This window comes from Anabrus simplex, chromosome 1 (assembly GCF_040414725.1).
Source record: "Anabrus simplex isolate iqAnaSimp1 chromosome 1, ASM4041472v1, whole genome shotgun sequence".
In the NCBI taxonomy this organism is placed as follows: domain Eukaryota; kingdom Metazoa; phylum Arthropoda; class Insecta; order Orthoptera; family Tettigoniidae; genus Anabrus; species Anabrus simplex.
This window is the reverse complement of record NC_090265.1, coordinates 738176068-738752783: the sequence shown is the minus strand read 5'-3', so window position 1 is coordinate 738752783 and position 576716 is coordinate 738176068. Positions and strand designations below refer to the sequence as shown.

Sequence of the window (576716 nt, the reverse complement as noted above, 5' to 3'; positions counted from 1 at the left end):
ACGAGGGCTGGAACGGGGTCCACTCAGCCTCGGGAGGTCAACTGAGTAGAGGCGGGTTCGATTCCCACCTCAGCCATCCTCGAAGTGGTTTTCCATGGTTTCCCACTTCACCTCCAGGCAAATGCCGGGATGGTACCTATCTTAAGGCCACGGCCGCTTCCTTCCCTCATCCTTGCCTATCCCTTCCAATCTTCCCATCCCCCTACTAGGCCCCTGTTCACTATAGCAGGTGAGGCCGCCTGGGCGAGGTACTGGTCATACTCCCCAGTTGTATCCCCCGACCAAGAGTCTGAAGCTCCAGGACACTGCCCTTGAGGCGGTAGAGGTGGGATCCCTCGCTCAGTCCGAGGGAAAAGCCGAATCTGGAGGGTAAACAGATGATGATGATGATGATGAACTAACTTTCGAAGTAGTGTATGCCACGTGCCCCGTTAATGGTAAGAAGTTAAATGAACACTGTAAAGTAGTCAACATTTCGAACACTTGTTACTCTGAATACGCAGGGTACCCTACTTTCTACCTACAGACCATCACATCGTAGTCCAACCTAGTTACGTAACATCGGATTAAAACGGTCCTTTTCAGGACCAAATAAAAATCACTATTTGAAGCAGGATGATTTGCGGCCATATTACAGTCACTGCAAAGGGCGTTAATTAAAAAGAGGGAAAGTGTACCAGCCTGTAAATCGAACCTACTACCAAACAGCTTGGCTGATGCACGAGCAGTGATGCGTGGCTTAGAGCCGTTTTCCCCAAATGAGTTTAAACTAGTTTTATTTTAATCTGGTTAAAATCTTTAGTTTAAACTAACATTCATTTTCCCCATATTGTTTAAACTTTGTTTCAAGTTTAAACTTGGTTCAAAGTTAAACCTTCTATATCGTAGGTTTAAACTGATGTTTATATTCAACCTTCTTGACATTTTATTAACGTATCTGTGATTTTCCTACTAGAAGGGTTAGTTTTGACTACCAGTACTGCAGCACTTTAACAGAAAACGTACTAAAATTAGAACGTAGTATTAGCATTAGAAAAAAGGAAGAATTTATTGAAATCTTTGGTTAAATAGGTAATAATTTTGATATTCAAGTGAGGTTAAGAAGCCGCATTCCAACAAAAGTCTACAATCTTGGAAAATCGGATGTAACGGAATATTTTTATGGATTTATAATTCATAAGCGAACAGCAAGGATTGTCTAGTATCAAAGGATTCATTTAAAATGTCAACTGCACGAAATAATGCTATTCCGCTAGAAGCAATGATTCTTGTTGCTTTAAGATATTATGCAGCAGACAATTTTCTCATTAACAACGGCGACCACAGACCTTAAATTGCAGTCTTTTTATAATATTATATAAAATACTGTTGGTGGTATAAATACTGTAATGTGAAGCATAAAAATATTCGTACATAACAGCTGTAATACGTCCGTTCCCCGTGCGGTGCCTGGTGGCTGTGGTCGGTAAAGCGTTAGATCAGCATCGTCCGAAGCTGTGATTAGACGGTTCGGATCCAGTTCGTCAAAAGAAATTTTTACCATCAGAATGTTGGCCGGCACGGTAGGAGAGGTGGTGGTATACAATCTCTAATCACTAGGTCATATATTTATAGGATCAGAAAAGTAATAAAATGTTTCATCGTAACTATTGCCAGGAAACCAGCAATAGAAATATTATTGCTATAGGGAGAAGAGTATTATGCAAACAGTACGACATACCGCGAACTTGCTAATGTTATAAACGAATATAGAATCAAGTAATACATCTCTAAATAATACATCCTCAGTGGTCTGTCTGCTGAATCCGAGGTTTGTGAGACTGATCCCGGCCGAGGGCGATGGATTTTAATAGGAGATAGATCCCGAGCATGCTTGGAATTTGTTTACTTGAAATTCACATAAATGTTGATTTTCTGAGGAAAGGAATACCGTATTGCAGAAAGACTAGGATTTTAATATCTCAACGTTCCCGTGTGTTCCGTAAGACAATACAGACATCAAAAGACACATAGGCCCACGGTAGGCCTAAGGCATGACAGAGAAAACTAAGAAATAAAAGTCCGTCCCAAAAAAATGTAGACAGCAATGGCTAAAATTATACGACACAACACTTCGCATAAATGTAAACAATTTATTTATCAGTAAAGCTAATATCCCGCCGAATTTCTTCTTTATTCACTACGTACGACAGCATTAATCTCCACAAACAGCATATATTAATACAAAAATGTCGGTCATTGAATTACTTCGCTCTGATTGGCCAATTCCAATCGACCATGCCTTCGACTATTCCTTCAGTGCAGCCAACACTAGCGCACACTTGACATCATTAATTTAAATGGGCGAGCTGTCGTTTAAACTAAACGAGTGTCAGAAATTGGTGGAGAAAATGGACTCAAGTTTACACAAGGTTCTGAAGTTAAACGGGTTTAATTTATCCCAGGTTTAACTCGATTTGGAGAAAATGGCCCTTAACCACCTTACCTACCGCGAGCCTCGGTGCACTGCTAGCACGTTGTAGTCCTTATAGATACTTCTTGTCCAAACGTAAGATAGTGTTATTCGCAGCTGTTGTCGTTTTCCACATTCATTATAGTTTAAGTAATAGAAATAACACTGCCGTTAATGATTTCTACCGTATGTGCGAGCATGATATCAATGGTATCGCTGTACTAAAGCCATACAAAAAGCAGGTACTAATGTTTTCCGGATGACTATAATATACGCGTTAGTGACGCCTTTTCCCTCGGACTCAGCGAGGGATTCTACCTCTGCCGCCGCAAGGGTAGTGTCCTGGAGCGTGAGACATTGGGTCGGGAGATACAACTGGGGAGGATGACCAGTACCTCGCCCAAGCGGCCTCACCCGCTGTGCTAAACAGGGGCCTTGGTGGGGGATGAAGAGATTGGAAGGGATAGACAAGGAAGAGGGAAGGAAGTGGCCGTGGCCTCAAGTTAGGTACCATCCCGACATTTGCCTGGAGGAGAAGTGGGAAACCACGGAAAAACCAATTCCAGGATGGCTGAGGTGGGAATCGAACCCACCTCTACCCAGTTGACCTCCCGAGGCTGAGTGGACACCGTTCCAGCCCTCGTACCACTTTTCAAATTTCGTGGCGGAGCCGGGAATCGAACCCGGGCCTCGTGGGGTGGCGGCTAATCACGCTAACCACTACACCACAGAGGCGGACACATGGATTACCTACCTCCGAAAAAATAAGAGGCTGGTGAACCACCCGGTATATATGTTGTACAGTATATCGATTCCCGGCTCTCGTACAAAATTTGAAAAGTGGTGCGAGGGCTGGAACGGGATCCATTCAGCCCCGGGAGGTAAACTGAGTAGAGGGGTGTACCCAACTTAAAGCCACTTCTCTCCCTCTTCCTATTCTATCCCTTCCGATCGTACCATCCCCCCACAAGGTCCCTGTTCAGCATACCAGGTGAGACTGCCTGGTGAGGTACTGGTCCTCCTCCACAGTTGTATCCCCGACCCAATGTCTCACGCTACTTTCCTTGAAGCGGTAGAGGTGGGATCCCTCTCTGAGTCCGAGGGAAAAGCCAACCCTGGAGACTAAACGGATTAAGAAAGTAAGAAAGAAGAAGTCTGCCTGTGTGGTGTAGTGGTTAGTGTGATTAGCTGTCACCCCCGGAGGCCCGGGTTCCATTCCAGGCTGTGCCACGAAATTTGAAAAGTGGTACGAGGGCTGGAACGGGGTCCACTCAGCCTCGGGAGGTCAACTAAGAAGAGGTGGGTTTGATTCCCACCTCAGCCATCCTGGAAGTGGATTTCTGTGGTTTCCCACTTCTCCTCCAGGCAAATGCCGGGATGGTACCGAACTTAAGGCCACGGTTGCTTCCTTCCCTCTTCCTTGTCTATACGTTCCAATCTTCCCATCCTCCCGCAAGGCCCCTGTTCAGCAAAGCAGGTGAGGCTGCCTTGGCGAGGTACTGGTCATCCTCCGCAGTTGTATCCTCCGACCCAGAGTCTGAAGCTCCAGGACACTGACCTTGAGGCGGTAGAGGTGGGATCCCTCGCTGAGTCCGAGGGAAAAACCGACCCAGGAAGGTAAACAGATCAAGAAGAAGAAGAAGAAGAAGAAGAAGAAGAAGAAGATGTTGTTGTGTCTTAGTTTTGCGTTCCAGGAGAATGATTTTAGTTATATTTGGTCCAGGTGATTCCATGGCGTTTTTTGTACACAGTAATTTGGCCATTCTCACTTCGTTGGGCCGGGCTGAAGGCGCTGGTCTTTTTTTTAAAATACTTATTTATTGGCACAGGCCAGAGTAAAGTGTAGCTTCCACCGAAGTCCCAGTCAACATCCATGGCTGTGACAATATGGAAGTTGCTGGGGTATGGGTAGTGCTGAGTAATGACATTCGGAGCATGACTAGTGCATCTCCACTGTCGACAGCCCTGACGATGGTTTTCCGTGGTTTCCCATTTTCACACCAGGCTAATGCTGGGACTGTACCTTAATTAAGGCCACGGCCGCTTCCTTCCCACTCCTAGCCCTTCCCTGTCCCATCGTCGCCATAAGACCTGTCTGTGTCGGTGCGACGTAAAGCAACTAGCAAGTCACTAGTGCATGTGAGTGTTATGAAAGGTGCTGCTCATAGGGTCGGTCGTGCTGCAATAGTACTTTCTGACCCAGTGAGGAAAGCAATGGCAAACTACCTCACTCCTTATCTTGCCTAGTACGCCTCATTTTGGTGCTGCCATTGGTTTTTGGGGTTTCCTCATAACCGCATAACTTTTGGTGGTGCTATTTGAGGATCCAACCAGCCTCTGGGCTGATGACCTAACAGACACAGACAGACTTATTTATTGTCGCTTTAACTTAGAAAGTCATATCGCAACATTCATAATTATACTTAAAAGATAATTACATTGATTACATAGAGTTACAATAGCAAAAAATAACAGTACATATTGATCAGATAGTGATTACATGTCATTAAATAGATTTGTTTCTCTAAAAAAATGATGTTTTTACACTGAGTATCCTTGTTCAAGATGTCACATACACTATTATTCTGGTTTAAATTATACAATTGTCTTTGTTGGTCGTATAGATGACATTATAGTAAAATGTGGTCAACAGTTGTTCTTTTTTGACAGGTGTCACATATTGGTGGAGGTTTCTTAGAGAAGATGTGTGGATGAGTCAGTTTGCTATGGCTTATACATATTCTAGTAATGAGCACTTGTTCTCGGCGCTGAAGGAATGAAACATCAAATTTATCTGTAGATCCACGCCTGATATCATGGAGTCTTGTGGGTTGTTCCCGTGTCCACTCAGTTAACCATTGTTTTCGGATCTCTGTAGTAAGAGAAGGAGCAACATCGGTGTGAGGAATTGGAAAGTTTGGATCATATACAGGAAGACGAGTTGCTTCTTTAGCTAATATGTCAGCTTGTTCATTGCCTTTTATTCCTTTATGTGAGGGAATCCACATTATGGTAACTTGCTGTCCTTTATTTTTCACAGTATTGTAAGTCTGCAGTATGTCTTGGGCTAATGTATTTGAGGATGATGCATTTTGAATGAATTTTACTGTTGATAAAGAATCACTAAGGATTAAAAAAGTCCTTTTTGGGGGGAACTCTTTAAGGATTCCATAGCTTTTAGGATAGCATACAGTTCACATGTGAATATGGAGCATGTAGCTGGTAGTGCATACTTCACTGTGTGATCAGGGTGGACAACAGCACAGCCGCTGCCATATTCGGTTTTTGAGCAATCAATGTATATAGGAGTGTGTCTGGACAGACTTTTACATTTTTCAGATAGCATTTGTTTAAATACGGTACTGTCTGTTGTTTCTTTATTGAATTCACTTAAATCTAATATTATTGGTGGTGGTTCAGCTTTCCATGGAGGGAATGTGATGTCTTTTTTAGTTCTTGAAGCAATCGGGAGAACTGAAAAATTAATTTCCTGTAAGTATTGCGTAAACCTAATGTGGAAGGGTATATGTCTCTTTTGTTGCGAGGAATAGCGTTGAGGCTGATAGCGCGGGAAAACATACTCGTGTGCTCCGGAGTGAGGAGAGGCCGCTATCTTCAGTGCGTAGTTGATAGTCAGTTGTTTTCTGCGAGACCGAAGCGGGGGTCCATCAGCTTCTATTAATAAATTTGAGATCGGGCTAGTTTTGAATGCTCCCAGGGCAATCTGAGAGACGTGTTTTGAATCGGGTCAAGAATTTTCAATGAGGATGCTGTAGCTGAATTATATATAATAGAACTATAATCCAGTTTGGTGCGAATTATAGATTTATAAGTGCACATTAATACATGAAGATCTGCTCCCCAGTTGTTAGCTGTCAATGATTTGAGTACATTAATTCGATGTAGGCAATCTTTTTTTTACAGTTTTTAGATGAGAGTTCCATGTTAATTTTCTGTCAAAGGTCATTCCTAGTATTTTTATTTCATTTACTATCTCAATTTTATTTCCCCTGAGGTACAATTCTGGGCAGTTACTATCACTCTTTTGTTTGGAAAATAAGATGCATTTGGTTTTGGCTGAAGAAAAGGTAAAGCCTGTATGTTTTCCCCATTTGGCAATGTCTTCAAGAGAATTTTGTATAATTGTTTGGGTGGTTGACAGGTTGCGACCTCTGCAAAAAATAGTCATGTCATCAGCAAAGAGGCAAGTTTTTACAGGAGGGTTAACGCATGACGTGATGCCATTTATAGCTACTAAGAATAGTGTTACACTCAGAACTGAGCCTTGTGGGACACCATTTTCTAAACTAACTTCTTGGGATAGGACACCATTAGCTCGAACTTGAATGCGTCGGTCTTGCAGGAAGTTATACATAAAACTGATCATATTTACCTCAATATTATGTTGCAGTAGAGTTTTAATAACGTGAGTTTTCCATACCATATCATACGCTTTATGAATATCTATGCAGACTGCAAGGAGATGTTGACCATAATGAAAGGCATCCAGGATTTCTGACTCTAATATTACTAAGGTGTCAGCTGTTGAGTGAAACTATCGGAAGCCGCACTGTTCTGCAGTGAAGAAATGCTGTTGTTCTAGAACCCATTTTAGTCTTTTATTTATTATGTTTTCCATTAGTTTGCACATAGTGCAGGTTAGAGCTATTGGTCGATAGTTATCTGGTAACATGTGGTCGCAGCCAGGCTTAGGTATTGGAATTACTATAGCTTTCCTCCAAGCTACAGGACCTGGGCTTGTACTTCGACAGCTACTGAGTTCAAGTAGTACTTCAGTAATACTGATGTTATCGTTGTAGCATTGGTCAGCACTTAGATGGATGTGTGACTGTAAATCAGGACAAACTTCACAAGAGTATAAAAATTCTTGTTCATAGTTGGAATCACTTGAAATTTTTTCAAAGTTCTCTGCTAATGCATTTGCCATATCGTGATGTGTAGTTGTAACTGATCCAGTCGTTTTATTGTGGGCTATGATACGTGAGGGTTTTTTAAGCCCTCTTATTTTTCGTAGGTATTCCCAAATTGTGTTTTGTGGGGTCTGATGAGACACAGATGACACATACTTCAGCCAAGATACTCGTTTACTCTCTTTTATGACTTTTCGGGCTGCAGCACGACTTTCTTGGAACAGTAATTTGTTTTGCAAAGTGGGATGGCGTTTATATTTGTAGATTGTTTGGTTTTTCTTTTTAATTGCATCTTTACAGGAATCATTCCACCAAGGAACTGATTTTCTGTAAGTTGTATTGTTGGTTCTTGGAACAGAATTTTCTGCGGCTTGCAGTATAATATTGGTGAATTCTCTTACAATATAGTCAATGTTGTAATTTTTGAAATGAGTAGGTGGTGGTAATCTGTATAACTCTACCTTAATATTTTCTTTATATTCTTGCCAATTGGCATGTTTAGTATTCCATTTATTTGGGCGTACACTTGGGTGGGACTTGTTGTTTCAATTTATTATGATAGGAAAATCATCACTTCTGAAAAGGGTTTTGCTAGCTGATGATGTATATATCGTTGCTGCATCTGGAGTGCTCAGACACAGATCTATAGTACTAAACGTTCCGTGCTGGATATCATAATGAGTAGGACCACTCGAGTCTATTAGGATCAAATTTTCAGAATCTAGCAACGATTCAATTATCCTTCTTGTGTTAGTGTAGAGACAGTTCCGTAGGATGTTATGGGAGTTGAAATCTCCTAAGAGGAGGAATGGTTTAGGAAGTTGATTAATCAGATCTACTAATTCATTTAAATCCATGTTCTGGCTGCTGGGCAAATAAATATTACAGATGCACAGGGAAAATGTTAGAAAGACGGTAACTGCTACTGCTTCCAAATTGGTTTTCAGTGGTATTTCTTTTCGAGGAACATTGTCACGAATGTCAGTAGCAACCCCTCCACTTGCATGAATGGGATTGTTGCGGTTTTTGTGATATGCTGTGAAATGTCTCATATTAGCTACGTAGTTCTCTCGAAAATTAGTTTCTTGTAAGCAAATTATTTCGGGTTGGTGTTCATTAATAAGTTGTTGTAGATATTCGTATTGAGGGCAATATCCGTTCATATTCCATTGCAGTATCCAAGAATTCATGATGGCTTTTAAGAGATGTATTTACTAGATTTGATCCTTATCAGTTATTGGCCTATTGCTTTCTCCGTTTATGGCAGTAAGTAGTTTCTTTACAAGTCTGGTACTCTGGTTTTTAATATTTTGTCCTGATAGTAGGGGTATAGTTTATGCAGGGTCTCGATGAGACCTTCAACATGGGAAGTATAAGATAATGCAAGATATTTGTTGCTGATGTTCCTTTAGTACTTTCAAATAAACTTTTGAGTTGTATGAAATTAAGAATAAAATTTGAAGGATTAGCTTCTATTACTTCCTTAACAGGAAGTAGTTGTTCTTCAAGACTGAGGGGATTTAATACCATTAGTTTCTTCTTAGGCTGTTTAAAGTCTTGGGTTTTATGTGATCCTAGAACAGGAAATTCATCATCTGTTTTATCATCTCCCGAGATAGAAAAATTATCTAAGAAGGAATTATTATCAGCCTTGGAAGTGTTATTTGACGAGTCACTTGAAATCAGGAGTCGTTTTATTCCTTGAGGTTTAGTTATGAGTGATTCTTTATTTGCTTCATATATTGGGACTGAAGTGTTCAAGTTCAAGGAGATGTCCTGTTCAGGCAGGTTTCTAGAGGAAGATGATGTGTCATTAGAATATTCAATAATTTGCTGAGGGTCAGTAGTTGGCTGAGGATTCATAGTTGCATTTGCTGGGTTGGAAGTGTCCTCCTTGGAGGAAACTGAATGTTGATTAGGTGGCTGGTTGTTTACTTCTAGAGTCTCAGGTAGTGAGGGACATACTCGGGCCAGGTGACCTTCTTCTTTGCAAATAAAACAGGTGGGAACGTCTGACGAAGTGCAGATCCAATAATTGGTTCCTTCAAAACATATTTGTAGTGCATTCGGTAGTTTATTGAAATCGTCAGGTTTAACATATAGTTGTCGGCGGAAGCTAAGAATGTGTGTGAATCCCGGAATATTAATTCCAGCCTTTAGGCTGGATATAGATGACATTGGTTTGATACCCAGTTGTTGTAAGTGTTCTTCAATGACTGTGTTGGGTAAAATAGGGCATACATTGGATAATATCACTCTCTTGTTTACGACAATTAACGGTCTGAGAGTGAGATCAATATTATTGATTCTAATTATAGGGTGACTGAGTGATAATTCCTGAACAATTTTTGTGTTCGATAGGAATATGCAAATTCTTGAGTTTGAAATACGAGATATATAACGTATGTTAGCTGGATCTGTTAATTTTCCTACAGCAAGGACGTAGTCTCTTATTGGGATTCCGTCGTGAGCATCAATAATAATAGCCTGTTCTTTTTTTGTGGGGGGGGGGGGGTGTTAACTGCATTACAAGCATAACATCTGAGACTGCTTAGGTACATTATGGGTAGAACTGTCGGTAAGGTTATGTACGGACTGATTTCCTTGGTAAGAAGCGATTTCTTTGAGGGTGGAAAGCTTTGAATCCTGCCTGAATTACGATGTTCAACTGTTGATTAACGGTTTTCTACACGTAGAACAGAAAATAATCAATTTCACTCTAATTAAATAAAATTATGTCGAGTCCAGTCCTCGCAAGTTTACACTGAGTAGTAATACTCACATTTAGTCCAGTATTTGTATTGAGAAAGGACTTGAAGTATGTTTATTTAGATTAAAACTGGCACACATCAATAACACGTTTGTACTCATTCACTGCCAACTCGATCCCCCCGCTGGTCTTCTGACCCCAACTTACCATGGTCGATCCTGGCTTAGTCCGCTGGGATTTGAAGGTGTTCAAATACGTCGGCCTCGTGTCGGTAGATTTACCGGCGCGTAAAAGAACTCATGCGGGTTCCGGGACCTCGGCATCTCCGAAAATCGTAATATCATTTAGTGGAACGTAAAACAAATATCATCACCTGTTTGTTTACTTCACGATTTAATTCTGAGAGTACTTATACTTAGTCACTAGAGAAAACTGACGAATTGAGTTATCATAGGTATCGAGAGGGTCCTTCCCCGTGCTAGACCTTTCCATATGATGCTTGAGGTCATAACATAGTAGTAGTGGTGGTGGTAGTAGTAGTAGTAGTAGTAGTAGTAGTAGTAATACGACTCGTAAGTGTAGTGACGTATAAGACAAACCTACTGAGATATTTCCCTAATAATGAACATTGTTGATTTTGTCCGACTCGTTGGCTGAATGGTCAGCGTACTGGCCTTCGGTTCAGAGGGTCCCGGGTTCGATTCCCGGCCGGGTCGGGGATTTTAATCGCTTCTGATTAATTCTTCTGTCTCGGGGACTGGGTGTTTGTGTCCGTCCCAACACTCTCCTCTTCAAATTCAGACAACATACCACACTACAAACCACCACAGAAACACGCAATAGTGATTACATCCCTCCATATAGGGTTGGCGTCAGGAAGGGCATCCGGCCGTAAAACAGGGCCAAATCCACATGTGCTACCCAGTTCGCACCCGCGACCCCACAGGTGTGGGAAAAAGCGGTAGGAAAAGAAGAAAGAAGAAGAATGAACATTGTTGATTTTGAGGAACCTAACAGCTAGGTTATCAGCCTGTAATGAATACTTTCCCTGTCATGTCCAGAATAGTACAGCCAAGGTTACAAGTAATTTCACACGATGATGTGAGCATACTTAATATTTTTAAGAGTGTTAAGTAGACTACGCCAACTGTTCCACACGGCTCACGTCTGTTCATATATAATCCAGCTCAAGGCTGTCAAGTGATGTACAGTGGATCTCCCATGAGATGGCTGACAAGATTTCAGTGGCAGTGGAGGTGGTGATCATTGTGTTAAGAGGAAGTACAAGTGACCAACTATCGTCTATTAACACTAATGGACCGGGCGAGTTGGCCGTGCGCGTAGAGGCGCTCGGCTGTGAGCTTGCATCCGGGAGATAGTAGGTTCGAATCCCACTATCGGCAGCCCTGAAAATGGTTTTCCGTGGTTTCCCATTGTCACACCAGGCAAATGCTGGGGCTGTACCTTAATTAAGGCCACGGCCGCTTCCTTCCAACTCCCAGGGCTTTCCCATCCCATCGTCGCCATAAGACCTATCTGTGTCGGTGCGACGTAAAGCCCGTAGCAAAAAAAAGAAAAAAACACTAATGGAGGTGGTGATTATTGTTTTTAGAGGAAGTACAAGTGACCAACTATCCTCTATTAACACTAATGGAGGTGGTGATTATTGTTTTTAGAGGAAGTACAAGTGACCAACTATCATCTATTAACACTAACGGTGGTGGTGATTATTGTTTTAAGAGGTAGTAGAACTGACCAGCCGTCCCCCTATTTACACTAATGGTGGTGGTGATTATTGTTTTAAAAGAAAGTGGAACTGACCAGCCATCCTCTAAAACACTAATGGTGGTGGTGATTATTGTTTTAAGAGGAAGTAGAACTGGACAACCATCATCTATTAACACTAATGGTGGTGATTGCTGTTTTGAGAGGAAGTACAATTGGACAGCCATCCTCTATTAACATTAATCAGAGGAAAAATAGGTCTGACCCTTCGAAAAATTGAGGTATCGACGAAAGAAACAAAAGTGCCGCAGAGGAAGTGAAAGGAAAGACTCCCTACACGTCGCAAACCAAATTTGGTCGAGGTCAGACGAGAACAAGAGGTAACCAACTATGGTCAACTAGGAATGCTACGCTCAGTCAGGCAGCCGTGGTCGCCAGACCATTCTCTGAAGTTGAGAGAGCCTCTTACGTCAAGAACGGGATATCGTGGCCATCCACAGGGATAAATGGGACAAAGTGAAGCAACGTGAGTAACCGCGCTCGACTTATCCCTGCTGTTATGTGGCATAAAGACAACCTCGAGCTCGGCAAAGAATGAGATCAATGCGTGTTTGCGCAACAGGTGTATTGCTGTATTGATTGCCTCCATGTGACTAGGGTAGAATACAAAAGAGCGTACGACGATCTCCCTCTTCCGTCTCGTCGTTATTTTCACAGACACACTTGAAAAGGGCTCAAACTAAATTCCATTTGAGTTTTCTCAACGTCAGTTTAGAACTGCAGTTGTATATTTCACTGCAGCTTATTACCATTCTCGAGATACGAGGGTCGAGTCATAAGTCATGGCAACTATTTTCTTCCTCGCGAACAGGAGACAACACGGAAAATATAAGATATGCATTTGGAAATATAGGGCATATACTTATGGATAGTGCCTGAAAACAAATTCTGACTTCAGGAGATTCTCGTAGGAAAGTGACAGAACACAGGCCATTGGTAAACATTGTTTTATTATGGTACAGACAGAAAATGCACAAGACTACGTACAAAGGACAGGTTTCCACTGGTTACAGACCTTTGAAATAATCACCTAAGGTTTCCACTGTGCGTTGCCAGCGGTGAGGCAGGCGCTGAATACCATTCGCTGCATGTGTATCGCTAACGTGTGACACCTCTCTCCGAAATGCTGTTAAGATGTCCTCTTTGTTAGCAAACCGTTGTCCACGTAATAGCTTCTTGACTTTCTGGATTAGATCATAGTCACATGGGCTCAGATCAGGCGAATAAGCTGGGGTGTGGAAGAACCTCCCATCCCCACCGTTGTAAGCGACGCTGAACGATGGCTGCTGTATGAGCTGTCGCGTTATCGTGTAGGATTATGGCGTTATCCAAAAGATTTGAACGTTTGGTTCGCACTGCACGGCGCAATCGGTACAACAAAAAGGAATTTTAATACACTGAATTTACAGTGTGCTCCTCACGCACTGGATGACTGCTTGTTGACTTCCATTTTGTGACGCTCTCACTCACACACTGAACTTGGGGTCATGCTTAGACCCACGCTGTTGTTTACATACACCATCTAGTGGCATCATACGCAAGTACATACCGTACGTTTCCAAATGCATATCTTAGATTTTCCGTGTTGTCACCTCTTCTCGAGAAAAAAATAGTTGCCTTGACTTATGACTAGACCTACGTATCAACCCACTCCCAATCCCCTTCCTGGTCGACTTACAACCCTAACGATATTAGGTTTATAAGGTCTAGATATTTCTTGTATTTGCAGCCCTTTCATGGCTCCTTCCTGTATTCTTTACGAAGAATGAAGCCCACTACCTACTTTAACATGTGAACTAGAGGACACGTGCTGCTCCGCAGCAGTCGTTATAAATGGGTCAGATGACACGTCTTGATATGCTTGTCGTAGTCATATTGTTTTGCCTGAAATTTTCGATGGCTTTATGAATATTTAATAAGAAGCGCGTTATGGTATGCCGCAGTTCGTAGGCAGAATTCATCCATTGTGACGTCATCATGCTGCCGCTTTAGTATCCTGCAATTCCTGATGTAAAGACTGGTTCTGTGTCGTAGAAGGGAATGGTATTTTTTAATCTCAGTTCTATATAGAACGGTTGTCTTGTGAGCGCATAAGTTAGTCTCGAAGGAGAGTCTGCCAAGTAGAGAACTTTTGTTAAATATACATGGCCTTCACTCTTTCTAGTGTAGCTAGGTTATCCTTTGATAAGTGTTCGCAGATGTCATGAAGGAGTCTGTTCGTTCGTAGACTCTTTTCTCTTAGCAGCATGTACGTTGAGTTGGCTGGGAAATGGGTGGCGTGCCAGATGCGAACGTGCCGCATGCGACCCGTGCCACTAGCGACCGCATAATCTGTAACCGTGCCGGATGCGACCGGCGTTGACAAACAAATTGTCATATGATAAGTTGTGTCATCACCCAAGATAAGGTAAGCTAAACGAAGTGCAATGCCATTTCAATAAGTCATATAAGCAGCTACTGCCCCTACTTTACATAACACTTCTGGAAGAAAACCGTTTTACAACACGAAACATGGTGATGCGTTTACGTTTTTATCGGGCGAGTTGGCCATGCGGTTAGAGGCGCGCGGCCCGGAGCTTGATCCGGGAGATAGTGGGTTCGAATCCCACTGTCGGCAGCCCTGAAGATGGTTTTCCGTGGTTTTCCATTTTCACACCAGGCTGTACTTTAATTAAGACCAGGGCCACTTTCTTCCCATTCCTATCCCATCGTCGCCTTAAGACCTGTCTGTGTCGATGTGATGTAATGCCACTAGCAATAAGAAAGATCCTAATTCTCTGAAATTATTTACGACTTAGGCCTACTTATTTATCGTGTCCTATTAATACCAGGAGTGTCAGAGGACGTGTTCGGCTTGCCTGGTGCAGGTCTTTCTACCTGACGTCCTTGGGCGGCCTGCTCGTCTGGATGTAGGATTATGATAATGAAGTAGGGAGAGATGAAACCAGGTTTCGGCACGAGCCTACTCCTCTCGAATAATACCAAGGGGTCTGCTCAATGCTTTACGTCGCCATCCGACGGCCGAATCATCATCAACAGCATCATATCCCCTCACTCCATTTGAACACTGCGAAAAGGTTTGGATTTGAATCCCGGCTTTTGGCATGCAATCTAGTGATTAGAAACTGTCTACCACCAACTTTCCTACCCTGCCGGCCAACATTCTGATGGTGAATTTTTTTCATCCAGGCTAAGTGGCTCAGACGGCTCAGACGGTTGAGATGCTGGTCTTCCGACTCCAACTTGGCAGGTTCGATCCTGGCTCAGTCCGGTGGTATTTGAACGTGCTCAAATACGTCAGCTTTGTGTCGGTGGATTTACTGGCACGTAAAACAAGTCCTGCGGGACTAAATTCCAGCACCTCGGCATCTCAAACCATAAAAGTAGTTACTGGGACGTAAAGCCAGCAACATTATTATATTTTTCTTTCGACCAATGGCACTCGAACCTGCTAACAACGGTGTCAGACCTTTATTTTAGAGAAGACCAAGTTAGCTACTAATAAGCAATCTGCCACTTGGTGACAGCCCTTGATGCAGATCAATTGTAAGTGATGATGGGTCTCATGCGGCATGGTGCTTATCCGCTCGGTCGCTATTGGCACGATAATGGCCGGGTCGCATCCGGCACGTAACCGGGAAAGGTTAGAAAATCAAAGAGTATGTAGCAGGGATTAGAACAGAGGAAGGGCATCCTCTCTGGTTTGACAGATCTTGATCAAACATGGCTGCATGCAATGACATCACTAAAGTATTCTCATCCTCGGAGATATGAATTGTCACCAAACAGTGTGGGGTAGTGACTCTGACTCGTCAAAAGGTACCCATCTATTAGATGCGTCATATCAACATAATCTCATAATACTCAACGATGGCTGTCCTACAAGACTGACTCCCCCAGGCTCCCCACCCAGCGCGGTAGATCTTATTCTATGTCGTAGTTCTATGGCACCTCTCATAACCTGGCCTACTTTGGCGGATACCTTTACAAGCGATCACTTTCCCATCATTATTACGTACGGCCTCAGTAGACCGAACCCGTCTCTGTTTGACAGCAGACATATTCCTACTGTACGATCGCTTAAGAACTTTAACGCGAACACCTTCTGCCACTTTATCGCGACTCATTTTTCTCTTATGCCTTCTCTTATGCTAACATATGACTCACTTCTGCAGATCGTCTTTCGCTACATCAATATCTATCACCCTTTTGAAGTCGTTCAAACTCCTCAATCACGGCAACCTTGTCGTCTGCGTTGGTGGGATGATGAGTGCCACAACATTATACAAAAACGTAAAAGATTATTTCGCCTTTATCGAAAAGACTTATCGCCTCACAACTATTTTGCTTTAAAACATCATATTGCTTATTACCGCTGAGTTTTTAATGCCAAGTGCCGGGAAACGTGGAGGAACTTTATTTCATCACTGACAACATCCACACCAGTTACGCAACTCTGGAATGCTGTTCGAACACTGACTCGTGTTTCTCAACATGCCACAAGTGCGATAATCCCGACTGATGTGCTTGAGCAATTTCTTCATTCTCTCACTCCGGACTATGTCGTCCCTGCCAGTACCTTTTCACAGGCCGATTCCAGTCGTTATTCTTCCGTTTTATTACAACCTATTACACTACATGAATTCGAAGCAGTTATCCCTACGTCCTCTCAGTCAGCACCTGGCCCTGATTATATTAGCTACAGTATGCTGCACCTGTTGCCACCTCACCTACAGCTAAGCAAGTCATTCTTAAATACTATAATACCATATTATCTACACTTAAAAGTGCCCTGTCAATGGAATGACTTCTGTCTTGTGCCAATCCTTAAACCGAATAAGATAGCCTCCGATTTTCACAGTTACCGTGGGATTGTTCTCAGTTCGTGTATGAGGAAAACATTTCTTAAAATACTACTCCAGAGATTTCTTTGGGTACTCGAATATTATAACCCGGTCCCAAAAAATCAATATGCGTTTCATAAGGGTCGTAGCCGTCACGATGCTATAAACACCTTTGTAATGACCAATGCACGTCGCCACAGTACCATAGCTACGTTTCTTGATATTCTTGATGTTCCGTTACACATGCTATGGGATTGTCTTTCTGCTAAGAACTTCCCACCTGGTTTTATTTCCCTTTTACAGCAATTATTTACATACCGTAATCTTATAATCAAATCGTCTCAACATACTATTTCTACTCGGCAGATGTTAAATTCCTTACCCCAAGGGGACATTTTCAGCGGGATACTTTTTGCTCTTTACCTGTCTCACATCAACATAGATACATGCCGCAAGCGAATGTCGCAACTTATGAGTGAGGCTACCTCGTGGTTGGATTCCCATGGCCTTCAGCTTGCAATATCCAAATGCTCAACGATGATCTTAACCCATCGCCGTAAATATGACCGGAACCCTCTTCTATTTGATACATATTCTATCCCTATCTGTAACCATTATAAATACCTTGGGCTACATTTAGACCATAAACTAACCTGGACTCACCATATTAAACATTTACGTAACAAAGCTACCTCTTATATAAATGTCCTCCGAACTGTTACACGCAGAAATTAGGGAGCGGACTCGGCCACCGCTCTTTCTTTATATAAGGCCACTCTCCGTTCTTGTATGGACCATGGTGCCCATGTCCTAGATATGGCTTCTAATACTACTTTAGCATATCTAAATACGCTACAATTCAGTGCTCTCCGCATTTGTCTCGGTGCTCTTCACACAACGCCTACTAACGCATTACTTGTAGAAGCTGGCGATCTCCCTCTAAAAATACGACGACTTATTTTACAGCAAAATACCTCTTCAAGAAATTTGCCATCATCGCTACTTCCCTCATACCAAAATTACAACTATTGTTCGAACTATACGCTCTTCCCTGTCACCGTCTTAAAAAAATGCCGGCACTATATCATGCATATAGTTATTTACATGGATATCGAGATGCTCTTTTGCGTATGCCCACACTGCCGTATTACTCTTTTTCTTATGAATGTCCTTACATTATTCTCCCTACTGCTTCTAACTATTGCCGCGATGCAAATCAGAACTGCACACAGGCACAGCTTCACAAAAAATTACGTGTCTCCCCCTTTACAAGTACTGTCGATATATACACAGATGGCTCTAAGTCAGTGCCTGGCGTTGGAGCGGCCTTTTTTGCTGTTCAACCTCAGTTAGCCCAACAATTTACATTACCTAATCACTTCTCCATTTATTCTGCTGAACTTGTTGCCGTACGCCAAGCTCTCCTTTGTGTTACACAACATAATTACGCAAAAGCAACCATTTACACTGATTCTATGAGCGTATTACAATCACTTTCCTCCACCTCCTTCTCATACAATTGGTACCTATATAACGTAAAACATCTTATTTATACACTCGATCACTCAAATGTCTACCTCACTTTCGTCTGGGTGTCAGCGCATATTGGAATTTTTGGAAATGAAAGAGCCGATACTTATGCAAAGCAAGCAGCACGTCTTCCGCTTCCCGCCTCTACTATAGCCAATCCCCCCACTGATTATTTTATATATGTCAAAAACAAGGCTCACTCTGAATGGCAATCAGAATGGCATGATACTGTCAAGTACAAAGGTAGATCGTACTATCAACTGCAAGCTTTTATTCCCCTACAACTGCGGTTCATAACAGGCCAGTACTCTAGACGACATATAACTACTACCATCCGTTTAAGGTTTAATCATGTCCTTACTCCGCTATAAATATCATTTTCATCTAACAACTCACCCCTTTTGTGAATGTGGTTATCCCGACGGAGATGGTAATCATATCTTTTTCCAATGTTTTTTATATCGTTCAGCTCGCCGACTTTTTATACATCACCTTATCCAGCACAAATGTTCATTGCCTACCAGTATTTCTTGTTTACTCTCTAATCTGACACCCACTGCAATTTCAATAATTACTACTTTTCTTGATGACTCCAACCTCAGTTTATAACTTGTATCATATTACTCTTTCATTTCTTTTTGTCGGTATGCTCCTGGCTTCCTTTGTGTATATAACCTGATCGTTTGTTTTTTGTGGTGACTCTTTCTTCATTCTCAGTTTTTCTTCTATTTTGTTACTGGAGCTGCTTACTACCTTCTCTATGAAGCTTATCCCTTGCATACTATACCGTTACCGCTCTATGAGTTAATCACGTCTATCACGCGCACCGCTTTTTCCAACCCCCCTGTGTTTTCTGTCGTGTGTATAATGCAGTGCTCCCATTTGTTTATTTATTTATATTTATATAGATATCTATATGGTGTTTTATAACTCTCATAAGAATATTGACTTGGCGAAAATCACAAGGAGCCCAATACAACATTTCATGAAGAAGAATAATAAGAAGAAGAATTACTAAGGATGGAAAACACATACATCAGAATATTAATGAAAATGTTAGTCGCTTAGCAATCCGCTAAGTACAGAATACATTGCGGGTTAGGTAGGCCTTCGCCTGCAATTATTGGAGTGATAATTTAATTATTTAATTTTAAGATAACTCAAAGTTCGCTGAACTTAGAGACCTGTCAATGTCTCATGGTTCTCCGGCAGATAATTCCGGAGAGAATAAAACAAAATGAAGCAAATCGGTCAAGTAAACTCTTTTAATATATAGATTTTGAACTACTGAGCATACATAACCGAGACTATCTTTATGCATATAAAATCCCTATTCCGTCTGTCATTGACAGCGATTATGAAAAAACGATATTGTTTCAACAGCTGAAATTCGCACCAGATATTTGTTGTTGCCTCTCCTTTACGAGAAAAATACAACTAAACTCTCACAACCAGGAATTTAGTACTTTTTAAAGAAAATCACGTGTCTGAAGCTTCGCTGCAGATGATGCCAACGAGCATGGAATAAGATACGGTAGAGCACCTCACCAATGTGCACCCAGAATTGAAGCCAACGGACATGCGTGACCGCCATATTGTTTGGGCTACAATACAGACCAGTTGAGAATGAAAATCTACAGCCTGTTTCCAGTCATTCGACCGGGTCAGGAATGGAATGGATGAAGCCCCCATCTAGCTGCGAGGATAGGAATTGTGCCGGCTGCCGAAGCCTGTCGAACTCCTCTGGGGCAATGATTAATGACTGACAGATGAAATTATATTGAAGAGTGTTGCTGGAATGAAAGATGACAGGGAAACCGGAGTACCGGAGAAAAACCTGTCCCGCCTCCACTTTGTCCAGCACAAATCTCACATGGAGTGACTGGGATTTGAACCACGGAACCCAGCGGTGAGAGGCCGGCGCGCTGCCACCCGAGCTACGGAGGCTTTACAGACCGGTTCCTGTCTGTTATTGAACAAGTTACTATACTTAAATTAAATACTAGGATTCAGTATTATTAGCTGAGTTTATTGAAATGTTGAAAGGAGGTGCAACAAAAATGAAGGTATGGACTTAGGGAAGAAATCAGAAATCTACGCATACATGGCGAGATGAGTTTGACTGTGGTCAAGTTAGACAAAAATATTGTTCATTCAGAAATTATGATGGACTCGGCTTCAGGAGGAACGTGTTTTATGCCAAGAATAGATTTGGAAATTTTGACAGACCATTGATTCTTAAGCGGAGGCAAATTAGCCTTCTCTGTCATAGGCAACAAAGTGCAGAGACAAACTTTTTCTACAACTGCACTCAATATTGGTCAGGATGAAATTCCATAATTCCCTGTTACGATTCTGTACAACTGACATGTACGTAACATGGGAAGTGTAACGACTGCTCTTTTCAAATTTCCAATTACATTTTAACTGCTAATTGTTACTGTCCAAGAAAGGCTTACATACTACTAATTTATAGATGTCTATAATAATAAACATCACTATAAGAGGGTAAAATCAAGCGAGAGGAGAAATTTATATACATCGGCGACTGGACTGAACAGAACCTGTGAAAGAGAGCAGCTCTATTCGCGAGAGTTACGAAGCTGGAAGTGGCCTATTGACAGACTCCAAACACAGCAGCCATCCATCCGTAAGCCCTGTATTCACGAAGCGTATTTATTATTTAACAGAAAAGTCAGAGAGAGAAATATTCTCAGAAAGATCCTATGCCCGATACTGGAAGATGGCGATTGTGAATTATTCAGAACTCCACTCCCACGAAGGCTTTCTGACTGTGCCAACGGGCTGACCAACCACATGTTAACCTTCTGGGGGAACAAGAAAATCCCTACCAGCTGACTGTAGAGATGGGCGAAGTGAGCTGCTGACTTTTTCGAAACATTCCATACGGCACAGCGAATGGCTTCGAAGCAGTGCAAATCCCGTGGCTATGATCACGATATCACATCAGCAGAACTTGAGCAGTATGACAGCCATAGTGTAACTACGTGTTCAGAGCGATACGAGAGGTACCATACCACACGACGTTAAATGAAACTAAACTCAGATAGATCAAAAACATATCCATGTTAACAGACCAGGAAAGACACTGCACCTATATCACTATCAGACCCTATGCAGCAGTGCATGTTATTCACCCTACGGAACGAGACCCGCATCTACAACACCTGTTGCAGTCCACAGTCTAACACGTGTTGTACTGACGATCGTGAAGGGTGGGAAGTCAACACATGAACTGCTAGGTAAGGAAATAATAATAATAATAATAATAATAATAATAATAATAATAATAATAATAATAATAATAATAATAATAATAAAATTCAAAACCTAAAACCATGATGTCTTGGTTTAGAAATACCAAAGAAGACCTTCAAATGGTACAGATCAAACCGGAAGACGCCTGACAGAGATCTTTTCCGAAAAAAGATAGTGAGGAACGGGCTAAATCGAGAACAACCGGAAAGAAGACACGGTGTCGCTTGGACAAAGGAACGCAAGCAGGCCCACTCAGAAAGAATGAGGGAATCCTGGGCTCAAAAGAAAGCGACGTGCCAAATGTAACAAGACTTAACGTGGTCCTCGATGGCCCCAGCATAATAATAATAATAATAATAATAATAATAATAATAATAATAATAATAATAATAATAATAATAATAATAATAATAATAATGTAATAGTTTAACGCCAGAACTATGAATGAGGAAGACGAAGAATATAAGTAGATTGCCAAGGAATGGATGCTTATGAGGAGAGAAATCAGGATGAAGATCGGAGGGGGGGGGGAAGATTGTGGTTTCCGGGAAGAGATCACTGAGGAATTCCCAGAAGTTGAAACAGGAAATGACGATAAAACAACTCGGAAGATGAAGAACGATGGCTGTCTCCTGAAAATCAACTACGTTGAACGATTTAAGCTTCCGGTAGACATCGTTTTGAATGGTTTTACGTCCCACTAACTAATTAACACTAAATACCTAACGCCGAGGTGCCGGAAATTTTGCTCCGGACGAGTTGTTTTACGTGGCAAAAAATCTGCCGACACAAGGCCGGCGTACTTCAGCACCTTCAAATACCAACGGGCAGTAGTAGTAGTAGTAGTATTCTCACTCCTGGTAGGGTCGCAGGGGAGATCTGAGCCATACTTGTGGACGAGGCCGAGTTTTACGGCTGGATGCCCTTGCTGACGCCATCCCTATGTGGAGGGTATGTTCACTAGGCCTACGGCACGTTCCTGTGGTAGTTGGAAGGTGTATTGTTGCGTGTAGATGAAGAGGTCATATTAAGGCGAATACAAACACCCAGTCCCCGAAATAAAGGAATTAAATACGCGGCAAAATATACCCGGCCCAGCCGAGAATCGGACCCAGGACTCTGTAAACCCAAGACCTCAATCTTGACCATTCAGCCAAGAAACCGGACGAATATGATACATATTATCACCAGAGAAAGCTCATCAGCAAGATAAGGTTTGTCGGTCACAATGTATGGCGTAGTGACTTCCTTGAAGGAAGGAAGGAAGGAAGGAAGGAAGGAAGGAAGGAAGACAGGAAGACAGACTTATTTTAACAACTTACGATAAAAAAGAATCTCAAAAGTGATGTTCACGACTCATTATACTCTAAATTCAAGTCACATCATTGCTCATTTAAAAATATTTAAATATCCGTCCTTAGATTCTAAAGAACTACCATTCAATATATCTGCGGACGCAGGGCAAAAACGCTTCGTCGGTGGATGCAGAGTGGGTCTCGGCCCTCAGGTGGTCACGGATGGTCCGTGGTCCAACAGCCCTGCACTGTGACCGGCCAACCGAGCAGAGGAGGGGTGGCCACGGCTCTACGTCTCTGCATTCGGGAGACGGAGAGAGGCTAGTTCCCACCGCCGGCTGTCCTGAGAATGGTTTTCCGTGGTTTTCAATTCTCCTGCACTAAGGCGAATGCCGCGACAGTTCCTAGTGTAGGCCACGGCCACCACCCCCCTCACCTTCCCCGACCATCTTCACCGCAACAAATCTCGCGGCCTGAGAGACGGCGTCATCCTCTAAGAGGCCCGCCTCCCCCTTTCGGGGGAGGAATGAAAACATTTTAGTAGTAGTAGTAAAAACGTTTAGGTCACAAAGCAGGAGAAAGTATTAAGCATTCAGTTACTAACGATGAATTAGGGATTGCAGTATAAAGACATTTGAAGCAAGCATGTGAACACAAAGAGATATACGATGGCTTATGACATTTTTATTATCATCTGCGAGACAAAAGACGTCTATATATTTTATCAAGGAGGTAAATTAAGTTCACGTACTACATGAAGTCGTGTGGATGCGGGGCAAGACTGCTGCGTATGCGCCTATCTCAAGGCCTGACAATAAACATCATCGTGAAGTTACAAAGTGGTAGTGAGGTTACACATTTACTGTACGTACTGCATACTGAATGTTCACTGATTCAGAGAGCTCGCGTTGTCTGTTACGACTGATGTTTGTAGCTAAGAGTGTGCCGTACCTACAAGCTGCCGCAGTTAGTAATAAGTAAGTACTCTACTTTTACCTTAATTACACTGACATACGAGGGGTAGATATCCGACATGATTCTCACTGTTTCTAGTGCAGTCTTTTATGTTAATTCTAATCTGTAAACCGTTTAGCTCTATCAGGTCAGGTTTTGAAGATGACGACAAAGTGGTTTTTTTTTTTTTTTTTTTTTAATGGAGCAGCGTTTGTCGAAAATTGTTTCCATTGTTTTTCCTACAAAGTAGAAAATGTTCATCAGTCTACCTTAAGCAAGCAACGGGAACGGTCGTGCCGTGTTGAGTGTGCCGGTTGAGTAGAGCAGTGGCGGCTCGTGAAAAAATCGTCCTACGTGCTACAAAAAACAAGCTAAATACGCTGTTTTAAATCTGCATATTGCCATGATGAACAACGCATACTTCAAACTTGGTAATAATAATAATAATAATAATAATAATAATAATAATAATAATAATAATAATAACAATACAACTTTTCTCACAATTTATAACTCAGAACAAACAAAAACAACATTAATTTGGAAGCAGATGAATTCTTCGACAACTGTCTACGAGATAAATAATTAATTCGAGAAATATTGTTTTTACTAACCTAATGGCGCAACTTACATCAGTGCAAATAGAATCGTGGGAATATAGATCCCCACTAAGAACACTAATTTAATTTCACTTTATATACACTGCAGTGGATAAATAATTTGATAAATCTCCGTATAAACTTGAGCACTAACACAATGACAGAAAAAACACGCACCAGTAATATAACCGCGAGATTAAAAACTGCACAAAGCAACTGAAAGAGCTGCCAACTGATTCATTGAGACCTCCCCTATTACCAGAGTAAATGTCCGGCTCCATGGCTAAATGGTTAGCGCGCTGGCCTTTGGTCACAGGGATCCCGGGTTCAATTCCCAGCTGGATCTGGAATTTTAACCATCATTGGATGTATGTGTTGTCTTCATCATCATTTCATCCTCATCACGACTCGCAGGTCGCCTACGGGAGTCAAATCAAAAGACCTGCATCTGGCGAGTCGAACATGTCCTCGGATACTTCCGGCACTAAAAGCCATACGCTATTTCATTTCACCAGAGTAAATTACATTGTAATGCGGGATCACATTTAGGGTCACTCAAAGATTCTTTGACTCACCTACGAATTCCTTATTTTTGACACAAAAGGAAGATGGATATTTTAATAAGCATGTGTGAGATAGATTGCCTCCGCTTACGCTTTACTTTCGAGCCCAGACGATGCTACTCTCTAGTGGCAGACTCGCTTACCACGTTCAACATCACACGGCCGACTTGATGCGTCGCTCTAGCTAGCTAAGGAGCGCAGCGAGGGATCCAGTCGGCCGTGAACATCAAGGTAGCAGGAGACATCGAGTACTTCTACCCCCTTGCGGGAGAGGAAGTAACTATAGACGGGATCAGTGAAAGTTGATCCCGGTTTATGGTATACTCCGCCGGCTAGGGGGAGTGTTGCAAGCTTGGCTGCGCCTGCGTATTGCTTCGTCCAGGCTACAGGCAAGGGCTCACTTCACATGAGCACGAGCCTTGTTCCCCGAGAGAACGGCGCTAGGTGTTCGACAGATCTCGTCCTGATTTTCACAAAACACAAATTCATATCGTACTCAAAACGAAAAGGCACCAGGATAATTTTACTGTACATAAATAATATTCCTTACAGTTTCAAGCTACGTGCTGGAGCCCGGTAGCACGTACTGACCGGCCGCCACTGGAGTAGAGAGGAGTAAGTGCAGGGAGTTGGCGGGGCAAGTGGAGTGTGACGAGGAAGATGATCGGTGTAGAGTAAGCGATTCCAACTGAGGTGCTCCCACGGCCCCGGCGGCCCCGGCAGCAGCCCCGGTGCTGTGCTATAGCACCGTTGAAGTGGTGGGGGAAGGAGGGGAAGTGGCAGAGGCAGAACCACAGGTCGTCAAGTCAGCGCGCAGCTTATGAAAACAATAGTATTTACGACAGTTCTGTGAACACATAAACACACAATTTATTCTGTACATACTTTGCGTTTGCCTTAATTTACATTTAGCGTTTAAGTCGATTGCCGACATCGTTTTGCGGCAACTAATTTACCAATAATGGGTACAATCGATTTGGCAGTAGAAACTTTAAGTACAGCCTCTAAGTCAGCATCAGACAGAGAAGTCCTAGTTCTCCATTGATTTAAATTCAGAATAGAAAACATCTGGTTTTTTTTGTTTTTTGTTTTTTTTTGCAAGTTTCAGAGCAACAATAGCCCATAACGTGCTTGAACTGAGCCTTCTAAAATGTTGGGTTCAAATATCTGTGGGACAGGGAGATAAAATATTTAAAATAATTACCATTGTGAGTTCTTTTTTGCAATAGGTCTTATGGCGATGATGGGATAGGAAAAGGGTAGGAATGGGAAGAAAACGGCCGTGGCCTTAATTAAGAAACAGCCCCAGCATTTTCTTGGTTTGAAAATGGGAAACCACGGAAAACCATCTTCAGCGCTGCCGACAATGGGATTCGACCCACTATCTTCCGGATGCAAGATCACAGCTGAGCGCCCCTAACCGCGCCGCCAACTCGCCCGATGTTTTTTTCTTAGCAGCACATCTAAGTCTAATTATAAACTGTTCTTAATAATACAAAACCAAAAACGAAAACAAATCTCCTAAATTGCAAGTAAAACAATTCCTAATGAGTAAGTTATTACGTATCTCTGAACAACCTAGCAATTCCGATTTTAACTTACCAATTTGTTCGGTTCTTGCTACGCCAACAATGTCATCACAGGTGGAAACATGTTTATTGTTGTAGTGTCGTCGCACGGTTGAAGACTTTACGCTTAAAATGGCATGACAAATGAAACACTGAGCTTTCCCTTCGGTAGTGAGAACAAAATATGAATCCATCCATAAAAGATTAAACGACATTTTTAACGAAGGAGAAACCAACTGCTCCACTGTCTGTTCTATCGAATAGATTCTACTGAGAATGACACGCACAGATAGAGAATGAGAATGAATGTACTGTCTCTTACGCACACATGCACCACCACTGCTTGGGGAAGGAGGGGAACGGCTGCTGAGTGCAGCGCTGGTGCGCCCCAGCGCTAAGTGCTCCAGTTGGAAAGGCCTGGTGTAGAGCAATATCGGGTCGAGGAAGATGGCAGGGAAGAAGAAAGAAAGGAGCAACCAGAAGAAAGGGAGGTAAAGTGGAGATAGGATTGAGGGGTGAGATGTTGTTGGTGGCAGCGATGGCCACTGTGCTGCTGGTTATTGGGGGCGTGGAAATAAATCCAGGTCCTCAGTGCAGTGAAAACATGAGCTGGGAGGACATAGAATAAGGAAGGTGGTAAAGGAGGTAGTGGAGGAGCTCTGCCCGTTTTTTTTGCTACTTGATTTACGTCGCACCAACACAGATAGGTCTTATGGCGACGATGAGAGAGGAAAGGCCTAGGAATGGGAAGTAAGCGGCCCTGGCCTTAATTAAGGTACAGCCCCAGCATTTGCCTGGTGTGAAAATGGGAAACCACGGAAAACCATCTTCAGAGCTGCCGACAGTGGGGTTCGAACCCACCATCTCCCGGATGCGAGCTCACAGCTGTGCGCTCCTAACCATACGGCCAACTCGCCCGATGCTCTGCCCGTTTGATCAGTTAAAATAGATGATACAGCAGCAAGTGAAGGAGCACGAAAAGACGAGGCAATTGATTCAGGAAAACACAAAAGAGGCTAAAGCAAAAATGGAAAACACTGAGAGAGAAATTGTGTCACTAAAGGAGAAAACACAAAATATGGAAGAAGAGGTGTTAAATCTGAAGAGAGAATTAGCAGCCAACAGTCAAGTACGAAGGAAGAAATCCATATTTATTTACGGCGTGAAGGAAGATAAGGCTGAAGCCAAAGTGGATATTATTTATAAAGTAGTAGGTGTCATTCGAAATAAAATGAAAGTTAACTTTAGTGAAGTCCATATAGATGATAGCGAGAGAGTAGGTACGGTGAGAGGGCGTAGACCTATACAAATGACGCTGCTATCCACACTGATGAGACATAGTTTTAAGAAACGCCGGTAATCTGCAGAGTGAAAAAATATGGATTAAGAGGGACATGTGAAGAGAGGAGAATAAGAAATACAAAATTTTAAAGAACATACCAGATGTATCCGACTCAACCAACCTGATACACAGAAGGTGAAGACAATCTTGGTCACTTTCCGGATCACTTTAATCGCCAGCACCCTTCCATTTGTTTCACCTTGGAAATGGAATCTGACGGCAAGATACCACTTTTAGATGTTCTCGTCACCAAGAAAGAGGATGGATCTTTATAACATAGCGTGTATTGTAAGCCTACACACACCAATAGATATCTCCACGCTGATTCTCACCATCACCCTGCCCAGAAACATGGTATCCTTACAACTCTGACTACCAGGGCCAGGAAGATTTGTGAAGCGTCAGCTCTACAAGAGGAAATTAACACCTTGAGAACCACCTTTGAGAGCAACGGTTACAGCAGAGCTTTGATCTCAAGGGTTCTGAAATCGACACATAATCGGACGTCTGTTAAGGAAAAAAGGTGTAAAAGGAACTGCTTACCTACCTTACATACATAACACGACGGTTCGTATTGATAAAATCTTACGTAGGTACCATGTACGAACGATTTTTGGAACATCAATTAAGATTAGGCAACTCCTGCGACCAACTAAGGATAGTTTCCCTAAATTGCAAGAACCTGGTATCTACAGAGTTCCCTGTACTTGTGGCAAGGTTCATATTGGGCAGACTTCGAGAACGGTGTGTACTCGCATCAAAGAACATACCAGATGTATCAGACTCAACCAACCTGATAAATCAGCTGTTGCTGATCATGCCTTAACACCTGGTCATGTCTTGTTGCAAGAAGTGGATGTTCTTGCTCGTATAAAGCAATATCGCCCAAGAATTATCAGGGAGGCGGTTGAAATACGTAAACACCCAGATAATTTCAACCGCGATACAGGTTACAACCTCAGTGAATCATGGCTACCTATTATCAGAACCATTGTCCGGCTCCATGGCCAAATGGTCACAGGGGTACCGGGTTCGGTTTCCGGTAGGGTCGGGAATTTTAACCACCATTTGTTAATTTCGCTGGCACAGGGGCTGGGTGTGTGTGTGTTATCCTCATCATCATTTCATCCTCATCACGACGCGCAGGTCGCCTGCGGGAGTCAAATCGAAAGACCTGCACCTGGCGAGCCGAACACGCCTTCGGACACTCCCGGCACTAAAAGCCATACGCCATTTCATTTCATCAGAACCATTAGAGAGTAATGCTTTGCTGTTGCCATTCATTGTCTCTAGCATGGGGCTAAAATGGCGTCCCTTTTACATCTTTGGGTACCATTTAAAGCTTCCTTGTTGCTTTCTCCTAGCAACCATTATTATGTCGTTTCTCTCTCTCTCTCTCTCTCTCTCTCTCTCTGCTAGTTGCTTTACGTCGCACCGACACAGATATGTCTTATGGTGACGATGGGACAGTAAACGGCTAGGAATGGGAAGGAAGCGGCCGTGGCCTTAATTAAGGTACAGCTCCAGCATTTGCCTGGTGTGAAAATGGGAAACCACGGAAAACCATCTTCAGGGCTGCCGACAGTGGGGCTCGAACCCACTATCTACCGAATACTGGATACTGGCCGCACTTAAGCGACTGCAGCTATCGAGCTCGGTATATGTCGTTTCTTTTCTCTGTTGTCTCCTGATGAAGAAAGGCAAGGTTCCTTTCGAAACTTTGAGGGTGTTTACAATTATTTACACGGCATACGCCCGAAATATAACTCATGAATAGTGACACGGGCCGTGAAAGTCTAAATGATAATATTAGTGTATTTCTTACCTTTACCGTATCCTTACAGTTACCTATTCAATGTAGATAATTGCCTGCAGTCCCGCATAATACACAATGATTTATCTCTACCCTTTCACCATCCCTTATTCTTGTATAGTCCCATCAACCATCATAGTAACCCTGCTCTGTTTAACCTACGTTCCTAATATATAGCTCTGTCACTTCCATTACTTTATTGAAAACACTAAGGGATCCTCTTTACCTACACTCTTCTATCAATTTCTGCCTTTGTATATCTCTAATCCTCCTCGAAAGCACCCCCCGTCCTCTAGTTTCTTTCTTTTTCCAAACCTCTTCCCACATGTACCCCAATCCCACCCCCTCCAGGTATCTTTTATTTTTTCCTAACCAGCATCCCTTATACATGCTCTTATTTTGTTGTTTGTATGCGGCCTGTAGCACCCTCCCCCTTCCTCTTTTTTTCAAATTCATCCAATATTTAACTACTCTTATCACACAATCCACCTCTATATCTTCCCCACACATTAATTCCACCCCCGCATTCGCTGTGCACTGAGGGAGCCCATCACAGCCTTGCCAAATTTACGAATAATTCGTCTTAAGTATGCTCTCTTTCCTTCCATCCCCCATACTTCCGCCCCATACATTATCCTACTAAATACAACCGATCTTTGTAGCTAATTCGCGGAAATTTGGACACTAAATTTTTAACTGAGGCTAAGGCTGCAATCCCCTTACTCCTCGCTCTTTGATTTGATCCTCCCGTGTTCTGTTAAAAATCACTCCTAGATATACCACCGTGTTTACTTGTTCCAACCTCTCTCCCTGCACCAACCAAGTCATTTCTTTTCTTTCTACCTTTATGTTTCTGCATTACTAACACTTTACATTTGTTCCCGTTAATTTTCAAGTCCCATTTCTTTGCATATTCCGAGACTGTATTTAAGCTTCTCTGCATCCCACCTGCGGTTAATGTCAGCAAAATCATATCGTCTGCAAAAATCAATCCCGGTATCTCCAACCAATTAATCACAGGTACTGCCCTGTTGTTCCCGCCATGTCCATCCAAAATATAATTGATAAATAAACAATAATGGGGATAATTTGCATCCTTGTTTTAAACCCACCATAGACTCTATGGGCCTATTCAACCTTTTTTCCTCCAAGTTTACACAGCACTTGACCACTTTATACACTGACTTAGCAAATGTCATGGGATAGTCACCTAATAGCGCGTGGGGCCGCCTCTGGCCCTGCGAACTGCAGTGAGACGCCGTGGAAGTGAGTCGAAAAGTGCCTGGTAGTCCTCTGGACGCAGCTGACGCCAAATCGTTTGCAGAGCGGCCGCCAATGCTGGTCTGTTCGTGGGTGCAGGATCCATGGCACGGAGCCTGCGTTCCAGGACATTCCAGATATGCTCGATAGGGTTCATATCGGGGCTCCTGGGTGGCCATGGCAGTCGCTGGACCTCCGCTGCATGTTCCTGGAACCGTTCCCGGGTGACGTGGGAGCGATGTGGCGGCGCGTTATCATCTTGAAACACCGCAGAACCGTCTGGGCGCTGGAAGGCCAAAAATGGGTGGAGATGGTCTCCGAGCAGCTCAACATACCGCGTACCAATCAAAGTCTCTTCCAGAACAACTAGCGGGCCCATTCCATACCAGGAAAATGCACCCCAGACCATTACAGAGACACCAGCGCCCTGGACCACACCTTCGAGGCAGGCGGGTTCCATCGCTTCATGTGGTCTGCGCCATACATGGTGCCTCCTATGGCATGGTGCAGTTGAAATCGTGATTCGTACGACCATATCACGTTACGCCATTGTTCCAGTGTCAATCCCTGGTGACTGGTGACAAATGTGCGTCGTTGTGCCCAATGACGTTGGGTTAACAGTGGCACCCGTGTGCGGCGCCGGCTCCCATACCCCATAGAACCCATGTTCCTATGGATTGTCCACTGGGAGACGTGTCTAGCACGGCCTGTGTTGAATTGAGCCGTGATTTGTTGCACGGTTGCCCGTCTATCACTATTGACAATCCGTCTCAGACGTCGCCGGTCACGGTCATCGATGGTGGCTGGACGGCCGGTCGTTCGTCTGTTGTGGACGGTGACACCTGCATTCAGCCATTCACGATACACCCTGGACACGGTTGGTCGTGTGAAGCCGAATTCCCACACCACTTCCGAAATCGCACTTCCCATCCGTCGGGCACCGACCACCATACCCCGTTCGAACGGTGTCAGCTCACGACGACGTTCCATGTTACACCTGTCACATGCACAGCCACTGCTCACTGCGCATCAGTGCTCCGCTATCTCATGACATTTGCTCAGTCAGTGTGTATCGCCTCAACTGCACGTATCATCTTCTCCAAAACCACAACCTACCCACTTTTTCTATTAAAGCACCTCTATTTACCTTATCGAACGCATTTTTCAAAGTCAATTGCCGCTACATATACATTGCCTCTTATACTCAAGTATTTCTCTAAAATCGTCTTCACTATCATTATATTGTCTACCGTTCTTTTTCTTTTTCTAAATCTCCCTTAGTAATCTGACAAAACTGCGTTCCTTTCCGCCCATTCACTTAATCTATTAGCTAAAACCCCTGTATAAATTTTACTTCGGGAATCTGACAGAGATATACCCCTATAATTGTTCATACTGTTTTTGCTTCTTCTTGTATATTGGACATAATTCATGTTTCCCTCTCTTTAGGGTACTTCCCCTCATCAAAAATCTTATTAAATACTTTCATTATGTCCTCTATCACTGGCTCATTTTTGCTTATTTCTTTCCAAAACTTATTATTGATACCATTGCATCCTCTTGCAGACCTACCCCTGATGTTTCCTATTATTCCCAAGGTTTCTTCTTCTGTAATTTCTTTGTCCAAATCGTATAATGAAACTCCCCTATCTCTCCAGATCAATTCTTCCCCCTTCTCTCTCAACCCTTCCTCCCCCTTCCTCCAAGTAGTTCACTAAAATAGTTCACCCAGTGCTCATCCTCAATACTTGTTTTCTCAAGTCTCCTTCCACCTTTAACTATTCTGTTTATTCTTTCCCAAACATTTTCCGTTGTATTCATCCTACACTCTTTATTCATCGCTTCCGTTTGTTCTTTAATCTAAAACTGTTTATCTCAAGGATTTTCCTTTTGTATTCTTTCCTTCAGTTACAGAAAACTTCTCTTTCTGAGCTCCCGCCTTTTTTCCTATACTCTCCTAATGCGCCTAAAACCCTCTTTCGCATTACCTCACACTCTTTAATAAACCATTCTTCCCCCTCTCTCTTTTCCTCCTCCTACCTTTATCAATCTGGGCTATCTTGATTGGATGCAGAAGTAATTCCAAAGCTATATATATATGTCATTTTCCTCCAACGCGACCTCCCATCCACACCTTAGTAATTGTAGCTCTTCCTTTACTATCTTATCCCATTCCCGTTCCGCTTTCTCTGTCCATTTATATTTAATATACCCTCTCCCTAGTTCATCATTCTTCTTAACCTCTTTATTTTTGTGCCTCCCTTCCCTCTTTTTTAACAATACCCACGCTGGAAAGTGCTATGATTCAATACAATCTTTTACTTCCATCCTTACAATTTCCTCTAGTAAATCTTCCGGGCTTAATACTATGTCAGTAACGCTTCCTCCCTGCTCTGAAACATATGTCATTTTCCCAGTACTATCACCCTCTTCCCATCCATTTAAAATATATAAATTCTCCGCTGCACACATTTCTAGAAGTTCTCACCATAACTGTTTGTGCCTTTATCTTCACTTCTTTTACATTTCGTCATTAACCTTTCTTCTTCTTCACTATAAACTGGGCTCTGTTCCCCTATTCTCGCATTCCAGTCTCCAAATAACAACATATCATCTTCTGCAAACTTCTCTCTTATCACGCTAATATCCACCAATAACTCTTCAAAAAAATACTTATTTGTGTATAAAGGACTCCTAGGGTGGCAATATGCGAATTCTAAACTTGTCTTCTTAACCCTTCCCTCATCTCACCCCATATTAAATGTAATCCAGATAACCTCTTGCATCTCTGTCTCAATATCCTCTACAAGTCCACTAATTCCTTCCTTTGTTAGAATAACTATTCCCCCTGGGGAGCGTCCCTTATTCCTCTTCTTTCTTTTGTATTTAACCACAAACCCTTCCCATGTTATCTCTTCCCCTATTTCAAGCCAAGTCTCCAAGAGTGCCGTAATATCGTAACTTTCCACTACTTCTTTAACCTTTTTATGGCCTAATTTGCCTAATAGCTCTTCAATATTCACAAATCCTATTTTCCAATTTAGTTATGGTTTACCCTCCCCCCCCCCCCTCTTCCAAATTAACTCCCCTATTTTTACTTCTTGTTACTATAGCCCTCTCACTTTCTGTTTCCAACTCCCCTTTTTTTACACTTTTTGGTCGTTCTCTTCCCTCAGTATCCTCCATACCTTTATACATTTTACCCCACAAGTCTTTTAGACTCTTGCTTCTTCCTTTGTTCATAACTGCTTTACCTTTCTGTTCGTCACACCTCTCAACTCCTTTATGGTTCTCTTGACACTACTAGCTTCTGCCCCCTGATGTGCGCTTTTAGCCCTTGTTGTCTCGCTCTCCAAAGATTTCTATTCAGAGTTTTCATATTTTCACTTCCTTCCTTACCAATGTCCCTCTTAACCCATACTTTCTGTCCTTGTAAGTTATTGGCGTTTCTTAACACTATTTCTGCCATTAGAGTAGGCAATAACTTTACTCTAATTGGTCTGCGACTCTCTTCTTCTGGATCCGCATTGCGCTGCCCGCTTCCTCCTGGGTTGTTCTCCTCACTTCCCTCCACTCTATCCCCACTCTTTCCACATCGTCTATATCTACTTCACTAAAATTTATCTTCATCTTATTCTGTATGATCTCTACCACCTTACAAACAATGTCCACCTTGCCTTCCTTCTCATCTTCTTGCACACCATATACAAATATCGATTCCTTCATCCTCTCCTGGCTGCACACTTCTGCTTGCTTCTTCATCTTCAACACCTCCTCTTCTAGATATTTTACTTTCCCTCTTAACAGCTCTATTTCTTTCCTATTACTACACGTTCTGTTCATCGATTCTTCTGTCTTAGCTTTCATCCATTTCTTCATATTCCCTATCTCCTTTGTCTGCTCTTTCATCAATTCCTTTATTTTTTTCACCTGGTCCCAAGGGCAGGTTTCCTGTATGACTTCCCTCACTAGCATCACCTTCAGTGCTGCCAAATCTTCCAAGCTGAAGTTGCCACTGGTATTCGGGCCGGAGTTTAATTCCACCCTCCCCCCCCCCCAATAACCGGAGGCACAGCTAGCACTGCTGCTACCAGAACCGCCTCACCCATCTTTGCCATCTCTTCTTCTTTCACCAAACCATTCTTGGACTCCTTCTTCTGCTTCCACTGCCACCTCCCAATCGCGGTCTGGTACTCTTCCACTCCCACCATATTTCTCGGCACTCACTACACCGATTGCTCAAGCTAGACCGATGGACTATTTAGCTCAATGCTCCTGTGATCAATCCGGTATAAGAATACGAGAACTCTAACCGATCAACATCAACTGCCTATCACCACCATTTGGTCGTTTATGTATTATCATTTTCCTTTTACCGCACCTTCATGCAATCGTTCTGATACAAATTCATCACAATACAGGAATACATTTGACTACAAACGGCACAATCAGCAGTCGACAGCTGGCATATTGGGAGACTGAAGTATATTTCCGTGCAGAAAGTATTGTTCTCTGCGCAGGTTACGTACCTATGTACACTGACTGACAGAGCAAATGCAACACCAAGAAGGAGTGGTTCGAAAGGGATGAAAGTTGGGGATAAAACAGAGACGGCACGGACGAATAATTGATGTTTATTTCAAACCGATATGCAGGTTATACAATGCGCACGGCATCGACTCAGTAGGATGTAGGACCACCGCGAGCGGCGATGCACGCAGAAACACGTCGAGGTACAGAGTCAATAAGAGTGCGGATGGTGTCCTGAGGGATGGTTCTCCATTCTCTGTCAACCATTTGCCACAGTTGGTCGTCCGTACGAGGCTGGGGCAGAGTTTGCAAACGGCGTCCAATGAGATCCCACACGTGTTCGAGTGGTGAGAGATCCGGAGAGTACGCTGGCCACGGAAGCATCTGTACACCTCGTAGAGCCTGTTGGGAGATGCGAGCAGTGTGTGAGCGGGCATTATCCTGCTGAAACAGAGCATTGGGCAGCCCCTGAAGGTACGGGAGTGCCACCGGCCGCAGCACATGCTGCACGTAGCGGTGGGCATTTAACGTGCCTTGAATACGCACTAGAGGTGACGTGGAATCATACGCAATAGCGCCCCAAACCATGATGCCGCGTTGTCTAGCGGTAGGGCGCTCCACAGTTACTGCCGGATTTGACCTTTCTCCACGCCGACGCCACACTCGTCTGCGGTGACTATCACTGACAGAACAGAAGCGTGACTCATCGGAGAACACGACGTTCCGCCATTCCCTCATCCAAGTCGCTCTAGCCCGGCACCATGCCAGGCGTGCACGTCTATGTTGTGGAGTCAATGGTAGTCTTCTGAGCGGACGCCGGGAGTGCAGGCCTCCTTCAACCAATCGACGGGAAATTGTTCTGGTCGATATTGGAACAGCCAGGGTGTCTTGCACATGCTAAAGAATGGCGGTTGACGTGGCGTGCGGGGCTGCCACCGCTTGGCGGCGGATGCGCCGATCCTCGCGTGCTGACGTCACTCGGGCTGCGCCTGGACCCCTCGCACGTGCCACATGTCCCTGCGCCAACCATCTTCGCCACAGGCGCTGCACCGTGGACACATCCCTATGGGTATCGGCTGCGATTTGACGAAGCGACCAACCTGCCCTTCTCAGCCCGATCACCATACCCCTCGTAAAGTCGTCTGTCTGCTGGAAATGCCTCCGTTGACGGCGGCCTGGGATTCTTAGCTATACACGTGTCCTGTGGCACACGACAACACGTTCTACAATGACTGTCGGCTGAGAAATCACGGTACGAAGTGGGCCATTCGCCAACGCCGTGTCCCATTTATCGTTCGCTACGTGCGCAGCACAGCGGCGCATTTCACATCATGAGCATACCTCAGTGACGTCAGTCTACCCTGCAATTGGCATAAAGTTCTGACCACTCCTTCTTGGTGTTGCATTTGCTCTGTCAGTCAGTGTATTTGGTACATTCTTCACTTAAATGTGTAGTTATTCGCTAAATAAATACAAGTCGAGCTCCAGATTATGTTAGATCACTATAGACAATAAGTTCTAGGTACTCAGTTAAAATATGTAGAGCCGGGCAGGGTGGCTCAGACGGTTGAGGTGCTGACCTTCTGATTCCAAGTTAGTACGTTCAATCCTGGCTTAGTCCGGTTGTATTTGAAGGTGCTCAAATACGCCAGCCCCGTATCGGTAGATTTACTGGCACGCAAAAGAACTCCTGCAGGACAAAATTGCGGCACCTTTGGCGTCTCCGAAAACCTTCACAAGTAGTTAGTGAGACGGAAAACAATAACATTATTATTAAAATATGTAGAGCTATTCGCTAATACGCAAACAAATTCATGTCAGTGCTGCCCGTGGCAAGTAACAAAAACGGACAAGTTACATTTGCAGTCCTTACGCACTTTTGACCTGGTTATCTTCTAAAAGAATTGTGCTAGGGGTTACGAAATCTCCGTCAGTGGGAGTGCAAGAGAAGTATGACTTGCCATATTAAACTTCAAGTAAGTAAAACTAGGCATACGATATAGATATAAGCTTTGTACTCGGTGCAAAAATATTTTGAAATAAATGAGTGTGTTCTTCGAAATATTGGAATTATTCCGAGTATGGTCTGTACAGTCGCTGAAGAAAGAGTGAAGGACTGGTATAAGCTACTTACAGGCACACGTTTTGCTGAACCTACATACATGATGTGCACAGGGTTTGTATCTACTTGTGAGGTGAATTATATTATGATAATATTAAAACCAAGTTTGATAAAATATTTAATGCGAGGACCATACAATATCATGTGCCCATTTTCTCTTGAACGAATATACATTATTTTCTTTGACAATGTCTATTGCATGTAACATACTTTGCAATTTGCTTTACGTCGCACCGACACAGGTAGGTCTTACGGCGACGATGGGATACGAAAGGGCTAGGAGTGAGAATGAAGCGGCCGTGGCCTTAGTTAAGGCACAGCCCAGCATTTGCCTGGTGTAATATACTTAATGACTGAATATTATATCATACGGAAAAGGATGAATGGTATGTCTTACACTGAGCTGCACTGATAAAGCAAACGTGTAATTTCAGTTCAAAAAAAATAGAGGAACATGGTTTTGAACGTATGCCATGCTTCACAAAACAATACCTCACACCCAGGTATATTACCAACTAAATATCTATTCTTTCCCGTTAAAGTATACAAAAGAACATCGATAGTTTCGCGTTCATTTTCAGAACACAAACGGAAATGTCCAAACAGGGGCGAAAACAAAGTGATAACAGTCCTCCAGGGTGGATTTTTATCACAGCTGGAGAGCTTCAGTATGGTGTATGTCCTCCACGAGCATTCTTTAATGAGAGCCTGTTCGAGGTCTTGGAGTGCCTGTGATGGAACAGGAAGCCCACGAACACTTCTATCAAGCCTATCCCACACATGCTCGATTTCCTATTATGCTCATTTCAGATGCGCAAATAAATGCATAAATAAAGAAAAGAAGCTGATAAAAATATTGACTGAGAAGAAAGACGCTTTCTTCTCATCTTCAAAAACATTCCGATTGAGCGTAATATTTACATGTTATTGACAAGAAACAACTAATTACTCTGTTACCCTGTACGATGGCGATCTAGTGTTAAACGTGCAGCAAACTCTGCCCATTCTGACACTGCACTCCGTATGGCCGGAATTAATGTTCCACGATAAACACCAAGAACCACAACAGAAATCAGCATAACCTTGAATGTGAAACTATTAAATACTTCGTTGCTAGAGACACGTGGTCAGCAGACGAGCAATAATTTAGTTTATTTTGCCACATGCACAATTCTTAACTTTCCTGACCTGTATCCACTATCTGTACTAGCGTAGATTAAGCCCAGTTTTATGGCCGGATGCCCTTCCTTACGCCAACTCTATGTTGAGAAATATGTTTTATGAGCGCCGACACAAATAATGGTATAGGAAAGGGCTAGGACTGGGAATGTGGCCTTAATGATATTTGATAGTAAACTTCAGTTCAATATACACATAAATAACGCCGTAAATAAGGCCTATAGGAACCTAGGATTTCTAATGAGAAACACAAACAAATTCAAAAATATCAAAGCGATAATACAGGTATACAATTCACTAGTTAGAACAGTAATAGAATATGCCTCTATAGTCTGGAATCCATCATGTATCAAACGTATAAAAGAAATAGAAAATGTTCAAGCTAAATTTCTAAGATATCTGTATTTCTGTATCTCTAAACTAGTGCAAAATATGTGGCATATAGTGACTTAATAACAAATTTTGGAATAGATAGGTTGCATACGAGGAGAACATTAACCTGTGTAAAATACCTACATAGAATTCACAAAGTTAAAGCAGATAACCGAGAGTTACTCCACCAAATAAATTTATATGCACCGTTTCGAAGCAATAGAAATAATTTAACTTCCTTTGTTAAAAAGTCAAACACAAATCACCATATGAATTCACCATTAAACAGAATATGTCAGTTAATTAATAAAATGCCAAACGTGGACATATTTCACGACGAGAGTATCTTGTTTTTTTTTTTTTTGCTAGTTGCTTTACGTCGCGCCGACACAGATAGGTCTTATGGCGACGATGGGACAGGGAAGGGCTGGGAGTTGGAAGGAAGCGGCCGTGGCCTTAATTAAGTTACAGCCCCAGCATTTGCCTGGTGTGAAAATGGGAAACCACGGAAAACCATTTTCAGGGCTGCCGACAGTGGGGTTCGAACCTACTATCTCCCGAATACTGGATACTGGCCGCACTTAAGCGACTGCAGCTATCGAGCTCGGTAGAGTATCTTGTTAAGGTCAGTCAGAAGGGAACTCGCACAGAGAGAAGACATAAAGTAAATATAGTAGCATTATTGTGTACCATGAATAATTTAGTCCTTAGATTAATTTAGATTAATAATGTATATTTTAGGAGGAATTAAAATAAGTTGAAACGCACACTTACCACTGTCCATAGTTCATAAGTATAATATTAGGTTTATATTTTAATTTTTATTGTAAATTATTTATAAAATAAGAAATAGGAAATGGGAATGTTCTGTAAGTGGGCAGAAATGCCTGTTGAACAATAAATCAAATAAATAAATAAATAAATAAATAAATGAAGGTGCAATCCCACAAGTTGTCTGGTGAGAAAGTGGGAAACTACGGAAAACCATCTTCAGGGCTGCTGAACAGAATGCAACCTGAGAGCTACGTAACAATCATTCGGTTGAGGGATGCATTACGTGTTTCTGATGTGTTGATCACAAACACACAGGCCCCGAGCTACGGGAATAACCAAACGCGGAAAAAATCCCCGGTTCGGCTGGGAATCGAACCTCGGGCCTCATGAAATAGAGCGTTGACCCAGGGGGTGCCAGAATCGCTTTCCCGCGCTAACTGCTCTCGTAGCTTGTGACGTCACTGTGAGGACACTTCTACAGCGTGTTCCAAGCGGTAAAATTAGCAAGCGGTGTCCGGTCAGCTGTTTAATTGCGTATTGCGTATTTATTGCGTGAATTAGTACAATGTGCGACTGAAGTTTAGAATACATGCTGTTATTTAGTGCAAGGAGGTAGTCAAATGAGTAAAAGCAGAAATAACTGCGCTGTTGCAGAATGTAAAAGTATGGCGTATAAAACCGAGAATTTAATTTTGTCGCGGCTTTCCAAAAAATAATTATTTATTGGTTAAATGGATGTTATGGTGCCAAAGAGCTGATAAAATCAACCCTAACGCTGCTAGTATTTGTTCCGCACATTTCTTTCCTCATAACTATCAACGGGAGTTAAAAAAATGATCAGCTGACAATATTTGCGCCATTAGGGGCATTAAAATAATTACTAGGCTAATATTCTAAATGGAAAAAAACTGAAATTGTTGTGAATAAGTTATTCTTGTTACTATATTTCCTTCTCTCTATGATTTTCTACTTGTACACAGAAATTATTACATTAGGTTCTACAGAACTTGGCCAATCAACGAGTACTGACACGATTCTCCAGGTAGCTGACAATACCAAAGAAGAAATCAATCGGCTGAAAACAGAAATACAGGGGCTGAAGATGGAAAATTTGTCATCAAGGAAATAATGTATGGCCCTGAACAAGTCCCAAGTTACAAAATATGCTGTACCTTTTACGAAACGATCTCCGCACAATTCAAAACAAGAAGCACGTAGTGAACTGAAGCGTGTCTGGTCTTAATGTTTCTCTCTGGGCCAAATTCGATCCCTTCTGAGCAAAAACAAGAGAGTGAAGTGGAACCTCCAAGACAATGTCCTTACCTTAAGAGCTACTTCTCCTTTTTTTTTTTTCACAATTTGCTTTACGCCACACCGACACAGATAGGTCTTACAGCGACGATTGAATAGGAAAGACCTAGGAATGGGAATGAAGCGGCCGTGGCCTTAATGAAGGTACAGCCCCAGTATTTGCCTGGTGTCAAAATAGAAAGCCACTGAAAACCATCTTCAGGGCTGCCGACAGTGCGGTTCGATCCCCCGAATGCAAGCTCACTGCTTTCGGCAAAAACAGGGCCAAATCCACGTATGTGTGACGCAGTTCACACCCGTGACCCCACAGGTGTGGGAGAAAGCGGTAGCAAAAGAAGAAGAAGAAATTCTCGATCTCATTATGGCTAAAGGCAGAAAGATTTAAGCCGTTACCAACTTCGACGAAACGAAATGAATATACATGGTCGTGTGTTATGACTTATGATTCATCTGATGACGTGATTTTACGTCCACGTAATTCCCTGAAATTCACAACAAAATAATATCGTTGCATGTGAGAACAAAAACATTCACTAGGATTAGACGAACCAGAAAAGATATATGGACATTTTACGAAAGAATGCTGTGAAGAAAAAACTTCTCTGGGTAGCATTATCATCCCTTAAGACGCGTTAATATGTAAACTCCAACAACACATAAGTCTAAACGTATAGTAAAATATTCCTGTGACATACATGTCATATAACCCGTATTTTTCTATCCTTTGAAGCTGCGAAAATTAACTATAATGAGTTGGATACTAATTGTCCTTTGTGTTAAGTTGAAAAGTGTTGAATTCAGTGTTTACCCCATTTATATGCTTAGCACTTCGAATACTTCGTTCATAAAATGTTATTTTTTCAATTTCGCAATCGCCGCTGTATGTGTGTATCATTACAGCTACAGATTTGAGGCGCTATGTTTTCGTATTAGTTTTAAATGACAAATGTTGTATCCTCTAACGATACATGACTAAGTAGAGTGTAATTAAAATATCTAACAAGATTAACCCAAAAAACATTCAGCTAACTGTACATAATGCATTGAATCTGGCGGTAGCATTATCCTCACGGTGACGGTGCCAATGGCAGCGCAGCTCCTCGGAACGCCCTACCTGTTAGTATTCTAGTTACATTGGCGTTGACCATTCAGGAATGCCCGAACATCAGTATATTATTATATAAGAATCGTGGCATTTTTAACAATACAATGTATATGTTTTTGATACAGGAGTTATAAAAACGTCTGTGCATCATATCCTCCCTGGAGTCTTTTTTTACCCGGAAGTTCCTTGTTTCCAATCCGATGATGACACCAGGTTTAGATGTCGTCACAGCGACCCGAGAGAGACGTGTGGGATGACGTCATGTGCTCCTATACAGACTAGAAAAGCTCTCATAGACACGATTCCGCACTGCAGGGGCGTTGAATATGTTACAGAATAGATAGCTGATTGGCGGTGCTTGTTATTGTTTTAAGGAAAAATACAACTGGTCAACCAACCTTTATTAACACTAAGAACCGAACGAGTTGGCCGTGCGATTAGGGGCGTGCAGCTGTGAGCTTGCATTCGAGAGATAGTGGGTTCGAACCTCACTGTCGGCAGCTCTGAAAATCGTTTTCCGTGGTTTCGCATTTTCACACCAACCAAATGCTGGGGCTGTATCTTAATTAATGCCACGCATGCTTCTTTTTCACTCCTAGGCTTTTCCTATCCCATCGTCGCGATAAGACCTCTCTGTGTCGGTGCGAGGTAAAGCAGCTTGTAAAAAAAAACACTAGAAATGAAAAGGAAAGAAGCTCTTTTCTTGAAGGCATCGGCAAAAGAAAGCGAAGTAGTATGAAGGGCACAAAAATGAAAGCGACCGAGTGGAACTTGATAGGGCTTAACAGCTATGCTTTCGGGAGATGAGACGGTCAAACCCCAGGGTATGGAACGAAAGCAGAAAATTCAGATTCTTTGAAGATGAGGAGCACTGTGAACACCTCAGTATAGTGTTTTCCTGTGGCTTTCCGCTTTAACACAGGCGAAGGCGACTGTGGGGACGAGACATTTCTTTTCTCCTCAACCGAATTCAATGCTGGAGAGTTCTCTCGCTCACCTCCGAGAGGATGACGAGTGATTAGGGAACGACACCGACAGGTAAGAAAGGAGATTCTGTCAGCTTTGCACAGCACAAAGATTAACCGACTTGAAAATGAGATAAAGTTTTAAAAACATCGACGTCTAATCGTGTAACTCTCCTCAAAGATCAGTATTGCGGATCTCCTTCGTCTTCGTTTCCCCTTCTATTGTTTACACTTCCATTCTACAAAATAATTAACAATGTCCATATAAAATTAATGTATCTATTATTAAGAAACTTAACCTAAAACATGATCTTTAAAGATTACGAACTTAGAATTCAATATTTTCTCATTTTTTCAAATGCTTTTATTGAAACCTCTGCATTTTTTTTTTTTTTGCTTTACGTCGCAGCGACACAGATATGTCTTACGGCGACGATGGGACAAGAAAGGCCTAGGAACGGGAAGGAAGCGGCCGTGGCCTTAATTAAGGTACAGCCCCAGCATTTTCCTGGTGTGAAAATGGGAAACCACCTTCAGGGATGCCGACAGTGGGATTCGAACCCACTATCTCCCGGATGTGATCTCACCGCACGGCCAACTCGCCCGGCCCGTTATGTATTGGATTTGTTTTAAATGTATGTACTTTACTGTAGTTATTCGCTAAACAAATACAACTCGAGCTGCGTTACTCACGATACAATCTGGAGTTCTCGAAAGCGAATCAATAAACCACTGCTCTGTGCCGACATCGGGTTTCATCTTCTCCCTACCTCATTAGCTCATCACCATCATCTCACACCCAGTCGTGCAGGTTGCTCATGGATGTCAATAGACAGACCTATACCAATGTGCTATTCCGCTCCCCTCCCTCGCATATCTACTAACCAAAACGTAACAAAGATAAAATACACTTCCCTGTACCATGGTGCAGTACAGCCCTTTTCAGGTACATCTTGCCCCTTAAAAACTCGCACCAGCCCTCTGTCACTACGAAAGAGACGAAAATCGAACCCAAACCAACAAGGCCGACAGCCCACAGCGATAACTTTCTTGTTATCTAAATGGAAAGTGATTAGAATTGCACATTTCATACTGAGGGTACCGAGCGTTAAACACTGCGCGGGAATATTTAGACTAATTCGAAAATCAGCATGACATGACCAATGTATCCATTACTTTTTTTTTTACAGTTGGCTTTGGGCTGCAGTGAGAATTGATGGTAGAATGAGTTCTTGGTTCAGGGTACTTACAGGGGTTAGACAAGGCTGTAATCTTTCACCTTTGTTGTTCGTAGTATACTTGGATCATCAGCTGAAAGGTATAAAGTGGCAGGGAGAGATTCAGTCGGGTGGAAATGTAATAAGCAGTCTGGCCTATGCTGACGACTTGGTCTTAATGACAGATTGTGCCGAAAGCCTGCAGTCTAATATATTGGAAACTGAAAATACGTGCAATGAGTATGGTATGAAAATTAGCCCCTCGAAGACTAAATTGATGTCAGTAGGTAAGAAATCCAAGAGAACTGAATGACAGATTGGTGATACAAAGCTGGAACAGTTAGATAATTTCAAGTATTTAGGATGTGTATTCCCCCAGGATGGTAATATAGTAAGTAAGATTGAATCAAGGTGCAGTAAAGTGAGCTCGCAGTTGCGATCAACAGTATTCAGTACGAAGGAAGTCAGCTCCCGGACGAAACTATCTTTACATCGGTCTGTTTTCAGACCAACTTTGCTTTACGGAAACGAAAGCTGGGTGGACTCAGGACATCTTATTCATAAGTTAGAATTAACAGACATGAAAGTAGCGAGAATGATTGCTGGTACACACAAGCGGGGACAATGGCAGGAGGGTACTCGGAATGAGGAGATAAAGGCTAATTTAGGAATGAACTCGATGGATGGAGATGTACGCATAAATCGGTTTCGGTGGTGGGGTCATGTGAAACGAATGGAGGAGGATAGGTTACCTAGGAGAATAATGGACTATCTTATGGAAGGTAAGAGAAGTAGAGGGAGACCAAGACGACGATGATTAGACTCAGTTTCTAACGATTCGAAGATAAGAGGTAAAGAATTAAATTAGGCCGCAGCACTAGTTGCAAATAGAGGATTGTGACGTTTAGTAAATTCACAGAGGCTTGCAGACAACGGTGGAAGTCATAACGGTCTGTAATGATGTATATACATGTATGTATGTATGTATGTATGTATGTATGTATGTATGTATGTATGTATGTATGTATGTATGTATGTATGTATGTATGTATGTATGTATTGTTGTACGTCGCACCGACACAGATAGGTCTTATGGCGATGATGGGATAGGAAAGGGCTAAGAGTAGGAAAGATGCGGTCGTGGCCTTAATTAAGGTACAGGTGGGGACATCTGCCAGGTGTAAAAAATAGGAAATGGCGGAAAACCAACTTCAGGGCTGCCGACAGTCGGGTTCGAACCCACTGTCTCCCAAATGCAAGCTCTTAGCTGTACGCCCCTAACCGCGCGGCCAAATACGAGTTTCGCTGTCACGTACGAAATGCATGCCGCACAATATATATTTTAACAGATATTAATTGGCTTTAAATGATTTATTTTGCGGACGATTGCGATGGGGACAGCGGAGTTACTTTTAATAAAGAGTTCAAGTTTTAATCAGGTTCACAAGTGTGAAGCGCGGAGAGACTGAATATTGTGTAATTGGTAGAGCTTACTGCGAAATTAAAGGATATTTCAATTAAAAACGTGTTCCATTTTAATGTCTGTTGTGCAAATGGTTCTCCGAGCTTTCCATTCCAAACACACTTCAATTACCTCCTGCCACTGCTCTCCCCACAGGATGGTTAGGTCTGTGTAGCACATGTCTAGTGACCAAGGCTCGAATTTTTATAACGTGTCATCGTTTATGTGGTGCATCATGCACATGGCTAAATTATATACAAATTCTGTTCATGGCAAATACACATTTATTAAGTCAATGTTTCGTAAATTTTTCGCTTTATGCATCATGTTTAATTGTTTGCTGTTCATTATTGGTGATTTTTAAGCATTTGCCCATCTTTTACGCCATCGTACAGCCAGTTTCTCTATCTACGTACTCGAAAGTTACGTGAAAGTGTTCATCTTCGGAAGTTTCGAGTACTATTATCTTTACAGGAAAGTTGTTCCCCTTTTCAGATCATTTCACTTTACGGACGACATGGTGTCAATAGAATTACGACCTACAGATCTTCGCGTGTGTTGTTTCTAAGAAAAAGGGAGATTCCACAACAAAGAACTGAAATATTGTTATGTAAAATTTACAAAATGTAAGTGTGAATATCATGCATTCCTAGAAATGTATATAATTTCGTTTTTAACACTAAACAGTTGGTGCTTTTCTGGTCACTTTTTGTTAGTTTTTAGGATATTTGAGAATTTTGAGTTAATTTTATAGGCACATTTTTAGCATTTTATGTGAACAAACCTGGGGCGTGCTGATGACCAACCCTCTATGAGGGAAGTACGCACCAGCGTTGCCAACCGTACGGTCTAAACCGTATATATACTCTGTATGTACGGTTCGAATCTCAAACTGTACGCGTTACATACGGTTCTGCGATTTTTTTTTTTTGCTAGTTGTTTTACGTCGCACCGACACAGATAGGTTTTACGGCGACGATGGGACAGGAAAGGGCTAGGAGTGGGAAGGAAGCGGCCGTGGCCTTAATTAAGTACAGCCCCAGCATTTGCCTGGTGTGAAAATAGGAAACCACGGAAAACCATTTTCAGGGCTGCCGACAGTGGGGTTCGAACCTACTATCTCCCGAATACTGGATACTGGCCGAACTTAAGCGACTGCAGCTATCGAGTTCGATGCGAATTTTTTTTTACTGAACATTTCTTTATTGTTGGAAATGTTCAAATTTTATATGCAAAATTATTTTTTCTCCTGTTTGAACATACTTCATTTCCTGGACATGTATGACGTGGCCTCCATTTCTCCAGGAAACTCTCAAGGTTTGAATGTTGTGGTTCACCTTTGAGATCGTTTCAGATCAACCAATGAAGCACCTCAATAATCTGACACGTGGGATTTTTCTGTCTCACTCTGCGGCCGGGATTACCCTACTTCAAACTCAACAACTATTGAGGATCTCATAGTCCTATATTTGTTCACAGTCACACTCTTAAATCATCCCATACCAAACTCCATCAATCGTTTCTTAATCAGTGACCTCTGTGGGTGGAGGCAGTAGAATAACACCCACGGTATTCCCTGCCTGTCGTAAGAGGCGACTAAAAGGGACCCTAGGGGCTCTCAACTAGGGAGCGTGGGATGGCATCCACGGAACCCTTAGCTGAGTCCTGGCATTGCTTCCACGTACTTGTGCCAGACTCCTCGCTTTCATCTATCCTATCGGACCTCACTTGGTCAACTCTTGTTCTTTTCAACCCCGGCAGTATTAGTTATCGAGGCCTAGGAAGTGTTTCATTTTCACCACCTGCGTGGTCCTTGTCTTTCTTTGGCCGATATCTTCATTTTTCGAAGTGTCGGATCCCTTCCATTTTTTCTCTGATTAGTGTTAATAAAGGGATGGTTGCCCTGTTGTACTTCCTCTTAAAACAATAATCACCACCACCACCACCACCAGTGTGAAGTGAGGTGTAACATCAAAGATGCAACAGTGGATAAGGTGATTTCGTCACACTTATTAATAATATTGTGATGTACGTAAAAATTGTTTTGCGTGACAGTGCAGTGCTTACTGTGTATTATTTCAGTACACAGTATTTTCTTTGGCGTTTATTTTGAATGTTAAATAAGTAAAGATGCGGTTAACTTCTGATTCCAAAAATAAAGCCGGTCCTTCGACACCCAAAAAAATAAAACTTTCTATTAAAACAACCAGAAGAAAACAAAAGTACAGGCAGTCGTGGGAGAGTATAGGAAGTATAGGAAGTGGATGCGTCCTGATCCAACATATTAAGGAGGGCAAAGTATGTGTTGCATTTTCTTACTTCTAGTAATACGTTTCAGTAAAGTATTCCCTATTTAATGGTATTGCTACTTGCGATTACTGAACGCATTCTATTGAATTTCAGTGTATTTAGGTGAATATTAGTACTGTACCGTTTTACGGTAAAGAATTCAGTTTATTTTGAATTTCTGTACGTTTTTTTCAATTTTTGGAGGTTGGCAACGCTGGTAGTCTACTCGCTATTGCAGATTTGTGCGATGCACTGAGATCAGTCCTTGAGCAAAGCGGAGCTAATGTCTCGCGACACAAGGAGCCGAATTGTTCTGAAATCTGCTGGATGAGCTGCTTTGGACAGTTCTGTCTGTATATTATAGGTTTAAGAAAATATCTTTATTTGTCCTCTCTAGTGACTTCGATCTAGCGATCATCAGTTTCTTCCGCTTATAACTGGTTCAATTTGGATTGCGTTGAAATCGTATAATGATTTTCCGTTTAAGGAAATCTACAGGGACCGAAACAAGTGGAATTCAGACAGCTCAGAGTTCAGGTGGACCTCATCATAAGTTATTTGTGAATGCTGTTATTTTAAGGGATAAAATATTGTGATTATCAGCCATTTTTGCTGCTGTTCCCAGCAGAGGAAGTACATTTGGGCAACCATCCCCTGTTAACACTAATCAGAGAGATAAATGGAAGGGAGAAATAAAATATCGGCCAAAGAAAGACAAGGGCCACGAATGATCTAATAGCGTCGGGGTCGGAAAGGAACAAGAGTTGACCAAGGGAGGTCGGACAGGATAGATGAAAGAAAGTGAGCAGCCTGGCACCCTGGCCCTGTTATGACAGGCAGGGGATACCACGGGTGTTAATCTAGTGCCCCCACCCACAGGGGTCAGAAGGGAACTGGGCCAAGACCTCACGAGAAACACAGATCGCAACTGAGACCCCACCAGAGTGGGGAAAAGAGACAGAGGATGCATTGAAACTTTGTATTTGAAAATACAGACAAAAACCCTTCTTTTAACACATTTGGTGTTTACTCCATGTTACACGGAAATAACTTCTAAACGATTAAAGTTTTCATATTCGTAAATGGTACCCAGGGTCTTGTTTTGTAAAATAAAGTGCTACTTAGTCTCATGGGATGATTAATAACCAAAATATTGATATTAACTCCATATTTTTAAATGGAACGGCACAAATTAATATAGCTGGCCTAAAAGTTCAACTACGTACAAGTTCAAATATGCAAGTACTTTCAAAATCGGATAATTACTTTTTGAGATATAAATAAGAACAGCATGCGCGGTTTTTCATTGCCGAATCTGACGGCGTGAAGTCGGGCAAGGACAAACTGACGCACAAGTAGTTTCCCGGCACCGAGCTCGATAGCTGCAGTCGCTTAAGTGCGGCCAGTATCCAGTAATCGGGAGATCGTGGGTTCGAGCCCCACTGTCGGCAGCCCTGAAGATGGTTTTCCGTGGTTTCCCATTTTCACACCAGGCAAATGCTGGGGCTGTACCTTAATTAAGGCCACGGCCGCTTCCTTCCACTTCCTAGGCCTTTCCCATCCCATCGTCGCCATAAGACTTATCTGTGTCGGTGCGACGTAAAGCAAATAGCAAAAAAAGTTTCCCGGCAGTGAGTTCAGCCTCAGAATGGATACCAGGCATGTAAGCACCTCGTACACATGTGATGGGTTTGCAAAGTGTGTATGACAGGCGAACTCTTGACAGGACAGGTAAGGTTGATGTGTTTAAAAGGAATAAAGTAAGTACTTTGCCTTGAAAGGAACATAACGAACGCTATCCGACTGTCGGCAGCCCTGAAGATGGTTTTCCGTGGTTTCACATTTTTACTCCAGGCAAATGCTGGGGCTGTACCTTAATTAAGGCCACGGCCGCTTCCTTCCACTTCCTAGGCCTTTCCCATCCCATCGTCGCCATAAGACCTATCTGTGTCGGCGCGACGTAAAGCAACTAGCAAACAAAAATATATATATATATATATAGTAGTGATTGGATGACAACATCCACATTTTCAAACACTAAGTTTACTCCAGAATAGTAATGCTTGTACGGTCGCACTCCCAGTAATGCATTTTATTATTCGGGTTCCTCTCCAGACGTACGTAATTAAAACACTCGAAGTGGTACAGAGAATATTTGTTGTTATTTCATTTCCGGGCCTTGGGCATCGTGGTCGTGTAGCCCCATGTGTGTGTGTGTGTGTGTGTGTGTGTGTGTGTGTGTGTGTGTGTGTGTGTGTGTGTGTGTGTGTTCTGCATGTCTATTAGAATGTGTCTGATAACCTGTGTTATTGTGGTGTCTGTAGTACTGTACTGTATTTGTAATTCCGGTGAGGAATTGGGACGGAGGCGGCCGTTGTCGTAAGTAAGCAACCATCCCGACATTTGCCTGGAGTAGCGATGGGAAACCAAGGAAACACTTCCAGGATAGCTCAGATGGGTACCGAACCGATTTAAATTGCTTATCAGAGCCGGGAATTGAACCCGGACCACCGCGGCGACAGCTGCGAATGCTAGCCGCTACACGTGATTAAGAAACTCGACAGGCTGCGGAGAAGAGTGGCTGTTTGTTATTTCATTTCCGGGGATTTGACAGCGTGGTTATGTAGCCCCGTTTGCTTGTGTGTGTGTGTGTGTGTGTGTGTGTGTGTGTGTGTGTGTGTGTGTGTGTGTGTGTGTGTGTGTGTGTGTGTGTGTGTAGTACAAAGCGCACCTCGTTTTGTGCTGGGTTATTTCAGGCGAAGGAGCAGTGTTACCAATGCTGGATTATTTGGGTTGCTATAGGTTAGACATGAGGAGACAAACAGCTCGACTTATTATGTGGGATGTTCCGAGCTGATCGTGGTGAGTTGACGGCAACACTGTTATTTATTTATTCCATACAAATTAATCTCCGCGGAGTTCAAGTGCGACTGTGGTAACGAGCATTCTGGAGAGCGCAGGTTCGAGTCCTGCCTCGCCCAACCTGAAAGTGATTTTCATTGTGTCCCATGTTCAACACCAGGTAAATGCCGGATAGGTACCTTTGGGATAGGCCACAGCCGACGTCCTTTCCAAATCCTGCCCATTCCCATCCGTGAGAAAAGACGCTAAACTGAGCGCAACCTATTACACATGGAAGTCAAAACAAAACAAAGTAGAACAACTTTAATTTCCCTTCCCCATTGTGGGTTTTTCAGTCATACGATAACGTTGCACACCCAGGGTATGTTACGGTACATAACATTATGTTTACAGTACATGCCTGCTATCCGTTCTGTGGCTGAACTCACTCCCAAGAAACTACTTGCGCGACAATTTGTCCTTGCCCGACTTCACGCCGTCAGATTCGGCAATGAAAAACCGCGCATGCTGTTCTTATTTATATCTCAAAAAGTAATTGTCCGATTTTGAAAATACATATTTGAACTTGTACGCAGTTGAACTTTTAGGCCAGGTGTATGAATTTGTACCATTCCATTAAAAAATATGGAGTTAGTATCAATATCAAGACTAAGAAGCACGCTATTTTACGAGATCCTAGATACCATTTAAGAATATGAAAACAGAATGCCGATATCTTTAATGGTTTAGAAGTTATTTCCGTGTAACATGTTAGGTGAATAACCCTTTATTAGGTCACCCAACACAACTGCGGTCTGCTAAAAGTAAATAAGAACGACGAAAGTGACAAGCAGGCAGCCTAAATGGCGTCTGTAACACGGTGGTACAATTATTATTTAATGTATGATGTCCTCTAGATTGAATTAAACATTTCATTTTATGTTAGCAGATCGTATTAAAGCTTTCGCGTCTTAACATTTTGTCCATCTACACGCGTTATCGAGTCTCCGCTAGATTTATGCGAGCTAACCTCATGTTCCAGTGAGGTTTTCGACGTTGTATACAGCAATTTTGAAGGTAATGCATGACCAGAGCGGTGGCGATTTTAGTGAAAGAAGTCAAAGAAACGGCTAACCGGGTGCTTTCTTGGATTATGTAGCCTGTCCTCAAGTACGTGTGGAGTAAGAGTTTTATTTTATTTTTTACGTCGTACCGTCTTATGATGACGATGGAATAGCAAAGGGCTAGGAGTGGCAGCGAAGCGGCCGTGCCCTGAATTAAGGTACAGCCCCAGCATTTTCCTGGTATGAAAATGGGAAACCACGGAAAACCATCTCCAGGGATGCCGACAATGAGGTTCGAACTTACTATCTTCCGAATATCGGATACTAGCCGTACTTAAGCGACTGCAGCTATCGAACTCGGTGACGACAAAATGTATTCGAGTTTGTAGGATATAGCGGGTGGGTGGAGGGGTAAGGTAAGGTAAGGGTTATTCTGCCCGAAGGCAGGTCCGAACCTCCGCAGAGGTATTCCTGAGCCGGAGTTTACGTGCGGTAGGGTGGCCAGTTCCTTTCCGCTCCTCCATTCCCTTACCCCCCACCAACAGCGCGTGGCAACCCATCCAACTCCTGACCACGCTCAATGTTGCTTAACTTCGGAGATCTCACGGGATCCGGTGTTTCAACACGGCTATGGCCGTTGGCGGTAGAGGGGAGGTGGGTATATACATCAAAAGTGAAAAAAAGGTAAAAAAAATGGTACGCTTTTTGATGCACTCTGAGCGGATTTCGAGAGACAGGTAAATTTAGACGGTTTACCAACTTAAGTGAGGTATTAATAGCTTTTGAGATTTTTATTCAATACTATTCAATAAAACTTCCACTAAAGGAATATTACACCTGTATTACAATTAAATAAAAGTACGGTGTGATTTATACAATTAAAATAATTTAGTATTTGACTACACACTAAGAAACTAACAGACATTAAAAGTGACTGCCGGCTGTGAGCTTGCATCCGGGAGATCGTGGGTTCGAGCCCCACTGTCGGCAGCCCTGAATATGGTTTTCCGTGGTTTCCCATTTTCACACCAGGCAAATGCTGGGGCTGTACCTTAATTAAGGCCACGGCCGCTTCCTTCCAACTCCTAGGCCTTTCCTATCCCATCGTCGCCATAAGACCTATCTGTGTCGGTGCGACGTAAAGCAACTAGCAAAAAAAAAAAAGTGACTGCCAGAGTGACGAATGCGCCGGCAAGCGGGTGAATCATACCACAATGTCCATGAGCTTGGCAGCAATATACCCCTTCCTCAGAGCACATGCAAAGTCTCCACTACTTGCTGTGGTGCTATAGGCCTACCAATCAGTCAGCCACGACGAACGAAATTTAAATTTAAATTTTTAAAAAAATTAAACTTTTAAAAATGAAACATTTTAATTTTTTAAAATTATTCCTAGTTTCAGCTGGCTAAAATGGAATAAAAATGTAATGTTTTCTGCTTATAAGACTGGCAGCTTAAATTAAAAATTGCCCCCGTGTGAAACCGGGCCGGTAGTATTATAATATGGGTTCGACCGCTAGGAGTTTTCACTTCTCATTCAATGTATGAATAAGGTCTTGATTGCTCTGAACGGGACATAAACCTACGACATTGAATTTTACAGTGTATCAATTCATTTAATTCCAAACTTTCCCGCTTTTCGGCTAAACTTTATGTTGACACATCCAGTACACTGTTCTCTTAATAAAATGTCCACGTTCATTCTGTTGCTGCAGTTGGTTAATTTGAACGCCGTAAGAATTTATAGTGAATATATACAGTATATATGTATGTCACCACCATTATAAATCTCTCTGCATTTCGGAGCCAAATTACAGTACGGTACATACTAGCTCGTGATGATGTTCGTACAGACTCGCACAGCTATCGAAGGACAGGATTCTATAAGATAAGCTTGTTTTTCAACTCACAAACCATGCATACAACTTCCTGACCTGATAATCATGGCCTACATATTCTATTATGATACACTGACAGGATACTAGTCAAGGTTATAATACAACACGAGAAGTAATTCCCAGTACAAATGATCCACAGGTACGTGTGTACTAACAGAAGACGGGTGTTGTCAGATTGAGGAAAATGTTCCATGGATGAGGGGAAAATAGACATGGTAGTCGGATCGTAGAATAAAGGGAAGATGTTTTAGAATGAAAAAGATGGGAAGTTCGCCGCTGCCTACTTACATAAAATATTATACGGTTTCTTTATGTACAGACAAACGATCTGCCTTCGTAATACGAGGTGGTATATGTTGATGCGCTCTGTTTTTGTTCAAATCCTGAAACTATTTATTCACACCAGATACTGATCAGCTTATTATGTTAACACTGATGCTTTCAGGGCACGTACTTGTTCTCTGCGAAACGTAAAGAGTTTCGCCTTGCTTTCTTGACACGGCATGAACCCAACAGCCCATATCATGTTTATTATCATGCTTACAGTATTATGTTCTTTGTTAGAATAATATTTAAGGGGAACCGGATCCGCCTATCTTAGTAATGTTAAATTTAAGAACTTTGATGCACCTTTCCTAGGAATCTAATAAATCTAGAATCTACATCCTAAACTTGGTAGGCCTATCATACACACTTTAACACAGTGGTTTTTGAATTTCTTTATTATTTACTGAACTTTTTGAAAAGTGTCAATTTTTAAATAATAATGTGCACTTTTTAAGGTGTAATTTCTTTGTAAACCAAGATTGAAAAAACCGTGTCAAAGCGTGCATAGTCATGTTGTATATGAGTAATGAAACTTTCGTGTTCCTACCTTCAGTAGTTTCAGAGAAAAAGTGCAGTAACCTATAACACAGTTTGCACACAACATTGTGTTCCAACACATCTGATAAGAGTTTTATACTAATAACTCCATTCAAATTTTTGTTACATTATTGTAATTAAGTTTGGTATGGCTTATCACTTCTTTTGCCAAAGAAGATACTGTTGTCCTGTTTATCTTCACCAATTGTCATACTCATGTTTTCGCATGAAAGAATGGGACTTTCAGCATTAGGAATTAATTTAGGCTTAGTTCCCATATTGATGTATTATTATTTATCGTATGGCATATATATACAGAAACAAGAAAGCAAGTACATTATATTTTAATGTCCGAAGATGTTATCCATTCTAGAGCCCCTGTATTGGCCTCTAGAAAATCAAACCAATCTCCAGGGTAGGCTCTTCTGCTACAGTCCTTTACAATGTGTTCGATGGTTTGAAAAGGAGCACCACAGTCACACTCGGGGGATTGTATCTTTCCCCATTTATACAGGGACACAGCACAGACACCATGACCACATCGAATCCTATTAAGGATGGTCCAAGTTTTTCTTAGGAGATTGATGTGATATCTCGGAACACATTACCAAGTAAAGTGTGTAAACAAACAAATACAGGTTAGTCACTACACTCTACACATATATAACAGGCTGGCAAAGTCATAAAACTTCCGCATGTACACTTTGATTCTTACACGGGCGACAAATTCAAAATTAGAACTACATTCCTTATATCCGTCATACGTAAGCTTCGCCACGTAGACTCACCAGTTGCAACGCTCATTTCAAAAATTATATTACTACACTTCCCAAACAGATAGTTTAGTGATTTATAACTCGAATTAAACTAAACGGTATTTTTTTCATATTTTCCGGGTCAGGGTCTCCTTAAGGAAAATGTCTTATAGAATTATACCAACTACTGTTTCTGTTTAGTTTGCATTGGTTAGGATTCCAGATGTCAAGGACGGGGGGAAAATCAGCTAGGTGGTGAGGGAAATTTCACCACTGTGATTCGAATTTCATCTCTAAATATGTGATAACACTGCGAGGTTAACTGCTTTACCCGCTCTTTTCGATCAATTCGTGTAGTAATGACGGGACATTTCCTGTTCATAGACCACATCGCCATCATTCGCGTCATCTTCAGTAGCTCCTCGGGTGAGGTTAGCGTCAGAAAGTGCATCCCGCAGAAGAAACAGTGCAGAGAGTGGCGGCTTGCATATCCCAAAACCGACAGTCTTTTATTCGCAGTTATAATCAGTCTATCAAAAAATGTGTCATGACATATAGTATTTCAAATTAGATTTAAAGTAAATTTTGTCTTAAATATTAGGCCTACAGATGACTGTTTTCAAACTATTACCAAGAAACAATTCCAATCCCCTTTCTCTTTTGAATACGAAAATGCTAATTAACTCAGCGTCTGCGTTGGTACAATAATTGTAAAAATAATATACTGGAATGAACAGAGACGTACTGGTGGTCTCAAGTCTTATGTGACGTGGAAAAACAATAAGTCAAACAAACTGATCATTTTCAAGCAAAACATATTTCTATAGAAATGATCCTAAGTCCGCTGGAAATGCGATGCTCGTGGGGAAAGGTACATGTATTGTCTAGGTCCATTGAAGATTATATAGTTTTTATCATTTTATCGAATAATAATGGCGTGTGGCCTCCGGAGAGGCCTGGTCCAGATCTTTCACTGAATTAACCTATTAAGGTTAAAATCCCCGATCAGGCCGGGAATCGAACCGGGGACCCTTGGACCAAAGGTTAGCACACCATGGAGCCAGACTTATATCAGATGATCAAGTTCTAACAATAAATTGAAATTCCCAAGTGAAGAAAATAATAACAAATGTAGGTTCCAGCGGACAAAAGCTAATTGAACTCGTGAATAAGTCGTATTTAGGTCGTACCGAGTCCCGAATGCGTCGCTGAGGAACATTTATAACATACCCGTCGTTTGCACACCTGTGCATTTCTTTTCCTTCTTAGTCCGTTTACCGTCCAGAGTTGGTTCCGACTTAGCGAGAGATCCCACCTCTATCGCCTCAAGGGCAGTGTCCTGGAGCGTGAGACATTGGGTCGGGGATACAACTGAGAATGGGGACCAGTACCTCACCCGGGCGGCCTCACCTGCTATGCTGAACAGGGGCCTTGTGGAAGATGGGGAGATTGGAAGAGATAGACAAGGAAGAGGGAAGGAAGCGGCAGTGGCCTTAAGTTAGGTACCACCCCGGCATTTGCCTGGAGAAGTGGGAAACCACGAAAACCACTTCGAGGATGGCTGAGGCGGCAATCGAACCCCTCTACCTCAGTTCACCTTCCGAGGCTGAGTAGATTCCATTCCAGTAATCGTAACACTTTTCAAATTTCATGGCAGAGCCGAGAATGGAACCTGGGTCTCCGGGGATGGCAGCTAATCACGCCACAGAGGCGGACACATCTATATATGAATAAAAGGATAATTTTCTCTCTCCCTCTGCCTCATATTTTCACATGTGGCTGTAAAACTATGTTATATTACATTACTTTCGCTCGTTGACTGTGGACGAAAATTGTGTGTAACAGAGTTGATTTTTCATTGGACAGCGGTTTGTATACTGTATATACAGGATGAAAAAAAAATCCGCACTTGGAGCTCGGCATGCGATTTCTCATCCCACTGCAAGACAAAACTTTCTATAGCCAAATCGTATTTCGTGCTGTTGGAAAACAAGTCGAAAACGAGAAGCTGGCAACACTGTCACATCCTGCAGCGCATCGGAATGTAATAGAGAAACGTGCATCATTCCGCTCTACCGTACCCGCCGTCGCAGCTCACTGAGTAGACGGCTTTGTTATCAAACCCACATGCACCATGGAGCTACGGCTCGAATCTATGTCAGGTTGTTTTTTTCTTTTTTGTGTGTGACGTCAGGTCTCTAGTTCCCGTCGTGTAACTGCGTTTGTAAGCATGGCATCCTGTTGTCACATGCCAATAGTCGAACACATGATAGTGTGATCCATTCAACAGAATGCACGAGTCGACTAACCACGCAGTGCACAACCATAACTGGTCCTGTCAAGTGCATGTAGGGCGGCTTCCTGATGGAGTACACAAACGGCGAATTTGTCGATATGCTTTTAGTGTTGGGTGCAGCCGATAACCAAGCTTCTGCTGCTGCTCGTGAGTATGCAGCACGGTACCCTCAAAAGCGCCATCCCGATAAGAATGTTTTTCGTCGCCTTGAACAACGCCTGCGGGAAATGAGTAATCTTCGTCCACAAGTAGTGGGCAGAGGTCGTCCAAGGACTAGACTACTCCACAAACAGAGGACGACATTCTTGAAGCCGTTCACCAATCACCTCGGTGAAGTGCCCGTGATATTGCAAAGCAGTTCCAGGTATCTCAAACACTGGTTTATGACGTGTTGCTCGACGAAAAACTGCATCCATATCATTACACGTTAACTCAACACCAGCGGCCAGAAGACCGTATTCAACGAGTACCGTTGTGACTTTTGCAACAAGTTGAAGATAACGAACATTTTATAAAGAATGTTATATGGAGTGAGGAATGTAGCTTTGCTCGGGAAGGTATTTTCAGCCATCACAACAGCTATTATTGGTCTGATCACAACCCACATGTCACCCGTGAACGTGGCTTTCAGGCACGCTTTGGCATAAACCTGTGGGCTGGAATCGTGGAAGGAGTGCTTTTAGGCCCTTACCTATTGCCGGACAAGTTGAATTCGCCCCGCTATCGCACGTTTCTGGGCAATACTTTGCTTGACGCTTTAGAAAACGTTCCACTTGGTGTTCGGCGACAGCTATGGTTTCAGCATGATGGTGCACCGCCACACTTTGGAATGACTGTGCGTAACTGGTTAAATGAGGCGTTTCCAGGGAAATGGATTGGTCGTGGAGGTCCAATGTTCTGGCCCCCACGTTCCCTGAACCTTAATCCACTGGATTCTTATTTGTGGGTATACTTAAAGGAACATGTGTATAGTACTCCACCCATGAATGTACAAGACCTAATAGCTCGCGTGCATGCTGCATCGGCAATGGTGGATGCAGGTGTACTGCGTAGGGTCCGGCAAACTATGCTGCAGAGAGTGGCGAAGTGTTTGCAAATGTAAGGTGGTCGCTTTGAACATCTGCTGTGAAGTGAACGTTGCTCGTAAGTGTACGTACCGGCTCTGTGAAGATAAGATTGGACGTCACACGTACACTATGGAATTATTGTGCGTAGCATAATGGGCAATCCAGTGTAGCCTACCTACTGTACTGTATTGTGTTTCCTTGTACCGCATTGGATAGAGACGATGTTACTGTATCCACTATTATGTTCTACGTATTGGCTTTATTTGCGCCATGGACGAAACAAAGTGGCCGTTTATGTCTGTAAGAAGTTCATGTCATGTTTGAATGTTTAAATAAAGGTAACTGTAACAGCAAGACAGAACATAGTGTATTGCATAGTGGAGGTGTACAGTGGATATAATTTGACACATTAAATGAAAAAAATTGGCGCGAACATCGGTGCGTCCGCACAACCGGCATTTATGGCATTACCTCGGCTCACTGAGCTAATGAGACAGCTTCGGCAGAGCGCCGAGTTCATGCGACCTGTACTTGGCCACGCTGCATGCCGTTACAGCATTGCCAGAGCCTCGTTTCTTAACTCGCATTTCTATTAAACCTATTGGTGGGACTAGGTTTTGCAAGATCAACTTTTGTTATGAATTTCGACAAGGAACCGCATGCCGACCTCCACGTGTCATTTTTTGTTCACCCTGTATTATACAAAGGGACTCAAAATATGAATTGTGAAGTATCTCCGTTAGTACCTTGCCAATGTGTTCCCACGGACTTGATCCGTTTTCAATATGTGTGCGACGACTTTCATGGATTCAAATTGCAAGTCCCAACTCTCACCAAATTCCGAGAAAACAGAATTTGACTACTTTGAGAGTGTTTTCCAAGACCAGGACGAGATATATTACCACAACGACAGCGCATAAGTCCGTAATCCACGGATCGAATCTCTCCCCCCTAGTGTTTGTCTTTGTTGCTATTTTTCATAGGACAGAGCCACTCCCCACTCCTCTTGTCTACCACGTCCCACCTCTTGCACAGTTTTCCAGCTTCGCTTGCTTTCATGATTAGTGCCACCCTTGTTCACGAGCTATCCGCAGTCCCATCCAAATTCTTATAACGAAGTGTAAGTGACAGACAACAAATATGTCGACAAGAAAGGAGATTGTTTTGAATGATTTAGTTACAATCTCTTATCCAAGCAATAAAAAGGAGACGGGTCAAATGCTGCGTATTCCATCACGATACCAAACGCCTAATCACCAGCTATGAAATGAACTGGCGTAAGCCATTTAGTGCCAGGAGTGTCCGAGGACATGTTCGGCTCGCCAGGTGCAGGTCTTCTGATTTGACTCCCGTAGGCGACCTACGCGTCGTGATGAGGATGAAAATGATCATGAAGACGACATATGCACCCAACCCCCGTACCAGCGGAATTAACCAATGCTGGTTAAAATTCCCGACCCTACCGGGAATCGAACCCTGGACCCCTGTATCCAAAGGCCCGGAAGCCGGACATCATCACCTATGAATGAATAGAATACTTTTCTCTACCAGTCACGGACGACCATCCCAGGAAGAAAGTAAAAAGAAGGCTTATCAGAAATGGCTCCAAACAAGGGCCGAGGCAGATAGGGATTGGTACGTAGATGAAAGAAACAGAGCGAAACAAATAGTTGTTGAATCCAAAAAGAAGTCAAGGGAAGATTTTGGTAATAACCTGGAAAGGCTAGGTCAAGCAGCAGGAAAACCTTTCTGGACAGTAATAAAGAATCTTAGGAAGGGAGGGAAAAAGGAAATGAACAGTGTTTTGAGTAATTCAGGTGAACTCATAATAGATCCCAGGGAATCACTGGAGAGGTGGAGGGAATATATCGAACATCTTCTCAATGTAAAAGGAAATCATCATGGAGGTGTTGCAAACAGCCAAGCTCATGGGGAGGAGGAAAATGATGTTGGTAAAATTATGCTTGAGGAAGTGGAAAGGATAGTAAATAAACTCCATTGTCATAAGGCAGCAGGAATAGATGAAATTAGAGCTGAAATGGTGAAGTATAGTGGGAAGGCAGGGATGAAATGGCTTCATAGAGTAGTAAAATTAGCGTGGAGTGTTGGTAAGGTACCTTCAGATTGGACAAAAGCAGTAATTGCACCTATCTATAAGCAAGGGAACAGGAAGGATTGCAACAACTATCGAGGTATCTCATTGATTAGTATACCAGGCAAAGTATTCACTGGCATCTTGGAAGGCAGGGTGCGATTAGTCGTTTAGAGGAAGTTGGATGAAAACCTGTGTGGTTTCAGACCAGAGAGATGCTGTCAATATCAGATTTTCAGTATGCGCCAGGTAACTGAAAAATGCTACGAGAGGAATAGGCAGTTGTGTTTATGTTTCGTAGATCTAGAGAAAGCATATGACAGGGTACCGAGGGAAAAGATGTTCGCCATACTGGGGGACTATGGAATTAAAGGTAGATTATTAAAATCAATCAAAGGCATTTATGTTGACAATTGGGCTTCAGTAAGAATTGATGGTAGAATGAGTTCTTGGTTCAGGGTACTTACAGGAGTTAGACAAGGCTGTAATCTTTCACCTTTGCTGTTCGTAGTTTACATGGATCATCTGCTGAAAGGTATTAAATGTCAAGGAGGGATTCAGTTAGGTGGAAATGTAGTAAGCAGTTTGGCCTATGCTGACGACTTGGTCTTAATGGCAGATTGTGCAGAAAGCCTGCAGTCTAATATCTTGGAACTTGAAAATAGGTGCAATGAGTATGGTATGAAAATTAGCCTCTCGAAGACTAAATTGATGTCAGTAGGTGAGAAATTCAACAGAATTGAATGTCAGATTGGTGATACAAAGCTAGAACAGGTCGATAATTTCAAGTATTTAGGTTGTGTGTTCTCCCAGTATGGTAATATAGTAAGTGAGATTGAATCAAGGTGTAGTAAAGCTAATGCAGTGAGCTCGCAGTTGCGATTAGCAGTATTCTGTAAGAAGGAAGTCAGCTCCCAGACGAAACTATCTTTACATCGGTCTGTTTTCAGACCAACTTTGCTTTACGGGAGCGAAAGCTGGGTGGACTCAGGATATCTTATTCATAAGTTAGAAGTAACAGATATGAAAGTAGCAAGAATGATTGTTGGTACAAACAGGTGGGAACAATGGCAGGAGGGTACTCGGAATGAGGAGATAAAGGCTAATTTAGGAATGAACTCGATGGATGAAGCTGTACGCATAAACCGGCTTTGGTGTTGGGGTCATGTGAGGCGAATGGAGGAGGATAGGTTACCTAGGAGAATAATGGACTCTGTTATGGAGGGTAAGAGAAGTAGAGGGAGACCAAGACGACGATGGTTAGAGTCGGTTTATAACGATTTAAAGATAAGAGGTATAGAACTAAATGAGGCCACAACACTAGTTGCAAATCGAGGATTGTGGCGACGTTTAGTAAATTCTCAGAGGCTTGCAGACTGAACGCTGAAAGGCATAACAGTCTATAATGATAATGTATGTATGTATGTATGTATAATTAATGCAACCGCCTCAGTGGTATAATGGTTACTGTGATTAGCTGCCATTCCCCGGAGGGCCGGGTTCGATTGTCGGCTCTGCCACAAAATTTGAAAAGTGGTACGAGGACTTGAACAGGGTCCACTCATCCTCCAGAGGTCAACTGAGTAGTAGGGGGGGGGGTGTTCCATTCCTTCCTCAGTCATCCTCAACGTGGTTTTCTATGGTTGTTTTCCCACTTCTTCTGCGGGCAAATAACGGGATGGTACTTACATTAAGGCCACGGCCGCATCCTTCCCTCTTCCTTGTCTATCCCTTCCGATCTTCCCACCCCCTCACAATGCCCCTGTTCAGCATAGGAGGTGAGGCCATCTGGGAAAGGTACTGGTCCTCCTCAGTTGTAGCCCTGACCCAAAGTCTCACGCTCCAGGACACTGCTCTTGAGGCAGTAGAGGTGGGATTCCTCACTGAGCCTGAGGGAAAACCAACCCTGGAAGGTATAGGGATTAAGAAAGAAAGAAAGAAAGAAAGAATAATTAGCACATGCGGTTAGTTTTTATAATGGACAATATTAAAGATAATCCAACTAAGAAAGGTGTTACAGAATTATTTGAGTGTACGTACTAATGCACAGTATTTCCCATAAGTAGTACTTGTACGTATCTTGAATTATAGATTGTATAAACTTAACATTGGAGATATCTCCTCGACTTTAACTACGACATAGAGTCTAGGGTATCTCCACATACATATTCGTTCTACTATCATCTCGGTTTTCATCTTCTGTATATTTCGTTTCCCACATTCCTCTTCTTATATAGTTTTTCTGTTCTTCGTGGTATCTTCCATTCTCTGTTTAATAACTTAAAAAGAGTTCAGGTTCACTTTCAATTTAACCGACACCGTTCCCATATACTTTTTTCTCTCCGACATTTCTTGTTTCCTTACAGTCTTTTAGCAGGTGTATCATTTACATACCTTTCATTAAGATAAAATGCAACGATTTTCCTAAATTTTTGTCTTATAGATTTACAGTCTTACTAATAAAAAAATCCTTATACAGTTGTTTAACACTTGCATAGTTATACATTGGATAAAACTCGTATAAGGGTTGTATATTTTTTTACTAATAAACGTGGTATACGCATTGTATTACTATATTGCACGTATACGCTCGTTCCAAGCCGTAGGAATCTCTTCCTCAAGTTCACTGACGTACTTCTGCACGCTCACCGCCTTAATGATCGCTTTTGCTGGTTATCTACCAGCAAAACCTTTCAAGAAGCCACGTGGTAGCACGAATAGAACAGAATGCTCGAATAAACAAGAACAGAACAGTAATACACATATTTCAGCGGTATTCTATTCTCGATAGTAATAATTACTAACCTCATTCCGCGCTCTCATGTCCGTAATGCTGTGAGAACGTGAAGTCCGCTCAATATAGAGCCACCTCTTCGATCTTTCATTAAGTTATTTCTGTCTGTAGTAATGACAATTCGAACATACTCTTTCATAAATACACATTTAATTTTAAAACTATCGTCATCTAGGAGAAATGGGACACTCCGTCTTTTAAGTGTTTTATGAACATGACCAGCCTCCATAACCTCTAAATGCTCTATGCCTTCTGTGTTACAAATATCGTGGAGATCATCAACGTTATTTCCCATTGTTTCAACGTGTATGGATAAAACGAATATTTCACCACGATTATATTACCGCAGACAGTAAATAACACGAAAATGAACTACTCACTCGTTTCTTTTTCGTCACTCGCTGCTATACAACGCTTATAAAAGGGTCCTGGTCTGTTGAAGTAATGGAGTGAATAACTAAACAGATGTACATGCAGGAGGCTTATACGCGGTTTATTAGTAACAAATTGTACATAAACGGTGTATAAACCTTGTATAAAAGGTTTATACAAGTAGGTTATTAGTAAGACTGTTATTCTTATATACTCCTATCAGCCACCAAATTATCCCTCACATTTTTTTTTTTTTGTTAACATTTCAGTCCTTATTTTACAAAATTCAACAAGTTTTCTCTTGCTATTACACTCTGTTTATCACCTGCCCTGTAGGCCCTTCATACATATATTTAGCAATGGTAGCCTATTCCTATGCCATTCTGTAGTTTCTTCACCCCACTCACGCAGAGAGCCTCATTGTAATCATTTACAACTGTGCCAATAGATATCAAAAAAATAAGGTACCGGTACTGATATTTTCAATACGTAACAACCGATTTCCCACAGAGAAGCAGCTCAATCAGCCAATATATGCGTATATTTCTAGTGTTCTTGTAATGCAAATAACCCCTAAAAAGACAACAGAGGTGAGATTCCATCCAGGGATCACGAGCTTTCTCACTGCGCTGTGTATGTCACGTGCTGGTCTCCAAATCTGCATTTCTCGGAATTGAGTGAGAGTTGCGCCTTAGTTTCAAATGGCCTGCACGTGCAACATTTTACAGTACATGACCGAAGTCGAGTAAAATAGAAGGTTCAATCTTTTGTTTTTTAATGCGAATAATAACGGAAATATCGGGGATTATTTCATTTCTCACCAACTTCCAATTATCTCCACAAATATTAATTCTATCTGAAACTTTTAAATAACCGAAGGTGTAAAGAAACTCCAATTTTTAACTATTGCGTAAGTTTACCGTACGAGTTACAATAACGGGGATATTCACGAATTTAGATTGTTATGTGAGTTTTTACAACCCATCTAATGTGTAATTTATTTATTTTCTGAGTTATTCCACCACCGGAAAAATACCATTTGGTCATATGATAGGGCTTTGAACACTGGGGGCCGATTGCAGAAACGGTGTTTAGACAATGTCTACGGTTAAACAATGCCAAAGTATGGCTGCCGCATTGCAGAGACATTATTATTTATCACTTCAACTCTGTCTAAAACCCATGTTCAACCGCCCATGTTTAAACACTGCAGAGAACACTGTTTAACATCAAATGAGAGAAGTGAATCACAATCAGAGGTTATGTACCATGAAACATGTAATTTGTACTATCATGTTGAGACGATTCGGGAAGAAATCTTAGTCCGGCGGCCTTTTTGTAGGTCGTCCGCTGCGAAATCGCAGCAATTCATTTGACATATACGGGGAGGTAGAGCTTAAAATAAGATTTCGCTTTTCAAGGCGAGACTTGTTTCTACAGACTGACACTTGAGACTTGAGACAGTCCGGTAAACGTCAACTTGACTATAATTCTTGGCAACCGATATATTTTATTATACATGGAGTAATTTCCATGGAATTATAGGTCACTTCGACTACATACATGTTAGAATTACTTGTCCCAGTCGTCAGAGGGCTACCACATACATCAACCGGGAGGGATTCGCTTATATTTACTGTCAAGTAACACACATAATAATGAAAACTAAAAAGTAGGTTGTATATGGTTTATATATATACAATCGTCGCGCTAATTCAGTTTTCAGTTTTCGGCAACTGTGAGATAGGAAAAGGCAAGTGGTGGTGATTATTGTTTACAGGGGAGGGGGAAGAAGAGCAGTAGCCATAATAACAACCCTAGTATTTTCCTGGTGTAAAAATAGGGAAACTACGGAAAACAATCTTCAGGGCTGCCGATGACGCGTTTCGAACCTACAACCTCCACAATGCAAGCTACATCTAACTTATATGACCCATACTACACATTCGGTTACACATTACTATTGTTTCATCTTCCCTTCGTCGAAGCTATTTACGAGTAGATTACACTCGCAAACGGCCGTAGCCGCGTGGAAACACCGGATCCCGTGAGATCTCCGAAGTTAAGCAACATTGGGCGTGGACAAGATTTGGATGGGTTGCCACGCGCTGATGGTGGCGGGGTAAGGGAATGGAGGAGCGGAAAGGAACTGGCCACTCTACCGTACGTAAACTCCGGCTCAGTCACGCCTCTGCGGAGGTTTGGACCTGCCTTCGGGTAGAATACACCCTTACCTTATAAAAATGTCCGCCTCTGTGGTGTAGTGATTAGTGTGATTATCTGCCACCCCCGGAGGTACGAGGGCTGGAATTGGGTCAACTCAGCCTCGGGAGGTCAATTGAGTACAGGTGGGTTCGATTCCCACCTCAGCCATCCTGAAAGTGGTTTTCCGTGGTTTCCCACTTCTCCTCTTTCAATCTTCCCATCCCCCCGCAAGGCCCCTGTTCAGCATAGCAGGTGAGGCCGCCTGAGCGAGGTACTGGTCATCCTCCCCAGTTGTATCCCTGACTCAGAGTCTGAAGCTCCAGGACACTGCCCTTGAGGTGGTAGAGGTGGGATCCCTCGCCGAGTCCGAGGGAAAAACCGACCCTGGAGGGTAAACAGAAGAAGAAGAAGAAGATTACACTCACCGTAACAACGCTATAATCAAAGCTACACTTCCCCGTATGGTGGCGTTTCTCTTTAGTGTCGATGATATTATGAGATTTAATTTCCACCGAAATGCTAAGCCATATTTGAGTAATGTGTAGGAAGACAAACAGCTGACTGGCGTTCGGCACGCGCACCGACGAATTTCATTGGTTGCGACAAGCAAATTGCATGAAAGATACTTCTATCTCCATTTTCAAACCAATTTAGAAACTTTAAACGATGTATAGTTAAACACCAGCTGAATATTCTTTATGCAATGGAAGATCGTGTTCGATTTAGACATTGTTTAGGTAGACGTGTCTAAGGCTTAAAACTAGTCGTCGTTTCTGCAATCGGCCCTGGAATTTTATGTTATTCAATAACTCATCAGCGCCGGGTAATACAGCTAATATTTAAGTAAACTACGAGTTTATTCTGATGTGTAAAATTATGCGGAAGATACAATCGTTGCCCCTATTTTATCTCTCTATACTACTATTTTTACAATCTACTGCATTTACTAGGATTTCTCTGGAAATGTGTTTGTTACAAAACAGTTTTAATGTCATTTCTCCTTAATGTGTCGTGCTTATTTATAATTTATGGGACTGACTGTTATTCCTTTTGTGACAAACGAAAGGCAAAGGATGGCTAATGAATCTCTTTATCTTCATGGTGTAACTTGAGATTCTATGTGTTTGTGTATATCTATTCGATTACTCGTTCAGTGTTAGCCTCCGGAGTTCTAACCCAGAAGAGATAGCAGGATTTTTCGAGGGTGGAAAAAAAATCGACACTGCGATATCCGCATGTAAACAATTTCTGGTGATTATTTGGTGTTTAACCGATAAACCTAATACAAAACTGGTCATAGAGAGCTCCGGTTTACTCGGCCAACGTCAAAACCGACGCGCAAGCAGCCTAGATAGCGTCAGCACACGGTAGCTGAGGCCATATTATTTTTATTATAATTTAGCGGAATGTAGGAATGACGGATCGCACTTCAGTGGTCAATCCATTAGTTTTAACATTTTTCTCCCTAAACTGAAATTAAGTAATTGAAATATCAACGGGATACTCCAAAATTCAATAAATATTTCTTCGGTTACTCATGCCTGATACAGTATCTATACAGTGTGATTCAGCAGCCCCTTCCAATATCGTTTGCTGCAGCCCAACTAACGTTCACATGGTTATAGGGGTGCTATGGACCTTATTTCTTTGAGGGCTATTGGACGGGCCCAAGCTACCTGCACTTTCTGTGTCAGGAACTCCCAGTGCTGCTGGAGGATGTCCCCTTACACGATCGTTTGACGATGGGGTTGAAACAGGATGGAACTCCACCACATTCGACTTTGCCCATTCGTAACCATCTGAACGAGGAACTGCAAGGGAAATTGATAGGACGAGGCGGTCCTGTTTCTTGGCCCACCAGATCACCGGATTTAACGCCGTTAGATTTCTTCTTCTGGGGACATTTGAAGAACGTCGTATACACTCAAGCGCCAGAAAACCCCGACCTGCTCCGGCAACTCATCACGGACGTCTGCCGAGCAATTAAACCTGGAATGTTTCAGCGCGCAAGACGATCTATTGCACACCGAGCCCGAATGTGCATAACCCAAAACGGTCATCACATCAAGCATTTGCTACGATAAAACATTGGTAGGGCAGTTGTGTTCCTATTATTTCCGGTCTGTATGTGTCCGGCCTCCTAACTAATCGGCCCTTCTTAGAGCGACAAACACATTTATTCACACACAGTTTGCATGAAAACGGGTAATGAACTTACAATGCGTGCGGTACGTATTAAACAAATATTTCAAAAGTTTGTAATCTTTGCCCACCTGACATGCAAGCCCGCTCCGCCACGCCTTTATCAACTACACTACGGTTCCGTACGGCACACTGGGCAGCTTATAGCAAGTTTACTGCGGTCATACTATCAATTTAGTGTTTCGCCGGCGTGTCAGGTTCATATGATCTAGAAGGCAAACGCATGTCTTCCATTGTTTAATACGAGTATAACATTACGGCGTCCTATCATGATGAGGCGGTAAATGCCAAGATATCCGGTTGTGTTGTCTGAGCATACCTGCAGGGCAGATATGGGACCCTCACCAGGATTACCTGATTCAAGAACTGGAAAAAATCCAAAGAAAAGCAGCTCGATTTGTTCTGGGCGATTTCCGACAAAATAGTAGCGTTACAAAAATGTTGCAATGTTTGGGTTGGGAAGAATTGAGAGAAAGAAGAAGAGCTGCTCGACTAAGTGGTATGTTCCGGGCTGTCAGCGGAGAGATGGCGTGGAATGACATTAGTAGACGAATAAGTTTGAATGGCGTTTATAAAAGTAGGAAAGATCACAATATGAAGATAAAGTTGGAATTCAAGAGGACAAACTGGGGCAAATATTCATTTATAGGAAGGGGAGTTAGGGATTGGAATAACTTACCAAGAGAGATGTTCAATAAATTTCCAATTTCTTTGAAATCATTTAGGAAAAGGCTAGGAAAACAACAAATAGGGAATCTGCCACCTGGGCAACTGCCCTAAATGCAGATCAGTATTGATTGATTGATGTTTTCAGGACGGAACGAATATTGTAATAATAATAATAATAATAATAATAATAATAATAATAATAATAATAATAATAATGCTATTTGCTTTACGTACCACCAACTACTTTTAAGGTTTTCGGAGACGCCGAGGTGCCGTAATTTTGTCCCGCAGGAGTTCTTTTACGTGCCAGCAAATCTACCGACACAAGGCTGACGTATTTGAGCACCTTCAAATACCACCGGACTGAGCCAGGATTGAACCTGCCAAGTTGGGGACAGAAGGCCAGCGCCTCAACCGTCTGAGCCACTCAGCCCGGCGAATGAATATTGTGGGTTGCATAAAACTACATTGGAAGGGCGGTTGAATCGTGTTGTATATATAAAATAGCATGTCATTACTGACTGACTGATTCATCATCGCCGAGCCAAAACTATTGGACATAACGTAATGAAACTTTGAGGATGCATATTTATATTACAGTGTAAGTGCTCATTAAGGGAGGATTTTTGTGTATTCTGTCGCTAAAAGGGTGAAAAGAGGGGTTAATTTATAAAATGAGTGTATCTGAATCTAAAAAACTTAACAGTTTACAGACGTGAACATTGATATGTCCACCTCTGCGGTGTAGTGGTTAGCGTGATTAGTTGCCATCCCCAGAGGTCCGGGTTCGATTCCCGGCTCTGCCATAAAATTTGAAAAGTGGTACGAAAGTTGGAACGGGGTCCACTCAGCCTCGGTAGGTCAACTTAGTAGAGGTGGGTTCGATTCCCACCTCGGCCATCCTGGAAATGGTTTTCCGTGGTTTCCCACTTCTCCTCCAGGCAAATGCCGGGATGGTACCTAACTTAAGGCCACGGCCGCTTCCTTCCCTCTTCCTTGCCTGTCCCTTCCAATCTTCCCATCCCTCCACAAGGCTCCTGTTCAGCATAGCAGGTGAGGCCGCCTGGGCGAGGTACTGGTCATTCTCCCCAGTTGTACCCCCGACCCAGAGTCTGAAGCTCCAGGACACTGCCCTTGAGGCGGTCGATGTGGGATCCCTCGCTGAGTCCGAGAGAAAAACCAACCCTGGAAGGTAAACAGATGAAGGAGAAGAAGTAGAAGAAGAAGAAGAAGAAGAAGAAAATTTATATTTGGAATCTCCTTTAAAAATAATGAAACACGTATTTTTCGGTTTTCGGAAAATCCTCTTAAGGGGGATGAAAAAAGGTGAAAAAGGCGTTGAATACCTTTTATGATTATATCTCAAAAACTGAAGACGTTACAGTCATGAAAACTTGTATTTGGAATCTCTTTTAAAAATAAAGAAACGAGATTTTTGTTTTCGGAAAATCCATTTAACGGGGTGAAAAGAATTGAAAAAGCGAGTGAATTTTTTAAAATGTGTACCGGTGTATCTACATTATATGTCAAAAACTTAACATGTTATAACGTGAATATTGGTACTTGGAAAGTCCTTTAAAAGTACAGGAACATGTATGCTTTTGTTTTCAGAAAAGGCACTTAACGGGGGTGAAAAGAAGTGAAAAAATTGAGTAGAATCATTTTTATGGAGATACTTATATCTCAAAAACTGAAGATGTTACATAATTGAAAATTGGTATTTGGAATCTCCTCTAAAAATAAAGAAATGTGTATTTTTTGTTTTCAAAAATTCCAGTTAGGTGGTGTAAGCTCTGATAAAGGGTTAGAATTATTTTTATGGGATTACTTATATCTCAAAATCTGAAGATGTTACAGACGTGGAAATAGTTATTTAGAATCTCCTTCAAAAATAAAGAAAAATGTTTTATTTTTCTCGGCTTGAGAGAAGACTGTTTCTCACATGCACAGTTCTATGTCGCATGGTCATCTTAGCCCTAAAACGTAATACCACAAACATGGTTTACAAAGAATTTCTGGGGTAAATGAAAATTTCTCGGCGGGTTTTTGTACTTGAGAGATTTACAGATAATGTCTTAGTATAGTACTGAGGAACGATTACTTCGATCAAATAACGAAATCCACGCGAGCGAAGCCGCGGGTAACTGCTAATCAACAACATGGATATAAATCAATTTCACTTCAGTTCTAAGAGGATAAATCAGAGGGAAAATCTGTGGAAGCAATGTCATTCAAGCAAGTTTCTTAATTTCCTGCACCAGGGGGACCGCTGTTGTGTTTAGTCTAAATGACACTATAAATACAAAAAATAGAGATGATGATGATGATGATGATGATGATGATTGTTGTTTAAAGGGGTCTAACATCGAAGGTCATCGCCCCCAAAAAGAGATAATAATATACAAAGAAATGTATGAGCATATAAGCTAAAATTATTAGGCTAATACCCAACAGGGTTGCTGAGTGCTCTGCACTTGAGAGACAGCTGGGTTCGAATACCTCGTAGGCCATCCTCGAAGTGGTTTTCCGTGGCTTCCCATTTCAACTACATGCAAATGCCGGGATGGCACTTTATCAACGCCACGGCCGCTTGCACCCCCTACGATTCCACAACACACTCGGAAAAGCAGCTACAGAACTAGGGAGCCTCGGACACTCCCGGTACTAAAAGCCACATGAAAAAAAAATCCGGAAGTATATATCCACGTAACAAGTCCGGATCCTTGGATAAATGGTCAGTGTAGTGGCCTTCGGATCAGACGGTCCCTGGATTCGATTCCCGACCAGGCGCGGGTTTTAGCATTCAGCCGGGCTGCATCCTTTTATACTAAATGGGAAATATAAATGGTGTCTGCAAAAGCATGATTATTGGAATGTCTTCATATTAGTGACATCATTACAAATGAAGAGTTCTTTTGAAAATGACATACACTATTATCAAACCTACAGTAAAGAGGCTTACAGGTGTCTCACTAAGAATATTTCATTACGAAAAGCTTCCTTTGAAGCGAGTTACCAAACGCTCCAACCAACTCCACGAATATTTTCATAATAAAATTATTATGCAATAGAACAGAACGTACACTTGACGAAAATAAGATGATAATTAAAACAGAAGTCTAATATGGTAGCCTATACCATGAAGTGTTTGGACATTATACGAAAAGCAATTTTGTCTGACTTGTCCACATTGCACACACCTGAACTCTAGGTCATTCGGTCATACATGCGCTACTTCTGACATTGCTGTAATGTAGTTTACTCGAAGAGAACACAATACTTATACAAATAATTACGATGTTCACTCCTGCTCGAAGAGATTAATAGAGAATTTACGTTGTTAACCGACGAATATTATATTACAGGAAATCTGTACAGTTTTAATGAAACCTTAATTGGTCTGTAGAGGTATTTTAAACTCATTTTTACGAGAAATAATTATTAAACTATACAAATAACATGTGAATGATGTCGTCAGCTTATATTCCACCCGCGCGGTTCTTTTCTTCAATTGAAACATAAGTCTTGTACCGCCTCGACAACCAACACAACTAATGCATAAATCAGAAAGTTAACCAGGAAGTGAAAGTTGCGTCATTATATGCCTCATAATTATATTCTCAGCAGTTAAAAACGATAACAGCTTTTAGAACTACATCAAAGATAACTTTACGCACGATACAAAAACACAACAGGGTGCGACTGCTTTCATACTCATCGCCCCATAGATATAAATGGACGATTTCATTTGTTTTGAAAATGACACAAATCATGGAACTGGCATTGTATTGTGTGTATTACTTGCGTGGAACACATATTATGCCTGAGTAATCTAATTTGACAGCTGACAATGAGTTACACATACTTTTACTTATGTTCCTTACCTGGAAAATATTCACGTCGCGCCTCGATCCCCCAACACACCGCAAAACTGAGCGATAGGCACAACAACAACGGCTTCATGTTGATAATTAGAGGAGCAGATTGTTGGAGATATATCCCATATGTTGTCAAGCTTCAGCCATTTTGTAAAATCGATACACTTCCCAGCATTCCAAGGTGCATTAACAGCAGAGCGGAACTGCGCTGTCTCACTCGCGAATGTCCTCTGTTGGTGTGGGAAACACAAGTTTTTATCAGAGGAACAGGTGGCGCATGCGCACAACACACTCGCTGATAAAGGAGCGTTCGCGTGGACGGAAAATGTGAAGCTCGAAACTCGCTGGGTAAAAATAAAAATACAATGTTATTTTAAGAAGGAACATATATTAAAGAAGGTACATAACGATTTGAATTATTTGAAGTGGCAACGTGGGCAACTAGAATTTCGAAAGAAACACTCGAAGTCTCCTTCAAATCGAAATAGTAAGACAGATAAAAAGGCGCACTCAGAAATCAATATTTATCTTTAGAGTTGCACAAGATGACGCGGGTATGCCCTGTATAAAGATATTAGTGGTAAAACGGAATGATTTTAAAATGATTTAAGATTGGTAGTTAAAGGTCTATAGCCCACCATTCATTAATTCAAATACTGATCTATCAGTCTCTTATCGTGTTATTATTCTTTCTTTTTTCACAACTTCTGTGCCCAACTAAGGAGCGCGATTACACTAATTTATCAGATGAATTTGCTTTTTTCCTCTTTCCAAAATCTCTTCATCCTCTCACTATGATTTTTCTTCCGTTCTTATATTATTATTATTATTATTATTATTATTATTATTATTATTATTATTATTATTATTATTATTATTATTATTATTATTATTATTGCCTAAGGACTGCGACAATGCTCTTCGAATTTTTTAAACATTAAAAAAAATTGGAGGGTGTTTTTTCAAGGTGAAGGATTTATTTCAAATTGTGTTAGTTATTCCTATAGAGCAAGGTTTCTCAACAACGACTATTGCCAGAAATGCCTTAGTAACTAACTGTGAATTCAAATGAGAAAGTGGTTTCTACATCCGACTCGATTCTCCTCGGATCATCACTCTTCCTTGATGGTATAGATTTTTTTTTTTTTTTTTTTTACTATCAGTTTACCGTCCAGGTTTGGTTCTCCCCCGGACTCAGTGAGGGACCCTACTTCTACCGCCTCAAGGGCAGTGTCCTGGATGATGAGACATTTGGTAGGGGATAAAACTGGGGTGAAGGTCCAGTACCTCTCACAGGCGGCCTCAGCTACCATGCTAAACAGAGGGTTTATGGGGGATGGGATGATTGGAAGGGTTAGGCAAGGAAGAGGAAACCGGCGAGTTGGCCGTGTGGTTAGAACTGCGCAGCTGAGAGCTTGCATCCGGGAGATAGCGGATTCGAACTCCACTGTCGGCAGCCCTGAAGATGATTTTCCGTGGTATCCTATTTTCACACCAGGCCACGGCCGCTTCCTTCCCACTCCTAATCCTTTCCTATTCCATCGTCGTCAAAAGACCTATCTGTGTTGGCGCGACGTAAAGCAAATTGTACAAAAGGAGAGAAGAGGAAGGCTATGGCCTTAACATAGGTACCATCCCGGCATTTGCCTGGAGAAGAAGTGTGAAACCACGGAAACCACTTCCAGGATGGTAAGGTGGAAATTAGACCCTCTCTACTCAGTTGACCTCCCGAGGCTGAGTGGACCCCGTACCAGTCCTCGTACCACTTTTCAAATTTTGTGGGAGAGCCGGGAATCGAACACGAGCCTCCGGGGATGGCAGCTAATCGTACTAACCAATGCACCACAGAGGACGGCATAGAAATTTATGCCCATGAAAAACTCCTTGTTCTAAAGATACTTTTTTAAGAATGTACTTGCACCGAATTCCCATACTGCACATTTTCTGCTAAGAATTGTTTCGCAATTCCGAATTTTTCTTTTTTCACACGAACTACTCCTGTGTGGTTATTTCCTCCACTTCTGATAGAAGCTGATTGTCCGCTGGAATCTGTTTTAAATTGTCGGGGTGGGTAGCTCAGGCGGTACAGCCCAAGTTGACAGGTTTGGTCCTGGCTCAGTCCAGCTGCTCAAATACGTCAGCACCGAGCTCGATAGCTGCAGTCGCTTAAGTGCGGCCAGTGTCCAGTATTCGGGAGATAGTAGGTTCGAACCCCACTGTCGGCAGCTCTGAAAATAGTTTTCCGTGGTTTCCCATTTTCACACCAGGCAAATGCTGGGGCTGTACCTTAATTAAGGCCATGGCCGCTTCCTTTCCACTCCTAGCCCTTCCCTGTCCCATCGTCGCCATAAGACCTATCTGTGTCGGTGCGACGTAAAGCCACTAGCAAAAAAAAAAAAAAGAGTCAGTCCCGCGACAGGAGATTTACAGCCACCTTAAAGAACTCCAGTGGAACAACATTCCGGCACCTCGCAAAGACCGTAAAAGTAGTTAAAGGGATTTAAAACGAATAATAATAATAATAATAATAATAATAATAATAATAATAATAATAATAATAATAATAATAATACGGAGATTCTGAGGTGCAAGAATTCAGTCCCGCAGGAGTTATTTTACGTGCCAGTGAATCTACCGACATGAGACTGATGTTTTTGAGCACCTTCAAATACCACCGGACTGAGACATGATCGAACCTACCTAGTTAGGGTCAAAAGACTAGCACCTCCGATCCACTCAGCCCAGCAACATTATTATTATTATTATTATTGTTATTATTATTATTATTATTACTATTATTATTATTATTATTATTATCACTGCGGGGTTACCCGTGGAGCAGAAAGAGGTTAAAGAAGGTGCGGGGTTGAATGGGTCTAACTACAATATCAAACTTAATTTATAATTTGAACTGAAGGTTATATTTCTTCCAGAAACAACAAGTCAACAAATAACAGAATATCAGGTACAAAAGTAATTTTGAAACAAGACTAGCAAAATCCAAGATTCAGAACTTTAACAATTTTGGGCTTCAAGCCCCTGTTTTACAATGTCAGATATACCGGATCCAGTTTACACCATTTAAGTTAAAAATTAGGAACCATTAAGTCAGGGGCAGAAATCCCCTAAATCAAGAGCAATTGCTTCCCAAATGCATACCTGGCCTTTCAGGGGCCCTCTTTACAATAATCAAAATTTGGAAAAAGAGCTAACAGGCTCTCCAACGTTCATCCAATATTAACCGCCCGCTTAACGCAACATTGCACACAATTCTAACACACTCTGGCCTTCCATGACCCAACTTACAATTTGAAACAGGGGTATCTAGTACCCAACCTATAGGGCTTTTGTGAAATAAGAATAACAGGTTAAGTAAACGGCCCGAAACACGAACTGAAAGGAGGCGAACACTGCGCTCCAGATAATAAGGTATTAAAACCTATAGGGTTTTCGGCCGATGAAGCAGGGGCTATTCCCAAACTACTGAGGTGGCTCGCATGGAAATCACTTTAACACATTGCAGGAAGAGAACAGTTACGAAAACGAAGTCACCTCAAACCAAGATGAAGGAGAGCTCAAGGGGGTAGCTCACTCTCTATCCCCGATTTACAGTTAAAGCTTTATGAAGTTTTACATTAGCCAGAAGAAAATTTACATTTTAGGAAAGTCGGTTACATCGTTAAAGATTCGGACCTTTCCCCTCGGGTTAAGCAGCGTAGGTAGCTACAACAAGAAAGATGTAATTTATGTGGCCATTAACTTATAGATGTTCTGCTGCCGACGAAAGAGGCCGCCCGCCTCCTGCTTAACACACATACTCAGACAACGATCAATTGGCCAAGACAGGTGAAAAGCCGCAGTTTATAACCCCTCAGGGAAGATTCGAGATCATTCAAGACTAAACCAGCCACACCCTCTCAATTTAATTGGTTAATCTCAAAGTTACACTCAGAATCGAACAAGAAGCCTATGATAGGTTGAAAATTAATTACGAAATTTTTGATTGGCCAGATTCAAAACTGGCGGAAAGAAAAAAGGAGGGTTGCCAACCCAAAAATAAATGAACATAGATTAGTTATGGAAAACCTAGGAATACAAGACTTCTTTAAGTTATAAGTTCTAACACCCTGCACCAGGGTGCATGATCATAGTTTTTTGATAGTGTCATCTGTGGAAAAATGTTCAAACTTCTTAATGTATATCAAAACAAAACAAGGAGAAATTCAGTCAGTTTAGGAAATTTCACAACAAAACAATTACTTAATTTTTCAGTGGTGACACCTTATGATTAAAGTTCCAACTTGTTGTGTTATCAGTTTCACTGTCTGACCAATAGAGGAGTTTATTTAGGCGCAAATTTTGAATGCGCGGCGTTGAGGTGTACCTCCCGGTACAATTATTATTATTATTATTATTATTATTATTATTATTATTATTATTATTATTATTATTATTATTATTATTACGGTAGACATACAGTTGGACCTTGGCAAGTTTGCCCATAAGATTTGATAGGTTTGGTATTAGTAGCACAACTGACATCTGTTTATCTGCTTTAATTGCTCCGGCTTAAGGAATTGTCGACTTTGTCAAGTCACAAGTTTATTTTCACTGTGATGAAGTTGAATTGTACCATTTCCCAGAAGCTCTCCAGGAATGGTCAACTCTGATCAAATCTCAATTTCTTTCACTGCGACTTGGTGTCCAGAATAACTGGGTTATGATAAATGCTGCAAGGATCTATAAAACACCTGTGGCGTCCCAAGATACAATTGTTCTCAAGCTAGGTTCCGCACAATCCAAGAGAAGGCTACAGTCATTCCTTCGAACAATATAGAAACTTCTATGGATAATAATTCATCTTTCCAGATTGTTGTAGCCTTACGTTTGGGTGTGCCGGGCTGAGTGTCTCAGAACGGTTGAGGCGCTGGCCTTTTGACCCTAACTTGGCAGGTTCGATCCTGGCTCAGTCCAGTAGTATTTGAAGGTGCTCAAATACGTCAGCCTCGTGTCGGTAGATTTATTGATACGTAAAATAACTCCTGAGGGACTAAATTTTGGCACCTCGGCGTCTCCAAAAACCGTAATATGTACTAGTTAGTGGCACGTAAAGAAAATAACATTCTTCTTCTTCTTCAAGTGCCATATCTGGTTGCCCAGACGTCGGCGATTACTCTGGAGAAAGTTTTTCTGTCTTCTGCCAGTCGGAAGAGTCTCTCAGTTGTCTCAATACCGGTCCACTGCTTGATGTTGTGTAACCATGTTATCACTGGTCTGCCAACTCGCCGTTTGCCCTCTATTTTACCCTGGAGAATGAGTTTTATGATGCCATATTTGTTTCCTCTTAATATGTGGCCTAGATGAGCTATTTTGCGAACTTTTATACTTGTTATTAGTTCTTGCTTCGTCCTAGCTCTCCTTAGGTCTTCGTCGTTTGTTATCATATCTGTCCAGGGTATTCTAAGCATTCTTCTGTGCAACCACATTTTAAAGGTGGCAAGTCGTTTGATACTTGTGGCTTTTAAGGTCCATGTTTCTGCTCCATATAACAGTACTAACCAGATGTAGCACTTCATTAATCTCTGTCTGAGCTTCAGATTCAGATGATTATTACAGAACAAAGAGCTCATCCTGCGAAATGCAGCTCTAGCGTTCTCAATTCTGCATCTGATTTCCTTATCTGGATCCATACTGTCTGTTATTATACTGCCGAGGTACTTGAACTGGTGGACTTGTTCAGTTTTACGGTTGTTTAATGACAAGGTGACATTTTCATTACTAGGCCTATTTCTGCTAAATACCATTAACTTAGTTTTTGCTACATTTATATTGAGACCATACTGTAAACCTTTGACGTGGATTCTGTTCAGGAGTTCTTGAAGGCCTTCTATAGTGTTGCACAGAATCAGAGTGTCATATGCATTTCTAATATTATTGATCAAAACACCATTTACTTTCACACTCAGTTCAACATCACGCAAAACTTCTTTTAAAATGATGTCAGAATATATATTAAAAAGGAGCGGCGAGAGTATACAACCTAGGCGTACCCCCTTCCGATTTTCACATCTGATGTTTTGGTTTGGTTGATTTTGACTGTTGCTTGTTGGCTCCAGTAGAGATTCTGTATGATGCGTATGCCTTTTCCATCGAGATGGTTTCGTTGGAGAATCTCTATCATTTTTCATGTCTCACTCTATCAAAAGCTTGCTCATAGTCAACGAAACATGCAAATACATCTTTGTGTAGTTGGCGGCATTTTTGAAGCAGGACATTGACGCTGAATAAGGCTTCTGGTGTGCCAAAGGCATTTCTGAAACCCATTTGGTTGTCATCCAAGTCTATCTCGCACTTCATTCTAATGCGTGCGTGTATTATACGTAAGAATGCTTTAGGCATATGACTCATCAAACTTATGAGACGGTAGTCACTGCATTTCTTTGGATGAGACTTTTTACTGTAGGTATTGCGATGAATGTCGATTGCAACCAGTTCTCTGGGATTATTCCAGTATCATAAATTGTACTGAAAAGTTTAGCAATTTGGTCAACTTTCTCTTCAGTTATTAGTTTTAGAACCTCAGCTGGTATCTAGTCTAGACCTACCGCTTTTACCATTAGGTGATATTGTGAGGGAATGTAATACTTTTGTTATTTTTGGACCTTTTGCATTGTGTAAGTACACAATTTCACCTCTGTCATCACTGAACAATTCGTTTATGTATTCTGTCCAGGTCTGTATGATTTTTTGTTCATCTAGGATGGGTTTGCTGGTGTCATCAAAGAGAGTCATTGTCGTCTGTTTTCTGTACAGCCCAGCTATCTCTTTTACTTTCTTGTATAACTTGAAACTATCATGGTCTTTATTTAGTTCTTCTATTTCTTCACAGTTCATTGTCATCCATCTTTCCTTGGATAATCTGATTTTCTTCTTAATCTCCCTTTGTGTCTGTCGGTAGCTGTCTTCTCTGCCCTTTTCTTGTCTTCTCCGTTCCATTAGATTAAGTATTTCGTCAGTCATCCATCTCTGCTTCTTTTGCCTTGTTGATGTAAGATGATCCTGACAGACTTTTAACAGTGTATCATGTAATATTTTCCATTGATATTCTGTACTGTTATTATTATTATTATTATTATTATTATTATTATTATTATTATTATTATTATTATTATTATTATTACGTTTGGGTTGTGAAATATGTCAGCAGCACACCCGCATCTGCGGTGCCAATCTGGATCAACTAAGACACCATGGTTTACTCAGGGAGGTTTTCCAGACATTTCTCCTCAATGAATATCATGAAAAGAGCTTTGACCAGGAGTGTTCAGCGCTTGTGCATGCCTGCAGGTGCGTAAACAACAGTACAGTAGGCTGTCAGGCTCGGCCTTACCAGGGCAGGCTGCAGCCAACTTGGCTCGCTTGCTTGCTTTCTTTCTTCTTCCTACTGTGGTTCAAAACGCAGCACTAATGTCGGTTGTTCTTCACCTTTCAGCAAATTAAGGCTTCCTCTAATGGATTAAAAAACGCTATAAGCTGGCCAGTAATGTCCTGACCATAACCTAGTGTTTTATCAGAGTGGCTTCATTCTCTGAAACAGTTTTCACACCATCCAATAGGGAACCGACTGCAGCACTTCAAAACAACTGATTCACCTAGTGGTAACATACTGTTTTAAATATGTTTGTAATCTCGCCAACAAGCCTCTTCTCTTAAAGTGTACAACCAGAGATTTTACTGAATGTATAACAGCTAATACATCAGGAATGTTTTCTTTCTAAAAGAACATGCTTCAAGACCGTATGGATGGAAGACTTTTGTGGGCCTTAACAATATCGCTTTCTTGATGTGTTACAAATAAGCTCATGTAAAAGACATAGACCAGGGCCATCCAAACAGCGCTCCCCGAGCGCTAGCGCTCTGGCCGCGCTCCAAGCCAGTGCTCCGAGCGCTTTGGGGGAAGGTAGTTTCGGTAGTGGTGGGAGGAGCTTGGCTAGCTGAACGAGCGGTCTCCCCACCGGGCCGAAGAGAGCAGCCGATTTTTTAGTGTGCCACTGAGATTTTATGTGTTAAAAAACACAATTTGTAACGGCATTACAGTGCCAACCACAGGGATGTTTACGGTGATTTGACAGACGCCAGTCGCCAATCGAAGTTGGAAGAACTGAAAGAAAATTTCAAGCAGCACTGTTCTGTAAGTATTATTGTTTTAATTTTTAAATACTTGTTTACAAACGGGAATGAATAAATGATTGAATTATCTGAAGAACACTAAAGTTGTGACTTGCCGTACTTTTGTCTGACAGGAGATTGTGGAGAGTGAGGTTGGTGGACCCACTTTACGAACAAGCTACAAATGTTCGTCGCAAATTGACAAAGCTGGGAAACCCTTCGCGGAAGGAAATGTAATCAAGGAGTACCTAATGGACGCGGCGGCATGTATTTGTCCTATGAAGCTAGTTGAGGAATTTCACAAAATCTTTCTTTCTCCTCACACTGTGGCTCGCAGAATAGACAATATGGCGGTTGATATGGAACAGCAATTAATGGAGAATGCAGCAAATTTTGTATCCTTTTCCATCGCCCTCGATGAATCAACCGACATTGCGGACACAGCTCAGCTCGTTATTTTCATTCGAGGGGTAGATGACGATATTCGGGTCACCGAGGATTTCCTAGATTTGGTAGCTCTCAAAGATACCACTACCGGTTTCGATATTTTCAAAGCAGTGGGGGGCGTTTTGAGTCAATGGGATTAAAATGGGAGCGGTTGACGAGTGTAACGACGGATGGAGCTCCTGCATTACGTAGTCTACCTACGGGGTCCCTCAGCTATGTAAAATTAAAAATGACTGAGAGCGGTACTACCCTAATGGCGGCGATCCAGTGCTTGATACACCAGGAGGGAATCTGTACAAAAGTCGCCAAACTTAAAGACGTAATCGGAACAGTTGTGCGAGTGGTAAATTTTCTTCGATCCCATGGACTCACGCACCGTCACTTCAAAGAGCACCGGGAGAGTTGGCCGTTCAGTTAGGGGCGCGCAGCTGTGAGCTCGCAATCGGGAGAACCCCACTGTTGGCAGCCCTAAAGATGGTTTTCCGTGGTTTCCCATTTTCACACCAGGCAAATGCTGGGGCTGTACCTTAAGAAGTACCTTAATTAAGGTCCCGGCCGCTTCTTTCCCATTCCTGGGCCTTTCTTGTCCCATCGAGGCCATAAGACCTACCTGTGTCGGTGCGATGTAAAGCAAAAAAAAGAAATTCAAAGAGTTCTTGGATGACATCGAAGTGGAGTATCCGGATATCCCGTACCGTGCAGAAGTAAGATGGCTGAGCAAGGCGAAGGTGCTTCATCGAGTTTTTTGCAGAATGCAAGAGATACCTTTTATGACATGAAAGGGCGGCCCGAAATTATTTTGCGTGATCCTAAGTGGATGGCGGACTTGGCCTTTTTAAGTGACTTTACTGCCCGTCTGAATATTTGAACACTTCGCTTACCGAGCTCGATAGCTGCAGTCGCTTAAGTGCGGCCAGTATCCAGTATTCGGGAGATAGTAGATTCGAACCCCTCTGTCGGCAGCCCTGAAGATGGTTTTCCGTGGTTTCCCATTTTCACACCAGGCAAATGCTGGGGTTGTACCTTAATTAAGGCCACTGCCGCTTCCTTCCCAGTCTTATCCCTTTCCTGCCTCATCGTCGCCATAAGACATATCTGCGTCGGTGCGACGTAGAGCCAATACAAAAAAAACTTCGCTTCAGGGCGGAAAGCACAATATCTGCGATTTGGTGGAAGAAATTCAAGCGTTCAAAAGAAAATTGATTTTGTGGGAAAACCAGTTGCGTGCAAGGAACACAGGACATTTTCCATTGCTTGAAACAGTGAAATAAGGTGTCGACCTTGATGAGTACTTGTAGGTAATTCGCCAATTACAAGAAGAGTTTGAAAAGAGATTTTTCGGAATTATCAGAACTCCAAGCGGTGTTAGATGTATTTGTTCGAACATTTTCACTTAGTGCAGACAGTGCTCCACAGCTATTTACGTTAGAGTTGCTTGAACTGCAGTGCAATGTTCGTCTTAAATACCGCTTTCTAATGTCACGAAATTTGGAAGAATTTTACAGCGGTTTTCCGCAAGAAGATTGTATGTATGTTGGGTATTCAGCCCGAAGGCTGGTTTGATCCTCTGCAGCTCCGCCAACAGCTGTCATAAATAGCCTAGGCGTCACTGAAGAGGCGTACTAGGGAAATGAGGAGTGAGGTAGATTCCCGTTGCTTTCCTCACTGAGTCAGCCGTTGCTATTACATATCAGTCTGTCAAGCCCACTGAAATGCATGCAACAACCAACCATATGAGCGATATTTTCACACCATTCATAACAGGGACTGGCTGCATAAGGAATGGTATTACTAGCATCACTCATACCTCAGTCACTTTCACATTGTCAAAGCCAAGGATGAGACTGAGACAGGTCAATGAAAGTAACAAATTTGATATAGCCCATACCAGAAGACATAGTGCACTATAAACACTACATCTCGCCAGCAAAGGCATGCAAGAAGATTACCCCCTTTTATATAAACATGCATGTAAAGTTCTATCAATATTCGGCTCAACGTACATTTGTGAGCGTTTCTTTTCGGTCCTTAAGCTTACCAAAAGTAAACATGTGCAACGATGAGCTAGAAACTCGTGTAATTGTTTAAGAATATTGGTAAAATTTTGTTTTAATTTTCCTCTCAGATATGTTCATAATTTCAGTTTTGAATAAATCGCATTACTGTATTCTTTACTTAACACTTGATTTCGTTTCCTGCATATTCCATACATCGGAGTACCTTTCGATTTGTATATGCGGTATATGGCAAAACAGCCCTATCAATATAATGTCAACAAACCCACAAAAGCCGTCGGACGCAAGACTGTACGTACGTATCTATTCAGCGCGGTCCGAACATCGTCCGTCTCAAGTCTCCTCGCTGCCACACTGTAGTGGTGGTAGGGGAAGGAGCGCTCGTCTGACTGCCCAGTGCTCCCCGAGCGCGGGCGCGCTCTCGGAGCGCAATAGCTGGATGGCCCTGACATAGATACCTTTCAAACGATCTTACAAATAACTGTGAATATTTTCACCATTTTTCGGCAGTTATGGAACTCCAGACACATGAATACAGTATATTTATTAAATTACTGCTCTGTATTTATATAGTACATTTCCTTGAAATTGTTTGACCACAGATGAATGGTTCTTTCACAGGTGAATGGCATGCACTACTGTATACTGTAAAGCATTTTCTGCGCACTTTGTCTCCAAATGTTTGTACTTTCCTGCCTACCGTGACTCAACACAGTAGACAATTTTTAATATCCGCTCAATAACGTGTTTGCCAATTCCAATGAATATTTGCCCTAAATGTAAAAACAACGTTGTTCACCCTCAGTAGTAGTATATGGTCCCAATTCGTTGGTGTACATTTTCACGCACTTGCTAGCCATCGAGATTTTGCTCCCTTTTAAAATATGCGTAGGTTGTAATAAGGTTTGGTCAAATTTGCGAAGATACAGTATCTTAATACACTTGACGTTCCTGAATGAGTGCTGAGTAGCTTTGCATGCGAGACACCTACTGGCTCATTTGCTGCCTGCTCATAAAAACATGAACATTTTTCTTACGTATATTATTCTTAACAAATACATCGCAATTGGGAAATAAAGTAACTTACAGTTAAAATATAATTACCCAATAACTACTACTACTACTACTACTACTACTACTACTACTACTACTACTGATACTACTACTACTACTCCTACAAGAGTACAACAATCAATTCAATAGAAAGACAATATTACAAGAAATACTACTAATTTGAGATTCTACATCCAGCATCATCATATACAATTTCACACACAACTTAAGGCCGCAATTACATCTACCGAGTACTGGGCCGAGTCACTCGCTTTGTTAGTCGGCCGAGTCACTGGCGTAGCCAAGGGGGGGGGGGCCACTGGGGCCGCCCCCCCCCCCCCAAATGTTTCCTGAAACTAGAGCGACGATCAGCCGTTGTTTTACGTACGATACGAACAACTTAAAACTTACGCCGAAATGACGAATTAACGTAGCGACAAGAATCTACTAGCAGGGCTCAATACGACCATTCATAATTCTTCATATTTGTACTGCTTGAATGAAAGGAAGTCACTTAGGATTGTGATGGGCGGGGATATTTCACTGTAGAGGCCTCAGTATTGGGAATGTGTTGACAAATGCCAAAAGATGAGGAAAGGGGCAATTAGCCAGGGATTACTCAGTAGGGGATCGGACCGTGACCACCGAGATAACGGGGTCCACAGCCAGAAACAGCTGAACAACATCGTGTCAGCTTTTGCAGATCAGTTCCAGGAAACTGGGGTTGTACCGTGGTTGAAAGATGTGCTGTGTTTAAGTTGCAGCGGTCGGAAGACTGTGACAGGATTTTGATCTGCACGTTAGTTTCTCATTTTGTGCCATATTGCACCCTTGCAGAGCTCCTTCGGTGTAGATTAGATGTCAATGTTGCCTCGGCTGCCCTAAAAAAAAAATATATATATACTTACCGAAGGTGGTGAGGTCCTCTTCTCAGGCGCGATCAGTCCCTGTCGTCGAATCAGGATGCATAGGGATAGTGCATTCGGTAAACTATTGACTACAATAATTTATGACTCAGACTGATTTGAGTTTAAATATGTGTATAAAATTTTATTGATAAATCAAAAGAGAAAAGTAAATAAATTTTATAAAATGTAAAATAAGATTGGTTAATGTTACATTATTACCTTATGAGACTGTACAACTAGAATTCTCAATAATGACACACATGACTACCTCATTAATCCCTAAAGAATAATATTTATAATTTTCCATAAAATTATGTTTTAAATGATGTTTCCCATATTAATTCATCCAATTATATAATGTCTGTGTAACTGTACACATTTACTAGGATAATGTTGTTTATAGACCAAGTGGATCAATTGAATAACAATATACTCATGAGAACATTTAGTGATGATAATGATAATAATAATAATAATATTGATGTGAATAAATTTTTATACAGCCAATTCAAGTTATTCATCAAAATACTGCTTGCCATCAGTCAAAATAATTATAATAGATAAAATTGTTTTTTTAGATATTAAAAAAATATCGATATTAATTAATTAATAAAATTATTTTGATATCACTGAATTACATTGTAAACTAATTAAAAGAATACAGGAAAGTCTCCACAGTGTATCCCAAATGCATACCTGTAGTTTGGAAAACCAACCTAAATATGTAATACAATAGTAATAATAATAATAATAATAATAATAATAATAATAATAACAATAATAATAATAATAATAATAATAATAATAATTGAAACGATAATAGTAATATCACTTAATGAATGTTATTTCTATGTTAGATATCATTAAAAAAAATCCTAAAGAATTTATAATCGCCTACCAGAATCCAATACTGTTGTCAACCAAATCGTAGATAAATTGAATAAAAAAATATAAAATGTAAATTATTTAATTAATTAATAAATCCACAATTGATTGACACAAGTAATTAATATGGTATTCATCAAGATTCCCTAAATGCTTGTGAATTTCATTGGTAAAATGTTAAATAATAATATTCAATAATAATAATAATAAGAATAATAATAATAATAATAATAATAATAATAATAATAATAATAATAAATAATAATATCTTAACATGACCTGTAATTACGGTACTCTTGATCCACCATCCTGATAAATTATAGTATGTTTATGTCAGTTATCTTAGAACATTCATTTGCCATGAGTAACACCATTTGAATAGAATCTTTCTTAACAGTGCATATTGGGTTTTCTTTATCTATAAAACCATATTTGCCATAATTTAATGAAATACCTAATCCACTGTGTAAAGGCATAACCATGAAATTCTCATAATAGAGTTCACCAATATTAATAATAATAATAATATTTCTCTTATCAAAACCGTTACTGAGTTCCCATAATTTCAATATCTTCCTTCTAGGTGCAATAAACAATACTTGCTTTAACCTGAGAATTCAGTAACTTTAACTCATATAATGGACCTTGGTTGTTGTTGCACACAAATCTAAAGCTTTACTTCCGATATATGCGAGTGACCCTTACTTAGATATCGTAAAATTAATCTGGAAAAGACAAACTCTCCTACTTTAAATAAAACATACACTAACTTATGCTAATACGTACACCAAGCGAGGTAACGCAGCCAGAAATCCTAACCTAATACCACATTTCCACTAATATATACATATATGAACCTTGTCATCAGCACATACCACACTTTTGGCCTATTTCAGCGTCTCAACATATTATAATTCGCTGAAATATAGCCATGACCCATTGCAAATGTTACTGTGGTTTCTTCAGAATAAAATGCATAGACAATGCACAGACAATAAAAGAATGTACCTAAATGATGGCTAATACGAGGCAAATAAAGTAATAAATATATTTAATATTAATAATAATAATAATAATCATCTGTTAAAACCAATAAAATAGTTCCTACTGGCAAGCATCCACACCAGCCCAGTTGCGTGATCCATGTTACCAACCTAACTTTAAAATATCATTAAATGCGTACTATAACTTTCTCTGAATACAACGATATTGTGTCACGGCTAAACCATTTACATGTATCATCTGGTCCTTCTAACTCGTATACCTTCTTTAACTGGCTTATTTATTTCCTCACATTTATTCATTTACGACGTCATCATCATTTCTTATTCTGCACGAATTCTATTACCTCTCAGCTATCACGCTGATACTTATATTTCCATTTTTATTAAGAATATGTTCACCATACTCTTTGTTCTCCATAATTATCTTCAGGTAAATAACCTCATGTGTTACCATATACTCTCAACTACGGACCTTCAAACATCTCAAATAAATTACCGTTGCTCAATATCGTTCTTATCATTTGACAACACCTTGTTTACCTGAGCCAAAATAAATCCTTTTATTTAACATTGTTCACTCAACTGTCAAACCGCGTTACTTGCCATAGCAACCAATATGTGGATGTATCAGTGTTACTGTCGTCCCAACAGAACTCTCGACAGTAACTATTGAACATATATATATCTCTATGTATGTTTTATTATCATTAATTGACTTCATCAATCCTCCACCACGGTAACTGTGCTTGCGTGAAACAAACAAATTCCGCCTAAATGCAATACTGACAATGCTACTGATAATAATAATAATGCAGGTATATGCGAAACACCCATTATAATTGCCTCAAAAATATAACTTGTTCGATACTAACAGATCAAATTTAGTACATACACGATTAATAATAATAATAATAAATATAAATATTTACACTACTGATAAACGGAATTATCCTAATTTTCTGGCTGTGTACTCGGGTTTATAGTTACCTCATCGTCACTCGCATACCTATTTAAATAAAGATACCATTATCAAAGGAAAGCTTTAGATTTTAAATCAAACATGAGATTGTGTACTCACATTGAGGGCACTTCGGGATCGCCAGGACTAAAGGCAGCCATGTTGTCTTACAGATTCATGACCAACATGTTAATATCATTGACCATTCTTGCTGTATCCGGCATTGGCTTATATTACTACTTTCCACTCTTGTTTGACACTGTGCACACGTTTATTTCCTACCCATAATATTAAACACGACAACTTGTCTTAAAACTAGACATTACACTGTAATACATATATACACACATACGCAGTACTCAGATATTTTGGAACTTAGGCCGGATTTTACGTACTCTGCTTTAACACACTGCTGCTTCTCACGAAGCGAAGTCTTGCATGGGCTCAACGGTTTCCTTTGTAAAGCCCCAGCTGTTGGGGAAAGTGACTACCCCCACTTGAGCTAAATATCTCGTAGAAAGTAAAAGTATTTTCTTCGCTCCACGTTTCAAACACCACTAACAAATCAGCTGTAGCAGGCAATGTTTCCACACTTACGGGCTACCAATGCCTATTGAACTGTCTGCTTTGCTCTGCGGGCTACATATTGAAAATACGTCACATAAGATGCAACTCTGCATAATTCACAGTTTCATTTCTTTACCCTGCATAGATTTAGACACTTGTATAATTTGTTAATCTGTTCCTCCACTCACTTGTGGGGTTTCGAAAACTTTACCACCTACACTTCTGTTTATAACATTCATTTCCTCCTCCACAGTACTAATAAATATATATAATTTACCACAATCGTACTTAAGTGCGGAGCAAATTTAAGACACGTCTGACCGCCACTAGACTCTTACTGCTGACTGACTCGTGACAAGCCACCGCTCGGGGATGTTGGCGCACTAATCGGCGTAGGAACACTAATTCTTGCCACTAAAAATCCCAACCAAAGGAATGCTGGGTAGCTCCAAAGCAAAGTTACCAAAAACATGAAATGCTTTGTACACACAAATTGCATCAATTCTTGTTACTGCCATGATGCATCGTGACTCTAAAATTGTTCGTAATTTCTTTTACAATACAGTAGGCGTTAGTTGGACTATATCTTCTGCCGCGCTGATAAACCACTCTCCACGCTGGCAAGGGGTTCCCACTGCCGGTGATAACAAACATCTGGATACACAATATTCCAATCCATTTGCCACAAACCAATAAGTAAGTTCATAATTACTATAATAATTACTGACATCTCCTCTTAATATAATCTTCCTTAAATACTGACAGGGATTAATTACAAGCCACATGTCATTTGGTCGCGCTAATTTTGAAATTATTTAAATGCAGCAATCTGATTGGAGCACATACTCCGCTGTTCATCTATATGGACGAGTTCATTCCAAAATAAGGGGATTCGGGTATTTAGAACCATGATTCTCCATCTCAGTCACTCCTGCCAGTACTTTTCCATTCCTATTACGCAGTTCCCAAAAGATGATGTAATAACAGGTGTCCCAATAATTTATTTTTAGCAGAGAAAGAAGCGTGGGTTCCTATCAAGGCTTCATTCTCACGAGCTAGCTACCAGAAATTTCCAATGCTGTCCCTTTGTTTAAGAACGCTGGCTATTACTATTTATCAACAAATACAATTATTAAAATGTTGCCAATCAGACTCATCCGATGGGTGCAATATAATAACTTTATTTGTCACAAAGGGCAAAATAATGTGCATCCTCGGTAAGTTATGATTTTTTTTAAATTCTAATAGCAAGACAGATCGCAGATGCGTACCTTAGTTCTATAGGTAGGTCCATATATTTTGTCAAATGCCCGGGGACTGATTGGAACTTCAAATGGCACCATCAAAAGTGCATGTAACTATCTTGTAATTAGCGGACGTGATAACTCAGTTCCAATGGTTCTATCTTCTCTTCAAGACGGCCGAGGCTTGAGTCGCAGTCGATGCATGAAACATTTTTAAAATGGGAAGTCACGTTCTATTGATACAGATTCTGCTTAAAACACTAGGTCGCGTGCCTAACCTTTCTTTAGTACTTTTGAGTAATAACCGCATCATTTATGATGGTGTATTTTGAGTATCAACCATTCTTCGGGCTTTCCTTGTACCTTAAATGGTGAGTGGATGCACTGGCGTACCCACGAAATAATATCAGTGGCCAAGTCTAGGCCAGTAACGTGGATACAACTTTTCCATGGAAGGGGTTGTGAAAAGATGTTTTATTTTGTATTTAGAATTTGCTTTACGTCGCACCGTAGGTCTTATGGCAACGATGGGAAAGTAAAGGGTTAGGAGTGGGAAGGAAGCGGCCGTAGCCTTAATTGTATGTTCAGTCTTCAGCCCTAAGGCTGGTTGGATCCTCAACAGCTCCGCCATCAGCTGTCATTAAGGTGTGAAAATGGGAAACCACCGAAAACCATCTTTAGGGCTGCCGACAGTGGGGTTCGAAGCGGATGCAAGCACACAGCTGTGCGCCCTTAACCGCACGGCCAACTCGCCCGGTGGATATGAAAAAAAAGCCGGTCCTACCGAGTGCGGTGACGGATTTTCTGTAGATATTGATGGTTTTGATTGTTACCATGTAATTATATCCAACAATCGAAATCATAGCTTCTGTACTCTAAACCGGCTGCATTATTGAAACTGTTCGTAAAATTGATAACATCGTTCTTCGTTTGTGAGGAAGTAGAATCTTCATTTAATTTTTTTTCTAAAAAAAAAAAAGAACCACTTTGGTACTACGCCCCGTGAAGGTGACTACCTGCCAGGTCGTAGATATTTCGATCACGGGAGACTCATGGCCAACTCTATTGCACCCACAAACAAGGCTGTATCTTCCCGATCCCATGCCTTTCTTAACTCTGTCAGTGGCGGGCATCGAATGCAGGATGCCTTAAGTCTAATTCTAAAATAAGTTGACCTAAAAGTAAGAAGCCGACCCCGCGGTGTAGGGGTAGTTTGCCTGCCTCTTACCGGAGGCCCCGGGTTCGATTCCCGGCCAGGTCAGAGTTTTTACCTGGATCTGAGGACTGGTTCGAGGTACACTCAGCCCACGAGCTTATAATTGAGGAGCTATCTGACGGTGAGATAACGGCCCCGGTCTAGAAAGCCTAGAATAACGGCGGAGAGGATTCGTCGTGCTGACCACAGGACACCTCGTAATTTGCAGGACTTCGGGCTGAACAGCGGTCACTTGGTAGGCGATGGCCCTTCGGGGCTGTTTCGCCATGGAGTTTGGTTTGGAAAAGTGTACAGAGAAGGAAGCGACACCCCTGCAAGGCTCTTTAGCTTCCAGCTAGTTCTTCCGTCCGGTCTCGTGCATTTAGGACAGTTGGAAAACGTACGCCTTAATAAATGCTCTTCATAAAACCTGTGTAAACATACTAACTGAATCTATTTATAACAATAATCACAAACGCCTCCTTTTCATGTGGTTCAGTTGGTTGAGTCGCTGTCCTTCTGAGTCCGAGTTCGCAGGTTCAAATTCCGACTTTGGTCGGTGGCCCTCAAAACGGTGTTGAAATGGCAACAGCTCCATGTCGTTGGTTTCTGGCACGTTAATAAAAATTATACATACGAATATTAGCGTCATAAAACTGTAACTTAATGCTACTATATTCTGCACCCCAGGCTTGCGAGGGAAACGAATTAACAATTTGCTTTACGTCGCAACGACACTGATAGGCCTTACGGTGACGGTGGGATAGGAAAGGCGTAGGAGTGGGAATGAAGCGGTCGTGGCCTTAATTAACGTACAGCCCCAGCATTTGCCTGGTGTGAAAATGGGAAACCACGGGAAACCATTTTCAGGGCTGCCGACAGAAGGGTTCGAATCCACTGAGTCCCGGATGCAAGCTCACAACTGCGCTGCCCTAACCGCTAGGGAAACTAATAGGACAAGGTAAACACTCCCTAGCATATATTGTGACATATATTTTTCTTTACCAACTAACAAAATATCTATACACATACCCCTTAAATTCTATATTTATTTATTTATTAGTGCCTTTTTTACAGTGGCGAAGTTAGGGCTCGAGGCCCTCTCGTATACTTAACCACATACTAATCAAAATCTTAAATAAAATACTGAGATACGTAAAACAGTTAAACCTACATGAATTATAGTTTTAAAAATAAATTTAAATACACTACTAACTAAATTAATATTAAAACGAATTAAGTGCGGCTGCATGGCTAAATGGTTAGCGAGTTAGCCTTTGGTCACAGGGGTCCTGGATTCGATTCCCAGCAGGGTCGAGAATTTTAACCATCATTGGTTAATTTCGCTAGCACGGGGGCGGGGTGTATGTGTCGTCTTCATCATCATTACATTCTCATCCCGACGCGCAGGTCGCCTACAGGTGTCAAATAAAAATACCTGCACCTGGCGAACCTAACATGTCCTCGGACACTCCTGGCACTAAAAGCCATACGCCATTTCATTTCAATATTAAAAACTCTTAAAAATGACATCCTCAGGCACGCACACATTCACATGTCAACCATTCAGTCAGCTGTCCTCAGCAGGTAGTCTCGGCAGGTTTAATTTAATTTCGTGTGGCTATTTCTAGCCGAGTGCAGCCCTTGTAAGGCAGACCCTCCGATGAGGGTGGGCGGCATCTGCCATGTGTAGGTAACTGCGTGTTATTGTGGTGGAGGATAGTGTTATGTGGTGTGTGTGAGTTGCAGGGATGTTGGGGACAGCACAAATACCCAGCCCCCGGGCCACTGGAATTAACCAATGAAGGTTAAAATCCCCGACCCGGCCGGGAATCGAACCCGGGACCTTATGAACCGAAGGCCAGTACGCTGACCATTCAGCCAACGAGTCGGACGTCTCGGCAGGTGACCTTAAATCTTAATAAAGAGCTAGTTTCTCTGACCTGAGCTGACAGGGAATTCCATAATGTGACGCCGATCACCACAAATAATCTATTAATTGTATTTGTGCGGTGCAGTGGAATAGAATGATAGGATCTAGACTGTGTATTTAAGTTGTGAAATGATGATAAAAAGGTGAATTTAGAAGAAATATACAGTGGCTGACTTTCAGCTAACACTCCTAAACACCATCGTTAAAGTGTGTAGCTGCCGACGTTTATCAGGCTTCAGCCATGAGACAGCCTGATAGTTTGGGGTGGTATGAACATCGTACCCGATGTTGTAAATAAATCTCAGGCAGGAATTCAGTGCTCGTTGAAGTTTAAGTGTTTCTTCTCTCGTCATATCAACTAATACAACGTAACAGTAATCAAGAATAGGGAGAATGAGTGTCTTTATTAGTTTTGCCTTTAGCTCAAATGGAAATATATCCCTCTGCCGTTTAAGAGGGTGAAGCACTCCAAAAGTCTTTTTTACGTATTTCTTTCGTGTGACCAGAACAATCAAGTGTTTCATTAATAATTAAGCCAAGATTTTTAACCGGTTTACTGTGGGGAATAATGTTCCCATTCAGGATAGGCGGGATTGCGACATTGTTTGAGCAGCTCAGTAATTTTCGTGGTCCAATTATGATTGCCTGAGATTTTGTGGAGTTTAGTATAAGAGAATTTCGTTGTGCATATATACTGAGTCATCAGAGGTCATTGTTAATATCTTGTCTTGCAGTGTCGATATGTTATTACCTGTCACGGATGGTATGTCATTGATATAAATACAGAAAAGTAAGGGCCCTGGAATACTGCCCTGCGGGGCACCACTAAGTTTCATTTTCCATTTAGAGGCCTTCTCGTTTACTGTTACACGCTGATGATGGTTACTCAAATAATAACTAAGAAACTTAAGCGCAGCCAGGTCGAAATTTAGCAGTTCCATTTACTTTATCTTAGTCGGAATTTCTATAGTGTCAAAGGTGCTACTGAAGTCAAGAATGATAAGTTTACTGAGCAGTCGTTTGTCTATAGCGTTTCTTCTTACCTTCAAAAGTGCTGTCGCGGTACTGTGACCCTTCTTAAATCCAGATTGCAAAGGGTTCAAAGGAGCATTTTTATTTAGGTATTCCAGAACTTGCTCATATACTAAACGTTCAAAGGCTTTAGAAAGCGCAGGGAGTATGAACACAGGACGAATGTCAGAGAGAGATTGTGGGTCTAAACTCTTAGGTACCAGTATAATATTCAATATTGTCTGTTTTCCAGACAGTAGGGAAAATTCCGTTTAGTAAACAGTAGTTCAGTATGTGCGTCAGTATAGGCAGGACAGCACCAATAATTTTATGTATAAAAGTAATAGGATTATCATCTACACGCGTGGCCTTTGATTTAATCAAGTACAAAGCCTTTTTAACCTGATTTTCTGTGACACTGTGAAATGTGAATGGTGGATTGGCTGGAGGGGAGGGCGGTGATTTGGTGCAGTTAATTGGGGTAGGTTGAATATTTATTCTACTACAGTAATCGTTCAGTTCGTCAAGTAGAATGTCAGGAGTTGTCTGGCTCTGTTGATCTTTTCCTATTCCCAGAGCCCTAAATTGGTCCCATGCGCGACTGGAATTAAAGTTGTTAGCTAAATTCCGGAAATATGCACATATTTTATTTCTGATTAACTGCTTTGTGCGATTTCTTAAGATGCGGTAAGATTCGAAGTCTGTGTCATCTAAGGTTTGTTTATAATGTCGAAATAACGAGTCACGGTGGGCCATCATTCTCTTGGTTTCAACATCTAGCCATGGAGAAGGGCGAGAAACCTTTATTCGACGTGTATGTGTGTGTTTCTTTGCCGCATTAATCGTATAAAATGTCACTTCTTTATAGCTTATCACATGACCATTATTATAATAAAATTACCGTATTTATATTCTGGCTTGGGGACTTGGTGTTTGTCCCAACATTTTCCTCTTCATATTCAGACAACATACTACACTACCAAGCACCAAAGAAACACACAACAGTGATTACATCGCTCCATATAGGGTTTGCGTCGGGAAGAGCATCCGGCCGTAAAACAGGGGCAAATTCACATGTGCGACACAGTTCGCACCCGTGACCCCACAGATGTAGGAAAAACGGAAGAAGAAGAAGAAGAAGAAGGAAAAAAGATGATGATGATGATGATGATGATGATGATGATGATGATGATGATGATGATGATGATTACTATTAGCTTCCGGAATCCGCACGAATCCATCATTCTTACTTGGATCCAAGGACACTCATTTCCTTTTTAGGTATTCTATACCACCTAAACTCTGGAAGTTTGGTCACCTATCAAAATAAATGCCCCCCCCCCCCACACTGAAATCCTGGCTACGCTACTGGGCCGAGTAACTTATTGAGGAGTAGATGTGATTACACGAGGAAGAGACAATGGACGAGTCAGTGCATTGTAACGTTTCAAGGGTGCGGGAATATGGTTATGTGAAGTAGGAAAATGAAGACCAACATACAGTATCTGTCTCTGTTATTCGTACAGGCTTCAATTTCTTATCAAGTCGCGTACATTCACATTAACGATTGAAAAAGTGACATAAAACGTACATTACGGGTAAAAATATGGTTTGTCAATGACAATTCGTTAGTGAAAACCATACTTATTTACATACAGGCAAGAAGATTTGATATTAATGTGCCGGCATCGACAAACGGGTGTATCATTTGTATTCGTACACATGGACAGGATGATGCCCACCGTTTGGTTGCGATGCACGGAAAAGTCTCAGTGACGGCATTCGACTGGTCAAATGCGATAGTCTCCTTCCTAGCGTATCTGTGGTGGACATCGGTAGGAGTGCAGATTTAAGTACGGAGGTCAAGAACACTATAGTTAAACTGGCACTTAAAGGACTTTCATTACAAAAGATTGAACAGCTGGTCAATAGAACACATTCTACTGTGGAATATGTGGTTGATACATTTAAATACAAAGCCACTATTAAGAGCACGCGAAGGAAACCCAAGAGAAAGTGTTTGACTGAAAGGAAAAAACGGCTTGTTGTTCGGCTTATAAAGTCAGATTAAAAATTAAGTGCACCAGTATTGAGACAACTCACGGAGGAACGAACTGGAAAGAAGATCAGCAACTCCACCATCCGTCGGATCCTGTATCGGTATGGTACTACGGAAGAATCCCTCGGAAAAGGCCATACGTAAGTATAAAAACAGACGGCTTATACTGACATTCGCTAAAGAACAAAGGAGAAAGAATTCTGGAAAGATGTTATCTGGTCTGATGAGACAAAAAACCTTTCTTGGGTCAGATAGCATCCACAGAATATGGGGAAAAATTGGTACGGACAATGATGGGGCGAATACACTCCCAACGGTAAAATACGGTGGTGGGTCTGTAATGCTTTGGGGCAGTATGTCAGCCAGAGATGTTCGTAACATACATTTCATCGACGGAATAATGAACAAGGAGGGCTATAATGCAATCCCGTGGGCAAACCTGAAGCAGAGTGCCGAAAATATGGGGATGCCACCTGTTTATATATTCCAGCATAATAATGACCCAAAACACACTTCTGATACAAAAAAGATATGGTTGATCTGGAACATTCCTAACCAGCTTAGAACACCTTCCCAGTCTCCGGATTAAAATCCCATCGAACGTCTTTGGGCTACGTTGAAGAGGAATCTCCGTAGGCAACGTATGCTTACGGAGGAGGAACTTAAAAGTGTGATTCTTCAGGAATGGCAGAATATCAGCCCCGAGATGTGCAAGAAATTAGTGTATTCTATGCGGCGACGATGTCAAGCAATTAAAAAGTCTTGGGGACATTCCACTAGATACTAACATGTTCCAGGAACCCTTTATTTGTTTGTTTGTTTGTTTATTTCAAGTGTTCAGCTTGCTTGTACGAATAGGAATGATACAAGATTATGGGCGCGCTTTACTTTATTAGAAGCTGTATGTTTGGTTAACATGACTGCAGACAGATACAGTAGATATATGTTGTCTGAACGCATTGTTGAATGTATGTTGAGTGAATAAAATCCTTCTCAGTTTATTATTTTCTGGCAGTGCGTTGAAGTACTAAAGCAAACAGCCCATACGAATAGAATAGGTACATACTGTATACAAATTCACACGTACCTTAAATAATTCAGATGCCTTAATACTACAATTTACAGTGCATTAACATATGACACCATACATAGAAATTTACGCATAATTTACAGAATGTTGGAGTCTAATCTTGAAGCATCTTAAATTACTAAGAAAAGGCTCTAAGAGAGCCGCAGGTAATGCATTCCAGTTATCAGTTCCCCGATTTACAAACGAATATTTACGATAGTTGGTTTTCTGCGATCTACCCTTTACTTTATGCGGATGATCTGCTTTTTCAGTCGACTGATCCACTCTACCCAAGTTGGCTTATTCGCGTAAGCATTATACATGGCACATAACCGTGTTCGTTTCCTTCTAGTCCCCAGTGTTTCCCACCCGAGTTTTTCTATCATACTTGTCACACTACTTCTAGGAGTGAAATCATTAAGCACGAATCTCGTACCCTTTCGCTGTACCATTTGAAGTCCCTTAATGAGTTCTATTTGCTATGAATCCCATACGGCTGCCCATATTCCAGTACTAACCTAATGAGTGATATATAGCCCTGCGCCTTCGCCTGGGAACTGCTGCCCTTTAGCACCCTCATCACGAAGTGTAAGGACTTGTACTTGGTTCTACGTGAGTGTCCCATTTTAAATCTCTCTTTGCGTGGATTCCTAGGTACTTGCACGAGTCACTCTCAATCAGAGCGTTCGATCCAATACGATATTGAAAGTTCCCTTGCCTGTGTTTCCCATTCTTATGAGACTGCATTTTTCAGAAATTATTTTAATTTTGTTATCTGGTGCCCACTTATATCGGCTTGTAATAAACTTTTTTTTTCCTATTTGTTTTACGTCGCACCGACGCAGATATGTCTTATGGCGACGATGAAATAGGAAAGGCCTAGGAATGGGAAGGAAGCGGCCGTGGCCTTAATTAAGGTGCAGCCCCAGCATTTGCCTGGTGTGAAAATGGGAAACCACGGAAAACCATATTCAGGGCTGCCGGCAGTGGGATTCGAACCCACTATCTCCTGGATGCGAGCTCACAGCTGCGCCCTCCTAACCGCACGGCCAACTCACCCGGTTTGTAATAAACTATTATCGCTAGCATTCTGTATTTTTCAGTATGTTATGCAGTCGTCCGCAAACAATCTACATTCACTTCGAACTTCGTTCGGCAGATCGTTAAGAAATGCCGTAAATAGGAGTGGCCCTATACAGCTACCTTGTACTACTCCCGACGTTACGGAAACTTCGTCGGAGTATTTTCTTCCCACCTTTACCCTCTGCGTGCGGTCTGTCAAAAATTCCCGGATCCACAGAACCGCCCTTTTATCAATGTTTGTTTCCACCAATTTTCGCACCAGAATGCCATGTGGTATTACAGTACACCAAATGCTTTAGCAAAATCAATTACAATAACATCAACGTTCATACCTTTGTCTAATGACTCACTAATATCTTGAAAGAGCGACAGCATTTGGCTTTCGCAGGAGACACCTTTTCTAAAACCGTGCTGATGGCCTTTAATCCATGAACTTTTCTCCCATTATCTCTTAGATATTCTGAAATCAGGTGTTCCATTTGTTTGCATACAATGGACGTAAGGTTAATGGTTCTATAGTTGTCCATTAGCAGTTTGCTACCCCCTTTAAAAATCAGGACTACAGTTGCTTTTTTCCAGTCATCTGGACTTTGGGTATTGTTGAGCGACACACTAAATAGTATTTCCAAATAGAGTAGAATAGCTCTACTTCCCAGTTTCAGAACCTCCCCAGCAAAATTATCAGACACTGTCCACTTATTTCCCAAAGTTCTTAATTCTTTCCTGAATTTTTCTGTGGCTAATTTGGAAGAGAGAACAATCAGTGTTATTGATAACGTCTATCGCCAGGCAATTCTGCCCATTAAATACGTTCCCATATCAATGATTTAATTCATGAGGTATTAGTAGATCGTCAGTAATTACCTCACCTTCTCTGGACTTCATCATTGACACATCATGGTTGGCTCCTCTCCTTTCCGTAACATACTTATAGAGATGTTTCCACCCATTTTCCCTGGAAGAAAGTATACCTTTCATATATTTGTCTTGAGCAGTTTCCTTTTCAGAAGCGAGTTCTTTGGACAGCTTGCGAAACCTATTCCTATGCTCCGAACTAAATTGCCTTTTGTTGTACGCTTTCCTTACTTTCATTTGAAGGCTCCTAATTTTACAATTGTAGTACTGTATTCGGGATCTGGGTTCCATTTTAGTAATTTAAGGGGCACAAACTGCTCAATAACTGTGTTAATAATATCAACGGAATTATCCCAAATTACGTTTATGTGTCTGCCTTGTGGTGCCCAGCTGGGAAATATTTGCCACAGAATTTAAAGAGGTCAGCTTTACTATCCTGGTATACTTTTACTTTCTCCTCATTATCTAGTTTAGTGCTTAAGGGATATCAAATATTTAATTCTGCAGCAGAGTGGTCGCTGATTCCTGGTACTGACATAATTACAACCAAAGTGTTATTTCGTCGGTGTCCTGTCAATCCCCTCCAGTGTCAGTCGCTCCCAGTGCGGTCCAGCTGTTCACTTTGGACATCGCCCCCAGAAGGGGCCGTTCTTTACTATTTAAATCCAGCCGTGTTCTGCAGGCCAGCTACGGTGGTGGTGGTGATGGTGATTACTTTTTCAAGAGGAAGTACAACTAGGCACTAATCAGAGAAAAAAGAAAGACAAGGGCCAGGTAGGGCGTGAAAATGAAAGACTCCGTAGCCCTCGGAACCTAATAGCTTCCGGGTCAGAAAATAACAAGAGTTGACCAAGGGAGGTTGGATAGGATAAATGAAAGTGAGGAGCCTGGCACAAGTAAATGGAAGCAATGCCAGGACTCAGTTGAGGGCCCCGTGGTCGCCAACCCACGCTCCCAAGTTCAGACCCCCTGGGGCCTCCTTTAGTCACCTCTTACGACAGGCAGTGGATAACGTGGGTGTTATTGCACCGCCCCCCAACCACAGGGAGAGGCCAGCTACGTACGGGCAAAGTGTTACACTGGCTGTGTGTGACCATCAGTTGTGTTTAGCACGACTAACTGACTCTCATCACACTCTATCCAGGCTTTGGACTGGCTACACTCAATATCTTTTGTATATAGGCGTGTTTAAAATCAGCTATTGGCTTCGTCAGTAACTTTTTACTAAAATTAAGCTCCGTCAGTTTTAAGCATGGACATTAACTGTATTTACATTTATCCCTGATTCTATTTACACTATTTACATATTTACTCTCTCCAATGAACAATGAACTTTCTGGATTTCATAGCAACTATTCAAAGTTTTTGGAGATGGAAAATTGTCTTCAAACAAGCGACAATATCACCACTTTCTTCATATTTTTTAACTGTTATTTCCAGTCTGTCATCTAGAGCGATGTAAGCGGTCATTCTTCGTTTACCTTCCATATTGAGCTGGGCACTTATCAGCGCACATTCAGAGCTCTCTGCTACTTTCTTTAAACATTTCTTGAGGTCTTTGATTCGAGGTTTTGGTCAATCAATCAATCAATCAATCAATCAATCAATACTGATCTGCATTTAGGGCAGTCACCCAGGTGGCAGATTCCCTATCTGTTGCTTTTCTAGCCTTTTCCGAAATGATTTCAAAGAAATTGGAAATTTATTGAACATCTCCCTTGGTAAGTTATTCCAATCCCTAACTCCCCTTCCTATAAATGAATATTTGCCCCAGTTTGTCCTCTTGAATTCCAACTTTATCTTCATATTTTGATCTTTCCTACTTTTATAGACGCCATTCAAACCTATTCGTCTACTAATGTCATTCCACGCCACCTCTCCGCTGACAGCTCGGAACATACCACTTAGTCGAGCAGCTCTTCTTCTTTCTCTCAATTCTTCCCAACCCAAACATTGCAACATTTTTGTAACGCTACTATTTTGTCGGAAATCACCCAGAACAAATCGAGCTGCTTTTCTTTGGATTTTGCCAGTTCTTGAATCAGGTAATCCTGGTGAGGGTCCCATACACTGGAACCATACTCTAGTTGGGGTCTTACCAGAGACTTATATGCACTCTCCTTTACATCCTTACTACAACCCCTAAACACCCTCATAACCATGTGCAGAGATCGGTACCCTTTATTTACAATCCCATTTATGTGATTACCCCAGTGAAGATCTTTCCTTATATTAACACCTAGATACTTACAATGATCCCCAAAAGGAACTTTCACCCCATCAACGCAGTAATTAAAACTGAGAGGACTTTTCCTATTTGTGAAACTCACAACCTGACTTTTAGCCCCGTTTATCAACATACCATTGCCTGCTGTCCATCTCACAGTATTTTCGAGGTCACGTTGCAGTTGCTCACAATCTTGTAACTTATTTATCACTCTATAGAGAATAACATCATCCGCAAAAAGCCTTACCTCCGATTCCACTCCTTTACTCATATCATTTATATATATAAGAAAACATAAAGGTCCGATAACACTACCCTGAGGAACTCCCCTCTCAACTATTACAGGGTCAGACAAAGTTTCACCTACTCTAACTCTCTGAGATCTATTTTCTAGAAATATAGCAAACCATTCAGTCACTCTTTTGTCTAGTCCAATTGCACTCATTTTTGCCAGTAGTCTCCCATGATCCACCCTATCAAATGCTTTAGACATGTCAATCGCGATACAGTCCATTTAACCTCCAGAATCCAAGATATCTGCTATATCTTGCTGGAATCCTACAAGTTGAGTTTCAGTGGAATAACCTTTCCTAAAACCGAATTGCCTTCTATCGAACCAGTTATTAGTTTCACAAACATGTCTAATATAATCAGAAAGAATGCCTTCCCAAAGCTTACATACAATGCATGTCAAACTTACTGGCCTGTAATTTTCAGCTTTATGTCTATCACCCTTTCCTTTATACACAGGGGCTATTATAGCAACTCTCCATTCATCTGGTATAGCTCCTTCGGCCAAACAATAATCAAATAAGTACTTCAGATATGGTACTATATCCCAACCCATTGTCTTTAGTATATCCCCAGAAATCTGATCAATTCCAGCCGCTTTTCTAGTTTTCAACTTTTGTATCTTATTGTAAATGTCATTGTTATCATATGTAAATTTTATTACTTCTTTGGCCTTAGTCTCTTCCTCTATCTCGACATTATCCTTGTAACCAACAATCTTTACATACTGCTGACTGAATACTTCTGCCTTTTGAAGATCCTCACATACACACTCCCCTTGTTCATTAATTATTCCTGGAATGTCCTTCTTGGAACCTGTTTCTGCCTTAAAATACCTATACATACCCTTCCATTTTTCACTAAAATTTGTATGACTGCCAATTATGCTTGCCATCATGTTATCCTTAGCTACCTTCTTTGCTAGATTCAATTTTCTAGTAAGTTCCTTCAATTTCTCCTTACTTCCACATCCATTTCTAACTCTACTTCTTTCCAGTCTGCACCTCCTTCTTAGTCTCTTTATTTCTCTATTATAATAAGGTGGGTCTTTACCATTCCTTACCACCCTTAAAGGTACAAACCTGTTTTCGCATTCCTCAACAATTTCTTTAAACCCATCCCAGAGTCTGTTTACATTTGTATTTACCGTTTTCCACCGATCATAGTTACTTTTTAGAAACTGCCTCATACCTGCTTTATCAGCCATATGGTACTGCCTAACAGTCCTACTTTTAAGACCTTCCTTTCTATCACATTTATTTTTAACTACCACAAAAACAGCTTCATGATCACTAATACCATCTATTACTTCGGTTTCCCTATAGAGCTCATCTGGTTTTATCAGCACCACATCCAAAATATTTTTCCCTCTGGTTGGTTCCATCACTTTCTGAATCAGCTGTCCTTCCCATATTAACTTATTTGCCATTTGTTGGTCATGCTTCCTGTCGTTCGCATTTCCTTCCCAATTGACATCTGGCAAATTCGGATCTCCCGCTACAATCACATTTCTTTCCATGTCGTTTCCCACATAGCCGACTATCCTATCAAATAATTCCGAATCCGCATCAGTGCTACCCTTTCCCGATCTGTACACTCCAAATATATCAAGTTGCCTATTATCTTTAGAAATGAGCCTTACACCTAGAATTTCATGTGTCTCATCTTTAACTTTTTCGTAGCTTACAAATTCTTCTTTCACCAGAATGAAAACTCCCCCTCCCACCTTTCCTATCCTATCTCTACGATACACACTCCAGTGCCGTGAGAAAATTTCTGCATCCATTATATCATTTCTCAGCCATGATTCAACTCCTATTACAATATCTGGTAAATATATATCTATTAAATTACTTAATTCTATTCCTTTCTTTACAATACTTCTACAGTTCAACACTAACAATTTTATGTCATCCCTACTTGATTTCCAGTTCCCTGTTCCCTTATCACCGCTCCCTAGGCCATCCCGTTTCCCTGAATGTACCTCCCTATTACCCTTCCAAACAAATTTCCTAACTTATACGTACCACTGCGGTTTAAATGAAGGCCAAGTCTTCCAAGTTCGGCGTTAATTTTGTTGTGCCATCCCTCGACGGATTATTATTTATAAGTTTCATATTCCGTATTGATTGGATTGAATGTAATAGACAAGAAAAATGTTCCACCGATCAATACATTTATTGTGAATTAATTATTGCACTAGTACCGGTTTCGACCTATCTTGGCCATCATCAGCTAGCACACAAATTTACAGTCATAGGACAAAATTACAAAAATGTTACGTAAGAGCATCCGGATGTCTAATGAAAAATGGAAGTAAAATATATTGCAGTATGTTGCGTTAAAATAACTCTGATTAAAAGTGCTGATGGTTAGAATAAACTAAAACCTATTGATTGGGCATGGACATGAGTACATAAACACATTAAAATATATATGCCACATCATAAGACACTAAAAATATAGCACATTAAACACATTAAAACATGGTATATTTTAAAAACGTCTATTAAAATTTGAGTTCATGTTGCGTTGCATTCATTCTTCAATCTTCTTGTAGTTCTTGTGTTGATTAAGTTGTATAGGTGAATATCGAGAATGTTCTATGGCTGATATACTTTGTATTGGTATATTATAAGAACTCTTGTCATTAAAATTTGAAAATTGAGTACTGTGCAATTCAACTGTTGATGTAGCCAGGTACGATTTATATATACAGAGAGATAGGGTTTAATTTTAGAGCAGTTGGTGGTGACACTTATCTCGTCTATGCACGTTATATGGTTGTTATCTGTAAAGAAAAGCTAATATGAGTATGGCGTATGTATGAAGGAATGCCTGGATGTATGTGTGAAATGAAAAAAAGTACTTACTGTTGTTGCTGTGAAGGTTGTGTACCGATATGTTTGGAGATTTGTTGTGTTCTGCTACGAGTACGTCTGGGGCTGATATGAGCTGTGTGGAGGGATGTTGGTGGAGGGGATGGAGGAGTGGCTATTGTGAAGGTAGGGGCGGGGTTAGGTTTGTGATTCGTCGGTTTGTTATGACGTGTGTTTACTAATTTGAGATAGTCATTTTTTATTGCAGGAATGACTTTGTCGAAGATGATACTGGTTTTCTCTGTAATGTCGTTAATGTTATGATTGGGGTTAGCGTATTGATCCAAAGAAATATAGAAATCTTCGGTTATGTTGAGCAGGGGGCCCTTAGAGTTTATGTTTAATATCATGTCATTATTGATGTCTGTGAAGTTGTGCTTAGATTCTTCTACATTTTGGCCTATTGATGAGAAATGGTTGTGCTTTACTGCATTTATATGTTCATTATAACGGACGGTGAAGTTTCTACCTGTACGTCCAATGTAGCTTGTGACACAGTTGTTACATTTGATGCGGTAGACACCTGATTGGTTGTATTTATTATTATTATTTACTGTTTTGGTGTTGTGTATAGTGTTGGTGCTGTTGTGTGTGGTTTTGAATGCTATTTTCAGGTTGTGCTTCTTGAATATATTAGTTATAGCATATATATTGGTGTTGTTGAAGGTAAATAGGACATAATCTTTTTTCGGTTTGGCTGTTTCGATTAATTTAGTTTTAGGTTGGGATTTTATTTTGTGGATGATTTTGTTGACCATTTCTTTGCTGTATCCATTGTATTTGGTTATGTCGTGGATTAATTTTAATTCATGATTTCGATCTTCTATTGTCATTGGCATATTAAAAGCTTTATGTATCATACTATAATAGGCTGCTCATTTATGTGTGTTAGGATGAACGGAGTCATTTTTATGGTATTTAAAGTGTGTGTGGGTTTCCTATAGATCTTGTAAGATAAGTGAGTGTCATGCCTGGTTATTGTTATGTCCAAGTAATTTAAGGTACGGTTATTTTCTGTTTCTTTAGTGAATTTAATTTGGGGGTCTATATTGTTAAGTTTGTCTAGTATAGTATCTGCATCAGTGAATCTATTATCTATAATTACGAAGATATCGTCGACAAATCTACACCAAAAATATATATTATCTATTTTATTAATTGACGTGTGTTCTAGGTGGTCGATATATATTTCTGTTAAAATTCCGGAAGCAGGAGATCCCATAGGTAATCCTTGTTGCTGATATATGGTATCATGAAATTTGAAGTAGTTATTGTTTAAGGTGAATTTAAGTAGAATCACGAATTCTTTTATTTCTAAGCTGCTCAAGTTACTATGGTTTTTTAGGTTAGATTCAATTATTTTGACTGTTTGTTTAATAGGACTGTTAGGGTACATGTTTGTTATATCAAATGGAGTAAGGGTATGATGTTTTTCGATCTTTAGTTCTTTGGTTCTGTTGCAAAAATCTATTGAGTTTTGTATTGTTTTCTTTGCTAAAAATGAATAATGCTTTTTTCAAAAATTTTTGAATGAATTGTGATAACTTATAGGTTGGACTGGCTTTATAGTTTATAATCGGTCTCATGGGTATATTTTCTTTGTGTATTTTAGGCTAGGCCCTTGCGGATGGTAATTGGGGGTTCATAGTTATAAGTTTAGCAGATTCTGTTTCGGTGAGAATAAAGTGTGTGTTCTTGAGTAGATTTTTTAAATTTCTTTGTATATTACTGGTTGGATCTCGGCGTTTAATTGAAAAAGTGTTGTCCTGGAAACATTATTTAGTCTTTGTTATGTATTCATTCTTATCCATAATGACCGTAGTGTTGCCTTTGTCGGCTTTTGTTATTAGTAGATTGTTCTGTTTTATTTTGTTTTTGAGTTTGTTTAGGTTCGATTTATTGGTGGTATTCATGTTTAGGTTATTATTGTGAACATTATTGACATATTGCGGGATCTTTCTACTGATTTCGTGTCTAACTTCGTCTCGTATATCGTACGGAATTTTCTGTAAAGCGAGTTCTGTTTCGGTAACGGCAGTTATAATATTCTGATAGGATGATGCATTACCCCAGTTACGTTTGGGTCCCCTGCTCAACATAGCCGTCTCTACATCGTCAAATACGGTTAGTGTGAGATTTTTTACGGGTGGGTGGAATTTATGTTGGGAAGGATCTTTATTTTCAGTTATGGTTAGTGGTTTCGGTTTGCTTTGTTGTTTCAGTGTTTCCAGTTTTTTGTTTAATGTGTTTTGTTTCTTTATGGCTAAATCTTCTATTTTATTTCTAGAAATTTGTTGAAAGTAATTCCAATAGCTATGTGGGAGTTCATGGGATACTTTGAGATGTGTTGACTAAAGTTCATTATTGACATGTTGTTTCTTACGATATAGGAATTTTATTTCTTCTTTTAACCAAATTTCATTAGTCTTGTTTAGTGTTTTGCGTGTCTGAGCAGTTCGTCTATGTTTGTTATTGTATTTCTGGAGAAATTTCGGTGTTAAGTTGTTTGAAAGGCATTCCTTCAAGAAGGCAATGCTTTTGGTTGCGTTCATTAGCATGATTTTTAGGTTTTGGTATTTGTATGCATTACGTTTTGCCTGGTTGGCTTCCGTATTATTATTTATAAGTTTCATATTCCGTATTGATTGGATTCAATGTAATAGACAAGAAAAATGTTCCACCGATCAATACATTTATTGTGAATTAATTATTGCACTAGTACCGGTTTCGACCTATCTTGGCCATCATCAGCTAGCACACAAATTTACAGTCATAGGACAAAATTACAAAAATGTTACGTAAGAGCATCCGGATGTCTAATGAAAAATGGAAGTAAAATATATTGCAGTATGTTGCGTTAAAATATCTCTGATTAAAAGTGGTGACGACTGCTCTAAAATTAAACCCTATCTCTCTGTATATATAAATGTTACCTGACTACATCAACAGTTGCATTGCACAGTACTCAATTTTCAAATTTTAATGACAAGAGTTCTTATAATATACCAATACAAAGTATATCAGCCATAGAACATTCTCGATATTCACCTATACAACTTAATCAACACAAGAACTACAACAAGAGGATTGAAGAATGAATGCAACGCAACATGAACTCGAATTTTAATAGACGTTTTTAAAATATACCATGTTTTAATGTGTTTAATGTGCTATATTTTTAGTGTCTTATGATGTGGCATATATATTTTAATGTGTTTATGTACTCATGTCCATGCTCAATCAATAGGTTTTAGTTTATTCTAACCATCACCACTTTTAATCAGAGATATTTTAACGCAACATACTGCAATATATTTTACTTCAATTTTTCATTAGACATCCGGATGCTCTTACGTAACATTTTTGTAATTTTGTCCTATGACTGTAAATTTGTGTGCTAGCTGATGATGGCCAAGATAGGTCGAAACCGGTACTAGTGCAATAATTCATTCACAATAAATGTATTGATCGCTGGAACATTTTTCTTGTCTATTACATCCCTCGACGGAGTTGGTAGTTCGATGACGCCTGCCGTAACAGTTCCAAATCTCGACTGGAACTTCATCATTTTCCATCCACCTTTCTACGAAATAGTCCAAAAATGCAGAACGTTTTTCATTGTCAGATATTCTAGAATGTATTTCCAACCAGACATCGGAAACATCCTCAGGTCGAAGAAACGCTAAAGAAGCACATATGCGGATGATCATTCTCACTTCTTCGTTCTTCATATACTGGCAAGCAAGTTCCAAATCTTGAACTTTTCTGCAGATGCACTTTTTCATGTGGAAGTAGCATCCTTTTACCTCTACTGCTGGAAATACAACTTTAATGGCCGAAATTGCTGCCGATTAAAAATCGACCGTCACTCTCGCATGATTCGACTCAGCTATGGTATAAGAAGGCGAAAAAGCCGAATATATGTTTCTTTTCTTTTGTTTGACAAGAGAGCAAATACAAGTGGATATATAATTGTTTCGTTTCTTGACCTTCCAATGTCTACATGAATGGCATAAATTTGCGAAAATTGGTTACTACAACTCTTAAAAGTTCCATCAATAAAAAAATCTTGCTTACTTATCAGAGCTTCGTTTCCTAAAGTTCCACTAAAATTAATAAGTCGCTCGCCAGTGTTGTCGTCTTTCAAAAGAAAACTACTCCCATCTGTCATGGTAACTTCTTCAGACGTGTCACGTACTCTCACTACTACATCGTGGGATTTGTGACTCTACTTTTCTTCGCCTACCTTACTTGTCTCCTCATCCAGAGCTGCTGCATTCTACGACCCGCCTGCTGCTATGTGTCGCTCCTTATCAGCTGTGCGTCTGCTCGCCCGGCTGGCTCTTCGTTTACTGGGCATGGTTTTGCACCCCTCCTCCCTCCGCTCACGTCACGTATTACGTCTGCCTTCTCGCATGTTCGGTGATCGCTACTATCTGCCTATATAAGCTCACCTTGATCTTCTTTGTGACGAGTTGGGATATGAGGTGATTCTAGTGTGGAGGGCTTCATTTGTCATTGTACAGCTGGTCTGTACTTCTGCTGTTCTACGAACTGGCTTCATACGAGGAGGTGGCTGAGCAAAGGACATGCATACAAACTTTTAAATATTTCAGCTATTGGTCTTACCCTTCTGGCTTGACATAACAAACTCCATTTTCAGTCTATCTCTTTCAAACATGGACTTACTACTTTCGATTTATTTTAAGTCCTGAAAGTTTTATAATATTTTCAAAGTGTTGCGGAAGTATCTTCAGCTATGGATACATAATTTTGAATTTAATGGGTGTCTCGTAGATCGTTGGAATCTTGTGTCTATTTTCTGGGAACTGTCTAGGACTTTGAGTGCGCGGACTTTATTATCCTTTCTCTTTCCCCTTCAATTCTTTTTCCCCCTTTTGATACTTAAAGAAAGAAGTGAAGGACCAAAAGTTAAAAATTGGTAATGACTGTTACTGATCTGTCATTAATTAGTCATGCCCCTTTTAACACCGATTTTTTAACGATTGAGTATATTCTAATTTTGTATTATGGGATTCATAAAAAAATTGTGGCTCACAAATCCCCAACTTCTTTTAACTTTTGTCGTTTATCATTTTTGTCAAAAATGGTGCTGATCTAGTCGTTGTTTCAAAAACATATTGAACCCTTTGGTCCATATTGAGGGATACCTACCTTTCCTACCTTTCAGCAAAGTTCATGAGATCTGTCTCTTGGGTCGTATCGGGTTCTTCGTCACTTGCTGAGGTAAAGTAATTCTAATCTATCTACTGGAATAAAAGGTCTGTTTAAAAGATTTCCATTTATTCAGGAAAATTTGAAGCATTCTGATATGTCAACGGCATCATTGAAGTCAATTGTGTCCACTGGACACAACAATCATTTTTCATAAAGGGTCAGAACACTGGTGTGAGCCTTTGACGTTACTGCCTGATGGGCGTTCTTACTAGAAACCATTGTCTCAATTATTAATTATTTAAGAAAGGAAAGTCTGGAAATCCTTAAATTCGGCTTCCATGTGAGACCACATGTACCATCATAGTGATTCGTTATGGTCCAGCCCTCGTAACACGAACTTTGGACTCTGGGTATAATTACGGCCGTCCAATCGGTGTGTGCCACACAGTGGTTCTACGGCATGGACCCTTAATTGAATCGATGGGACCTGCGTCTATGTCATGGACCGACATCTAAACTTCTAAGTTACTTTAAAGTCATTGTGGATGATGACCGCAAGGAAAATGATGCTACAGTGGCATATGGCCCTAATCTGAGTCACTGAGGTTGATGACCCCCTGACCCTCCAAGTTTCTAGGCTGAAGGCTAAACACAATTAAGTTACAACAACAATAACAATGCCCACAAACTTTGTGGCAGTAAAATCCATTTCCTTCGGATACGTACCCTTAATTGTTACCTTACCATTTAAATATTCCCCAGAAAACAAACTAAGATTTCCAGAATGCATCTCCAAGTTATTCGCTTGATTAAAGTTATTTTCAAAATGCGGTTTCACTGAATTTAATAATTAAATAAATTTAAATGATTTAACGAAATGTAAAAAGCAACAATTTCTATCTCCGCGGACTCTGGTTTCTTCACAAATTCCTCCGCAGCTGTGATGTAAATTCAATCATGTGATGTTTATCTGGCTGGAAAAGAACTGTTACATAATTCATGTCCAGTTATATATCTTGTCTCATGATCTCACACTTTAAATCTAATCTAATCCTAGCCATTATTAACACTTGGGTATCCTAATAATCTACGTACAAACCAAAGCAACTCGCCATATAATTACGATGTCATATCTCGTCATACCATTTATAAATTTTGCGCACCCCTCACAGACAAACCAATCATCACTACCATCGCTCTATATTTTGGACAACCCTGAATGTGGTTACTCTTGTTCCTTATACTCGAAGTTCGTGGTTTCAAATGTTCATTACGTCCCCAATTAAACAAATTTTACAGTGTTCCACAATACTCAGGTTATTACCGGCTATGAATTTCAACTAAATTCAACTTTTAAAGTTCTCCCCGGCCGAGAATACAATCTCAATTCCACGTGTGTCCCGTTATCTTACGGTGAAACCCTCTCAGCTGAGGCCTCTCGTCCTCAAGTTCGCTTGGCAGTAACATGAAACACCTGGTTTGTTCTACTTGACTGGCTTCTCAAAATGCTCCCCTTTAAACTCTGCCGACATAATTAAACAAATACGATATTCTAACCAACAAAATGCACAGATTATGCTTCAAGATGCCCACACTAATTATACGCGTCGCAAATTAATACCGCTATGGATTTCTATATATTTCTTTCCATTCCCAACATTATAAAATATTCCTCGGGCTTCCATGCCCCGGCTTCAATGACAGGCTCTAACCTGATTCGCACATCTCACCTCATCTCATACGACAAAACTAACCTCTGTTTCCCAAAGGAACTGGAATAAAATCCTTACTAGAATCCACAACGTCCAATACGCACGGTGCTTTAATAATGAATAACTTCGCATAAAATGATATCGTATTTAATAACTGGATTTTCACGAAAAATGACTGAAAATTTATACTAGATCTGTTATTGTCAGTCAGACACAGTTTAAAATGGGCCTAGAAAAACGTTTCACTCCGTGACCAAATTCATCACACTAGACTCTCACCCGACAGCGCGCTTCCACTCGATTGAAAATGAGTAACCATGGATTTCTATATTTTCTATGTCAAAATTACAGACAGAAAAATTTTACGTCGAATAAACATCTTAATTTGACATCACAAAATATATTCAATAAGCACAAACACGGGAATGGCGATCTACATTGGACGTGATATCACTTCGAAACCCTATTCAATAACTTTTTACAACATTATACGGCACTCGCAAGACTTCAAAATTTTATCCAAGTGAAAAATAAAAAAATAGTCGTATTCTCACATTTACAAAACTTAATAGGGGTAACCACTGCGTCGTATTTCCCCATTCAAAATACACCTTTAGAGATCATGAAACAATATATAATAGGTAGTAAGATGGAAAGTCACATTACCTTATGTAGTCTCACCAGTGTTCGTTATAGGGCTCACCTGCGACCCTGGCATTTTATTTAGCCATTTTTACATTCATGGCTTTACAGATCATTATTATATTTCTTCAGGTTTCCTGGAATAAAGCATAAAAAAAAAGAAATGCCCTTCACCTTTTTGTTGAGCACACACGATGGACTGTAATTTCTTTCCGCACACGAATTACTTTCTTTACAAATTTATTCGGTACCTTAACCGTCCTATCTGTTACAATTATTTCACTCAAGAAAACTATCTCCTCATGGAGTCAAGACCCCATCCACAATGGCTAAAATCTGCAGTTGAACTCAGTCTACTTTTGTTGTTTGATTTCACAGAGCAGCTCAACACTTCATCGTCCGCTTCGTACATAAAATGCAGGAGAAGGAGGGAGGCTTCGTCATGGCGTCCCTTCATATTTATACCAGTTACCCCCTCTATTCGGGTATCTTCCTTTGCCGCCAAGAAAATTTCTATAAATTTTCTGACTTAACTAAACTGTAATTACAAGAGTTTTGAAAGTGACTACATACTTGCTACATTTCTGGCGGCAGTGTTCATGGACATTTAAAATTTATACGGGTTGGATTTGTGGGATAAATGACCTCCTTTGATAGGCACTATATTTTTTTGACTTGGCTTGGGTCACGCCATGTACACGCGCTTCTAAATGATTTGTCAATTTATGCGTAATGTTCTTAGGGCACAAAAGTCATGGGTTCAATATATATATATATTTTGTGTGCCAATGTTTATTTTGCTTCGGTCCCTTCTTTTAATTGGCCGATGTGTACTATTACTCTACTTCTTTGAATTGTGAGGAGCCATATTGTCGTTCCTCGACAACCCTTGTACTATTTTGAGATTTCACTCTGTACGTGTACTCCAGGTATTATTACCAGTGTTCGTCCCTTCAAATTATGTACCTTCCTTTCAGATTTTGACCCTTTTGTGCATTTCTCTAGTGTGACGCAAGCATGTTATTTCTTATCGTAACAAGAAAAGATAATAATAGAAATAATAATAATAATGAAAAGGCTTGTAGAAACTCTAGTCAGGATCACTATTGTACTTAGACATTAGTTGGAATTCCCATTGAATGGGTTTGTTGGTCTTGTATCTTGTATAAAGTTTCTGCTTTTTTAAAAGTATCACCAAAAGAAAAAATTGTAACATTTTTACCTTTATCTTGTTGTCAGTTTTGCAAATACATAGCTTCACACCCTTTGGTTGTTTCCAAAAGAAAAGGGGTTATTTTATTTTCCCTGTTCTTTCCATGTCCATGTACCTACCACGACTTTGCCTTTTGGGTTTGCCCCACAGCACGGCCCGCTGCGCGTGATTAACTCTGCTGACCTGCTGTATAGTGGAGGGTTGGGCACCTTATTCCGAAAGTAACTGGCATATTAACCACTATCATCGCTTGCTAACAAATCACGTGACAGACGATTCCGGTTCTCGTTGATACCTTGCGATTTGGCTCTGTGACGATATAATCTCTCTTCGTAACTTCTTGTGGTGGTATTTCGGTTACTAAATCATTGCCCTTGTTGTAGAGATTACCCATTTGTTCACAGTATATTTTAGAAACTGGCGTGTCCTCCTCGCATGCTCTCTTCTTCGCCTGATTGAGGCCTTTTAATACTTCTAAGCGAGCTTAATCAGGAGGTCCACATTGATGCTCATTTGAACACAACACTTCACCACGTTGGCTCTTGATTGATCCTCGGCAACGTGCCGATCTCTTCTTGTACAGCACCAAATTAAAATGTCATCTTCTTATGTCTTTTTAACATTGTACGAGCAACCTTGGTAGTGAGCGCAAGGCTTCCCGTAACCGTTGAAACTTCCGCATCAAGCACAACTAGAATGCACTAAATAAATATGACCAGAACACTATGACACTCGAGCGAAAATGAGGGGAAGTAAGGCTAGCAGGCAAGTGCAATTTTTAGAGTGAAAGGGCTAGTCCTGTAGAATTTCCCGGGAGAGAGCCGGGCAGTGAGTGAGTCAAGCTCAGTTGCAAACAGCTAATGGACTGGGGGCGATTATCACACATTTTTTAAGCTGGGAGCGATTGTCACTGGGGGGCGAATGACATATATTCGTTTTGTCTAGTAGAAAAGTCTACTACTTGGGTAAACCCACCATTCCTAATTAGCTTGTTTTACCGCGACTTGACTGTAGCCCCTTTCCGTAGCCTCACCGGACCAGTTTATATCTGGAAGATTTAGGTCACCTGCAATTATAAAACTTCTCTTCATATTGTTGCCTGTACACGTATGTATCCCTTAAGGCGACCACATACGCTACGTTTTGCTTGACGATTTGCATGCGCAAGCCAAAGTCGCAGTGTAAAACTGAACGTGCGTGTTAATAAGTCGTACGATTTAGTAGGCTTGCGCAGTCTTGGGCATGGCATGATGGAAGTCGGGAGTTGCTTGAAATATTCCCGCGTGTACAAGCAAGACGCCGTGCAAGTTGTAGCGTGTGTGGGGATCGATTGCGTTCAGTTCCAACTTGAGTTAAAACTGCGTATGGAAATGTGTGGTTTACGTGTGTTACCGCGTACATTCTTATCAGAGTTCATTGGTATCTACAGATAAAATACTTGTCTGTGGAAAATTAAATCAAAGGAATATTCAGATCGGAATAAGAAAATGTTGCTTACGATTTGTTGATAGAAAATCTCAAAGAGGTTGATCCCGAAGCAAACAACGATAGAGTTATTAAAAAATTAACTGGCTTCGAACCTGCGTCCGGAAGGAACTAAAGAAACTGAGAGACTCAAAGAGATCGGGAATTGGCACTGATGCAGTTTATCATCCTACGCTATGGTATTTTGATGAACTGTTTGTTATTTTTGGCAGATCAAGAAACGCCAAGATCAAGTGTCTGTACAATGCAAGAATCAAAGCAAAAGGGTGACATAATAAATCAGGTAAGGTAAAAAATTTATTTAGAGATATTATTGTGATATAATTATTATCTATTTAGTACAAAACATGTGGAAGCCTTTCTTTTACATGCAAGTTAAATTATTGTTTCCAGAACGATGGCGACAATATTGATAAGGTTGAAATGTCACCGTCAGCTCCATCCTCTGCGTCCTCTACATCAAGGCGTCCAAAGAGGAGTAAAAACCCCGACCCAGCTGATGAGGTACTGCAGATTGTAGCAAAAGAAACCTCAAGACACAGGAGGAGAGAAAATATGTGACATTTAGCAGGCACATTGCAGAAGAATTGGCTGCACTTGATGACGACATGACAACATTCTGCAAGAAGGTCATCAATGATGCAATTTCTGAGGCTCAGGTGGGGACACTTAACCGAACATCAACTGTAGTGACGCGGGAAGTGCCATCTCACCCACAGTCAGTTATGTACATCCGGACGGAGGACGATATGCACTACGGAAACTCACAGACTTCCTCAAGCAGTGTCACTGGAGAATACCTGTCAAATTTTCAAGTAAGTAATAGCATAACGTTATGTAAGCCTACATTGAAAATCACTGTTACCCTTAATCGATCATTCGGTCCTGCCATTCTACCCTGTCTCCATTATTAAAGAATTGCGTGAACATTTCTCTTACTTCCTACGCCTCTTGACCATAATTCCTATTGAATCCTCTTTGTAGAGGAATGAGCACATTATCGGCTAGCTCTGTATTCACCGCGTTTATTTCTTCATGACTGAAAGGTTGTGGAGACCAGTACGACGTAGATCGACGACATAAATAGTTATGCAAACAGCAACAAGCCAAACCAACATTTTCTATACGATCTAATCTTAAACTGATTTGTGTGCGAAAAATTCTAAGTCGGTAGGCCATTATTCCGAAAACATTTTCCACTATCCTTCTTGCTCGTGAAAGCCGGTTGTTAAACACTTTTCGTTCTGGAGTGAGATCCTTTTTCCCGAAGGGCTTTAAAATGTCTCTGCGCAAGGCGTATTGATCTCCCACGAACATAAACGGAAGTTCGATTGTTCTATTTTGTGGACGTCTTGGTTTCAGGAACTGGAGATGACCAGCCGCTAATTTTTGGTAGAACCTTGTGTTTTCTTAAATTCCCCCATCTGAAATTCGGCCATTAGTTCCAATGTCACAGTAAATATATTCATAATTTGCATTCACAATAGCCATTAACACTAAACTGTTTGGTCCCTTGTAATTCCAAAAGAACGATCCACTTTTTCCAGGAGGGATTATTTTTATGTTTCCCGTCAACAGCTCCCAAGCAATGTGGGAATTGCCATCTGTCTTCAAATTCTGCTGCAATTTGTAATCACTCTTTCTCGCTCGGCGGGAACTGAAAAATAACAGAAATACAAATACTAGAACTTTTCCCCTTTCTTTTCAGGTAGCAGAAAGTGATCTATGAAGAGCTGTGCACATGCACATGCACATGCACGAGTTGCAAATGACGACGAAATTTATTTCCTACCGATGCTTATTTTTTATAATTATTAGTTCCATTTCCTCATACGGGGTAGGGGATAAATTGATGTGAAATTATGTGGTATGTTTTCACGGTCTGATGAGAAATTACATGCACAATCGCAGTTGTCTCGAAGACACCAGACTATAGTTTAGGAAAAATGTCTGAAGTAATGTACATGCCTGGAGAAGTGATCGGCATTCTCCCAGTCTGTTGACATGTCTCGATACCACACGTCAACGGAATGTTTTTTGCGGTATCTAAGCTCTCTCTGTATTTCAGCGGTACAGTGTTAACCTCCGGAGTTCAAACCCGGAAGAGGCAGTAGGAATTTTCGAGGGTGAAAAAAGACTATTCACTCCATTTCGTGCGCTATCAGCATGTAAAAGATTTATGGTGATTATTTGGTGCTTACCCCACAAAAGTAATTAAAAACCGGCCATAGAGAGGTCCAGTTTACTCTGCCAACCTCAAAACCGACGCGCAAGCACACTAGATAACGTCAAACAAAATTCCTGCACACCGTAGTTGAGGCTATTATTATTACTATTATTATTATTATTATTATTATTATTATTATTATTATTATTATTATTATTATTATTATTATTATTATCGTACCGGGCGGTACATCTCCGCGACGCGAGTTCAAATCTTGCGCCAATTGAAACTCCTCTACAGGAGAAACTCTGAACTTGAAAATCTGTATTAACTCAACGGTTATTCAGAAGATGTCACTACTGTAAATTTTGTAATTTTGAAGTGTTCTGAACTGTGTCTATTTCGATTTGCGTTTGTTTGCTCCGTATCAAGAAGTTTGGACATTCTCTAGCAGATGTCTCTACCAAAAACTAGGATAACGCACTCTGGTGCAATGGAATGAACTACCTTGCAGAAATTTTGTATGCTTAAGTTTTGTCTCTAATAAATTTTGTTCTGTGGTTTGTGGGTTGGCAATATTAATCCTTTCTTTCCGCCAGTTTTGAACTCAGCCAATCCCGAATTTCTGTAATTAATTTTCCACCAATCATAGCTTTCTTCTTCAAATTTCCATGTGTAATGCTTAGTCTACCAATAAAGTCGGGTGGGTGTGTCTACTCATTCTCGAAAGGTCTCGAATTTTCCAAGAGGGTATAAAACTGCTGATTCTCTAGTCTCGGGGCCACTATTATAACATCTACTCTGTGTGTGTGAATATGTATCAGGGGGCGGGAAGCGCCTCGTTCTTCGGGCAGCGACTCTTCTTCAAGGTAATGGCCTTTTAACTTCTTTCTTTTTTTCGCTAGCTCAGCAGTTTAACTCTCGGAGAAGGTTCGAAACCTTTAATACGTAATCCATCTCCTTAAAATGTAAATCCCTTTTTCTGTCTATGTAAAAACTAGTATTTCTTGAACTGTAATTCGGGGATAGAGAGTGCTTCACCCTCTCGAACTCCCCTTCATTTTGAAATTGAGGTGACTACGCTTTTCTAACCGTTTCTACTCTTCCTTAAAGTGTTTAAATCTTTCAGACGAGTCACTTTCTTAGCTTGGGACTAGCCCCTGTATATCGGCCTAGAGCCACCTAGGTTTTGATATGTAGAGTTAGGAGTGCAAATTTACGCCTCCATCCCCTTTGCTTTGGGCCAGTAACTTAACTTGATGTTTTGTTTTCTTCATGCGAAGGCCCCGTAGGTTGGGTATTAATTACCCCTGTTTCCTTGTGTGCTTTAAGGGCAGATAGAAGTGAAGTTTGTTGTAGCCTTTGATAGGCTTGTAAAATTGAGAGCGGGTCTGCTCTTTTCCTTAACATTGTATTTAGAAGCAAGTGCTCCTTGGCATGATGGGGTTTTCTGCCCCTTTGTTCATTTTTGTACCTTGGTAAAGTTGTGCTAATAGCTCAAGGATTGTGATTGTGGGGCTCGAAGCCCAAAACCTGGTAAAAAAAAAAAACCCTGAACGGGAAAAATTATTTTGTACCTGCCTTTCGTTGTTATTTCACCTAGTGGAAATTGTTGAATGTTGTTATCTGTTATTTGTTGATTTTGAAAAGAAAATATAACCTTTGTTAATTTTTAAATTAACTTTAATTCTATAGTTGAGACCTATTCCAGCCCGCACCTTCTTTCACCTCTGCTGTTCCACAGAGACCTCGGAACAATTATTATTATTATTATTATTATTATTATTATTATTATTCGGCGGTATCTAGGAATAACGGTTTGTACTTCAGTTGTCTATCCACTCATTTTAACATTTAAGAATAATAATTATTATTCCCTAAACTGAAATTAGGGGCTGCCTGGCAAAGACGGTAAAGGCGTGCTCGGTTCGCCCGGAAGGACGTGGGTCCGAATCCCTGTCAGGAAGTCGTAAAATTTAAGAAACGAGATTTCCACTTCCGGAGGAGCATATGGCACTGAGGTCCACTCAGCCTACACCAAAAATGTGTACCAGGTTAATTCCGGGGGGCAAAGGCGGCCGGACGTAGAGCTAACCACTCTACCCCATCACGTGCCGAGGTCAACAATGGTAGAAGCCTTTACCTTCCACTCCTCCAAGGGCCTTCATGGCCTGTACGGAGGTGACTTTGCTTTTCTTTGCTAAACTGAAATTAAATAATTGGAATAACAACTGGATTCTCCAAAATTCGTAAATATTTCTTCGATCACTCACACATTATGTGAACAATATTAACATGAATCTTTTTCACTTCAGTTGTGAGGATGAAACCAAGGAAAAATCTGTGCTATCAATCATTCAATCAGTCACCACTGATCTGCATTTAGGGTAGTCGCCCACGTAGCAGATTCCCTATCTGTTTTTTTACTTACAAGGGAAGGTTGCATACCGGGGAATCGCCGATCTTACGTAAATTTTGCACACACGTTAAGTGCGCCAAGAATAACACTTCTTTCGGAAATTAATTCGTGCGACCTACAGAAAGCGTTAAATTCGTATGTTTGAATTGGTGCGCTCGACTACGCAGGCCGCAACTCGCACTGTCGAACAGCTGATTTGACGCCACGCTAACATAGTTAGTTAGTAATGTTTTATTTTACCTAGCAAGATTAAGGCCTTCAGGCCTTCTCTTCCATCTAACCAGGCACTGAAATATACATATATTACATTGTATCACTTTACAATAAGAGATTTAATACTAATTAAATTAATATAATAATAATGTTATTTGTTTTACGTCCCACTAACTACTTTTTAAGGTCTTCGGAGACGCCGAGGTGCCGGAATTTAGTCCCGCAGGAGTTCTTTAACGTGCCAGTAAATCTACCGACACGGGCCTGTCGTATTTGAGCACCTTCAAATACGACCGGACTGAGCCAGGATCGAACCTGCCAAGTTGGGGTTAGAAGGCCAGCGCCTTAACCGTCTGAGCCACTCAGCCCGGCAATTAAATTAATAGTAATAAGACAATGATGAGAGATAAGGTTAAATGAAGATGAAATAAATTAGGTATAACAAAAGGATAAATTCTTAAAACTAATATCCTACATGTAAAAAGAGGTAGTACATAAAATTTAGTAACATTTGAAAAACAGATCGGGTAAGAATTTTAGACTAATCTTCTACCAGAACATCCATGACAACAGAATGATTGTAAGTAGCAGCATCAAGTTTACTGTTGAATCTTACTGATGCAAAAAATGTCTCCACAGAGCTTCCTTGAAAGTGCGAATAGTGCTTAACCCTCTGATACTTTCGGGAAGGAGGTTCCACTCCCGGCAGGCAATTACCGTGAATGATTTATCGTAGATGGCAGATCTATGGGTAGGTAAAGCAAGGGTGGAATTATTAGTAGATCTAGTGTTAAGGCTGTGATAAAAAGATAGGTATTTGAAATATGAAGTAAGGTAAAATGGCTGTGAAGAATGAACGATTTTATGGAGGTGACATAGGGTATGAACAGTGCGACGGATTTCTAGTCGGGGCCAAGATAGGCGGTTATATAAAGGAATTACATGGTCATAGTACCGTAGGTTACAGACGTATCTGACACATGCATTTTGACCACGTTCTAATCTGCTCAATAACTTGCACCCAGCGTCTCTATAAATTACGTCACAATAGTCGAAATGAGGGAAAACCAGAGCTTCTACCAACATTTTTTTTTTTTTTTGAGGAAATAAATATTTATACCCGCGCAGCATGTGGAATGCAGAGAATGTTTTCTGAGTTATGTTTGTAATACGCGTTATTGTAACTATTTTATTTTTCCATCTATCTGGGACGGGTGCGTGGCGTCATGGCTAACTCCATAGCTGCCAAACTTCATTCGTGAATAACTTCGAAGCTCCTACTTTTCAATGGGATGTTAATATGTGGTAAAAGCATATCCGACTACAGTTACAAGCCAGAGTCATGTAAGTTTGGCAACGTCCAGTGGAGGCCAGGGTGAAAGCGCGGGATCTATCCGTGCATGTTGATGTCTAGTGAAATTCGTCTCGTGTTTCGTTTAATTTTTCACGGATAAGTTCGAGTATATATAACAAGATAAGTGATAGAATAAGCATACGAAGAGCCTATTATCGAAATAATGTGAAGGCTAAGCAGGGCTGAGTAGCGTGGACTGTAGAGCTGGCTTTCTAAGCCTAGTTCATTCCGGTGGTATTTGAAGATGCTCAAATACGTCAGCCTCGTGTCAGTAGATTTACTGGCACTTTAAAGAACTCCTCCGGGACACAATTCCGGCATCTCGGCATCTCCAAAAACCGTAAAAGTAGTTAGTGGGTCGTTAAATCAATTACGTTATTATTTGTGAAGATGCGGACTGGATTTGGCTTATTAATAAAATATTTCGTATATTTGCAGATGCCCAGAAAATGTTGTGTTCCCATGTATCGAAACAACTACAGCATTAAAAAAAAGGTTTTGTTACCTGATTTAGTTTTCCTTCAGACGAGGAATAAAAATAAAAATGATTTGTCATTTTAAACGCAATAATTGGGAACCTGGGAAGGATTCAGTCATATGCATAAAACGTGTCACACACGAAAGTTTTTCAAACAGGCGATAAAATTTGTGATAGTAAAGTCAATGTAGTCCGCCTCTGTGGTGTAGTGGTTAGCGTGAATAGCTGCCACCCACGGAGGTCCGGGTTCGATTCCCGGCTCTGCCACGAAATTTGAAAAGTGGTACGAGGGCTGGAACGGGGTCCACTCAGCCTCGGGAGGTCAACTGAGTAGAGGTGGGTTCGATTCCCACCTCAGCCATCCTGGAAGTGGTTTTCCGTGGTTTCCCACTTCTCCTCCAGGCGAATGCCGGGATGCTACCTAACTTAAGGCCACGGCCGCTTCCTTCCCTCTTCCTTGCCTATCCCTTCCAATCTTCCCATCCCCCCACAAGGCCCCTGTTCAGCATAGCAGGTGAGGCCGCCTGGGCGAGGTACTGGTCATACTCTCCAGTTGTATCCCCCGACCTAGTCTGAAGCTCCAGGACACTGCCCTTGAGGCGGTAGAGGTGGGATCCCTCGCCAAGTCCGAGGGAAAAACCGAACCTGGAGGGCAAACAGATGATGATGATAAAAGTCAACGTAACTATACTACCACCTAAACGTAATGAGCTTCTCCTTGATGCATGTCCAATTTTTCCAAATTTGCCAAAATAGTTGTCGTCGAAAAGTGTTAAAAGAAAAGATCCTGAAGGAAGGAGCCTGGAAATGTAGAGTAGGGTAAACAAGAAGATGGATGATATGCCAAATGTAACCCATTTACTCAAAATTCACCAAGATATGAATGTCGCTGTATATGTTAAGTTATCAGGTGTTGGTAAAAGAAATGACATGTTTAGCAGATAGTAAAATATCAAAGAGGTCCCAACTAAATGCATATTTATTCAATTACATAGGAACCACTTCATGCAGTGTTAGTATATAGTATTAAATGTGTACAAATAAGTCTATTAAAATGCTTCACAATCTCAGAGTATCATGGGGTAAGTAGTGAAAGCACACTCTGTCTTGCCTCATATTTTTAAGGGAACAATTCGAACTTTAAACTAAAAGGGCCGGGCTGAGTGGCTCAGACGGTTGAGGCGCTGGCCTTCTGACCCCAACTTGGCAGGTTCGATCCTGGCTCAGTCCGTTAGTATTTGAAAGTGCTCAAATACGTCAGCCTCGTGTTGGCAGATTTACTGGCACGTAAAAGAACGCCTGAGGGACTAAATTCAGGCACCTCGGCGTCTCCAAAAACCGTAACAGTAGTTAGTGAGACGTAAAGCAATTATTATTATTATTATTATTATTATTATTATTATTATTATTATTATTATTATTATTAATATTATTATTATTATTATTGCACTAGAAGGAAGAAGATTTAGGCCCTATTCAAAAAGTTTCGTTTGGAACTGCGAAAGCAAATAATTTACTGTCAAGAAAGTTTCAAAGTTATAACTTAGAAAGAAGCACTTATCGCTTATTGATTGTAACTACAATGTTACTGCACTTCAAGTCCTAGAAAGTGAGGTGAAAATTAGGATTAAGGGTGTTCTAGGGTTGCGGTGGTGGTGTTGATGGTATGGAAAAGTGAGGTTTGGCTGTATCCAATTAGAAACGTCTGATTCCATCAGGACAGATGTTATTGGGCTCAATATGGAAGTAATAAACAAGTTAGACTCACTTTTATCATGTGAAATTTTTGGTGGGCATTTTGAGATGTAAGGGGTAATATGCTGAACATTTCTCGGTAAACACTAAAATGTCCAGAAGGATAAGCTGTGACACAGGTCTTCTGCAGAGTAATGAAACAGGTTATCCCTATTTGGAAGAAGTTCAGAGAGGTGGGTTAGTGGTGCCATCACATTGTGTTCTGTGTGTCTGCAGAACAGTGGTATACGAAGACTACCTGGATTGTGAAAATTATTTTTAAAAATCCTGAGCTGCTTTAGGAAGAGATATCAATCAACAGTTCTGGTTTGAACGCCGTCATTGTGGGTGTGACAATAATGGTGCTATAGATTGTTTATTGTCTACATTTTCCAATGTCGTGTAAAATAAGTGCTGAAAGCAGATGAAGAACACGAGTTATGTCAGCAGTGAGGACAAAAACACTAAGGCCCGGTTTCTTCAACGAATGTTAAGAGGCGGCCGTAGTCAGGTCAAGATCCACCTTTTATTTCAAAATATCGCCATTAGTCTCGTTGCTGTCGACAACTAACTCCACTGATAGTTACATCGCGGGTGCATAGATGTCAGTGAGAAAGACCAAAGCCGAGCGAGCGATTTCCCTCTCACCCTTCAGCGCTTCGATCATATATCCAATAGATGGCTGATGACGTCACATTCTTGAAGCAAAGATCTCAATCAGCTGACTGGTGGGTAGTGCGAGAGTTTTGAACATTGTGTTATAGGCGAGAATAGTGATCAGCGTACTTAAAAGTGACTTTTAGCTACTGTTAATGAAGCGATGGTGCACTATTGCGTAGCGTATGGATGCAAGGAGACCTTCAAAAAAGGATCTGGCATTTCCTTTCACGGGTAAGTAAATATTTACGTAAATATGATGATGATGTAAGGGGTTTCATACAGTTGTTGTCAGGTGTCTGTAGAATACGTACGTTTATTGTATTGGTTACAGTTCCAGTTTCCCGGTTACAGCAATTTTGAATACTGTGCTTTTATTGATTTCAGTTTTCCTGCTGATGAGACAAGGAAAAAGCAATGGGTAGTTGCATTAAGAAGAGAGAATTTCATACCTGGAAAGCATTCAAGATTATGCTCTAAGCATTTTTCACCGGAATGTTTTGATAATGAAGCATTTGGTGTGGGAGTTAAACTGAAGCCAAATGCAGTACCAACAATTTTTAATTTTCCACCCCACCTTTTACCAGCTGAGAAGAGGAGAAAACCTCCTGTGAAGAGGAAACTTCAAGTGGATCCTGTTGCATCAACAAGTTGTGTGTGAGCAGATTTTTTTAAATTTATTATTTTCCATAGATTTATGCAGGAATGTGGCCTGTCATCCTTATGTGAAATATTTGTGTTTAAGATATTTAACATACTGTTCAACTGCAACATCTATTGCAGCATATTAGGTTACTATATTACACATAGGTAATACATTTTTGTTGTTGACCCTTATAATTTTCATATTTTTTCAGTGTTCCTCAGGAAGAGGAGAATGAGTCTCTTCCTAAAACAAAGGTGTTCAGAAAATCTTATGTTGGTGATTACACTGAGGAAATGGTAAAGTCACCAAGGAAAGCCCAGACCTTCATGCAGGTTGCCAGGGAAGTTATTCATAAATCCCATAAGAAGCTGAAATTGGAAAGGCAGAAGTATCGGCGAGCTATTAATCAGTTGCAGAATGGGAAAGCCTTAGTAAACCATCTGAAGGAGAAAATGATGATAACTGAAGATGCTGCTTGCACGCTTGAGGTAAGAAAACAACAGCTTAAATATTTTTTCGGTTTCCCTATATCCGCTAGCCTTTGGTGGTGCTATTTGAGGATCCAAACAGTCTCTGGGTTGATGACCTAACAGACAGACATACATACATAAAATTTGGAGCCTTTAGAAGTCTGTAATTTGTTTTTATTGTATCACAATCTCTGTTAAACAAATATTTCAAAAATAATGTAATACCATAAATTAACTTGTGAAAAAGCATAATGCACCTTTTAACTTCCATTGTTCCAGAAATGTCTTTCTCCTGCTGCTGCCCAACTTCTGATGCGAACAAAGGATGGTGATACAAGAGCAGAGTATCCTCCTGAACTACGCTGCTTTGCACTTACATTGAATTTCTATTCAAGTCGTGCATACAGCTACTTGAGGGATGTATTTCCTCATGGTTTGCCCCATCCAAGTACACTGCGGAAGTGGTATCAGTCGGTGGATGATAAGCCAGGATTCAGTTCAGAGGCTGCAACTGCTCTCATTTCAAAAGGGAAGGAGATGGCTATCAGTGGAAATCCCCTAGTGTGTGCACTGATGATGGATGAAATGTGCATCCGGAAGCACATTGAATTTGATGGAAAACAATTTCTTGGTTATGTGAATTGTGGTACTGAAATCGAGGATCAGGATTTACCAGAAGCCAAGGAGGCTTTAGTGTTTATTGTGGTCTCACTAAATGGACACTGGAAAATTCCAGTGGGTTATTTTTTGATTAACGGTTTAAGTGGCTCGGAGAGAGCAAATCTAGTGATTGAGTGCCTTAAATTTTTAAATGCCCTAAATGTAATTGTAGTGTCACTTACTTTTGATGGTGCTGCTTCTAATTTATCCATGGCCCGTTGTTTGGGAGCTTCTTTTGATGAAAATAATATGGTGAACTGGTTTGAAAATCCCTCAAATGATTCTAAAGTGTTTATTCTTCTAGATGCTTGCCATGCTATAAAATTAGTGAGGAATACTTTAGGAGCTAAGAGAACTTTTGCCAGGGGTGATAATGTCATAGATTGGAGGTACTTAGAAGAGTTAGAGAAACTTCAGAGTATCGAGGGCCTTCATCTAGGAACAAAACTTTCCAAAAGGCACATTCACTGGGAGAAGGAACCCATGAAAGTAAAGCTCGCCACACAAACATTCAGTGAAAGTGTTGCAAGTGCAATGACATATTGTGACAGAGACTTAAATCTTCCTCAGTTTCAAGGGTGTGAGGAGACTGTAAAATTTGTTAGGCTCATGAACAATATATTTGATATCTTGAACAGCCGTAATCTTTGTTCAAAGGGATGGCAGAAACCATTGAAAGCAGAGAATATCCACAGTACGAGGGCCTACATTCAGGAGGCTATTGAATATATACAATCACTGCAAGAGATGGATGGTGGTGTTTGTCTAGTGAAGTGCTCTAGGAAAACTGGTTTCATAGGTTTGATTGTGTGTCTAAAGTCTGTCTTAGGAGTGTATGACTCAATTTTGAACATGCCACAGCTGAAGATGCATTTTCTGCTCACCTACAAACTTAGTCAGGATCATCTGGAAGTATTTTTCAGTGCCATTAGGAGTCATGGTGGTCATAACAACAACCCCACAGCTAGGCAGTTTGAAGCAGCATATAAAAGACTTTTGCTCCATATACAGATAGGTACTACAACCAGTGCCAATTGCTCTGCAGTTGACCCTACTGTTATTATGAATTGTAGAGACAGCAGTCAAATAACTGGTGATCCTATTCATCTGCCTGCCAACAGTACTGATGTACTTTTTGTTAGTCATGATCATGACTACATTCCACACCCAGCCAACCTGACACTGTATGTTGAGGATGTAGTGGAATATATAGCAGGTTTTGTTGTGAAAAGATTACAGAAAGCAGTTAAATGTGATGTTTGTAAGGCGGTTCTCCAAACAGCAGTTTCACATTCAGCACTCCTGCAGAGGAAAAACAGAGGTGGCCTTTCAATCCCATCATTAGATGTGATATACCTCTGCAGGGAAGGTGAAAAGATGATGCGACAATTCCAGCACAAAATGACAAGGATGAAGGACCCTTTAAATGTACTTGTAATGGCAGTACTGAACCATGCTAAGAGAGAAGTGTTTGATGAAGTTCAGGAGCATACATTTGCTTCTCCGCCCCTTGACAACCACATTCATCAGCTGAAGCGAGCAGTTTTGATGGAATACTTTAAAGTGAGGTTACACCATAAAGCACGGCTTGAAACAGAAAAACTTCACAGTGTGAGGGTACGAAGCTTTCACACAAAGACTGTTCTATTCAGGAACCAGTAATATAAGTTAGGCTGCTTTATAATATAATTATTGCATTTGTTATATAAACGTGTTAGAGTGTGTAGGCCTATATGAGGATTTCTATGCTTCCTATGACTGGAATATTTATATAGACTCAAGTTGCTAATGTAAGAGGATGCTGGTGTGGTATGCTAGTTTCACTGATTTGTATTAGTGTTCTACTTTTAGGCATATTCCCTCTAATCATTCTGTCTATGAGTCAGGTTGATTTTTATAGAAATTCATTCTTAAATTACTTTTATATTGGCATGTCTTGTTTCTGTATTTTTGGAACAACATTACTGAATGCTGCAGGATGTTTTCTTTTCTTCAGATGTGACCTCCTATTTATAGGCCTACTTCAAATGTGGCATGTGCATTAGTTTATGTTGGGCTTTAAACTAAGCTTAATTTAGTAGGTGGCAGTGGAGTGAAATTTTACCTGTGTAGCATTTTATGTATCCCTTTATTATTATTATTATTTATTATTATTATTATGATGATGATGATGATGATTATTATTATTATTATTATTATTATTATTATGTTGTTGTTGTTGAAGCAGCATATTACAACAGATCCCTGCTTCATAGGCATAAATAGGTACTACAACCAGTGCCAATTGATATGCAGTTGACCCTACTGTATTGTGAATTTTTATAACTTATGATAAGTGAATATTTCTTGTTATGGTACCTGTTTATCGTTTACCCTGGAGAGTTCATTTTTGTTGCCATCTGTTGGTGGTGTATGGTTCACTTAAGTGTGATACTTGTGTTATTTTCTTTCCATAATGGTCCTGTAGGCTATGTGTCACTCTTTGCATCTTGTGTTGTTGGGCATTGGTTTGAAGTAGGCCTATTTCAGTCAAAAGTATACCGAGCACGGTAAATACAGTATTTTAAAGTTGTTTTTGGAAGTGATGAAGTGTTTATTGTAGATGTCAGTCGCATTAATATTTCAAATTAGGCTACACTTCCTTACGGACAACTTTCAGAGGTTAGCTTTCAGCTATTAATCCCAATATGATGCGATAATTGGAAAAAATTACTTGTCTCTTACATTATAATAAATAATTAACATTAAACAATTAGTGTTACTCACGGGGATGTAATACTTGCAAAAAAAAAAAACGATCATAATGAGGGTGTATCCTATCGTAGCTCTCTTTTGGTTTTAAACATTTTCGTCGTAATTATGCATTTATGTCCACGGTTTTTATTGTAATTAACGCTTAACCACAATAGCTAAGCAGGGTACATATCATATTCCGATTTCGTCGCCTTTTCGAATGTCACTGTCCGACAATTTCCTTATATCCTCTCGGACTCTGCTTCGAACTACCCCCCAGTCAGCTGATCGAGATGTTGGCTTCAAGCCGCAACATGGACGAGGTGGCGCTAAGCGCACTCTATAGTATTAATGCTCTAAGCTTCAGCGTCATCCGTCGTGTCACCAGGAAGTTGTGATACAGTACTTGCACGGAGCTGATGGTGTTGACATTTGTACGGAATGCGAAATAGAGGTGTGACGGTCCAAAAATAATGTGTCACTGCATACACATACGTACATAATAATATTATTTGTTTTACGTCCCAATAACTACATTTACTGTTTTCGGATACGCGGAGTTGCCGGAATTTTGTTCTGCATGAGTTCTTTAACTTGTCAGTAAATCTACTAATAATAATCGTATTCGCTTTACGTCCCACTAACTACTATTACGGTTTTCGGAGACGCCGAGGTGCCGGAATTTAGTCACGCAGGAGTTCATTTACATGCCTATAAATCTACCGACACGAGGCTGTCGAATTTGAGCACCTTCAAATACCACTGGACTGAGCCAGGATTGAATCTGCCAAGCTGGGGCTAGAAAGCCAGCGCTTTCACCGTCTGATAATAAATAGTGACCGGGCGAGTTGGCCATGAGGTTAGGGGCGCGCAGCTGTGAGCTTGCATCCGGGAGATAGTGGGTTCGAACCCCATCGCCCTTGAGGTGGTTTCCCACTTTCCACACCAAGCAAATGCTGGGGCTGTACGTTAATTAAAGCCACGGCCGCTTCCTTCCCACTCCTAGTCCTTTCCTATCCCATCGTCGCCGTAAGACCTATCTGTGTCGGTGCAACGTAAAGCAAATTGTAAAAAAGAAAGTGAAAATAGATTGTTTACATGGCACTTGTTTGAACCATCACCTAATCGGTAGGATACGTAAGGTCATGGCGTCAATTCCGTATCGTTGTAAAAAATATTTCAAACATGCTTTCAATTATTTCTGGCTGCATATCGTTCTAATTCGTCTCTACACTGCATTGCTTTTTTCTGTGTTATTATTTATGAATTGAGAGGACAGATATAGTACTCTGAGATAATGAAATTACACAGTAAGCACAAGATAAGTTCATCCTCTCATTTCCTTGAATTGGAATACAGGGAGGGAAGGAGAAAGTTACAGTAACAGGGAAAACCCACCCTTTCAAGCTGTTTCTCTAGACCCATTGCCCATTGTATATTGAGTTTCTGGCGACATAAGTATTTACTGCATGTATACGCACGCACATTAATGGTGTCCCGACATAAACAATCAACACTGCCCCACTCCAGTACTGAAAAGGAGGGGAGAGAGTAAAGGGATAGTGTTGAAGGCCACTCCAGTACTCGAAAGGAGGGGAAGGGAGTGAACAGGTAGTGCTGAATACACAGTATGTGTATTCCGGCGTTATACTGTAACATTGTAATAAGATGGCTCCTATCCTATCACAGGTGAATCGAGGACGTATTATTGGCATGTGGGAGGCTCAGATGGTCCCCCAAGCAATAGCACAAGCAATACCATGCAGTCTTAAGACAGTTTCGAGATGGATAGAAATATGGCAAGAACGAGGTGAAGAAGGATTGGTAGACCCGATATAACGCAGTTACAAAATATTCCTAACTAGTATAAAAATACTTTTCGGTTACAAACCTCCTTTACCTCTTAATACTGTAATTATCAGAGTAGGTTGCTTGTTAATTTTTTATGTTAAAATGCTATTTGTTCGGGGCGTCGACCTATAGAGTTTTTGCCCCTACTTGCACAATATATGAACCTGCATGTAATTGGAATTGCGGAAGTGCTGAGTGTTGAATGTGAGAAACGTTAAGGACGATACAAATACGCAGTCCCCAGGCCAGGGATATAATCATTTACAATTAAAAACCCCTGACCCGGCCGGGAATCGAACCCGGGCGGCCGGACGCGTTGCCCCGTACACCGCGGGGCCGGACGAGTAGGTAACCTAATGCTGTACTTCAATACATCCGCCATTGTGCCCATTTCCATCACAACGGTCTTGTAGCGGGCTGTCTGCAAGCAGTCCATGCAGCAATGTGTTAAGCGAGAAGGTGAGTCATTGTGCCTTCGACACTACCCCTTCACTCCCTTCCCCCATGTTTTGTACTGGATTAGCCTTCAACACTACCCCTTCACTCTCTCCCCTTCTTTTCAGTACTGGAGTGGGGCAGTGTTGATCGTTTATGTCGGGACACCATTAATGTGCACGTCTGTACGTCTGCATAAATGGTAACATTATTCGCAAAAGTTCATCGCCGCTGACACTGTAGCAAGCAATAACGAGCCAATTAAGTATTTTTACCAAGTTATTTAGCCATCAGCTACAGTGAGAAAGGTAAGAGCTACACTGGTCATGAGTCTCAAGCCACTCATTCAGTGTCCGAGTGTCGTTTGAATAGTGTCTGTTGCTCTTGTCAGTGATAAAAGAATTTCACGATGTCGCTTTCAAAACCACCTCGTGCAAAGAAAAGTGTAGTGTGGGGTGTGGGAACATTTTCAGCAAGTGGATTCCTCATTTTTCCATATTTGTAAAAATACTGTTAGTTATAAAACTTCGACAACGAACTTGAGAAAACATATACTCAGAAATCACCCGAGAGTGAAAATTATTGAAAATACATCGCAGCTCACAACAAATAGAACAGAAACCTTTAACGTAGGCTCAGAGAGTGATATGAATGCCGTTTCCATCCAGTCCACATCATCCGCCACCAATGAAATTACAATAGTATCAAGTACAAAACCATCCACATCCACCGCAAATGTATCATGCACCATTCCTAGATTTCTAATTTCATTCCTAAAAAACTTGCAGGAAGGTATAAGAAATACATTGACGAAAAACTCCTTCAGATGTTCATAGGGGATTACCTAACTTTTACTCTGGTAGAAGATGAAGGGTTCAGACAATTTATTGTCGTTGAACTCGATCAATCAATCAATCAATCAATCAATCAATCAATCAATCAATCAATCAATCAATCAATCAAGGAATCAATCAACACTCATCTGCATTTAGTGCAGTCGCCCAGGTGGCAGATTCCCTATCCATTTTTTTACCTAGTCTTTTCTTAAATAATTGCAAAGAATTTGGAAATTTATTGAACATCTCCCTTGGTAAATCATTCCAATTTCTAACTCCTCTTCCTATAAACGAATATTTGCCCCAATTTGTCCTCTTGAATTCCAACTTTATCTTCATATTGTGATTTTTCATACTTTTAAAAACACTACTCAAACTTATTCGCACGTAGATTTACGTGCCAGTAAATCTACCGACATGAGGCTGACGTATTTCAGGACCTTCAAATACCACAGGACTGAGCCAGAATTGAATCTGCCAAGCTGGGACAGAAGGCCAGCGCTGTACCGACTAAGCTACTCCGCCCGGCCCAATTTTATTTCAAGAAGTAAATCACAAGTAAGAATTACTTTTTTTTGTAACACGTAACCATTACAAATAAACTGTGCTATGAATGCAATCGTTACAAGTAATCCGATTACTTTAAACCAATTACTTCCCAGTTCGGAAAATTAAAGCAGTCTGTGTGCATTTCTTACTTAATATTCTCTCCGGATCTGTGGCTAAATGGTCAGCGTGTTGGCCTTTGGTCACAGGGGTCCCGGGTTCGATTCCCGGCAGGGTCGGGATATAAACTTTAATTGGTTAATTTCGCTGGCACGGGGCTGGGTGTATGTTTCGTCTTCATAATTTCATCCTCATCACGACATGCAGGTTGCCTACGGTAGTCAAATCGAAAGACCTGCATCTCGCGAGCCGAACCTGTCCTCGGACACTCCCGGCACCAAAACCCATACGCTATTTCATTTATTACCTAAGATTCTGACATGCGAATGACTATAATATTGTTTAGAGATCGCCGATAATCATTTTGAAATATCTGACGTTTTAAAACGTATTCAATGTTGTGAATTTAAAATGTTCATTGATCATATTCGCCACATTAATGTTTAGTTATAGTATCAAAAACGACGTTTGACTATATTTTAACTATGTTAAGAAAAACAACCATTGATAATAATCACAAGAAAATAATTAGTTATTATTATTATTATTATTATTATTATTATTATTATTGTTATTTGATTTTACAAAATCTTTCTCCGACACTGCTGATGTTCTTATCAACTCTTTCTTCTCCGAAGAAGATGACGACACAGAAACGCACTCTCTAGAATTTAGTCATATATGTTGAGTCCCAATATGAACCACCAAGATCCGTTTTACATCGATCGGGACACCACGGTATTCGGAACCGCAACCTTCATTCTCGTACTGCCGTTAATTTTATGGGGACACCATGTCCTCCCAAGACACATCTCAAATCCCATGGCACATCGCGGCTAGGCAAATACATCCAATGCCTGCGATTGCTAAATTATTCCTTTTTTTTCATTTGAAGTCCATTTATTCCACTGGAACTCTTCAAACATTTAATATACTAATTAATCCTCGGTGCGTGGATTCTGCCACTCATAACACTGGAATCGAGGCATCTATTTATCTATTTCTATTTCATCATCAAAAACAGTACGGCTCAATTCTCACCTCATGCTTGATTTTCGTCCCGCACGGCTTCCAATCTCAAAAATGGGCTCAAACCACTCTGGGCTTTCAACATAACGTGACCATCCTATACACGTGCCTCTATAATTTCTAAACGAATGTTTATGGTTATTATAGAGTCCAAAAAACGTGAAAACAATAATTTACGTAAAAATCAAATTTTCTGCCCGAATTAAAGTCTTTTACGCCATATGTCATCTCTACATTGATTATTACCACCAGCGAACTCTCACAGCATTATTATTATTATTATTATTATTATTATTATTATTATTATTATTATTATTATTATTATTATTATTATTATTATTATATTTTAACTTGCGAACTTATAAGCATTATTATTATTTCCTTTAATTTGCTCACTCACCAAACATTATTATTATTTCACATGACCTTCCGTACGCAAACACATAATGACACACTCTGGCACTTTCATATATCAGGATGTCTGGTAACAAATATGCCTAACTAAGGTACGAATAATCACTGTAGTGATTGAAAAATCAAAATAAACTGGGTTAGCATAAAAGAAAAATCTAACACTTGAAATGAACTTAAATCAAAACATTCACATACCGCATGCATTAATTGAAAGAAATGTCCCATATTTACATTATATACAACAAACAAATATTCAATTAATTAGTCTAACCCATAATTACGTTAATGTAAATTAGTTCGTCCGTCTATCTTAAATAAATCATGGATTTGGGAAGCGATCCATGTGTTACGATAAGTAACCTTGATTAATTTACCCTGAGTCCCGTTTTGTCGCGATAACATCCCAAAATATATCAAATTTGTGTACTCATTCCTGTGTAGAATTCCATTGTCCCGTGGCGAAGGAGAAGCCTCATGGTCCCATATTGGTTTACTCCTGCATCATGTCGCACTTTATAATATTAACAAAACAAAACACTTCTGGGCGATTGCCCATTATTAACACCTTACTAAAGAATTTACAATGATTTATACAAAAAACACTTATAGGCGCCTAAAGACCCATTACACTTTCACCATCATAATCTTCACTTGAGCCCGAACCACAAGTCGTGACACTTACGACGATGTGTCGTTTTATTCGACCCGCCGCGTATCGCGGTAGTCAACCGGCACTTACTGATGTATTTCTAGGCCGTCTAGTGAGCGCTTCGCTCCTACAGGTCCCTGCTCGAATAACTGTATCACCGTATATCTTGATATTTACTTCAGGCTCCGCACACTGCCTTCCAAAAGTACTATCGGCGTTCCGTTGATCATTAAATTTCAATCACATGAAATTTTATAAGTGTATTAATTCCACCATACAGTTATACTGATTATTTACACTCAGTACTATGAATAATCTCACTGTTCGTCTTCATTCTCATAACAACTCACTACTCTCAGCTCTAACTGACTTCGAATGCGTCCCAAGGTACTGACTTACAGAGTCAACGTGTCAGAGTATCAAACTATTTCGTACCACTCGTGATGTGAGGTCCAACTCCTGGTTATTTATGGACGATATGGTTTCCCTTCGGGGTCATCCGCGGTCATACCAGAGGGAGGGGTGTTGGTTATCCTAAATCGGCACTTGCTGGTGGATTTGTATCTCTGAATTTGTCCCACTAAATAAACTAGCGATACACATTCACGTGTCGTATTCTGATCTCATATCGTTCGACGATCATAGAAATATTACTTGATTTCTGTCCTCCACTTTTCGCGCGCTTTGTCGGCGTCTATGCTGATGCGATATCGCTAACCAATAGGAATACAGCATGGGTGTTTTCCTATAACTCTATATTTTAATTCGTCAAATTTACAATTAATCAACATGGGGATGACATTTAAAAAACCCATCTGTTCAATTCAGTGGTTGGAATATTTTTATTATTATTACAATTGGAGATAACTGGAGTTCATATTGACTTCTGTCATGTTGGCGCATCTGCGAGTCATTTACAAATTTTGTCATTGGCTAACACTGCAGCGGTTCGTTTAAATATCTCCCTCTGACAACTTAACAACAATATGCCTGGAGGCGTGGAAACTCTAATGCGACGACATATTCTCCGTATTGGTGACGTACGGACTTCGCTTATGTTCAAGAATAAATGCCCCCTCACTTCCTTGTTGCCATTAGGACTGTTGTTCTTAGTTCTAGATTTAATCCTTTTAGCTTTTGACAAGGAAATTTACCACCCATTATGACAGGCTTAACTCTTGGCGACAGATTGTCGTGAGCACGTCTGACAATGATGAAATCTCTTAGTCTACACCAGCATGACAATGTGTATATTTCAACACTCTCGTACGCCTACATTTATTTTATAATATCAAATCATGATAACTATGGGCCATCTCATCCGGGTATGTTTTATTGTTGCTCAGTAAAAAAATCTTGTGATAATGATGAGATTTCTTTGCTATATCCGCATCATACTTTCTTCATGATGTGATTACGACTTCCATTCCTTTCCGACGGTGACTGATCTCGTCCCGCAGATTCTGGTTATTGAGTCTCAATTCTTCATTCTCTCGTTGAATCAGGTGGATCATGTTAACAAATTCTTGGACATCGATGTCAGGCTCTCCACATTTCGGGCATGGTTTTGCTTCTATCTGCCTTTGGAACAATTGGACTTCTTCTCTTCGGTCTTCTTCTTCATCATCCTCTCCTTCGTCCTCATCTTCTTCTTAGTCGTCCTGAGCCTCGTTTCTTGCATCCTCAGCCCCACTCTGATCTGCCGGTGTATGGTACAGCTTCAAATTGGCGACATTATACACGTCTTCTGTGCTACGATCCACGCTTTGGACTTTATATGAATTATTCTCATAAGTATGCACGCTCTTGTAAGGCCCTACAAATAACTGGCAAAACTTGTGATATACCTTGCGTTTCGGATTAGAAACGGCAGGTTTCTTAACTAGAACCAGCACGCCAACTCTCAATGGTCGGTGGAATCGCTTATTCCTGAGTCTCCCTAATCTGCGCTCGGCTTGTGCTTCCAGGTGTTCTCGCGTCTTCCTGACACAGATTTCGTTTGAATCCTGGGGGTCTGTAGGACATGCAACCGCGTCATGCCATGGCCTGGTCGGATATCTATTGAAATGTACCACTTCAGGAATCTGACCCGTCGCCTCGTGGATCGTGGTGTTAATGCACTCAGCTATGATAGGCACCACGTCAATCCATCGCCAGTGTGCTTCTGAGCAATATATTTGGCAGAACTTAGCCATCTCTCTCATAATCCTTCCTGACGGGTTTGATACGGGATGGCGAATCGAACTTAGCACATGTTTAATGTCTAGCTGTTGCAACTAATTTGCAAACGCGGCAGATGTGAACTGACTGCCATGATCAGTGAGGATAAATTTGGGCTTCCCCATTCGCGGAATTATGTGTGACGTTATTCCTCTCAAAACGGTCTTGGGATTAGCTTTCTGCAATGGATACAACGCTACAAATTTTGAAAATACGTCTGAACTGACGAGAATGAACTGGTTTCCTCTGCGGGCTTTCAGTAAAGGCCCATATAGGTCCATTGCGAAGGTTTCCCGTGGCTCTATGGGTAGCAAAGGGCGTGGAGATTGCTTGAGTAGATACGGATTCGGTTTTATTCTTTGACAGATATCAGTCAGTCAGATATGTGTCAGCTGTATGTTACCTGTATTCATATTTTGTAAATTAGCGATTTACCGAGCGAGTTGGCTACGCGGTATATGTAATATGTGTTTCCGTAGTTTTCTGATTTTCACACCTTCAAATCCTTAGAAGTAACATTTACCCTGCTCCCCTAGGGCTGAATTGTCCCCTACAAGAGTTGGCCAAGAAGGTTAGATTCACAACAGCTTAGTGCACATGTCCAGACTCAGGTATAGACCCCGTGATTTCGCCAATGCAGACACAACAACAGCACAGGTTTCTCGGTTCCTACCTGGAGGAGCTTTACTCTGCTCGACCCCAACCACCCCGGAATAAAGTGTACTACAAGAGTTGGCCAAGGGAGGTTCCATAGACAACAAAATTAGCATACATCTTATCTAGACTCAGGTAAACAACCCTAGTTCGCTAACCCATGCTCTCTCAAGTCAGGGACCCCTTTTAATAGCCTCTTTCGACAGTATTCAATAAAATAACAACATCCTATTGTCTGAAGGTTTCCGAGGACGTAGCGCGTAGCTAGAGGTGGATTGCGTGTGGCGGCCATCTTGCTCACTTGGCCCTGCGCTTGCTTGTCGCGTTGATCGTAATAGACTGACGTCGGGAAGTGCAACCTGCTGAGGAGGAGAAGGTCCGAGAACTGTCACAAAACAAGTACACATATCACAATTCCTTAGTACATCTCGAACAGTCTGGTTCATCTTGGCCCACACGAAAGTCTCCTGAAGGGTAGGCAAGACCTTCCCTATACCGCCATGTCCAATGACACAATGTACATGGTTTACTAACGGCACTTGCATCTCTGACGGTACTACGATCCGAAGTTTCGTGTGATCATTATCCACAAACGTGTGTAGGATTCCGTTTAGGTAGTGGTAATTAGCTGACAACTTGTTCGCCCTCGCGAACTCTTGCCTGTCTGGTGGTAATTTCTTGGTGAAGAAATCGATCATCATGTTGTCGAACCCATCTCTCTTTTGCATTTACCCTATTTCTCTGAGATTTCTTAAGACTTCCTGGCCTTCTTCTAACAACTCGATCCGGTGGATCAGGATCTCCTCCGAGTTCGGATTTCGGCTCAAAGTGTCTGCCAAAATATTGAGCTTCCCGGGGCAGTGTTCTGCTGTTAAGTCGAACTGTTGAACGAATAAAGCCCAACGGCTGACCTTTTTTGCTACGGGCTTTACGTCGCACCGACACAGATAGGTCTTATGGCGACGATGGGATAGGAAAGGCCTAGGAGTTGGAAGGAAGCGGCCGTGGCCTTAATTAAGGTACAGCCCTAGCATTTGCCTGGTGTGAAAATGGGAAACCACGGAAAACCATCTTCAGGGCTGCCGATAGTGGGATTCGAACCTACTATCTCCCGGATGCAAGCTCACAGCCGCGCGCCTCTACACGCACGGCCAACTCGCCCGGTAGACGGCTGACCCTTAAGCTTGCCATGTTAGTTTTCATTATAAATGTCAGTGCTTTGTGATCGGTGCGGATTATAATCTGAAAACCGAACACAATCTTCTTCCAATATTGCAAAGCGCTGACGATAGACAACATCTCTAATTCAGTGATGGTATACTTCACTTCATGTTTCTGCAATTTCCGGCTCATGAACACGATATACGTTTTCGTACTCCAGTAATTAGGATCTTCCTGGAGTAGCTCGGCTCCGATGCCTATGGTGGAGGCGTCCGTTTGAATAATGAACTTGATGTTGAAATCGGGATATCCTAGTTTTATATTTTGTAATAATCGCTGTTTTGTTTTCGCAAAGGCTTCTTCACATGACTCGTTCCACTTCCAGCGATTATTCCTTCTAAGGAGATCTTGTAACGGTGCGACGACTGTAGTATAATCCGGACAATGGTCGGCAAAGAACTGACACATGCCGAGAAATTGCCGAACATATTTGATCTTCGTAGGCTTTGGAAACATCCTAATTGCCTCAATTTTCAACGGGTTTGGCCGCACATCATCTCCATCTATGAGGTGACCCAAAAACAAGACCTCTTTCTGACAGAAATGCGATTTCGGTAAGTTGACCTTAAAGTTATGCTTCCCTAAATCCGTCACAACTTCAATGAAATTTTCCAAGTGTCCTGAAAGCGTCTCCGCGGCTACCAAGATGTCGTCCACAAATCTTATAGTTGCTTCTTATATTTTTCGCACTAAGATTCTTGTCGAGAGGTCGGATATGTACTGATCCTGCCTTTTTAATCCCGAACGGGAGCCGTTTAAAAACGTACGTTTGCTGGTCAAATAAGAACCCTGTCAATAATTTGGACTTTTCCTCCAGCAATATATGGTGAAAGGATGCTGTCAGATCGAAAGTTGAAAAATATTGCATCCTTTTGAATTTCTTCAAGATTTCTTTCATTGCCGGAGCTTGTTCATACTCCGGAACCAATCTGTCATTGATGAACCGCGCATCTAAACAAATGCGCATGGAACCGTCAGGTTTCTTTACCACTACCAATGGGTTTAAAAATGGCGTCTGTGATTTTGAAATTAACCCACTCTCTTCCATATCTCTAACGGCTTCTCTAACTTGCGGATAAAATTTCTCAACAATTGGATAAACTTTTTTCTTGTATGGAGACTAGTCATTTACATTTAATTCATAGGTAAAATTTTGAATTTTTCCCGGTTTTGTGCCGAACGTATCCCGATGTTTCTCTAAGATCTCACTTAAGATTTTCTTCTCATTTGGATCAATAATTGCGTCGTTAACCTTAGCTGCGATGGCCCTTTCACAACTTCCATCTTGTTCTTGCAAACCTGCGGCAAATAATTCCTGATCATCAGGCATCAGCTCAACTTCCATTTCCCTTATGGGGCTCAAGGGTTTCCCTACCGGATTTTCTTTAATGACTTCGGTGTTCCAAACTTCTTCACCTTCATGCCTTTCTATCTCTGGATTCATAATAGTTTCCTCAACACCTTACTCGTGCCTAAATCTAACGGAGTTATCTCCCATGTCGATTACAGCGTGGTATTCAGTCATGAAGTCAGTCCCTATGATCAGGTTATAATTTATTTTATTCATGATAATGAAGGAATGTGCGAAAGGAGATTGACCGATTTCTATATCCAACAAGGCCTGATTTTTGCACACCACGGATTTATCCGGGATAATCCCACGAATGTTGAGGTTAGACCGGAATGATAGGAATATTTACATTTGATTGTAATTCGTTTATCAGGATTTGCGTAACTACTGATACACTCGCTCCAGTGTCAATGAGTGAGCGTACTCTTAAGTGGCTAATCCTAGTGTAAATCACCGGTAAGCGCTTCACTTCTGTACAACTCCGGTGTTCAGGGTCATTGATCAATTCATCGGAAGTCACAATCCATGTATCGACTTCCGCGATGGTCCAATGATCGGTTAATAATTGACGGGTTTTTTCGCCCCAAGCACTCGTTCTGAATTGAACGTAGGTGCATTCGGGTTCAAACTCCCACCATCATTCCTTGCCTGTTGCAGTGGCAAGCTTTCTGCGCCGGCGACTTCCTCTTCACGGCTTCGAATCTGGATGGCATCCTTCCATCTTATCTTGTTTAATTCAGCTAGGTACTGCTGGGTTTCTTGGTGCCGATCCTCTATATCTCTACGGAATTCCTCCCTGTAAGGTCTTCGGTTATTCTGATTTCTTCCGTGTTATGGCTGAGTTTCGCTCCTTCCTCTTCGATATCCACGGTACCCCTTTCGCCTCGGAATTTATCATGGTTCGTTTGCCGGTTGCCTTCCGCAAATCCTCCTCAGCTATTCCATCGTCGAGGTCTCCATCCTTGGTCATACAACCTCTTGGGCTCTGGATCGGTACTCGTTCCCTGACTTCTGGTAGTTATGGTCCTGGTTTCCGTCTCCCTTTCGACGTTATTGATCTGTTGCTCTCTGTGCCTGCGTTGCCTTTGGTTAGAGTGATATGTGGTCTGATCTAACTGACGCAACAGAGCTTCCGCTTGTACGGCCGTCCGAATATTTGACACAATCATCATCCGCTGGACCTCAAATGACAGTTGCTTCCCAAGTGCGCTAATGAGTTCTGTCTCACTGACCGGATTGTCTAGTTCGCGCATCTTGTGAAATTATGCCACAAAATATTCTGAATATTTAGTTGGGGACGATGTTAATAACGTCTGGAGTACAACTCCAACCTTAGATCTTGCTGTTGCTCGACGCTCCAAAATTTCTGCAAAAACGCCTGTCGGAATCCCATGAAATCCTCGAATGTGTATAAGAAGGCCCTGAACCATATTGCAGGTGCTCCCTCCAAAAACGTCTCGACAGTTCGTAATTGCCGCTCCGCCGGAATCTTATTCTCACTAATATAGTTAGTGATCTCGCGGAATAAGCCTTTCGGGATTATGTGTCCTCGGGCGTCGAACCTAGGTGGTTTGTCGCCTGACATTTTAATAACGTGGACCAGAGACGACGGAAGGGCATTTGATAAGGATGACGATCCGTCTCCTACTTCAAACTTAAGTCCGTTCGTATCAGCTTGAGACATGCCTTCCTTTTTGTGAATTCTCTGATTGTCTAGGGTATCGAACTTTCAGTATTGGAGATGGAAGTCCTGAACTGACCCTGGCTGCTCTAACCTGGCCTTGACCTGTTTCAGATCTTTTCTAGTTTCCTCCAGCTTCTCGGTGTTACTGTCTGACATCGGCTTGGACAATGAATTCTGCCCCGTATGAGCCTTAAATTGTTCCACTATATTGACTTCTGTATCAGCGAGCACCTGGCTTTGTTCTGTCAACCCTTCAGTTTTCCTGAACAATGCTATGTTTGCCTCCTCACACTGTGTGATTCTCCGGCTACGGTCTTCCGAATTCGTCTTTATATCCTCAATTTCCTTCCTTAGACCGGCTACCAGTACTAGGGCACGCACAGTTTCACCCCGTAACTCGCCAATTCCCTTCTCGTGCCTATCCAGGGTACTTGCAGTCTGTGCGCCTTTGCTTTCCATGTGGCTTCGGACGATGTCGTTTTCCTTTCGACATTCGTCCCTCACCTCTTCGATGTGTGCCTTCAAGTCCTCGCGATCAACCAACCTCTGAATTGCAAGCTCCTGTATACTGGACGTTAGTTTCTCCTTAATTTCGTTACGTTCCATCAACGCCTCATCCCTGAACCGATCAACCTTTTCATTGACACTAATGATACATGAGTCGATATGCCCTTTCAATTCGTCCTTAGCGAAATGACACGCCACCTGGACTTGGGTCATTTGGTCCGTAATTCCTGTCCCAGTGAAATACTGGCGGCATGAACCTCGGCTATTTGTTCCGTGAGTTTTATCTTATTAATTTCACACGCGGCCTGTACCATATCGAATTTATTCTCCTACGAAACACTAGCGGCCTGTGTTTGTTCCAGAAGTTCATGTTTATTAAGAACCAAAACTCGCATTAAGTCTTCCAAAGTGAGAGCTTTTACCTCTCCCTGTCCTTCTAACTGTTCCTCTTGGGGACGCTCCCCACCTTCGTCTGACATTATATCAAATGAGAAAAGAGGGCCGATCAGCCTCTCATCCTATCGCACACGATTACGACAATTGTGGGTCTAGGCCCTATCATACGGTTATATCCTCGTTAATATTTTCTAAAATTTTAAATTTCCAAATTCAAAACCAAAACACGATTTTCGCTTTCACATAGCGAGTTACTTAGATAAAGTATTTCAAATTTGCATATTAATTGAACCACATGCTTATTATGCCTGAAATTCATATCATCAGTCACTCCAGACTATGACAACAACAGCAACAATCGATAATACAATGTTCATTGATCATATTCGCCACATTAAATGTTTAGTTATAGTATCAAAAATGACGTTTGACTATATTTTAACTATGTTAAGAAAAACAACCATTAACAATAATCAAAATAAAATAACTTATTATTATTATTGTACCGGGCGGTACACCTCTACGCCACAATTTTAAATCTTCCGCCAATAAAGTACTTCTCTACCGGAGAAAATCTGAACTTTAACAACTGAATTAATTCAACAGCTCCTCAGAAGATGCCACAGTGTGTATTTCGATTTGTTTTTGTTCTTTTGGTGGATCAAGAAGTGTGAACATTCTCTCATAGATGTCACTGCTTAAAAAACTAGGATCATGCACCCTGGTGCGAAGGAATGAACTTTCTCCAAGAAATTTTGTATTCAAAAGTTTTTGTCTTTACTAAATTTTCTTTCATTTGTGGGTTGCAATATTAAGCTTTCTTTCCGCCAGTTTTGAATTTAGCCAATCAGTAATTTCTGTAATTAATTTTCCTTCAATCATAGCTTTCTTCTTCGAATTTCCATGTGTAATACTTAGCTACCCAGTAAAGTTGAGTGGGTGTGCCTTTATTATTCATGAAAGGTCTCGAATCTTCCACGAGGGTTTAAAACTGCTGATTTTCTCGGCTCTTCGCCACTCGAACAACATCTAGCTCTGTGTGTGAATATGTAGCAGGGGGCGGGAAGCGCCCTTTCTTCTGGCAGCAGCTCTTCAACAAGGTAATGGCCGTTTAACATCTTTATTTCTTGCCAGCTCAGCAGTTTATCTCTCGGGGCAGGTCCGAAAACTTTAATATGTAAACTATCCTTTGAAACATGTAAATCTTTCCGGTCTTTTCATATACCCTTAACTGTAAATAGGGGATACAGAGTGCCTTACCCTCTCGAGTTCCCCTTCATCTTGAATTTGAGGTGTCTACGTTTTTGTAACCGTTCTTCTATTCCTTCTTAATGTGTTAAATTTATTCTGTATTTGTGTCACCTCCATAGTATGGGAATAGCCCCTGCTTATCGGCCTAGCCCCACTTAGGTTTTAACAAGCTTCATGTAGGAGTGCAAGTTTACGCCTCCACTCATCTTGGTATTGTGGGGGCATTTAATTAATCTGTTCTTTTCCACGAAGGCCCAGTAGATTGGGTACGAGATACCCCTGTTTATATTTGTAAGTTGTGCCTTGATGGCAGTGAATTCTGAAGTCTATGTAACGCCTTTAATAGGCTTGAAAAATTGAGAGCGGGTTAGCTCTATTCACTTGTGGTAAACGTGCCTCAGAGAGGCTTGAGATTTAAAGGTGGGAGCAAACGCTCCATTGTATTGAGGGAATTTCTGCCCTTTGGCAAGATGTCGATTGTGAGCTGAGTGCTCAGGAATTGTAAAAATTAGGGCTTGTGGCCCAGATTGTCAAAGTCTATCTAAATCTTGGCTTTCTTGATCTTGTACCTGATTTAACTTGTTGTTATTTGTTGTTTGTTCAAAGTCTATATCAATCTGTTAAGTTTGGCTGTTCTGAAAATAGAATCTTTATTTAAATTTTAATTCATCTTTCGAACTTGTAGTTAGACCCATTCCAGCCCGCACCTTATTTTCACCTCTGCTGATCCACCAAAACCTGGGAACAATTATTATTATTATTATTATTATTATTATTATTATTATTATTATTATTATTATTATTATTATTATTATTATATGACTTTACGAAATCTTTCTCCGACACTGCTGGTGTTCTCATCAACTCTTTTTTCTCCGAAGAAGATGACGACACAGAAACGCAAAAAGCCATTAGATTATTTTGCACTCTCCCTCCTAATACTGCAGATGATGTGCTTTTCGTCCGCCAAGAAGTTGAACGAATAATGCTCTCAAAAAATGACAAGAAAGCACCAGGTTGGGATGGACTATCAGCAAACATTATCAAAAATACCCACATGTGTTTTCCTTCCCTGTTTGTCAACCTTTTTAATAAGTGCTTGGTGTTCAGCCTCGTTCCTACATCTTGGAAAATTGCAATTGTTAAAATAATCCCTAAACGCATTTATTTCAAGAATGTTTACTGCCTAATCTTTTAGGCCTATTTGCCTTCTTCCATTTCTGGAGAAGATTTTTGATAAGTTAAAAATCGATCGGGTCTTGTACCACTTATATAGCAACAATCATTTAAGTCAATGCCAGTACGGATTTACTCCAGAAAAATAGACAGAAGATGCTGTTCTTAGTGTAGTAGAATGGGCTGAGACTGTTTTCTCCGTGCATGAAGTAGCTATCATAATATCACTGGATATCTCCAGTGTATTTGATAGTGCCTGGTGGCTAAAAGTTCTGACTCAGTTGAAAAAGAAGCTCTGTCCCAAAAATTTATATGACTTAATACAATCTAATTTCCAAAATTGGAAAGTTAAACTTCAAGTCGGATCAGCAGTCTCTTCAAAGATCCTGAATAGGGGTTGCCCACAAGGATATAGTTGTAGTCCTGGTTTCTGGAACAATTTATACGATGACCTAACTTCATGTCTTCCTGTTGGTTGTGAAGTTGTGGCCTAAGCTGATGACGCCCTTCTTTTAATTAAAGCAGGTAATGTGCGGGATCTGAGAGTAAGAGCAAATTCGTCTCTTGACATTTTATATACTTGGGGTTGTGATAATAAATTACAATTTAATCCCCAGAAAACGAAGGCCATGATTGTTACAAGGAGAAGGAAACTGGGAAAGCCTAAAATTAAAATAAATGGACAAAATATCACTATGGAAAATCATATTCTTTATCTGGGAGATGTGCTTGACAAGAAATTAACATTCAGGGCCCATTTCAACAAACTACAACAGAAAGGCAGTAAGTTTATACAAATATATTATGTACCATTAAGAGGCGAAACATTCCAGGAAATTATTGAGCATGGGTTAGTTCTGAGCAAAACAGTTTTATAAAACGGTTGCAAAATAATGCACTGTTTCCGATGTTGAAACGAAGTAATGCATCAACCCCGTCCCCGCCTCACGTCTTTCCCTGTACCGGCCAGTCAGTGATACTGCACCCCAGACTAGCCTTAATCTCAGGGGTGATCAGTTCGTAAATGATGTTAAATTTTTTAAATCAATAACAATAAATATATATAGGCGCACCAAATGAACACAGGGATGAACGGGGCATGCAAATTAAGGTAAAGGGGGACGGGATACTAATTATAGACTCCACAATAGGACTGGGAAGTGACAACTTAAATTCCATGGGCATACTGGACTAACTACAATAAAAAGATATGAAAACTGTTTCCTATTGAAATTGCAATAAGGAGCAATTTATTTGCTTAAATCGCACACAGCAAGTGATGACAATTATTACAATTAGAAAATTCCATCCTGAAAGAGAATACGTACATTTGAATTCATCTCACTACTCTGGTAGTGTGAACTATTTGGTGAATTCGCCCCATGTATTACTGGGGATCGAATCCACATCCGTATGAGTGGACATTTCACCTCTGTAGATCTTCTTTCGGAGACGAGGGCATGAAATTAAGTATTTACTGTCATCTCCACGTTCCGTTGGACATGAGACACTACCGGTATGTACGTTGTAGTAGGCCGGATACCCACCGTAGAAATGTTATCGTATCTAAAACGGGAATTTATTGTACGGACAAATTCTAGCCTGTATTTTCAGATTCACAAACATGCCAGATTTAGCTCGTTAACTCAAAGCTTATCTCAATATTTACATTTGTCAATATGACAAGACGTACGGAAAGGTTCATTACTATGCTCGCACAATGAAGACATGTGCCGTCCGTGGGTTATTCCGCACATACCGCCAACAATCTCCCACGTGAAAAACCGACATCTGGCTCCGACCAATTCGACACATGATGACTGTCCCTATCATATCTTCCCATGATTATTAAATAATTATAATCATCATTCTTTATCTGATCATTATAATATTCCGTGATTACCATCAATTATTTTATTATTATCATTAATTTCAATTATCATCCTATATTTGATTATTATCATTTATCATCCGGGATGATTTTATGCTATCCTTTGCCGACGTTTCAAACGAAGGGTCGTTTTCCTCGTAATTAATTCGCACAAATTAATCATCAGTTTCATAATAAATTATTATTATTATTATTATTATTATTATTATTATTATTATTATTATTATTATTATTATTATTATTATTATTATATTCGTAACACTGAATCATCGTCCATTAAATATCTCAATTTCCTTTCATCATTATTATTATTCTCAAAATACTATTGCAAGTTTTCCTTCTTCTTCTTCATGAACTTATTATTATTATTATTATTATTATTATTATTCCGAGGTTTCCGTGGAAGGCAGAGGTGAAAGAAGGTGCGGGCTGGAATAGGTCTCAACTACATAATTAAAGTTAATTTAAAAATTTAACAAAGGTTATATTTTCTTTTCAAAATCAACAAAGAACAGATAACAACATTCAACAATTTCCACTAGGTGAAATAACAACGAAAGGCAGGTACAAAATAATTTTTACCGTTCAGGGGTTTTTTACCAGATTTTGAGCCCCACAATCACAATCCTTGAGCGATTAGCCCAACTTTACCAAGGTACCAAATGAACAAAGGGGCAGAAAACCCCATCATGCCAAGGACAATTGCTCCTAATTACAATGTTAAGGAAAAGAGCAGACCCGCTCTCACTCTTACAAGCCTATCAAAGGCTACAAAAAACTTCACTTCTATCTGCTTTTAAGGTACACAAGGAAACAGGGGTAATTAATACTCAATCTACGGGGCCTTCGCACGAAGAAAACAAAACATCAAGTTAAGTTACTGGCCCAAAGCAAAGGGGATGGAGGCGTAAATTTGCACTCCTAACTCTACATATTAAAACCTAGGTGGCTCAAGGCCGATATACAGGGGCTAGTCCCAAGCTAAGGAGGTGACTCGTCTGAAAGATTTAAACACTTTAAGGAAGAGTAGAAACGGTTAGAAAAGCGTAGTCACCTCAATTTCAAAATGAAGGGGAGTTCGAGAGGGTGAAACACTCTCTATCCCCGAATTACAGTTCAAGAAATACTAGTTTTTACATAGACAGAAAAAGGGATTTACGTTTTAAGGAGATGGATTACGTATTAAAGGTTTCGAACCTTCTCCGAGAGATAAACTGCTGAGCTAGCGAAAAAAAGAAAGAAGTTAAAAAGCCATTACCTTGAAGAAGAGTCGCTGCCCGAAGAACGAGGCGCTTCCCGCCCCCTGCTACATATTCACACACACAGAGTAGATGTTATACTAGTGGCCCCGAGACAAGAGAATCAGCAGTTTTTATACCCTCTTGGAAAATTCGAGACATTTCGAGAATGAGTAGACACACCCATCCGACTTTATTGGTAGACTAAGCATTACACATGGAAATTTGAAGAAGAAAGCTATGATTGGTGGAAAATAAATTACAGAAATTCGGGATTGGCTGAGTTCAAAACAGGCGGAAAGAAAGGATTAATATTGCCAACCCACAAACCACAGAACAAAATTTAGTAGAGGCAAAACTTAAGCATACAAATTTTCTGCAAGGGAGTTCATTCCATTGCACCAGAGTGCGTTACCATAGTTTTTGGTAGAGACATCTGTTAGAGAATGTCCAAACTTCTTGATACGGAGCAAACAAACACAAATCGAAATAGACACAGTTCATAAAACTTCAAAATTACAAAATTTACAGTAGTGACATCTTCTGAATAACCGTTGAGTTAATACAGATTTTCAAGTTCAGAGTTTCTCCTGTAGAGGAGTTTCAATTGGCGCAAGATTTGAACTCGCGTCGGGGAGGTGTACCGCCCGGTACAGACCTCCCCCCCCCCCCAAACGTCCTTCCAAGGGGTGACACCAAAAAAAAATTTCTCCAAAACAAAGTCGTTTTTGCAGACTGGTTGAAGAAGAATTTAGCAGAGAAAATACAATTTTTCAGTAGACGGAGGTCTCTTAATTTAAATCCGGTTTTTAGAATTCCTCTGTTGTTGTAGAATTGCGAAACTAAACCTTAATTCATGGAAGTAAAATTTTTCTAAGTCCACCAAGGTTGATTGAAGCAGAAAATTATTAATAGTGGACATAGAGTGTCCATGTAGCTTAAGTAGTACATAAGCTGTCGATTAATGTTGACTGTGAGAACTGTCGCCGCTGCTTGTATCCAGTGGAGGCCGCTCGGACCCCTCAAGTACCCTGAGATACACTTCTCCCGCTACTATGAGAGGGGTAGTCATGGGTTAAGCACGCCGCAGACGCGACGATTGTTTCCAGTCCTCGAGCAGTTTGCAGGTGGTGCGCCGCACATCAGCCTTGGCCGGAAGGAGGACTCCGGCTCGCCGTACACTGGTTGACCTCACTGGAGTGGAGTGGGCCCGTACCCCACCTCAGTGGCGGTACGGCGCCGCACGGCTGCGGGAGCACTGAAACATTAAGATCTCGGCGGCAGAATTTTGTTGGAATATAAGTTTTTAGGGTACTGTCTTGGAGTTGAAGCTGAGGGGCCAGCGGCGGTGGAAGGTTTATATTATTTTGCCACAGGTGTGTTTTAGCAGGAGACGGGAGCGTGGTAATGGCCATATTGACGGGACAGCAGAGTAACTCTGGAGAGGGTTTTACAAAATAGTACAAGGTAGACGGACAAACATAGTGCAGAAGGCCATAAAATTAAAACCCAAAAATATAACCTTTGGGGTTCATACTAGATGTTAAAGATCCAATGAGCAATTAATTTACACCGGTTTCACCTGAGACAGGTGAACCCTAAATATTCTCTCGGTGGCTGGGTTGCTCACTAACAATGTCACCGGCGTTAAAAAATCCAAGACGGTACACGGCCCATGAAATCTGGGGGCAAGCTTGCCCGCGGGAACCAAATTCTTAACCATAACTTGGTCTCCTACCTTTAAGTTGGTGGGCCTCCGTCCACGATCATATCTTTCCCTAACCTTTTCATGAGAAATTTTAAGATTGGCCTTGGCCTTCTTCCAAAGATCTCAAGTATTATCTGGATCTATTGCCTCTGGTAGAATATCACTAAGAGACCAAAGGTTAGCAAGCGGTGTGTTGGGTACGAACTTGAACATCAAGGAAGCTGGAGTAAACTTATGAGATTCATGAACCGCCGAATTCAAAGCAAAAGCTAACCAATGCAGGGACGTGTCCCACCTAGAATGATCTTCATGATGATAGGCAATAAGAACCGACCTCAGATTACGATTGACCCGTTCAGCTAGAGATGGTTGAGGATAGTAAGCCGAAGTAGTCACATGAGAGATGGACTGATCAAAACAGAATTTACGAAAGAGATTGGATGTGAACGCTTTAGCATTATCTGAAACAATATATTGACACAGACCAAAAGAAGCGAAGATGGAATTTAAACAAGAAATGGTGGACTGAGCGGTAGCCAGCTTAGTCGGAAATAACCAAGAAAATCTAGTGAAGCCATCAACACACACCAGGATGAACTTGTTGGCATTCTCCTTTGACTGGGGGAAGGGTCCCACGTAGTCGATGTAAAGACGTTCCATGGGGCGCGACGCTTGATGAGAAGACAAGAGCCCTTGCTTAGTGGACATGGTGGGTTTACTAAGCCAACAAGATTTACAAGCCTTTACCAATTCACGGATTTCTCCGTCCATACCCTTCCAAATGAATATTTCTCGAATCTTTTCTCTAGTTTTGAAGATACCTAAATGCCCCCCAATGGGGTCTCATGATAGTACTTGAAGATCATGGGCACGAGAACAGCTGAAACCACAACTTTCATCATCTTATCATGCCTCGACGGGCAACATAAAACACCATTCCTCAATACATAAGGGACGACGTGTTCCCCAGAAGAAAGGGTCTCAATTATCGGAGCCACCGTCGGATCATCACGTTGATATTTTTCAATATCCCTAAAGAGCATGGCAGTATCTGTTAGAATGGCATTAACCTCAGGTAGTATGGACTCGGGAGGTGAAGAGCTATCAACCTGTTCAGGGGTCTCTACCTTATTAGAAAACATACGGCTTAGTCCGTCTGCCACAACATTTTCAGTACCTCTTATATGCCTAACATCAAATTGGAAGGCAGAAATTCGGATGGCCCACCGGGCTATACGACCAGTACGACGCGGCCTACCTAAGACCCAACTTGGTAAGGCTCGGTTGTCTGTCTCCAAGTCGAACTTGACATGTTCCAGATAGAGGCGGAACTTTTCTAGAGCAAACAAAACTGCTAAACCTTCAAGTTCGTAGATGGAATACTTGGATTCTTGGGCCGATAGAGTCCTAGATGCATAGGCGATGGGTCGCCTCCCTAGTTCAGTCTCTTGAAGAAGGACTGCAGCTACCGCCGACGACGACGCGTCGGTTTTGACGATGAATTTCTTAGAGAAATCGGGCATAGCGGGGACAGGGGCATTACAAAGGGCTAATTTGAGGTCTTCGAAAGCGGCTTGTTGAGAAGGCCCCCTCTCGAATTTGGAGCCTTTCCTGCGGAGTAAGTTCAAGGGCGCCGCTCTATTAGCAAAGTTGCGAACGGATTTCCTGAAGTTCACCATGCCTATGAACCTGGCAATCCCTTTGATGTCCTTGGGAGGTTTGAAATCACGGATGGCCTGTGTTCTAGAATGATCGACTGCGACACCATCGGGCGACACAATGTGCCCTAGAAATGACATAGAGGGCTTAGCGAATGCAACCTTGGACAACTTCACCGTTAACCCTGCCCTACGAAGGCGACTTACGACCTCTTTCAGATGATCAAGATGTTCTTCAAAGGTCTCAGAAAACACGACATCATCAAGATAATGATACAAGTATTCAAATTTGATGTCCGAGAAGACCCTATCTAACAGTCTCGTAAGCACAGCTGCTCCCGTGGGGAACACGAAAGGCACGCGGTTGTATTCATACAAGTTTCAATCCGTGGCAAACGCTGTCAGGTGTTTAGATTCCTCTGCAAGCGGTATATGATTATACGCCTGATTAAGATCTAAGATGGTGAAGAACTTAGCTTTACGAAACCATGAAAAACAAGAGTGAAGGTCTGGAAGGGGCACCGATTGTAACACCACCTTCCGATTGAGAGCTCTATAGTCAATCACAGGCCTGAAACCCCCTGTGGTTTCGGGACTAGAAAAATAGGCGATGAATACGCCGACTTAGAGGGGCGAATAATACAATCTTTCAACATCTGATCTATGATTTTTTTCAGCGCCTGCATTTTAGGTGGAGATAGCCTATAAGGTGGAAACCGAACGGGAATCGAATCCGTAACCTCAATCTTATATTCGATAAGGTCAGTAACACCTTGAGTATCCGAGAAAACCTCTGGAAATGACTGACACAACTTACGAATACTCTCTGCCTGCTCCTCAGGTAGATGTCTAAGGTCTAACAACATCTCATCCTGGGTAGGCGAAATAGATGAACATGACACAGAACTACATTTTAACAAAGGGATTTTGGAATTACTATCAAATTTGAAAGTACACGACTTGCTCTGAAGGTCGAGCACTAGACCGGTGTGAGACATGAAATCAGCTCCCAATATAATGGGGCAAGACAAGTGCTTGGCCACAAACAGTTTAAATTTCCAAGTAAATTTAGATATACGAATTTTGGCATACAGAAAACCTAAAATTTATAATGGAGAGGAATTTGCCGAAACATATATTGAACCGAAGTCGAACGAAAATCAGAAAGTTTACACACAGCTTTTAATTTGGAATACCACTAAACCGAAATAATGGAACAAACACTGCCTGAGTCTAAAAGAGCAGTTACAGGCTCATTATTCAATTCAATTTTGAGAAATGGGACAGGTGCGGGAGTATCCGCCGCAATCCTAAGACATTCTTTGGGACATTCAAATAGTAATGTCGAATAGTTCTGACTTTTTCCTGAATTGTCGTCAGGTTTAACCGGGGCTGAGCCTTGTGAAGAGGAATTCACGGACTCAGCCGATGCCACTAGTCACTTTTTATTATTGGCGTTGGTGGAAGTTGCACCAGAAGTTGAGCAGGAGGGGGTGCTATTTGAGTTCGGGCAATTCTTGGCAATATGAGAAAATGCGCCGCATTTAAAGCAGCCTTGAGATGGACCTGCTCCATTATTTGTCCTACTAGATTTAATTAATGGGCACTTGTTCCGGAGATGGTCAGGAGAGCCGCAAGCTTAACATTTACGGGGTGTGACGGATCGGCGAGGTGGAGGCCGAAAATTACTAGAGGATGGAGGAGGTTCTTTCGCGACACGCAAGGTATCGGCGTATCTAACCCCTTCCGCTGAGACAGCCATAGCCTCTAACTCGGCAAATGTTTGCGGACGCGACGCAAAACACAAGTAGGACCTGTACGACGGTGAAATTCCTTCTACAATGGCTTGTACAATCTGATCTTCAAGGAAGTGAAGAGCAAACACCCTGGTATAGAATTTAATATCTTGGATGAAGTCTGCCAAGTTTTCATCCAACCGTTGTACTCGGTAGTAGTACTTTTGAATGAGCGATGACCTAGCTCGAGCGGGGATAAAATTTGCTAATAGATGGGCGTGAAACTCTTCTATAGATGATTGATCAGTAATAGCGCTTACAATTTTGTCAGATAGAACACCGATTGAATAGGGATAAATAATCTGCAGAATTTGACATGGAGAAAGAGAAAATACAAGAACATGATCCTGAAACTCAACGAAAAATCTTAGAAAGGCAATAACATCACTGGTGGAATTAACATAAAACTTAGAAATACCCTTGAGCAACATTGCTAACGGATGAGGCAAACTACTGAACGCGGGTGACATAGTAGGTAAGGTTCTAAGGGGCGAAGAAGCTGTTTCAGAGGGTGCATTATTCAAAACAAAAGGTGGAATGGATGTGCGACGAGCGGACTCAGTTTCTAATGGAACAGAAGTTTGTCGGACTTCTACAGTCTTCCTACTTTCTTCCCCCGCGGGAGAATGCTCCTCGCTGACAACGTTTACCAGAGTGGGTTGGTCGGTTTTGGGGGGCACTGCCCCAGTTAACAACAGGCTAACCTTACTGGACATATCAGAAAGGTTTTCAAGAACGACACTAGCTTCCTTCCTTTGAATATCATTAAATTTAAGGGACAATAGATCAGTGACCCTATTGTAAAAATGAAACAATCTAGCTTGCACACGTTTAAGTTGATTTGGAGAGGGATCGTTTTCTTCAAAAAAACTAACGACATATGCTAGCTCAGTAGTATTATCAGTGATCGTGGATAGAGCGTCGTCAATCTCTTTTTCTCCCAAGGTTGGGATAGTAATAGGCAAATCAAGGGAATCTTTAAGCTTATTGGTGTCTATCGCAACCGTGCCTCCAGATTGAACATTCCTAATCGTTAATTCATAGATCAATTCCTCCTTGCGCAAATAGCCGGGATGGAGGACGTCGCGAGGGCCGGACATGATGACAAATTTTTTTTAGAAAAAATAAAAAAATTCCAGCAACTGAGAAAATTGTTAGAGTTCGAATCGAAAACAATGTTTAGCCATAAAAAGGGGCTAAATTGTGACCCATTCAACCACGCTCTGCTACCACTTGTTCCGAGGTCCCTTTGGAACAGCAGAAGTGAAAGAAGGTGCGGGCTGGAATAGGTCTCAACTACATAATTAAAGTTAATTTAAAAATTTAACAAAGGTTATATTTTCTTTTCAAAATCAACAAATAACAGACAACAACATTCAACAATTTCCACTAGGTGAAATAACAACGAAAGGCAGGTACAAAATAATTTTTCCCGTTCAGGGTTTTTTTAACCAGGTTTTGGGCTTCGAGCCCCACAATCACAATCCTTGAGCGATTAGCCCAACTTTACCAACGTACAAAATGAACAAAGGGGCAGAAAACCCCATCATGCCAAGGAGCACTTGCTCCTAATTACAATGTTAAGGAAAAGAGCACACCCGCTCTCACTTTTACAAGCATATCAAAGGCTACAACAAACTTCACTTCTATCTGCCCTTAACGTACACAAGGAAACAGGGGTAATTAATAGCCAACCTACGGGGCCTTCGCACGAAGAAAACAAAACATCAAGTTAAGTTACTGGCCCAAAGCAAAGGGGATGGAGGCGTAAATTTGCACTCCTAACTCTACATATTAAAAAACCTAGGTGGCTCAAGGCCGATATACAGGGGCTAGTCCCAAGCTAAGGAGGTGACTCGTCTGAAAGATTTAAACACTTTAAGGAAGAGTAGAAACGGTTATAAAAGCGTAGTCACCTCAATTTCAAAATGAAGGGGAGTTCGAGAGGGTGAAGCACCCTCTGTCCCCGAATTACAGTTCAAGAAGTAGTAGTTTTTACACAGACAGAAAAAGGGATTTACGTTTTAAGGAGATGGATTACGTATTAAAGGTTTCGAACCTTCTCCGAGAGATAAACTGCTGAGCTAGCGAAAAAAAGAAAGAAGTTAAAAAGCCATTACCTTGAAGAAGAGTCGCTGCCCGAAGAACGAGGCGCTTCCCACCCCCTGCTACATATTCACACACACAGAGTAGATGTTATACTAGTGGCCCCGAGACAAGAGAATCAGCAGTTTTTATACCCTCGTGGAAAATTCGAGACCTTTCAAGAATGATTAGACACACCCACCCGACTTTATTGGTAGACTAAGCATTACACATGGAAATTTGAAGAAGAAAGCTATGATTGGTGGAAAATTAATTACAGAAATTCGGGATTGGCTGAGTTCAAAACTGGAGGAAAGAAAGGATTAATATTGCCAACCCACAAACCTCAGAACAAAATTTAGTAGAGGCAGAACTTAAGCATACAAAATTTCTGCAAGGGAGTTCATTCCATTGCACCAGAGTGCGTTACCATAGTTTTTGGTAGAGACATCTGTTAGAGAATGTCCAAAACTCTTGATACTGAGCAAACAAACACAAATCGAAATAGACACAGTTCATAACACTTCAAAATTACAAAATTTACAGTAGTTACATCTTCTGAATAACCGTTGAGTTAATACAGATTTTCAAGTTCAGAGTTTCTCCTGTAGAGGAGTTTCAATTGGCGCAAGATTTGAACTCGCGTCACGGAGGTGTACCGCCCGGTACAATTATTATTGTTATTATTATTATTATTATTATTATTATTATTATTATTATTATTATTTTCATCAGTGGAGATGATCATTATCGTATCACTTATTCATCATGATCTCACCATAATTGTTCTCAAATTAATCTAATAAATTCTTCCTATTATTCCTCTTCGAATTATTATTATTATTATTATTATTATTATGATAACTCTATTTCACGTGTTACACTACCGTTAGCGATATTTATGGTTAATGCATAAGCTTTTATAATTTCGGTGTACTTTGGCACTAAGCAATTGATTTAAGACAAGATTCTCTGGGATTATTATTATTATTATTATTATTATTATTATTATTATTATTATTAAAATGGAAAGTTTTATATTTTTATTTCCACTCTCTAGAATTTAGTCATATATGTTGAGTCCCAATATAAACCACCAAGATCCGATTTACATCGATCGTGACACCACGGTATTCGGAACCGCAACCTTCATTCTAGTACTGCCGTTAATTTTATGTGGACACCATGTCCTCCCAAGACACATCTCAAATCCCATGGCACATCGCGGCTGGGCAAATACATCCAATGCCTGCGTTTGCTAAATTATTCCTTTTTTCATATGATGTCCATTTATTCCACTGGAACTCTTCAAACATTTAATATACTAATTAATCCTCGGTGCGTGGATTCTGCCACTCATAACACTGGAATCGAGGCATCTATTTATCTATTTCATCATCAAAAACAGTACGGCTCATTTCTCACCTCTTGCCGGATTTTCGTCCCGCACGGCTTCCAATCTCAAAAATGGGCTCAAACCACTCTGGGCTTTCAACATAACGTGACCATTCTATACACGTGCCTCTATAATTTCTAAACGAATTTTTATGGTTATTATAGAGTCCAAAAAACGTGAAATCAATAATTTACGTAAAAATCAAATTTTCTACTGAATTAAAGTATTTTACGCCATATGTTATCTCTACATTGATTATTACCACCAGCGAACTCTCACATTATTATTATTATTATTATTATTATTATTATTATTATTATTATTATTATTATTATTATTATTATTATTATTATTATTATTATTATTATTATTGTTACCGAGTTTTGGTGGTAGGTAGAGGTGTAAGAAGGTGCGGGCGTGAATGGGTCTCAAACTACGGAATCAAAGTTAATGTAAAAGTTAACAAGGTTATATTTCCTTTTCAATATTAAGTAATAACAAAGAACAGGTACTTAGTAGCCGAAACACAATTTGAAATGTACAATTACAGGGATTACAGAGTTTGGGCTTCGAGCCCTGAGTTCACAATTTTTGAGCAACTAGCCCAACTTTCCGATATACAAATTTTAACAAAGGGGCAGAAGACCCCAATCAAACCCTGGAGCACTTGCTCCAAATTACACAGTAAAGCCTCCTCGAGGCATACAACACTCCGTTTCCAAAAGAGCCACACACTCTTTAATTTAAGCCTCTCCTAGGCCACACCAACCTCCACCTTCAAGTTGTCCTCAACGGACATAAACACAGGGGTAAAATACCCAATCTACTGAGGTCTATTAAATGAAAAGCAGGTTAATTGAATGACCTCTAAAACAATTTGAGAGGAGGCGAACTTGCACTCCTAATACACTTTGATTTTAAAACCTACTTTGGCACTAGGCCGTTATTACAAGGGCTAATCCCATACTACAGAGGTGACTTAATAGCAATTTACATTACATTACGGAAGAATTGGTTGAGAGAATAAGTTCACCTCAAGACGATGTGAGTGGGAGCTCGAGAGGGTTAAGCACTCTCTATCCCGATATGTCGTTTTTTAAAATAGAATAGATACCAGTAGTTTTTACATTTTAGGAAAAGGTTACATGGTTGAACGCTTAGAACCCGCCCCGAAAGTTAAACTGCTGAGCAAGAAAAGAAAAAATTTATTAATCGGCCATTACCTTATTGTTGACCGCCGCCGAGGAAAGAGGCGCTTCCCGCCTCCTGCTATGTACTTAATACACTGAAAGATGGAACAGAAGTGGCTCGGAGACCCTAAAATCAGCAGTTTATATACTCTCGCGGAAGTTTCTAGGCGTTAGGGGAATGAAAACACCCGCCCACAATGTTTTTATTGGATAGGACCCCGCAACAGATACAAGTTGGGGGAAGATACACCAGATTGGTCAGAAATTACTAAAAGAAATTCGGGATTGGATAAATCTAAAACAAGGGGAAAAAGAGGGGTATACAGCCAACTTAAACAATAACAGAAAGAAATTTAACAAGAAACAAACTTTTGAAATAAAATTTTCTCCAACAAAATAGTTCTTTGACTCCGCACTAGGGTGCTCTATTGTTGATCTTCAGTAGTGTCCTCTAGAAGAGAAAGTTCACACTTCTTACTTCAAGCGAAACAAAAACACATCAAAAGTGACACAGGTCAAAAACTCAAAATTTTCCACGTGGTGACATCTTCTGAGAAAGTAGAGAATTAATAGAGTAGATAAAGTTCAACCTTCCTCCAGAAGAGGAGTTTCAACTGGCGCAACTTTTAAATAAACGGTGTAGAGGTGTACCGCCCGGTACAGACCTCCCCCCCCAAAAGTTCCTCCAGGGGTGACACATGAAATCAGTTTGAAACAAAGTCCAAGTAATGATGTTGATACGAAGATAGATAGTAGAAGCATTTACAAGATTTCTTAATTCAGTTTCAAAATGTTGTTGTTGCAGGTGAATGAAAGTCTTTAAGTTGTAGAATTTGAATTTCTGAAGATAAACTTTTAATACTTAGAAGTGAAGAAAAATTTTTTGCACGGTCCACCAAATATTGCTGTTGAATTCCCAAATGTAGTTATCTCTTATAGTAACTGTCCATGTAGTTGATGTTGATGAAGTTGGATGGCCGGACCGGCCGTTGCAGCTTGCGTCCAAAAGGAGGCCGCTCGGACCCCTCAAGTACCCTGAGATACCGCTCGCCCGCACTATGAGGGGAGCAGAGGTGTTGAAGCACGCCGCGCCCGCGGTGAACATATACAGGCTGCGGGCCAGTAGCAGGTCGTGCGCCGCACATCAGCCTTGGCCGGGAGGAGAGTTCCGGCTCGCCGTGCACATGTCGTCCTCGCTGGAGAGGAGGGGGCCCATCGCCCTCCCCAGTCGCTGCACGGCGCTGCGCGGCTGCGGGGGCGCTGAAACATTAAAGCTAGGCGGCAGAATTGTGTTGGACTATCATCTTCTTTGAGGGTACAGGCTTGTGGAGAGGTTGAGGGGCCAGCGGCGTGTAGATATCCATGGCATTTACTATTATGAAGCCACAGTGTAAGGTGGAGCAGGAGACGGGAGCGTGGTAATGGCCGTGGCAAGAACAGGATGGCAGTTTAACGGGTCGGGGCAGATTTTACACAAGGCTTACATCTAAAACCAAAATATTACAGAAGGGGCAGAATGCCTTAAAAGTGAAACTCAAAAAAAAAAATATAACCTTCACATCCTTTCAAAATGATGTGAAGCAAGTTAACACAGAAATTACACCGGTTTCACCTGGGACAGGTGAACTCTAAATATCCTCTCGGTGGCTGGATTACTTAGCAATAAGGTAACCGGCGTAAGAAAATCGAGAATGATACAAGGCCCATGAAATCTGGGGGCAAGCTTGCCCGCGGGAACAAAATTTTTGACCATAACCTGGTCACCTACCTTCAAAGGGGTTGGTCTCCGTCCACGATCATACCTTTCCCTAACCTTTTCATGAGACACTTTAAGATTGGCTTTAGCCTTCTTCCAAAGATCTTTAATGTTGTCCGGATCTATTATCTCGGGTAGAATGTCATTCAGAGACCAGAGGTTAGAGAGCGGCGAGTTGGGAACAAACTTGAACATTAAAGAAGCTGGAGTGAACTTGTGAGATTCATGAACCGCCGAATTCAAAGCAAAAGCTATCCAATGCAGGGACGTGTCCCACCTGGAAGGATCTTCATGATGATAGGCAATGAGTGCGGACCTGAGATTACGGTTAACCCGTTCAGCCAGAGATGGTTGAGGGTAATAAGCAGAAGTGGTTACATGAGAGATGGACAAGTCAAAACAGAATTTACGAAAAAGATTTGATGTGAACGCCTTAGCATTATCAGATACAATATATTGGCACGGACCAAAAGAAGCAAAAATAGAATTTAGACAGGTAATGGTGGACTGAGCGGTAGCCAGCTTAGTCGGAAATAACCAAGAAAATCTGGTAAAACCATCTACACATACAAAGATGAATTTGTTGGCATTTCCCTTCGACTGGGGGAAGGGTCCTACATAATCAATATACAGGCGTTCGATGGGGCGCGACGCTTGATGAGAAGACAAAAGGCCTACTTTAGTGGACATGGTGGGTTTACTGATCAAACAAGATTTACAAGCTTTTACAAGTTCCCGAATTTCACCGTCCATACCTTTCCATATGAACATTTCACGAATCTTTTCACGAGTCTTAAAGATTCCAAGATGCCCCCCCAATGGGGTCTCATGATAGTATTTGAAGATCATAGGTACAAGAACCGCTGGAACAACAACTTTCATCAACTTATCATGCCTCGAAGGGCAACATAGAACACCATTCCTCAGAACATAAGGGACAGCATGTTCCCCAGAAGAAAGGGTTTCCATTATCGGAGCCAGCGTCGGATCTTCACGTTGGTATTTCTCAATATCCCTAAAAAGCATGGGAGCATCTGTTAAGATGGCATTAACACCAGATAGTATGGACTCGGAAGGTGATGAACTGTCGACCGGTTCGTGGGTCTCTACGTCGTTATGAAACATACGGCTGAGTCCATCAGCAACAACATTTTCGGTACCTCTGATATGTCTAACATCAAACTGGAAGGCGGAAATACGAATAGCCCAGCGGGCTATACGACCAGTACGACGCGGCCTACCTAAGACCCAGCTTAAGGCTTGATTATCTGTCTCCAGGTCGAATTTAACGTGTTCCAGATAGAGACGGAACTTTTCTAAGGCAAATAAGACTGCCAAACCTTCGAGCTCATAGATGGAATACTTGGCTTCTTGAGCCGACAATGTCCTAGACGCATAGGCGATGGGTCGCCTCCCTAGTTCAGTCTCTTGAAGAAGGACTGCAGCTACTGCTGACGACGACGCGTCGGTTTGGACGATGAATTTCTTCGAGAAATCAGGCATAGCAAGTACAGGGGCATTACAAAGAGCTAATTTAAGGTCTTCAAAAGCGGCTTGTTGAGAAGGTCCCCACTCGAATTTGATGCCTTTCCTACGAAGAAGGTTTAAGGGCGCCGCTCTATTAGCAAAGTTAGGAATGAACTTTCTGAAGAAATTCACCATACCAATGAACCTGGCGATACCTTTAATGTCCTTGGGAGGTTTAAAATCACGGATGGCCTGTGTTCTAGAATGATCGACTGCTATACCATCGGGTGACACAATATGCCCTAGGAATGACATAGAGGGCTTAGCAAAGGCAACCTTGGACAACTTAACAGTTAACCCAGCCTTACGAAGGCGATCGAGAACTTCTCGCAGATGATCTAGATGTTCTTCAAAAGTCTCTGAAAATACTACGACATCATCTAAGTAGTGATATAAGTACTCGAATTTGATGTCGGAGAAGACCCTATCTAGTAGCCTAGTGAGCACAGCTGCCCCCGTGGGGAGCACGAAAGGCACGCGGTTGTATTCGTATAAATTCCAGTCCGTGGCAAACGCTGTAAGGTGTTTAGACTCTTCGGCAAGGGGAATTTGATTATAGGCCTGATTTAAGTCCAAGATGGTGAAGAACTTGGCCTTACGAAACCATGAAAAACAAGAATGAAGGTCGGGAAGGGGCACAGATTGCAACACCACCTTCCGATTGAGAGCCCTGTAATCAATGACAGGCCTGAAACCTCCTTGAGGTTTCGGTACTAGAAAAATAGGCGAAGAATACGCTGACATAGAGGGCCTAATAATACCGTCCTTCAACATCTGATCGATGATTTCCTTCAGAGCCTTCATTTTAGGTGGAGATAGCCTATACGGTGGAAAACGGACAGGAATCGAATCCGTAACCTCAATTTTGTATTCAATCAGGTCAGTAACGCCAAGAGTATCAGAGAATACCTCGGGAAACGACTGACACAGTTTGCGAATACTATCAGCTTGCTCCTCAGGTAGATGTCTAAGGTCTAACAACATCTCATCCTGGGTAGGCGAAATAGAAGAACATGACACAGAATTACACTTTAATAGTGGAATTTTACAACTAGAAGCAAATTTGAATGTGCACGACCTAGACTGCAGATCGAGCACAAGACCAGTGTGAGAAATAAAGTCAGCTCCCAATATAATGGGGCAAGACAATTGCTTGGCCACAAACAATTTAACTTTCCATGTAAACTTAAAAACACGAATTTTGACCAGTAAGGAACCTAGAATTTCTAATGGAGATGAATTAGCCGAAACGTATTGAACAGGAGAAGAGACATAGTCAGGAAGTTTACAAACCGTTTTCAATTTAGAATACCATTCAGCCGCAATAATCGAACAAACACTACCTGAATCTAAGAGAGCTGTTATAGGCTCGTTATTTACCTCAATCTTAAGAAAAGGAACAGGTGCGGGGGTATCCGCCGCAATCCTAAGACATTCTTTAGGGCATTCAAAAGATGAACTTGAAGGTTGATCGTTCTCTGCATTTACAATCTGTTTACTAGGGGCTGAGTCTCGGGAAGATTGATTAGTCGACTCAGCCGAAGCCACTAGTCACTTTTTATTATTGGCATAGGTGGAATTTGCACCAGAAGTTGAGCAGGAGGGGGTGCTATTTGAGTTTGGGCAATTCTTGGCGATATGTGAGAAGGCCCCACATTTAAAACAGCCTTGTGCTGAACCAGCTCCATTATTTGCCCTACTACTTTTGACTAGTGGACATTTATTGCGAAGATGGTCAGGCGACCCGCAAGCATAACATTTATGGGGCGTGACTGGTCGGCGAGGTGGAGGCCGAGTGTTACTAAAGGAAGGCGGGGGTTCTTTCGCTACACGCAAAGAATCGGCGTATCTAACTCCTTCCGCTGAGACGGCCAACGCTTCAAGTTCAGAGAAAGTTTGCGGGCACGCCGCAAAACACAAGTATGACCTATAAGATGGTGAAATGCCTTCCACAATAGCTTGTACAATTTGATCCTCAGGGAAGTGAAGAGCAAACACCCTGGTATAAAACTTAATGTCTTGTATGAAATCAGCCAAGTTTTCATCCAACCTCTGTACTCGATAATAGTACTTTTGAATCAGAGATGACCTCGCGCGGGCGGGAATAAAGTTTGCAAGCAAGTGTGCATGAAAATCTTCAATAGATGACTGTTCAGCTATGGCTCTTACTATTTTGTCGGAGAGAATACCAATAGCATACGGATAGATAATTTGCAAGATTTGACATGGAGACAGAGAAAAAACCAGGGCATGATCCTGAAATTCCACTAGAAATCTTAAAAATGAAATTACGTCACTGGTGGTATTAACAGAAAACTTGGATATACCTCTGAGCAACATTGCCAATGGATGAGGCAGGCTACTAAATCCGGGTGACATAGTAGGTAAAGGTTTCAATGGCAAGGAAGTCAATTCAGAACGGATGTTACTCAATGATGCACGACGTTCAGATTCGTTGTCCAATGGGGCAGGGATAGTTTGAGCAGCAACGGTTATCCTATTAACTTCTCCCTTGGGAGGCGCTTCCTCACTACCTGGATTCACTATAGTGGGTTGATCAGATTTGGGAGGAACTTCCCCAGTTAACAATTGAGTGACCTTACTAGATAACTCGGAAATATTTTCCAGGAGCGTACTAGCTTCCTTCCTCTGAACGTCATTCAGTTTTAGAGACAACAGATCGTTAACCCTATTCGAAAAATGATATAGCCTGCCTTGCACACGCTTAATTTGATTTGGAGACGGATCATTTTCATCAAAAAAACTAACTACAGAAGCTAGCCCAGTAATATTCTCCGTGATCGTGGAAAGAGAGTCGTCAATTTCTTTCTCTCCCAAATTGGGGATGGAAATGGGCAAATCAAGGGACTCTCTAAGCTTGCTAGTGTCTACTGCAACCGTGCCTCCAGATTGTACATTTCTAATAGTCAATTCATAGATCAACTCCTCCTTGCGCAAATAGTTAAGAAGGAGAACATCGCGAGGGCCGGGCATGATGACAGAACAACTTGAAAAAAAATCAAAAAAATTCCAGCAACAGAGAAAATGTTTAGAGTTCGGAACAAACAATGTTTAGCCGTCAAAAGGGGCTAAATTGAGACCCATTCAACCACGCTCTGCTACCACTTGTTACCGAGTTTTGGTGGTAGGTAGAGGTGTAAGAAGGTGCGGGCGTGAATGGGTCTCAAACTACGGAATCAAAGTTAATGTAAAAGTTAACAAGGTTATATTTCCTTTTCAATATTAAGTAATAACAAAGAACAGGTACTTAGTAGCCGAAACACAATTTGAAATGTACAATTACAGGGATTACAGAGTTTGGGCTTCGAGCCCTGAGTTCACAATTTTTGAGCAACTAGCCCAACTTTCCGATATACAAATTTTAACAAAGGGGCAGAAGACCCCAATCAAACCCTGGAGCACTTGCTCCAAATTACACAGTAAAGCCTCCTCGAGGCATACAACACTCCGTTTCCAAAAGAGCCACACACTCTTTAATTTAAGCCTCTCCTAGGCCACACCAACCTCCACCTTCAAGTTGTCCTCAACGGACATAAACACAGGGGTAAAATACCCAATCTACTGAGGTCTATTAAATGAAAAGCAGGTTAATTGAATGACCTCTAAAACAATTTGAGAGGAGGCGAACTTGCACTCCTAATACACTTTGATTTTAAAACCTACTTTGGCACTAGGCCGTTATTACAAGGGCTAATCCCATACTACAGAGGTGACTTAATAGCAATTTACATTACATTACGGAAGAATTGGTTGAGAGAATAAGTTCACCTCAAGACGATGTGAGTGGGAGCTCGAGAGGGTTAAGCACTCTCTATCCCGATATGTCGTTTTTTAAAATAGAATAGATACCAGTAGTTTTTACATTTTAGGAAAAGGTTACATGGTTGAACGCTTAGAACCCGCCCCGAAAGTTAAACTGCTGAGCAAGAAAAGAAAAAAATTATTAATCGGCCATTACCTTATTGTTGACCGCCGCCGAGGAAAGAGGCGCTTCCCGCCTCCTGCTATGTACTTAATACACTGAAAGATGGAACAGAAGTGGCTCGGAGACCCTAAAATCAGCAGTTTATATACTCTCGCGGAAGTTTCTAGGCGTTAGGAGAATGAAAACACCCGCCCACAATGTTTTTATTGGATAGGACCCCGCAACAGATACAAGTTGGGGGAAGATACGCCAGATTGGTCAGAAATTACTAAAAGAAATTCGGGATTGGATAAATCTAAAACAAGGGGAAAAAGAGGGGTATACAGCCAACTTAAACAATAACAGAAAGAAATTTAACAAGAAACAAACTTTTGAAATAAAATTTTCTCCAACAAAATAGTTCTTTGACTCCGCACTAGGGTGCTCTATTGTTGATCTTCAGTAGTGTCCTCTAGAAGAGAAAGTTCACACTTCTTACTTCAAGCGAAACAAAAACACATCAAAAGTGACACAGGTCAAAAACTCAAAATTTTCCACGTGGTGACATCTTCTGAGAAAGTAGAGAATTAATAGAGTAGATAAAGTTCAACCTTCCTCCAGAAGAGGAGTTTCAACTGGCGCAACTTTTAAATAAACGGTGTAGAGGTGTACCGCCCGGTACAATTATTATTATTATTATTATAATATTTTAACTTGCGAACTTATAAGTATTATTATTTCCTTTAATTTGCTCACTCACCAAGCATTATTATTATTTCACATGACCTTCCGTACGCAAACACATAATGACACACACTGGCACTTTCATGTATCAGGATGTCTGGTAACAAATATGCCTAACTAAGATACGAATAATCACCGTAGTGATTGAAAATTCAAAATAAACTGGGTTAGCATAAAAGAAAAATCTAACACTTGAAATGTACTGTAACCGTACAACAGGGTTACAGATTCCATTCAGTATTTATTATTATTATTATTATTATTATTATTATTATTATTATTATTATTATTATTATTATTATTATTATTATTATTATTATTATTAACCCGATTCATTAGATTTTATATATTCTGTTTCTCATCATTTAGACTGTAATAATTAGGTATCACGTATATTATTGTATTTAATCATAGGTTAAGTGAAATTTATTTGTAATTATTCTGTATTGTAGTAAGTGAGATTTGTTGGTTTCATATTGTCATGCTGTGGCTTGTAACTCTGGCTGGATGAGCTGGCATAGTATTTTGCAATCGAGGCTATGTTTAACTGTGCAAGTAGATTTTCCGGTGACGCATTCAGCTTAGTCATTCTCAAGCCGCTTGGGTACGCTTAGACAACACTTGACTGATGACATCAGTGCGTGGGCACGTGATTGCGACCAAGTGTCAGTATTCGCCAGCTACTGTATGTTGAAGTGGAAGGGATGGACAGTGAGTAGGGAGAGGAGTCGTCATCGCGAGGTTATATAAGTCAAGGCGACGGTGGGGAGAGGTATTCTGTTCTTATTCAGTTCATAGTACTCAGTTCATATCTACTCAGTTCATAGTATTCAGATCATATTGTGCAGATCATATGAAACAGTCAGATGTATCAAATGGAAGAAGTGGTCTTCGAGTGATGGTCAGAGCTAAGAGTTGTGTTTGAAGAAGTAATAATCGAGGAAGTCTACAAGTGGTGGTTGTATCCGAGCACAGAGGGGTACTATGCTGATAAAGAAACATCATCTTCTTGTGAGGATGGACTTCACAAGATGTTTCAATAATATTTTCCAATTACTTATAATATATTGAGTGGACGTAATTACATTGGAGCTCCCTACACGCGTACATGGTATGTAGGCCAACTCCTTGTTATATAAGAAGATAACAGCAGACGGCTCCCGACTTCAGCTCAGAGGTTTTCCCAAGAATTTCAAGTTCAACAGCGGTGTATGCCGACATCAGGTATTTAAAGCATCAGACATGTTATGCATTCATAACATGAAGAAGAATGTAATCAGCGGCGATATCACATCTCACTTCAAGTTCATGCCAATAGCTTTTTTTGTTTAGATTAAATTTTCCTTTTATTAGTACCGCAAATCTCACGATATATTTTTTTGTTAAATTAAAAGACGTCAATGATTGTTCATTGTGACGTAAATTATAGTCATAAACTCAGTTTTATTTTAATTATAATAAGTGATTCCAGTTCCATGTACAATCCTCAATTGTGGAAATGCAACAGTAATTTAATATTTTCCTGATCCATATCCCGGTATATTGCCAGATATGTGAGTTTATCATCTCACGCCTTGAGATAATTGATATAAGAGGTATGCTCTACCGAATTTTGTTGTTTTTCTTAAAAAAGCAACTGGTGCTCAAACAAATGTTATTTATATTGTGTGGAAGATATGAAGGTATAAGAGTAGTGGTTGGAGTAGCCACAAAGTGTCGCCAGCAACGTGGGACTCGAAAGGTTCAGAAAAAGTGTTTCTGAATGGCAATATACATGGATCAGTTCTTTTAATGAGTACGCACATGTTAAATTCACCGAGTAATGTTAGGAAGGTCATTTTGTTGAAGTTTGTATTTAAGGGGTAATGTCAAAGGAAGTGCAAGGGGAAATAGCTTTGAGATCGCGAAAAATTAGTAGGAAACCGAAGATGGACAAGGATAGCAATATGCAGTCAGGTGATGAGGCTGAGGTTATTGTGTCCAAGGAAATCCAAGGTGGTAACATAAATAGGAAGTTGGTGACTAAGGTGGGACCTACTGAAAGTCAGAAAATAGTAGAAACTGAGGAAAACGCTGTCACGCAAGATCAAAGTAAAGGGGTGATTGACCTGGGTTTATTTAATTTGCTGATGTTCAAAATGACTGAGCAGAATAATATCATTAGTGAGAAAATTGAATCTCAGAATATTATTATGAGTGAGAAAATTGAAACGGTTATTAGTGAAAAAATTGAATCTCAGAATAATATTATGAGTGAGAAAATTGAAGCGGTCATTAGTGAAAAAATTGAAGCTCAGAGTAATGCCATAAATAGTATGAATAAGAAGATTGATGATGTTAGTAATAAGATAGATCATAAAGTGTTAGAAATAAGTAAGCAAATTAATAATTTAGAAAGTAAGGTAAATAGGGAGTGTAGTGACATCAGAGCTGAGATGGAATTGGGTCGGAGCAATCTCCATACGGAAATAGAGCAAATTAGTGAGACATGCATCAAACAGATTGATGAATTAGGCGCCAAGATCGAGTCTAATAAAGGAGAAATCCATGAGTTAGTAGAAGAAAGGTTTGAAAAGATAACCAATACAGTGGGGCAAGAAACTAGGAAATGTATTAGTAGGGTAGAACATGTGGAAAGAAAACTTGGAGAAGTAGGTGATCTAGAGAGTGAACAAAAATAATTATCACAGAAGGTGAGAGAATCGGAAGAAAATTACAGGAGGAATTAAGAAAAATTCAAGAAAAAGCTGAGGAAACAGTGGAAGAAAAATTTCTGAGTTGCCAGAGAGTACTCCAGCAAGAAGTGCGTGATAGTAAGAATGTACGTGAGATAATTGTAAATAATGGTTTAATCACCAGAGATCATGATATACCTAAGTTTTCTGGGAAAGAATTTAACCCGATGGAATTTATGAGAGTAGTAGAGAAGAAATTTGCTGTTCAATTAAGAGACAATATTATTAGCTGGGAAACTGTATTGGAGATCTTATCTAATGCTTTCGTAGGAGAGACTAAGTCTTGGTTTCAAGTATATAAAAGCTCGATGTCTAGTCTAACTGAATTTAAGGAGAAATTCATGGCTAAATTTTGGAGTGAAGGTGTTCAGAGTAGAGAGAGAGAGAGAGTAATGTTTGGCAGGTATAATTCTAACGAGGGTGTTAGAATGACTGAATACTTTTTGGCTCATGTTTTGGTGTGGAGAAATTTAGAATGTATTGGACCTGAGGCTGATATAGTTAGACTTATGGCTAAGCACTATCCCGATAGAATAAGAGAAGCTGTTTGTATGCAAAGAGTGGAGACTATTAAGGAAATGGAGATTTTGTTGGAAAGTTTTGATGCTTTAGGTAGTAGCTTGAATAATAGTAGGACACTAAATAGGAATGTAGAAGGAAGGGGTAACCAATCTAATAATCAGGACAGGCCTATGAATAATCGTAACTACCGAAGAGAATATCAGGAGAGACCTAATAATAATTTCCACAGGGAGAGGAATTATCAAAATAGTTCGGAAAATTTCAGGACTGGGAGGTGTGATTATGGTAGTCAGCCAGAAGCTGCGAGGCGGGAGAATACAGGCCATAATAATAATAATAATAATAATAATAATAATAATAATAATAATAATAATAATAATGACGCTAGAGGAAATAGGCAACAGGGGAGGCCGACTGAGGTGTGTAACCAACAAGTCGTAACCGAACCAAGTACTTTAAACGCGCAACGGACTGTATAAACAGGTCACTGAGGCAGTCCGTAAATGGTGAGTTCACGTATAAGGTAGATAAGTATGTCAATGTCAACCAGCCTATAGTTGTAAGTGAACATGATTGTGACCTAAGTAGCAATAATTCAAATGTTTTAAGTGACGACTTAATCGTAGACAATAAATTTTATAAGTGTAATTTAAATTTAGATATAAGGCAAGATTTGTTAAGTGATATTATGTAATGAGGATAATTTAAGTAGTGTTACTGTTACACCGACGATTGAACTGCTGATATGGGGCAGAAAAGTTAAGATTTTGTTGGACTCTGGTAGTGAGAAGTCATGTGTAAATTCCAAGCTGTATGAGGAAGTTTTGAGAGAGAAGTATGAGGTAGCGGAAATTCCAGTGAGGAATACGTTCATCGTAACAGCTGTTGGAAACAAGTCTCAAAGGGTGAATAAACAGATAGCTCTCCCCATTAACATAAGTGGAGAATGTATTTTCCAACCATGCTTAGTTGTGCCTAATTTAGTTTATGCCGTTATTTTAGGTACTGACTGGTTAACGTGTCACAAGGCTAAATTAAATTTTGATCTGTGTAATGTCAATCTTATTTGGGGAAAGAGTAGCAGGGAAGTCAGTTTACCATATGATGTTTTGTCAGAAATTAATGCGAATAAAGTGTGTTCTAGTATAGAAGGGCCTTGTGAAATTCCTAATATTAGGAAGAATATTGATGTCTGCCATGTGTCTATACAGAGAGATTCTAGAGATGAATTGTATGAGACAGCGGAGAAATGTAATTTAGCGGAAAGTCAGAAGGACGATTTGTGTGAAGTATTGATATCACATAGTGATGTTTTTAGCGATCGGCCTGGTAGAACACATCTTTACGAACACAAATTTAATGTTCTTGATAACTCAACTTTTGTAGGACCGAAATATCCCATTCCGTTAAAATACGCTAGCGCTGTTGAAGAGCAGATTGACATTATGCTAGATTATAATATAATTGAACCATCATGTAGTCCTAATTTAAATCCACTTGTTATTATACCTAAGAAGGATAACACGGTAAGATTGTGCATTGATGGCAGATTAATGAATATGAGAATTGAAGCCGATCAGCAAAGGGCGGAGACGGTAGAGGAACTTATTCAACGTTTTGAAGGTAGAAAATGGTTTTCTACTTTTGATTTGTCGTCATCTTTCTGGCAGATTCCACTTAGAGAAAGCGACCGTCCACTTACGGCGTTTGCATACAAGAATTGCTTGTATCAGTTCGCCAGGGTGCTTTTCGGGACCCGTACTTCATCTGCAGCATTAATTAGGGCCATGAATAAAGTATTAGGGAGAGATACGGATAGTTTTGTGACCATGTACATAGACGACATTGTTATAGCATCCCACACGTTTGAGGAGCACATGAAACACTTACAGATTGTTCTACATAAAATCAGGGAAGGGGGATTTACATTAAAACTGAGTAAATCGACATTGTGTTCACAACAGATCACATTTTTGGGACACACTGTATCTGAACAGGGGGTAAAACTGGAACAGACGAGATTAGACAAGATAAACAACACTCCTACTCCACGTAATGTTAAACAATTGAAATCTTTTCTGGGAATGTGTAATTACTTTCGACGTTTTGTGGGTAAATATTCTGCGCTGTTAGAGCCGTTTCGTGAGCTATTGAAAGGAGGTGCGAAGTGGAAGTGGAGGAAAGAACATGATGAGGCTTTCCAGAAGTTGAAGGATGGATTTAATGAAGCAGTTATGTTGAGATATCCTATGTCAGATCGTGAATTTATTCTCATGACTGATGGTTCAGAGAAGGGAGTTGCTGGATGTTTGTGTCAGAGAGATGATAACGGCAATTTAGGCATAGTTTCCTTGGCAAGTCGTGGGCTCAGTATGGCAGAAAAGAGATATACGATCACTGAGATTGAATTTCTTGCAATCATGTATTCATTAAGTAAGTGTAGAATGTATGTTTTAGGTAATAAATTCGAGATATGGACTGACCATCAGGCCTTGGCATTCTTAAATACTTATAAACTAACTAGTAATCGTATGACTCGTTGGATTTTAGCCATAAGTGAATATTATTTTAAGATACGTCATATTAAAGGGAAAGATAATGTTATGGCTGACTTTCTCAGCAGGTATCTCCCTAAGGAGGAAAATACTGTCTCTTTATAGGTGAAAGAAGGTATTTTGATTTGTGTTGGCTCGATGACTGATAATACTGCAGAAAGAGATAGACTTCGTTATCTGTTGTCCGAGCAGGAAAGAGAAGAAGAGTTGGCGGGACTGTTGACCTCGCTTAGAGATAAAGAACCAGGTACTGTTCTTGTGAACGGTAAACTTACGTATAAGTTATGTAATGGTTTTCTCACTCGGAAATGTTATTCTGGGAAGTTCAATGTATGTGTACCTAAAGCCCTGCAAGAGGATATGATTTGGTTTTATCATAAGGAGCTGGGTCATTTTGGAGCAAATAAGGTCTTATATGCTATTCAGGGTAACTTTGTGTGGAGGAATATGGGAAGGCACGTGAGGAAAATACTCGCTACGTGTGATCTCTGCCAACGCTCTAAGCACCCGACTAGACTTCTAGAGGGGCCCAGGCAGGCTGTTATTGTTGACAGACCCGGGAAGCTTATTAGTGTTGATCTGTTTGGACCGTTAGTTAAATCCAGATATGGTTACCAATTTGTTTTTGTCTTGATTGATGCCTTCAGCAAATATGTCAAGATGTACCCATTGAGGAAAGCTACAGGGCGGGGTTGTCTCAAACAGGTCGTGGACAGATATATTCCTGAGTTCGGATGTCCCCTCAGAATATTATCTGATCATGGCAGCCAGTTTATTTCGAAGATCTGGAATACCAAACTAAATGAACTGGGGATCAAAACTATATTTTCATCGGTACGTTGCCCGCAAAGCAATATGGTTGAAAGAACGATGCGTGAAATAGGACGTATATTTAGGGCATATGTGCATGACAAACACAACTCGTGGTTTTCACAGTTGAGTAATGACGAACGTTGGTGTAACATCACGTTGCACGAGTCCACTGGATTTACGCCCTATGAAATTCATCACGGCAGGAAGCCTACTGATGAAATTGCGAGTATGTTAGGCTTGGACTTGGGAGAGGAGAAAACTAAGGATTTTTATATCCAGCTGGCTAGGGAGAATTTAAAGAAAGCAGGAGATAAACGTATTCGCCAGCAGAAAAAGACTATATTGGATGAATTTGAGCTTGGTGACAAGGTTTTACTCAGAGTGCCAATCCCGTCATCAGCAGAAGCTGGTCAATTTTCTAAGTTTTTCTTGTTATATCAGGGATACTTCACCGTAGTGAAACGGATTGGGAAATGTGCTTATTCACTAGAAGGCAAGGAAGGAAATATCGTAGGCACATATAATATAAGAAATCTTAAGAAATATATCATGTGAGTTTGTTGATTAATTTTCATTATTATGTTAATTCACCATATTTTATGAAGCTGGCATTGCGAACAGGACTTCAGTGAAATTAGCGTGTGTTGTGATAATAAGTGAAGCACGGCAGTGCAATAAACTCCAGTGCTTGGAGACAGTGTATATAATGAAATGTCTTCGAGAATTACTTTTGAACACTAAATGAACGTTTGAAACGACAGAAGTGAGAAAGAAATGTAATCTCTGTATGTAAATAATACTGTATAATCAAAGTGAAAATGATAATTGATCAATGTTTTATATGTGTAACAACGAACATCCAGATGGATGATACTATGTACTGTACCAGGAAGGCCTAGGTCCTGGTCCATATTAATTGAAAGAAATGTTATTTCCAGCATTAAAGATCCGACCGACGTACGAACATCCATGTAAAGAATGTTCCAGTATGTGCCAGACCCTACGAGTACGCTAGGCGGAGTCAAGTGACGTCACCTGTCGCTCGAAGCTCACCTCCCCTAGAGATATTTCTCGAAAGAATTTTTCTTTTAACAGCTTTTTAACACCTTAACCAATTTCAACGGGACAAACGCTGAATTATAGCAAACATCATAAAAGTTAATCCCTGTAAATTTCAAATTAATTCATCAAACGGTTGTTGAGTTATAACAATTTAAAGTCTCAACGAAATTACGTAATTACGGTCACATGGCCGAGAGAGAGCTGCCACCCCTCCCTGCGCTGGTATCTATATATGTCAAGGCCAGATAGCCCGCAAACCAGTGCAGTACAGTACAGTACCGTACAAGGACAAGCAGACAACTGTGTGAGTGAGATAGTGAAGAGACCGGCCCGCGTACAGTATGTTCGCGCAGTCACGGTAGAAGTACTTTCGTCGTATCTCCAGAACGCGAAATTCTATCGCCGATAAAGGACGTCGCACTGCAGTTAGTATGTCGCGTCGCGATTACAATATAATCCTAAAAAGACATTTAAGACTGTAACACGAGTGAACTTATTGGAGTACAAATATTAACTATTTCATTACGTGTGGACTTAGGCAACGTCAAGTAACATTAAACTTCTACAGAGCCTAATACTTAAGAATCACCAGAACTTATTTTTTTTCTCGAGTATTGCATTATATTTCTTTATTCACGTCACATCAATATTTTGAATGAAAAAGTAAGAACTTTTCTGAGTTAATATAACAGGATTAGCAGAAAATCTAACTTAATGACTGTGTTCACAGACTGTGCTTATCGACTTGCTTTCTTCTTTTTTTTTCTTCAAGTGTGAACTGTGTGATTAAGAACGTTTCAATAACGACTGTAAATAGTATTTAGTACAGAAAGGACTGTGATTCTTCATACGCCATAAATAGTGTTCAACAGTGTAAGTGATAACCAGTCGCACTAAATGAATTTTCGTGTGCGAAACTCAACAGTTCCAGCTGTCATCACCTCATCGGGAACGTCAACATCGCCGATCCTGATTCTACATGGAACATTCCAGATGTCCATCTTTCGACATTTGGTAACAACAGTTCTTGTCATAAGTGAGTAACAAACTGACTAAACTTTTCATTTATTTTGAACAGTGAAACTTCAGTGTCGCGTGTGAACAATTTCATAATTTCTCAAAAGTGATAAATTTAATTTCAATTTCATTTCTCGTAGAAAGACTGTAGGATTTCAAGTGTGTTGTATAACGAGATTGACGAACTGAGAACTGAAAACTTTTAATAATTTCTCATATCCATTTACCATTATAAAAGTGTGCTTAAGTTTAAAAAGACTTTAGGTGGAAATTCACACATATGAAAGACTTTGAAACCAATGATATTTATGCCATTTTTTTTTTCAAGAAGATTATTTTCAACATTTAATTTCAATATAAATTTTGAGTCAACAATCATACCGCAGGGTGAGAAATTAATAAATTGTTTTGAAAAAAAAAATTATTTACCATCTATTATTCGCTCTGCGAGACTATCCTTCTCTGTATCGGCTCCAAAACCCAGTTCCACTCCCTGAGGTCCTACTCATGCCCTTTGCCCACAACTTTTCCTGGTACAGTACCCAATTTGTAAAGGGCATTTTTATACATGTATATATTGGTGTACTCGATTTCATGTGATTATGTATATATTTCATGAATCAATCGATTCAATTAATCGATTATTTCATGAGGGAGGTGTTCTGTAACCGTACAACAGGGTTACAGATTCCATTCAGTATTTATTATTATTATTATTATTATTATTATTATTATTATTAACCCGATTCATTAGATTTTATATATTCTGTTTCTCATCATTTAGACTGTAATAATTAGGTATCACGTATATTATTGTATTTAATCATAGGTTAAGTGAAATTTATTTGTAATTATTCTGTATTGTAGTAAGTGAGATTTGTTGGTTTCATATTGTCATGCTGTGGCTTGTAACTCTGGCTGGATGAGCTGGCATAGTATTTTGCAATCGAGGCTATGTTTAACTGTGCAAGTAGATTTTCCGGTGACGCATTCAGCTTAGTCATTCTCAAGCCGCTTGGGTACGCTTAGACAACACTTGACTGATGACATCAGTGCGTGGGCACGTGATTGCGACCAAGTGTCAGTATTCGCCAGCTACTGTATGTTGAAGTGGAAGGGATGGACAGTGAGTAGGGAGAGGAGTCGTCATCGCGAGGTTATATAAGTCAAGGCGACGGTGGGGAGAGGTATTCTGTTCTTATTCAGTTCATAGTACTCAGTTCATATCTACTCAGTTCATAGTATTCAGATCATATTGTGCAGATCATATGAAACAGTCAGATGTATCAAATGGAAGAAGTGGTCTTCGAGTGATGGTCAGAGCTAAGAGTTGTGTTTGAAGAAGTAATAATCGAGGAAGTCTACAAGTGGTGGTTGTATCCGAGCACAGAGGGGTACTATGCTGATAAAGAAACATCATCTTCTTGTGAGGATGGACTTCACAAGATGTTTCAATAATATTTTCCAATTACTTATAATATATTGAGTGGACGTAATTACATTGGAGCTCCCTACACGCGTACATGGTATGTAGGCCAACTCCTTGTTATATAAGAAGATAACAGCAGACGGCTCCCGACTTCAGCTCAGAGGTTTTCCCAAGAATTTCAAGTTCAACAGCGGTGTATGCCGACATCAGGTATTTAAAGCATCAGACATGTTATGCATTCATAACATGAAGAAGAATGTAATCAGCGGCGATATCACATCTCACTTCAAGTTCATGCCAATAGCTTTTTTTGTTTAGATTAAATTTTCCTTTTATTAGTACCGCAAATCTCACGATATATTTTATTGTTAAATTAAAAGACGTCAATGATTGTTCATTGTGACGTAAATTATAGTCATAAACTCAGTTTTATTTTAATTATAATAAGTGATTCCAGTTCCATGTACAATCCTCAATTGTGGAAATGCAACAGTAATTTAATATTTTCCTGATCCATATCCCGGTATATTGCCAGATATGTGAGTTTATCATCTCACGCCTTGAGATAATTGATATAAGAGGTATGCTCTACCGAATTTTGTTGTTTTTCTTAAAAAAGCAACTGGTGCTCAAACAAATGTTATTTATATTGTGTGGAAGATATGAAGGTATAAGAGTAGTGGTTGGAGTACCCACAGTACTTAAATCAAAACATTCACATACCGCATGCATTAATTGAAAGAAATATCCCATATTTACATTATATACAACAAACAAATATTTAATTAATTAGTCTAACCCATAATTATGTTAATGTAAATTAGTTCGTCCGTCTATCTTAAATCATGGATTCGGGAAGCGATCCATGTGTTACGGTAAGTAACGTTAAGTATTTATTGATTTTTTCAGTATATACAGAATATTTACAATTTACAATGTTAAACTTTGGTTTTTACGTCTTTCATTCTTCTTGCTGCGTTGTTGTTGATTTGAGAATTGGTGTGATTTGCTTACAATATAAGGTTTTTACAGTTTTGTTTTTGGAAATATATATCTCTTGCCCCCGGTTTTTTTAGAGTTTATTGGGGGCTATTAGGATATTTACAGTGATTGTTTACTTATTTTACAATATTTACAACATTTTGCCGTATTTGGATAGGTGTTATTTACATAGGTATTTACAGTGAGTGTTTACAAGTTTTTACCATATTTACAGCTTTTCACAGTGTTTAGAGTATTTGCCATATTTACATTATAAGGTTTTCGGTTGCTCTGCTGTACTATTTACAATGTGTTAGGTTACAGTATTTATATGAGGCTGATGTTTTACAAATAGTCCATTCTTGCCTTGTTTGTTGAAGATATACTGCTTCTGAAACATATGAGACCTATATTATTATCATATATATTTTGTTTACATCTGTTGTTTGGTGGAGAGGAGGAGTTTCGACGAGGGCTCGTTGGGAATTGTTGGAGGGTTGGGGATTGGGGATTTCTATGGGGTTATGGTGGTTCGGGTGGCGGGTTGTGTGTCACAGCTTATTTTTCTTACGTGTTACCGCCATCGGGTAGGGGCCGGGAAATACTAGGGGGGGGGTTGGAGGGGGATTCCAGCCTAGGAGTTGATCTAAGGTATAGTGGGAAGATCGTTAATGTTGATCTAGGTCGTAGGGGTTAAGGCGCGGGGTGGGGCCTGGGTTCACCAGGATTGGTTGTGGGCTCTGCTTATACTAATGTTTCAAGACGGGTGAAGTGGAAGTGGGTGTTCAATCCGGAGTGGGCGGTTTGGAAGTGGGCGTTTAAGGTTTGGTTGGCTGCTGCCTGGAGTTGGGCTAGGACCAGCGGTCGGTGGTATGGGTGGATGTTCATGAGGGAAATGGTTACGAATCGGATTATGTCCTCAAGGGATGGGGGAGGGAAAGGGGATTGTCTTAGTTGGGTGGGGGAGTCTATGGTTAGGAAGGGGGCTACTAATTCAGGACGGTTTTCAGATGGTTGTGGACGGGCTTTACATTTGAGGGAGTATGTGGGGTGGGGTTCGCCGCAGGTGTTACATTTTGGTGGGAGCTGGGTATTGGGGCATCGGGAGGTGGAGTGCTGTTGTGAGCAGTGGCTGCACACTGGTTTTATGGAGGTGCAGTGTGCTGTGTCGTGGTTATTATACGATAGGCACCGCTCACATCTGATGGGTTGGGGGGCTGGTGCTCGTGAGGGTTCCACCCGATGGTGGTGTCTGAAAATAGATACCCCATGGGCTAGTACTCGGTCTACGTCTTGGGAGGTAGGGAGCAGAATTCTTACCCTGAAGGTGGGCCCCAAGTTATTCTTTATTCGAATGCCTTCTGCACAGGGATGCCTTCCTCGTTGAGCTCCTGAACTATAACCTCGTCAGGAATGTCGGGGTCCACCCCACGGACTACACAACTAAATAAGCTGTGACGGGTTGGTGGGGGTGGGTTTTTGATTGCGGGTGGGGAAAGGGGTTTCAGGGGTTCGGATGAGCCGAAATGGGCTGATCCCACTGAGCCCACGAGCCGTCGTGCGGTGTCCTCCCCAATGAGCTTCAAAATGAACCCATTGTTCGTGGGGCGTATATCAGCAATTTCTTCGCTTTGGAAATTGAACTGAAGTAGCGTTAGGAAATTTTTGAGGGTTTTTGTATTCAGGGGCTGGTTCCTTGATCAGAAAGGCGTGGGTTCCAGAGGGTTTTTTGGAGGGACCGGGGGTTGGAAATAGGTCGTCGGGCACCGGAGAGGGATGGGGAGGGAATCTAGGTTAGACGAGGTATTAGGCGGGGGAGGAGGGGGTGTTGTTCCGATGATGCTGATGATGATGCTTGTTGTTTAGACGGGCCTAACATCGAGGTCATCGGTCCCTAATGGTACGAAATGAAATAACAAAAAGTTCAAATTCATCCACTGACCAAAATAAAATAAAATATGTCATGAAGAATGAATGGATGGACATGAACTCAACAAAAAACAAACAAACAAAAACCAGTGGATCAGACTCAAAAAAGGATCGTAAATAATACTATTACTGACCAAGGGACCACTTATAAAGCACAATGATGCTTGATGTCTAAAGGGGTGCAAAATTCACGTCGAAGGCCCCATAGAATGGTACATGTCGCGAGTATAGTAGAACCACGGCATTTGTCATGTTGGGGTACTAATCAAAAGTAGCGAAGACTCACGGTGATCCACAGAAGATGGTACTACTCACAAGGAGTGCACTAAGTACAGGGAACGAAGACCTATGGTGTTTCTCACACAATTGCGCCACTCAGAGCCAACGCAAACCGATAAGTTTCCCCACCTAGGTGTACTAGTCACGGGAGCCGATATTCCCGTGGTGTTCCTCGCATAGTGGGTACTAATCACAGGCAACGCAGACCCACGTTGCCGCTCATATAGCGGTATAACTCACAGGCTACGCCCAGACCCGCGGTGTTGCTCACATGGGTACGACGCACGGGTACTGGAAACACCCAGGCCAGCCTCTTTACTGCTACTAATCACAAACCTATTTCGTACCAATTTAGTGGTACTACTCGCAAGTACAGGCAACCCATGGTGTTCCCCGCATGATGGTACGAATCAAGAGTAGTTTCATGGTTCTAATTCAATCATCCCTTGGACGCCTCTTACGACAGGCAGGGGATACTGCGGGTGTATTCTACATGTGCGTCCCCCACCCGCAGGGGGTAGTGTGTTTGGTCCGCGAGAGGTATTTTATTTCCCTCAAGTCCACCGGCAAGCCGGTTAGGACCCTCCTATCCGCCACCTGGGACGCGCCACGTGGGAGTATTACCTCTCCCCCTGCTACGCCAGCGTAGTAGGTTCATGGGGGTGTTGTTCCTGTTGATTTCCTGCTCCGTCGCTGGTATTTTACACTGACTGACAGTGACAATGCACCATGCAACGGCACGGACGAATAACTGATGTTTATTTCAAACCGATATGCAGGTTACACAATGCGCACGGCATCGACTCAGTAGGATGTAGGACCACCGCGAGCGGCGATGCACGCAGAAACACGTCGAGGTACAGAGTCAATAAGAGTGCGGATGGTGTCCTGAGGGATGGTTCTCCATTCTCTGTCAACCATTTGCCACAGTTGGTCGTCCGTACGAGGCTGGGGCAGAGTTTGCAAACGGCGTCCAATGAGATCCCACACGTGTTCGATTGGTGAGAGATCCGGAGAGTACGCTGGCCACGGAAGCATCTGTACACCTCGTAGAGCCTGTTGGGAGATGCGAGCAGTGTGTGGGCGGGCATTATCCTGCTGAAACAGAGCATTGGGCAGCCCCTGAAGGTACGGGAGTGCCACCGGCCGCAGCACATGCTGCACGTAGCGGTGGGCATTTAACGTGCCTTGAATAAGCACTAGAGGTGACGTGGAATCATACGCAATAGCGCCCCAAACCATGATGCCGCGTTGTCTAGCGGTAGGGCGCTCCACAGTTACTGCCGGATTTGACCTTTCTCCACGCCGACGCCACACTCGTCTGCGGTGACTATCACTGACAGAACAGAAGCGTGACTCATCGGAGAACACGACGTTCCGTCATTCCCTCATCCAAGTCGCTCTAGCCCGGCACCATGTCAGGCGTGCACGTCTATGCTGTGGAGTCAATGGTAGTCTTCTGAGCGGACGCCGGGAGTGCAGGCCTCCTTCAACCAATCGACGGGAAATTGTTCTGGTCGATATTGGAACAGCCAGGGTGTCTTGCACATGCTGAAGAATGGCGGTTGACGTGGCGTGCGGGGCTGCCACCGCTTGGCGGCGGATGCGCCGATCCTCGCGTGCTGACGTCACTCGGGCTGCGCCTGGACCCCTCGCACGTGCCACATGTCCCTGCGCCAACCATCTTCGCCACAGGCGCTGCACCGTGGACACATCCCTATGGGTATCGGCTGCGATTTGAAGAAGCGACCAACCTGCCCTTCTCAGCCCGATCACCATACCCCTCGCAAAGTCGTCTGTCTGCTGGAAATGCCTCCGTTGACGGCGGCCTGGCATTCTTAGCTATACACGTGTCCTGTGGCACACGACAACACGTTCTACAATGACTGTCGGTTGAGAAATCACGGTACGAGGTGGGCCATTCGCCAACGCCGTGTCCCATTTATCGTTCGCTACGTGCGCAGCACAGCGGCGCATTTCACATCATGAGCATACCTCAGTGACGTCAGTCTACCCTGCAATTGGCATAAAGTTCTGACCACTCCTTCTTGGTGTTGCATTTGCTCTGTCAGTCAGTGTATTTCTGGGTTCCTGGTCACTGTTGTCTGAGGGGCTGGTAAGGTGTCGCTTGGAGACTGGGTGAGAAGACTCACGGATAGGGGCTGGGATTATTGGTAGTTGGTGGTATCTGGAGGTTGAGTCGGTTGGGCACATCACGGAGCTGTGATACTGGCTATAAAGAAGCTGGTCCATACCGGCCTGGGAGATGGTGGTGCTGGTGACTGCAGTAGTTGTAGCTAGTGATGGGCGAATGATACGGAAGTTCGAGCAGGCTCGAGTCGGCCCGATACGCTACGTAGGCCCGATGCCGTATCGAACCTGTTCGAACTGTCAGGCGACACCACACGTCGATTAAGCGGAGCGCGGACGGACCATTCGTCATAATAGACTACTACTAGGTACACTCAGTATATTTATGTGTGTGGGGTAGTGAACACAACGTTCTCTGTGAATGGAAAGAGCATTATTTTAAGTCTTTCTGGCAGTACGAACAACAGATTGGTAAAAGCAATTTTATGGGAAGCTATTTATTTCGTTAATATGAACCTTTGCATTTTACATTTTGTCCGCTCTTCAGAAATGCGTTTCTGTATAACTTTGCCGTGTTTTGCAGGCTTAATGTTGTTAATCATTACTTTCAAGTACCGATAGTTAACATGTTTTTCGTATGCTATGAGTCATTACTCATTAATAATATTACATTATTATAATAGACGAATTTGTTATTACTTCAGACAGAGCAGACAATAACCGATAGAAAAAGGTCATGGACTTGGGACTATTTTGAAGAGCTTCCAGACAAACGAGTAAAATGCACACGATGTAATAAAATATTTAAAAAGCGATAGTAAAAATACATCGACGATGATAAGACACTTAAACATTCATCATCTACGTACTTCGTCGAATGATACCATTCCAAATGAGGGGGAGACACCTCCACATAAAACGACGTCGACATATGCAGGTAAAATATTCTTAACAGGCTCCGTTTTGTTTTTCATGAATAGCACAGTGGACGGCCGCTCGCATCAGACTGGCGAAAGGCTCAGAATGTTCGCCTGGACAGGATCTACAAAGTTACTCTGCTGCTGAGGTATACAGTTTATACCGATTTTACGTGCGTAAGCATTACGTTATGAAACCATCAATTTATTCATTGATTGGCAATTAGTCCGCCTCTGTGGTGAAGTGGTTAGTGTGATTAGCTGCCACCCGCGGAGGCCCGGGTTCGATTCCCGGCTCTGCCACGAAATTTGAAAAGTGGTACGAGGGCTGGAACGGGGTCCACTCTGCCTCGGGAGGTCAACTGAGTAGAGGTGGGTTCGATTCGCACCTCAGTCATCCTCGAAATGATTTTCCATGGTTTCGCACTTCTCCTCCAGGCTATTGCCGGGATGGTACCTAACTTACGAGCACGGCCGCTTCCTTCCCTCTTCCTTGTCTATCCCTTCCAATCTTCCCATCCTCTCGCAGAGCTTCTGTTCACCATAGCAGGAGGGGCCGCCTGGGCAAGGTACTGGTCATTCTCCCCAGTTGTATCCCCGACCCAGAGTCTGAAGCTCAAGCACACTGCCCTTGAGGCGGTGGAGGTGCGATCCCTCGGCGAGTCCGAGGTAAGAAACCGACCCTGGAGGGTAAACAGATTAAGACGAAGGAGAAGAAGAAGGAAAAGAAGATGGGCAATTAAAGAAAACGATGCCGAAAACCTAAAAAAAGTAGTTAGTAGGTCGCGAAGCCATTAACGAACAATAGAGTTCTTTACTTCTATGGTCATGGCCCCAAACAGGAAATAAACACCCCTTACATCCTCGCTTTAAAGCGCTGCGGATATCGGGCTGGAAAAACACTACGCCCAAGAAAGAATAATAATTTTATTAGCTTTACGTCCCACTAACAACTTTTACGGTTTTCGGAGACGCCACGGTGCCGGAATTTATCCCCGCAGGAGTTCTTTTGCGTGCCATTAAATCTACCGACACGAGGCTGACGTATTTGAGCTAGTGATGGGCAACGATACCCGTGTTCAAGCGGGATCGAGCCGACCCGATACGCGCCGAGGTTCGAGCCTGTTCGAAGCAAGCTCGAGCAGTCACGTGATCGAAGGCGGAATCTGACTCGGGCTACAGCTAGTGATGAGTAAACGATCCCCGTGTTCGAGCGGGATCGAGCCGACCCGATACGCGCCGAGGTTCGAGCCTGTTCGAAGTAACCTCTAGCAGACGCGTGACCGAAGGCGGAGTCTGACTCGGGTTCAGCAAGTGATGGACAAACCATCCCCGTGTTCAAGCGGGATCGAGCCGACCCGATACGCACCGAGGTTCGAGCCTGTTCGAAGAAAGCTCGAGCAGTTACGTGACCGAAGGCGGAGTCTGACTCGGGCTACAGCTAGTGATGGGCAAACGATCCCCGTGTTCGAGCGCGATCGTTCCGACCCGATACGCGCCGAGGTTCGAGCCTGTTCGAAGCAAGCTCGAGCTGTTACGTGACCGAAGGCGGAGTCTGAATCGGGCTCAGCTAGTGATGGGCAAACGATCCCCGTGTTCAAGAGGGATAGAGTCGACCCGATACGCGCCGAGGTTCGAGCCTGTTCGAAGCAAGCTCGAGCAGTCACGGGTCGGCTCTATCCCTCTTGAACACGGGGATCGTTTGCCCATCACTAGCTGAGCCCGAGTCAGACTCCACCTTCGGTCACGGAACTGCTCGAGCTTACTTCGAACAGGCTCGAACCTCGGCGCGTATCGGGTCGGCTCGATCCCGCTCGAACACGGGGATCGTTTGCCCATCACTAGCTGTAGCCCGAATCAGACTCCGCCTTCGGTCACGTGACTGCTCGAACTTACTTCGAACAGGCTCGAACCTCGGCGCGTATCGGGTCGGCTCGATCCTGCTCGAACACGGGTATCGTTTGCCCATCACTAGCTGAGCCCGAGTCAGACTCCGCCTTCGGTCACGGAACTGCTCGAGCTTACTTCGAACAGGCTCGAACTTCGGCGCGTATCGGGTCGGCTCGATCCCGCTCGAACACGGGGATCGTTTGCCCATCACTAGCTGTAGCCCGAATCAGACTCCGCCTTCGGTCACGTGACTGCTCGAACTTACTTCGAACAGGCTCGAACCTCGGCGCGTATCGGGTCGGCTCGATCCTGCTCGAACACGGGTATCGTTTGCCCATCACTACTGATAACGAAGGTGCGTGCTTTCACGTATTACTACATTCAGTCATTGACGTATATCTTATGGGGAATAAAGATTGCCCTACCGAGCTCGATAGCTGCAGTCGCTTAAATGCGGCCAGTATCCAGTAATCGGGAGATAGTGGGTTCGAGCCCCACTGTCGGCAGCCCTGAAGGTGGTTTTACGTGGTTTCCTATTTTCACACCAGGCAAATGCCGGGGCTGTACCTTAATTAAGGCCACGGCCGCTTGTCAATTAGAAGGATTAGATTAGATTATGATAATATGCAATGAAAAGGACAAACATGTATCCGTAATATTCCCCGCGTATTAACAGATGTATTTCCTCCCAAGGCAGTACTTGTGTGCCTTATAACAACTGTACGTTTGACGCACTATTTCTTTCTTTTTTCTTAATCTGCCTACCCTCCAGGGTTGGCTTTTCCCTCGGACTCAGCGAAGGATCCCACCTCTACCCCCTCAAGGGCAGTGTCCTGGAGCTTCAGACTCTGGGTCGGGGGATACAACTGGGGAGAATGACCAGTACCTTGCCCAGGCGGCCTCACCTGTTATGCTGAACAGGGGCCTTGCGGGGAGATTGGAAGGAATAGACAAGGAAGAAGGAAGGAAGCGGCCGCGGCCTTAAGTTAGGTACCATCCCGGCATTTGCCTGGAGGAGAAGTGGGAAGCCACCGAAAACCACTTCCAGGATGGCTGAGGTGGGAATCGAACCCACCTCTACTCAGTTGACCTCCCAAGGCTGAGTGGACCCCGTTCCAGCCCTCGTACCACATTTCAAATTTCGTGGCAGAGCTGGAAATCGAACCCGGACCTCCGGGGGTGGCAGCTAATCACACTAACCACTACACCACAGAGGCGGACTGACGCGATATTGCGAATTTAAAAAAACCAAACCCCATGGCGCAACAGCCCCGAAAGGCCATGGACTACCAAGCGACCGCTGCTCTGCCCGAAGGTCTGCAGATTACGAGGTGTCGTGTGATTAGCAGGACAGATCCTCTCGTCTTTTATTCTTGGCTTTCTAGGCCGTGCAAAGTTATGAATATTATTCTTACAGTGTCATGCTTTGGGCGGCTAAGATAGCTGTGCAGTGCGGCAGGCGAGGTTCTCCTTCTGTCCTCAATGTTCATTACGTGCCTGATAAAATGTTGTGGCCTGTATCTCAAGTAGTCACTATTGTAAGCTTTCACTACCCAGGTCTCTATGCAATACTTCCTCAACGAGTCCGGTAGATATTTATTGATTACAACTCTGAGCATTCCTAACAAAGTAGTGTCAGAATTGTGCACCAAATAAGAATGCTTCAGAACTTTATTCTGACTCTCAACACCGTTATTCGTGTTGACAATAACGAGAAAGTCCTCTTTACTGAAACAAGACACCCAGCGACGTGCTTCACTTAACCACTGTGTCCGAAAATAGTGTAGAGCCCGATGATTGTCATCACATCACCATAGATAATTCCATTTGTCGCACAAGATTATCATAGTCTTCCTCAGTTGTAGAACTGGCAATTGTGCGCCACACCTGGAGAACCATGTCAGCAGTTCCTTCCCGCACATTTCCTCCTTTACGAAGCCAACGTTGCCAAGCCTGCTCCCTGTGGAATGCGTCAAGGTACACCACACTTTCAGGAAAAAATGGTTTCAATTGCATTAATTTCCATTTCGGAATAGTCGGTCATCCAATAAATTGGACTCCAGTTTGGGGACCACTGTTTGAAAATAGATAGAGCTTCTGAAATAAGACCCGTGCTTTCAGCTTGAACAACGAATATTCCTGCCACTGAATACCCTACGTTCGTTTTAACACAAAGAAAAAACAAAGGCAGAGAATATTTTGTCGTGCGATAGGTAGCATACAGTAGTCTAAGCATAATTTGCCGTAACGTTGCAACAAATGTTGTTGCCATGATGTCTGGTAACAGAAAAGTAGGGTGTCCACCGTTCCATCTTCATTTGACAGGAATGGTCTGAAGTAAATTTTATTATCTGGTGCTTCTTCTTTCCATTTCTTCATTTCTTCCTCTATGGCTTCCTGGTCTATCAGATTTTGTTTCGATGAATATATGGCGCTGTAAACATGTGCATATATTACTGCGTCTGATGGATAGAAGGCTGTATTAAGACGACTTGGTTTATGGCTTTCTGGAAATAATTGTTCAACATCTCGTTCCAACATTATTTGAATATCCCGAACAGATGTAATTCCTGTAGCCACAGTACGTTTTATTTCCACCTTTAATCCTGCGCGAATCTGCTCGTTTATTTCTGTCGATATTTTACTGTGGTTGTGAGTTTGTCCGGAACTTGCTTTGACGTAGAATCGCAATGTGCTGGTAACCGGCTTAGCTTTCAGCGCTTCTTTCAACTCCTGGGAAACCTATAAAATAAAGAGATCACCAGATTAGAAAATTGTGTCAACATGAACTAGTACGTCACTTTAACGTAAAATAATGTTTTGAATGTACCTTTTTCTTCATCCTCCAATTATCCTTTTCAACTCTGAAATCACTAAAAATTCGTACACACTTCACAGTCATCCATGCTGCACAACCCAGTTTCTTTGTGTCGAGAACACGTATTCTGCTTTTCTTCACATCGGGATGATCAGACTAATGAATATAAAAATAAAAAGCAATATAGATCAAACAGCTCCTTAAGGATTCAGGAGAAACATATTATATTCAGATTTGTAACATTTAAACACAATCTGGAAGTTATCCCTAACTGAGTACTTTAATATACCAAATCACCCAGGCGAAACGCCTATATGGTTCCCTGTTATAAGAGGATAAAGAAAACACCAACACAAGAATGGGAATGAAGTGAACTCTTAAAGTGCTCTACTGAAAATTTTACAAAATCTGACTAGATATATTTTTCCAGGATCATATTTTATACTGTGAATATCTTATACATACCACACTGTTCTGTTCACGCTTCTTGCCCCTGAGAACACTCAAAATATGTAGTTTTCTCTAAAGAAAAAGGATGACCTGAGAAATCAATAACTGGTACGTAACGGTTGCTCTTTGGCTTCCATGAAAACCATATATTTTCACCTGTAAGAGAACATTTTAATTTACAGTCTAAAATGTAACAACTTCTTATTAATATGTCTACACAAACTACTAACAATGTTGAGTTACCTTCTTTGTGGATTTTACTTCTCCCCGTAGAGAAAGAATAACTAAAGCCTGGTTTCATCAACGTGGGTTAAATATTCTCTAACCCTGGGTTTGTTAACTTAGGGTTAATATTTTAACTCATTCTTACAAGTCACGCGTTTCACCAAGCTATTTCGGCAGAGGGTTAACTAACACCGCGTTAACCCTCGCAGGAAACAGCTGTCCTAATAATCAAGGAGGCAGTGACTAAAAATCAGAGATCATGAACACACTTCTTGCGTGGTTCTTTTGTTTATTTCTTGCGCTGTATTTCGTTTTCTTCCTCAGGTCCATGGTAGATATTATTCTTTCGTGATCTTGAACGAAAAATGGAAGAAGTGCAGAAGAAAAATAGTGGCACGAATTTTTCTGCTTTAGAAAAATCATTACTTATTGAATTAGCCACCGAGTACCGAAGTATTATAGAATGCAAGAAGATTGACGGTATACAATTAAAAGAAAAGGAGGATACATGGAAAAGAATAACAGAGGAATGTAATAATATTGCCCACGTTACAGTGCGATCTACGAAACAACTAAAACAGTTCTATAAAATTTTAGCTTCTCTGTGCCAAGAGTTGTTTTGAAAGTTGGCACACCTTCACAGCAATATTACACACGGAAGTAAATATACAGTTTAATTTCAAAGTGCATTTCTGTATAACCACTACGTAATACACAGTATAATGTTCATAAGTGTTGTAGGTACTATTGAAGTGGTGGTGTGCAGTTGCATTCCTATATGCCACTGCCGTGCTGTCGTTATCAATGTGAAGAATGATGTCATTCTCAATTCCAACATTCCTGTTCCTTCTCCTTCATGTGAGATACTGACGCAGAGTCAAGTCTTGTGGGGGAAGTTAATCTCGGGTCTCCACAGCAATATTGTGTAATACCGCTGTTGCTACTATTACGGTCAATGTAGTTTCTTTTAGTTCGCAAGCCCAAGTTTGTTTCGATCAGCTGTGTATTCTAACCTCTCGCGAACTTCATCGACGAATTTTCTGACGACGGTTTTTGAAGTCTATCTCTTCAGAAATTATTCCTCAGATAGATTTTCAAAGTCTTTCCTTCTTATTATAGGCCTATTTATGTTAGGAACACCGTTTAACAAATCTAAATAAAGCAACTTTGCATCAAATGCATGATTTACTGTGGCCATATTGCTTTTAACCTCGAATAAACAGTTTAACCCAGGTGAAAGGCGGGGTTAACTTAACTCCGGTCTTGACCTAGAGTTAAAAATAACCCTCCTTGATGAAACGGAATGAACAGTCAAACTCAGAGTTAAAACTGTGTAACTCGGGGTTACGGTTTAACCCACGTTGATGAAACCGGCCCTAAGTGAACTTAAATTATTCAGAAACACATTGTAGTCATTAGCAGTTTCAATGTATCCACTTATTACATCGCTGTCGATTTTGTATTCAGAAAGGTTTTCTTTTAAATACCGCTCAAATACACTTTCTCCATCCATGACTGTCTCAAATACTTTACTGACTGTCTCTTTCTTTTTGACCCGCCACGACTACGGAAGCAGTTGCGGACAGAATATATTCGGCTTCTATCGGGAGACCTCGGCTGAGTATAGGTGCTGGATGGCGGGGGGGAAGGGGGAAAAGCAAATACAGTAGAGACAATACGCGACACTGAGCGAGATATCGAGGGACAGCTATTGGAGCTCTCTCTAGCGAGTAGACCTGAAAACTACTGATTCTGTCATAAGAGCACGTGTATTTTTGTGTGAAGTTTTTGGTGTTATTTTTTCGTTTTCAGTGAGTTGACATAATTAAATAGTAGCGTGTGTCATTCCTTGATATCTCCTCTCAACATGAGGGGAAATGTATGTGCTGTGTTTGGCTGCAGTAACTATGGAGTAGAGAAGAATGCGCGGTCGTTCTTCAGGTTCCCTCGTGACAAGAAAATGTAAGTAATATTGTGTTTGCATATATATTCTTCCAGTGACAGAGATCTTTATAGTACTTCATAATCTTCTGACCTGCTCGACCCATATTTTAACTGGCTTAAAATGTAATACGCATATTTTATTGTATAGTGCAGCAGTTAACCTTCAATACCGATGTGTTGTAGGTGTGATCTGTGGGTTTTGAAATGTCACAGAAGTGATTTGAATAAGGTGTACGAGAAAGAAGGGACGTTACGCTTATATAAGAATTATAAGAGCTATTCAGATCATTTCCAGGCCAGCGACTTTTTAAACCCTCAACTATACAGCCAAGGGTATGTTACATTTTTACTCTAATTGTACGTAAATATTCCTCAAAGCATCACTATCGACAACATTTTCATACATTTCTTTCTTTTATCCCTCTTCTCCGATTAAAGCCGGGATTTTATAGATTTTCTTTCTGTTAGAAGGCTTCATGTTAAGAGGAAAATTGTCCAGCTATTCATTGCATCATATGTGTAAGGAATGTGTCGATATTTTTATTGACAAGTGTCTTAATGTAATGATACAATGTTTTTAAATGAGAAAAAAGACAAATCCAACCGTAAGATTTCAGGCAGGAATGCTAAAGCTAAAAAAGTAATGCATAAATGAAAGATCAAGCCATTTCACAGCAGTCCATTTCACATCTTGTTTATATGTTTAATTTCAGTCTTTGAATAATAACCTTTTAAATAATTCTTCATTCATTTATCCAGAACTGCTTTAGCAACTTCGAAGTTAATATCTCAATAACACTTATTTTCTAGACGTAATTTATTTTTCCATTTCCGTATATACATTTCCATTGATATTTGAATTTAGCGCGATTTTTTCAGCTCAAGTCACTACGAGCGCCACCGTCGAATTGTCTCCCATTTTAGCAAGGCTAAATCCGTAAGTGTCGCGTATTGTCTCTACTGTATTTGGGAAAAGTCAAGAGCGTAGTCGGCTACCTTCGGCTTTGCATGACGTCACCCGTGGTGCTATATGGCGGTGAATCTTAGGTCTCCGTTACCAGTCCTGGGGCCTATTCCACGAAAGTATGGTCTTGTACATTACAAGTTACTAGTGTGGGTTCTTGTAATGTATGGAGTTGTACACTTCTGTTCCACAAAAGATTGATAGTCTCTTGTATATTACTAGTGAATTGTTACAAGTTTTACAAGTGACAACATACTTCGTCATAGCATGAATCAGCTCTTTATCTTCATATTCCATTCGTTGAATTAGGTTATGCTTGCCTCATTTATCTTAATATCGTATTTTAAGTTATGTAGCAAAGATTCAAAGAACTCTAATATTTCTGTGAAGTTCTCAATGCTACAATGTTATTTTTCAGTTTATTTCTTTGATGATAGGAAATTACTCCGTCATTATCACTCATTCTGTTCTTCCACGATTCTCGCAATGTTCCACGATAGTCTGACATACCCACCTTGGTCTGTCATTTGGAATCAGATGCCGCTAATAACGACATTCGGCCGCCAAACTTAATTGTTACAAAATTGCACACTCTGCATGAATTGTTAAAATGGTGTCAAGGAAAGGAAGTTATTCATTTTGAAGGAAATAGAAAGAAGGAAAGATATTCATTTCGGTGCATTCAGCGAGAGTCTGAAAAAGCAAGGCAAAATAAAGGGTTGGATGGAAATATTTGATTTGGAAAAGCTCATGGAGCTTTTGAGGGGAAAAGTTGGATTAATGATTGGAATTACTTGGAATTAATGATTCCAGGAATGTCCTTCTTGGAACACGTTTGTTCAGTATTTTCAGGTCAACGAACAATTTGAGGAAATTTCATATAATTTATTTCAGCTACCACAGAATGTATTGACCTACAGACCGAAGATTTTGCCATACCATGCATATGTACAATACCATGGTACTGACCACCATTTCCTAGTCAAAGGAGTGTTGTTAGTAGGTCTAACTGTTGCTTAGCAGAGAGAGATTTATTTCTGTTATTAGGATGTTTCAACCTATGCCCAATATCCATCAATAGTTCTTCCACTTGTATTGTATTCAACGCTCATTGTATTCAAATAGTGTTAAACTGGAAATTTATTGTTTCCCTATACAAACGATAGTTTTCATTTTCATTACCATCACACTCACTACTGCTAGACCACATATTTATCAAAATGTATCCGAAATAAGTATATTTAAAAGCACTAGTACATGTATATATTATTGTCCTTTCACTGGTAGAGAATACTTCCCAATTCACTAGTAAGTTACAAGTACTGGTACTTTTGTGGAACATACCTATAAAAATTCACTGATAATTTGTAAGTATGGAGTAGTAAAGTACAACTGTAGAAAATTCTTTTGTGGAACAGAAACTCTGGTATTTGTAATAGTTACTAGAGAACTTACTTGTAATGTACAAGACCATACTTTTGTGGAATAGGCCTCTGTAGTGGCGAGGCGTAGTGGTACCTGTGGTCCCGCTAGGTCGCACTGACTGTAGATTGTCGCTGGCTGGCGATTGTCCCCTAGTTCGCTAGGAGGCGCTGGCTGGCGAGGAGATGCCAGACATATAGAGGTGAGGAAGTATATACGATGAGTAACGCATGGTTGACAGTACCCAAGGACGAGCTGACAGTCGTAGTGAAAGGACGTGCGTGCCTCTCGCTGCGCTCTCTCTCTCTCCTTGCCAGGCGCTTTCGCAGTACTAGCCAGGCAGCTGTACTTGTTAAACATTTCCGAAAGAGCATTGTCTATTGTCTGTACTTTTAAGCACGCAGTACGAGCATTGTCAGGAAGCACTTTTTAGTGCTATTCTCTTTCAGATTTTTATTTCAGGAAGCGACAGGTACGATGGAACTTCGAGACGACCTACCAGAGAACTTCAAGGATGCAGTAGGGGAGATTGTTCTCTGGGTCGACCACAGGACCGTCCCACTGAACCACTCCGCCCCTGCGCTGCTGGTGCAGTACCGACCTGGGGAGGACACCTACAGGGAGGCCTACCTCATCATCGAGCTCCTCATGAGGCTCGAGGGGGCCGCAGGGAAGGAGCTCTCCCCCGACGCCGTCGAGAACATCGAGAACTGGGCGATAATTATACGCCCCACGGACCCAGACCAGATCAGCCGCTACGAGAGGAGCTTCTCTGCTTACTTTCAGGTCACCCGAATACCAGGCAAGAGGAACTACACTACCGGCACCGGCAGCCAGGAGACAGGCACACAGACGGAGCCGAGGAACGAGGTCGACGGCGGCGCTCCCGAGCGCCGCGACCCTAGTTGGAAAGCTGTACTACACGAAGTATACGCAGACCAACAAGGCCGCCAACCAGGATCGTCGACCCCCAACCAAGATGAAGTGGACGCAGACGCAGGCCTACCAGGAAGGGCCTGTTACCCGGGCGCAAACCAGGAAAGCGCTCGTGATGGTGGAAAGCAGCACAGCAGTGGAGAAGGACGCCCCTTGGTGTTCTGATGCTGCTGCCCAGGCACAGCCTACCTGCATGTCTGTCGAGCTGCAGACCTCGATGTGCGCCCCACAGGACAGGGAGCGCAGTCGAGTGCTAGCACCGACCGACGCCGCCACCAGCCAGGAGAAGGAAGAAGACGGCGATGCAGCGGAGCCACCAGCCACCCCGGGGTTACCAGGCCGGGAGGAGAGCCACCAGGACGAGGCCTCTTCCCCTGCCGAGAAGAAACCCCCGGGAAGAAGAAGAAGACGACGCCGGACCAGGAAGCAGAAGGCGACGCCGGCCCATCAGGAGAGGACTGCCCAGCTGCAACAGCTCTTGCAGTGTTTCCGCTATTTGAGGTGGGGCCACCGACAGGTCAGCTGTGGGCTCCAAGTAAGGTGCAACCGTTGTGGTGGTGATCACCATTACACGGCCTGCGCTACTCTTAGGGAGGCGCCGGCGTGCGCCAACTGCGCGGGGGGCCACCCGGCCTCCCATCGCAGTTGCCCTGTATACCGGGCCATGGCGCGGGTAGAGAGGAAGGAGGCCCGGCGCCATGTCCCACAACCATCCAGCAGGTCCCCGCCTCGGTGGGCTTGGCCTCATTCTCCGGGATTGGAGACTGGGTACGAGGGACCTCAAGGGAGTCGGGCGGTGCGGCAGGCACTAGTGGCTATTGCCGCATGGCTCGGCAACCGGCACGACCCGCGATAGTCACAGCAGTGCCCAGAAGGACTGATCCCCTGAATAACTGGAATGGCGAGGAATAGGCTTATGAATGTGCATGATACCTATTCCCAACTAACACAATTACCTGGACCTCTCCAGAACCACATCCTTGCATGTGCTATCTACAAAATGTCAGGTTTTACATGTAGGCACCTTTCTATTTCTGCCTATGTGGTTTTGTCCTGACCCTTACTACCTGAATACACCACTATTGATACCCACCACCACATCTGTCCTGGTAGCATGTTGAGCATGGGGACAGGCAGATACTCCTGTAGTATCACACATCCTCCTCCCTGCTATCTTTTTCTTCTTAGAACTAATAGCATGTTGGAGGCCATGTAGATAGAGTCGATGGTCACGCGGGGGGAGCGGGCTTCGGGGGCCCCCAGAAAAAAAATTGGTTGTCAGTTAGCAGTGGCGATCTGGCGGAACGAAGCCTAGCACAGCTATCTGTCATCATCCCTCTTCAAGGACAAGACTTTGCGACGCTGCGGCATCTGACGGAAACTGGCTGAACTACCAGCACTAGAGTTCGGCCGACACTCGTAAGTCAATAAGCAGAGCTTTATTAAAATCACGATTAAATATACAAATAATCCGTAATTTCAAAGTATGTTAAAATAGCCGATTAGAGAAAAATATAAACTTTCCTACGGTATAGTTTGCATCTAATTTGAACACCATCTTGACTTAAAACAAGTTTAGGAAAACCGCAGTTCAGAGCTCAATTTTATATGGAGATTTGTTATTTTAACTACCATTTTATAACTATTTCTACATTTCAATAAAGTGAAAAAACCGAAATAAACGTAGAAACAGTGCTTATCCTGAGACCGGGTTTTCCCACGAGGGGACGGAAGGAGGAACACGTCCGCTCACTAAGATGGCCAGATGATCAAAGACACAGATCCTACCTCGCTCCCACAGAAGGAGCGGCGCAAGATCGCGAAACAGGAAATGGTGCAACCACCAAAGAGAATAAACCAGAATACGTAATTCACCTTCAACTTTCACATTCATCAACTGCATTAACTCTTATTTTCTCCAATCAAATGTCGCTTCGTTCTTGCTGACACAGTGATAATAAATGTTCCAGAAAAGACTTCATTTACGCAACAGGAAACGCGCTTCCAGAACTGCGCGTTTCACAAACTTTGACCACAAAAAAACGAAAATATTAAAATTCGAAAATAAATGATAATTTAGATACACCCTATAAATAATAGTTTTTAAAACAGAATTATTCCAAGTTCAGAGGTCCAAACAAAATAAAATCTTATACAACAAAAAAAATTAAAACAATAAATTAAGAAATTTCAGTCAATTTCCACTGCCAGAGGTACCATGCATGTGATGTTCTGTTTTTATATATATTCCTTGGATTTTGTTATCCTTTGTGTTTTTGTAATGTTGTGATTGTTTCGAATTTGTGTTGTGGCAGTACCAGTAATTTAGTGATCTCTCTCTCTCTCTCTCTCTCTGCCTGTGGAAATGCCTCAATTTAGAGGTAAAGTTTTAAAAAAGACGTGTGAAATGGCAGAAGATGAGAAAGGAAATCAATTTTCAAGGCAGTAACAACATACAACCAAGAAAATATTACCTAGTGTCAGATTCTAGGGTTGCATGCTGGTTCTCAGACAGTTGATGCTATGCTGGCTTCAGATAATCTCAAACAAATGCAGTAGAGACAATACGCGACACTGAGCGAGATATCGAGGGACAGCTATTGGAGCTCTCTCTAGCGAGTAGACCTGAAAACTACTGATTCTGTCATAAGAGCACGTGTATTTGTGTGTGAAGTTTTTGATGATATTTATACGTTTTCAGTGAGTTGACATAATTAAATAGTAGCGTGTGTCGTTCCTTGATATCTCCTCTCAACATGAGGGGAAAGGTATCTGCTGTGTTTGGCTGCAGTAACTATGGAGTAGAGAAGAATGCGCTTTCTTTCTTTTGCTACCCTCGTGACAAGAAAATGTAAGTAATATTGTGTTTGCATAATTCTTCCAGTGACAAAGAGATTTTTATAGTACTTCATAATCTTCTGACCTGCTCGACCCATATTTTAACTGACTTAAAATATAATACGCATATTTTATTGTATAGTGCAGCAGTTAACCTTCAATACCGATGTGTTGTTGTAGGTGTTATCTGTGGGTTTTGAAATGTCACAGAAGTGATTTGGATAAGGTGTACGAGAAAGAAGGGACGTTACACTTATATAAGAATTATAAGACCTGTTCAGATCATTTCCAGGCCAGCGACTTTTTAAATCCTCAACTATACAGCCAAGGGTATGTTACATTTTTACTCTAATTGTACGTAAATATTCCTCAAAGCATCACTATCGACAACATTTTCATACATTTCTTTCTTTTATCCCTCTTCTCCGATTAAAGCCGGGATTTTATAGATTTTCTTTCTGTTAGTAGGCTTCATGTTAAGAGGAAAATTGTCCAGCTTTTAAATGTTAATTCATTGCATCATGTGTGTAAGGAATGTGCCAATATTTTTATTGACAAGTGTCTTCATGTGATGATACAATGTTTTTAAATGAGAAAAAACCGTAAAAGTTCAGGCAGGAATCATAAAGCAAAAAAAGTAATGCATAAATGAAAGATCAAGCCATTTCACATCTTGTTTATATGTCTAATTTCAGTCTTTAAATAACCTTTTATATAATTCTTCATTCATTTATCCAGAATTGCTTTAGCAACTTCGAAGTTAATATCTCAATAATGCTTTCTTTCTAGACTTAATTTATTTATCCATTTTCGTATATGCATTTCCACTGATATTTGAATTTAGCGCGACTTTTCAGGTCAAGTCACTACGAGCGCCACCGTCGAATTGTTTCCCATTTTATCAAGGATAAATCCGTAAGTGTCGCGTATTGCCTCTACTGTATTTGGCTCAAACCAGAAATGCAGACAGTGCAATCAACATTTTATCCAGATAATCAAGACAAGTTAGAAGAAGTGCCAAGAAAACCTGCTGGATGCTTCTGGAAATTACGAAGGAAGTGGAGAATATGTATCAGGGATGTTTTAACTTTGAGCTCAGTTTTCCGTAAATTTAGTATGTTGATATTCAAGGAACCTTTTCTCACATTCTACTGACTCTATTCTTCTGAAATTTTCAGAACATGTTCACTAGAGTATTCTAGACGTACTGAAACAGTTTCATTTCAAAGTCCACCATAATGAGAGGAGGGAAAATGTTCAAAAAAGTGTTGAAAAAATTATACCCAAAAAATGATTAATATATCTCACTCAGGAATAGCACTCTTAAAAAAGCTATTGTTTCTGTACAGACAAGATATATATTTGCATGCAATGTCAAAAATTTATATTAGTAGCTACAGTGGTTTATGAGAAAATATACCCTTTATTAGTCATAATTTCTTTTAATATGCCGTAATTTAAAACTGAGAAGATTGGCGATTCCATTTCCGCTTAAAAAGGAAGGCAGTTCAATATTGGAGAAGTGGTAAGCGGTACTCGCTTTCGTTTTCGTCGGTGAAACAAAAGTTCTATCTTGTCGAAAGCAAAAAAGGATTCATATTTTTGGGAAAAGCATGAGAATACTGAGATCCGCCGCGACAAATTGATGGCAATAGCTCTACTGTCAAAAAAATATTGATTTTTCCCATCAAAATAATAAAATAATTCACTATGTGACCATCCACAGCGGACTATGCAAGCTGCTCTTGCGCGGGATTTAAAACATGCCACACGTGGGTACGTAACTTTAAGAAGCGAAACGGTATTGTGCCGCGGAAAATAACATTTAACGACGAAAAAGAAGACCAATAAAGAAGTAGAAACCACGGCAGCAGCAAAAATATTCATAGAAGAAGTTAAATTTGTTATGGAGTCCTATGGTCCCGAAAACGTGTGTACGTGACCAGAGTGGCTTCAGCCTGAGGATGTGTACGGTAAAGACATTTGACTTTAAAGGGGGAAAATCAGTTACCGCCGCAGTGCAATCTGTGATGTCCACCAAACACAGTTACACCATAATGCCGAAAGTTACCGCATGTGCCGAACTTAGGGGGTCCTTTTAAGATATTCAAAAGGTGCGTTTGGGTAAACGGCGAAAAAGATTAGGTGGAGGCAGATGTTGAGGAAAATAGAAGAGGAGGAGGGGAAGGAGAAGGTGGTAGTGTTTCACGTTGGTACCAACAACGTAAGGCAAGCTGGTATAAGTACCAACATAGCTGGGGATGTGCGGGATCTGGCAAATGCAGCACGGGTAAAATTTAAGGAAGCGGAGATTATCAGTGTGGAATACTGTGTAGGAGGGATACTGACTGGAGAGTGATTAGGGATTTAAATGAGATTATGGAGTGGGTATGTGGGAAACTGGGAGTGAGATTCCTAGATCCTAATGGGTGGGTAGGAGATGGGGATCTGTGCTCAGGTGGCCTTCACTTAAACCACAGTTTAGGAAGTGTGTTTGGAAGGATAATAGAGAGGTACATTCAGAGAAACGGGGTGGTCTAGGGAGCGGTGATAAGGTTACAGGGATCTGGAAGTCAAGTAGGCATGACATAAAAATGTTAGTGTTGAACTGTAGAAGTAGTGTAAAGAAAGGAATAGAATTAAGTAATTTAATAGATATATACTTACCAGATATTGTAATAGGAGTTTAATCATGGCTGAGAAATGATAGAATGGATGCAGAAATTTTCTCACGGAACTGGAGAGAATAATGGTTTGTAACTGGAGTGTGTATCGTACAGATAGGGTAGGAATGGTGGGAGAGGGAGTATTCACTCTGGTGAAAGAAGAATTTGTAAGCTACAAAAAAGTTAAAGATGACAAACATGAAATTTTAGGTGTAAGGCTCATTTCTAAAGATTTTTATAATTTTGGCAATTCCGCAAAAATTCCATCTTCAGATATCTCATTGTTAACGAGTCTCTTGATTTATTTGATGATTCAGTCATCTAATGGTAAAGAAATGACGTTTGTTTCTTTGGGCCCTTGTGGTGAGCATCTTCATGTTGGTTCTGAGCAATTGTGTTTTTATGTAATATTCAGGAAATTCTCTAGATTTTTCTTGATTTTAATGTTTTTCCATTTTCCTTTTGTGAAGCAAATACTCTGCAGCTGACATTTTTGTAGAAACGTTGCAGGTTGAGACATCTTTCTTGATTTCAAGCAGTTAATCTTTATCATATTTCCTTTTTGTCTGCCTAATTAATTTTGCTGTCTTTGCTGACTGCAAAGCATATTTTGTAGTTACTTTGTTCTTGCTGTTTTAATTGATGTATTGTATGCTTGGTATTGTGATTTGATTGCTTGTTTGCATTCCTTGTTCAACCAATGGTGTTTTCTGAAGAGGAATTAACCTTTGTCCTATCAAATGATTATTTTTCCATTTTTACTTTGGTTCGTTTTGGCCTACAAGGGACCACAGGGCTAATCCTAAATCTTACCTATGCTTTTCTGTTTTTTCTTGGCCCAGTACGCTTTCATTTCCTGGCTGTGTGCTTGCTTCCTTCCATCCATCCACTTAGGTCTGGTGGTCCTTGTACACTTCTTTGCTTATGAGGGACAGTGGGAAGACTCCCTTTAGGATAGCCTGTCAGTACTGAGATAGATTCTCTGTGGTCTCTAATGGGATCTGCAGTTCCTCTAGATCTGATTTTACTGAGGTGATCCACTTGGTCTTGGAAGCCATTCCCCTACTTGTCACTCTGAGGATTCTATTGGCGAGCCTGCTGGGTTTCAGGCGGCTCATATGCCCGTAGAAAGTCAGTCGCCTTTTCCTCACACATGCGACTATCCTGATGTTTGTGGAGCTCGTTGTTGTGCCTAATCCTGTAGGTGCCATCCCCCTTTCTTATGGGTCCTAGTACCCTCCTCAAGATCTTCCTCTCTTTAAGTTCTAGTTTCCTGAGTTGGCCCTACCAATTCATCAAAAGGCACTCATTACAGAGGGTCTCACTACTGAGTTGTAGTACTTCAGCTTTAGGTTCTTGGAGAGGTACTTCGTAGTGTAGATGCTTTTACAGGAATGGTGGGCCCTCTCTAATTTGGCACACCTCGTGTCTATGGCCAAAGTTCCGCTCTCGCTTCCTGACATCTATTCTCCTAAGTACTCGACTGTAGGAACTTAAGGTATTGTTTCCTAGTGGGATTGTAGATGGAGCTTGTTTAATATTAGTGATACTCCATCTTCTGTAGGTTGACCCTGAAGCAAGTTTCCGCTGCAATACTGTAGAAACTCTGTAGTTGGCAAGTAACCTCCTCTATGCTGATGGCCAGTAGGGTAAGATCGTCAACAAAGGCTAGAAAGAGTACACTTGAGGCCCTGCTTCTGATGAGAATGTGGCAATCCATTCCATGATGATCTTCTCTAGTACACAGAAATGAGTATTATTATTATTATTATTATTATTATTATTATTATTATTATTATTATTTTGCAACTCATTAAGCTGCCACTTCTTTCTAATGCTTTCTCTTCAATTCCCTTGCAGAAAAAAGAAGACATGATTATAGAAGGCATAAATGAAAATATGACTGCATGAAAATCAAAACCAAAGAAATTCTTTCTTATTTTTATTACAAAACATAACTTATGGACAGTCACAATCATCACAATTCCTGCATTTTCTCACAGATCACAAAATGAACTGTACAGGAAACAATTACCTGAGCAGAAGGCCAAGATGAACCTCATAAATATAAATAAAAAATTGCACAACATAGTTGTCACAATTCTCAGTAATGGACCCATCAAAATTTTCACAAAACAATGATATTACTTTAAATGTAACTTTAAGGCTTTTGAGTGTGTCAAACACACCAGTTCAATGTATTACATAACATAACATAACATAACATAGCAGTAAAAAATACACCTATCAAACAAAGAATGACATGTTTTGTTCTACAAGAACATCCTCAGACTATCAAATCACTTTAAATAATGCAGTATATGTAGAATATTGTTTACATTGCATAAACTTGTCTATGATTCATAGTTGGTGATGTTATGAACAAGTATTAATCCTAGAACTGGCAACTGTCGAGTGTTCAACACTTAGTCCCTGCTGTAGTGGTACTTTCGAATATTCAACATGTTCGCATTTCTTCTCGTAATTTCCTCATTTATTCAACAGATGTAATGACAGTTTACTTTTTGTTGTTCTTGATGTCCACAGCACCCGCTACTTCAGTTTCATTCATATTAACAATCTCTTTGGGCGCAATTTCACAGAAATAAATGAGTGCAGTTTTCTGACCATCTGTTTGAGCGGCATTTTTGTAGTGTTTATAAACCAACATTCGTGGGCTCTGCTTTGCTATTGTTATTTATTATTTACATATTTTATGCCCACGTTGAAGCACTTAAATCAATACATTTGAGTTAATTTCTTCTTTTTCTTCTCCCAGAACTTTCTCAACCTCTCTGACCTGGAAGCCATTTGTGTGTCCGATATAGTATATTGTTTTCGTTCAACTGTTTTTAGTTTGAGACTTATGCTTTTGTTCTTCAAAATCTTCTTCTCTTTTCTGTCTTTGATTTGTTGCCGAGTTATACCCAATTCTTCCAAATCATCCTGAGCTTCTTTGAACCAATTATTATTGATTTTATTTTTCAAAAAGTAATCAAATAGTTGTTTCAATATCCTGGTGTCTGGTAATCTTGATATGTGACAGAAGAAGGAAATTCTTCTTTTACGCATTTTAGATATTATTAATTCACATTCACGATAGACAATGTTGTTAGGCAACAATCTCCACTGTCCATCAACTTAGTGTGTTTTATTAATATTTGTTCTAAGAATTCTTCTATCAGTTTTCTGTAATTTGTCTGTTGTAGATTTTACACTTAATTTTAATAAAGTTTCACTAGCATACGTTACCTCTGGTTCATTTTATTTCGTAGTTTTCTGTTCGGTGCGAGTTATTTACTTCTGTATATATTGTTTTTTGCATGATTATATACATTTTTAGTACTTCACTTCATTATGGAAAATTAGTGATGAAGTATGACAAAATTTGTTGGAAGATGAAAGTAATGGATCTGACTTTGAGGTTATTACAAACGAACTGATGGATTCAGATTTGGAATATTTATCAGCAATTTCTTCGCATCAATATCGGAAAGGGAAAGTGATGACCAAACTCCTATAAAGCAGCCTATCATAACAACATGGTCTAAGGCCACGCCTCCAAATGATTGCAGGCCAATATATTTTCCCTAATATTTTCAAGAATATACCTCTGAGAATGAATGTTTGCTAGTGCATTACAGATACATTATTGACAACCTGTATATCTCAGTGTGTTTGTGACATGTTCGAGTTTTCTGTACATATGATTGAAAATTTTATTATTATTATTATTATTATTATTATTATTATTATTGTTGTTGTTTTGAATCTAAGAATTACACTTTTTGAACAGACTGTACATTTTTCTAGTCAAAACATTTGTGTAATTTCGTCAGTGTATTAGCTTTCTCTAGGTATATAAAACTTTGCAGGTTTATTTCATATCTTGTGGATATTTTTTATTTTATTTAGACAAGTAAACACTGCCAAATATGGCTGCCACCACAGGATTTAACACTGCCAGTTCTAGGGTTAAAAAATAATGATTGTATTAGTATTCAACAGTCACCGTTGACGTGTCATTTTTTTCTTTAGTAGAGTGTACAGGTATGTTATATTGAACTTGTATGTTTGACAGACTCAAAAGCCTTAAAGTTACATTTAAGTCAACGCTGGAAAGTATGGCTTCCTTCTTAACAAAGACATTACCGCTACTCTTTAAACACCCTTCAAGAAGATAAAGACAAACAGAAAATGTTGACTTGTCTCATACACACATACAAATATAAACAAACACTGACTAAAATTTTCAGTACAGTTACCATCAGTGGGGGAGAGAATAAGAAAGATGTTCAGGCCGAGAACTTCAGAATCCGTCAGATCAACGAGAGGAGAGGTTAGAGACTGACAGCAAGAAAGTAATCAAAAGCATTGGACGTCCCTTTCACCACTGCTGCTATAAGAGGTATGAGTTTCCCCAGGCCTTCTGGTGATCACCGGAGAAAGAGCGGTCCCTTCAGAATGCCGAACACAGTCATTGGTGAAATGTTGAGAGACCACATTACTTTTCGATCACGGCCTACAAGCCCAGAAAACTCGTACGCAGAGCTGGACACTGATCGTAAAAGCCTAAGCAGTGAAAATACGGCATAACAAGTACCTCGACTTATGCCAAACTCTCTTTCCATAGACAAGAAAATGTACACCTCACATTGTGTCATCTGAGCACTGAGTGTACCCAGCTTTGGAATGCTTTTCTTTTATGGATTTTAAGTGGGAAATTTTAATAAATGACAGCACGAAACATACACAGTATACAAAATGTACTGTGCCTTCTGGCATGTCTCAGTCTCATCCTTTGGCTCCGGCAATATGAAAGTGACTGAGGTATGAACACCGTTCCCTGTGACGAATACTGTGAATATGTTGCTCATAAGGTCGGTTGGTGTGTACATTTCAGTGGGCTTGGTAGCAGTGGCATGCGGTAAACACATTCATTACCCCAGCTGCAAAAATGTTTTTTAAAATATAAGCAATTGTAGCCCCACTACACTCTCTAAAGTCAACATTACCATTTTATACGGCTGAATTTTTCATGGAAAGGTCTGAGAAACATCTTTCAAGAATATTTTCAACCACACACCTGCACATACTTCCAAACTGATATTTACGGCAGTGACGATACTATCATAACTCAATCTACAGCAGATTTTAAACAATGTACATACAGTTTCATCCGGTGATGCTTCGTGATAGTACAGTCATGGTTTTCACAAAAATACACTGGGACTATTTGTTTTTAACTTAAAAAGCCTAATCTAAACTGAATAAGCATAATTTGACTGGTATTTTACCGTCACCGAAGTTTTATAGTTTCACTCGCATACTGAGTGTACGTGCATCAACGACAAATGAGGGGAAAATATTAATCATGACGTATAACACACATTATATTCATGAAGAATGCCACAGAACTCGCAAAATCTTCACCTATAATCCAAGAGCAGCACTACAAAAATTCACTATGTACCACCACAAAAAATCAAATACAGAATTATTTTACTTTGTGCTTAACTCTGTGTTCATGCTCTGCAACCTAAATATTTTTCTGCAGCTATCAGAATACATACTCTACACGTGCCATCAATGAATTGCTCGAAAAAACTGCATACATGCCGAAACCCAAGAATAAAATATATTCTTCTATATTACAATTTATTTCATAAAATGGCTCAATTTTTATTAACAAGACGATGTGCAAGTGGCTATGCTGTTAACATGTTGATATTTTTCTTGTAGTCTCTAGTCTGTGGAGTTGAACACTTTGAGTGTCAAGTATTAAAACTAACATACCTTATCCAAGCTTGCTGGCCTGTTGCTGTAAACTGCTGTCGGGGGGAGGTCCCTCAGTCCTGGTCCGCTCTCAGGACAAGGAAGCTTCAAGTGCATGTGTCAACCTAGTGACTTAAATTTCTCTGGGGTACTCTCTTTTGCGTCGGCAAGGAAACCCAGCTCGCTGGAAAAGCTGAACTGCGGTAGTGCGAGCGGGTTGTCGAGACAGCTGTACCGGTACTTGGCCTGGCTTAGAAGTTTGCATTTGTTAAACGTTATAAAAAGTGTTCTAAGGAATAATATGAAAATGTTACTACAAAGTTAGCAGTGCTGGGGTAGATGGGGTTCAGTGCACGCCACTGCTTGGTAGACTGATATGTAACAACATATTCTGGCTTGGTGAAGAAAACAATGATGAAACTACCTCAATCTGCATTTCCTTAGTATACCCCCTCAGTGACACATAGGCTATCTGCAAAGAATTATAGTGGAACTACAGACGATCCACACCATTATACTTCCTAGAAAAATCAATATTTTTGCTGTCAATCCTAAGATATTTAGCTTAAATTTCTCAAGGGCCCTTATTCACATCAAGATTCTAAAAAGTGAACAATATCAAAGTTCATTCACATACTTCTGCTAAATTCATGTTAACGTGAACCATCATAGCGAAAGTTTTATATTCATAACCTACGGACTTTCCTGGATAAGCTTCCGTAATTACTTGAGGTGGGTGCATTCTAAAGTCTCTTCATGTTCAATGACCACTAGGGGTATACTAATGTCATGGTACAAGTGTGCTTGGTTCATCTAGAAGGATGGGAGTTTCATTCTACAGGAAGGCAAAAAATTTAAGAAATGAGATTTCCACTTTCGGAGGTGCATATGGCACCAAAAATGAGTACCAGGCTAATTCCTGGGGACAAGCCGAGGTTACCTCCCGCTCCTCCATGGCTATACTTTACTTATTTTAAGCTCAATTTGTAGAAAACCAAGGTTAACACTTAGTGGTATACAGACACAAAATATATTATTTTGTCTTTAAGAGGAAATCCACAGAAATTTAACACCACTTGCATGAAGAGAGAATTTATCACAACTGTCAAAAATCACTAACCCACGATCCCATCTCGTCTCTCCAGTCCTCAAGTGCTCAGTTCTAGTCAAGTACCCAGACTGAACATTCCGTGTTCTCCTGCCAGGCACACTACTTCTCCTCTCCTCCACTGACTAACGAATGATATCCTGATTTTTAAGATCAGGTCATTTTTCTCCATTTGTTTTCTTAACTTGCATAAACTTAAGAATCTAAGCCTTACAGCTAACAGGAATGACAGAATATTAGTACTGGTTATAGCCCCAACACAAATACAAACGCTCTCATTCATGTCTGCAAGTAAATGACTTCAATGCTGATTAGTTCTAAGAGGTTGTAAATACTGTTACCAACATACAAAAAAAATATATATATATATTAATTATAATTTACATGACAGCACAGAGAGACAATATTAAGACTAGAATGACCAAACTTGGCTCTCTGATAGTTCAATTCTTTTCACACTGCCACAAAGTGTCTGTCATCTCCATCTAAATAAAATCTTACAACTTTTATAGTGATGTTAGTTAACAATACGCATGGCATTTAAACAACGGAAAGGGACTAAAAGTGCAAATCAAGTCATATATAGAAAGACAAGAACATTAAGAGGATAAACACAATAATGAAGAGGGAGTAAAAGAGACGAGGACAATCTCCACATCTCTCCTCAACACTCCCATCTCATGTAAGCTTCAACATTCTTGACAGATCTTCCTTCAATCTTGATGTGGGAAGTGTAGGATACGAGCCATATCAAGCATGAAGACCTGTCAACATGGGTGTTGATGCTAGCTAGGAAAGAGAAATGAGCTCGCCAGAGACAAAGAAGAAAATGACGTACAAGAACTGCAATTAATGAAGAGGGAGCCCATCTGTGTGAAGGTTGGTCTTGTACTTTTGTGTTGTGTGTGTGTGTTCCTTTTGAGGTTCCTGCCTTTCAAAAAACAGTACGATATTTAAACACTTTACAAAGAATTCATTTGTAACATTATGTTCAATTCTAGAATAAAAGGCACAGATACTGAAGGCTAGTTCATCACAAGCAAATGCAACAAATAATGACCTACAACATTGAATGCAAAGGAACCTTTTAGTCATGCTGTGCGTAACAAAACTGCAGTTCCAGTATCACAGGTGATATCCCATTAAGTTGAGTGAATGAAAGGAAATATGGATTACATTATTTTGTTAAATAAAATTAAAATTAAATTAAATTAAATAAAATAATGGAATATTCAAAGATATTTACAATGGTCAGTCCACAGGAATGAATTCTGAGAAGATAGAGATGATAAGTATTTATGAACTATCCAAATTCTCTTTGTATCCACCCTATAAATCTTAATTATTGTGCATTATTGCTCTGAAATTTACAAAATCACTGATTAACTCATTGGGCCCGAGCCAAGGAACTGTTCCGTTGTCTCACTTCACTACATAATTCAACTTTTCCTCAAGAGATGGCAGAGTGAGTTGCATTTGTGACTTGTGTAGGAACTCTTTCTCTCCAATGTTATATGGTCTTTGTAAATATATATAGATAGTGTGCTTGGTCATATTAGTTTGAAGTTGGCTATCTCTGGACTTTGAGATATTCTTGTAAACAAGATGGCTGCCAGTAAACGACTGAAAGTTGCCGATACATAACCCCTTTTAGAAAGTAACGATTATTAAGAATATAATTTTTTAGTATTAGTAGTAGCAGTAACAGTAGTAGTAATAGTAACAGAGTGAGATGTGGAAATCAAAGAGGAAGTGCAAGGATATGACCATGGTACAGCTCAGCAGGCATATTTCCTTCAAAATAATCCCAGCCCCAATGCAGTTTCAATCCAACAAATATGCAGGGCTCAATGGGTTAATTATTACTTGCGAGTTGAAAGATAGTAATGTACTGAACACTTAGGTTCCATATCCATCAACAGTGTAGATGACTGACTGATATGGTCTTGTAATAATACTTAACATGGCTTAGCTGTGTTGATACTGCTACACGGCTGAAAGCAACGGGAAACTACAGCTGTAACTAACTTCCGAGGACATGCAGCTCTCTCTGTATGAATGATGTACTGATGATGGCTTCCTCCCGGGTAAAACATTCCGGAGGTAAAATAGTCCTTCATTCGGATCTCCGCGTGGGGACTACATGAGAGGCGGCAGTCAACAGGAAGATGGATACTGACATTCTGCGAGTCGGAGCGTGGAATGTTAGAAGTTTGAATTGCTGTGGTAGGTTAGATAGTCTGAAAAGGGAGATGGATAGACTGAAGTTAGATGTAGTTGGTATAAGCGAAGTACGCTGGCAGGAGGTGCAGGATTTCTGGTCAGGCGACTACAGAATTATCAACACAAAATCAAATAGGGGAAATGCAGGAGTAGGTTTAATAACGAATAAGAAAATAGGGCAGCGGGGAAGCTACTATGGATTATTGTGGTCAAGACAGACACGAAGCCAATGCCCACCACAATAGTGCAGGTCTATATGCCTACTAGTTCAGTGGATGATGAAGATATTGAAAGAATATATGAAGAGATAGAAGATTTAATACAGTATGTAAAAGGTGATGAGAATCTAATTGTGATGGGAGACTGGAATGCAGTGATAGGCCAAGGAAGAGAAGGAAGCCAGCAAATTTAATTCTGCACCGATAATAATTTAGTCCTGCCTAACACTTGATTCAAACACCACAAATGACGGCTGTATACATGGACGAGACCTGGAGACACTGGAAGGTATCAAATAGACTTCATTATGATTAGGCAGAGATTTAGAAACCAGGTGTTGGATTGAAAGACTTTCCCAGCAGCAGACGTGGACTCTGACCACAACCTGTTGGTCATGAAATGCCACCTGAAGTAGAAAGAAAATAGTGTGAGGGACTGTTTCAAGGAACACAGGGACTAAATGAAAAGGATGAAAGAAATACAGTAGAGGAAGAATGGACAATCATGAAGAATGAGATCAGTAAGGCTGCTGAAGAAAAGTTAGGAAAAAAGGAAAGATACCTAAGAAATAATAATAATGTTATTTGTTTTACGTCCCACTAACTACTTTTTTTTACCGGGCGAGTTGGTCGTGCGCGTAGAGGCGCGCGGCTGTGAGCTTGCATCCGGGAGATAGAAGGTTCGAATCCCACTATCGGCAGCCCTGAAAATGGTTTCCCATTTTCACACCAGGCAAATGCTGGGGCTGTACCTTAATTAAGGCCACGGCCGCTTCCTTCCAACTCCTAGGCCTTTCCTATCCCATCGTCGCCGTAAGACCTATCTGTGTCGGTGCGACGTAAAACCCCTAGCAAAAAAAAACCTACTTTTTAAGGTCTTCGGAGACGCCGAGGTGCTGGAATTTAGTCCCGAAGGAGTTCTTTAACGTGCCAGTACATCTACCGACACGGGGCTGTCGTATTTGAGCACCTTCAAATACCACCGGACTAAGCCAGGATCGAACCTGCCAAGTTGGGGTTAGAAGGCCAGCACCTTAACCGTCTGAGCCACTCAGCCCGGCGATACCTAAGAAACAATGGATAACTCAAGAGATACTAGACCTGATTGACGAACAACGAAAGTACAAGAATGCAAAAAATGAGGAGGGCAGAAAAGAATACAGGCGAATAAAGAAGATTAAATGTACAGGACAGGTAAGGAAGAATGGCTGAAAGAGAAGTGAAAGGATGCTGAAGGTTGTATGGCCCTAGGAAAGATACATGCTGCATACAGGAAAATCAAGGAAACCTTTGGAGAAAGGAAAAGTAGGAGTATGAATATTAAAAGCTCAGATGGAAAACCACTTCTAGAGAAAGAAGACAAGTCAGAAAGATGGCAGGAACATATCCAACTGTTGTATCTTTCCTTTATTTTTTTTTTTTTTGCTTTACGTCACACTGACACACTTATGGCAATGACGGGATAGGAAAGGCCTAGGAGTGCGAAGGAGGTGGCCGTGGTCTTAATTGGTACAGCCCCAGCATATGCCTGGTATGAAAATGAGAAACCATGGAAAACCATCTTCAGGGCTGCCGACAGTGGAGTTTGAACCCACAATCTCCCGGATGCAAGCTCACAGCTGCGCGACCCTAACCGCACGGCCAACTCACCCGGTAACAGTTGAATAAAGGTAAAGAAGTAGATGATAGTGTTCTGGAACAAGAAGAGGCTGCTGATGCTGATGACATGGGAGACCCGATTTTGAGATCAGAATTCGACAGAGCTTTGAGAGACCTAAGTAAGAACAAGGCACCAGGAATTGATGACATACCTTCAGAATTACTGACTGCCTTAGGAGAAACCAGCATGGACAGACTGTTCTGTTTAGTGTGTAAGATGTATGATACAGGAGAAGTGCCATCTGATTTTCGGCAGAATGTTGTTGTACCTATTCCCAAGAAAGCCAGTGCTGACAAGTGTGAAAACTACTGCACCATTACATTAGTATCTCACACCAGCAAAATTTTAACACGTATTATTTACAGAAGAATGGAAAGACAAGTTAAGACTGAGTTGGGAGAAGATCAATTTGGCTTCAGAAATAAATGTGGGAATACATGAAGCAATCCTGACTTTACGTCTGATCTTAGAGGACTGAATTAATAAATACAAGCCCACGTACATGGCATTCGTAGATCTAGAACAGGCATTCGATAATGCTGACTGGACCACGCTGTATGAGATTCTGAAGGTGATTGGGATCAGATACCAAGAAAGGAGAATTATCTACAATCTATACAAAAATTAGTCTGCAGTGATAAAATCAAGGGCTTTGAAAAATAGGCAGCAATCTAAAAAGGAGTGAGGTAAGGCTGGAGTTTGTCCCCTCTCCTTTTCAACGTTTACATAGAACAGGCAGTAAAGGAAATCAAAACCCTGAGATTTGCTGATGATATTGTTATTTTATCTGGGTCTGCAAAAGATCTGGAGAAACTGCCGAATGGTATGGACAGAGTCTTGGGGAAGGAATATAAGATGAAAATAAATAAGTCCAAAACAGAAGATTTTTGGCCATGAAATGCTTTGCGAGATTTTTTGGTCGCTTGAAACGCACTTCTCTGTTACCACGATAGTACATGTTGCATTCGGACACTAAATACTTGCGGCCCACTACCCTATTCCCGTATGGTTCGGTGTAACTGATCACCACAGGTTTATATGAGGTAGTATTACTCGAACACTTGCTCATTGTGGACTAACAAACAACTTTGAGGTCACAGAGAACGCACGTCCCGTACCCGAAACTCTTGTAAAATTTTATGTACCAGACTGGAATGAGTGTCACTACAGTAGTGCACTGGTATTTCCTACCAACTGATAACAGCACATTGCCCAGTATTTGGAATGCCCGGTTTTGCAATAGGAAGGCTGCTACTTGAGCAGTTGACATCTTTATTGCGTGATGGATGTTCGAAGAACATTTGTTTATGTCCACTTTAGACTCAAATGCGAAATTATTCAAGGGAGTTACTTATGCGAGAAAATACAGTATGTTTTATTGCAAATAACCTATCAACTATTCTTTCATTTGGCATTTATTGCTGAAAGGTGAAAATAAAATGTGCAAAATCTGTGAGGAAATAAAATAAAAATAGCTAAAAAATATACCAAGAGAACTTTTTGAAACAACAAAATTAGGCTAAACTTTCCACCAGAAACAGGTACGATGGCAATGTACAAAGGTGTGGAGATTATGGTTGTCCTTTTATGTCCTTGTTTTTCCTTTCTGATGTTCTGTCTTCTTACACTGATCTGTCATTGTGTTCATCCTACTGTGTGTTCGTGTCTTTTTAAGGCTGATTAAATTATCTCAGTTACAGGAGAGCTTGATATGTTGTGATAATATTCATTATTTAATTTTTCTTGTAAATATCTTCCAAAATGTCAAGATCATCTGATGTGCAAGACCATATTATATTCGGGCCAATATGGTATTTTCAAACTAGCTGCAACCCAAAGCCAGCTGAAGTACTTGCACCGAGTTCCGGGGAGAACACCCGTTTACTTAAATTACAGGCGGGAGAGGATTATGGCGAAACATTGACCGGCTCTTGTTTAGGCCACAGATAAGCGGACATGCTGAATCAGAGGACCACCCTACTGTGTCAAATACTGTTTGTACTTCTCGGGTAGAATCAGTAAATTTGGCAGCACTGCATTCGAAAGCAAAAACTGAAACAGACAGAAGAACCATTCCATCTGTTGAAGGAGGTACACTATGTGTTCTCCTCCCTGTTCATATATATATTTAAAAAATAAAAATAAAACACCACACACACACACACACACACACGCGCGCGCACACACTCTCTCTCTCTTTACTGCTACTCTTTCATCTCAAACTAAATAATATTTCATTTTCTTTACAAAACGTAAACAAAGCTTACCACTGAATAATGTCCCAAAAACCGGAGAAAACGTCTCATTTCAATGACTTTGTTCTTACAGAAAAGAAACTTTGGGACGAAATGCAGACTGAATTAATATTGGAGGCACATAAAATAGCAGAACGAAATTAAACCCCTGTAGTTTTAACAAAATAATTTAAACTACTGTACATGAGCAGCCTCTTCAAGATTCAGCCAACAAATAAATTAACCTTTCCAGAGTCAACTATTTTTAGCATCATCATAGACGCATCACACAAGTTAAGAGAAAAATACGAATATTTTTCAGATCTGATAACTTACGAGAGTTGATCTGGATGTTATGTTCCTTGCTATTTGTGGAAACCGGTTCAAGTTCCCTCAGCAAGAGAAATACGTGTACACTCGAGAACTGAACGGTGCTGCGATGCACTGTTTGCAAGGAGAATACACGATTGTATTCACCACTATGCCGTTCAGAGCACAGAGGTGTTCAGAAAACACGATCCTGATAACCGCTATCCATGGAGGAGGACGGTCTAGCTGCAGCGGCTGCTGTAGCGGTTCCGCCCTGGTGGTGGTGGTGCGGTCGCATGTGTCCGGGGCGACGAGGAGGGGCCAGGTACTCGAACATGCTCTGGGTGTGCTGAGCCAACATCTTGGATAAATCGCAGGGCATTGGATCCGTCCAGAAAAAGTCGTGATTGAGTGCGGAATCGGCGTCGTACCGCTTGGCCGGATTCAAGACCAGTAGTTTGTCTAGAAGGTCGCATGCATATGGATCCTTCACATACGGCTTGAGACGCTCTTTTACCTGGAAAGTGGACAAGAGTACAAATGAACAACAGTCTTCAGGCAGAACATGACCATGTTAACGGTTCAGTGACATTCAATACAAAACATAATTCAATACGATAACCTTTTGGGATTTTACCGTGTCAAAGAAACTCAGATGGGCTTCTCTTCATAAGACACAGACAAGTCCCCACGAAATGTGCTTCTTTAGAAGATCTACTTTTTTCACATGGCAAAACTGCAAAGGACTGTGATGTTTATTACAGGTCTGTACAGTAAAATACCAGCATAACAAAATGTTGGGGATCTCAGAAATTAATTTGTTACAGTGGAATTTTGTTATACTGAAATAAGTCAATTCTTAAGAATTTGCCCATTGCTAAACCTGTTGAAGAATTTATGTTATTTAAACACGAATTTACACATTTAAAAACCTTAATACTGTATGTATTAAATGAGAGGAAAATTAGGATAGATATATATATATGACGTAATTATATAAAGTACAGGTACTTGTAAGAAGTTTTCAGCATCTCAAATTTTACACTGTACCAGTACATGAAAGCCGCTGCTGCAGATGCTCGATCGTCATTTGTTTCACAAGTGTTGCTGGCATGCTGGATGCGCGAATAGCTGATCTTGCGGGATATTATTGTACTTTGCGAGAGTCGAGATTGTTGGTTACGGAAGTCTACCTCACTCACATTCGAGTTCCGTATCTGTCCTGTGAAAGGGCTGTCTCGATAGTAAGCGATGGATTCAAAACGGCATCTGCGGTCATTTACTGTGCGCAAGAAACTTAAAAGTTGTAAACGAAGCTGAAATATAAGGAAATCGTGCTGCTGGCAGAAAGTACGATATTGATGAATTATGTATTCGTGATTGGCAGAAGAAGAAGAAGAGAAAACTTCTTAAAAGTAACGGCAATCCCAGAGCGTTCCCCAGGCGGAGTGCAGTGTTTCCAGAAATTGAAGAACGACTCCACAAATGTGTGATAGAAAAACGTGAATTAGGATATGGTGTTTCTAGTGAAACGTGTAAATTGAAAGCACTAGAGATCTCAAAAGAACTCAAAACACAGGGTTTTACTGCAAGCCACGGATGGATCCAAAACTTTTATCGGAGAAACTGATTGTGCATTTGGAGATGTACGTCTACTTCACAATGTCTCCCTGGGGCGTATGAAGAAAAATTAACGGCCATTCAGTGTCACATTATTCATTTGAGGAAACAAAATTCTTAAATTGGGATGCTGACCAGACACCTGTCTATTTTGAAATACCGTTGGAAAATACAGTGGATATGAAAGATTCTAAAAGTGTAACCATCAGAACGGGTGGTAACGAAAAGCAATGATGCACGGTAATGTTGTGCATATTAGCCGACAGAACCAAACTCCCTCCATATGTGGTTCTGAAATGGAAAACACTTCCAAAAGGAACTTTGCCATCTGGTGTTACTGTTAGAACACATGAGTCCGGCTGGATTGACAGTGTGTTAGTTGAGGACTGGGTGAAGTGCGTTTGGCAACATCGCCGGGAGCTTTGTTACAAAAACGAAACATGCTTGTGTTGGACAGTTACCGAGGACATACAATTGATGCCGTAAAAGATAGGATGATTCAGTGGACGGTAGTGAGGACGACTATTTGTGGTAAGATTCCAGCGACGGAAGTTCCTATGGTGAAACTTCAGATGACGACGGTGAATTGTGAATGATCTGAGTATTGGACCGATTTTATTTATGATTTTTGTGATGATTTTATCAATTGTAAGTTGTTTGAATTTATATTTGTGGTATATTTGAAGAAAATTAAATAAATATGTAAGTTATTTATTTATTTTTTTCATATTTTGCCGTCTCAAATTTAGGGTGAGGGTCTTGTTCGGTGGCGGGTGGTATTCGGGATTATGCGGTATATATTTATAAAATACATCATCATACCTGCCAACTTTTAGAAACCAAAAATAGGAAGATATTTTAATTCTTGGATTTCATCACATATATTTCACCACGGTCTACGTGAAAAAAGGTCAGGATAAACGGGCATACTTATCTACAGTTACAATGCAAATTGACCATTAAATTTAAAATATTTAACTAAGAAAACATAAAAATAGTTACAAGAAAATGTACCTAATCACTCTCATTTATGACATTTACTTACGAATAATATTTGTCACACCGACTCACGCAACAAAATGCATAATACTGTATTTTCTCGCGTAATTAACGCACTTTTTTGACGAAAAATACAGGCGAAAACTTCGGATGCGATTCAAGGAATTCGGATGTTTACAAATTATTTACAATTAATTTACAAGAAACATCAAATATAATCCAAACACAATTGGTTCAGCCCATTTGCAGTTATCGTCATTTGGCGTAAAATTCCGGCGTGAGATTTTTTCTGAAAAGTCAAATAGGGTACATTAGATAAGTTAGACACGTGGGTTTGAAGTACGGTACCGACACTGGAAAATATTCTTCTCATTACGAGCTGACAATACGACCTGAATGACATACCGGAAAAAAACCTGTCCAACACGAGAAGGGCCGGGCATCGAAGGAGGGACCCTGCTACATTACTCCAAACCGTTCGTATCCAATCTTGTACGAGTGACGTGTCCATCCACCCTTTTTCTTGAATACGAACGTGGATCACTCGCGGAAATTTTGCTTTAGGCATTGTTTTTCATTTTAGAACAAAGTAAGGTGCATGCTTTCTGCCATCAGCTATTACAGCAAGCATTGCAGTACATCGTCGGTTTTTTTTGTTTTTTTTTGTTTTTTTTGCTTCCGGTAGCGCGTGCGATAACACTGTATGTTCCTTTCTTATCGACTGTTCGACTTTATGGTATATGGAAACTGATTGGCGTCTGACCTGCGATTCCTACAAGGGAGATAAAATATTCCTTCTCTTTACGCTTTTCAATCTTCATAAAATTAATTCAGCCTCGGCTAACCTTTAAATACGAGACAATGATTCCACGTGTCGCGGCTATTTCTCATTCTTTAAAATGCAGCATTTTGTGAGAAACGGCTTATCCAACATTGCGTAAAAAATCATATAGTTAAGCAGATAATCCTCTACTTGCGGAAACATGCCGCTTTTTGGTCCGCGAAATGCTTTGTGAGACTTGTTGGCCACTTGAAGTGCACTTCTGTTACCGCGGTAGCGCATGTTTCATTTGGACACTGAAAACTTGCTGCCCGCTGCTCTATTCCGTTATGTTTCGGCGTAACTGATCACCGCAAGTTCGTATGATGCAGTACTGTACCAGTTTCTTAGAGTACTGTGGACTGACAAACAATTTTGAGATCACAGAATGTCCCGTACGCGAAACACTCGTAAAACTAGTGCAGTGGGATATCCTGCCGGCTAATACAGCACGTTGCCCTGTATTTGGAATGCCCGCTTTCGCAATAGGAAGCCTGCTACCTGAGTAGTTGGCGGCATCTTTATTTCGAAACGCATCCGGAGCTGAGTGATGGATCTTCGAAGTTGTGGGTGCGTCAAATTCCACTTTGGACCCAAAAATATTGGAATGTGTAAATTATGCAAGGGCGTCGATTACGGTACGCGAGAAAATACGGTAGTTTCCTTTAATAGCCGGTAAAATGTACAGAAATTTATAGGCATCTCTTAACACTTGGAGATAACGTTTGTCATATTTTTTGGCCATAACGAGAAAAGAAAATACCAGAAACTGTCATAGAAATGCAAGGAAAAACACGTGGCCTACAACTCCGACGAAACTACGCACAGAAACGATGTTAACAGCGCGCGAACAACACAATAACAAACTCATTGTTTTGTCCCGATTAACTGAGTCGTTAGCGCGCGCTAGCCTCTTGCTTGCAGGACGATTGCCGCCCCGAATCCCCAGCTTAAAGCTCACACGCTGCTGTGATGAGCGGGAAACACGATACACGAAGGTGAAATAAAGCATCAAATACGCTTGAAAATTAGGTTTCGTAAATTACACAAGCACATAAGAATAAATCCTTTTTTTCTAGGGGAAGAGTATTGGCTGTACTAGAGGTTATATTAGTCAAAAATCGGAAGAAGTAAAAATAAATCGGAAAATCGGAAGACGAGTTAAAAACCGGAAAGTTTCCGGGTAAATCGGAAGGGTTGGCAGGTATGCATCATGCTTCCTGTCCAGCCATCACAGAATTTTTAAAGATTTCCCAAGGTAGCAAGTTGTTGCTGCAGACTATATGAGTTGCACGCAAGCAAGTCAACAGCAAGTTTAATAGACAGCCGTAGTCGTTACGGCAACATCGTTTGATGCTACCACGCAGTTATTTATGGGTTCGAGTCCCCATAGTCCAACATTTTTTTACCTTCTAAATGTTAGTCAGTAGGGTACTAGAGGTGATAGTACACATTGCCTAATCATTAGAGTGTTTGTCAAAAGCTTGGGTTCTATTCCAAATCTATTCGTGACGCACATATGGAGTAAAGGCATACGACGTTGTTCATGGTGATTCGTCCATCAAATGAGAATGTTAAGGTTCTTTGGCTTCATAACAACTTACTAATAAGTATTTACACTAAAGTGAGACAAATGCTTGCCAGTTACTATTCTAACATTGTCTTGGAAAAAAGAAACTAACTACTTACTAAATTAGCAACAATAAGTTGAATCAATAATAAAATGAATTATCCTATGCCGCTTACAGTGGCATTAATTAGGAATAGATACTTTACTTTTGCCGCAATGCACATCCTCATAAATAGTTGTCTTTTTTTGCTAGTTGTTTTACGTCGCACTGACACAGATAGGTCTTACGGCGACGATGGGACAGGAAAGGGCTAGGGGTGGGAAGGAAGCGGCCGTGGCCTTAATTAAGGTACAGCCCCATTTGCCTGGTGTGAAAATGGGAAAGCACGGAAAACCATCTTCAGGGCTGCTGACAGTGGGGTTCAAACCTACTATCTTCCGAATACTGGATACTGATTCACAATTAAGTATTTATTTTCCACCTAGTCGATACAATGATTGCTTAAGGCAATTTTTAATGGTCAAAAGTGGTACATGTTTCGTATATTATCAACATCTTCAGCCACATAACACTGTTTAGATGAAAAATGTATAAAATTGACAAAGTAATGCTTTAGAGGAAGTGTCCTTTCTTATGTTAATTTTAAGGACACTTCCTCTAAAGCATTACTTTGTCAATTTTATACATTTTTCATCTAAACAGTGTTATGTGGCTGAAGATGTTGATAATATACGAAACATGTACCACTTTTGACCATTAAAAATTGCCTTAAGCAATCATTGTATCGACTAGGTGGAAAATAAATACTTAATTGTGAATCTATTGAAGTGCGATACGGACCATGAAGCTGATTTTATGTAATACTGGATACTGACCGCACTTAAGCGACTGCAGCTATCGAGCTCGGTATATAAATAGTATTAGACAAAGAATAACATTATACCATGTGGTATGAATATTTTTATAAGATACATAACCTGGATCTTAACGTTGGCGTCCAAGTTACATTTTCAGTCTTTTTATTTTCTACAACAATTTCCGAGTTTTGTTACATAGTTAATTTTAACATTTCTTTATATGTGTAGATTTCAGTCCTAATTCTGTTTTTGACCTGAAGTTCCACATTATAGCTTAATAAGAGTGTGATATTTGACTCTAGTAATACAATTTCAAAAGGAATAGCACTAAACATTGCTCAACGTCCATAGGTTTAACCTTACAGTACCCTACACGTGTCCTCTGGGTGGTGCTAATAGAGCAATAACAACAATAAGATGCCGCCGTACTGCCCTGCAGAGCCTCATGGTTATAAAATCGAGAAATCTACTTAAATAATAATAAAAACAGACCTTCTGAGGACTCACATTTCCAGACAAGAACCTTCGGCTGTCAGTTAATCTGTCAACTTAATACGAAAGAATCAGTAAGGCAAAAAGTGAATATTTATCCAAAATCCTTCTGGATCACTCCATGGATGTAGTTGTGCTTCAGAAAACTCATACAGATGATGACCTTCAACCGAACTGTACAGGTAAAATTCCTGGATACCAATTAGAAACAGCAGTAAATCATCCTAAATATGGCATTGCTACAGATATAGTGAACTATGATGTACTTAAAAATGCTGTGAATCAAACTTTCTTCTCCTCATCTATACAAGTGCAGAATGTTGTAATAATCAATGTATATAAGCCACCTACAGACAACTGGCCAGATCCCATCATGCTGGTACCTACAGAAAACAACATAATCATTGGAGACTTCAACAGCCACCACAGTTTATGGGGATATGATGAGCATGATAAGAATGGTGACAGACTGCTTGAATGGATGGGCAAGAGAGACCTTAAGCTAGTCTACGATGCTAAGGACAAAGAGAAATAAGGAAATAATAGGAAACCAATACGACATGAGCCTAACATTTACCTGATTTGGAAATAAGGAACTAATGGGAAACAAATCACGAGTAAGTGAATGATGAGATTCAAACCTATAACGCAAATATGAACTTACAGCCGTATGTCTCACTCGGTGTATTATTATTATTATTATTATTATTATTATTGTACCGGGCGGTACACCTCCACGCCGCTAATTTAAAATGTGCGCCAGTTGAAACTCCTCTGCTGGAGGAAGTCTGAACTTTATTGACGGTATTAATTTTCTACTTTCACAGAAGATGTCACTACCTGTAAATTTCGGAGTTTTAGAACTGTGTCATTTTTTATGTGTTTTTTTTTTTGCTTGAAGTAAGAAGTGTGAACTTTCTCTTCTAGAGGACACTACTGAAGAACTACAATAGTGCACCCTAATGCGAAGAAAAATAACTGTTCTTTGGAGAAAATTTTATTTCAAAAGTTTGTTCTTTGTTAAATTTCTTTCTGTTATTGTTTAAGTTGGCTGTATACCCCTCTCTTTCCCCTTGTTTTGCATTTAACCAATCCCGAATTTCCGTTATTAATTTCTGACCAATCATAGGTATCTTCCCCCAACTTGAATATGTTGCTGTATCCTACCCAATAAAAAGTTTGTGGGAGGGTGTTTTCATTCCCCTAACACCTAGAACCTTCCGCGAGAGTATATAAACTGCTGATTTTAGGGTCTCTGCGCCACTTCTGTTCCATCTTTCTGTGTGTAAAGTACATAGCAGGGGGCGGGAAGCGCCTCTTTCTTCGGCAGCGGTCAACAACAAGGTAATGGCCAATTAATAACTTCTTTCTTTGCTAGCTCAGCAGTTTAACTCTCGGGGCGGGTCCGAAGTTTTCCATTATGTAACCTTCCGTAAAATGTAAAGAAATTGGTATCTATCCTATCTTGTAAACTGCATATCGGGATATCTCGAGCTCCCAATCATATTGTTTTGAGGTGAACTTATTTTCTCAACCTATTCTTCGTTAACGTAAAACAAATTGTTCTTTTCTAAAGTCACCTCTGTAGTATGGGATTAGCCCTTGCATTAGTGGCCTAGAGCCGGATTAGGTTTTAAAAACAAGTGTATTAGGAGTGCAGATCGCCTCCTCTCAAATTGTTATTTTAGAGGTCATGTAATTACCCCTTTTCATTTAATAGACCTCAGTAGGTTGGGTATTTTACCCCTGTGTCTATGTCCAGTGAGGACAACTTGAAGGTGGAGTTCGGTGTGGCCTTTGAGAGGCTTAAAGTTGAGAGCGAGTGGCTCTTTTTGTAAATTGAGTGTTGTATGCCTCGTGGAGGCTTTTCAGTGTAATTTGGAGCCAGGGCTCCTAGGCATGAATGGGGTTTTCTGCCCCTCTGTTGAAACTTGTGTTTGGGGTAAAACTGAGCTGATTGCCCAAGCATTGTGTTTTCAGGGCTCGAAGCCCAAATCCTGTAAATATTGTAACTACCCTTTGACTTGCTACTTTGTACCTGCCATGCTTGTTATTTCTTTGTTTTTGAAAAGAAAATATAACCTTGTTAAATTTTAAATTAATTTTACTTTCGTAGTTTGAGACCCGTTCACACCCGCACCTTCTTTCACGCATAACTACCACAAAAACACGGTAACAAGTGGTAGCAGAGCGTGGTTGAATGGGTCTCAATTTAGCCCCTTTTGACGGTTAAACATTGTTTTGTTCCGAACTCTAACAATTTTCTCAGTTGCTGGAATTTTTTTTGAGTTTTTCAAAATTGTTCTGTCATCATGCCCGGACCTCGCGATGTTCTCCATCTTAACTATTTGCGCAAGGAGGAGTTGATCTATGAGTTAACTATCAGAAATGTACAATCTGGAGGCACGGTTGCAGTAGACACAAACAAGCTTAGAGAGTCCCTAGATTTGCCCATTTCCATCCCCAATTTGGGAGAGAAAGAAATTGACGACTCTCTTTCCACGATCACGGAGAATATTACTGGGCTAGCTTCTGTAGTTAGTTTTTTTGATGAAAATGATCCTTCTCCCAATCAAATTAAGCGTGTGCAAGCTAGGCTGTTCCATTTTTCAAATAGAGTTAACGATCTGTTGTCTCTAAAGTTGAATGACGTTCAGAAGAAGGAAGCTAGTACGCTGCTTGAAAATATGTCTGAATTATCTAGCAAGGTCACTCAATTGTTAACTGGGGAAGTTCCTCCCAAAAGCGACCTACCCACCACAGTGAATGCAGGTAGTGAGGAAGCGCCTCCCAAGGGAGAAGTCAATAGGATAACCGTTGCTGCTCAAACTATCCCTGCCCCATTGGACAACGAATCTGAACGCCGTGCATCGTTGAGTAACATCCGTTCGGAATTAACTTCCTTGCCATTGAAACCTTTGCCTACTATGTCACCCGGGTTCAGTAGCTTGCCTCATCCATTGGCAATGTTGCTCAGAGGTGTCTCTAAATTTTCCGTTAACACCACCAGTGACGTAATTTCATTTTTAAGATTTCTAGTTGAATTTCAGGATCATGCCCTTGTGTTTTCTCTTTCTCCATGTCAAATTTTGCAAATTATCTATCCTTATGCAATTGGTATTCTCTCTGACAAAATAGTAAGAGCCATAGCCGAACAGTCATCTATTGAAGATTTTCATGCACATCTGCTTGCAAATTTTATTCCCGCCCGCGCGAGGTCATCTCTGATTCAGAAGTACTATTATCGTGTACAGCGTTTGGATGAAAACCTGGCTGACTTCATCCAAGATATTAAATTCTATACTAGGGTGTTTGCTCTTCACTTTCCAGAGGATCAGATTGTACAGGCTATTGTAGAGGGAATTTCACCTCCCTATAGGTCATATTTGTGTTTCGCGGCGTGCCCGCAAACTTTCTCTGAACTTGAAGCATTGGCCGTCTCAGCAGAAGGAGTTAGATACGCCGATTCTTTGCGTGTAGCGAAAGAACCCCCGCCTTCCTTTAGTAATACTCGGCCTCCACCTCGCCGATCAGTCACCCCTCGTAAATGTTATGCTTGTGGGTCGCCTGACCACCTGCGCAATAAGTGTCCACTGATCAAGTCGAGTGGGACAAGGAATGGGGCTGGTTCATCACAAGGCTGTTTTAAATGTGGGGCTTCCTCACATATCGCCAAGAATTGCCCAAACTCAAATAGCACCCCCTCCTGCTCAACTTCTGGTGCAAATTCCACCTATGCCAATAATAAAAAGTGACTAGTGGCTTCGGCTGAGTCGACTAATCCATCTTCCCGGGACTCAGCCCCTGGTAAACAGGTTGTAAATTCAGGGAACGAGCAGTCTTCAAATTCATCTTTTGAATGCCCTAAAGAATGTCTTAGGATTGCGGCGGATACCCCCGCACCTATTCCTTTTCTTAAGGTTGAGTTAAATAACGAGCCTATAACCGCTCTATTAGATTCAGGTAGTGTTTGTTCAATTATTTCGGACCTATGGTATTCAAAATTTAAGTCTGTTTGTAAACTACCTGACTATGTCTCCTCTCCTGTTCAATATGTTTCGGCTAATTCATCCCCATTAGAAATTCTAGGTTCCTTACTGGTCAAAATTCGTATTTTTAAATTTACATGGAAAACCAGACTGTTTGTGGCTAAGCACTTATCTTGCCCCATCATACTGGGAGCGGACTTCATTTCTCACACTGGTCTTGTGCTCGATCTTCAGAGTAAGTCGTGCACATTCAAATTTGTGTCCAAATGTAAAATTCCCTTGTTAAAGTGTAATTCTGTGTCATGTTCATCTATTTCGCCTACCCAGGATGAGATGTTGTTAGACCTTAGACATCTACCTGAGGAGCAGGCTGATAGTATTCGTAAATTATGTCAGTCATTTCCAGAGGTGTTTTCTGATACTCTTGGTGTTACTGACCTTATTGAATACAAAATTGAGGTCACGGATTCGATTCCTGTCCGTTTTCCACCATATAGGCTATCTCCACCTAAAATGAAGGCATTGAAAGAAATCATTGATCAAATGTTGAAGGATGGTATTATTAGGCCCTCTAAGTCGGCGTATTCTTCGCCTATTTTTCTAGTCCCGAAACCCCAAGGAGGCTTCAGGCCTGTCATTGATTATAGGGCTCTCAATCGGAAGGTGGTGTTGCAATCTGTGCCCGTTCCTGACCTTCATTCTTGCTTTTCATGGTTTCGTAAGGCCAAGTTCTTTACTATCTTGGACTTGAATCAGGCCTATAATCAAATTCCCCTTGCCGAAGAGTCTAAACATCTTACAGCGTTTGCCACGGACTGGAACTTATACGAATACAACCGCGTGCCTTTCGGGCTCCCCACGGGAGCAGCTGTACTCACTAGGCTACTAGATAGGGTCTTCTCCGACATCAAATTTGAGTACTTATATCACTACTTGGATGATGTCGTCGTATTTTCAGAGACTTTTGAAGAACATCTAGATCATCTGCGAGAAGTTCTCAATCGCCTTCGTAAGGCTGGGTTAACCGTTAAGTTGTCCAAGGTTGCCTTTGCTAAGCCCTCTATGTCATTCCTAGGGCATATTGTGTCACCTGATGGCGTAGCAGTCGATCATTCTAGAACACAGGCCATCCGTGATTTTAAACCTCCCAAGGACATTAAAGGTATCGCCAGGTTCATTGGTATGGTGAATTTCTTCAGGAAGTTTATTCCTAACTTCGCTAATAGAGCGGCGCCCTTAAACCTTCTTCGTAGGAAAGGCATCAAATTCGAGTGGGGACCTTCTCAACAAGCCGCTTTTGAAGATCTTAAATTAGCTCTCTGTAATGCCCCTGTACTTGCTATGCCTGATTTCTCGAAGAAATTCATCGTCCAAACCGACGCGTCGTCGTCAGCTGTTGCGGCAGTCCTTCTTCAAGAGACTGAACTAGGGAGGCGACCCATCGCCTATGCATCTAGGACTCTATCGGCTCAAGAAGCCAAGTATTCCATCTATGAGCTCGAAGGTTTGGCAGTCTTATTCGCCTTAGAAAAGTTCCGTCTCTATCTGGAACACGTCAAATTCGACCTGGAGACAGATAATCAAGCTTTAAGCTGGGTCTTAGGTAGGCCGCGTCGTACTGGTCGTATAGCCCGTTGGGCCATCCGTATTTCTGCCTTCCAATTCGATGTCAGGCATATCAGAGGTACCGAAAATGTTGTTGCTGATGGACTCAGCCGTATGTTTTCTAACGACGTCGAGACCCAGGAACCGGTCGACAGTTCATCACCTCCCGAGCCCATACTATCTGGTGTTAATGCCATCTTAACAGATGCTCCCATGCTTTTTAGGGGTATTGAGAAATACCAACGTGAAGATCCGACGCTGGCTCCGATAATGGAAACCCTTTCTTCTGGGGAACATGTCGTCCCTTATGTTCTGAGAAATGGTGTTTTATGTTGCCCTTCGAGGCATGACAAGATGATGAAGGTTGTCGTTCCAGCTGTTCTTGTGCCTATGATCTTCAAATACTATCATGAGATCCCATTGGGGGGGCATCTGGGAATATTTAAAACTCGTGAAAAGATTCGTGAAATGTTCATCTGGAAGGGTATGGACGGTGAAATCCGTGAACTTGTAAAAGCGTGTAAATCTTGTTTGCTTAGTAAACCCACCATGTCCACCAAGGTAGGCCTTCTGTCTTCGCATCAAGCGTCGCGCCCCATGGAACGCCTGTATATCGATTATGTAGGACCCTTCCCCCAGTCGAAGGGAAATGCCAACAAATTCATCTTTGTATGTGTAGATGGTTTTACAAGATTTTCCTGGTTATTTCCGACTAAGCTGGCTACCGCTCAGTCCACCATTACTTGCCTAAATTCTATTTTTGCTTCTTTTGGTCCGTGCCAATATGTTGTGTCTGATAATGCTAAGGCGTTCACATCAAACCTTTTTCGTAAATTCTGTTTTGACTTGTCTATTTCTCATGTAACTACTTCTGCTTATTACCCTCAACCATCGCTGGCTGAACGGGTTAACCGTAATCTCAGGTCCGCGCTTATTGCCTATCATCATGAAGATCATTCCAGGTGGGACACGTCCCTGCATTGGTTAGCTTTTGCTTTGAATTCGGCGGTTCATGAATCACATAAATTTACTCCAGCCTCGTTGATGTTCAAGTTTGTTCCCAACACGCCGCTCTCTAACCTCTGGTCTCTGAGTGACATTCTACCCGAGACAATAGATCCGGACAACATTAAAGATCTTTGGAAGAAGGCTAAAGCCAATCTTAAAGTGTCTCATGAAAAGGTTAGGGAAAGGTATGATCGTGGACGGAGACCCACCCCTTTGAAGGTAGGTGACCAAGTTATGGTCAAGAACTTTGTTCCCGCGGGCAAGCTTGCCCCCAGATTTCATGGGCCTTGTATCATTCTCGATTTTCTTACGCCGGTTACATTGTTAGTAAGCAATCCAGCCACCGAGAGGATATTTAGGGTTCACCTGTCCCAGGTGAAACCGGTGTAATTTCTGTGTTAACTTGCTTCATATAATTTGAAAGGAATATGAAGGTTATATTTTTTTTGAGTTTCACTTCTAAGGCATTCTGCTCCTCCTATTATATTTTGTTTTATATGTAAACTTTTGTAAGACCTTCCCCGATCCGTTAAACTGCCCTTCTGTCCTTACCACGGCCATTACCACGCTCCCGTCTCCTGCTATACACACTGTGGCTTGCGTATATTAAATGCCATGGATATCTGCACGCCGCTGGCCCCTCAACTTATCCACCAAGCCTGTGCCCTCAAAAAAAATGATGATGGTCCAACAATTCTGCCGCCTAGTTTTAAGGTTTCAGTGCCCCCGCAGCCGCGTGGCGCCGTGCCGCGCCTGGGCTCGAGGAAGGGCCCCCTCGACCCCAGCGAGGACGACTTGTGCACGGCGAGCCGGAGCTCTCCTCCCGGCCAAGGCTGATGTGCGGCGCACGACCTGCTACTTGCCCGCAGCCTGTATACGTTCACCGCGGGCGCGGCGTGTTTCAACACCACTGCTCCCCTCATAGTGCGGGCGAGCGGTATCTCAGGGTACTTGAGGGGTCCGGGCGGCCTCCTCTGGACGCAAGCTGCAATGGCCGGTCTGGCCATCTAACTTAATCAACATCAACTATATGGACATTCCAGATCAACTTTACTACCCTTTCTTGGGTATTCTACGGCAATTTTTGGTGGACTTAGAAAATTTTCCACAACTTTAAAAACTAAAGTTTTCCTTCTGAATTCAACTTCTACAAACATAAAAACTGTACTTCTCCAGTTACAACAAAAATTTTGAAACTGAATCAAACCTCATTACGAAAATCTTATAAATTCTTCAGCAATTAATCTTCATATCCACATCATAACTTGGACCTTGTCTCAAACAGATTTCATGTGTAACCCCTGGAGGAACTTTTGGGGGGGGGAGGTCTGTACCGGGCGGTACACCTCCACGCCGCTAATTTAAAATGTGCGCCAGTTGAAACTCCTCTGCTGGAGGAAGTCTGAACTTTATTGACGGTATTAATTTTCTACTTTCACAGAAGATGTCACTACCTGTAAATTTCGGAGTTTTAGAACTGTGTCATTTTTTATGTGTTTTTTTTTGCTTGAAGTAAGAAGTGTGAACTTTCTCTTCTAGAGGACACTACTGAAGAACTACAATAGTGCACCCTAGTGCGAAGAAAAATAACTGTTCTTTGGAGAAAATTTTATTTCAAAAGTTTGTTCTTTGTTAAATTTCTTTCTGTTATTGTTTAAGTTGGCTGTATACCCCTCTCTTTCCCCTTGTTTTGCATTTAACCAATCCCGAATTTCCGTTATTAATTTCTGACCAATCATAGGTATCTTCCCCCAACTTGAATATGTTGCTGTATCCTACCCAATAAAAAGTTTGTGGGAGGGTGTTTTCATTCCCCTAACACCTAGAACCTTCCGCGAGAGTATATAAACTGCTGATTTTAGGGTCTCTGCGCCACTTCTGTTCCATCTTTCTGTGTGTAAAGTACATAGCAGGGGGCGGGAAGCGCCTCTTTCTTCGGCAGCGGTCAACAACAAGGTAATGGCCAATTAATAACTTCTTTCTTTGCTAGCTCAGCAGTTTAACTCTCGGGGCGGGTCCGAAGTTTTCCATTATGTAACCTTCCGTAAAATGTAAAGAAATTGGTATCTATCCTATCTTGTAAACTGCATATCGGGATAGAGAGTGCTTAACCCTCTCGAGCTCCCAATCATATTGTTTTGAGGTGAACTTATTTTCTCAACCTATTCTTCGTTAACGTAAAACAAATTGTTCTTTTCTAAAGTCACCTCTGTAGTATGGGATTAGCCCTTGCATTAGTGGCCTAGAGCCGGATTAGGTTTTAAAAACAAGTGTATTAGGAGTGCAGATCGCCTCCTCTCAAATTGTTATTTTAGAGGTCATGTAATTACCCCTTTTCATTTAATAGACCTCAGTAGGTTGGGTATTTTACCCCTGTGTCTATGTCCAGTGAGGACAACTTGAAGGTGGAGTTCAGTGTGGCCTTTGAGAGGCTTAAAGTTGAGAGCGAGTGGCTCTTTTTGTAAATTGAGTGTTGTATGCCTCGTGGAGGCTTTTCAGTGTAATTTGGAGCTAGGGCTCCTAGGCATGAATGGGGTTTTCTGCCCCTCTGTTGAAACTTGTGTTTGGGGTAAAACCGAGCTGATTGCCCAAGCATTGTGTTTTCAGGGCTCGAAGCCCAAATCCTGTAAATATTGTAACTACCCTTTGACTTGCTACTTTGTACCTGCCATGCTTGTTATTTCTTTGTTTTTGAAAAGAAAATATAACCTTGTTAAATTTTAAATTAATTTTACTTTCGTAGTTTGAGACCCGTTCACACCCGCACCTTCTTTCACGCATAACTACCACAAAAACACGGTAACAATTATTATTATTATTATTTTATTATTATTATTATTATTCATTCTGAGGATCAGTGGTAAAGTGTTCACATTCAGGTACCAAGATCGTAGGTTCAAATCCAGCAGTTGCAATCGGATCTTGAGGGGCGGGATAATGTTCATTCGGCATTCCATGTCGTACGATATTACTACACGAAAGATCTCTGGTGATATATTTCGCTTTCATTTATGCACAGGATCACTAATACCTTCTTCCTCACTAACACTGCTGAAATCAGAGCCTAAAACATCAAATATGCTTTGAATTTCGCTATTACTGAGCATTTCGCGCGAGCAAGCAACTTCCTTCTCAGCCATCTTGTCAACAACAGAATACAGATTTCCCGATCAATATTTTAATCAATTCTCTTTGCCAAAGAAGCATACCAGAGCACTCTGGTGACACCTTGAGACACCAAGAACAGATTTCAATTAGAAATGTTTCCGGAAAAAGCCAACAGATTTCACAAATATCTCCAATATGCGACCTTGCATCCCGGCATACCAGTCCGCTTGTGGAGTCCTGGCCCAGCCGCTCGAGCGTGTACCAGTCCGCTTACGGGTGCATTGGGGTTAAGGAAAAGAAAACAAGACACGCAGCCAAATGACCAGTAGCTGTGAGCTTGCATCCGGGAGATAGTGGGTTTGAATCCCACTGTTGGCAGCTCTGAAGATGGTTTTCCTTGCATACCTGCCAACTTTTGAAAAGGGCTAACAGAAAAACTCACACGCGACAAAAAATCTAACGATTTTCGACATACCCCGGCATAGTACAATTTACGAACTTCATCGTGTAGATCCGTATTGATACAGTTATTGTGTAAAGCCTTTTTCAATTATAGCATATGTGCTTAATTTATCAAGGACAATGTGCATTGGTTGGGTGGACCAAAACCTAACACTGTTTCTTAGTACCCCAGCTTGACAAAAGTAATAATACTACTGGGCTACAAAATACAAGAATTCATGCTTTAAACAGGATATTTCAAAGAAATCATATCTACTTACATCATAGGCCAATGATTTGTAGATGAATATAACAATCAAGAAGAAATTCATGTTAAACAGCAGCAGGCGTGGTGAATATTAGTCTGGAGCATACATAACAGGACTTCTTTGAGAAATTAAGGACATATGCTATAATTGAAAAAGGCATTACACAATAAAACTAGTTTAAACCTAACACAGGCAAGAAATAATATAATACACACTGCACATCAAATGCCTTTTCATTCTACATTGCTATGGGATATGGTGAAAATAAACAGCATTACTCTAGAAATGTACTTATACTTAAGAAGTCCATCGGCTCCAAGAATTCTTGATATTTGTGCCCAACTGGAATCGCTTGCAGCATCGTGATTTGCAAACAAAGTGTCATCAACCTGAACTCATTCACCACCTCATCTGTAGTTTCATTCTCTTCCTTGTATAACATGATAGGAAACATTTCCAAGAATAAAATGAATGAAAGAAAACTGTGCATCTTAAATTTTGTCTAACCTAGCAATTTGAACATGCTTTAACACATCAACCTTGAGTGAAAACTTGTTGATGTAGTACAGGCAGCACAAAAGTAGTTTCTCACTGATGAAAAGAAGAGGGATTTATCTGTATCCTGGAGATCATTCGCTATGCTGGAAGACCGAATGCCAATAACTAACTCACCATCACTTAAATCCTTGTGTCCACCATGTGTAATATCATAATATCACACCCACATCTAAGGATGATACTTTAACCTTAGAATTTCCTTAAACCATGTCCATCTTAACATGTTAGTGGAGCTATACAGATCTTTCTCTGTGTAGTTCTGTGTTATGCTGTACACCTGATTTGTGTAGCTCCTTCTATTCTTAAAGGAATGTTTAAGACTAGGTCTGGTACCCAAGTTTTTAAAATCAACCCAAAGGAAAAACATTCCAAAACACAAATCTAAAGACATCCAAAACAAAATCAACACCATCTGGCTCAAAAATGTAATAAAACTAATGTATAGAAAAAAATCCCCATTAAACCTGCAACTTTACTGGGAACATTTGACCACTGCTCAATCATTATCACCTCTTGAATGGAATTCATACCAAAGACATATCACGCACAAATTACAGAACATGCTGGACAAAAAGCAAAATACCTTAAACCACAAGTTAGCATGTCTAATGGAAGAGAAAGCTAAATGCTTAAACCAAATCAGAAACAGAGAAACTCCCACCTCCTCATGGAACAACACTCCAACCACGATCAACTTGTCCAACACCACATTTCCGGACTATGAAATACATTTGTTTGACCAAGGCCTAAAATACAATTGGTCTAGTCCACACAAAGCTGAGGACATAATTACCACAATAGTGGAAGCTGAATCAAACATTAACAAACAAATTCTCTTTGACAGACAGAATGTGAGATAAGAGATAAAAAATAAATTACCCATTCTTGTAAAAGAAGTTTCTAACATCAATAATTTCACCTCACTAAAGCAAACCCATGAAAAAGGTGGACAGCAATAATGTTATAGTAACAAAAGCCGACAAAGGCAATACCATAGTCCTACTGAATAAACATGACTACATCCAAAAAACGGAGGATTTTTTTTCTGACAATTCTCACTCCATAATCTCTAAAGCTCCTACCTTAAAAACTCAACGTAGTCTAAAAACACTCCAAAAACACTCACCCTTCTTATTTAATGAACACGAATACCAAAAACTCATCAACATGAATCCCAAATTACCCACCGTCAGATCATTGCCAAAAATACATAAAAAAGACGTTCCCATTCGACCCATCATAAATAGCCTAAATAGTCCGACGTACAAAACTTCACAATTCCTCCAAAAATTTCTCAAGAAACATTTTACATTCCACAGCAAACACCCTACAAAAAACTCAATAGAACTATGTGAAACCTTAAATAAATTTAATTTACAACCTAACCACATAATGTGTTCCTTCGACATTACCAACATGTATGGAAATTCTAATTCCCTCCATGGGAACTTAGAATTTTCATTCGGAATTGCTAGGCGGGCAATAATTCCATTGTGGAGTTTTATCTCCCGTATGCAGTTATCAGATCCTGCCTCTTATAATGGGCTTCTGATAAGTTCACCTGCATACACCCCAGCGTCAGTGGGTAGGGTCTGACTCATCCCACTCTGATGAGTATAGTGTCAGACCTAAGACGAAATGCTGATTAATAGAGCAAACGCCTGAAAAGCCCTACATCTGATTACCAACATGTACTTGAACATTCCCGCTAAGGAAACTATAGAAATCATACAAAATAATCTTTCCAAACACAGCACCTTAAGTCTATCAGAAATAGAAGAATGCCTAAAACTGCTAAATTTCGTTCTTCATAACAATTATTTCACTTTTAACAACAAGATATACAAACAAGAAGGTCTAGCCATGGGAGATCCCATCTCGGGAATACTCGCTGAAATTTACATGGATAATCTCGAAAATAACAAAATAACAAATAGCATTAATGGATTGTGTCTTTGGCTACACTATGTCGATGACACACTAGCAATAATAGATAAAAGTTGCAACAATAGTGAAGACATATTAACCTACTTAAATAGCCTAGACAACTGCATCAAGTTCACCAAAGAGGATGAGGACAATAATTTAATCAATTTTCTCGACATTACAATTACTAGGACATTAAACAATTTTGATTTCCAAATTTACAGAATACCTTCGTTCACTCCCACAACCATCAAACAAAATCTCTTTACCCACAGTCACACAAACAAGCCTCATTTTACAGTTTAGTGTACAGAGCACTAAAAATTCCCACGTCAACCGCCAACTTGAAAAAAGAAATTAATACCATAAAAAAAAATAGCTAGTTTAAATGGATACAATCCCTCAGTCATACATAAAATAATCAATAAAGTGAAATTGAAATTAACCACGAACCTCTCCCCAATGGAAATAAACAAATCACAGTATGCAACTTTTACCTAAACGAATCCCATCATACATCAAACATTATGGAAACATGATATTAAGATAGCCTTTAAGACCCAAAATTCAAATCAAAAGTTATTCTTCAACCACAACATGATAAACTCGGACAACAATAAATTTTCGGGTTCCAGCATTTACATTCTGAAATGCGCCGAGTGCAATAGTTCGTACATCAGCAAACCGGAAGAAGCTTCACAATTAGATATGCAGAACATTGTAATGCCCAGAAACACAACAAACACTCAGCAATGAGCATCCATATGAAGGACACAGGACACAGTTTCACCACAATCGAACAAGGTCTCCAAATTTTAAAAAGACTGGATAAAGGCAGACTCATGACCGAGTTCGAAAATTTGTACATTTTCTTGGACCAAAAATACAACAGTATTAAAAACTTACATGATCCAATAGACAATCGAAGCCCTCTTTATGAATAATTAATAATTTTGTTCAATAAGTTAAATCTGTAGGACAAAAGACTTGTTGACATCCTCAAAACAACCTCTTCAAGCACCCCCACTAAGCCATTTAATTTATCACGCTCCTGTTCTCCCTTCAATACACACAACTCCTTCCGGCGCACCAATCACATGCCCACAGCCCCGCCGTCACAGGTCCACACCCCTCCACCAAAATGTCACACATACAACACGAAGAGCAAGACGTTAGAGACAGCCAGTGCTTCACAAACCTCTTAGCAATAAGGTAGCAGCCCAATAATACTTAAGGTAAGTTTTAACTTCGCAGTCTCATTTCTTTAATGCATTCATTCTTTCTCTTTTCCCATCACTTCACTCAACTAATTAAGGACTTACCTTCCTTTCAGATTTTCATATACATATGACAGCTCAATATTAATTACATCGCACAAATTTTGACTTTCGCCCATTCAACCAATAAACTGACATCTCATAATTCAACAACAGAAATACACGGAAAAGCTAAAAAATACTGGTCAACTGGGAAGATTTAACAACATTTCAACCACCCTCATTCAAGCCATTATTTCAACTTTTTTTTTTAACACAGGTTCATTTTGAATCAAATATCAACTGTTGTTTACATGCACTAGGCACTCCGTCTTCATAGAGAGTGTCCAACAGAGGTGCCCATGGATACTTCGGTGAACTATTTTGTTTGAGCCTAAAATACAATTAATCTACATAGACATAAAAGTTGAATTATGACGTAATGCAACATTTTTCACATGAGCTGGTCATAAATCACATACAAAATTTCATATCTTGAAGCTACTTCTGATTAAACTACATCAGGAACGTAATATTGAGGTCAAATAAAAAAAACTTTTATGGAAATTAATACAAATTTGGAATGCTTTTCCACATCATTTTACAATGTGAAATACGTGTACAGTAACTGTAAATTATATTGTTTTCTGCATTCATTCCCAGTTTTTGTATATAAATTTTAAACAGTCTTTGAATTTAGCATCAAACAAGATTTTAAACTACCGTTATTGTCAATACTGTATATATGACGGCCTTGTTTTATGTGAAAATTCACCAACGTGTTCACTAGTGTAACATTTTTTAATCAACTTGATACTTTGTTAATGATAAGATCTTGTAAACGTTTTTTAATGTATTCACTCATGCAACATATTTCCAACTAGATGTCTGGTAGAATTTTGAGGTATTGATATGACTGATGATGCCCCATAGAAGGGGCGAAACATGTCTCAACTATTTTAACGATGTTTAACTAATACATTAACATCTTGTACTGTATTGAATAGGTTGATGTTAAAATAAATATCATATATTATTACTAGATTTTTTCAATACGAAATAAATGATTTTCATTACTTGTAAGAATTAACTTTGCCGCTTTGTTCACCTGAATTTAGCAAGCCCTCAACAGAGGACAGATTAGGACAGTGCTTCTTTGCAGCAGCACTGTCTACTTGACAGAGACGAAAACAACCTGCTACTTGCTGCCGCCACCCTTGAGACAGAGAGTCTGTAACACGGAGCGGTGACAGACAGTCGTGTGACGAAAGACAGACATTGCACAAATGGATAGGTTCCCAAACACGAGGGGATGAACACTTCTACAACTTGCTTTATGTGAAAATCCATCAAATACCTTCTGCTGTAGTAACGCATCAGATGTCAAAGTTCATCAAACTTAATTCTGGTAAGTTTCTATAATTATTTAATTTTTTAGTTCTGTTACAACGATCCAACTTCCAAAACATTGTATTTCTATCCTACATTAGATGGTGTCAGAAGCTGTAAAATTAAAAACACATGTATTTAAATATTACAGGAACATGGAACAATATCGAGGATCCAGTGACGGATATGCCTCGTAGAACAAATAATGAGAATTATGAAGTTGACAACAAACTTTTTACCTGTAATCAGAGATGACTTGGATAAGGATCCGTATGCTGGCCATGCGTCAGACATTCACGGAAATGAATCTCCAACCATAATGTCCTCACTAGTCAGTCCTATGCCGGTTTTTATTGTAGGAGAGTAGACATATCTTTTCTCTTAATGAAATAAATGGGTGACCTTCCTGTTTTAAGAAACTATTTTATAAATTGTGTTTTTCCTCTTTTAACACCCAAAATTCACAATTTTATTTATGCTTTATTAATATGCATGTATATAAAATAGTAAAGCCAATTTCTAGCCACTTGAGCCACTCTAGAGAAAATTACTGTTACAGGCAAAACCAAATTCAACTGACTTTTGCTTTGGTTTTTGTGTGTCTTAGTGTTATATTTTCTATTTTTGGGTGATAACAAAGAACCTGTCGGTACTGAAAATATTTTTATTGCTCAAAGTCATGGGATTTCACCTCATTCAGTACCCACCCAGAGAAACAATGAATGTGGAGAGGAGACAAATCCTACCACTGGCACAGCTCTACCCAGAGAAAGTTCTCAACAGTCACCACCCAAGAAATGTAAGACATCCGGTCCAGCCGAGTGGAAGAGAAATATTCAAAAGAAAAGTCATCTCAAGCGAGAAAGTTATGAAACCCTGAGAGGAAAACAAGTAGCGCCAAGACCTACCAAAATTCTGAGGTGTATACACAAAGGTAACCATACATGTTTGAGTAAATTTTCAGAAGAAGAAAGATAAAAAATCTACAAACATTTCCGGAACCTGCCAACACTTTTTGAACAATGGCAATTTATCATTCGTCATGTCATTGAACAGTCAAAAAAAGGAAAACAACTAATGGATTTTCAAGATGTCATTTTTCCAAAACTTACACTCTCACCAAGGAAGGAGCGAAAGTTACTGCGTGGCAGGAGTTTTAAACATCTCTGAAGGTTTAGTCTGGGGAGCACTATGTAAAGTCAATAAACAAGGAATTTTACTTCTTGAGATGCGAGGGAAACACGAACCCAAGAACAAACTTAAGATGGAAGATGAATCATTCACCAGGGAACACATACTGTCTTTCCCGAGTGTAGAATCACACTACTATTGGAAGAAAAGTGAGTATAGATTTCTAGAACCTAACCTGAACATTACAAAAATGTATAACCTATACAAAGAGAGATGCACTGAATCAGAAAGAAGATGTGCGAAATTTGAAAAGTACAGAAGAATTTTCCGTGAATACAAAATTGCCTTCCATGTTCTTAAGGATCATTGCAAAACTTGTTCAAAATATGAAGGAAAAAAGAAAACAGCTGAATTAATTGAAGATGAGAAAGAATCATACAAGGAACATGTGGAGAGGAAAGAAGCTGCCCGAAATTTGTAATATATTATAAAGAGAAAGCAAAGAGTGACAAGACAATGTTGGCATTTCAATCTGATTTGCAAGCTGTGTTGAGCAAAGACATTAATATTACTTATCTAGACTCACAGAGCACACTGGTGCTATGCGGAAAATTGAATAGCTTCGCGCATCGCCATGTTGCGGGCACTTCAGTTTTGAACCCACGTGGTGATGTTTACAGTTTTTTGTATGTTTTTCATGGTTATTGCTATCGATTAGCAGATCTGTGGTTGTGTTATGTGATAAAGTGATAATTTGTAGTACTGGCAACTATTTTTAGTGATAAGTGCGAGCTTACATTGATTGGCGATATTAAAGGAGAGTAGGCCTAAGTGAAGCCGTAGGTGTGGAGTGGAGAAATATCACAAGTGAGTAGAAATTGAAATGTTACAAAATTACCATAATCGAAAATGGGCTACAGAGTAGTGGATTCAGGGATGTATGGATGTGGCATTCTCAATGTTTAGGCTTCTTCTTCTTCTTGGCGTTTTTCATTTCATTAGGGACAGTTCTTAAGAACTAAACAGCTATTCTGAAAAAGCGCACATTTTGTTCTTACAGACTGTGTGTCCGTATTAAAATTTCGATAAACACGGGCCTAGAATCCGAAAAATATGATTGATAAAGCTTCATAGTCCCATCTATTTTTAGGTCAAATTATGCTTCAGATTATTAACAATTATCAGAAAAAATGATTTATTGATATCATTATCCATGTTTTCACATCTTTATAATAAAAGAATTGTTAATTATGCTGTTCCAGAGAAGTTTGACTAGGCTGACTCTTACTTTGCACTAGAAAACACTAATCAAACTACCTATTTAACCGTTATATATGCTTAATATTCAAGCTCCTTTGTCTTCTTCCTTATGTGAATCATAATGTTCCTGTAATAGAAGAGTTAGAACATATTTTCAATTTTAATTTGTGCTCAGAAAATCTCCTTTCAGTTCGAGTTTATAAAATCAGCAGGGCTAACATTGGTATTTAAGGTGAGAATAGTATGAGAAGGAATTTTGCAACCTAAATGATATATTTTTCCTCTCTTAAATTTAACCAACTGGTAAAAATATATTTAATTCAGAGAAACTTAAACTAAGCTAGGTATTCTTTTAATTGTTAGATACATTTAGAATTATGAGGTAGAGTAGTAGTGTAATGAGTTTCTTCAAGAAGAATATTTTCAAAATGTAAAATAATGTAGTGAAATGTGAATGATTGCTGGCTCCATCACTCTGTTCTGAAATATATCACATGAGGTTCTATTTATGAAGCAGAAGAATATGTAATAAATCACTGGGAGAATGTTCTGTCATTGTACCAGGAATGGTTGAGAAAAAAAGGAGAAGACAGAAATATATACATTTCTTTGATTTCAAATATATGGCTAATATTTATAGACATATTGCTTAGAGATTTCCACTGAATAAGCCTGAACTTCTGTCGATGTGGCTTGTTGCTATTACATGAGACAAGTTTGTTCCAACTTATTCGCATAGACTATGTTCAATTCACTTCACAGATGCAAGTTTTTGGCAATCTGAAGGGAACAAAATTCTGAAAGATGTTGCAGTGCCAACACTGTTTGACTTTCCAGATCATCTACAAAAGGCACTTGAAGTTCAAGTAATTTGGATTAGATACTGTCATTACTTCATTTGAGACAGTATTAAGTAGTTTGAGACTCCCCTCCATAACCTTTTCGAACTGGCATGTGTGTTGCCATTTGGAAATTCTATGTCAATCGGCTTTCGCCAATATCCCCTTTGTTATGGTATGCCGCGCGCTGCTGAACGGAGTATTGGTCTGCGCCTACTGCGCGTGCGCGAGTGGTGTGACGCGAGCCTACTGCTGACTCCTAGCAACTACTTCCGAGGGAGTCGGCATGCTGTAGCCGCCATGGATGGACGTGAATGTGTGTGTTCCGCTATGCGGCGGGTGGTTGTGTTAAAACCCCCGTGAAATAATACTTAAGAGGGATTATCCCTTATTCCATTAGTTGCTGGCCTCCTACTGTTTCACTGGATTATGTTTTTGCTACGATAATTCTCCAGGATCCTTGGTGAACAACTTTAGTTCACGGCCTCGTGGTTGCCGGTCTTCAATAACAATGGCCAGGTTTGAACTTCTCAATTTTTCTGGACTCAAAGGTATGTAACTGATTTGGATTAAAGTAATTCTGGGGAAGCAAGAAGATTTATGTGTTTCGGTGTACTTCAAGATAACTGTAATAATAATAATAATATTAATAATAATAATAATAATATTTGGATTAAGACTTCCTCTTCGAAATTTGTGCTGGATATCGTGTGCGTCTGTGAACCATAGGAAACGGTTTCGGCAATTAGTCATTTTAGAATGCAGTTCGCACGGAGAAAGAAATGAGTATGTTTATCTTAAAATTTAAGTAAAGGTTTTTTTTGCACTTTATTGTACCATAAGGTGTGAACCAAGGTGCTGTTTCCAAGGTAGCGGGGTTAGCTTTCCTTCGGGTTCCTTGCCTTCCGGGATTTATTTCTCCTTACTTTGATCTTTTTTGCATTGTTTCTGGGATCTCCGTTTAATTTTAATTTATACCGTTGGTTTTACTTCTCATTTGTAGACGGTGCTTTGCTTGTCCGTTACGTGTTTGGGTAATTGTTGTGGGCTTTGTTTTTAACGGGGATTGTTGTTGGTTCGTGTGTGCTTCTTGGATGGAAATATTTTTGTTGCCTGGTATCGTTGGCATTTCTTTCATATAAAGTGATTTATTTCGGCCAACCTCTTTGTCGTTTCGTCTCGTTCCTTGTCTGGGCGAAATGTGTAACTTCTACCTTTATTTTCGTGTGCCCTTGGAAATTGACCTTGGTAAAAATTGGAACGAATTGTGGTAAAGTTAAAAGGCAACCGGCCTAAAGGTCATGGAACTACGGATTGTTTACTAAGCATGGTATTTGTTTTTCTCTTAAACGCGTGATCGATCACATTTAAATCAATATTTTAATTATCTTGTTTGAGGTATGGAGGTCACTGTTGTTTTTTCCTTGTTGATATTTACGGATTAGTTCCTTTATTATTTGTTAAATGAAGTCTACATTTTCTTATTTAAAGTTGCCTTGTTGGCTATTTATTTACTAATCATATTAATTTCTTGCAAGTTAATCCAATTACTGTTAATCGAGTATTTACTTTCTTTTAAACAACCTGGTTCAAGTCATTATCTGACTTTAATCTCCTTTTAATGATGAACCTAGGTCCGCTCTAGATATTATCTTTTTGAATTGTTACCTCTAATTTAAATGTCTATTAAAGTTTTCTTTCATATCACTTAAAAGTTGGTTTTCATTTACCACATTTGGTGCAGCGCTGCAACTATTTCTTTGTTTGGGTGTCCACGGGCCTTAAGCCGCTTTTCCTCCACGTTTTGGGTAAGTGTCTCTATTTTCTTCCTTTTGGGTAGTTTTAGTATCATGTTGTTTGCTGGTGTTGTTTTTATCCTTGAATTTTTTTGATGTACTGTGACTTCTTGTTTCACATTGTTGTGAGATGCCATACGAGTAACACGCGTGAGTTTAAGCTCGTGGAATTTAAGTGTTTTGGCAGGTGTAAACAATTGCGACAGTGCTGTAATTTGCCACAGTGCATCTATTTGTATCGTGGAATCAAGTACTATCAACAATTAGTTCGTTCTTTGTTCGAGTGCTGTGCAATTAGTGTAATAGTGAAATGGCGCCAGGAACGAAGAAGAATCAACAGCAGGCCGAGTGCAGGAGTGCCAACCCAACAGAAGACACCGTGAGGAAAATAATAGAAGAGACACTTCAGTCTAAGGTATTCGTGGAATTAATTGTGAGTACCATAGTGGACAAAATTACGGAGTGTGTGTTAAAGAGACTAGAGGAATCTGTTCAGTTCAATATAAATGCATGTGAGGACCTAAAGAATCAGATTGCCAAGAGAGACAAGGAACTCGCAGAACTTAAAGCGGAAGTGAAGTCAAATTATGATAATTTGGAACAATATCAGCGTAGAAATAACCTCCGCATATTTGGCATTCCGGAAGAGTCGAATGAGGACACGGACAATTTAGTATTAAATGTTGCACGTGACATTGGTGCCGACATAAAATTGACTGATATCGACAGGAGCCACAGATTGAAATAATAACATTAAGTTATTTATTAGACCACCTAATCAATACAAAATCGTCTTGGATGATTTACATAAATTTGTTAGAAATAATAACATTAAGTTATTTATTAGACCACCTAATTGATTAGGTGGTCTAATAAATAACTTAATGTTATTATTTCAATCAAATATCATCAATACGGACCAAAATGATATTTATTACATGTAAGGAGCCACAGAGTCGGGCTTAAAATCGGTAATAAACCCCGGCCTATTATCGTGAAGATGACAAGTTATCGCAGCAGGAAGGAGATATTCGCAAAGAAAAGGCATTTAAAAGGATCTCGTGTCACGATCCGGGAGGACCTTACGTCTGCCAGACTGACGGTTCTGAAGGCGGCTATCTCCAAGTTCGGCGTCAGAAATGTCTGGACCAGTGATGGAGTTATCCTGTTTAAGACCGCTGATGGCAGCATGCACCGCGCTACGCAGATGAGTGACATTCCATGAGCTTACTCATATCTAACCTGTGTTTAGTTTACTAACTCATAAGTTGGTAACCCTTTGTATTAAGTTTTGTTTCCTCTTCTAGGACACATACATATCTCTCTCTCTCTCTCTCTCTCTCCCCCCCCTTCACTGCTCTTGCATTCCACTCTGCTTGGCTGAACGGCTATAGTCTACCTGCTTGACCTTCACTAGCTCGTTAATTACGGTTCTCCACTGGACACTGACCTTGTCCCAACCCTCTGTACAAACTCCGTACTTACAGTAACTTCCTTCTTAGTAATAACTAACAGCTGACTTTAACCTTTTCCTGTGAATAGTCAGAATAGATCTAGAAGATGATTATGTAACATACCAACCTCTTTCAGAGACGAGAAGGGGCATCAAAGATTGCACGAGTAGATTGCAGAAGCATGCGGAAGGGAAAAGTACATTACAAATTTTTCATACTAATATTAGAAGCATAAGGAAAAATAAGAACAGTTTAGACGTTGTTTTGAAAGCATATGATCATAGGTTTGATGTCGTAATTTTAACAGAAAGTTGGTCACTGAGTAATGTAAATATAAGCAACCATGCCTTGTATAAATCTTATTACAATGAGGGTTCAGTTAACAAATGTGGTGGTGTTGTATTAATGGTAAAAAATGGTTTGGAGCACGAAATGGAAATTATTGAGTACGATGACTTTAAATTTCTCAGAGTAGTAATTAACTATGACAACAAGAAAGTAGCTATTACAGGAGTATATCGGTCACATGAATATCACAAACAGCGGTTTCTCAGTGCGTTAGATCATTATATCCAAGATAGATGCCATGTTGAAACCGAACTGATAATAGGGGACACAAATATAGACCTTTTAAATGAACACGACTGTGACGAATATCTCAACATGGTACAAGAAAGAAATTTTCAGTCCTTAATAAACAATCCTACTAGAGTATCTGGTACAAGTAAATCCTGTATTGATCATGCTTTGATTAAAAGTAGGTTGAGAAATGACGACATTCTGTCTATCATCTCTCAAAGTAAAATTTCAGATCATTATCCTATAATAGTAAGTCTCAACATTCAAAATGCCTCGGTCCCTAGTAATATACCAAATTTTCGACGTAACTGTTTTAAAATAGATCATTTTGAGCTTAAAAATCATTTAAGTAAAATAAATTGGGGAGACATCTTAAACAGCAGTGATTTAGATATCAAACTTGATAAATTCGTGAATACAATTAAAAGCTGCATGAGCCTGTCCACTGTTAAATTGAAATCAAAGGAAGTCAAAAGAACAGAATGGATTTCTTACGGTTTGGTAAAATCTATTCACACAAGAGACCGACTTTATCAACAATATTTAAAAAATAAGGATAACTTGGAAATTAAAGAACAGTACAGGAAATATAGGAACAAACTAAATGATCTAATTATGAAAACGAAAACTGAGTACTATAGGAATCTGATCAATCGCAATTCAAATAACCGGGGTAAGGTCTGGGGCATAGTCAATGAAATAACACAAAGGTCAGTTAGAAAAGAAGAGATCAAGGAAATCAGATATAAAGGTGAATCTGGAAAGATGACATAAATATTTCTAATAAATTTAACAATTATTTCATTAACGAAACCACTGAGAAAGCAAAGCATCACAGACAGATTTCCGACTCCACATTAAATATCGCTCGCAACCCTCATACTTGCTTCCTTGCACCGGTAACAGAATACGATCTGAAGAGATGTTTGAGTGAAGTACATGAAAACAAAGCTGTAGGAATAGACAATATTTCGGCTCGAATTATTAAAGAAAATATAGAGTCATTAAAGGAACCGTTGCTGAATATTATCAATGATTCCTTCACCTTAGGTTACTTTCCAAAACAGCTTAAAACAACAATAGTAAAACCTCTTCACAAGTCTGGAAATATTTGTGACATTATAAATTACAGACCCATTTCGATAACTACAACAATATCAAAAATATTCGAGAAATGCTTAAAGAACAATATTTACCAATTTTTAGAAAAACACCAAATACTTTCGCCCAGACAGTTTGGATTCATTAAAAATCTCGGAACGACTGATGCTATATCCGCCTTAACAAAGAGAATATACGAAAATCTTAATTCTTCTCTGCTCTCCACAGGGATATTTCTCGACCTTGAAAAGGCATTCGATAGTGTGTCACACCGCTTGCTCCTCTAGAAATTGGAAAAATACGGCTTTAGGGGTAATGTGCTGGATTTGCTTGAGAGTTACTTGACAGATCGAGTACAGTATGTCAAAATTAATCAACATCTAAGCACACCGATGAGGATAATAAAGGGTGTCCCACAAGGCACAGTATTAGGTCCTTTATTGTTTATTATATTTATTAATGATCTAGAGAAAACAATAGCAAATGCCGAACATACGCACGTCGTAACATATGCAGATGATACAGTCATTTATGTTGAGGGTGATAGCTGGAATCTCGTCAGACAGAGAGCAACTCGAGCACTGCTTAAAGTTCAAGCATGGTTAGATAATAATGAATTATTTCTAAACATTAAAAAGACAAAATTTATGAATTTTTCTGTAACAGATACACGAAACGATTTTAATGAATTAATTGTACACAACATCAACTGTAAATTTAATTGTAACTGCTACAAAATTTATAAAGTAAATAATGTTAAGTATTTGGGATTATTAATTGATTCGAACATGAAATGGAAAAGTCACATTACCGATTTAAGAAAGAAAATCAGAAGAACTGTTTATATATTTCATAACTTAAAATACATATCCAGTATAAAATTGTTAAGAGAGGTTTATTACGCTTTAGTTCAGTCTATTCTTAGCTACGGAATTTTGGCATGGGGAGGAGCCTACAAAAATGTAATCAATAAAATACAGGTTGTTCAAAACCTTATATTACGAATAATGTACCAGAAAGGAAGATTATACCCAAGTAGTCAATTATATGCTGAAGCAAATATATTTAATGTAAAACAGCTCTATGCCCTTGAAATATACAAATATATTAACAAAAACAAAAATATAATTGAGAACATTAAACATGAATATTCAACACGCAGTAAGATGAACCACCGTTGTATGTTATACAAACCCAAACTTAGCACAACAAAGCGCAATTTCTTGTACTTCATTCCAAAATTCTTTAATGTCCTTCCCGGTTCTTTACAAACTACTTTATTAGGTCAGAAAATGAGTCTGAAGTGTCTTAAATCCTTTGTCAGGGATAATAAAACTGTTATGGAAGAAATAACTAAATGAGAATATCACGTCACCATATCCAATTTCTATTCAGTGCTCCACCATGTGCTGTTGATCATATCCGTCATTCACTCATACCCATACTCGTATTTCAGGCATCATTTAAAATATATTTCTCACTATGTAATTAATATTCTAAATTACCACACACAAGGTTTCACCTTACGTGGTATTTTACTGATATCTACTCGACTCTGTTGAGGTTGGTGTGATTTTGTATAATAATAATAATAATAATAATAATAATAATAATAATAATAATAATAATAATAATAATAATAATAATAATAATATATTTAATGTGTGCAAGAGATAGTTAGAAGTTCAATTTATTTTAAGTATTAATATGTTGATAATAATAATACTACTACTTCTGTAATATATGTGGTTTAGTTATAAGATTAATATTTCTCAAGTAATAATGTTATTAGAAGAGTTATGTATATATAAAACAGAGTCCTGTAAATATGTAAACGACATGATGAATGAATAAATACTACTACTACTACTACTACTTTCCCCCTTGTTCTCTCTTGTGTTCGCTTAATCTACCCATTTGGGGCGGACACAATAGCAACCTTCACACCAGTCCCTCTCTCTCTCTCTTTCTCTCTCTCTCTCCTTCTCTCTCTTCCTTTTTTCCTCAGCTGGTGGGTAAGGTTATTAACCTCATCACCGCTAGGATTTTACCGGGGTCCTAGAGGGTGGTGCCGGTTAGAGTGGTAGCAGAGCGTGGTTGTTGTTGTTGTTGCTCTGCTGCCTTATCTTAGTTGTTTCTGCCTTGTGCAGCCTAATTTTCCTCCCCTTCCACCCTTGCTTGGTGCAGTGCTGTAGTGAATGTTGGTGAATGGAAATCAAAGACTAAGAAACTAAAAGTGTTATTGTCAATAACTATTGTGAAAGGGAGTGCAAGGATCTTGTGTAATTTTTAAAATTATTTTGTTCCATGTTTGCTACCATGGCGCGTGCCGTTACGAACCCCTCCTTCCTGCGTCGTGCCGAATTGGAGTACGAGTTATCCATTCGTGGCCTTGAACCTGCCCGTACTGTTGCTGAATGTGCTGCCTTGCTATCAGCCAACTCCCAGGTTCCCATTAACTTACTTATCATTGATAGGAGTCGAGTGGGTGAGTATCTTAATTTAATCTGTGAGAATCTTAACGAAATTAACATTATTCGTGAAGAATTTATCGAATTGCCTCCGTCCAAAGCCCAAGTAAACCGGCTGAGGGCCAGAGCTAACCACTACTCGGGCCGAATTCAGGACATATTATCCATTAAGCCTGATTCTGTTTTTGTGTCAGAATGTGCTAGATTGTTAACGGTGGTTTCTGGGATCACCTCTGATTTAGATTTGCTGTTAATTAACAGAGATATGGAGAATTGTTCTATTTCTACTAGTCTTAACCCTACTGTACCTACTCTGAGTGTCCCTTCCCACCAAATTGTGTCCTCGTCCCATGCCCAAGGTCTGTGTTGTGTGACAGCTCCTTTACTGGAAAGCTTAGTCTCTAAGCTAAATTCGGCGTCATCGCCTAACTGTTTAAAGGAATTTTTTCGCGGAGTGAAGTGCTTTTCTGTAAATTCTATCGACGAGTGTATTCGATTCCTACGGTTTCTGGTGGAGTTGACTGAGACTGGTAATGTGTACTCAGTCGATGATTTGGGGATTTTCCGCGCCCTCTTCCCTCATTGTGAAGGGATCCTAAAGAGGGAAATTTCTGAAGCTATCTCTAAAAATTTATCAATTAGCACCTTTCATGAACTAGTCCTTTCCAAATTTATTCCCTCTCTTGCTCTCCAAAGTCTTGTGCCCCAACACTGCTTCCGCACCCAGTTCCTGCATGAGAACCTACTAACTTATGTGCTAGATCTGCGATTCTTTTGCAAGGTTTTTAGAATTTCCGTCCCAGAAAGTGAAATGGTCTCTAGAATTTTAAAAGGAATATCTCCTGCGTATCGGTCCTATCTTTCCTTAACCCGTTGCCCTACTACCTTTCAAGAATTGGAAGAGGCCTGTTCCTTTGCTGAAGATGTCAAACATGGGGATGCCTCTAGACCTGTGAATTTTCCGCCCCCTTCTACTCCCAATTATCCCGTCCTTCCGTCAACACCTAAAGAAGGAAATGCCCGTAAATGTTACAACTGTGGGTCCCGAAATCATCTAGGAAATTCCTGTCCTGACGTTAGACGTGGTCCTAGCGCTTGCTGTTCCTGTGGCTCTAGACAGCATGTTAAAAAAAATTGCCCCTTGGTAGGCAGAAATGGTACTCAATGACTAGAAAGGAAAAGGGCAAGGTCTGCTCATACTAAAATTGTAAATCCTGAATCTCGTTAAAAACCTGTGTGTCCTCCTATGTGCAATAGTATTTCTGCTCATGCCCCCTCCTCTGGTACGTGCACGTTTGTCGAGGTCAATAATGAACCCGTAGATGCCCTTCTCGATACTGGAAGCGTAGTATGTTTGATGAATTATGCCTGGTATTGTCAAAAGAAATCCTCATGTAAACTTCCGGAAATAAAACCCACTAATCTAAGATGCGTTTCGGCTAATTGTCAGTTTTTAAATATTTTGGGTACTGTGAAGGTCAAGTTGAGGATTGGGAATTTCACTTGGAAGATCAAGTGCTTGGTGACATCTAATTTATCATGTAATATTATCCTGGGTACCAATTTTCTATCTTGGGCCGGTGTTGTTTTGGATCCTCAGTGTCGAAATTTCTTTTTTAAATTTTCCCCTGACTTGAAATTTGTATTGATTAACGTTCTCTTGAAAATGCCTAAAGTATTGTGTGTGGGTTACCCTGGGTCAGACGAATCTAGTGACATCGATCGGCTTGACCTGAATCATTTAGGAGATGGCGAAGCACGGCAAGTTCGTGATCTTTGCAAGGAATTTCCCGACGTGTTCACTAGCAAGTTAGGCTTGACCAACGTACTCGAGTATGATATTGAGTTGTCTGACCTGCAGCCTGTTCGATCCCCTCCTTACCGCCTTTCCCCACCCCGTATGTTGGAACTAAAGAAAATTGTTGAGCAACTGGAGAGAGACGGAGTGATCAGACCTTCCACTTCTCCATACGCGTCCCGTGTTCTTGGTACCCAAACCTTCCGGTGGTTATCGAGCTGTGATTGACTATAGGGCCCTAAATAGTAAGATTGTACTCCAATCTATTCCTCTACCCGACCTTCATACTTGTTTTGGATGGTTCTCGGGAGCGAAATTTTTCACTGTCCTGGATTTGAACCAGGCATATTACCAAGTGCCTTTATCGAAGAGATCCATTCCCCTCACTGCCTTCATCACCGACTGGAACTTGTACGAGTTCCTCAGGCTTCCGTTCGGGCTCAGTTGTGGAGCAGCCGTGTTGTCGAGGTTGCTAAATTCCATTCTCTCTGACATTAAGTTCAACTATGTCTTTAATTACCTGGACGATTTGGTAATTTATTCGAATACCTTCGAGGAACATATGGTGCACGTCAGGGAAGTATTACAACGGTTAAGGAAAGCCGGCCTTACAGTGAAGTTATCAAAGGTAGCTTTCGCCAGACCTAGCATGAATTTCTTGGGACATGTAGTTTCTTCTGAAGGCGTTTCCATTGATCATTCCAGAACTCAAGCCATTAGAGATTTTCCACCTCCCAAAGATGTCAAGGGCGTTGCTCGATTCGTTGGTATGGTCAATTTTTTTAGAAAATTCATCCCTAACTTTGCTGAGGTGGCTGCCCCGTTGAACGACCTTAGGAGAAAGAATGTAAAATTTACTTGGGGTAAAGCCCAGGAGGAAGCTTTCAATTCATTGAAGGTCGCATTGACTAATGCACCTTTGTTAGCTATTCCTAATTTTGAGAAGCATTTCATTGTCCAAAATGATGCCTCCGGGCGTGCTATTGCTGGCGTTCTGTTACAAGAACATGAAGACGGGCGTAGGCCGGTGGCTTACGTATCCAGGGTCCTCAATGATCTGGAATCCAAGTACTCCATTTATGAACTAGTGTCTAGCTGTGCTGTTTGCACTGAAAAAATTTCGATCATTCATTGAACATGTCAACTTTGATCTAGAGACCGATAATCAGGCTCTTTCTTGGGTGTTGAACTGACCAAAAAGGACCGGTAGGATAACTAGATGGGCATTACGGATCTCATCCTTTAATTTCAATGTTCGCCACATTCGTGGGTCAGAGAACGTCATTGCCGATGGCTCGAGCAGGATGTTTGAAGGTAATCCTTGTGCGGAAGCCAACCCGTGTGTCGATGAGCTTGCTGTCAATACCGTTGGAGTTAGTGCCATCCTCACCGATTCCCCGTTGCTGTACCAAGAAATTGGAGATCATCAAAAAACTGATCCGGATCTAAAAAGGATCATTGACACAATCAGTAGTGGGATCGAAGTAAAACCTTACTCCTTATCTAAGGGTGTTCTCTGTTGTAAGGGTCGGAAGGACCATAATTCCAAAATTGTCGTTCCAAAAGTTCTGGTATCTGTCATTTTCAAATATTACCACTGTTCTCCCCTTGGCGGTCATCTAGGAAATTTTAAAACTCGTCTGAAAATCAGGCAATTCTTTGTTTGGAAGAAAATGGATAGTGATATCAGGAACATGGTCACATGTTGTAAATCTTGCGCCGTCAGCAAACCTAATTTGAATAATCGGGTGGGATTATTGTCTTCATCACAAGCTTCACGCCCCACGGAGCGACTGTTCATCGATTTCGTAGGTCCCCTCCCCCGATCTTCCTTGGGAAACACCCACATTTTTGTCTGTATAGATGCCTTCTCCCGGTTCTGTTGGATCTTTCCCACCAGGTCCACTAATTCACGTACCTCTATCTCCTGTCTAAATTCCATCTTTGCATCGTTTGGCCCACCTAAGTTCTTAGTATCTGACAACGCGAGTTCTTTCACCAGTAACTCTTTCAAAAGGTATCTGTTTGAGTTGGGCATCTCCCATGTCACCACTACCCCATACTACCCAAATCCTTCTTATGCAGAGAGGTTGAATCGGAACTTAAAGTCTGCGTTGATAGCGTATCATCATGACAACCAGTCCAAATGGGACTCCTGTCTGCATTGGTTGGCCCATGCTTTTAATTCCGCTACTCATGAGTCTCATGGTAAGACGCCTATGTCTTTAATGTTTGGCTATACCCCGTACTCCCCTATGTCTAACCTTCTATGTATTGAAGATCTTCTCCCAGACCTATCTAGGCCTAATGATGTTCAAAAGATCTGGAACGAAGCGAAAAGGAATCTAGTTGTGTCATACGAAAAGGTCAAAAGGCAGTACGATAAAGGTAGGAAACCGTCAAAATTCAATATCGGTGATCTGGTGTATGTTAAGGGACACTGGGACTGAAATTTTGGCGAAATATATGTAAAATATTGATTTTCGGCTTTATCCATATTAATACACCCCTAACCCCCGCGGATCTGATAGCAGTGTTTTCATCCAAATTCCTCCATTTTTAAAGCTCTAGCGTAGCTTTTAAATGCCTGGCGTGCAGTCCTTTAAACACCCACTTTCGTTCGACTCACGATCAGCACACATTAGTGGTGTATTCAAGCAGATTTCACGATTTCATTTCATAAGAATAATTCAAAAAGGCCTCCTACATCTGTCGGTCTGCATTTTGCTGCTTTCTAGTGGAGGAAGTAGGCACTTATACTACGTAAACTATATAAGAACTACAAAAGATTGAAAAATCTGAATGAAAATTACAGGTGGTGGTGTGGCCTTGCATAATATATTGAGTAAATTTTTATGCCTATTTTCAAGGACAGTGATTACTTATTAAAGAAATATTTATTAGTTTCAACATTATTTATGACTTTCCGTACATACCGTGTGCAAATCCTGTTTGTTTACAAACAAGTTGTTTTCCAGTTTGATTGTGTTGAGGTATGCGAGTATTTTCTACTATTGTTTGGTGTTGTTCTGTGGTGAAATGCATACAATAAGTTCTCGATGGCGTAAGCCAAAATCCAAAAGTAGGAGAAAACAAGAAATTTCTTTGAGATTCTCAGCTGGCAATACAGGTTATGAGCATTGTCCATTATTTTAAAAAATTGTTTTTTTCTCTGTTTCACTTTTTCAGGCATTCAAAATGTTACACGCATCATAAATCTTATGATATTGCTTTCAAAATTTGCATGTATTATCTTCATTGCATTGACTATAAACCTGCGGATTGATTTTTGGATTGCACTTTTGGTCTGGCTGCAAAAAAATTTCAAACTTAAAAAATTGAAGATTTTTTGTAGATTAAAAACTTGGATATAAAAAAAATTATTTCTTCATACTCATTAACGCAATTCAAAAAAGAATCTGTAGGTTTCTTCCAATTGTATTAATGCAATAGAATATTACCTAAAAGTTACACTATCTTGATTGGTTTAATGCGGCAGACCTTTATAAATATTGAAGAATTTGCACATGAAAATGTATAAAATAATTAATATCTCAAGAACTAATCAACTTGCAATGCTCAAATTTACCACAGTGGTTTATGTTATGACTATTCATAAGCATACAAAATTTCAAAGCTGTACCTCAGTTTATATAGAATTTGGAAATTTCAGTCCCAGTGTCCCTTAAGTGCTACCCAATAAGTAAGGCCGTGAATAAGTTTTCGGCAAAACTTGTCCCTAGGTACCAAGGCCCGTGCACTGTGTTGGAGTTTTTGTCTCCGGTTTCTATTTTGGTAAGTGACCCTGTAGCAAAACGAATTAGGCGCGTTCATGTTTCTCAAATTAAACCCGGTTGATCTGGCAAGTTGTACCGCGTCTTCCGCTGGATGGATGCACCTTTGGTAACTGACCTGTATCGTTAGTGAACTTAGCACACATACTGTGGGATGGCGAGCGAGTCAATCTGGTCCTTTCTGTGCCTTGTGTTGGTGATTCTAATTTAGTACTCCTGGTATATTACTGTTTCTCGGTGTGGATCCTTGTAGTTAGAAATTGATTTTCCTTAATTGTCTTGTGATGGTGGTATAAATTCCTTAGGATAGATATCCAAGTTATCAAACCTTATGCTTATGTGGTGCGCTACCGAAGTTCCATTGGGGAAATCTAATGACATCTAACTTAAATTGTGCTTTGTTTCACCCTCTGTTTCTCTAGGTGTTTAGTATGCAATTTCAAAGACTTATTTCTTCAGTGGCTCCGCATCGGATTCCTTCCGCTGAACCCTTCGATCATCTTGTGACTTAATCATTGCTGAGCTATGGTGTGCTTGGGATGGAATGTAAGGGAGTGTGTCTGATGCCTGAGTGTTTACCATTTTGTCATCCTTTCATTGTGTACGTGTCTGAAGATGTGTGGTGCTTAGTCATGATTGGGTTGCTATTTGTGCCATTTTAGTATTGTACGATTTCTGATTGTGGTGTGTTACGATCTATTGGTGTCGGAAAAGTTCCCTACTTGCCTTCTGCATGGACTGCGTGTCTTAAAGGTGTTTCTTTTCCGGGTACTGATGTTTGTTTTCATCCATGATTGAGTGATCTGACACTTCTCCTTTGGGTACTCTTCGCGGCTGTTTTAAAGTGGTATTCTATGCGTGAACCCTCGATTTTATTTTACCTGTAACGGGTTTTTGGGCTGAATTTATCTTCCTAACCTTTTGATTTTGGGGGTCGTTTTGGGGTTATGCAGAAAATCTGGTTCCGATTTTTCTGTGGGCGTTCGGTTTGTGCACTCCTGCCAGCATTGTGGTTGTATCTCCTGTGTTGTAACTTGGTAATGTTGTTGTGAGTTGTTAGGATCTTTTTGAAAAGTGGACCGTTAGTAACGTAGGGTAATTTTCCTTATCTACCGGTTGGCGTATGGAGTTTTCGGTGGTACTGTCGGACTTCCTTCCTGAGGGTATTTCTCCTTTGTGCTTCTGTGGGATGGACCTAGTCCTTAATCTGTACCGGGTTTGCTGTTGTAATTTCTGCCTAGTATTGTGCTGATTTTGTTTAGTGGTCAGTGAGCACGCGTTGAGGATAGCTATCCTTTATCTCTCTATGAGTGACCCGTGTTGCTAGCTTGTCATTATTTATGTAATCGTGTTTGGGATTACGTTGGTTGGCTGTCAAGACACCTTGGTTGGGATGTGATTTGTCCTTTAATTTACCTCTGTGTCACGGTAGGTTTGGCTATTGGTTTTGAATCCACTACTCCGAGGAAGTACACCTTCGGGTGGGCAATACTTAGTTTTCTGTTGGCTCTGGGATTTTCGACTTGTTCTTCCTCACGCAGAATTAGGTTTGTGGTTACCTTTCTGTACCGCGTTGCCCCGTGCATTTATTTCTTGTAGTTGTACCTTGATGTAGCCGTTATGGATGACTGACTGATCGCGATTTTTCCATCTGGTAACCTATAGGAGTCTCCTGATTGCCCATCGATTCTACTGTTGCCTGTCTTACCTCTCTGTAACTCGAGTGGTTTCTGCGTCCCTTCTCTCTGATGGTTTTCCGTTGGTCTGTTCAAAATATTAGTTTTCTATGCTTGAGTCCTTCCCTGTGTTTTGTTGGTGAACAAGGATAAATTGCCGATCCCAGTGTGGTTTGTATTTTGCTCAACCCCTCGTTCTTGACCTTTGGACCGATTGACGAGTTCGCCACTCCGTGGTTGTGTGCGTGTCACTCCAGTATCTATAAGTGTAATTTGATAGGTCATTCATGTGCCCTCTTAGTTTAACTCCTGCTATTCTAAACCATATGTTCCAAGGACGTCTATTCTTTGGAGTGGTCCTGTACCTTTATTTATATAATTTTCATGGGATGTTTTGTGCTTGAGTAAAATTACTGCTTTCCCTTCCGTTATTTTCATGATCTATTCGGGATATCTGTTTTGTCCTGGTTGGTATTAAGTGTTGGTTTGTACCCTATGTTTCTATGTGCTCTTGTTAATTGATTCTCTACGTGCCCTTGCTAAGTATCCTTCGTGGTAGAGTAACATTGTATATTTTATGTAGTTTCCCGTTGATTTCTTAACTGTGGTTGAATGGACCCTTCTTTTCCTTCGGTGCTAAATTGGACCAAGTGGAAAGCTCTGGGCCTCAGCTAGTTGGTTGGTAACCAGCATAATGTAAAGTTAATTGGCAGATCTATCGATCCTGTAACTGAATACTCACCTGCTTTTAATTTCCTGGTTCGCCTTTTTTTCCCCTCTTCTTGCGGTTTTGCCCCCATCCGGGTCTTCCGGTGCGTTTCATTCCCCCGTTGTCACCTTTTTGCAACACGAGATCATGCATTTCCTTAATACCAAAGAAGATTTGTAAAGGTATTCGTGCATTAATTTACCACCGTGCTTTAGGAAATAACCTGGATGCGTGGACTAATAACCATGTGGTTGTCGTTTGATTTTGGTCAGTATATCTGTGATTAGTGTAAGAATTGCCAAACCTCAAAGGTGAACTGGTTCATGGGTCAAAAACTATATCATCGTGTGATGCCTTAAACCAAAGTATATCAGGTGCACCTGAAGATTTCGTGAACTCTGATCATTGAACTCTCTATCTAGTGAAAAACATTACTCTGGTGATTTCCTGAGTGCGCGATTAACGTTTCTGAACACTGATGTTAATCGCACCCCCCCAATTAACTTGAAAAGCAACGTAATATGGAACTGTGTCTTAAACTGTTAACCTGGTCATGTGGACTCCTAATTCAAAATAGTTTATCCTGGTGGTCGTTTTCTGTTGGACTACTTCACCCAAATTTAGGTTATGTATGACCACCACATCATCATCGAATTATGCTTGAGATTTGTCGTCTTTCGGGGCGGGAGGACTGAGACAGTATTAAGTAGTTTGAGACTCCCCTCCATAACCTTTTCGAACTGGCATGTGTGTTGCCATTTGGAAATTCTATGTCAATCGGCTTTCGCCAATATCCCCTTTGTTATGGTATGCCGCGCGCTGCTGAACGAGTATTGGTCTGCGCCTACTGCGCGTGCGCGAGTGGTGTGACGCGAGCCTACTGCTGACTCCTAGCAACTACTTCCGAGGGAGTCGGCATGCTGTAGCCGCCATGGATGGACGTGAATGTGTGTGTTCCGCTATGCGGCGGGTGGTTGTGTTAAAACCCCCGTGAAATAATTCTTAAGAGGGATTATCCCTTATTCCATTAGTTGCTGGCCTCCTACTGTTTCACTGGATTATGTTTTTGCTACGATAATTCTCCAGGATCCTTGGTGAACAACTTTAGTTCACGGCCTCGTGGTTGCCGGTCTTCAATAACAATGGCCAGGTTTGAACTTCTCAATTTTTCTGGACTCAAAGGTATGTAACTGATTTGGATTAAAGTAATTCTGGGGAAGCAAGAAGATTTATGTGTTTCGGCGTACTTCAAGATAACTGTAATAATAATAATAATATTAATAATAATAATAATAATAATAATATTTGGATTAAGACTTCCTCTTCGAAATTTGTGCTGGATATCGTGTGCGTCTGTGAACCATAGGAAACGGTTTCGGCAATTAGTCATTTTAGAATGCAGTTCGCACGGAGAAAGAAATGAGTATGTTTATCTTAAAATTTAAGTAAAGGTTTTTTTTGCACTTTATTGTACCATAAGGTGTGAACCAAGGTGCTGTTTCCAAGGTAGCGGGGTTAGCTTTCCTTCGGGTTCCTTGCCTTCCGGGATTTATTTCTCCTTACTTTGATCTTTTTTGCATTGTTTCTGGGATCTCCGTTTAATTTTAATTTATACCGTTGGTTTTACTTCTCATTTGTAGACGGTGCTTTGCTTGTCCGTTACGTGTTTGGGTAATTGTTGTGGGCTTTGTTTTTAACGGGGATTGTTGTTGGTTCGTGTGTGCTTCTTGGATGGAAATATTTTTGTTGCCTGGTATCGTTGGCATTTCTTTCATATAAAGTGATTTATTTCGGCCAACCTCTTTGTCGTTTCGTCTCGTTCCTTGTCTGGGCGAAATGTGTAACTTCTACCTTTATTTTCGTGTGCCCTTGGAAATTGCCCTTGGTAAAAATTGGAACGAATTGTGGTAAAGTTAAAAGGCAACCGGCCTAAAGGTCATGGAACTACGGATTGTTTACTAAGCATGGTATTTGTTTTTCTCTTAAACGCGTGATCGATCACATTTAAATCAATATTTTAATTATCTTGTTTGAGGTATGGAGGTCACGGTTGTTTTTTTCCTTGTTGATATTTACGGATTAGTTCCTTTATTATTTGTTAAATGAAGTCTACATTTTCTTATTTAAAGTTGCCTTGTTGGCTATTTATCTACTAATCATATTAATTTCTTGCAAGTTAATCCAATTACTGTTAATCAAGTATTTACTTTCTTTTAAACAACCTGGTTCAAGTCATTATCTGACTTTAATCTCCTTTTAATGATGAACCTAGGTCCGCTCTAGATATTATCTTTTTGAATTGTTACCTCTAATTTAAATGTCTATTAAAGTTTTCTTTCATATCACTTAAAAGTTGGTTTTCATTTACCACATTTGGTGCAGCGCTGCAACTATTTCTTTGTTTGGGTGTCCACGGGCCTTAAGCTGCTTTTCCTCCACGTTTTGGGTAAGTGTCTCTATTTTCTTCCTTTTGGGTAATTTTAGTATCATGTTGTTTGCTGGTGTTGTTTTTATCCTTGAATTTTTTTGATGTACTGTGACTTGTTGTTTCACTTTCCCCCTTGTTCTCTCTTGTGTTCGCTTAATCTACCCATTTGGGGCGGACACAATAGCAACCTTCACACCAGTCCCTCTCTCTCTCTATTTCTCTCTCTCTCTCTCTCTCTCTCTCTCTCTCTCTCTTTCTCTCTCTTCCTTTTTTGCTCAGCTGGTGGGTAAGGTTATTAACCTCATCACCGCTAGGATGTTACCGGGGTCCTAGAGGGTGGTGCCGGTTAGACATTTAAAAAAAAAAAAAAATTTTACATCAATGATAAGGTTTTTCTTATGGTAGACCCAATAGGCCTATATGTTTTTATTTATTTTTTTCAGACTGAAACGGCTCCCTGTAGGATTTTAAAAAGGAAGTTAGATTTTGGAGAGACAAATCAAGAGAATAACACCATAGATCCCAGTCCACGTAGCAGTTCAGTCAGTGCTGTTATACAGTGCATTTCATCTGAACACAATTATTTTAGTGCAGAAAGCCCCACAAAACATAAAAATCTCAGTATATCTCAGTAGATTTTAGATAGATATTTTCCAAACCATACAGAAATCATAATTGAAGGTATACTCATCCTGATATACTATTTCACATCATGGAAATAATGAAAATGAAAAATGTCATTCAAATGGAAATTAGTAAAGTAAGTAAAGTTACTTGTGATGAACACTGGGCATAGCTTTATTTTTTACAGATTTCTTCAGTCATGTACTTTTTCAACAATCTGTTCATAGCACTGAATAATATCTGCTGTGATTACTCATCAGAAAGAAAAGCATTCTATTTCACAGGTTTTCTTTTTGCCAATATTACAGATTCTTGCTTTTGATACAACTGTTTGTAAAAACTGTAAATACTGAAAGAATTGATGGATTACTGATGTTCTCCAGTCTCCTAAGTCACAGGTAAAAGATTGTTTTTCTCCTCATGATCTGGAAATCATACTAAAGTTGTAAACTGCTGTGATTTGAAAATGCCTTGGTATTTTCATGAAAGCTGAAGTACTGAGTGTAGGATTTAATTGCATGTGTTTATTCCGAATATGCAAACAAATCAGTTACAGACATGATCATTATAGTAGGCCTAATGTGAGCTATATATTCTTTCTTGAAGATTATTAATTTAATGTACTGGTATACAATGTTTTCTGTTTTTGGAGAGTGTTCTCTAAATTTAAGACGTGTTTATCTACGTAGGTATATATTTACTATCATTAGTAGTGTATTTTGAAGTCATCCAGTTTTCTAAATGTTGTTTTATTACATCTGTTACTTATAGGCTAGCTATCCAAATGATTTGTGGAGATTTGTTCAATAACAATGCAAATGTGTTCAGTTTGTATGCATAAGTATCATTTCCGTGTTATTACCGTCTTGGTATATTTATTGCGTGTATTCACGTTAGTCGGTGTAGGCTATGCCATTTATTATTAATGTATAAGGACCTGGGAATAGCTAAGTTTCCCTGATGCTTAGAATGAAACATTTCCGTGCGGATCTTCTGCTTCTGCTTTCTAAAGCAGCACCTTTTAAACATTTTATTTTTGATGTATCTAATGAACATCTTTTCTTACCACGTTATCCTGTATCGCAGGAATAAAAATAACCTGTCGACAGGTGTTTTCATTTGTGCGTAATTGAAGTTAATGCATGAATTCCACAATACGGTCTCCTCGGCGAGCTGTGGAGTGCCCGCAACATGGCGATACGCGCATGGACAGCTCTTCCCCAGTCACACGCTACTGCACAGCCAACGGTGTAGGGCCTTGGTGTTCAGTACCACCAAAGGAGCTCAAGGCCCTTTTTCAATGTACGGAAGCTGGCTGTTTATAATTTAACAGTTTACAATTTAGGTGACGCCTCAGTGGAATGTTTTATTTGGGACAAGACTGAAGGAAAGAGAGGAAGCGTGGAAATTTCAAGTAGCATTTACGCTTACCTCATGAAATATCCTAATGCGAAGACAGTAATTATGATGTCAGACAGCTGTGGAGGACAGCAAAAGAACACTGATTTCGTGTGTATGTATATAGAAGCAGTACAAAATCACCCAAAACTTCAGCAGATTGATCATATTTATTTTGAATCGGGGTATAATTTGATGGAATGTGACTCCATCCACCAAAAAATATTCATGTCTGCAAAAAAACTTCCAGTATACACTCCAGAAGGGTGGGTTCAACAGACAAGAAATGTACGCAAAAATCCAGCACCCTACAATGTTTCTGCATTTGTGCACGACGACTTCATTGATTTCAACCCAAAGAAAGCTAATTTTACAGCTGAGGAATATAATACTTCTTTGCCTTTCCAACAAACGGTGTGGTTACAAGTGATTATTTTCATTTTGACCATATTGAAATTCAATTATTAAATGTTAAACAATCAATTTATTGAAACCACCTATTCAATACTAGTTAAGTCTTTAGGACTATAACACTGTCATTATATTAAGTTTTAGTATGGTACATGTTTCGCCTGTCATTGCAGGCATCATCAGCCATGAAATCTATCTCCAAGTCAGAGCTCAGAGTGGATGCTATACTAGGATTATTCATAAATCAATATTTTTTAGATAACAATTTGCACTGAAGTACAAGACATTAGGTCATATTGGAGTGAACAAGCCATTCATGTCTAAGTTCTAATGTGACGTCCAACTCATGTTCACACCTAAGGGAAATAATATTAACTGTCAACTCTCAAAATGCCAGTAATGAGAACGGCATGATACAAGTGGGTTTAAAACATCTGTACATTCTTACAATCTATTAGGAGATTAACTTGTACTAGAACTATTCTTCAAGACTATTTTTTACACAATTTTCACTAATATGTATAACATATGGAACAATTTGGGAATGAACTGGTCGATCTTGTCTTAAAGTTCCAATGGGACGTCCTACTCATGTCCACGTCGAATGGAGATAATGCCGATACTGAGATGGCAATTGTAATCCATTGGAATCATAACATTTAAACATTTCTTTTTACATTTGTAGGAGAACAACGATAAGACATATCTTTAAATTTGTAGGAGATCAAACACGTTCAGCTTATATGGTTTTTGGAATGGTCTAAATATTCTATAGATCAACATCACTTCCTTGAAGAATGAGGATCAATATTAAAGTTAGGTGGTAAGAATGCAGGTAGAGAGCTAGATCGAGTTTCATTAAATAATGGATTATTACGTCTCCATATAAACATTCTGTATGTTGTTTATGTTGTGAAGCTTTTGAAGTTATTCCGTGTAAGCCTGAAGAGTAGTTCAACTGGATTCTGGATGTAAGTGTGCAGCTAGTGGGTGTGTTGAAATCTGTAGAATAAAACAAAAAAGTGTGGGAGTGCTATATTAGGATGGTTTATTAGTGGATTTGATATTCTTGACACTTACACTTTAGACGTTACGAGGAAGTCCGGTTGTGTTGCTTGTGTGAGGTGGTCTGAACAGTCGCTTTATCTCTGCTTCTCGTATTGTACGTATGTGTCATTGTTGGCCGGGAGTGAGTTGGGTGGAGCAAGCTGGGTGGGTTGGTACGAGTGGGAGAAGGGGTGTGGCTGGGCGAGGGAGCAATGGCTGCTGTTGATAAATGGGCATTATTGTTGGATTTATAGTTGAAGATTAAAAAAAAAAAAAGATTACTGTTTATGTTAAGAGATGACAGGTAAGTTAGGAATTTGTTCCGTGACTGGGCTCCTTGTTTCTATGGTGTCATTTAGATTTAGATTTTTATTGAAGTGTTGGTCTATAAAGATGCAGGTATTTTCAAATTCAGTCATTAGACTACCTTTATCATACCTGCCAACTTTACAAAACCAAAAATCAGGAGATTTTGGTATGAAAATCAGGAAAAACCAGGAGAAATCAGGAGATACAAGTGATCAAAACTGCTTATTCTACATGTCTTGCACAATACAGTACTACAATATATTTATAATACTTATTGTCTCAAAGCCCGATTTGCACTATAGGCTACAAGGCTAAAAATTACACATCTTTATTCCCTCACAGAAAGTATGTGAGTGAGATGATTGGTCCCTGATAAGCCTGCTGAAAATAGTATGAATGCATGTGTGAATCAGTCGTGCACTTAGATGCCATTAGGCTACTTAGCAAATGCATAGATTAATATATCGCACCAAGTGCACGTGCGATTATGCAAAGCGCAAGGCTATTTGGATCAAATAACTAGCTGATGAACCCGTGCTTCGCTACGGAATTCTCAGAAAGACTGTCCTTATAGTTTTCCCAACTAAAGTCAACATAGGTCATTGCAATGACGCCAGTATGAATGTTGCGATAAAAAGCAATGTTGTCATATGAAATATTTGATAAAATGAAAACAGCACATTTTCTCACTTTTAGCGAAATGTACTACGGTGTCGTTCTGAACAGTTCAAAAGTTTCAGAGCTAGAATGACCAGGCTGCAGACAGCCGCGAATACTCCTGTGTAATCATTCCGTTTAAGTGTGCACACTGCTCATTCCAATCACTGCCTCAGAGTAGTGATTGAATAGCTGGAATACTATGCTAATCCAGTGTGTTACGTACCAGTAGTATCAGAAAATTTGTGAACAAGAGGAATGGCATGCTAAAGAAGAGAGAGATCTAACTCCTTACTCCCCAGCTACTTCCCGCCAATATTCAGGCTGGCTGTTATACTCAATACGCAGCAGTAATCCTATCTATCGGAGATAAATAGCAGCAGAATACACAAAGCATATCACAACAAACAATGGTCAATGTAATGTTATTGCTGATCAATTTTATGAGCTTTCTATATTGGAGGCCATCACACTTAGTTTTCTTCCAAATCTGTGATTTAGAGCATCTAATGTCAGGTGAGTCCTCCTTTCTTTCATGACAACCTCTTGTGTTATTTAAGCAATTGTTCCTTCATGACTTTTTTCTCATTCTTATTCTTCACAATTTAATCACCATCACCACCAATATTATTGTAGTCGGTACGGTAAAACTTAATAACACAAATAATCGGAAATTGTATTCTCTGTAACTTTTGTTATGTAGTACTTTTCAATATGACCAGTAAGATAGGTAATTAAAAATTAAATTTTTGGCACCTTCCCCTAAACTACCATTTTGAACAGAGTGAATAAAATTCTGTTCACCCATTTTCACGTATCCCTGCGCTGACATGGACTTAGCAAAAAAATCCGAATCCATGAATATCTCTATCATCATAGCCGGTACGGTAAAAATGTTCAAGACGTAAATGATAGGAAATTTTATAATATATAACTTTAGTTATGTAGTATTTATCGATAGGGCTAATAATAACATAAATATTTGAGAATTAAATTTTCGGCCTTCCCCAACTACCATTTCACTCAGCGTGAATAAAATTATTTATGGCCTAGATTGTAGCGACTTATTCCCCGACGTTATATACCGATTTTCATTAAATTCTCTTTAGCCGTTTTCTCGTGATGAGCGTGCATACACACGTACGTACAGACAGACAGAAATTACGGAAAATTAAAACGTGCATATCCCCTTGTTACTATGGATGGTCGCGACCGGTACGCAAATATCATTCTTTTTAAATTCTGAGTAATGTACGGACAAAACTCTTGTTTTATTTATATTGAGATAAATAAAAATTAGTCTGAATTGTCTCTAAATGGCTCGTAAAATCTCTAGAAAAGTCACTAATCTGTCACTAAATTACTAAGAAACACTCAATATCTAGCGACGAGTCTCTAGAATCGACCAGACTGATGTGAACGAACACCAACATAGAACGCGAGAACGAGAGATTGACAATCGATACACGCGTCGCGATATAAAGGTTTCAATAAACATCGTACATTCGCGAACATTTCTCGCATTCATAAACGTCGATGTTTCGTTTGAAAGCGGCCAATGAGTGAAGGACTTCCGGCCACTGGCGTAAAAAAGCTGAAACGGCGGGATTTGAAAATAAATGTTTGAAGTTCACCAAAAAATAAGCTAAAATCGGGAGAAATAATAGAATAATCGGGAGGCGGGAAAAACTGTCGAAAATCGGGAGTCTCCCGCCTAAATCGGGAAAGTTGGTAGGTATGCTTTATTAATGATCTTGAAGATTTGAAGGTCCTGGTCTATGGTGGTGAAGTTATGCCCCGTTTCTTTCATACGAATACTCATAGTGGAGTGTTTGTTGTGCTTAGATGCGTTGTAATGCTCTAAATATCTTGTATGAAAGCTGCGTCCAGTTTGCCCAACATAAGAAAATTCACACTGGGCGCATTTGAGTCTATAAATTCCTGAATTAAATAGACTGGAAACATGTGTTTTTAGTAGAACAATAATTGTCAAATATTTAATTAATTATTTTGTTACTACTTGAAGGTGCCTTCAATTCCTAATGTACAAATGTTCTAATAAAAATATTAGTCACACATCTTATTTTCTTCAAATTTGTCTTATTATTAAGTACAATTGCATCTACATAATAGATCATTATTAGTAAAACAGGAACAGTTTTAGTGCAGAATGAATGTCTTACCACACTGATTACATCAACGAGAAGTTTAATAAACTCACTCAGGCAAAGTAACGAAACTGCTTTTTCTGGTCTAAAAGCTAACAGAAGAACAAAATACAAAACTATCCTTAAACATGAGTAAAACAAGAACAAATGTAGTGGAGAATCCGCACCTTACTACACTCATCATCAGCAGGAAGTTTAATAAACTCACTCAGGCAAAGTAACGAAACTGCTTTTTCCCCCCTAAAAATTAAGAAAAGCACAAAATGCAAAACTACCCTTAAGCATGATGGTAATTAAATTTTTTTCACAAATAAACAAAATTGTAAATACAAAAATAGATTTTACGTAAGCAAGTCAAACTTTCTTTTAGCTCTCCTGGAAAATGAACAATTTGCACATTTGCTCGTCTGCCATAGTGGGAACGATATGAATTATTATATATGAGGTCATTTGCTTTTGATTTCTGCACCCTGGTAACTTAAAATTCCCTGTTCTTGTGTTAACACTGTACTAAGATTTTGGTTTTGTTTTTTTCCATTTATCCTTGTCAATTAATTGTTAAACTACCAGTTCCTTCTTCTTCCTTGGGCTATTATTTCTAAATCAACCAATTATTTACTGATTTATTTATCGATTCCTGTGAGGGCTTGGGTAATACTCATACTCATATTTAAGTCTACTATTTCCAAAAACTAGGTCTTTTCCTTTCATGATAACAGTTTTGAACTAATCTCTATTTTTTTTTTTTTTTTTTTTTTAAAGAAGTGGTCATGATTGCAATGATCCACTATAAGCCACTCTCCACATATTTTCCGCTTTTAGGTAAGTTGCTTTGCTTCTTACTTATACTAATTTATTTCTGTTCCTTTTAGTTTACTGCTTCGAGTGTAGCGACTGTGTTGCAATTTATTGTTTGTTTTTTCTGGGTGTCAGTGTATTTGCACAGTGTGTGTTATTTTTTATCTTGCCTGATCTCTGTGTACTGTGATCCTTACTGTTATTGTGTTATTTATTTTCTGTCACCCGGTACGTTACTGTGTATTTTACTAAACTACCACTGTGCCATTTATATTTAATTTGGCCTGTCACAGTGTTAATTTGATCCCACTATTTGTGTCGTACATTACACACATACTGTGCAAAAGGCAAATTTTTCTCCCTTTCTTCATTTTAGTATACACGTAAAATCAACAGAATATGATTCTTTAAATGTCTGGAAGTACTGTTTCTTGCTGGATTTATTCATGATAATCGGAATAAAACGTATGAAAATGTCCAAGAACAAACTGAAACATCAAAAGGAACCTGGACCACTGAACGTCACGTAAAATTATAACAAACACTCAAGGCAGTAAAACACTTCATTAAAACATGTCAAAGCACACCAAGTCTTAAACAATTAAATAAACACGAGGCCAACCCCGTGAACAAGGAATATGCACATGGTAAAAAAACGTACACACACAGACACATGTGGAACGAATGTAATTCATCTTCTTCTTTATGACTTAATGGTCTTTGCTAACAGCAGTATACCCAGTCACTGGAACGAATGTAATTAGTCCAACGAATTTAGGAAACTGTGAAGCACGAAGTTATAACACAAAAACTCAAACACTTCAAAACAAATATCATAACTTTAACAGGCCAAAACATTCTTGATTTTAGTGCACGGAAATCAACAGAATATGATTCTTTAAATGTCTGGAAGTACTGTTCGTAAACAAAGAACAACACTTGTGTGGTCAAAGAATATAGATTAAATCACAATAAGCGAACGGAGCGGAGAGAATTTGCGGAGCAGAGCCTGTCAACACCTAAGATTCACATGGAAGAACTGTTATCCCAGCTTTAAATTCAATTCCAACAACGACACAAACATCACACGGTTAAAAATACCAATCATATCGAAGAATGAGTTATCGACTATCGTGGACTTGCCTTCGACCAAGATCAAGCGTACTTCGACCCACGCAAACAACTGATTGTATGGAAGTGGAGCGATTATCGAGTGTTGTCTCAAATTTTTGTCCGCGAAGTCGTAAAATGACACCGTCCATCCGTAAAACCATAAAATGCAACTTCTGTAAATTGGCAGGTATGTCCTTGGTGTCCCATTTTCACACCAGGCAAATGTCTGGGGCTGTACCTTAATTAAGGCCATGGCCTCTTCATTCCAACTCCTAGGCCTTTCCTATCCCATCCTTGCCATCAGACCTATCTGTGTCGGTGCTGTGACGTAAAGCCACTAGCAAAAAAAAAAAAAAAAAGACCAGTGTACAAGTCCATTTTCTCCAGAAGAGGTACAAAAAGGTTTGGACACACCCAGAAATGGTAAAGCTGCAGGACTTGATGGGATATACCCTGAACTTATAAAGAACTGTGGTCCAGCAACCAAACATTGGCTTGCTTCTTTCTTCAGTGATGTTCTGCCTCCTCTATTCAAAACAGCTAAAATTGTTATCCTGAAGCCACGCAAGGATCCCAAATCATCTCAAAGCTATAGACCTATATCTCTACTAAGTGTTACATATAAGCTTCTAGAAAGACTAATCCTCAATAGAATATCTCCTGCAATTGAACACCTTATTCCACTTGAGCAAGCTGGTTTTTGACATGGTCGAGACTGTAGTGATCAAGTTCTCGCTTTGACTTCCTTCCTTGAAGCAGGATTTGAGGGGAAAATGAAAAATCTGTGTTCCTTGATCTCACGGCTGCTTATGACACCATCAGGGCTATACCATGCCTTAAAATTTTCACCCTGATAAAAAATATGCTCAGTAACAGATTTTTTCAAATTCATACAGAAATGTCCATAGCAGATTCCAAAAACTTAATAATGGCTTGCACTGGGATATCTTGTCTCCCATTCTCTTCAACTTAAAACAGCCATGATCTCCCAGAAACCATATCTCGCAGTTCACCTATGCAGATGATATCAACCTCACCATACAAACAGACTTCAATGAGGCAGAAGACATTCTATCCCAAGACCTTGACAAGATGGGTGATTATTTCAAAAAATGGCACCTGAAACCTAGTCCACTAAAGACAGAGCTACACCTAAATAACAGGCTGAAAAACTATCAACCTACGATCAGGTTCAGAAACACCACACTGCAGTGTAATACCAACCCAAAATATCTTGGTGTAACTTTAGATAGATCCTTAACCTATCAACGCCATCTTGAGAAACTGGCTGCTAAGCTTAAAAGCCGTAACAGCTTGCTGAGTATACTAGCTGGTACTTCATGGGGCGCTGATGCATGCACACTACGAACAACTGCTCTAGCAATAGTATATTCACCAGCTGAATATTGCTCCTCTGTACGGCTCAATAGCTCCCACGCTAGTCTGGTTGATGTCCAACTGTTACCATTACTGAGCAACATTCAGCCTCCTCACATCAGGCGGCAAAGTGCCCTTGTTAGACTGTGGACCAGGATAGCAAAGAACAGTTACCTCCCAATACATCAGGATACAGATGCTGCAATGAGACTCAAGTCACGGAATCCTGCCTGGAAGACGGTAAAGGAATTACTGTAGTTAATACACATTTCAAGCTTGATGAAATATGGAAATCAAGGGTCTCAATCACACCCTCATGGCATTGTCAACATCAGGGATCCATCTACAGAGTTGCCTGGGTTCAAGCTTTCTCACTCCACCTGGACCACACTCAACAGAATACGCTGTGGAGTCGGAAGAAGTGCTTCTGCTCTGCATGAGTGGGGCTGGAAAGACTTTCCAGCTTGCGATTGTGGTGCCAAAGTGCAAACCATCCTGCAAATTCTGAAGGATTGCCTTCTGCGAGCTTTTGATGGTTCCATCGAGGACATTCACCGAGTGACCCCTGAGGCACTCTCTTGGCTGGAAGAGCTGTACATTCGTCTATAAGAGACTGAGAGACCCCCACATCCTTTTTAATGTGGAGTTTGTATATATATAATTTCTTTTTTTTTTTTTTTTCTGTGCCTGTTAAGAACTTGTACATAGTTGATTGTCAACTGTAGCATCATATGATAAATAAATAAATAAATAAATAAATAAATAAATAAATAAATAAATAAATAAATAAATAAATAAATAAATAAATAAATAAATAAATAAATAAAGCGCTAAACAAACAAAAACACGAGAGAACACATATACCACCGAGCTAAATTTCACTATATTTTCAGTAACCTTGTTACCCTTGTTACCAACGCAATAAAACTGTTACTACATCTTCTGCATAACAATACCATCATTAAAATCCATTGGTAGTATGAAAGAAACCATTTAACTTCTAGTTTGCAAAACTGCAGCCTATGTATCTGGCTGTTTATCTGACAGTCGTAGTACAGGGCCTTAGACCTAAAAAAGGCATAGAATAGGACGCATTGAGCTCAATAGCTGCAGTCCCATCCACTATTCGGGAGATAGCGGGTTTGAAGATGGTTTTCCGTGGTTTCCCATTTTCACACCAGGCAAATGCTGGAGCTGTACCTTAATTATAGCCACAGCCGCTTCCTTTACAGTCCTAGCCCTTTCCTGTCCCATCATTGCCACAAAACCTATCTGTGTCGGTGCGACATAAAGCGAATAGCAAAAAAAAGGATGCCTAGACCAGTGATATGGAAGTCCCTCCATGAATATCTCCAGATGCTGTACCACTACTGTAGCAGCTGAGTGTATGTTGGGGATGGCCATTCAGAATTGTTTAATACCAAACAGGGTGTCCAACAAGGGAGTGCACTCACACCATTGCTATTCATTACTGTCATGGACAGTATTCTTAAAATACTGAAAAGGGAACAAGATGGAGATCTACACACATTGATGTAGCCATCTGGGGAGAAACAGAGGCTGGATGAATGGATAGCAAAGTTCAAACAGTATCAGATGAAAGTTAGCACAACAAAAACTGTTGCTCTGAAAATGAGTAGGAAAGATATTGGCTGCCACATAAAGCTTAAAGGTGAAAATATTCAATGTGTACAGGTATTCAAATACCTCGGGAATATGATTTCCAGCAGGGGTACTGCAGATAAAGAAATAGTAAACAGAGTGTCTAGCAGTTCCAACTTCTACATTCTCGTAAGACATCTACTTTGTGATAAAGTGGCTACGTGATCCAAGAAGACTCTCTATAAGTCATACTTTGTGCCCATTCTCACATACAGTCTAGAAAGATGTACAATGAGAGAGAGAGAAGTTAGTAAAGTGTATGCATGTGAAATGACGTTCCTACGAACTAGCCTCCAAAAAACATGCAAGGACCCTGTTAGGAATAATGACATCAGAATGAAAGTAGACTTGATAGAGGAAAAGCTAAGAACTTCGAGACTAACATGGTACGGACATGGCACAAGAACACCACATATGCCTAGAAAGAATAGCTGAAGGAAGAAGGCCAGTGGGAAGACATAGGAAGAGACGGACACACCAGCTGAGAGAAGAGGAGGGAATTGGGAATCAGTGGTGTGGACAGACAACGATGGCGAAGGCTCGTCCAACACCACGCTGGGAGGGGTTACATGATGATGAATCTGCCGACGTAATGTCATGCTGTCCTAGTTTCAGCTTGACGTAACTGTTTATTACATAAAAACATACCTTCCGCTTCTGTCCACGAGGGAGATCCATCTTGCTGTAGAGTTCCAATGACTCGACTCCGGGCCAGACGTCGGGAGTGATAGAACCACACAGCTGGGAAATGAAGGTCAGTTGTTGCTGCTCCGTGTTCCCTTGCATGATAGGGCTCCTCGTCCACATCTCCGCCATGATACAGCCAGCACCCCACAAGTCAACTGGAGGACCATAGTTACGGTCGCCTAACAACAGCTCGGGCGGCCGATACCAGAGAGTTACAACACGGTTTGTGTACCTGTGAACAATATTATTTTATTATTATTATTTAGTCACATTTTATTATTTTCTGGTGTTTCCTGGTAGATCTCATTGAGATGAATCAAATTACAGCTCACTTGTCTCTACACACCAAGTTACTCAGCACAGTAACAGACAATCCATTGCTATTAACCATTTCGGTCATAATTTTTCATTTTTTAAGCAAAAATTTGAAACTTTGAAAATGAGTTACACTTATGTTTATTAACATTTGTACCAAAAACAATTACATGCAATAACTATAATACTAGATCTAGAGCATTCTATATACAGGACACTGTGACTATCATCATCACCAGGAGGACGAGGACGAGGAGGAGGAGGAGGCGGCCTACTACCTGATGTATGGAGAATGTTGCAGATGAAGCAGAGGAAGACAGTGAAGTGATGCCTCCAGTGTTGATGCAAGTGCAGCAGTGGATGTTTTACGCAGGTATCTTTCATCTGTAGAGGGGGTGAAAATAGTTTTCATAACCTTTATGAGCTTGAAAAACAAATAGAGGTCATAAGAAATAAGAAGTGTAAACAGAGATCTATTCTGGACTATTTTGGCAGGAAGCAGTAATTGTGTAGTTTTCCACCTGGAATAAATTTGTGTTAATGTTGTAAATACAGGTACAATAGCAGCAATTAAAATGTTTCATTCAGACAAAATATTGCATATTAGATAAGTCTATAGCCATTCTAAGAAAGTAACTACTGAATATTAAAAGAATATATTTCACAAATTTTTAACCACCTACCGGTAACCTTCTCCTGGGCAAAGGATGAGCAGAATTACAAAGACAGTGTAGTCAACCGTTAATAGTAATTAACTTACATGGACAGTAAATCGATTGAGACTGAAATACTCTATAAATTAATAATATGCATTTGTGTAACATTTACCTCCTTTTCCAGAACATTTTTATATACCGGTACTGTATGCCTGTACAGATTGTTTCCCACAATTTACACTTTCCCCCCTTTTAATAAAACATTTATTGCAGCAAAATAGCCCTACATTAGTGAAAGGTGTTATAACAATTTAACACTTGCACGATTGGTCGCATAGTCTCTGATTGATCTAGTCCTCTTGTTGCAGAATTCTAAGTGATATCGTTCACATAACTGTCCACATAATGTACACTTGCATGAGTTTGACGGTTCGTGGTATGTTGTGTTTTCGCAAATGACATGGTGGAATCCATGTACTGCAAGTCTTGTAAACACGTGCCTCGTCTCAAAATTTGCTGCTGTCCATGAACGATTGATCATGGCCCCAGTTCCATAGAATTCCGTGGGTACTTCTTCTCTTTTCCTTATTAGTGTTCTTAGTAGGTTCTCCAATGCTGTTGTGTTAGGTAGGGGGTACATTGTCCTTAAATCCTCTATGAGGAAAGTTTCCCGCGCGAGAAGGTAGACTAATCTGGATCTTGTTGTTTTTGCCACTCCCATTGCTCTTTTGATGTATGTTGCTTTAACTCTTTCCAGTGTTGCTAAGTTCTTTTCATTCAGGTGTGTCCATATAATTTCAATCCCATACGTAAGTATTGGAACGATTATCGATTTGAAGAGCGCCATTGCTGTGTCAAGATTTAGTGTTCTGATGAAGCTTATTTCGTTTATCGCTTTAATTGCTTGTGTCACTTTCTCTGTTGTGTGTGTAGTGAAGCATTTTGCAGACGGCTGGAGTGTTATCCCTAGATATTTGTATTCTTTGGTGATAGATATTATTTTCCCTTCTAAGGTGATTCTTGTCTATTTTGATATTTGCCCTCCTGATCTGAACACCATCATTTCCGTCTTCTCAGTGTTAATTACAAACTTGTGTTCAATGCACAATTTTCCCACTTTGTCTATAGTGTTCTGCAGTTTCTTTAAGCTTTTTGAGCCAATCATGATATCATCCGCATAGGCGTATGCTGCTACATCTTCATTTTGTGCAATTTCCATAATGTCCTTCGCTGCCAGGATGAACAGCAGAGGGCTTAGCGGGTCCCCTTGGAGTACACCATTTGTTTGAATTATTGGTTCTGAAAGGTCTAGGCTGTCCGAGATTCTTATCTTGTTCCATTCATTTATGGAGTTTATGATTCTTGTCCAGACGCTGTCTCTTCCCAGAGTTTCCTTGAGCTTCCTTTGTACTAATGCTCGGTCCAGGAGATCAAAGGCTTTTGTGAAGTCTATAAAGATTGTATAGTATTTTTCCTTCTTTTCGATGGCTTCCCATGTTATTTAGCAGTAGTTCCACCGCTGCGAGAGTGGATCTTCCTCTCCTAAACCCGAATGGAGGTTCTGGGAGGTGCTCTTCCACTGTGTCCCTTATTCTTTCTGTGATTAGTTTTGTGAATACCTTAAAAGGATTGTTTTCCAGGGCTATTCCTCTGTATTTGTGTTCTTCGGGTCTCCTTTCCCTTTGAAAATTACCTTTACTATTGATTGTCTCCACTGTTCTGGGACTTTGGCTGTTTCTATGCATTTATTGTAAAGTTTCATCCAAATTGGAGCTAGTAGATGAACCGTGTATTTCAGGTATTCATTGTATATCATATCTGGTCATGCAGCTTTTTTCTTTTTTGTGGATTCAATAATGTTTTGAACCTCAGATGTAGTAAGTGGAGACCATGCTGCCGTCCCATGCGTTGTATGCACTTGGTTGGTTTCCGGTGTTCTTTCTCTTCCTTTGCTGAGGGTGTCTTTGAAATGTCTTGTTCATTCCTCCATGCTGATATAGTGGGTCTTTGCCTGCTTTTGAGGGCGGATTGCTATAAATGGGTCTCTCCTGGCTTCCTCAACTATTCTTTTTCCTTCTTCTTCCTTGTATGTCGTTTTCTTCTCCCGTGTTAGTGTTTTGTAGTATCTTCTTTTCTCGGTGTATGTCCAATTTTAGTCGGTGTAGAGCTTGAAGCACCTCTTTCCTTAATAGGAAGCACTTTTGATTGAACCATGCTTTTGCTGTTCGCACTTTCCTGGGGCTGGTTGCTTGTGTTAAAAGAGTTTCTCCAGTTCATGCACTGCTTCCTCTGCATTTGAGTTGTCGATTAGTGTTTTGATTTGTTCCATCTGTTCTTGGCATTCTTCTACTTTTCTAACATCTAATCTCCTTGAGAGTGGTCTCGTTTCTTGTTTTTTCTTTGCCTTCCATTCACTTTGTATGTCGATACTCACTGGAATGTGTTTTCTTATTGGTGTGTGGTACGCGCACCAAAGTGGATTGATATCCTCTTTTATTTCTCCTCTTATGAGGGCGATGTCTATAGTGCTTTTGCCGTTGCAGCAAATATATGTAGGGACATTGGTGTCGTTTAGCAGGTTGAAACCTTCTTCTTGCAGTGAATTTATTACTAATTTTGTTTTGTGATTTGGTATGTCCAACCGACAATTTAAATCCCCTGCAATAACTAGAGGGATGTCTTTCTTGCTCTGTGTTATTTGTTGGCCCAATTCGTCTATTATATCTATAGCCGTTCCATTTGGCTGAAAGTAGGTTGCTAATATTGTGATGTATTTTGTCTCTATTAGAATGGAGAGGTTCTGCTCTGATGTAGATACAATTGGTGTTATTCACGGTTTAAGAAGGACTGTTATTCCTCCTTAGGGTCTTCCTCTTTCTCCTTCTTTCGCTAGCAGGTGTATGCTATAGTATTCCGGGTGCTGCCAATGGTCTGTGAGAAAGGTTTCTGTGAATATAGCTGCATCATATCCTTCAAGAAAGTCTGGTGGAGCTATGCATGCTGCGCTCTTTAATCCTTTTACGTTCCATAACATTATTTTCATGCTTCTTCTCCCATCGATTTCTCCAAGTCTGGTAATTTCCGAGAGCTTCTGAGTTGTTTTATTCAAGTGATGTACCTGTTTCTCTTCGAAAAGACCGAATAAAACAGTAGCGTCTAACTGTTACTCCTGTTGGTCAGAATTCCCTCTTGTTTGCACTTTCAAGGAAGTTGAAAGGTATTCCTACCTTGAAAGCTTTGGTGCTGTATCTTGTTTCTGTAATGTGAAAATGGGAACTAATATTTACTGGACATAACTGAATTATTACATCAAAGCATCTAAGTGTACTTATTTATTCATCTGTCATGTCGACTTGTGTATCCAGCCGTTATCTGTATTATCGGTCATTGTTGGAACTGTTTCCTAACTGTGGAAGTTACCAGACCAATTTAATTCAAGTTATCTATCCATTATTGTCAGGCATTTGACTGAACTCTGTAGTGCGCCGAATTATCATTTGTAACTTCTGTGCATTTTCGCGGTGCACGCATTGAATTATGGGACTGCCTCTCGGCTAGCTCGGTGTGAGCTCAGTAGTCGGCAGTAGTCAGCTTGCCGTTACTCTCCAAGATGGCTGTGTTGTATGGAGCTCCCAAGCAGACGGTTTGGCGAGAAGGGAAAGCTATTATAATGGAGCTTGACTCCGGCGGTTAAACATAATGTGAGGGCTAGGCCCTATTATTCCTTCAATGTTATCCAGTGTGCTCCAACCTTTTTTTGTTCTTAATGTAACATGTAAACTTGGTGCAGTGAGTAACCGTTATCGGCATGAAATGTTTTAAGTGTCTTGTAAGTTTGGATACCTTAACTCAAGTAAGTACTGAAAATTATAATTTATTGAAGGGATCCCAGTCGTTCAGGCACTAGTGTGAGTAATTTCATCTTGGACATGAGCAACATTATAAACGACTATTTTGGTATTGGTTAACCTTGTAAGCAAAATCTGATATATATTTGAAGTGAATGCATTTGAAAAAGAAAATTTAATGTAATGTAGGGAGCTCGAGGATCGCTAGTTATGCATCTATGAGGTGATATTTTGTGTAAGTGATTTTATCTTACGTTTTTGTCGGGGTGCATTTTTGCCAACTGTGTTTCTTGATATTCATTATGATGGCGATTATTATTATTATTATTATTATTATTATTATTACTTTTATTTTTTTGGTAATTCATTTCGGTGCGTGTTTTCTCCCTTAGTGTTGTCCTGTTTGGTTGATATTGCTGTCTAATTTTGTCCTATTGCCTTCGTGGCTGGTTATCTGTACGTAATGATTATCGCATTGTTACGGGCCTCAATTAATGACACCTCATATTCGCATCGTAGCGCATTCCACGGCCCCCTCTGTTCTAAAGTATGTAAATCGCTGGTGATTTAATTAAGTAAGGCTAATGTAAACTGGCACTATCACCTCTTGGATAAATGATAATTATTATTATTATTATTTTAATAACTTAAAATCTTAAAATTGAAATTTGCTGGTCGAAATTAAGTTTAATAATGGGACTTTTCTTTCGTTGTCTTATTATCTTTTCTCCCATTGTTTGGGTTCCTTGCTTTTGTCTTTATTACGTCATGTCACCCCTTCTTATCTTATCTGATGATACGTTAATATTTTGGGTGGCTTTGATGATTATTATGGGATCTTGGCTTCGCGTCGGTAACGGGTAGCTTCTGTTTGGTTTTCGGTGTCCTTTATTATTTTTATGAGTGCACCGTTAATTGTAAATTTCCTTGAATATACTTCATTTCGTTGGGGTTGCTGTGCACTATTATTTTATTGTGTTTTCATCTAGCTCGTTTCTTTAGTGTAATGTTTATTCGCGGTTGGAGCCACTAAATTTTCTTCTTTTTCGTGTGTCCTTGTGTGCGTCTTGTAACTTAGAATTTTGTAGTGTAGCAAATTTCAGTTTTAAAGTGTTTTTATATCGCGGGCCCGCATATCGGTTGCAACCAATTTTAATGTTTCTATATGTAAGGTAATGAGTTATTAATGAATTTTCAAACCTTAATTTCGGCGGAAGCCTATGTTTATGTGAGCTTCATTTTTCCTTAATTTCTACTTTATTTTAAAATACTGTTTTCCTCGTCTAGCTTGATTGCATTTTTAAATTTCAGAAAAAGAATTATATATTTTTTTATTGTTCTTATTTTATACCATTTTCAAATTACATTTGCTTAGTAAATTTTCTTCATTTCAAATTTATCTGGTGTGTCATTTAGTAGCTAGCAGTATTTACCTGGCAACCTGTCAAAGTTATGTAAGATCCTGGCTTTTTTAATTCTCGCTTTGCCTTCCACGCTTCATATTTTATGCTACTGCCTTTCGGTAAGTATTGTGCTTGTTTTCTTCTTGATGTTTGTGCTTTTCTTTTGAATGTTTGGTTTACTAATTGGTAAGGTTGCAGTAGTGAGTGGTAGCAATTCGCTGTGGTTTCTGTTATTGTTATTCTAACACCTTGATAAGTTGCCCAGGCCAACATTGCTAGTTGCTCAAAATAAAATAACTGGTATTTAAACTTGTATTTGTAAGACCAAGTGTAAAGTCTAATCTAACTGTTGTCTGTTTCATGTCAATCATGGAGTCTCGCCCCTTGCCAGTTCCTAGAATGTTGCGGAAGCTGGAGTTAAGCTATGAGGTGCAGATTCGTGGTAGGAAGCCATCCGGTACTATCCAGGGTGACGTAGAATTGCTTTCAGAAATTGCTGATCTCCCCATTGTTGTACCTGACATGTCAGAAGCAGAGATTGGTGAGTCTGTTTTGTTCATTACTGATGCCTTAGATGAAATAAGTGAATTAACTGAAGCCTTTAAAACATCTCAACCTTCAGAGTACCAGGTACAGAGACAAATAGCTCGTGTAACGCATTACACGAGTCGCCTCCAGGATCTGTTTACCTTAAAAATGGATCGGTCCACTCTGAACCAATGTACTGTGTTGCTAACTAGGGCTGTTAACATATCTGCTGATTTGAACGTCATCATGCAAACTCTTAAATTGGGAAGTATTAATATTAATGCTGGTTCTCAAGATAATGACCCCAATATTTCTGCTGCTCATGATTTTAACCAACCCATTTCTAGCTCTGTTTTGGGTAATCACTCATTAGCTGCTTTTCATGGCCAACCTGTATTATTGGTTGATAATCCTGGCATGCTAAGGTGCGATAATGTGAACCCTGTTTGTGATTTGCTTAAAGGGGTTAACAAGTTGTCCATTGATTCAATTGAGGAAACAGTGTCCTTTTTGAGATTACTGGTCGAGGTAAAAGAGACCGCAAATTGTTTTAAACTTAGCTCCTCCAGTGTATTCCGAACGCTATTTTCCCATTGTGTTGGTATCCTTAAATCTGAGATCTTAGAAGCTTGTTCGGGTGATACTACCTTGGACCAATTTCATGATGGAATTTTAAGGAAGTTTATACCTTTCAGAGCGCTCAAGGATTTAACAGCGAAATATTGTTTTCGGGTACAGTTGTATTCTGAAAGCCTGTTTAACTATGTCAATGACCTTAAGTTTTATTGTAATGTGTTCAGGCTATCTATTGATGAGGCAAATATGGTAGATAGTATAATGAGTGGTGTATCCCCTGAGTACCGTTCATACCTGTCCTTTAGGAAATGTCCTGAAACCTTTAGTGAGCTGAAAGTGGCTTGTATTAAGGCTGAAGAAGCCAAACATGGTGATAGTTGTAGACCTGTTAATGTACCCCCTCCAACTGGTCCTTCTCCTAGGCAGTCGTCTGGCCTGAACGCCAGTAGTTTAGGTGCTGTTTCAAAAAAATGTTTTGCTTGTGGGTCTAAAGACCATCTGAGGAACAAATGCCCATTGGTAAAGAGGAAGAATTTGCCTACTAGTAATTTTCCTAGCCCCCAATTTCAAGGCGTTGCTTACCCGGTGCCAAATTATCCACCTCCCTCTGCTAATTTCAACTTGAGTAATACTAATCAGCGCATCTGACTAGGTGAAAGTACTGATAACGCAAGCCCCTCCATGAGTAATTTGAATGACCATGATAATACTTATGTCTATGATAATGATGTTGTTTGTCCTGGTGACTGTAAAAGTATTTCAGGGAGTGTCCATTCTAAAATTCCGATTATTCCTGTAGAAATCAATAATGAGCCTACATTTGCACTAGTGGACTCTGGCAGTGTTACCTCTGCTATTAATTGGTCTTGGTTTTCTAAAAATCAATCTGTCTGTAAATTTCCGAACCTTGAGCTCCTTTCAACTGTGTTTCATGCCGCAAACGGCTCTGTCTTGGATGTTAAAGGTTATGTAAAGGTCAAAATTCGTATTAATCATTTCACCTGGAAATTTAAATTCATTGTGGTCGAAGGGTTATCGCATGATGTAATTCTTGGTTACGACTTTGCTGTTCACGTAGGATTAATTCTTGATGCCCATAATCGTTGTCTGTCTTTCAAGTTTTGTACAGACTATGCTCTGCCATTGGTCAATTATCTCCCTTGTTCTGGTAAACATCTCTGTTCTATTGATGCACACGACCAAGTTACTGAGGAAAAATGTGACCTGAGTCATTTAACTAGTGAACAAGCTCAACTGATACATGAATTGTGTGATGAATTTCCTGAGGTATTCACGGATAAGCTAGGGGTAACTAATGTGCTTGAGTATAAAATTGATGTGAGTGACACCATCCCTGTTCGATCTCCTCCCTATCGTCTATCTCCCCCACGTATGAAGGTTCTGAAAGAAATTATTGATAAGATGCTTGAGGAAGGAGTTATCAGGCCTTCAACTTCTGCTTATGCGTCCCCCATCTTCCTAGTCCCTAAGCCCCAAGGTGGCTTCAGGCCTGTGATCGACTACCGATCTCTCAATAAGAAGATTATCTTGCAATCTATTCCACTACCTGACTTGCATACTTGCTTTTCATTCTTCTATGGTGCTAAATTTTATTCTGTATTTGATCTCAATCAGGCGTATCACCAGATCCCTCTGGCCGAGGAAAGTAAGCATTTAACCGCATTCATCACGGACTGGAACTTATACGAGTACGAACGAATCCCGTTTGGCCTCAGTACGGGCGCAGCTGTGTTGTCGAGACTACTAGATTCCATATTGTCTGACATTAAGTTCAGGTTTGTGTACAATTATCTTGACGATGTCGTCGTGTACTCGGAAACCTTTGAGGAACACCTCTCTCATATCAGGGAAGTGGTTCGTCGCTTTAAGCAAGCTGGTCTCACTGTCAAGCGATCTAAAGTTTCCTTTGCGCAGCCTCGTATGTCTTTCCTGGGTCATATCGTATCACCTAATGGTGTAGCTGTGGACCAGAGTAGAACCCAAGCCATCTATGATTTTCCAGTACCTAAGGATCAGAAGGGAATAGCCCGCTTCGTTGGTATGGCCAATTTTTTCCGAAAATTTATCCCAAATTTTGCCCAAATTGCTGCTCCCCTTAATGCCCTTCGGCGTAAGGATGTTAAATTTGTCTGGAAGGAACCTCAACAAATTGCTTTTGATAAACTTAAATCTGCTCTGGCAAACGCACCTGGCTATTCCTAACTTCTCAAAACCTTTCATTATTCAAACTGATGCTTCTGGCTCTGCCGTTGCTGGTGTCCTCCTCCAAGAAGATGAGCTAGGTAGAAGACCCATTGCTTATGCCTCGCGTACCCTGAATTCTGATGAAATGAAGTATTCCATATACGAACTTGAATGTTTGGCCGTTATTTTTTCCCTTGAAAAGTTCCGCATGTATGTAGAACACTCTAAATTTCTTCTTGAAACTGACAATATGGCACTTAGTTGGGTATTAAATAGACCTAAGCGCACGGGTAGGTTGACCCGTTGGGCAATCCGCATTTCCGCCTTTAATTTTGATGTTCGCCACATCCGTGGTACTGAAAATGTTGTAGCTGATGGATTGAGTAGGATGTTTGGTGAAAAGCCTCTTCACCCTCCTGATTTTGATGTCAATTCCCTTCCTAACCATTCTGCATGCCAATCCAATTGCATTAATGCTATCTTGACTGACTCTCCGTTGCTGTTCCATGATATGTCAAAATTGCAAGCTAGTGATCCTGAAATTAGTTCTATTGTTAAACAACTTGAAGATGGTAACGTTGTTAAACCTTATAAGCTTGTTAACAATGTCCTATGTTGCAAGGCCAGACATGACAATAAGTACAAAATTGTGTGTCCTCAAATCCTCATCCCTGAAATCTTTAAGTATTACCATGACTCCCCCATGGGAGGACATTTAGGTGTTTTCAAAACTCGACAAAAGATACAAACGCATTTCATATGGAAGAATATGGATTTTCACATTAGGGAAATGGTCAAAGCTTGTAGACTGTGCAGTATAAGTAAACCTAGTTTGAATACCCGTGTTGGGTTGTTGTCCTCATCTCACCCTACTAAACCAATGGAGAGACTGTTCATTGATTATGTCGGAGCGTTCCCATTAAGCTCTAAAGGAAATCGATTCGCACTAGTGTGTGTTGACGGTTTTACCCGTTTTACTTGGATTTTCCCGACGAGAAAGATGGATGCTCAGACCACTATATCTTGTCTCAATTCGATCTTTTCTGTATTTGGTCCTCCTAAGTTTATTGTGTCTGACAATGCTAGATCCTTTGCATGTAACCTGTTTAGGAAGTTCTGTTTTGATCTCTCGATATCTCACGTCACCACTACTCCTTACTATCCCAACCCCAGTTTTGCTGAAAGAGTTAACCGCAACTTACGTGCTGCCCTCATTGCATACCATCATAACCAACAATCTAAATGGGATTCTTGTATTCATTGGCTTACTTATGCGTTTAATTCATCTGTTCACGAGTCTCATGGCCAAACACCCATGTCTTTAATGCTTGGATTTACCCCATTTTCCCCCATCTCTAATGTGCTTAACATTGATTCTCTCCTCCCTGATGATCCAGATCCGGAGGAGATTCGTAAAATGTGGAACAGAGCTAGAGCAAAACTTGTTGTTTCCTATGATAATGTGCAAAAGAAGTATGACAAAGGACGCAGGCCTACCAATCTATCTGTGGGTGACACTGTTTTTGTCAAGTCTTATCCTAGTAGTAAAGCTGTAAATAAATTTTCTGCTAAATTAGCAGCTCGTTATCACGGTCCTTGTACCGTATTAGAGTTCTTAACTCCAGTATCCTTGTTAGTTAACGACCCTATTGCCAAACGCATTAGACGTGTACACTTGAGTCAAATTAAGCCTACTTGATCAACAAAATTTTGTAAACATATTTATGGTCATGTAAACTGAATTCCTTAAAAATAGCGTTTATTATTTTCTTCAAAATTATGTAACTTACTCACACGCAAGATACATTGTCAGATATTACTATCGATGACAGACTATGTAAATTATTATGATTATAAACTTCAAGTGACATCAAAACTTATACATCTAAATTTTCAACGGTATCCTCCATCAGACATTTTCGAGTGCTACTTCGTTTCGGCTGTTCGAGTGATTAGTTATGTGCCATGCCACGACGCCATTAATGCCTGTGTTGTGTATTTCGACCTGCAAAATTATTTACGGTCTGTAGAACATTATTCTGTGCTCCGACATATTATGTTGCAGTTTGTGTTGCGCGCGCTTTTCCAACCATGCAACTACCTTAAGAGAGCAAGAATGTATGATACCTATGGTTGCCTACTACGCTCTGTACTGGTATGATAATCCTACTCTGTGTCATGTACTGTCAACTTGTGTGGTGTGTGATGAGACGCTGGCCACGTTGCATCCCATTCTGCTCACACTCAACATGTAATCTGCTAGTATTGTGTGAAGGTCAACATTCCTGCAACCAAGTAAGACCATTCCTTGTTATTTGAACCTGAAAAAAAAAAAAAATTTTGGTGTCTCTCTTCCTGTATCCAACGTATGAAGATTTGTTTGGACATTGAAATTATACCATTGGCATGCTATCCATTGTTTTGGACTTGCGCCTCCCCTGTGTTCTAGCTTCGGGAGGGGAGAACTGTAATGTGAAAATGGGAACTAATATTTACTGGACATAACTGAATTATTACATCAAAGCATCTAAGTGTATTTATTTATTCATCTGTCATGTCGACTTGTGTATCCAGCCGTTATCTGTATTATCGGTCATTGTTGGAACTGTTTCCTAACTGTGGAAGTTACCAGACCAATTTAATTCAAGTTATCTATCCATTATTGTCAGGCATTTGACTGAACTCTGTAGTGCGCCGAATTATCATTTGTAACTTCTGCGCATTTTCGCGGTGCACGCATTGAATTATGGGACTGCCTCTCGGCTAGCTCGGTGTGAGCTCAGTAGTCGGCAGTAGTCAGCTTGCCGTTACTCTCCAAGATGGCTGTGTTGTATGGAGCTCCCAAGCAGACGGTTTGGCGAGAAGGGAAAGCTATTATAATGGAGCTTGACTCCGGCGGTTAAACATAATGTGAGGGCTAGGCCCTATTATTCCTTCAATGTTATCCAGTGTGCTCCAACCCTTTTTTGTTCTTAATGTAACATGTAAACTTGGTGCAGTGAGTAACCGTTATCGGCATGAAATGTTTTAAGTGTCTTGTAAGTTTGGATACCTTAACTCAAGTAAGTACTGAAAATTATAATTTATTGAAGGGATCCCAGTCGTTCAGGCACTAGTGTGAGTAATTTCATCTTGGACATGAGCAACATTATAAACGACTATTTTGGTATTGGTTAACCTTGTAAGCAAAATCTGATATATATTTGAAGTGAATGCATTTGAAAAAGAAAATTTAATGTAATGTAGGGAGCTCGAGGATCGCTAGTTATGCATCTATGAGGTGATATTTTGTGTAAGTGATTTTATCTTACGTTTTTGTCGGGGTGCATTTTTGCCAACTGTGTTTCTTGATATTCATTATGATGGCGATTATTATTATTATTATTATTATTACTTTTATTTTTTTGGTAATTCATTTCGGTGCGTGTTTTCTCCCTTAGTGTTGTCCTGTTTGGTTGATACTGCTGTCTAATTTTGTCCTATTGCCTTCGTGGCTGGTTATCTGTACGTAATGATTATCGCATTGTTACGGGCCTCAATTAATGACACCTCATATTCGCATCGTAGCGCATTCCACGGCCCCCTCTGTTCTAAAGTATGTAAATCGCTGGTGATTTAATTAAGTAAGGCTAATGTAAACTGGCACTATCACCTCTTGGATAAATGATAATTATTATTATTATTATTTTAATAACTTAAAATCTTAAAATTGAAATTTGCTGGTCGAAATTAAGTTTAATAATGGGACTTTTCTTTCGTTGTCTTATTATCTTTTCTCCCATTGTTTGGGTTCCTTGCTTTTGTCTTTATTACGTCATGTCACCCCTTCTTATCTTATCTGATGATACGTTAATATTTTGGGTGGCTTTGATGATTATTATGGGATCTTGGCTTCGCGTCGGTAACGGGTAGCTTCTGTTTGGTTTTCGGTGTCCTTTATTATTTTTATGAGTGCACCGTTAATTGTAAATTTCCTTGAATATACTTCATTTTGTTGGGGTTGCTGTGCACTATTATTTTATTGTGTTTTCATCTAGCTCGTTTCTTTAGTGTAATGTTTATTCGCGGTTGGAGCCACTAAATTTTCTTCTTTTTCGTGTGTCCTTGTGTGCGTCTTGTAACTTAGAATTTTGTAGTGTAGCAAATTTCAGTTTTAAAGTGTTTTTATATCGCGGGCCCGCATATCGGTTGCAACCAATTTTAATGTTTCTATATGTAAGGTAATGAGTTATTAATGAATTTTCAAACCTTAATTTCGGCGGAAGCCTATGTTTATGTGAGCTTCATTTTTCCTTAATTTCTACTTTATTTTAAAATACTGTTTTCCTCGTCTAGCTTGATTGCATTTTTAAATTTCAGAAAAAGAATTATATATTTTTTTATTGTTCTTATTTTATACCATTTTCAAATTACATTTGCTTAGTAAATTTTCTTCATTTCAAATTTATCTGGTGTGTCATTTAGTAGCTAGCAGTATTTACCTGGCAACCTGTCAAAGTTATGTAAGATCCTGGCCTTTTTAATTCTCGCTTTGCCTTCCACGCTTCATATTTTATGCTACTGCCTTTCGGTAAGTATTGTGCTTGTTTTCTTCTTGATGTTTGTGCTTTTCTTTTGAATGTTTGGTTTACTAATTGGTAAGGTTGCAGTTTCTATCTCTTCGCAAGTAACGTTCTCTGCGATTCCCTTTTTGGCTAGGAATCTTTTTACGGCGTCTCTCGTTGTCTCCTGTTTTAGTCTTCCCATATACAGCCAGGCCCTCTCTTCTTCTGCTTGTAAGTCATCGTCCTTCGCTCCTGTACCGTTCATGGTTTGTTGCTGTCTCTCCGGGCATCTGTGCCTTTTGTGGGTTTGTTTTGTCCATTTTTCCTCTTCTTCATCCGTTGTCTGATTTTGTTCTTGGCGTTGATGCGATACTTCTGCATACGGCTGTTGTTCTTGCTCTCGGGTGGAGTGGTTTCCCCTTCCACTACTCTCCTCCGTGAGGCGGTTGATTCTCTCTCGTATGATGTCGTTCATATTTATTCTTACAAATTCCTGTGATACAGGGTTCTGCTGCTTTGTAGCTGCCATTTCCTCTTTAATCATATTTTTGGGAATTGTGTGTGATGTCTTCTATCATTGCTCTCATTTGATTGTTGATTTTTTCGGTAATTTTGTATTCTAGTGATCGATGTAGCTCAGGGTCCAGATCATCTGCCGTTTCTCCGGTAGGTGGCAGCGTGTGCTGAGTGCCTTTTGTTAAGTCTTGTTCTTGGTCGCTAGATGGCGCCTGTGTGGGTCGATTTGTGTGGTGGCGTGAGTACACTCGGTTTGTTCTATCTGTGGTAACACTTTTAGATGGGTTTGTTGTTGAAGTGGCAGTTTTGTGTAGTGTTACAGTTTGTTAAACTTAACCTCACTATTGCATGCAGAGATGAGAGGTGAATTTAATGCTCGAAAACTGATGGATTACCTCCACTGTTGTTAGCACCATAATGCCTACAGTACTGATATCTTCTTTCTTCCGTTTTGTCACATAATTGGTCGACATTGACTTTCTTTTAATCTTGATTTGCAACATTCACTAACACAACCTATTAAGAGTAAGCACTTTCTAAATATAAACGGATCAATATCACTATAGAAAAATAAATAAATACGATCCACTTAACATCATCGCCATATCATAAACATATATATATATACTGAATGACGTTACAAATCATGTTGTCTAGTTTCCGATACAAACAAACAAGCCACTTGCAATAGAGCTTAGTCGTCTAACCTTGATCTCTGCGTGTCTCTGCACATAATATAGGATGTGACCTTTCCCCCCTTTTACACCAGTATTCCTTGGTCCCTTGAAAAATGTAAAAGAGGGGTAAAACTGTAATGCCTACTGTCAGTCACACTGTCCTAGATCTAGCACGATAAAAACATCTGCTGCTGACCATTATATTGATTCATAGTTTCTAACAATGTGTCTTGAAAATATAAAGCCTATTTGAGCCCCCCCCCCCCAAAAAAAATATCTCCTTTTCTATAGCTATTCTAAGTATATAAACACGTTTCAAAGAAAGGTGGTTTTGTATAATCGATATATTTGATGTCACGGCATATTTAATTCATTGTTTACGCATATATTTCATACCTACAGAGGGCATAATGTACAATCCATAGAGGATGTTGTTTAAGGAACAGTATACTGGTAGGGCAAGAGCTTTTCAAAGATGATTATGGTGAATGGAAATCAATCATCCTATATCTAAGACATTATGACTGAAAGGGTTAACTGGGAGGCGATCTTGCGATGATATCAGCTACCATCATCACATCTTGTGCAATCATCCTAATAATACATAAACCATTCCCATGAGTAATACCTTTTGAGCTATAATAACTTTTTCTGTTACATCGATCTTTTGCTGGAGACCACCAACCCAAAACAATCACTGAAGCAACCACTGCAATCAACAGTTAGTTCCTTACCATGACGACTTGCTAGCTGTTGTTGCAGTTAGAAATCAAACCTTAAATTTGTGATCAACACCATTATTGCTGTACAGTAAAAACAGTTCAGGGAAGACTGGAAATGAGATTTATATCATTATTGTGATGTACTATATTTGGATATGTATTTGATTATAGACAGTGCCTGATAAACTACAGATGATAAATACGTGTGTTATAGTGCTTCATAAACTGCATCTGACAGTATCATATTTTAGTGCTTCACTATCAGCCAGAGCCAGAACTTGGAGATTTGTCAGGGGGGGCTAAGATCAGTTTGCCACCCCCATCCCCCTCCCTCACCATACCGCTAAAATATAATACCTCCGTAGGCTACTTTATTAAGATGCGGCAGTTGAAATTACACACCATGTGTATATTATTAAGAAGTTTTATTTATGAAAGTACTTATATTGATACACTTATACATATTAATACATACATTACACTTATATTGAAAAACACTTATATTAATACACTTATACATGACTAATACAAATAATTTGTTTGTAGTGTAACTCAATTGTAACTACGCAAAAATTTGTTACGTAATGCACCTCAAAACTGAATTCTTCGAGCCTTCTTAGCTGCAAATGTACTGATTATGTCGTCAAAGTTGATAAGGGATGCTCGTTTGTGTTCAATTGATACACAGTAGTTCGTTATAGTGAGTACAGCAGGTAACGAGAACTCCATTCTAGCAACGGCCTTTTTCTGTCCCTCCAAAATTCCTATATGAACTGTATATCGTCCTTCAGTTACAGCGAGAGCCCCATCACCGAGGCATCTGTTATTACGAACGATTAAGCGTGCGCGCGAATTTTTCCGTTACCGATATTTATACACCCCAGCGATGAAATTGCATGTGATCGATTACCTTCGGCATAGTTTCTTCGCTATGTGCACTAGCGAGTTCTCTCATCGACATTCGAAGGCGATGTCGGAGTCGATTAGTAATACTCGTCAACTGCTGTTCTGTAAAGAAAATTCGAAATGAAAGAGAAAATATTTTTGTAATAACATATCCGATACCGATTGTTAATTAGGCTCCATAAAATAAATTTCATTGTAAAGCCCGTATTGTCGTACGTATACTTTTTGAGGTTAAATCAATATTCCACCTTTACAGTACCAAAATATTTATTGTCTAATTATTTAGACAACATTTTTTAAAGTATGACGGGACATGTTTCGTCTAACTTGTAGACATCCTCAGCCGTAAAATATTCAAGAAATAGCAAACAATGACAAGGACAAAATAACACATTAAAATATTTATTATTCCAAGTTATGAGTCTCATTATGATAGCCGTATTGGAGTATATAATGTAAAAGTTTCAAACAAATTTATTTAAAAACCACCATTCCAGTACTTTAAAATCTCTAAGATACAAATACTACATACATGTTAAAATGGGACATGTTTTGCTTAGGCTTTGTAAGCATCTTCAGCCATACTTAATCTAAAGCTAAGTCAGGGCCCTGAACTGGGTTTCTCATTAAAGTATAATAATACAAGATAAAACAGTCATAAAATCTAGTTATGTGGAAAAAGCAATACTCAAATGCAAATAAAATTCAATAATGAACATGTCATAGTATTATATGTATATGGAATGAATACTAGCGTTCATCTAAAAAAGTACACATTATTTATTTGTAGAACGAGACAGTCATAATGATCTGACATACATTTGGATTGTACAGATTGTTTGACATTAATGAAGCGTGGATTAATTAAAAATGTTGAAAAATAAATCTTCGAGCATTGTTGAATGAGAATCAGGTACGTAGAATACAGTAAAGTTGTTGACTCCAAGTGGTTGCGTAATAAGGTCAAAATGCGCTTGAAGCATCAGTATAGAAGTGTTGTATCTCCTTCTAGAATAATCTTTGTAATAGATTGTAGTCGTGAGCTGTCTAGCATAGATTCAACAAATAGGGTGTTCAATAAAGCCTGAGATGTGGAAGAATTTGCAATGTAGTGCGTGTTGAAAACTGAAATGTGTAAGAAAATAAATGTAAGTTTTGAAGCATAGAGAACATTCTATTAATGGGTGGAAGTTTAACAACGTTTACCCCTAGTGTTGACAGAGAGGTGGCTGGTCTTGTTGGGTGTTTGAGACGATCTGGCAGTTGTTATTCTACTGCTACGTGTATTGTAGGGGTGTGTCTGTGAAGGCGGAGAATGAGTCAGGATAGGGGAGGTAGGCGGAGCATTGAGGAGATTAGGAGTAGGTGGAGGGGGTGTGGCATGATCAGTGACTTGGGAGTGGCTTTTGATGGTAGATTTTGTCGTTAAAAGTCAGAAAGGGCCTCGCAATGGGCGACCCAATTTCGGGTATTCTTGCCAATATTTTCATGGACAACCTAGAAACGAATAAGATAATTAACAGAATCAATGGTCTTCAATTGTGGCTGAGATTTGTAGATGACACATTCGTTATCATTGACAAACATCAAAATAACAGTGATAATATATTAAAGTACCTCAATGACCTTGACAATAATATCAAATTCACTAAAGAAGACGAATCCAATAATTCTCTGAATTTCTTGGATTTAAATTTAACAAGGGCTAAGGATAAATTTATATTCCAAATTTACAGGAAACCTTCGTCCGCTCCGTTGACTATAAAGAATGATTCTTTGTATCCACATTCTCATAAGCAGGCGACTTTTTACAGTTTAATTCTCAGGGCTCTAAAAATCCCACTGTCTAATGCTAATAGAAAGAATTTGGTTACATTATTGATCCAGCTGAACTCAACGGCTACAAACCAGATATGGTCAATAAAATTATAGGTAAAATCAAACTAAAAGCCGCTTCAAAATTAACTCCCGAAAAAACCCAAAAACACGAAATTTGCTGCTTTTATCTTTACTGACCCGGCTATATACCGTACAACCAATCCGCTAAAGAAATATGACGTCAAAATCGCGTATAAAACTCGTAACACGAATCGCAATATATTTTTTAACTCTAATACCGTAAATTCAATACACAATAAATTTTCGAATTCCGGAATTTATAGACTCGAATGCACCCAATGTAACTTTACCTATATAGGACAAACCGGACGCAGTTTCAAAACTAGATATTTAGAACATTACAATGCTTCAAAACATAGAAAATATTCCGCCATGAGCAATCATATGAAGGATACCGGCCATAACTTTACCACGATTGAACAAGACCTTCATATTATAAAACACATCAACAAGAGTAAACTGATGACCGAGTTTGAAAACGCTTACATTTTTCTAGACCAGCATTATAACATTAATAGTATCTAAATGATGTTCTTGACACAAATAGCCCATTAATTGAACAAATCCCTAAATTACTCACAGTCTTCAACATAAATACAAATCATTTCATGAAAATATTTAATTATAAACACATCAGCAATTTCCATAACGCAATAGTAGCCACTCCCAAGTCAGCGATTCACGCCACACACCCTCCACCTACTCCTGATGTCCTTAATGCTCCGCCTACCTCCCCTCTCCTGACTCATTCTCCGTCTTCACAGACACACCCCTACAATACACGTAGCAGTAGAATAACAACTGCCAGATCGTCTCAAACACCCAACAAGACCAGCCACCTCTCTGTCAACACTAGGGGTAAGCGTTGTTAAACTTCCACTCATTAATAGAATGTTCTCTATGCTTCAAAACTTACATTTATTTTCTTACACATTTCAGTTTTCAACATGCACTACATTGCAAATTCTCCCACATCTCAGGCTTTATTGAATACCCTATTTGTTGAATCTATGCTAGACAGCTCGCAACTACAATCTATTACAAAGATTATTCTAGAAGGAGACACAACACTTCTATACTGATGCTTCAAGCGCATTTTGACCTTATTACGCAACCACTTGGAGTCAACAACTCTACTGTATTCTATGTACCTGATTCTCATTCAACAATGCTCGAAGATTTATTTTTCAACATTTTTAATTAATCCACGCTTCATTAATGTCAAACAATCTGTACAATCCAAATGTATGTCAGATCATTATGACTGTCTCGTTCTACAAATAAATAATGTGTACTTTTTTAGATGAACGCTAGTATTCATTCCATATACATATAATACTATGACATGTTCATTATTGAATTTTATTTGCATTTGAGTATTGCTTTTTCCACATAACTAGATTTTATGACTGTTTTATCTTGTATTATTATACTTTAATGAGAAACCCAGTTCAGGGCCCTGACTTAGCTTTAGATTAAGTATGGCTGAAGATGCTTACAAAGCCTAAGCAAAACATGTCCCATTTTAACATGTATGTAGTATTTGTATCTTAGACTTAGAGATTTTAAAGTATTGGAATGGTGGTTTTTAAATAAATTTGTTGGAAACTTTTTACATTAACCTCTTAACATACCAATTATTTACAAAATTGTGATCTTTACTTACCTAATTTTTTTATTGTTAAAATGGGCTATTTATTGAAAACTAATGACAGTGGTAACAATAAAAATACATTTTTTCGAACTTAACAATGAAATATAAGCCACTGAAAAGTTCCTGCTTTAAAATCCCGAGTATACTCGTGATATTTTTTACGGGTTCTAAAATAAATAACACAGCACTAAACAGATGGCAAGTAATACAACAAGACACTCAATACTGTTCAAATGTTTGTGGCTATGTGAAATGCCCTAAAACAAGGATCAACACACAATGCTACATCGCTGGAAATCCGCGAAAACGAACTGACTTAGTCACCGACATCCACTACGGTTGAGTCAGAGACATCCGTTGGCAAAAATAGGACCCTAATGTAATAATTTCATAAACATCTGGCGGAAATATTGAGAAACAACAAGAAACGAGTATGTTCGGGCTTTTAAATTAGGTACAGAGCAATGAGCGACATTCCCGAGTATACTCAGGATATTATTTTATATAAATATATAAAACCCCGAGTATACTCGGGCTTTCATGTTAAGAGGTTAAAAATTCGGACCGCCGAATACGACAATTAAAATATTGAGAATGTTCTAGATTGTACCGACTGTTAACTCGTTAAAAATTAAGGCTGACTAAACAACCGCTTAATTTTGAGGCTAAATAATGCAATTAAGTAAGAATGGGATACACCTCGAGATATGGCTGATTTCAGAGGATATGACTCGCGTCTAGTTAAATTTCGGAAAGGCTATTTACATGTAAATTTTTCGCGAGAAGTTTATAATTTCTTTACATGCGTTTCAAATATGTTTTTATGATACATATACGGTTAGGTTAGGTGACGCCGTTTGAAGAAGAAACCTGAGTGTTTGCCACAGAAACCTCTGGAGTCATACCGTATTTCTCTTAATTCAAGACTTTTTCTCTTTCAGTATCTCATGTGAAAACTCAAGGGTTGTCTTGCATTCGCAACCTAACAGTAAGTTAAAGGATACCACTGGCAACCACCACGGTAACCACGCTGTTTCTTTTCACACGCGCACGCACACACAAAACTCGTTGATAATAAACGACCGCCTCTTTACTATATATCGCTAGCCGTGACAACCGGTTGTACAGTGCCTGTGTGTAACGTCACTGGATCTCAGGAAATAGTGAACAGAGAATGGCGTTCTATTAGCCTCTACAAAACGTTCCTCAAATCTGCAGAATGGCATCAAAACATGCGAGCCTTCGAATTCTTAGAAAGGCCATGGCTACTCAGTGCCCGAGTTATAACGCATCTATTGTACTTGACGCTTAGTAAAATTCAGTTTTATAGACAGCAGGAATATTTTTGTGATGGATAGTCGTACTGTAAAGATACGTGGAAAAGGTAATACCGGCAAATTTTCAACGGGTTCTTGTTGATAATATGATGCCAATTTTAAGTTAATGGTTATTAAACACTTGGAAATGTAGAATAATTGTGCAGCTGCAAGAAAATACGCATAGGCCTAATTAAAGCCAATATTTGGCTTAGCGTGAAGACAAAGAGCTAAACAAAATGCGTACTGTACAAAAAATGCATTCAATGGTCCGCCACAAGGACGCTTTAAAGAAGTCGAAGATGAAATTGTGAGCTATGTGCACAAAAAACGCAAGGGTGGAATGGCCATACCGTGGCGCAACAAACTCGTTCGTTGACTTTCAACGTCCACGATTAGGCCTATACATCGCTAGCCGCTGAATTTAGACGAACCCGGCAAGCAAGACGTGCGTGTAGCAGTAGCCAGTTATATCTGACGCAGAGTAAAATTAACAGTTTTATAGACCGCAAGAATAATTTCTTGATGGATCGTCGTATTGTAGAGACGCATGGCATGGAATAGGTATTGTCGGCAAATTTTCAACGGATTCTCTTCGGTATTATGATGCCAATTTTAACTTAATGGTCCTTGACCCCGCGGAAATAAAGAATAATTGCGCAGCCGCAAAAAAAAAAAAAAAAAAAAAAAAAAAAAAAAAAAAAAAAAAAAAAAAAAAAGAAGGCATGACGAGAAGTCAATGTTCGGCGTCTAAAAATGCATAGGCCTACTGTACAACAAAGGCATTCATATGATTTTACAAATTACTACTTGAGCCTGATTTAAATTCTTTGAGGGAAAAAGTGGGGTTCATCAGGGTTTCGGAGAAATACAGTACTGTATTTTTTCAGAATGAAATTAAACATACACTTTCAAGTAATATCTGTGCATTGTTTTACACCTATTTGTGATTGGCTGATGATGACCAAAAATACTGGCATTTCTAGGAGCTGGCTGTGCAAATACCTTTGTTTTCAGCCAAATTGTTCATATACCCTACAGAAACAGTTAACAGACAGTCGTAATATGTCAGGCGTATGAACTCGGAGGAGCACTGCCATCTGCATAATGTGGTCAGTCACACGGGTGAGCCTTATACTCTTTTCTGATCAGAGTCAGGTTTGATTAAATACTTTTCCATATAATCTATATAGTAAAATCTCATTAATTAAGTCCTACCAACTACAGAGGTATAACTCTGCTGTCACATGGCCTCAAAATCTACGAAACCATCCTTGAGAGCAGGATTAGAAAATATATTGAACCTACACTTGAGGAGGAACAACATGGATTTACACCTCATAGATTAACTAAAGGCCTCATTTTTGCCACCAGAATGCTGTATGAGAAGTATTGGGAGAAAGGTAAAACACTTATAACTGTTTTTCTGGACATCGAGAAAGCATACGACCATGTACCACGGAGACATATATGGGAATGTTTGAGACATAAGAAAGTGCCTGATGACATCATAGCACGAGTACAACAAATTATATGATGAAATCAAGTGTTGTGTCTACGTCCAGGATGGAAGGTCAGGTTGATTCGAAACAAAGAGTGGAGTACAGCAAGGAAGTTGTCTTTCGCCACTTCTCTTCATAATCTTAATGGATGAAGTTTTAAAAGCGGTTAAAAGAAATGATCCAACACCTAATGCCCTGGTTTTTGCTGATGATGTAATGGTATGGGGCGAGACAGAAGCGGAAGTACAAACTAGACTAGATCTCTGGCAAGAAGCAATTACAACCATAGGTCTCAAAATCAGGAAAACGAAGACAGTTGGCTTGGTGATGAGTAAAAACTCTCCAATTGTTCATCTAAGAATTGGAGGAGATGGATATTGTAGACAACTTCCAGTATTTAGGTAGTGTTCTGTCATTAGACAATACCATACATCAACAGATTAGGAACAGAATACAGAAAGCTTCCAAATTCTATCACGCTGTACGTCAAATACTTTGGGATGAAATATTTCCGTTAGTTTCCAAGATCAGCTTATACAAAATATATCTAGTACCTATATTGACGAATGGCCTAGAAGCAGCAACACTTACTGGACCAACAAAGAGTTGTCTTCAGGCAACAGAAATGAAGTTCCTCCGTTCTTGTCTACAAAAAACAAAAATGGATAAAATAAGGAAAGTGGATATCCGGCAACTGCTTGGATGGGAAAAAAGCTCGCTGGCGACTCTGGAAGTCAAGAGATTGCAATAGTATGATCACATGAAAAGAATGGTCCCTCACAGGACTCCTCAAACATACTTTGACCACAATGTTCCTGGAAAGAGACCAAGAGGAAGACCTCGTGATGTTTGGGAAAAACAGATATTGAAGGACCTTGAAATTAGAGATGTGAACTGGCGTCGCATATATGAGAAGCATCAGTGGATGGATAGGACAAACTGGAGGAGGCTCGTACACAACCGCATCTGGCTTGCTGGAGCGAAGAAATGATGATGATGATGATGATGAGGGATGCAAAAATTGGACTTCGGATTGCATAATTTAGAATTAACCGCCAACTCCTTATTCACAAATGCCAACCCTTCCGCGTCACAAAATATTCTAAGACCCGTTACTGCATGCAATTAACCTTGATTCACAGTTTAAACCTTTCAAATGCCATGGAAAAAATATATTTCCAAAATGAATTCATCCAACCAGGTGCATTTACAGTATTCAAGTAATGCACTTGGATAACTCATTGGTAACCATAACCTCATGCAATAAAAAAAGAAAAAAAGTATGATTCAAAGACGAGGAGAAATCTATACTAGCTCCCATGTGTAAGTGCTTTATTCATTGGATTACTGTGCTGTATGCATTTTAGATGCCTTGTACTTGCACGGGAAGTACCCGATACCCTCAAAACATCGTGGCTTATCGAACTTTCCTGTGACGAAGGAAGGAAGTTTCTTACTTCCGTCTGCATTACAACACAGTACAATGACTCTATCCTTGTACGATTTCCTGCCATGGCACTTCTCTCGTAATTCAGAAATGCCAACCCTTGCCGTTATACAAGTATTCGAAGACCCATTATTGCATTCAATCCCCTTGATTCTCAGTTTAAACCTTTTAAATGCCATGGAAAATACTATATCCAAAATGTATCCTACAAGGTGCATTTACATTATTAAAATAATGCACTTGGATAAAACACTGGTACACATAACTTCACGCAATGAAATAAAATAAACATGATTCAAAGAGGAGGACCAATTAGGCTGGCTCCCATGTGCAAATGCTTTATTTTTCGGTTTCCTTTAATGTTTACATTTTTAGATGCCTTATACTTGCACGGAAAGTGCCCAACGCCGTTAAAACGTTGTATATTCTCTAACTTTCATATGATGAGGGAAGGAGTCTCTCACTTCCGTGTGCATTGCAACACAGTACAGTGACCCCCACCCTTGTACAATTTCCCGGCTGGCACTTCTCTCCTTTAAAACCATATGTTGGTCTGGGCTCGGCATTAAAAAAATGCAGTTTCATCGGCATTGACAATATTTTGCCATTGAAGCTTTCACGGCCTGTACTTATAGACATGATACTGTATAGGCTTTTGGGCTTATGCCGTGTCAAGAAAATAAGGTGAAATGCTTTACGTTTCACAGAGAACTGTGCTCTGCGTCACCAGAAGAAAATCTTGACTGTCCACGAGAAAGGCATTTTAAACAATGACTCTCTTAAATTTAGACGTTATAACAGAAGTGGAAATGGCAAGTTCATTCACCATCAGATGGCTCCCCGGACGTGGCACAGCACTAGCGTTCGAAGCAGAAGCTGACGAACCATCAGAATCAGTCTAAGAGGTTCACATAACATATGACATTGATAGGTGTATAACACTGACACAAGCCTGGAATGAAACATCTGGCGATGAGGAACATACGAATTTGGAAAACAGTGAAACGAAATAACAATAGTGAAGGGACCGGGAAGGGAACTACCTACGTAAATTCTTAATGGCCGGCAACCAGGTATTACTTAATTGATAGCCAGTGTCCCTGTTGAAATTGTTAGGATTTCTACGTATTTCCACAGCTTCTCGTATAAGAGCACGAGCATCTTGGAACCTGACATCAGGACCCGACGATAGAGCGTGCTCAGCTATTACCGATTTGTCTGGTTGGTTGAGACGAATATTACATTCATGTTCCTTGATACGGGTACCAATCGACCGGCATGTTTGACCAATGTATACCTTACCACAAGTACAGGGAATTTCATATACCCCAGGATATAAAAGTGGGGACAATTTGTCCTTGGTTTTTCTCAGACTGCGAGCAATTTAACCCCTCAGCGTCGCAGCGATTTAAATAGCTTCCTACCCCACGGCCGGATGAGAGATTTCAACTAAGCGCGACTGAAATACATTGATTCACTTAAAGCGTTACTACAAGTATAAGAGTAGCCCGATTTTCACGAAATTTGGAATTCCTCATGACAGAACTATGTACATGCAGATAATTACATAATTCTTTCACATTTCCTTAGTAATTTAGTTCCGTGTGATAGAGTTCGAAGCACTCTTTGAGACAGGGACTCAAGTCACACTCCTGGAAGCAGTACACTGACGTCTTCTTTTCGCCGTGTTTTGAACACAGGATACAATGTCTCTGAGGTTTGGATTTCCAACTCTTGGGTGCTAATTTCCTGATAAAATATCTTTCCTGCAACCTTGGAACTGTATTATCTGATGCGCGCCGGCCTTGAATATTTCGTTCCCCTCCCGAGCGAGCGTATTTTGTAAACAAACCTTTCACCAGCTGAACCCGATAAGGTAATTGCTCAATATTTGTCTCTGTGACCTGTGTGAGTATTATTAGAGAATTTAGCAATCAGAATTCATCGTTGGAACCTTCTCTTTGACCCGTCTCTTACACGAAATTTCCAAGTACTGTTTCCTCCTCATAGTCACTCTCATCATTTACCACTGCTACATCATCTATTTCATTATCACTGCTGCTTATACTGTCACTACTACTTCCGACTAAACTTTCATCTGAATTATACAATATTTCAAGCACGTTACCGTCAGTCATACCACGGCTGAGCGCGGCGCGTCACACGGACTGATGAAGCTGCAGCAAGACCGAAAGCAACAGGACGAAACTGAATGAGGGGAATAACATTTATGACGAAACAAACCAACTCGATACATATTTCAGATAAAAGGTCGAGACAACGTCTTTCAAACGAGATATATACCATGAACAACTGGTTCTCGTATCGTATGACAGAAAGCAGCACTAACTGATGCCTACACAGAGCGCTCGTGGAGAGTTACGAAAATATTACAAGCTGAGAAATAAAGACAAATATACTAAATAAACCGCACTCCCAATGTACAAATAGAGCAAAGAACATCACACGAAAAGACAAACTTCTCAGATCATCTTTTCTTTATTGAAGCAAACAGACTTTTAAAAAAGCAAGAGATTAGTGCTCAGACTTATTTGACAAATAATTATCCTTGCAAAAACAACTACATTATAATGATTTTTCAATTCTTATTTACAACGCTGATAAACCCGAAAATGTCTTCTTGGAAACAAAACAAACCAAAACTCTTCGCGCTATAGCCGTAAATGTGAAACCATGTATGGGTCTATACCACGTATAGAGGTCGCGTCTACGGAAGAAAAGAGGGTCTATACCACATATAGAGGTCGGCGCTGAGGGGTTAAATGGCTGTGCCAAACACGGTTTTTATATTGTGTTTGCGGAGGTCCTTGCCAATTCGATCTGTGGTGTTGTGAATGTAAGGCAAGTAGGCATTTCCCTTCACTTCTTCCTTCTGTGAGCTTTGCTTGGTCATTTCTCTGGGAAGTAAGGCTCTATGAATCTGCAAATCACTGTAACCACTACCCTTGAACGTGACTTTGAGCGTGTCCATCTCCACCTGGATATTTGATGGCTCACAAATTCGCCTCGCCCTCTTGGCGAGTGTTGTGGGAATACCTTGTTTTTGTGTTGGATGATGGTGAGAATCTGCATGAAGATAGCGATTTGTGTGGGTAGGCTTACGATAGACGGTATGTCCTAAGGAGCCGTCCGGTTTCTTTCTTACTAGAACATCTAAGAAAGGAAGGCATCCGTCCGACACCATAGTGAATTTTATTGAAGGATGTTGCTGATTCAGGTGGTTTAGAAATGGATGAAGTTTCTCAGGACCTTCTGTCCAGACCACAAATGCATCATCAACATACCTCCACCATATCATAGGTCTGACGGGCGCCGAAGCAATAACCTCCTCCTCAAAAGGCTCCATAAAGAAATTACCCCTACGGGCGAAAGTGGGCTTCCCATAGCCACTCCATCCGTCTGTTCGTAAAACTTCCCACCCAACAAGAAATAGCTGGAAGTCATGCAGTAGTAAAATAGCTTAGTAATGTCCTCAGGGTATAGGTGTTCAATGAGAGACATGACCGAGTCAATCGGCACTTTAGTGAACAAGGACTCCACAGCGATACTCTCCAAAAGTGCATTCGGTTGAAGGGTTATGGTTGACAGCTTGTTGATGAAACATAGAGAATTTCACCTTATTTTCTTGACACGGCTTAAGCCCAAAAGCCTATACAGTATCACTGACAATATTGTTCGGTACATATGAATTGATCAGACGAGCCACGCTTTTTTCGCCAACTGTCGGCACCGCCAGTGTTCGCGGATTCTGCTTCTCCGCACACTGCCTGCTACGTGATATTGTGACGTTCCTTAATACTACAAAGACGGGGGATCATTTTTGACCCTTTTATGAATTCAAAACTCTTCTGTTGCCAAAATTTATCTTAGATTTCATTCAGACTATATGACTTTTCATCACATAGGCTTTATTTACTGTCGTTAAAATTTGGATGCTCCAGCCCTAACAGAAGGGTCACCGTATTAGATTTTACAAGAACTTGCATCATATTTGCATAACTTTGCGTCAATTTTGTTTCCTATGCAAGATGCAAACTGTTAGCTTCTTCCCTCACTCCACTCCATCTGCTACCTTTACCTGTTTACCACCTCCGCACTCCAACGTGAGTCAAGGTTAGAACAAATCTGCCATCCTGCCATTCACAGTAAGGAGCTTGTAAAACCTGTAGTTTGTTGTAGTTTTCTTACTGAGGTTTTTATTGTCATTGTTTTGTGAATGATTCCTCAAATATGGAGCACAGAAGGTGTTTGAGACCAGACGATATAACAGTTTCTATCCAGGAACTAAGTAAAGGTGACTCTGGGGATGAGTCAGGTCCAGCACCACATGGAAAATTAATTATTGTTGATGGGTGCATCACAAGCACATAGAGACTCTTCATGGATGAAATTATCCTCGAAAACATATGTAAATGTATGGAAACAAAGGCTGAAAGGCAGCTACAATGTAAGAACTGGTGTGTGATTATAGATGAACTTGATGCATTTCTAGGTATATGGTATGCTCGTGGGCGCAATTTGTGCGAGAACCCTGGATTTGAAATCACTCTGGTCCAAAAAGTGGGGACTTGAATTGTATAAGAATGCTATGTACTGAGATCATTTTATAGAAATTTTGAGATTCTTGAGGTCCGATATCAGATGCTCAAAGGCAGAGAAACTTAAAACCAATATGTTTGCCCTGATATCAGAAGTATGGGAAAGGTTTATTTCAAATCGTCAGATTTGCTATAAACCTGGAGCTTGGTTTACAATTGATGAGCAGCTGATCCCCAGCAAAACTTGCTGTTATTTTTGTAATTTATGGCATCCAAGCCCGACAAATATGGGCAGAAATTCTAGACAGCCATGGATAAAGAATCAAAATACATCTTGAATGTATTTCCCTATCTAGGAAGGGATGAACAGAGCCCTGAAAATGTGTGTTTGGGTGATTATGTTGTTGAGAGTTAATGGCCCCTTTCATTAATAGGGGTAGGAATGTCATTTGTGACAGTGTTTTCTTGCATTACTGCAACTAACTGAAAATCTGAAGTCCTAGGGAACCAGTCTTCTTTGTATAATAAATCGGGTAAGATGTGATGTTCCGCCGGAGGTGAAAACTTCCTGAGCACAAGTTCTAAATAGGAACGATATGACTTTTGAGTATTTATCAAGGCAAGGTCTGTAAGAACGTACATGTGCTCAGTTTACTCCATCCAGATGGGAATGGACAGAAAGAAGAAACCCAACACCGTAACATGTTTCAATGGAACTAATATGGAGTCGACGTGGACCAAATGGCCAGAAAGTAATACTGTCAAGCCAGCTGCATGTAGGTGGCCGTTACACACATTCAGTAATGTTCTCGGAATTAGGAGGAATAAACTCTTGGGTGTTGTACAAATAGGTTACAAATATCAAGATCTTGTGAAGAGACTTTCTCCTACAACTTGCTGAGGAATTTACTACAGCAGACACCCCGACTAGAAATAAAAGGACCGATTCTGCAGGCGATGATGATAGTGATATGGAACATTAATCTGGCCCAAAACGCAGGAAATGCCAAGTGCGCAACAAATGCAAGAAGGACATGAAAGGTGGGCATATGTGTAAGGCATGCAAAAAGGTTAGAGCAAATCGTCACCTGTGTAGCATATCTGTAAGCTATGAGGTTGACGATACACTCATTCACAGACATACTGTACTTCATCACGTGCTCTTCAGACCACGGAAGAATGTGCTTAGTATGGGTACATAGGTTCATGAAAATATAAACCTAATCACACAAGAAACTTTCATTTTGTATCCATATAATACCAGATTGTGACTTTTAGTTGATTTTACATCCATTTATAACTGAATTTTTGATACGACTGTATGGTTTAGAACATAACATTTAATATAATGTTCAAACAGGAAGATTATTGATATTTATTTTCATTGTGGAAAATGTCCGACTCGTTGGCTGAATGGTCAGCGCACTGGCCTTCTGTTCAGAGGGTCCCGGGTTCGATTCCCGGCCGGGTCGGGGATTTTAACCTTCATTGGTTAATTTCAGTGGCCCGGGGGCTGGGTGTTTGTTCTGTCCCCAACATCCCTGCAACTCACACACCGCACATAACACTATCCTCCACCACATTAACACGCAGTTACCTAGACATGGCAGATGCCGCCCACCCTCGTCGGAGGGTCTGCCTTACAAGGGCTGCACTCGGCTAGAAATAGCCACACGAAATTATTATTGTGGAAAATATATCCCCACATCTGTATTCACAAACAATAGAATAAAACTTATATATCACTCAAGGGTCATTTTTGACCCCTACGTCTTTCTAGGTAGTGCGACTCATTCCGTCTTTCTAATGTTAAAACGCTGAATACAAAAGAATTATGATTTCACTCGAACTTCGCAAATATGAAGCACACTATAGACACACCGAAGTGAGTGACAGTGCAGAAAGCTACCCCTGCACATTACAGAAGAAATGATCTTTCAAGACGCAGAGAAATTGTGAATTTAAATTACTCTGTAAGATACCTTTTTTTAAATGTAAAGTCAGCTTTGAATTAAAAGTCCTAATTTCGGTAATGGGACCGACATTGTACTTTGAATTACGAATTTTATCCCTATTTTGAATTAAACAATTTAAATAACATGCAAAACCGTACCCCATGTTTCTGGGAACGAGAGCTTCTTTGAATTTTAGGTGAGATTTTGAATTAACCGATTTCAAATTATCGAGGTTGTACTGTATCTCAATTCCACACCTGTGTTGTTAGTATACGTTTTGTAAAGTTAAAGGACAATGTGTGTTGGTGCAAGTACACAACCTTGTTTAAGCCTGTTAGTGGAAAGGAATTCTCCTGATGTTTCACTTTGGTACAATACTACCAGCATGGAGTGCTTGGATCAGTCCAGCAAAGTGTTCAGGCCAGCCAAACCATCTAAAAACCATCCACATTGTTCTTCTGAGCACTGGATCACAGGCCTTTACTAGATTATAGAACACTAAAAGAATTTAAGAAGAAACCCATCCTGAAAAGCTTTTAAGTTACACTTAGTGTTTTGTTAATTTGGTTGAGGCCCTCCCTGATGGCATGACCAGACAGGTTTGCCATCAGAACAGGATCTCGGAGGAATTTCCCATTGTTTGCTCCAAGACTGCTTGCATTATATTTGGCTGCCACGCTACATGAATCTTTTACGAACAACCCATGTGTGGAGGTTAGGTATCGTTTCGATGGAAGGCTTTTCAACCTAGCAAGAGTTTGCTCCCAGAGGCTCACAAAGGTAACCAAAATACCGTATGCAGATGATGCTGCATCACCTACACTCACAGCAGAGGAATTGCAACGGTCAGTTATCTGCTGCCAGGGCACATGTGATCGGTTAGGTCTCACCATTAACGTTCAAAAGACCAAGGTACTGGCACAACCATTCCACATTTCAACATCTCCATCTCTGATACTCCACTGGAGCAGGTAGACCATTTTTCGTACTTGGGTAGTATCCTATCTGTGCATGAAACTGTGAGCAAGACGTGGAGAAGAGAATTGGTGCTGCCCATGCAGCATTTGAACGACTGTCACACCAGGTGTTCATGAATAAAGACTTCACTGTGAAGACGAAATTCACGTGTTGCCACGCTGTTGTCATCACAACATTGCTGTATGGTTGTGAAACTTGGACCCTTTACTGACGTGACTTGAAAAAGCTTGAGCGCTTCCATCAACGAAAACTTTGAAAACTCCAAAGAAAACTCCATCCTTAGGATCAAAAGGCAAGACCATGCCATCAACATTGCCGTTCTTGAGAAAACGCATGCCAAGAGCATAGAATCGTCCATCATTGGTCATCATCTTAGATGGCTTAGCCATCAGATGAGTGATACCAGATTTCCACAATAAATCCTGTATGGTGAACTTTGTTCCAGCACTGGACCTCGTGGAGGCACTACAAGGACCAGCTTAAGTACACTATGAAGATGACAGGTCTCAATCCACAAACCTGGAACACACTTGCTCAAGACCTTTCAGTTTGGCGCTCGACCATCCCGGTTGCTGTCAATCTGTTTGAAGGGGAATGACGAAGATGTTAAGAGGCCAGGACAAAAACACGAAAACTCCGTGCAGGACAACCACGCCCTCCTCCAACAATTCTGTGCAATCTGTGTGGACGCTTATTCCAGGCTAGAACTGGTCTGTTCAACCATCCACAGACAGAATTGAATTTAATGGAAGAAGTAAATTACTCGAAAATGAGTCAAAACCGACGATGACACTAAAAGGAGACACTGCTGCTGTTCTCTGGACCTCTATAGTTGTCTAGCACAAAAGATCATTTTAGCAGTGACTCCGGAGAGAGAAAAACCTATACCGAGATTCAGGAAGTACCTCGACTGTCTAGAGGTAATTCAACAAAATTTTAGCAAAGATTTGACCAGCTATAGAGAACAGGGATATGCCATGGTAATTGCCACATGTTTCAATCGCCTTTCTTGAAGATTGTGATAATACTTCATGTCAGCATGGACCCTTCGAGTTTCCCATATTAGAAGGATCGGGGAGAAGAGCCTGGTTTCCAGAGGTAAGCCTCCACATTGAATGAGCTCAAGGAGAAATCCAGGTGTCTTTCTTGGCTTCAGACCATCAAGAGCTATACTAAATTCCTGAAAAGTTGGAGGTACTGCCATCCAAGGTTGTGCAATCTGCTGTGGCACACCTTGCAGGAAGTCTTCCGCAACATAGAACTAAGGCTTAAAAGTACGCTGAAGTGTTCTTTCCAGCCGCTCAACATGGCCTAACTGCCAGTAAGGATGGTAGTACTGTCAGCGGCTTTCAGAGTACCTAATGACGAGCGAACAGGATCATAAAGCTCCTTTATCCCAACATAAAAGTTCCATAAATCTCTAGCATATATTTGGAATTCCTTTGCCTTTTGTTACCATCACTTGTTTTTGATTTCCTTTATTTCAGTCTGGCATTTTTGTTCAAACTCTTGAAGGTATGCTCCTTTTCTCTCCATGAAAGACGGATCTTGAGTAAGGGACAGGCAGGCACTGATGAGGCTCTGAAATCTCTTCGTTATTATAGTTGAACCAGTCCTTTCTATTCCTTACATCAAAACCAATGAACCTCCTTGCTGTCTCCTTAATGGGTTTGTTTTTTAAATGTAGTCCACTCTAGTTCAACATCTTTTGTATTGACCAAATTTTTATTTTGCTGATTTAAAAAGAGTCTCTTTTAAGACAGAGCACACAGTTGTACTTTGAAGTTTGGTAATGTTGAATTTCCTCCTGGAGGGATTCAAAAAGTAGGAGCATGGTTTATGATATATGAAGAACTTTAGTCAGCAAATTAGTAGTCTGTGGTTAGTCCAGCAGTCACAGATGTTCTGTGTTTTCCTTGAAATCAGAACATCTTTTCTGTCACACTGCTAAGTAATGACAGAGTCAATGAGATGCCAGTGTTTGGAGCATGGATAAATCCACGTAGTCTTAAAGTGGTTACGTAGACGGAATTGCGTATTAGTGATGAAGAGCCCGTGCTCAGGATAGAGACTAAGTACTGTACTAGCAGTATTCCATTTGCATTATAATTTTCAAGACACTGATTACCCATGACATTCCCCCATAAACGATTTTCTTTTCCCACTCTGGTATTAAAATCACCAAGAAGACCGAGCTCGATAGCTGCAGCCGCTTAAGAACGGCCAGTATCCAGTATTCGGGAGATAGTGGGTTCGAACCCCACTGTCGGCAGCCTTGAAGATGGTTTTCCGAGGTTTCCCATTTTCACACCTTCATTAAGGCCATGGCTTCCTTCCCACTCCTAGCCGTTTCCTGTCCAATCATCGCCATAAGACCTATCTGTTATTGCAACGTAAAGCAACTAGCGAAAAAATCACCAAGAAACAAACGTTTATCTTTAGTAGCTATCTTAACAAGAACAGTGATCAGTTGGTGGTAGAATTGCTTCTTGGAATCTTCATAATTGTTTAAAGTGGCAGAATAGGTAGAGACAAGGGTAACAAAACTATCTACAGCAAGAGGAATTCAAAGAGTTGTGAGGTTAATTGACTGCAATAGGCATGAGCCGATGTTCTTTCACTATTTTTATTTTCACTGCAAATCCGACACCATAGATGCGTGGGTGTTCTGCATCCTTTCATCTTCAAAAGGTGCTGCAGTAGCCTGAGGTGGTCTCATTGATTTTTCCTTCGCCTGATAACCTGGTTTCACTCACAACAACATTGATGTCTGTTAAGTTCTATAGACATATAATTTAATTTCACAATAATTGTTTATTCCACCTATTCAATACTTTATATTATTTGCAATGCATATATTTACATTACAATGAGTCACTAGAGACTAGTTTGGACCCTTAGTAAGTAGCTACACATTTTTTGTCGAATGTTCTAATACATTACCTAGATATAAAGTAATAAAACTAGTAAAATGAGCTATACGTACAGTACAATAACATTCATTATGATATGTGGTTACATTGTCATAGGATATAAACTTCATGGTTCTGATCCGTATACCAAATGAATAACTTTACAATGGCAAAAAATGAAAGTATCCTCCTATTCAATACATCATATATTCCGTCATTAGACGGAGTAAACAAGTTCAGACATGTTTCGGCTCGTTTGAGCCATCTTCGGTGAAAAAATTAGGGGGGTTGGAATAATTTATATAATATGAGTTGAAAAAATGCTAAAAAAACATAATGAAAGCGCAAATGAAAAAACAAACAAAAGAGAGCCTAGACGGAAACAAAATAGCACAAATATACAATATTTACATCAATATGTATTGAATAGGAGGATACTTTCATTTTTCGCCATTGTAAAGTGAAAACCGTCAATACGGAATGATTCTAATATCTTGTAATACCAAATGAATGGCGAGTTGCTATAGTAGCTCCTGTGTATAAAGGAAAGGGTGATAGACATAAAGCTGAAAATTACAGGCCAGTAAGTTTGACATGCGTTGCATGTAAGCTTTGAGAAGGCATTCTTTCTGATTATATTAGACATGTTTGTGAAATTAATAACTGGTTCGATAGAAGGCAGTTTGGTTTTTGGAAAGGTTATTCCACTGAAGCTCAACTTGTAGGATTACATCAAGATATAGCTGATATCTTGGATTCAGGAGATCAAATGGACTGTATTGCAACTGACCTGTCTAAAGCATTTGATAGGGTGGATAATGGGGGACTACTGGCAAAAATGAGTGCAACTGAACTATACAAAAGAGTGACTGAATGGGTTGCTATATTTCTAGAAAATAGATCTCAGAGAATTAGAGTAGGCAAATCTTTATCTGACCCTGTAATAATTAAGAGGGGAATTCCTCAGGGCAGTATTATTGGACCTTTATGTTTTCTTATATATAAAAATGATATGAGTAAAGAAGTGGAATCAGAGGTAAGGCTTTGTGCAGGTGATGTTATTCTGTATAGAGTAATAAATATGTTACAAGATTGTGAGAAATGCAAAATGAGATCAATGTTGTGGGATGGACAGTAGGCAATGGTATGATGATAAATGGGGTTAAAAGTCAGGTTGTGAGTTTCACAAATCTCAGTTTTAATTACTGCGTTGATAGGGTGAAAGTTCCTTTTGGGAGTCATTGTAAGTATCTAGGTGTTAATATAAGGAAAGATCTTCAGTGGGGTATCACATAAATGGGATTGTAAATAAAGGGTACAGATCTCTGCACATGGTTATGAGGGTGTTTAGGGGTTGTAGTAAGGATGTAGAGAAGAGGGCATATAAGTCTCTGGTAAGACCCCAACTAGAGTATGGTTCCAGTGTATGGGACCCTCACCAGGATTATCTGATTCAAGAACTGGAAAAAAAAAAAAAAGAAAAAAAGAAAAGCAGCTTGATTTGTTCTGGGTGATTTCCGACAAAAGAGTAGCGTTACAAAAATGTTGCAAAATTTGGGCTGGGAAGAACTGGGAGAAAGAAGATGAGATGCTCGACTAAGTGGTATGTCCAGTAGCGGACCATTTATATTGGTATTAAGTGGTATGTTCCGAGCTGTCAGCAGAGAGATGGCGTGGAATGACATTAGTAGACGAATAAGTTTGAGTGACGTCTTTAAAAGTAGGAAAGATCACAATATGAAGATGAAGTTGGAATTCAAGAGGACAAATTGGGGCAAATATTCATTTATAGGAAGGGGAGTTTGGGATTGGAATAACTTACCAAGGGAGATGTTCAATAAATTTCCAATTTCTTTGAAATCATTTAAGAAAAGGCTAGGAAAACAACAGATAGGGAATCTGCCACCTGGGCGATTGCCGTAAATGCAGATCAGTGTTGACTGATTAAATTGTAATCCCATATAATTATTAAATTAATGTCGTAATGGTCCACCTTTCAATACTATAAAATGCTATATTCTAAATTACATTAATTAGGGACTAGTTTCGGCTGGGGCTGGCCATCCTCAGCCTTAATGTACAACATCTAATAACTAAACAAATGCACATGCACACTATTGACATAAAACAAATGAAACAAATATATATAAATTGACAATAAAAAACTGGGATGAAATTATGAGTAAATTAGAAATAACTAGGTTCTAAATTCTTGCATCTTGAGTACGCTCATCAGCGAGACTCTTTCATGTCCAATGACTTGCATACGGCTAACACCACTCAAGTAGATTTGGTGACCGACTACGGGATCAACATTTACTAGTTCCCGTTTACAATTGAATCAAGGTATACAGTATTTCTGCCAAAATACCTGAGGCCAGCGATCCCATTGCCAAGCCATCTTGTTGGTAAATAACACCATCGAACGTGAAAAGTTATTGTTTACAACTCATTTTAGTATAGGTATGAAATCTTGGATCTCTAATTTACTTAGGTGGCTGTCTTTGTTTAAATTATTTTCAATTATGGGAATTAGTTTTGATACTTGTATGCTAGGGTACATATTTACGATATTAAAGGAATTAATAGAATGATCGGGTTGTATATTGAACTTATTTCATTTATCTATTAGCTCATATGCCGGCCTCGTGGTGTAGGGGTAGCGTGCCTGCCTCTTACCCGGAGGCCCCAGGTTCCATTCCCGGCCAGGTCAGGGAATTTTGCCTGGACCTGAGGGCTGGTTCAAGGTCCACTCAGCCTACTTGATTAGAATTGAGGAGCTATCTGACAGTGAGATAGCGGCCCCGGTATAGAAAGCCATGAATAACGGCCGAGAGGATTCGTCGTGCTGACCACACGACACCTTGTAATCTGCAGCAGGCCATCGGGCTGAGCAGCGGTCCTTGGTAGGCCAAGGCCCTTCAAGGGCTGTAGTGCCATGGGGTTTGGAGGTTTATTAGCTCATATGTATTTTTGATAAACTTTTTAGATAGTTTTTATTCATATATCCATTAGTACGTTTTCTTGCTTAACACATCTTTTTCCTTGTACCCTGCAGAAACGCCTAAACGAGGTTCCACTAACGCGTTCCATTTCCATTACTCATAGAACTTGCAACAGAGCAACAAGCTATTGACATAAATGTGTTGAAAAGTAATGCTGTGAACATTAAGTGTGATAGTTATGCGAGTTAAGTTTTTCTGAGATTGATCACCAAACTGACTAGATTACGTCAAAATTGAACCCTTATCACTTTATCTTTAACACTTCATTTTACTATCCAAAATTCATATTTTAATCATGCCTTATTTCAAAATGATTGAAATTATATACATAGTCCACTCTTGTCTGCAAAGAAAGAAAATATCAGATACTGACCTGTTTGCTTGGCCATTTTTGTTAACACTAAATGCTCGGGCCAATCCAAAGTCAGCAAGTTTGAGAACACCGTTCTTTGTGATAAGAACATTGGCAGCTTTCATATCTCGATGAAGAATCTGAAACAGATTCCAGATGTTAAGCACATCTTGGAAGTGTTTTCTATCGTAAACTTTGGAATTTATAAAGGAACAAAGAAATTTCAATGAACAATGAAGAAATAATGTACTTAGCTATAATGACAGATCAAGATGAGACCTGGCCAGTAAAAGAGAAGGATGAAAATCAAATACAGGAAGCAGAAAAAAAAATTCTGACAAATGTTTTACTAAAGGCAACGAAAGGCAGAGTGAGAAATGAAGAAGTATGGAAAGATTTTAATTAGTAAAAAGGATAAAAATATATGAACAAACCCTGCACACTAATTTTAGGAAGATAAATTTGGGAAAGAGTTATTTTTGTATCTGTAGAGCTTCGTAAATTCAAACAACTAGGCGCATGTAAACTTCAAAATATACCAAAGACTGGTCTGCATTACCAGAGTAAATATGAATTTCTCTGACACAAACACATAACAAATGTGTGGAAATTCACAATCTTTTCTTTATAATTGGCTGGGAGATGTTACACAATGCTAGTTTTCCTTAAAAAAAAACTGAAGTTATTTTGTTCAAAAAGACACAAATAGCCGTATTATTTATCGTATGTCCGACTCATTGGCTGAACGGTCAGCATACTGGCCTTCTGTTCAGAGGGTCCCGGGTTCGATTCCCGGCCGGGTCGGGGATTTTAACCTTAACTGGTTAATTTCAATGACACGGGGGCTGGGTGTATGTGTTGTCTTCATCACCATTTCATCCTCATCACGACGCACAGGTCACCTACGGGTGTCAAATAGAAAGACCAGCACCTGGCGAGCCGAACCCATCCTGGGATATCCTGGCACTAAAAGCCATACAACATTTCATTTATCGTATTGAATATTACGAAATATTCCATCGTTGGTCGGCCACAGCTGCTGCAGGAGAGCAATATCGAACTCTTAAATCTTGGGGTCGTAGCGGGAATAATTCGGTCACGATCTTAACCATATGATGGGGTTCAGAAGAGAGCCTAACTACTTGAAATGAAGAGCAAATATGTACTTACTAACTTTCATTGACTCAATTAACTGCACAAAAAATTCATTTATATAAAATCCTTGGTCAAGAAAAAATTTAATTATTCCATGTTTCAAACGCAGTCACATTGCATGGCGTTAGTTTTATTGATTACAGTATTGAAGAACTTTCTTCGGAGAAAAATAGAAATATCACAGATTAGTGGATGGCAAAACAGAAAAAGTGAAAAGAAAACCTGAAAATCGGGCACCTATTGATCCAAACGATAACTGAGAATTAATCCACACGATCCGTGGAAAATCTGACCTTCAACAAGTAGAATGCCAGATTTACTCTTAACTAAGGTTATCCATCAGTCAAATACCCTATCAGGTATGGGAACACCCGCCGAATGGACCCTTAATTGAACCAAATTGACTATCAGTTGCTTTGGATAGGTTGCGAAATATTACTGGAAAACATGGTGTTCACTACAAGTTAACAGCAGCATTCACAACTGAAAATAAAATTCCACCATGTATTGTCATCTCGTGACACCCTTAAGTTATAAAATAATCCCGATGCTGAAACGTGCATCACCCAAACAGCTGTTCAGAAGGAACTAACAACAACACGATCCGAGAGGATCTTACGTTACGTCGTTTTGAAGGAACAAAAATTCATTCATTCATTTATTTAGCTTCCATAGACTGTACAATTACATATTTTGAAATATGCAAACGGCGAAATGCAGGAAACACTTATTCATCACGCATACAGAAGAAATGCCAAACACTGAAGTTAAATAAAAAGTGGTAAATCACTTGAAAAATATTATTATAAAACCAACTTTCAGGTTATAAATGGTTACGTTATGCTTAATAAAATTACAAGTCCACATGGTAAAATAAAATAAAAACACAAGAATTCTTTCCTTTACAACAACGACTACTATCACAGATCCATCTACTTATTGTTTGTCCCAACACACAACCTACAAAATCATTAATTGACCACACTCAACTACGTATAAAATTGAAAAAAAAACCCGACAAAATTTAAAATAAAATATATTTCCGGCTGACGAATCGAACCCGCATTCGTAACTCAAGTCTCACATAAATAAGTTAAGTATCAACACGCACACTAGCAAAGCAATCGGACGTCAGAACGACAAAACAATTAAGTCCGTAAATGAAGTAAAATACTGAAGTTCAATGAACCCAAACACGCGTGGCACACTGCAATAATATTCAATCACCGTCAGCTCAGTACCCAATATTGGACAACCCTCACGTTCAGGCCACTAGTGGTTCCATAATCTTAGGTAAACACCTTCCAGCTGGTGAGGGCTGTGCGCAAACATGGCCTCAATGTTACTTAGCTAACACTCTTCACATTGCATACACTACTGCAGACACTTCCATCACTCAAGTCACTTCGCAAAAACACCTAATCTAAGACTTCAGTATATACAGCCGACATCCTGAACCTATTGTCGGGCCTACCTAATGTCTACACACCCTAACACTAACCTATATGTACACACACACACACACCTTCCTAAACCTATCATTGAGCACACAACGAAACAAATCTTGCCAGAGAATGAACGCAAGTCGGGAAATGCAATTAAGTCCCTACCTTGTTAATAAAACGTGAAATTGAAAATAAATAACGCGTGGCAAGCAATCCACAACTCAAACACGAATTAGACATACACAATGAAGTTTAAAAAAATAAAATGACTTTCAATACACGTCTAACATTACGTGAATATCGCCCAAAACAGTAATCTTCACCACCGCAAAAATCCACAACGTAACTCTAGGGTGAGGCCCTCAAATCGCCTACCATCTTACTATTCCAAACAAATCGTATCCATGACTATCCAGTGAAGCGAAATCCAATGAATCTACACAGCCAAACCATCACTTTAATAACGTCCAATATCTCATCCCACACTGTTTCCGCTTTAATGATAAATTATCGTCTCGTAATTTATGAAATTTACTGATTGGAAAGTTATCATTACATTCAAATAACTGACCGTGTATTCAGAATGCTCTTCTACCTTTGAGGTCGTATCCTATAATATTCATTATGCTGATTTTACGTAAACTATTCACTTGGATTTAAATACCAAGAGTTACAATCTTCAACAGAAATTATTTTTCACTTGGAATCTTAACTTGAAATCTTACTGTGCATCAGAGAGCACTCACTTCGAACCAACCTTCGCTTGGTCAGCTGCTCCGGATTGTTAGCGGAATATACTACAGCCTGTATCAAAAATTCTTCGCCATCAACAAATATAGCCTGTCTCAAAAATTCATCCTCATCGCCTCTCACTGCGGCATTACATGAAATACAGGCTTCCTCTGCCTTCAACATCTATACAACTCTTATCTCAACATATCATTTCGGAACAATCCATTCTTCTGTTTCAAGACTTTTCAAACCGCAATCCTCTCGTGACAAACAACTTTTATAAAATCCTTTTTTTTTTTTTCCATTTATTTTACTACAACTTTTGGACCTCAGGAATACAACACACCGTGATTTCCCATATCACCGACATACACGATGTCACAAAATTACCTTCCCACACAAAAAACAAACAACTTTATCAGACTTTACCAGATTTCGAGATGAACGCAAATCTTATTGAACATAACTCCTAAATACACTTTTAACATAGAAAAATTTTATCCCACGGTAAATATTATTATTTCTACAAAAAATTTCTGAACTCATACGATATCCGAAATTAAGACATTCATCACTACATGATCGTTATCACCTTCCTAATTTTAACTCAATTTGAACAATATCTCAAAGAATATTAACACATTATTTAAACTTCGCATTTTATACCTTCTCGACATGAATTTTACAGCCCTGAAGAGTTTCACACGACGACCAGAAATGTAATACATTCGCCTCATCATTATTAAATATCAATTCATCACACGCATTGATGTGGTTGGTTGCGACAAACAATATTCTAATTACAACATTGATAAAAGATAGTTACAGACCTGTAATCTTAGCCGTCATCCTGGACTTCTGGCTGCATTTAGCCAGCAGGCCTTGTGCCTAGCCTTCCATGGCTACATTTGACATCATCTTCTTATATATATAACTTAAACAACACAAAAATTTACACTCGGTGTCGATCAACACCGAAAACGCCGCACTTTCTTCGCGTTTAACACGCGACAAGCACTCTTCTCAAATGGCGACTGCCACTGTTTTCCTAAGCTCTGCTTTCGTTCAGCCTACCGCTGGCCAGGTGTTCCAAACAGATAAGAAAATCAGACCTCGCGGCCAGCCTCCAGACTTCTCTTCAACAAATATTAGACATACACAATGAAACACAGAGAGAAACTCAGCTACGTGTTTTAACCAAATCTCTAAACCTTCAAAGTTCCCATCGGCGGCTGTTCAGGAAAATCTCTACCACCTTCTACTTTAATATTCTATTTGAACCATAGACACGAATATGTAACAAGTTACTTGGAGAACAAAACCATGCACTTTTCTGCAGACGAGTGGCGTGGCTTCGCCGTTCAGACAACCAGATAGAGTGTGTAAAATAGACGGAGGTTTCTTTTATACCCTCTGGGAGGGACGCCACCCTCTCCACGAGACTTGATTGCACAATCTGCTAATTCCACATCCAATGGACCAATTTTCTTGAAATTTGTTCCATCGGACAGACTTACGATTCATTAAGGTGTTAATTTCACTTTTTTCCCATACTTGCAACGGGCGAAATGAATTATTTCTGCCCTGGCGTTTCGTGGGTTTTTCGTCATCCATTGGCCTTGCCACATGCCGCTAATTTGGGAGCTGGACACAAAATTTTCCCCAGGCTTAACTGCATTTATATTTACCCTGGGGGTTCTATCTTCACATACGGTTTATGAATAATTTAGATCCTTTATTCCTCGATTTACCTTGTCGTCAAAATCTCTTGTTATGAAGGATTTCTTGAATTTGACAAATTATCCAATACTCGAGGTCCACCGAAGTGCCCCGGCATTTCACGAGCTCGTGGCTCGCTCGTCACGGAGAGTTGTGTTCCCATGAGAGAGCCAGACTCTTGAAATAAAAACATGGCTACTCTCAAAAAGTAGTTTGTAGCTGAAATAAATATTTGGATTTTTTTTTTTTTCATCGTAGAATTATGGGTTTGGTATGATGAAAGGAGGAATATCAGCTATTTACAAAATATGTACAAAAATCACACATATATACACTCTCAAGTTCATAGAAATATTCACAATACTATGTCCAGATGGTTAATCTACTCACGAGTTTCTTGTGTTAGGTTGTGGAGATCTTTAATTGAGCCTCTGAACACTCTGAGGGGACATTCGAGCACTATATGACCCATGGTTTGCTGTTCTTCACTGCAGTCGCAATGAGGAGAGGACTTACATCCCCACTTGTTCAGTATTGCTCCAAACCTTCCCTGGTCAGTCCTTATCCTATTCAGTACAAACCACTGCCATAGAGGTGAATGAAAGCCTGCGGACTGCTCCCAAGGAGTTTTAATTAAGTAATGATGTGTCAGAGTTTTAGCTCTGCCACTGATTGTTCCATGCATCTAGTATTTTGAACTGATTGACTTGCAGATTGATTGCTGTTTGCCACGATGGTTGACTGGACTTTAAATCGCTGCGGTAATAATACTGAACAATCTGAATGTATTGGTAACAGTGGGTTGTTTTCAATTTTCTTAGATGTGTTCAGCAATGACTGAGATCTTCTTAGGGGTGGGGGTGGAATGTTACTTAGAACTGATAGCCAGTGCGTGTTAGTAGATCGAATACATCCTGTGATGAGGACGAATAGTCTTAAAACCATATGAGTACACATCCAGATCTAACTGTGTGTGATTTTTATTTGTGGTGTAAACTGAAAGAAAAAGGGTATCGAACAAATCCTCACACATTGGAGGAACTGAAAGAAAACATTATGAATGAAATTAGAAACATTACAGTAGCAGAACTCACTCGCGTCAGCCAGAATGTGGTTACCACATACGTTTGTACATTCCAGGATCCACATTCCAGCGCCTTTTATTAGGTAAGATTCCATATGAGATTGTATACATGCTGAGGTGCTGCTGTAGCGAAGAGTATAAACACCATCTGAGTTTATATGAGAGACCCTGTACTTCCTTCTCACAGTGCAAATATCAATTTGCTCTGCCTCTTCAATACTGCGAAGATTTTATCAGCCATGGAGTAATATAATGATAATTCATGCCAGCCATCCTGAACACTTGCTATACTTAAACCAAAGCCACACAAATGACGTGATATGTATGCAACACACTTCTTGTGGCGGGAAAAGAGTTGTCAACACAGTGGGTGGAAAAATGTAAATTCTTACATTTCTAAATGTCAAGAGCACTGTACCAACCTTGATGCAGATAATACCTGCATCCCAAATTTTGAAAAAGGTGCAGGAATTCTGCAGTAGATTGATGTGGTTTGGACATGGTAAACAGGAGAGAGAACGTTTAAACAAATGATGAAATTACAAAAAAGAGAAAAATGAAGCCAAGGAAGTCGATAATAATGGAAGTTAGGAAGAGAAGAAAGCAATAGGACCTGGAGTGGAATCCAGTGACAGATGAGGAAGTAAACTGGAGAAGGGCCATTTTTGCCCCAATCTGGATAACAGGAAATGATAATGACAATGCAGAACAAAAGAAGGAACATGATTTCTGATAAAACAGATGATTTCACAATCCGTACTTGTAGACATGGTATGGGCTTTTCGGCTTATGCCATGTAAAGAAAACAAGGTGATACTCTTTATGTTTCGCAGAGAAATTTGCTCCACGTCTTCAGAAGAAAATTTCGACTGTTCATGAGAGAGACTTCAACAATAATGGGGGTTTGAATTTACGAAATGCTAACCGTTGGTTGCTGTAAGTGGTACGCCCATTCGTCATTAACAAAGTGCAAGGAACTAGATCTTGAAGAAGGAAGTGCAAAGAGGTGATATATATAAGATGTGTTATACTGACATGCGCGGCAGAGACCTCAGCACTGACAAAAAGACAGGAGAGTAAAATCTAGGCTAGGGAGATAACATTTTTAAGACAGGGTAAGAAATGAGGATGTTAGGAATGAAATCGGAGTGGAAAAGCTTTGATGGAGGAAAGGCACTTTCCGCTGTTTGACGGTGATTCGTCTGTCAGATACATTAAGCCTTGGTGTTATTCGACAGGAATAGGACAGTGGGTTCCACCAACAATTGCAAGTTATCCACGAATCATATCACATTATGATCTAGATGTTGATTCCCACAGGGAACCTGAAATATTTGTCCCGAATGAGTAAATTTATAATACCAATGTAGTTGGTCCATTATTGGCCATTATAAACTTTCCAGCTATCTCATTCCTGGTTGCCAGTGTTTCACCCCCTAAGTTGAGCTCATCAGTTGGTAAATAGCACACCCACCAAGACGCATAGCTAGTGCATACTCTGGAGGCCAGTGCGTAGGCTACTCGGAGCCACCGGCAGTGCCAAGGCACTATGAAAGACATTGTCTCATTTCGAAAAATTGATGCCTGCCTGGCCATCAGATAACATAGATGTTGATTCCCATAGAAACCTGAAATATTTGTGCCGAATGAGTAAATTTATAATACCAATGTAGTTGGTCCGTTATTGGACATTATAGATTTCCCACCTATCTCATTCCTGGGGCCTATTCCATGAACGAACTTTGCAACTTTTCACTTTGCACTTTTCAGTTCAGATTTTGTTCCACCATCACTTTTCAGATTCAGCTTGCAAAGTGAAAAGTTAGGAATATTTTCACTTTTCAAGCCTGTTACGTTCCTCCATTGGTACAGAAATGCAAAGTGCAAAGAAATGAAGTGAAAAGTTTTCATAAATCTTGCAAAAAGATGATTCCCTTTTCATATGTTAATTAACAAGTATGCACACTAGTTTCTCGGCGTAGAATTTGGTTTAGTGATATAAACACGTTTAAATTGAAATAATAAATAAGGTAGTTCAACCTATTCAATACAAATAAATACGAAATGTAGTGTTACATTCCTATTTAATTATAAGCGGAAGCGGTACCGGTTTCGACCCCAATCCGGGTCATCATCAGCCGAATAAAACGCAAAAAACAATGCATAGGTAAGAAAGAAATTAAAGATCAAGTCCCCACAAAAACAGCTGAAGAGGCAATGTAAAACAACGGGGATAGGCACTGTAAAATTCAGAAGAAGTAGAAGGTAAGTCACTTAAAAGAAGCAAGGCACAATCTTCTGAACAGCAGCATAGCACACGCAAAGTTCGGCATTGTCTCATAATGTTTACGAGAAGCGGAGAACAGTTAAATGAGCCAGCTTGCATACACTATCAGGCGCGAAGTCACAACACAATCCAACAAATATGAAGATCCAAAATCGTGCAGAAGCCGAAGACAAGTAGCTCAATTGAAGTAAATTGCCAGCTCCCGAAGATCAGCGCAACATATTCAACGTCAGGCACTGTACTTTCAAATGCCGATGGAACTCGATGAATAGCTTAATGATCCAGTATTTGCTTTGGTCGTGAAAATGTATATATATGCATATAATACAATTCAATATAATTGAAATATGTAACTAGGATCTTGTAGATTTTTTACAACAGTTACCTATGCATTGTTTTTTGCGTTTTATTCGGCTGATGATGACCTGGATTGGGGTCAAAACTGGTACCGCTTCCGCTTATAATTAAATAGGAATGTAACACTACATTTTGTATTTATTTGTATTGAATAGGTTGAACTACCTTATTTACTATTTCAATTTCATTGTCATACATTTCAATACGGAACATTATGAAATTTTTATCTTTAAATATGTCCGACTTGTTGGCTGAACGGTCAGCGTCAGTTCAGAGGGTCCCAGGTTCGATTCCCGGCCGGGTCGGGGATTTTAACCTTAATTGGTTAATTCCAATGACACGGGGGCTGGGTGTGTGTGTTGTCCTCATCATCATTTCATCGTCATCATCATCATGACGCACAGATCGCCTACGGGCGTCAAATAGAAAGACCTGCACCTGGCGAGCCGAACCCGTTCTGGGATATCCCGGCACTAAAAGCCATACAACATTTCATTTCATCTTTAAATATAAACTACACGTTATGATGTGAGCTTTTGTTTAGCATCAAGTGAGGACAGTGATGAAGAATCCAATAAGAGAATGTACAAAGACAGGATTAATTTTCATAACCTCACTTCGACGTAATTTCGCGAGTGATTTCGTATTACCCCAACACAGACTGACTATATTCTTGAAATGATCGATCATTTATTGAAACATGCAACAAAAAGAAGTCAATTCCTTTCCGAAAAAGAACAAAGGTTAGTAAATGGTGCTGCATGGTGTAGCAGCAATGCATGGGACATCAAAATCAATTATTTGCTGAACTGTTACCAAAGTCGTAGATGTTATGGTAAATGTAATATTTCCTAAAACAGTACGTTGGCTTGATAATCCACTTAATATAGCGATGGGATTTCTAATGAAGGGTGAATTTCCTTCTGTGTGTGTGGATGTGCTGACAGTACTCTCGTTAACATTGATGTGTCTGTGTCATCATTTGAAAGATTAAAGTTGTCAAAAAAGGATGTAATGTTTCTCCTTGACAACTTCCAGCATAGCCAGCTTCTTGTAAAAACATTTCTTTCCCATGATAACGGTACGACAATTATACCGCCAAGTTCGCCGCGAAAAGTAAAGCATTAAAATCATAGAGTATTAGGCCTATACAGTTTGCTCATGGAATAAACTCGATCGGATCACTCATTCGCAAAGACTATTCACTTTGCGAAGAAATTGAAAAGTACAACCTAGTTCATGGTGGTACAGAAAGACTTTGCACTCTGCAAGAATTGAAAAGTGCAAAGTTGAAAAGTTGCCAGCGTTTCGCCCCAGCGTGCTAAGTTGGGCTCATCAGTTGGCAAATAGCACACCCACCAAGACGCATGGCTAGTCCATACCGTGGAGGCCACTGCGTAGGCTACTTGGAGCCACCAGCAGTGCCAATGCACTATGAGAGACTTTGTCTCATTTCCAAAAATTGATGCCTGCCTGGCCATCAGATGATATAGATGTTGATTCCCATAGGGAACCTACCCACAACATCCACGAGTACTGCTAATGTGACATGAATACAAAGAGAGGGAGATAACCTCAAACCTTACCTTGTTACTGTGTATATAGTATAAACCATTAAGTAATTGTTGCATGACTTTCTTGATTTCCCCCAAACTGAACTTCACATTAACGTTGGAGAGAAGGCCAGCCAGGTCGTGCTCACAGAAGTCAAACACCAGGTAGAAAGTTGATCTGTACCTATTGTGAGACGTTGCTGAAACAAACAATATTCCACTAGGTCAGTGCAAGTAACAAGGATGCCAATAACAGTGTTACTCATTTACCACCACCAGATGCCCATGTTTTGCAAGGACAGTCCCAGAGACCCCAGCAAAAATCTGGAACACTCAAATGACTACTCAGCTTTTACTGGAGACAGTGGTGCCAAAGCTAACAACAAGTCTCTGTTAATAAGGATGTTTGACACATTTCGTTACAAAGTGGCGATGGATTTCTGAATCCATTACAAAAGTATGGATTTTTCTACCAAATTCCGAGGCAAAATACAAATTAATTATATTCACTATAGAAGATGAACACTCTCATTATTGTGTTTCTTTGCATAAGTTGGTAGGAATGATCTCATCATGTGCAGAAATATGTGCTAGGTGAACTCTCTAGTTTTTTTCTGCTCACAGTATTTTACATCAGGTAATCAAGCAGAAAATTATTACACAGTGCTATAATCAGTTCATACGGTACAGTTTTCAGTCGAAATTTAAGTTCTTATATAACCTTTATCGGACAACTGGTCGAAATATCCACTGGAGAATTACACCTTGAAAAAGACGAGCGGTTGAAATTTCAACCACACCCAAACTCCCCCATAAGGACGAGCGGTTGATAACCATGTAATTTTCCTTGCATTTTGCTGTGAATTCTGGCTTATGAAAATGATCTACTCGATTTGTTAGTAGTACATGAGTCACTACAATGTGCACAATAATGCGCATAAGAATCAGGTGGCTGCTCTTCCCGCTACAAATAAAGCAATTAGTTCCTTATAAGCAGTGAACATGGCTAAATGTGCGGGAATGTTATGTTCCGTTTTCAGGACGAAGTGACGAAGGGAAATTTTGATGGATTCAGATTCCTATGAAGATGTAATATCTGTATCTGAATCAGAAGAACCTGGGTCTCCTCATGAAAGGAACAGTGTTGTGCGTGGAAGTGAGTGTGACGTGGGCGATTCAGAATGGAGAGACAAGACTGTCCGGAGACAAAGCAAATGTGCACGTGTTTACTGGCCCTACCCCTGGATTATCCAGCTTAGGGAATGAACATTTAAATTGAGACTCACCTCCACTAGGAAATTTTAAATTGATATTTACTGATGAACTTTTCGGAATACTTCTTGGAGAGACAAACCGTTATGCATTTCAGACTTTAGGTGCAGATCATAAACAACCAGAAATTCAGATGCATGAACTACCGTTTCTTGGCCATAATTGTACAGATGGGTCACTGCCAGAGAGACACTCTGAAGGATTACTGGTCTACCCAAGAGCAGTATTACACTCCTTTCTATTCGAAGACAATGACGCGTGACCGCTTTCTGTACATTCTTAGAGTTCTACATTTCGAAAATAATGGCAACGCATCTGACAAAACTGACCCCAGGTATGATCGACTATGGAAAGTACAAAACATATTCAATTACCTCAATGACAAAATTTCTTCCATATACAACCCAACAGAACACCTGGCAGCTGATGAAGTGATAGTCCTATTCAAAGGTAGAGTGATCTTCAAGTAGTACATACCAAAAAAACATAAGCGGTTTAGTATAAAACTGTACAAGCTCTGCGACAGAAATGGTTACACATATGATATGACGGTCTACTCTGGGAAACAACGGCAAAATGCCACAGCGAACATCAATTCTATGCATGGAACAGTTTTACAGCCAACAAGGAAAGCGGAGGCTGTAGACCATAAATAGTTCATGGACAATTACTTTTCCTCTCCTGCCCTCTTCAATGATTTGCATGGAAGGAAAGTAAAAAGCTGTGGCACCGTCCGACACAACCAGAAGGACATGCCAAAAAAATTCGGACCTAAAAATTTGAAACTGAAAGGAGATATTATTAGCAAAGTGAAGGGAAAGCTGTGTGCAATAAGTTGGAAAGATAAGAGGAAAGTGTATTTGCTAACTAACATGCATAATCCAACACCATCCGGACACTTTATTGATGACAAAGGGATTGCACCGAAACCTGCAATAATCGAGGGCTAAAATGCACGTATGGGTTATAGTGACAAGAATGATCGTACGGCCAACAATTACGATATTTCCCGCCGAACATGGAAGAGGACAAAGAAACTATATTTCTATCTGCTGAACATCTTTATTTTGAACGCCTTCATCATTCACAAGTCGTGTGAAGGAAAGCTGTCTCAAAAGGAGTTTGTGAGCTACTTGTTAGGAATCTAATACAAGCTGCTCAAGACATGAACCCAGAACTACCATCTACTAATCTTGGCAGACCGGTTACCAGTGTTGCACGTCTCTCTCAACTTGAAGTGATAAGTTGTAAACATTAGTCTAACAAGGGATCATCTCGCAGGTGCAAACTGTGCTCAGAGAAAGGAAAGACACCAAGGTCGAATTTCCATTGTGAGGAATGCAGTGTAGCACGTTGCGTATATCCTTGCTTCAAAATGTACCACACGAAAAGTACGTTTTAAGGTCCATGTTTTCACCTTCTTCTTTACAAAATCATTCATTCGAATGTTTTTTTTTTTTTGCCTCGAGAAGTGTGATTTGATATAAAACAATAAGAACAAAATAACTTGCCACTTCCTTGTACAGTCTTCACCTCAGCGTGGCTGTTTCCTGTCACTGCGTCAACAGATTAGTTTCCTGTTACTGACATTGCCTGACCTTAGAATATAAATTGCCATATCCCGCAATACTATTGCTCCATATCTAATGATTGACTCAGGCAGGTTTTCATCTCATGTAGAAGGTTTTCTTACGAGCAATATTGTGTACAAATTCAAAAGTAATGTAGTGTAATAAGAGATTAATTGGATTTATACTAAATTGTTCCTACTGTTTTATAAATCCTTTACTATCATCCCATTCCCCATTTTGTATGGAATAATCCAATCTTTATTCGAAGCTGTTCTTTCAAAATTTCTAATTTCTACGAGAGTATGACTGTGTAGTTCATGCTGTTGCTAGGGAAAAAACTCCGGCTGGCATGGACTCGGACCTTCCTAACACTCCGTCTGCCTAGGGACCTGTGCGCGCGGCCGCTCGTACGATAAAGGTTACACAAAATAGTGCTATGGTAGTAACAACTATTTCCTTTTGATAGTTTCACCGCCACAAAGAAAAAAAGGAAATTACCAGGAGAACTTAAGAAAGGACCAAAAACAAAGCCAAAAATAAAAATTTATAAAAGTGAAGAAGAAGAAGACGAAGTAGTAAGTTCTTTCATGCATAGCTGGTAAAGAGGGCTTCAGAACATTCCTAACATGTAGTAGTGGTAGTAGTAGCAGCAGCAGCAGCAGCAGTAGTAGTAGTAGAAGACGAAGAAGAAGCGCATCCAGAATTCATTGGAATGGCAGATTTTGATGCCTGTATTAATACTAACGGAGGGTACCTCAAACATTTCATGAGGTACAGAATGTTCCTGTGTGTTTATGTACGAGTACTAACATGGAAAAAAAGGTTGCACATATAACGCATTTTCTTCTACGTCCTGTCTTACTGTTACACCGTGTACATCAGCGGTGGCCAGGAATGTTGCACCTGTGTGACAGACTGATATGCTGCGCGATGAGCTGGCCTCATGGTTGCATGGCTCCTCCCAGCGTGACCGACTCAGGAGGGTAATACTGCTCTCCCTCTCCACCAACTAACAATACTGCAACACCACAGACATCTAGTCATAGCAGTCGTCCTTCTGAGTCCTAAAATTTCACACCACACATTGTTTTATTATTTTACTGTGGTTTATACATCATATACAATAAATACATACAAATTCATACGATATGTCTGTTCAAGTAAACATGTGACAATACATTCTATTTAACAAGACATCACATACGAAATGCTATTGTATCATATTCTTCTTTTGTGGACAGTGTTATAGTGACGCAAATTTCCGGTGTCCGCCGATAGTCTGATGACAAAAAATTTTCCGTCGGGCATGAAGAACGGCACTTCCCAGTCGTTTTAAAAGATTGCAAACTTTTACCACTTCTCTTTTTTTATGAGCTTTTCATAACGCAATGCGTTTTGGAACAGCACTTGCAATGAACCGCTGTCTTGAACCGTGTATGCTCTTCCTAGCCTTCAAACTCATACAATACAGCTGGCCAACTCTACGGTCAGTGCTCCCCACCACATTATATCTCTCACTCCCTGAGAGCGGACATGCCTACCAAGCTCTTCATGCGTGCGAAGTCGGTGTGCGGCGACTGCACACACTGCGAACTATGCAGCGTTTGGGCACTACTGCTGTATATCTTCACTTACCAGTATTTAATTTTATCATTACAGCAGTGCAAGAACTGAAAAGCGCTAGAAAAATACTGTATGCATTTTCACAAGAAAATAGAGTATTTCTATCATGCTCAGAATCTTTTTACTATGTTCTTTCAAACAAAGAACTGCTAAAATCGATTCATTAATCTGTTAAGTTTCATGATAAATCACAAGGTCAAAAATTTTCATTGGGAATGAACTTACAGTAATTTATTAAAATGTATTGCATGCTACACGATTTTCATCCCAATTACAGCATTCTTTGTGACACAGAGTAGAATTACAAATAATTATTAATATTATCCAGCCTAACATTATTAAAACCAAGCTCGATAGCTGCAGTCGCTTAAGTGCGGCCAGTATCCAGTATTCGGGAGATACTAGGTTCGAACCCCACTGTCGGCAGCCCTGGAAATGGTTTTCCGTGGTTTCCCATTTTCACACCAGGCAATGCTGGGGCTGTACCTTAATTAAGGCCACGGCCGCTTCCTTCCCACTCCTAGCCCTTCCCTGTCTCACCGTCGCCATAAGACCTATCTGAGTCGGTGCGACGTAAAGCAACTAGCAAAAAAAAAAAACTTTATTAAACCTAATCTAATCTAACATCTTATTGCAGGCTTTGGCTTATAAGATACTGTTCCAAAATACCGTACTTTACTTGAGTATTAGACCCCCCCCCCGGCTTTTTGAAACAAAGAAAATGAAAAAAATAAATCTTGCATATAAGACCCCCAACGTAATTCGTCAGAGAAGAATAATGATTCCGCTTCGAAGCGGGTACAAGTCTTATTGCAGCTCTGATGACATCACACGCAATGAAAACGCATCGAATCCATGCGGTACATCTGTGTTTCGTAGTTAAGAAATGTCCACCTCCATAGCGTAGGTCTACTGCAGCACTGATGAAGTCGCACAAATAGGTGAATAGGCCTAGCTTCGTGTCCGCCTTCTCATTGCAAGCATGCATCAGTCATGCTATATGTCTGTGTTTTGTAGTTAATAATGTCCGCCAGCATAATGGTTAGCACAATTAATTGCTGTTCTCAGGAGTCTGACTTCGATTCCCGGTACCGTACTGCCAGAGATTTACGAATGGCAGGAAGGTTGATATGCGGTAAAAGCGGTACATGTAACTCCCCTCCACTGGGGGGTGTCTAAAAAGAGCTGTACCACCTCGGAATGAGGAAACGAGTTTACTTTAGCTGAGAAATATTCGCGGTTGTTGCTACTTATACAGCAGGTGAGCTCATTAACAAAGGGGTCGTTTAATATCTTGTAACTCGGGCCAATATAGGTAAATATTTGGAGAGAAGTAAAAACCGTGATAAAAGCTATCCAATTATAATGATTGTTTTACTCGCAAACGTACCTAACAAATAATAATAATAATAATAATAATAATAATAATAATAATAATAATAATAATAATAATAATAATAATAATTTTATGTCCATCGTACTTTAAACGATTTTTGGAGACGCCAAACAAAACATACTATGGTAAGCGTTAATTAAAAGAGAGACAACGAACGTACATAATTAAACATTATAATAAAATGCATTACCGCCACACCTGTAGATAAATGCGGTATATTTTCCTGTTATTTATTTTTATTCTTTCTGTCGAGGAACTTTTGGCACTATCAGGGCAATAATATACCTAACCTAAACAATGTGGTCTGTCTTATCTCATGGACAGCTGTTTACGTAAATCCTGATGTGATAAATGTAGAGAACAAGAATGAAATGTACTTAAAAATAAGGGTCTGTGTTTCAACAGCCACAGTTATTAAAAGAATGTTTCCAGTTACTATGTATTACATTCAGATGTACAACTCGTAACATACGCTAGTTATCAGCTGATGATTTGGCATGCCGGCATGCTTTCTACAGCACGGCTTTATTCGGAAGGAGTGGCTTCTGCTACATATACACCAACTGGGAATATCAGAGACCATCTCCAGAAACCTTTTGAGAATAGATTCACACTGTTTAGACTCTACAGTCGGAAATAAAATTATTTTAGAAAGGTTCAAAACGACGGGACCTTGTATGCTCCTGATTGCAGTGCATGGCTCAAAGAGAATGAAGCATGGCTGACGCGACTGACGAGATGGCAGTGAAGATGACGTCTCTTGGAATGCCAATATGCTGGTAGCAGGGCAGGGAAGTTGGCGGCGCAAGGTGATAATTCAAATGAAAGCAGTGATCGGGTTTACTGTGTGGTAGGTCTACTGCTGAATATACAGAGACAAATGACTGGCCATTAAGATCTTTTGTATCTATAATTAATTATATGATAACACGATACCCTTATTCCTTTTTCCTACAGGGTCGAGTATGAAGTGAGACGAATCTTCGTTAAAATTGAAATAAGAAATAAAGAGGTTCAACCTATTCAATACAAAAGAATAAGAAATGCAGTGATTACATTCTCATTTAATAATAAGTAGAAGTGGTACCGGTTTCGACCATAGTCCAGGTCATCATCAGCCGTTTAAACATGAAAAACAATGCATAGGAAAAATAAAATAAAAGATCAAGTTCTCTTCGGATCAGTAGAAGAGGCAATATAAAAATGATGGAGGTAGACACTGTAAAATTCAGAAGAAGTAAAATGTAAGTCACTTAAAAGAAACTGCGTAATTTTCTGAACGGCAGTATGGCACACGCAGTGTTAGGCAAAGTCTTATAATGTTTATGAAAAGCGGAGAACGGTTAAATGAGCTAGCTTGTATACACTGTCAGGCATAAAGTCATAACACAATCGAACACATATGAAAATCCATAATCGTGCTGAAGCTGAAGATGAGTAGATCAATTGAAGTAACTTGCCAGCTCCCGGTGATCAGCGCGATATATTCAACATCAGTTACTGTGGTTTCAAACACCAACGTAAAATGAAGAATAGCTTAATGATCCATTATTTGCTTCGGCTGCGGGAATGTAAGTATATATAGATATACCGTATTTACTCGTGTATTAGACCCCCTCGCCTATTAGACCCCCCCGGCTTTTTGAGACCAAGAGAATGGAAAAAAATAAATCTCGCATATTAGACCCCGTAACGAAATTCAGCTGAGACCAATAAACGATTCCACTTCGTAGCGGGTACTACAAGCTGTACTGCAGCTCTGATGACGTCGTACAAATGTGTGTACAAGTTTGCGCACATTTTCTTGAGCCCTCAGCTGCCTTTTGCCAGATCGGCACAATCGGAGCTGACAGCTTTATCTGCGACAGCCACTACAGCAGTACGGTACAAGCATCACAGAATATTGTCCGAGTTCGTAGGTGGATTAGCGTAAACGGAGAAATAGGCCTACTACTTTTTTATTCTCGACTTTCCAACTACAGACTATCACAGTACGTGTGTCTGTGTCTTGGAAAATTGCCAACATGTCAGAAAATACGGTGGCGAGTATTCCTCCGTAGACTCGCAATCGGCCATCAGTGAATGAATTGAGACTTAAAATGTCCCGTAAAAGCTGATATAATCAGTACTTGTGACGCAAATGGCGGTTTATGAAAATATGCTTTGAATTCTTAACCTTATATATGTCAATATGACGAACTTTGTTACTGTTGGTTCCATTGCCGGCTGGTTGGCCTCCCTGCAGGAAGAGAGGCGGAAGTGAAACTCTCCACTCACCGCAGCTTTCTACACTGAGAGAGCTCAAGGTTCGTTCGTCCGACACGCCCGATTCAAGCTCACACCAAAATCGTGTGATACGTCTGTCTTATAGTTAAGAGATGTCTATTTCCGTAGCTCTAGCACTATTAGCTGCCGTTCCCGGGGCCCTGAGTTCGATTTCTTATTTAAGTTAATAACAACAGCGCTTTTCAAATTTCCAAAGTGACCCACGAGGTGAACTATCAAGTGAAATAGAATGTACTCTCTCACTCATGTCTAGAGAACAACCAGACCAACATAGGAATAACTGAAATATATGAATTACACTATCATAAGAGATTCTGTGGCTATTAAACTGATTACCGGTACCTAATTCTAAAAAGTAACAGCTGTTCGTATTCATGCTACTGGCCATTGTGAGTGCTGCTGGCTGCACCGCGCTGAAATGCTTGGTGGGACGGGCTATATGCCGAGATTACCTGAGCAGGTCCGGGTACAGCCGATTATGGCTGCACGTCATTGCCTAGACACAAGTGTGCACGCACGGACGCCTACAGTAGTACAGCTTGCTTACATCACGAAGGTAGTGGTATCGGTACAATAACGGCGCGAAAACGTACTATTAACAACTTTCTTTTGATAGTGGCGTGTGTCTAGTTAAGTTGCCTGTTGTTAAGTGAGTTTTGCTTCAAATCATGGAGGTAAATAGTACGAAACATAAGAAATGTAGTTTCACCGCAGCTTTCAAATTAAACGCTGTGAATTTAGCGGAAAAACAAGGGGTGAAGTCAGCGGCCAGGACATTTAATGTGCAACCAAACATGATCAGATATTGGCGCAAGCAAAAAGAGAAACTGGAAGCAGCAAATAAAAGTTTGCGAACTTTTCGTGGGACCAAAACGGGCAAATATCCTGAGATCGATATCAAAGTACTAGAATATATAACAGAGTTGAGAAATGATGGTTTTGCTGTAACTCGTGATATGATACAGCTTAAAGCACTTGAAGTGGCAAGAACATTGAATCTCAGTCGGCAACAGTTCAAAGCCAGCAGGGGTTGGGCTACACGTTTCATGAGGAGAAATGGTCTGAGTTTGAGAAGACGAACAACTATTTGCCAGAGACTACCTCACGATTATACGGATAAAGTCATCTCTTTTCATCGTTACATCATTCAGCAAAGGAAATTAAACAACTACTTGCTTTCTCAGATTGGCAACGCAGATCAAACTCCGATCTATTTCGACATGCCCCGAAACACTACTATTCATGAAAAAGGTGCTTCTAGTGTCGTAATGCGTACAAGTGGTGCTGAGAAAATGAGATGTACAGTCATGCTTTGCGTAACTGCCGATGGTAGGAAGCTTCCTCCATACATAATATTTAAACGGAAGACTCTACCAAAGGGAAAATTTCCGAGCGGTATTCATGTTCGAGTACATGAGAAAGGTTGGATGACAGCAGACCTGGTTCAAGACTGGCTGAAAACCGTGTGGAATTGTCGTCCTGGAGAACTACTGCAGCAGAAAGCCTTAATTGTGTTAGATAGCTTTAGGGGTCATTTGTTAGATGCCATTAAGGACGAACTGAAATCCCTAAAGACGGATCTCGCAATCATCCCTGGAGGACAAACATCAATACTCCAGCCTCTAGATGTGTCCATTAACAAGCCATTTAAGGGTCACATGAAAAGGCTTTATTCGGAATGGATGGCTTCTGCTACACATAAATTCACACCAACTGGGAGAATACAGAGACCATCTCTAGAAACCATATGTGAATGGGTTCTCACTGCGTGGGCTCTTATCAAGAACGAAACTATTGTGAAAAGTTTCAAAAAAAACGGGATCTCAAATGCTCTCGATGGGAGTGAAGACGACGTCACGTGGGATGGTAACGCCAGCAGCGGGGAAGATGACACAGACGATGGTTCAGATGAAAGCAGTGGTTAGGATTGCTATAACCTGAACATTATAGCTTGTAAATAGACTTTTTGCCTACCGATACGCTTTGCGATCTTGAACATTTTCATCAGTAATTTGTGTTTTTTAAATTGTTATATTACTTCTAGTCTTCATCTCTCTAGGATAGCGTAGTTCACAGCATTAGTGCAATAACGTAGTTTTTTATGCGTTTAATAGTTTATTGTAGCTGTAGTTTTATTGATATTTGTGTGTTGGTTAGTGTATCTAGTTCTGTGTGTACCATGTCTCGTTTATTCCGGGAAATACACGTGGCAAGAAAGTTACTTGAGTCTCGGATCAGTGGAGTGTTTCTTTTGTACACCATAAACTCCCTTAACTGTAAGTACCGTAATTTGTTATTTCCTCACTCTCTTTTATTCTTGTATTCTCATTTTAGTGCCGGATGTTGTTAGTAAGTGTATATTTTGTGAATTTATTTTACCTCATGAATAATTATCTTTTGGAGTACAGTATTACATTTTATGCGGGCTGTGCGCCCCGGTCGTATTGCATCAGCTGAGCGTTGGTAACGTAGGTACGACGATGCTCGCGTGTTTCCCGAACTATCAAATACAACTGACAGTGACAAATGACTGGCCATTAAGTTCTTTTTCATTATTTTGTGTTAACATTGCTTAATACGGTAAATAAAAGTGATTGATTATATTTAAAATATATGTAGGCCTAAAAGTCATGTTCACCATTGTCTTTTTAAATTTATAAATTTTCAAACGAAAATAGCCAGTAAAATGCAGAATACATTCATAAGTTTATTAAAGAATAGTGTAGAATGTTTACGTGTACAATTTATAGCCTAGAAGTCATGTGTTCACTGCACGAAATTTGACGTTACCGCATATTGGACCCCCCTTCGCATTTTTTGACTGTAAAAGTGGGAAAAAAAAAGGGGTCTAATACGCGAGTAAATACGGTAACTGAATAAGTAATTGTGATCCTGTAGAATTTTTGGAACAGTTTTTATGGCCGTATGCCCTTCCTGATGTCAACCTCACCAGAGGAATTAATGAGATGTTACGAATGATGTGATATGAGTAACTAAAACAGACTTTTATATGTACTGTAGGCTTAAAAATCGTGTTCACCATTTATTCTTTTTACGTTTAGAATTTGCTACCCTCCGACGAAAATAGCCAGTATAACTTCAATACAATCTAAGTTTGTTAAATAATAGTATAGAATATTTACACGTACAATTTATAGCTCTTTATAGCCTAGAAGTCATGTGTTCGCTGCACAAAATTTTGAGGTTAACGCATATTGGACACCCCTTTACTATTTTTGGCTGTAAAAGTGGAAAAAAAAACGGGCGAGTTGGCCGTGCGCGTAGAGGCGCGCGGCTGTGAGCTTGCATCCGGGAGATAGGGGGTTCGAATCCCACTGTCGGCAGCCCTGAAGATGGTTTTCCGTGGTTTCCCATTTTCACACCAGGCAAATGCTGGGGCTGTACCTTAATTAAGGCCACGGCCGCTTCCTTCCAACTCCTAGGCCATTCCTATCCCATCGTCGCCATAAGACCTATCTGTGTCGGTGCGACGTAAAGCCCCTAGCAAAAAAAAAAAAAAAAAGTGGAAAAAAAGGGGTCTAATACGCGAGTAAATACAGTAGTTTAAAATACAGTGTTGTACCACCACGCTAATGCAACAGAAATTCAACTTAACCATGGTAAGCTACCCATTTTACCACGATTAACTCATAACCAAGGTTGATGCACCCGGGCTTAAATTGTAGAGTTTTTACAGAAGCCATTTGGCATCTCCTAAACAGGATTGCAGACAATCAGCAATTTTTTCCTGAGAGATGTTCAATACATAACTTGCTAAATGTTCCCCTGTCGTTCTTCTCTTTGGTGAAGGTTGCTGATGCCAGAAAATCTGACAATGAATTATAGCACTCTACAATAAAATCATGTTATTCTAATGTAAATTTCATTTTTTAACACATTGCTGACTTGTCACATACCCTGTGGATCAGACATTTTTCTACTGAACAAACTAGAGTGCACATGATTATAAATGAGCACACTATGTAAATTACGGTGTGTACGGGCTTGAATATCACTTCCACTATCACTCTCACATTCAGTTTCCACTAATTCACAATCACAATATGCATTTGAACAATCATCGGCAAACAATTCTTCTAAAATATCGTCATTAGCTAACACTGTATTATGCGAGCGCTTCCATCTTGTCATTGATTGAAACGGCAGAAAGAAAGGCGACGTTTCGAAACTAAATCAAAGAATAAAAGAAGGCCATGAATAAAAGTGAAGTGGCAGATACACATCTATGATTTATTCCGTTCAATATGCAAGTCCGAAATAGTTCAACATATGGTCAAGAGATGTCGCAGGGAACCAAAAATGATGTCTTAAATAAAACAGAGATTTTTCAGGGCCCATCACCCATGTGTTAATGTTTTAGCCAAGGTTTGTCTATGAGGTTCACTCCATTGCTTGAACAGATACTAGGAGACTACCAGTATCAAAGTGGCTTTCGACAGGGTAGATCACATCTTCACTGTGAGGCAAATAATGGAGAAGTGGTATGAATATAATGTGGATGTACACCAGCTTTATGTAGATTTCCAGCAGGATTATGATGGTGCAAAAAAGGAGGAAACTGTATCAAACAATGGTTTGTGCAAATGACCCTCAGGAATACAAAATGTATAGTTAAAGGAGAAGGAAATCTCACTAAAAAATCTGAAGTAAAAAACAGGTCTGCAGCACGGGTTCTGGAGCGTGTGATGAGAAAGGTGGAAGTCGGTGCTCTGTTTACCTGTGTAACTCAAGAGTCTAGCCTATGCTGATGATATCAATACTCTTTCTTGAAGACTGAAAGACCTAAAGGAAGGACGACATATTAGAAAGGATGCAGTAGATATAGGACTAACGAGTGTATAATGCCAGAACTTGGTACTTGTTCTCATCTACAAGGATAATAAAATTAAATGGGAGGTGTGAAAAGTTCAAGTATTTAGGAGTGCTGATGAGACTGTTGCAAGTGATAAGGCTTACTTAGCTCTGCTGAAAGTGCTTAAATTACACACCCTCTGCAGAAAGCTGAAGCCTACAGCTATTCATACAGTACGACCAGCGATAACTCATGGTCCTGAAACATGGACGATGACCAGAGCACATAAGAACTGTTGAACGGTTGGGAGAGAAGAATAGAGAAAGATTTTTGTTCCACTGAATGAAGGGGAACAGTAAAGAATATGGAAAAAACTGAGAAATGGAGGAACTTCATGGGCATCCAGTTACTGTGGAATGAAAATGAAAATCCACTGCCTGTTTCCAGTCATTCAACCTGGTTAGGAATGTAATGAATGAAGTCCCCATCTAGTGGCAAGTATAGGAACTGTGCTGGCTGCCGAAGCCTCTGGGGCAACGACTAGGGGTATTGACTGGCAGATGAAATGAAATGGTATTGGAATGTGTTGCTGGAATGAAAGATGATAGGAAAAACTGGAGTACCCGGAGAAAAACCTGTCCCACCTCTGCTTTGTCCAGCACAAATCTCACATGTAGTGACCGGGATTTGAACCACGGAACCCAGCGGTGAGAGGCCACCTGAGCCACTGAGGCTCTTCTTCATTTATTGTATCTGAAATAAAAAACATGGGGCATGTAAAGAGAATGTTAGGTCCATCCAGAAAATCTACAAAGGAAATCCAGGTGACAGATGATGGAATGGAAGACCTCGAAAGAGATGACTGGATGGAGTGGAGGAATTAATATAGATGGGAATAACAAGATGGAGGAAGCATGCTGAAGACAGTGAAGATTGGGCTACAACTGTCAGAGAAGTCAAAGTCCTGCATGGGCTGTAGTGCCGAAGAGTGAATGAGTGACATACACTATATATCGTACTGAAAACACAAAGTCCACAAGGTGACTTCATTCATCAGTCTCATATCACCCATTCAGTTGACGACATGCATAACTTGTAAAACTTTATTTTACTTTCCACTTAGACAGGCCATTATCAATGGAGAGAGAGAGAGAGAGAGAGCTGAATGTCAGAAAATGAAAAGTTACTGAAACAGTATAGAGAGAAAAAAAGAAAAGAAAAAGAAAGAATGGCTTTAAGACAATCCTTTTGAGGATGAATGCTTTTTTTTTTTCTTAAATGATCAGAATAGTAAAAAATTGCCTGCAATATCTTACCTTTTGTTCTGCATATTTCAATAAGATTTACAACGTTCTCATGCTTCAGTAATTGAAGAATGCGTATTTCTCTCAAGGCGGTGATAGGAAACTGAAATTAAAATAACCAACAGTCACAATACTGAAAGGTTCTCATTTACCGTTCTTACCGAGTCCCATGGAGGAGGAATCACTTACACCTTCCTTTTCATTGTCCATCAACACCTTCTTCATGGCAACAAATTTCTTAGGAGATGCTCTGTCACGGGCTTTGAACACTTCTCTGGAAAAGACAAAAAAATTATCATTTATTCACTCCAACAGATTAACATTTAACTATAGCCATTCACAGATTCATGAATCAGGAAGCACAACAAAATTACATTCTCAATAGCGAGACATATCGAAAGCGAGCTAGCACCCATTCCAAAGATGCAAGGATGGCAGTCTAGATCATTCCTGTCCAATTAATTTCCAAATTAAATTTTAATTAATATTTGAAAACAATATTTTCTTGCATTTTGTGACCGGTTATTGTTAATATTTAAGATCTGGAACTATAAACGAACATTCCAAGAATTATGTAACACTTTTTTTTGTTTTCCTTGTTTTATTATTTGGACTAGTGAAGAAGAAAATTATTTATGTGACTTGAAGAAATTATGTGTAAGGTATCTGGTGTTATTTAATTATATGTTCTAGGAAATCATGAACATTTAAGGACTAAATTTTCTGAAGATCTTTATGAAAAATTTTAGGTTTTATAGAAGAATGTATTGTGTAATTGTTTTAAAACTTGAATCCAAATTGTGAGGCAGGGTGTACTATCATGTGTCATTTCTAGGAGTATTTTTCCAGTCGTTCCCTGTAGTTTGCTGGTTCATCAGAAAGAATAATCTCGAAAAGCTTTCTCATAGGTCAGATTAAAAAATTGGTGAATGTGGGTGTCGGGAGTAATGCGATTGGTCACCTGTGATGCACGATTTCCAGTTTAGGGCTCCTCATGAGAGCGAGGCAAACTGTCCGCGTCTTTTTACGTTCACCGGCTTCAGGTGCAGACGCGGTCGTCGCCTATCGCATGATGGGGATGCCAGTCTCTGGGGTAAGCGCTACTTCTTCTTTTGAACTTTAAATGTAAAACTAACTTAGTGCGCGCGAGTTTACTCTCGGTTCCCATGTTCGCCAATTTGTTCGTCGAAATTATTTAGTTTTTCAACTAGTCATTTATCCTTTTGTTTTGGAGGTAATTCCCTTTTTCTTTTGGTTTTATGAACTGTGTAATTAACATATAAAGTTTTAATTTCCTCCAGGATTGCCTCGCATAGTTCTGTTTCATCTTAACTCATACCAGATAAAGATATGCACATTCTTTAGAAGCATTTTTAAAAAAGGCAGCTACTTGATTGGCCTCTGCGTTAAGATTTTTATAACTATCACCCTTTCTTTTTCTTGCTAATGTTTTATTCTGGATGTGATGTAATGTTAACGTGCCTCTTTTCTTTGATCTCATTTAAATTATATCATGTCAGTTCTTACTTTTCTTAAATGTAATTTTAAGTTGACATCATCCACAACAACCTCTACGAAACTACTTTGTAATGATTTTAGGTCACTCCTGTTGATCTTGTCTTTAGATGACTTTAAAATCATTGGTACGAACCTCTTTTTTTTTTTTTTTTTTTTTTTTTTTTTTTTTGCTATTGGCTTTACGTCGCACCGACACAGGTAGGTCTTATGGCGACGATGGGACAGGAAAGGGCTAGGACTGGGAAGGAAGCGGCCGTGGCCTTAATTAAGGTTCAGCTCCAGCATTTGCCTGGTGTGAAAATGGGAAACCACGGAAAACCATCTTCAGGGCTGCCGACAGTGGGATTCGAACCTACTATCTCCCGAATACTGGATACTGGCCGCACTTAAGCGACTGCAGCTATCGAGCTCGGTGAACCTCATTTTATTGGCACAATTCATATAGTAAATTTTGTTTATTGCTATGTTAACTTTATTTTATATGATTGTTGACTTTTGTTTTGTAAAGTTATTTTCCATTTCTTTACTTAGTAAAATTAAGAGCTCCAGGGATAACCGTCAACTTCTTTTTCCCGCAACTCATACCATCTCACGGACCTTGTAGGATTTCCCTCCTTCTTCCTATGTCCTTTCTCATAGTTGTCATGTTGGTCAACCTGATGTTTATTTATCGATGCAGATTCTGGAGTAACAAACCGGTGTGTGTTTTATTTAATTTCAAGGCGTTCAAATATCATGAAGTTTAAGGTGCATTATTTTTATTCTTGTTCATCATGCATCGTGTAACTGCAGCAGGTTACATAATATTAGCAGTGTGTGTTTTGCAGACAAAAGAGAGGTTAACGGTAATTGTCTTGGCTAACCTAAAAGTTTAAATTAAAAAGTATTGAATTATCTTGAATTTTAATTTCTGCCTGTCAGGATGTCTTGTGCTGTTCCTTCTCCTCATTTGAGAAAGGAGGAATTACGTTACGAACTCCAAATTCGTAAAGTAAATTCTGCAGGAAATATGAGGGATGATATGAGCTTGTTAAAACAGTCTCTTAATTTACCAGTGACTATTCCTGTGTTGCAGACAAGCCCCTGGAAGTAGTGGAAACCTTGAAATACCTTTTTTTTTTTGCTAGGGGCTTTACGTCGCACCGACACAGATAGGTCTTATGGCGACGATGGGATAGGAAAGGCCTAGGAGTTGGAAGGAAGCGGCCGTGGCCTTAATTATGGTACAGCCCCAGCATTTGCCTGGTGTGAAAATGGGAAACCACGGAAAACCATTTTCAGGGCTGCCGATAGTGGGATTCGAACCTACTATCTCCCGGATGCAAGCTCACAGCCGCGCGCCTCTACGCGCACGGCCAACTCGCCCGGTTTGAAATACCTGGGGAGTGAATTAACACATTGCGGACCGGGTGCCCTTCACCCCATGCACAGCCCTGTTCCCGGCCACTTTCTAACTACCTCCAAACTGGAGTGCATGCATTCAAATAAACTGCTAGAACTTCACTAGCCTTTGAAGGACTACTGTGTTTTATTCTGGAGGCATTCCTGATTAGTAGTTGAAATGCAGTTAGGTAAGTATTTGCTGAAATCTATTTCGGCTCATAGTTTTCTGAAATATATGGTTTTTTATTAGGGGATCGGTTGGCCAGTAATCTTTCAGATACGGTTTCTTAACCTGCCCTATCAATATACACAATATACACAAAACAATTTTTTAATTTCCCTCCTAGGGATACGTTATGAGAATGTGAATTCTGCTCATAGTATAAGTTTGTCTGCTCAGCTACATAATGAAAAAGTCCTCACAAACATAAGTACTGATACTTGTCCTACGTTTCCAGGTTCATTAGGCCATACCTTTATATCAGGAGCACGTTCAAAATCCTCTAGTCTAGGTTTACTGTTGTCCATAACCTAGTTGTCAGAAAACACTATATTATTTACAATATTTAGAATATTTAGAATATTTACACCCGTAACACAATTATGAGACTCATCCTGCACCACGTGAGTTCCACATCTTGAAGATAAGGATATCTACTCGTCATCACTTGAAACATTTCCGTTAGAATGTATTTCATCATCGAACTCTAAATATTCAGCATCACTTCGACATTCTGAGCCTGTATCAGCACATAATACGCGAATAATTTCATCCCTGTCTAAAGACGTGCGATCCGTGTGCGCTGCCATCTTGCATGGCTCTTCAAACTTTGTAAGCATGTTGTCAGGAAATGCAAAGAAAAGCTATGATATGAAGAGTAATCGAAAAGAAATGCGACAATCGACTGTGTAGAACCATGCATAAGAGTTCTAGCACCCTTGACCTCCAAATAGTTCCGGTATATATCAAAAGATAGCACTAAATTCAGTCTGCTGCTAACACGAGATAACTCGGGACCGGTCCGCAATGTGTTAATGGAGAATGCTCGACTGGATGCTGAGATTAGTAAAAGGATTCAAGCTGGAAGTTGTTTCTATCATAGTGTAAGAAACATGTTATGGGACAAAGATGTGCCAACGGAAGCAAAGGATACTATGTAAAAGATGTATTATGTACCCAAAACAACTTACGGAGCAGAAACTTGGACAATGACAAAGAAGGATGAGAGTCGAATACAGGCAGCCGAAATGATGTTCTTGAGGAGTATGATACAGAAGAGTAGAAGAGACAAAATAAGGAATTAGAAAATCCGGGAAGAAATTGGAGTGGAAAAAATGAATGATAGAATAGAGAAGAGCCGACTAAGATGGTTTGGGCACATGAAGCGAATGAGCGACGAAAGAATGCCAAAAAAGTGATGGAAATGCAAACCCAAGGAAGGAGAGGCTGTGGACGACCACAACTGAGATGGAAGGATACCATCCAACGCAGCATTATAGAAAGAAACCTGCACTGGGACACACTGTTGGAGGAGGAGTGGTGGAAAGACCGAAGAAAGTGGAGAGGAACCATATTTGCCCCTACCCGGCTACAGCTGGATAAAGGGAAATGATGATGATGATGATATTCCTGTGTTAAAATGCAGACGAATTGCATGATTCTTTGGCAGTGATTAGAGATAGATTGCCGGAGTTTAATGCCATTCTTGTGTTTTTCTGTTCTTCTGACCCCTCAGAAAAATCAATTAGTGCGTGTTAAAGGGCAGCTACTACATTACACGGATCGGATTCGGGATTTGTTAACTCTGAATTTGCAAGCGAGCGGCAGGAGTGTGAATTATTGTTAGCATCATATTCAGAGTTATTTTCTGACATTATAAACTTCCTTGCCTAATTCAAGTTCTGATGTTCAAGTGTCTACCTCTTCTGAATCATGTGAAAGTGATTGTAACCATACTCCACTTGCTTCTCTAACTAGTGAAAGTGATAATTCAGGTTCTATATCTATAACTTCTCAAGCTTTTAACGTGTTTACTAGTGCTAATGTTATTCAGCAATCTAATGTGGATAATGTTCCCCAGAGTTCTTTTTCTGCTATCTTTTCAAGTACTTTGGTGCCTGTAAATTATTCATGAAAAGTGTCTTGTGTGCATTTTGGAATGCCAGCTAACATTGCTATAGCATCCTGTAACTCTACCATGTCTCAGTGTCGGCCTACCTTTGTGATGTTACCATTTCTCATGCGATTGTGCAAAACTATGCTCCTATCCATGTGCCACTTTTACCTAGTGTTCCTTTCGGTTGTATAACCCCTAAATAAGTGGTCAATGCTCCGATGGTTTCTCAAATTTGTGAAAATGTTTCACAGATGAGGATTTCTGCACCTGTTACATTACAGTATAATGCTAATCCTAACCTCACTTTCAGTACCGCATTCTTTTCTCAAGGGCGCTCGAATTAGGGTTACTATGCTGCTGTAATTCCTTCTCAGGACCTCTCTAGTCCTTCCCAGGTATTTCCTACACCTGCCTTCTCCCAGATTTTTCTCCAATTTACCTTACCCATTGACTACGATATTCAAGGAAGTCTCTAAATTTACTGCTAATTCTATTGATGAGGTTATTTCCTTCCTTCGGTTTTTAATCAAATTTAAGGATCAAGCTACTGTGTACAATTTAAGTAGCGATCACATTTTTCAAGTCTTGTATCCACATGTATCTGGAGCTCTTTCTGAGCATATCATTAGAGCCATTTCTGAAAGGTGGATGGTGGATCAGTTTCATGCACATGTACTTGAATTCTTCATTCCTTCTCATGCAGAAACAATATTTCAGAGTGCAGCATTTGAACGAATCACCGTCTGAGTATATTCAGGATATTAAATTCTATGCTTGAATGTTTATGCTTAACTACTCTGAGTCTCAAATGGTTGCCACCATTGTTGAGGGTCGTATCTTGCTCTTTCACAGCGACCAGCAACTTTTGCTCAATTGGAAGCTATCACCGTTTTTGCCGAAGGTATTAGATATGCCGACCAGCTACGCGTTGCGTTAGCTCCCCCTCCTATGAGCATGTCTTTTCCTCAGGTTACTAAAACCGCTCTTTCTTCCAAGCCATGTAATTCTCATGCAAATTTTAGTTGTGCTTCCACTGAACATTTCCAGAGGAATTGTCCAAAGATTAGGCCCTTAGGCAATTCAAAACCAGATGTGGGTAGTCTCTTCCACCAATAATTCTTGTCAATACTGTGGGTCGAACAGGCAGTTTTCTAGACACTGCCCGCATAATTCTTCCGGGTCTGGGCATCCTGGCAATAGTAATTCTAGATGATTAACCACTAACTCCTGTGATAAACCTCAAGGTGTTGCTTCATGTTTTGTCTGTTATAACCATATGTTAAAAGATGAATCACCTCATTCTGAGGCTGATAGTGGGTCCCAGTCTGAATTTCCTACAATCTTGTGGCATTTCTGCTATCCCTCCTTGTAAATTACCTTACATATGCTTAGAGGTAAATAATGAACCTGTGTATGCATTAGTAACATCACATTGATGAGTGAGAACTGGTATAGTAACTCAATGAAAACTGTTTGCAAGTTACCTCCATTGCAGTCTACATCTTTAACCTGGCCATACTGCTAATTTTAACTCTTTGAATAGAGTAGGATCTCTAAATGTCAAATTCAGAATCCGTGATTTTCCATGGAAAATGCCAATAGTAGTTCCGAAAGATTTATCTTGTCCTTTCATTTTGGGTGCAAATTTTATTGCCAAAACTGGTATGATTTTGTACCTGCAGTACAATGATTTCCATTTTAAATCTTCCATGATAATTTTTAAACTGCGTAATCGCTCCCTTTTCTTCCTTGTCATGTCAATGCTGTTCCTGCAGATACAGGTGAACCCTAAACTTTTGATTATTTGCTTGATGATCAGGCCAACCAACTTAAGAATCTCTGCAATAAATTTCCAGATGTATTTATCGACAAGTTAGGTGTAACTAATGCTTTGAAGTACAAAATTGAAATCACTGATAACGTCCCTGTTCGCTCTCCTCCATATCGCCTGTCGCCTCCCAAAATTAAAGCCCTTAAGGCTATTATTGATCAAATGCTTGCTGACGGTATAATACGTTCTTCTAAATCTGCTTATTCTTCTCCCTAAACCATAGGGTGGGTTTAGGTCAGTCGTTGATTATCAGATGTTGAACAAGAGAGTTGTCCTTCAATCTGTTCCCCTTCCTGACCTGCACTCTTGTTTTTCTTGGTTTGCTAATGGCAAAATCTTTACCACTTTCGATCTGAATAAGGCATATTATCAGATACATCTTGCTGAGGAATCCAACCACCTAACTGCTTTTGCCACTGATTGCTACCTCTATGAATTTGAGAGGTTGCCGTTCAGTCTAAGCACAGGCGCTGCTGTCCTTACTCGGTTACTAGATAATGTTTTTTCAGACATTAAATTCAAGTTTGTGTACAGTTACCTTGACGATTTAGTAATTTTCAGTGAAACATTTGAAGAGCACCTTGTCCACCTAACACTTATGGCTAGCAAGGTAACCTTCGCACAACACCAAATGTTATTTTCATGGCATATTGTGTCTGAGAAAGGCGTGTCTATTGATCCATCTGCTGCCATCCAAAAAGTTCCTACACCTAAAGATGTCAAAGCTGTAGCCAGATTAATTGGTATGGCCAATTTCTTTCGTAAATTCATCCCCAATTTTGCTGAATGAGCAGTTCCGTTAAATCCTTTTAGAAAAAAGGGTGTAGGGAGATGCCCAACTTGAAGCCTTTTATGACTTGAAGTCTGCGTTAATGAAACGCTCCTGTTCTGGCTATGCTAGAGTTTTCTACACGTTTCATTCTTCAAACTGATGCCTCTTCGACAGGTACATCTGGTGTTCTCCTTCAGGAATTTGAAGAGGGACGTCATCCCATTTCTTATGCTTCATGTAGTTTAAGTCCTGCTGAGCTAAACTACTCCATTTATGAACTGGAAGTCTTAGCTGTTGTCTTTTATTTAAAGCCGTTCAGGATGTACTGTACCTTGAACATCTCCCTTTTGATCTTGAAACTGATAATCAGGCATTAAGTTGGGTACTGGCCAAGCCAAGAAGGGCTGGTCATCTTGCATGTTAGGCAATACGCATCTCAACTTTCCAGTTTGAAGCTCGTCACATTCATGGCACTGAAAATGTTATGGCTGATAGTCTGCTGAGAGCCTGCAGATCCTCTCACGAACAAGTTTCAGCCTTTGTGAATGTAGTTCTCACTAACTCTCCTTTTCTTTTCAAAGATATTGCTAAACATCAGGAAGATAATGCAGAATTAAAGGCTATTATTGACAGAATTAAATCTGGTGAACATGTTAAACTTTACGTTCTTAAGAATGGTGTACTGTGTTGTCCTGCTCACGGTCGCAGACACCCCAAAATTGTCGTCACATCTAACCTAGTTCTGGCTCTTTTCAAATATTTTCATGAATCTCCAGTTGGTTGTCATCTTGGGGTTTTCAAAACTAGAGAGAAAATCCGTAAGCATTTCATTTGGAAATCCATGGACGGTAAAATCTTGCAACATTAGCAAACCTGCACCTAATACTCGCCTAGGTCTGTTGTCATCTGAACAAGCTTCTCATCCCATGGAGAGATTATTTATTGATTTCATTGGTCCTTTCCTGAGGTCATGGACTGGCCATCGTTTCATATTTGTGTGTGTTGACGCATTTTACGTGGCTGTTCCCTACTCGTACAGTTAATGTTAACACTACCATCTCTTGTTTGAACAGATCTTTGCTTCCTTTGGACCCTGTCAATTTTTAGTGCAGTCCCATAATTTCTGTTTTGATTTATTAATTTCTCATGTAACTGCTAACCTGTATTATCCGAGACCAAATTATGCTGAAAGAATTTAAATCTTAGATCTGTTCTTACTACCTATCACTCTGCTGACCACTCTAAGTGGGATTCATCGCTCAATTGGTAGTTGCATTCAATACTGCTGTCCATGAGAGTCATAAGCAAACACCTGCTTCATTAATGCTAGCTTTTAGTCCTAATTCTCCACTTTCAAATCTATGGTCCATAAACGATCTTTCTGACGTCACCAATCCAGAGACGATCCGTGCTACTTAGCATTGTGCGCGTCAAAATATGCTAAAAGTTCAATGTAACTACGATCACGGGCGAAACTGCACAATCTGTCTTTCGGTGACCAGGTTTTAAATAAGACTCATCCTGTCAGTAGTACTGCGGACCATGTTATTGGTAAGTTATACCTCAAATTTCTAGGGTCCTGCACTACCTTAAACTTTCTTACCCCAGTATCATTATTGGTAAGTAATCCTGAAAGGAAGAGGATCAGTAGAGTGCATTTATCACAGGTGAAAGTACCTGAAGTACTGGTATTGTGATATAAATTCCTTTATTTGTGACCATTTATGTTTTAGTTATAAGAAATTTCTGACTTTTAATGCTGGCCGGCACATACATATTATCCCTGTATTTAACTAGGGTGAATGTTACTAGTTTAAGCACTAGGAATTTTAATTGACATTTGTGAATATATTAGGTATCCTACTTAGGTATTTGCTTCTTTTAATGTAATGAGTTTTGTATGATGATTAGGATAGATAAGTTTTAGTTTTAAGGTCACAAATTGGAATTCATTACAGTAACATTTCAGGTTCGAGGGTAAACTCTGGTTGATTTTCCTTCTTTTAATCCTTCACCCGTTTTGAAAATTATGAATAGTGCTTGCCCCGGGGGCTGGGGTATCCCAAATCCATAGTGTGGGAGGGGATCTCCCAATGGAATTCATCGAGCCACCAGTTGGGTGACTCTGATTTCGTTATTAGTTTTAAGTAAAGAAAATAAAAACAAAACCTCCCTTGCACTCTTCTGTTCTTTCTTCAAGACCTTCTAAGTGCTGGACAATGGCCTTGCCTCATAAATTCCTCTTTCTGCTGCAGATTTGTCTATGTTCCAGTGACTGCAATAACTGGGTCCATCCAATCTACAACCTACCGTGCCTGTTTGGAGAGCACATTGAACTACAGGGTTGCTACCATCTGACATGGAATGAAGTGGCCAGAGGTTCCTGGTGGCGGCAATTGTGCAGTACTGCGCCACAATTCCCTGGTTGTTACCAGTCAGTTCGCTATCCGGGTGAGGTGAGCTGAAGTTTCCTAATTGCCATGGTTGGATTGATGGTGTATGGAGTTGTTCGCAATCGGCCGCAGTCAGCAGCTACATAAGTCAGCGGAACCAGTGGTCAAGTTGGGACACTTCGACCAGCAATGGACATTCCTGTCGAGAGCAAGATCAGAATTCCAGTGCAAAAGTGTCGGATGTGATGTAGGGTAAAACACCCCCAGTTAATTTAAAATATCGTCCCCACTCTGGCAAACTAGCGAAAGTGACAAACTAGGGAATCTGTACTTCTGAAGTTTTGGTGTAGATTTTATTGGTTATATATTTGTCTACCCTCTGACAAAGTCTCACATCTGCAACTCGTTTTGTATGCCTACCACATAAAACCAATCATTAAATATAAAAATTGATTTGACATGAGTAACCACTACTTCTTTCAGCTCCTCTAACCTTTTAACAATTTGCAGATTCGCTAGTTTGCCAGAGTAGGGACGATATATTAAAATTTGTTTCGAGCGGAGTTCGAATTTAAAGATGGGAAGGAAGTGATTGGTTATTATTAATATTTAAGATTTGGAATGAAAAACCAACATTACAAGAATTATGTAATACCTTATTTACTTTTTCTGGTTTTATTATCAGGACTAGTGAAGAAATTGGGGTTCATCAGCAAAGACTTTAAGATCTTCTGCTTTGGGACTGGTTTTCTCGTGTGCTGAGTACTGTGCACCAGTTTGGCTGAATAGCCCATATACAAGACTCATTGATAATCAACTGAATGCTAGCATGCGGTTAATACCTGGTATTATCCAGTCCACACCACTTCATTGGCTCCCAATTGTGTCAGGTATAATGCCTCCTGATTTTAGAACATCAAATGCTCTCATTCGAGAGTTCAAGAAGATAGAAATGCCTGTTTTGGATGATATCCCTGTTCTCAAAATAACGAGGCTCAAGTCACGTCATCCATCCTTGCGTGATGCTCTCACATTGGCTGATGGGAATTTTCATCCTTTAGAAGAATGGAGAAGTTGTTGGAAAGTTGCCACAGATAGTTCCTTACACAACATCTTTTCTGGTGAAGATCTTCCTGGTGGACATCATCTACACATAAGATTTGGACCACTCTGAATCAGGTGAGAACAAATCATGGACGATGCAGGGATGCCCTTTATAGGTGGAAAAATATTTCATCACCAGAGTGCGACTGTGGTGCATCTTGGCAGACGATCCCCCATATTGTAAGTTAATGTACACGACGTTCCTACACAGGTAGCCCGACTGACTTTTTGGAACCAACAGAGGAAGCCATACAGTAGATCACCCAAATGGACATTCTGCTATAAATCATGTTTCTTGTCTGTGTATATTTATAAATATTATATACTTGTATATATGTATCTAATTTGTTGCCATACGCCAATAATAATAATAATAATAATAATAATAATAATAATAATAATAATAATAATTTATCTAACTTAAAGAAATCATGTGTAAGATATCTGGTGTTATTAAATTATATGTTCTACGAAATCATTAACATTTAAAGACTAAATTTTCTGAATATCTTGATGAAAAATTTTAGGTTTTATAGAAGAATGTATTGTGTAATTGTGTTTTAAAACTTTAATGCAAATTGTGAGGCAGGGTGTACTGAAACGTGTCATTTCTAGGAGTATTTTTCCAGTCGTTTCCTGTACTTTGCTGGTTCATCACAAAGAATAATCTCGAAAAGCTTCCTGATAGGCCAGAATAAAAACCTTTCCAATTGGTGAATGTGGGTGTCGGGAGTAATGTGACTGGTCATCTGTGATCGCACGATTTCTGGTTAACAGCTCCTCATGAGAGCGAGGCAAACTGTCCGCGTCTTTTTCCGCTGACCGACTTCAGGAGCAGACGCGGTTCTCGTCTATACCATGATGGAGATGCCAGCCTATGGGGTAAGCGCTATTTCTTCTTTTGAACTTTAAATGTAAAATTTACTTAGTGCTCGCGAGTTTACCCTCGGTAACCACGTTCACCAATTTGTTCGTTGAAATAATTTAGTTTGCCAACTAGTCATTTCTGCTTTTGTTTTGGAGGCAATTCCCTTTTTACTTTTGATTTTGTGAAATGTGTAATTAACATATATAAAGTTTTAGTTTCCTCCGGGATTGCCTCCCGTAGCTGTGTTTCCTCTTAACGCATACCGGATTAAGGTATGCACCTTGTTTATAAGCATTTTTAAAAAAGGCAGCTACTTAATTGGCCTACAGGCATTCACAGATTCATGAGAAAGCTATAAATGTGATCAGGGCCTAACTGACTCGTGCCTGCAATTAGTGAAAAGATGGAACAAAGGTTCAAAAAGAGAACCATTCGACATGTTTGTAGTTGCGACAAGGGCAAATCCCTCACAAACCTCCCACTGTGGAAGGCTAGCAACAGGTATAAGGCTCTCTGTACCCACGGAGCCAAATTTGGCAGGATTTTTATTCTGCACAACAATACGGCTTCCTTATGATTCACTTTATTGCAGTGCTACAAACTACCTACCATGACAAAAATGGGACACACAACCTGCTTTCAAAGTAACTTTAATCCCAACAAAGCTGTGCCACAACCAATGAACAAATGATTTATAACAATTTTGCAAATGGAATATTCCAACTTTCTAACTTTCAGGTGAACATTCAGTATTACTTGTGAGCTTATGGAATATGTTTTGAGTGGCTTGTGTTGTGATAAGTCATTGATGGCAATGGATAAGTAGTATGTTGAAATTTTTTTTGTGTTTTTTCATTACTTTTTAAACTTTAAACTATTCAGTTATTAAACAGCTATATTTTATTAAACATTACTCCTTTTTTTTTGCCATTTTTCTTAACGTCGCACCGACACAGATATGTCTTATGGCGACGATGGGATAGGAAAGGTCTAGGAAGTGGAAGGAAGCGGCCGTGGCCTTAATTAATGTACAGCCCCGGCATTTTCCTGGTGTGAAAATGGGAAACCACGGAAAGCCATCTTCAGGGCTGCCGACAGTGGGGCTCTAACTCACTATCTCCCGATTACTGGATACTGGCCGCAGCTAAGAGACTGCAGCTATCGAGCTTGGTCATTACTCCTTTTCAACATGGCTAAAAGGCAAAGAAATTCTAACTTTAACAGTGAATGGGAAGACCGGTATTACTTTATTGAAATCAGAGGAAAACCTGCGTGTTTATTGTGTAATGCTAGCATGTCTGTTCCTAAAAGAAGTAATGTAGGGTGACACTTTTTGACTAATCACAAAAACCATAACAGTGTCTTTCCTGTAAATTCTGAACTACAAAAACACAAAGTGAAAGACCTAAAATCTAAATTAGCATTGCAACAATGTGCATTTAAGAGACTAGTTCAACAAACATGCTTCGTGACAATAGCTTCTTACAAAGTTTGTTATGCCCTAGCAAAAGGAAAAAAGCTTTCAATGACGGGGAAGTAGTAAAAGAAGCAATGTTAAATGCTGCTTAACATCTGTTTGATTCTCACAAAGATAAATCCGCACTTATATTCAATCAAGGGACTTCAGTTGTCTCACCACGGGGCGAGTTGGCCATGTGGTTAGGAGCGTGCAGCTGCGAACTTGCATCCGGGAGATAGTGGGTTCAAACCCCACTGTTGGGAGCCCTGAAAATGGTTTTCCGTGGTTTCCCATTTTCGCAATAGGCAAATGCTGAGGCTGTATCTTAATTAAGGCCACGGCCGCTTCCTTCCCATTCCTATTCCATCGTCGCCATAAGACCTATCTATGTTGCTGCGTCGTAAAGCAACTAGCAAAAAAAAAGTTGTCTCACCAAACTGTAGCTGGGTGGGTTGAACAAATTTCTGATAATATGGAATCTCAATTGCTTCAGAATTTGCAATAGTCTGAATATTTTTACTCCAGTTTGATGAAAGTGCTGATATGTCTGACATTGCTGAGTTGTATTTGCTAGAATGGTTTTTAGTGATTTTACAGTAAGGGAAGACTTTGTTAAACTACTGGCACTTCATGATCGTATTAGGAGAGAAGGCATATTTAATGAGTTCCTTAAATTTGCCAAAGATAGTAACTTGCCACTTTCGAAGCTTGTTGCTATAACAGATGGGGCGCCATCTATGACTGGTAGAAATAATAGGTTTCTTTCTCTTTGTGCTAAGGATGGATCATTTCTAAAACTTTCTTATCACTGCATTATCCACCAAGAAGCTTTATGCACAAATGTTTTAAAGTTCGATCACGTTATGAAAATTGTAACTCACGTTGGGAATTATATAAGATTGTCTTCTACTCGTCATCGATTGTTCAGAAATATTTTAAGCGTATCAGATTCTGAGTATGGTGATGTTATTCTTCATGCAGACGTAAGGTGGCTTAGCACGGGGAAAACACTCAAACGGTTCTGCTGTCTGATGAGATACGAGATTTTATGAAATCAACTCCTAAGCAATATTATCACGAACTGATGATATATCATGGCTAACAGATTTAGCTTTCTTGGCAGACATCATCTCAAAATTAATTGAGTTAAATCTTGAATTGCAAGGAAAAGATCATAATATTTCAGGTATGATAAGTATTGTTAATGTATTTGAAAAGAAACTAAAGTTATGGATTGTCCATTTAAAAAGAAATTCCCTTTCACATTTTCCAAATCTGACATGTATGGCAAAAATGGTAAATGGCAGCAAGCGTAATGTTTCATTTCTTGCTAAACATCTTGAAACTCTTGAGTCCGGATTTGATAGTAGATTTAGCCAGTTTTCAATGCTTGAACCAGTGATCATGTTTGTTGATAATCCCTTCACTTCTGCTGACGTTTGTGAGCTTGGAGGTAAGGTGTTTGAAATCTTCGAAAATTATAATCCTGAAGAATTAGAAATGGAAATTCTACATCTTCAATCAGACCTTTCTTTGAAATCCTGCTGAGCAACATGTGGCAATTTCTGAACTCTGGTGGACGGTAAAAAATACCCCATTGTCCGCAATGTTACTCTGAAAATGTACTCTTGTTTTAGTTCAACACATCTTTGTGAAGTTGCGTTTTCGACTATGTAAATAATAAAAACAAATACTGATCCTGCCTGACAGACTTGCACCTGCATAACGCATTAAGAGCAGTCTGTTCCAGTTACACACCAAATTTTCCTCAACTTCTCACGAGTATGCAGTGCCAAATTTCACAATAATTACATAACCTGGCGCCCGCGCACCCTTATTTATCGTGTGAATAGGTCCGAGTACAAACGAATGTTAGACAGCCCTGGTCTAGATGATTGACTGATATGGTCTTGTAATAATACTCAACATGGCTTAGCTGTGTTGATACTGCTACATGGCTGAAAGCAATGGGAAACTACAGCCGTAACTAACTCCCGAGGACATGATGCTTTCTCTGCATGAATGATGTACTGATGATCGCTTCCTCCGGGGTAAAATATTCCAGTCCCCTATTTGGATATCCAAGTGGGGACTAACACGAGAGGGGACAATCATCAGGAAGATGTATACCGACATTCTGTGAGTCGGAGCAGTGAATGTTAGACGTTTGAATTGTTGTGGTAAGTTAGAGAATCTGAAAAGGGAGATGGATAGACTACAAGTTAGATGTAGTTGGTATAAGTGAAGTACACTGGGAGGAAGAGCAGGATTTTTGGTCAGGTGACTACAGAATTGAAAACCTACAACCTGTTTTCCAGTCATTGACCGGGTTAGGGATGAATGAATCATATATAGGCTATTAGTACAATGGGGTCGCCACTCGCAAAGTGATTTTATTAATGACTGATAGATGCTATGATGATGATGATGATGATGCTTGTTGTTTTAAGGGGCCTAACATCGAAGGTCATCGGCCCCTAATGGTACGAAATGAAAGAACAAAAATTTCAAAGGCATCCACTGACCAAAATAAAAATAAAATATGTCATGAAGAATGAATGGATGGACAGGAACCCAACAAAACACAAAACAAAAACCAGTGGATCGGACTCAACAGAGATCGAAAATAACATTATTACCGACCAAGGAACCCCTTATAAAGCACAATGATGCTTGGTGTCTAAAGGGGGTGCAAAATCCAAGTCTAAGGCCCCACAGAATGGTACATGTCGCGAGTAAAATAGAACCATGGTATGTGTCATGTTGGGGTATTAATCAGAAGTAGCGAAGACTCACGGTGTTCCACAAAAGATGGCACTACTCACAAGTATTGTACTTCGTACAGGTAACGCAGACCTATGGTGTTTCGCACACAATAGCGCCACTTACAGCCAACGCAAACCGATGAGTTTCCTCACCTAGGTGTACTAGTCACGGGTGCCGGTCCCAAGGGCCCCGTGGTGTTCCTCACATAGTGAGTACTAATTACAGGCAACGCAGACCCACGGTTTAATTAATTTCGTGTGGCTATTTCTAGCCGAGTGCAGCCCTTGTCAGGCAGACCCTCCGATGAGGGTGGGCGGCATCTGCCATGTGTAGGTAACTGCGTGTTACTGTGGTGGAGGATAGTGTTGTGTGTGGTGTGTGAGTTGCAGGAATGTTGGGGACAGCACAAACACCCAGCCCCCGGGCCATTGGAATTAACCACTGAAGGTTAAAATCCCCAACCCGGCCGGGAATCGAACCCGGGACCCTCTGAACCGAAGGCCAGTACGCTGACCATTCAGCCAACGAGTCGGACAGACCCACGGTGTCCCTCATATAGTGGTACAACTCACAGGCTACACCCAGACCCGCCGTGTTGCCCACATGGGTACAACGCACGGGTACTGGAATCCACCCGGCCAGGCTTTTTACTGCAACGAATCACAAACCTATTTCGTACCAAGTTAGTGATACTACTCGCAAGTACATGCAACCCATGGTGTTCCCCGCATGATGGTACGAATCAAGAGTAGTTTCACAGTTCTAATTCATTCATCCCTTGGTCGCCCCTTTCAGTCGCCTCTTACGACAGGCAGGGGATACCGTGGGTGAATTCTTCGTCTGCCTCCCCCACCCATAGGGGGTGTGTGTTTGGTCCGCGAGAGGTATTTTATTTCCCTCAAGTCCGCCGGCAAGCCGGTTAGGACCCCCCTATCCGCCACCTGGGAGTATCACCTCTCCCCCTGCTACGCCTGTGTAGCAGGTTCGTGGATATAGATGCTATGAAATGAGAATGGAGAGTGTTGGTGGAATGAAAGATGACAGGGAAAATCAGAGTACCCGGAGAAAAACCTGTCCCGCCTCCGCTTTGTCCAGCACAAATCTCACATGGAGTGACCGGGATTTGAACCACGGTATCCAGCGGTGAGAGGCCGACGCACTGCCGTCTGAGCCACGGAGGCTTTCATTACAGAATTATTAACACAAAATCAAACAGGGAGAAATGTAGTTGTTGTTTAATAATGAATACCAAAATAGGGCAGCAGATAAGCTACTACGACCAGCATAGTGAAAGGATCATTGTTGTCAAGACAGACACCAAACCCCAATGCCCACCCCCTCGTCTATATGCCTACTAATTCCGCAGATGATGAAGAAATCAAAAGAATATATGAAAAGAATACGGTACGTAAAAGGTGATGAGAATTTAACTGTGATGGAAGACTAGAATGCAGTGGTAGGCCAAGGAGGACAAGGAGAATTTGAATTGGGACAAAGGAATAAACGAGGAGGTTGACTGGTTGAATTCAGTACCGGTCATAATTTAGTCCTTGTTAATCCTTGGTTCAGACACCATAAACAATGGCTGTACACATGGACAAGACCTGTATGCACTGGAAGGTATGGAATAGACTTCATTATGATTAGGCAGAGATTCAGAAACCAGGCGTTGGAATGTAAGACCTTCGCAGGAGCAGACGTGGACTCTTACTGCAAATTGTTGGTCATGAAATGTCATCTGAAGTTGAAGAAATTGAAGAAACAAAGGAATACAAGGAGATGGGATCTAGACAAGTTGAAGGAAAATGCACTCACCGGCAAAAAAGCGAAACACTATGTATTTCAGACAAAATTTAATGTCAGTCCTTCTGAAACAGGGTAAAAATCAAATACTATTGCATTACAACAATATGGCAATATATCATAAATTAATTAGCCCATTTGAGAAGTTTCAGTGCAATAAATGATAGAGATTATTGATCATGACAATCACAGCAGTCCACCAACATGAATTTGGAAATGTCAAAACCTGAAGCTCTGCACAGTTTCGTATGCAGACCATTTACCCACATGTTTTCAACACATTTCCATTGCCATCTCTAGCTGCAGTTACAGCTGTCATTCGATCAGGCATGCTCAGAATGCTATCTCGAACATTCTCTTGTGGTATGGGCTCCCATTCTGCCTGGAGTGCAGCCCGAAGTTGAGGCAGTGTGTCAGAGGAACGACTCCTAGCACGTCTCCCAAGCATATCCCAGACATGCTCTATCGGGTTTAGACTGGACTATGAGCAGGCCACACCAGAGTTTAATTCCGACTTCATCCAGGTAACAAGGAACTAATCTCATGTTTGATCCGTATTGAAGATAACAATAAGTAAGTATTCTAATAGAACTTACTTATTCATCCAGGTACTCACGTAAACAAACAGCAATGTGCGTGTAAGCACTGTCATGCATTAGGATAAAGTTCTTGCTGTGATGGAACATGTAAAGTAAACAATGTGGAATACAGAATAGCAAAATCAATCTCTGCCATGAGAACAGTGGCCCCCATACTCCCTTCGAGAGGCTGCATAATGTCCGCACAACAAGTTCCTAAGCAGACAGGTTGGCAGCCTTGTGGAACAGTCATTCCGCGTGTAGCTGATTGTGGTGAATATTGGGTAGCATGGTGTCAACTTTTAATGTTCTTCCAGTTCTTCACAGCAATAAACCAAAAGAACTTCATAAATTATTATTCTTGATTTATATAGGCTACCAGTAAAATGTGATTTCAAGTGTGAGCAGATTTTTTCTTTTAATCTAAAATCCAGCATTTTGCTTTTGTCCTTGATAAGACTAAGTACAGCACAAAATTGTTGATTTGAACAAAATTTTGTATTTTGTATCTCATCAACATTAACATTTTCTACAGACTCAGAGCAACATGAATTCTCTGCATTATCTACTTGAGTCAGAGAGACAGGAACTGGTACATCTGATCTGCGGGACACAGGTCTTATAGCTGATGCCAAGACTTTGGGGTATTTAATTTTTGACTTATTCATTAGCTGCCTCTGTGGATCAGTGGTAGAGTGTCGGCCTCCGGATCCCACGATAACGGGTTCAAACCCGGCAGAGGTAGTCGGATTTTTGAAGGGCGGAAAAAAGTCCATTCGACACTCCATGTCGTACGATGTCGCCATGTAAAAGATCTCTGGACACATTTGGTGTTTATCTGACAAAATTAATTAAATCTCAGCCATAGACGCCCAAGAAAGCTTCAGTTTACTCTGTCTGCCATCTAGTGGGCCTAAAGTAAAACGGAATGTCGAAATTGACGAGCAGACAGCCAGATGGCGTCAAATGAAATGTCTGCACATGGTCGCTGAGGCCATACGAGTATTATTATTATTATTATTATTACTTATTCATTTTGTTGGACCCTGATACATAATTCAAACGAAAGTAACAATCATCATTTTAAGTTCACCCGATCACAAATGAACACTAGCAAGATGTCCTTCAGAAAGCACACTGCCAAGGCTAATGAAGAGACACTGTATAAAAAAATTGGCACCTAAAGGCGAAAATTTGCTGGGTAGAGGCATTGGCCTTCTGAGCCCAACTTGGCAGGTTTGATCCAGGCTCAGTCCGGTGGTATTTGAATGTGCTCAAATACGTCAGCCTTCATTGCCTCCTGAAACAACCATTGCAAGGAGAAAGGATGCTACTATCATTCTGTCTGAAATATAACAGGCCTCTTTGTGTAAGCAATAAAATAAGTATAAAATGACATTATAAACTGCATTCTTTCAAAAGTAAATTATTTACTGTAAACATTTAAAAATGATCTGAGCTATTTTGGGTAAAACTTGACCAGCTAGTTTGCAAACGAGAGGTTAAGAATCGATTGGTGTGGCTCACACGACATCACAGTGTGCTACACAAGGCCGCCAATGAAGAATTTAGGTTTAACTAGTGACAAAACAATTGGATAGAGACAAGAACATGACTGAATATAAGATATGTGTAAACAGCGAGATGATCGTTGGTCTGGATTTGTTAGGTCCAGCTAGTGACCAAACCATTGGGCTGGATTGGTTAGGTCCAGTTAGTGACAAGACCATTGGGCTGGGAGTATTAAAGTCCTAGGTTCAAGCTGCCCACAGGTCTCTAGTATCGCTTGTGACAGTATTGGTTAGTGCCAAAACCACTAGATACTTACATCAAAGATACTGCAACTTTATCTGGTACAACATCCCACTTTCACTAGTATTACTTCAGCCTGGCTGTCATCTTATTTGTAATGTTATATTAAGTGGAAATGAATGAAATCTTTCTTGGAGAGCATCTCAGAGGAAAGATGTGTTCATTGTAATATTCAGGAACCCAGCATCCTGCCCGAAGAAGTACATTTACTTTTATAACCTAATGAAGACTGTTACACACCATTTTCATCTCTGAAGTAGCTACTTGCATTCCTATTGGCCAATGTGAATTGGCACGTGATCTTGTTCCCGTCAATAATGTTAACCATAATCTGTTACCAACCCCGACCAATGGTCTTGTCCAGGTCCTATCCTAACCGTCCGCACGTAAAGAACCAGTCCAGACCAATTGTGTTTCCACACAAAAGTACAGGCCTAGGGCCGCTTCGCGGCTTCTAACCTGGGGGCGTAAGCTTGTCCCTCCAGCTATCAAAGCACCATTCACTCAATTAGTTCCTAAGTACAGAGGTTGTCAGCACTGAGCAACGTTTGACAACATCCTTCCCGAGAAGGCTATGAGCGTGTAAACAAACGACAATCGTTTCGCTGGTGTGAAAGTCAAACGACTTTCATTTTCATGGAATGTGTTAGCAGTGGGCCACACATTACCGGTACGTGAACTCTATCGAAGACAATAGGAATGGCCCTGCAGCCAACAGAAATTTAACAAAAGTAAGAATACTTCTAGGGGCGGGTTGGTAAGTCTTCTGGCAAGCATAAAAGGATTATATGGTCCACAAGCCCGCTATCTCCAGTTCACTCGTAGGCGCCATCATATGCTATTAAATATGTTCATTACGGTACAAGGAAGGAGCAGAGGTGCGAAAATACTTGGTTTTTGAACTCATACCTGAATCACCTTCACTGAGGGGTAGGTTCACAGAGGGTTGCATACTTAACAAACTATAATGAAGGTGCATGGTGTATGCATGTATCTGACAATCAACTTCTTTGGACCCAAGCACTAATAGATATTTGAGAGCAGGTTTCATATCCTTATAGGCCTACTTCTTTGTGTTTTTCCACCTTCTTTCTCTCCAATATCCTTCCTTTCCATAGCTTACAATCTACTATGAGCCTAAGCACTTACTAAAATGAAATAAATAGGTCTAAGTTTAACATTCAAAAAACTCTGTTCATGATAGTCAATAGATAACTTTCACTACTACTGTATTAATTCTAGTGTTGTTATTGTTGTTATTTGTTATTATGCTGAAGCAGGAGAGGTTAATTTCACATTGCCCATATTAAACAATAACATCATATATAGTTGCTATCTTTCTACACAATGATACAGTATAGTATGTAACTTAGGGAACAGAAAGCCATGTTTCCAATGAAGCCTAAATACACTCATGATAATTATTGTGTACACAAGGTAGAAAGACAGAAGTTAACAGGCTTATTCATGGTTAGTGCACTAGCAATCTCATTGCCTAAACATCTAAATAAATAAAAATCGTTATTTACCACTTGCTGTTGCCCTACAACGCCCAACATCAGGCTTTCCAATAAACGAATCAAAAAAGGGGTTCATATAGGCTGTTTGGTGTATATATAAATTTTTATGATCACTTATCCAACTTCATTCCCGGATGTTCATTCTCCTTGATGTTCATTAAGCAACAAAAGCAATTATTGCACAACGACCGACGCAGCCATCACAGAAAAAAATAGGTTAGAACCCAGGTAACAACATTAAGTATTGGTTTTACTAATATATGTCTTTTGATAATATAGAATTTGTCAGTCGCGATAATTTAACAATTATTCTTAATTCTGAAATCGACCGATAGCGGCTAGACAGACTCTTGCATCAGGATTCCTTAAGTAACAGGGATAAGCATTTTTTCTGAGCCATAAGTAATGAATCGAATGAATTAGTTAAAAATCACCATTAAATAACTCACCCGAAAGTACCTTGTCCTATTTTTGCTACCTTTTCATACTTCGATGCCTCATCGCAAAATGGAAAATCAAATTCCTCAATATACTTTTCCTTTTCTCTGGTATTCATGATGGTCAAAGGATAATTTTCACTACTATTACTTCTGGTGTTGTTATTTGTTATCATGCTGAAGCAGGAGAGGTTAATTCCACATTGCCCATATCAAACAACAACATATAGCCGCCATTTTTCTACACTACGAAACAAAACTTTCAGTTTTCACACTATTTGAGTTCTGCCAACATACCGTATACAGTCTGGGAATTGAAATAAATGCAGAATTTTTTGTTGATCTATTACATTTTGAGGTAATAGCGATTAAATTTAATCATAATAGAAGACAATAATAATCTATTTACGCTAGATTTTAGTAGAACTAGTTAACTTAATCATCTGTCAAATATACCAGAAAATTAGCAGTTATAGGCACATGTTCCAGGAATTCGTGCTTCAGTACCAAGTACAAGAAATAAAAGAGGATTCATATTCATTCGTAATATAAAGATTAAACAGAACATATCATACACACACAATAAGAAAGAGAAACACATTTTGTGGATCTTAAGATTGTCACGCGTTCAAGTTGGCTATTCTGCACAGGTATGAAAATCGAAATGTCTGCTGTCTGCATTTGGTAGGTGCAGCAATGGGCAGGTGATGTTGTCGGAGAAAAAGGGAACAACTGACTCCTATTTGGTTCTGTTCCGCGTTGAAAAAAAGGTAATTTATTTTGCTTTTCATGAATAACGTTTTATATTTAAAGGTAAAGTCACTCATTATTAATCCGCTTAAAGAACTAGCAACCCTGTTTTGGTGGGCGTAGCTAAAGTCTAAAGGGTAGTTTCCACTGCGGGCAAGGGTGAACGTGCCGACCTTGTATAATTGCCTGCTCGATTTCATATTGTGCCTATTGTCAATGCATGAATTTATCTTCTGTCTCTCGGTAGTGTTTGGATTCCTTTGCAGTTTTTATGAAACGAACTTCGCTGACAGCTGATTATCATCAAAACAAATACGGTAGATGGTAGCCTACGAACTTCTGTCTTTTTTTACCCCCTCCCGAACTTATCAATTCTTTGCATTCCATAATTTTAATGCGTTTATTTTAATGGAGTGAGTGTTGGAAAATACGGAGAGATTGAACAAACTATAAGAGACGAAAAGTAGAACAACTCATGACTGACTTATAGTATAAGATTAACACAATTTATTTTCATAAATTGCCATCTTTTTTGCATTCAAATATGTAGTCCTGTAGTTTAACTTAATATTTTAAAATTATATGGTGACAAGTACTGCTTTTCATTCAGTTTAACTTCTATATTCATTCCAGTTTGGGAATGTTTGACATTGAACGTGTCACTGAATGAATATCTTGTCTTATATGTTACTGTTAATCAGTTGAAATGCTGCCACTGTAAATTTTATTTGTAACCATCAAAAGTTGTAGGAAATCTGGCTAACCAGTAGTTCAGTAATGAACACTGTACGTTCTTGTTAAGTGGACTGTATGGATCGATACAAGACTTTCTTTGCAGCTCTAACCTGGGGGCTTACACCTCGTAGCCGCTCTTTGCTTGTTTTTCAGTGAATGGTTTTGTCCCTCTCTGTTGGATTTATAACTATCATTTGGGTACCTGCAATTGAATCTTTACAAAAACTACTTGTAATAAAATTCTTGGATGGTGGATGCCTCTACCATTGACTAGTGTGTCCCTAGTGCTGAATCGGTAGATCTCAGTTATCTTTGAGATTCGTATTGGCAACCTTTGAAACACAAACTATGAATCGCTTATTCATCGCCATGAGACATCTGGCGTACACTTTACGTACTAGTACTGTTGTTTACACAGCAAAGCCAAACTATAGAATTCATGCTAGGAACAAGATTCGCATTGAGAAATTTTATATGATGTTTGTATGACAGTTATTAGCTGAAGATAATGAAGTTTTAGAAAATTCATATCAATCGATCATACTATCGATTCAATTCAGATATCATTTCCATTCAGTTGGCAGTATTAACAGAACCCAGAGTGCTCTCTCCTTACTCCTCACCACCATAACACCAGCTATCACTAAAAGTTGTGCGTGTAGTAAACTGCTTTGCAGCTCTAACCTGGGGGTTTACACCTTGGAGCTCCTCTTTGCTTGTTGTTCAGTGAATGGTTTTATCCCTCTCTGTTGGATTTATAACTATCATTTGGTTACCTGCAATTGAATCTTTACAAAAACTACTTGTAGTAAAATTCTTGGATGTTGGGTGCCTCTACCATTGACTAGGAGCAATCCTTCTCACCCTATGTGAAATTTAAATTTATTAAACACATCCTTTAAAAAGTCTCACTCCCTTTATTTAAATCAATGTATGTACTGAAACCAGGATAATTGGACTACAGGGCGAGTTGGGCGTATGATTAGGGGCACGCAGCTGTGAGCTTGCATCCGGGAGATAGTGGGTTCGAGCCCCACTGTCGGCAGTCCTGAAGGTGGTTTTCCGTCATTTTCCATTTTCATACTAGGTAAATGCTAAGCATCGTGGAGACAAAGATGCTTACGTGGATAGCTGGCATCACTAGACTGGATCGTATTTCAAACGACAATATTAGGAAATGCTTTGGTGTTGCACCGATCCAGAAAAAAATTCAGGAAAACCGTCTGTGCTGCTTTGGACATGTGTTGCGTGCAGAAGACAATACACTGGCAAAGTCAGTGTATACATTGGAAGTCGCTGGAAAGAGGCCCAAGGGACGACCAAGACAGCGATGGATCGATACAGTGCACAACGACCTGAAAGCTGTAGGAATACATCCTGACATGGCCCGTGAACGAATTAAATGGAGACAACGAATCCACACAGCGGACCCTGCCACTAGGCAGGACAAACGCTGAAGAAGAAGAAACCAGGAAAATGCTGGGGCTATACCTTAATTGAGGAGTGGAAATGGAAAACAACCTAAGTGCCAGAAGGTACCTAGTGGAGAAATACAGACAAAACGATTGCTGTCAAGAATATGGCACTTACGTTCTCAATTTCCCTCTCCTGTCATATGTTTTCCAGGTCGTTATGCAACACAATAATGAATGACCTATCATTCTGTTTTGGAATGTACTCAGTGCATTTAGGAACATTTTATTGATTGGTATATGTATATATTCATCATATTTTATCTCTCATACATTGTGATGTAAGCCTACATACAATCTAACATGAAAAGGGTAACAAATGACACATTTCTAGTTAAGTTTTATGATTGTGCACGTTTCGTAACTGAACGACACACAAAGTATCTTTCCTATACAACATAGAACATGTTAAAGACCACTGTAATCATCATTATGAAATGAAACATACATTGCGTGCAGGACGTGTTATGAAGTGGATAATATCTGCATGTGAATACACGGTACATGGTTATGAACACACGGTTTCTTCTCGACACAGCTGAAGATAATAATCTCTATACTTTACATCTAAGTGGTCACAGAGCGCCAGCAGATACTTCTTCTTTTCTGCACTGATATGTTGATGCTTCTGCACACCGGGAAGCTGTGATGGTGGAGGAAGCCCCCACATGTTCACAGTCAGAAGTTTCTGGAAATAGTCGGTCAAGTATCGCAGTATTTTTGTCAGCTAGGATGAGTTTCCCTTGTTCATTTTTAAAAGAGAGAATCCTTTGAATGGATGGTAACCATAATGGTATAAGTAGCATTTTGGTCATTCAGAGAAAAAGGCATTTAAACATCGTCACCGCTCATATAAAACATGCTTTTTGTAGTTATACCACCCATCACTAGAGCGCAGAATATTACCGCTATCACTTGTATCTCTTTGCTGGTGAAAGGGTACATCCTCCCGGAGTTACATCCTGCACTTAATTCACTTTTTAAAAAATGTCACTTATACTGTTATGGTTTTCATCCATTCATTTGATTTTGCTCTTGAACATTCGGTAGAAATCTCTTGTTATTTTTCTTGAAATTTTTCTCTATGTGGAACAGCTGTTCTTTCTCGTACCTTCTCTTTGTGTTCTGAAGGATTTTTGCCGTGAGTTTCCTTTGTTACTTAAAGTCTTAGAAATTTTCTGGTTGGAACGTGACTTATTCCATGCCTCGGACCGTTTCTGCAGGACTACTTCACAATCGCCCTGTCAACATGGGTGTTTCTTCTGTTGGCAAGCATTATAGTCTTCTCAGCTGCTTCTTGTGTCCTTCTGGCGATTTCGTCCCAATTTGAACAATCAAAGACCTCAAGCTAGTCTGTACTCAACAATTTCTTGGTTTAGATGAAGTTTTTTTTTAATTTGTTTTAAGTCACACCGACACAGATAGGTCTTATGGCAACAATGGGATAGGTCTAGGAGTGGGAAGGAAACGGCCGTGGCCTTAATTTAGGTACAGCCCCAGCATTTGGCTGGTGTGAAAATGGGAAACCATGGAAAACTATCTTCAGGGCTGCCGACAGTGGGGGTCGAACCCAGTGTCTCCCGGATGCAAGCTCACAGCTGCGCACCCCTAAATGCATGGCCAACTTGCCTGGTTTAGCTTTAGTTAGTCACTTCGGTCAGTGGTGGTTTTTTGTTGGACTTTGAAATAAACTTCATCTTGACTCTAATCAGGTAGTGATCGGAATCTGTATCAGCCCCTCTTGGTGCTTTAACTTTAAAGATTTCCAATGGGCTTGATGGCTACGAGATCTATTCAAAATTCTCCCAACATGGGGTTTGGTGAACGCCACATCATTAACTTTTCTCTTTTGAATTGAGTGGATATCAACTTCAGTTTGAATGCTTCACATACTTCCAATAAGCCTTTCTTTATTTCTGTTAGTTCTTATATGTCCAGGGTAACTGCCAACTATTTTCCTGTGCTTTGAAATCACCCATTAGTATTTTGACCAAATGATTGGGCATTTCCAACAACTTTCTCCAGTAGAGACCAGAATTCTTCTACCTTATCTGGATTTTTCTTATCTTAGAAGTGAAGCTTCCATGATGTGTAGAGTTATTTAGTTCCTCTGGGTTGAACAGTGTTTCTGTTTTCTGTTCATTCCATTTGCCAACGTTTCAAATACATTGCAATATTCTTTGTCAAGGCGACTGAATTATCCCTACTCGATCAGAGGTAATCGATCTCCCAGGTGCATAATCAACTAATCAAACTTGTTATCCTCCTTAATTGGAGCATGTCCATTAAAGATTGCATATGATTTATTTCCACTCTTAAGGGTTTTATTTTTCCTGATTGCTGTTTGCCCCATTATTATCCTGTAGTTGCCCATCATAGATACTTCATTGCAGGGAAATCTTGTTTCCTGTACCACGAGTAGCCTGATCTGATATATCTCTAGTTCCTTGATGAGCTCTGTCTGTTTACCACCTCTTAGGAGGGTATTCACATTCACTGTTCTGAAGAAATGTTTCCTTCTGGTTCTGATCTTGCTGGGTGAGAGATCCTTCAACTGATCCCAACATGATGGTGCAGGGTCCCTAGAATCCAATGTCCTACTTAGACCAGACATTCTCTGGCCCCGGATTTTACCGGCTAGGGTGTTTCCAATGTGTGTTTTCCCACCATGGTAGTTTGATGAATCTATTCATGTGGGGATGGAGGCCGAAGGCCCCACATTCTCCCCCTCCCCGTAGAAGCTATTAGGAAAGGAGTAAGACAAGGATGTCTTCCCATTTTTGTTTAATGCTTTTGGTGGGTTGATGGCAGAAGCTGTAGAAGGCACAAGTTTAGGAGTAAAAATCAATGAAATACCCAAACAAGTGAATAAGTTTGCAGATGAACAGGCCATTCTAATTGGCAGCTTGTGTAGCTTGTAAGCAATGCTGTCAAGAATTTCATCAACGATGCAGAAATAGGGTATGAAAATAAACACCTTAAAGACAAAATGCATGACAGTTTTGAAACCATAGAGTTAGTAAATAATACACTAGAGGTAGCATTGGCGCTGCTGTCGTGTGTGAAGTTGAACGAGCGCGCTGTTTGGCAAAAGCTAGATAGTTTGGCACTGTCACTAATGGAGCTTCCCGATAAATTGAAGTATATGCTTCTCTGAAGGAAAATGCCAGTCTCCTATGCATCTTATGGCTGCATAGATGGGTTGATGGGTTCATAAAGGGCAATAACGTATCATTACACGGGTATTTTCCTTGACATTAATTTATTTTATAAAATAATAGTTTGCATGGTACTTATTGTCATGTGAATTGGCCTACTTGGGCTGACTTGGCGACTGATTCCTCTGTCGGCGTGAATGAGATTCTTAGAATCCTACCCTAAAGACTGAAATTAATGTTTTACGAAATATAAGGGATGACTGAATGGCCATGCCTTTGAAAGTGAATATCCACAAAAATCATATGCATGATACCGAGCGACTGGCTGCAGGCTTTAGGTCACGTAGCTGTCAGCTTGCATTCAGGAGTGGGTTTGAACCCCACTATCATCAGCCCTGAAGGTGGTTTCCAATTTTTACACCAGGAAAATGCTGAGGCTGTACCTTAATTAAGGCCACAGTCTTTTCCATCTCACTCCTAGCAATTTCCTGTCCCATAGTCATCGTAAAACCTATGTGTATCGGTGCGATGTAAAGCAAATTGGTACAAAAAAGAAAATAAGAACAGATGCGCATGATAGCCTGGAATTGTGGTCCGTTTTTCACTTTTTGTGTGTATTTATAGTAGGTCTGTTAAAAGCTACTGAATATATTTTCTGTATATGCAGTTTGTTGCTTTCCCTTCGTACAGTACCTGTAGCAGTCCCCAATCATACCTTACCAGATTTTACAATTTAGAGACTAGATGTGCAACACCGTGTGAACATCTGAGTCCTTTACTTTCATCAATATTATTCCCTTAAATGTCATATAGGACTATGTGTGTGTGTGTATGTATGTTTAGTCCTCAGCCCGAAGGCTGGTTGGATCCTCAACAGCTCCGCCATCAGCTGTCATAAATGGCCTAGGCATCACTGAAGAGGCGTACTAGGGAAATGAGGAGTGAGGTAGTTTCCCGTTGCTTTCCTCACCGAGCCAGAAGCTGCTATTATATATCAGTCTGCCAAGCCCACTGAAATGTGCATGCACCAACTGACCCTATAAGCAACATTTTCACACCATTCATAGCAGGGACTGGCTGCATAAGGAATGGCATTACTAGCATCGCTCATACCTCAGTCACTTTCATGTTGTCAAAGCCAAGGATAAAGCTGAGACAGATCAATGAAAGTAACAATATTGATCTAGCCCATACCAGAAGACATAGTGCACTGTAAACACTACGTCCTGCCAGCAAAGGCACATAGGACTGTATACAAGCATAAAAAGTTATTGACCGAGCGAGTTGGCCATGCGGTTAGGACCACGCAGCTGTAAGTTTGCTTTCGGGAAATAGTGGGTTCAAACCACACTATTGGCAGCCTCGAAGATAGTTTTCTGTGGTTTCCCATTTTCACACCAGGCTGTACCTTAATTAAACCCACGGGTGCTTCCTTTCCACTCCTAGTCCTTTCCTATCCCATCATCGCCATAAGGCCTCTGCTGGTGTGATGTAAAGCAAATTATAAAAAAATATTGTAAGTATTTTTTCAGTTTTCTTCAATCATATAATTTACCACTCCTGCTTTTCATTAACAGAAATCATTTTAAAGTTAAAATCTTAAAGCAAATCATACATTTCAGGAAAAGCTAAATAAAAACTCCATAATAGGGTGAAAGTAAAACAGAGTGTCATATTTCCACTGGTAATCACATTTAGAAAACATCGACAATTATAATAACAATAATAATAATAATAATATTGGCCTTACGTCCCACTAAGTACTTGCACAGTTTTCGGAGACGCTGAGGTGTCTGAACTTTTTCCCGCGGGAGTTCTTCCATGTGCCGGTAAATCTATCTACAAGAGGCTGACGTATTTGAGCACCTTCAAGTATCACCGGACTGAGACAGGCTCAAACCTGCCAACCTGGGCTCAGAAAGTTAGGGTCTAAACCAGCGATGATAGTATTTTGTCTACTTTACCTCAAAGGCTTGCCAGCGCTTTTAGACTTAAAAACTCACTCGTTCACTTCGTATGAGAGAGGATATTTTTGGACGCTGTGCAGAATTATATCAAATTCCTGGTCATTTACACAAAAAATAGCAAAATATATGAGCCCTCCTTCTAAATGTATGTTGTTAAAAGACTTAATATGAATAAATTGATTTAGTCTTCTTAACTGCACTTGAACTCCGTCCTCTTTAATCACGCATTTCTCCTGTATTTGTTCTTTTTGGGCTTTCTTTTTTACTGGAGGGAAGCATCGCAAGTATGCTGCAGGCTCTCAGATAATGTTAACATTTAAGCATTTTAAACCCTATTAACATCCCCACAGTTTAACAAGTCCTCTATTTACACTGATGAGTACAGCAGAGTGAGCTTTTTGCCAAACAGCTGCGATTTCAACATGCTCCACTCGCTACAGTGATTCTCTCGTAGACGGTGGCGCCAGTGCTACCTCTAGAGTATCATTTACCAACTCTATGTTTGAAGCCCCTTCGCTTAATGATTGTTGATTGAGATATAGAACTTACCTAGCTCGGAAGATTACAGAAGATGGAAGGCGCACCACTGAAGTTAAATGACGTATTGCTCAAGCGAAAACAGTAAGATACGATGCCCTAGAAACTGTGAACCATTGGAGATCAATCCTTTGCACCATCTGTAACCGTTGTCTTACATGGTGGGCTCATACAATGCACCATTCTAATTTAACAAGAACTGTGGCAGAAGGCTTCATTGAAGGAAAACATCCACGAGAAAGAAATATCTTCTTCAAACAAATCCACTGGACTGGAAACTGATTATGGTGATTATATAGAGGCTCTGGTAAAGAAGTAAGGGACTGGAAATAGTGTAATATTGCATTGAAAATTACTCGCCTGTCTTGAGCACTACCCCCTGCGGGTGGGGGACACACGTGTAGAATACATCCACGGTATCCTCTGCCTGTCGTAAGAGGCGACTAAAAGGCGCAACCTAGGCACGGACATGGATTCCGGTTTGGTATAATGTGTTGGACCTCCTGTGGATGGGAGGGGCTGAATACATTCACAGGTAATCCCTGCCTGTCGTAGAAGCTGACTTAACGGCTCATGTGGCCATGGTTCCCTCTTTATTTTTTATTGTTTTTTTGAGGGTTAGTTGTAGACCATTTCCAAATTTTTATGTGCGTGCTGCACGGAGATGGACCTCCTGCGTGTGTGACTACGCTCGAAAGCCTGTGTCAGTAACCACCCAGGAAGCGACGGGTGGAAGTGTCATGTACCCTTGCAGTAGTATCCGCCTGACAGCACAGGTCCCCGCACAGCTGAATGCCAGAAGGACATATTATTGTTAGTTATTTTAATTTATTTTTACCTATATTTAGTGCTCTGTACATACTGTAGGGTACATGCTATTGCGGGTGACTGGAGGAAGGGAGTCTTGGTTCGGCTACGGAGACCCCTGATTGGAGTGGGTGGCATTCGGGGAGGATGATTTTGGGCATGGCGTCGAAACAACTTCCGGCTGCCACCTCGGGTAGTTCGCTACATTTGATTCCCTAAGGGCGGCAACCCCTTGGGAATAAGCACAGCGTATTGGTCTGGGTTCCAGCTTCCCTAGGTTCCTGGTTGCTACCAGAACCGATGGGCAAGATTTCAGGCTGGTTAAATCTATTCTTTTCAGTCGATATATCGAAGGTGTATACGGTGAACTTGAAGATCTAAAGAAAACGTGCAATGGTGGTTTGCTTCTGAAGACGAGCACTGTGCTCCAAGCCGATCGGTTGCTTAAGTGCATCCACTTTGGCGACATCCCCGTCAGAGTGGAAGAGCACAAAACCTTGAATCTGGTTCGTGGGGTTATTTTCCACCGTGATCTTATTCTAAACACTGACAGTGAATTGATGGAAGACATGAAGCACCGTGGCGTGACACACGTCCGGCGCATTACACGCAAAGTCGACGATGAAGATGTTGCCACAGGTGCGTTCGTAGTCTCCTTCATATTGTCAGTGTTGCCAGAGAAAGTCAAGGTAACAAGCTATCGTTGCGATATGCAGCTGTACATCCCGCCTCCTATGCGATGCTATCAATGCCAGAGATTCGGACATATGGTATCTCGTTGTTCAAATCAGTTTGTGTGTGGTACACGTGGGAAAGTAGTTCACGGTGCGGAGGAGTGCACTCCTCCGTACAAGTGCACTAACTGCTCTGGTCTTCATTCTCCTAGAGATCGGAACTGCCCGACCTATCTGAGTGAGAAGAAGATCCAGGAGATCAAGACCCTGGATGGTCTTTCCTACCAGGAAGCGCGGCGTAAGTTTAATTCTCTGAATGCACCGGCCAAGACGCTAGACTTCAGTATGCTAGCACACTCTCTCCCAGGTTCGTAATTTTTTATTGAAACACCTTCCAAGAAGATGGCTGCGTCCAAGGCGGCAGTTGCTCCTGTGAGCAACGCCGCAAAGAGAATGAGCTCAAAGGCGAGTCCATCCCGACCTTCGACCACCAATAAGCCTGTGCTGGCTAAGAAACCTACGCCGGCACGACAGGGGAAGAAGACCACGTCTCCTTCCCCCATGAGGTTGGCAAAAGCCGCGCCTAAGCCGGCAGAGGCGCCATCGTTGACCAGGCCTGGGAAGTCACCTCCCAGTTCATCTAAAGAAGAATCGACAGCGGGGAAGAAGAGCGCCCTTACCAGGCATTCTTCCACATCTGCTACAAATGGGGCCTCACACCCTCCACCTGGAGGGCCTGATTCTGCGCCAGCGGATCTTCCTCCTGGAAAACCTGCGCGCTCCCCTTGTAGGATGAAACCCTGCCCCTGGACTATGTCGAAGAAATTCAAGACACCTTAGATGAGGTGATGCACATGGAGCATTTATCTCCATCTTCGGATGGAGATGTGAGTGTAGGTTAGGTACCATTACGCTGCTTCTAACCTAAACCTCAGAAGTCCACACCCACACTATGGCACTGTTACAGTGGAATTGTAACAGTTATGACAGGCATCTTGCTGATCTAGTCAGCTCATTACTGAGTACGCAGCGAGTATAGTTTGTATTCAGGAGACAAACTTCAGACCAGGTCATCATACGGTCTTGGGAAATTTCAGACTATACTCGACAGAACGATATTATGCCTACCGGGCATCTGGTGGCGTGGGTATTTTTGTCCCTCTAAGGACCCCACTGAAAGCAATTGCAGTGAAGGTACCACAACCTGTCATAGCTGCAGTGTGTAATGTTTATTTTCTACCAGACCAGCCTCTTAACATAAATGATGTCACTGATCTTATAGATCAGCTTCCCCCTCCCTTCCTCTTATTGGGAGGATTTTAACGCCCATCACCCCATATGGGACTCTGAGACGCCTTGGCCCCGGGGACGAGAGCTGGAAAGATTGGTAACAGAGCTGGATTTATGTATTTTGAACACAAGGGAACCAACTCACTTCAGTGCACGTTACGGCACATATTCTCGCATAGACATAAGTGTATGCAGCCGAACGTTGGTTCCGCTGTTTCGGTGGAATACACACTATGATCTCTGTGACAGTGACCATTTTCCCATCATCCTTACTTTGTTGAAACAAAACTCGATGGATTCTTAAACATGCTGATTGGCCAAAGTACACATCATCAACTGTCTTCAACGACGATATCAGGTGGACCGTCGGCGAGGAAATAACTTACATCACCCAAGTTATTCTTGCTGCTGCTGAGGAGTCCATTCCGTTCTTCTCGGAGACTCCTCGCCAGAAACTCTTTCCTTGGTGGAACGAAGAAATAGCAGCAGCTATCAAAGAACACCGTCGTGCTCATAAACGGTACCGTAGACAGCCTACTGTGGCCAACTTGGTAACATTTAAGAAACTTTACGCTGAGGCGCGAGTTCTTATTCGCCAAAGTAAGAAAGCTTTGTGAGAGAGATATGCGTTATATATGACGTGGACTAAGCTTTGTCGTATTTCGGGTATGCAAGGATCATCTTTTGTACCGGGAATTTCCATTACAGGCAGTGTACTCACTGACCCACTCTCGATTGCTAACCATCTAGTTAGTTATTTTGTGGATGTATCTGGCTCCGGGAATTACCATTGTGATTTCCTCGCTCTGAAGCGGAAGGCAGAACGTCATCACTTAGGTTTGCCACTCAAGCTTCAGAGGACTACAACGTGCCCTTTACGGAGTGGGAACTCCGCAGCGCCTTAGCGCTTTGCAAGGACACGTCTCCTGGACCAGACAACATCCATAACCAGATGTTGAAACACCTTAGTGATGATAGTCTACTATATCTCTTCCGTGTGTTCAACCGAATCTGGATAGAGGGTGATTTTCCATCTCATTGGCAAGAGAGCATAGTCATTCCTGTCCTCAAGCCTGACAAAGATCCTAAGTATGCAGGAAGTTACAGACCGATTTGTCTTACAAACTGCCTTTGTAAGCTATTTGAGAGGATGGTAAATCGCCGATTTGTGTGGTGTCTAGAGAAACAAGGACTCTTGTCTGAGTACCAATGTGGTTTTTGAGCCGCTCACTCGACCACTGACCACTTGGTACGTCTGGAGAGCTCTATCCAGGATGCATTTCTCCGCAAACAGCATTCGGTAGCTGTTTTCTTTGACTTAGCAAAGGCCTATGGCACCACACGGCGATATGGCATCCTTTCAATGGAGATTCAGAGGTCACTTGCCGGTATTTATTTCAAATTTTTTGTCCCTCCGTCTATTCCGTGTCCGAGTAGGGAGGACATATTCGCAATACCACGTTTAGGAAAATGGGGTTCCAAAGGGATTGGTCCTAGGTGTCACTCTGTTCGCGATTGCCATAAACTGTATTGTTGCTGCTGGTTCAACAGTAATACCGTCGCTCTATATGGACGATTTTGCTCTGCACTATAGCTCACGTAATATGGTAGTCGCAGAGCGACAATTACAGCAAGCTATTAGGAGAGTGGAACGGTGGGCCTTAGAACATGGCTTTCGGTTTTCCACCGCAAAGTGCAGCATATGGCTCAGCTTGCGAAGCTGAACAGCATCCACCACAGCGGTGTTAGGTTGACGACGGGAGCTTTTCGTACAAGCCCCATTGCCAGCCTGCTCGCCTTTACAGCTGAGGCGCCAGCAGCTCCTACTTTCGTATGCTGCAAATTTGTGATAGATGCCACTTCATCCAAGCTATCCTTGCGTGTTCAATAATGGCAACCGTTCCCTGTACACTGCTTGTCCTCGAGCAATGCAGCTGGTTGGAATACGCTTGGATAGGAGTTACAGATTGTTTCACGTACCTTCGGTTCCTTGCCTTGTCAGACAACCAAGTGGGGTACCTCCGTGGGTAGTACGACGACCTGGAATAATCCTGGATCTGCACACTAGCCCGAACGAAAACACGGACCCTTCGATTTAACAGAGGCTCTTCCTGTCCGTTGTTGGCCGATATCCAGGTTCATTCGTCTACACGGATGGTTCAAGGACAGAAACGAAGGTGGGCTGTGCGTTTGTTGTTGACAATGATATGTTTCTTGTTGCTCTCGAGGAAACCTGTAGTGTGTACACAGCAGAGGTCTATGCTATCTGTGCTATATGCGGTACTCGCTGTCCGATGAGCGACATTTTCTTCTGTGTACTGACTCCTTGAGCTCTCTACAGTCTATTGATACTTGTTTCCCTCAGCACACTCTGGTACAGCGGGTCCAGGACCTGCTGGCCGGGTGTTTGGATGCCGGCACCAGAATCACGTTTATGTGGCTCCCAAGCCACATAAACGTGTACAGGAAAATGAATTAACAGATGAGGCTGCCAAGGAGGCAGTTACACTGCCCCCATTGCCTTTCAAGATTCCAGCAAGTGATTTTCACACTCAGCTGAGACATCTGGTTATGTCCCATTGGGAGATGAAGTGGCAGGCCATTCCACTTCCAAATAAGCTGAGAGCGATAAAAGGAACAACGAAGGTATGGAGGACTTCCCTTTGCGGAGGGAAGCAATGGTATTATGTTGTCTTCGGATTGGCCAAGGTATCCTGACTCACACTTATCTTTTGAAAGGAGAACCCCCTCCAGTGTGTACTTGCGGTGATCATCTTACCGGGGTGTACATCCTTACGGAGTGTGTGGACCTGGTCGATCTGCGCCGTAGTCTTAACCTGCCGAGTACAATCTCCCATATCTTGCGAGATAACGAGCAATCAGCAGACCTCGTCATCTGCTTTATGAGGGATCTGTTTTATCGTGTGTTATGATGTCCTTTGTCCTAGTGTATTGGTGTTAATTGCGCTTTTATCCCATTGACTTCATTTTAGTTTGTGCTGCGTATTTTTATGTGTTGTTTTAATGTCTCATATAAATTATGTATATATATCTGTACTACCAGGCAATGCCTTATTCCTTTGTTTCCTGTATTTTCTCTTATTTTATTAGAAATAAGACATTGCGAATTAGATCAACTGATTGTTTTAATCTCATACTCATTTTTCATCAGCAGCATTTTTTAAACTCTAAAGATGACTTTGAGGAACAAATTGGAGAGACAATTGGACAAAATAACGTGGTAATGGGGTACTTGAATGCCCATGTAGGCAAAGAAAGGAAGGGTTATGAGAACGTGCTTGGAACGGAAGAATGGGGAAATAGGAATATAATAATAATAATGTTATTTGCTTTACGTCCCACTAACTACTTTTTAAGGTCTTCGGAGACGCCGAGGTGCCGGAATTTAGTCCCGCAGGAGTTCTTTTACGTGCCAGTAAATCTACCGACACGAGGCTGTCGTATTTGAGCACCTTCAAATACCACCGGACTGAGCCAGGATCGAACCTGCCAAGTTGGGGTTAGAAGGCCAGCGCCTTAACCGTCTGAGCCACTCAGCCCGGCAAATAGGAATAAGGAAGGAGAAAGACTACTGGATTTGTGCAGAAGAAATGGGATGATGGTCGGGAACTCGTGGTTCAAAAATAGAGAAAGCCATAAGATAACGTGGTATAGCAGTGACTGGTGTAGGAAATCCATTGTAGATTACATGATCTACAACTGGGAAATGAAGAGGAATGTTATATAGATGTAAGGGCAATACCATCAGAGGTCCTAGATAGTTACCACAGACTACTGGTAATGAAACTGAGAACAATCACTGAAAGGAAGAGAACAGAGAAGCAAGAAACACATATCAAAATATGGAAACTGAAGGAAAAGGAAACCAAGGAAGAATACTAGGAAAAAAATGTGATTGAACATACCAACAGATGGTACAAAATGGTGGAACGACAGAGTCTAAGCGGCAGTTAGGGAGAAGAATAAATCTTTCAGAGTGTGGTTTCAACAGAGGACAACGGAGACAAGACAAAAAAATACGACAAAAAATGAAGAAGCTAAAAAGGTTGTCACAGAGGAGTAAAAAGACGGAAAAGTTTACAAACATGATGGAAGAGGATAGCAAAGGAAATAAAAAGGTACGGTATGGAATGGTCAAGAGTAAGAGGAAAGGCATGTAGACACTGAGCGAGATATCGAGGGACAGCTATTGGAGCTCTCTCTAGCGAGTAGATCTGAAAACTACTGATTCTGTCATAAGAGCACGTGTATTTTTGTGTGAAGTTTTTGGCGTTATTTTTGCGTTTTCAGTGAGTTGACATAATTAAATAGTAGCGTGTGTCATTCCTTGATATCTCCTCTCAACATGAGGGGAAAGGTATGTGCTGTGTTTGACTGCAGTAACTATGAAGTAGAGAAGAATGCGCGGTCGTTCTTCAGGTTCCCTCGTGACAAGAAAATGTAATATTGTGTTTGCATATATATTCTTCCAGTGACAGAGATTTTTATAGTACTTCATAATCTTCTGACCTGCTCGACCCATATTTTAACTGGCTTAAAATGTAATACGCATATTTTATTGTATAGTGCAGCAGTTAACCTTCAATACCGATGTGTTGTAGGTGTTATCTGTGGGTTTTGAAATGTCACAGAAGTGATTTGGATAAGGTGTACAAGAAACAAGGGACGTTACGCTTATATAAGAATTATAAGATCTGTTTAGATCATTTCCAGGCCAGCGACTTTAAAAATCCTCGACTATACAGCCAAGGGTATGTAACATTTTTGTACGTAAATATTCCTCAAAGCAACACTATCGTCAATATTTTCATACTTTTCTTTCTTTTATCCCTCTTAGATTAAAGCCGGGATTTTATAGAATTTCTTTCTGTTAGTAGGCTTCATGTTACGAGGAAAATTGTCCAGCTTTTAAATGTTAATTCATTGAATCATATGTGTAAGGAATGTGTCGATATTTTTATTGACAAGTGTCTTAATGTGATGATACAATGTTTTTAAATGAGAAAAAAGACAGATCCAACCGTAAGAGTTCAGGAAGGAATGCTAAAGCTAAAAAAGTAACGCATAAATGAAAGATCAAGCCATTTCACAGCAGTCCATTTCACATCTTGTTTATATGTCTGATTTCAGTCTTTGAACAATAACCTTTTAAATAATTCTTCATTCATTTATCAGAATTGCTTTAGCTCTTCCAAGTTAATATCTCAATAACACTTTCTTTCTAGACGTAATTTATTTATACATTTCCGTATATACATTTCCATTTATATTTGAATTTAGCGTGATTTTTTCAGGTCAAGTCACTAGGAGCACCACCGTCGAATTGTGTTCCATTTTAGCAAGGCTAAATCCGTAAGTGTCGCGTATTGTCTCTACTGTATTTGGTTTTGTGCAACCCCCTTCTCCAGACACCCTCCCCACCCCGACACCACCACCACCACCGCCGCCAACATACTGGCAAAGCCTCACCTCAGAATTATTAACAACAGCAACGGTGCACTCAAATTTCCGTTTATATTTGATCCTCCTTTGTAACATCCGTAGCTTAGTCTGTGTATAATGCATAATAAGGACTCTTCTTAACTCTTTCAGTTAACTGAGTTTCACCTTTAGCTGCCATATTGTTAATTCTACAACCGACAGTGTCATTTGAAAGATGAATCGAATCAATATCTCTTAATAACTTGTTGCCGAATATAGCTTTCATCCTATTTGTAATTATTGAAGAAGTCAATCTTCCCTAATAGAATGAGGTTGCCCTGTTTAGGCTATGTACAAACATAAGAGGTAGAAAACTTCCAGTGCCTTGCTATTAATTGAATCCATGATCAAAACTTTATCTCTCCCATAATTAGTATTAACTTTGTACTCTTAAGTGTTGCTAGAAAAATTCTACTGGTTTACTTCTTACATTATACAGTATTTACGCGAATAATCCCCACCGCCGAATAATCTCCGCACACTAATTTTAGGAAGGCTTTTTGTAAAAATGAAACTGGCTAAAATTCCTGCCATCGAAAGAGTAACGCAGGCATAAACAAACATTTCATATCATTCTGCGAGGGCCACGTGGTTTTTACGCAAATATGAACATGTAAATCCCTATTATATAAAGCCACATGGCTGACTCACTGGCTCGCTCACTGACATTGTTTGCCCACTTCCAGATGAGGTAGGAACTTGAAATTCGGCAACCTGGTAGCTATTAGGGTGCAACCCAAGGAAAAATTCCAAAAAGTTCAAAATTTTCATATTTAGCTCCTGCCCCCCACGCTCAATCAATTTATCGGACTCAAATTTCGGGTTAGACCCTTCCAGATGAGCTAGGAACTAAAAATTCGGCAGTCTGATAGCTATTAGGCTGTAACCCAAGGGAAACTTCCAAAAAGTTCAAATTTTCATATTTGGCTCCCCCACCCACCGAATCAAAATATCGGACTCAAATTTCGGGTTAGACCCTTCCGTTCCAGATGAGCTAGAAACTTGGAATTCGGCAATCTTATAGCTATTAAGCCATAACCCAAGGAAAAATTCCAAAAAGTTCACATTTTCCATACTTAGCCCCCCCCCTCACCGAATCAAAAGATCGGACTCAAATTTGGGGTTAGACCCTTCCAGATGAGCTAGGAACTTGAAATTTGCCAGTCTGATAGCTATTAGGCTGCAACCCAGGGAAAAATTCCAAAAAGTTCATATTTTTCATATTTAGCTCCCCCCCCCCTTCCCGCCCAATCAATATATCGGCCTCAAATATATTTAAATAGCTGCTTTGCTTGAACATATGTGAGGTGAAAAAAAAAATATATATATTGTCACTGCTATATAATATGTTTGCCATGAAAATTAGCAAGTAGACCTAGGTATTTCATTAATCTGAATTTGCAATAGGCTCAATTTCCTGTAGATCGGAAGATTTGTTGTCTCTTGCATCACTAGAATCCTCTCTTAAATTACAGTAGAACCCCGTCAATCCGAAATAAAGGGGGCGGAGCCACTTCGGATGACGCATGGTAAATATTATCGGAAGTTAAATGTCGAAATGAAAATGCTTAAACTTGGTTAAGCAAAGGTGTATACTGTGTATTCACATTAAAATGTTTACATAATGTAACTCATTGTATAAAATCAGTTATTTTACAAAGGGCCCTAGGAAAGTATTGCAGTACGCAAAAACGGTTGGCTGCACACCCCTTTTATGGTGAGGGATGAAAAGAGGGGTGAAAACCTGTCTAGAAGACAGCAAGGCATGACCTTTACACCAGTTATTATCAAGCAATGGGACTGAAAGCAAATTAAGATGTCAGTGTGGTCTAAAGGTGAATATCGCGCAGTTATCCGCTACAGTTTTGCTCGTGGATTAACTGTTGACCAATGCCTGGAGGAAATGACTACTGTGCTGGGGAACGACTGTCCACATCGGACAAGAATTTTCCGCTGGTACAAGGAGTTCCAGAGGGGAAATTTTGGGGTTGAAGATAACCCTTGTTCTGGGTGACCGTCTGAATCAGTGACTAAGGAAAACATTGAAGCTTTGAGGAAAATATTGCAGCAAGAGAGGTGGTTGACATATCAGCAGGTAGAAGAGACCCTCCACCTCCCTGCACCAGCTATTTATTAAATTCTACACGACCATCTCTATGTTAGAAAGGGTTGTTCCCTTTGGGTGCCCCATTCACTTTCAGAGGAACAAAGGGCACATCGAATGAAATGGTGCCGAAAATTGCTAAAACAGTTTGAAAATGGGACTTCGCGTAACATCAATAGCTTCATTACAGGTGACAGAAACTTGGCTTTATTATTACGATATCCCAACAAAATCCCAGAACAAGGTGTGACTGTGCAAAAGTCAAGGTCAGTGAAGAAAAGGATGATTGCAGTATTCTTCATTAAAGGGGGCATCCTGACTCGGGTTGTGCTAGAAACACAAAGGACAGTTACTGTGAAGTGGTACAGTGAGACTTCTCCAAGGTCACGGATCAACACTTGGCTCTTACATCACGACAATGCTCCAGCACATCATGCTAATGTAACAATGGGTTGACTGTGCTTGATCACCCTTCATACAGTCCTGATCTTGCCCCATGTGACTTTGCACTCTTCCCAGAAGTGAAGGTGAAGCTGAAAGGGTGGCGTTTTGCATCCGACGAGGAGCTTCTGGCAGCATGGGATCAAGAGTGTGAAAATGTAACCGAAGAAAAGTGGTAGAGTTGGTTCGTGAGTGGTTTTGACGTATGAAGAAGTGTATTGAGTGTGGTGGAAATCATTTTGAAAAATACTAAAGCATTCACTCACATTGCAAAACTTACCTGGCGCCTTTTGTATTCTGAATTTTCTTTGTGCAGCGCTGTCGTGCAGCTATGTCGTACCACTGTTTAATCAACAATACATCAGCTGGTGTAGATTCATTGCTTTGTTCAACAAAGCTCAAAGCAATCTGAAATAATGAAACAATTTCTTTTGCAATGGTGTAAGAAAAGCATTGGAACTACAGTATAAAACCGCAAGGCCAGTGGAACGACCTTGGTTGAAAGAAAAATATGAATGGAGAAGGGTCACTGGACTTCCCTGGTTTCCTAACAGATGCTGCAGTATAGTCCGACCAGTAAACAAGATGTAACTCCCACAACTAAGCTGCGTTAACCACAGTCTACATTATCTCCGTTATGAATAATACAGTAGTAATAATAATAATAATAATAATAATAATAATAATGCAGTAATAGTAATAATTCCCGCTTCTTCAAGAAAGAATGTGTCGTGGAACGAACTAGGTGATAAACTGTTTTGTTTTATGCTATGTGTGCATTCTGGTATAAGTCACGATATAAAAGTAGGGTTTGCCTCATAGCTCTCAGCACATATAGCAAGAGAATTACTAATATTGATGGCTAAGAACGAAAGGGTAAAAACAAAATATTAAAATACAATTTTGCCAGAGCACTTCGGTTAAGCCGGGTTTAGGTTAAGCGGGGTTCTACTGTACTTACTAATTTGTCACATTCCACATCTAAAACACTTTTCACACGCAGTCTCTTTTTACTCGGGTATTAACACGTCCGATGGTGGATAATACTTTTTGTGCAATGTTAACACTTGAAACAGACACACCGGCGAACTCGGATGTTAGTTTTGCAATATAGTAAAACCTCGTTAATTCAAAGTCGTTGGGACACAAAAATCGGACTTCAAATTACATGATTCCGAATTAACCGCCAACTTGTATTTCAGAAATGCCAATCCTTGCCACATTACAAAATATTCTGAGATTTGTTACTGCATGCAATTAACATTGATTCACAGTTTAAAACTTTCAAATGCCACGGAAAAGAACTATTTCTAAAATGTATCCAACAAGGTGCATTTACATTATTCAAATAAAGCACTTGGATCACTCACTGCAAACACAACCACATACAATGAAAGAAAAAAGAAAAAAACATGATTCAAAGACAAGAAGTTTATTCTGGCTCTCCTATTCAAGTACTTTGTTCATTGGATTACTGTACAGCATGCATTTTAGATGCCTGGTTACTAGCACTGAAAGTACCTGATGCCCTTAAAACATTGTGGCTTTTTGAACATTCCTGTGATGAGGGGGGGAAGTCTTTCGCTTCCATCTGCGTTGCATTTGCTGACTCAGCCAGGTCTATTTTCTTCCATAAGCCCCATTAATGTTGAAAGCTGCCCATCGAATTCCATTTTGTTCGTCAAGGTGTTTCCAAGGAGTCCCTCGCCTGTCAAATGGGAGTGGGACTCCGTTACTCCCATAGGTCCGAGGCTTGCTTAAAATGTTCTGAGATTGGTAAATTCATGAAGCAGGATACTACCCTATTTACATAGTCCAAGTGAGGATCTCTCCTCTAATGGGTTATAGACCACCGGTGGATTGTATAGTCCTAGCTGCCTGAGGACAAGGAGGGCCATGACTCAGAATATGTCCAAGATGCCCACTCCCATTCCATAGCAACTGGTATCCTGACTCTCAGGACCACTTACTAGGCCACTCAGCCGTTGCCCATGGTTCACGAACCAGGACGTGACAGCAGTAACCCACACCATGCACCATAAAATACTGTTTAAAAAAAATACAAACAGTATGAAATTAAAAGTCTGAATTGTTTTCTGTTTAAGTATGACAAATGGGGACACTTTTCTTCCACCTGCAGTTACACAAAGCATAGCTGTATACCTAGGTGAGCAGGAGCATGTTGCCAGCCTTGACAACAAATAAAACTCGCACCCCGATTTTGTGCCTCAAATTTTTAAAAAATATGCGAGGATTCTTCGCGTAAATATGGTAGTTTAGTTCTAAATAAGATTGGTGTTGGCAGTTTTCATGCACTCATTCAACAACTCTTCATAACACAAAACAGTGGTTTCTGTTCGCTTTCATCTACGGACCAAGTAAGTTCTAATTGCAAATACAAACCATCATATTTTGTACTTTTTTTTTTTAACTGCTTGTTTAACTTTAATATTAGACCTATGAAATTTACTCGCCATTTCAGCACACATTTCAGTTAGAATTAGCATCGCCTGTATCACTTGCTTTTGTTTTCAAAGTCCCTGCTCTAAGCCACATTTCCATTATTAAGATTCTTTGAAAATATAACATTCAAAGTGGAGTTAACTCACGACACACTTTATCCAACTATAACGTAGCACTTCTGAAGATCTACTGAGCCTTGATTGAGGGAGCAAAACAGTCAGCTTGTTGTAATATGAACAACACATTTGTATGAAACAGCAAAGGAAAGCAGGAGCTAAAAATCGTGTTTTTTGTTGTTTACTTCACCACCGTATTACCAATCCTACCAGTTATCATTGGCATGTACTGTGGTCCGTTCAGTTCTAAACCTACAATAAGACAACAGTCAGTAACTTAATCTTTTGTTGCCAACTCGAAACTTATTTACTGATTAGACTACTTTAGTAACAATGCAGTCATATCCTCATATCCTGGAATTACCAGATTTTTGTCTGATCAATTCATGGCTTTTAGAAAGTTTGTACACTATGAGTATGGTATCCATTTTATGTACACAGTGATTTCTAAATTTTTTGTTATAATATTTTAAATTCAGTTAGTTTAATTTTTAATTCTACCTGCAGACCAGCTGTCCCATCTGTGGTTGGCAGAGCACAGGTTGAGAAACTCTAATCTACCCGTGCCAAAGTCGCTATTTGGTTTGGTGTAACAGAGGGCCTAATGACCCTAACACGTTCCCTGCTGCAGTGAATTTTGATTAATTAATTTTACGTTGTATCGGCCCACCGGTGACCCGATGCTACCTTTAGTTATTATCGGTTCGGGTCACCAGTGTCCTGATGAACTTGACTTTGGTTAGTCCCTACTACGAAATCCAAAACAATGCTGGAGCACTTGTGTGCCTTATTGTTGAGGAGGCATTCTGATGTATTTACCTTGGCGACAGTTTTCCGATTCAACAAGTGCGTGACCCAGAAATTACTCCGGAAGTAAATGTTAGTTTCTCGTTCATTGATCTGTTAATTATTTTCATATTATGCTTAGTAACAATATCATGAAAGACGAGGCTGTACATAGGGTCATCAACTGATACTGAGGAGAAATCTCTGTCACTGTCATAACTTTGTTCCAAATAATGGGCAATTTGTCCAGGATGAAGTGTCTTCCTAAACCTCTTTCTTTTCCGTGCCACCGGTGTGTCAGAATGTGAAGGCTCTTGCCTAAAGAAAAAAGATGTGAAATTGCTTGTAAATATTTACAGAAGATAATAAACATATCAATAATTGCTCCAGTAAATAAAAATCTGGAAAGTTATATTCGCTTACCTGAGGGCAATGTGGAAAGGAATAGGTTACGTGAGATGTCTGAAGGGTGGTACCGGTACTCCTCGTATTAAACAACAATCTGCCATCTGAAGGCAGCAACATTGTAGGCTTCATTCACCGTAAACGCGCAAGCAATTCCTGTGTAAAAATGTAGGTTAAACAACAATCCGAACACAGGGTGACCCGAAGGATTATGAATAGAAGACGCAAAAAAAAATATTCGGGTCACCGGTGGGCCAATCAAAACTAGCAGGATACCTTGATCCTTTACTTTAATAGGAACACTATGTTGCCATTAGTTATCAAAAATTTGGAACTAGGGCGTAGTTACTTACTCTGCAATTTTGGAAAGTTTGCAACGACAGACAAGAGTAACATGCTTCCGGACACATGGTGACCCGAACCGCAAGGAACATGTTAACTACTCCTATAAAGATATTTTATGAACTTCATTGACTCCATATTGACCTTTACTCAATTTTGAAATAGTTTCCACCTTTCAGTACTTTTATTTTGCCCTACATAGACATTGGACTAGCACACTATATACATATGCTAATTTAGGGTATATCCATGGTTTCCCCATTTTCACACCGGGCAAATGCTGGGGCTGTACCTTAATTAAAACCATGGTCGCTTCCTTCCCATTCCTATCCCATCGTTGCCATAAGACCTATCTGTGTCGGTACGACATGAAGCAACTAGCAAAAAAAAAATTTAGGGCATGTCTCATTAAGACATCTTCAGCTAAAATTTAATACTGTTACACAGTTAAAACATGCAAAGAACACTTCGAAAGTCATTAAAGGAACATTTGTCACTAGTATTTTGCTTATTCTTAATGTTTATGATGTCTTCTTCTAATTTGAAGTTAAGTTCTTATATTTTTGACACTGTTGTGGAAAAATGATGCAATATTTGTGCTATATTTGGTATTAAAGACCTCCTAATATATAAATTATTGCTAATGTGTTTTTTGTTATTCTGAAAGGACTGCCTTTTTGTTTGGCAGGAGAAACTGTTCTCTATCGTAATTGAAGTTTGGTATTATGTAAGATGTTATTTTGTTAAGGAGTCTCCCTGTCTCTGTCCTCAGGTGGTGGGGTGTGGGCCTAAGAGGAAGAGCCATGCCTCATGGCAGGAGAGGCTGCTTCTAGGACATCCCTCACGTTAGCCTTCCAGAGGAGACGTGATGCTGAGTGGCGCAAGCTGAGGCAACACCTGCACCTGCAGCTTCAACACGACATTGCAAGGTCAACATTACATTAGTTGTGATGATGTAGTGTATTGCTGTCCTTAAAGGTTTTCCTCAAAACCTTTTGAGTTGCTCCTCCTGTATTCTTCCTTCCTAATACTCGTATTTTGCTCAAATAAATGGCTCACAAGATATTCTGTTCGGTCCCGTCTATCAAATTAATAATATTTACCATATTTATCTGCATATTTTTTTTGTGTGTGTATGTTGCGTGTGCATAATTTTTCACCTCCAATTTTGATTGGTAATAATTAGGATTTTTATTTTGCCAACATTTTCGCTGTCTCAACCCAAACTCTGCATCTTAGCCTGAGTGCTGCAACCAATAAAATCGTCCTCTGACATCACCACCAGGTGTAGTCTTGTCCAACCATGAGGGAAACTGTATTACAATTCTGGTGCCTACACTTTTTGATAAGTAGTTCTTTTTTTAGAGTAAGGTTGTGAAGGGCTTACGAGCAGTTACCGCAGGTGCATCCTGTAATTCGTTCTGTGTAGTAGAGTAAGAAATAGTATCATAAGCTTCAATAAATAGCACATAGTAGTTCAGTTTTAGTGTGGTAAGTATGGGTGTTACAGTTCATCACCTGCCATGGGGAAGTATAACAACTATACACTTCAGAGTCTCTATTATAAACCCAGACCGTCCAGCAGCATTTCTACCCTCAGAGATATAAGCAGCTGTATGGGAAGCTCACGCATAGTTCTTGATCTTGCATTAGTAGTCAGTCTGAATCTTAACTGTTAACATGGACAGACAGTTATCATTGCAACACTGCATTTTCATATTTAAAAGTTATTTTAAGTACGAGTTGGCTCGGCGGGTACTCAATGCATTTGTTCAGCAATTTCATGGTGAAATGCCACCTTCATGAGCACAGATTCACGTAATTGTAAATAAATTTGAAACTACTGGCTCAGTGCTCAATAGAAAACATGCAAACACACAAACTGTTTTTACAGAGGAAAAGCTAGATGACATTGGTGCGAATCTTGAATGGTCACCAAATACAGTAAATCACTCCCAAAATTAGCTCAATAATTAGGGGTTTTAGTTTCTTCTGCATACAGAGCTATAAAGCTGTTGCACATCAAACCGTACAGGTTTACACAGGCCCTTGTTCAAAACCTGCCAATCCAGCCACAGGGGTGACATATTGTGAGTGGTATCTTGCATCATTGAATGATCGTTTATTCGACCCACAGCCTTTGTTCTTTTTGGATGAGGCCTGGTGACATTTTGATGGTTGTGTGAACAGTCATAACTCTTGCTGTTGGTGTGCAGAAAATCCTAATGGTGTTTATGAAGTCCCTCATATTTCCATCATCTTTTATAAGGTAAGATTTCATATAAGATTGTATACATGCTTAAAGCAGGGCAGCCGCGCGCGGCGTAAGTTGGGCTGAGACAGTTGCTGTGGCGCAGAATACAAACATCGTGCGCTCGGTCTGGGTTTATAAGAGAGACTGTATAATACACTATTTACTATACTGTACAGTTGAATATAAACTAAAAGTACTAAAGTACACAGAGGACAACTGCAACCATCCTGCAGAGAAAATATTTTCTTTTTTGGTGGCAGAAAGACTCTACATAGAGTAATGCTAAGGAAATTATGCAATCTTTCAGAGGTCCAGAGTATGGAAAATATCCCATGATAGATAATGAGCTCTTACTGTATTTGAACTATTAAGAAATAATGAAATTGGGGTATCTCATGAAATGCATGTTTTGTGTATTTGAAGTTGCAATACAGATAAATCTGTCTAGAACAGATTTTTAAGCAAGCCATGGCAGGATACGCAGATAGATATGTGAAATAGTGTTTTGTGAAGATCAACTCTGTCAAAAGCTGCGTGCTGTTCTTACGGAAAAAGTTATCGAATTTCATCACTATATTATTAGGATGTGGCAACCCCATTTGTGTTATTGTTACAAATTGGCAATGTAGACCAAATGCTGGAATTTTTTGACATGCCAAGGAATATAACTTTGCATTAGAAAAGATTAATCAAGACATCAGGCACAGAAAAACTATGCACCGTCGTGCTTCCAGTTACCACAGATGGAAGAAAACTTCCACCGTAAGTCATCTTCAAAAGAGAGACAATGCCAAAATGGAATTTTCCATGTGGGATGCATGTACACGTGCAAAAAGGTACTGGATGGACAGCGATCTGATGAAAGACTGGGTAAAAACTGTATGGAAAAGCCGGTCTGGTGCTCACCTTCGCCTACCATCCATGTTAGTGGTAGGCAGCCTTACGGGACATCACATGCAAGAAGTTAGGGACTCTCTTCTTGAAGGTAGGGCAGACATTGTAGTACGCTAGATGTGTTGATTAAGGATCATATCCACCATTTTTATAGCAGCAGGTGGTCATATATTCACTCCAGGATCCGGAGACACTCTTTAGAACTAATAATTCCAGCCTTCCGAATGTGACAACTCGTCGGAGGGCAATGGTGAAATGTGACTTGCAGTGTTCGAACATCAACACTTGTACTACCATATTACCTAATTCGTTACAGATTTGTAGCCCTTTCTGCTACAGCACATGACAGCACTGCGAAGGAAACCATGCTAGGCTTGTTTTTCTTGCCTGATCACCTACTTGACACAAGTGCTAATCTTGATCTAGGTGCCATTGCACTCATTTCCCGTGAAGAAATGTCTGGTTCCCAATTCATGCATGTTAATGTAGATGATTAAGGTGATGTTCAACAATGAGAATAATAAGGCCATAACTCAATAAAGCTAAATCTTAGAGGAGAGCTTTGAAAGTTTGTTCTTTGTATATAAAATCAGATTCATAAAACAAAGTAACTGTTTATTCAAATTATTTTTGTTTATACACTTTTTAATGTTATTTGCTTTACGTCCCACTAACTACTCTTTTACGGTTTTCGGAGACTCTGAGGTGACGGAATTTAGTCCCGCAGGAGTTCTTTTACGTGCCAGTAAATCTACCGACACGAGGCTGACGTATTTGAGCCCCTCCAAATACCACCGGACTGAGCCAGGATCCAACCTGCCATGTTGGGGTCAGAAAGCCAGTGCCTCAACCGCCTGAGCCACTCAGCCTGGCTATACACTTTTTACTTTGGTATATATACACTTTGATTTATGCAATTGTGGTCTTGTAATAACAGCAAGCTTGAAGAAGCACTAACATCATTTCAAAATTATAAGAGAAAGTATGAGTACCAACTTACATAAATGAAAAAAAAGCACACTTTATATTGCAACAGTTACTACATAATAACTTAACCAAAACCAATTTTATTGTACTCAGAGTACAATCATTTTGTCAACTTAAATCTACAGCTCATAATTAGCTTCATTAAGATCCTCTTGTTAGTCCTCTTCATTTTGATCCTGAGCTTGTAGGCTATGAAAGAACTGGTTATAAACTCTAAGAATGACACTTGTTAAACACAAGTCGAGGAGATCCTTATGCTTACACTTAGGCGATATTTTTGGTGGCCTGTTCCAGAAGTGGCAAGCTTGGACGTCCTTGTTTTCCTCTTACATGTAGTTTTAAAGTCCTGGTCTTTATGGTCTGTTTTGTAGAACAGAATATTGGGTGAATTCTTTGACTGGATGATTTTGAGGGAGTTCCAGTTCACTTTCTGGCCATCTTCGTTGACTGTGAAATTCTTACCCCTCCAATGCTATGTAAATAATTTCATTATTAATGACAATAAGGAAATTGGATTTACATTGTAGCAACAAGAGCCCTCCACTCAGAAATACAAGTGTAATGAGGCCACAGCTTGTACCTGCACAACAGTAAGTTGATATGGAATGTAAGTATAATACAGCCATATGTCAAAATGTGGCTGTATTGTTCTTACTACTCTGCCTGTTTATGCCTCAACTAACTACATCAGAAACACAAGACACCCTCAGGAGTGATCAGTAAGGGATTGACATGTTCCCAAAAAAAATGGTGTGGATCAAAGCAAATGGGCAGATATCGGCAAGTAACAAACCTTCAAATACAAATCAATGGTAGATGATTTATTACAAAATTTTTGTCATCCTGAGAACTATGATTATGTAAGATGTTCACTAAAATTTTAAATTTTATGCCCAATCTTGATGTACATCCAAAAATAAAACAAATGGGTTGGTACAAAATCCCTACTAATTCTGACAAAATTTTACATTGAATCATCATTTTCGAATTTAATAAATGTTAAATTTTATTTGTTAAAAGAATTATGGTAGCCTCCGTGGCTCAGACGGCAGCGCGTCGGCCTCTCGCCGCTGGATACCGTGGTTCAAATCCCGGTCACTCTATGTGATATTTGTGCTGGACAAAGCAGTGGCGGTACAGGTTTTTCTCTGGGTACTCCGGTTTTCCCTGTCATCTTTCATTCCAGCAACACTCTCCATTATCATTTCATAGCATTTATCAGTTATTAATAAATCACTTTGGGAGTGGCGACCCCATTGTACTAATAGCCTACGTATGATTCATTCATTACATCCCTGACCCGGTCAAAGACTGGAAAACAGATTGTAGGTTTTAATTTTTCAACAGAATGATGCTCGTACGCATGTCAAATCATGCCGGAAAATCTGGAACAAGATTTTAAATGTTTAAGTTACATGACTGGTCAAACTATAAAATACAAAGAAAATTTTATATTTCAAGTTTGACTTAATTTTCCTTGATTAAATGTCCCTCCAATTTAACTCGACATTTCAGTTATTATCTGTTCAGCGTAACCTCAGAATACACGTGACTTCACATGACAAAAGTAGGAAAGTAAAAACTTTAAATCTTTTAACCATGTGTGATGACCTTAACACAACGCCGAAACTTAGGACAGTGATGGTGACACACACATCAATAAATTACAATAAAATAAAAATCACTCAACCTGTAGAAATAATAAAAAGAAATGCGCGTAATAAATCTCCCGTTACCATCATCTACCAAGGAAAGAAATGCAACCAACTACGACTAAAAATACTATTTTACAAATATTACAACATGTGTGGACACGTGTTTCGTCCATTTTTAATGGAGATGAAACAATCCCATAATTGATGGCCTGAAACAACAGTAATTAATCCGATGAAAATGATCTGGGTAATGGTGACTGATAAGGTCGTCAATACCTACATCGAAAGCAAGTCATTATGAAAATCTATCGAATATTGAGGAATTGGGTAGTATCATACAACTACAATTCAATATAATTGTGATGACGCTCATCCAGTATGACAAGAGGCTCTAATAATCTCATACACTCAATTTTATTTTATAAGAAATGTGGTTTACCTCGTGGTTGAATAATACTTTGTAAAGACGCTACCATCTATGGTTCTCTCACGAAAAACAACCACTCGCAGATGTATCAAATGATGATAAATTATCTCTAAATATTCATTCATCATTATACACAACATCGCAGAAAATAGACTACATGTGCTTCTGATCATAGTGACGCGAAGATTCATCCCCAAATAGCATATAAAATTATCATAATCCAATACAACATCTCTCCACATGGCACAATGTGAGAGTAAAAATATCAATATAATTCGTGACATCCGTCTAAAATATGTGATAAAATTACATAAATGACTTGAACCACACATGAGTGTAATAATCAAACAATGTCCTCCCTTAAAAGTATGAAATTGGATTCAAAAGAAATCTATCCATATCACTAGCGTAGCATTCGTACGTCAGATGAGCTTACTCCCTTATGAAAATGTAGAAAAAACTTCTGGGAAAAATACAGGAGAAATAAACTCCGAAGAATAAAAATATTACATGTACACATTCCTCAATATCGTAATAATTGAATGGAAAAATAATATTCACTAAAGGTTAGCCGATGGCTGATATTTAAACTAGGTACTTGTCCGATGACATGACTTACTCAAACCCTCATAGTCGATCTTGACATTGTCAATACGCACATTAAAAATTGTATAATTGAAGAAAATACAGACTCAACGTCGTATAATGCAAGAAAGTGGCATGCTAAAGTCGCTAAAAATCTACTGAAACTACTGTTCAACCAATAATCCCTTCAAGAAGAAAGTTAACTACTTACTACAGCTACATAGAACTGAATAAATGAATTGTCGACTTAACTTGGATGTCTTGATGACCCTGGTTTCCTTCCAGGCTGGATTCCTGGCATGAGGACGCTGTTGGCATCGGTCCTCCTCCTTAGTGCTGCATGATGAGATGGGTGATGTCTTCAGGGTAAATAAATTTCGTAATGCTGGTCTTCATTGCCTCGTCCAGTTACGAACTGGTACCTCTTGATGTTCACTGAAACTTACACGAAAATATTAGTATTGATTCTCAACTCGTGGTTTCACAATTGACACATAATGATACATACTTTCTTCATGAACACTATTGACGTCAGCTATGAATCTAGATGGTCTGTTAAACGATCGAGAAATGAGACTGTTCTCCTCGTGGTGGCGAGCAACAGCTGTCCAGGTCTACAAGACTCCCCTCTGCGTACTGAATGATTCAGGTCAGCTGAGTCTAACAGCAAGTGAGCAAGTGTACGACGCGCAGTGTCCTTCACTGTGTACACCACATATATTCTGAGCTCTGACATCCAGCGTACCTCGTGGTTCAATTGACGTCCTAAATTCCTCAATGTTGTAAATAACATATCCCATGGTTTCTTATTAATTAATTAATTAGTTAATTCCATAATTAATTTTATTTCATAATATTATGTATACCTTCCTAAAATATGTTATAAAATCTGTTATACAGATGTTTCTCATGGATGGAGAAACCAAAAGAATTAATAAATTTATCCATCTCTTCTCACAGTGATAACCCTCAGCAGGTTATATAAAAAAAAAAAAAGAAGTTACCCCTTTGATTTCGCCGGCGAACACTCGATGTGGAACACGTGGTGTGCAGTGGTCACATAAAATTACAATAGTGTAGAACTAAATGTCACACTACTAAGACTAAGAAAGCATAATATTAAAAGGAATTATGTGCCCTCAGGTGGGAAAAAATTAAAATACATATATGGCCATGTTACGTGAATAAAACAATTTTTTTTTTTTGAGATGTGGCGTTATATTTCTCAGTATGCGATGTGTTCTAAGAAAATAAGTAATGGTGAGTGAGGAAACTACTGCCCTTGAAGTAACTTTTGCTGACTTGTGTATCATTGGTATAGAGCAGGTTCCTAGGAGTGTTCTGCATTTGTATTCCGCGTTTTAAATACACGATCAGACTCGGTTAAAATACATTGACGCAGTAGCTTGGCTCCTGTTGCTGTAAGGTCGCATTTGAAAGATTGAAACACAGTTTGATTTCCCAGTTAATCAGTCACCACTGATCTGCATTTATGTTAGTCGCTTAGGTGGCAGATTGCTTATCTGTTTGTTTTCCTAGCCTTATCTTAAACAATTGCAAAGAAATTTGAAATTTATTGAACATCTCTCCTGGTAAGTTATTCCAGTCACTAACTCTCCTTCCTATTATATGAATATTTGCCTCAATTTTTCCTCTTGGACTCCAACATTATCTTCACATTGTAATCTTTCCTACTTGTAAAGAAACCACTCAAACTTATTTGTCTACCAATTTCATTCCACGCCATCTCTCCACTGACTGCTCGGAATATACCACTTAATACCAATATAGTTGGTCCGTTATTGGACATTATTAATTTTCCAGCTAACTCATTCCTGGTTGCCAGCATTTCGCCCCAGTGTGCTAAGTCGGGCTCATCAGTTGGTAAATAGCACACCCACCAAGACGCATGGCTAGTGCATACCGTGGAGGCCACTGCGTAGGCTACTTGGAGCCACCGGCAGTGCCAATGCACTATGAGACACTTTGTCCCCCTTATCGTCTGATGACCAGGCAGGCATCAATTTTTGAAAATGAGACAGTGCCTAGAGGATCGTAATAATATATATCGTATATCATATATCGTATATATATATATCGTAATAATTGAATGGAAAAATAATATTCACTAAAGGTTAGCCGATGACTGATCGAGGGTAGATCATGGGAGACTACAGGCAAAAATGATGTCTATTTGACAAGAAACTGGCAAAAGTAATGCATACAATCTCTCATAACTTTGTGTTATAAAACTACCACCGACAGCTCAACTTGTAGGATTCCAGCAAGATATCGCAGATATCTTGAATGCAGGTCAAATGGACTGTATCGCAATTGACCTATCTAAAGCATTTAAAGGGTAGATCATGGGAGACTACAGGCAAAAATGATGTCTATTGGACTAGACAAAAGCGTAACTGAATAGGTGGCTACGTTTCTAGAAAACAGAACTCTGAGAATTAGAGTAGGCGTAGCTTCATCTGACCCTGTAATGATTAAGAGGGGAATTCCTCAAGGCAGTATTATTAGACCTTTATGTTTTCTTATATATATAAATGATTTGGGCAAAGAAGTGGAATCAGAGAAAAGGCTTTTAGCGGATGATGCTATTCTGCATAGAGTAATAAATATGTTACAAGATTGAGAGAAACTGCAAAATAAGATCAATGTTGTGGGATGTACAGTAGGCAATGGTATGATGATAAACAGGGTTAAAAGCCGGGTTGTGATTTTCACATATAGGAAAAGTCCTCTCAGTTTTAACTACTGTATTGACGGGGCGAAGTTCCTTTTGGGGATAATATAAAGAAATATCTTCATTGGGGTAAGCAGATAAATGGGATTGTAAATAAAGGGTACAGATCTCTGCACATGGTTATGAGGGTATTTAGGCGTTGTAGTAAGGATTTAAAGGAGAGGGCATATAAGTCTCTGGTAAGACCCCAACTAGAGTATGGTTCCAGTGTATGAGAGCCTCACCAGGATTACTTGATTCAAAAACTGGAAAAAATGCAAAGAAAAGCAGCTCGATTTGGCAAAAGAGCAGTGTTACAAAAATGTTGCAAAGTTTGGGCTGGAAAGACTTGGGAGACGAGCTGCTAGACTAAGTGGTATATTTAAAGATAAAAATTTCATTGTTCCGTATGTTGTGTTGTAGGTCAGAGGAAGCGATTTAACCCTCAAAAGGTGTTGTGGGGTCCTCTGCGATGCCAGTGAATCTGTATTCCTCTGTATCTTTCTTTGTTGGCCATTCTCTGTACCCTTGCAACAGTTTGAGGTCAACACATAAGCTAAGTGGGCGCGTTGTAGAGTCGTCTGTTTTCTCTCTGCACAGCTGCAGAAGGTGTTGTCATCTTTTTAGTTTGGTTTGAGCATTGGAAATTTGTGAAGTCAGTCTTTCATCATCATCATTTAACCGTCTCCAATTTCCTGCATGCTGTGCAAGAGCGTTCTTCTTCTCCTTCAACTTTATACAACTCCACTCCTTTTCCTTGTAGATCATCTTTTATTTGGGAGATTCATCATGTCCTTGGTCTGTCCCTACGTCGCTTTCCCGCCAGACCTTAGTCAAACCATTTTCGCGCTACCCTCTCAGATCCATGCTCAAGTGACCAAACCATCTGTCTTGATGTTGCTAGAATTTCATTTAGTGGTTTCACTTTGATGTCTTCGCGGACCTTTTCATTCTGGATCTTATCTTGTTTTCTGCAGCATTGACCTCAGGAATTTCATTTCCGCATCCTGGAGTTTGCTGTTATCACTTTTGTTGATGGTGCAAGTTTCCAGACGCTATGTTGTTACTGGTTACAAAGTAGGCCTAATGCAAAGTTTTTCAGATATTAAAGGAATTTGGCTGTCCCAGAGGAGTTTTCCTGACTTGATGGTACCAATGAGCTCCTTCCTGAATCCTATTGACGATTTCATCTGAGCAACGACCATCTCAAGTTACAATGCTACCAACGTATTGGAACTGATCAACTTCTGCTACCTTCTTTCCATCCAGCATTATATTCATACTACTTCTTTGTATCATATTCAAATATAAAATATGCTGTGTGTACATACATGAGATTATATGATTGTAGCATTTTTCAATATAGTAATGATTTCTCAGATCTCATTTCAGAACATTTATGTAGGGCTTTGGTTTTGCCTTATTGAGTAAGTTGGTCATGTGATTAAGTGTAACATAAAACTTTCCAGTCTGTCAAACACACAACAAAATAAATTATAACACTATAAACATACCTGTAAAAAAAAAAAAAAATACACACTCTTATACAAAGAGTGACATGTTTCGTTCTATAGGGAGAATAATTTAAGTGTTCCGACTTCTGCTTGCATGTCGTGGGAAGTCCCGGGCGAGCGCCATATGGCTTCTGTCAACAGTGGCGAGATATGAAGTGTTCACTGCCAGCGCGCAGCAGTTTAGCACTCTGTCCCTCAGTTCGATAGAAACTGTTGGACTTTTAAGGTGTGTTGTGAGGTTATTATCACGATGGTTAAATACACTATAGAGCAAAGAATATTTTTGGTCGAGTGTTATTTGCACAAGAAGAAGGAACCAGTTAAAAGGTGCCCTCGAAAATTCAGTAGACAATTTCCCGATGCGACTGTACCATCAAAACGTTACGTGCATCAGCTCGTTTACAAGTGGCGTAGTACTGGTTCTGTAAGCAATAAGAAAAAGAAGCGAAGGAGAACAGCTCTCACACAGGAGAGGTTAGAAGATACACAGGCAAGACTCCAGGTCAGTCCACATAAGTCGCTTTGGAGAGTAGCTCAGGAAAGTGGTATTTCACCTTCTTCAGCACGTAAGGCAACAAAATTGTTACATTTACGATCTTATCGGACTCATTCAGTCCATAACATACTGCCTACAGATTTCAATGCAAGAATACGATTTTGCAATGGGCTAATGAATAGTGTCCTCGACAGTATTGTGGATCCAAACTTTCTTTTTATGAGCGACGAAGCCTGGTTTCATTTGAGTGGATATGTCAATTCACAGAATAATAGAATCTGCGATACAGACAACCCGCACATTTTACAGCCAAGACCTCTGCACGATGGTGGTGCGCTATCAGTGCCCGACGAATTATCGGTCCGATATATTTTCAGGACACGATTACTTCTGACCGTTATATTCACAACATTCTGGAACCATTTTGGGCTGAACTGACTGGAGAAGAGAAAAGGTACAGCTATTTCCAGCAGGATCGTGCAACGGTCCATACGGTGCGTAGCTCTATGCGACGGTTACGGGAAATGTTCGATGATCAGATCATCAGTAAAGGCTTATGGCCCCTTCATTCGCCTGATTTAAGCACATGTGATTTTTATCTATGGGGAAATCTTAAAGAAAAAGTTTACAGAAATAATCCTCGAACTGCAGAAGAATTAAAAACTGAAATTAGGAACATTGTGCATTTTATCGGTGTCCATGAACTACAAAGTGTGTTTCGAAATCTCATTACAAGATGTGAAGCTTGCATTGCAGCTGAAGGAGATCACTTTCAGCATCGTCTGTAAATACTGGTGATTTCAGTTTAATTTCCTAGTTTATTTATTTATTTATTTATTTATTTATTTATTTATTTATTTATTTATTTATTTATTTATTTATTTATTTATTTATTTGTGAGTTCAGTTTAATTTCCTAGTTGATTTTTTTATTTGTTTATTCATTTACTTACTTGTCCAGAGCATCTGTGTAGCCGGTGAGTTCAGTTTTGTTTAGTTTCTATAGGTGTAATCATGCCACTTCTTTGAGCCAACTATGCCTGCTTGTCATGGCGGGCACTGCGCTCACTGTCTCAGCTTCCCAGCGCGCCTAATCCTTGGCACTCCGTTCTGAACTTTCAAATTAATCGTCCTGTACAAGAACATCCTTAGATTCTATGAAATTGCTTAAAACATGTTTATATATGTAGAGTATTGTTTACATTGCGTAAACTTGTCAGTGATAGAGAGTTAGGTTATAATATTAACAAGACAAGTATTGACTTTATAAACATTATGAAAAATCTTCTGTACTTATCTAGACTGTCAATGCTAAGTCCTTTGTTGTCTGTCTGTTAGGTCATCAGCCCAGAGGCTGGTTGGATCCTCAAATAGCACCACCAAAGGTTATGCGGTTATAAGGAAACCGCAAAAACCAATGGCAGCACCAAAATGAGGCGTACTAGGCAAGACGAGGAGTGAGGTAGTTTGCCATTGCTTTCCTCACTGGGTCAGAAAGTGCTATTGCAGCACAACTGACCCTATGAGTAACACCTTTCATAACACTCAGATGCACTAGTCGTGCTCTGAATGCCATTATTCAGCACCACCCATACCCCAGCAGCTTCCATATTGTCACAGCCATGAATGAGACTGGGACTTCGGTGAAAGCTACACTTTACTCTGGCCTGTGCCAAGAGATGGATACAAAAGTACTGTATCCATCAAGAAATGGCAGCAGGCAAAAGTCCTTTGTTACCCAATACTAATTCAGGACTGTGGTCATGGAGAGGCAAAAGGAAAGTTGTGTGCATAGCACACTGTTCGCAGAGAGGGGAGGAGTGAGTGGAATGTTGTAAATCCTTCCTATTGGAAGTTTAATCTATCATACTGTACCATGGAGAAGGAAGGGGGGGAAGAAGGGGCCGAGCGAGTGGAGTGTTGCGGAACCTTCCTACATCACTGGAGAAGCGAAATGTTATTCTTCATGTTATAATGTATTTTATGAAATATGGATAAATGCAAGTTAATGTTTCTAGGTTAAATAAAGTATAGAATTGAAATAGAGAATATGTATTAGATGTTATTATGATAAACCATATTCTGAAGGTCGTTAAGTACTAATTTAAAGAGCAAGTGTTTTCCAGATGTGTAAGTAGACCGAAAGGGGGGGGGCTGGGATTTTGTGTGTGTGGTCGTTTAAGTTGGTTATGTTAGTTTTTTTTTTTTTTTCAATCTAAATTTCAATTACATCTTTTATATTCAAGGATTTACTTTTATAATTGAAGTGTAAAATTGTTAGATCTGTGTTGATGTCTGTGAAATGTTTTGAATTGTTCTGTGTGTGTTCCCTGAAGGCTGAATACCGATTATATCTGATCGCGTTTTTGTGTTATTTGTATCTTGTTCCACAACGCTCCACTCGCTCCCCCTCTTCTCACCCCCCCCCCCCCCCCCCCCGTCCATGGTACAGTATGATAGAATATAACATCCAGTAGGAAGGATCCACAACATTCCATTCGCTCCTCCCCTTTCTGCAAACGGTGTGCTATGCCCAAAACTTTCCTTTTGCCTCTCCATGACCACAGTCCTGAATTAGTGTTCGGTAACAACGGACTTAGCATGGGCAGTCTAGATTACGTACAGAAGTTTTTTCATTATGTTTATACAGTTAATACTTGTCCTGTTGATATTATCACCTAATTCTCTATCACTGACAAGTTTACACAATGTAAACAATACTGTACATATATACGCATGTTTTAACCCTTACCCGCCCTTAGCGCCCAAAAGCGCCCGACTGTTCACTTTGTCTTCTGGTCCTTAGCACACAAAAGCACCCGGCTGCATTATCATTACACGCCTGCGATCTCTGCAATAGTTTCATATTTTTTTCAACAGTGAAGTGTTTGTAAGGCATTTATGAACACACAATACAATCTACAAGTCTTAGGAAATAAAAGAAGAGTGATAATCTATCTTGACGTTGCGTAGGCAACGATCTTGAACTTCCGCAAGCGTGGGTCAGCTGTTTCGTTCGTAAACACGGCGGGATTACTGCGAATATTGAAACTGGGCTGAATATAGGTGAAGAAAGTGACACAGAATCATAGAATGCTGTACCATGGAGAGGGGAGGGAGAAAGAAGGGCCAGAGCGAGTGAAGCGTTGTGGAACAAGATACAAATAACACAAAAACTTGATCAGATATAATCTGTATTCAGCCTTCAGGTGAATTTTTAGTGAGTGAATAACATATCACGAAGATAATTTTAGTGTTAACAGTGATATAAGTAAAAAATGGATTTGGAGAAATCAGACCTGATGGTGATGCCGCAGCACTTCAGGTAACACAAACATTTTGTTTTGTTCCTCCAAATGATTATATGGATGATGTTGAAAGGAAAGGCAGTGGGCATAGATGAACTAAGTGCAGATATGTGGAAAGCAGCGGGAATTCCAGGAATCCAATGGCTCTACAGACTGCTCAACAAGATATGGGAAGAAAATACTATTCCTGAGGACTGGAAGATGGGCATCATTGTACCTCTGTTCAAGAAAGGAAGCCGACAAAAATTTAATAATTACCGTGGTATCACACTACTGTCTCATGTCCTGAAAATATTGGAAAAAATAATAGAGACCAGAATCAGAGATATTGTTGAACCCATTTTGGAAGAAGAGCAGTATGGTTTCAGACCAGGAAGGTCAACTACAGACCTTATATTTGCAATTAGGATGCTAATGGAAGATTACTGGGAGAAGAACAAGCCTTTATTTCTAATATTTTCGGACATTGAGAAAGCATACGATAGTGTACCAAGGGAAAGAATTTGGTAATGCATGAAAGAACTTCAAGTGCGAGACAGCCTAATAGACAAAGTGAAAATGTTGTATAGTGGGAACAAAAGCTGTATTCAAGTAGGATGTGGTTTGTCGGACTGGTTTGAAACAGATAGGAGTGCAGCAGGGCAGCTCATTGTCACCACTTCTATTTATTATTGTAATGGATGTAATAATGAAATCTATTAAAAGGAAAGAACATGGAGATATCAAAGCCTTCACATTTGCAGATGATGTTGCGATCTGGAGTGACTCAGAAGAGGAATTGGGAGAGAAAATACAAAGCTGGAATGAGGAGTTTAAGAAATATGGTTTAAACATCAGCAAGACCAAGACGCTGGTGATGAAAGTGTATGGGGAAGGAGCAGAACCAATAGTCATGTTAAATGAAGCTCAACTGGACAGCGTTCCAGTTTTCAAATACTTGGGAAGCGTTATATCAAAGACAACCTAGCAAAACATGAGGTGAACAATCGAATCAATAAGGCAACACAATTTTACCACCAGGTAAGACACCTGCTGTGGGATGAGCAAATACCCATAAAAACAAAAATGACATTGTACAAGTCCTATTATACACCAATTCTTACATACAGTCTCGAAACCACAACACTGACCAACAGAGATAATTCCAAACTTCAGGCAGCTGAAATGAAATTCCTATGCACTATGATCCAGAAAACCAGGAAAGACAAGATTAGGAATGAGAAAATTAGAGAAGTAGAAATAGATGATTCTCTCCTCAATAAGATTCAGATATCAAGACTGAAGTGGTTTGGTCACATGAAGAGGATGGCAGTAAACAGAACTGCAAGGAAGGAATTTGACAGAAAGGTAGAATGAAGACGACCCGTGGGAAGGCCACGAAGGAAATGGATAGATTTAGTTAAGAGCGATGTACTGCTGAGAGGTCATGATTGGGACAAGTTGGTGGAGGAAGAATGGTACAAGGACAGGATGAGATGGAGGAGGCTCATATACCACACCCGGGAAACTGGAGATGGTTTAGGATGATGATGATGATGATGATGTTGAACCTGTCCATAATTTCTAAAGAATATTACGAGAAATAGATTCTTTTTTTTACATGTGTTAGGAGGAGACAAACTATTCATGACATAGCCAATTGCATATATATCCGTGCAACATTCAAACAGGCACATTCCGTTAAAATAGATACAGAATGGGAGGACTCTTGCTAAGAGGAAATAAAAGCTGATATACTTGGGCATCATTCCACTTCCAGAATCACGTAACTATCGGTTTAGAGGTATTCAGACAACATGAGAATATGACAAATACAGCCTACGTCTGTGTCGAGTATCACCACTAGGAGGGTGGAGGTTTGATCCAACGACCATATGACTCTATTTTGTTAAGAATGAAGACATGTTTTCCAGTGTTGACTTAATTAAATGTAACAAAGGCTTTTCAGTCTGTCAAACACACAGCAAATACAATGTAAATTATAACACTATAAACATACCTGTAAAATACACACTAACATACAAAGAATTAAATGTTTCGTTCTACAAGAACATCCTCAGATTCTATCAAATCACTTAAAAACAAGCTTATATATGTACAGTATTGTTTACGTAGTGTGAACTTGTCAATGATAGAGAGTTTAGTGATAACATGAAACAGTAATGACAAAAATAAAATATATACGAGTATTAATATAATGAAAACTTACGTACTTATCTAGACTGCCGATGTTAAGTCCGTTGTCACCAAACACTATTTCAAGACTGTGGTCATGGAAAGTTTTTGGTGAGGCACGCTGCGCGTGGAGAGGAGAGGGCAAGAATGGCAGGGGCCTTGTAGAGCGATGTGGATCTCTCCTATTGGATGATTAAATCGAGCATACTATACAGTGGAGAGGGGAGGGAGCAGTAGGGCGGAGCGGCTGGAGCGCTGTGGAACCTTCCATCAACATTGGAGAGGGATGTTATTGACCTATTTCATGTTAAATGTACTTTTATGTAATATGGATGAATGCAAATTAATAATTTAGGTGAATAAAGTAAGGAATGGTATTATTATTATTATTATTATTATTATTATTATTATTATTATTATTATTATTATTATTATTATTATTATTATTATGATAAAAGCAATTTAATGAGTAGGTGTTGTCAGATATTATGTGAGTAGAGCGAATAGGGGGTATTATTTAAATGTGTATGCTCATTCGGGTTATTTGCATTAGCATTTTTTGCGACTTAAATTTCTATTGCTTCTTTTATATTCAAAGATTTACTTTTATTTTCGAAGTGTAAAATTTGTAGATCAGTGTTGATGTCTGTGAAATGGTGTGAACAGTCGTATATGTGCTCCCCGAAGGCTGAATGCCGATTATGTCTGATCGCATTTTTGTGTTTTTGTATCTTGTATGGAAATTACGTTTTGTTTGACCTATATATGTGGCGTTGCAGTTAGGTTCTTGGCACTTGAGTTCATATACTCCTGACTTTGAGAAAGGGTCCTTTTTATTTAGGTTGCACCTGCTGATGTGTCTCTGTAGTGTGTTATTCGTTCGAAAGGCTACTTTTAAACCTTGTTTCTTGAAAATGTTAGCTACTTTGTATGTGTTATTGTGAACATAGTCGAGAACCACATAGTTTTCTTTGTAATGTGTGGTGCTTTCCCGGCAACTTTTCTTATGTTTATTTAATAGTTTATCTACTGTGCCTGGAGGATGGTTGTTTTCTTTTGCGATTTGTTTAATGATTTGCATCTCTTCATTGAAATCTGTTGTGCTCATTGGTATGGAAATAGCTCTATGTATCATTGTATTCAGTCCTGCTATTTTGTGTGTGTATGGGTGGTTCAAGTTGTCAATAGTGTGCGACGTCTGAGTGGGCTTTCTGTATACTTTGTAAGATAGGTTGTCATTATTCCTGTTGATTGTGATGTCTAAATAGTTTATTTTCTTGTTATTTTCTGGCTCCATTGTGAAGCTGATGGATTTGTGTAAAGAATTTAGAGTGTTTGCATTTAGAGTGGTCTGCATTAGTGATGTCATTATCATATATGCATATGACGTCATCCACGAATCTGCTCCAATGTAAGATTCCTTTTGAAAGCTGGCCCATTAAGAAGATGTTTTCAAAGTTATTCAGAAAAATGTGCTATTATACCTGATAACGGTGAGCCCATGGCTAACCCTTCTTTTTGGCAATATATTTTGTCGTTAAATGCAAAGAGCCATGTCCCATTAGACCAATAGTAAATTTTAAAGATGCGCCAAGTTACAAATTAAGCAAACAACTGAACTTAATTCTAAATGATTCTAATTCTAAAAGAGAGAATTTCACTTAAAGGAGACAGTCAATTAAAAACAGCCTAGAACCAATTAAAGAATTAAATAAACTTAAAATAACAAAGAGCACACGTATGATATCCTTTGACATCACTAACATGTACACCAACATACCAATAGATGATTCCATTAAAATTATTGAAAACTTTCTTAAAGAAAACACCTCTCTACAAGAAACCTTCTTAGAACAACACTACACCAAAATTGCTTTGCATGTAACGACAAAATATATTGCCAAAAAGAAGGGTTAGCCATGGGCTCACCGTTATCAGGTATAATAGCAAACATTTTTCTGAATAACTTCGAAAACATCTTCTTAATGGGCAGCTTTCAAAAGGAATCTTACATTGGAGCAGATTCGTGGATGATGTCATATGCATATATGATAATGACATCACTAATGCAGACCACTCTAAATGCAAACACTCTAAATTCTTTACACAAATCCATCAGCTTCACAAAGGAGCCAGAAAATAACAAGAATATAAACTATTTAGACATCACAATCAACAGGAATAATGACAACCTATCTTACAAAGTATACAGAAAGCCCACTCAGACGTTGCACACTATTGACAACAACTCGAACCACCCATACACACACAAAATAGCAGGACTGAATACAATGATACATAGAGCTATTTCCATACCAATGAGCACAATGGATTTCAATGAAGAGATGCAAATCATTAAACAAATCGCAAAAGAAAACAACCATCCTCCAGGCACAGTAGATAAACTATTAAATAAACATAAGAAAAGTCGCCGGGAAAGCACCACACATGACAAAGTAAACTATGTGCTTCTCAACTATGTTAACAATAACACATACAAAGTAGCTAACATTTTCAAGAAACAAGGTTTAAAAGTAGCCTTTCGAACGAATAACACACTACAGAGACATATCAGCAGGTGTAACCTAAACAAAAAGGACCCTTTCTCAAAGTCAGGAGTATATGAACCCCAGTGCCAAGAACCTAACTGCAACGTCACATATATAGGTAAAACAAAACGTAATTTCCATACAAGATACAAAGAACACAAAAATGCGATCAGATATAATCGGCATTCAGCCTTCGGGGAGCACATATACGACTGTTCACACCATTTCACAGACATCAACACTGATCTACAAATTTTACACTTCAAAAATAAAAGTAAATCTTTGAATATAAAAGAAGCAATAGAAATTTAAGTCGCCAAAAATGCTAATGCAAATAACCTGAATGAGCATACACATTTAAATAATTCCCCCCTATTCGCTCTACACACATAATATCTGACAACACCTACTCTTTAAATTGCTTTTATCATAATAATAATAATAATAATAATAATAATAATAATAATAATAATAATAATAATAATAATAATACCCTTCCTTACTTTATTCACCTAAATTATTAATTTGCATTCATCCATATTACATAAAAGTACATTTAACATGAAATAGGTCAATAACATCTCTCCCCTCTCCAATGTTGATGGAAGGTTCCACGGCGCTCCAGCCGCTCTGCCCTACTTCTCCCTCCCCTCTCCACCGTATAGTATGTTCAATTTAATCATCCAATAGGAGAGATTCACATCGCTCTACAAGGCCCCTCTCATTCTTGCCCTCTCCTCTCCACGCGCAGCGTGCCTCACCAAAAACTTTCCATGACCATAGTCCTGAAATAGTGTTTGGTGACAACGGACTTAACATCGGCAGTCTAGATAAGTACGTAAGTTTTCATTATATTAATACTCGTATATGTTTTATTTTTGTCATTTCTGTTTCATGTTATCACTAAACTCTATCATTGACAAGTTCACACTACGTAAACAATACTGTACATATATAAGCATGTTTTTAAGTAATTTGATAGAATCTGAGGATGTTCTTTTAGAACGAAACATGTAATTCTTTGTACGTTAGTGTGTATTTTACAGGTATGTTTATAGTGTTATAATTTACATCGTATTTGCTGTGTGTTTGACAGACTGAAAAGCCTTTGTTACATTCATATGACTCTATGAATAGAGAAATGGATGTGACGGTATGTTTTCTAATATTATTGAAAAATTGAATATATTGTGATCAATAGTTTTTATTATATTTAACCTTTTCTGAAACAATGTGCTCCGCTTCAATTTTTCCTAAATAATAGATTGAAACCTGGGGATAATCAGAGTGAAAATGTGGGTGGGAAAGGGTTAAGTAATTTTATAGAATCTGAAGATGTCCTTCAAGAAAGAAACATGTCATTCTTTGTATAATAGTGTGTATTTTTTTACAAGTATGTTTATAGTGTTGTGTGTTTGACAGACTGGGAAGATTTTGTTACATTTGTACTAAGTTGACACTGGAAAGTATGGCTTCCTTTTTAACTAAATAACATGTGATTAAGGTCGTGTAGCTGCGAGCTTGCATTCAGGAGACGATGGATTCGAATCCAACAGTCGGCAGCCCGGAAGATGATTTTCTCTGCCTTCCACAACTGGCAATGCTGGGGCTGTAGCTTAAGGCCGTGGCCGCTACCTTCCCGATCCTTTCCCATCCTTATGTTGCCAAAACAAATCTTACTGTTTTCTCTTAAACACTGGCTTTATGTATTAAAAAACTCATAGAAATTAAAAGGTAACATTTGTGGTAACAAAATAAAATATTTTTCACAGCCATATCAAAGCAGTACCATCAATTTTGACCCCACAACACCATTTATGGTGCAGAAAAGTAACAACACTGAGAGTTTAGGATGTGGTATGTGCAAAATTGAGACCTCAGGTAGTTTGCATTTTGAAGAAAACTGCTGACAAACAGTAAATGCCAAGAGCCAACATGTAAAAGAACAACTGAGGAGAAATGGAAGTACTGTATCTAACCCACCTACATTGGGCTGATAGACTCGCAAATGATGAGGCACTTTGTTTGGAAGAACAGCCTACTTGATTCAGAGTGTTTGCTATCATAATTTCCAGCTCATTCCTATCCCTTTGGCAGTGTGACTTTAAACCTCTAGGATGCATTGCTGAAATTACACCAAAAATGAGGTTACATTAAGGAGATAGGGCCTATAACAGCTTAGACTTTTATACAGCCGGTGTTTTGAGAAATGTGCGAAGGAAGATCAAATATAAACGGGAATTTGAATGTACTGCTGCTGTTAGTAATAATTCTGAGGTGGGACTTTGCCAGGATGTTGGTGGGGGTGTCTGGAGAACAGCGGTGGAGAGCTGGGCTGCTTCAGTACACCATGAGTGAGCTAGAGGTGCACACGCCTGTTGCGCAACGCATTATTAATTTTCTCGCAAAAGAGGGCACCAAAGCTTCTAAAATTTTGAGACAGCGTCGCGCACAGTTTGGGGAAGAAACACTTTTGCAAACTTGGGTGTATGAGTGGGATAAAAAATTTGTGGCAAGAAGAAAAGCTGTGGAAAATGAACCTCATGAAAGGAGACTGCGGACAAGCATCACTGCAGACAACATTGTTGCCATTTGTGACATTATTGGTGAAGATCGGCAAATAAAAATTTTGCAAATTGTTTTAGCTGTAGTAATAAGTTACAGAAGTGTTCAAACCATAATCCAAGATGAACTCCATTTCAGAAAATTGTCTGCCAGGTGGGTTCCTCGTCTCCTCAATCAGGAACAAAAAGACTTTACGCCAGGAAGTTTGTCAGAGAGTCCTGCGTCACTACGAGGAGGAAAGAGAGGATTTCTTGCGTTGTATTCTGACTTGTGATGGAACTTGGGTGCATCATTACACCCCAGAGTCCAAGCAAGCAAGCATGGAGTGGCAGTGGAGACGAAAGAGGTCCGTTCAAGGTCAAAACACGCCCATCTGCTGGAAAGGTGCTTGCAACGTTTTCTGGAACTCCGCGGGCGTTGTGCTGGTGGATTTTCTTCACAAAGAAAGGACAACTAATGCAGCCTATTACTGTCCCCTTTTGGACGAAGCAAATGCCGCGTATCGCAACAAGCGATGCCACCAACCGATCCGAAATGTCATTCTACTCCATGAGAGTGCAAGGCCGCATACTGCCTCTTTAATGCGGGGAGAACTTGAGGGAATTAATTTGACGCCTCTGAAACACCCTCCATAACCCTCCATACAGTTCAGATTTCTTGCCCTGAGACTACCATTTGCATGGACCACTCAAACAAGACCTAGGAGGAGAGCGGTTCGATGGTGATGCAAGTGTAGAAGAGTTTGTGCAGAACTGGCTGCACACACGTCCCTCTTCTTTCTATCAGGACAGCATCAAAAACTTACCAATCTGGTGGAGAAAATGTGTATCGAAGGCAGGATGGTGACTCGCTGTTCACTGTTCTTTCTGTGCTGAGGAGAGCTTGGCGCTGGTTGATTAACTGTGGTCGCTGGCGGTCACTGGTTGGTTGCGCTTCCCCCTGCCTGTTAGCTATTTTGATATCCAGATTCTGTATACCTGTTTCTTTTCTTCCTTCCCATTCAAATTGTTTGTATGTTAGAAAATGGCTTTCTGTTGTGGTAGTGTGCTGTGGTTGAGAGTACATCCATGTGCCTGTAATATATCTTGTGACCGTCCAATGTTGGTTGTGTTCCATGAGTCCGGTGGCGATGCTGCGTTTTGTTGTGCCTGTGTACAATTTCACAGTTGAGAACTTCAGTCAGGAAATGAAGTTCTCAGAAAATAATTGATCAAAGTTTTAGGAACTACACCACAGGAACACAGACATTGGCTATTATTTTGAGCATATGACTGGTTAATGTTTTTCTAGCGATGAGACTTATTTACCTTTACTTGAAACACACTTTCCTCAGAACTTCACCTTCTGACTTGTCATCAGTCCACCCACATCCTCAACTATGCTTAAGTTCTTCAGTTTAAAGAGTGATTGTTTTATAACTGGAAAGATCTTCAATCTAAGACAAACTTAGAAAATACCACAAAAAGGAAACATTTATTAACAGATTATACCTGAACAGAACTTTTTTTGACTTCATGTTATTTTTAAAATCAGTTTTCATTTTTTAAAGGCTGAGATACACACTAATTATACAGCTTTTTAGACAGTTAAATAATATGTCCCGTACTCTTTTTTTTTTTTTTTTTTCATGAATATTTCTGAAATCATTAGCAACCTTTGATAGTGACAGTTACATATAAACTAGTGCTGCAACTCTTGGAACATTGTATGTATGATGAGTACATGGCATAGGCATCGCTGAAGAGGCTTGCAAGGGAAATGAGTTATGTAGTTTCCTGTTGCTTTCCTCATCAAGCTGGGAGTTGCAAAGTCCACTGAAATGCATGCAGCGAGTGAGCATTTTGACTCCATTAATAATGGGGGGACTGGCTGAATAACGAATGCCATTACTAGCCTCAGGAAGGTGGTTCACCCACAAGGACGTGGGTTCGATTCCCTGTTGGGAAGTCGAAACATGTAAGAAACAAGATTTCTCTTTCCGGAGGTGCCAGCCTACACCAAAAATGAGTACCAAGTTAATTCTTTGATTCAAAAGCAGCCGGGCTTAGAGCTAACGCCGAGGTTACGGATACCTTCCACTCCTCCAAGGACCTTCATGGGCTATACAGAGATGACTGCTTTTAGCATCACTCTTAACTTGGTCACTTTCATATTGTCAAAGCAAAGGATGAGAGTGACACAAATAATTGAAAGGTACAGATATCAGAAGGCATTGTGCACTGAAAACACCATGTCTTGGCAGCAAAGATAGACAGCAAACAAGAAGGTAGGAGATGTCCTGATGTGATGACATTGAGATATTGGTTCTTGTACCAACTTGCTGTGATGACTCACTTGCCAAGGCTTCTTCTGTTTATACAATTATGAGACCTTCACTCTGTCTCCAGTGACTGGCAGGCACTCAGTATAGCATCATGTGTTCGTTCTTTGAAGCTCTTCATAAGTTAATGGCATGCTTCCTTGATTGTGTTTGAAACAGTCAATATATCATTGAATTAGCTTTGAATTTTTGTTTTATGTTCCACTGTAATTCTAGTTCCAGATATGTTTAGTATGTTTCTACTGTAATACTAGAGCAAAGTATATATATATTTCGATTCGACTGTAATACTAAATCCAGGTATATTTAGTGTAATTTTCCTTAATATAATTTAGAATTTAATTGGTGTGTTGAAGTAGGCCTAATACATTGAGGTTATGGTAAATTGTATTTGGGTTTGTTTAAAAGTTGCATTTTCAAAAATTCAACTGTGGTGCAATTGCAATGTGCGCAATTATTTGTTTAAGAAGCGTAAATGTTCCTTTTGAACAAATTTACGATTTTTGTCGTCATTGCATTTAGTGGCATGGAGAGAGTGGGATTTGGATTGCCACAAGCATAAATTTGTACTGTTAGTGAAGAGAGAATCTGTGCTGGAGTACATTTCCTGGAGCATTTAGTATGATAGTATTGCCCTTAGCTGCAACATTCGACCTCTCTTTAACTCCAGCAACGAATAAGATTGTTTTTCCTAGTCCTTTTGTGTTTTCATCTTTGTCCGTGTCCCCTCTGCCGCTGTTCATCATATTGTGGTTGTGCTCTCTCAAAATAAGGCTTGAATTCACCAGTCTCTTCCAGTGCTACAGACTATGGTATCAGTATAAGTAATTTGTGCATCTTACAAAGTGAATGAGTATAATGGAGGCAAATAAAAAAAACATTCAGTGAAGCAAGGTAGTCAGATTTTTGAATGGCAGAAAAAAGTCCATTCAATACTCCATATCGTACAGTGTTGGCATGTGAAAGATCTCTGGTAACACGTTTGGTGTTTACCCGACAAAATTCATTAAAATTCGGCCTTAGACGCCCAAGAGAGGTTTGATTTACTCTGCCCTCTAATAGACATAGAGTAAAACAAAATGTCAAAATTGACGGGCAGGCAGCCAGATGGCGTCAAATTAAAATACTTGCACGTGGTACCTGATGCCATAGGGTCATTATTTCTTTTATAAACCCTGTAGATTCTTTAAATAGTGTGGTATTGCCTGGATTTAGTATTGGTGTTCACTCTTTTACTTTTCTGTTTTATTTATATCTGTCTTGACTTTTATTTATTTTGGTTCTGTTCTCTTTTAAAAAAATTATTTACAGCCTTCTCTTATAATTTTGGTGTCCGAAACCTATGAGATAGAAGCTTGGTTCAATATCCTGTGTGCTCAGTTTATGTAAAGGTAAGTTCTGGTGTGTTTATATGTGTGTGTGCATGCATGTGTAATATGTTGCCCCCCCCAGTCTCCCCGTCTCCCAAATAAAATGTAATGTTATCTGCAGTATGGTCAGAATTTTAAAAATTTGGTACTTCTATGTTGGTCATGTCCAGTAAGAAGAAAATGCAATTATTAAATGTCCCTGCCTTCTGTTGTGTCACAAGAATAAAGCTGAACTGAACTGAATGAAAATCAGTATTAAGGTGAGGGGAGATGGCACTGCAGTCGAGACTGTAAGTAAATTTATTCGCATTGGGTCAGTTATATTCAAATTTCTCCATGAATACTGGTAATATCAATAAATAACAATAGTCTGTTGTAGAAAATAGCCCGCCTGGTGGCCATAATCATTAAGGCATTGAACTCTAAATGGTCTGACACCGTAGTTAGCCAGTTTGAGTCCCGTTAGTCGAAAAAAATGTCACCATCAGAATGCTGGCCGGCAGGATAGGGGAAGTGGTGGTATACAATCTCTAATCACTAGATTGCGTGCCAAAAGCCTGGATTAAATTCCAAACCTCTCCCCAGTTCTCATATGGAATGAGGATATATGATGCTGTTGGTGGGGATTCGCCATCGGATGGGGACATTAAGCCTTGAGCAGACGCTGAGGTGGTATTCAACGGGAGTAGGCTATGTGCTGGCACTGGGTTTCACCCTCTGCCTTCCTACTATCATATATCATGTCGTTCATTTCATCTCATTAACCCCGCTGATGAGATTGACATCAGGAAGTTCATGTGGTGTTAAAAATCAAATTGAGAGATTTCACTTTTTGTTCTTGTTTTATATTAATGAATGTAACTGACAACTTAAAACGGAGGCAGTCCTAGTTTTGAAATACTGTACTTATAAAATATATGTTTGGGGACCATTCAAGTTCTCGAAGTGTACTGGAATGCATTTTGGACCGTTCCAGGTGAAAAGAAATTTGTGTCTGTGTATGTATAAAACTCTGTAGATATTATTACATACATACATACATACATACATACATACATTATCATTAAAGACTGTTATGCCTTTCAGCGTTCAGTCTGCAAGCCTCTGTGAATTTACTAAACGTCACCACAATCGTCTATTTGCAACTAGTGCTGTGGCCTCATTTAGTTCTATACCTCTTATCTTTAAATCGTTAGAAACTGACTCTAACCATCGTCGTCTTGGTCTGCCTCTACTTCTCTTACCCTCCATAACAGAGTCCATTATTCTCCTAGGCAACCTATCCTCCTCCATTCGCCTCACATGACCCACCACTGAAGCCGCTTTATGCGTACAGCTTCATCCATCGAGTTCATTCCTAAATTAGCCTTTATATTCTCATTCTGAGTACCCTCCTGCAATTGTTCCCATCTGCACCAGCAATCATTCTTGCTACTTTCATGTCCGTTACTTCTAACTTATGAATGAGATATCCTGAGTCCACCCAGCTTTTGCTCCTGTAAAGCAAAGTTGGTCTGAAAACAGGCCGATGTAAAGATATGTAGTTTTGTCTGGGAGCTGACTTCCTTCTTAAAGAATACTGTTGGTCGCAACTGCAAGCTCACTGCATTAGCTTTACTACACCTTGATTGAATCTCACTATATTACCATCCTGGGAGAACACACAACCTAAATACTTGAAATTATCAACCTGTTCTAGCTTATGTTATAGACAAGAAAGTTTCCACCTTTTCAATACAAATTTATGTAAAATTCAATCTACAGTACTGGTTTTGACCTTTTTACACAATGGTCATATTCAGCTGTACACTATTACCTTCACATAAGTAAAGTTTTTTGAATAGCCTTGTCCATTATAAAAGTTATGATATAGAGTATGTCTTACGTTCTAATAGGGCATATATAAAGTTAAAACTGACTATATATATAATCTAAAATGAATTAATCTTTTTAGGCCTAAAAATCGTGTAGGTGAATTATTATTAAATATACAGGTACATTATCATTACAAAATATGTGGTACATGTTGAATGATATGTTAAAATATACAGTTGGTGTTAAAATGTTACAATAAATAGGAACACTTTGTTAAATTGAGTTTGGCATCTTGCATTCGTCGAATTTTCTATTTTCAGTATGGATGGAGAATGTCCGTGTTTCTTTCGTGAGCGGTGCTCTTATTTTAGTTCTACTATAAATTGTGCTTATTCATTAGTTTGATTGATGGACTTCTTCAGTTATTGATAAGTCAGGTGTATGGCCAGAGGTAGTTTTGTGTAACTGTGATCAAATATTGCCAGAAGTATTGGATCTAGTATATTTTCCGGTAAATGTCAAATGCAGAATGGTGGGTTTTTTCTGGTCTATAGTTCCTGTTATGTGTCTGTAAGAAACGAAAGGTAGAATTAAGAATTTATAATCTGAAGAATGCTTGTTTGTGTGTGTTTCCAGTAGAATACTTACTATTGCTGCCGTGGTTGAGATGTGCTAGCTTTGGCTGCCTGGCGTGTACTGTATCGTGTTCTTTTGGTGCTAGTGTCCGCTGCTGCAAGGCTAATGGAGGGGTGGGTGGGGAGAGTTGTTGTCGTAGGAGTAGGGGTGGAGTTAGGTGTGTCAGTTGTCTGCGCAATGGCGCATGTTGAACGTTGTTTGTTGATTATTTTAAGATAATAGTTTTTTAAAGCAGGGATGGCTTTATTGAATATGGTGTTGGTTTTTTCTGTGATTTCGTTTATATATTGTAGTTAGGATTGGTATATTGATCTAGTGATATGTATAGTTCTTCTGTTATAGCTTTGTATCACCAATTTGACATTCAATTCTGTTGAATTTCTTACCTACTGACATCAATTTAGTTTTTGAAAGGCTTGTTTCCATACCATACTCATTGCACCTATTTTCAAGTTCAAAGATATTAGACTGCAGGCTTTTGGCACAATCTGCCATAAAGACCAAGTCGTCAGCATAGGCCAGACTGCTTACTACATTTCCACCTAACTGAATCCCTCCCTGCCATTTTATACCTTACAGCAGATGATCCATGTAAACTACGAACAACAAAGGTGAAAGATTTCAGCCTTGTATAAGCCCTGCAAGTACCCTGAACCAAGAACTCATTCTACCGTCAATTCTCACTGAAGCCCAATTCTCAACATAAATGCCTTTGATTAATTGTAATAATCTGCCTTTAATTCCATAGTCCCCCAGTATGACGAACATTCTTTCCCTCGGTACCCGGTCATCTGCTTTCTCTAGATCTACGAAACATAAAAACAACTGCCTATTCCTCTCGTAGCATTTCTCAATTACCTGGTGCATACTGAAAATCTGGTCCTGACAGCCCCTCTGTGGTTTGAAACCACACTGGTTTTCGTCCAACTTCCTCTCAATTACTGATCGCACCCTCCCTTCCTAGATGCCAGTGAATACTTTTCCTGGTATACTAATTAATGAGATACCTCGATAGTTGTTGCAATCCTTCCTGTTCCCTTGCTTATAGATAGGAGCAATACTGCTTTTGTCCAATCTGAAGGTACCTTATCAACACTCCATGCTAATCTTACTACTCTATGAAGCCATTTCATACCTGCCTTCCCACTATACTTCACCATTTCAGGTCTAATTTCATCTGTTCCTGCTCCTTTATGACAATGGAGTTTATTTACCATCCTTTCCACTTCCTCAAGCGTAATTTCACCAACATCATTTTCCTCCTCCCCATGAGCTTGTCTGTTCACAACACCACCAGGAAGATCTCCTTTAACGTTGAGAAGATCTTCAAAATATCCCTTCCACCTCTCCAGTAGCTGCCTCTATGGATCCGTGGTAGAGTGTCGGCCTCCGGATCCCAAGATAGCGGGTTCGAACCCGGCAGAGGTAGTCGGATTTTTGAAGGGCGGAAAAAAGTCCATTCAACACTCCATGTCGTACGATGTCGGCATGTAAAAGATCTCTGGTGATACATTTGGTATTTACCCGACAAAATTAATTCAATCTCAGCCATAGACTCCCAAGAGAGATCCGGTTTACTCTAGGTCCGCTAGATGGCAGACAGAGTAAACCGGAACGTCGAAATTGACAAGCAGACAGCCAGATGGCGTCAAATCGAAATGTGTGCAAAACGGTAGCTGAGGCCATACGATTATTATTATTATTATTATTATTATTATTATTATTATTATTATTATTATTATTATTATTATTATTATTATTATTATTATTATTATTATTATTATTATTATTATTATTACCTCTCCAGTGATTCCCTGGGATCTATTATGAGTTCACCTGAATTACTCAAAACACTGTTCATTTCCTTTTTTCCCTCCCTTCCTAAGATTCTTTATTAGCCGGGCTGAGTGGCTGTCGGTTGAGGCGCTGGCCTTCTGACCCCAACTTGGCAGTTCGATCCTGGCTCAGTCCGGTGGTATTTGAAGGTGCTCAAATACGTCAGCCTCGTGTCGGTAGATTTACTGGCACGTTAAAGAACTCCTGAGGGACTAAATTCCGGCACCTCGGCGTCTCCGAAAACCATAAAAGTAGTTAGTGGGACGTAAAGCAAATAACATTATTATTATTATTATTATTATTATTATTATTATTATTATTATTATTATTATTATTATTATTATTGATTCTTTATTACTGTCCAGAAAGGTTTCCCTGCAGCTTGACCTAGCCTTTTCAGGTTATTACTAAAATCTTCCCATGACTTCTATTTGGATTCAACAACTATTTGTTTTGCTCTGTTTCTTTCATCTACGTACAAACCCCTGTCTGCCTCGGCCCTTGTTTGGAGCCATTTCTGATAAGCCTTCTTTTTACGTTTACAAGCTGCTCTCACTTCATCATTCCACCAAGATGTTCGCCTTTTCCCATCTTTACACACAGTTGTTCCTAGGCATTCCCTAGCTGTTTCTACTACAGCATCCCTGTATGCCACCCATTCAGTTTCTATATCCTGAACCTGCTTACTATCTACTGTTCAAAACTTCTCACTAATCATATCCATGTACTTCTAATTTCCTCGTCCTGGAGATTTTCTACTCTTATTCGTTTGCAGACAGATTTCACTTTCTCTACCCTAGGCCTAGAGATATTTAGTTCACTACAGATCAGATAGGACTAACACTTAGCTTAACATCTAAATGTTAGTTCTATGTAACTTTAGAATAATAACCAAAAAAAAGTATTGAAAGGTGGAAACTACCTTTAAATCAAAGTTGAATAAAGTCTGTATGGACCATCATAATGAAATTTATAAACTGACCATGTGTCGTCTTAATCTGCAGGCCTTCAGCAGTCAGTCAGTAGGCTGAGGGCCATGTGCGCTGTAGCACCATAGGATTTTCAGGGGCATATTTATTCTAAAAACTGTGCCACTTCTTTACATATTTTTGAGCTTAAATAGTCTTCAGTAGGTAACAGTGTAATTGCCAAAATGAGCTGAAGTATGTAAACAATTAAATTATCTTCTTGTTCAAAGTTTTATCAAAATTGCCCGAGAGCCATTCAAAGATTATGTAAGTTTATCTACTCTTCATGCTCTTCATGATTGTCAAACCAGATAGGAAAAACTGAATGCTTCTTCTTGGCATGAGACATCAGACTTTCCCGGAGAGTCAAAAGTTTATTCATATCCACCTATTACACGTACAAATTGCAGTAAGTTTTGTGAAATGCGTATTGATATTACAGAATGGACATAATCAGGTCCATTGTATTCTCAAAAACAGTTATAAGTAAAATATCTTTCAGCAGATAGTGGGTTTCAACCCAGCTGTTGACAGCCGTGGAGAATGTTTAAGATTTTCACACCAGGCAAATGCTGAGGTTGTACCTTAAGGCCATGGTTGCTTCCTTCCCAGTCCCATCCCATCGTCTCCATAAGAACTGTCTTAGAGCTAGTGTGACTGATTCTCGAGTGCCTAGTTTTAAATTAGTAGAGTGCCTGAAAGTATCTCATTGAGGTCTTCAAATTCAAACGTTGGCATTTCAGTTTTTTTTTTCCTTTTTTTCCTTCTGAAAAAGAGTTATACATGTTAATGGAGATGTAAGCCATCTCAGTAAGGAGCATACAATGGCAGTTGCTAAGGATTTGGGATGACACTGGCTTGAACAGAGCAGATTTGAAATCATGATCATGAGACTTTTTCTCAAATATAATATTACTCTTACCTATAAATATTTTAATAATACACATCTGCTAAATAATTTGTCACACACTGAATACAGCAAATAGGAAATAGAAGCTAATCCATTTCTTTGTTTAGTTGAACTGAATAGTATTAGAGAAATGTGCTAATTTGCCTAATATAACATGTTGAAATGTATTTACTAGAAGAGTTCAACTTACAAATGTGTCCATAGGGTCTTTCAAGGAAGCCTGATCTGGTTGAAAAGCAGATTTCAACATTCCGAAATTTAAGGAAATTCATTTAACATGTGCTGTGCTTAGCAAGCATGAAATCGTGAAATTGATTACACCGGAGAAAAGGTCAACAAACAAATGCCGTATATAGAGAGTAGAGTTGTTTTTAAAACTTTTCTTTCTCTCTCCTGAAAAATCTGTGGAAGTGGAAATGATGGCATTTGAATTTGAAAGCCTCGGTTCAGGTCTGTTCATGTTTATAGCTGTCTTTCCAAATCACTGTACTTCAGTCCCTGTTTATTAGTATACATTAAATAAACTAACATGAGGTCCTAGTATGGTGATAAAATCAATAAAAATATTACAGACAGCTTTTGGATGAGAGGAAGTTTATCCACCTTTTTGTATTTGTAAAATTCTGAATTTGATGTGTGCCTAATACATGGGCCAGGTTATTGAGTATGTTTGTTTCTTTATGCAGAATCTTCACTAACTCTGTGTACTGCGACCTTGAACTTGTGTTCAAATCCACGACCATCCACACTCACCGCAGTGTATTGCAAGTTAGAGCTTCTCGATTCTTCACTAAGCTGTGCACCATCCCTGCATCCCTTCCATGTTCTGTAGTGTTTGAGAAAGCTTCTGTGGATTTCATTAAAAGCTTTATAAGGTGAGTAAGCTACTTCCTCCATGTAACATTCTATTCTTAGGCCTAGCACTGTAGCACCTTCCCTTATCCCTCGGACTTTCACAGCTGTTAATATTGCTTCACCTATAGCTTTGCAGTTTAAGAGTCGATGGTTTTATCTACAAGTGTTTAAGGGTGTTTTTTTTAAATAACCTGTGTTACTGTCATATGTATTCCAGTGTGTGTATATACTTAAGTTATTTATCTACATATAAAATGCCTAATTCTGTCTGTCATTCACAACGATATTGAGAAAACTGGAAGCTTTCAGCAGCCAAAATTGGTTATCTGCAAGAAAAATACAACGAACCTCTCACGACCTAGGCTTTTATACTTTTTGTTAGCGTATTTTTGTGGTAGGTAGAGGTGAAAGAAGGTGCGGGGGTGAACGGATCTCAAACTACGAAATTAAAGTTAATGTAAAATTTAACAAGGTTATATTCTCTTTTCAAAATCAAGAAATAACAAGCATGGAAGGTACAGAGTAGCAAGGCAACAAAAGAGCAACAACAGTATTTACAGGCTTTGGGCTTCGAGCCCCGAACTCACAATTCTTGAGCAGTTAGCCCAAGCTTACATGTACATAAGGTTTAACAAAGGGGCAGAAAACCCCAATCATGCCCAGGAGCACTTGCTCCAAATTACACAGTAAGACCTCCTAGAGGCACGCAGAAACAAATTTCAAAAGAGCGATCCGCTCTCAAAGTTTTAAGCCTATCAAAAGGCCACACCTAACTCGACCTTCAAGCTGTCCTCTAAGGACGTAAACACAGGGGTAAAATACCCAACCTACTGAGGCCTATTAAGCGAGAAAAGGATAATTACATGGCCTCTAAAATACCAATGTGAGAGGAGGCGAACTGCACTCCTAATACATTTTGTTTTAAAACCTAATCTGGCTCTAGGCCACAAATGCAAGGGCTAATCCCATACTAACGAGGTGACTTTAGAAGGAAACAATTTACATTACGTTAAAGAAGAATTGGTTGTGAAAAGGTAAGTTCACCTCAAAACAATATGAGTGGGAGCTCGAGAGGGTTAAGCACTCTCTATCCCAATATGTAGCATAAAAGAGAATAGATGCTAAGAGTCTTTACATTTTAGGGAAAAGTTACATGGTGGAAAAGCTTCGGACCCGCCCCGAGAGTTAAACTGCTGAGCTAGCAAGAAAAGAAGTTATTATACGGCCTTTACCTGGTTGTTGAACTGCTGTCCGAAGAAAGAGGCGCTTCCCGCCCCCTGCTATGTACTTTACACACTGAAAGATGGTACAGAAGTGGCGCAGAGACCCTAAAATCAGCAGTTTATATACTCTCGCGGAAAGTTCGAGGCGTTTCAGGAAAGAAAACACCCGCCCACAATCATTTATTGGTTAGGGTTAAGCAGCATATCCAATTTGAAGAAGAAACACCTTATTGGTCATAAATTAATTAAAGAAATTCGGGATTGGCTAAATTCAAAACAAGGGGAAAGAAAGGGGTATACAGCCAACTTAAACAATACCAGAAAGAAATTTAACAAGAAACAAACTTTTGAAATAAAAATTTCTCCAAAAAAACAGTTCTTTCACCTTGCACTAGGGTGCACTATAGTAGTTCTTCAGTAGTGTCCTCTAGAAGAGAAAGTTCACACTTCTTACTACAAGCAAAACAAAAATACGTCGAAAACGACCCAGTTCTGAAACTTCAAAATTTCCAAGTAGTGACATCTTCTGGGTAACTTGAAAATTAATACATTAGATAAAGTTCGGACTTCCTCCAGCAGAGGATTTTCAACTGGCGCAAAGTTTGAATTAGCGGCGTGGAGGTGTACCACCCGGTACACTTTTTAAAGAACATTTTTTTTCAGCAAAGTTATTGTCTCATTCACCATGATGTAGGTACACAGCTATATCAGTTGGCATGAGGTCGTACTAAGTACATCGTGACTTCTGTTACCCTCCACAAACATTGTATGTGGAAGAAACAAACGTTCAAAAGACTAGAACTGGTACCAGATATGGGTTAGAACAAGTCAGTGATGACTATCATGTATGAACTGTTTAGAAAAAAATACTATCTGTCTATCTTTCAGTGAAATGAATGATTTTTTTCTCCATTCTGGGGTATCAAAACACATTATTTCCATCAACATGTACAACGTGTCTGGTGCCCATGGTCATTAAGTATATATTATGGTCTGACATTGTGGTTAGCTGGTTTGAGCCCTGTTAGTCGGAAAAAATGTTAATTAAAAGAAATAAATTTCATTATAATAGATCCGTATTGAACTGTGATTACAATAGAGTTAAAATAATGTATTATTAATGTTCACCTTTTCAATACAAATTGTACAGAGTTTAAATTACATATGTTTTTCTTGCTATTTGCTATTTGCTTTATGTCTTATGGCGACGATGGGATAGGAAAGGCCTAGGAATTGGAAGTGACCGTGGCCTTAACTAAGGTACAGCCCCGGCATTTGCCTGGTGTGAAAATGGGAAACCACGGAAAACCATCTTCAGGGCTGTCGACAGTGGGGCTCGAACCCACTATCTCCCGATTACTGGATACTGGTCGCACTTAAGCGACTGCAGCTATTGAGCTCGGTACACATATATGTTTAGGGACTAGTTTCGACCTAACAATAGGTCATCATCAGCCTAAAGCAAATTAAATACATAAGTATCAAAGAAATTAAACAATGTAAAGACACATCAGGTCTCAAAATTGTACATACCATGTGAGAAACTGAGATAAGAATTTGAGAGACGTGCTGCACTATGTTAAAAAAAAATAGCTCTGATAGAGATTCGTAAAAAGTCCAGTGCGCCGTACAACATTAAAAAAGTTGTTAAAGATAGAAATCCTCAAGTTGCTGGTCATGAAATTCAATATATGCTGGCTCCTTAAAGATGTTGTTATCCATTCGAAGAACAACTGAGCCGAAGTCACGTCATTTTCCTAAGATATTAGTAAATGTAATAACACACGGATGCTAGAAAGGCTCTTCTGTTTTTTGGAACTTGAAGGAAGGTGATTGTTGCGTGTGGAGGCTTAAGAATCGAGAGATGCACTACACTATGTTAAAAAGTAGAGATTTAAAAAAAAGTCCAGTGCACCGTTATAACATTAAAAGTTGTAAAAGAAATCCTTAAAATTGCTGGTCACGGAAATCAATATAGGCTGGCTCATAAGAGATGCTGCTTTCCATTCAAAGGTCAACTGAGTTGTAGTCACGCTGTCTTCTCAAGATGTTCATAAATTTAGTATACATGGATGTGAAGTATGATGCTAAGAAAAAGCTCTTCTGTTTCTAGAATCTTGAAGGACGATGGTTGTTGCGCGTGGAGGTTTAATATATATATAGAATTAAAGAAAGGTCGTTAGAAATTCGCAGTTCAATGTGGACCGTGCAGTTGACATTGAATAAATGACAGATAAGAAAGAAAGAAAGAAAGAAAGAAAGAAAGAAAGAAAGAAAGAAAGAAAGAAAGAAAGAAAGAAAGAGATAAGTTAGGGGGAGAAAATACCTAAATGAAATATGTTATATGGGACATTACTTCGTGTTGTAATAAGCTGAGCGGAGCTAGAAATGAAGTGAGAATGGGGGGTGGAGTAGGTGAGGTTCAAAGGAAGTCTTGTGTAGGAGGTGCGGGGAGAAAGAGAAGAGAAAGGAAATGAAGCGGAAGGAGAGTAGGGGGTGGGGGGTATTAAGGCGGGGATGAGGGAATATGGAAGATTGTCTTAATAAAGTACTGTAAATAGAATGAAAAATCGGACCTTGATTATTTGATTTTGAGATTCTGAAAAGGTGAATGAGCAGGTCAAAAAGAATATTCGGCTTTTTGGAAATGTCATCAAGATTGTAATTTGGATTAAAATATTGGTCTAGATGTATAAAACAGTTCTCTGCTATGTTAAGGAGGGGTCCTTTATTCATAATTCTGAGAATTTCCATATCATGCTTAATAACGGTAAATTTATGATTGTAATCGTTCATGTGTTGCCCAACTGCTGAAAACTTATTGTATTTCGGGGCATTTGTCCAACGTAAGTAACATTGTAGCTGTTGCATTTTACCCTATATACACTGGATTTTGAAAAGCAATCAATTTTATTCATAGAAGAGGAGTTGTGTAAGATTGTTGCATTATTATTTATGGTTCTGAAGGATGTTTTAACATCACGTTTTTTTAAAAACGTTAGTGACCTTATAAATATCTTCATTGAACGTGAAGGTAGAAAATAAAGTAACTATTGGTTTTTCTGTTTTTCAGAGTGGTTAAAGGGTGATGTTTGTATTTACTGATAATACTTTCAATGACATAACTATTGTATCCATTAAGTTTAGCAATCATACGGATAGTGTTCAATTCATTTTTAAGATCACTTTCGGTCATTGGGACAGTAAAGGCTTGATGGACCATACTATTATAAGCTGCTCTTTTATTGATTTTGGGATGTGAAGAATCTTCACGAATAGTAGAAAAATATTGTATGTTAAGGAGTTTGGTTGCCTAATGATGGTCAAGTCTAAAAAATGCATTCTTTGTTCATGCTCAGATTCGAGTGTAAATGTTATTTGCGGATCAATATTGTTAACGTTGACAAGAGTGGAAGCAGCGTCAGTTGTGCTCTCATCTAAGATCACTCAAGTATCATCCACATACCTAGCCCAAAAAGGAATATTATTGAAGTTATTATTGTTATCAGTTTTAGTAAGTTCCAAAAGATCGAAATAAATTTCGGCTTAAATACCCGAAGCCAGCGATCCCATGGCAATTCCTCCTGCTAATAGATAACACTGTCGAAAGTGAAATAGTTATTATTTAACACGTTGACTGCCAGGACACATAGCAAGAAAAGTCCCGGTGGCCAAAGCATTTTTTCTTTCATGCATGTAGTAAATAAGCAATAAAGCAAAAATCGAAGTGATATTTCACTTAGGTGTTCAATGTACGTACGAAATACAATAAATATTCCCAGCACCCCGCGGTACCGCCGTGGCCCCACAGGAAAGTTCACTGCATGGTTTTGCCTAGACGGCCAGAGCGGTACAGTCTAGCGGTACTAGAAGCTTGCATTGCTTGATAGTACGCATTATAGATAAGAGCGTGCCACGATTTGTTTATTGGCGCTTAGGACTACAATCGCAAGACACTCATTGTTTTACAGTAGGGTGTGTGTGAAATACTTGCGAGATATTTCTAAGTTATTTTACCAGTGAACGGAGAGGTTAGTTACAAAATGAAACCGTTTTCTTCTCGGACTCGGAAGATAATGACGCTAGCTCTTCAGTATGAGAATTCTAGTATGTAGTGTATATATCAAACTGATCTATTACGATTTGCAACACAAAAACTCTTCACCAAATTAAATTTGAAATATATTCATTTCGTATTTACTCCTTGCCAAATGCTCAATGGTAGTGTAAAATGTTGCTATGTTGTCAATGAATGTTGTCAATTTAGAAAATGCAAATAAGCTCATGTTTACGCTATATTCATTGCAATATGCGAAGAAATTAGCTCAGGTATGGATACAAAAATTTGGAAGGAATCAGTGTGGCCTATTGATTAGGTTGGCATAAGCTTGGGGTGAAAATGGAAAATCACAGAAAACCATAACCAGGTTTCCCGACAGTAGGATTCAAACCCAATCTCCAAAATCTTGAGCTTGCCAGTTAACTAACCCGGCACAGCTAAGCGCATGGCTAAACTGATTGGACAAATACTCACATATTGCCAATAAAAAGAGGATGGATTAATAAAAAATAAAGACTGTATTTTGGAAACCAAGCTCGCCAGGATTTGCTCCGAGGCCATAGCGGTACGCTAGCATAGCGAATTCAACAGCTCAGCGGTCCACCGGCCCAGCAGGGAAAGTCATATAGCAACACCTGTCAGCGGTACTTTGTACCGCCGTGGCCTCATGAGACACTCACTCAGCGGTACAATGTACCGCTTTGGCAGCCAACGTGTTAAAACTAATTTCAAGATAGACATAAAATCTTGTATTTCCAAAGCACTTAGGTGGCTGTATTTACTTAAATTGTTTTCTATAATAGGGTATAGCGTGGAGGTTTGAATACTTACTTACAATGTCGAAAGAGTGAAGCAGAATAGGTTGGATATGAAACTTATTCAGATTTTCGATCATTTCTGTAGTATTTTTAACAGATTTTTTGGATAGAAAATGATATCTTCTTAGAAACTTTTGAATGCATTGAGAAGTTTTATATAGAGGGCTTGGTCTATAATTGATAATTGGGCGGATGGGGACGCCGGGTTTGTGCATCTTAGGAATAGCTTTAGTGGTCGGAAGGCTTGGATTCATGCTAATAATTTTTTTTTTTCTTGTTCACTTAGAAGGAATGAAGTATTCTTAAGAGTTTAAGTAGGCATTGGATTTTTTGAGTAGGGTCCTTTTTAACTACAGTAAACGAACTGTCAGAAAAAACTTCTTTAGTTTTATCAATATATTCATTTCTTCCCATTATAACTGTAGTGTTGCCCTTGTCAGCTTTAGTGACAATAAGATTATCAGAAATCTTCTTTTTAAGAGCGCGTATTCGCTTCTGTTCAATGATTGATTCTTTATTGCTAATAGAGTTGGTGGGGTTCATATTATTATTTGAGTTAGGAATGTCACTAATTTTTCATTTTACTTCAAACTGAACTTAAATCTGTTTTTCAAGGGGCAATTTACTGATGGCTAGTACAGACTCCAAAATCATAGTACTAGTGGTATTAAGCATATTAAGATTAGGTCAGTTGTGATTAGGACCTTTGGCTAGAATTGAATTTTTGTCATCATTCAAAGGAACATTGGATAAATTAATAATCGGTGGATGAAAATGAAACGTTGTGCTCGTGGAATTTCTATTACCAGTAACAAAGTTGTTGTTGGGTTCGAACCCACTATCTCCCGGATGCAAGCTCACAGCTGCGCGCCTCTAACCGCACGGCCAAATCGCCCGGTCCATGTGGGCTGGGCGCACAAGTTTGAGGAATGACATCTTAACAAATGTTGATCTTGGATACTTCATTGCAGGTGTTTCTATGGTAGAGACATATTTCAGCTGAGATGGAATTCCATGTGTTTGGTTCTTTCTCAATAAAATGCCTCTCATTCAATGAGGTGAGGTTGTCATTTTTGTTGCACACAACATTGTCATCTATTGGCATAAGACTGAACCATGTTTTACTCTGATTTGAAGCATCTGAGCTTGGAGCTTTGAACCTAATTCAACTGGCTATACGTCCACAGAAATACACCAGCAGAAATCTGTCGGGAGAACATGACGTCCATGAAAGAATGAGGTCTCGCCTGAAAGGTTGTATGACTTTCATGTGTTAAATTAAGAAATTTCAAGTGGGCCGACCATCCAACGTACTAGAACTCCATGAGGAAGACAAAGAGTGGCAAACATAAAATATGTAATTATAGAGACAAAGAACTGAAGCTAAAATGATACGTTCTGAGAAAGACGAATTACAGTAAAGCAAGAGTAATGGTTCTAAATTAGCAGAGTGAACATCAGAATGTCAGAAGACGCAGAGTAAGAAAGACAGGCTAAGTTAATCATATGGAAAGAGACAATGATGACTCCCAGTTACGCTCTTTCCACAGTAGATCAGCTACTTATCGCAAATCACCTTTCGATAGAAAAGTGATCTTGCTTGGTATAGACTTCTGACAGTGCCTGGCAGTAATTCCTCACTGTTACAGAACTGCTTTTATCCGGTCAAGTTTTAAATATTCTACTTTATGACTCAAAATGAAGATTCACTGAAGGGCTTGTAAACACTGAAACGGAGAACTAGACCAAAAAATCTATCCGGATTCAAGAAAACCGAATTTCAAAATATTCTACGAGACTCACTTGGATCTTATTTTCATCTAAGTGACCAGTGTTTTCCGAAGTAGCAACTGTACCATACTAACATTTCTCATCTCATTACCAAACTTCACTTTATAAATTATAAAATCCATACGATTATTACAGTTAAAAATAACATGTTTTAGGATTCGACAAAATACTTATGTATGCTTTAATATGGCTGATGATGACCTCTAGGTGGGTCGAAACTAGTTCCATGTAATTTATAACATTGTAAATACATATTAGTACTGAATAGGTGGAAACCTTACTGTGTTACTATTCATATGTTATTGACCAATTAACGTATCGAGTATCATCGTGGGGTTGGGGCAAGGATGTGAGAGCACTGACACTATTTTGCAGCATTTCTTCCAAACACTGGACGCATGTTGGCAGTCGCTGCATAAGATGTTGTCTTAGTGAATATGTTGTGTGTCATCAGTCCATAGTCTGGTTTGTCCATGCCACCCTATCCTGTGCTTATCTTTTCACTTCTATGTAACTACTACATCCTACATCCTTATGTGTCCTATCATTTTATCTCTTCTTGTCAAATTTCACCAAATTAATCTCCTCTCACCATCGATTAAGTATCTCTTCATTCGTGATTCAATCTATGAATCTCACGTACACAGCATTCTTTTGTAACACCACATTTCAAAAGCTTCTGTTCTCTTTCTGAGCTAGTTACCGTGTTTCACTTCCTTACAGTACCATATACTCCAGAGCAAATTTATTTTCTTTCTTTCTGTATTTTATGTCCTCACTTCTGCCTTCGTTAGCTATTTTGCTACCCAAATAGCAGTATTCATCTACTTCATTTAAGACTTCACTTCCTAATCTACTATTTCCTGCACCGATTTTGATAGCTGCAGTCGCTTAAATGCGGCCAGTGTCCAGTATTTGGGAGATAGTAGGTTCGAACCCCACTGTCGGCAGCCCTGAAAATGGTTTTCCGTGGTTTCCCATTTTCACACCAGGCAAATGCTGGGGCTGTACCTTAATTAAGGCCACGGCCGCTTCCTTCCCACTCCTAGCCCTTTCCTGTCCCATCGTCGCCGTAAGACCTATCTGTGTCGGTGCGACGTAAAGCAACTAGCAAAAAAAATAAAAATGCAATGGAGCTCTCTTTCATTAGTCGTCTCCGGTCATTGACAATCAAATTGTACTTCGAAAAAAATCGCTCTGCATAAACGGATGAACAGGGAACCCAAATAGACTTTGAAATACAATTTGCAAATTTCAGGTGTGTTAATTTTAATGCTAGCATTGACTGAATTATTTCAACTTGTTGACCGGGATTTTCTTCAATTTTTTTTCCCCGCAAAATATCTTTAAAAGCAAGGTACCCAGCAATAATATCAGAATGCTTCAACATTTTAAAACCAGACAATTTTTGTACCATTTCACTCAGTGACGAAACACTTGTATAGTTTGATTGTATTACATTAGTTGGATGAAAAAGTCATTCAAAAGTCCAAATAAAATGTTAGCATCACTTGGGTACATGTGCTTTTCAATTTTCTTTACAACTAAGACACTAAGACACTAACATGTTTGAAGAGAAGAGTCGCTTCACTTTTTAACAATTCACTAAACCCTTCAATAATCTTACTAACTAGTTCACCAACATGGCCAGAAGCAATTAGATTCATTGATTCTTCTTATTTTATGACCACATAGGATCACTTTAGTCAGTCCGTCATTCAGGTCTCTTTGAAGGGATTGTTCGGGCTTTCCAATCCTCCCAGTACTTCAGACGCTTTGATCTTTGTGCCCTTTCCTCAGTTGAAAATATGTGTGTTGTTGGTTTGTTTTGTGTAAGGGTAAAGTGGAGGTTTGTATTCTTGAGTTTTGTATTCATTTTCATCTAATTTGTGGTGTTTTCTGTTGTAAGGCCTGTTTCCTTCAGATCCTCTCTTACTTCTCTGATCCATTTACATACTGATGAGGTATTTTTTGAGACGAGATTGTGTTGTACTAGTTGTTTCAGAAGTCTTGAATCCTGCATCCTCATATGTCCAAAGAATCCCAGTCTCCTCTTAAGCATAGTATCTGTAATGGGTTCTAGCTCTTTGTACATGGCTTTGTTAGATATTAACTGCCACTGTCCATCTTTCTGGTATTTTTTATTGATGCAGGTTCTTCCAAATCCTCCTTTCAGTTTTCTGAAGTCTGTCTTTGATTGTTTATTCAGGTGAAAAAATGTTTCTGCTGCATATGTAGCTTCTGGTTTTATAACTGTGTTGTAGTGTTTTATTTTTGCATTTATTGATAGACATTTCTTTTTGTAGATATCCCATGTTAATTTTTGTGCTTTAGCTAATCTATTTGTTCTTGTTTGGATTGAGATATTTTCATTTAGGTTATGTGTTATTACTTCTCCAAGATATTTAAACTGAGTTACAATTTTGATTTTATTGCCATTTATGGTAACTTCTTTTAGTTGTGTTGGTTTTTGGGGCATCATTTCTGTTTTTTCAAATGATATTTTGAGGCCAATTTTATTTGCAATGTTTCAAAGTTCTGATATCCAGGTTTTTGCTTCTTTTATGTCCACTGCTAGTAATGCTAAATCGTCAGCGAAACCCAGGCAATTTGTTTTGATTTTCGCCCAATCTTTATTTTGGGGGGACATTTCCTAAACAATTTCCTCGTTACTATTTCTAGAGCACAATTAAATAATAGTGGTGAGAGCCCATCTCCCTGCCGTAGTCACTTCACTTTTGATTTGGTGTTAGTGAGAGTCAATTTTATCATGTTTATTAATTTGGGGTGTAGTCCAAGGTGTCTTAAAATTTTAAACAGAGATTCTCTATGGATGCAGTCATAAGCTTTCTTGAAATCTACAGATGTTATCAGCATATCTCTGTTTCTTCTCCTTTATAGTCCATTATCAACTTAAGACTCATGATCTGATCAGGACAGCTCCTCCAGGGTCTGAAACCTCCTTGATATTCTCCTAGTTCTTTCTCAAATTGTAAACTTATCCTATTAAGGATGATTATTGAAAATATTTTGTATGTCTAGGAGCGAGATTCCCGTGTAGTTAATAGGATCGGTTTTGTCTCCTTTTTTGTGCAGGGTGAATGAGGGCTGTTGTCCAGTGTTCTGGTAGTTCTTCTTTAATCCAGATGGAGACAAGTTGTTGATGGAGGGCAACTTTTGCTGATGTTCCTGCATATTTCCAGATTTCCGCAAAGGTCTGATCTTCTCCTGGCGCTTTGTAGTTTTTTTAATTTATTGAGAGTGGATAGATTTCCTTTATTGTGGGGGGGGATTGATGTTCTCTGGTGGTTTTCTTATCCTTGGTGTCCAAATGAAGGAGTTCTGTAGGTTCCTCACAATTTAAAAGCTTGTTGAAATATTAAGCCAGAATTTCTGCATTGTCTTTATTGTTATGGGCCAGCTTACCATTTTCATCCTTCATCAGTAGGGTTGGGGGTTCATAATTTTGGAGCTGCTCTCTGAAGGTTTTGTAGTAGTCCCTTGGTTGAGTTTTATTGAATTGTTCTTCAATTAACTGCATTGTGTCCTTATGTTGTTGTCTTTTTATTCTTTCTAATACTTACGTAGTTTCTTTTCTCTGTTTTACTAGATTTTGATAGGATATTTCTGTTTTTTAGGGCTGATGTAATAGCCATGCCTGATGTCTTTTCTCCACTGTTTCATCACATTCACTGTTCCACCATTGGTGTTCTTTACATGGTTTAATTGGAGCCAGGTCTTCTGCACTTTGTTTAAGGTCAAACGCACACACCCACACATACAGGGGATACACACACACTCTCTCTGCTAGCGAAGACACACACGCACATACGCACACATATATACGCACACACACTCACGTACATACACCGACAGGTCCATGGATACTTACCTACTTACCTCTTTAATAGGCCGTGAACGGGCTGAAACAGACTAAAACAGCCTGGAGCTGAACTCGTGCCAAATTAGAGTAAGGGGAGGAACGGGAATGAAAAGAACCCAGAACCCCATCCCAGCAAAAGAAAGAACGGGATCAAAAATATGGGGGTTTATTGATAAACATAAGGCAAAACAAGATAGATGAAAAGAAAATGAATAGGAACAAACGTTACACACTGAGGTTTACGTCAGGTGTCTATCTCATACCTCCAATTGATACCAAGAGGATCTTCAAACACAAATCAAACATGGCCACATTCGCCTCTTACAATGCCAGACATTTCCCAACGTACGATTGGATTGCCCCCACCTTATTTCGTATGCGTGACATATGACGCGTCACTCCCCACAGTGAAATAGTAAAACGCACATGCACTAAAGGAACTTCACACACATCAAAAACATTAGATACATCCAGATCACGACTCAAATTTCTCCGCGTGTAAGAACAAGCATCACCCGAGACGCAATTCATCACAACAAACCCCCATCTCGAATACGCAGCATCTCAAAGAACAAAGGAAAGATAAAAGATGGTTGCCATAGTTACGAGGCGACCAAACAAAATAACAATGAAAGAAGACACATTCGAAGGAACACAACAAACGTTACTAAATAATTAGCCCAGCAAATGGCCCAAAGAATGAAAATAAAGAAAATGTAAATAAAAATAACACTGTGAGAAACGGAGAATATTATTAATCAGGCAGACAGACAGCACAACCCCACACACACGCAGCATAGAGACCCAAGAGAAGTGTACGTAAATCAGAATAGTCAGTATGTCCAGACACATAACGAATATACAGTAATCCGCATAGCAAGGCATGTGCTTTCATGGACTCATGAGCTCAATATAGGATGCGTAAGAATGATAAAGGATTGCCGCATTGAGGCAAGGCATGTCCCAACTTAAATCACCGCAACATCAACATAACCAGCACGCCCACAACGTATCCATATCGCCTCGCCATGGACGAACATGAATATCAGTCATAGCGTCAAAACACAGCATCACACATCCAGAGCTCGGCCATAAAAGAAATCGATGAATGATAAAAAGTAGTAGGTCTCAAGCATCATATCACATGCACGCAAAACAATCACACAACAGACCAATATCATCCTCTATCCTCACAGGTTTATATGACACGAAAAATAGAGCACACAAAAAATCATTGGAAACCTACAGTAAAATGAAACGTGAAATTAGCAGGAAAATATATAACTAATATGCTCACGCAACCATAGCAAGCCAAGAAATGAAAATTACCTGAATAATCGGACAGAGTGCAGTGCCTTTAGGTAGTCACAAAATAGCGACTCAAAGGAAGAGTCGGGGAATTGAGTGGTTAAATCCACGGCAGGAAAAGTAAACGACACAAGTAAAATATTTCACATCTCAAGATGCTCATTGTTTTATAGACCGCCATGTTGGCTTCGCCATCTAACGATCTTATTCCAAAGAAGGTGAACACAAGACTGCTCAGAGACACTTCGGCTGATGGCCGGAAGCGCTCTGTCAAGGAGAAAACAAGTCATAGTCACGTTCAGCGAATAGATCAACAAAAAATGTTGATAGCGGTCAAAGATTGTGGTATGTTCTAAGAAGTGCGTCACCAAGGCAAACTTGGTGCGGCACAAAGGTTGTGTACTAAGTCTTCATCTGTGATTTTTACCAGAAGAAATGGGGTTTCGAAGTGGACAGTACCTTGCGTGTATGTGGAGAAGAGCAGACCACAGCCCATTTGCTGCAGTGTAGTTCATGCCCATTCATCTGCACAACAAAAGACCTGGTTAAAGCGAAGCCAAATGCACTTGATGTTGCAAGATTTTCGGCTCACATAGTTTAATGTGGGTCTTCGTCATTGAAGTATTTATATTATTTTATGTTTTTTTCCTTATATTTAATTTTAAACTTATGTATGCTTCTGACACGATATAAATAAATATAAATAAATCTGTGATTTTTATTTTTTCAGTTGCTTTCTGGTAATTTTTGTTGTCGATTAGCTGGGTAGGATCTGTTTTTTTTTTTTTTTTTTGTTTTTTTTTTTGTTTTTTTTTTTTTTTAAGGGCTTGCTTTTGCTGTCCCCTCTGGGGAGTGAGTTTAATTTTAATTTTAACTACGTAGTGATCTGAACCTGTGTCTGTTCCTCGGAGGACTTTGACGTTATAGATCTCTTTGTGGTGGTATTTGTCCGTGCAGATGTGATCCAGTTGCCATTCTCCTTTAGTGTAGTCAGGGTGTTTCCATGTTTTGAGTTATTGAGGTTTCCTCTTAAAACATGTAGATTTTGAGATTAAATTATGGTTTCTACACAGGTCAACTAGTCTCTCTCCATTTTTATTTGTTTCCTTGTGTGCTGGCCATTTTCTAATGATGTCATGGTATTTTCTTTCTCTCCCTAGTTGAGCGTTGAAGTCACCTATTAATAATTTTACATGGTGTTTGGGGATATCTGTGGTCAGGTCCAATAGGTCCTCATGGTCTTTTGAGGAGTTGTTTTTATCATTATCATTTATCATTATTATAGTACAGATTTTATTAGATGCCTTTAAGGTGAGCGTTGAGAGTTGTGGAGACTGTGATTTAATTCTTGAACTGAGTTTATTATTTTAAGGCTGACCAAAAATCCTGTTCCAAATTGTGGGACATTCTTCATCACTCTCTTCCCAGGTAAGTTTGTACCCTTGAGATTCCAAGGCATCCTGGTCAGTGTTTCTAATTTCCTGTAATCCCATGATAAGAATTTTGTGTGGGTCCATTATGTCGGCGATCACTTCTAGTTTACCGGTTTGCATGAGTGAGTTTATATTGTGTGTAGAGAAGTATGTTATCTGCTTTGGTTTGATTCTTGATTTTGTCTCGTTCTTGTATGAGGTACTGGGGTATTTCCATGCCTCCGACTTCATGGTATCTTTTAGGTGGCAGCCCCACTGTATCCGAATGCTGCCTTCTCTGAACTCTTGGTTCAGCCGGTGGAGTATTCCTTAAAAGACCTTCCATGGTTGACTGTCAATGTGTCACCTGTGTGGGACTAGGACCCGAATTAAAACTCTGGATGTGATCCAGTGAGGTGATAATGAGGCCGCTCCTCTGGAGTACAGATGCCTTGTGCAGCCACCCTAACCTGGAGAACAGACGCTGCATAATGGATTCCAGTGACATTTCCTCCACTGTGGGGACCATCACCCCACCTAAAGGGGCTCATTCGCCCGAAGCCGTTGGCCCCTTTAGGGAGTCAGGTTATTTCCCGCCGCCCAACACTCGGCGTTGGCAGTTTTACAGCTGGGTGCCAGACCAGCAAACCCTCCTCCTTTCTCATTCCAGGCTTGGGACCGGACAATGGCGTACATTCATTCTATCTTTCAGTTCTGTTTTTGAAACAAGCAAGTGAGGATATGGATAACTAGACCCTTCTAATTCCAGAACAAGTCTGCAATAAACTTGCAATTTTCAAAAACAAATGCTGCTTGGGATTTTACCAGGTTGCAAAATCTGGCATCTTCCATTTCTGCCAACCAGTTTACCACTGGTACAGGTTTCAGTGCCAACTGTTTGAAAAATGAGCGGAGGATATCTACATTTGCATGTATGTAAGAGTCAGCTTTAAACCAACCTCCCCATCTACTCATCACAGGCTCGGGATACAATAAAATTGACATATGAAAACAGTTCTTTGTTTTTGACACAATGACATTAAGTTCTTTCAAATTCTTTTGCAGGACATCATCGAACAAACTGAATTTATGAGCCCAGCAGGTGATGTGAATTAAATGTTGTCCCATAATTCCCTTAAGCAGTTAACATTTTAACATATATGGGGCAGAATCAGTTATCACATACTTTACATTCTCATAGTTAATTTCAAAATTATGCAAAACATGCAGGATTGCTTGAGAACACGTTCTGCTGTTCGCAGCATCTAGAAATGCACATTTTAACAAAAATATTTCCTGTTCAGATACTGGATCTTGAGTTTTGATCAAGATTGCAAACACACAGTGGCCTGAAGAGTCAGTACTTTCGTCGCAGATAAGCCAAGTCCATTTTCCGTTCCAAAGATTGTTTGATGCTTGCTAGTACTTAGTTTGAGCAACGGGGGAAGTATTGTTTCCTTGGTTGGCTGTGGGAAGGTCACCAGATCCTAAGCAATAGAAAAAAAGAAAAATCTTTATTAGAAAGAGGTCTTAGAAAACCTAGTCTTACTATCACTGATCGTTGATTGTGGAGGTTTATTTGATAGACTCTACATACCTGGTACATACTTTTGAAGCCATTTCCGGACTGCAGGGTCGTCTACCTTCTCCAGCGGGATGTTGGCTTTGAGTAGCATCACTGTTGTTTCGTGAAAAAATTCTATTTTTTCACCCTTAGCTTTCTTTTGCAAATCTAATAAGAGTTCTTTTGTTGCCTGCTGTTTCACTGTTGGAGTGCTAAATTTACATTCTGAATGTTCCTTATTTTAAAAACAATGTTTTGAGACATTATCTTTTTTTCTCCCGCTCGATACGAACATTACAAAATATACACATTAAAATATCACTTTCCGAAATGTATAAACCTTCACTCGCAAGCTGTTTAGCTCTGCTGTGCACCGTAACACTTGTCGAGCGACCCATCTTAGCTACTGTCTGTGATCACTTTCTTCATTTTACCTGACCACGAAGCCAAAATACACCACTCAATTGTGCTGCTTGTAGAAGTCATTAGGGATTCCAGGATTGCACAATGCCGTGAGGGGACAGGCTGGGGTGGGATTACCAGCCACCACAAGAACAACGTTCCAAACATTTCGTTTGGCAAGAAGCCTGGCGCCAACCCCTTTTCTTTGATGCCATGTCGTAGAGATTTTTCAAAACATTAATGATAAAACATATTTCTTTCCTGTTGATGAATTTTTGTTCGCTCTTCCTTTTCTTGGAACAAAATGTCAAGTTCGTTATTCACTACAGATTTCACTGTAATATCGCGCTTATCGCGAAATAATTGAATTTCGCTTTAATATGGCCTTATTGCTGTAACTCACTTTAATTTGCAAACATAATATCCATATTTTCTTAACCAGAAACATATGATTTGTAAAGATACTGCAAAATCGCTTCAAAATATTTTTTGTCACGTTTATCGTTAATGCGAAAAAATCATGCCTCTATGCATAAGCAAGTGTTCCATAATGAAGGATGTTCCCCCAGCTCTTCAGCCAATTTAAATCTACCAGTAAGTTTATTTCCATGCTATTCTAAAGCATTGCAAGATTACGTAAACTAAAACGAGCAATTTCTACATTTATTAAATATTTCATTGTCAGGCATATTTCAACTATGTCATATATATTCAAGTTGATTGAAACAAGACTGGCAATTATGTTCCGTGTTCCACAAATACACGGCAATAATTTTAAATCAGATCCAAGAACATTCTCAAAATACCAAGCATTTCAAGCCAATGTATATATTTCAACTGATTCATTTATTCAAATATATGAAACAAATCCAGCTAGTCTGTTCTGCGTTCTTCAAACACACGTGCAGTGTTTTAGCCCAGATCCAAGAACATTCATAAATTACCAAACGTTTTATGTGATTGTGTGGTATAATTAGTCATTAGGTTTCGTTTCAAAAGGTTCTAAAGTTTTCAGATGATGGTGGCAAGACTGATACGTCTATAGTAAAATTATTTCAAGAATAAAATTACTGTGTCCACCTATTCAATACAATTATAAGTCTATGCCAAATTATGCAAGCATACGACAGTATTTTTTAACCCAAATCCAAGAACATTGAAGTGCCATGTGTTTCATGTCAACGTATAAATTTTGTTGTCAATGTGTATATTTTCAACTAGTACATTTGTTTCCAATAGATTGAAACAAGACCAACAAGTCTATTCCGTGTTCCACGAACACACGACAGTTTTTTAAACCAGAATCAAGAACTTTATAAGTTCCAAATATTGCATACCATGTGTACGTTACAATTTAAGGTGTTTGTTTTGCAACCCATTGATGTGTTTTAAGCCAATCGCTATTATGTGTATATTTTTTAAAATTATTATATCTTATGTCAACCAGTCAAGTTGTATGTAGGCAACCCTAATGGTGATTGTTATCAGATTCCCCTTGATTTGATATTCAACAAAAACTGATGACTCCAAGGGAGTCGAAACTGGTCTTCGCCCAATAAATTTAATATATTTTACAATGTGTTGAATGGTGGAACATGCCTCAAACTCTATTATATTAGGTATACGTCAACACGGAAATGAAAATCATAACCTACGATGCATCAAGTTTGTCTTCTCTTTTCAAACAGCAACAGTAGTTGGCCATCATTGGTTCATCCCACCTCCCCTGGTATCTTTTTTCTGCCTCCTTGGTGTCCTGGTGGAACCTTTCTCCCATCTCTTCAGTGACAGTCCCAAGATTTTCTGGAAAGTTATCAAGATGAGAATGAAGGAAGTGCAGTTTCAGACTCATTCTACATTCTCTTTCATATCATCCAACATCGTTTTCACTATTGTTTCGTGTTGTTCACCCTTTACATTTCCTAGGAACTTTGTTATGATGTCTTATTGAATTCCATGCAACAAGTTCCACGCCAAAGTTTCTCTCTTTCAGAAGCTTTCTAATTTGTAGTCAATTAAAAATGCCTTCCTTGACTTTTGCATCAGATAAATGTGGAAATTTGCTTGAAATGTACTTGAAACAGGGGCTACGTTTGTCCAAGGCCTTAACAAACTGCTTCACGATTCCCAGTTTGATGTGTAGCGGTGGCAAAATAATTTTTTACTGATCAACTAAGGCAGCTTTTTTTAATATTTTTTGCACCAGGTGTCAAAACTTGTCTCTTGGGGCAGGAAGGTGTAGACCAGTGTTTGTCCCTAGCTCTGCTCTCCCATTCACATAAATAACAAGGGAATTAAGTGTAGCCTGCTTGTTGACCTAATAGAATAGGTCAGACTTCCACCACACTCACGACGGAACTGACTGGCTTCACCGCATTGCCACTACCATGAGCTAAAAATAGACCCTGCTATCTGACTAATTCAGTGGAGGGGTCATAGTCATTGTAGGCGGTTTGGATTGCCAAATGTACGCAACATTAACAAAGCAAACCACGGCCACTCTAACAACCACCGATTCACTGTTATCACAAAGCAGCACTGTGCCGCTCTGACACATTTTCAGACAGTAAATGGCAAATAACATGAATATATATATGGCATGAGGATACATTGTTACAATTTGGTTATTAACAAATATGTACAATTACACGAAAAACAGTTTCATCTATACACACAGAACAAGTACGTAATAAACAAACTATATTTATACATTTTAGCTCATCAATATCTGCATTGCTGCTAAAGCTGAATGTCCAGTTTTGTTAGCCAACTCACACCTTCATCACTGGCCTCGTGGATATCCTTTATTGTTCCACTGAATCTTCGGAGTGGGCACTCTGCGACGATATGTGGAATGGTCTGAGGCACGTCAGAGCAGTCGCAATAAGGATCGCTGGTAATCTTCCACTTGTGTTTCCAGTAGTTGCATCTGCCATGTTGAGTTCTGATCCGATTAAGTGATGACCAGATTTTTCTGGGTAAGTTGAAACCAGGAGATTGCATAACTGGATCCGAAATTAGACCTAATCTGTCAGGGTTTGAAGCTGCCCACCCATCGCGCCAGGCAGTGTTAGTATGAAATTCATCTTGGGCTAGCCTCTTTCCTAGTAACCAAGAAGGGTTCCTAGATTTCAGCCTGAGATCTTCACATAGGCAGTCTTGATGTATTGGTAGAAGAGGATTGTCACAGCATGTAAGCCATTCTTTCTTCAGTGCCATTTGTCTTCGGAGATGAGGAGGTGGAATATTTGAAAGAACTGGTAACCAATCCAAAGGTGTGGATTGGATGGTTCCTGATATAGTCCTCATTGTATCGTTTAACTGAGTGTCTATCTTCTTTGTATGGGCACTGTTGAGCCATACTGGGCAGCAGTATTCGACTACTGGGTATACTAACGCAAGTGCTGTAGTTCGGAGGGTGGATGCAGATGGGCCCCAGCTTGTTCCTGTTGTTTTGTGCAGGATGTTATTGTGGGTTTTGATCTTGGCAGATGTTTTGCGTACATGTTCGCTGTAAGTCAAAGATCGATCCAAGGTAACGCCTAGATATTTTGGATGAGGATTGAACTTCAGTATACGACCTCTGAATTGAACCTGAGGGATATAATTGGCTTGTCTGTTGCTCAAATGAAAGCAGCTGACCTCTGTTTTTGTTATGTTTGGTTTCAGTCGCCAGGTTTTAAAATAATTATCAATTCTGCAGAGATCTTTAGTGAGTGTGGTTTCTGCTCCAGCAAAATCACCAGACTGAGCTGCCAAACAGATGTCGTCAGCGTATATAAACTTCCTAGCATTAGTTGAAGGTAGATCTGCTGTATATACGTTGAAGAGCAATGGAGCCAGTACCGATCCCTGTGGTAATCCGTCACTCAGTTTGTAAGTTTTACTTATGTTGCCATGTAGGTGTACTTCAATCATTCTAAGAGCCAACATATTATTCAGCAGGGTGGCAATCGTCTTACAAGGGATTAACTTCAGGAATTTGAGGATCATTCCTTTTCGCCAGACTGTGTCATAAGCTGATGACAGATCTGCGAACACTGCTACGGTCTTCTTTCGATCTTGAAATCCCCTCTCAATATGGGTGGTTAGGGCTAACACCTGGTCGGTACAGCTGCGGCTTGGTCTGAAGCCAGCTTGTTAAAGTGGTATGTGCTCTAGGATTTTGGCTGAGATTCTATTGTATATTACTCTCTCCAGTAGTTTGTAGCAGACACTTAAAAGGGCTATGGGTCTGTAATCTTCTGCACTGTCTCCACTTTTCCCTGGTTTAAGGATTGCTACTATTTTTGTTCTTTTGAGTATTGTCGGTAGTTGTCCAACATGTAAGATATTGCTGTAAAATTTGGCAAGCATTCGGTTGTTCGGGGACCACAATGTATAAGGAATTCTGGGTATATTCCATCCAATCCGGCTGCTTTTCCTGACTTTATTTCTTTTAGCGCAGTTGAGATCTCAGCAGCTGTGAAATCAGAGGAAAACTGAGAGACTGCTTTGGCCTGGGTTATCCTCGATTTTAGCTCTTGTTGAATTCTTTTTGACTCTTTCTTATTTGTGCCAACTGGTTTTCTTGTCAGGTTAACTAATCTGTTTGCCACCTCGTTTGGTTTTATCTTAGAGCTCTTGGGACCGAATTTGGGAGTGCTGTTGCCAAGTTTCCTTAGAAGTGACCATGCTTTTCGACTGGAATGTTGAAAACTCATATTTTCCATGAGATTGAACCATTTTTCTTTTCTAGATGAATCTAGACACTGGATCAGTTCATCTGCAATTTCAGGGTCACTGCTGAGCATATATTCCTCGTAGCTCTTTGCATTTTGGGTTCCATCCAGGAATATAATCCTTCCTGTATCCTCTTGGGATATGCTTTTTTGCGATGGCAGATGTTAGTTTGACAAAGCGCTCATAATTTCCTGTTGTAGGAGGAATCCACTGTACATTATGTTCCAGTTCGCTGGTGAATTTAGACCAGTTGGCTTTGGAAAAATTCCAGCGGGGAAGTGGGACTGATCTGATGGCAGGTATTTCCAGGCTGACTTTGACAAGCACTGGTCTGTGTTGGCTTCGGGGAAAGTTGTTCAGAATTTTCCTAATACAGTGTTGAGGTCTTCCAAGAGAGTCTTTTGATACAAAACACAGATCAGGGTTATAGTCCTTATTCCATCTGGTAGAGTGGAAGGAGCCCTTTTCTTTGGCATCAAACAATAGAAAAAGATCTTCGGCATCAGCCCATTCAGACACATCTTGTCCCTCTTTGTTGGTATAGTTATAACCCCATTTAGTGTTCTGACTGTTAAAATCGCCAAGGATTATGGCTGGGTGCTGTATATTCAGGATGGTCTCGTTTAGGCTCCAAGGTTGACAAGGTGGTTTGTAGATGTTTACAATTTCTGTATTTGCAATCTTTGTTTTAGAGCAAAACATGTTGTTATCAGTATTTGTGCTTATTATTTCAGCTTCCTCTATATCATTTTTTACATATGTTGCTGTTCCGTACTGTTTATGAAACGTTGCATTGAGCAGATTGTATCCGGGAATCCTACATCTGGCATAAAGCTGGTCCTGGTTTTCACAATGGGTCTCCTGCATTAGAACAATATCCACCTTGTGATCAGTCAGTATTTTTGTTAGATAGTCACTTTTTGGTTGACTTGCTCCTTCGATATTGAGCTGCAGAATGTTTAAAGTAGGATCATGATTTTCAGTGGGGCTCTGAAAAGGGCCATTTACGATTTTAATCATTTTTCTCATATTGAGTCAATGAATCCTCTGAATTGCAGGGATATCCACAAAGAAGAGCTTTGGGTCCAGCAGCCAAAGTTGTTGCTCTCTTTTAGCACCACCCAGGGGTCACATGTAGGGTAATATGAGGTTAAACCTACGGACGTGTAGCAACGAAAACCCCGCTCTAAAGATGGCTGACTAAGTAAGGGCAGAAGGTGTAAATAAACAATTTAAGCTCTGTGGCCTAGGCAACGCATAAAATGTAGGGTTGAGTCCCCATCTGCATCATGGTTTCCATGGCTGTGTAAAATGGCCGACATTTAGGGCAGTAAGAGTGATAGAAAAAAAGAAATAAGGAAAGAACAATAAATTGCCCCTCTGACTAGTGTTTACTATGGATGGATTGTAGGAAAACAAGATGTCTGACACTTAGGGCACATAAATATAGTAAAAATATGAACTTAATATCGCTTGTAACAGAATGTATTCACAAGATAACACCACCACATGTACATCAGATATAAACAAACCACGGATAGCTCTTAAAACCACAACTGAGGCATTAGTTCTTAATAAATCCATAAACTTCTTAGCACATCTTTATCTGATCTTAATTCAAGGCCCTCTATAGCTCACATATCAATAACATGAAAACTAGATGGGATACAATAGAACCAATGTCATTTCTGAAATCAGGAGACCTTATTTAGTTAAAATCACGTATGAGATGCTTTGCTGTAAAAATCATGCTGGGTAGTGTAATTCATCTAAGGCTTTGAAGATAATATATTAGTTGACATGGGGAAATTAAATGTGGGATATAACGTAAACAACCTATTTGTTGTCGTCAGTCTGATGGGGTGAAGACATTAATTTGTGTTGACACTTTAAAATGTTAAGATATGAATTTCATATTGTTCCGTATTGAAGTGAGTTCACCAATAATGATGACCAAAAATACTGGTCGAAACCGGTACCAATTTTAATTAAATAGGAATGTAAACTTACATTTCTTATTTTAACACATTGACTCCCGTAGGTGTCTTAAGGCGGATAACATTTTGTCAGTGTATTCTCCCGTATCCGCTGATAAGAACTTGCGCGAAAATTTCAAGTTGAAAACCGTGCTACGGATCGTAGTTCCTTCATTCTTTCAAAGATGGTAGTTAGATGAACGTTCTGACCTTCGTTAACATGTGTCAAAACAGTAATTCCCGCCTAGAACCACCCAGCAAAAAAATGTTCTTTCCAGGTACATTCCAAGCCCGCGATCTTGTCTCCAGTGTTGTGTTAGTGCCACTAACAAGACACAGTATGGCGAGCAGTAAATTTATATCTGTTAAAGAGGGTGTTGAAATGATTTATGATGATGATTCTGGTGATGATTTCATCCCAGATTTAGATAGTGAAAGTGATGAGGACGAAACAACAGTGCGCGATAATATTGAAATACCAGACAGTGTTCCTCTATCTGACATTCTCCGCCGTTACCCGAATTTTTAGGAAATGTAGGCCTAAATGTAGAGGTTCCAAACAGTGACGATATAATGTCTTTTGTTAATATATTTATCAGTGACAGTTTTCTTGCATACGTTTGTGAACAGACTAACTTATATGCACAGCAGGTTATCTGTAGTGCACTGCGTCTGTTCACTAAATATTCAATCTATCAAACTTGGAAACCTGTGTCAATGATCGAAATGAAACAGTTTATCAGTTTGATGTTAGTTGCAAGTGATAAATATCACGGATCTGTACTGAACATACTACATGTAGGATGCTGATTGGTTTATACTGTCACCTATTCAATACATTGAAATTTTAAAACAATTAGGAATTTATCTTTATTTCCATATGAGACATGTTTCGCCTTTCATTGAAGGCATCATCAGTCACAGTACTACCTCAAGGCATAAATCAGGTACCTGATTTGTAATTAAATTGTAATTACTAAGAAATAAAATTGACATACAGTAGGGATAGTAAAAAAACAATGTTCATTGCTAATATGGATACCAACATGTCAGCCGTTGGCTGTAAATTACCAGTTGTGAAGGATAACAGCATCAAAATGTTAGGGTATGTCTTACAAAGGTTAACTTAACATATTAACATGGGGGCAGTTTAAGGGAAAGATACGTGACTGGCACCAATAGGTAAGACCACAGGGTATTTTAAGTGTCCATCAGCAGTGGACCGTATGAAATATTGACGTTAACACTATCAGAAATGTAAGGAAAAGTTACTAAAATTTCAATGAGAAAAACAATGTTCATTAATAATATGGAGTTAAAAAGGATTATATTACGTATTTACATGGGAGCATCCAAAGTAAACGATAGTTGGCACCAATGCGTAAAACCACAGGGCATTTTAACAGTGTCCGGCAGTGGTGGTCTGACATGAATCATTGACGCTACTCTATTAGAAAATTTAGGAAATTACAAAGCTTATATATATATTTACATGGGAGCAGTTTGGGGAGAAAGGTTACAAAATGTCTGGCACCAGTGTGCATAACCTTGATTTCTGCCGTTGGTTGATGTCACAGTATTGACAAGGTAACTACACCATAATATGCAGCAGTGGTTTGACCTCAGTTCATAATTATTTGGAATGCTAGGAAAAATATTCCAACGTTTTTTGAGATTGCCAAATGAGGCTTCATTAGGAGAGTAGTCATACTGAAAGCTATCTGGTTGAAAAGAAAGGTCGTTGAGTAGATGGTGCATTGTGAATGTCAACAATGACGGCAGTTATTTGTTGATAGTGGTATTTTCAGGGAACATGTTGTGGGGTTAGAATCACTCGCTTATTGAGTTTTGTTAATTTCTTGATAACTTTCAATGCTATGTGAAAAATACCTGCGTGAGAATGGTTGATAAGACTTTAAACGGAGGTATTGTCATAATTGAAATTGAAAACTTGAACATCAGGATGAAGTTTTTGTTTTGCGATGCTGGCCTAGTGAAATAGAATGGAGATGTATGTTCGGCGTAATCCACAGTGGAGGGATCAAATGCGAGAGTACACTACGACTGAGACGGAGTATCACGGTTAGGACGAGTCATCTTTATTCTGTCTATGAAGTGGAGCTGTTGTGGCACGCCATGTTGGTGCCGGTGCGTGCTGGATGCTAGCGCGTTGTTAAAAGTTGTGGTGGATGGAGTGGAAGTTATCTGTAATCGAGATATTATTATTATTAAATTGGTGTTTAAAAGAAAAGATCTTACGTAAAGAAGAGTAAATGTTAGTATTACATACCAGATATGCCATTGAGAAGCTACTTAAAGCTCTTGAAAATCTGCAGTGATAAGGTAAGGTAAATAGTGGTCCCGAGCTTATATGTCTTCTGCCGTGGAGGATTGGCACTTTTCTAACACATCATTGGCCGTCCTGATGTCCTGTAATTGGTTGTAGTCCTTCTAGAAGTTACTCGGCTCAGAGCGAGCTTCGACATACGCAGCGTACAGTCAGAAGCAACCTTGAAAATTTCTTGTTGGTCATGTGGCTAGCATATGGTATCGATCGACAGGCTAAAATAATCAATAGTCTGCATTTGGCCAAAATCGGTCAGGCCACTTTCTGACTGAACACACAGCTACTCCTGAATAAAATTTAACACTGTACTCCCAATGAAATGTTACTAGCCACTGAAAACACATAACAAAATGCTCATTTTGACCCAAATTTGAATTTACATTTATCTTACAAATGCTGTATCCGGAAGATTGTAACTGTGCTTACAAGTTTTAGTTAGAAATTAAGAAAAAAAGAAGGGTAGTTAGCACTGGGTGAATTTGTACCATTAGAATTCACCAATTTGCCCATATGCAGTGCCTCTACGAACTAAGCTGCTGCCAGGCTGAGTGGCTCAGACAGTTGAGGCGCTGACCTTCTGACCCCAACTTGTCATGTTCGATCTTGGGTCAGTCCAGTGGTGTTTGAAGGTGCCCAAATACATAGGTCTTGTTGTGGTAGATTTACTGGCACATAAAAGAAATACTGCAGGACTAAATTCCGATACCTCGGAGTCTCCAAAAACCGTAAAACTAGTTAGTGGGATGTGAAGCATATAACAATATTAACTAAGCTGCTACATCTCGCTGTTCAAATAGGTTGCATAACCTCCACTTAGCGATGAGGTATGCTCTTAGTTTATTGGAAAGATAGCTGCACCTTTGCGTTCTGGAAACAATGTTCTGTGCTATTTGTTTGTGTTGTACGGTGATCTAGAGATCGAATCTTGGCGATATCTGGTAGCCAGATACTATGTATGCTTCCATTTAACAGTGATTGGTGGGTCTCTGGTGTGGTGGATCCTTTGATTTCAGCTATCAGCCAAATTTTGTGGTGCATTTGAGCATATGGAATATAATAAATGTTTTGAAATACCTTCTTGTATGGTATAAAAATGCAAATTTTGCTCTTAGTTATGTGTTATCTTCACCTTGTATTTGAATGGGAAATAATCACTAACTTCATGTGGGTACATCGTGAAGTGTGCAGTGAAGTCTCTGCACGAAATCTGTGAAGAATAGCTGCACATAGCTGTCGCTCAGAGCCCAACAGCACATGCTGCTTTTCCTTTTCTCTGAGCTACTGTAGTCTCAAGAATGAAGAAGGCAAGTTAAGATGGCTCTGAGGGTCTCACATCTATGACTTTGCCCGTGTAGATGCTTGCTTTCTTACTACCATTTAATATAATTTAATATAATTTTAACTTAACTTTATAACTTTATTTCTTAGTGTCCAAAAAAAAAGACTATTTTTCAAATGCAAAACTGTTTAGAAAACACATAGTTTTTGTTGTGGTAATTGATTTTTTTTAAATCATCCCTAATTCCATCTGAAATATTTCACTTAGCAGTAATTGAACTGGACTTTTCACATTCCAGAAATATCTACTCCAGGTGTGCGATCGAAGAGGAGGAACTCGATGTGGTGCAGTACCTGGATGAGCTGAATGAACCAGTGAATGCGACGAGGAGGAGTGTTCGTATCCCATGTAAGGTCGAGAGAGAAGGCAGCAACGACTCTGGCTTGAGCCCAGAATCTGATGTCTACCTCACCCCCAATTGCTCCCCTTCAGAGTTTTACTCTGGGTTTGACGGACACCATGCCGAGACTCTAAACATACCGGCACCTATCGTAGAATCTAGGAACGAACCCACTCTGGTCAACAGCAGTAGCAGCAATAATCTGCACCATTCGTACTACTCCCTTGTGCCGGTGGACGAAGTGTTCAGGGAGGAGAGCTGTTTAGAGCCAGCCACCAAGTCACCCGAGGTTGATGTGCTTGAGCGGGAGCTCGCAGAGCAAGATGAACTTCTAAAATCCTTTCGTTCAATTAAATCCAAAGAGGAGAAAAAAACCAATAACATTGTTAAGAAGCTTAAGAAGCCTACGTCTTTACCATTTTCTTCTAGTCATTACGCCAAAAAGCAAAAGCGTGGTTGTGATATTATTGTAGGACGAGACAAGCCTAGCAACAAGAAGGATTCCAAACAAATAAGTAATGAAACCATAAAACAGTGTAGTAATGCTCAGGAAGTTGTATCAAGGAGGGAAAAACCTTTTTTAGAAAAGTTTGATTTCAAGAACAGTGCTCTAAAAGAGGAAAGTGGTTCTTTGTTATGCTGTTTTTCTTGTAAGGGAGGGGTTTTGGCAAGTAAAGCAAAGCAGAATGACTTTTTCAATGAGGAGGAGGAGGAAGAATTCATGTGTAGTCCGGCTGATGGTGCGGACTGTGGCCTAGATTGCTGCAAGAAGGAAGAAGAGTTTCTGACCTTCCCCTGCAGTCCCGAAATGGATGCAAGCGGGGGTGGTCCAGATTCTGGGTTGGATACAAGCTCGACGGGTTGCATTCCTGGTGGAGGGTTCAGCAGTCCTCGGGAACACACCGTCTCGGAGACATCGGGGGTTGATCTCACTGAAGCTGCTGCAATTGGAGAAGATATGCCACACGATGGAGAGTTGCAGCATTGTGATAAAAATGAGAAGTCTTCAGCTTCTTCCTCAGTGTCATCTGATGCAGGCACCTGGGATAGCACATTTCCTCCTGCCAATGGAGGCAGTGTGGAGTCAAAGCAGACTGCTACTTGTGAGTCCTTCATTTCTAAATGCCATGAAAATAAAGATGTGCCATCGAAAGACAAAAGACAAGAAAAGGAAATACTGCCTCGAACACCACGGAATTCACCCGATGAATCCAAAAGCAAACCATCAAAGACTGAAGAGATACAACCTTGTGATACTAGTATTCACAAGAGCAGCGATGTGAAAGAGAAACTAAACAAGAAGCCTGTGGATGATGCACCAGATTTAGCCGTGAGTGATTTTGACATGGGTAGATCAGAAAGCTATTCCAGAAAAATGTCTAGTTTGAATGATTTGCAGACAGATTATTTTGTAGACAGTCAACAACCAAGTTCAGGGGAAAAGTGCACCAAGTGGAGAATAGATTCTTACATGGGAGGAGGGAACAACTACTTCATCAATGCGGCCACACTTGTGGATGACAGCGAGCTGCCTGCGTCCCTGCCTCCGCTTTATATTCACGAGGTAGGCTTCAAAGAGAAAGAAGATCATTCTACTACGAGCGAGCAACGGGTTAGCCGTTCCAGTTCCTCGTCTCCTTGTAGATTTCAGAGTGAAGTTTCTGAAACTAAGAAGACAGGTGACAAGGATAACTCCCCAACGTCGAATTTTCACACAGTTTCTAGTGGTGAGAAGGAACTTGACGCAGGAGAAATTGAAGAGCTAGCACCAAGAGAACTTGATGCGTCTTCTGATAAGAAACTGTTGGAGGATTCAGGGCAGGGTGATGGTTCCGCTGCCAAGTGTACTCATTTGAAAGTAGCACCTCCGAAACAAGAACAAAAGATTGTGAACGGTCGAGGTATAGTTGCAGAATTTGAGAAGGAGATTAAATTAACAGAGCATGTTGAACCCCAGCCACTTGTACGAAAAATTCACCTAGAACGAAGGCGTTGGGACTCTTGTTCAGATGATTCTGCATACAGGGATGAATCAGACTCTTCTACAGGCAGAAAAGACCTGGAAAGCAAGACCAAGTTGCCTGTGAAACAGAAATCTTCTGAGAGTGTTGGTGAAGAAATAATCACCTCGGAGTCCTCTCCTTCTGGGGATGAAACATTGTCTACTAGTAAACCAAACCAGTTTAGAGATGTAACTGCTGATGGTGAGATGAAGCAACAGAGAGATGGTAAAGAATCTGAAAAACAGGTGGTGGGGGAAAGTGATTATGTATTGAAGGAAAATAGGTCTTGCACTTCAAATGTGAAATTAGAAGCGGATATTCCTGTGGCAGAAGGGGAAATATCGGAAGACACTATAGAGAAAAATGAGGAAGAAGAGGAAGAAGCTGCTGAAGGGCCTCGACGTCCCAGTCTTATTCGCCGAAATACTTTTGAATTAGATCCAGATGATGATCGTCTGGCACTTTTGAGGCAGGAATATGAGCGAAGACAAGGAAAGCTGTTGTTTCAGAATTGTATTCCACAGTTTTCTGGTCACATTACTGGAAGTGAAGGCTTCAGAGATGTACAGAGTATGCTAGTTATTGGCTCCAATAGTGAAGAAATCAATTTAGTTGATGATTTACAGAAATCTCTTCCCAGTATACCTGTTGATTCGTTAGATCCAACCTCTTTAGATGTAAATTTTGATAAGTCTCCCATACCTCTGTCTAGGACGTATAGCGGACATCATATGCCCCATGGCCCAGTCTCTCTCTTTAGTGAAAGGCCATTGGCTAGTTTATACATAAGTGAACAGACATCGGTAAATGATCTCTCAGAGGGAAAGTCGGCTATTCCAACATCTCCAGAAGAAGAAGATGATGATGATGAGGTTAGTGAAAGAATTAAGATCAGTGATGATGAATCTAGGTTAGATGGGAAAAATCCACAAGACTTAGAACCTCCTGTACGAATGACTAGTAGCTATGATAACTCTTCAAGACCAGTTATATCTGGAGCATTGACGTGCAGTGATTTGGTGTTAGAAGAGAAGAATCCTTGGGATAGTCCAAAGAAGCAGAAAAGAACAGAATCGACACCAATTGTTTCAGGTGGTGTATCGAGTGAAGATTTTTCTGTTGCTGTTCGAAGAGTCACTGAGAGTCCTGTTATGAGGAGAAAGAATGAATCTGCTCCAATCCTGTCTGGTGCTGCCCCAGTTAGTCCTCCCAAGGAACCGAAGAAAGAGGAGACGAGGCCCTCCCTTGCTGGTGTCTCGGCCTGGGTGGTAGACATGAGCGACTGCAGTGGCAAACCTCCATTGGACCTGCGTAGGCATAGGAAGTCAGATTCTGTAGCTGAAAGTCCAGATAAAGCAAGTACTCAGGCTTCCAAAAACTCTGACTCGAAAACTGTGCCCATGGGATATTTTGTTGACTTTAAGGATTCTTCTGGGAAATATTCTGAGCCCAAGGATCCTGCTCACGAGGCTAAAATTGTTAAGAATCATGAATCTCTCCCTGCAAGTGTTGGTTATTTTGTGGGTCTTGAAGAATCGAAACCACATCCCAAGTCCAAGTGGGAAAAGAAATCGTCTTCTTTTGAGGAGCCTAAGGAGAGCTGTAAAAGACAATCCAGCAAGACTGAAGAGGCAAGACTGACTGGAAAGAACTCCCCATGTGGATTCTTTGTTGATTTCATTCCTGCAGATTCTGGTGGAACATCGAAGAAAGACACTGTTGATGAGAAGAAACATCCTGAGGAGGACAGTGGTACTCCAGACAAGAAAAATGCTCTCTTTTCTATGTTTATTGATATTGGAGATTCAAAACAGGATTCATCTTCCAAATTAAGTGGGTCTACTGAATCAGTTAGGTGTAAAGTTGCATCGTCTCCCTTGCTTTCAGCTCAAAAGAAACTGGTTCATAGAAGGGCATCTCTTACCAGGGGAGAAACCATAGACAAGGGGTCAAGAATAACAAGCGCTACTTTTGATCTGGATGATGAACCTCCTAAAAGTTCCTTCATGTTTATTGATGCCAGTGCTCCTCCTGTAAGCAAGCAGATCTCCACTTCAAGCCAGTCTTCATCACAGGATGAGGTGAGGGAACCGAGGGAGAACAAAAAGCAAGGCTTTTTTATGTTTATAGAAACTGAATCTCCAGTTACTAGAAGAAAAACCTTACCTTCTGGGCTTAGACCAAACTTCAATAGACATTCTTGGAATCCAGATTCTCGCAATAATCTGCAGACAGAGGAGATAAGAATAAGTTCTAGACGTCAGCACAAGCGTGCTCACAGCCTGTCGGTGGATCGAAGTTCTCTCGGCAGTCCAGGGGATGAACATAGGTCCTCGAGTTCAAGCTCTCTAGCCAAATCTCGCATGCAAGGAAGTAGCCAATCTTTACACGAATCTAACAGCATAAGCGAGGACCTAAGCACTCATCCACCAATGTCCTCTTCCTGCCATGCAAGATTATCGTCCAAGTGCCATGACAAGTTTGTGAAGCGTGCTGTCAGTGTCGAGGGAAAGATAGAGACCGAAATAAGGACTATTTCGGAAAGTAACGATGTGGACACTCAGGTCCGAGATGCAACGCCTGTGCACAAAATTAAAACTTCTGGAGATGTAGATATTAAATTTGCTGTTCAAGAATCCAACGTGGGATTCTTAAGAATATCGGACTTTGAACATGCAGAAGAGTTCACGGTTAGTAAAGTGGTACAAGTTCCAGTCCATGACAGGAGCATAATTCTTGAGGAGAAGTCCAGCATCACTGAGAAACACATTGTTAGAAAATTAGAATCTAAAGAGAGTTTAAACAAAAGTGATAATACTCGTACTCTATCAAAGACTACTATTAACAATGCAAATGAAGATATTGCTAGTGGTGGAAAGGAATCTCAAACAAAGAAGGATGGTGGGAGCTTTGTGAAGCTCTCAGATTTGGACAAGGAACCCGTTAAGACTGATTTTGATGATACTGTTTTGCCTTCTTTCGCGTCGGCCAACAGAATGACCCGGAGCATCCCGGAGACTTCCTGGATAGAAAATAAGCTGCTGATGACTCGATCGATTGGTGGAGGCACCACAAGCCGATCCCTCAGCAGGCTGTTTCCACATCTCCACACTACCATGATGGCCACGTCATCTCCGTCCAGTCTCAGCCACACAAAGTCTCCTAGCACTGGTCAGATGGATGCAGACGATAACGACACGCAGATGTCCGAGACTTCTGATCTCAGTAGCATGCAGAGCAGCATGGGGCCATCAGGACTTGGTAAGTTAGATTCCCCAACATCATCTTGTGCTCAGATGCATCCAATCCAGATCCATCCTTCATAATATGGGTTTTCCTTTCCTTTTTCTTCTGCTTTTAGGTCTCATTGGACCCCTTCAGTCATTTTCTAGTCATCTTCTTTGATAAGTTTTCTTTCCGCATGGCCCAATAGCTTTTCATTTGTTCTGATTGTTTCTCGTTCCTCACCTGTAAATATCCTTGGTTTAAATCTTATTTTTATGTTTTTTGGTTTCTTAAAATTTTCTCTTGTTTTGCAGATTGTCCAGAGTTATTTTTAGTTCTACCATATCCCCTCCAATTTCCTTACTCCATCCTACTTATTGCTTTAGATTTTGGAGTTTCTCTATAATTTTTCTTGGTAATCTGGCTTCTGGTGTCCTCATAATGTGACCAACAAAAAAAAAAAAAAAATGATCCTCTTCCTCCATTTACAGTAGTATCTGTGATGGGCTTCAGTTCTCAGTACACCACTTCACCTGGCACTATCCACCATTGTCCATCTTTTTGATATTTGTTACTTATGCATGTCCTAACTATTCTTCTCTCTACTTTCAGGATTTTTCGATTCTGTTTGAGTGACTTTAAAAAGAGTTTTGCTTCCGTTCGTTGCCTCTGATTGATAAGCAAATTATCACAGAAATAATTTATTCTATTATCACCACCTATTCAATACAAGCTACGTGCTACGTGGATGAAATTGACATAATACTGTCCCCGTGAAAATTGGCGATTTTACGAATATTTTAACAAGTGGAAAGCAAAGATTTTATTGTCTGCTTGAAGCCGCAACACATCACTTGGGAACTTGTGGCGAGCCGTGAACGAGTTTTTTTTCGTCGTTCAGAGGGGTGCGATACGTCACCAGCAGGACTGTGTCAAGGTTATAGCTAACCACGTGACTACCTTCGCACGCGCGACCCAGCCTGTTTCTAGAATAGTCTGCGCAAATTAAAGGTGATCATCAGCCAATTACCGTACTCGCTGAAGAACACGCCTCCCTGGGCTAATTGGATATAAAAGGCCTTGCTTCGAGTGAATCGCTCTCTTAATGCTTAATGCTCTTCTCTTTACGCTCTTCTTAATGCTTGTTCGCTGCGGACCACGTGGAAGGAGAGATTTCAAGACAAGTCGACGCCCGTTCTACCAGAATTTAGTCTGACAATTAGTGAATTCTGTGGAATAAAAACGTCTAGGAGCCAAGTTAAGTGTGACAGTGTAGACGAGCTGTTTATATTCTGCGTGTGCTTGTGCAAAATACTTAATTTTGTCATCTCAGTTACAGCTTGTGACCAGCAATCAACGAAGACGTTTTGGAATTGAAGATCTCAAGATGAAGAACTCCGCAACTACCAACATCATTTCATCGAGGGACATCCATCGCAGAGCCTCCATGGAGCTGTAAAAATGTAAGGCGTCTCTGGTAATTGGAAGAAGACTGGCCGGAGTATGCTGAAATAACTGACTGTCGACGGGAATCGAACTCTACAAAAACTTGAGTACCTTTTTAATTTAATTTATCTGTCCTATCTTTTGTACAACTAGAGGTCTTTCTTCTTAAGTCGTAGATCTATCAGTTTGCTGTAGTTAGAAATATTTCATTTTCCTACTTCTTAAGGTGTCATGGTAGACTAGGTACGTGTGAATGAGATTTTGGAATCTATTAGAGTAGACATGTAGGTTGTCTTTGACTGACTTCCCATGCTTAAGGAGCTTAAGTTTAATAATCACTGACCACACGATAAATCTACTTTATTTGTAATATTGAAAGTTACCGGACGGAAAACTTGCGTGTACATTTTGAGTGAGTAGGGTCGAACCTAGTGTCTTTTAAAATCACTTGTTGTTTTTTTATGATGAAGTCATCTAATTTTACGACATTCCAGGAGAATCAGTAGATGTAATAATCACTTAAATAATAATAATGTTGATTAAAGATCGGGTAAAACAGAAGTAAACGCTCGTGAGCCATAAAACTACTGTAGAATTCCTAAATGTGAGATAGAATGTGCTCTGTTCATGAAGGGTCTGGAATATGGCCTATCCTGAGGGATATTTGTTGCATAATTGAGTAAATGATGAATTAGTGGTGATATTGATTTATTCTTGTGTATTTGGAGCGCAAGATAGATGATAATTAGTGGAGCACGTGTTTGTGAGTGTATTTCACAGGTAGGAAGTAAAAATAATGCGAGTAAGGCTCACGCTTGCGGTAAATTCAACCTGTAGCCCACATGATGGTAGTGCTTATGGATTTTACTAGAATCTTCCATTATAATCTCATGAATTAGATGAACTTGCGCTGATATGTGAAATGTATTTCTATCAAGTGATACCCATGACTTCGATCACTAGCCACCATTACTGTAAGAGAATTTCTGTGCACGAATTATTTCTGCGAGACATTACGCGTCCCGACCATCGATAAAAATCATAACTAAAATTGCCAAGTCAGGATTCGTTGTAAATAGTGTACATAAAACGTGTTTCCCTAGTGTGAATGTGTGTGTGTAAATGTGTATATTTCTCTTGTGCCATGTTTATTTCATTTAATTCTGATCTGGTCGCGCACTCGCCGTGACGCGGATCACATTCATCGTTGTGTGTTGCCTTAAGAAATAATTTCATGCCCTTAAGGGAAAGTTTAATTAAATTAAGTCAAGGAAGACTAGGAAGGAATTTAATTTTTTTTTTTTGCGAGATTTAAAAGGAAAGATCATCTCGTTACTTTGTAAAGGCACTCGATTTGTAACAAAATTTATTTAACTAGCTCACACGTTGGTAATGTAAATTTCTAAAAATCTGAAATACTTTAAGATTAATTTGAATAGAAATGAAATGCAAAGATTAAAGGTAGAAATTTGTCAGCCGCATGATTGTTTTGAAACATTGTGAAAATAAGTCATTAATAGTTAATCAAAAATCATTACTCTGAAATATTAATGATGAACATTAGATAAATGATGCGGTGGAGAAGTAGTAAGAACACGATCGTGTTACAATGAAACAGGTTAACTGTATGACAAAATAATAATAATAATAATAATAATAGTCAAGATAATAATTAATTAATTTTGAGAATTTTGGAAACAGTTTTTCTTTGCTACTGAAGTTCATGTTAGTGTCATTAACCATTATTAAATATTGTAAATGACTAATTCAGTTGTGTACATTGTAAAGACCACGTGTTGAGGCAACTTTAAATTGGTGAAACTTTGAACAGATGTTTATTTAGTTCTTTCAGTTAAATGTTTGGTTTAAAAAGGCAAGTGGCCTAATTACTTCTTTGGTTTCATTTACAGCACAGTAGAGCTGGAGATATGAACACGAGTCACTCTAAATCGAGGAAGAAACCCGATATTATGAAAGCTCTGTTATGTAAAAAGGAAATATTAGCAAGAATATTTTGTTGTTTAATTGCTTATGTGAATAAATGTCAGAGTGTTGTTTTAATATTTCTTTTTATCCTGCTTGGTCATCAATCCTTACAACCCTTAAATGCCTCTAGATAGTGATAGCCAACGATCGAACGGTCCACCTTGGGACTCATCGCTCGATGGCTGGGCTTAGCTCGGGAAAAATGGGGGCATTTAAGATGGCTTAATCCAAGCGTGGGGCTCGAGATTGGCTTATCCAAGCTCGAAAATGATCTTGTGCTGTCCAGTGTTTATGACATTGACAAGATCAGATGACCAATTAAATTAGGCTGACTCTGACACATTTATTCGCCCAAATTCTTGTGGCTAACATAAGCACATGTTAAATGTAACTTGTATGAATATTGTTAAAAACAAATTCTTGCTGGTAATTAGAAATTTGAATTTGCTGCGATGATAATTAATTAAAGTTAGACTCATAATTGCGACCGATATTGGTGAAAATTTGGAACTTTCATGATATCGACAAATCGGTGCCTTCACAAATTTGATGGAGTTCGATTCCCAATATTTCAGTAGTCCGGTTAGAATCCTTCCAATACCAGAATAGCCATTTAATGAATAATTGTAACTATGGAGGACTTAAGGCAGATGTTGTTGGCTATGGAGGAGAGGATTAATGCCAACTTGAACATTAGTCAAGCTAACTTAGAGAAAAGACTTAGTGAAAATCAGGCTCACTTAGAGGAAAAACTTAGTGGAAATCAGGCCAACCTAGAGAAAACTTTAGAGAAAAACTTAGAGAAAGGACTCTTTGAACTCAATAATAGTCAAACTAACTTAGAGAAAAACTTAGAGAAAGGACTCTCTGAACTCCACAATAGCCAGGTACACTTAGAAAAAGGACTTAGTGATCTCAGTGACGCACAAATAAACCTCGAAAAATCTCTCGGGGAAGCTATTGAAGAGAAGTTGACGGACATTAAAAACCAAACTGAAGAAGGTTTAGGAAAAATATGTTCGGACATTAAACTTTTTAACGGCAAGCTAGCCTCAATGCAGAGCGAGCTCGTAATAGTCAAAAATGATTTCGCTACTATGAAAAAGGAGGTAAACGAAAACATTGCCAAGTCTATGGCGGGCATGTCCAATGAATTCAGTGAACGACTGGCAAACGTTCAGCAGGACATATTAACTGGAATCGACAAATACAAGGGCGAAGTTGAACAATCATTCCTGAATATTGAGGAAAAGATTGACACAAATTCAGAGGACCTTAAGGTTACGAAAACGGCTTGGGCGAAGAAATTCACTGGATTAAACGAGAAACTACAACAAGTCGAAAAGGGCATTCTCGACAAAATCGAGACATCCCAAGTCGATACCTCGGAACGGATGGATTATATCCACGAGTCGCTGGAGGATAGTTGGGGCGAAATAAAAACCATCAAAACCACCCTGATGAATGCCATACATAAGGTCACGACTGAGTCAAAAACTGAAACCGAAGGGATTCGAAAGGAGTACACGGATGGAATTAAGGAGCTTGTACATGAAATGCATCTCCTGAAAATCCAGAACGAGAACACTGGCAAGGTCACCAACTCATTGCTAGAGAAGCAAGCATTACTGGAGCAACGTGTAACCGGCACGGGTCTGACGTCAACTCCGCTTGCAACTGCAGGGACAGGCGCTGCGAATACAATTGACATTTCTTCAGAGCCGACAGTAAATGCGTCTCAAATGAATACAACCGGCCAGACGCAAATAGTAAATATAATTCGTCTTCACGAAGACCAACCCAAGAAATTCAATAACGTTAGAGGAAACGTGACTCCGAAAGGCTTTATTCGGGAACTGCAGGATTACTTTCGCGATGCGAAAATTCCACCAGAAAGGCAGCTAAGAGTCACCGAAAAATTCCTGGAAGACTCAGTTCATACCTGGTTTGTCGCATTTCGATTTTCGTTTGACGATTTCGAAAGTTTCAAGAAAGCATTCCTGGAGAAGTACTGGAATAGCGACGTCCAATACAACCTTAGGACGGAGTTATACGCCAGGAAATATGCATCATCTACGCCCACGAGATATGCGGACTTCCTGTCCAGCCAATTAAGAAAATTAAGGGAACTAGACTCACCGCCATCAGAACCTGAGTTGGTTAAGTTGATCACCCGACAGTTACCACCAGATGTGCAGAGGATCATGATAGCCTCAAATACACAATCTGCAATTCAGGCTGAGGCGTTGTTAAGACAATTAGACATGACGTCCAAGGAACCAGTTCGTCAGGGACGAAATTCGGAACCTCAGATCCATCAGGTAACAACGAATAAGGAGGAAGAATCGAAATCAGTCAACCAAGGGAGAACGTGGAAACGTAACCCTGGAGGGCAAGATTCACCTCGTGATCGATCGCCCGTACGCAGAAATAGACCCATTAGAAACTGGGAATATTCCAGACGTAACGAGAGGAAGCGTCCATACTCAGATTACCGAAGGAGCTGGAACCGAAACCAGGACTTCCGCCACTCAAGAGGAAGGAGAGACTGGCGAGAAGAAGAAAAGGAAAAATATCTAAAGGACCTTCAAAACTCGACGCAGGAAAACGAACGATGGCGAAGAGCAATCCAAACCCAGGATACCAACCCTGATATCGTGGGGGCGGAAAGCCTTCAATACCAAGAGGCCAAGGCTCGGGGAAGCCAACATAACAACTCGAGTCAGGAGCACAGCCAAGGTGCTGACAAAAAAAAACTCCATCTCCAGTAAGAGGAGATAGCCTGAATCCTGAAGGCAAGATCACTAAGCTTCAAGAATGGATTGTGGTACAGGTCGACTCATGGACTACCAAGCCCGAAGACTTGTTGGATGAAGTTGGTCAGCGTAACAGCGAAATACCATCGACATTACCCATCATTTCAGCACGAATCTGCAATGTTCACGTAAAATGTCTCATAGATACTGGATCGACGATTAGCGTCATTTCGACGGCATTTTTAAGAGACCTGAGGGACCGAAATGATATACCTGTCATACCGGTATCTCACGTAAAAATTAAAGGCATAATACCGGACAAGTCTGTCATGTGTAAACAACAGACATTGTTGGATGTCGAGATTGGACGGACGATATTTCCTCAAGTATTCTTAGCCATGTCCAACATTAAATTTAATATTATTTTGGGTGCAGACTTCCTAATGTCTTACCAAGCCATGATTGACATGCAGTCAAACTCCATTCAATTCAGGAAGGCGGATTTTTCCGAGACTGCCATGCTAAACCCTTCAGATGTAAACGATCCATCTGCTTATTGCGGGGAAACAGACGCCTTATCTCCGAGGGAAACCGAAGACCATGAGGCCTCTGAGGAAATTTTAATGGCCATGGATAAAGTATTAGAAGAAGGCGATAACGACATACACCCCTTCGATCTCATTTTTGAAAAATCAAGGCAAGCCGTGGGTACGAAAAAAGAACAGATTCAGCTGCAGAATTTGCTACTGAAATATAAGAACTTGTTCGATTCCAAACCAGGTCTTATTCCCAACTTTCAATACTCACTTCTTGTGACAGACTGGCTACCCTTCAAGAAGAAGCCGTATCCGATACCGGAAAAATTTTACTCCAGAGTCGGCAAGATTATTGAAGAAATGGAGAGGGATGGAATCGTCATGAAAGCTAGCAGTCCATTCATTAACCCTTTAGTAGTCGTGTCTAAGCCAGACGGATCGCTGCGCGTGTGTTTAGACGCTCGATCCGTGAACGAAAAGCTAATTCCGGAGAATGATCAGCCTCCGACGATCAAAGACGTCATTAGAAAATTCAGGGGTATGAGATACTTCTCTTCTGTTGATTTTACGTCATCCTACTTCCATATTCTGCTTGAAGAAAAATCTAGGCTATTGACAGGCTTCATATACGACCAGCAAACCTATGTTTTCTGCAGGCTACCCTTCGGAATCCGTAACGCTGGCTGCGCGCTTATCCGAGCACTCGAAAGATGCCTAACCGACGAGGTTAAAGCCTTTACAACGAGGTATGTTGATGATCTCCTCCTAGCGAGTGAAACGTTAGAGGAACACCTCGTTAAATTGGAGAAACTCCTTAAGAATTTATCCGACGCTGGCTTCCACGTGAACCTGAAGAAGTCTCACTTTTGCAAGTCCGAGATTTTATTTCTGGGACACATCATAGACGGCGATGGCGTGAAACCCAACCCAGTCAAGATCGAAGCCATTAGTAATTTTCCTAAGCCTGTGAGAGTGAAACAGGTCCGGCAATTCTTGGGAATGGCCCAGTTCTTTTCGAACCACTGTCCTAACTACACTCAGACAGTTGCTCCGTTGCAGGATCTCCTAAAGAAAGGCAATAGATGGAAGTGGAGCGCCGAATGTGACCAAGCCTTCGCTAAGACGAAAGAAATGCTCGTAAACAACGTTAAGCTGGGATACCCTGACTTTACTAGGCCCTTTATTCTACAAACTGATGCCTCAAACATTGGGATAGGAGCCGTTCTTTTCCAAGAAGATAAGGAGAACCCCGAAAACAGGACATACTTGGCTTTCGTCAGCAGGAAGATAAGGAAGCACGAAAAACATTACTCCGTAACTGAACTGGAAATGTTATCCATAGTCTACGCTCTCAAATACTGGCAGAAATTAATTTACGGATTTCCCATCATTGTCAGGACTGACCATCGTGCATTAACTTTCATGTTAAAAACAACTATGGCTTCCGAACGAGTTTTCAGATGGACACTCTTTGTACAACAATTTAACCTCCAGTTAGAACATTGCTCCGGGAAGAACAATCTGTTAGCCGACTGCCTGAGTCGAAACCCTAATTCTGAAGTCGCAGAGATACATCAGATCGCGTTAATTCAGGAAGACCACGAGTTCCTACGCAAACTTGGTTACCTTCGACAGGCACAGAAGCGGGATCCTAAGTTACGGCCTATCATTGACTGTCTCGAAGACAAACTTACCCCAAACGAGCCAGGATTTCGGAAAATAAAGAGACAAGCTAGAAATTTCCGTTATATCAATGGAACCCTGTATAAGTTCATTGACTCTGGTAGGACGAAACTACGAGCTGTTATACCGCCGAAGCTACGGGAACTTCTTACTTGGCACGTCCATAGAATTACAGGTCATGGTGGAGTAGATAAGACTGTTGCCACGATATTAGAATCATTCACATGGGAAGGATTGAGAACCTTTGTAAATGATGTCGTCAGGACATGTGACACTTGTCAGAGAGTCAAACCAAGCTCTCATTTATTACAGCAAAGTCCCATTCCTATTTTGCCATCTGCTCCGAAAGAACTCTACGCAATGGACTTGTTCGGTCAGATTCCAACTTCTAAGCGAGGGAACCGTCATGTGGTTGTCACCATTGATGTGTTTTCCAAGTACGTGACGTTATATCCAATCCAGAAGGCCACTACTAAAGCCGTTCTGTGGAGAATCACCCGGAATATAATTCCTCACATGGGAAAGCCTCAGGCTATTCTAACAGACCACGGACCACAATTCACCTCGGCCGAATTTAAGCAAGCCATGACCCAACTGGGCATCAAACATGTACTAAATTCCGTGAGACATCCGTCTAGTAATCCAGCGGAACGTGTAATGCAAGAGCTGGCCAAGTTCTGTAGAATATTCTGCGGGAATGCTCATTGGAAATGGGTAGATGTACTTCCGATTATTATGGAATGTTCTAATGGCACTATTCACGAAGCTACCTCCCAAATTCCATCAGTGCTTCATTTTAATAATTACCCTGTGAGATCTTGGGATCACATCATTCAGTGTCCCGGAACCGTAAGACCTACTCCCCAGGAAAACATTGAGAAGGCAACGGAATCACTGAGACGCCACGCTGAGAGACGAAAACGAAGAGTTCAAGGGAGGAGATTTCACCGACCTCTCCGATTAAACGAATACGTATTATTGAGGAGACCAGCTGTGTCCGAGCCTACGAGCAAATTTTATGCCAAATTTGCACCCTTGTTTGTGGGACCCTACAAGATCATTAAAGTCTTTGGCAACAACTCCTATAAAATACAAAGTCTGGATAAATCTTACGAAGCTGTCCACAATGCCGCTAATTTAAGACTCTACCGAACACCTACACCACTAGCTGACACCGTGTAACCGTCTGTCAAAAGGGAAAAATAAGTTACTGAAGATGGAAATAAAACTTGAGAAACACCCTGTACGGAGAGACTAGGCTACTGGATGCCAGGAGCGGAACGAAGAACTCCGAGTCTCATACCTATCGCGAGCTCAACTAAGTTACTACCAGGTGATTCAACAACCAATTTTCCGGAACAATAGTAATGGACACTGTTATGTAATAATTTCATCTACAAACGAAATTATAATCCAACCAAGGGAGAGATGTCCCCGTGAAAATTGGCGATTTTACGAATATTTTAACAAGTGGAAAGCAAAGATTTTATTGTCTGCTTGAAGCCGCAACACATCACTTGGGAACTTGTGGCGAGCCGTGAACGAGTTTTTTTTCGTCGTTCAGAGGGGTGCGATACGTCACCAGCAGGACTGTGTCAAGGTTATAGCTAACCACGTGACTACCTTCGCACGCGCGACCCAGCCTGTTTCTAGAATAGTCTGCGCAAATTAAAGGTGATCATCAGCCAATTACCGTACTCGCTGAAGAACACGCCTCCCTGGGCTAATTGGATATAAAAGGCCTTGCTTCGAGTGAATCGCTCTCTTAATGCTTAATGCTCTTCTCTTTACGCTCTTCTTAATGCTTGTTCGCTGCGGACCACGTGGAAGGAGAGATTTCAAGACAAGTCGACGCCCGTTCTACCAGAATTTAGTCTGACAATTAGTGAATTCTGTGGAATAAAAACGTCTAGGAGCCAAGTTAAGTGTGACAGTGTAGACGAGCTGTTTATATTCTGCGTGTGCTTGTGCAAAATACTTAATTTTGTCATCTCAGTTACAGCTTGTGACCAGCAATCAACGAAGACGTTTTGGAATTGAAGATCTCAAGATGAAGAACTCCGCAACTACCAACATCATTTCATCGAGGGACATCCATCGCAGAGCCTCCATGGAGCTGTAAAAATGTAAGGCGTCTCTGGTAATTGGAAGAAGACTGGCCGGAGTATGCTGAAATAACTGACTGTCGACGGGAATCGAACTCTACAAAAACTTGAGTACCTTTTTAATTTAATTTATCTGTCCTATCTTTTGTACAACTAGAGGTCTTTCTTCTTAAGTCGTAGATCTATCAGTTTGCTGTAGTTAGAAATATTTCATTTTCCTACTTCTTAAGGTGTCATGGTAGACTAGGTACGTGTGAATGAGATTTTGGAATCTATTAGAGTAGACATGTAGGTTGTCTTTGACTGACTTCCCATGCTTAAGGAGCTTAAGTTTAATAATCACTGACCACACGATAAATCTACTTTATTTGTAATATTGAAAGTTACCGGACGGAAAACTTGCGTGTACATTTTGAGTGAGTAGGGTCGAACCTAGTGTCTTTTAAAATCACTTGTTGTTTTTTTATGATGAAGTCATCTAATTTTACGACATTCCAGGAGAATCAGTAGATGTAATAATCACTTAAATAATAATAATGTTGATTAAAGATCGGGTAAAACAGAAGTAAACGCTCGTGAGCCATAAAACTACTGTAGAATTCCTAAATGTGAGATAGAATGTGCTCTGTTCATGAAGGGTCTGGAATATGGCCTATCCTGAGGGATATTTGTTGCATAATTGAGTAAATGATGAATTAGTGGTGATATTGATTTATTCTTGTGTATTTGGAGCGCAAGATAGATGATAATTAGTGGAGCACGTGTTTGTGAGTGTATTTCACAGGTAGGAAGTAAAAATAATGCGAGTAAGGCTCACGCTTGCGGTAAATTCAACCTGTAGCCCACATGATGGTAGTGCTTATGGATTTTACTAGAATCTTCCATTATAATCTCATGAATTAGATGAACTTGCGCTGATATGTGAAATGTATTTCTATCAAGTGATACCCATGACTTCGATCACTAGCCACCATTACTGTAAGAGAATTTCTGTGCACGAATTATTTCTGCGAGACATTACGCGTCCCGACCATCGATAAAAATCATAACTAAAATTGCCAAGTCAGGATTCGTTGTAAATAGTGTACATAAAACGTGTTTCCCTAGTGTGAATGTGTGTGTGTAAATGTGTATATTTCTCTTGTGCCATGTTTATTTCATTTAATTCTGATCTGGTCGCGCACTCGCCGTGACGCGGATCACATTCATCGTTGTGTGTTGCCTTAAGAAATAATTTCATGCCCTTAAGGGAAAGTTTAATTAAATTAAGTCAAGGAAGACTAGGAAGGAATTTAATTTTTTTTTTTGCGAGATTTAAAAGGAAAGATCATCTCGTTACTTTGTAAAGGCACTCGATTTGTAACAAAATTTATTTAACTAGCTCACACGTTGGTAATGTAAATTTCTAAAAATCTGAAATACTTTAAGATTAATTTGAATAGAAATGAAATGCAAAGATTAAAGGTAGAAATTTGTCAGCCGCATGATTGTTTTGAAACATTGTGAAAATAAGTCATTAATAGTTAATCAAAAATCATTACTCTGAAATATTAATGATGAACATTAGATAAATGATGCGGTGGAGAAGTAGTAAGAACACGATCGTGTTACAATGAAACAGGTTAACTGTATGACAAAATAATAATAATAATAATAATAATAGTCAAGATAATAATTAATTAATTTTGAGAATTTTGGAAACAGTTTTTCTTTGCTACTGAAGTTCATGTTAGTGTCATTAACCATTATTAAATATTGTAAATGACTAATTCAGTTGTGTACATTGTAAAGACCACGTGTTGAGGCAACTTTAAATTGGTGAAACTTTGAACAGATGTTTATTTAGTTCTTTCAGTTAAATGTTTGGTTTAAAAAGGCAAGTGGCCTAATTACTTCTTTGGTTTCATTTACAGCACAGTAGAGCTGGAGATATGAACACGAGTCACTCTAAATCGAGGAAGAAACCCGATATTATGAAAGCTCTGTTATGTAAAAAGGAAATATTAGCAAGAATATTTTGTTGTTTAATTGCTTATGTGAATAAATGTCAGAGTGTTGTTTTAATATTTCTTTTTATCCTGCTTGGTCATCAATCCTTACAACCCTTAAATGCCTCTAGATAGTGATAGCCAACGATCGAACGGTCCACCTTGGGACTCATCGCTCGATGGCTGGGCTTAGCTCGGGAAAAATGGGGGCAATACTATATACACTTTTCAGGGACATGTTTCACCCCTTGTTAAGTGCATCATCAGCCTGTAGGTAACCTTAAGGTCAAATGTCTGAAACTTTATCTATTCATACATGGATTACAAGGAAAAATACGTTACACATTAAAAACATCTTACAGTTAACGTACTACAATTATAATATTAACAAATGCCACATTACACACTATGAGTATCGAGAATTGATAGTGTCTATACTCGTGAAAATAAAAAAGAAAACTAAAAATTTTTTAAATTAAAAATTGCAGATTATTGGGATAGTAACAGTCTTGAGTAAAGAGTGTAATCTTCTTTGGGAACATTAATCCCAAATGTTCTGTACCTGAACTTGATAAAAAGAATGTCAATTATAAACAACAGCTGGATATTTAAGAATAAACTAGATAAGATTGAGTGTTGTTATTAAAATGTTGTGATTTAAAAAAATGATCGTATGTTTTCCGTCGCATAAAGCGGTGTCACAGTACCAAGTTTAGGCTGCTGCTTAATTGTTGAATTGTGTCCGTAACATTGCGAACAGTCATGTGCGAATAGTCTTACTTGTAGATGTGATAATTAGCCTTCCACAGGGATATTGTCTGTAATGAATTAAAAGAGAAGTTAAAATTAGTATTTTAAAGCACGCATATTGACAAGAAACTTCAAGTAGTTAATATGTCAGTTGAGAAGTAACTTGCTTGTCAAGGCAGCTCCTGCGTGACTACCATTTCTATTCCTGGTGTTATACTTGCGTGGTAAAGGAGGGGTGGGGTGTAAAGTGGGGAGTGGTTACATTGGTCTTTAAGCGCCTGTGTCGTTACTGGATGGGCGTTAATAGGGGTGGTGTGGGTAGACCTATCGTTTGGTTTGGTGGATGAAATATTTGGATGAGAGGATTTAAAAATATTTGGGATTTTATTCTGGTGTGAATTCACGACGTGTATTAATTTGGGTGTTAATTCGTATAAAGGGTTTTTATTTTCTGTGACCTCATTTAAATTATGATTGTTATTATAGGTTTGGTCCAAAAAGATGTGTAAAATTTTCTAATTCGTTCATTAATTTTCCTTTACTGATATATTTAATAATAGTAAGATCCTTCTCTATAGTTGTAAAGTGGTGTCCTGTCTGTCATGTGCTGGCTCATAGCCGAGTACTTATTATGTTTAAAGGCGTTGTAGTGTTCCATGTATCTCGCGGAAAAGCTCCTCCCAGTCTGTCCAACATGTGAAAATCCACACTATGAACATGTTAATCTATATACACCATATTTTGAGGAAATGTTGCTATTGTAATTGACCTTATTGTGGTTAAGAAATATGTGTTGATTGGTGTTGACCGTCTTGAAAACTATATTAATATTGTGCTTCTTTAGGATATTAGTGACCTGTGAGGTGCGTCCCCACAAGATACATGGAACACTACAACGCCTTTAAACATAAGTACTCGGCTGTGAGCCAGCACATGACTGAGACAGGACACCACTGTACAACTATAGAGAAGGATCTTACTATTTTTAAATGTAACAGTAAAGGAAAGTTAATGAACAAAATAGAAAATTTTACACATCTTTTTGGACCAGACCTATAATAACAATCATAATTTAAATGAGGTCACAGAAAATAAAAACCCTTTATACGAATTAACACCCAAATTAATACATATCGTGAATTCACACCAGAATAAAATCCCAAATCTTTTTAAATCCTCTCATCCAAATATTTCATCCACCAAACCAAACATTAGGTCTACCCACACCACCCCTATTAATGCCCATCCAGTAATGACACAGGCGCTTAAAGATCAACGCAACCCCTCCCTCCTCTACACCCCACCCCTCCTTTACCATACAAGTATAACACCAGGAATAGAAATGTTAGTCAGACAGGAGCTGCCTTGACAAGTAGGTTACTTCTCAATTGACATATTAACTACTTGAAGTTTCTTGTCAATACGCGTGCTTCAAAATACTAATTTTAACTTCTCTTTTAATTCATTACAGACAATATCCTTGTGGAAGGCTAATAATCACATCTAGGTACAGAACATTTGGGATTAATGTTCCCAAAGAAGATTACACTCTTTACTCAAGACTGTTAGTATCCCAATGATCTGCAAATTTTTATTTTTCATTTTTAAAGATTTTTAGTTTTCTTTTTCATTTTCATGAGTATAGACACTACCAATTCTCGATAGTCATAGTGTGAAATGTGGCATTTTAAAGTATTATAATTGCGGTTTGTTAACTTTAAGATGTTCTTAATGTGTATGTATTTTTCATTGTAATCCATGTATGAATAGATAATGTTTCAGACATTTGACCTTAAGGTTACCTACAGGCTGATGATGCCCTTAACACATTTCCGCCCATCATCTGAGCGGCTGTTTAAAGGGCTGGCCCAGCTATTCCAGCTGTTAGTGGCAGAGCAAACAACAATGAATTCTTTTCACAATAAGTTCTAAACTGAACAAGATATGGAAACAAAATTTTCCACATACCTTAATGAAGTCCTCTAGTATCTCTGTAGGATGTGGTAGGTAATGTCACACTTTCCTGGGTGAATGGAAACGCTACACATTCCAAATATAGCATGTTTCACTAAGAATTTTATTTTTGAAGCACACTTTGCACCTTCTTCAGGGGAACTTGTCTATATTTGATGGTGGAAACTTTAAGAGAATATGCTCTTTTCTCTTCCCATCTAACCTAAATGATGTATCCTTGCCCGGTGCCCTTTTTGGCAGCAAAATTGCAGGACATTGACTTGGAGCTGATGACTTAGATGGAGCTGAGATTTCGGAGAGAGGTGACTGTACTTGTATGTCGGGTTCACTTTTTACCCCATTTGAGAATTGCCTGGTGTTCCTTTAGATCTTTCGGTACACCCCTATTTGACCATATTGTTCCACATACGGCAGTGTTCTGTTCCCGTAATTGTTTCGCGAGTCCAACACTGTAATAATTGTCCATATAGACTGTATACCCCTGGCCAAGATAATTTTCAAGCAGCTAAAAAACTGTGCTTTGTAAATTCGCTTCACTTGCATCATTTTTGGTTATACTTCAGAACGTGATTATACACATGCTTGTGCAATCACAAACCAACTACGCAGCTAGTTGTGCGAGCGCTAGGCTACCTTCAGAAACAAAACAAAGAAAGTTCATTGGGAGGGAAAATCGCCGTGGCCATGTGGTTTCTGGTGAGTAGAAGCATTCAAAAGGGTATTACTTTCATCTCTGTCGCACATATTTGTGACCAAAATAGATCCCAGCTGCGTAGGAACGACTCCAGTTCAAGGTTGCGCTTATCCAGGCTAACTCGGATACGGTCCACAGCATGGCCACGCGCTATAGGCAATAATTCGGATACGGGCGTGAATGTGTTAACAAGGGGTGAAACATGTCCCTGAGAAGTATTATGTCAATTTCATCCATCCAGGCCTGTGTTGAATAGGTAGTGATAATAGAAGAAATTATTTTTGTGATTATTTGCTTATAGTCAGTTTCAATATGGATCAATCACGACAGTTGTGTCGTGCCTCTGGTTGAACTGCCATCTTGTAATGTTTAAATTGTGTTTTGATCGATAGACTTTTTTTTTTTTTTATTGTATATAGATCATGTTAATTTTTCAGCTTTTATGATTTTATTAGCTCTTTCTTGCCCATGCACGTTTCTCGTCCAACTTGTATGTTGTAATTTCCCCTAGGTACAGTAGAACCTCGATTATACGTTCCTGGAAACTACGTTTTCCCGTATTATTCGTTCAAATTCCGTGGTCCCATGACCATCCTCATTAAATCACGTTGTAAAAATCCCGCATTATCCGTTCCTTGAAGAAACTATTTCCTGGATCAACCGTCCATAAATTTAAGTCCCTTCAACGCTAAATCCTTGCTCGCATGTTTTTTTTTTTCAAGAAACTGTATCTCACAAAAGGACGGTTACAGCATACTTAATTGTGATTCAGTTCAGTACGGATCATTATGAAATTTTTATCTTTAAACGTCCTGTCATTGCAGTAATTTGAGGAAGTACGGTACTGTACCGGAAAAGCGATAGACGGTGAACTTGCATAAGGGACCATTTTAGCATTGCATTCGGGTGGTTTCTCTAAACCTCGGAAATCGTAAAGCAGAGTGTGTCCACAACAACTGGAAGGAGACAGAGCACATTTCGACAGCTCTACTTGAAGACGGAACAAGTTTCGTCAAAAATTCGTACTTGCAAAACATCTACATAATTGTCCAGGGTTATATGTTTAGGTACTTTGTTACTTTTTTCGAGTATATGTTTAGGTACTTTGTTACTTTTTTCAAGTATCGCCTAACAGGTTTTCGGCACTTCCCTCAGGGCACTGTATAGTGACTAGGCTTTCAGGAAGGAATCAAAACTGCTCCTTCTTGAGTAACACAAATTTAGTATTTTAATATTGTCGTATACGATTATGTTATCGAGACTAGAACAGATGTTGAACCTTACATACATAAAGCCATGGGATTGCCTATTACTGTTTTGGTCCTAATATGAGACTGGGAATTTCACATTTTTGTGTTAAAATGTTATTAAAACCGCAGTTGTTTTATTTGCACACGTTACATTTAAAAACTTTGTATCATTTCGCACTCATACCGACTTGTACAGCGAGCGCGCTTTCCAGCTGAGCTCAAGGACACGAATAACCGTAATTTCGGAAATGTTACTGATATTTTTTCTCTTTCCAATTTGATTGTGATTAGTGAGGGGCAGAATTGAATATAATGCATTCGAGAACTTGAGGATCGATACATACATTCAAAACCATATATTAAAGTTCAACATAACCTTTAAAAGCCGATGTAGGCTTAATTTATGCGCTACAAGATATCCATAAACATACTCTGAACAGTATACCGGTAACCAAATTACAATAGAAGATTTAAAAAAAAGGGATTTCGCCATCATGTTGGGTGCTTTTGTATCTAATGTGCTTTATTTTATTAGATTAGAGAATTGAAAACTTCTTGTGGTAGATTGTTGTTTGGCTTGGTTTTACGATTATTAGTTTTTTTGAAGAGTTTGTCTGATCAAAGTTGCTGAACTTAAAAGTTAAAACTTAAAACTGACAAAGTTTCCCTGGTAAAACTGAATGTAAAGTTCTGAGATTATTAAGTCGCATACCGGTAATTAATGTTTGATGCTGGCCCCACGGTCTAACTTGCCTACCACTCACCCAGAGGGCCCGGCTTCGATTCCCGGCCAGGTCAGGCATTTTTACCTGGATATGAGGGCTGGTTCCAGGTTTACTCATTCTACGATTACCTTTTATTGAGAAGCTGTTAAATGCTGAGATGGCGATTCCAATCTAGAGAGCCAGGAATAACGGCCGAGAGTATTCGTCACACTGACCATGCATCACCTTGTAATCTGCAGGCCTTCGGACCGAGCAGCGGTCGCTCGGTAGGCGGAAGGGCCATTGGGGCTGTAGTTTGGTTTTGTTTAGGGGTGTTTTTAAGATTTTTAAGATTAAGTATACGTATTTCATTTTTTTGATGTTAGCCAAATTGTTGATGGTTCATTCGTTCCCGGATTTTTCGTTATCCCGTGTTGTACGTTTTTTATTCATGGTCCCTCCAAAAACAGAGAATAGACTCTCCACTGTATTTAAATTGTTTCACTATTTTTTACTTTCCTGTTCTGTTCTGTTCTGTGGCTTTCCTGTATGTATATTTCATGTGGCAAAAATATCACATGGGTATCGACAATCTTCACCTCCTCGTGCACTGAGATTCTTTTCTCATCAATCCCAATTCTTCTGCATCCAGGTCTTCTCAGCCCCTGACAAGCTTGTCTCTGCTTCCCAGCTTCATTAATTTGTTCTTCTCTGTGATTGTTAAAGCGTTATTCTTCACACCAAGCTTGATTCATGCTGAACTGGGATTCTAGCAGCTTCCACGAGGGATTTGATTTTAATGTCCTTTAATACTGTTGCATCCAGTCCAGGTGTATCACAAGATGACCTGCATCTTCCAGTTTTGCAACTCCTATTTTAAATCTTTAATCTCTTCATATACTTTACAAAGTTTCCTGTATCGAAGAACAATGTAACTTGCCAACCTAACCTGATAAGAACACCCTGCTCTGAGATATTATCACCTTGTGAGCGATTACTATGTAAATATGTAGTCTAAGTGGCTTATACATAACATAGTTGCACTTGGTTTTCAATTAAGTGCAGGTTTTTATGGGTCCTGGCAAAACACCATTGTGTTTTAATGAATATTTTTCTGAGTTGTACGTTTAAAAACATTATTGCCATTTATGCATAATGTATCTTTATTATCAAGGTTCAGATGTACTCTGTTCTTGTTCTCAGAACTCCGTAAAGGTGTTATTACACAGCATGATACAAGTAGGCCTACATGATACACTACACAATGTGGGAATAAAACTTGATTAATTTTCATGTCAGTAAATATGTCTGCAGCAGCCATGAGTGACAGAAAACTAAAATCTCTCTCTAGAAGAAAGTGAGATTAATTTCAGGAGTAAGGACTATTTATAAGCAGTTCATAAGTATTTTTTCATAAAGAATTTAGACATTTTCCAGTAAAAACAGAGTATCAGAGTGGAAAAAGGAAATCTCTATTATAGTTACAGGGTTGTGAATGTACATTTAAAATCTTGATTAAAGTGAACATTTGTAAGATATTTTCCACTGACATATGCAACAAAGATCTGGACAGGAGAATAAATTCCAGACCAGTGAAATGAAATTTTTAAAATGTATGATAGTGAAGACAAGAAAGGACAGAGTAAGAAATGAGGATATCAGGAAGCAAATTGGAATGGAAATCTGTATGACAGAAAAGAGATGGATAAACTTGGATGGTTTGGATATGTTAAGAGAATGGAAAAGGGAAGAATACTTAAGTTGATGATCGAGGTGCAGACTAAGGTGGTTAAAAACTATCAAGAATGGTATTAGAAAAGAAACCTGGATTGGAACACAGTTACGGAAGAACATTGATGGTTAGATAAGGGTAGATGGAAAGGGGCTATAAACATCCCAATCTTGCAGGAGCTGGACAAGGATGATGATAATGATGATGGTGGTGATAATGATGATGATAATCATATTTTTCACTACAAAATTTTAAAGGAACTTTAATTATAAATAGTTCTGAGTAGTTCAGATTGTTCCCCTTGTATGACGTAGATAATCAGTTTCTGATCCATTTTTAATTGTTAAAATCGGAACATGCAGATATAAAACAGCATGTCCATACCACTGCCTTCTTGATTCACACCAATTCGCAATGTTGGGAGAATTAACAGCCAATTAGTTAACATTTCACAGGAAAAGTTTGAAGAAACACAAGAAACCTAACACATTAAATTTTTAACTCGGTATTAACTTGTTAGTATATATGTAACAAGTGTTAATGAAACAGGGCCGTAGTGTTGATAGACTGCAGTAATATTATTTTGACATTAGACCAAGGCTATATATTTTATAATCTCGCTTGTTCTCAGAGGGAAGCACTGAGGAGACCGATGCGTCGTCTAGCTATGCTGGTCGCAGTGGTCCTGTGTCACGTCTGGGAGAAGACCTACTGCGTATGTTCCTTGAGGAGATAAACCCAGACGTGACTGTAGAAGTTGGAGGCAGAAGGCTTAAGGCTCACAAGTGTATCTTGTCATCACGCTGCCAGTACTTTGCTGCGATGCTCAGCGGAGGCTGGGTTGAGAGTGCGGGGAATGTCATCTCGCTTCAAGGGTGAGTCCAACATGTGTTCTGTTAATCTGGCATTATTATGATCATAGATACAGGGTCTGGCAGAAACAATCTACCATCTTAGTATAGGTCATATAGTAACACTAAATAGGGAATGAAAACGATTTGAGTGGTAATAGATAGGTAACATAATGCCATTTTGTGACACAATAACACAAGTCATGTTTTATTTTGATTTTTTGAAAATCACATCTTTTAGATAAGCACCATCCCTTGCAATGCACACATAGAGTTGATGAACGAAGCTGTCCATTACTTTCACCAGCATTTCAGGCAGAATTGCCTGGACCTCTTCCGCCCCCTCCCAGAAAGAAATCGCAAACACTCAAATGGGGGGATCTGGCCGGTCACGGTATGTCACTGAAATTCAAGTTTAAAAACTTCATATTAATTCCGTATTGAACTGAGACTCTAATGGGAACAAGAAAGGCCCACCTATTCAATGCCATACAATGTTATAAAATTAATTATAACATTTTATTATTTTGACCGGTTTCGATGCTGGTGTGCATCATCTTCAGCCACAAAATTAGAAAAACATACAATGACAAGGTTACAAAAACAATGCGTAAAAGTGTACATAAATCTTACAAATGAGGAATTACTTGATTACAAACATGATCTGTGAACATTAACTTATAACATTAACCTAAAAATATAGCACCAATTATCTTAAAGCTTTTTGTAAACGTCCTCTTGACAAGAGTTCTCTGAATCTAAAAAGGTTAAATGACATGTGGCCAGATTAACATTGAGCCAGGGACAATAACTTATATATCACTATTGTAAAAGTCCAACACCATATTTCCTTTGAATATTTGTATGAGAGTCTTCTTGATAAACATTCACAAAGTCTTGAAGTAAATGGTGCAAGTATTAAGAGAACATTTTTACCATTGGTTAAAAAAGATCTGTCGTTAAAATAGCTTAACCAGTCTTAAGACAAAACAAATTATAGAACTAAAGAGAACATGAAGGAACTTCAAACTCTGTTTTTCATAGTAAAATGCATGTCTTCTCTAACTTAAGAAAATTGTAGCTGGATTCGGTCTGCTAAGTTTTCTATAACAAATTTTTACATGAAAATGAGGCAGACGCCATGTTTCCCAGGGTGCTAAACGATGTTCTTGGTTCAAAATGGGAGCTCTGGCAGCGTTCCTGATGTGTCCTAATAATAAAATGTTATAATTCATTTTATAACATTGTGTGGTATTGAATAGGTGGACCTTTCTTGTTCCCATTAATGTCCCTGAAACGCGAGATATTTCTTCCCGTTAACACCATACGTAACGTTGCCATCATATCTTGAGCGGTATTCTTGCTGGGAATAGTGCCCTGTTACTGTAATTCAGGAATCAGGAAGGTCATCTGTAGGCCTTTGTCACGTTCCGAATTCACTGTTATTGCGTTTCTGTGTTGATGCTCAAACTAGTAGGGTCCAGTGACCTTGGAAGCCGATACACTGCACCAAATCGTGACCTTTGCCCTATGGAGTGGTTTTTCTAGGCGTTCTTGTGGATTCACATTACTCCAGTATCGCATGTCTTGCTTGTTAACGTAGCCTGTCAGTTAAGTGCGTGCCTCATCCGACATCAGGTTGGGAAGAATGCCCTTATTCATCCAGTATGATGTTGAAGTCCATACAGAATTGTTTGCGGAAGGCATAGTCATGCTGCGATAATTTACGAGTCACCTGAATTTTGTGTGGATGATCATTGTGGACAATGCGATGCACACTTCTGACATGTGTAAAACTGCAGCATGTTTGTTTACTGAACGCCTAGGACTCTTGCCAATAGCATTCCATACTCAATGTTTTCTGGCGTCCGTGTTGTCCCTGACTTACCCGGTGTTTTCTTATTTGTGGCACTTGCGGTAGCATGAAACTGCTCAACCCATCTCCAAAGAGTGTGCTGTTCTGGTACTCTTCCATGTCTCCCAATGTTGAATTGCTGTTGAAACTTCCGCTGCATAGCTACCACACTTGTCACCACTTTCGAAATATGTTTCAATCACAAAAGCATGATGTGTTGCAGTCCAGTGCTCCATGGTAACTAAAATGGCATCCTTCCTGCTACATGCTACCCAGCTCAATTTTATCCCCACTTCTGCCAGCTGTTGAAAAAGGTAATTGTTTCTGCTGGACCCTGTAGAACAATTCATGTATGGAAAGATAGCAATGCAATGAAGAGAAACATGAAAACACAAAAAGGACTATGAGAATCTTCACATCTTCATCAATCCCAGTTCTTCCCAGTGCTCGAGGAGCTTGTTTCTGCTTCCCAGCTCCGTTGGGCTTCAAGACTCGTTGAGGAGCCATCTTGATGGATCTTTTTGAAGACGGCTATTTTTATCTGGTGTTCTTATCCTACACTCCTCACACCAAGGCTGAAGGTCCATCACAGCTGGTAAGCAGAAATGAGCTCGTTGAGGACTGAGAAGAATTGGAATTAATGAGAAGAGAGCACATCTGATTGAGATGTGGGGATTGTTCTTGTCTCCACTTCTATTGCTGCCTCTTCCGTTTCTGACTTGTCATCGAGAGCTGTAAAATGGGCCATATGACTGCTGTATGCTCAGCCGGTCGGGAAGCAGCTGGCATTCGAACTTCCAGTGGTTACCCCTGATATCTTAAAAGTTTCCTAAGATATCAGCAGGCGCACAAATATTTCTCCACTATAAAACGTGTTCGAGGAGGAAGTTCACTTTCCAGCTTTCAAGGTAGGTTATGTATATATTACATGGAATGAATACTGATGTATACTGTGATGTTTTATACCTGAATTTCTGTAACGATGAGAATGTTCTCTGTAACGGTGAGAATGTAATTCAAACCCCTCCCTAATATATCGAATTAAGTCGTAGCGAAAAAGTCACATTCCGTCATATATATCGTATTAGGTCTTACCTGTGTTTTATTAGTGTATACCTCTGCCATCTCTTGGTGAATTTTAGAGTTAACTGCTGGCACTCCTAGAAGGGAGTATTTAGAACAGATTGCTATGCATCTTAATATTTAGTGATCTTTGAAAATACACTGGCAGAAAAAAATATCCAATCAGCATGAAATGTAGAATGCGGAAATTTTGGCAATGTATTTGTCGAGGTAATATATTTAATTGATTAAAGGTACAAGACTGCAAGTTAATATCCGCGCGAGAAAAGCCATCGTAAATGTGCTATGCTGGTCCATTAATAACCCGTGTAACCGCCTGAATGTTAAATGCATGCATGCAAACGTGCATGCAATAATGCATTGTGTCGTACAAGTGCCAGATGTCAGCTTGTGGAGTTCCATGCCTTTGCACTTGGATCGGTAATACAGGGACAGTTAATGCCGGTTGTGGATGGTGCTGATGTTGTCGCCCAATGATGTCCCATGCGTGTTCGATTGGGGACAGATCGGGGTATCGAGCAAGCCAAGGCAACATGTCGACACACTGTAGAGCACGTTCCGTTACAACAGCGGAATTACCCTGTTGGAAGACACCCCCGGTAATTATCTTCATGAATGGCAGCACAGCAGGTCAAATCACCAGGCGGACATACACATCTGCAGTCCGGGTGCGTGGAATAACTAAGATAGTGCTCTTGATGTCGTAGGAAATTGCTCTCTGGACTAGAACTCCCGGTGTAGGTCCAGTGTGGCAATGCCGCAGACAGGTGGAATGCATCATAGGTAATAAATTTCATATTAATCCGTATTGAAAAGCAATATAATGTAAAACAAAAGCTAAAGGTTTCCACCTATTCAATACTGATTGTTGTAACCTTGAAAATGTTTTATATATGTATAGTAACATGATACCTGTGCTTTGCTATGGTATTATACTGAAATTTATAATTGAATGCTTAACATTTTATATATAATCCGCCAAAATTCGCGATCTGACTCGTTTTCTGAGAGATTACGACAAAGTTCCTCCCATTTTTCAATCTTTCTTTCCAGCAATCAATTTCGTACTTCCCAGGCTAGCTCCAAGTATTCCGCCCAGTCAGTTGGGTCCCTAAATCTTTGCCATCTTTTCCTATAAGCATTTTTAATATGGATCAAATCCTTGAGGAGATCCGGCTGGTGTCGTCTTGGGTGCCTTGGCGGTACTGAACCCGCGGCTAGACTGCATTCATAGTCATTACCCATCCAGGACCTGTTTCCAGCGCGGTCCGCATATTTTGACGACGGTCCAGAACAGTTGTTGTTGTTGTTGTTGATATTGATATTATTATTATTATTATTATTATTATTAATATTATTATTATTATTATTATTATTATTATTATTATTATTATTATTGCTCTGGATCCTGCAGCAAGATGCAAGATTACTACTGGGCGGTAAATTACATCTGCTGCCATTGTCATTGCTGACAATGTAACCAACACCATTGTCGCACGTAGGCAAGTACGCACAATTTCTGGCAATACGAATGATATACTTCCGTGTATTATTGACCTTATTATAGAGGTGAACAATTGCGTGGTCAATATCACTCCTATTGTTTATTTCAAATGTGTATAAATTTTTATTTATATGGCAGGAGAATCTACTGTAATCTAACTTTAAGTTCTCCAAAGGAAAAGATGGCTCTTGAAAACAAACCCAGGAAAGATTAAAAATTATCGGTTTATGATCAGAATCAAGTAGTACATTATGAACAGTAAAATCAATTGGTCTCAACTCCTTTTTCACCCCACTGCTGTTAAGTTGATTTACCCCCCCCTCCCCCCAAAGAAAGAAGGCATGTTTCTTTATGTTTAAAGGAGATTCCAAATACCAATGTTTACGTCTGTTACCTTCAGTGTTGAGATATAAGTATCCCCATAATAAGCACTTTATTCCACCTCCTTTCACACTCCCCCCCCCCCCCCCCCTAACCCTCTAAGCGCCAACATCTTTTTGAAAGCTTGTTTGGTTTCCATCTGAAAAATGCCTACGTCCTTTCAAAAGGACGTTCAGTATTTATTTTTTATTATTAAATATAACAGTCATTTCCTTTCAGAATTTCCCAATATAGTTAAAGACTTACTATTTTTGCAATAAACAGCCTCTTTTATTTTCAAGGCCATGGTTTCAGTATATCAGTCCAATCAGCAGGCATATTTATTGGCGCGCTTTACTTGGCGCGGCAACTACACTTAGCAGTCTCGCTGGCCGCTCTGTTTCTAGTTGTTCTCTATCTTTTACTCGTTCATTTATTGCTGTGAAAATGATTATATATCCACTCTCCTTGACAAAACATAAGTGTGTTTGAGATGTCCTGGAAAATGTACTTATACTGAATTTTATTATTATTATTGTTATTGTTGTTTTTATTATTATTTGTAGTATGTTACTTAAGTGTTATGTAAAAGAAATTTGTACTGTATTTCATTAGTACTGACATAAACAAAACGAGTGTAATTAGACTTGTATTTTTGGCTCATTTGGATATGTAAACTAATTCATTTTTACAGATTTATTTTAGGTACAAAATTAATGAAACTTTCAATGTAGCTTCATAATAGGTTGTACTATTCAATAAATATGTTCGCGATGTATTAAAAAAGTTTTGTTGTACCTAAATTTTATTACTAAACTTTTTATTTTATTTTTAATTAATATTTTTGGGTTTTGGCTGCCAAATATTTACTAATGCTCATAAATGAATTGAATAAGGCTTTATTCATATAGGCAATCATATTAGTAAAATAATGAAAATTTCAAGTTTCTACCTACAATAACAGCTGAACTGTGAGTGTTCATACAAAAGCTTGTATAAAATGGAAATTAGCCTTGGCGCTCAGCGGTAGGAAAACTGTAATAGCAAGCAGCGCTCAAAGGGTTAAGTGAATTTTCCGCCAATAATACTTGGTTCTTTATTAGTAAAGGATCTTCTAAATACCAATTATGACGACTCTAACATCTTCAGTTTTTGAGATATGTGTCCTCATAAAAGGAATGAAACTCCTTTTCACCCCCGCCCCCCAAGATGATTTCCCCCCAAAAACGTGTTTTCCTTTGTTTTTAAACGACATCTAAATACCAATTTTCACATCTGTAACAACTTTAGTTTTTATTAGATGTAATTATCCTCATACAATTAATTCAATTAATTTTTCAATTATTTCACCCCCCCCCCCCATTTCATAGGAATTTCCGTGAATACGTGTTTCTTTACTTTTAAAGCAGATTCCAAATACCAATTTTCACGTCTGCAAAATCTTTCGTTTTCGAGATAATACTATCTTCATACAAATAATTCAACTAATTTTTCAATCCCCCCCCCCCCCCCCACTGTTTAAGTGGATATCCGAAAACCAAAAATACGTATGTGTTTTTTTTTTTTTTTTTTTTAAAGGAGATTCCTAATACCAAATTTCACATCTGTAACATCTTCAGTGTTTGAGATATCAGTATCCTAATAAAAAGAATTCAACCCCATTTTCAGTCACTTTTACCCCCCTCCCAAGTGGTTATTTCCCAAAACAAAAAATGCATGTTTCTTTATTTTTAATAGAGATAAAAATACCCTTTTTCACTTCTGTAACATGTTAAAGTTTTTGAGATATATCGTAGACATGCTCATTTTAAAATTTCACCCCCTTTTTAAGTGCTCTTAAGTGGAGTTTTCGAAAACAAATCGCCTATGTCTCTTTACTTTTACAGGAGATTCCAAATACCAATTTTTACGTCTGTAACATTTTATGTTTCTGAGATATACTTTAGATATAGTCTTTCTAAAAATTCACCCCAATTTGTCACTCCTATTTAACCCCCATTAATTGAATTTTCTGAAAACAAAAATATACGTTATTCTTTATTTTTGAAGGAGATCCCAAATACCAATTTTCAGGTCTGTAATATCTTCAGTTTCTGAGATTAAGTATCTTCATTGAAGGCATTCAACCCCGTTTTCACCCCTCCTATAGGGATTTTCCAGAAAAAAATTAATACATGTTTCTTTATTTTTAAAGGAGATTCTAAATACCAATTTTTACATGTGTAAACTTTTAAAGTTTTGAGGTGTAGATACATTCATTTTAAAAATTCACCCCCCTTTTCACCCCATTAGCAAAGGGATATCCAAAAATCCTCCCTTAGCAAGTACCTACATAGTAATATAAATATATCCTCAAAATTTAGTTTCTTTATGTCCAGTAGTTTTGGCTCGGCTATGATGAATCAGTCAGTCAGTCAGGACATGTTCTTTTATATATATACAGTATATATAGATATGCAGAAATTTTGGCAATGTAGAAGATACATAGATTGAGTCATAAGTCATGGCAACTATTTTTTTTCTCGCGAACAGGAGACAACACGGAAAATCTAAGATATGCATTTGAAAACGTACGGTATGTACTAGCGTATGATTCCACTAGATGGTGTATGTAAACAACAGTGTGGGTCTAAGCATGCCCCCAAGTTCAGCGTGTGAGTGAGAGCGTCACAAAATGGAAGTCAACAAGCAGGAGCAACAATCGTATATTAAAATAGCAGTTCTCCGCGACACAAATGCACTCCAATGCCATGCAAAGCTGCGGGAAGCATTAGGTGTGCATGCCATGCCCTATAGAACAGTGGCGAGGTGGGTGGAGACGTTCAAACGGGGTAGAGTATCAACTGCCGATTTGCCTCACCCAGGCCGTACACTGTCCATGGACAAAGATGTACGGATAATGGTGATGGCCCTGCAGTGTGAACCAAACATACAGATCTTTTGGATAACTCCATAATCCTACACGATAACGCGACAGCTCACACAGCAGCCATCGTTCAGCGTCGCTTACAACGGTAGGGATGGGAGGTTCTTCTACATCCGCCTTATTCGCCTGATCTGAGCCCATGTGAATATGATCTGATTCCCAAAGTCAAGAAGCCATTACGTAGACAGCGGTTTGCTAACAAAGAGGACATCGTTAACGGCGTTTCGGAGAGAGGGGTCACACGTTAGCAATACACATGCGGCGAATGGTATTCAGCGCCTGCCCCACCGCTGGTAATGCACAGTGGAAACCTTGGGTGATTATTTCGAAGGTCTGTAACCAGTGGAGACCTGTCCTTTGTATGTAGTCTTGTGTATTTGCTGTCTATACCATAATAAAACAACGTTTACCAATGGCCTGTGTTCTGTCACTTTCCAACGAGAATCTCCTGAAGTCAGAATTTGTCTTCAGGCACTATGCATAAGTACATGCCTTGTATTTCCATATGCATATCTTAGATTTTCCATGTTGTCTCCTGTTCGCGAGAAAAAAAAAATAGTTGCCATGACTTCTGACTCGACCCTCGTATTTGTATATATACGTAACTTTTTGAGGTTACAGCAAACAGTATTGAATAGGTGGAAACCTTTAGCTTTTGTTTTACATTAGGTGAAATGCAGGCGCTCATCCGGCCTCCTTCTAACCAACACACAGCCATCAGTGGTACCAAGGCAGAACCGGCTATTGTCGGTAAACATAACGGACCTCCACTCCATCCTCCAATGAGCTCTCGCTTGACACAACTGAAGTCGAAGATGGCGGTAAGTGGAATGCACTCCGCAGGGCGTCTGGCTCGGAGCTGTCCGGTAACTAACAGATTTCAAACAGTTCATTGTGTCACTGTGGTCCCAACTGCCGCTTGAATTGCCGCTGCAGGCGCAGTTCGCTGTGCCACAGCCATGCGCCGAATACGGCGGTCCTCCCTCTCGGCGGTGCCACGGGGGATGTCCGGAACATGGTCTTCTTGCAAGCGTAACTTCTTGTGACTACTGATGCCAGCACGCACGCGCGCACAGTGGAGACATTCCTGCAAAGTCCTTCTGCAATAGCGCGGACGGAAAATTCACCTTCACATAGCCCTATTATACGGTCTCGCTCAACCGCAGTGAGCTGTTGATACTGGCCTCTTTCTCGTCGTAAAGGCATTCTTAACCCACTCAGACACTCCGTCCAATCTCACACGTAACTAATGCTCTCGCATATTACAGTCCATATTTATGCAATATCATTGGGCCACTGCTAGCGCCACGGTAATGCCATTTGTGGGAAATTTGAATCACCGTCATCTTTTGGATGTATAAACACGCCTACCAACGTTCGTTAATCTAGCACAACCCCCCTTGGTGTTTAAATATTTTTTTCCACCAGTTTATGTGACGCACATATCGCAGCAAGGTGGCACGGTAAGCGGTGGGTTGTGTTACTGGTGAGAAAATACCGTATTTGCAGGTTGAATGTATTGATTTAGGAGATTAGGAGGTGATAGCTGCAGCAGTTGTGGTAGTGATTTTGAAATACAAATCGAAGGATTTGATGATGAGTGTCAAATGCAAGAAGTTGATGGACTTCCGCCAGTGAATATATCTCAATGAATTAGACCTGCGCCTGTACAGTGGTCTAATAATTTGGATTATATCGCACCCGTTCTCTTCACTGAAGATCAAGGTGCTTTCTACAACTTACTTGTAGGGGCAAGTGTTGGACTAGCTTTCACTGCATTCTGGAGAGGATTTTTTTTTCAACTTTAGACAGACAGTACAAACCAGTATACGAAAATGAAACAACTAAATAAAGAGGATCAAAAGTGGGAACCTAGAAGTGTATAAGGTCTCTCCGGTTGATGAATTGCCTGCTATAAAATTTCCAAATTATTTTGATCTGCTCAATTTTGGTTAGCAAAAATTTCCTTTGCCACAGTGTTACATGCATCCCTCGTAAAAATTACAGGTACATAGGAGGAGTAGTTTGATATTTACTACTGTTCAAACGTTGGCTCTACAGATTTGGAGTTGTAAAGAGAAAAAAAGATGTATGAAAAGTTGCATTTGAGTAGCCTCAAAGATCCAAGGGAGAGGGTTAACCTTTTCGCTGCCAAATTCTCAGGCAGGCTAGTACGACCCCACTGCTGGATTATTTCAGCCAACAACCTCATGAAATATTATTGCCACTTTGAACATAAAATACAATCATTAACTACAGAATAATATTTTGAGACTATATTTTAACTCTCCAGTTTGTTCATACAGTGTTGAAGACAGTTCATGTTTGGGATCCAGAGTTCGATTCCACACGAGGTGGCAAAAATTTTGTCCATTAGAAAGATGCTTAGGCCCGGTTGCATAAAGACATCTGCCCAGAGATCAATTTAGAACTTAGTTCTGAAAATGAACTGAGATTACGACTTCGTCGCGTTGTACAAAACTGTACTCAGTTTATACATGTGTAGTTCAAATGTAATTAACAATTAGAGTTCAGAAAAGTGAACTCTGTAACACCGCAAAACAAATGAAATACGAAATAGCTTTGCCCGTTGGATAATGCAGGTTGAATTGAGCTGGCCTTGACTGTCGACAAATGAACATTGGTTGCAGCATGTACTGGAATTTCTACATATGCTTTTCTTGCAGTGAACGCAAATGAAGGAAAAACTGATAGCTGACTTCCTTCAGTCAGCCCTTGGTTTTTTTTTTTTTTTTTTTTTTTCTGATCCCCACTGTATTAGGTTTGCGAAACCTAGAGAGTCTTTCATTTTCACGGCCTGGCCATTCTTTCTTTTATGCATTCATTCATGTCATTTTTGCCCATATGGACAGTGTTTGAACTCTAATATCTCATGATGACACAATTTTCACTTCTTTCCCTTCTTCCTCTCCTCTTCCCAAAATCTTTTCATCCTTTGGCTGTGCTCCTGTTTCCTTTGTCCTGCCCACAATGTTCTTGTCATCATCTCCTCATTTACTATAAATTTTTTATTCCTAATTTTGTTTCTTAATTTTCTGTCTCCTATATTTGCCTTAAGTCTTCCTCTATTTCGTGATATCAATTTGTTTTCTTGCTTGAACTGTTTATGACACCAAAGATTTTCTTTGTAAGTCTATTGTTGTCCATTCTCTGTATGTGCCCATAGAAAGTTAGTCTGCGTTTCCTGATCATGGCTGTGAGTCTGTCAGTGTGCTGGTACAGCTCTTCGGTAGGTCGTTTCATCCATATGCCATCTTGTGTATTGGTCCAAATATTTTACTGAGAATTTTACGTTATATTTTTTTCTGTCTCTATGATGCCTGATGCTCCAGGTATGGTTGTTTCTGACGCATACCATGTTTCCGGTAATATGACTTTTTTTTAGTGTCAAGTTTGACCTGTCTTAATGTCTTAATGTGACAGTGTGGGTTTGTATGCTTTCTGGAGTTTTTCCGTTTGTTCTATGTTAAATTCCTTGTTTGATCTGCTTATTTGTATGTATTCCCCTAAATATTTAAAAATTTTCAACTCTCTTTACGGATCCATATACAGTATGCATGGTGTGCCCATTGTTGTTCCATGTATTGGGTCTTCTCATAAGATATTTGTAGACCTGTTTTGGCAACTATTTCACGCAAGCGTTCCAGTGCTTCCTTTGCCTACTGTGTATTGTTGCTGAGTATGGCTATGTCATCTGTGAATGCCAGACATTTTATGTTGGACAGCTGTGTGTATCTGGAAGGGTTCCGAAATTTCTCCCTTGATCTTGGAGGTGGTATCTGTAAGCGTCTGGTTTGTCTGTCAATGCCATATTCTTCCAGTACGTCAAAGAGCGTCTGCCTGTCTATGGAGTCGTATGCTTTTTTAAAGTCCACGAAGGTAACTACAGTGTTTCTTGTTTATCTGACTTTCAAAAGTGTTCTCAAGTTCCAGATCTGTTCAATGCATGATCTCCCTTTTCTGAAGCCTGCCTGGTATTTCCCTATTTGTGGATCTGCTTGTGGTTCTAGCCTGTTCAATAGCACCTTAGAGAAAATTTTGTACGCAACTGGTAGTAGCGAAATACCTCTGTAATTATTTGGATCTGACTTATCACCCTTTTTATGTAATGGATGGATTAATGCACATTTTCATTCCTCTGGCACTTTCTCTGTGACCCAAATTTCTGTGATGATCTTATGGATTATTTTGGTGATGTTTTCATCTTGGAGCTTCCAGGTCTCGGCGATAATACCATCGTCTCCTGCTGCTCTGTTATTTTTCATTTGTTTTATGATTTCCTCTCTCTCTTCTATTGTGGGTGGATTAGAATCGGGGTTGGATGTAGTTTTTCTGTGAGCTTCTTGCAATTAAGAAGTTTATCAAAGTAACAATTGAGAATCAACATAGGCAATTCATAGAGGTTATGGTGTAGAATTATGTTTCACTGCATATGAAGCGTAATATAGCTTATATACAGACAACTATAGCTAACAATGTATAAGGTTAGTCTTTTGTGTATTTTCTTATGATTTATTGCAACAACACAGGTAATATTATGTTCACAATCAGCTGTTCTTGTATCTTGAATAGAGAACAACTCTTTGAACTGAGATCGAAGAGTTTGATTGGAGAAATTTCTCCAGTCAAAGTTAATCCAAGTTCAGTACGAATTGATCTCAGATTAATGTTTATACAACACAAAAATCCGAGTTTAGTGTGAGCTGAGATCAATTTCGTCTCTGATCTAAGATCAAATGGTTTATGCATCCGGCCCTTAGAAATTATCATTTGCATTATGGGCTATACCTACTATATTTATGCACAATACCAGACCATACACACAATTAACAGCAGAAAGAATAAATTAGACACAATATTAATCACAGTAGAGCGGAACTTGCCATGAACTTAGCATCAACTATCTGTTTTTAAAATCTGTTTGCTTCGTCCTCTACTCTCGCCGACATCTCTTCAATCACAAATATCTCAAAATAATCCATTTCAGGGCATTCAGGGGTCAAATTATTATTTGACATAGCTAAGTTTGGTTTCTCAAAACAGTCAAGAAGAGGGCCTTTGTTTAGGACACCGAGAATTTCGATATCTCGGTCTAACATAACACCTTCTCGCACTGTGATTCTCAGTTCAATACCGAACAATTAAGTTTCTAAGTTCGGTGCTTGAAATTCATGCACCCTCGGTATCTTTATCAACAAACTCATTGTCCAACCATGTGGTCAAGCCTAGGTGACATATCTTCCTCTCTCTGGCAGCAAATCATCTCTATCAACATTATTAAATGAAAATGAATACCTACAACCTGTGTTCCAGTCATTGACTGGGGTCAGGGATGTAATGAATGAAATATATATAGGCTATTAGTACGATGGGGTCGCCACTTCCAAAGTGATTTATGAATGACTGAGAGATGCTATGAAATGAGAATAGTGTGTGTGTTGCTAGAATGAAAGATAACGGGGAAAACCGGAGTACCTGGAGAAAAACCTGTCCCGCCTCTGCTTTGTCCAGCACAAACCTCACATGGAGTGACCGGGATTTGAACCATGGTATCCAGCGGTTAGAGGCCGACGCGCTGCCATCTGAGCCACGGAGGCCCCATCAACATTATTATCACTCCCTAATACTTCACTAACGTCTTCAATATCACTACCGTCACTGTCAGAATCCATTGGACTCAATCACCTCTAAAAGTCTAAGATTTCTCCAGATGCATCTTACATTCGTACGCCGAAGCCATCATTCAAACGTGATGTTTATAACTGTGACAAAAGAGAAATGTTTTCCTGCAGAACTACTGGTGGGTAAAATATAAACTACTTAGTTAAAAGTGTGACTAACAGATGGCAGATGCAGTTATACTGCAGAGAGAGAGTATACTTGATTGCAACACTGACGGACCATTTCAGGCAGCTCGAGTACACTCGATCGCACGGTTCCAGTCTGCTTGACTGGACCCGTGTGCCTACAGCACACACTGTGTCATAAGGTTTAGCATTTTGAGCTTTCTGAACCAGTTGGTGCAGGACTCTAGCTCTTCTCTCTTTCTAAATGACATGCATTATCACTTGTTTGCTCCATTCAAGATTAAGAAATGAAAATTGTTTTATTCCTCTACAGGTCTTCTTCCCAGCTTGTTCTGTTTTGTAAATCTGTTAAAATTGCAGTTAGGACCATTCAGTGATACTGGACACTTTTTCCCCACAGGTTTTCATACAATGCAGTCCATTTTGCCCTCTGCCATATTTATAGTGGCACCAGTAACATACCAGATTCCATCAGCATTGTGGAGTTAGCTACCCTGGCAGACATGCTGGGTCTAGAAGGGCTCAAGGAGGTGATCATGTACACCCTCAAAGTGAAGTACTGTCACTTTTTCCACAAGGTAAGTCTATGGTTCATGAAGTACTGAAAAAGTAAATGAATTCCTCCACATCAAAAGTTGACCACTAACCTCTTGGAGGTATTTGTTACAATATACTAAGAATTATGCTGCTTATTGTTCATAGTTACAGAGTGACACCCCTTTTCCAAGGTTGTAAAATGCAAAGTAGAAAATATTAGCTTGTTTTTATAGGCTTTTGGTAAAAAGAATTCTCATGGATACTTATTGAATCATCCTTCTTACTATGGCTTCGTTGATGTAGAGCTTCCTTCCTCTGTGGGTTTGATTCCCGATGCAGCCAGCCGGCATTTAAGAGGACTTTGGTGTGAGAGGCCCATTTCAGTAGTTTTACTGGTGTGTAAAGTTAATTTCAGGATAGAATTCTGGCATTGTCATTTTTTGTAAATTTTTTTATTTTACACTGACACAGATAGGTCTTATGGCAATGACGGGATAGGAAAGGACTAAGAGGGAGAAGGAAGCGACCATGGCCTTAATTAAGATGCATTTGCCTGGTGTGAAGATGGGCAACCACGGGGATTCGAACCCACTATCTCCTGAATGCAAGCTGACAGCTGCACGCAGCCACTCACTCGGAGTAATACCATATAAACGAGTGATAAAATAATGATGATACTCATAAGCAAATTACCGTACATATGTGAATAAAAGAAAATATACCAATGAAAGCTCCATCGTAGTCAATACACATTGTGTTTGAAAGAAACTTGAAAAATTAAGACATAAAATGGTTCCAGGAATGCGAAAAAGATCTGAGGCAGATTGGTATTTCAGACCAAGAAATTCATGACAGGAACGCATTCAGAAGATTGAACAACTATCAAGGTTTCAAAATGGCATCAACTTCCAGAAGACGGAAAGGACCTTTGTCTGAAGAGCATAAAGAGGCACTCGTCGCTGGGCTCAGAAGATACTGGCAGGAAGTCAAAGTTCGAACAACAACAAGACCTAGACACTAAAATGAAGTTGATTGTTACCACACAGTCCATAGTGACTCAACTCGATGTATTTTTTTTTTTTTTAATGTACATGTTTCAGCTCTTTTGGACCTTCTTCAGCCTTAAAAAACATAGTTTGCAACACCCCCAAATAACGATGGGTGAATGACGTTCAGAAGAGAACGTCATAGGGAAGTGCGCACCAAGACAAAATTTAAAACAAAGGAGCAAAAGAAGCAAAACAATAAATAACAGCTCAAAATGTAAATAAGGAAACAAGGAAGAGTGCAGGACCTTACCCATAAAATAAGGTAGAGGTGGGGATCACTAGAAATTGCGAGGGACAACACTCAAATAACACCAACTTCAAAATTTTAAAATAAATATATACTTGAAAGAAAATTCATTTTTACATATTATCAAATAAAATAAATCTTTAGACCCCAATAAATAAAATGAACTAGAAGGAATGAAAATCTAAATGGCATCCCTGAAAATTGGTAAAATAAATAAACTAGATATAAATAAAATTAATATTCTTTAAAATAAAATCGTTTCTTCATTTTTTAAAAGAAAATCCTGGTGCACCAGATAGCTTAAACTTAACAAGTTACTACTAGGTGTTCACAAACAAACTTAAAATTTTAATAAAATTAACAAAAAATTATTATTAGAGGGCTTCCGACACCCTAGTGGAAGGATCATTTCCCGTAAAACTCACATAACGTAGATCAAACAATGCATGAAAATAAAGGAACTCCACACAACAACCGACCAATACGAAAACACATATCGCAAAGAAATTAAAATAATATCAACACAAATAAATTATGAATTAAATCACCCCACATAGTAGACGTGGTAATTAACAAAAACACAACCCGAAATAAATAACGTAATGAGGCAGGACACACAACTACAAGAAAGAAAAAAACACGGTCTCGCCTCAATACCACAAACAATTCATCATTATATTCACAGCGGCACACACCAGCGGACGCAAATCCCCGCGAGATAATAATGCACCATTTCAGTTGCGTAACTGCCACACGACGATAAGATAAGCAGCAATAATCCGAAGAGTAGATAAGGCCAAAGCTACGATCGCTCCACACTAGGGGTGCCCAAAACCCTCAATTAAAACTCCAAACATAACATTGTTAAGGAATTACATCTTTGAAATAAATGTGCGTATTCCCATTTCATAAAGCAATAATCAAATAAAACTACATGCAGTAATGCAGAAATATACAATCCTATTCCCTAACTATACATATCAAGCAAATAATAAATCTACGAAATATCCAACTAATAATAATAATAATAATAATAATAATAATAATAATAATAATATGGTTTTTAAAAAAGGGTAGTGTTCTGTGCAAACGTAGTACTTAGGTCGGAACACGAGTAACAGGAGGCCGAAACATACGAAACGAAGCACAAAACAATAATATGAGAATCACAACATCAGAGAAAAGACGATAATGTGCACCACAATAAACACCGCAGTATGAATATGAAATTTACAAATAGAAACAGCACACGTATCAAAAACTTAGGGAAAACACACGCAAAAACACCAGAAATAAGAATAAACCAAAGGAAAACACAAAATTTAGAAAAAGCAAGGACGAATTTTGACTGTTACCTAGAGCAAATAATGCACTACGCCATTACACACCACACACTTAAAGTATGAACGCCATCACCAAACAGTGGCCTAATTTCACTTGCAATAAAAACACTCGTAGAATACAGTAAACCACACCAAGAAAGTTATATACACAGTAATAAAACCTAAAGGCGTACATTCATGGTGATCAATTATGCTCGTGTTATACCTAATTACTACTGCACTCACAAATAAGAATTAAAAACTTACATAATAAATACAAATGTACTTAAAATACTGTACAACACATTTAGTCTTCCTCGCTAGGCGAGGTACACCCTCCGTAAATCAGCCGATTCCAACTGCCTCAGTCATAATAATAATTTGAGTAGCAGCGTAGCCATTAGACATGGCGAAATGCTTCCAGTCACGAGCAAGTCCAACAGCAAAAAGATACACTCCACACTCCGCCACATGACACGACACCATCTCAACACTGCTACACGCTATGGCGGAGACCGCCGAAACACACAGAAAAGTTGCTAGGCACACTCCTAGATGGCATAGAAGTCCATGTATCTATACACCTTGTAATGATACCTTGTAGAAGCACTACCCAAACAGAAAACTACGTGACGAAAAGTCACAATTGCCACGTTTAGACTGAATAGATGACCAATATTCTAACAGTTCAGAGCGCTCATGCATTAATTAACCCAAGTCTACCAGGTACAAGGTTTTAGTCATCCCATACTCCAAATGGTGTTGAATTCCAGTTTCATATGATTGTGGTATAATCACGGCTCCGTACAGTAACTAGGCCGTGAACACGAGGTCCGTAGTGGAATGATATAATTCACCAAAACTTACAAGTGCTGATAAGAGACGCCATATAAATATATGTTGCGTAGACAGTAGATTGTTCAAAGTATATGACATAACAAGCGTATTGTGTAAATAATGCTACAAGTTAAGAAACAAGGATATCACATTAACACTAAAAAGCACAATTAAGCCAACTTCAACGATGACTCACATTTGCTCTACTAAATTAATTCAAATTTACCCAGCGAGTTGGCCGTGCGGTTAGGGCTTTCTGTGGTTTTCCCTTTTCACATCAAGCAAATGCTGGGGCTGTACCTTAATTAAGGCCACAGCCACTTCCTTCCTACTCCTAGCCCTTTCCTGTCCTTATAAGACCTACCCGTGTTGCTGCGATGTAAAGCAAATTGTTTAAAAAAATAAAATTTGGTGAAATTTCACACTGTTTTTCATGAGCTCTTAATTCTACCGGTGTTTACTCTGGTGTGAAGTATATCTGAAGCCTTCACGTATAAATTGTCTCGAAGATTGTGGTGCCAGGCTGAGTGGCTCAGACAGTTGAGGCACTGGCCTTCTGACCGTAACGTAGCAGGTTCAATCCTGTCTCAGTCCGGTGGTATTTAAAAGTGCTCAAATACATCAGCCTTGTGTCGATAGGCTCATGGGCATGTAAAAGTACTCCTGCAGGACTAAAGTCTGGCACCTCAGTGTGTCCAAAAACCTTAAAGGTATTTAGGTGGACGTTAAGCCAGTAATATTATATGATTATGTGGTAGTTTGACAGAGGTAATGTCTATGGTCTGTTAGATCAGAAAACTAATCTTAATGTAGAATTGCTTTTCTTGATGGATAGTTACAAAAATGATAGTTGAAAATTTCTTGGTTTTTTTCAGACATATTGTGTAATGACTGTGGTGGACCTTTTATGTGTATATTTTCTCATACTATACAGTCAATACAGAATGACCAAAACTTGAGATTCTTATACTGCTATACATGAATAATCCCTGCGCACAATTTTTTTAAAAAAATCTGGTGGTGAAAAGTCAGGGTAATGAACTTCACTATTAAAAATCTGTATTGATATTTACTCAGATCAAATTCAGTACTATTATATTGTGCTCTCTCTCACAGGAAATATACTTTTCTATTCTAATTTTAAGAATCTTAACAATGACTTGCATCTAAAAAGTTTCCCCCTCTTCGCGCTACTAAATTAATTCAAATTTGGTAAAACAACATTTTACAGTAAGATGACGTGGCAGTACTTAAGATGGCTGGTGTGAATTCTTGTTATAATTCGTTCACAGCTGAAGAAAAGCTTCACACTATTGAAGAGGCAGAACAGATTGGTAATAGTGCAGCCGGAAGAACGTAGCCGGGCTGAGTGGCTCAGACGGTTGAGGTGCTAGCCTTCTGACCCCAACTTAGCAGGCTCGACTCTGGCTCAGTCCATTGGTATTTGAAGATGCTCATATACATCAGCCTCGTATCGGTAGATTTACTGGCACGTAAAAGAACTCCTCTACCATATTCCGGCACCTTGGCATCTCTGAAAACAGAAAAAGTAGTTAGTGGGACGTCAAGTACACAACATCATTATTATTATTATTATTATTATTATTATTATTATTATTATTATTATTATTATCGAAGAAAGTATGATGTGGTATGGAAAATTACAGCTCACTTTGAACAGACAAGCAGTAATCACCAGGCATATCAGTCAAAAAGCAAAGTTTTCAGAATTCAGAAGCATAAAAAATGAAGGCAAATCATTAAAAATGAAGGACACAATAGAAATGCACATTGCGAAACAATCGAACTAAACCAACCTCAGTGATGACTCGCATCTGAAAAATTTCCTCTCTCTGTGCTACTAAATGAATTCAAATTTATCGAGCAAGCTGGCCTGCGGTTGGGGGCGCACAGCTGTGAGCTTGCAGGGGATTCGAACCCCACTGTCGGCAGCCCTGAAAATGGTTTTCTTTGGTTTCCCACCTTTACACCAGGCAAATTTAAAAAAGCTGTACTTTAAGGCCACAGCTGCTTCCTTCCCACTCCCAGCCCTTTCCTGTCCCATTGTTGCCATAAGACCTACCTGGGTCGGTGCAACATAAAGACAATTGTTAAAAGAATTAATGCTGAGCCACTGTGAAATGTTGTTTCACCAAATTTGAATTATCATATATTGAGTCGACACTGAAAAGAGAATGGCTTCCTAGTACCTTAAATTAAGTTTTATAGGGAGGTTCATCATATGAATTAGGTTGTTTTCCAACTCGTTGTATGGAAGAATTCCACTGGTGTTTACTCTGGTGTAAAGAACATCTAGAATGTTCTGTACTATGAATTTAGGCAGTGGCTCACCATTATCACGCATTCATTTTCTAATACACATCAAGAAAAATACTCGCCACGTGGCACGTTCCTCTCTCCTGCATTTCTCTACCTCTCTTTCGGACAAATTTGTGTCAGCAAGAAACATTCGATGCAAGTGACTGGATTCAGTGCAGCTGCTGTTGCTGGTTATATGTACAGAAAAATTTATCAGATTCACAAAAATGTCAATGATGGACTTCTACTATCATATAATTTGTCTCATTTGTACATATTGTCACCAGTTCTCTTTTTTGGCATTAAACAAAATCATAAGGGAATGAGAAATAAAAATGTAAACTCTTAACCTCATCCCAAGGTGGCACTCCCCCAATGGAGGTGAGCTGCATGTAACTTTTCAGCCACATACCAGCCCCTCTGCCATTCTTAAATTTCCGGCAGTACCGGAAGTCGAATCCGGGCCCCCCAGGACGGCAGCTAATAACACTGTTATGCTACGGAGGTGGACAATAAGAAAGTAGATTACATAAAAGAGAAAACATTCAAAGGATCCATTTGGGGCAATGAGAAAGAAGATTCGAGGTGGAATGTCTTGCTGGTCTTCAAATTTGATGTGAAAGAACTAAATGTATTGAACGTAGACAACTGAGAAATGTACCTAACAACACAACATGGACAAATTCAAAGAGTTCATCATCATCATCATTTCTTCGCTCCAGCAAGCCAGGTGCGGTTGTGTACGAGCCTCCTCCAGTTTGTTCTATCCATCCACAGATGCTGCTCATATATGCGACACCAGTTCACATCTCTAATTTCAAGGTGCTTCATTATCTGTTTTTCCCAAACATCACAAGGTCTTCCTCTTGGTCTCTTCCCAGGAACATTTTGATCAAAGTATGTTTGAGGAGTCCTGTGAGGGTTCATTCTTTTCATGTGACCATACCATTGCAGTCTCTTCACTTCTAGAGTATCCAGCAAGCTTCTTTCCACAATTCCAAACTGTTGTCGGATATCCACATTCCGTATTTTATCCATTTTTGTTTTTTGTAGACAAGAACTGAGAAACTTCATTTCTGTTGCCTGAAGACGACTCTTTGTTGGTCCAGTAAGTGTTGCTGCTTCCAGGCCATACATCAGTATAGGTACTAGATATATTTTGTACAAACTGATCTTGGAAATCTTGTATTGGGCACTTTCTTATGTCTCTAACATTCCCATATATGTCTGCGTGGTACATGGTCATAGACTTTCTCGATGTCCAGAAAAACACTTATCAGTGTTTTACCTTTCTCCCAATACTTCTCATATAGCATTCTGGTGGCAAAAATGAGGTCTATAGTTGATATGAGGTCTAAATCCATGTTGTTCCTCCTCAAGTGTAGGTTCAACATATTTTCTAATCCTACTATCAAGGATGGATTTGTAGATTTTCAGGCCATGTGACAGCAGAGTTATACCTCTGTAGTTGCTACATTTCTTTCTATCACCTTTTTTCAACAATGGGATGATGACTCCTTGCTTCCAGTCATTGGGTATTACATTCTCTTTCCAGATTCTATTTAGTACCCTGTACATCCACTGTTGTCCTACCTCTCCTAGTGCTTTGATCATCTCAACACTTAATTCATCTGATCCAGTTGATGTGTTGTTATTCAGCTTAGATATTGCTGTCTCTACTTCCAACCATGTCAGATTAGTGGTATTTATGCTGCCAAAATCATAAGGTTCGTCGTCTAATGGGGTGGCATTTTCATAACAGTTCAGCAAAGTTTCAAAGTGCCTTTGAGTTCTTCTATTCTTAACAATACTGTATAACAGTTTTTTTTATTTCCATCCTGCGTTATTTTGGTAGCCAGATCTTCCTTGCATTTCTGCTTTTCAGCTACAACCAACTGTTTAACCTGTAATTTTTTCTTTCTGTAAAGTGACAACTTCTCCTCTATTTCATGTTGATCTCTTGTTCTTGCTTGATATAAGGATCTTCTTGCACGGTTCCTGTCATTGATAGCCTTTTTAATATCATCATTCCAGCAGGCAGTTTGTTTAGGTTTTCTTATTTGACTCTGTCGTCCACATACTTTTTCTGCTGTACCAACCACAACCTTCTTTAGAGTATCCCGTTCTTCATCTACCAATTTCAGTTCTTCTATTGGCAACAACCTGTGGACATCTTCCCTGAATTCTTCCTTTACACTTGGCTCGGTTAGTCGCCAAGTTTTTATTTTTGGGACTCTGTAACACAAAAGACTTTGGGAGGTCTTTTCTCTGCAATAACTGCAACCAACAGTCTATGGTCTCCACCAAGGTCTTCACTTGGAATGACCTTAATATCATTGACATTTTTCCATACATTTTGATCTATCAGAATATAATCTAATACTGTACCTATTTTATCATCCCAGCTATATCTTGTGATTTTATGGGAGTCCCTTTTCTTGAACCAAGTGTTACAATCAGGTTATTTCTCATGCATAGATCTAGCATATATTCTCCCTCTTCATTTCTGTTTCCCATTCCATGCGGGCCCAGTATGGATTCATATCCTGTTTGTTGTGAGCCAACTTGTGAATTAAAATCACCCATTACAGTTAGATTGTCATACTCAGTGTGTTCTTCCAAGTTATTAAGGAAGTTGGCCTTTTCCTCTTTTGAACATCCTACCTGTGAAGCATAGACTTGGATCACATTGTACTTTTTCCCTCCTAAGTTCACTGATAACTTAATTATCCTTTCACCGAGCTCGATAGCTGCAGTCGCTTAAGTGCGGCCAGTATCCAGTATTCGGGAGATAGTAGGTTCGAACTATCGGCAGCCCTGAAAATGGTTTTCTGTGGTTTCCCATTTTCACACCAGGCAAATGCTGGGGCTGTACCTTAATTAAGGCCACGGCCGCTTCCTTCCCACTCCTGGCCCTTTCCTGTTCTATCGTCGCCATAAAACCTATCTGTGTTGGTGCGACGTAAAGTAACTAGCAAAAAAAAAAAAAAAAATCCTTTCACTATCAAACTCAACTTCACTACAAGCATCTATGTCTTTATGTATTAAAAATCCTACTCCATTCTTAGACTCTACTCCATTTCCAGACCAGTAGAGACTATAGTCCAATCTGATATTCATTTTCCCAGTTTTCTTCCACTTTGTTTCACTCAGGCCCATGATCAGAAGTTCCCTCCTTTCCATGAGGTCGACCAGCTCTTCAGTTTTGTTTGTCAATGTCAGGATATTTAATGTTCCCACTCTGATACCTTGTTTTCGTTTGGTTTGGGTAGCTGGTGTAACATAGGGCTGTAAACTGTCATTCGCACCAAGCTGATGTCGTCGTCATGAATTCCTACATCCGAGGCTCGTATTATTCTTGAAAGCAACTTCTTCAGTAATCCCTGTGTTGACCTGCTGAGCCTAACACAGATGGAAATTTTCTTTCAGGGTTTTCTCTCTTAGCCTTTGGTGTTCAGTCACCTCAATCTACAAGGCAGCAGGTTGTACTCATATTAATCCCTGAATACAGGGCTGCCTCTTCCGCCATCTCCACCGTACCGAAGTCCACCTTCTCCGCTGTAGAAGTCATTGAGGTCTTCACTCGTAACCCTGAGCGGGACCCTTACCAGATGTTACACACCAGGTCAATGTGCTCTGGGACTCGCACAGGCAGGGGCGCCACTCCCTGGGTAAGACTGCCTCCGAAAAGGGTCCCTACCTGCTACCTGATAAATTTAAATATCTGGGAGAATTGATCTAGTCAACAAAGAATTATCATACTAGCCAGAAATCGGGCACTACACAGTTGGGCCAGAGGTATTATATGGATCAGAATATTTAACGTTGAACAAAAGAGGTGAACAAGTGGAACAAGGAAAATACTTTGGTCAATTTTGAGAGCCCAGAAGAATAAAGATATTTGGATGAAGAGAAAAAAATTAAGACATCTACTGCAATATAGAGAAAATTACAGGTACAATTAAAATATGTAAATTACAATTTATGGTCACCTTCACTGTTTGGACATCTGCAGGCTAAGTAAGAAGTGTTTTGATTACATCCCCAAATTAAAACACACCACTGGTTGGTTGGAAGAGATACAATGGGATCTACAAAGACTGAAGATCTCAAATGATTACATAACTCGACTGTGGACTTCTGGTGGCAGATCACTTCTGAGGCTTTTTCTCTTATACAAACTCGACGTCAACCACGGAGAATATTATCGGAGAAACAGAGGAAGACGATCAACTGACGTATGAAGAAGTTCTGGGAAGAAATAAATAAAAGGAAAATACTTAGGTTCCACGCGGTCTATAATTGGTCAAATTCTTTAATAATAATATAATTATAATAATAATAATAATAATAACAATAAAATCGCCAATTCACAACCATTGACAAGTTTATACAACGTTGTACATATATACATATGGTTAAAAGTGATTTGATGGAAACTGAGAAAACATTCAGCAGTAAGTATGTCTTATTAGAGGTACGTTATATTTCATGTTTCAACAGACTAATAAACTTACATTTATTGAGTCAACACTGAAAAGAGAATAGCTTGCTACTTAGCAGTTTATTTAAATAGTACCTTAAATTAAGTTTTATAGGAAGGGTCATCATATGATTTTAGGGTGTTTTCTAACTCATATGGAGGAATTCCATCTGTGGTTTATTTTTCAGCCCTGCACTATGTGTGCTGTTGGGGTTCTGGAGTGCTTGCCCCTTGCTGCTGCGTATGGTCTTGATGATATCTACCGCAAAAGCCTTCGTTGGATCACCAAATACTTTGTAAGGATATGGCCCACAAAGGGATTTGCTTCTTTGCCGAGAGAGCTTATTGACAAGTGCTACCAGCAGCATGTTGTCCACATGGTAAGTGTTCTTTACATTCCAGACATGACACAATTACTGTATTTCACCGCATAATTGTCGCATCCTTTATCAATACAAAAATAGGATTTTAAAATTTCATTGCATAAACATCATATTCAGGTTTAGTTCCCCAATCTGCTTAGAAGGTAAATGGAAATGCAGTATACATTTCATATGAAGGCGCAATTTAAATACATGTATGGCGTATTGGGAGTTTAGCAACAGTCACATTTGCGAGATGTCTGTACAACTTTCGCCGAATACATCGCCATCGACAATGCAGAGACTACTCCAGAGGACCGGGATCCCGCCATGTTGATCAGCTGTGATCACATATCAGACAAAGCTGCCGCTCCAGCTGACGAACATGCGTATATAATAGTTCGTGTTTATTAGCTTGTTTTTTATTTTCACCAGTTATGCACCACCTTTTCACTCACGGAAAATTTTCTTTCCTGAGCTCTGTTTCTGTACTGTTCAGTGAAGACAATTACGTTTAGCTTGAGGACCATAGAATAGTTTCTGTAATTACCCATGTTCACAAATAAATGCTTCACACAGTAATGTGTTGCTGTATAAAATACTGCTGGTAACTTCAGTATTTTTTGATTTTTTTATACACTTTAATCAGTCATATACATTAAAGTCTAATAGTATTAAATAGTCAGCTTTTCAGCTTCTTCTTCCACTCCCAAAAGTTTTTCATCGTGTCGGACCTGGCCGCCCTTTGGTTGTCAGTAATGGTGAACTTCCTTTGTTCAAATGTTACGATTTTGAATCGTAGGTGTTTATTCCTTAGAATCCTCTTCTCTTCTCTGCCTTCAATTTGGAGTATTGATAATTTTAATTCTTCTAAATCATTCTTGATCTCTGTGAACCAAGTGTTCTTAGTTTTATTTTTCCAGAAGTAACTAAATAACTGCTTCACTAGTCGGGTTTCTAGCAGTCTGAAAATATGACAAAATGAGGCAATTCTCCTTTTCCACATTGTATCTGTTACTGATTCGCTTTCACGATGCACCACTTCATTAGGTAATAATCTCCATTGGTCATCAACTTGGTGTTTCTTATTGATGATTGTCCTTATGATTCTTCTATCTACTTTCTGCAATAAGTTGGCCAGGTGATTTGCTGTGCTGTTTTCAGTTTAGATGTTCTTCTGTTGATTATTGTATTCAGAAACAACATATTTCTGCGAACACCCCGAAAGCAAAGTAAAACCTAAATATTCACATACACGTCTGACGAGAAGTTGTGAAGTAAACATGGCTGCCGCGCATGCGCCTATCTCAAGTCTCAAGATCTGTTTTCTCCGCGGTTACTGCTGCAAAATGAGGTGCTGTTTTGAAGCTTCAAAGTGGTAGTGCAAATGTGCATATTTACAGTAAGTACTGCATAATGAACCGTTTGTAGCTTGGAGTGTAGTGTCTGTTACTCGTGCGATACCTACAAACTGCCGTGACTTCTTGTGAAGCGCAGATAGTACAGTACAGTATAGTAATCACTCCACTCACATATGAACACATGCATCTGTACAGTCCTGATCATTTGGTACTTCCACGAGAGTACCTAATATACACGAAACGGGGAAAAACGTACATCATACTCCTAGGACATGGAAAGGCCCACTTGTGGTGAACTACAGTAAACTACAAATAAGTCATACCAGAATGTTCGATTATGAATTATAGCAGACTACAAGATTGTGGCTCATGGTGGCTGATTACATGACAATGTTATGAGAAAAGGACACATTCATTTTGATGTTTAGCAGTGACAAGAACAAATATTAACTTTTTTCATGAATTGGATTCCCAGTAATTCATTTTGTCGCCATTTGCCTGTGCGTTCTGATACCAGTGTATCCCTGGTTGCAACACTTTGAAAGCCGTACTACTGTTAGACAACTGTGCAGACAAGCGATAACTTACAGCGTCATGTATTTCAAACGAGAACTCATATCACTGGTTAATAAATTGTACATTGTCTTGTGACCATGTTGTCAAACTACAAATTGTGCTGCTTTTCTTTGGACTTCTTCCCAGTCCTTAAATCAAGTAATCCTGGTGAGGTATGATGGAAGCATACTCTAATTGCCATGTGTCGTACGTATACATGTATTATTTATTTACAAATTTGATTTGGACTATTTTAATTGTTTTGATGTATATACCTTGTGCTTGTATCAAATAAAATTTAGTTATACAATATTTTTAGTAATAAAAATATTGGTATAAAAAAGTGCAACGATTATGCAGTGAAATATGGTACTTAGTTGTATTCGTATTCAAGTTAAATAGCTCTTCAACACCACAGGTACAATCAGTTTTTATTGACTGTTACTCATACCTACTAGAGTAGAACGCAGTCCGGAAGGCGGTTTCGTTGCGCAGAGAGAGACAGAAGTATGAGGTGCGGTGATGCCAATGTGGCTACTCATAACAGCATGTATGTGTAAACATTTTTTCATCCAGTTATATCTTTAATTCAAAAGCGATGACCTATAATTTTTTGGGGCTTAAAAGTTTCCTGAAAATCCAAATTAATTTTTAACATCAAACCTCGAGAAAGTGTTGAGGGTAATTTTCGAGATATTAAAGAAGTTAAATGGAAGTTAAGAGAAATGAAGGCGAAGTGCAGAGAGCATAACAGCATGAATGTGTAAACATTTTTTCATCCAGTTATATTTTGAATTCCAAAGCGATGACCTATATTTTTCGTGGGCTTAAACGTTTCCTAAAAGTCCAAATTAATTTTTAACATCAAACCCCGCAAAAGTGTTGAGGAAAATTTTCGAGATATTAAGGAAGGTAAATGGATGGTCCAGTTTCAATGCTGTAGGATATTCGCCATTTTTATACATACAGTATCAAATGTTGTACGCAGAACATTTTTATTGAAGTCATCGAGGACAGTCACTGGCTTCTTCCTCTAAGGGTTCTTCTCTGGCGACCTGAACACCGCATTATTTTTATTTCCGAAGCTTGTTTTATCCTCTGTACTGTTTGCAGGCCGATACCACACGCGGGTGCTGTCTTGTTTTGAAGCGTGGCAACATGGCGTTCCTCACCTTCTCCGCCTATGAACGCCTGCTGCTGCATACTTACCAAATACAAATACACTTTAAATACTATTTCCCTCGCCTGTCGACGGAATACTTGTCTTTTTGCTCTTCCTGGATCTATCGTACACATGCAAATAGTTCGCTAAATTCGTTGATTATGATATTTACAAATAAAACTCTAAACATTCACTCGTGACCCGCACAAACAGACACATCTTACTGAAATGATTCTATTGGCTCAGCGGAAAACACGTCATACTACAAAGCACGCGAATGTTACTGCGCAACCCTCTTCAAACCTCCTTGCGGGCTGCGTTCTACTCTAGTAGGTGTTATTCGGACTGCTGCTCTGTTTGAAGGATGCTTGAATGTTGTCCAGTGTTCCATAATGAACACAAATTTGTGGGAGTTAGTTTCTTCGTACAACATTGGGAGTTCGCTCATTCTTCAGATCATAATTCCAGGACCTGGGAAGTTCCTCAAACTACTGTAGAACCCTATTTTAATGTTCCCGCTTTTAACAAATGTGTCCTTTAAGGGGGTTAGCAGCAAACAAAACTAATTTATTTTTTTTTAAATTAAATTTTGGCAAGTTAAGAAAAATGACTATTTTAAAGTAAAATTCATTGACAGCTAATCATAAGGTAGACGAAGGTCTCTATAAGGTGTGGGAACATAATCTTTTGTGGATGACATCTTCGAGAAAAGGTAATCGCTCTTAAAGTTTTAAATTTGTTTTAACATAATTCACATTTCAAAGAAAATAAACATAAATTGATATAAACAACATAACATAAAATGATTATAAAAGAAGAAAGGTAAGCAGTTTAAAATGAATATAGTTGATCAGTATAAAATTCGTGCTCATTGCACGTAACCTAAAACCCAGCATGGATATTTTACATCCATTTTTGCAATGAGCTATAATTCCCATACCAAATATAAGCTGTTGTTGGAGTCATCAGTCCATAGACTTGTTTGATCCAGCTTTCCCTGCTACCCTATCCTGTTTGTTAGTACAGATTTCTTGAATTGGGGTTTTGTTATTGATGAAGATACTATGTTCCAGTCTGTGGACAATATCCTGGAGACAGTGATGAGTTGCGACAAACTGTTAGCTACTCTACCCAGCGTGCGTTGGGCCGAGCCGGTATTCGGTATCACCTCACAGTTGCTGGAAGCTTCCATTAAGTTCATTGCCAACAACTTTTCTGGGGTCCTCACCAGTAGCAGGTAAGGAAACCATTTTTGCGATTGCCTTTGATAAAGTGTCTAATGACTTGATCTTCTGTATATATTTAGAATGTTTTAGGTGTTAACAGCAAATTCAATTTGGCTTTGTTCCATTTTATTCCTGTTTTCTGTTCAGTCCAACTTGAGGTGTATAGAACATAGTGTGTATTTTATAAAACACTTGACTGTACCTACTAATTTAGTATTAAAAACTTCATTTTTTGTCCGTATTGACTCAAGATTTACAATGCTTGGTAAAGCTAAAGGTTCCACCTATTCAATACATTATCATAATGGTCTGTTTAGAACATCACATATTTATTTAACTTATTGTAAAATACATCTTTGGGACCGGTTTTGGCAATCCATTATGCCATCATCAGCCATTGAAAATTTAATAGCAAGGAATATTCAAAAAGTTAAAATATGCTATAGAATCAGTGCAGAATGTATGCTTGGCATACTTTTAACAGCAAGTCCTATTCTACATGAAAAACATTAAAAATGGCTAGATAACATTGACCCATTATACTATTCAAATAACATGTCTTTTTTGAAAAAATACAGTATTATTTGGTGTGTCTAAAATTATTTTGTAGATGATTGAAAAAGTCTATGGCTTGGTGTAGCTTATGTACAAGAAATTCATATAAAATTGATAAATGATTCTACAAAACATTTGCCATTTTAAAAACACAGTTTTTTAACAGCAAGTCATATTCTACCTGAAAAACATTAAAAATGGCTAGATAACATTGACCCATTGTATTATACAAGTAACATGTCTTTTTAAAATATTATTTGGTGCGTCTATAATTGTTTTTAGGTTATTGAAAAAGTCTATAATTTGGTGTAGTTGATGTACTGGAAGTTCATATAAAATTGATAAATGATTTTACAAAACATCTGCCAGTTTAAAGCACAGTTTTTTGGTTCCTCATGATATGCGACATACTGTTTGATGTTATATACAGGTTCTTCTTTCTTAAAAAATTATTGACAAATTAGTCTATGTTTGAGTAATATAAGGAGTAGCAGATTGCTCATATGTTTAATGTTATTTTAGTATTTGAACCTTGCTTCGTAGTATTTTCAAGGTAAATAACTGTATGGCTGAGGCCGAAACTATGGTTGAGATCTTTAATATTATTTTATATGCCAGGTGGAAATGGGCAGTAATTAGTATTAATCTTGAACCAGCACGGACCTCAGGTTGAATGTAGCAGCATGTAGAGAGAGTGAGGAACAAATGCTGCTCCTTATATTACTTAAACATAGACTAATTTGTCAATAATTTTTTAAGAAAGAAGAACCTGTATATAACATCAAACAGTATGTCGCATATCATGAGGAACCAAAAAACTGTGCTTTAAACTGGCAGATGTTTTGTAAAATCATTTATCAATTTTATATGAACTTCCAGTACTTCAACTACACCAAATTATAGACTTTTTCAATCACCTAAAAACAATTTTAGACGCACCAAATAATATTTTAAAAAGACATGTTACTTGTATAATACAATGGGTCAATGTTATCTAGCCATTTTTAATGTTTTTCATGTAGAATATGACTTGCTGTTAAAAAACTGTGTTTTTAAAATGGCAAATGTTTTGTAGAATCATTTATCAATTTTATATGAATTTCTTGTACATAAGCTACACCAAACCATAGACTTTTTCAATCATCTACAAAATAATTTTAGACGCACCAAATAATACTGTATTTTTTCAAAAAAGACATGTTATTTGAATAGTATAATGGGTCAATGTTATCTAGCCATTTTTAATGTTTTTCATGTAGAATAGGACTTGCTGTTAAAAGTATGTCAAGCATACATTCTGTACTGATTCTATAGCATATTTTAACTTTTTGAATATTCCTTGCTATTAAATTTTCAATGGCTGATGATGGCATAATGGATTGCCGAAACCGGTCCCAAAGATGTATTTTACAATAAGTTAAATAAATATGTGATGTTCTAAACAGACCATTATGATAATGTATTGAATAGGTGGAACTTTTAGCTTTACCAAGCATTGCACCTACTAAGACAAATTTTAAATGTAACGTTAAATTCATGAGAGTATTGTGTGTATGACCATCTGAAACATATACAGCACCTATGTCACTGTTATATTATAACAAGTTGAAATGATGGGGTACATCTGACCGTAAAGTTTAAATTTGAGAAGGTATCCCAGTTGTTGAGTCTGGATACACAAGAGAATAGCCCAGCTTGAGGTGCATAGATCATAAGGTAACGTGTTATCAGTGGTAAGAATAAACCTTGTTCTCTTAAGTTGTGGTAATTAACAGGCTTAATTCAGGTGGTTCCAAAGCCAACAATGTGGTCATGTGAAGATCATAATTTGAATCAACGTTATGATTCCCAGTTCAGTATGGAAACGTGGAGACCTGACGAAAAGATTGAAAGCCAAATTAGGCGTGATAAAAATGTACATAGACAAAAGAAAGATAAAGGAAAAGAGCCGAACTCACCTTGAGCAGCGTGATGGCATAGTTGTTGAAAGGAGAGGAGCTGGGCTACTGAAGAGAACAATAATAGAGGCTGAGTAATGGAGGTGAATGGGGAGTGAGGGGGGGGAGGGGAGGGGAAGGGGAGAAAATGGAGTAGCTAAAGCTGGGGAGTAGGGCTATGGTGAGGCAGAGGGATGAGGTAGTGGGGGTAAGTGAAGGGGATGCGTATTGAGCATGGCTTGAAAGATTGTGCTAGTGTTTGGAAATCTGATATTTTTAAACAAGTTAATTAAGAAATCAAAAAGGATATTAGGCTTTTCAGAAATTCCATTTAAATTGAAGTTAGGGTTAAAGTATTGATCAAAATGGATGAAACAATTTTCAATTATATTTATGAGACGCCTTTTATTGGCCATTTGAAGGATCTCTAAATCGTGTTCAATGTCAGTAAACTTGTGGTTGGAGTCAGAGATGTGTTGACCTATTGCTGAGAACCTCTTGCATCTTATAGCGTTGACATGCTCTGAATATCTAGTCGTGAAACTGCACCCTGTTTGCCCAACGTATGAGGAATTACATTCGTTGCATTTGAATCTGTAGATTCTGGACTTAGAAAAAGTGTTGGATATAACTGGTGGGGAATTGTGCAGAATTTCAGAATTCCTGTTATTTGTTCTGAAGGAAATTTTTACATTATGCTTTCGGAAGAGATTGGTGATTTTGTAGACACCTTTGTTGAAAGTAAAGGTGGAAGAAGTGGCGTCTTTAGGTTTTTCTTTAGTAAGAGTGGTCTTAGGTCGGTGTCTGAATTTATTGATAATCTGTTCTATAAAGGACTTCCTGCAGCTGTTAAATTTGGCAATTGCACGAATAGTATTAAGTTCTTAATACTTAGATTTTCACGACCACTAAATGTCATTATGATAATTATTTGGGGATATTAGGTCGTGTATTAAGTTCGTTGTTCAAGTCTTTCTTTGACATGGGTATTGTGAAGGCACGGTGAACTAAACTATTATAGGTATCACGTTTATGTGCTTGGGGATGTGTGGAGTCTTGACGAATGGTTGTTGCAGTTAGGCAGCAGATGCCTGAATGGTTTGAGGTGAAGGGAAGAATTAAGCAAGGAATGATAATAGATGTGTCAAGGAAATGGACAATAGGGGGACAAACAGATATGGAAGTACAAGAGAGACTGGCTCTTTGGAACAAGTTTAAAGAATTTGAACTGAAAGTGAGGAAAACAAGAGACTATGAAGAGAAGAGGAACAAATTAGGATAAGTTTATGCTGCAGCTTTGCTGGTGGCTATAACCAGGCTGCTCGCCATGGGGCTTTTACCCTGCAGCAGACCCACGCACACACTGCTGGCAGCCTCAGTTGTAGTCAAAAATTCAAAACAGCGGAACTGATAGGTAAGGCTGTTTCTATTTTGCATAATGTGGTTATGGATATAGAATGGCTGAGCACTTGGACTACGAAGACGTACTTCCAAGAGTTACCCTGGCACTCTATACAGACATTCTGCGATCACTTGCTATCTGAACCTGCCTTTGAACGAAATGCGATTTGGAGCCAGCAACCAGAAGTAAAAATAAATCGGAAAACCGGAAGACGAGTTAAAAAAACTGAAGTTTCTGGGTAAAACGGAAGGGTTGACAGGCATGCAAACCAATGGATCTTAATTGGTGCTTTTACTCTGGAGCCCGGCTTATCGCTACACTACTGGCTGCTACCCTCGCCACATCGAAGGACTCAAACACGTTCATTGTTCGAGCCTGGCACATCGCCGGCTATCATGTAACTTGGACTGTGATTGGTTCTTTCAACCAATGTAACCTCCAGTACGGTCCATATTCTTCCCCTAGGATAAATTCTTATGTGCTTGTGTAATTTATGCAACCTCATTTTCAAGCGTATTTATTTGATGCTTTATTTGGCAAGTGTATCATCCGTTGCCTTCGTGTATCGTATTTCCCGCTCACTACAGCAGCATGTGTGCTGTTCATCTGGGAATTCAGGCGGCAATCATCCTACAAGCCAGAGAAGCTACTGCGCACTAGCGTCCATTAGCGACTCTCTTAATCGGGACGAAAGAGTGAGTTTGTTATTGTGTAGTTTGCGCGCTTGTTTCTGTGCGTTGTTTCGTTGGAGTTGTAGGCCACGTGTATTTTCTTGTGGTTCTGTGCTTTTCCTCCTGTCGAAGTTGTATGTTAATGATGTAAGAGACATATTGATCTATTTTGTACGTGGTAGCTTCGCATATTTCAGTGCATTTGTGACCATTCTTTGTTCATAATTTTAATGACTTGATTGTATTTCAGAGAGTTGTGTCGGTGACAGTTTCTGATATTTTCTCTTCACATTATGATTACAAAACATGACAAACGTCATCTCCAAGTGTTCAGGGATGCCTATAAAACGGAATTTCTATTCATTTTACAGTCTAATAAAGGAAACTATTATGCATTTTGTTCTGTGTGTCAGTGTGATATAAATATCTTACATGGGGCTAGGACTGATATTGTAGCTCACAGTATCACACAGTATGCATGTACTAGAACAAAAACATCTGCCATAATTAATGAAATGGCCCGTGATGCAGATGGTAAAGTGATTCAAAATTTAAAGACTGAACTTTTTGTGATTTCATCTGATGGTAGCAATGATTAGACAGTAAGCTCTATCCTATTGTCTTGTTTTTCAACAAAGAATTGAAAAGATTGAAAAGTGTTTGCCATCCATGAAAAATTTGTAAGGAAACTCTACTGGTGTTAATATTGCTAATTTGCTCTTCGATGTTCTGAAAAGATGTAACGTTCCGATGGCAAACTCTATAGCTTTCAGCGCATACTTCTTTGCAATGTCTGAATCTGGGAACATTTTTCTGAACAATGGTCCTGTGTGATTAGAACAAGACAATGCAAGGTAATGTTCGAAAATGAACGCCGTGAACAAACATTCCGCTTGAGTGACTGCATCATCTTCCTCCCTGCCTACAAAATAATGAATTTTGTGTTCCTCTCGATGCTTTCATCCTCCCTGTTATGATGGGAAGATTAGAATGGTGTTGCTGCTAAACTAAAAGAGCAGTGCAAAAAAAATTATTATGGAATACCCATGTCATTTGATTCATTTTGCTGCTATGAAGGGTGCAGACACTCTTCCTGTCAAAATTGATGAGATGCTAATTGATACTTATTATTTAGACAAAAGCTTGAAAAGATCATCTCAAAATGTTTCAAGCTTTGTACCAAACTGATGTTAGAAAAATATTAAAGCATGTATGTACATGCTGCTTATCCTTGGGGAAATGTTTGGAAAGATTGATTTCAGAGTGGGAGCCACTGCAGAGACATTTTAAGGATGAGGTAAAACAGTCCAGTGGCACAGACACATCTGTGAAATATTTCCAAATTCCCAATCTAAGGGCACATGAAGGTACAGAAATGGAATGTGGTCCTTGTGTCAGTAGAGTACAATACCAATCTTCTGTTATTTCTGGAAAAAGAAAGGCGGAGAGTAGTTCATATCCACCCGTGGGGGTTTTCCTGTTCCCCTATCGGGCACGTCCCAGGTGGCGGATAGGGGGGCCCACCGGACTTGTCTGGAGGGTCTGACGGAAATAAAATACCCTCTCGTGGACCAAAAACAGGTATTGCCAGAAAAAGTCTTCAGGAATTGTGATTGTTACTAGCCCAAGTAAAGGCTTGGAAGTGGAGGTCTCTCCCACACATGCTAGAGAGGCATCCATGGTTCCTCCACATGGGTGATATGGTGGTTCAGGTGAAGTGGGGCTGGTGATTCGAGGTGAAGGCTCACTGCGTGGTGCTGGAACCAACACATCACTTCGTTCTACTAGCCTGGACGAGCCGCGTGTTGGGAAAGGGGCAATCGCAACCTAGTGTGAAAGTCGTGGCTGTGAACTCGGTCATGATAATGCCAAGTAGAGACCACGTGAATAGGCCTACTGAAGGGGGAACAAATCTGGCTAGGTTCGGGCCAGGGGTAGACCGCTGGATGGACGACTGAAGGGCGTGGTCTCTGCTATGGAGAGCCTGAGTTGTGGGAGGACAATGTCTGGCTGTAACTAGGGAAGCCAAGGAAGCTCCAGTAGAGCAGATCCGGGAGCAAGCCCAAGGCGAAAAAATGGAGACAGAAGTCCCAGTTAGACAGGCTGTCGCCAACCCAAACCAAGTAATAGCAACAGAAGCTCCAGTAGAGCAGACTGTTGTCAGAATCAATCAGCACAATACCAAACTTCTAACACAAGAGTGGAGAGTGCTGAATGCCACTTCAGTCGATAAGACAGAAAGGACAGTCGTTAGCCCTTGGTGAAAGAGACTTTGAAGAGCTCAAAAAGAGAAGATTTAAGGCTAAGCTCGGACTTGGTCAGGGCAAGTTTCAATTCGTCAGGGGAAAAACGAAACCCATGGAGCTGAAGGTCCTTCAGGCCAATCTTCAGCATAAAAAAGCAGCTGTGACCAATTTCGCCAGGAAGTTCAAGTCCAAGGCTATTGACGTGGCCCTTATTCAAGAGCCATGGGTAGTCGAGGGCAGAGTAGCAGGACTGGCAGAATCTGGAGGTAAGCTGATGTACGATACAACATCGGAAATACCCAGAACATGTCTTCTAGTGAACAGGAAATTAAAATGTCTTATGTTGCAGGAACGCTGTTCATGGGACTTAACCGTGGCCAAGATTAAACTTGGAAATTGGGAGGGACCCACAGAAATAACCATAGGCTCTGCATACCTCCCATATGACTCAACTAATCTGCCCCATCAGAAGAAGTTGAGAACCTAATTTGCAAAGCAAAGAGAAACGGCGAACACCCAGTCCTTCGGAGCAGGTGCAAATTCACACCACACAGCATGGGGCAGCACGAACTGCAATGCAAGGGGTGAGTCTTTATTAGAGTTTATTATTGGAACTGAGTTGACGATACTAAACCTAGGAAACAAGCCTACATTTATAAATAAAAATCGTAGGGAGGTAATAGACATTACACTAAGCACAACACATATTGCAAACTTTATTAAAGACTGGAAGGTGCTGGAGGAACCATCATTGGCAGACCACCAGCACATCAAATTTGCAATAGATGCAAGACTATGTGGGATTGAGATGTACAGAGACCCAAAAAGAATTAACTGGGACAGATACAGAGAAGTTCTAGGGAAGGCTGTACAAAAAATTCCAACTAACGTGAGAGGACAGAAAGAATTAGATGAGGCAGTGGAACTATTAGAAGAGGCCATTATAGACACATTCCATGAAAACTGTCCTCTCAAAGAAAAGAAAAACACTAAAAATGTAAGGTGGTGGAACAACAAACTAGCCAAAATGAAAAGAGGTTAGAATGTTTATAGAATATCATTTTATAGAATATCATCTAGAAAGGGTATGTGGGACGTATATCATAGGAAACTCACTGAATATAACCTAGAGATACGGAAAGCAAAAAAAAAAAAATCTTGGAGACTGTTCTGTGAGAAAGTGGAATCACACACTGAAACAGCAAGGCTCCAATTCTGAAAGCAACCTATATAAATCAAGTGGGAACACTGGAGAAACCAGATGGGTCATTTACTCAGGCGGGGAGGGACATGCTGGAGATACTAATGGCGGTCATTTTCCTGAGGCTGAGGAGATGACAGAAGAAGAAACGGTTGGAACAGAGATCGGAGCTCGAAGAAGAGACTGGAACTGTGCCAACAGAATAATAAAACATAACCATGTAAAATGGGCAATCGACACGTTTCATCCTATAGAGGCTCCTGGGCCAGATGAGATACTTCCAATACTCCTACAGGAAGGACGGGAGATACTCATCAATGCAGTGACGGACCTTTTCAGAGCTAGTCAAGCTTTAGGGTACATGCCGAAATCACGGTCTGAAGCTAAAGCAGTATGCATACCTAAGCCTGGAAGAGCAAATTATGCCAAAGCATATAGACCATTATGTTTAACCTCCTTCATGCTGAAAGCAAAGGAGAAAATTCTGGATAAATATATCAAAAGAACGGTGCAACTGAACTCAATGTTACATGAAAATCAGTTTGCGTATAGACCTGGCAGATCCACTGAAGTAGCACTCCACCAGTTGGTTTGTAAACTAGAGGAAAGCGTAGAATATAAAGAAATTGCACTGGCGGCATTTCTATATATACGAGCCTTCAGCAGTACAACCTATGACTCTATGATCAAAGCATTGGAAAAGAACAAGGCAAGTAAAACTGTTGTCAAATGGATTAAATCCATGTTAGACGGAAGATAAAAGCAACCCTGTTTGAAGTAACGCTGACGGTTAGGGCCACCCGAGGCTGTGCTCAGGGAGGAGGTCTTTCTCCTCTGCTGTGGAATCTCGTGGTGAACAAAATCATAGTTATGCTCAACGAACAGGGTTTTTATACACAAGGGTACGCAGATGACCTAGTGATTGTGGTACAAGGTGAGGTGATGAGTGTTATCCAGGACCTCATGCAAAGATCACTTAACCTTGTGGAAAATTGGTGTCAGGAAGAACAACTATCAGTCAACCCGAACAAGATAACTCTAGTCCCTTTTACAAGAAAGAGAAAGTTAGAGATGACTGAAGCTCTTTGGGCAAGATATATATATATATATATATATATATATATATATATACAGGCACTGCACCTAGATTTAGTGTTAGATAAAAATCTAACCTGGAATCCACATATAGACAGGAACATAACCCAGGCCAAGAACTTGCTCTATGCATGTAAAAGAGCCGTCGGGAAGACATGGGGCCTAAGACCTTCAATGGTAATGTGGATAAATACAATGATCATTAGACCGTTGATGGCCTATGCTGGAATCATCTGGTGGCAGAAAGTAAGCCAAGGAAAAGTCAGTTGTAGATTGGATAGCCTACAGAGAATGGCATGCATAGCCATAACTGGGGCTATGAGAACTACACCGACAGAAGCCTTGAATACTTTACTAGACCTCCTATCACTATGCAGTTTCATAAAAGGACAGGCTAGAATGAGTTCATGTAGATTGGCACAATCAGAGTGCTGGAATGCACAAAGACCCAATGTAGGACACTGTAAAATTAAGAGTAATAACAGAGGAAGTTTTATTACGATACCAAAGGTCAACTTCAAAAGACCGTTTGTGACCCAGATAATAAAAAAAGAAGGCTGATATATCAATAAATGGAACACTGAAAAAAAAGATATAGTGTGGTGAACTGATGGCTCAAAGACTGGGGATGGCACATGAGGAGGGATCAACGGGGGAAGACCTGAGAGATCAATCCAGATGATCCTGGGCAAACACACTACAGTCTTTCAAGCGGAAGTGATAGCTATCACAACATGTCTTGAAGAAAATCTGAAAATGAACATGAACCATAGGAATAAGAATATTTTCATTTTTACGGACAGCCAAGCGGCCATTAAGGCACAAGAAGCAGTCCGGATAATATCCAGAATTGTCTGGTATTGCCATTCACTTCTCCTGATGTTCTCAAAGTCCAACATTGTCAAAATAATATGGGTACCAGGGCATGCAGGTGTAGAAGGAAATGAAAAGGCAGATAAACTGGCCAGGAAAGGGGCAGAAACACATTTTGTAGGCCCAGAACCTGTATGCGGGATTTCCTATGGACAAGCCCGACACTACATGGGAAAATGGGTACATAAGAAACAAATGGAGAATTGGAAAAATACTCCGGGGTGCAGGCTTGCAAAGGAACTGATAAAAGGACCAAACAAGAAGCATACTAAAGAACTGTGAAACTCAGCAGAGAAATTATAAGATGGGTAGTAGGACCGTTGACAGGACACTGCCATCTGAAAAAACGCCTACATAGAATTGGAGTAATAAGAGACAATATATGTATGAAATGCAATGATGCAAGGGAATCAGCTGAACACGTACTTTTCGAATGTGAGGCGCTGGGTAGACTCTCCACTCTAGGACTACCAGGTGAAGAGAGAGAAAAAATCCAATAAGACCCAATAAGAACAACCTGCAGCTTTGTGAAGGGAGCAGGTATATCTAGTTCGGAATGAAGGAAAAACATGGTAGCAAAAGATCTTAGAGGTCGACGCTAATTAGGAACTAATATTCAGAGGCCCCATGAAGAAAAGTAGTTCATCTCCATCTGTGAAGAAAATAAAGGAGCCTAGTTGCTCTGCCAGTATTTCACGAAAAGAGAGTCTATTTCTTTTTCTATCTTCAGACTTTAATAAAGCATTTTGCTCATTGTTGGCATTTATCATCCCTATTTTTGAGAAAATTAATAAAGTTCTTCAATCACAAGCACCTCACATTCATGTCCTAAGATCCATGCTGACTGATATTTTGAAGGACATCCTGTGTAGGTTTGTTAAGCCAGTGGTTTAAAAAAAAAATCCTATAGTTTTAGAAGTGGTCTATCACACAAGAGAGAATCAGAAAGCTGATGATTTAGTAATCAGCTGCTCAACATCTCGTCTTGTAGAAAATCTGGCACCTGAGGAGAAGAAAAACTTGTATTTGCACATCAGGAACTATTTTATTGCAGTTTGTGATTACATTATTCATAAAGTTAATTTGATTGTGATGTTTTTGTTAATGCTCAAGTAGCTCGGATAAATTCTTTGCAGACTTTTTCCTTCAATGCCGTGAAGTATTTTGTCTCCAAGTTTCCTGTTATATTGTCAGTGAAAGATGACCAAGAAGCTATGGATGCTCTCCAAGTGGAGGATTTACCATCTATTGTGCAAGAAGGAGTAGATTGATCTTGGTCTGCTATAGGGGATATACGAGGTGGAGATGAGTGTTTCAAATATGATAGAATCGCAAAAGTAATGCTCTCAATATTGACAATCCCACACAGCAAGGCTGAATGTGAAAGATTTTTCAGCCAGGTAAAAAAGATGAGGACACAATTCCGATCATCTCTGAATGAGGAAAATCTCATTAACTATTGGTGGTCAAATCAAGTCTAAGTGGAAAGTGTTCTGAGCAGCAGTATGGTAGTGCATTTTTGGAAGAGGGAAAAGTTATCTGCCAGTTGAATGCTGAGCAAGTACACACAGCAGTCTCTGTCACTTATATGTGTGTATTTTTCACCATTTATTAAGTTGTAGTCAGTTCTTGACTTATCTGTCTAAATGTTACTATTCATATGTATGTCATAAATGAGAATGGTTATTAGGTGCACTTCTTGTAATCATTTTTATGTTTTCTTAGTTTAAGATTATAAATTTAACGGTCAATTTGCATTGAAACTGTAGATATGTATGCCCTTTATCTTGTCCCTTTTTTACCGAGACCGTGGCGCCAAGGATTAAAAAATCTTCCTATTTTTGATTTCTAAAAGTTGGCAGGTATGGATTTGTTTCATCATCACCTGACATCGAGCAGCGAGGCTTGGCGATGTGCCAGCAGCGAAGCTGCAGCAATAACGTACCCTTATATTTAGCTTCGCACTTAAAGTATCTTGGAAGTTTAATCTCCAAAGACAGCATTGTCAAGCACAAAATACTTAACCGGACCCAGAAGGCAGTCAGAAAGCTGCTTTGGGGAAGCAAAATACCTCAAAGCCAGAATAACTATGTATCGTACGTATTTGCTACCGGCTGTCATCGATGGTTTTGAGACATGCACTCTGTCGAACAAAGACCTGAGCAGAACTCCAGCTACAGAAATAAGATTCATCAGAAAGAACAGAAGGGACAGTAAAGTGAATAGGAAGGTACCTGTCGCCAGTGTCATAAAGAAGTGGTGTTGACATGTCATGAGAACTGCAAGAAAATACTTCAACCTGGAAGGGGAAGGAAAATGAGACATTGAAATTGGAGGTGGAGGAAAAGGGAAGATGTCCAAGAAGAAGAAATAGTGGCACACTTTGGAAACTGGAGTGAGCAAAGGATGATATCGAGCTCGAGGAAGTGGGAGTTGGAGAGAAAGTCATTCATCGAGTAATGAGAGTTCATACTTTATACAAGAAAGGTCCTTTTTATGTCGTATTCAGTCAGCTCCTTTCTCAGGAACTTCATGCAGTATTCATCTGCATCAGTGATAACGAAGCTGTCACATAAGTGTGTTTTGTTTTATGTGGTATTTCTTACAGTTTCATGTCCCTCGGAAAGGAATTGAGCTGGAACATCAGCCGCCTAGAGGATAGCATTATGGCTGCCACTGACAGACTTCCCCCAGAACAGGCATGCCAGAGTCACGCTCGTCTTCACGGAATTCTTACTGCTGCTCAATCTGCTGAGCCTCCTCCAGACATGCAGTGGAGTCCCGTAAGTGGTTTCACATATTCATAAATATTACACATCTGTCTCTCCCCCACCCCTGCACTCTTTTCTGAATGTCTGTTTTTAAGAATTCGTATTTCCTTCTCATTCTGTACATTGCAATCCCCGTTTTTGCCATTTCCAAACTCCACAATCGGTAACCTGTGTGGTTTCTCATTTTGAGGTTTGTTCTTCTCAAATTCAGACCATTTCTCTGCATGAAATGTACAGTCCATTTCTAACTGGCTTTGAATTGTTGTTGGCCGAGGTTCGCTTCGAGTTGAATCGTATTGTGAGTTACGGTAAAACCATCTTTTCTCAAATTAGTTTTATACCTCTAGCACTTTGATATCAGTTATGGTATTTACCTTTTTACTCAATGAGAAGACCATGCACTCTTATTTACTGCTTCCAGTTTCTCTTTTTGGTTGCACCATTATGTGATCATATTAAGTTGCAGATCAAATTCATTGGTTGCATGTTATAAATTTCATATTAGAGCCCGTATTGTCAAAGTATCAACTTATGAAAATTTGAATTTATAATTCCATCTTTACAGTGCTGTAATTGTCTTTATTGTAAAGGTGGAATTATAAATTCAAATTTTCACAAGTTAAATTCATTGATTGCTGACTTCACTTTTTTTTTTGTAAAAGAGACACCTTTTAATTAGAAAACTGTGGTGAACTAGACTTCTTGTTTTTAATGTTATTTGACTCCATAATTTATAATTTAAAAAAAAACTCTGCAGCAGGTTGGTATCAAAAGAAAGTCATTATTACAGTGTTGTCATCGATTCATTTGCATTTGAAATACAATTTTGGTCTGTTATTGTAATGCTGTGGTGCTGAATCTGTGTTGTTCTTTGATATACTAAGTGTCTTTTATCAAGTTTTAACACGTTAACGGCGACACGTACATTTGCTTTTCTCGTGGTAAACTGCGGAAGTGTGATATACATATTTCAGGTTGTTGTGGGCATTTTTACCTTTGTTGTTGTGGAACACTGTGCTCTGTGTTGTGAACTGTTGGTTTACGCGCCTTTCAACGAGTTTGTTGTATTTTACAGTTTTGTGACAAGAATTTAATTCATGTTATATGTGTTTCTGTGTCAAGTAAGCCATGATTACCGATAGAGAGATAGAAGAAGAACTTGAAAAGGGTTCGAGTGCTGAATCAAGTGATGTTGACATTTTGGATTTGCAGTGTGATGCCACCTTTTCCGAGTCAGAATTGGACAGTAGTTTGTGTAGTGAGGACACTAGCAAAGATTCCGGTGTTGCATCATGCGATGATTCAACCATATCACCAGTCAGTGACAATTACTGGGGAACATTCTCAGGTTTGCAGAAACATTTTTTATTCACACGTAGCACCGGTTTAAAATTTCCTCTGAGTGCTAAATCTCAACCAGTTAATTTCTATCGTGCTAATGACTATATCATCAGTATGATGGTGCATGAAATCAATGAAAATGCAAGGAATGTGTTGCAAGGGAAACGTGTGAGTAGGTGGAGTAGATTCACTCAGTGGACTGATATCAATTGTGCTGACATGAAAAAGTTCTTAGGATTATTGATGTGGATAGGCTTAGCACAGTTTCCAAAACGACATAATTATTGGTCAAGAAAGAACAGACTGTATAAAAACTATGTTGGGGGTCATGTAATGAAGTGGGACAAGTTCTTACTGATTTTGCGTTTCTGGCATTTCAACAGTGAAGCGAACCGAGGTCATGACAGGTTGTATAAAATTGCATCTCTTGTTCTAAAGCTCAATAAGAATTTTGAAGAACTAAATGAGCCACAAGAAACATTAGTCATTGACAAATCTATGATCCCATTCAGGGGAAGACTAATATTTCGCCAGTTCATTCCAAATAAGGCTCATAAATACGGGGTGAAGGTATTCAAACTATGTGATACAGACGACTATACCTACACCACAAAAGTGTACTGCGGCAAAGGGACAACTACTAACCCTGGACTACCACATGCTACAGCTGTTGTGATTTAACTTAAGGATCCTTATTTAGACAGTAGATCAACTTTATTCACAGACAATTTCTACACGTCAGTTGATCTGGCGAATAAACTCCTAGCTAGATGCACTCATCTGGTTGGTACCTTGCGGAAGAATAAAGTTGAGCTTCCGCGAGGTCTAAAAGAAAGAGTCAAGAAAGGAGAAATGGTTGCTAAGGAATCACAGAATGATATCCTAGCATTGAAATGGACAAGCGAGAGGTTTATATGCTCTCAACTAAGCACCAGTTAGAATTTGTAACTTCAGGAAAACATAAGAGAAACACGGAAATTTTCAAACCATCTGTAGTTATTGACTATAACAAAGCAAAGCCTTGCATTGATGTATCTGATCAGCTATCGTCCTATAATACATCTGTTCGGAAAACTGTCAGATGGTATCACAAGGTAGCGACGGAACTACTAATTGGAACGAGCTTGGTGAATTCATGGATTGCATACAGAAACTATCAAACAGTGCCAAAGCTGCAGAAAATGTTCATCACTATTTTCAAGGAGAAATGTGCTCTTGAACTGATGTGCTTTTCGGATGAAGTAGAAACACCTCGTCACAATTGTGGTATCCATCTCCTTGTGGAGACGTAAGAAACTGAAAAGGCTGGAAATTCCACACGGAAGAGAAGGAAATGCTGCAGCATATGCTACAAAGAGGCTAGCAAAACTGGAGGTCGACAGGCTGCAAGGAAAGCAAAGAAAGTAACAACATATTGTAAACATTGCCCAGACAAAGCATTCTTATGCAAACCTCGCTATGAGCTTATTACAAGATATTAGAATCATTCTGTATTGACTGTTTTCACTTTACAAAGGTGAAAAATGAGAGTATCCTCCTAATTCAATACAATAAATATCCCGTCATTAGACGGAGTAAACAAATTCAAACATGTTTCGGCTCGTTTGAGCCATCTTCAGTGAAAAATGAGGGGAGTTTGAAATAATTTACATAATATAAGTTGAAAAAATGCTAAAAAACATAATGAAGGAGCAAATGAAAAAACAAACAAAAGAGAGCCTAGACGGAAACAAAATTACCACATATATACAATATTTACATCAATATGCAGAGCAAAAAACAACTCACTGCGACAAAATTCAGTGAAAAGGTGTTAATTTAAAATAATAATAGAAACTAAAAACTGTGTTAACCTAAGAAAACAAAGAAATGAAAAACAAATGATGCAGATGGAAATGAACAATAGTAGCACATGGAGAGGTTGTGGACCTCATAGTTTACAAAAAATTGTTTAGTAACAGTAATAAAACAGGTTGAAATCACTGTCGAAAATCATCCTTGTAGAAACCCATCACATTAAATTGATCAGGAGGGGAGCGGGAGCAAACATTTTTGAGAAACCAAGCCTGATATAACGTGCAGGCGAAAAGCCTGTGACAAAGAAAAAACACCAATGAAATTTAAAGCTTTAGAAACAGCAGCATTCTCAATATCTTCTCAATCTAGCTGTCTCTTTCTAGATTATTGTTTCATAATGTTGGCTGGTGTCTTGCCTTATTATAAAGGGTCGGAAGGGCCGTGATATAAAATTGAGAAGCTGTGTTAGGTAGAAGACAGTTTACTATGCAGTTTACAGTTTACTATGCATCTGTCTTCTAGACAGCTAGATTGAGAAGATATTGAGAATGCTGCTGTTTCTAAAGCTTTAAATTTCATTGGTGTTTTTTCCTTGTCACAGGCTTTTCGCCTGCACGTTATATCAGACTTGGTTTCTCAAAAATGTTTGCTCCCGCTCCCCTCCTGATCAATTTAATGTGATGGGTTTCTACAAGGATGATTTTCGACAGTGATTTCAACCTGTTTTATTATTGTTACTAAACAATATTTTGTAAACTATGAGGTCCACAACCTCTCCATGTGCTACTATTGTTCATTTCCATCTGCATCATTTGTTTTTCATTCCTTTGTTTTCTTAGGTTAACACAGTTTTTAGTTTCTATTATTATTTTAAATTAACACCTTTTCACTGAATTTTGTCGCAGTGAGTTGTTTTTTGCTCTGCATATTGATGTAAATATTGTATATTTGTGGTAATTTTGTTTCCGTCTAGGCTCTCTTTTGTTTGTTTTTTCATTTGCTCCTTCATTATGTTTTTTAGCATTTTTTCAACTTATATTATGTAAATTATTTCAAACTCCCCTCATTGTCACTGAAGATGGCTCAAACGAGCCGAAACATGTTTGAATTTGTTTACTCCGTCTAATGACGGAATATTTATTGTATTGAATTAGGGGGATACTCTCATTTTTCACCTTTGTAAAGTCACTATGAGCTAGTTCACAAGTGATGTGTATCTTGTAAAAACTGTTATCCTTTCATATCATTTATACTATGGCATAAATTCAATGACTAGCATGATATATCATCATCTGTGTTGTTTTCTTTTGTAATTTTAACTTTCCTTAGAACAATGAAGCTCCGTCGATCTAATAATAACCATTTCTGAAGTTATGTTACAAGTTGGGCTCCAATCCACATTATTTTCCTTGCCATTAATAATTGAATTCTGATGGTTGCGTATGTCCGTATGTCACCCCATACAGGGTAAAAAATGCCAGAGAAACTCCACTGTCTGTTGCTCAGTGCACAGCGTGCTGAGAAAGGAATGGGCACCGCGCTGCACTCTATGAACACCTTACGTGAACAAGTAATGCAATACAACAGCAAATGTTAGCGCTAGTTCTGTGCGACAGCCTAAAGTTGAAAGTCCTGGACACACTACTGTGTCACCCCATGAGGGGTCACATACATTGTTTTGTATGATTGTCCGTCCCCCCATAAGGGGTGACATCATCTTCAAAGTGTTTAATTTTATTTGTCTGAAAAAGCCAGGGGGTTCTAATACACGAGCAAATACAATTGATCAAGACAACATCCATAATAGAATCTCACTCAAAGTGAGAGAAGAAACAGAAGAGCAGGTGAAAACTTTAAAATACAAGAGTACTATTAATTTTAATCTTTGAGGGTGTCTTTCTTATTTATCAGATCAAGAGCATTATTCAATGTATTCATGTCAGGGTGTCATGGCTCTCTCTACTGGCTATGTCTCAGTTCTGATGTAGCATCGCCATCCTGCACGGTCCTCGGAGTTCTTCAGGCCACTCTCCTCTGCATTTCTTCCTATTGCATTCAATCTTCCTTTACATGGTTAATTTCTGTAAATTCCAGATCACCTCATGACGTGTCCAAAAAAATTGCTCATTTATGTGGGTGAAAGAAAGTTAAAATCTTGAGTAAGGCAGTTTTAAGGCACACACAGCATCTTAATTCAGGACCATACCTTGATTGCATACTTTGATGCGCTCTTTATGTCTAGGCTTGACAGTCCAGGTCTGCATCCTTAGATCATGACAGATAAAACAATACGATAATTTATCTGTGTACGAGGGGCGTTTGAAAAGTCCGTGCAAAAATAAAAACTACTTACGTGTTTGAGGTAAACCTTTCTTATTTTTTAACATAGTCTCCTTTTAGGCTTATACACTTTGTCCAACGATGTTCTAGTTTGTTGATCCCTTCCGAATAATAGGATTTGTCCAAGTCTGCAAAATATCCATTAGTGTTTGCAATCACCTCCTCGTTGTGGTTGATCCCTTCCAAATAATAGGATTTGTCCAAGTCTGCAAAATATCCATTAGTGTTTGCAATCACCTCCTCGTTGAATAAAATCTTTGTCCCACCAGCCATTTCTTCAAATTGGGGAACAAATAGTAGTCCGAGGGAGCCAAGTCTGGAGAATAGGGGGGATGGTAAACGAGTTGGAATCCTATTTCCATTAATTTTGCGACCACAACTGCTGAGGTGTGTGCTGGTGCGTTGTCGTGATGAAAAAGGACTTTCTTATGGGCCAATCACGGGCGGGTTTTTTTTTTTTTTTTTTTTTTTGCAGCTCGGTTTTCAAACGGTCCAATAACGATGAATAATATGCACCTGTAATAGTTTTACCCTTTTCCAGATAGTTGAGGAGGATTATCCCTTGTGAATCCCAAAAGACGGTCACCATAACCTTTCCGGCCGAAGGAGCGGTCTTCGCCTTTTTTGGTGCAGATTCCCCCTGGGTAACCCATTGTTTAGATTGTTGTTTGGTCTCAGCAGTATAGAAATGTATCCATGTTTCATCCACAGTGACGAAACAACGCTTAAAGTCCTCCAGATTCTTCTGGAACAGCTGCAAACCATCCTTGCAACACTTCACATGATTCCGTTTTTGGTCTCCAGAACGTTCAGAGTCATTTGTGCCCATATTCCCAGTCCAAAAATTTTGAAACCACTTATAAACTGTTCTAATCGAAGGTGCAGAGTCACCATAATGTTTATCAAGCTTCTCTTTAGTCTCCTGAGGCGTTTTGCCTTTCATAAAGTAATGTTTAATCACCACACAAAATTCTTTTTCATCAATTTCTTGAAAATCACTCGACTTCCGTGATTCACACGAATGCCAAACACAAAGAAATAGACCAATATGGCTGAAACTTGGTGTGCATTCATTCAAGAGATGCTACTAACTAAACATAACCTCGATACGCGCCGGTGATGCCATCTCTCGGACTTTGCATGGACTTTTCAAACCGCCTTCGTAATGGATATACTTCTTTCCTTAATTTTTATAACAGTTATCTAGAGTGTCTTTTATGCAAGGAAAACTCTGTAACAAAGAAGTGAAGACATATTCAAACACAGACCATCTTGAGTGTGAAATAATTGATAGTTTTCTGTTTTGATATTATCGGAACACATCAAGGACTCACTAGAGACGCTGCTACCAATGAGGACTAATATCTTCAATATTTGTTTGGACAGGGGTATTGCAGACCCATGGAGGAAATCACTCATTAAAGTGCTATATAAAGGTAAGGTTGACACAAGTGACCCTAATGCATATAGAGGAGTGGCGCTAGAAAACAACCTCTTTAAGATATATATGAAGATAGTTACAAACGGGCTAGAATCAGAAGTCACAATTTCAGAATGTCAATTTGGTTTTACTAAAGGGAAATCAACTCTGCATGCAGTCCAATACCTGTTGGAAGAAGTACAGTACAAGAAGCCCTAAGATTACTGAAAGGGAAATATTTCACTGTGTTCATAGACTACAGCAAGGCTTTTGACTCACTCAACAGGAAACTACTAAGACAAAAAGTCAAGGATATGATTGACATACAATACTCATTTATCCATGTATTGGAAGACGTTGTCCAATATAACTACATTGAAATCGATGATGGTGTCGACAGATCACAGACCAATGGAGTCCTACAGGGCGACCCCATAAGTCTGTTGTTGTTCAACATAATGACAGCAGACATCGTTGAGATACACAAAGGAAAGAAGACAACCATGTTAATCATGTATGCGGACGACATGGTCTTAGGCTGGACCAACCAAGAAGAGCTGCAGGAAACCTTGATGGAACCTGAGACATGGGTAGAGAAAAACCAATATAATTATTCAATAATATCATAATGGTCCACCTTTCAATACTATAATATGCAATATTCTAATTACATTAATTAGGGACTAGTTTCGGCCAGGGCTGGCCATCTTCAGCCTTAATGTAAAACATCTAGTAACTAAACAAATGTACATGCACACAATTGACATAAAACAAAACAAACGAAACAAATATATACAAATTGACATTAAAAACTGGGATGAAATTATGAATAGATTTGAAAATAACTAGTTTCTAAATTCTTGCATCTTGAGTATGCTCATCATCGAGACTCTTTCATGTATTAATATTCACAGAACTTCAATATTTTTCAATATTTTCAATATCTTCAATATTTGCTTGGACAGAGGTATTCCAGACACATAAGAGTCTTGATGATGAGCATACTCAAGATGCAAGAATTTAGAAACTAGTTATTTTTAAATTTATTCATAATTTCATCCCAGTTTTTAATGTCAATTTGTATATATTTGTTTCATTTGTTTTGTTTTTGGTCAATTGTGTGCATGTACATTTGTTTAGTTATTAGATGTTTTACATTAAGGCTGAAAATGGCCAGCCCCAGCCGAAACTAGTCCCTAATTAATGTAATTTAGAATATTGCATATTATAGTATTGAAAGGTGACGATTACAACATTAATTTCATAATTATATTGTAATAACAATTCAGTACAGATCAGAACCATGAAGTTTATATCCTATAAGAGAAAAACCATCTTTTAATCAATATGCAGAAAACACATCAGATGATTTTCAGAAAGGGAGGGAGAATATCACGAAACCACATACTGACTCTCCACAACAAACCACTAACGACAGTCAATAGGTTCAAATATTTGAGTGAAACCCTTCAAACGACAGCAAGCTCCTTCCGGTGTAATATCCAGGATAGGACAGCAGAGGCCACAAAAGCAATATGCAGGGTAAGGAACATTGCAGCACTATCACTGAAGACAGCCATGAGACTTTTTGATACAATGATATCACCCATAGTTACCTACAGTCTGGAACTAATATGGAAAAAACTGACCATCACTGACTTAGATTGCATAGAAAAGGTGAAAGCTTGTTTCCTAAAACATGCCCTCAGGATGGGAAAATATGCACCATCTAGACTTGTTTACGTACTTGCCAAGGAAACATTTTTAATGGAGGATCTAAGACTATGTCTGCCTTCTACTGAGGCATCCAACAAACTACTGGAACGTAGGAGGATGAAGAGAACAGAGATAGATATTGACTTCTATGGAACATCAGCGATAATATACCGCAACTGGACAAAGACGAACCAAGAGCAAAGACATACCGTTACGAGACTGGCCAATCATGGATTTCATTATAAGATTTGTGAAAAGAAGCTATTTCATTTGCCGAATGAAAGTTGTGTGCGTGTGAATTATGCGGACAGAGATGTACCCTGTATCACATAACAGTATGTCAGATGAGGACAAAATCTTTGTCTGATTACAGCAGTGAAAACTAATCCCTGTTAGGGAGATCATTTCAGTTTTATTATGATTGTTTATTTTACTCTGTATCAGGTCTCCATGAGTGTTAAATTATGTTTGGTTTGTAGCTAATGCTCTTTCGAGTGTACCTTAATTCAGCTGTTATTCAAGTTGATTCAAGAATGGTGGAGGTCGAATTATCTAGGCCATAAGTAATACAGTAGCACGTCTTCTTTGTAATTCTTTGCACTGTGGCAACAAGAGAGGATAAAAATCAGTGCAACCAATACTGACTTTATTCCACCAAATACATAGGTTTCTTGAAGCATGTAAAGCTGATACTGGGTATCGCTATCATATCCAGGGGAAAATACATCGTTGTATTCGTTGCCTTGATTGCAGCTGTTCACGGGTTGCTGCAAGGATCATATAAGAGAAAGGTTTCTGTATTATACTCCTGTAGTAGATTCAGATTTCAAGCTTATGAGTATGATACCTTCTATATGTGAGTTACGGATCAGTATTTGTCTGAGTAATTACTTCTATCAACAAGTATTGTGACTGGATAACAGTAAGAGAGCCCATAAGCATCAAGAAAGATAATTTCAAGCTGTAAACAGCGAAATAGGAATCAGAGGTTATGATAGATTTATAAATTTTTAAAAAAAGGAGGAAAATAACAATCGATCACTGTGGAAAATTATTTCCACAACCAGAACTTTGTTATCGAAAAGAAATTTCTTGACCAAAGAAATTTATACACAAGGGAAAAGATTTCTTCTTTCCAATAGCATTCCCTGTCAGGAAGCTTGGGAACGACGTCTGCAGTCTCCAGTTTTTCAGAACTTAAAACTTGGTGACTTATCAAGATTTGGAACAGAATTTTCAAAACTACGGAAAAGCAAGTGCTATAGATATAGATATTGTAAGTAACTTTGCTTCCCTTTTGTAATATATTATCGGAAACCATATATTCTTTTTTTTCTTTTTCTTATTTTGATTCTTGAAAGATCATCATCAGATTCTATCAAAATTGCTCTCAAATATTTAGAAATATATAAGCATGTATGTTTAAATACTTGAAATCTTGAACTCATCTTATTACATCTTCTTTGTCTCCTTCCAAGCATAGACTGCCATTTATACATTTCCTGTCTGCACTGTTGTAAGCATCTGGCACTAGTCCACATTTCATAAGTCATTGTAACCATTATTTATGCCAGTTCCTAAACAAAATGCACAGTATAGACCAGATACAACATTTGACAAATTGTACTATGAGATTAACATCCAAATCTGTACATGTAAAGGCTTTCTTGAATTTCATGAAAGTACTACAGACATTTTATTTCCACATCTGATGTCCAGTCTTCACAAGCCATGTTCTGATGTACTTGAACTTATTGGCTCTATCAAAATAAAATATTACTTTGTAGTTATTCAGCTAATTCAATAATTTCTTCAGGAATTGTATAAAAATGTAATTCTTGCTTATTTTGTCTATTTCTTAAATTTGTATTTGATAAACTTAAACCATTATCGATGCAGACTTTTGTGGAGCTACTGAGTCGGATACAAAAACGCGTGGAAGCAAGCCTGGTGCGCCAGGCACCACGGGCAGCTCGCTGTCAGTCCTGGGGTCAGATAGAACCGGAATTACGCAAGAAAATCCAGGAGGCTGCGTGTTTGGTGCTGGTGCCGGGGGAGGAGGGCCACCGCTCACGCCATGCCAGTTTATCGAGGGTAAGTGTCATGTTATCTGAGAAGTCTAATCAACATAAGCAGACCTTTATATTACGTAGTGAGTGGTTGTCAGTTCAGACCAGCCATTCGTGAACCGGTCAGGTTGAGATATTTGCTAGCAAGTAGAATGGGCTTATTCATGAAGTTCGCACTCATATTTTGTGATTGTGGTACAGCCCACCATTTTACTGACTGCAAACTTTCTTAGCCTGATCTAGTGACACTGGCTGCACCAAATAAAATGGAGAACAGCAACTTCACATGTAAGCTCGTGTGGGTAGACTACACTTAAAAGAAACCCATGGGTGCAAATTTTTGGCTTCAGGGTTCATAAGTAGAATAGAGTAAGAATGGAGATTATTTTTGACAAGTGATGCTGTTGTGAGATAAAGAGAGAGGACATAGGCAAGACAAGAGAATAGAAAAAGAGTAGTTATCTAATCTTAAGGTCGGATACTTCCCTAGACCTTAGCACCGGTAGATATCCAACTTTACAGGGTGGGAAGATGGAGTTGGGTGTTAGTGGGGACATTAAGATCCAAGTTATGTGCTTTGCAGGTACTGCAGTTACAATATACAGGAAACCTTGTTAGTGTGTTCCTAATTAAGTTTTCTCACTTAGCACATTGCAATTCCCATTGTACTAAATCTATAAAATAATGCCCCTCTTATCGAGTCACAAATTTTGCTATTCCTGAGTAGTATGATCACATTTTTCCTAGCAGTGAAAATATTCTTTGTCACCCCTTGTGAAAAGAACGTTATTTTGAACACAGATAAGAGCCCTCACCACAGGAGGCTGGTCGGAAAAAATTGTGTGGTAACAGGAAAAGGCCTGGAATTGCTGAACTTTACAGGGTAAATTGCACCTTTGGGGAGCAAGCCTCAGGAAAGTTCAGCTTAGCTTGCTGATTAGCAGTGAGGTTGCTGAATAACTCAGTGGCCATGTTGGTGCTTGTATTTCACATTCCAGTCAGCATCATAGGTAATAAATTTCATATTATTCCATATTGAAGAGCAATATAATGTAAAACAAGAAGTAAAATGTTTCCACCTATTCAGTACTCATTTTTTGTAACCTAAAAAGTTTGAAACTACAGTAGACATCCGGTATAGCGAGTATGGTATATAGCGAGAAATCTATTTTAACAACAGTTTTTTTGTGCCCCTTGAAAACCCCTGTATTAAACTGTGTATGATTCTTAGGTTATTGCGAGAACCCAATTACAGATGCATCCATTGTTACGAGCGATTAGGCGTGCGTTATAGTTCCGTTGTCAATATTTATGCACTCCAGAGATTATAGTGAATGTAATTGATCATCTTCGGTTAGTTTTCTCACTGTGTACACTAGCGAGCTCTTTCGTCGACAATCAAACTTGTAGGCAATGTCAGAATCGATTATTAATACTCGTCGACTACTGTTCTGTAAACACAATTGGAAGTGAAGGGGAACACGTTTCCGTAATAAATGCATAAATAATGTGGCCAATAGCAGTAGTCAACTTGTATCCATACCACAAGAAAAATATGCACCTCGCTAGTCAACTTCACACGATTATGTTCCTAATCCATACGTATGCTATAACACAACAAATATTCGATACCCTTCACTGTATCACTCAACACTGAATAAATTTCTAACTTCTCAGTGGAATGCAAAATGCAAGCACAAATGTGCTTATTGGGTTATTCAGCAATACCAATGAAAACCAGAAAGCAAAACTGAACTTTCCTGAGGCTAACAGCTTGCTTCCCGAAGGTGTAATTTACCCAATAAGAAATAAGTTCTAATTGATTGAGTGACTCCACGTTTACAATACAATATTCTCTTTTTATTTTATGAAAAGGGACATATTTGTCTCTTCTATTGTGAGACATCTGCAGCCTAAGCTATTATGGTAAAAACACATGATAACCTTAAAATTAAGAACAATGACATGTATTAAAATATTGAAGAGTCAAGGTGACTAAATCTGTCACATTTAAACACTTATTTTTAAAAACACATTTCGTACAAGTCTTAAAACCAATTATTTAGATAGTAAAAGTCCCATTGAGTTTTAATATACAAAATGAATTGAAAAAATGGTCATAGCGTGCTAAAATCAGAGTTCAAACTTGAAAAACGTTGACGTGATCTCATGTTGGAAGCCTTGAGTATGTGAATATTTGATCAAACAGGGCTTGTTTGTAGGTGGAATAACTCAGTTGAATTGTATTATGTGGTCGGACAATTCTTGCAAACAATATATTATTTGGAAAATCTAAAAAGAAAAAGAAGAAAAAGGTAAGAGACTTGTACGAAATATTGAAATAAACAGTGTTTTAATAATAAATAATAATGCTACTTGCTTTACGTCCCACTAACTACTTTTACGGTTTTTCGGAGACGCCGAGGTGCCAGAATTTTGTCCTGCAGGAGTTCTTTTACGTGCCAGTAAATCTACCGACACGAGGCTGACATATTTGAGCACCTTCAAATATCACCAGACTGAGCCAGGATCGAACCTGCCAAGTTGGGGTCAGAAGGCCAGCGCCTCAACCGTCTGAGCCACTCAGCCCGGCTAAACAGTGTTTTTATGGCGTCTGAGTACTTGCTTCACCGCTCTGTTTTTGTCTCTCCCTTGTCCGGCCGGCTCATGTATGGCTCCGTATGGGACTGTTGTCTGCTGTTAATTGTGAGCTAGGTGCAGCGTGTTCCCGAGCAGGGGGGAGTTGAGTGGAGGGGAACGGACGAATTAAAAGTGTTAAAGTGTTTGTGTTTTGAAAAATATTCTTTACAATTTCTTCAAAAAAAAGGATGATGTGAGTTTCGGAAATTTTGTTTCAGTTACTGTTGGGGTTAATTCTTTGATCAATGTTAATAAAGATATTATCGTGTGTATTGAGAAGAGCGCCTTTATTCATTACTTTTAAGATGCAAAGATCTTGTTTAATGTAGGAAAAAAGAACTATTATAATCAGACATGTGACTACTCATGGCTGAGAATTTACCTTTTTTTGGCATTGACATGTTCTGAATAACTAATAGAAAAGCAGATTTCTGTATCACTACTGTATTTTGGTAATACAATAGAACCACAGTCTAGCCTTAGCAAGCGACAGGAGTAGACGTGTGGAGTGGTGAGTCCGGAGAGTCATGGTGGGAGTGGAGCAGTACCGGTCGGCTATCAGGAGCTGGCTGAGGAGGTGGAGGAGAACAGACGGCAAGAAAGGTTGGAAAGGGGAAGATTGGCGAGGTGCTATTGGTGGTGGCGGTGATAGCGGGCTGCTGGTGATGGGGGGGGGAATTAAACCCCGGCCTGAACACTGGCGGAAACATGAATTCGGAAGACATGGAGAAGATTCGGGAGGTGGTGAAAGAAGTGGTTAAGGAGCTATGCCCTTTTGATAGGGTATTTGAGAAGTTGGAGACTGTGAGCAAAGGTCAATAGGATCTGAGTGATTGGATGAATAAGTTGACGGTAGAGGTTGAGACAAGATAGGAAGTTAATAAACTTAACCATGATAGGTTAATATTGTGTTTGGTCCGTATTGACTAGTCTGAATGTATAATATGTTGTTGTTGTTTGAGTCATCAGTCCATAGACTGGTTTGATGCAGCTCTCCATGCCACCCTATCCTGTGCTAACCTTTTCATTTCTACATAACTATTGCATCCTACATCTGCTCTAATCTGCTTGTCATATTCATACCTTGGTCTACCCCTACCGTTCTTACCTCCTACACTTCCTTCAAAAACCAACTGAACAAGTCCTGGGTGTCTTAAGATGTGTCCTATCATTCTATCTCTTCTTCTCGTCAGATTTAGCCAAATCGATCTCCTCTCACCAATTCGACTCGGTATCTCTTCATTCGTGATTCGATCTATCCATCTCACCTTCAGCATTCTTCTGTAACACCACATTTCAAAAGCTTCTATTCTCTTTCTTTCTGAGCTAGTTATCATCCATGTTTCACTTCCATACAATGCCACGCTCCACACAAAAGTCTTCAAAAACATCTTTCTAATGTATAAGATAGGAAGTCATGAGGAGGAGATGCAGGGGTTAAGGGAGAAAGTTAAAAGTGTAGAAAAGGAGGTGGTTATATTGAAGAGAGAGGCAGTAGCTATCAGCAAGGGTAGGATGAAGAAATGTATTTTCATATATGGAGTGCAGGAGGAAGTTCCAAAGACAAAGGTAGATATTATATACAAGGTCGTGGACGTTATACAAATTAAAATAAAAATCAATTTTAGTGAGGTGGACATTGATGACCTGGTCAGAGTAGGTAAAGTGAAGGGTCACATACCAATAAAAGTCCAATTGATATCTACCCTAATGATGGATATTATAATAAGAAATTTGAGCAACCTACAAGGAAAAAATATTTGTTAAGAGAGACATGGGGAAAGAAGGTAGCAAGAATCGGAAGATACTGAAGAGACATCAAGGGAGAGCAAAATCTCAGGGGCTGAAGGCGCATATAAGTGGGCAACAGCTGTTTGTTTCCAACGGGAAATGGAGGCATCTTTGGACAGTAGCAGATCTGGAAGCTGTGGAAGAAAAGCTCAAGAATGAAGATGACCTGGGTTCAAGGCAAGAGAGAAGGCAGGCGGCAGTTCAAGAGGAGCAAGAAGCCGAGGTAAGAACTGAAACCAACGAAGAGACAAGTTAGCAAGATAGTGTGGGGCTATGCCCAAGGGTTTAGGAGGTGGAGGTGGTGTGTGATGTCCAAGGAAAACCCAATGTAGAGTCCAGAGGATTTGGGTATAATAAAGGAGGAAGTGGGTCGAGGGATGAGAAGAATGGGAAAGGCACTATGATGAAGGGGAGAAGCAGGAGCCTAAAAGATCTGTGGGGCAAGAAAAACAAGGGTACAGAGGAGAACGACAGGAAAGAACGTCAGAAATTGTCAAAATATGAAGGGATGGACATAGGAGAGAGTGCGGTAGTGACGAGAAGTAAAAATAAAGAAGGTAATGGGGAAGGAAGAGAAGGCAAGTTATAACTAGATCTGAAGATAAGATTTGTGAATATCGAAGGATTACTAAGGGCCGGTTCTACCATCTGCTGGTAAAGTGGCTGGCAGCTGCCCGGGAGGTAAACTACCTGGGGGTGTAAATCGGCTAGTACTTTGGCTTGCATGCAACCACCTCTGCGCAAGCGCTAGGTAGCTACCCGGAGCTAGACACCAATATACAAAGTTGGCTAGACTGATTTTCAGCGATTTCTCGCTTTCGAGTGCGATGCTGTCTATCCTAAGATGTATGAAACTCATTTCGATTGTCTTATTTTCCTGTGCTTGCATCTGCTGATTATCACCAAAAAGCCTAATAAGGGGAGTCTTAAGAGTTATGGGCAATGATTTATGTCGAGGTTTCGTGATTTTAGTCTATGAGCTTCAATACCAATACCTAATTGGGATTAAAAATCTCAAGATTACATTTTCTTACGCCAGTTATAATCTGTCATGTAAGGCAGCGTTTATGAAAAGTATTCTCGTAGTAGATTGGTCAAGTCGCTCGCTCCGTAATAAAAGGTACGCAGGTTTTCTTTGTCTTTCTAATTTACATTTAAAAATTTATTTTCATTCCCTGCCGTTGTTCTCTCCTATGCGCTTCCATATAAGTATATATACACACATCTTCCTTACGGACTTCCTGCCTTTGAGCATTCTATCTGCAGGCTTCTGTGAATTGATTAAGTATCTCCACGATGCTCTATTTGCAACTAGCTCTGTGACCTCGTTTAGTTCCACATACTTCCATTTATTGAAAATGCATTTCATTCTAATGTTTATGAAGATAAAGTTGGAGGGTACTGCAAATGTAAAGAACTAATCGGGATAAATATTCATTCATAGGAAGTGGAATTCGGGAATGGAATAGTTTCTAATTTCTTTGAAATAATTTACAAAAAGACTATGTAAACAACTGATAGGGAATCTGCTACCTCGGCAACAGTCCTATATGCTATTAATCATAACATCACTTTCTAGAAGTAGCACACATATAAAGCAATTTCCTAGTAGACATAATATTGTGATTAAACATTTCAATTAAATATATTATTAACAAAAGAACGTATGAAAAGAGGCATACAGATTAACACAACACTAATAATGGAAATAAAAAAGATTTGTCATAATAAAGACTTGAACCTGCATACCTCGTATTGCGAAGTGAGCGTGTTAGCCATTACGCTACGAGAACGCTGCAGATAATTAGGATACATACAATAAGTTATTCCTCGTGTCTGAAAACTGAAAAAGTAGAAAATTGAAGCTCATTTGAAATGATTTCCAAATAGATTTTGATTTTATATCCTTTTCAAGTTTCTTTATGAAAGCTTGACATATAAAATGTGTTCCCTACGCTACCGATGCGAGAGGCTGGTATGACCGTTGCAACTCAAGGGAAGCATTAATGTTCAAAATCTCGCAATACAATATCGATCACTGTTACAGTATCATGCTTTTTTCAATATACTAAGCTAATTTAAGTTGTATGTCACCAGAAATACAGCTAATAATGTTCAGCTCTCAAAACTTGCCTGGCAGGTAAAGTCTTTGTGATTATAATTTGATACAGAAAATGAAGCTGATTTCTTGCAAAGGTAAAGTCTTATCGAGCCCTTGAAGTGGCCGATAAATTACACGCCGGGTAACTACGATTTATGCTGCCGATAGCGCTACCTGGGAGTGGTCGAACGGAATCATCCTTTTGCGCAGAGGGCAGGTTACGCGCTACTTTACCAGTAGGTGGTAGAACTGGCCCTAAGTAAAATAAGTAATAAGGAGGTGATAAAGATGGTCGAATGTTTTGATATTGTTGCACTATTGGAGACTTGGACACCACCAGGGAAGGAGATAACTTGGGGCAGATTTACTGTTAAATGTAAGTCAGTTAACAAGCAGAGTAATAAGGGGAAAATGCCAGGAGGAATAGTTGTGTTAATTAAAGAAGGGATCAGTGAATTAGAAGAGGAAATTGAGAACAAGCTGGATGAAGTAGTTTGGTTAAGACTGAACATAGAGAGGGAGATAAAAGAAAGGTAGCTAGGTATGTATGGCATTTGTTTACTGTCACCCCAAGGGATCTCCTTATGTTAATAAGTTTTTTGAGGAGTTACTTCTAGAAACCAGTGTTGTTGGGGGGAAGTATGAAGAGGACGGAATATTACTACTCGGTGATTGCAATGCTAGAATAGGGGAACAAAGCCCAATGTTCAGTAAAGAAGATGAGACAGACCTTAGGGTAGAGAGAAGTAAAGATAAGAAGAAAAACAGCTACGATGGAAGGCTACTGGATTTTTGAGACAGGGAAATCTTATATTCTAAATGGCTTTTGGGAGGGCAATCTAGAAGGTAAATCAACATATATTACAGCACAGGAGGGAAGTGTGATTGACTTAGTGATGTGTTCAGAAGATATGCTAGGGAAAATCTTAAGGATAGAGATTGAAGATTGGGTCAAATCACACCATGCGCCTGTAGGGGTGTGGTTAAAAAGAAGTGGAGGTGAAGGAAAGGAGGGGGCCAAAAAGAGGGTGGTAGAGAGGGGTAAGAGCAACCCTAAATATAATTGAGCTGAGAATTCACGAAGAGAACTCGATAACTTCATGAAGAATGAGATAGAGTTAATCAGATGCGGATGGGAAGTAGCCTTGAAAGAAAATAATATCGATAGAGCCTTAGACCTTATTGAATATCCGATAAGGAGAGCTGCTCAGATATAGCAAAGGCAGGAAAGAAGGAAGAGGGAAGGGGGTGGATGGTACAATAAGGAATGTGAAATATTAAGGTGCTCAGCTATGAAGGCTATGAAAAAATATAGATTAAGGGCAGAGTACAAAAAGAAAATTGTTAAGAGGAGGAAGCTATGGACTATGGAACAAACGGAGTTAAATAATAGAGAATGTAGGTTCAATCAAGCGGAGAGAGTATGGGAGAGTATAAGCAAAATTAATAAAGGAGGGAAAATGGTCAAAAAGTTTGGATTGATTATGACCGGTGGGTGATATACTTCAGCAGTTTATTAGGGGGCAAGGACACTGGAAGTTGGGGGATGGGATAGGGGGTTCTTTGAGAAATATGGAAGTTAGTATTGTGCCCCCATGTAGGAAAAGGGTAAGCAGATAATTCCCAGTGGCTCAATTTCTTCTCAGGGTATCCATCTCTCAAGTAAAATCTGAAGATTTTACATTAGGTCTCGCTTAACGTGAGTTCGAAGAGAATGCCGGTTCACCGAGGATGTAATACCAAATAATTAGTTCACCTGACTAAAGTACCAACGATGTAAGTCCTTGATAAATTCAAATCAGGCATCAACTCAGTCAATTACTTTCTTGGCTTACCAACTAGCTTATCAACTACGTAAAAGGGAAAGAATTCATCACACACAAATTCTAGAAAACATAATCTTTATTTGAATAAAAGATTGCCCTAGGAAAAAGTAATGTGATTTAGGGTAGGATTCGCGTTGTTACTATGTACAGATAATAATTCAGAGTCACCGGTGGCTCGTAGAAAAGAAAAATAAATGCAATGTTAAGCTATTTACACCAATTCCGAAATGAAGTCAAAAATGAATATTACTATTTACAATTGATCACTGGACATCCACAGTCTTCATTGAAAACAAGTCATTAAGTTGACGCAAATATCGTTATGATGTTTAGATTGCTCATTATCATCAAAATCAGGCTAATTAGATCTGAATAAAATGTATAGTTTAGCAGAATAAAACGTAAAATAAACAAATAGATCTGAGTTTGAATATGAATAGAAATATAAATCTGCTCATAAATCTGAACATAAGTTTGAACATAAATCTGAACTCATTTAATTTGGTCTTTCTTCTATGATGCACTTCGGTAACGACTTACGGGCTAAGGCATATTTCCCTAATGCCTGTTAAATCTGGCTCCTAGTCTATCATTTCCGTATCCATTATTCTCTTAAAGAATGTAAATTCAAATAAACTCTGTGTCAGAATAAATAAGTTATCTATCTAGCTTTCCACATAATTTTTGATTCACATACACATCTATTTCAGGCTCTATGTGCTCTCCCTTTATCATATTCCATAACATTTCTCATCTTCGCAAGTTACTCAATTCATTTGGGCAGTCAGAATGTAAATACTACGCATTTATGCTCGGAAATATATTACCGCATTTATAAATATCATATTTGCATTTGGCCATAAACACCGTTATAAAATACATCATAATATTCTCGTACTTGAAATACAGCATCTACTATTGTCATATAATCCCATCAAAATCTCAATTCTACTTCACTGTATATCACTCATACCTTAGTTTAGGTCATTCCCGCGGTGTGCTTAGTTTCACGTACATATATCATTTCACGCAAATCCTTACCTCTTATAAATGTGACATGGTATTTCCTTTGATGCAGGCAATCCTTGCCCTCTCCGTAACACATAAATAAACATCCGCATTTCATTATACATTGACTTATTTCGCCGAGTTACCAATACTGTAACATGATTTCAACATTCAACTAACAACTTCATTATCATAACCTCCACTACAACATGTCGCGATTACTCTTCTATTACCATGCCACATATGTCACAATTGCCTTTCTTATACACACATCTCAATAACGTTATATATCATAACCCCAAACTGAGTTCCATACTCTTATGTTGCGGAGCAAAGAGTACGCGATTCTACACATTCATCTCAGACGCACGGACCAAACATGACGTAAACACTTAGTATAACCAATACAAGATTTATCAAAATTCCACAATGTGTCAAATCATTGCTATCTGCTGTTATAAAAGACACTTCCTTTAAATTCTCGTAACTCATTAGTTATTCTGACCAAAAAAATGCTATGGCGTATATGTAATGTACTAGAATCTTATTCTACACTGCTCGATTGTATTACTATATCTTAAATCTCACACTTCACTTCCATTATTCACTTGCACTCTTAATTAAATGGTTTTTATCACCAACTTATCAGCACATGCCACAAGTAAATGTATACCCAAATAAAAATCTACGTAATTAAAAAATGTAAAGACTTAGCTCGCTTGTCGTTACATTTGGTCCAGTTGTTCCGCCTCCACTCAGATGTCGTTAGCTCTGTGGTCAGGATGTGGGTTAGTCATCTGGTTGGCCGTTGCCTTCCTCATCGTGGGTTGGTCATCTGGTTGGCCGTTGCCTTCCTCATCGTGGGTTGGTCATCTGGTTGGCCGTTGCCTTCCGCATCATGGGTTGATCATCTGGTTTGCCGTTGCCTTCCTCATTGTGGGTTGGTCATTGCCTTCCTCATTGTGGGTTGGTCATCTGGTTAGCCGTCGCCTTCCTCATTGTGGGTTGGTCATCTGGTTAGCCGTTGCCTTCCTCATCGTGGGTTGGTTATCTGGTTAGCCGTTGCCCTCCTCATTGTGGGTTGGTCATCGCCTTCCTCATTGTGGGTTGGTCATCGCCTTCCTCATCGTGGGTTGGTCATCTGGTTAGCTGTTGCCTTCCTCATCGTGGGTTGGTCATCTGGTTGGCCGTTGCCTTCCTCATTATGGATTGGTCATCTGGTTGGCCATTGCCTTCATTATGGGTTGGTCATCTGGTTAGGATGTACTGCTCCCCAGTTTCGTCCATCATGCATGCTTAGCAGGCACACATCATATTACTTCTGCTGATAATAAAAATATACATTTCAGAGCAGAAAATTGTCATGATACGATCCATCTGACAATAATAATTCTCCAGTTGTTATTCCTTTTCCTTGGTCTCTGAGATATAACTTTGATCTCGTTGGGATTAAGTTCTCCGTATGTATATATATATATTGGCTCTTTCTGGGAAAATCTCAAAAATTTATTCTTTCTTGAATTAGACCAAGGTAGTCTTCTTCCCGTATGAAAGTATTTCTCTTCGGTTTCAATTGGTCCCTCCTTACAGAATGCGACGCGATTGCTCTCGGGATCCTTCTAGGTGTATATCACCGTATCTTGCTTATTTTAATTAACTCTGGTTTGTCGGCCGGTGAATTATATTATTTGTTTTACAATGACGATCCCTTTTCTTCAAGAATCTCCTCTAAATTCTTGTATCTTCTTTCAATATATAGCTCGTTTACCGGTTACGTCTTCACTCTTGCAATGCAGATTTTTTAAGTGAAGTTTTTTAACAATCCCTTCGCTTCTTTTTTTTTTTTTTTTTACAATTCACTTGACTCTCTACTGTCCCATAGTGCCTTCAATATTTCTCCGTTCCCAGACATGCATGGCCTTCTATAATATCGCACTACATATATATTCCGTGTATCTCATAGATCGGATGGGCCATACATTCATTCGGCGCCATTTTGAAAGCTGTCTACGAGATGTAAACGGGCACAGTATATATGAACTTGACAAAGATATCTCCATAGAGGAAGTGTAGGATGTGTTAGGCAAACTGAAGAGTAGATCGGTGAGAGGAAGGAATGGTATTTAAAAAATTTGGAAAGAAATATGCAAATGCAGACAGATGAGAGAAGGAATTACAAAACTGTTCAACAAGATCTTTAATCGTGGTAAAATACCTAAAGAGTGGGAATGTGGGATCATTTGTCTGATATACAAAAAGAAAGAGAATATAAATATGCTGGGTAACTATTGAGGAAAAACACTACTAGACTCCTTGAGTAAGATCTATACAGGAATTTTGGCAAATAGGTTAACGATTTGGGCAGAAGAGTATTCAATAATATCAATGCTCCAGGGAGGATTTCAAAAAGGAAGGATGACAATAGATAACATTATGACAGTTAAGATGATAATAGATAAATACTTAAGTAGGGAACGAGGCTGTGTTTACCTAGCAGCCATAGACTTTGAAAAAGCGTTTGACATGGTGAGTAGAGCAGCTCTGATAGAAAAGTTAGGCAGGTTGAGAGTCTATAGGAAGATGGTATGAGTGATCGAGGCGATATACCATAAGGTATATTGTTGCATTAAGATAGAAGAAAATTTAATTAGTGAGCCTATTGATTGTAAAATTGGGTTAAAACAAGGAAGTAAACTTTCACTGCTGCTATTTCTGCTATTCATTAATGATATTCTGGAAGAGCACGGGGTGAAAAATGGACATTGCTGGTAGTACAAAAACTAAAGATCCCAGGACTGATTTTCGCAGATGATGTCATGGCCTTAACTGGAAAGGGATTACAAAAGATTTTAAAGGAATTGTCGGTGTTTGCAGGGAAGTGGGCATTAAAAATTAACTGTAATAAATCGAATGTGCTAGTTGTATGTAAGAATCGGAAGAAAAAGGAAAGGAATTGGACATTACAGGAGGAGTGCATAGAAGAAGTAGATAATAATTTAGGATTGCTGCTAAATAGAGGAGGATTGGAAGATCACACTAAGAGGGCAAAGTTGAGAGGGATTGCAGCACTGTCAGTGGTAAAGAGTTTAGTGACAATATTCCCAGGGATAAATTATAAGATTTTGAGACTAGTATTAAGAACGTTAGTGCTAAGCAGAGCGTTATATGGGGTAGAACCGTGGGGTCTTGAAAAGAAAAGGGATACATTAAACCAAATCATATGTAAATTTAGTAAGATAATTATGAGATTTCCTCAGTGCACAGCGAATGTGGGGGCGTTGTTATTATGTGGAGAATATATAGAAGTAGATTGTGTCAGAAAGGTTCTGAACTACTGGATGTGGTTGAAAAGAGGGCAGGGTGGCCCAGTATTACTTTTTTTTTGCTAGGGGCTTTACGTCGCACCGACACAGATAGGTCTTTTGGTGACGATGGGATAGGAAAGGCCTAGGAGTTGGAAGGAAGCGGCCGTGGCCTTAATTAAGGTACAGCCCCAGCATTTGCCTGGTGTGAAAATGGGAAACCACGGAAAACCATTTTCAGGGCTGCCGATAGTGGGATTCGAACGTACTATCTCCCGGATGCAAGCTCACAGCCGCGCGCCTCTACACGCACGGCCAACTCGCCCGGTCAAGCCCAGTATTACAGAAAGCATACAAACAGCATTTAAAGGATATGTACATAGAGGGTTGGTTGTATAAAATTAAAAACTATGTTGAGAGTGTAGGAATGGGTTATATTTGGTTTGAGACATGGAAGGGGAAAGGAGGTAGTAGACAGAGAGTTCTGACAGCTAGAATTAAGGACATACAAAGGCAAAGAATGGTAGAAGAATGTAGGAAAAAAGCTGCTCTTAGTTTATTTTGAGGTTGTCCAAGTCTCCAATATTAACATAAGGTTTGGGGACAGGAAGCAGAGAGGGGGATTAATTTGGTGGCTCTTGGGGCTATACTTAGATAGATATTTATTGAATATAACAAGCGAATTTGCCCCGATACATGTTCACATGGACAACTCACATCAAAAGAAAAGAAAAGAAAAGAAATACTGGATTTCCCTGGGCATGCCATGAGGTGCATTGGATACTCCAGAAACGTGAAACCCCCAAGGTAGAATCACCACGGCAGTCATCCTTAGTCCCTCATGCCACGCCCATCGTCTCCACTTAATATTAAAACACAAAATAAAATGAACAATAAAGGATTATGAAATCAAGCAAGAAATAATATTGGTGACTACTGCTACTGTCTGGTCGCGTCATCACCCCTGGTGAGAAGAAGGCCACCCTCCCAATGATGACGCGACCGGCCCTATCCGTGGGGCCCTAAGGAAGACCCCAGCAATCCTACCAGATGACAATGCATTTCTCTCACCATTCCATTGCGGCCATCCACGTGAAACTGGAGCCGCTCTCCTCCCATATCCCGCCTCTCACATTTCTCCCTTCTTTTACTTATTTGGAGTGGGCCCGTCCCACCCCGTCTTCTTACGGGTATGTCCTGCTCTCCCTTTCCCATCATTCCTTACCAGCTCCTACTATGCGTGAATACTGAGAAAAAAGCACATGCCCTAATGTATACAACAAAGTAGCCATAATAATAATAATAATAATAATAATAATAATAATAAACAAAAAACTACCTACAAAACAACTAATCTGGCCCTACCCTGTCCTTGCATTCACCACATGACTGTCACAACATATAGTTCTGCAAAAGAAGAAACCGCTGACATTACATTCCAACAGATTCAGCTCAAGTCCTTGTATACACAGTTACTTCGCATTCCTTATTTCTTAACTGGCTTACCCTGGATTAAAAGTATACCAAATGACAACAATCGCATACTTTCATGTACTCTCGCAAACGGTAAGGCCTCTACATTTCGCACATACCATATCTTTTACTCAATTACTTCGCAATCTGAATGCACATCGCTGTCACTCGGTCTTACTTCACCTCCAGGCACGAAATCTACATTCTTCACTATGTCACCAGCACTTCACTTTCTGCTGAACTTGCCTAACAAACTCGCCTACTGAACACTGTTAAACAAGAGCCCCATAAACGTTGTAGACACCCGTCCCCATTCCCAAACACTTACCTCCTTATTTCCTCCCAGCTATACTCACCACCATTGCCCTATGAATCTCCTTCTTCCATTTTTCTCATACATGCATTTTTAACCGCACATAAATACCTGTTCAATTCTCCTCCATCTTCCCATTCCTTAATAACCCACCTTATAATACTCCGCTTGTCCCCTATTCCTAACATTTCCCGACGTTTGGCACTCAATAGACTATTTCTGACCTTACTTATTTCTTCACAATTACCTAATAAGTGAAAATTGTTGTTCTCTGCCCCACAAAGTATACATACTGACTTCTCTCCACCTTTTAACCATCCCTTATTTTTATGAATCCCCAATAGCCACCAAACCAACCCTCTCCTGTTCAACCTCTCAACGTTTCTAATATTTATCCCCGTTACTTCTTCTACTTTATTAAAAACACTAAGAGAACTTCTTACTCTACTTTCAGCCAATAATTTCTGCCTATACATATGAAGGGTACACAGGAAAAACGAACATTGTCACAAAAAGCAAATTTTACAGGAGAGACATTTTAAAGTTTGAACACTTCTACAGAAAATACTAAGGAGATAATTTTTTGTATGGAAGTGTCTAAATTATTGTCACATATATGTGTATCTCATCCATCAATATGATGTTTCTAAGTTAACAAGTACTCTAGTAATACATTTTTTAGTTCATTAGTGCAAGGACTATGTGCGTTTTTCCTTTGGATTCTCCTGAAAGAATGGGCACTTGCATGATATTACACTGATTATTCCTCCAATATAGCATTAACAATGCCTCAATATGTTAAAAAATAGTTTTGAGGGTATTTTACAATGTTTTAGAATAATAATAATAATAATAATAATAATAATAATAATAATAATAATAATAATAATAATAATAATAATAATAATAATAATAATAATAATAATAAAAACTCAAATTAACACAAATTGAAATAAAAGCATTACAGTCAATTATGGATTTAATGTGTTGTGTTACTTTAAATATGCACATAATAGCTCACATTAAAATGTCTGTATCAATGTCTTTCTAAAAGTGGTTCAATTTGTAAACGTTTGGCTTTCGACTTCAAAAATTAAAATAATTTGAACATTTTTATAACTAAATATGGCCGTACACATACGAAACGTAATACACATTTTAATACTTCTTTGTCCTGTTATGTAATGATCGATTTAATTTAATCACCTTACCACAGTACTTTATCAAACATCACTATCGTCATCGTTCGGTTGGTTCTTAGTCGACCCTTTTACGACAGGTAGACGACTAAAGAACTCCTGCGCATCATCTCGGCAAAACTTCTTCAGTATTTGAAGGTCCTTGTACTTCTCTTCAGGCAAAGGAATTGGTCCTGAATATGCTTGCGCAACTTCATGTTGGCCGTGTAACACGTTCTTACGCCCTGTTGCTGTAATAACGGTGGAATTGAAGAGACCATTGTATGTTTCACGGTGTTCAACAGTCTGTGGATATCTGGGTGTAATTCGAAGTTCCAAGATGGGCCGGGTTGCAGCAGGGAAAGTTTTCTTATACATCGGTGTTAGGAAGTTACCCCAGGACTTGAACATATCTGTTTTACAATCAACTACCTCAAAAGGAGAAGGTTTCACTCGAGCATTTCTAATTACTTCCCGCCAGTCATCTGGAGTTTCTGCTGGAGATTTTTTTTTGGATTAGGCCCATGTTTTTGTCACACTCCATGTACGAATGTCCTCTTATTGGGAATGTGACAACTACTTGGTCAAAGCGATTCAAAGTTATTGCTACATAATGGAGAAATCTAATCATGGTGAAGTTTTTGTTTTGTCCACTGCATGAATCACAGAAAATGTGGAGTTTACGGACAGAATGATCTAGGCAGGTTGTTATGAAATGATGTAGCATTGAAACTACGTCGTCTGCTCCCTTTTTTCCCACTGTCTGATCATAAGTGTAAAACACAGACATACCAGTTGCTAAAATATGTATATTGAACACATAAAATGAAAGTTGTCTACGATAATAGGCCTCACTGGTCGATATGTTTGGTAACGGAAGATTTCTACCAAAATCTATAGCTATTCCCTCGTATGTTGCATCTTTTCTAGCTTCTCTTCTTGCGTTTCTCTTCCTTTTGTAGAACCAGTCAGCTCTAACTTTGTGCAGTTTCATTTCATTATGCAGTTTCTTCAAATCTTCTTCAATCTTCTTTATTTCCTCCAGATTAGATGACGTTTCTTTAGCCTTTTCTAAGTTACTAGCTGATGCTTTCTGTTCATCGCATGTGCTACACGTGTCACTTCGGGGATACCCAAAAGAGATGTTAAATTTTGTGACAAATGTTACTCTGAATATCTCATAAGAAATTTTAACATGTTCCAGAAACATGAAAAGTAGCTTTTTCACATTCAGTTCTTCAGGTAGGTAAACTTTTCCTGTATCTTGTAAACTATAATGAGCTTTGCGTCCCTTAAGAGAACTGAGAAATGTAGTCATTGTTTCATATGTTTCTTCAGGAAGTTTACTTCTGCCTCTATTCTCATGTTTTCCCCTTTTGTCAATTGGGGAGTGTCCTGTTGTAGCCAGGGACGATTTAATTGTGTGTAAACGGCGGGCAGTTACACCAAAAAAAGATAAGATTGCTTTAAAACAGACATTAATTTCAGCGAGTGTTCCTTCACGCACGACACGAACTTTATACACATAAGAAAAATCATGCAGACGGGCCTCTTGTGCTGGCTGCCGTGGTCGCCTTCGGTTAACAGGAATTACGGTAATTAATCCCGCCAAATACGAGTTCTGGGCATTTCTGTCACCTAACTTATTAAAATCATGTATTAGCTTATTCCGTTCACTTGCAGTGACCCGCTTAAAACATTGTAATCGTTTGCAGTCACAGTCTTCACCGGATTCATACGTAGTATCTCGTAACTTCTTCATAACACTTTTCACACTACCGAATTTACGTTTCTTCTTTGTAGAATTCCCCATGCTCGCTACTTGAGTCTCTTCATCACTTGAATTGTAGACATGAGTGTCCATCACAGCATCCATCGTACTACATACAATATTAGTGTAACAAACCTACACAATACAGAGACAGAACAAATCAACTGACACAGCCATCAATCACCTTAAACGGCAATGGCGGCGACACGCGCATGCGCATTCGAGCTGTTGGTGGACTCTGTTCGTTTTAATGTAGTTCCACGCATACATTGTTCGTTCTTCCTCTGTGTACCATTTCTATTTTACTGCATATCTCGGACATCGTTTATTGTTTCTCTTTGATATTTCTTGTGTTGATAGCTTCATTACTAAGCTAACAAATGGGACTAATAACTCATTTTTTGAATTTTTGGACATTGTTCGTTTTTCCTGTGTACCCTTCATATCTTTTAATCCTCCCTGTCAGTACCTTCATCCCTCTAGCTTCTGTCTTAGTCCACACCTCTTCCCACATGTACCCCCAAACCTATCATCTCCAAATATCCCTTAATATTTTCTAGCCAGCCGCCCGTATACATGCTCTTTCGTTATTGTTCATACACGGCCTGTAATATCCTCCCCCATTCTTGTCTTTTTAAATTCATCCAGTATCTAACTATTCTTTTCACACACTCAGATTCCAAATCCTCCCCACACATTAGTTCTGCCCCTGCATTAGCTGTGCACAGCGGCAGCCCCATCACCATCTTACCGAAGTTACTTATAATTCTTCTTAATTCACCTCTTTTCTCATCCAATCCCCATACTTCCACGCCATACAATACCCTACTGAAAATCACCGATCTTAACACTAACCTCAAGGTTTTATAACCGATACTCGGATATTTAACTAACAAGTTTTTGACTGAGGTTAGGGCTGCCAAACCTCTGCTTTTCGCCCTACTAATCTGATCATTCCAAGTTCCTTTACTGTTAATAATGACTCCTAAATATTCCAACTTCCTTACTTGTTCCAACCTTTCTTGCTGCAGGACCTATTTCCCACCCTCCCCTCTTCCTTTATTTACCTGGGCTACTAGCATTTTATATTTATTCCCATTAATTCTCAGGGCCCATTTCTTCCCAAAAACTGACACTGCATTTAAAGCTTTCTGCATCCCTCCTGCAGTTAGTCATTAATATTACATCATCAGCAAAAATCAATCCCGGTACCTCCAACCCATTTATTACCGGCACGGCCCAAATTTCTATCCCCATTCCCATCCAAGATATCGTTGATAAATAAAATAAACAATATTGGCGATAATTTGCACCCTTGCTTCAAACCCACCTTAGACTCTAAGGGTCTGCTCAATCTATCGTCTCCCAATTTTACACAAAACCTGACCACCCTATATATTCCCTCCACTGCCCTTATCATCTTTTCCGAAGCCCCCAACCTACCCAATTTCTCCAATAGAGCCTCTCTATTCACCTTATCAAACGCTTTTTCAAAATAGATTGCTGCCACATACACGTTACTTCTATACAGGCTCTTATACTTCTCTAAGACTATCCTTACTATCATTATATTACCCACTGTTCTTTTCTTTTTTCTAAATCCTCTTTGGTAATCTGTCAATATTTCATTTCTTTCAGCCCATTCACTTAACCTGTTCGTCAACACCCCCGTGTAAATTTTACTTACGGAGTCTAACAAAGATATTCCTCTATAATTGTTCAAACTATTCTTACTACCCTTTCCCTTGTATATTGGACATACAGTTCCTATTTCCCATTCCTTTGGGTACTTCCCCCCCCCCCCCCCCCATCATAGATCTTATTGAATAGTTTAACTATGCCCTCTATCATTATCACATTTTTGCTAATTTCTTTCCAATACTTGTTATTGATCCCATTACATCCCCCGGCCTATTTGCCTCTTGGGGCTATACAGAAATAAGGGTTGGAGGAGGAAAGATAACTCATTATGTATTTTATGCAGTGAGAAGACGGATGACTTGCATTTGGTAGGGGGCCTGTGGGGGAACAGTAATGTTCAGGAAAAAGTTCCTAAGTGACAAACAGCAAGAAATGTGTAGAATCAGTGATTATCATAAAATTATTGTGTAAGTGCTGTGAAAAAATTATGTGAAAAGAAAGTGAGATTAGCATGTGGTGTAGAGATAAGAAGTGGTTGTGTTAAGTGCACAAGTGGACAGATGTTTTAATGCTAATGAGGAGGACAGTGTAGAGCCAGCAGTAGGAAGGACAGCACACTCAGCAGAATGCATTGTGTTGTCAGAATCAGTTGGGAGTGGTATAACTTAATACCAGACTTAACTGACTTACGCAATGAGGATGTGGGCCAAAGCCAGGTTTGTGCTTGCAAATGTAGATTGCCATATTTTGCCAACTCTGCCACTTTTTGCCTTAGTCTAAGTTATTTTGTTACATAATCTAAATGTCAGGTTTGTTTCATTTGGCAACTTTGGCATTATTTATTTGGTAACCTGGTTTTGTCGTTCAATCCTTATAATTTTTCAGAGTCAAAAGGGAGGAAACTCTGTAAAGACTAAATGAAATAAATAAATAAATAAATAATACAGTAGAACCCCGTTTTAACGTGTCCGCATTTAAGGAAGATTTTTGTAAGGCCCAGCCAAATCGCCATAAGCAGTGTTATTTAAACCACCTCCTACCAAACCCCAATACAAGGAAAGGTTCGCTTCTAAGGAATATATTTCACATTTATTACGAGACCGCAAATCCCGTTGTAACGAAAATTTGCGATAAGATACTTTTTTCTAAACTTACTTTAAATGTTAATTAACTATTATTTTAACGTAATCTCAGTCCAAAGTTAACTCGCTAAATGAAAGCGCTCCTTTAGCCATGTGTGGAGCCGTGATAAATTGGTGCGGCCTCTGGAAATCACGTTACCGGTAAGCAGCAGTCACTATCATGCTAGACGTTATTGGTTAGTTATGTCCATTGAACTATAGGTAGTACTGGAATGACGGCTGTATGGGAGCGAAGTGCGGTTTCCGGTGAGATTAGCTGTAACATACGCGTACATGCCACGAGACACAAGTAACTTCATGAAATACAAACATTTAGGCGGAAGGTCTCTTGCAAACTTCACATGATTTACGGTGAAAGATATAATTCAGAAGATTAAAAGCAATTAGAAACTGAAAATGGCTATGGATATTGATTATAGGATATAAACTTCATAGTTCTGATCCATATTGAATTGTAATCACAATATAATTATTAAATTAATGTTGTAGTGTGTAATGGTCCACCTTTCAATAATATAATATGCAATATTTTGCTTTACATTAACTAGGGACTAGTTTTGGCCTGGGCTGGCCATCTTCAGCCTTAACATAAAACATCTAATAACTAAACAAATGTGCATACACACAATTAACATAAAACAAATGAAAAAATATATACAGTTGACATTAAAAACTGGGATGAAATAATGAGAATAAACTAGGCTCTAAATTCTTAGCATCTTGAGTAAGTTCATCATCAAAACTCTTTCACGCACTAATATTCACAGAACTGTTAGTTCCATCACTGCTAATCATAGCAATTTCAATTGTAAACCAGGAACTGGTAAATGTTGATCCTGTAGTCAATAACAAAATCTACTTGATTGGTATTAGCCGTATGCAAGTCGCTGAACGCCGCTGTAAACAACCACCAGCTGACGCAGAACTGCTAGGTGGTGTTTCAACATCAATCAACGTAATAAAACAAAATGCTCTCGTAGTGCTTGTTAAAATCATGCTGAAATGTTGTTAGACACTGTCAGGACGGCATATAAAGATGTGGTTAAAACAGATACATTGTGTCTGGTACAAAATTTGCAATTCATTGCGGTGTCCATGAAGTTAACCTGAATAAAATGAGATAAAATTTAATTAATGAATTGAAGGAGAGAGTGTGTTAGTTAGATGGCATAGGTTATATGAGACTTACCTCTCGTTGCGGGATGTGGTGTGTGGCCTATTGTTGTGTGTGCCTCATACTAACGGTTGTGAGATTTAAAGGAAAAGGAAGGGGCGGGACACAGAGGGAGAGGCAGAGCAGGGGAGAGGGGTGGGGCAAGGTGAGAGGTCGCAAAGGAGGGGAGTGTGAAGGGGAAGGGGGGGATTAAGGCGGGGCTGAAGGATGTGGGAAAGTGCTTGTGAATATTATGAATAACTGAATTATGACTTGTTGGTTTGACGTTTCTAAAAATGGGAATTAGAAGGTCAAAAAGGATATTTGGCTTTTCTGAAATTTCATTAAGATTATGATTCAGGTTGAAATATTGATCTATATGTATGAAGCAGCTTTCGGTAATGTTAAGGAGGGGTCTTTTGTTGATAGTTTTGAGAATCTCCATATCTTGTTTTATGTCTGTGAATTTGTGATTATAGTCAAGCATATGCTGACCTACACCTGAAAATTTATTGTACTTCAGGGCATTGACGTGTTCCGAGTACCTTATATTAAAATTCCTCCCAGTCTGTCCGATGTAAGAAGAATTATAACTGTTGCAGATAATCCTGTATACTCCTGATTTTGAATAACTATTGAACTTGTTTATGGATGTGGCATTATGTAAGACTTGTGCGTTCCTCTTGTTGGTTTTGAAAACTACTTTTACATCGTGCTTTACATCGTGCTTTTTAAAGATGTTGGCGACTTTGTAGATTTGTTCGTTGGAGGTAAAGATAGAAAGGGAGGAGTTGTTTTGTTCATCTTTTTTCAGAGTGGTAGAGGGGCGATATTTATATTTATTGATTATTTTTTCAATAAAGAAACTGTTGTATCCATTGGGGTAGCTATATTATGAATAGTGTTCAACTCATTTTTGAGGTCCTTTTTAGACACTGAAGGCTCGGTGTACCATCCTGTTGTATACTGCTCGTTTGTGAATTTGGGGGTGTGAAGAATCTTGACAGATTGTAGTGACTGCTTAGGTGGGTTTTCTGAAAATATCTTAAGTAGCTTCGGTGCCTGATAATAGTTAGGTCTAAAAAATGTATTTTCCGTTCAATTTCGGATTCAAGTCTGAATTTTATGTGTGGGTCAATGTTGTTTAGATTATTGCGGGTAATAATAATAATAATAATAATAATAATAATAATAATAATAATAATCATCGTATGGCCTCAGCTACCGTGTGCAGACATTTCAATTTGATGGCAGACCGAGTAAACCAAAACTCTCTTGGGTGCCTATGGCTGAGATTTAATGATTTTTTTGGGTAAACACCAAATGTGCCACCAGAGATCTTTTACATGCCGACATCGTATGACATGGAGTATCGAATGGACTTTCTTCCGCCCTTCAAAAATCCGACTACCTCTGCCGGGTTTGAACACGCTATCTTGGGATCCGGAGGCCGACACTCTACCACTGATCCACAGAGGCAGCTATCAATGAGGGTGGTAGCTGTGTTTGTGAAGCTCTCATCCATAACTACTATGGTGTCGTCTACAAATCTAGCCCAGAAAAGGATGTTGTTAAAGTTATTATTATTATTATTATTATTATTATTATTATTATTATTATTATTATTATTATTATTATCAGTCAATATGACCCAATCGCTATATTCAGAACGGTCTTTATCAAGACCAACACTAACCATTATATCTGTAAATATTGAAGGTTTATCTCCATCTAAAGAAGGAATATTACACCAGCTTTGTCAAACTTACAAATGTGATATATTATGCCTTCAGGAAACTCACAGGGATGAGCAACTACGGCGACCAAAAATAGCGGGAATGAGACTTGTGGCCGAGATTCCCCACAGACAGTATGGCAGCGCTGTTTTTGCCAAACCAAATTTACAAATTTTGTCTGTTGCAACCACCAATGAAAATCAAATCGAGATAATAACTGTGGAACTCAGTAACTGCACCGTTTCGGGCATCTACAAACCACCAAATGTAGATTTCTCCTTTAAAATTCCAGATAACTACTTCAAGCAAAAGACAAACTTTGTGGTTGGAGACTTCAACAGCCATAACAGTGCATGGGGATATACAGATGATGATAATAATGGAGAAGCTGTATTAGAATGGGCTGATGATTACCAATTACAACTTATTCATGACCCCAAACTACCTCCATCCTTTAACAGCAGTAGATGGCGACGAGGCTTCAACCCAGACCTGATATTTGTGAGTGAACACGTGGCACAGCAATGTGTGAAATCAATGTGCAATCCTATTCCAAATACCCAGCATCGGCCTGTAATGTGTCAACTTTTCTCTGCAATTCAACCAATAAAGGTTCCGTTTCGAAGGAGATATAATTTCAAAAAAGCAGACTGGGAGAAGTTCAGCTCAACCCTTGATAAAATAATATCAGATATCCACCCAACACCAGAGTTTTATGATCAGTTTGTTGAAGCTGTGAAGAAAGCTTCCCGCGCTTCCATACCACGAGGATGCAGAGTTAACTATATACAAGGTCTAACTTCAGACACAGCTGCCCAAATGAACACATATATTTCACTGTTTCAGGAAGATCCACTAAGTGAAGACACTATCTCAGCTGGAAGGAAACTGCTTTCCTCAATTGCAGAGGCAAAGAAAGATGCTTGGATCAAACTTATGGAGGAAACTGACATGTCAAGGGATAGCCGAAAGGCTTGGAAGCTTCTCAAACGACTTAGCAACGATCCAACAAAGGGACCAGTCCATGCAAATGTTACGGCAAACCAAATCGCAAATCAGCTTGCCATCAATGGGAAAACAAATCACCCAATAAGGAAGATGGAACATAATATCCTAAAAAGCGAGGTAATGAAGTCCAGTAACCTATCCCGGCCATTTGAAATAACGGAATTACAGAAAGCGATTCAATGCGCCAAAAATGGAAAAGCGGCAGGATTAGATGATATCACAATAGAACAAATAAAACACTTCAGTTCAACCACACAGGCATGGCTTTTAAAATTCTTCAACAACTGCTTTACTTCCCTAAAAATTCCAAAAATATGGAGAAAATCCAAGGTGATCGCATTTCTGAAACCTGGAAAGGAACCTTCGAACCCTAAAAATTTCAGACCAATCTCCTTACTCTGCCACCTATACAAAATAATGGAAAGAATGCTGCTCAATCGCTTAATGGGAGTAGTAGACCAAGTCCTAATCCCTCAGCAATGTGGCTTCCGCCCAGGAAAGAGTTGCACAGCACAGGTTTTACATCTAACCCAGCATATCGAGGACGGGTTTGAAATGAAGAAGATTACTGGTGTGGCTTTTGTGGACCTCTCAGCCGCCTACGATACAGTAAATCACAGGATATTATTACACAAACTTTATAGAATGATTACAGATATCAAGGTAACCAAGATGATAGCTACTCTCCTGGAAAATCGTCGCTTTTTTGTCGAATTCCAAGGACGCCGAAGCAGATGGAGGAATCAAAGGAATGGACTACCTCAAGGCAGTGTACTGGCTCCTGTTCTTTTCAACATCTACACTAATGACCAGCCATTACCAGAAAATACTAAAAGCTTTATCTATGCCGATGACCTTGCACTTACTACTCAAACTGATACCTTTGATGAAGCAGAGATCTCTTTAACTGCTGCATTAGAAGAGCTAGGTAACTATTATGAGAAAAACCAACTCAAACCAAATCCAGCTAAGACTCAAATCTGTGCGTTCCATCTGCGGCATGCGCAGGCCTCTCAGAAACTCAAAGTACTATGGAAGGGGAACTTACTGGAACACTGCTTTACGCCAAAGTACCTGGGAGTTATGCTGGATCGCACATTAACATATAAGAAACATTGCCAAAACCTGAAACAAAAGATAGCTGCCAGAAACAACATTCTACGAAAGTTATCAGGAACAAGTTGGGGAACACAACCACAAACAATTAGAACATCAGCTCTAGCTCTATGCTATTCTGCAGGAGAATATGCCTCCCCAGTTTGGTACAGGTCAGCTCATACGAAGCAGGTCGACATAGCTTTAAACGAAAGCTGCAGGATCATCACTGGATGTTTGAAACCTACACCCATTGAGAAGGTCCAACTTTTAGCTGGTATTGCTCCCGGTGAGATTCGTAGGGAGGTAGCAGCTAACAAAGAAAGGCTCCAGGCATCTTCTTCAGAAGCACATCCTCTCTATGGATACCAACCAGCCACACAGAGGCTGAAATCTAGGAAAAGTTTTCTCCGCACATCAGTCAACCTTGAGGGGAAAGCAGAGAATGCTAGAGTCACAATGTGGAAAGAAAGAATCCACCACCTTTCCAACTGGATAGAGCCAAAGGAAAGTCTTCCATGTGGACACCAGGAGAAGTGGACAGTATGGAAAGCCCTTAACAGACTCCGTACAGAAGTCGGCAGAACCAAAGTAAACTTGCGGAAGTGGGGCTTCTCAAGTGATTCATCACTTTGTGATTGCGGAGAGCAGCAGACGATCCAACATCTATGTCAGTGTGTTTTATGTCCTTCATTGTGCACTATGAAAGACTTGATTGCAGCCTCCCCCAACGCTATTGACGTCGCCCAATACTGGGCAAGCATCATCTAGCTCTTGAATATTGTTGCTCTATCTGTGATTGTATAATAGACTTGTATATTTGTATAGTAGAAATGTAGATGTTGCTTTTTGTTAAATATCTATAAGTTGATACTTCTGACACGAATAAAAAGAAAAGAAAAGAGAAAGAGAAAGAATTATTATTATCAATTTTGGTGTGTTCCAAAAATCCAAGTAAATCTCAGCTAAGATACCTGAGGCCGATGATCCCATAGCCAATCCTTCTTGTTGATAAATAACATTATCGAAAGTGAAATAATTGTTGCTTATAACTAATTTAAGCATAGACATGAAATCCTGTATTTCTAATATACTTAGGCTGCTGTGTTTGCTAAAATTGTTTTGAATGATGGGGTATACTTTGGAGATTTGTATGCTAGGATACATGTTTACAATATCGAATGAGTGGAGAAAATGATTAGATTGAATGTTAAAATTTTTTAATGTATCGATCAGTTCTATTAGTGTTTTTGATGGATTTGTTCGAGAAGAAATGATTGTTCCTTCTTAAAAATCTTTGAATTGTGATGCTTTGTATAACAGACTCGGTCTATAGTTAATGATCGGGCGAATGGGGACGCCGGTTTTGTGTATTTTGGGGAGGGACAGATTCAGTATGAGAGTGCATAGAGAAGAGGGGAGGTAAACCAGAAGATGTACTTAAAAAAGGAGAAGAGTGGTGGAGAGACAGGCAGCGATGGAGGTTCTTGATTCACAACCCAACCCAGGAAGCTGGAAACGGGAAATGAAGATGATGATACTGAAATTAAGTAACCATGTGATACACCTCAAGATATAGCAGAATGCATCACTGATTTCAGATTTTAGTTCATACTTTCTTACGTCTAGTTAAATGTCGGAAAGGCTATTCCCATGTAAATTTATAGCGAGGTGGTTATCATTTCTCTACTGGCGTTTGAAATGCGTTTTTGTGATACATGTACGGTTAAGTTTGGTTAGGTGATGCTGTTGTGAATAAGAAAATTAAAACTTTGCTACAGAAGCCTCTGGAGTGATACAATTTTTCAGAATGGAATTGAACATATGCATTGACTTAGTGTTGGAATTCGAAAAATAACTAACAAGTAAGCCGTAGTGTGGATATCTGCGAAAACTCAAGTTTTGAACAAACTGATTGCAGTGTCATACCAATTTTAATCTGTGTGGAGGCTTTCCTTAGGTTGAAATAAACAATTTCTTAATTTTAATGCTATATACTGAAATTAAGTAACCATGCGATACACCTCAAGATATGGCGGAATGCATCACTGATTTCAGATTTTAGTTCATTCTTTCTCATGTCTAGTTAAATGTCAGAAAGGCTATTCCCATGTAAATTTATAGCGAGGTGGTGGTTATAATTTCTCTACTGGCATTTGAAATACATTTTCGTGATACACTCTGTCCATCTAAGATAAAATTCTAAAAGAATTCAATTATATTAGGTCCACCTATTCAATACACCTCTGCCATTTAGTAAATGGTTTGTTTAAAAGTTACATTGTTGTTTAAAATACCTTGGACATGTTTCGACCTAGCTTAGAGGTAAACATGTATCCTAGCATACAAATCACCAAAATAACAAAGAAGAAAGACATACAACATAAACAGCGATATATAAAAATCTGAAATAAAATAGTCAACAAATGTAATGGGAGTTTATGTTAAAATGTACATAGCTTCAGTATTAAAAGTATATTCAACAAGTACAATGGAGACTGTTAAAAATGTACATGGATTTGAACTTTGACGAAATAATTTGTGAGAGTGGGTCCAACCGTATTTAGTACAATATTAGTTGGCTGGAGGAAATACTTAAAAAAAATAGTGAAGACAGATGTTGTTCTAATCTGTCAGTTTCTAAAAAACGGAGTGAAGTTTTTAAAAGACCCGTTGTATTGCATCACAGAGAACACATGTATGGCCAAGATGTCCTCTTTCCTCCAGCCCTATGCTTGTGTAGATCAGGTTGGATCGGTGTTGACCTCCACACTGACTGGCAACCATTCCGATGTTGCGTTGGATGGGAGAAACGGAGGGTGAAGGTATTTTAAACAACAATGTAACTTTTAAACAGACCATTTAATAAATGGCAGAAGTGTATTGAATAGGTGGACCTAGTATAATTGAATTCTTTTAGAATTTCATCTTAGAGATTTGAAGCCAATATGGAACCAGAATGAAGTTTGTTACTTGTACTCTGTCCACACATGCTTATGCGGTAAGTTGTTGCTCTCAATCTGTGTCATATTTCATTCTGATAGCTTTTTATCTGAGAAAATAATGTGTAAGGCAACTTTCTCAGTCCAAGGTTGGAATGGCACAGATATTAAACAAATAACATTTAGTCACTATTAGTCTAAAAAATGTCATCAACAGGGTTTGGATGTTTAAGACCTAAAAGTAGCCCAAATAAGCAAGCAAATATGACCTCAAAAGTGACAAAATATTACCTCAAAAATGACGAAATATGAGCCGAAAATGATTAATCAAAATATGGCCATTTTAAAATAAGTTATAAATCGAAACGGCAATTCCTTTGATACATATTTAACTAAATTCTTTATTCTTACTTTCATATTATTTTTAAAATATACATGTTTTGCAGTTATTCACAGTCTATTGTCCTTTATTCACTTATCAAACATTTGTGAATACATACCTATAAAGTACTAAGTTCGCTAAGATTATCAGATCACACAACATTTTAAAAGTCCATGTGATTGTTGTACTAAAGTTCAACACTTCTCACAATTTCAATACTTGCATGAATTTTTAACTCTCTTGGTGCCAGGCGGTAGTGCAAGCATCCGCCCTTTAAATTGCCAGAGCCGATCTGGTTGGCCGTTAACAATCCAGTCGGAAGTTGCCAGAGCCAATTACATCGGCCGGCTTAGAATTCTGTGATATACACAATTTTGAGACGACCTATATTGACGTGCATACTTTTGTTACAACCTGTAGTAAAGGGGCTACACGTTATTGTGTGCCTGGCCTTGCTTTGGCAGTTCTAAGAGGGTGTTATACCTTTTACAAGAGTCACTTTTCCTGTGTTTACAAATACCGCTAACCGGTCAGTAAGAGATTGCTCCTTGGAGTGAGTGGATTTGTGACAGGAAAATGGCATGTTGTTCACGTGATCATGAATGATGATGAGATGATGATTGTGCACAGCTACAGCTGTCGTCAAACCGCTGAAATATGACGTTTCTACAAAAATAGCTCAAAATATGACATTATGACAAAAAATAGCCAAAATATACATTTATATGACAAATAAAAATCACTTGATAGTGAATATAATCACTTGATTTACACCAAAATACAATCAGCCAAGAAAATAGATACAAAGAAAAGATATGACTTTTCCTAAACATCTGAGCCCTAGTCATCAACAATGAAGTCAAGAAAAGGAGGATTAAGATGAATGCACAGGGTTACTTTCCATGGTCCTTACATGGTCAATCGAAGAAGAAGAAAGAAAGAAAGAAAGAAAGAAAGAAAGAAGAATGAATATAAGTAACAAGAAGCATATTGCTCTGTGTTAACTGTAGCTGAATGTTCATCCTTTTCTGGAGTGTTTATTGTATTATCACTTATAATACCCCACCTGGTGGCTGTGATTGTTAAGGCATCAAATCTTTAAGTTCTGACACCACGCTTAGCCGGTTCGAGTCCCATTGTTGGAAAAAAATGTCACCATCAGAATGTTGGCTGGCAGGGTAGGAGAGGTGGTGGTATACAATTTCTAATTACTAGATTGTGTGCCAAAACACTGAATTCAATTCCCCACTAGTTCCATTTCTATCAACTTGCCATCGCATTGAATCCCTTTACAAGATGTAGAGTGTCTTCAGCTAACGGAGGCCATTTGGAAAGATTTTCATGTGGTATGCTGGTGTGTTCTGTTCCAGTGTTGTTGTAGAAAATGAATTCTAATTCTCACTTTATCTTTGTTGTTTGTAGCGTGCACAGGGCAGTAGCAGTGGTACCAACAGTGTGTATTGCACCGGTCCTCGCTCGATCTCATCAGGATCCCGTAACCTGGACTTAAGGCAGGTCAAACTTGCTATGACTCAGCAGGCACGACGGGCAGCCTCGGGTGGTCGGGTCTCCACTCTGAGAGCGGACTCCAAGGCCAAGCAGCCAAAGCAGCCATCAGCTGCTGCTGCCAAACATGGCGACACTAAGGCGGCGTCCAACGGCGAAACAGGAACCACATCTACTGGAAGGCCTAAGACGTGGCCTATGAGGGTGCTAGAGGTGAGTTTTTGTGTATGTCATTGCAGAAATGATGCCAAGATCCACTTTGTTTTCTATGAGGTAGATCGAGAGTAATCACAAAATGAAAGTTACCGAGGTACGAGCGATGATAGTCAGTGTGAAAGTGTCCAGTTGGTCTGTGCATTTCATTGAATTGGAAGACGGATTGTAACAGCACCTTTTGCTTCAGTAAGGAAAGTAACTATAGTCCAAATACTTTGCAAACGTCCTGCATGGGAATCTGCCGTGCATGTGGGCAGGGGCGTTTGAAGCAGGCTACCTCGTCCCCCATTCCTCCCACTGCCCAGTCTTTGTCTGCACATCGTGCTAAGCACTGTACACAGTGGCTGAATACAATGTGTCAGCAAGCGACCACACTACCTACAAGATCACGCCCCGCCGGTTACTCAGAAGGATTATATTACCTCTTCAGTGATAAGTTGAAGATCCAGCCAGTCTTCGTCATGAGACGTTTGCAGAAATTTTAGAGAAGTTTAACTATGTTCACTGAGCGAGTTAGCCATGTGGTTAGATTTGCGCGCAGCTGTGAGCTTGCTTTTGGGAGATAGTGGGTTCGAATCCCACTGTCGGCAGTCCTGAAGATGGTTTTCCCTGGTTTCCCATTTTCACACTAGGCAAATGCTGGGGCTGTACCTTAGTTAAAGCCAGGGCCGCTTCCTTCCTATTCCTAGCCCTTTCCGATCCTGTTGTCACCATTTCTAACTTGTTGCATATTTTTCAGATCTCAAAATTTAAGTTAAAAATTTTTAAAATGTGTGTCTTAATTTAATGGGAAGCGAACACCTCAGATATATGGGAAAAACCATACTGATTTGAAAATACTGTATTTACCCAATTGTAAGCCAACCTTTTAAAAAAACTTTTTCCTTGATGGTTCAAAAAATACCTCCTGACTTAGAATTGATATCATTAACACAGACAATAAAGTAGACTACACCCTTTATTGATGCGATTGGAGAAAGTTCAAAAAGAAAATAATGCCAGAAGTAAGTTTTCATCATCGTGTAGACTCTGGCCTGGTTTCATCAACAATGTGTTAAGATACTTGATACCAATATAAATGGTCTGTTATTGGGTATTATAAATTTTCCAGCTAACTCATTCCTGTTGCAAGCGTTTTGCCCCATTGTGCCAATTTGGGCTTATCAGTTTGTAACTAGCATAGCTATCGATACGCATGGCTAGTGCATACTGTGGAGGCCACTGCATAGGCTGCTTAGAGCTACCGGCAGTGCCATTGCAATGCCAATTATTGGGAGAAGAAAAAACCTAATTCCTTCCGTGGTGTGAAGAAAGAAAAATATGAAAATGTGGACATAAAAGTTCTGGAGTGGGTTAGGGAAGTAAGAGAGAACAGCAACACTGTAAATCATGAAATGGTGCAGTTTAAAGTGCATGAAATTGAATGAAGTGTTGTTACGCACAAATATTTTAAGGCTCTTAGAGGTTTGTCAGAATGCTTTTTGCACTGGCATGGACTAAGTTTGAGGAGAATGACATCTCATTATACCGACAAAGCGATCAGATATCACCGGTTTGTCGGAGGACTTCGGATGCTGTGCGGCATTATGCGGCTATGGTCTGGTAAACAAGTCAGGTGTGGTAATGGAGGATTAGACTGATACAGAACTGTTAAAATGTGCCAGTATCACTTTTTGCGCAAATGTAGATTTAAGTAACTGTTTCGGTGTTGGTTTTAAATACTCCAGATGTTTGTTTTCTGTTTTTAAACCATGCCAACTTTACCTGTATTATACCCTCTGCTATTTTTGAACCTCAAAATAGGTGTCATGTACTATGCTGTCACTGATCAGTGCCTGCAATATGAAACTTACAGTGGGGTGGCTGTGAAGTACTCTTTCCATCTCTTAGGAATGTCACATTTGTTGGTTAAAATACTTTCATTATTGTCCTTGACAAACTCCTAACATCTCTGGTATCCCTTCCTGAAAGAAGTTATTGCCCAGTAGATTTCTGTATCTTGTTTGCAGTGATGTCTTCCTTGGCCTCCTCAGTTGTCTTTCACAAGCTTTTCTTGGCTCTCCTGAAGAGTCGTTTGTCGTCTTATGCACTTCTCCAAACTGGACCTCTTCATTTGCTGCATCCATAACCAAATTCTGGATATCATTTTAGTTTTATTCTGTCTCACGTTCCATTGCTTCAAATTGGTCAATCTAAAAACACAGCAGTACAATGTTGAAAAATTAAAAAGGTTGTATTCCAACTTCATATCTGGAACCATCACTATGGCTTCTGATATTACTTATAACTGGCCTCTGTCTAGGAAGTGGTCGCTTCTGTGGTCTGGATGTGGATCTGTTTCAATGTCAGTGTTTCGATTTAGATGACTATATGATCAATCTCATTGGTTGTCTTGCCATACAGTGATGTCCGTTTGTAAATGTTCTTGTGCTGGAAGTTGGTGCTGTTAATAAACATTCCTTTCAAGATCATTAAGATGATGAACATTACACCATCGCCATTGCGCCAACCATTTACTGGAATGTCTACTCTGTCCTTACTTTGGCATTCAATGTAGCACTTTGTACGTTGCAATACCACTGTCAGCAACAGCCCTGAAGATGGTTTTCTGTGGTTTCCAATTTTCACACCACACAAATGCAGTTTAGGCCACGATTGCTTCCCGCTCCTAGCCCTTCTTCTAGCAATGCATCAGAAACAGACTTCAGAATGAGGATAGAGAACTGTTTGAAAAGCAAGACTTTTAGTTCTTATTTTCACATATGACTTTTTTTTTTTTTGCTAGTTGTTTTACGTTGCACCGACACAGATAGGTCTTACAGCGACTATGACAAAATTAAAATTGATGCACTTATACAGGATGTTTCAAAAATGGGGGGCATAATTTCAGGTATGTATTTCTTACATGTAGACAATCAAAATAGTTCATTACAACATGTGTCCGGAAATGCTTCATTTCTGAGTTATGACCTTCACAACACTGAACTTCACCGGAACGTTTTTCTTCCACAGGTCATTGTCATTACAGAAGATGTTCAAAATGTCCACCTCCTGCTTAAATACAGACCTCACATCGATGTCTCATTGACTTGTATCGAATGTTTCCTGATCGATGGATAGGTAGAGGTGGCCCGATTACTCGGTCTCCACGCTCACCTGATCTGAACCCTCTTCTTTTCTACTTGTGGGGCCATTTAAAATCATCAGTGTATTAGTCTCCGGTGCCTGATGTGGAAACCCTTCGGAATCGAATTGTGGCATCGTATGAGGACATACGCAATACTCCTGGAGTTTGGGATCGTGTTCACAGGTCAATGAGACATCGATGTGAGGTCTATATTCAAGCAGGAGGTGGACATTTTGAACTTCTTCTGTAATGACAATGACCTGCGGAAGAAAAACGTTCCGATGTTGTGAACGCCATAACTCGGAAATGAAGCATTTCCGGACACATGTTGTAATGAACTATTTTGATTGTCTACATGTAAGAAATACATACCTGAAATTATGCCCCCTATTTTTTAAACACCCTGTATTTTGAATGGTATTTTACAAAATTAAGTAATTTTATGGTCTTAAGAGTTTAAAAAAAATAGGATTTAATCCACCTTGTTCAATACACATTGTTAAATTAATTCATAGTTATCTAAAATATAGACATGTTTCAACCCCTTGAACCATCATCAGTACATACACATTTTTTGGAACATTAAAAATATAAAACTTGTCTTTGGAATTTTTATTTCTAAAATATTTTTATATCTAAAAAATTGTGTGAGAAAGTCTCTTTAGGAAATAGAAAAATATTCCAGAGACTTTCTCACACAATTTTTAAATGTCTTTAATGTTCCAAAAAATGTATTTGTATGTACTGATGATGGCCCATGGAGTCGAAATATGTCTACATATTAGATAATTATGTATTCATTGGAAAGTTTGTTAACATTGTGTATTGAACAAAGTGGATTAAATCTTATTTTTAACAAGAACTAGTTAATACGGACGATAACAAGATTTTCATCACAGGTAATGATCATAGGAGCCTAAAAACAAGATATAAATAAAAGATCTTATACTTTATGCAGTGAAAAGTCCGTTCCCTATCTGAGGGGGGGTTTTAAGAGAAACTGAGTTCCCCCCTTAAGGGGTTGACTGCCAACACAACTATGCACCCACCCCAGACCTGGAAAACCCACATGTCCCTATTCTTACGTGGCACGTTTGATGATCGTTTCCCAGTTGAAGTCCTTTAACTTCCCTCCCCTCTTGCCCTGTATTTGGAGATCAGCTGGTGCGCAGGTGTAGGGAAGCATGAGGTAGCCGCTCCTTGTCTCTCCTGTCCCCCTACCTCCCTTTACTACATCACAACGGCATCTACTTGCCAGCAAAGACCACTGCTATTCTTATTATATCCCCTGCTAATGAAGGCTTCAGCCAGGTCTTTGTGCTCTATCCATGTGTGCTTACACGGTAAGTCATTGAATGCAGTTCCCTAACTTAACATCGCTATCCTCATAGCAGCCATGTAAACAAATAAGAGAGCTTTTCTTCTTTACAAGTGTATACAAAGACCATAGGGCAATGTGCACTGTCATAAAAGAGAAATAAAATCACTAAACAGTCAGCAGGATACTGAACAGAACAAAACCATAAATGAAGTGGAAACACAGTAGAAGTCTGCTACAGCGAATACGGCATATAACAAGATACCCGTTATCATGTCAGTTTTTCTGTCCCTTCAAAATTCCTATATTGAACTGTGTATTATCCTTCGGTTACAGCGAGAGCCCTATCACTGATGCATCCGTTATTACGAGCGATTAAGCCTGCACAATTCTTTCCATTAGAGATATTTATGCACTCGGCGATTATATTGCATGCGATTGATCATCTTCACTATCGTTTCCTTGCTCTCTCCAATAGAGAGCTCTCTTATCCATAATCAAAGTCTCTTAGGCATAAATATCTAAACCACCTATTCAATGCGTTCCACATTTAATGTGGTTTGAACCTACATGAATTTATATAGACTTATCAGGTACATATTTCACCCTTTTTTAGGCATCTTCAGCCTGTTGACAACCTTAAGGTCAAGGTCCAGGACCTTATTTAACCATATGTCATATGAAATATAAATGTTGATGTTACTCGGTGATAACCTCTTAAAATTAACATGCCATAACAATATTTTTAAAAATGTTAACAATACATTAGAGTGACATAAATTGATATTGTTATTAACACAATTATAACTTGTCACTCCTATTCTATCTAATTTTAAAAAAAGTCCCAAGCTAAAATGGATCATCTTCATTTAACACGAGTCTTAGGTAAAGAGTATATTCATCCGGAGGCTCATTTTACCCACATATATCGTTTACTTATAGTTGATGACGATTGTTGTATGTACTGGATATGATTGTTTAACACTACATTAAATTTTGTTGTGAATGAAAACATAAGCGTGTTGGTTTCCTCTCGTATGTAATGACAATGAATTGTGAAGAATACAATCTTAGGCTGCTGCATAATTGGGAAGGAACGTCCTAGATACTTAACCTAGATACCTAGATACGATTAACCATATCAATGTTAAACCCATTAAGTTGAATGAGATTCCTTATATATTTTAGTTCAATTTTTAAATGTTGGGAGAAAGAGGAATTTTAAAAGCTCTATAAATTAAATTATAGAAAGGCTTGTTTTTGGGACTTGGGGTGTAGGGATGAATAATCATTCCCGTTGATATGCTACTTGGCCTTGGGAAGGATCTTAAGATTATCTGTAATGAAGTAAAAAAGAAATTTTAATTGACAATTTAGACCACGTGTTGTGACAAAAACCAATTAAAATAATACCTCATAAATGTAAAGTGACTTACTCGTTCATTTCATACTAGGTGGATCTGTCTGTACCAACAGTGCCTGCCTGACTAACTTTTCTACTCCTGATGTTACATCAATGCATAAAATGGAGGGGCAGAGCGTGGAGGGAGAGAAGGGGTAGGCTGGTCTTTGGAGGTATGTGCTATTGCTAGAGGGGAGTTTCTAGAAGCGGTGTGGGCAGGCTTAACGTTTGGCTTAGTGGGTGAAGCATTTGAGTGTAGAGATTTAAATAAATGAGGGATTTTGTTCTGATTTGAATTCACGATATAAATTAATTTAGGTGTTAATTCGTACAAAGGATTTTTAATTTCATTGACATCATTAAGGTTTTGATTTTTATTATAGGATTGGTCCAAAAAATGTGTAAATTTTCCAGTTCGTTCATTAATTTCCCTTTACCCATACTTGTAATGATAGTAAGATCTTTCTTTACAGATGTAAAGTGATTTTCCGTTACTCCCATATGCTGGCTCATCGCTGAGTACTTATGTTTTTGAGCATTATAATGTTCCAAATATCTCGTGTAAAAGCTCCACCCAGTTTGATCTATATAAGAAAAACCACATTGTGTACTTGTTAGTTTATATACGCCAGACCTTGAATAATAACTGCTATTATAATTGACCTTGTGGTTAAAAAAATATGTTTTGATGAGTATTATCTGTCCTGAAGGCTATTGTGCTTCTTTAAAGTATTTGCGATCTGATGGATGGCTGGGTTATTGTATGTAAATGTGGCGAAACTAGTTTTTTTAAGTTTGTCCGAGACAAGATTAGTGGACAATTAAATTTTGATTTTGTTAATTAAACGATTAACCATATCAATGTTAAACCCATTAAGTTGAGCGAGATTCCTTATATATATATTAGTTCAATTTTTAAATGTTGGGAGAAAGAGGAATTTTAAAAGCTCTATAAATTAAATTATAGAAAGGCTTGTTTTTGGGACTTGGGGTGTAGGGATGAATTGTAAATAGTTAAGGGAGAGTGTGTAGGTTTCCTGTATATTTGAAAGTTGAAGGTATTATGTACGCATGTAACCGTTAAATCTAAAAAAATTAAGGAATTCTTTAGCTTGTCCTCTTTAGTAAACTTGACATCGGGATCTGTTTTGTTTAAAGACCCAAATCTCATCACTATTAGCAACATCTTTGTCTACGAATCTAAGCCATAAACATATGCCTTTTATTTGTGTTATAATTTTTGTGTGTTCTATTGAATCCATATAAATGTCAGCTAGAATGCCAGAAAGAGGGTTTCGCATCGCTGGGCCTTTTTGCTGGTAATACTTTCTATTGAAAGAGAAATAGTTATTGTTTAAGACAAAATTTAAGATCTTCATGAATTCTTCGGTTTCCAGCTTACTAAGGCCGCTGTGTTTATTGATATTATCGTTGATGATTCTTACAGGCGCTGCTGGAACAGATCCACCTAGTATGAATTGAACGAGTAAGTCACTTTACATTTATGGGGTATTATTTTAATTGGTTTTTGTCACAACACGTGCTCTAAATTGTCAATTAAAATTTCTTTTTTACTTCATTACAGATAATCTTAAGATCCCTCCCAAGGCCAAGTAGCATATCAACGGGAATGATTATTCATACAAGACTGTATTTAAGTATCTAGGACGTTCCTTCCCAATTATACAGCAGCCTTAAAACTAAGAAGCAAACTAAGATTGTATTCTTCACAATTCATTGTCATTACATACGACAGGAAACCAAGACGCTTATGTTTTCATTCACAACAAAATTTAATGTAGTGTTAAACAATCGTATCTAGTATATATAACAATTAGTTTTAAGTCTCCACATGTGGTTGACAACACATTTCAACATTGGTTTCGTCTAGTATAAATAAACAGTATATGTGGGTCAAATGAGCCCCCAGATAAATATACTCTTTACCTAAGACTCATGTTAGATGAAGATCCATTTTAGTTTTGGACTTTTTTTAAATTAGATAGAATAGGACTGACAAGTTTTAATTGTGTTAATAACGCTATCAATTTCACTCACTTTTATGTATTGTTCACATTTAAAAAAATATTATGGCATGTTAATTTTAAGAGGTTATCACTGAGTAACATCAATATTTATATATTTTGCACTATATATGGTTAAATAAGGTCCCGGACCTTGGCCTTAAGGTTGTCCACAGGCTGAAGATGCCCCCAAAAAAAGGGTGAAACATGTACCTGTACATGTACCTGATACCTGTAGATTCAAACCACATTTAAAGTGGAATGTATTGAATAGGTGGTTTTATTAAATTATCCTTGAAATATTTGTGCCTAAGGTCATCTTCAATACAGAACAATAATGAGAGTTGTTACTTGTAATTCAAAGGCTATGTCTCAGTCGATTAGTATTGTACCTTTAAACTGCTGTTCTGTAAAGAAAACATGGAAATGAAAGAGAACATGTTTTCGTAATAAATGCACAAATAACTTGTCCAATAGCAGTTGTTAATTCGTTAAAGGCTGAAGTTAACGATTGCTTAATTTTAATGCTAAATACTGCATTTAAGAAAGGATGGGATTCACCTCAAGATATGGCAGAGTGTATCATTCATTTCAGAGGTTAGTTTGTATTTTGTTGCATCTGGTTACATTTTGGAAAACCTGTTCCCAATTATAGTTGAATATTTTATTTATGGGTCCACCTTTTCAATACAGAGTTGTGCAATATGTCACATTACATTTCCTTTGGGACTAGTTTCAACCTAATTATAAGGAAATGTAATGTGACATATTGCACAACTTTGTATTGAAAAGGTGGACCCATAAATAAAACATTCAACTATTATTGTAATCACAGTTCAATACGGATCAGTTATCATGAAACTTAAATCTTGTAGTAAAGCCTGTTCCCATGTAAATTTGTAGCGAGGTGGTTAACATTTCTCTACATGCACTTGGAATATGTTTTCATGATACATATATGGTCCTAACGCTGTTTGAAAAAGAAAACTGAAACTATTGCCGCAGAGGCCTCTGGAATGATACTATAATATTTTCAGAATGAAATTAAACATACACTTTCACATATAATCAGATTTCGAAAAATAACAAACGAGTAAGCCATAGTGTGAATATTATCCATGAAAACACATGTTTTGAACAAATTAATTGCCATTTCATCCCGATTTTAATGTGTGTGGGGTTTTCCAGGCTTTTATGAAAAATCAGATATAACGACAATCTGCTGTGGCAAGTAAATTTTTCGCTGTTATGAATTCTCTCTGGAATGGACTTCCACTGTACTTCATAATGAAGATGTTTTGTCTATTCGCTGTCTCCTTGTCAGTGTTTACTTATGTATAGACTTATTTTTCTTTGGTTTTCTACCTCAGTTATAATAGTTCAGAATGCACTCTTTGTTTTATGTTGGTATCAAAATGAGTAGGGTATTAAAAATAAAAGTAATTTTCATTTCATTACTATTTTCTACATGTAAATTTTAGTTTGTAACTGAATTTTTGGTTTACTGTAGCTCTGATTAGCAGAATTGTTGTAGACGGACATCAATATTTTGATATAAGATTATGACATGATTAATTACAGTTGAGCACTTCATTCATGGTTACATCTATAACACTGATGTGTGTGTTCCTGATAACCTACCCCAGTAAGGAAAGATCCATTGGTCAAAATTTAATTAATTCTTGTTTTATATTTACTTCATGTGTTCAGTGGTTAGCGTAAAGTACTCACATAATAGGTCTTCATTAAGATATACAGTTGGATCTTGTTCTGCTTTACTAATTTAAAGCTGTAGGTATATTGCATGTTTAGCCGAGGTTACATTTCTGTTTAAGTTATAACTTGTGGAACATTCTACTTGCAGACAAAATCAAGATCTTCAAAATACAGAGCTAATTTAAGTGACTCCAGCACTGGAACCCCAGAGAAGTCCGCAGCTATTCCTCGACGTGCGGGAAAGACCATGATCTCGTCCTCGGATTCGTCGCGGACTTCGTCTCCCGCCATGAGGCGTTCCACTCCTGGCAGCGAAGGTTCGGGCGGACGGGGGCGAACGAGCACCAACAGGAGCTTGACAAACTGCTCGGAGACACCCCCACCAAACAGAGAGGTGAGAAGTAGTAGAAGAAGGCGTGAGGGGGAAGCGTCTACAATGTCCACTGATTCCTTGACAGAATCTCCATCCAATGGGAAGCGGTGCAGCGAAACTCTCTCCACAAGCAAGAGCTGCATCTCGACACGACCAGACACTCCTTCGGTGAGGAGGAGAGTTCGAGAGGAAGTTGTCATGTCAACGGATTCGTTAGCATCTGTAGCAAATGGGGAGAAGGCCACAGGCAAAGAAGGAACTAGTGTTAGTGCTCCAAACATAAGTTCCATCGCTGCAAGACCTGACACTCCGAAAGAGAGGGCTAGAAATGCGTTGGGTAGGCTGGGGATAGAAGTGACTATGTCTACAGACTCCTTGGCTACAGATTCGTCATACACAGGAGATACTGCAGGCTCTGGTAGAGCAGATGATGGAAAATCGCCAAAGTTAGTCTCTAACGCAAGGCTGGATGGCAAGAGTGCTGTTAAACTTGGTAAAGTGAGTGGAACAAGGTGTGATAACCAACAACGATCACCTGCTGCTGCCGTTAGAAGAAGCACCAGGCAGTCAATTATTTCTCCTCGCGATTCTCCCACTGCAAAACTCCGTTCTACAGTCTCGTCCTCTCCTTACACAGGTTCACCCTCTCTGAGGCGAAGTTTGTTGTTGGCCTCTAAATGTCAGTCAGATAACAACAATATCTCCAAACAAGCAACACCAACAAAAGTAACTACCATTTCAAAACCAGAAAAAGTAGCTGCTAAACTGCTCGCTAGTCCCTCAGCCAGCAGTAAACGGACTCCGACGAGACTCCAGACCAATCGTCAGATTGTGGCAAGTCCTGGTAAGATGGGATCTAACGATGGGATGAAGACAAGCTCCAGCGGTAAAGCTCTCTCTAGCACGGGAGGCTCTGCTCCTGGTAAGACTCACGCAAATGCTAACAAAGTCAATAATAACATGTCCGTTGTGAAGAAGAATTCCACTAATGGTAAGAACAAGCGTAATGCAGACTCCTCTTCTTCGGAGGATAAGCCTCCAACGGTGGGGTCCAGGTCAGGCACCTTCCTCAAAGATGAGCCAACTATACTGAAAAAGCCAGAAGTGGATAATGTCCAAGAATAAGAATGTGCATCAAACATACTGCAAGCTAGTGAACACTCAGCATTTATTAATACAAAGTGTCTGGAACTTCTGTTTGATGGAATGTCATTAGGTTGTATTTGAGGGGACCATCTTATTCCAGCCTTCCTTAAAACCTGTAGTCATTTTATGTGGATTAACAGCAAGTACATAGGATGTAAAAAATCATCCAATTACAATTCATTACTGAAAATTATTGGCTGAAATTTTGAATTGTCCTATATATGAAAGAATATGCACTTTACAATCACATATAGCTGGTTTATTTTGTAGAGAAAAGAGCCTTGAGAAATAATCTTTTTCTCAACTTTTACTTCAACAGTTTTATACAGCTTTTGATTGAAAGCAATAGCCACTCATTGCTGTTGTCCTTCATTGTAGAGTTATGCATAAGCTCTTGTTCAGTCTATAATTACAATTCAAAGAAGGGGATATTCCACTTGATCAATACAACATTTAAAGTTAAATTCTATTTCAAATTTTAGTACTAGTTTCGACCCTTTAATTTTTAATTTATCAACCCAATTAAAGGGTTGAAACTAGTAAAATATAATTTAACTTCAAATCTTGTATTAATCAGGGGGAACATTCTCTCCTTTGAATTATAGATTGAACTAAGGAATCTTCAATATGGACAGTATGAGGTCAGCTCTTAATTTCTCATTGCTGAAAAGGATTTTTTTTAACTTAGGTAACATTTCTTTAGTTGCTTAAGTAGGTTAGTTAGAAATCCATAAACTGCCAGGACAACAGTGAGGGGATAGATTTATTTTCGATTACGTGTTTCTTTTCCCTTTCCTGCAGAAAATGTCTTCATGTTATTTTAAAAGATGCGTATGAATAGCTATATCATGCTGGTGTAAATTCATCACTATTGAACGAAAGAGAATGAAATTACCATGGTAAAATATCATCCATTTCTTTGTCAGGATGTTCTTTCTTCACGAATGTAAATCTGTTGTCGACCATCACCCGATGGACTATAGTTTAGTTATCATACATTTCTGTTTGTTGTAGTTATAGTTATGCAGGATTTAAGGGGTATTTTTCCCTATTTGTAGCCTTATTACATGTGCGAACAAGACTGGCATGCATTGGCAGATCATTGAAACATACAACACTATTTTAGACAGTTTTATCATCAGTTTCCAGTTTTCAGCTGGGTCGGAATGTTTATGGCACATTTCCATCTTCCTCTATCCAGCCACCATTGCTGTGTTCCAATCCAATTTCCTTCTTATCACGCTGTTATTGATGAAATCCAACCTCCTGTTCTCTTAGCCTCCATCATCCGCTTCAGTATCCTTCCCTCATCCTTCCATCCAAACCATCTATTTCTCTCCATTCTGCCTGAAGCTTTTCTTGTCTAATTTCCTTACTGACACCCTCGTGTCTAACCTGTCCTTTCTTTCTTTTCTTTCCTGTCATACTTTTACAAATTTCATCTCTTCTGTCTTTGTGTCAGTGTCCAGGTGTCTGCTGCATGTCACCCCTTTACACTTCCTTCTTCCAGGTCTAGTTTTCAGTCCTGAATCAGTTCACTTCCATACTTATTTTCATTCCATTCCATTCCCTCAGCACATCCTGTTTAACTTTTATTAGTCTCTATTTCCTCCCCACACTACAATGCCCTCTTCGTCTCCCATCCCCATATTTTTTTCAGTCGCCTTCATAGATTCATCCATTACTATTTCCAAAATATCTTGGCAAGTGGACACTTCCCTGCCTTAGTGCAGTTATAGTTCGAAACCGTGTCATTATTGTTCATTATAATTTGTAGTAGTTCTTATGCCACGAGTCCAACAAGAAACGTCCATAATTGTTAATCATTAGATCATTGAGAGGTGGTGCTTGCCTTTTTAATGAAATCAGTCCAGTCATATTAGCAAGTCAATAAGTATCTGCAATTTTGCTCTAATTGTCTTTAGGTTGGCTCTATGGCATTGTGTGTTTACCAGCCACTAGATGGCACCGTCGTCTACATCTGTGGTAGGTTTCAGCATCCTATGTAATTAAATTTATTCTAACCATCCAGACATGTACAGTATTGAAGTTTTATATAGGACATTGGTATTATGTAGAATAAAAGTTGAGAAAATATCCAAGTTGACAGTTTTTATGAATCTCTTGGCTGATTGTTGCTTTGTAATACAAAAATCTATCTTAAAATGAAATTAAAAGAGGGATGATAGGAATTTTATATAGGATCAGAATAAATAGTGCCGTATACAAAAGTGTGTCAAATCTTCCACTCAACTCTTGTTCAATTACAAAAAAAAAAAAAAAAAGCAACTGACTGAATGAGTGGGCTTCCTTAGCATTTAACTTCTGTTCACCTCCATGTTCAGCAGTGTATTTGGTTGTAATGTGACTCAATTGTCATACATTGCTAGTTTTTTCATGATTGTGTACCTTCTGTCTGTTGAGAAAACCCAAGCATTTCTTTTGCCCATTGTTGCAGGTCAAGCGTTGTAATGCTAAGCCTTGACCTTTGTGCTGATGGATTCCTGTTTTGTGCGATTATAAATACACATGTGGATGTATGTAACTCATTAAATACCGTATCATCAGGTAACTATGAACAAACTTGTAAAAGAAAATTGCCGATTCTGCTATCATGAATATTTGCCAATAGTATGCTGCTTTCTGTTACTTGAAGTATATTTCAGGATACTGGGCTCCATTTCTGCACAGCATCCTACAGAGCCAAGCAGCTCTCTTGTACTGATATTCTGTTTATTAATGCTCTATGCTGTTCTTATTGCAGTGAATGCTTGGGTTCTGATGCAGACTCTATTGGGTACATTTTTAAGTCACAAAATGCTTACTGAAATTAGACTCCATGCAAAAATGATAACTCATGTTTCTAATGACATTTGGCAATATTAACAGCACTAGTTGCTGCTTTGCATGGCTTTCTTGGTTTTCATTCTTGCACTAAGAATTTCATATTCTAGCATTATACTTCAGTTGAGTAGAAAAGAAAGGAGTAAAGAGGATGATTTTCAAACTGGCAAGGAACCCATCCCAGAAATAGTGATGCTCATCAATGAACAAGTGACTGCAGCAAGTTAAATTTATTCTCTCTTACTGAATGTGTGTGGGTTAAAAAACATAATCATGTAGATAACCATAATTGATGTTACACCTTCAATGTAGTACAACTCGTCTTTGTTGTCTCGAACACTACTATTTATAAATGAGTGAAAAAAAGTAAGGGAGCTTCCTCTTCTCTCTTTGTATTTGCTGGAGGCTGTACGTTTCTGGATGTTTCATACTATGACTTGTTGATTTTGACAGCCTTACAGAGTTCTTTTCCTCTGCTCAACACTTGCTCATTTTGTATTCTGCCTACCCAGCTGATGCAAAGCACATTTCAATTGCTTCTAGTCTTTTCATGGTGGTTTTTGTCATGTTCCAGGACTGTACAGCACTTCTAAATGCTGCTCTGCCCTTCTCAATGCAGCACTTTGCTTTTTTTCTTTTCCCAAAGGTCCCAGTGCTCATTGACGTCACTGCGATCTTGTCAACCGTCTGTACCGGCACACTATTGTGACCCACCCACACTACAAATATATCGGAGAAGTTGATCAGTTGGGAAAGGTTCCTTGTCAGCCTGCTGTAATGTGATGTGTCCCTTCTGTGTGTGTAACTAGTCATTGAGCCATACAGAAAGAAATGTATTGTACATAACAAGCTAGGAGCTTGCATAAATGGTTTAAGAAAATGGAATGGAATAAATATATATTAAATTATATTATATTTTAATGGCAGTCTATTTTAGAGTTGATATATGTATAATGACTAGTGTGATTGTCTTATTGTTTTTAGTTGAGAGCTTTTCATATTTTGTATTTGGTAAGCAGTTGATATTTAAATGTTGTTATTATATACCGAATTGTAGATTTTAAGAGTGAGCTAGGAAAATATTATGCAATTTACTTCCATATTTGAAATGTACTGATGGCATTTCTTGATAGATCACATGGTGTATAATTTCAGTTTCTAGAAAATAGAGTAGAATAATTATGTAGGAAATTGTAGTGCCCAATATTTCTTCTCTCCCCCAAGTACAATATGTTCATGGACTAAAAATGAAAAATTTTAGTCCTATGTTCTGCTAGTCATCTTGTTTGTACAACATTCCTCTGCAAACTTTTCTGCTACTGTTAACAGTTATTATGTACTGAAACTCAACTCATCTTTCTCTCAAGCTGTGATTCTTTGTATTTAAGATGTAAATAGTGTGTGTGTGTATTCTTTTTTCATTGACCGATGGCTCTGTGCTCATGAATTTGGTGTGCCATTATTTTGGAACAATCTTGGTCAGAAATTCTGGTGAACGTCTGTTTATAATACAGAGTGTCTCTGCCATTTCATTATCTCTCGGATCCAAAAACCCAAGCTGTTTCGGAGTACTTAATTATGCATCATCATCGTCATCAATTTGCCTTTTCCAGTTTCAGCTGGCTTGGGATGTGCACCTTTCGATTTTCCTCTATCTGCTCCTCAGCTGTGTTCCAACCGGGTTCCTTCTGATTATGCTGTTCTTGATGAAATCCATCCACCTTAATCTGAGTCTGCCTCTTGTTCTCTTAGCTTCCATCATCCTTCCCTCTTCCGTCCTCTTAATATGTCCAAACCATGTTAGTTTATTTCTCTCTATTCTGTTCAAAAGCTTTTCTACTCAGTTTTCCTTCCTGACATCTTTTCCTATCATAGTTCTTCCAAATTTCATCTCACTGGTCTGGATTTTTCTCTCTTGTCAGTCTTAAAGTATGTGCTGCATGTGTCAGCTAATACATCATCTCTTTACACTTCCTTCTTCCTCACACTCTGTTCTACTATTTCTACAGATTTCCGTAAGACAAAGCATAACATTCACAATAAAAAATAAGTTACTACACAATTAACATGAAAACTTTCAATTGATCTATAAATTGAAGATTTTTATATCGGTACATTTATTTTTTATAAACAATATAAATGGCTCCGCAGAATTTATATGGAACTGTTTAATGTGGGAAGGGCTTAATTGTTTGGGAAATTGAAAATTATTTGCAAACCATTAGGAATGTCTTCAGAATAGTTAGACTGCTGCAGATCATTAAGCCAAAGTTAGAGACTTTGTCCAAAGCATATTTCTTCTAATTTCTTCATATATAATCTCCTGTCAGTTCTTATCTTCTTTTTCTCATGGTCAGCTTCTTGTGGCTGTTCAGAGTCTATTTCAAATCACATATTCAGATCGATTATGAATCTCGACTTGTTTCTCTTGTCGATTGCATTGACATCTAGTAGTCATGTACTCCTGTTGTCAGCAGTGTAGTGATTTTCCTCAGAATCTTCCATAATTTTCTTCAGGGAAAAAAAAAGCCACCACCTAATTTGATGGTGGTGAGCATTAGGTAAGAGTTCACCGTGTGAAGGGTGTTAATATATCTCTTTGCTTTTAATAATCCAAAGCATCTGAAGTTACCACGGTGTGCTGTATATCTGTTGATCTACATACATTTGTTAGTTTTGGGAATGCTCCTCCTTCCACATCCTGTTTTATGTGAGTGAACCTATTTTTTATATGTAGTGAAAAGAATTTAGAATTCTCAACAGAAATCTAGCCTACTCCATATGATATTATTACTTTGTGGAACTATTAAAAAAGTGGTATTTTATTGTAACTGTTGATTTTTTAACAAAGGCAAATATTGTAATATCAGATGTTCCTCAGCAATTTCTGAATGGAAATTCATTTCCAATAAATCCTCGCGTTTGCTGTACCTTACTTCATTTCAAGGGCCATTGGTCCCTTCTTAACCATTTATAATTTTATAAGAATTATTTATTAACATTTAAATTTGCTCATTGTTTTTTAAAATGGCCAGTGTCGTTTAAAGTTTTCTGGATTGCAGTTTGTCAATCTCCAGATGTACTAAGTCATTTTCTAAGATAGATACATTTTTTCAGTACACGTGGGTTCACTAATGTAATTTAAAAAAGTATCGACTCATAATAAATATTTTCCAAGTTTTAAAAAGTAATTTCATATGCACACACTCATAATATATTAAGTAAAGCACAAAATAATTATTTTTGCTTGTATTTTTTTTAGAAATCCTTTTAATAGCTGCCATGTAGTAGTATATTTACTTTTAATTAAACAAAGCTGCTTGCAGCTAATGCATAGGGATATATTCTCTCTAAAATAAAAGTGGAAATTGAAGTGCGTTTTTTTGTTTCCTGTTTGGAGGGATGTAACTTATCTGGTTGGATCAGGTGTGCTTTAATAAAAGGAAGTGGTTCAGGTTTAAATTCCATAAAAATCATTACAAGAAAATGAGCAGAAACTCTTGTAATTACCAGAATGTTCATGAGACTTTTCACAAAATGAGGGCATGCCACCACTCGGCTTACACAAAGACATGCTACAGTAAAGCACCATGCTTCATAGAATTCCTTTTAATAACAAAACAATTTTTTGTTAAATATATGTTTGAAAATAAATAAGCAGGGGACATAATTGAAGACCAGTATTTTTTAAATGAAGTGATGCAATATGGTCAAATTTCTGGAAAGTAATTTCATACTGCAGTATTTTTCACTTCAGAGGAAAAAATATTTCATGCAAAAAGTGGCATATTATAATTCAAAAAAGTTCTTTTCAGATAACAGTATTTTATTGTTAAAAATGAAGAGATTTTGCTAAACTCTAAATTTCTGATAAGTGAGGTTAATTGCTTGCATGATATTTTAATTGGAAATATCATTGTAACGTCATTCACTTACATTTCATATCACCTGAGCAGATCTGCAACACACAACCTTTCTTCATAATGACTGCACGCTATGTGTGGTTTGAATTCTGCATTATTAGCTTATCTTATTCTGATTTTTTGATTTGATTACCATCATTTCTTCATCCAGGAACAGTACGCACAGTACTGGTGTGATTTGGATTTTCATCAAACATTATTATCCCTTGCCTGTAACACAACAGCTCGATAGAGAGAACAATATTGCATGTTTTGTACGTTCTGTTTACATTCCCTCAATGATGACATCACTGGAGTTCACTTCCTTCACCTTTCAATAAAATAAACTGAAAAAATTGAATTTTTACACCGCAATTTATTCCACATTCCTTGCAACGAAAGTAGGTAGTATCAAACAGTGTTTTAGCAAAACTCAGCAAATGGATTCATATGTCTGATTTTACAGAATTCTCAATTTCAGATTGAATAACAACCACAGTTATAGTGTTTCAATAAAACGTTAGATTAGACTTGCAGACAAGCCCCGGGAAGTAGTGGAGACGTTCAAATACCTGGGGAGTGAATTAATGGAGAATGCTTGACTGGATGCTGAAATTAGTTAGAGAATTCAAGCTGGAAGCTGTTTCTGTCATAGTGTAAGAAACATGTTATGGGGCAAAAATATGCCAGTGGAAGCAAAGGAAACTATGTACAAGATGTATTACGTACCCATAACAACTATTGAAGCAGAAACTTGGACAGTGACAAAGAAGGATGAGAGTCGAATACAGGCAGCTGACATGAAGTTCTTGAGGACTATGATACAGAAGAGTAGAAGAGATAAAATAAGGAATGAGAAAATCCAGGAAGAAATCAGAGTGGAAAAAATGGATGATAGAATAGAGAAGAGCTGATTAAGATGGTTTGGGCACATAAAGCGAATGAGTGATGAAAGAATGCCAAAAAAAGTGATGGAAATGCAAATGTAAGGAAGGAAAGGCCGCGGAAGACCACAATTGAGATGGGAGGACACAATCCAACGCAGTATTAGAGAAAGAAACCAGGACTGGAACACAGTGTTGGAAGAGGAGTGGTGGAAAGACCAAAGAAAGTGGAGAGGAACCATATTTGCCCGTACCTGGCTACAGCTGGACAATGGGAAATGATGATGATGAATAAAAAAAAATGAGAAACCATCCCTTGCTATCAAATTGTACAGTTCACATGTGTAGATCATCTTGGTGCAATAAATGCATATGTCGACTTTTGAAAAAAGTCTTCACTTGCATTTTCCCTTCCAAAACAAATCTATTGTGAGCAGTAGTATGTGTGTTTTTATTCCTACTTTGGTGAAGTGTTTTATTATATATTTTATGAAAACATTCTTCATTACTTCTGTATTTTAAATTGCCGGCGCATTTACTTTATTCTCAAAGCAGTACATAATGCTACTGTCGTACACATCCATTCTGTTGTGCAGTGAATCAAATACTCTTAAGAATGAAGAGTGAAGTTCAAAGTTCTCTTGGTTTTGACATTTTAAAGATATGTGTTTTGCAGGCAGAAGGTGGTGCTAATGGCAATCTGCAATTTTCATGCATTTTTTTGTCAAATAAAATAAAAATACAAAGTAGACTTTCTAAATTATTTACATGGTCTTTATCAAATGTCTTCTGTAAGTGGCAGCATGGTCTTATTTTATAAAACTTCTTGCACTGTACTTAAAAGAACTAGGTGTATTAATGATTATTTTTAGATAGAGTTGCAGTCTGGTGTCTGTAATTATGAAGATTTCAAACACAGGTTCCTCTTTAAATGTTGACTTGCTTCCTTCTTATACTTTCATTGTGTCATACAACAGATAAGGAATTAATTGTAAGCACCACATCAAAGACTAGTGTCTAGAGGAATGTTTTATGTTGGTGCTGGGGTTAAACTTCCTATTAACTCAGTCTATTTGTAGGGCTTTTGCCTTCTACTGTGAAGTCCACTTGTCTCCTTGGCAGTCAGTCCTGTCATTCCCATGCCATGTAAAATGTTGCTTAGTCATAATCTAGTTCAGAATTAATTTCAAACTTCAATTAATTTTACAATGTTTAGGAAGCAAGATAATTTACATATTTGGGTCTGTTTGTCAAATTGAGTGACATGTGAAGAGCGCTTTCCAAAACTCCCTCAAGCCATTGGCAAATAAGAGAAAGCAATTCATTCTTACTGTTACAAATTTCTGCTGAATGGAATGTCTGGATGTACACTGTTCTGGCAGATGGAATTGATTGTAATGCTTCATCGTCGGCTGCTACTAGTTTCTGAGAATACATTTTTCTCCCCTAATTCTTCTTAAAGTCTGTTGGCCCTGTGGAGATGTCGTTGATGACTGATCAAGCCAATCTTTACAAGAAACATGCGGCCACACAGGTCATATCTAAAGGTGGGTGGAAGACGCGGTTGGATCTGGCATAATTTCCATATTTCATGGGTTTCAATTTCTTGTCTGCAAGTCTCATCTTTTTTGTAATGCAAAAACAGAGCAGAACCAAATAAACCAGAGCAAGGTTCTAAGAAAATTCTTAAGCAATCTGTAAAAAAGGAAGTATTTTCCTTGTGTAAGAATTAAAAAGTTGTCTGTAACTGGAATAGAATCTAGATCTGCAGTACTTTTGGTGAAATCATTCTCCAAATCTGCTGAAACTTTATTATTATTATTATTATTATTATTATTATTATTATTATTATTATTATTATTATTATTATTATTATTATTATACCAAAAAGGGTGTAGCATTTCTCAGTAAATTGACAATTTTTTCAGTATTAGGTGCTTTGAGTGTAGGATACAAAATTAAAAGTTTGATAATAGCAATATTAAAAACAATACAACAGCAGATTTTCTCTCCTCCCCGCCCCCCCCCCCCCCAAGCTTTATCTGTAACACTGTCGATATGCACAGGAAAATTTTAAAATTGTATTTTTCCTTTCAAAAATTGAAGATTTTAATTTCACATTAAACTTTTTAAGCTGGGATCGGTATCATGTTTGATTTATAAGGAAGCTATTGATATGTTTTTCCCTAATGGACTGATGGGAGTTGGAAAGCAGCTCTTTAGTTGTTTCATGTTCTACTTTAAGTTGCTAATAGAATAGTTAGAAATCCTAAAATTTTAGATGTTTCCTTAATGACACCTTGACAGACTGAAAATAGCTGTCCGTAATATTTGTTCTAATTTTTCAGAAAACCTGTGTATTGAAAAGGCTATCTTGTACTATATTATGTGGATTAAAATGAGAGGAGAGAGAGATGGTTGTATTCTCAAGAAAATGGGACACTTCAATTCCACTTAAGCTTGTCATTTGAGATTATACATGTAAGAAATTATCTTTGCCTATCCTTGGTGAACTGTGTATGTTATTGTTTTGTAGATAACCCCCTCATGTTAATGTTCCAATTTTAAGACATTTTAATATATTTTTGTTTTGTTTTTCTTCCACTATACAGAGCGCAATATTAAAGTGCAATATATTATTATAGCTTATGTATACATTCTTGTCTCCTTGTTTGCATTTTTACTCGAAGTATTATTTTTTAATGTTGTAATTCCTGTATTATTGTATAATATTAGAAAACGTTCTTCTGTAACACTGCGGTCCAAAGTGTGCGTACATCTTCATCGAACTGTTACCATAAATGAAATAAATGAGATAATTTATACAATTTTGCAAATTGATCTTTTACTATATTCAATGTTTTTTGTGCATTGAATTTATTCTGTTGAAGGATATGAATGCATGCGTTGTATTTTTATTTTTGTACAGTATAAGTTATTGAATGTATTCAGGGCATAATGCAATGGTGTATTTTCATGAAATAAAGAAAAAAGGTGCTTATTTAATTGTAATTCTAATTCCTTTACCCTTTGTCCTTGCATTAATTTGTAATTTGAACATTGAGCTATGTAATACTCAGAAGTAGGGGAAATTCATCTTCTTGATACTGCAATGAAATGTTTACAATATTGTATCCTTATCAGTGGGAAGAGCAAAGTGCTAAAGTTAAAAGCTGTATGTTATTGATAAGAAATTGTTTCTAACAAAATATTTAATGGATTTAGTTTTCAGAATTAAATCAAAGGAACAAGTGACTATGACTACCTGACAGGGCTATAGTATAAAGAATGTGAAAGATGGACTGATCGGAGTTAGGAAGCAACTCGTTGGTTGTCTCATGTTCTACCACAATAATAAATAAATAAAAAACATAATTAATGAAAGGTGCTAGCTAAGTCCTGCCAACATTTTGATTTCAATAGCCAAATAGGGAACCATGGCCTTCAAAGAGAACATGCACAAAACTAATGGTGTACCAGGCTGTAGTCATCTCTACACTTCTCTATGCCTGTGAAACGTGGACCTTATACGGTCGTGACATCAAAAACTACGTCTCTAATGTTGAAATTACCGGGCGAGTTGGCCGTGCAGTTAGGGACGTGCAGCTGTAAGCTTGCATCCGGGAGATAGTGGGTTCGAACCCCACTGTCGGCAGTCCTGAAGATGGTTTTCCATTTTCACACCAGGCAAATGCTAGGGCTGTACCTTAAGGCCACGGCTGCTTCCTTCCCATTCCTAATCCTTTCCTATCCCATCGTCGCCATAAGACCTATCTGTGTCGGTGTGAGGTAAAGCAAATAGTAAAACAAAATGCGAAGTTCTCGAGAAAGCATGTGCTAAGAGTGTAGAAGCATTGGTCGTTGGCCATCGCCTCAGGTGAGCAGGACGTGTGGCGTATGAATGACACCAGATTACCGCGCCAGATCCTCGATGGTGAACTTGGTTCCAGTTCTAGACCACTGGGTGCCCCCCTGAGACGTTTCAAAGATGAACTGAAACAAACCTTAAAGGTGACAGAAATAAACCCACAAACCTGGGAAACACTTACCATTCACTTCATTCTCGGCATCTGATCCCAATCACCTTCAGAATCTCAAATAGCTTGGTCCAATCAACATTATCGAATGCATTTTCTAGATCTATAAATGCAGTATGCGTGATCTTATCTTTCTGAATTCGGTGTTCTAACATCAGATCTAAAGTCAGCATTGTTTCACATATTCCTACATTTCTTCCAAAGACAAATTGATCTCCCAATTCAGCTTCAACTTTTCTTTCCATTCTTCTGTAAATAATACATGTTAAAATTTTGCAAGTATGAGATAATAAACTAATGGTGCAGTAGTTTTCACATTTGTCAGCATCTGATTTCTTGGTAATGGTTGTAACAACATTCTGTCTAAAATCGAATGGCACTTCTGTATCATACATCTTTTAGGCCTACACTAAGTGGAATAACCTCCCCATGCTGGTTTCTCCTAAGGCGGTCAGTATTATTATTATCATCGTATGGCATTTACAAGCATAATGTGTAAAAATATACAATTAACATACAAATTAAAGTATAGGGGTAATTAAACTAGAATGTCCAGCTTCGACAACCAGCCCACTGCATTTGGTGTCAATTCATGCAGAGTCCGTAAACCGTCCTTAAATGCTGAGAGTGGACAGCTCTCAACAACATGAAGCAATGTCTGCTTCTCAGCACCACACTCGCACGCAGCACTTTCACAATATCGCCACCTGCCGTGGCCTGTTCTGGAACGGTTGAGTTTTGACCACTCATGTCGAGGAAGATCGAAACCTGGCACTTTCTTCGTTGGGTCTTTAATCAGAAAGGCGTTGGTGGGTGGACATTGTTCCCATCGCTGTCTCCATTCTGCTGTTACACTGAATTTTTCATAGGAGTGTAGATCAGTCCAGAGTGGATTCCTGGATTTTAACCTCATCACAGGGGGATCTCGTAAGGCATTGAACAAAAGTGAGTTCCTGTGTGTAAAGGTCTTCTTGAGCAACTGTACTTTCGCTGCTTTTCTCCTCAGATCTGGAGGAGCAATGTTTGCTAAAACAGGCAGCCACTGAGTAGGAGTGGACCTCACTGTACCAGTAACTCTGAGGGTATGCCATCAATTTCATGTGCCTTATCCTCAGGTCTCTCAAAGCTCTGTCAAATTCTGACCTCAAACTTGTCTCTTCCATTTCATCAGCATCAACTGCCTCTTTTTGTTCCAGATCCTTATCTACTTCTTTCCCTTGATATGTTTAATATGTTCCTGCCATCTTTCTGCCTTGTCTTCTTTCCCCACAAGTTGTTTTCCATTTGAGCTCTCAAATTTGTGTTGCCACCAAATATCCAGGAGGAGATGGACACACTCAAGTCATGTTCAAGGGTAATGGTTACAATGATGTACAGATTCATAGCAAAGCTCACAGAAGTGAAGGGAACTGCCTACCTGCCTTACATTCACAATACCACAGATTGAATTGCCAAGGTACTCAGCAAGCACAATATAAAAATCGTGTTTTGCACTGTCACTAAAACTGCTGATAGCTTAGATAAAAACAAGGAGAGATTGTCCCAACTAATATACCCTAGGGTGCAGCAAGCTATACATTGGCCAAACATGCTGGTCCATTCGTACTTTTATCAAGGAACACCAAAGAAATATTCGTCTCAACCAGCCAGACAAGTCAGCAATAGCTGAGCACGGCATATCATCGGGTCATGATGTCTTGTTCCAAGATGTTTGAGCTCTTACCCACACTAAAATACTGCACCATTCTGAGTCAAATCTCGCAGCGTCCAAGAAAAATCCTCAGCTAGTGTCGGTGAACATCTCAAGGATTATATCAAACATATTTTTTTTTTACGTAAATTCGTTTGAGAGTTATTCAATACAACGCTTCCATTCACGTCAGACAAGTCTTACGGATGTTTCAGCTTAAAATCGAGCGCAGAATCAGCAAGTACTTATCAGCTAAGTTATCATATTATTTTATATACTAATGTTATAATCTATAAATAGTAATGATAATGAATTAAATTATAATTGCTATTATTCATTCATAAATATAGAATCTGATGGATAAATTAAATCTGAGGATCGACTATTCATTAATATTTACGTTAATCTTTCTCCTAAAACACTGGTCTAATATCGTCTTCTTCATTTTAATTATCACAGTCTTCAATAAAAACTATCAGCTTCTCTCTAAGCTTTTGATTTAAAAAATAAATATCTAATTGATCTTACATAAATCATCGTAGACTGGAATTCTTTAAATAAAATTACCCTGTGTTAACATATATTGCTTCTCACATCTCCTAGACCTAGGTTTCTTATTAAAGAACTGAACATTGAAGAGCTTGTCGTGTCAAAATTAAATTATTTCAATGAAACATTTGAAATGTTTAAAAATATTTCAATAAAAAATAAAATATTTGATTTTTAAGCGGACTAAGAACGATTATTACATTTTTATCTTTCATCATATGTCTTCAACTAAATAAGAATAAGATCAGTTTTAAAAATGTGGCTTCCAATGTCTCCTACCATAATATTAAAAAATATATTATTAATGATAAATAATCATATTCGAAATATCTTCCTTGGAAATAGGTGAAATTGCTCTAAATAGATTCAATAGCTTCGTTGTCAGGTTGCAATTATGTCTTACCACCTCATAAAATTCAATCACTTAACCTACAAGTTAATAAGGAATACCATGGATGAAATTCCTAATTCCTCCTTAGTGATAGTCTGTCATAATGAAGACACTAAGATCGTATATCCTATTGATGACCTGGTATTTTAGTTTAAATCAGTTTAAACCATATACATGACATGAAATTCTCTTCGAAATTGCCATTCAAGTGTTAATTATAGGTTATTGGAATTATTTTTGATGTTCATTATCTATTATTGACTCGTAAGTTTATTACCAAGTTGCCATTAATACGTAATATGGGTTATTCCATATTTAAACATCATTACTACCATTCAATCTAACCTTGATCCATATTTGCATTACCTAACCATTCATTATTTAATCTTAAATAAAAATCCTTCCTGATACGTCTTCATATTTATTATAATTCAACACCTACTTACTATTAGATAACATTATTCCATCATCTTACATTCCTTTTCTCATATTTTCTTCATATATTTATACCGCCGAATATACAAGTATTATTTATTTGATTCTATGTAACGCATAAATTAACTACTTAAAATTAACACTTCATGGATCAACATCTAACATATGTCTATCAATATGCACTTCACTTATCCATTTGTATCCGTATTTAACCTATATTGGCTTAAAACTGGCAATAAGTCGTCAATATTTACGAATTTGGTAACTTACGACTTGATATTAACACGTATCACACTTCAGTCACGTCAAAACTTCCTATCTTTGGCATGGCTTAATGAAAATCAACTGAAATATTGCTAACGTAAAACTTCACTGACATATATTCCCTCTCCTACCTTAGGATATACTTCAATCTTACGGAAGACTACCTATAACCTTCCTTAATGCATCACTATTGAATCACTCGCGTCGAAACTACATGTTATTAAACATTTCACGAAGATATAACGACCTATTTCTTCAAAACATTATCAATCAACAACTATCTTCACCAAATAAGAACGTAAATAATCTTAAAATAAATTGTGAAACTTATTTTATTCTGTGTCTGTCTGCTGCCGGGGACGTTTCTTCTGCTACGTAGCTCTGTGGGCAGGTTCCCTCAAAGTTAACGGCTCAGTCATCTGGGAATCTCGGTAAGTGAGCTCGTCTCTGCGGATGATATCGGCTGGAGTCCATTAGTCGTCAATCCCAGCTTTGATTTAGCAACCCATTGCCCATTACATCGATCTCGTGCGCATGCATGAAAAATACATTCAAAGACAATATTAATAACATCTTCTTCTTAGTTGCAAAGCCTTCTTGTACTATTATTTTGCTTTGTACAGCAATATGTGACGCCAATTTATATGCTATATAGATTTTAAGATGTCTATGGTAGCTTATGATCGTCTAATTCAATGACAGTTTATGTTAAATGCTGGCGTTTTAAATTGCGTTTCCTAAAGAAACTTTCGCTTTTCTTCCATACAATCCCAAGGTGAATCCTATCGTATTTAATTCGTATTTCGTCTCGAATTTCGTAAATACGGTGTGTACGGAAATGAATTCTCGTAATGTCTTCGGAATTTACCGGCAAACTTTATATTTTAACTTGGATATATGCTAATTTTTAACAGAATTGCTCTTCCGATCCTCAAGGTTGCTTATTTCAAATCAGTTTTCGATTGTTCTCTCTGTTGACTTTTAACAATTTGAAAATAGTACATTTTAACTCGGTCACGGCCATTATGATCCATATTGCTCGTATCATTTGATTTGAATTTTTCTACCGTTTGACATGTGAACATTTTAGCGTTTTTCACGGCAAATGACGACTTTTAAATTCCGTATTTCAGTAATCAGGACAATTAAATGCCACAATACTACAGGTCTAGGGTTAAATGGGAAATTGTGGAAAAACGTAAAAATCCTAACAATTCCAACAAGGACATTGGCTGTCAGTTAAGTACCACGTGGTTGCCAGCCATTAAGGATTTACGTAGGTACCGGTAGTTAGCGTTCCTGTCGTTTCATTATTATTTTGTTTTGGTGTTTTCCAAATTCTTACGTTCGTTATCACCAGATAGTTCATTCCAAGCTATGTACGTTGAACATTTCTTTATTACCCACCCTAGTTTTCACCTTCGGCTTAAGGCCGGTCTCCACTGATTAACATTTAACAACAACATGTTAAATGTTAACTGGTGACACCAACAACATGTTAAATGTTGAATACTGTTTCATTTAACATTGTGTCCACACTTAATAAACATGTTAAACTTGACTTTCTTTGTTTACATATAGGTAGTTCATCATATCAATTTGTGGTAATACATTTAGGTGGTGTCTGGTATTTTCAGACAAGGACAATGGACTCAGATGAAGAGGATTTTGCCTTTGTTATTGCCACTGTTGCTTCTTGTTATGATTTAGAAATGCAGTTCTATTAGACACATTTCCTCCCGTCATCCTGCTCATTGCTTCAACAGCAAACCATTTTGAAGTATAAATTTTGTCCGCTCCCGCCCCGACTTTTCTGATTTTTTTTTTTTTTTTTTTTTTTTGCAATACTCGACTGTACTGGTAGCGGAGGGACGCTAGGTTTTTTCGATGCACTCACGGGAACAATTATAGATAATTTAGAATTCCTGGAAAATGTCGGCTTTCTTCGCTTTATCACTGGATTCCTTTGACGAGACATTCAACAAACAAGGCCTTTCTATTATATCATTAATTAAGTCCAAAGTAATCTTGCTCTACTCCATTTCTGACTATAAATTTTAGTATAGTGCAGAGAGAACGACACACGTGCGCGTATCGGTACCAGTACTGTATTTGTAGCTTGTAATAAAGAGAATGAGTGTTGCGGAGTGTTGTAACTATAATCCTACTTCATGAGAAGCACGTCGTTTGCATCGTTTGGCTATCTGTTGACATGGAAACGAAAAGGAAGTTGCCGAAGCTGTGCCAACATCTCCCGAACAACGAATTGACTTGACATGTTTTCCACTTGGAGCGGAAAACAAGCCAACATGTTAAAAGTGTTAACCTCAACATTCTGAGTTAACATTGCCACGCCCCTAATAAGTATGAGTAAATGACGATGGTCATAGGGACGAGCGCTTACAAATTAATTTTCAGCAGAGCAAAAATTAAGATAAGACAGTGAAACATACCAAAGGAAACGGACAAGAGGAAGCATGTAGGGACCAGGAGCCTACCCATTTAATGAGAGAGGGCGGGATCAGGAAATTGCTCAGCAAACACATCAAGAAATGACACCAAAAATATTCAAAAATTTAAAATAAAATATAATAAATAAATCTTTTTACACTACAATTTAAACCCTTGGATAACATTTAAATAAACTGAGAAAAGTATTGAACTTACAATTAGCACCCAACATTTAAGGTAAAATAAATATTCAGAAAACCAACGAATAATGTAAGTAGAAAGAAATTCATTTCTAATAAATAAAATCATTCATATCTTTAAAAACAACCATATTTATATACCTATATACTGATGCATCAGGAAAACTACGTAAGTACCATGGTACGCACATGTTTGAGGTATTCTAAAATTAAACGAAACTTTAACATATAAGCCCGAAAGGGGAGAAAGGGGTTAGCAAATCGAGGACTGTGACAGCACCCGGTAGAATTAAATGGCCCACACGGCGCGGTTTAAAAGAAATATATCCCAAGTTACAATTAATTTTCTATCACCAAACCGTGGTAAACAACGTAAACATGAGACACAGTAACATCAGGAAATAGCACGAACAGATCACTTAGCATAACCCAGAACACAATATAGAACCAACAGATTCAGAAGAAAAATCAAAAAACGTATCATTTATGGAGTAGAATACACGATACAGTCATAGCGGCAGACACAATGCACATTCAATTCACAATAATAATGTTACGTAACTGTCAGGCACGAAAAGATAATAACAACAATACCCACACGAAAAGATAAGATAAGGAACCCTTTTCTCCAGGGCTGTCCAACCCTCGACCTACTAAACGTTACTTGTATTGTTGAAACTGATAACATTTATACGATATTACACCAACAATTGAGTGATATTTAATTAAAGCCCACAAAGCAAAAGAATATAACTAAACCAGACTCAACTCAAGTATTCACTAAGAAAATTAAGCATAATTCAACTTACCAAAGGTGACTAATAATAATAATAATGTAAATAAAATATAAAGATAATTATAGAGAGAAATGTAGGTGCAGTGTTAGGTCAAAATAGGGCACAGGATAGCCAAAACATGCGACAAGCAACACAATTCGCACAAGGAGATAAGCAGAAACACGAATATACGCCAACAAAACAACGAGTAAGAAAACAAATAAAATGCAAAGAATAAAGAAAAGCGGCACACGCATACGGGCATCACAAGGAAAATCACAAGCAAAAACACCGAAAGGTTAAGCCCGAGCGAAGAGAATGACAAACTTAAAACAAGGACACGATAAAAATTTTCCAAATGTTATTTTAGCACAAGGATGGCCTACCGTTATATACTGCACGTACACATGGAGCAGAACACGGCATCACTAAAACTTAGATGTCCACAATGTTCATATTCTACAACAATTCGAATATAACACACACACAGTAAAATAATATTAATAGCAATGATACGTTAAAATACTTACGAGCAGGTCTTATGCCAAGATAAACTCACCTCGTAGTTTGACCTAATATTATCACTCCACAAGTACAAATAAAACTACCTATATAATTACATATTTACAAATTAACACACATTTTATACAAAATGTTTAAACTCCCATCACTCGATGTTTTGTTGTTTATCATCCAACACCAGTTGGAGTACACGTCGTTCTGGTAACAGTCTCCGCAGCCATGATTGCTACAACCAGCCTCCAAGACTTCCTGCGCAAAATGCAGCGCTTCCAATTTCCCCGCTAGGAACGACACATGGAAGACTAGATACGCGTCCTGGCGAGCAACTGTCACATCACACTCATTAGTACTACATGCAGTCTGATAGATAGCGTAGCAGTCCCTGTAGCTGGCATACAGTGCAATTACACGTTTAGAAACTACAACACACCGAGGCGGCACTTAGTAGTCGAGCGTCCAAGTTGCTAGGGCAGATATAATCCAAGTTCACAAAATACGAAGGCTTTCTTAATTTAATACTTAAGTACAGTAGAACTCCAGCCTCACGTGAACGAGGTAATATAATAGTTCAACACAGTTACTAGGCTGGGAACCCAAGGTCCATAGCAGAGAGTAATAATTACAAGTGTCAAAAATAGACACAATTTAAATAACTGTCCAATAACAGTAAATGGTCCAAAGTATAGGACACAATAAGAGTTTTTATTTTAATAACGCCACAACATGCAAAGTCAATTGGAAGACACAATCACAATATACATGTCAATTGTAACATGTTAAATTTAACATGTTGGTGTTAAATGTTAATCAGTGGAGACCGGCTTTTACAGGCAATAAAGACAGAGTGAATCAAAAGAAGAAACGCAAAAACACAAGGCAAACATACAACATCTACTATAACTCTCTTAAAAGTTACCTAACTACATCACTAAATCTACTGAGCTGCCCCTAACAAGGCGGATATGCTGACCATATGTTAGGGCACCCACTACATAAACAAACAAAATCTATTCTATCTCTCAGCAAAAGGAAGAAAAAGAAAAAACTACTTACTACTTCACTAAATCTACTGAGGTGCTTCTAACATAGGCGGAATCCTAGCCACATGTAGTACCCTACATAAAGGCAAAGATAAACAAACAAAATATATTCTATCTCTCAACAAAAAGTAAGAAAAAGAAAAAAGGAAAAACTGCTTACTACTTCACTAAATCTACTGAGGTGCTTCTAACATGGGAGGAATCCTAACCACATGTTAGGTCACCCCCTACATCAACTCTAACCTGATAATTATATTTTACTACCTACAACTACTTAACAGAAAAACTGGCCGGCTAGTATCGCCCTGGTAAGGAAGCATTCCGCCCAACCCACGATACTACTCCAGCCACTCCCCGTGGGTCAGATGTCATCCCCACCTACACCCAGTTTGCACTTTGCTTCCCTTCCCTCCTTTGCGTGGCGAATCCAACATGAGGCGGAAACCAGTCCATCATGCGATCCGTCACGCTCTTATCTACTGCCTCGCCTATTGTACCCGAGTCGTCTTCCTTTACCTTGCCTACCGCCATCATGACTCTCATGTTCCATCCCGTGCGGACATGCTTATTCTTATTCTTTTTTCCCTGGGATGGGTCAGTCCCATCCCCCCCTTCCATCTCTTATACCTCCCGCTCCCTATCCCATATTTTCACTCTCTCTGTTTCACTTACATCTTCCTACATCTATCTTATAATATTAACATACATTTAACAACACCGTACTTGCCAACAATTCATCAGTTTCCTTATTTGTCACAATTCTTCCATTATCTGTGTCTCTTAGTCTAAAAACCACACACTAATTGCACATTCTTTACATTTCCAACTCTATTATTATACCATTTATTTACAGGTCCCCTCTCCACTTACTTTTACCTTTTTAATTTCTTATAACAATAAATTCCTACCTCATCCTTATCAGCAATTCT

The 576716-nt window shown here is 39.6% G+C and overlaps 3 protein-coding genes across 4 annotated transcripts in view; 1 reads left to right on the top strand and 2 right to left on the bottom strand.

Annotated features, from left to right (window-relative positions):
* Positions 1–73465, bottom strand: part of LOC136857456 (neural proliferation differentiation and control protein 1) — a 711810-nt gene extending 638345 nt beyond the window's left edge. For both annotated transcript variants that reach the window (XM_067136126.2, XM_067136127.2), the window contains exon 1: positions 73255–73465. In XM_067136126.2, the coding sequence (XP_066992227.2) occupies positions 73255–73333 (79 nt within the window). In that variant the 5' untranslated portion in view covers positions 73334–73465. The remainder of the gene's footprint in view (positions 1–73254) is intronic.
* A 136450-nt stretch (positions 73466–209915) lies between these two features.
* On the bottom strand, positions 209916–352980 carry Cdk9 (Cyclin-dependent kinase 9). Its single transcript, XM_067136125.2, has 7 exons — positions 352766–352980; positions 330582–330666; positions 330405–330495; positions 316161–316327; positions 305817–305935; positions 267282–267552; positions 209916–212642 (listed from the first exon to the last, which is right to left on the bottom strand). The coding sequence occupies exons 1-7, from the start codon at positions 352927–352929 to the stop codon at positions 212322–212324; spliced, it is 1218 nt and encodes a 405-aa protein (XP_066992226.1). The 5' UTR covers positions 352930–352980; the 3' UTR covers positions 209916–212321.
* A 439-nt stretch (positions 352981–353419) lies between these two features.
* Positions 353420–556224, top strand: LOC136856873 (streptococcal hemagglutinin). The gene is made up of 12 exons (XM_067135088.2): positions 353420–353523; positions 377075–377231; positions 408986–409174; positions 436238–441603; positions 461803–462046; positions 475979–476156; positions 486561–486752; positions 490886–491049; positions 503627–503801; positions 514303–514497; positions 544397–544693; positions 554432–556224. Exons 2-12 carry the CDS (start codon positions 377113–377115, stop codon positions 555779–555781), a joined length of 8469 nt encoding a protein of 2822 aa, XP_066991189.2. The 5' UTR covers positions 353420–353523; positions 377075–377112; the 3' UTR covers positions 555782–556224.
* Positions 556225–576716: the final 20492 nt, after the last annotated feature.

Excerpts from the sequence above, each read along its gene's own strand:
- Cdk9 (XM_067136125.2), bottom strand. The coding sequence starts at position 352,929 with ATGATAACAAATAACAACACCAGAAGTAATAGTAGTGAAAATTATCCT. Across the intron at positions 330,496-330,581 it reads TGGACAATGAAAAGGAAGGT|TTTCCTATCACCGCCTTGAG; the intron begins GTAAGTGATTCC and ends TTTTAATTTCAG. Across the intron at positions 212,643-267,281 it reads CTCGTGGACAGAAGCGGAAG|GTAAAAGAGCGTCTCAAGCC; the intron begins GTATGTTTTTAT and ends TCCACTTTCCAG.
- LOC136856873 (XM_067135088.2), top strand. The coding sequence starts at position 377,113 with ATGGCAGGAGAGGCTGCTTCTAGGACATCCCTCACGTTAGCCTTCCAG. Across the intron at positions 503,802-514,302 it reads CAGACATGCAGTGGAGTCCC|ACTTTTGTGGAGCTACTGAG; the intron begins GTAAGTGGTTTC and ends TTATCGATGCAG. Across the intron at positions 514,498-544,396 it reads GCCATGCCAGTTTATCGAGG|CGTGCACAGGGCAGTAGCAG; the intron begins GTAAGTGTCATG and ends TGTTGTTTGTAG.